This window comes from Patiria miniata, unplaced genomic scaffold, assembly GCF_015706575.1.
Source record: "Patiria miniata isolate m_02_andy unplaced genomic scaffold, ASM1570657v1 HiC_scaffold_7, whole genome shotgun sequence".
In the NCBI taxonomy this organism is placed as follows: Eukaryota; Metazoa; Echinodermata; class Asteroidea; order Valvatida; family Asterinidae; genus Patiria; species Patiria miniata.
In genome coordinates this window covers 15,304,942-15,805,414 of record NW_024037074.1, presented here as the reverse complement: position 1 = coordinate 15,805,414, position 500,473 = coordinate 15,304,942, and the positions used below count along the sequence as shown (strand labels likewise).

Genomic DNA, 500,473 nt, shown 5'->3' with positions numbered 1-500,473 from the left:
TCATACAATTTTCGTTAAGACTTTATTCGAGAAACGATGTAAAACCCTGAAAAAAAATAAACACCCCTGAAGATATACATGGATCCGTCCATAAAAAGTCTTTTTTTTTTACGAAGAATGGCGCGATCCGTCTGGTTTTGACATTACTACGCGTTGCTGAAAATACAAATCTGATATGTTTGTTACTTAAAAAGGATCTGTTTGTTCTTAGGACAAAAAATCAGCAGTTATATAGCCAAGAGGCAAGTTTTAGCACCCGAGACATGCTCTGGCAATTTAGACGGAGCGCGGTGTGTTGCTTTTTCAAGTGCAAGCGAGCAACTTTGTTATCGGAGTTCGCAGGTGGCGGCTGCGGGCCGGCGCCCGTCCGTGCCGGGTCGGGATATGTATTCACCAATTCCCGATGTCTATTTCTCAACGTCATCATCTTCAATTATTTACTGTATTTTTTTTTACGTAAGGCTAGGTTTACACTATGTTCCAGACGGCCACGGCAATCACGTTTTTGGCCACCGTGGACAAAACGGTATGGACGTGAGACAACGCCGGGGGACGGGATGGGCAAACGTATGCGTGATTGCCGTGGATGCCGGGCCAGATTTTTAAACTGTCAAAAAATCTGCCACGGCAGTCATGGTGCATGTGCATTCCCCGGCATCGGTCCTTTCAAGTTTTGTCACGTTCTGCCGCGTTTAGCGGGCGTTTTGTCACGGTTCCTGCGCGTTTTGTCGCGTTTTGCTTCGTTTCTCACGGTAAGCTAGGGTGTACGGTAGCCGTTTCGTCGCGTTCAATCACGGCGCGCCCAGATGTGTAAAGGTTTACAGGCCAGGTGCGATGTAGCCTTTCACCAACGCCATCGTGGCTTAACTTGCCCGCATTCAAAGCGGCGAACGCGAAGCGACTGGAGATGGAGACCACACATGCGAGTGGCGAAGCCACGAGGGCCTTTTGCAACTTGTCGAGAAATTCTTATGTTTTTCTTTATAATCTCGATTTTTGCTACCCCAAAAGGGTAGCAAAATTCCAACCAATCATCAGCCTTTTCGTGCGTACGTGGCTACCCACCCGGACGCGAACGCGTCGACGCGTCACGTCGGATGCTTGCACAAAATTTAAAAACAAAAAATGCGAGTCTAGTTTTCCACGAGATCGTGACTGCGTAATTGTTATTACATTATCTTATTTTAACTTTACTTATAAAGGTAGTTCAACAAATTATTTGAGGGTATGAACTTTTTTTTCATCTGAACTTACAGTTATTTGCTCTTACGGTTTCCTTACTCACCCTTCTTTTAAAAATGGAAGCGACTAGGCAAAATCCGCGTTGTGATTGGTTAACCTTCAGCACGCTTCTTATTTGCATAAAAACTATGAATAATTCAACAAAATCAAGTTGCAAAAGGCCTCGTGGCTTTGCCACTCGTGCGTGCTGACTTAATCTTTGTTCCTGTCGCTTCGGGTCTTCGCAACTCCGCCGCTCTAAGCCACGAAGGCCTGGGCGAAAGGCTAGGTGCGATGCGGCGTTTTGCGTTCTACTACGGTCTGATACGGCGAGCGCGGTCTGGGAGGGAGTATAACAGCATACAATGATTGCTATTGCTTGTGAGGCTTTCTTTTCATACCATGGGCATAAACTTGCTCCGAAGCTGCCCGATGTACACGTTTCATCCGTAGAAGGCCTTGACAGAACGCGAAAAACGTGTCAGACTTTGATTAGAACGTGAGGAACGTGAGGGATCCCAGAGGGCCCCATCAGAACGTGACAGGCCGGTACTGGCATTCGTGGAAGACCGCGGGCCGAACCGTAGAGCGCCTTTGAGCCTCCGGGACTCAGCAGCCCCTTCCCCCCACGGCCCATCACAGATACTGTGATAGACCGTGAGAAAACTTAGCAGGACCTAAAAAAACCTGACTACGGAGAAAAAAAATGCCAAAATCCCACGGCGCACTACGTTTCGGGCAAACGGGGCTGCCGTGACCGCCGGGAACACAGTGTAAACCTAGTCTAACAAAATGACAAAAACCCCTTCACAATGTATCATACCATGTGTGAATTGCAATCATGGCGCCGAAAGGCCCGATGATTATTTACTGTATAGACGAGTCGCATGTATACGAACTACGATGAGTTTATACAATTTGTCTTGCTGCGCCGCCGATCTCCCGATGTCATGTACCTGTACGTGTATACACTAGGCCCTATTCTTGAAATTGAAACTGGTCTGAATTAAAACCAAGAACAGTTCTGTAAAATGTTTGGGCAATTACATTATGCAGGCATGCATGAGATAAGTCATGAGATATGTGAGCTGTGAAGTTACAATGTGCATGGAGGCCTATTTGCTCCTCTGTTTTAGTTTGATTGAATTACACTAATTTTAAACTTGAATTCAATTTACATGTTCAAGCGGTTTGTTCTTATTGATCAACTAAAAATTTCAACCTGAAACAAAACATTACAAAGCATCCTTGCAACAGTTTACAAACTAAGTCTATACAATTCCTTTTTGAAAATATAATGCACGAAAATATGCAGACAAAAATACGTGGTTGTCAAGTGAAGAACAGAAGAATCTTACAGAGGTTTGTAATAGTAAGAGTATATTTTAAATCAATAACAAATCCATATAACTTTAAAACATTTTTCTCAAATAAGTCGGGGTAAAAGGGGCCAGGAATCGCCTCAGATTGCACCACAGAGCATCTAGAATGCAAAATTTCCCGGGGCCCTTAAGCCGGCCCCGGACCCCACGCCGAAAGGCATTCGTGTTCCCCGCTCGCATTAGTCCTTCGAGCAAATTAATGCCCCAACGCATCGTTGCAACAGTTTATAACAAACTAAGTCAATAAAATGCATTTTCAAAAATAAAATGCAACAGAACATGCATGAAGACAAAAACATATGGTTTTCAACTTTGAAGTACGCAGTAACACAACGCTTGTGAAAGCAAGAGTTTATTTTTTTTTTTTAATCCTTATAATAATCTTAAAAACTTTTGCTCAAATAATTCGGGGTAAAGGGGCCAGGAATCGCCTCAGATTGCACCACAGAGCATCTAGAATCCAAAATTTCCCGGGGGCCTTAAGCCGGCCCCGGACCCTTAATTTCATTTTGCCGACGCGCATGGCTACGGCGACGCGCGCGCATACCAGAAACCGGAGATTTTTTTGTTGGCCTTAGCAATAGTTTTGCGAAATAACGCAATAGTATTGCGATATAACGTGAAAGTATTGCGAATTAATGCCCGGTTCATACTTCACGCGAAAGCGAAAGCGAAACGTCAACAATACGTTCCAAGCGCGTCCACCATTGTTGTCGACATGAATTTCGCTTCGCACTTGCTTTCGCGTGAAGGGCTTTTCGCAATAGTTTTGCGAAATAACGCAATACATTTATTGCGAAATAACGCAATACTATTGCGAGATAACGCAATAGTTTTGCAAAATAACGCAATAGTTTTGCAAAATAACGCAATAATTGCGAAATAACGCAATACTATTGCGAATTAACGCAATAAATCTATTGCGAAATAATGCAATAGTATTGAGTAATATCGCAAGAGTATTGCGATATAACGCGAAAGTATTGCAAAATAACGCAATAGTACAGGGTGTTTCAAAAAGAAGGAAACCGAGCTTATTATGTTGATTTCTCGGGTGTGACTACTTATTTAGGAAAATGGTAACCATCATCTGTTACATAACCATGTCTTCTTTTCACACCACGAACTCCATTTTACCGTCACGGATGACTGAGCACCAAGACTTAGTGATGTAAGTGACATGCCAGAAATGGCCCTTTACCACATGCACCATAAGACCGATTGACAGTTTTCAACATGTTGAAAATAACAAAGTCCGGGACGTACATTATCAAAGTATTTATTCAATTGCTAAAACATATTATGTTTTATCACTGTCCCTGTTAACTCCCTCAACATGCCCCCATTCCTTTCAACGCAAATCTCTGCCCTGGTTCTCATTGCTGTGAACGCATTCCTGATAACATCTAGAAATCCAGGATCCGCCATACAGGGTGGGGTTTTATACACCATAAAACTTTATCTGTCATAAAATATGACGTGAGAGTTTGCCTATAAGTAGGCATAAAGTAGGCCGAAGTAGGCCTATAGGTTCAATCATTCGGACTCATGCATTTATTTCGCCAAAATATTGCCTTATATCGCAATACTTTTGCGTTATTTCGCAATACTATTTCGTTAAGTAGGCCGAAGTAGGCCTATAGGTTCAATCATTCGGACTCATGCATTTATTTCGCCAAAATATTGCGTTATATCGCAATACTTTTGCGTTATTTCGCAATACTATTTCGTTATTTCGCAATAAAGATATTTTCTTTCTTTTCAAACCTGGCACGAACGGGCTTCCGTACCAAACATGTTTGTGCACGGACAGCTTAATTCCATCCGCTGACTCAGTTACACAGCGGAGTTTGATTTGAAGACAAAAACACTACGATAGACTTGGAAGTGGACAACACTGGTTTTGGTAACTTGTATTCAAATTAAAATAACACTATTCTTGCGATTTTTTACAAGATTTTTTTCACCATATATGGTTGAATAGCTGTACTTCACATCATCATAAAGAAAAACAGTTCAAATAAGTTAAGTAAGTAGGTTAAAATTCCTTTCAATGTAGGTTTCCTTTTTTTCTTTTCTTTTTTGGCTTCTGTCTAAGATTACATAAGTTAGTTTTGCATACACTCTTGAGTTTGGAAGTTCATGAGCAGACATTTGAAAAATACAAGCACCAAATACCCTGAAACAGTTGACAGTACTTATTCGATTCAACGTCGAAATGAACATAAGAAAGATACAAAGGTGCGCTGAAGAATTCCATTGTTCCTACATAAATAATTCGAACATCTGCGACCCTTCTCTACCACACTTCAGTAAGATTTCCACAATTTTATTTTGTACACAGAATGGTATCTTAACATTGTAAAAATGCACCTGTCACAGTTATAAACAATAATAAGTCACGCCTCTTATTAAGAGAAAATGATATATTCGCTTGAATTGTCGTTTTCAAAGTTCTCATGTGCAATGGAACTTCTGTTTGTTTTATGGGGGTTTTGGCACTAATTTAGGCACAGATTTGTATGCTGTGTCGACTATTTCTGTTAATGTTTGCCTCCAGTACAAAAGTCACTGGTATTTGCATACAAAGCCAAGTTCGCAAATAGACTGGGATTTTCCAGAGTGAAAGAAAAAAACATGTCTGACGTCATCCACTCAGGAGAACGTCTTTTTTTTTTTTAACATGATCGCGCTTCCGCCTACTTCCTAAATCAAATGCACTAAATTAAAGCCAATATGAAAGCTATGTGGTCATCACGATTGTGTGTTAATCAACACGTTTTTGTGTGTGTGATGGAGAGGCAAAGATCGGGTCCAATTAAAAAGCTGCTCAGCAGAAAATGTCCATTAAAATTGTGTCCTAATCACAAATTGACTGAGGACCAGTTACAAGCCGTGTGCTTTACAATAGGGACTGGTAACCAGCTGATTTACAGCTGGGCGCGTCTATGCTTAGCAGATATCAAATGCTAAGCAGTTCCCTTGTGAAACTGAAACAATTACTTAACGGCCTTTTCGCCTCCACGTAGAAGCTCATGGTCAATTATTAATGTGAAACCAGATATGGAAGGAGTGAGATTTAGCAAGCCAAAACATAGCCAGAAGCTTACAGCGACAGCTTACTGCAGTAATCATGTGCAATCTGACCTTAATTTAAGAAACTGAGGCGAAATACCCAAACTCGATGCCTGAACCTTCAAGTTATCACTCCCCTTGAAAAAATAAAGAGCTATAGCTATAAAGAAAATATAATACAGTGGCGGCGGAACGGTTTCAAACCGGGGGGGGGGGGGGTCTCCAAAAAGGGGCCATCGGTGCAGCAGCTGGTCCAGCACTTTTTTTTGGGGGGGGGGCACATCTTTGCTGAAATGTCGACACTTTTTTTTCACCGAACACTTGGCCTGCATAAAATCGAGTAGTGGAGGGGGGGGGGGGGGAGAGGAGGCTGCAAACTACGCATTATGTGCCCATTTCAGGGCGCATTGTTAGGGGTTTGGGCTTGGTTTTCATGTTCCTCGTTCATATCACCACTCTCTATACCATTTTGGGAAATGGTTTCTGAAAACACATTTGCCGAAATTTTAGGGCCAGTTTTGTTTTAAGCTGGAGGGGCACATTTAGGCTCGAGGGGGCACATTTATGTCCGCAAGAGGGGCACTTGGGAAAATCTGGGGGGGGGGGGGGGGGGGGGGGAGTGCCCCCTGCCCCCTGCCCCCCCCCCCCCCCCCCCCCCCCCCTCCCTCGGTTCCGCCGCCTCCCCTGAAGCAAGATTTAAGTCACGTCTCTTCAAGTGTGGCTTTAATGGTTTTCTCATATGCATTGGAAAGAGTGTTCAAGTAAAATGTTTTCCAAACTAATGCTGTTCGCTGATTTTATTATGAATTGAAGTACACAGACTTGCGTGCTGGCTCAACTTTTTACATTTATGTTTGCCACACACTACCGTACTTTTTCATTGGCTTGGACGGAGGCAACAAAGTTACGTGAGTCGATTAACTATGGAGTTGAAACCAGATTTTCGAGGAAGGAACGAGATTTAATAATACTAAGCGTGTCTGCATAGTGGGGAAGCTCAGACAGAACGCTTACTGCAGCTTTGTATCTGAAATGTAAAAAGTAAATTATTATGTAAACAAACTGACACCAAAATCAACGTAATTACATAAGTACTTCAAGAAAAATTTGAGCACAAATAAAGTAAACTCGAACTGCTTGGCGGTACAGTCGGGCAACATATGGTAGGCCTATTGAAATACCAAAACTGGATGCTACAGCTTAGCTTTTACTCCCATTGAAAGTCTGACAAATACAAGCATCAAATCTTAATTGTCTAAGTGAGTTGTACTTACTTTTCTCAGTTCAGAGCGGAGAAACTTGCAGTTGTCTACGGTGGAAGCTACTCTGCAGGTACAGCGCACCTTCCCAATCACAATGATGAAGCGCTATGTGCGAAATGACGCCTATAGCCTTCCCGTGATGAGTGCATCACATGACAGTAGGGGTGTATCGCCTATAGAAAACCGATTTTTACTGTACAATTTCTCGCAAAACCCCTTTTAGGACCATATTCAAAAAGTACGTTTGCAAAATAATTAGTGAGTTATTTGTTTTTACACTTTGGCTGTCCTTACCTCAACCTTGTGTACTCCCTCTAATAATTACATCTATTATGCACGCAAGCGCACACTCACGTGTGTGGTTTTAATTATTTTTAGGTCGTGATCTTTGTGCTATGTCTGAAAACTTGGAAAGTCCCCTGATAAGAATTTTTTTCAAGAATGAGCTACCCTTAAATAGCAATGGTCTGCAGCTAGAACCAAGCTAACACAATGTCATTTTTATGATACACTTGGCTGTCAATGTAAATATTATGGCTGCAGACCAGTAAATAAACTGCCATAATTGTAGACCCCGTACAGTAACACATAATAAGCCCGCTTTTAAAATTCAAGATAAATACAAACGTGTTTGAGAACACATCAAATTATAGCTGCTTATTTCATTATTTTCGTTTCTGCTCTTTTCTTTTTTTGGGGGGGGGATGATGACTTTGAAAAATCCATACAAAGATGATCACCCGTAAAGGTGGTCCGTGAAAATAATCGCTAATTATTGTACGGAACAGTTTCATCAGAAGCTCACAGAAATACTAGCAGAAATTTCAAAAACAAGCACCTAAAGCCACGAAACAGTAGGCCTAAGGCAACATAAAATTCGACACAATTAAGATTCAAATGAAACTCAAAGGGACACAAAACCGCACTAAAGAAATTAATTAGAAACATTACACATTTATGTTGTGTGTTCCTTTATCCCCCCAAAATCTCTAAAAAGCTTTTTCTTCCGTACTGGAGAAAGCTTTCCACAATTTTATTCTATCCACAGAATGACGTTTTTACATAATGTTGGAATGCATATGTGCCAAAAGTTAAAGTAAAAAAGTAAAAAATCAAAATCTTTATAGGAGAAAAAACGAATGAAACACATGCTTCATTTGATGATTTGACGGTTTTCTGATATGCATTAGGCCAAAAAATTGTTCTGCTTCCGATTTACATGGCGTTTGAAAATAGGGTAGGTAGGTAGGGGTAAGCTTAAGTTGGGTATGGTCCAGAGTGGTCCTCATGAATTCGTGTTAATCTTAACTTTTTTTTTAAAGTGAGCTGGCGAAACATGCGCAATCATGACTTTGTGAAATGATCGGAGCCAATTATTGAAGAAGCAGCTCAGCAGAGTGTCGCACAAAAACTAGGCGCTGAGTACCGATTTTACTGAGAGCTGTATGCGTTACATGTTCGAGGTACTGGTAACCAGCTGATTTAGGGCGTGTCTATGCTTAGCAGATATAAAATGTTAAGCAGTTCCCCTGTGAAACTGACACAATTACTTAACGGTCTTTGCACCTCCACGTAGAAGCTCAGTATGGTCAAACCAGATTTTGATGGAAGGAGTGAAATTAGCAAGCCAGGCGCCCCCCCCCCCCCGCTCCGTCCCCAAAAAATTCATTAATAATAATGCGAACCCCCCCCCCTCCACTTTGTGATGACGCCCCAAATATTATACTAATGATAATATCCACCTGTGCACAAAGTACGGACAGAGCCAGCTTGGTTAGGGGGTATTTGTATACTATTCTGTAATATAGTGTTAAGAATCGTCGGATTTGAACAGCGCCCCCATTGAAAGTATACGAGCGCCCCCTCCCCCAACTTATTGATTTCCGGAGGCCAAGTGGCCAATTTGAAATTGCTGACGAAACCCCCCCCCCCCCCCCCCGCAAAAAATCCTGGATCCGGCCCAGCAAGCAGCACTATACATTATATAGGCGGGTTTGAGAAGCACAGGCAGTGTCCGAAACGGGGTTCCAGAGCTACGGCTACGTCTATTGCCAGCGCGTCCCCGAGTATTCTCAAAGGGCGTGGACCTATACCTAGCTCTAGACAGTTGATTCGCATGCAGCCACAGGGAGATGATTTAGTGCAATGCTTATTGGTATTTGAGACGTTTGATTGATTTGTTTCCCAGTTTCGTTCAAGGTAAAAAATAATTCATCATGTACAAATTGGCACACAACTTTCATTTAAAAAGAACAAGCAATGACGATTTGAAACAAAAACTAGATTTATGTTTGTGGACAAACACAGAGCTGTTTCGGTAACTTTTTGTGACATATATGTGACATAATTTCAAGTATAAGTTCCATCCAGGAAGGATGTGTAGTTATGTATATATTAAATGGTGACATATACATATGTGATTACATTCTCATAGGGCTATGAATTATGACGTCCCATGTCACGTGATGACGTCACGATGACGTCACATCGAAAAAGAAAATCATCAAAAATAAAAATAATTTGTTATTGTATTTTTATGTCATGTAAGGCCAATATGACACGTGCAGTAGTGATCAGGACCAATACAGTTCTGTAGATATTGGCCTTCAAAATATGTTCATTCAATATGACGTCACATGTCACGTCACAACGTCATCGTGACGTCACTTCAATTTTCATCTATAACACATCCCGGTCTAGGTACGTACTACGTTTCAACTCAATCAGACCTTTAGTTATGAAGATATAGGCCTTGAAAATATATATCTGTCAGATCTAGCAGAAATCTGCAAGAAAATGGTCACCGTAGAAAAATCACATATAATGCGACGTAACTTGGCACGTGATGATCAGCGCACATCTTTGGATGCTGGTCTAAGTGTGTGCCGAGTATAAAGTCAATCGGATTGATTTTAGTGCCCAAAGTGCCCTCTTCTGTAAAAACGTGTGCAAATGCTATGGGGAATGGCTAACAAAAAGAAGAAGAAAAAGGGGAAAAAAACCTTTAAAGAAAACAAAGGCTGTTTCGGCCGGTTGCCGAAACAGCCAACTAAGAAAATATCAAACTGATCGAAGCGGTGGTTCAGTCGGGCAACCTAGTATAACAAAACTCGAAAACCTTCCAGTTATCACTCCCCTTCTAAGTGCATCAGATCTTGACTTAGTCAACTGTGCTTAGTTTTTCCTGCTCAAAATGGAGAAACTTGCAATAGTTTTATTGCATGCACCAGGCGTTTTTCACACATGACACCTATTATGCAACATCTCCACTGGCTTCCGATTAAATTTAGAATCATGTACAAACTTATGCTTTTCACTTATCGCTCACTACACGACATCTCTCCTCTGTATTTAACTACGCTACTAGCTCCCCACCAATCCGTTCGTTCTGGTCTCCGGTCTGCTAACCAACAATTTTTTGGCTGTACCAAGATCTTACCGATCCTGGGTGGACAGATCGTTTCGTATCGCTGAACCACGTCTTTGGAATAGTCTCTCCATTAACATCCGATCTAGCACATCTCTTAGCTCATTCAAAACGGCTCTAAAAACACACTACTATAATCTAGCCTACAACACCACATAACAAGCTCTTCTTCATGTCAGACTACATAGTATACATTGAAGAGATATGGCAATGAACCTCTGGCCCGGATTTCGAGCCTTCAATTCTGAGCATTTTGGATACAATTGTGCTCGAAAGTGGCGCTCTTTTGCCATGTTGTGGAGGGATCGTTTTTCAAGATGGCTAATAGGGGTCGTCTTCTTTGGGTGCGAATTTTTCGAAAAGTCAATGGTGAACCCACCAAAATTTGAAAAGAAAATGAAAGATGACATAATGATCATCATTTTTCTGAGCAGATTAAATACCTGTGAGAGTTCCAAGTATATTCAAAAGAATGTTGAAGTATTGGCACGGCATCTGGTGTCTATGTGAATTTTAATACAGGGGTGCATTTTGCATCCCTCAGCGGTTCGCGTAATTTTTATTCCTAGGAGGGTTAGGGGCAATGTCATGAATAATTCATGTTATCCATGAGAACGGACAATGACATCAACAGCATTGTTGTTAGTTACTCAACTAGTTACAATACATTAAAGCATTTTAAAGAACGGTTGTCGTCGAGCTACCACACAGTAGCCTAGTGGATAGCGAGATGAGCTATGGATACAAAGATCCCTGGTTCGAATCCACGTCGTCGCTGCTCATTTTCATCAGCTATTTTTCTTCTCCAAATTTACCACTGAGATAATTTTAAATTAAAGGGAAAATAGAACGAGAACCTAAGTCTTGCAATGATTCAAAGGAAAAACTGAATTATTCATGACATTGCCCCTAACCCTCCTAGGAAAAAAAATACGCGGTGAGTTCTGATAACGCCCTCTCGCGGCGGAGGGCTACAGGGGTTGGTAGAGGTCCCTATTTCATATAGACACGAAACTTGGCATGGGGCACGTCAAACCCCAAGCCCCGCCCCCTCCAGAAAAATGTGTTGCCCCTCCAGAGTGGGGGCCCCATTGCCCAGCCGGCCACCCCTCCATTTAAATAAAGGATCTGCATACATATATCAAAATACTCTGAAATTATTTCCGGACAAAACGTTGATTCACGTTCTCAAATCTTTACACAAAAAAAGAAGATCGGACGACTTTAAACAAGCAGCAGATACAGAACTGTCATATTTTAAAGCAAGCTTTTAATAATCAGCAATGCAAGCCTTCTACTGCATCTACGCAATTCTACTGCATCTTAATAAAGCACAAAATGTTGTCTAGTAAATGCTAATAGTAAAATGGAAATAATCAAATTGGATTTAACATTTTGATTAAGGCCCAATAAAATAACGGTTTGTTTATCATCCACTTCTGCAAAGAACGACTGTTAACCGCCTCCTATGATATTCAGCAAAATTATTGCATCGGTTATAAAACTGATAAAATTTTAACAGATTGGATGAGAAACAAATAGTATATTTTACATGGCCAGTGTCGTCACACAGGTTGAATACAAGCAACAAAAAGTGTATTGTATGCTTATCCTATGAAAGAGAACCAAAACAATAAAAGCAAACAATTAATGAAAATTGTTTAGTAATCAAAATCAAATTGATAAATGCTTCAGATAGCCCTCCATTTTCGTTGGTTTTGATGAAAGATCAATTTTTCACAAAATAGGCACATTTCAACTTAAAACCAAAGGTCACTGAATGGGGAAATCAATTATAACCGTCGCACTAATTGAAGGACCATGTTATGCTTTCCGCTTTGATTTCTAAACAGAAATCACAGCCAGAATTCACTCTGATTCCTTATTATGTTTTGCTCTTCCTGTTGCAAACGCAAAGACATTTAAGTTAGTGTTGCTTGACTTTGATTATTAATCGAAAATTGATACAATCAGAACAAACACCATACAATTTGTAAATGTACGCAAGTACGCTAGATGTTTGAGTATTCGACATTCTAACTCTGCTAATTATACTGCCGGGTTGCTTTGATTGTATACATGGTGAGTCAAAAGAAAGGGACCTGGATGAATGATTATTTTTCCCTGACAAAAATCAATTAAGTTTGACACACCAACGAAGTATATTTTAAACGAGCATGTCCTTCCTCCCATTGGAGAAAAAAGAAATTCTGAAATTGATCCATGCAATTAGACTATATAGATTTTATCCATATTTTACTCAAAGAATCCATTTATACAACTGCATCGAATGCCATTTTAGGCTATTGAGCTGAGTGAGAACCAGAGATTACACACGGGCAATCAGATACAAATGATTTTTTTTGGGGGGGGGGTCAAGACTGAAACATAATTGTTACTGTTAGATTTTGTGTTTTGAATGTGAGAAAATGTTTTTCTGAAATAATAATGGTGATTTTCGTCCGTTTTCCTGTGCAAATTTTCGTTTGTTCATGAAGGCAGGAAAACGCCCTTGTTTCATTGTGTGTGAACGTTAAGTGATCAATGGTGGACAGCTGAATTTTGTGATGTTTGCATTAAAATAGACATAACTTATGAACAAAGCAAATTACGCAAAATTATCATAGCTACTAGTCAATAATATCAATTTATCCCTGTATTATTTTTATTAAATGGAGCCAGCAACATATTTGTTAAACTATTTTTTCTCATTATGAATCGCTTTCTTTTTTGGCCCACCCTGTACCTTATACGCTTATAATAATTAACCATACGGGTACAATTTAACTATAACGCTAACAAATGTAACATCATTCTTAATATTCATGTTATAATGTGAAGTCATAAAAAGTGCATTAAATCAAACTACAGCAAGTATATGTTTTGATTTTGCAATATATTCTAATTATATTTCACCCAGCAATTGGAAATAACATAAGAAATACACGATAACAAGAGCGAGTGCTCGTTAGACTACTTTCTTTTGAAATATTATGTTCTTTGCACGGTTGACTTATTCAATCAGACAAATATTTTTCCCGTAAATTTTGTGTACTTTTTTGTCGAAAACCAAAGGCACTCGATTGAATATTTTACTAGTGTCCTATGAAATTTGGACTCATATGTCTCTTTTACCTTGTGTGAATCTAGCCTTTACACGTGACCAAGCCACCAAGGGTGGATCAAGAACCAGATATTGTGGGGGCGGGGCGGGGGCAAGAGGGCTTGACTATTTTTCTTTCAAAATGGGGAAGGGGATTAAGTAAATAGTATCATGCACTATTTCCACATTTTAATATCAACACTACAAGTTAAGTGTAGCTAATGGCTTGCAAGGGAGATACGCAACGTTTTAAATTATTTCCTGAAAATTTGAGACATAAACGTGTCTTCACTCCGATTAAAAAAAAATCGCTGGGGTGGCTCCCTTGATCCACCATTGCACGCGACCAGTCACGTTTCGATTATTTTCACTTTTATACTATGAGCGATATACAAACAAAGAGTCCGTATGTCATACAGTCAAAATTTCATACTACATGTACACCAGGATACTATTTTGAATCCTCAGACTTATTGTGATAACTATTCCAAGAGCACTGACGTCTGGGTATAAAACCATGCAAACCACTAATACGCATAATTTAAAAAGCTATAGTAATTCGAATTGGCAGATTACTGTTATATTCTAAAGCAAGCAGTCTGCATTTATTTTACTACTGTGAAGCGACGACGTATCATATTGCATCTAAGCAGTGAAATCTAATAATGATACATTTTAGTCTCAATGTATCATTATTCGAAATGTGCATTTTGATTTAAAAACAATGAAATAAGTTGCTTTATCGTCCTTTTGTGTGCATTACATGTGATAAAGCCTTAATTTAAAAAAAAGGTTTTTGTTTCATTGATGTCTTGTGTCACAGGGCATATACATGCATGAAAAAAAGATACGGAGACATTGTTCTGTGCATCTACTTTTCCGTTATTGGAATGTTCTGGATATTTTGTTTTCTCATACTTTATGCTTATACCGTCTAAATTTCCAAACCAAACACTTTTCTTTGCATCCTCTCCAAAAATAAGTTTCCGTTTTGGAAATGAAATGTAATGTAATCTTTCCGAAATGAGGATCATAAAAGGAACACTTGTCGATAAACATGTAGGGCATATCATTCTAGATTTCGAAATATTTTTTTGGGGTGCATCTACGCCTAAAGTATAATCATTCCGAAATGAGGTTAAAATAAACACTTCTCCATAAACATATTTTTTCTCTCGTGCATTTTGCTAGTTTTCGAAACCAAAAAAAATTGCATGTACTCCAAAAATCACAAACGTCTGAGTATATAAAGTAATAGTAGGCATTGTTATGAAGTTATTATAATAATTGCCGTAAACACTCACACAGCAATCGACTACAGTTTCTACTATCTTACTCCGAATATATGTTTCACCACGAAGTTCCCAATTTGAGGATTGACAATTTATACGATCCTCACAATCTAAAATACTCAATTATAAAAAGAAATTAAAACACATCAATTATTCAAAACACAAATCTAAACATACTATCGATACAAATGTAATTTTATCGCTACAATCGAACTAAATACAATCAAAACAAAACCGTTAACGATTAAATGTACGCAAATATGCTAAATATTTGAATATTAGACTTAATATTTCCACATATACGGACCCCACATTGATTGTATGCATTAGAGAGTTTACATTAGTATTGTTAATATTTGTGCATATACTCTTCTTAGTTTGTTTCGTTGTTCTGTTCTGCCTCAAGTAATCATTCCTAAAAGAGGATAAACACTTCTCAATTAAAATATTTTTTTCTCATGAATTATGTTGTGTATCGTTTATAGACTTCTAAACCAAACTACGATTTATTCAACAGAAACTTGGTATTAAGTGGCAGCAAAGACAGAATGATGCAGTATTTGCCTTCCATAAATTGAAATCAACTTAAACTGAACATTGGGTTGTAACAAGGCATTAACAATTAAATAGATGTAAATTTATGCAAGTACTAATATGAATGTTTTACTGCAGGGTGCATGGACAATACCTTCTAAAACGCTTGTACGTAGCTACCATAATGTAACCAACTACATGTTCGCGTATAACGTTTTCATCACCAACAATCACTATAACGTCTGGGTATACAATTTAATATTTGACATAATACAAAACTATTATAATTCTAATTGGCGTAAATAGTGACATAGCACTTGAGTACACTTTCAATTTTATCCCACTCAAAATATTATGTTTCACTGTGATGTTCCCGATTTCATAATTACAGTATTTAATAATTACAAGAAATGGGTCATTAGGGAGACTTTCCCACAGACTTGTGCACCGAAATTTTTCAAACTTAAATGTGCCCTAACCCAATATTCCCTTGTCCCTTTTCCACGAATTTTGGTGTGTTTACTAATTAGACCACGAGCAACAAATATAACTAATTGCGACAATAAAATTTTGCCTCTAAAGGGGGGCTGTGACATTAGGGAGAGATGAAAATGTCTCCCTTATGACCGATGTCTCCCTATTATCGAAGAAATTACGATAACGTGTCTCCCTAATGGTACCTTCAGGAATATATAAGTTCCTCACAATCATTATAACACATGACATAAAAAAGTCAGCCCTACTTCTCAACGTGCTATCAATAAAAATGTACATGTAATTATTCTACACAGCTAGCCCCACGGATTTTAAATGGAACCAAAACAAGTCTAGAGAAGCTGGTTCCTGTTAACATTGGTCTTTGCTGGTAATGAATATAGTGGCATCAATGTGAGGATTGGCCTGTCTTTCAAGTCAACCAAGAAAATTGCCCGTAGGACCTATACTATAACGATTTTCGAATAACATTCTTCTACAATCATGAACTTCTGTGTAGGATTCATACGATTATGCAATTAACAAACAATGAATAATGATTACACACATGCATGTCTGTACAAGCTATATGTAGGGTTAACACAGAATAATCGCGTAAATATTTTATGTTCATGTAATGTATCTACATTTCCATTTTAATCCGATCCGAAAAGTATCGGCACACGATAACCTACAAGTCATCACAATGACGCCAAGTATACACCAACGTTTACTATATCATTAAAATCAATGGCCATTTGTCAATGGGAAAGATACACTGATCAGTCATGCCGTGATTTATAAGCAATTTATTAATTGATATACTAATGCATGAGCATCTGGTCTACAGTTTGCGTTCTTCTTGTGAAAAACCTGTTGCATTTTGTTTCAATTCGTACGAATTGTCCACAGACCTACCCGAAATTTGACAGGGTTACCCGATAATGGCGACTAAGAGAAATGCAGAAAAAATGTATTTTATTCTATAGAGCACATTTTGCGAGACAAAAAGTGCACGAAAATAAGCAAGGTGCGCATGGGCGTCGCCAGGATTTTTTCTAGAGGGGGGCAAAACATTTTTTTGCCAAAAAATGCTTGTATTTCTCAACACATTCTCGATTTATCAGTTTTAGAGGGGGGCAGGGACATTGTGCCCCCCCCCCGCCAACTCATTAAATTTACATCACTTTGTCTTCGCGCCTCTTTTTGTTTTCTTTTTTCTTCTTTTTTTCCTTCCTTTTTTTGCTTTTCCAGGGGGGGGGGGCGCAAGTGCCCCCCTTGGCCCCCCCCCCCCTCGCGACGCCCATGAAGGTGCGGTGTGACGTCACAAATTGCTTCCAACTTTGGCTGGCCAAATTAGTGGAGGGTTTGCAATATTGGAGGTCTTTTTTGGTCGATGAAATTGACCAAACTGACTGTACGTTAACTGAGACGTCAGTATGACAATAGAAAGTCAAAGTCGAATAAAAGACTCCGGCTTTGTAAGAATGTAAATAATATCAACATTTTTCTAATCAAGTCTGTCATCTTTGGAAAAACAAAACAAAGCGAGCCTACCGGTAAAGCTGGTCCCAGAGCGTACACAATTATCCTGGTATATTAAATGGATTTAGATTGGCTAAAAGTCTGCAGTATAGGGGTATGACATGTAAATAAAATATGCCTTTTCCACGTTCGCATGGAGGCTTGACTTACTGCCTTGATTTATGTATCCTGAAATTATACATGAAACAAACGGTGCCAGACTAATGCACATAGATGCACGAACATAGGCTGACCTTGTAAGCTGCTCCAAGACGAGTGTAAGTTTCAAGTGACTAAGTATTCAAGAACGTGTTGAAAACGGACAAAAAAATATTAAAACAAGCACAAGGGGTGGATCAAATAATCGCATCACCTTTAGTCAAGAGTATCTTTCTATTTCGACCGTATACGGTCGGCATAATTACACTGCGCGCAGTGACGGACATTGTAACCACGATTCACTGCATACTGCAGCGGAACAGATGCACGGCAGAGGGCCAAGCATGCAAGTTAGCAAAGAGGTGCTGCAGTGTTATTCATTTAATTTAATAGTTTTATAACTCTGGTTCAAATCTTGCAAGTCAATTGTGATCTTGGAAATTAATGAGAATATGCACATTGGGGAAACCCATTGTTTTGCCAAGATTTCGCCCCCCCCCCAAAAAAAAACTTAACTTTTTCATCATATTCTGAATTTATCATTTTCCGAACATGGGTAGGGGAACATTATGACATCCATGATGACAAAAACCTCCCAAACCATCTCGATTTGTTGTCTTTTCCAGCAGGCTGAAACGTGTTACTGTAGTTCTCGAAGGGGTTGTAATTTTCATCCTTGACCTTGTCCAACATTTCTTCCTCTTTCCTTACTCCCTGCAGTGCATTTATTCTCGTTTGCCAACCTTTTTTGTGACTGCTTTTCTCACTTTCAATCAAGACATCTATGTACTCCGGGATGCTTAGTGGGTTTGGCTTTAGCGCAATTTCCTCTAGACGCATGATACTTTGACGCGTGTCCGACACTAATTTGCAGACACAAGCGCGAACCGCTTTTACTTCTTCAACCTGCTTTTTAATCACCTGTTCTACTGTCATCTTCTTCCCTGATGCATCTTTGTACATTGCTTCTATTTCTCCGTAGGTCCTCCGCTCCTTCTCCTTAAAGAACTCAAACCTGTAAGGCTGGTTGAAATGCACATTCCATGCACATTTTCCTGGGCAAACAGTACAAACACCATCTTTCATTGCCGAACACCTATCTTTCTTCTTGTCGTCCGCAATACCACATGGGTAGTGGCAGGTGAAGTGACATTTGCTGCAGTTGGTTATGAATTCTCCAGTTATCTCAACCATCTTGGACTTTGGAACTTCAAGTTCGAATTTGAAGTCTTTGTTTGCCTCGATATCTTTCTCGTGTTGCTGAAGAAGCTGATGTTCCCACTGTAGTTCCGCCAGCTTGCAAATTCCAAGATTAATCTGAGGTTGAAGACCATGTACCATCACCTCCAAACGCTTTCTTTCTTCGAGTACTTCCTTCGTCAGGACAAGACTTCGAGGTTCCAGGGTCTGGATTTCCAGAAGGAAGTCTGTCATGTTTTCCTTACCCATTTTCCAGAACACGTCGACCATTTTAACTTTTGCTGCTTTACCGGCTTTCTTTTTTGAACCCTTTCGATCCGTGTCATACCCCACAAATAGTGCAGAGTTGTTGAACTTGAATGCACTATCAGTGTCCACGTACGAAATAAATGCCTGGACTGCATCAAAAACAGGCGGTTCGCCCTCGTCTGCGAACGTCACCAAAAGGAAAATGTTGTCCGATATATCCTTCCCAAACACAGACAAAAGAGAATCGAACAAGAACATGTGGGTCGTGGTCAACCGAGAATCGGACGCCTTAACGACGAACCCGATGGCGTCAATGTGATCGATACCGTGGGACTCGGCATCCAAGAAGAACTGTTCGATATGACCTTTGATTGCCTTGTCTCGTTCGATGCCGTGCGTGTCCCCAAAGCCGGGAGTGTCGATTATAGTCAGAGTGTAGGGCAGGCTGAGATAATTGTTGCGATAGATAGTGTAAGATGTGATGATCTGAGTCTGGCTGTGAGCTTGAGACGACCCTCTCGCCTCGTCTACATCGACCATCTTGAAGCGGAAGTCATCTTTCCGGTCAACGTCCAAGATGTGGTTGGCCATCGCATTGATGAGGGTACTCTTGCCCGAGCCAGTTACACCAACCACCATGATCACTTTGTGTTCGACACCTTGCATTTTCGGTGGCTCACCGAAGCTAAAACTTTGGCAGTAGGGTCTGCGGCACACTTCTTTAAGTGGGAATTTCAAGATGCACGGTTTTCCGTTCTTTTTATTTCCGGGTTGCAGAGTCTTGGCGTTGACTTTTATTTCATGCTTTAGAAATTTTTTGGTAGTGAATGAGACAACTTTGCTACTCTCACCCAATTTGTCCTCCTCACCACAGACGGCAGTCACCCAGATTTTGAACTTGGTTTCTGGTGTGGCGTCTTTGATGGTAGAAGTGAGAGAATCGTCGCTGGTATTAACTTCCTTCTGTTCAACATTGTTAGTAACACCGACAATCTGATAATCGATCCGATAGTGTTTGATGGCTTTTTGTTGGCTGATTAATGTAGGCTTCGACCAAGAGACCTTGATATCTGTCGCTGATGTCTGTTCAACTGTCACGTCAGTCGGTGGGCCAGCCGGAAGCGTCGTAAATGGAACACTGGGTTCACTCTGTGTAATGTAGTCATCCTCAAGCACCAGTACGACACGAGATATGTACGTCCTGTTCGGCAGTAGACCAGACAGCTTATATTCTTCGTGTAGACTGTAGGTCCATACCTGTTTCCACTTCCATTCTGGTATCTGGCTTTGCTGTTCTTCAACCTCAGCGTATTTTATGAAATATTCCTTGAGCTTCACTCCTGGACCTATTTTGGTAGGGCTTGTCCACTTCATTTCGACACTTGATGCCGTAACATCGCCCAGCTCCGGTTTGCCCGGTTGGCTCACAGGTAGCGTAGCACAGACATCACTGTTCGTACTTGGGAGACTAGTCGCCCAAGGTTCATAAATGGCAACCACCTGAAACACGTAGGATACGTTGGTTTCCAGCTTGCGTACGGTAAACCTTCCTTCCGAAGATCCAGTCCCTACTTCTGGTTGCCAATTTGGCACTGCCCCATTTACAACCTTCCCAAACTTGATAAAATAACTTCGGATGGTGACATGTTTTCCTGACTGAGCAGGATGTTCCCACTCAAGAGCGATGCTGGATGCTGAAGCAGGACGCGCTTCTGGCTTCCCTGGAGGGCTGGCCGGTAGAGTCGTCACCCTGTCACTGCTTTCACTGTCTGGACTGACGCCTACTGAACAGACTGCTGTGATCTGGAATCGTAAAACTTCATCAGGTTCCAGATTCCTAACTGTGCAGCAAGTGTCTCCCTTTTCTGTGCGAACTTCATCCAAGATATCACCGGATTGGTTCTTCCCACGAAACCTCTTGTATTTGACGATGTACCCCTGTACACCGTCCACGCCTTTATCTGGCGGAGACCATGAGACATTGACAGTACTATGATCGATGACGTCACACTGAGGCTTTCCCGGTTGGCTTGGTGGCTCGAAGTCTTCTTGAGCAAGTGTACCATGTCTGTACAATACGACTGTGCCACCAACTTTACCCTCTTCTTCGGCTGATGAGCCAATATCAAACCCAGTCACGATGAACTTGTTGCATGTTGACTGACGGTTACTGCGAAAAAAGCTGGCAAACAGTTTCGTCTTGGTTCTCAACAACCTCATCAGAGAACCATAATCATACCACTGGTAAAAGCTATAGTTGCTTTTCACTTCCTTGGTGAGGTACTGAGACAGGGACCTCAGATATCCTTCCTCTTTCCCTGCCAATCGAAAGGTAAGGCAGACAACATTATCTATGCTTAGGTTCATCAGGATATCATCCAATCTTTCTTTCGACTTAACAATCTCTATGTCATTCAGAATCTTGACGTGTGAACTCACAGCACTCAACTCTTTGCACTTGCTTTTTAGCCAGGCATCGAGTTTGGCCAATTTGAAGGGCGTCCCACTTGTCGCGTTCTGCAGCATGTCTTTCAGGACGCTTTCCCCATCGCTACCTCCCTGGATTGAGGGCAACACGCGCGCAAAGTCTCTCTGAAAATACGTTTTATACTCGCTCATCATCAGTTTGAAAAACGCGAGCTTCTCGGCAAACTGTGGGAAATCTACACACAGCGGATCAGCCGCCATTTTGCTGGCACGCGCGGAACAACGCTCTAAACCCTCCAGAAATTCTTGGGCCTGTGAAAGAAGACCATCGCTCACAGCCTTGCATACCCTGGCTGCTCTTGAATCTAGCTTGTGCAGTGGGTACAAAAAGAACTTTACCGGAACTGCATTTTCTTTTATCATATCGGGTATCTCTCTCAGTAACTTGGAAGCAGCTTTGCAATCAAAGTGGCAATCCTCTACATCTAAATCACTGTGAACCTTGCACTCTACATCGCTAACTTCCTTAGGGTCAAACGTGGTTGACTTTTCCCCCTTATCCGGGACGGACCTGAATTTATTCATAAAGGGAATGAGTGACTTCAGACAATCATCTTTTGTTTCTTCCCCACAAGTTTTGTCGAAGATAAAGAAAGTGTTGGACCCATACAAAATCCCCACCACTACGTGAGTGGCCTTCCCTTCTGTTATCACTTCAGAATTCAGAATTTTGCAACTTCCCAGTTGATTGATTGGCAATTTTTCGATCACGCTCGTGGCTTTGGAGTGCACGGAAAGGCGACATGTACCTTCTGGCGGCGGCTGATCACTCAGAAACTTAGCCGAGCCTGCCGGTTGCACTAAATCAGCCAGAATGCTTGCTTTCAGAGACTCGTCTACTTCAAGAGCTTTGCATTTGTCGTTGAAGGTATGGGACCACACGAGGGTCACTTTGTGACTTTTCTTTTCACTGACCTCCTTCTGTTTTGATATGATCTCTTGGTCCCAAAGGGTGGCACCAGGCGAGATGATTTGATGACTACGGCAATCATACGGGGTACCGAGGCTCATCCGTCTGCCGAGGGCTGGGAGCTCCAACGTCCCCTCCATCGCGGGACGATGAGTCCAAACACTCTTCGCCAGCCAACCAGTGATGCCTGTAATTGAAAACGTCTAAACATGAACACATATTACCGATATAGCATCTTCTATTGCCCAGAAGAATGTCAAACAATTAATCCCAGTTATCGTCTTTACGTCAGAGTCAACCATAGAAAGATCAAAGCGACCGATAAGACTTATTGTAAATTTAATGCTTTAAGTTAATTGTTTCTAAGATAAGATGTATGTAAAGTTTTGTGAAATGGACGGATTTTGTTCATTTGTGATGACTAAAAAACTGCCCTGAAAAGCTGAAGGCTGCGGCTTTTTGTTGTAATTATTGCTTATAAGGTGTAACTACTTTTTGCGAAATTGATGACTGTTGTTTATGGCTACATAAACACCGCGTTAAATAAATACTATATCCTGCTGCTTTTTTAGTTGTTGATTATTATGACTTCACTTTTGGAGGTTTTTGTTTTGCAACAACGACGGAAAGATTAATTATGAATGTTAATCTTTCGAACCTGAGGTTTGGATGATAAGGTCACACTCAGAGCTGGGGAAAAAATCAGCAAATCCTAAAGAAAGAAAGAATTGTTTGTATTATATCTTAATAGATCGAAACACATTTTTTGTTCATATTTCTGACCTTTTTTTTTTTAATCAGTATTCATTTCATGCAAAGTTTAAAAAGTTATTTATATTTATTTACTCATTTACGGCACGTTTTATCATTGATATTATGATATTCTTACCCACGAAAGACAATCTTTATCCGATGTAAGAGTCCTCCACTGCCAAAGACTGGAAGAATCGAAGCCAACTTATCTGGGGAAAATATCCATCAAGGGCGCGGCTGAGTGTTTTTTTTAAATACACTTAAGTTATTCTATGCAGTCATGCGCAGATAATTATGGAGAAGTACGCTCCAACCATAGGATGCATATTAAACTTTCCACATAAAGTTCAATGGGTCACCAAATGAAACCCGAACCGACATTTTGTGCTTAACATAACCATACCTGTGCGTGGACTTTAAGAAAATCGGGGTTTATGATATGTTTTTCCATTAACTCCAGAGCAGTTTTAGCACATCAGATCATGTAAGCATTTTGTCCGCTTCCAAAAAAAAAACCATTACAGTGCCATGAGTTTAACCAAGTATGTTTTGTAATAAAATTATAAAAGTTGATGCAGGCTACTTTTGTTATAAATGTAAACGCCTTCCTGTCTAAGATAAGTGAGGAAAAGTGATTGCAAATGCATATTTTCTCTCTGAGATGAGATATGGTAATTTAAACGTTTCATGCGCCAAACCTGTTTGTCCATCGGACATTCGATCCGCTTAACTCAGCGGAGCTTGATTTGAAGACAAAAAACACTATACACTAGACTTGCACGTGGACAACAATGGTTTTGGTGACTTGTATTCAAATTATAATAACAATATTCTTGCGATTTTTGACAAGATTTTTTTCACCATGTGTGGTCGAATATAGCTAAACGAAGAACCACACGGTGTTGGGCCATGGATTACCACAAACTTTGCCACACACATCGACTCAAAATGCATGTTTAAATCCATGTTTGACTCTTTCAACATGCCGCCAGAGGGCGCTCTAACATTTGATGACGTCAACTGTAATATTTGTGTACAGTACCGCCTAGGCAGACACTCGCGTCATTGAAAGCAAGTTTGCATCTTCTGCCAATTTCAAATAATAAGGCACTTCCGGTTTCGACCGGAAGGAAGGGTCACGTGATTTTGCACTTAATACCGAAAATTACGATCTGCAATATTGTAAAGATTGCCCTAAAAAAAAACAAAATCAAATCTGTAGCAGTTGATTTTACATTGATTTTCAATGATTAAATCAAGAAATCTTTGATTGCTTGTAATATGATACTTGATGACGTCATTGAACGTCATTACCTAAAAGTTCAAGAGCTATGGTAACTGTGCTACATATAGCCAAATCTTGATTATATCTATCACGGTATATTTTGTAGCAATTTTTAAGGTTGAAAGGTCTTTTTATTGTAACTTCCGGTCTGATGACGTTATCAATTTTTTTTCGCGCACAGGTCTTGTCTGCATTATGGTCATGATATGCATTAATTTTGAAGCGATTACCGCAAACTTCGCCACAGACATCAAGTGAAAATGCGTTTTGACGTTTTTCAACCTGCCGTTAAAGGGCGCTCCAACACTTCATGGCGTCACCCATCATTTTTTGGTAAGGTCAATCCAGGCAGACGCTAACATTGTTGAAAGCAAGTTCATATCTGTTTCCACTTTCATATTATTAGGCACTTCCGGTTTCGACCGGAAGGAAGGGTCACGTGATTTGACGCGCACAACATAACATGAAGAGCATGTATTACCATGTCGATTCCCGCAAATTCAAGTTCCGGTCTCTCACGGTTGATTTTATATTGAATTTCAAAGATTAAATTTATTATTTTTTGAGTGACGTCACGTGACCCACGATGACGTCATGATGACGTAATTGCAAAACACTTCATCTTCAGTGGGTTGTGCATTCATGTATTGCCAATTGAAGTTCATATATTTTCATTTTGACAAACAGTTCTGGAAAAGAATTTGTCTTGAAGAATAAATACAACAACTAGAGGTTCGCGTTTGTTGTTACAAATGCGGAGTGGTCGGGCAGGCATTTTTTTTCATTAAACACTGCCGAGTTCAGCTATGAATATTTTTATGTAAGAACAAAAGATCACAAAATTAAATCCTTCCCAGTACCATCAATAATTGTGTGATAAAATCCAGTAAACATTATAATCATGTACACATACAAGTTAATTCTTGCTCAATGACGACATTATTCAAAAACGGGAAGTGAACACTGATTTTAGTTCGGAATTTTAGTGCGGAATGGATAAATGTTCATTGTGAAGTTACATAACGCATGAAAATATGGAAAACATAAGTGTTTGCATTCATAACACCTAACTTCTGGTTTTATGACGCCACAGTATTTGGAAGAAAAAAGTGAACATTCTAATGGATATCGTTATTTGGGCTGCGAAGGTATACGACATGAATTGAATGATATAAATTAAATTTAAAATATGGTTGTTCTCAAATTCTCATTAAAGTAACTTCCGGTCTGATGACGTCATGAATTTGAAACCTTGCCAAGTTATTTGTAGCTCATGAAAGAATATCAAAGGCCGATTTAGTAAAATTTGAACGGATGATTTTCAAATTATAGAAGCAAACACTGTTTTATGTGCAGCTAGGAGGCGCCCTTTCTTAAAGGTGACGTCATCACACTGGGTTTTTTTGTCTGGCAAACATCACTAAACACTATCAAAATGATATGTGTGTAGTAAAATGCTTCCATCTTTGAATTATATTCGGTTTTCATTGCACTTCCGGTAACACTGGAAGTGAAGGTCAAGCGGTTTTATGCCCGGGGACAAGAAATGTTTCTCATGGCATAGTCTACAACCTCACGAAAAAACGAACACGATACTCAATTTAGTTCGAAAGATATAGCGTAAACTATTTAGTAAACTACCCTGAAATCGCTTGTAATTTGATACCTGATGACGTCATGATTACATAACAACATTTATAACCTCTTCGTTACATGGTACAAGTTCACACTAGGTTTCTGGATCATAACGTAAACCGTTCGTAAGAAATTTTGCTTTGAATGTTTTGATTTCAGGCTAAAGTCTTCATTTTGAATTCACCTAACTTTGACCTTCCGGTAGACCCGGAAGTAAAGGTCGAGCGAGTTCACGGACAAAAAATGTTTATCAATTCATAGTCTATCTGATAACAAAATACAAACACTATTGATGATTTTGTTCAAGAGTTATAGGTGAAAGCAATTGGTCACTTTTTCAGCTAAAATCGCTTGTAATTTGACACCCGATAACGTCATCATGACGTCAGAGTAATATGCGCCACTACGGATGAGGGTCGAAATAAATTGAAAGTTACAAGTTCATATCATGAACCGTTTAGAAGAAAAGCCGCGGAGAAGTATTGTCCGGAAAAAAATAAAGGTTTATCAGAACAATAACAGAGAGTGGTCGGGTTGTGCCCGACCACTCAAAAACAATAATATTTAATCCATAGCATAACAATTGGTTTTTGGCTAAAGCCCAACACCTAACAAGAATATTAGATTCTAAAGCCCAACACCTAAATAGTTAACTCATACAATAACAATAGGTTTTGGGCTAATAACATTAGGTTTTGGGCTAAAGCCCAAAACCTAACTAGATTTTGAAGGGACAAACACACGGTGTTGGGCTAGAGGGTTATGTCTGTTTAATTAACAGAGAATATGGCTTTTTCGCATTGTTGATTGTTGTTGTTGATTGTTGATGTTGATTGTTGATGTTGATTGTGGATTGTTGATGTTTTTTGTTGATGTTGATTATTGATGTTGATGTTGATGTTAATGTTGATGTTGGGGGTTGAGGGTTGAAAATAGCACCTGTAGTGATTATACAGAGGATAATTTAAAAGAGTCAGGTGAGGATCTGCACGCATATGCTGCTGTAGTGTAAACATATCAAGTACAATCATTACAAAAACCCATTAAATAGCCCATATCTCTCAAAGTAAATATTGCTCGCCATACACTATTTACCCCCAATGCGCATGTTTTTAGAAAAAAACGCCCAATTAAAAAAACCCGCCCAATTGGGCGCTTTTGCGAGCCCAACCTTTGAGTTTCATTTGACGTCATCAAAAGTAAAAAAAATGTGCTTCCGTACAGAAGTTGTCATGTAAACGTGTACAAAACACTGGTAAACACTTAAGAATACATTAGTCCATGAAACAGCCGTTTCATGTGGCTCAATAGTTAACATAAAATACTCGTAAAAACCAGACACTCAAGACCACGGGAAATTCTCCTTTGTACGCAATCATGGCGCACTGTTTTTCGGGATTTTCCCTTCTGTACGCAATGATCCCCCTTTGCTGTACACACAATGTACATGGCATCAAATGAGCGCTTCAAGGCGTAGGTGTGGTTCAACTTCAAATTTCAAGGGGGCTGAAGGGCTTCTCCAAGTTCACTTATTGAAGCGAAACTTTGGGAAGTTTTAAACCTATTATTAAAGTGCCATTTAAAGCACAAAATTTGATAATATCTCTGACGGTTGGTTTTTTAGCAATTTTGCAATTTAGCAAAGATGTCTTTTCATTGTAACTTCCGGTCTGATGACGTAATCTTTTTTTTTCGCGCACAGGTCTTGTCTGCATTAAGGTCATCATGTATATTAATTTTGAAGCGATTACCGCAAATTTTACTACAGACATCAACTAAAAATGCGTTTTGGACTTTTTAACCTGCCGCTAGAGGGCGCTCAAACTCTTCATGGTGTCACCGATACTTTTTTTGAAAAGGTCAACCCACCAACAGACCAACATCGTTGAAAGCAAGTTCATATCTATTTCCACTTTCAAATTATAAGGCACTTCCGGTTTCGACCGGAAAGAAGGGTCACGTGATTTGACGCGCACAAGATAAAATGAAGATCATGTATCATCATGTCGATTCCCGCAAAATTCAAGTTCCGGTCTCTGAAGGTTGATTTTATATTCAATTTCAAAAATTAAATCTGTTATTTTTTTGACGTCACGTGACCCATGATGACGTCATGATGACGTAATTGCAAAAAAGGACATCTTCAGTGGGTTGTGCATTCATATATTGACAAATGAAATTCATATATGTTTTCATTTTGACAAACTGTTCTGGAAACGAATTGCGAGAAGAATAATAATAAGAAGAAGAATAGCAAATTCTTACAATCACAATAGGCGTTGGAGCACAACACCTAATAAGTTAAGTAAGTAGGTTAAAATTCCTTTCAAAGTAGGTTTCCTTTTTTTGCATAAGCTTCTGTCTAAGATAACATAATTTAGTTGTGCATACACTTGAGTTCGGAAGTTCATGAACAGACATTTGTAACAACACAGCACCGAATACCCCTGAAACAGTTGACAATACTAATTCGTACTGATTTGTAGGCTGTGTCGACTATTAATGTTTGGTGTTAGTACAGTCTATTTACGAACTTGGCGTTGTATGCAAATACCAGTACAAAAGTCACTGGTATTTGAATACAAAGCCAAGGTCGCAAATAGACTGGGAGTAAAAAAAAAAACATGTCTGACGTCGTCCATTCAGGAGAACGTCTTTTTTAACATGACCGCGCTTCCGCCTTCTTCCTAAATCAAATGCACTATAAATTAAAGCCAATATGAAAGCTTATGTGTTAATCAAAACGGTTTTTGTGTGTGTGCTGGAGAGGCATACGCATTAAGTGTGAAAAGATTGGGTCCAATTAAGAAGCTGCTCAGCAGAAAATGTCCAACAAAATTGTGTCCTATCACAAATTGACTGAGGACCAGTTACAACCTGTGTGCGTTACAATAGGGACTGGTAACCAAACCAGCTGATTTACAGCTGGGCGCGTCTATGCTTAGCAGATATGACATGTTGAGCTGTTCCCCTGTGAAACTAAGACAATATTACTTAACGGCCTTCCCGCCTCCACGTAGAAACTTAGTAAAAAAATGTGAAACCAGATTTGTACGCCTAGGAGTGAGATTTAATAAGCATACAACATAGCCAGTTTCATGAGAAGCTTACAGCGACAGCTTTTACTGCAGTAATCATGTACAATCTGACTCACAATTTCACTTAAAGGGAAAATACAACATTTGCAAACATCAAAAAATAAAACTACCAAATCATTTTGAAATACCTTGCTGGACTGTTAGTGAATGACAGTGTAAAGCATCCTGTAAAATCATGGCACCTGGTATACTGTCATTTTCAAGAAAAGTGGTATTTTTGTATCAATTTCCAACGCTGATCGGCCGATCAGCGTTGGAAACAACTGGCTTTTTTTTTAAATACTGGCCCAATTGACCATCGCACTTGTTTGCAATCGATTACAAACCTATGAACGGGTACGAGCCAGCTAGACTGGTTTCCTGACCTTACAATTCCCCAATGTTTGTAAACTGCTCTGTTTCTTCTTATACCTTACAATTCCCCAATGTATGTAAACTGCTCTGTTTCTTATATGGAGTCAGGGAACCAGACTACAGGAAAATGATCGTTTTTTCTTGGTTTTTATAGCATTTTCGAACCCGAAACCTCAAAAAAGTCAGTGTAACTATATTTGCTATATATTTCCAACCCCCCAATTCCATCATTTCTGAAAATTACAGCAAAAGCAAATGATGTATATTCCCTTTAAATAAAAAACCAAGCAATCAAGATTTGAAACAAAAACCAATGATCGGCTGTTTTCTCGATCAACCAAATTTACTGAATTATCCAAACTCGATGCTTAAACCTTCAAGTTATCACTCCCCTTGAAAGTCTGGATATATATATATTAAAACAGGCATCATATAAGAAAAAACAGGCATCATGTAAAAGATGTCGATATTTCGAACATTTGTGAGCCTCGTCTACCGTATACTTCAGCAAGATTTCAACAATTGTATTTGACTACATAAAGGTATCGCTATATTGTTGAAATCCGCATGTGTCAAATTCAGACAGCGGCGGCGAACCGGTTTTCACAGGGGGGGGGGGGTCACCAAAAAGGAGCACTTGCTAATAAAAGGCATCTTCCGTCGGTGCAGCAGCGTATCCATTTTTTTTTGGAGGGGGATGTCGACACTTTTTTTTCACCAGACACTGGGGTGGAGGGGTGCCTTGGGGGCACGTGCCCCCCCCCCCACAAATTTTCCGTGCCTCCCCCCGTTGCCCCCACCAAAATACTGATAGTGCCCCTTTTACTTCCCTAACCAACTAGAGGGGGGGGGGGGGGGTTATCACCAAAAAGGGGCACTTGCTCAATAAAAGGCATCTTCCGTCGGTGCAGCAGCGTATCCAGCATTTTTTTAGGGGAGAGGAGGCACATCCGTGCTGAAATGTCGACCCTTTTTTTCACCGGACACTTGGCCTCCGTAAAATCGAATAGTGGGGGGGGGGGGGGGGGGGGGGGCCCACCCCCACAAATTTTTCGTCCCCCCGGTGCCCCCACCAAAATACTGATAGTGCCCCTTTTTCTTCCCCAACCAAAAAGGGTTTTTGAAAGTTGTTTTTTTTTCAGATAGCCAAAGTCTTACTGTTTACAATTTCTTAGGTCAATGGATTAAAGTAAGGCATAATGGGGCCTAACTGGGCAAACTGTAATAGGACGTTTGCGATACGTTCCCCACATTATATTCAAATCCGCCCCCCCCCCTAAAAAAAAACCTAGCTACGCCACTTGGGGGCTGCAAACAGCGCATTATGTGCCCATTTTCAGGGCGCATTGTATGGGTTTGGGGTTTGGTTTTCATATTCCTCGTTCATATCACAACTGTCTATACCATTTGGGGAAATGGTTACTGAAAACAAATAATCCGAAATTTTAGTACCAGTTTTTTTTTCATCTCGAGGGGGCACATTAATGATCCAGGGGCCACATTACTGTCCGCAAGAGGGGCACTTGGGTAAATCTGGGGGGGGGGGGCGGGGTAGAGTGCCCCCTGTCCCCCCCCCCCCTCGGTTCCGCCACCTCTCCTGAAGTAAGATTAAAGTCACGTCTCTTCAAGTGTGGCTTTAATGGTTTTCTCATATGCATTGGAAAGAGTGTTCAAGTAAAATGTTTTCCAAACTAATGCTGTTCGCTGATTTTAGTATGAAGTATTAAGTATACAGACTTGCTTGCTGGCTCAACTATTGACGTTAATGTCTGCGACACACTAGGCCTACTTTTTCATTGGCTTGGACAGAGGCAACAAAGTTACGTGAGTCGATTAACTATGGAGTTGAAACCATAGTTAATCGGAAGGAACGAGATTTCGTTATTATTCATAAGGTGGAATTATGCGTCGGGGGATGTAACTCCTTCACCGACTCATAAATACTGTATACTCAGTGTGTTCCACCCGAGTGAAAGTTGGAAAAAAAATTACTCGGGTGGGACTCGAACCCACGACCTCCTGCTTTCTAGAGATTTAGTTAGCAATACTAGGCGTGTCTGCATGATGGGGAGGCTCAGACAGAAGGCTTACTGCAAACTGGTACCTGAGATGTTTGATTGGGTATTTTCAGTACTTGGGTTTTTTTTCCAAAATGATTCATTATGTATACAAACTGACACCAACATCTACGCAATTAAAAAAGTACTTCAAGAAAGATTTGACAACAAATAAGGTAAACTCGAACTGCTTGGCGGTACAGTCGGGCAACATAGGTAGGCCTATTGAAATACCAAAACTGGATGCTTAAACTTAGTTTTTAATCCCCTTGAAAGTCTGACAAATACAAGCATCAAATCTAAATTGTCTAAGAGAGTTGTACTTACTTTTCTCAGTTCAGAGCGGAGAAACTTGCAGTTGTCTACGGTGGAAGCTATTCCGCAGGTACAGCGCACCGTCCCAATCACAATGATGTGCGTATGAAGCCTATAATATCATGCCCGGAATGTGCATCACATGACAGTCGGGGTGTGTCGTCTATGGAAAGCCGATTTTTACTGTAAAATTCCTAGCGAAATCGCGTTTAGGGCCATATCCAAAGAGTACGTATTCAAAATAATCAGTGAGTTATTTTTTTTTTTACACTTTGGCTGTCCGTACCTTACCTTAACCTTGCATACTCACTGTAATAATTACATATTATTATGCACGCATGCGCACACTCACGTGTAAGGTATATTTTAGGTCATAAGTGGGACGGTTTTGTGCTATTTCTGAAAACTTGGAAAGTCCCATGATGAGAGCTCTTTTCAATGGTGCAGCTAGAACCACGCTAACACAATGTCATCTATATGCTACACTTGGCTGTCACCGTATTTACAATGGTTGCAGACCAGTAAATAAACCGCCATAATTACAGACCCCATGCAGTAAGACATAATATATGCCCATTTTCGAAATTCAGGACAAATACAAACGTGTTTGAGAACACATCAAATTATAGCTTATTTCGTCATCTTTCGTTTCTGCTCTTTTTTTTTTTGGGGGGGGGGGGGGGTTAAACGATGACTTTTGGGAGAAAAATCCATCCAAAGATGAACACCCGTAAAAGTAGTCCTGAAGATAATCGTCAATTTTGAAAAATGACGCCTGGGCTCAATTGCAAAAAAAAATTGCAAATTATTGTACTGAGTAATTTCATCAGAAATTCACAGAAAAACGAGCAGGTGTAAAAATTAACCTGACGTCATTCAGGACAGACCGTTTTTGAACGTGCCGAGCTGGATAAATACAGATTTGTCCCCAACCCCATAAAATATGGGGTCCGGTTCCCGTTTAAAGCCATTGATTGGATCAACTCTCTGTGTGCGCAGCACGATTTTTTTATTTTAAAATAGTTTACAGCTTTGTGCATGGATTACATTGTGAACACATGGCTAAAAAAAACTGACTCTTATAATACTATGTGTTAACCAGTATAGGCACAATCGCCAGTGTCTCCATGTGAGTAACTTTCAAACAGTTCAACTGCATAGGTTTTAAATACAGAAAAGTATGCCCATATCTTATCGATAATTGCCAGAGAAACGTTCAAACATGATGATTTCAACAATTAAAGCCTAATTTGTCAACAGATTTACGTCTTTACATTGTTGAAATACTCATGCGCCAACAGTTAAAGAACCATAGATATAGTTAAGATAAAAGTCACGTTTCTTTTTTATGAAACTCCGAAACATTCGCTTACGCTTCATGTGGCTTTCGAGGTTTTCCATATGCATTTGAAAGAGTGTAGTTTAAGTTTTAGAAAACTCAAAATTAAACTTTGTATGCTGCTTTTTATATGAATTTAAATACAGACTTGTGCCCTCTGTCATTGGCTTGGACGGAAGGCAACAAAGTTGAGTCGATCATGCTGTAGGGCCTATACGCCCCCTCAGGTACAAAAGTCACGGGTATTTGCATACAAAGCGAAATTCGCAAATAGCCTGGAATTTCCCAAGTAAAAGATATCCCATCCTCTGAAGTCGTTAAAAAGATATGCAGTTATTTTTATCCTGCTATCGGCACAGCCTGGTATTGTATCAAAGTTCAACAAGCTTGCACGCGTATGCAAATCAGGAATAGCCTGGTGCCCGTCTGTGCTTTAAATCAGTATGTACGGTGCTAGTGTCTGGGGTAAAAACAGAATCTATCCGTGCCGGCATGAGGATCCAAAAACACTATTTTCTTCAATTTTAAAATGTTACCATATTATCCAGGCAATTCCTATCCAGCCAAAATGTAGTATCACATAACATAAGTATATATTAAGCAAAGTGAAAAGGGACATATTATTAGGGATACAAGCTACACTTTTTAAGAGAAATTAAGTACACATTATTTCTTCAATTATTGTGGCTTTCAGGGTTTTCACATAAATGCATTGTGATATCGTGTCTGTTTAAGCAGGCCTAAGCGTTTTTTTTCCAAACGTAAGCTGTACGCTGCTGTAGCTTGGAAAGAACAAAGTACAAACTTAATTCATTGTTTGTTTTGTCAATTATTTACGTTAATGCTTGCCACATTGGTCTTCGCCAGAAGGCAACAAATGTGAGTTTATTTATCTGTAAATATGCCCCCGAGTACAAAAGTCACGAATATTTGCATAGCCTCCTACAAAGTCAAATTCGCAAATAGACTCGGATTTCCAGGTGTAAAAAAATCCCCCTGACGTATTTCAGGAGAACATCTTTTTGAACGTGCAGTTGGATTTAATAGCCTTTTAACATTAACCTCGTTCCCACTAAGTCAAGCAGTACGCTTCCACCGTTACCTGCTCTCTCACCCTGGTATGAGTGGTATTGTTTTATTTGTAGGTTCAAAAAGCTTGCACAAATACGCAAAGTATATAGGAATAGTCTGGTGCCCGACTGCGTCAAATCGGTTTTTATTATTGTACGCAATGTCTGGGGTACGTCGCGGCCAATTTGCCCCATCAGCCAATTCTTATCCAACCAATATGCGGTATCACATTACATAATATAAGCAAAGTTCAAAATGGGGAAATTTTTTGAGGTGGAGTAACGATGTACACTGAACGTTAAAATACGCAATACACCTTGGAATTAACCACACTAAGTATATGACATAAATCCATTTCTGGCTATTGCTGTACTGAATCAGGATAAGGAAGGAGTCCACCCATGCGTTTCTATTGGAAATAAGGTTGAAAAAAGTAACACATAGGAACAAGGTTTTCCCTTAAATAACTGATAACCACTTCCGCTTTCCAAAAGTACAAAAAACAAAAAGCCAATATGAAATCTTAAGCTATGGTCCATGGTGGCCCTCATGAATTTGTGTTAATCTTAACTTATATTTCTTTTCTTTTTAAGTGAGCTGGCGAGACATGCACAATCATGTGAAATGATCGGAGCCTAGCCAATTTAAGAAGCAGCTCAGCAGAGAGTGTCGCACAAAAACAATTCGCTGAGTACAAATTGACTGAGAGCTGTGTGCGTTACATGTTCGAGGGACTGGTAACCAGCTGATTTAGGGCGTGTCTATGCTTAGCAGATATAAAATGTTAAGCAGCTCCCCTGTGAAACTGACACAATTACTTAATGGTCTTTGCGCCTCCACGTAGAAGCTCAGTGTTGTCAAACCAGATTTTGATGGAAGGAGTGAAATTTAGCGATAGAAATTCATTATTAATAATACGAACCCCCTCCCCCCACTTTGTTATGACACCCAAAACATTATACTGATAATAATGTCCGCCTGTGCACAATAATGTCCGCCTGTGGACAGAGCCAGCTTGGTTAGGGGGTATTTGTACACTATTCTGTAATATAGTGTTAAAAATCGTCGGATTTGAACAGCGCCCCCATTGAAAGTATAATCCGGTCGTTCTGGTCTCCAGTCTACTAACCAACAACTTTTTCGTTTCGTTTAGCTGCACCACGGCTTTGGAATAGTCTCCCCATTAACATCCGATCTAGCATGCACATCTCTCAGCTCATTCAAAACGGCTCTGAAAACACACTACTATAATCTAGCCTACACCACCACATAGTAAGTTCTTCTGCTTGTCAGACTACATGGAATACATTGAAGACATATGGCAATGAACCTCTGGCCCGGCTTTTGAGCCTTTATGGATGCATTTTGGATGCAATTGGGCTCGAAAGTGGCGCTATTTTGCCATGTTGTGGAGGGATCGTTTTTCAAAATGGCTAATAGGGGTCGTCTTCTTTGGGTGCTAATTTCACAAAAAGTCAATGGTCAACCCACCATAATTTGAAAAGAAAATGAAAGATGATATGTTGATCATCATTTTTCTGAGCAGTTTAAATACCTGTGAGATTTTTGAGTATATTAAAAAGAATTTTGAAGTATTGGCATGGCATCTGGTGTCTATGTGAATTTTAATACAGGGGTGCATTTTGCATCCCTCAGTGGTTCGTTCTGATAACGCCCTCTCGCGGCGGAGGGCTATAGGGGTTGGTAGCAATAGGTCCATATTTCATAAAGACACGAAACTTGGAATGGTGCACGCCAAAGTCTAAGCCCCCCCCCCCCTCCAGAAAGTTGTGTTGCCCCTCCAGAGTGGGGGCCTCCATCGCCCAGCCGGCCACCCCTCCATTTAAATAAAGGATCTGCATACATATATCAAAATACTCTGATATTATTTCTGGACAAAACGTTGATTCACTTTCTCAAAACTTTACAAAGAAAAAAAAGATCGGACCACTTTAAACAAGCAGCAGATACAGAAGCGTTATATTTTAAAGCAAGCTTTTAATAATCAGCAATGCAAGCCTTCTACTGCATCTAAGTAATTCTACTGCGTCTAAATAAATCACAAAATGTTGTCTAAATGCTAATAATAAAATGGAAATAATCAAATTGGATTTAACATTTTGATTAAGGCCCAATAAAATAACGGTTTGTTTATCATCCACTTCTGCATAGAACGACTGTTAATCGCCTCCTATGATATTCAGCAAAATGGTTGCATTTTATAAAACTGATGAAAGTTTAGCGGATTGGATGAGAAACAAATAGTATATTTTACATGGCCAGTGTCGTCATACAGATTGGATACAGGCAACAAAAAGAGTATTATGTGCTTATCCAATGAAAGAGGAACAAAAGAATAAATTTAAACAATTAATGAAAATTGTTTAGTAATAAAAGTCAAATTGATGAATGCTTCAGATAGCCTTCCATTTTCGTTGGTTTTGATGAATGATCAATTTCTCACAAAATAGGCACATTTCAAAGGTCAGTGAATGGGAAAATCAATTATAACTGTCGCACTAATTCAAGGACCATGTTATGCTTTCCCCTTTGATTTTTAAACAGAAATCACAGCCAGAATTCAGTCTGAGATGTGATTCCTTATTATGTTTTGCCCTTCCTGTTACACACATAAAGACATTAAATGCCAAAGACATTACATAATACAGTATATTATTAATCAAAATTGATACAATCAAACTAAAGGCCACAACATTTTGTAAATTTATGCAAGTATGCTTAATGTTTGAATATTCGACATGTTAATTCTACTTATACTGCCGGGTAACATTAATTGTATACATGGTGAGTCAAAAGAAAGTGACCCGGATTATTGATTGTTTTCCTTCAAAATCAATTAAATTTGACACACCAAACGAAGTAAATTTTAAACGAGCATGTTCTTCCCCCATTGAGAAAACATGAATTTCTGAAATTGATCCATGCTATTAGAAGTTATGCGTATTTTACTCAAAGAATCCATTTGGAATGCCATTTTAGGTTATTGAGCTGAGTGAGAACCAGCGATTTACACAGGCATTCAAATACAAATGGGTTTTTTTGTATGATTTTTGTCAAGACTGAAACATAATTCTTACTGTTAGACTTTGTGTTTTGAAAGTGAGAAAATATTTTTCTGAAATAATGATGGTGATTTGTGTCTGTTCATGAAGGTAGGAAAACGCCCTTGTTTCATTGTATTTGAAAGTAAATGATCATTGGTGGACAGCTGAATTTTTATAATGTTTGCATTAAAATAGACATAACTTGTGAAGATAGCAAATTACGTGAAATTGTCATATAGTCAATAAGATGAATTTTGTCCCATATTAGTTTTTATGAAATGGAGCGAGCCACATAATTTTTGTTAAACTATTTTTCTCATTATAGGTCACTTTCTTTTTGTCTCACCCTGTACCCTATAGGCTTACATGCTTTAACCATACGGGTATAATTTAACTATAACGCTAACAAATGTAACAATATTCTTAACATTCGTGTTATAATGTGAAGTCTAAAAAGCGCATTAAATCAAACTACAGCAAGTAAATGATTTGATTTAGAAATACTTTCTAATAAGTGACATAAAATTTCACCCAGCTACTCCAACTTTTCCGTAATTGGTAAAACGGCATGAAATGAGGATAAAATAAACACTTCTCCACTAAACATTTTTTTTTCTCATGTATTATGCTAGATTTCGAAATCAAAAATATGTTGCATCTACTCCCAAAATCACAAACGTCTGAGTATACAAATTAATAGTAGGCAATATTATGAAGCTATTATAATTCTAATTGGCGTAAATAGTCACACAGTCACACAATTGACTACAGTTTCTACTATCTTACTCCGAATATATGTCTTTCACCGTGATGTTACCAATTCGAGGATTTTCATTCAATACGATCCTCACAATTTAAAACACTCGACATCAATTATTGAAACAAAAAAAAATAAACCAAAAAAAACCAGCAATAATAAAAATGTAATTTTATCGTTACAATCAAACTAAATACAATCAAAACGAAACCATTAAAGATTTAACTGTATGCAAATATGCTAAATATTTGAATATTCGACATACTAATTCTACATATAGGCCTACTATACTACGGGGTTACATTGATTGTTACGGGGTTACATTGATCGTATACGTCCGAGCGTTCACATTTTGTTTTTCATCTACTCTGATTTTTTTGTTATTCTGTTCTGCCTTAAGCAATCATTCCTAAAAAAGAATAACATAAACACTTCCCAATTAACAATATTTTTCTCATGAATTATGCTATGTATCGTCTATAGATGATTTCCAAACCACGATTTAGATAACAGAAACTTGGTATTAAATCGCAGCAAAGACAGACTGAGTATTTGCTTTTCATGAAATTGAAGTCAACTTAAACTAAATATTGGGTTATAACAAAAGCATTAACAAGTGTAAATGTATGCAAGTACAAATATGACTGTTCTACTGCAGGGTTACATGGACAACATACTTTCCAATAAACGTTTGTATAATGGTCACGTAACTACCATAATGTAATCAACTATAACAATATTCTCGTATACTTGTGTTGATATTTTCATCAGCAGCAATGAATGACTATACGTCTGGGTATACAAATTAATAGTTGGCATAATATAAAAAACTATTTCAATTCTAATTGGCGGGAATAAATTGACATAGCATTTGACTACAATTTCAATACTATCCTACTCCAAATATTATGTTTCACCATGATATATTCGATTTCACGATTACCATATTATACGTTCCTCACATATAACACTTCACATCCATTTTTTTTAAAGTAGCACTACCTTTAAAATGTACATGTCATTATTCTTCCTAGCTACACAGATTTGATATGTGGAATCAAAATTATATATTCGTTTACAAGAGAAACTGGTTCCTGTCAATATCGGTCTTCGCTGGGAATCGAAATCATGCAATCAATGTGAGGCTAATAGCCTCTTTTTCAATCCAACCGTTCAAATTGCAAACTTCCCATATTGGTACCATTTGATTTTCGAATAACATTCATATCATCGCAATGAAAACATGATTTCACTTTAAATATACCAACGTTCGCTATCGTTGGAATCAGATGACCATATGTCAATGGGAAAATACATCTTATTTCCTACAGTCATGCCGTGATTATAAACAATTCATTAATTGATATACTAATGCATGAGGATCTGGTCTACATGTTGCGTGCGTCTTGTGCTAAGCAATTACAAGTATTTATACGGCAAAACCTGTTACATTTTTTTCACTTCGTACGGCTTGTCTGCCTAGCCTTGACAGGGTTACCTGATAATGGCGACTTGAGAAATGCAAAAAAAATGTATATTTTCAAGAGCTTATTCTAAAGATTCAAGAGCCAGTTTTGCGATATAAAAAGGACACGATAATATGCAAGATGCGCTGTGACGTCACAAATTACGTCAAACTTTTGGCTGGCCAAAAGAACAAGTGGAGAGTTTGCAATGTATTTCAGATTTTTTTTTGGGGGGGGGGGTCGACTGAGATTGACAAAATGACCAAACTGACTGCGCGTTAACTGAGACGTCAGAATCACAACAGAAAGTCAAAGTCCGAAAAAAGCCTCCGGTTTTGCAGTAATATGAAATTATGAATAATATCAATGTTTTCTAATCAAATCTGTCATCTTTGGAGAACAAAAAAGACAAAGCGGGCCTAGTAAAGCTGGTCTCAGAGCGTACATAATTGCATTAAATTGATTCAGAATGGCTAAAAAGTTTGCCGCAGTGGTAACGTGTATTTGAAATATGCACTTTCGCCACTCGCACGCATGGCGACTTGACTTATCATGAACTTAAGATTACATGGAACAAACTGCGCCAGACTGATGTACATAGCGGCATTATTACACCGCAGTGACGGACCACGTGACCACGATTCACTGCATGCTGCAGCAAAGAACAGATGCGCGGCAGAGGGCCAAGCATGGCAGCTGGCAAAGAGGCACTGCAGATGCTGCAGTGTTAGTCATTTAATTTAACTGTTTAATAAACTCTGGTTAAAATTTTGCAAGTCAACTGTGATCTGGGAAATTAATGAGAATATAGAAATAAGGGGAAACACCCTGGTTTTGCCAAGAATGGAATGGCAATATAATTAAGACGTATCACATGTTTTTCTCCGAATGTTTGCCAGCTACGATGATCCATTACGTGGGATGTGCCGCAATTCAGGACTGAGCTTGCTTGATGAGATCATTATGCATCGCACTTGGAAGCAAAAGTTGGGTGATTTAAAGTAGCAATGAAACGGATGGAAATTCAAACAGCACGTTTGTTGTAAGCTTGTGGTTTTTCAGAGGTTAGAAGATTGCTCATTGTGGCATCAATGATGCCCAAATCCTTGCAATCAGACTTGGTTTCTTGTCTTTTCCGGCAGGCTGGAACATTGTCTTGTAGTTCTGGAATGGGTCGAAATTTTCATCCTTGACCTTGTCCAAGATTTCGGCCTCTTTCCTTAATTCCTGCAATACGTTTACTCTGGTTTGCCAACCTGGCACGTGACTGCGTTTCTCACTTTCAATCAGGACGTCCACATACTCTGGAGTGCTCAGTGGGTTTGGTTTCAGCGCAATCTCCTCTAGACGCATGATACTTTTACGCGTGTCAGACACTAATTCGTAGACACACGTGCGGACCGTTTTTACTTCTTCGACCAGCTTTCTAATCACCTGTTCTACTGTCATCTTCTTTCCCGATGCATCTTTGTACCTTGCTTCTATTTCTCCGTAGGTTCTCTGTTCCTTCTCCCTATAGAACTCAAACCTGTAAGGCTGGTTGAAATGCACATCCCATGCACATTTTTGTGGACAAGCAGTACAAAATCCATATTTCATTGCCTTACATTTATCTTTCATCGTGTCGTCAGCAATACGACATGGATAGTGGCAGGTGAAGTGACACTTGCTGCAGTTGGTTATGAATTCTCCACCGGTTATCTTAACCATCTTGGACTTTGGAACTTCCAGTTCGAATTTGAAGTCTTTGTTTGCCTCGATCTCTGCCTCATGTTGCTGAAGAAGCTGAAGTTCCGCCTGAAGCTCTTCCAGCTTGCAAATTACAAGATTAATCTGAGGTTGGAGACCCTGTACCGTCACCTCCAAACGCTTTCTCTCTTCAAGTACTTCCTTCGTCAGGACAAGACTTTGGGGTTCCAGCGTCTGGATTTCGAGAAGAAAGTCTGCCATGTTTTCCTTACCCATCTTCCAGAACCAGTCCACCACATCACCTTTTTCTTCCTTGCCTGCTTTCTTTTTGGAACGACTGTCATTCTTGGCATTCACCGAAAACAGTGCTGAGTTGTTGAACTTGAATGCGTTACCGGTGTAGGGTATTTCTGCCGCTTTGACTGCAGCCAAAACAGGCGGTTCGCTCTGATCTGCGAACGTCACCAGAAGGCGAATGTTGTCCGATATATCCTTCCCAAACACAGACAAAATAGAATCGAACACGTACTTCTGGGTCTGGGTCAACCGAGCCTGGGACGCCTGAACGACGAACCCGATGGCGTCAATGTGATCGATACCGTGGGACTCGGAATCCAAGAAGAACTCTCGGATCTTGTCCATGATCGCCTTGTCTCGTTCGATGCCGCGCGTGTCCCCAAAGCCGGGAGTGTCGATTATAGTCAGAGTGTAGGGCAGGCTGAGATAATTGTGGCGATAGAGAGTGTAAGATGTGAGGACCTGAGTCTGGCTGTAAGCTTGAGAAGACCCTCTCGCCTCGTTCACATCGACCATCTTGAAGCGGAAGTCATCTTTCCGGTCAACGTCCAAGATGTGGTTGGCAATCGCATTGATGAGGGTGCTCTTGCCCGAGCCAGTTACACCAACCACCATGATCACTTTGTGTTCGACACCCTGTATTTTCGGTGGCTCACCGAAGCTAAAACTTTGGCCGTGGGGTCTGCAGCACACTTCTTCAAGTGGGAATTTCAAGATGCACGGTTTTCCGTTCTTTTTATATCCGGGTTGCAACATCTTGGCGTTGACTCTTATTTCATGCTTCAGAAGCTTTTTAGTGGTGAATGAGACAACTTTGCTACTCTCGCCCAATTCGTCCTTCTCAGCACAGACGGCAGTCACCCAGATTTTGAACTCGGTTTCTGGAGTTGCGTCGCTGATGGTAGAAGTGCAGGAGTCGTTGTTGGTCTTGATTTCCATCTTTTCAGCAGAAGCAGTACCATCGACAATCTGGTATTTAACCCGGTAGTGCTTTATGACTTTTTGTTTGCTGATCACTGTAGGCTTTGACCAAGTGACTTCGATATCTGTCGCCGATATCTGTTCAACTGTCACGTCAGTCGGAGGGCCAGCCGGAAGCGTCGTAAATGGAACACTGGTTTCACTCGGTGTCAAGTAGTCATTCTCACATACCAGTACTACACGACATATGTACGTGGTGTTCGGCAGTAGATCCGTCAGGTTATAGCCGTCGTCCATACCGTTGGTCAGCACTTGTTCCCACGTCCGTTCTGCTGACGGGCCCTTCTGTTCTTTAAGCTGGGCGTATTCTATGAAATATTCCTTTAGCTTCACGCCTTGACCTATTTTGGTAGGGCCTTTCCACTTCATGTCGACACTTGATGCCGTAACATTGCCCAGCTCCGGTTTGCCTGGCTGGCTGACAGGAAACGTAGCGCAGACATCGCTGCTTGCACTGGGGAGACTAGTCACGCCAGATTCATAAATGGCAACCACCTGAAACACGTAGGATACGTTGGTTTCCAGCTTGCGTACGGTGAACCTTCCCTCCGAAGATCCAGTCTCTTCTTCTGGTTGCCAATTTGGCACTGTCCCATTTACAACCTTCCCATACTTGATGGCGTAACTTCTGATGGTGACTTTTTTCCCTGACTGAGCAGGATGTTCCCACTCAAGAGCAATGCTAGATGCTGAAGCAGGACGCGCTTCTGGCTTCCCTGGCGGGCTGGCCGGTAGAGTCCTCACCCTGTAACTGCTCTCACTGTCTGGACTGACGCCTACAGAACAGACTGCTGTGATCTGGAATTCTAAGGATTCATTGGGTTCCAGGTTTTTAAGTGTGAAACATGTATCTCCCTTTTCTGTGCGAACTTCATCCAAGAAAACTTGCTTCTTCCCAAACCTCTTCCATTTGACGATGTACCTCTGCACACTGTCCTGGCCGTATTGTGGCGGAGACCATGAGATATCGATAGAATTATGATCCATGACGTCACACTTAGGCTTCCCTGGCTGGCTTGGTGGCTCGAAGTCTTCTTGGGCAAGTATACCTTGCTCGTACAATAAGATTGTGCCACCGGTTTTAGCCCCTTCTCCTGCCGATGAGCCAACAGAATACCCAGTCACGATGAACTTGGTGCATTTTGACTCACGGTTACTGCGAAAGAAGTCGGCGAACAGTCTCGCCTTGGTTCTCAAAAAGCTCATCACAGAACCTTCGTCACACCATTGGTGAAAGCTATAGTTGCTTTCCTTTTTCGTGGTGAGGTACTGAGACAGGGACCTCAGATACTCGTCCTCTTTCCCTGTCAGTCGAAAGGTAAGGCATACAACATTATCTATACTTGGGTCCATCAGGATATCATCCAGGCTTTCTTGAGACTTGATTATCTCTATGTCAGGCAGATACTTAACGTACAAACAAACAGCACTCAACTCTTTGCGCTTGCTTTTAAGCCAGGCATCAAGTTCGGCCAGTTTGAAGGGCGACACTGTTGCAGCGTTCTGCAGCATTTCCTTCAGGACGCTTTCCCCATCGCTACCTCCTTGGATTGAGGGCAACACAAGCGCAAACTCTCTCTGAAAGTGCATCTTATACTCGCTGAGCATTTGCTTAAAAAACGCGAACTTCTCGGCAAACTGTGGGAATTTTTTGCACGCTGGATCGGCCGCCATTTCGCTGGCTCGCGCGGAACAACGCTCTAAACCCTCCAGAAATTCTTGCGCCTGTGAAAGAAGACCATCGCTCATAGCCTTGCATACCCTGGCTGCTCTTGAATCGATCTTGTGCAATGGGTACAAAAAGAATTTTACCGGAACTGCATTTTCTTTGATCATATCAGGTATCTCTGTCAGTAACTTGGAAGCAGCTTTGCAATCAAAGTGGCAACCCTCTACATCTAAATCACAGCGAACCTTGCACTCTACACCACTTGCTGCATTAGGATCAAACGTGGATGATTCCCCCTCATATGGAACGGAACTGAAACCACCCACCAAGGGAATGAGTGATTTTAGACAATCTTCTTTTGTTTCTTCCCCACAAGTTTTGTCGAAGATAAAGAAAGTGTTGGACCCATACAAAATCCCCACCACTACGTGAGTGGCATTCCCTTCTGTGATCACTTCTGAATTCAGAATTTTGCAACTACCCAGTTGATTGAGTTGTAGTTCTTCGATCCCGTTTGTAGCTTTGGAGTGCACAGAAAGGCGACACGTGCCTTCTGGTGGCGGCTGATCAGTCAGAAACTTAGCCGAGCCTGCCGGTTGCACTATATCAGCCAGAATGCTTGCTTTCAGAGACTCGTCTACTTCAAGAGCTTTGCATTTGTCGTTGAATGTATGGGACCTCACGAGGGTCACTTTGTGACTTTTCTTTTCACTGACCTTCTTATTTTCTGATATGGTCTCTTGGTCCCAAAGGGTGGTACCAGACGAGATGATTTGATGACTGCGGCAATCATACAGGGTACCGAGGCACATCCGTCGGCCGACAGCTGGGAGCTCCAACGTACCCTCCATCGGGACGATGAGTTCTAACCTTGCCACTCGACCAGTGATGTCTGTAACTATTATATTCAAACATGGAACACTTACCGATAAATCATCTTCCATTGCATTTTTTTAAAATTGTTTTTTAACGCTTGTGTCCTTTCAAACATCTGTGTTTCACACAAAAAAGTCAAACAATTAATCCTAGTTATGAACCTTAAATCATAGTCAACCATATATATGGAGGATATATACGACCGATAAGATTAAGCTGAATGGTTTAAGACTTCTTATTTTGGAGATAAGATTGATATTTTGGGGAAAAGAATAATTGTAAAGTTTTGTGAAATGGACGGATGTTGTTGATGGAAGTGCACATTATTATAAGATTTATGATAAGTGAACAATGCGCCGAGTAACTAATGAGACCTGCATGCTGCTTTTTTCTTTATTTCTTCCGGCAATTCTCTTATTGAGGTTTAGTGTTGCAACAATGATAAGAGGAAAAATTGCAATGGTACAGAAAATAGCTTTAATGATGTTGACTTTTTACCTGAGCTTTTTCCCAAGTCCGATGAATTGTGCAGTTGTACGTAATGTTTGATAAGTCACAATCAAATCTGCGGAAACCAACAAATTATTAAAATTATTTTGATATACAAGTAAGCCTATAGAACCAAGTTTTTAATTGTCAATTTCAATTCAATTTGTTCAAAATTTAAAACGGTTAAGTTCAGTTTTATTTGCTCCAATTCGTTTACGACAATTGTGTAGATTATTATATTCTTACCCACCTAAACAAGCTTTATCCGATCATATAAGAATCCACGTCAGCCAAAGCCTAGAAGATTCAAACCAATCTGTCTGAAAAAAATAATAAAAAGGATACGTAGGTGTCATTGTTGGGGTCAAACATATAATTATTTTGGAGAAGACTTAAGTCAGCTTTAAAATCAAATCCAGGGTATTCTATACAGTTTTGTAAAGCGAACCGCAAAACGAATTTCACACCAATTTTCTGTGCAATATAAAACATGCCTATGAACTGAATGTAAATAATCTGACACCATTTTGTGAGCTTTTTTTTCGAACAAGTGTATTTCCGCATCACAAGTGACCCTGTTTTTTATTGTCAATTCGGTATTCACTGCAAAGTTTATTGACTTCCTGTCAAAATTCCAAATCGCAGCTCCTCATAAAGTTCGAATATGAAATCTGATCTATTCCTGGCTGGGCGTCATGCATTCAACTATATAAGAAAAACATATTGTTCGATCGGCTCATGAATATGGAAATTCATGAGCAAAACTTTGGAAAACCACCATCAAAAGGCCTGAAACAGCATGGCAGTACAAATTCGATTCAACATTGAAACGAGGGTAAAAAGGGTGCATATGAAGAAGTCATTTTGAACATTTCGTTTATTGTACAAAAATCGAATATCTATACGAGCCTCTTCTACCTATTTCAGCCAAAAATAACACAATGTATTTAGTCCACGAAGTGTATGTAATAACTTCTTTACATTGCTGGAATAGATAATGTGACAACAGTTCGAAAGGCAAGGAATACTAACTTAGAAGTCCCATATTTATGCTTCCGTTTTGTATTTGTTTTTTTAGTCTTTAGTGGCCTTGCTTTGATTTTACACACTTTTGAGACAGCAGAATAACTTTTGACTGCATGCTTTACTGCTTACAAACTATTTATGTTACGCGTATGTTGGTTTGCCCATGGATGGTTTGCCACACACAATACATTGTCAAATTGCCTTCGATCGACAGAAAGCAATAAACTGACTAGTCGATTGCAGTCTATACAAAAGTCAAAGGTATGCATGCATACAAAGCCAAGTTCACAAATAGACGGCAGGGGTTTTGCCCGAGTGAGAAATTCTCTGACGTCATTCAAGAGAACATCTTTTCGAACGTGCAGTTGGGGTAAAGAGACTTAAATAAGATTAAGCACAAAATATAAAGCCAATTTGCTTAGAAGTTAGGTATGGGTCGATTGCGGTAATCGTGTAGTTAAACTAAACATTCTTTTTCGTGAGCTCGAAAGGCATTAAAGGGAAGAGATCCAATTGGGAAGCATGCTAAGCAGAACATGCCGCCAAAAAAAATATGTACTAAGCGAAATTTACTGAGTACCAGCCACAAGGTGTTTTACATGTTCGAGGGACTGGTAACCAGCTGAAGGGACGGGCGCGTCCGTGCTAAGCAGATTTGAAAATTAATGTTAAGCAGTTTCCTGAAAAGTCATTATGGTCGATAAAAGTGAAACCAGATTAGGGAGGAAGAAATGAAATTACACAGGCTGTGGGCAAGCTAGTTACAGCGACTGATTTTCCCCATTTTTTTTGGCGAAATAATAATAGTTCATCATGCACAAACTGCCGCAAAGTTTCACTTAAATGAGAGAAATCAAGAACGATTTGATCAAAAAATAAGTATAAGGCCAAACTGCCCGGTGGTTCAGTCGGGTTGCGGGCCACCCAGATGTATTACCAACAGTTCGCTACTAAAACTTCCAAGTTTTAACTCTCCTGGAAAGTCTAGATAGTTGGGCTATGATAGGCAAGATTGAGTTGTACTTACGATTTCCAATTCTAAGCGGAAAAGTTTAAAAGTATCCTTGGATGCCTACATCAGACAGCGCACCGTCTGAATCACAATGGCGAATCTCTGTGAGTGGGACGGGAAAACATCCTATGACCATGCCGCGCCGGCCGGGCCGGCCGGCGTGGGATGTTAATTATTCATCACCTGACATTCGGGTGTGTCGCCTATGGAAAGCCACTTGTTACCGTAAAATTTCCAAGCAAAAGTCACGTTTTAGGGCCACATTTTGAATAGGCATGTATTCATAATAATCGGTGAGTTAATATTTTGTACATTGGCTGTCCTTAGCCGACCCCTATGCTCCCCGCCGATTAATTATATTATTATGCACGCATGCGCATACTCTGTATTGTACATGTATTATTTTATTAGTTCATACGATAGGATCTATTGCAACATTTCTGACAGTTTGGAAATCCCCAAAATGAGAAATCGTTTCATCATACATGACGTCAACAGTTGTCAGTTGTGTATTGCTCAGTTCCAGACCAACTGGAATGTTTTGACAAGATGACAATAGACCTTTCTACGCTTGGTTGGCAAACTGCATTTTTGCCAACCACGGGTTGCAAAACTATGGAAGGTCTAACACTGCAAAAATGAAGAAGAGTTATTATTTCAGATAACCAAAATATTATTTGATGGTTGGAAATACGACACTGTCAACAAAGCTACAACGTAATTCCTAAACATGCCTTTTTACTTTGTATTGAGGGCGTTTGGGGGAAATTTTTCGGTAAAACATGTTGCCAACCACGGCTTCAATATATGCGCTTGCGGCAGCCCATATAAAATGGCGCCAATGTTTACAAACAAAAGAAAGGTCTATAATGCGCTTTTCGCAAACACCAAAATGTTCAAGAGCCATAGTTGCAATGTTGTGTAGCACCCTTGCATAATTATTGATGTTTTACTTTCTCTCACTATATCTAGGTCATTTCGTAGCAATGGGGGCGTGGCCATTTTATGTAAATAAGACGTCTGCATACATTCCAACAAAACGACATTCCCATTTGCCAGAGTAGTCGCGCCCGATCCATTGAACCAGTTCAGATCCATTTTTTTGGTGGGGGCCAACTAAAATGTTGATCCCCAAAAAGTATACGGTCCCAAAAATTACAGCGCGGGGTTCGGGGCCTGCTTAAAGGCCCCAGAACAAAACTTATTGATTCTAGATGCTCTGTGGTGTGATCTAAGGCAATTTTCTGGCGTTGTATGCCTTTATTGCGACGCACTTAAAAATATTGGGTTCGTTTATTTGTTTTTATTGGGGGGGGGGCACCATGGCCCCCGTTGCCCCCCCCCCCCCCCCCGATCCGCACTTACGTATGGCGAGCAATTGAACCATTTCTCAACCGCTGATTGGTTTCTTAGGAAAGCCTGGGGAGAAAATATAGAAAAAGTGACGTCGCAAGAAAGGCAGGCCCTGCGTTCACCACAATCTTTTCCTCAAAAACAATTGGTTAAAGTTGTCAGAAATTGCCTTAGATCGCCGAAATTGTTTTGACCCACTTTTGGGGGACCAACAATTTCATTTTTTTGGCCTCCCAAAAAATTGTGTTATGGATCTGCCCTTCCTTTCGTCAGGGAGTCTCAACGCTAGGACTCAGGCCTGCCTACCCCCGTTATTCAAGGGTTTGTTTGAAATGACTGAAGCGTGTTCAAAAATTGCTTTATATTTTTTAGCTAGGATCACCGATTTTACAGAATTCTGCAAGAAATCTGCTAAAACTGTCCTTCTGCTAGATTTTCTGCTACATTCGGGTCTTATTGCAAACAGTCTGTCAAATCTAGCCGAAAATCATCTAAATCATTACCCTGCAAGGTAACAATTTACAACTTACATTTTTTTGCCAGACTCCTTTGTCCAATCAAATTAGTTAGATTAACAATTGACGTCACCCTATATTGTTCTGACCAATGAAAGAACACGAGAGCCACGTGTGCTACGTCATGGATACTTTACTCAAAAATGCCCTCCCGTGGTTAAAAAGGGATTTTTTTTTCTGAAATTGATGCTACTCAATCTGGAAATGACTATTCCTTCAAATTTGTTTTTCTTTTTCTTCAATTGATAAATTCCATTCACGATGAATTTTGTGGCATTATGTTTAAATACGTCATAGCTGAGAAAATTAGTATGCGGAGAAATACACACTGAGTACTTCGGTCCGAGGCAGCGCGTGGGGGGGGGGGCGTGGGGGGGGGGCGACCCCCCCCCATGAAACCTTGTCGCCCCCCCCCCCCCCGTCCCCCCCCCCCCCCCCCACACTGAGATTTTGAGTTTCTAAAAAAATTATTATGATCTAAATCTAAATAGTCGCGAATGATCAACATGATGACCACTGAGAAACGACCCTTCGACCGGCGACCGCGGACCAGTAAGCTGACAACCGGCGTGACATAGCGCATAATGATAATCTAAAATGCGTATTAACCCACTGCACTGCTCGCTCACACCACGGAACACATTATTATTAGTAGTATTATAGACAGGTGGTCCGTGGGTCACACAGTTTCAGTCAGCGATATCACGCGAATCGGCCACGCACAAACTTTTTCCTCCATTCATATAAGCTAAATAATAATAATAGACCAATTAAAATTCCTTGAAATCAGTGGCGTAGCCACGGGGGGGCGTGGGGGGAGACAGCCCCCCCCCCCATGAAACCTTGTCGCCCCCCCCCCCCGTCCCCCCCCCCCCCACTGAGATTTTGAATTTCTAAAAAATTATCATTGATCTACATGACGCCATGGGCGTCAATCCTAGGGGGACTGGTCCCCCCCCCCCCCCCCACTTTTTGAAGGGTGGGGGACACAATATCAAATGTCCCCCCCCCCCCCAGATTTTTGAACTCGTGTATTATTTACAGGGCCCTATTATGTACTACAACGTATCTTTTGCTTAAAAAATATTGGTTAAAGTGGTCAGAAATTGCCTCAGATTGCACCACAGAGCATTTAGAATCCAAAATTTTTCGGGGCCCTTAAGCGGGCCCCGAACCGCACGCCTATAGCTCAGAATTCTGGTAGCTCATTCAATGACTCCAACCTCGAAAACAATGTTCATATTTTTTTCTTATGCCTTAAGCTGAGAAAACCTCGCAAATTATGTTTAAATTATTATCTGTTGTGCTAAGATAATTATTGGTTAAAGTGGTAAGAAATTGCCTCAGATCACACCACAGAGCATCGAGAATCCATTTTTTTTTTCGGGGCCCTTAAGCGGGCCCCGAACCCCACGCCTATAGCTCAGAATACCGATAGCTGATTCAATGACTCCAACCTCGAAAACGATGTTCAAATAATCATCTTTTGCTAAGAAAATATTAGTTAAAGCATGGAGGAAAGTGGTAAAAAAATGCTTCAGATCACACCACAGAACATCTAGAATCCAATTTTTTCGGGGCCCTTAAGCGGGCCCCGAACCCCCACGCCGCAAGGGCTTCGCGCTTCGCGCTCGCATCAGTTCTGATCAAGGTATGTCCCCCCCCCCTCTTTTTGAGAAGCGATTGACGCCCCTACATGACGCCTCCCCCCCCCCCCATGAAATGTTCCAGCCCCCCCCCCCAGCGCCCCCTCACTGAAAAATTCCTGTCTACGCCACTGCCCAGTACGGAGCAACAGCCAGCGATATGACACTTTATCTTCAAGCAAATTTGAATCCTCGATGATGTTCCAACTTTATTGTGCGTCAAGTTTGCTTGAAGATAAATTCGTTATCGCGCTCGCGCTCGTGGAACACGGAAAATGTAGTGGGTCTGTGTCCCACATACCACTCGGCCTTCGGCCTCGTGGTATGTGGGACACAGACCCACTACATTTTCCGTGTTCCACGAGCGCTCGCAAGATAACTAATAATATATATGTAGCGTTAAGAATCGTCGGATTTGAACAGCGCCCCCATTGAAAGTATACGAGCGCCCCCCCCCCCCCCCAACCTAGTGATTTTCGGAGGCCAAGTGTCCGGAGAAAAGAAAAGCCTGTCTACATTTCAGATTTTTTTTGCTGATGAACAACACCCCCCCCCTACAAAAATTCCTTGATCCGCCCCTGCAAGCAGCACTATATTATGGGCGGGTTGATGAGAAGCACAGGCCGTGTCCTACACGGGCTTCCAGAGCTACGGCGACGTCTATATGCCCTCTCGCGGCGGCGGGCTCCAGGGGTTGATAGTAATAGGTCCCTATTTCATATAGACACGAAACTTGGCATGGGGCACGCAAAACCCCAAGGGCCCCCCCCCCCTAGAAAGTTGTGTTGCCCCTCCAGAGTGGGGCACCAATTGCCCAGCCAGCCACCCCTCCATTTAAATAAAGGATCTGCATACATATATCAAAATACTCTGAAATTATTTCTGGACAAAACGTTGATTCACTTTCTCAAAACTTTACAAAGAAAAAAAAAGATCGGACCACTTTAAACAAGCAGCAGATACAGAACCGTTATATTTTAAAGCAAGCGTTTAATAATCAGCAATGCAAGCCTTCTACTGCATCTAAGCCTTAATTCTACTGCATCTAAATAAATCACAAAACGTTGTCTAAATGCTTATAATAGATTGGAAATAATCAAATTGCATTGAACATTTTGATTAAGGCCCAATAAAATAACAGTTTGTTTATCATCCACTTCTGCATAGAACGACTGTTAAACGCCTCTTATGATATTAAGCAAAATGGTTGCACTTTATAAAACTGATGAAAGTTTAGCGGATTGGATGAGAAACAAACAGTATATTTTACATGGCCAGTGTCGTCTTACAGATTGGATATAGGCAACAAAAAGAGTATTATGTGCTTATCCAATGAAAGAGGAACAAAAGAATAAAAGTAAACAATTAATGAAAATTGTTTAGTAATAAAAGTCAAATTGATAAATGCTTCAGATAGCCCTCCATTTTCGTTGGTTTTGATGAATGATCAATTTCTCACAAATTAGGCACATTTCAATGGTCAGTGAATGGGGAAATCAATTATAACGGTCGCACTAATTGAAGGACCATGTTATGCTTTCCCCTTTAATTTCCAAACAGAAATCACAGCCAGAATTCAGTCTGAGATGTGATTCCTTATTATGTTTTGCCCTTCCTATTACACACATAAAGACATTAAATGCCAAAGACATTACATAATACAGTATATTATTAATCAAAATTGATACAATCAAACTAAAGGCCACAACATTTTGTAAATTTATAAGTATGCTTAATGTTTGAATATTCGACATGTTAATTCTACTTATACTGCCGGGTAACATTTGTTGTATACTTGGTGAGTCAAAAGAAAGTGACCCGGATTATTGATTGTTTTCCTTCAAAATCAATTAAATTTGACACACCAAACAAAGTAAATTTTAAACGAGCATGTTCTTCCCCCATTGAGAAAAAATGAATTTCTGAAATTGATCCATGCTTTTAGAAGTTATGCGTATTTTACTCAAAGAATCCATTTGGAATGCCATTTTAGATTATTGAGAAGATTGAGAACCAGCGATTTATACAGGCATTCAAGTACACATGGGTTCTTTTTGTATGATTTTTGTCAAGACTGAAACATAATTCTTACTGTTAGACTTTGTGTTTTGAAAGTGAGAAAATATTTTTCTGAAATAATGATGGTGATTTGTGTCTGTTTTCCCGTCAAAATTTTTTGTTCGTTCATGAAGGCAGGAAAATGCCCTTGTTTCATTGTATTTGAAAGGTAAATGATCACTGGTGGACAGCTGAATTTTGTGATGTTTGCATTAAAATGGACATAACTTGTGAACATAGCAAATTACGTGAGATTGTCATAAAGTCAGTAAAATGAACTTTGTCCCATATTAGATTTATATGAAATGGAGCGTCCCACATAATTTTTGTAAAAAACTTTTTTTTTCTCATTAAAGGTCACTTTCTTTTTGTCTCACCCATAGGCTTACATGCTTTAACCATAAGGGTATAATTTAACTATAACGCTAACAAATGTAACAATATTCTTAACATTCGTGTTATAATGTGAAGTCTAAAAAGCGCATTAAATCAAACTACAGCAAGTAAATGTTTTGATTTAGAAATACTTTCTAATAAGTGACATAGAATTTCACCCAGCAATTGGAAATAACATACGAAATATACGATAACAAGATCAAGTGCTCGTCAGACTACTTTCTGTTGAAATATTATGTTCTCTGCATGGTTGATTTATTTAATTAGACAAATATTTGCCCGTACATTTTTGTATTTCTTTGTCGAAAACCAAAGGCACTCGATTGAATATTTTAATAGTGTCCTATGAAATGTGGACTCTATGCAATCTAATCGCGACCAGTCACGTTTCAATTATTGTGACTTAGGTGTGGGCAATGCAAACAAAGAGTCCGTCTTTCATAGAGTCCAAATTTCACACTTCATTTGTACAACGGTATACTATTATAAATCACCAGACTTATTGTGATAACTATTCCAAGAGCAATGACGTCTGGGTATAAAACCATGCAAACCACTCATACGCATAATATTAAAAAGCTATAGTAATTCGAATTGGCAGATTACTTTCTTATTCTAAAGCAAGCAGCCTGCATTTATTTAACTACTGTAAAGCGACGACGTATCCTATTGCATCTAAACAGTCAAATCTTGTCATGATAAATTCTAGCCTCAATTTATCATTCGAAATGTGCATTTTGAATACAATGAAATATTTTGCTTTATCGTCCTTTTGTGCACATTGGATAAAGCCGTAAGTTTTAAGAAATTGTAAAAGGTCATTTTTGGTTTCATTGAGGCCTGGTGTTACAGGGCATAGAACTGCATGAAATAAAAGATATGGCGAAATTGTTTTGTGCATCTACTTTTTCGTTATTGGAAAGTTCTGGATAACATTTTTCTCATAAGCCTTAATGCTTATACCGTCTGGTTTTCCAAACCAAAACACTTTTCTTTGCATCTTCTTCAACATTTTCGTTTTTGGAGTGTTCTGCCCTCTGGCTAAAGTAATCATTCATCCGAAATAAGGATAAAAAATATACACTTCTAGAGAAACATAGGGCCTACTATGCTAGATTTAGAAACAATATTTTGTTTGCATGTACGGCTACTCCACCTTTTTCGTAATTGGTAAAACGGAATGAAATGAGGATAAAATAAACACTTCTCCACTAAACATATTTTTTTCTCATGTATTATGCTAGATTTCGAAATCAGAAATATGTTGCATCTACTCCCAAAATCACAAACGTCTGAGTATACAAATTAATAGTAGGCAATATTATGAAGCTATTATAATTTTAATTGGCGTAAACAGTTACACAGCAATTGACTACAGTTTCTACTATCTTACTCCGAATATATGTCTTTCACCATGATGTTACCAATTTGAGGATTTTCATTTTATACGATCCTCACAATTTAAAACACTCGACATCAATTATTGAAACCAAAAAACATAAACCAAAAAAAGCAATATTAAAAATGTAATTTTATCGTTACAATCAAACTAAATACAATCAAAACGAAACCATTAAAGATTTAACTTTATGCAAACATGCTAAATATTTGAATATTCGACATACTAATTCTACATATAGGCCTACTATACTACGGGGTTACATTGATTGTATACGTCCGAGCGTTCACATTTTTTTTTCATCTACTCTGATTTTTTTGTTATTCTGTTCTGCCTTAAGCAATCATTCCTAAAAAAGAATAACATAAACACTTCCCAATTTACAATATTTTTCTCATGAATTATGCTATGTATCGTCTATAGATGATTTCCAAACCACGATTTAGGTAACAGAAACTTGGTATTAAATCACAGCCTGAGTATTTGCTTTTCATAAATTTAAATCAACTTAAACTAAATATTGGGTTATAACAAAAACATTAACAAGTGTAAATGTATGCAAGTACGTATATGACTGTTCTACTGCAGGGTTACATGGACAACATACCTTCCAATAAACGTTTGTATAATGGTCACGTAACTACCATAATGTAACCAACTAATATAACAATATTCTCGTATACTTGTGATGATATGACAGCAATGAATGACTATACGTCTGGGTATACAAATTAATAGTTGGCATAATATCAAACTATTATAATTATAATTGGCGGGAATAAATTGACATAGCATTTGACTGCAATTTCAATACTATCCTACTCCAAATATTATGTTTCACCATGATATTCCCGATTTTACGATTACCATATTATACGTTCCTCACATATAACACTTCACATCCATTTTTTTTAAAGTAGCACCACTTCTAAATGTACATGTAATTATTCTTACTAGCTACACAGATTTAGTATGTGGAATCAAAATGATCTATTCGTTTACAACAAGAGAAGCTGGTTCCTGTCAATATCGGTCTTCGCTGGGAATCGAAATCATGCAATCAATGTAAGGCTAACAGCCTTTTTTGCAATCCAAATTGCAAATTTCCCATATTAGTACCACTCGATTTTCGGATAACATTCTTCTTACAATCATGCACTTCTGAGTATCGACTATGCAAATAACAAACAATGAACATACATAATGATTACATACCTGCATGTCTAGGGTTAACACTTAATCACCTAAATATTGTATTTTAATGTTCATGTATATCCAACTACTTTTCTATTTTAATCCTATTTATATCGGCACACGATAAACTACAAATATCATCACAATGAAAACATGATTTCACTTTAAATATACCAACGTTTGTTATCGTTGGAATCAGATGACCATGATGGGGAAAATACATAACACTTCTGATAAGTCATGCCGTGATTATAATCAATTCATTAATTGATACACCAATGCATCAGGAGCTGTTCTACATGTTGCGTGCGTCTAAGTAAATGTATATTACGACAAAACCTGTACATGTGCATCTACTCCCAAAATCACAAACGTCTGAGTATACAAATTAATAGTAGGCAATATTATGAAGCTATTATAATTTTAATTGGCGTAAACAGTTACACAGCAATTGACTACAGTTTCTACTATCTTACTCCGAATATATGTCTTTCACCATGATGTTACCAATTTGAGGATTTTCATTTTATACGATCCTCACAATTTAAAACACTCGACATCAATTATTGAAACCAAAAAACATAAACCAAAAAAAGCAATATTAAAAATGTAATTTTATCGTTACAATCAAACTAAATACAATCAAAACGAAACCATTAAAGATTTAACTGTATGCAAACATGCTAAATATTTGAATATTCTACATACTAATTCTACATATAGGCCTACTATACTACGGGGTTACATTGATTGTATACGTCCGAGCGTTCACATTTTTTTTTCATCTACTCTGAGTTTTTTTGTTATTCTGTTCTGCCTTAAGCAATCATTCCTAAAAAAAGAATAACATAAACACTTCCCAATTAACAATATTTTTCTCATGAATTATGCTATGTATCGTCTATAGATGATTTCCAAACCACGATTTAGATAACAGAAACTTGGTATTAAATCACAGCCTGAGTATTTGCTTTTCATAAATTTAAATCAACTTAAACTAAATATTGGGTTATAACAAAAACATTAACAAGTGTAAATGTATGCAAGTACTAATATGACTGTTCTACTGCAGGGTTACATGGACAACATACCTTCCAATAAACATTTGTATAATGGTCACGTAACTACCATAATGTAACCAACTAATATAACAATATTCTCGTATACTTGTGATGATATTTTCATCAGCAGCAATGAATGACTATATGTCTGGGTATACAAATTAATAGTTGGCATAATATAAAAAAAAACTATTTCAATTCTAATTGGCGGGAATAAATTGACATAGCATTTGACTGCAATTTCAATACTATCCTACTCCAAATATTATGTTTCACCATGATATTCCCGATTTCACGATTACCATATTATACGTTCCGCACATATAACACTTCACATCCATTTTTTTTTTTAAAGTAGCACCACTTCTAAATGTACATGTAATTATTCTTACTAGCTACACAGATTTAGTATGTGGAATCAAAATGATCTATTCGTTTACAACAAGAGAAGCTGGTTCCTGTCAATATCGGTCTTCGCTGGGAATCGAAATCATGCAATCAATGTAAGGCTAATGGCCTCTGTTTTAATCCAAGTTGCAAATCTCCCATATTAGTACCACTCGATTTTCGGATAACATTCTTCTAACAATCATGCATTTCTGAGTATCGACTGTGCAAATAATAAACAATGAGCATACATAATGATTACATACCTGCATGTCTAGGGTTAACACTTAATCACCTAAATATTGTATTTTAATGTTCATGTATATCCAACTATTTTTCTATTTTAATCCTAGTAATATCGGCAGACGAAAACTACAAATATCATCACAATGAAAACATGATTTCACTTTAAATATACCAACGTTTGTTATCGTTTGAATGAGATGACCATGATGGGGAAAATACATAACACTTCTGATAAGTCATGCCGTGATTATAATCAATTCATTGATTGATACACTAATGCATCAGGAGCTGTCCTACATGTTGCGTGCGTCTAAGTAAATGTATATTACGAAAAAACCTGTACTCACTTTGAACGGCTTGTCTACCTTGACAGGGTTACCTGATAATGGCGACTTGAGAAATGCAGAAAAAAATGTATATTTTCAAGAGCTTATTCTAAAGATTCAAGAGCAAGTTTAGAACACGATAATATGCAAGATGCGCTGTGACATCACAAATTACGTCAAACTTTTGGCTGGCCAAAAGAACAGGTGGAGGGTCTGCTATGTTTTTCTTGGGGGGGGGGGATTGAGAACTGACTGCGCGTTAACTGAGACGTCATGCACTATGACCATAGAAAGTTAAAGTCAGAAAAAAAAGACTCCGGTTTTGTAATAATGTGAATAATATCGATGTTTTCTAATCAAGTCTGTCATCTTAGGGGAAAATAGACAAAGCAAGCCTAGTATAGCTGGTCCCAGAGCGCACACAATTATATTACGTTGATTCAGAAGTCAAGGTAAGTCAATTCTCCATGCGCGCGAGTGGCGAAACTCCGTGAAAGTGCATTTTTCATTTACACGTTACCACTGCGGCAAACTTTTTATGTGTCATGAAAGACTATGTACATAGACGCGTGATTAGGCAGACCTCGTATAATGCTCCCAGGCGAGTCTAAGCCACAAGTGACCAGTTATTGAAGAACGTGTTGAAAACGGACAAAATTATTTAAACAGTCACAAGGGATGGATCAAATGATCGCATCACTTTTAGTCAAGAGCATTTTTCTAATATTTCGATCGTATACGGGCGGCATTTTTTTCACCTTAGTGACGGACCAAGTAACCTTGATTCACTGCATACTGCAGCAAAGAATAGAGTGCATGTCAGAGGGCCAAGCATGCAAGTTAGCGCAAAGAGGCACTTGTAGGTGCTGCAGTGATATTCATTTAATTTGACAGTTTTGTAACTCTGGGTAAAATCGTGCAAGTCAGTTGTGATCCGGGAAATTAATGAGAATATGACAATAAGGGGAAACTCTCTAGTTTTGCCAAAATGGAATAGCAATATAATGAAAAAGTATCTCACATTTGTTTTCTCCGAATGTTTGCCAACTACCGATGATCCATTACGTGGGATGGGCAGCAATTCAGGATATTGAGCTTGCTTGATGAGATCAAAATACATCGTACATAGAAGCAAAAGTTGGGTAATTTAAAGTAGCAATGTCACGGATGAAAACTCAAAAGAATTTGGCCTGTGTAAACTTTAAAACAGCATGTTCGTTGTAAGCTTGTGTTTTTTTTAGAGGTTAGAAGATTGCTCATTGTGACATCAATGATGCCCAAAACCTTGCAAACACGTTTGGTTTCTTGTCTTTTCCGGCAGGCTGGAACATTCTCTTGTAATCCTGGAAGGGGTCGTAATGTTCATCTTTGACCTTGTCCAAGATTTCCGCCTCTTTCCTTACTCCCTGCAATACATTTACTCTGGTTTGCCAACCTGGCACGTGACTGCGTTTCTCACTTTCAATCAGGACGTCCACATACTCTGGAGTGCTCAGTGGGTTTGGTTTCAGTGCAATTTCCTCTAGACGCATGATACTTTGACGCGTGTCAGACACTAATTTGTAGACACAAGCGCGGACCGCTTTTACTTCTTCAACCTGCTTTCTAATCACCTGTTCTACTGTCATCTTCTTTCCTGATGCATCTTTGTACCTTGCTTCTATTTCTCCATAGGTCCTCTGTTCCTTCTCGGTATAGAACTCAAACCTGTAAGGCTGATTGAAATGCACATTCCATGCACATTTTCCCGGACAAACGGTACATTCACCATCTTTCATTGCCTTACATTTATCCTTCTTCGTGTCGTCAGCAATGTAACATGGGTAGTGGCAGGTGAAGTGACACTTGCTGCAGTTGGTTATGAATTCACCTCCAGTTATCTCAACCATCTTGGACTTTGGAACTTCAAGTTCGAATGTGAAGTCTTTGTTTGCTTCGATCTCTGTCTCATGTTGCTGAAGAAGCTGATGTTCCCTCTGTAGCTCCTCCAGCTTGCAAATTCCAAGATTAATCTGAGGTTGCAGACCCTGTACCGTCACCTCCAAATGCTTTCTTTCTTCAAGTACTTCTTTCGTAAGGACAAGACTTCGAGCTTCCAGAGCATGGGTTTCATTAAGGAAGTCTGCCATGTTCTCCTGACCCATCTTCCAGAACAAGTCCGTCATATCACCCTTTTCTTCCTTGCTTGCCTTCTTTTTGGAACGATTGTGATTCTTGTCATGCCCCGAAAACAGTGCAGAGTTGTTGAACTTGAATGCGCTACCAGTGTAGGGTATTTCTGCCGCTTTGACTGCAGCCAAAACAGGCGGTTCGCTCTGGTCTGCGAACGTCACCAGAAGGCGAATGTTGTCCGATATATCCTTCCCAAAAACAGACAAAATGGAATCGAACACGTACTTCTGAGTCGGTGTCAACCGAGCCTGGGACGCCTGAACGACGAACCCGATAGCGTCAATGTGATCGATACCGTGGGACTCGGAATCCAAGAAGAACTCACGGATCTTGTCCATGATCGCCTTGTCTCGTTCGACGCCGCGCGTGTCCCCAAAGCCGGGAGTGTCGATTATAGTCAGAGTGTAGGGCAGGCTGAGATAATTGTCGCGATAGATAGTGTAAGATGTGAGGACCTGAGTCTGGCTGTGAGCTTGAGAAGACCCTCTCGCCTCGTTCACATCGACCATCTTGAAGCGGAAGTCATCTTTCCGGTCAACGTCCAAGATGTGGTTGGCCATCGCGTTGATGAGGGTACTCTTGCCCGAGCCAGTTACACCAACCACCATGATCACTTTGTGTTCGACACTCTGCATTTTCGGTGGCTCACCGAAGCTAAAACTTCGGCCATGGGGTCTGCAGCATACTTCTTCAAGTGGGAATCTTAAGATGCACGGTTTTCCGTTCTTTTTATATCCGGGTTGCAACATCTTGGCAATGACTCTTATTTCATGCTTCAGAAGCTTTTTGGTGGTGAATGAGACAACTTTGCTACTTTCGCCCAACTCGTCATCACCACAGACGGCAGTCACCCAGATTGTGAACTTGGTTTCTGGTGTTGCGTCGCTGATGGTAGAAGTGCAGGAGTCGTCGTTGGTCTTGATTTCCATCTTTTCAGCAGAAGCAGTGCCATCAACAATCTGGTATTCAACCTGGTAGTGCTTTATGGCTTTTTGTCGGCTGATCACTGTAGGCTTTGACCAAGTAACTTCGATATCTGTCGCCGATATCTGTTCAACTGTCACGTCAGTCGGAGGGCCAGCCGGAAGCGTCGTAAATGGAACGCTGGGTTCACTCGGTGTCATGAAGTTATTCTTGCACACCAGTACTACACGAGATATGTACGTGGTGTCCGGCATTAGATCTGACAGCTTACATTCGTCATTCATACCATTGGGCAGCGGCTGTTTCCACGTCCATTCTGCTGACGGGCTCTGCTGTTCCTGAGCGAGTTCTATGAAATATTCCTTTAATTTCACGCCTTGACCTACTTTGGCAGGGCCGGTCCACTTCATGTCGACACTTGATGCGGTAACATTGCCCAGCTCCGGTTTGCCTGGCTGGCTGACAGGAAACGTAGCGCAGATATCGCTGTTTGCACTGGGAAGACTAGTCACGCCAGAATCGTAAATGGCAACCACCTGAAACACGTAGGATACGTTGGTTTCCAGGTTGTGTAAGGTGAACCTTCCCTCCGAAGATCCAGTCTCGAATTCTTGTTGCCAATTTGGCACTGCCCCATTTACAACCTTCCCATACTTGATGGCGTAACTTCTGATGGTGACTTTTTTCCCTGACTGAGCAGGATGTTCCCACTCAAGAGCAATGCTAGATGCTGAAGCAGGACGTGCATCTGGCTTCCCTGGCGGGCTGGCCGGTAGAGTCGTCACCCTGTCACTGCTCTCACTGTCTGGACTGACGCCTACAGAACAGACTGCTGTGATCTGGAATTCTAAGGCTTCATTGGGTTCCAGGTTTTTAAGTGTGAAACATGTATCTCCCTTTTCTGTGCGAACTTCATCCGAGATAGCTTGCTTCTTCCCACGAAACCTCTTGAATTTGACGAAGTACCTCTGCACACCGTCCTGGCCGTACTGTGGCGGAGACCATGATATATCGATAGTATTATGATCGATGACGTCACACTGAGGCTTTCCTGGATGGCTTGGTGGCTCGAAGTCTTCTTGGGCAAGTGTACCTTGCTCGTACAATAAGACTGTGCCACCGACTCTAGCCTCTTCTCCGGTTGATGAGCCAACAGAAAACCCAGTCACGATGAACTTGGTGCATTTTGACTCAAGGTTACTGCGAAAGAAGTCGGCGAACAGTCTCGCCTTGGTTCTCAAAAAACTCATCACAGAACCTTCGTCACACCATTGGTGAAAGCTATAGTTGCTTTCCTTTTTCGTGGTGAGGTACTGAGACAGGGATCTCAGATATCCTTCTTCTTTGCCTGCCAATCGAAAGGTAAGGCACACAACATTATCTATGCTTGGGTCCATCAGGATATCATCCAGGCTTTCTTGAGACTTGATTATCTCTACGTCAGGCAGATACTTAACGTACAAACAAACAGCACTCAACTCTTTGCGCTTGCTTTTAAGCCAGGCATCAAGTTCGGCCAATTTGAAGGGCGACACTGTTGCTGCGTTCTGCAGCATTTCCTTCAGGACGCTTTCCCCATCGCTACCTCCTTGGATTGAGGGCAACACGCGCGCAAACTCTCTTTGAAAGTGCATCTTATACTCGCTGAGCATTTGCTTAAAAAACGCGAACTTCTCGGCAAACTGTGGAAAATTTTTGCACAGTGGATCAGCCGCCATTTCGCTGGCTCGCGCAGAACAACGCTCTAAACCCTCCAGAAATTCTTGGGCCTGTGAAAGAAGACCATCGCTCACAGCCTTGCATACCCTGGCTGCTCTTGAATCGATCTTGTGCAAGGGGTACAAAAAGAACTTTACCGGAACTGCATTTTCTTTGATCATAACAGGTATCTCTGTCAGTAACTTGGAAGCAGCTTTGTAATCAAAGTGGCAACCCTCTACATCTAAATCACAGCGAACCTTACACTCTACACCACTTGCTGCATTAGGATCAAACGTGGATGATTCCCCCTCAGCTGGAACGGAACTGAAACCACCCACCAAGGGAATGAGTGATTTCAGACAGTTGTCTTTTGTTTCTTCCCCACAAGTTTTGTCGAAGATAAAGAAAGTGTTGGACCCATACAAAATCCCCCCCACTACGTGAGTGGCCTTCCCTTCTGTGATCACCTCTGAATTCTGAATTTTACAACTACCCAGTTGATTGAGTGGCAGTTCTTCGATCACGCTCGTGGCTTTAGAGTGCACAGAAAGGCGACACGTGCCTTCTGGCGGCGGCTGATCAGTCAGAAACTTAGCCGAGCCTGCCGGTTGCACTGAATCAGCCAGAATGCTTGCTTTCAGAGACTCGTCTACCTCGAGAGCTTTGGATTTGTCGTTGAATGTATGGGACCTCACGAGGGTCACTTTGTGACTTTTCTTTTCACTGACCTTCTTATTTTCTGATATGGTCTCTTGGGCCCAAAGGGTGGTACCAGGCGAGATGATTTGATGACTGCGGCAATCATACAGGGTACCGAGGCACATCCGTCGGCCGACGGCTGGGAGCTCCAACGTACCCTCCATCGGGAGGATGAGTTCTAACCTTGCCACTCGACCAGTGATGTCTGTAGCTAAAAGATATTAAAACATGGAACACTTACCGATAAATCATCTTCCATTGCATTTTTTTTAAATGTTTTTTTAACGCTTGTGTCCTTTCAAACATCTGTGTTTCACAAAAAAAGTCGAACAATTAATCCTAGTTATCAACCTTAAATCATAGTCAACCTTATTTTAGGAGGATATATACAACCGATAAGATTAAGCTGAATGGCTTAAGACTTCTTGTTTTGGAGATAAGATTGATATTTTGGGGAAAAGAATAATTTTAAAGTTTTGTGAAATGGACGGATGTTGCTGATGGAAGTGCACCCAATTATAAGATGTGTGATAAGTGAACACTGCGCCGAGTAATTAATGAAGCCTGCATGCTGTTTTTTTTTTTTTTTTTTTTTTTAATTTCTAGGCCTTCACTTAGGCCTATGGAGGTTTAGTTTTGCAATAACGAGAAAAAAAATTTGCAATGGTACAGAAAATAGCTTTCATTATGTTGACTTTTTACCTGATTTTTCTGCCAAGTCCAGTGAATTGTGCAGTTGTACGTAATGATTGATACGTCACAATCAAATCTGGGGAAACAAATTGTAAAAAAAACCTATTTTGTTAAGCAAGTACAACCAAGGCATTGTTTGGCAATATATTCAATTTGCAGCCTTGTATTTCAAAAATCAGAATAAGATTTGTTCAAAATTTAAAACGATTAAGTTTATTTGTATTTGCTTCAATGCGTTTACGATAATTTTGTATTTTATTATATTCTTACCCACCGAAACAAGCTTTATCCGATCATATAATCCACGTCAACCAAAGCCTAGAAGATTCAAACCAATCTGTCTGGGGAAAAAAATAAAAATGGCGTACCTGGGTATCATTGTTGGGGTCATTATTGGATAGGTTTATGCAATCAAACACATAATTAAAATCAAATTCAGGGTATTCCCTATCACTTTGTTAAACGAACCGCAAACGAATTTCACACCAATATTCTTTGCAATATAAAACATGCCTATGAACTGAAATGTGAATAATCTGACACCATTTTGGAGGTTTTTTTCTAACAAGTTTATTTCCGCATCACTATTTACCCTATTTTTTTTTCAATTCGGCATTCACTAAAAAGTTTATTGACTTCCTGTCAGAATTCCAAATCGCAGCTCCTCATAAAGTTCGAAAACGAAATCTGATCTATTTCTGGCAGGGCGTCATGCATTCAACTATATAAGAAAAACATTGTTCTGCTCATTTAATTTTTCTGCAAACATTTGGAAAAACCCCACCTTAAGGCCTGAAACAGTATGGCAATACAACTTCGATACAAGATTGAAACGAAGGTGAAAAGGGTGCACTTGCAATGAAGAAGTCATATTGAACATTCATTTTGTTGTACAACAATCGAAACATTACCAGGCTTCAGCAAAAAAATACCACAATTTCATTTTGTGACGTCTTTTCACTGATGGAATGCATAATTTGACAACAGTTAGAAAGACTAATATAGTTATGGACAAGGAATAGAACTTAGAACTATATTAAATATAAAAAATATATGCTTCCGTTTTTTATCTGTCTTTTTTTTTACTGGCTTTGCTTTGATTTTTAACATTTTTGGAAGTGAAGAATACTGATAACACTTGGCTGCACGCTTTATTTGTAACGAACTATTTACATGTGTTAGCCTTAATGATTGCCACACATAATGCATTTTCATTGGCGTTCCACAGAAAGCAATACACTGGGTCGATTGCAGTCTGTCAACGGTATGTGCATACAAAGCCAAGTTCGCAAATAGACTGCAGGGGTTTCCCCAAGTGAGAAATTCTCTGACGTCATTCAGGACAACATCTTTTCGAACGTGCAGTTGGGTAAAGAGCCTTAAATATAAAAACAGCTCCATTTCCGTTTACTTGAAAATCACAAAAGATAAAGCCAATATTCATATGCTTAGAAGCTTGGTGTGGGTAAAATCGTGAACTAAAAAGGCATTAATGGGGGGAGATGCAATTGGGAAACATGCTAAGCAGAACATACCGAGAAAAAAAATACGGAAAAAGCCAAATTTACTGGGTACCAGCCACATGATGTTTTACACCGTGACATTCCAAGGACTGTAACCAGCGGAAGGGATGGGCGCGTCCGTGCTAAGCATATATGAAAATTAATGTTAAGCAGTTTGCCGAAAAGGTCTTTTGTTTACTGATACTGATAGGCTATTCTATTTTGAAACAATTTCTGGAGGTTTTCCCCGTCTTTTCCATCCTAGCGACAAATCATTATGGTCAATAAAAGTGAAACCAGGTTTTGGAGGAAGAAAGGAAATTACACGCGGGTTTGCTCTAGGCAAGCTAGTTACAGCGAATTATTTCGAGATGATGGATTTTCCCCATTTTTTTTGCGAAATAAGAATCATCATGCACAAACACCCACACAGTTACATTTAAATGAGAAAAGTTAAGCACGATTTGATAAAAATAAATAAGTAAAGGCCAAACTGCCCAGTCATGCCGGTGGTTCGGTCGGGTGCGGGCCACCCAGCAAAACTAGCTGCTAAAACTTACAAGTTTTAATTCCCCTTGAAATTCTGGATAGTTGGACTATGATAGGTAAGATTGAGTTGTACTTACGATTTCCAATTCTAAGCGGAGAAGTTTAAAAGTATCCTTGGAAGCCTACATCAGACAGCGCACCATCTGAACTACAATGGTGAATCTCTGTGAGTGGGACTGTAAAAAATGTATTCCTATGGCCATGCTACCACGCTCGCGCGGCGTCGGGCCGGCCGGCCGCCAGGATGTTAATTATTCATCACCTGACATTCGGGTGTGTCGCCTATGGAAAGCCACTTGTTACCGTAAACTTCACGAGCAAAAACTCACGTTTTAGGGCCACATTTTTAATAGGCATGTATTCATAATAATCAGTGAGTTAATATTTTGTACCGTGGCTGTCCTTAGCCGACCCCTATGCACCCCGCCGATTAATTATATTATTATGCACGCATGCGCATACTCTTGTCACGGTATATTGTACATGTATTATTTTATTAGTTCATAGGATAGGATCTATTGCAAAATTTCTGAAAGTTTGGAAATCCCCAAGATGAGAAATCATTTCATCATACATGACGTCAACAGTTGTCAGTTGTGTTTTGCTCAGTTCCAGACCAACTGGAATGTTTTGACAAGATGACAATAGACCTTTCTACACTTGGTTGGCAAACTGCATTTTTGCCAACCACGGGTTGCAAAACTGTGGAAGGTTCAACACTACAAAAATAAAAACATGCCTTTTTTACTTTGTATTGAGGGCGTTTGGGGGAAATTTTTCGGTAAAACATGTTGCCAACCACGGCTTCAATATATGCGCTTGCGGCAGCCCATATAAAATGGCGCCAATGTTTACAAACAAAAGAAAGGTCTATAATGCGCTTTTTCGCAAACACCAAAATGTTCAAGAGCCATAGTTGCAATGTTGTGTAGCGCCCTTGCATAATTATTGATGTTTTACTTTCTCTCACTATATCTAGGTCATTTCGTAGCAATGGGGGCGTGGCCATTTTATGTAAATAAGACGTCTGCATACATTCCAACAAAACGACATTCCCATTTGCCAGAGTAGTCGCGCCCGACCCATTGAACCAGTTCGGATCCATTTTTTTGGTGGGGGCCAACTAAAATGTTGATCCCCAAAAAGTATACGGTCCCAAAAATTACAGCGCGGGGTTCGGGGCCTGCTTAAAGGCCCCAGAACAAAACTTATTGATTCTAGATGCTCTGTGGTGCGATCTAAGGCAATTTTCTGGCGTTGTATGCCTTTATTGCGACGTACATAAAATATTGGGTTCGTATATTTGTTTTTATTGGGGGGAGGGGGGGGGGCGCCATGGCGCAAATGTTTAAAACCGTCGGGCGAGCCATTGAACCATTTCTCGACCGCTGATTGGTTTCTTCGGAAAGCCTGGGGAGAAAATATTAAAAAGGCGACGTCGCAAGAAAGGCAGGCACATGCGTTCACCACAATCTTTTCCTCAAAAACAATTGGTTAAAGTTGTCAGAAATTGCCTTAGATCGCCGAAATTGTTTTGACCCACTTTTGGGGGGACCAACAATTTCATTTTTTCGGCCCCCAAAAAATTGTGTTATGGATCTGCCCTTCCTTTCGTCAGGGAGTCTCAACGCTAGGACTCAGGCCTGCCTACCCCCGCTATTCAAGGGTTTGTTTGAAGTGACTGAAGCGTGTTCAATATATATATATATGCTTTATATTTTTTAGCTAGGATCACCGATTTTACAGAATTCTGCAAGAAATCTGCTAAAACTGTCCTTCTGCTAGATTTTCTGCTACATTCGGGTCTTATTGCAAACAGTCTGTCAAATCTAGCCGAAAATCATCTAAATCATTACCCTGCAAGGTAACAATTTACAATTTACATTTTTTTCCCCCAGACTTCTTTGTCCAATCAAATTAGTTAGATTAACAAGTGACGTCACCCTTTATTCTTCTGACCAATGAAAGACCACGAGAGCCACGTGTGCTACGTCACGGATACTTCCTCAAAATGCCCTTTCGTCGTTAAAAAAATAAAATAGGGAATTTTTTTTCTGAAATTGATGCTACTCCATCTGGAAATGACTATTCCTTCAAATTTGTTTTTCTTTTTCTTCAATTGATAATTTCCATTCATAGCTGAGAAAATTACTATGCGGAGAAATACACACTGAGTACTTTGGTCCAAGGCAGCGCAAAGACCCCAGTACGGAGCAACAGCCAGCGATATGACTCTTTATCATTACGCCATGGACAATAATATCGAGAACGGGGTCAACGGACACTGGGAGACAGCACGCAATGGCTTCACGCTATGTTTTGGTCAGTCACCAAAATTTGCCTCAAATTTCACAGGCAAAACTTGAGACTTAAGCCTCCGAGTCTGCCGTTCAGCTTCAAGCCCCCAACGTGGACATTTGTACATCTTACCCAGGAGTCTTCATGGGCGCAAAAAAAACTAAATTTTAATGCTTGGAGTCTTGCAATTCGACCAGAAAACCGGCCTCATGAACGGGGTCACGGCAACATTTCGACGCAGACACGTTGCGGCTTCGTCGACTACCATACTGAAAAACTGACTTGAACTTTGCTGTCATGGCTGTAGGCCTACTTGTCATAACTTTTATTTTACTGAACTGAACTGGACTTCGCAACTGCATTCCTTTGAATGCTCATTTTGTGCTGAACTGAACATGGAATTTATGTGAACTCATAATTTTGTCGAAGGATCTGAATGATGTTAATGGAAAATACTGAAGTCAAGCTTTTGGAGTTCGTCGGGGTAAGTCCAACTTTAAATAAGGAACTATCGAGATGAGTGAAAATGTATCTTCTCCTCCGGTCACACAGACCCAATAGAGGAAAAAGCGTCTGAATATTCTGCATTTTGAGCAATATGGCACCTAATATTTATGCCTGCATTTCAATCTCACTTCGAAGTAGGCAAATGTAGCCAGAAAAAAAATCCCCTCTTTGGTCCTTCAAATTGTTAAATCGCATTTAATGAAAACAGTTTTAATGTTATGTACAATAAGCATAATGTATTGCATTTAGTACATGAGCTTGTGTTTGCATTGTTGAATATTGTGGGAAATTGTGCAATTCTTCTCTTTATGTATAGTATCTCAATTTACTAGAATATGCACCATACTTGTGTTTGTTGCCAACAAAAATGGCGTCCATTTCGAGTATCCTATACTTAGAGCTTGTCTTTTGCATTGCTGAATATTGTACGTTGAAATGCCATTCCTGTAGGCGAAAACCCTTTTTCTTTAGAGTAATTTGCATGTGAATGCCTGCCAATTTTTGTTTGTCAATCAACATGTACATGGCTTTTGGTGCATTGCGCATTTCACGCAATGCTTCAAAGGCGAAATCGAATGCCAGTCGTACGTGCACGCACGTGAGCTGCTCGTGGCCTCCGCATTGTGGGCGTGGTAATAGATTCCGATGATTCTTATTGGTTGAAAAGTTGAAAGGCCGCGCGCGCGGTATGCGGCCAGGTGCACCGTCTTTGCTAAACTTTCAAAGACATTCCGGCGAGGGGCTTTTAGGGGTTTACTCCAGAGTTGGAGTAAGCGTGTTTAGAATTTCGTTAAGAATGGAAGGTTCCTTGGAATTTGGTATGCCTTTTTGTTATAATTGTATTAAAATAACTGATTTAAAACTTACCAGAACAAAAAGTTTCTAGCTTTTATTTAATTATCTAAAGATACGAATGAAAAACCTGAACACCATGAATTCGAGGAGTTAACGCCGGAGCCAACGGATTTTATCATAAACCTGAATTTATATGCACACCATTTTAGAGTATTATAGGGCGGCATTCCAATGGGCCAAAATCATTTTTATGGACAATGTATCCACGGATCTTTATATAAATTTCAAAAAAATATGAACTTTACACCATTAGCTTCAGGGTAACTTGTATATTATAAATGCTATGATAAGGTCAAGAGGACTGCAGAAGAACAAGTACTGAGAGAGGAATTATTTTCATTATGATTGTATAAATTTAGATTTTAAAGATAGCCGACGGAATAATTTGAAGTTGACAAGAATTGGAGAAGACCTGCTGTTGAGATCGAGACCAGCGAAATTCGACGTTTGGAAGAATGCAAATAAGGCAAAGTTATGATTGTATTAAATAACGATTACGATTCAGGTTAAGGCGTAGGATTAAGGCAGGGTGGGTGGGGGTGTAGGCACATGGCGCGCGTAGGCAGCCGAGCACACCAGCAGCAGCGTAAGGGAGCTTGACCTGGCACAACCACGGTGTAAAAATTAACTTATAAAAATATTGTAACAAAAACAATTACAACGTTACAAAAATTACCTTTCGGGGAACAGTAACAATCATCGGGAAATCGTAGCTTGATCCTTAAAACATTCATTAACAGTAGTCAAATCACTTAAAAATCTGTATCAAGATAGTGCATTCTAATGGGGAAAAAATCTAATCAACATCAGGAAAATTCTTTTGAATATCAATTTTGGTTTTTGAAATAAGTAGACACACGTTACTGAGCTCTAAGGTTACATGGGTTGACGAGCAACCATCAATTATAAAATAGCAGGACATCTTTGTGGTAGTTTTCGTGATGCTATTTATATTTGTAGGTGTGATATCGTCTTCCCGAGAAAGTGTTCAAGGGTTGAAGATATCTTGTAGGTGAGATGCCGTCTTCCCGGAAAAAATATTTCCCGGGTTGATGATATCTTGTTAATAAGACATCGTCTTCCCGAGATAATGTGTCATCACGGGTTGGTGATATCTTGTTTGTAGGGTGAGATGTTGTCTTCTCGAGAAAACAATTCTCTGGTCGATGATATCTTGTAGGTGAAATATCCTCTTCCCAAGAAAGAAAACATTTCTTGGGTTGAAGATATCGTGTTGGACAGATGTCATCTTTTCGAGAAAAAGTATATCTCGAGTAGATGATGTCTTGCAGGTTAGATATCGTCTTTCCGAGATAATATTTCATCGCGGATTGGTGATATCTTTTAGGTGAGATATCGTCTTCTCGAGGAAAAATACTATTTCTCGGGTTGACTATATCTTTTGAGTGAGATGTTATCTGCTCGAGATAGTAATTTTTCTTGGGTCGATGATATCTTGTAGGATATCGTCATCCAGAGACGATTATTCACTGGTTGACGATATATTGTTATTTATATTTCCCGATACCAAATCAGTTTATTATTTCATTAAAAACGGATGATAGATGTCTACCTTTCGTGATAAAAAAACAACAATAGATTTAACAACCCATGGCTACTATACGGAGCTCTTAAAAATATAATTATTATGAAAAATAAGTGTCTTTTACTGAATAAAAATCGTAAAAACAGCTTTCCTAATAACACATTAACTGGAAAATAATTTGAAGATTTGTATCAGAAATTTTAAAATTCAAAGGCCAGAAAAACTCAAAGGTTTTCCTTTTTAAAGAAAAAGATTAAGGCAAAGCTATGTAATCAAATAAAAATATGAATATAAAAGTGTACAAAGAGCAGGTGGTAATAAAATAATAACATAATAAACAATCATAATCATAATAATAATAATATATAAAGTTTAGGGAGCTAAAGCGTACTGCAAACAGCGAAAAAAATAGCAGCTTGCAAGACAATAGGAACTTTGGGAATTTGGGAGAAAACGAAAGTTATTATTAATTTCAACCAACGTTATCCTGACAATACTTTGTGCATCAATTGGCAATAATAACACCAGTTGAAGGATAAAAAAGTTAAGTTTTAACGTTTTGGATTTTATGTGAATAATACAAACTGAAGAATCAGCGATGAAGATGGACCCTCGAAGATGTTATCATATCAACAGAAATCAATATCAAATCAATGGCATTGCCTTGAGCTTTGCCGCATCACAGCCAAATTAAATTTGCTGATTATATTTGTATAAAGACAAAGGAATTACCTTGAAGAACTAATGGTGTAAAGATGTTCATATTCCTTTAAAACGTTTCCGAAATAATCCCGTAAACTGTTGTTTTGGGTAATGTCCATTGGAATGGCGTTAAAATATAAGATTGAGAAAGACGAAGGACGACACCCTTGATGGGTGCTACTAATGAGAAGAACGACACCCTTGATGGGTGCTACTATAACCCCACCCTTGATGGGTGCTGCTATTGAGAAATACAACATGCTAATATTGAGAAGGACGACACCCTTGATGGGTACAACGATTGAGAGGAACGACACCCTTGATGGGTGCTACTACACCCTTGATGGGTGCTACTATTCAGCCTAGAATAATCTCACCCTTGATGGGTGCTACTATTGTACTGATTAACACTCACCCTTGATGTGTGCAAAACGACACCCTTGATGGGTGATATTATTGAGAAAGACCTCGCCCTTGATGGGTGCTACAATTGAGAAGAACGACACCCTTGATGGGTGCTGCTATCAGAAACACCACACCCTTGATGGGTGCTACATCGCCACCAAATTAATTAAACAGAATTATTAATGTATAAAGTTGTAAAACTATTGCTTAACTATTGATAAACGCGACACCCTTGATGGGTGCTACTATTGAGAAGAACGACACCCTTGATGGGTGCTACTATTGAGAAGAACGACACCCTTGATGGGTGCTACTAATGAGAACAACGACACCCTTGATGGGTGCTACTATTGAGAAGAACGACACCCTTGATGGGTGCTACATCGCCAACGAATTAATTCAATATATAGAGTTACTCCGTGTATAAAGTTGTAAGAGATTAGTTTTGTAAAGAAGACAAAGATAAAGTTAAAGATAATACATGTGATTATATTTTTTCCAAGGAACCTCTCCGCATTCTTAAAAGGACACAACCGCACCAAGCACAGATGGGAAAGAAAAGAAAATCCCGCCGCTTGGATGTGCAAACTAAATTGGAGAATTTGTTTCTAAATGACAGCGTTTTGGGTGCCAGTATGGTAAGATTCCGAACATAATTATGCATTCGAAATTATAGCACTAGCGCGATTGAAAATGACTTTCAAAAAGATACCGGTTACATGATTTGTATAAAGGCAACATCATCAAGGGTAAAAATAAATCAATGAGGAGAAACTGTATGAGCGGAACCGTGAAATTGAAAAAAAAAATGATTGTCAACAATTTTGTTCGATAAGACGATGATATCACCTGCGGGTATAAACAGCAAATGTATAACGATTACGAGTTCGTGTTGGGTTCGAGTGCAAACAAAGTTAGTGTCAATCATTAAATTTTGTCAGTCATTTTGTCTGATTTGTATATGGATAATTATGAAGGTGCATATCGACCTGCAGGTATGGATTAAAACAACAAATGTATCGTTCGTTCATGATTACGAGTTCGTAATGAGTTCCAGTGCTAACAAAGTTCAATCATTGTCAATTATTAGTCCGATCTGTGTATAGAAATTAAGAAAAAAATACGATGGACCTGCGGATAGGGATTAAAACAACAAATTGATCGTTCGTTCACGATTACGAGTTCGTGTTGAGTTCGATTGCGAGCAAAGTTAGTGTCAATCATTTAAGCATGTGTCCGATTTGTGTGTAGGAAGAAAATAAGACAATTAATGGACCTGCGGTATGCATTAATACAACAAACGTATTGTTCATTAAAAACGAGTACGAGTTCGTGTTGAGTTCGAGTGCGAGCAAAGTTAGTGGCAATCGTTTTATCCGATTTATGTACAGGGAGAAAAAAAAAACGGTGTATATATCGATTAAAACAACAAATTTATCGTTCGTTAACGAGAACGAGTTCGTGCTGAGTTCGAGTGCGAACAAAGTTCGTGCTTGAGCTCAAGTTCGAACAAAGTGACACGAGTTCGACTTTGAGCCGGAAAAATGACGAGAGCGAGTTCGTGTTTGGGGTCGAGTACGAAATTGTTCTGCTTCTCTTCCAATTTGCAACATCTGCAAATTTTTGTTTAATCTTGCATAATGATGTCTTCTGTTTGACATATTTTTAAAACAATGATTGTGAAATGTATAGGGTCATGGTTGCACTGACTAGTTTTTCCTGTTTTTAATAATTCCTGTTTGCTCAAACATTTGTCCGATGTGGGTATAGGAAGAAAAAAGACGGTGTATATATCGACCTGCAGGTATGGATTAAAACAACAAATTTATCGTTCGTTAACGAGAACGGGTTCGTGCTGAGTTCGAGTGCGAACAAAGTTCGTGCTTGAGCTCAAGTTCGAACAAAGTGACACGAGTTCGATTTTGAGCCGAAAAAATGACGAGAGCGAGTTTGTGTTTGGGGTCGAGTACAAAATCGTTCTGCCTCTCTTCCAATTTGCAACATCTGAACATTTTTGTTTAATCTTGCATAATAATGTCTTCTGTTTTTTTTAAAACAATGATTGTGAGATGTATAGGGTCATGGTTGCACTGAATAGTTTTTCCTGTTTTTAATAATTCCTGTTAGATATTTAGGGCCATGTGTACGAATCAAACTTTTTGAAATTTCAGTCGCGTCTATCACGCATTTTCTCGTCGTTTTACATTGATACTCATTGTGAAAAAAACCTAGGGCCATGTGTACAAAACTTTCATCGCCATTTTGCAGAGATTTCTGCCAAACCCAATTTTTCTTGCGTTATCTTCTGTACCGATTAGGACTCCAGGGCCATGTGAACATGTCTTGCTTTGTTTTTTTTTTGCTTTTTGTAAAAAAAAAATATTTGTGGTGTAGTGTAGAGATCTTCTATTCCTCCGTTCTGTATAAATTTCTCTTAAAGCCAACTGAGTATTTTCTTGAAAAGTGCTTGTGTATTGATCCCGTCTTGAGTTCGAATCATTGTGTGAAAGAAAATGCAGGGCCATGTGTTAAGTTTAAGCTATTTTGAAGCTTAAAAAGCTCAAATGTTGGATTTAAGTTTTCTTGTATACTCTGTGTATTCCTCGTCCGTTGTATCTTCATTGTGGTTCATGGACTGAGATACTCTTAGGGCCATGTTTGCAATCTACTTTATTTGTCTGTGTGGCAAAACGTTTGTTCCACTACAACGCCACGCCCAACCATCTTAACTAAAACTTGCAGACTGATATATCTTTTTAAAATGCTTTACATGTATAGGGCCATGTGCAGATTTTACAGATCCTTGAAACATGTAACGGTCGTGAAACGTAATCAGAAAGATGGTTCTAACGATTCCACGATTAATTTGCGACATGAAATTGTCTCTGATCCTTGTCGAAATGGGTCTTATTGACATAGATTATTGTTTGTGATTTGTTCTTCTATAATATCCGATTCGCACAAATCGGTAATTGCCATTTGGCTTATATAGGGCCATTGTGTCATTTTGTTTAATGTAAATCAGGTGTAATGACACCTGTAACGTCAGATACACCTTTTAATCGCTAAGGTGTATAGCCTGAATTTACAGGGTAAGACATTTTACATGAATTGATTTTTAAAACCACAACACCAGTGGAAGTTTAAATTGATAAGTCCGATCACTGCTGGTCGGCAACGTGGAACTTGTTTCCCTTTGAACCGCGTTGCGCGTCAGTGGATGCGCGTTGCTTTACGCAAACTGGAATATCATCTTCGCAACCAGAAGGCCAAATTATTTATTTAAAATAAACTAAGCTTTTTTTTTCAACGGTTGAATCCATTACAGTGGTCAGGTAAGGGCCACTTATTGGATTTTCTTCACCGTCTGTATGTTAGATAGGCTATTTTTCATTCAGTTAGGCCTAGATATCTAGCGCGCGAATATACAAGTTCCTTTTTTCTATGATTGTATCTTTATAGTGGTCAGGTAAGGACCATTAATATACTTTGTCCTTCTCTTTATTCCACAACACCGGTCACAAATTGAATCAGGAAACCACTGTATATTGTAGTAACAAACCTAGCTCCGCTAGGAAGACTTCTTTTCTTTTCAGCAACTTGCAATAGATTAGGAGGACCGGCAAGCCAGAGTGCTCATGTCAGGAGCTGATGACGCGGAGGAACCGGAGGCAGGGAGGAGGAACACTGGGTGGCTGGATGACCCTGCTTATCGGGCGACCCATTCCTGCTTTCCCAGGTAAAAAGTTAATGTTATTTTCCTTTCGAAAAATGTCGAAATTTTGAAAAAAGGATGTTTTAAGTTGTTCTGCTTGTTACATTTTTTTAACAAATACGATAAATCTAGAGAAAAATAAATGCAATGTGAAATAATAATCCTTAACAACTTCACGAATCCACAAATAAAAAAATAAGCAACACGACATGTTCCTTCTATCTTCTGGCACAGATGACGGTCTGCAAGATGAGATGTCATTCTGGACGAATCATTTTTGAATCCCAAGGAACCGGAAGCAGGGAGGAGGACCAACGGAAGGACTGATGACCTGCTTGCAGAGCAAGTCTTCACCAATTCTTGAGGTAATTTAGCAAAAGGGATTTAGATGTATTTTTCATTTATTCATTTTCATTTTTTGTCTTAGTCTTCGCGAAGTGGCATATCAAAATTTGTATGACATATCTTCTCAATCCGATAGTTGGTTGTGCTTAAAAAATGTAATAAAGTGTATTTCTTTTATCTTTGCAGATTTCTCTTGCTTCATGTGAGCAGCAGAGACGATGAAGTGTGATTTTCTAAGTAAATATAGCCCATTGCGCTCATAACGTGAATAGAATCTCCCTCAGGAACTCCATCACACTTACCACAGCACTACAACGCAAAGGATACAAGCCCAGCCAAGTCAAGACACAAGACCCTGCAGACCCACCCCGGCCAAAGGGTCGCCTATACCCAAAGCCAACTAGTTAGGGCCCCTAGTTCCATACCCCCCCCCCCCCCATACTTAGGTAGCACTAAATTCACATCACATCCAGCGCATCCTCCAGAAGCATGCAATTCAACAGTGTCAACTCGCCCGCCGCATCAGAGAAGCCATCGAAATCTTCAAACGCAACATGCACGCCGTTCCCCAAGACATCGTTTTCACCATCAGAGTCTGGCGCCCCATCCTCGCCTCCCAGTCCAATGGGGTCTTCTATACCCTAGGACAACTTGCATCTCCTGACGACGGGCAGAGAATACCTTCCGAAACGTTGAGTACCCTCCGGTTCTTTTCAGAACCACACATACTCACAAAAGAGATTTTGCCATTACTGCAACACTTATTTTATTATTACCACCCATGATGCTGTATTATACATCATACGTTCCTTTACAGATAGCTCATTAGCATAATACTGTAAACTGCCAAAACAATTAGACATCAGTGAAACATTTCCCCATGGAGCACATAAGTGATGCTAGTAAACAGGGAATAAACTGCTTTAAAATGCCACATCTGCGTGAATTCACCAAAGAAAAAGTGTTGCAGCTTTGCACAACTAAGACATTTATAGGGCGCCAACTTCAGACTAATCACAGCGGGTTGGATCGTTTATTATATGTTTAGCACTGCTCATACTTGATGTAAATGTGTACGTACGTGTGGCTAGTGTCTATTTCTAAAACAATACAACTGTCATATTTTTAAAATGTTTTTGCTGGTCCCAGAGGGCCCGCTTAGTGTTCTCTTCGTCTCACAGACTGAGTTATTGTACCGATTTGCTCGCGATTAAAAAGCTCATTTAAACGTGACGTGGGGTACCACTGATAACATACACTCAGTGCAGTGGTGATGTTAAAAAGATTTTGCGCCGTGTTGCGACGACTTTAGCGGCCAGCAGGCTCGAAAAATAAAATTCACAGGCTGCAGAAGTTGATTAGCGCCCTCATCCTTTCAAGCTTCTAAATAGTCTGATACCCTGCATGAGAACGGTATACATTCGGTACACGATATGAGGGGATACCGCACAGATCATTTGTTTTGCACGCATGACTGTCATCGACATCGAAACTCGGCAGCGATCCTGCCAAAAGTCATCGCAAAATGGACTAAATTTCGCCGTTATTTTCATGTGACCAGTAGCACCAAACGAAGGCAGATACAACTGCATTGTTGTCGTTGATTTGGTAAGAATTATGATCGACAGAAAAGGGGACTTCCTTTTGTCATGAACTTTGTTTATGTGTTGTCATTTTCATTTTGTGCACTGCAGGCGCTACATTATGTCGATTGTTATCCGAACAAGAGAGGGCGTTTTTTTTTTAATGTTGCAACCTGACGCCACTTTTTACAATTTTTACTTCAAATTTATCATCTAAATGAAGGTCATTCATTGCAAAATTGATAAGATATTTCCAATTTTGTTAGGAAATAGGCCTAGGCCTACTTACAAAATTTTCGTGTTTTTTTTTTTAACAATTTTTGAAAGCTCATAAAACTAAGACATGATTTTTATAACTTGCACGTTGTGAGTGTAATAGCACAATTCACAATGCAGCCTGTAATGCTATATTTTTTGCATTGCGCGAATATCCTGTGGCTTAGGATGAACTATACGTAGGGGGGCTAAGGCCGTGTCCGTAACGGGATTCAAGAGCTACGGCTACGTCTTTTGTCAGCGCGTCCCCGCGTATTTTCAATGGGCGCAGACCTAGACCTAGCTCTAGACAGCTGTTTAGTTTGCAGCCTAATATTAATATTATAGTAATACATTTTTCAAATAAATTATGTACCTTTGTTTTTTTATGTGGTTTTGTAGAAAAGGTCTTAATAAGCATTTAAATTCAAGTTTGAAATTCATCAGATTCCGCAAAGCAAAGGTTAAAATGTTAATTAAAAGATTAACATTTAAAGTTAATGAAAAGTGTGGCTATTTTGCATACAAATCGGATTGCAGAATATGACAAAGGGAAATGATTAAAACTCGCATTTTCCCCAGAATTCTGAACACTGAACATGCTGAATGTGCCAAGAAATCTAAATTTGTATAACAATTTCCTATTAAAGGGAATATACAACATTTGCAAACAACGAAAAATAAAACTATCAAGTTTTTGCGAAATACCTTAACAGGATGTTGGTAAATGACAGTCTAAAGCATCCTGTAAAATTATGGCACCTGGTATACTGTCATTTTCAAGAAAAGTGGTATTTTTGTATCAATTTCCAACGCTGATCGGCCGATCAGCGTTGGAAACAACTGGCTTTTTATCAAATACTGGCCCCAATTGACCATTGCACTTGTTTGCAATCGATTACAAACCTATAAACGGGTACGAGCCTGCTAGACTGGTTCCCTGACCTTACAATTCCCCCAATGTATGTAAACTGCTCTGTTTCTTCTTATATGGAGTCAGGGAACCAGACTACAGGAAAATGATCGTTTTTCTTGGTTTTTATAGCATTTTCGAACCCAAAACCTCCAAAAAGTTAGTGTAACTATATTTGCTTTATATTTCCGACCCCCCAATTCCACCCATTTCTGAAAATTACAGCAAAAGCAAATGATGTATATTCCCTTTAAGAAAAAAGATTTGTTGAGTAAACAGCGTCCTCACACATTTTTAAATGTCCCTATCAATAAAAGATTCTTGTGTACGCGTGTACATAAAAGCATCCGATGATTTGATTTCACGTTGTGCAAAAACTCGGCCAAATTTTCATTGATTTTCAACTCCAAGCGTTCACCACAATCTTGCAATTTTGTCCTTATCACATGGCTACCCAAGCGTGGCATATCTGGTATGGCAGTTTGTTTACCCCTCTTACCCATTGTCGAATCTGTTTTTATTGTGTTGGAATCCTCTTCATTACACCGACCATTAATAATGCATGATTGTGTGACTAGTGGCTGGATTGAACTCCTCAGTTAAAAAGGCCTTTGATGTGAATGAAGCATCCTTCCCCAAAAAGAAATTGTGGAATTGCAAGGACCTTGAAGGCCTCGCTTTTGTTGGTGTATTTGTTTGGATTAGCAAGTGGTCCATTATCAAAGCGTCAATGATGACCCTGCTTAATAAACTCTGCATTCAATGTAAGTGTATTAGTGTAAGGCCTATTCATGCAAACTAGCAGGATGCCAGGCTTCATCTCGCTAGTCTGGTGCAGTTGACTGTTTTGTATCTTTTATAGCATTTCAAATGTGCTTCTAGATCTGAGAATTTAGATGAGAGGGCCGGGGGTATAGCCGAGTGAATTAGTACATTTTGATAGTTTAACTTATTAACCCTAACCCCCTAAGAGTTCATTTGGAGTACAGTACCACATACTACAAAGTACTACAAAAATTATGTATGCAGGTACTCAAATACTAGAAAATACTATGAGTGCTGTGCTCACTTAGATGTTTAAGTACTGCATACTACAGTTTACTACTAGTAGTATTTTGTAGCGTTAGGTGCGGTTAGGGAAATGAATGGAAGAAACGTCTCGTCTACCCATTTTGGAATCAATGTGGGTCCCTGTATGCCTTTCTGGTTCCCATTACTCCACCTCCATGGTCCCATCACCACAGTTCATACTATCACCGGCATGTTTACAGGTCGCTGTAGATTTGATACTTCTTACCCAGGTAGAGTCCCGAGCCTCTCAAGCCTGGTACCCTGGTCCTGACTAGGGTTGAGAGAGCTGTGTAGAAGCAGTGTAGGCATCTTGCTAGTGTGAAAGGGGTTAGGTATATTTGGAAAGGCCCTATAGAGATTCTGCATGGTGTTAACTTGACCACATACAATGTATGTCTGCAGATAAAGTAGATAAAGTAAAACTCTCTCCTGAAGACGGTCAGAGCATACTGACCGGAACGTCGAGTTTATACCTCTGGTTCTTTTCAGAACCATTCTCTTAGTTGAGAAATTATTCGCACATGGTGTTTCCGCAAACCTTTCATCATTTAGTATCTCCACCATGCAAAGCCTCAAATCTTACTTAGATAAAGTAATGTCTAAAATGTCAACGAAGAAAGCGTTAGTAAAACAAATATTGTTGTACTCCAACTGGAAATTTATGAGTGCAACAAATGTTGTTATTTTATATGTAACCTAGAAAAACGACACACTGGGAACTCGCACTAAAACTAATACAAGTAAACTAAACTCAGGATCTTTGAAAGGAAAATTCGCAAGGAAATGGAATTAATAGAGACAGGAGACAAAAATTAAGATTTCAAACAAAAGGACCAAAAAGAATTTATTTACTAGAACTGCAAATCAAAGACCGATAACCAACTTTTTAAATGATATCTTTTTGCTAAGGGGAGCTACTCCTATTTAATACACTATGAACATTTACAACTTAATCTTGGCCCTGCCACATCTACAATGTACAATATATTGCTCATTGGTTTATCAGTCTTTGGCTGATATTTGAATATCATGAATATTATAATTTCTAATTTGATTTTTATCATAAATTTGCTGAACAATGTTTTATGTAAAATACATGTATGTGGAAATTACATTATGTAAAATACTTGTATGTGGAAATTATAAATGAATCTAAACCAAAAATGGCACGGTTCAATGCAGTGATAGATGTGTCTGAGCAAATTCATTTAGTTTTGTGGGGTCTGTAATCGTCTGTTGTAACGTGTGTCATTTATGTGGCAAATAAAAGCGGTGACTGACTGAGCCTAGGTTATTAATGATACCTGTGTGAGGTGACGGCCCAATGGAATGATTTATTAGTTTCAGAATCACTGTAGGTGTGACCAGTGGGCCTGTGGCAGTGAATAGGCCGAGCAGGCCGAGCATGCCAAGCTTAATACATGTGTCCAGTCCTGGCCTGCATCAGGATTGAATGCAGGCTTCATGATGCATAAGATCGGTTTCTGGCTCCCACTGAACATTTTTTTGGGAAACAATTTCCAATCATGGATTTTTTTTTCAAATTTCAACCAAATGTGAATGACTTAGCCAAACAAAAAAAATGAATCCTGAGACACTTTTAACAATTCCAACCCAGTTTTGTTTCGACTTGTCGGTTTAAATTTAGTGGAACTTTCTGCTTTGTCTTCGAGTCTAAAGAAAGGCTTAGAATACATCTGTACTCGAATTGTCCATTAGTCTGAGCCAGAGGATCAGACATTCACGTGTGCAGAGCCACACTACAAACATCTGATATTTCCATGCATTTAAAATGTATGCGACCCCTCGTGTCGTCCAATCATCCTTTAGAAGTTGTGGCGCCATTTAGAGCAGAGATTCAGCCAAAACTGTTGATTGGTCAATAGCTGCCATGTTTTTATTGTACAAAATATTGGGTAACCAAAGATATGATAGAAGGCGCCTGCTGAGTGGTCAGAATCTGGAGGCCAAGACGCAGTGTTGTGTTGCATAATTTGCACGCATGTCACAGACGCTTGGCGTGCAACTGTCTATTCCATAGACTATTTGATCAATGGATGTTCACATTGAATCTCACTGATCACACTCCATTTCCAGCTACATGTAGCTAGGCCTAGTCCTATTTTTTTTTCAAATAGATGACCCAATTTTTTCCCCCAGTTTACCAAGTCTGACCTCATCACTCTTTCTTCCTGGACCATTGTCAACATTTCTTTTCTGGAACTCCCATTTTCCAGAGTTGAAAAAAAAAAACTCGACCCAATTTATCGAATCCCAGGTGATTGTTGGCAGTTGCGTATTGTTGTGAATCACAGAACATGAACAGCTCAACTGTATACAAAGAAACATTGGGTTTTTTTGGGGGGGGGGGCATTCTGTTCTTTGTGTGCCTTTTAATATTAATCATTTTCTTCAAAGAAGTTCAGAATGGTTGTAATGTCATAAAAATCCTGAAAACAGTGACATGTACAATGAATTTGCATGCTTGACCCTTAACAGGAAAAAAAAGAAGAAGTAACCTTGAAACCTCAACTAGTTCAAATAAAGTTACCCTATTTTTTACAATAAAAAATAGACCTATTGTGAATACATAAGAATACATAATACATGTAGTTCAAATTTGTTCAAGAGTCCATTATTGTGTCACAGTAAATCTTGTTGAGATGGGAAAACCTGATGAAAAATCACCAGTAAAATAGCCAGTTGCCAGGCAGCGTCATAATGGAGATAACGTTTCCCAACTTTGGCTGGGCAGGGAACAAAGGCATTCCTCGGACCGTTTTTCTGTTGCAGGGTGCGGGGATTATGGTTGTATCGAAAACGGCGAAGCTTGGAAAAGCCTGTGATCACAGAACTGACTGCGGCAAGTTTTCGTGTGAATTGCTGGTATTTGATTGAAGGATACAAGTGTCTTATACTAACAGACTTTGAAGTTTATTTCTTTAGTTCAGCAAACACAGGGGAAACACTATATACATGTAACAGTGCATATGAGTCACATTTGGAAAATAATTCAACTCGAAACGTGGCTCCACTTTTTGGAACTCTGTGCATGTATGTACGTGGATGTTGGCCACATTGATGGGGAGACAATTTTAAATGTTTTGTTGAAAACCTCAAATTGTGACCAATAAATTAAAAAATATTTTTAGAATGTTAAATTCAAAAAAATGTGGTGACATTTATTGTGATTGTTTGAATTTGGTGACATTTATTGTAATTGTTTGAATTAATTTCTGACTGATCCATTTTTTTTTTATAACATTGTACATTCTATGTTTCAGGATGTCTGTGACAATACAGTTCATGGCAGAAGGATCATAAGGAAGGTCTGGGAGGATCTCAAACAACTTTCATCTGACATGGTAAAGCTTTTTATTTTCATCATAGCAGGGATTTAGTTCAGTCCATCACAAGTCCCTGCAAGTCCATCACAAGTCCTCCAGTCCCAATTCAAATTACAAGAAGCTATTCCAATGAGCTTTGTCAAAGGCATTCCTTTGTTATTGTTCATCCATCCTTTCTTGGGAGTGGACTTATGAATGGACTTGTGAGTTACTTACGACTTGAGTTGTGGTGGACTTGTGATGGACTTGTGATGGACATGTGATGGACATGTGATGGACTTGTGATGGACTTGTGATGGACTTGTGATGGACTTGTGATAGACTTGTGATGGACTTGTGATGGTCTCGACTACATCCCTGCATCAAAGTTTAACTCAAACCATCCAATCTTAAATCTGCTAAAAAAGTCTGCATGATTTCTTTGTTTGGTAGAGCTTCAAGCACCATTTCCTCAGGCTTTGTCCAAATTAAATGGCTATGACTTGCGAATACACATGTGCTTATGGAATCATCTGAAGCCACTTCCCATAGACACGTGCGTGTACCTGACAGCCATAGTCATAATTTAGCCGCAGCCTTACATTCTCGGAGCATGTGCCATAAGTAATTATTGTACAGCGTTAAATCTTGCCAAATTCAAGAGGATTCCTTTTGGGGTATTTTTAGATTTGACCCTTTCTACATGTAGGCGTCCATACTTGTTCCTAAGTGCCAAGTGTGGAACCTGCCACTTGTGCCATAAAAAAAACCTCTTCCCACCGAACAAGCCTGTATAGCAGGCCGATTGGTTTTCCCTTTGTACAGCACACGTACCCTCTTCATCTGTAAGAGGTCACACAATGTGCATTGGAAATTTGCTTGCAATATGGGAAAAGCAAGAAAACTAACCTCATGGGAAAAAAAGCAAGGGTAGTCCTCTAAATAAAAACAAAGACAAACGTCTCTGTCATCAGACCCATACATGTACAAACTCGGATAGAAACACACTTGAAATTTCTTGCTATGGGTGGATAATATGTAGCATGTGCCTCTTTTAAATGAAATTGACAAAGAATTATTCGGTATGAAATTTTATTCCTTGAAAGTTGAAGCTCAGAGATAGCGCCCATGCCTCCGTGAACACAAGCCGTTAATGTCACAATCAGTCCAATTTTGTACGGAAAGTTAAGTTTCATTGGCTGCAAAATTAGCCCCATTTCCCCAGGGCTTCTGGCCGGTAGGCCTGGCGGTGAAACTCATTCAAATCAATTGGTAGTGCAGTTTGCTTTTTGATGTTTTCCCGATAAGATCCAATTTGGTAGACTGAATTAACCCCTGCTCACTTTTTGTATTTTTTTGATATGCACTGATGCATGTGGTAATGCCTGAGTCATAGAGGTGCAAATGTTTACAGTTTGGATTATGGCATTTTAATAATTTACAGGATGTGTCTGCGTGTGTGTATTTTGTCAGCAGAGGAGTACTTTCAAATGGGAGGTGAAGGGTTGATGGGAAAACTTTGACGGCATCACATGTTTTTTCCCCATGCTAAGTTGTGTACTCAAGAAGTTACATCGCATACAAGTCATTACACCATCCATATTAAGTGATTAATATTGTACCGGTTACTTTCAAAACTCTAGAGCAATCGAAACATAATATCGCTCCAGAGAGAATTTCCTCATTCACCGTATTGGTAATCTCTCATACATTAATTGAATAAAAATTTGATATTTCATTTGATTAATTGAATAAAAATGGATTTAGAATTTTTATGTGTTTACAACAAAAATCAATTTGAGTACACATGTACATTGTACATGTACATGTAAGTAATAACCAGTTAAGACATTTTTGAAAATATCTGAATCACAAGAAACCGCGAGTTAACCATTCCACATGTGTGATGCGATGTGATGTGATCCGATGTGAGGATGCAGCTTATCTTACACCATCTTGGGACTTGGTCGCTGCCCTCCACTCTTCCCTATCCAGCATTAGGGTCCTCAACTCCCCCCCCCCCCTTCCGTCACTGAGACCAACATCCCGCCACATGTACATGTAGATCCCAAATTGAGACAAATATGTGACATTCAGACATTCAGGCCTACTAAATCATGACTTAAAACATATTATTTGGCAATTCTATACATTTGGAGTCCATATTTTTTCATGTGCCTGTTATTTAGTATGATGTAAATACCGGTACTCTTTCTAAGAGTGATTATGATATGAATGACAAACTACCTACACAAGAAATTAAAATAGTTTGAAGTCATTTCTAATGATAATTGAATGGTAATTTACAAATATCAGACACATGTTAGAGGTATCGGGAACAGGAAAAATGTCACATTTTGGACCCTAAATTTATAGAACGACTGCTCAATTAATTTAACTGAAGGGATACATGTACATTGTAGGGTAGTACTGTCCTCAGTGAATACCTCTCGTATCAAATATTATTTTCTTGTGTGCACACTTCTTACTTGAACCCTATAGGCCTGTATGCCATGAAACCACACATCCAGGTCCATGTAACCAAAGATTTATTCTTGAAGTCGGCCGTTGACAGATATTTATTAGATTTTGTGGGTTCCCCTGTGCCTCGTGGCATGTTGGCATTCAGTGACAGAGTTGTGCTTAGCACATGAATGATGGCCTGCCATTTTCTATCGCATTAGAGCAAGTCCTCCAGTCATATAAGCCTACATGTATGGAGGGGAGTGCCATTAAAAAAAAGACTGATTAATGTACAATATAGGGGCCAACAGTACAGTAATACACAGAACTTTGTAAAATACCGGTACATTGTACTGTACATGTAACTAAAGCTGTTTTTTTTAATAAATGGATTTTAAGTACAACGTTGACACTGATAGTCCAAGCAAGCTCGCTGTGGGAGATCGTCATTCTGGGAATTATTTTTAGTGATCCCTGCCATTACACGTGTTTTTCTTCATTTTTTGCATTAACTTTTAACAACTTGTGTATGTTCATACACAATGTGTTTACAAGGTAGTACCGGTATGCATTTTGGGAAAATGAATGCACAGCATGTACATGTACATGTAATGTATGCACTTCTTCACCCATTTTCACAAACACAGGTGTCTCCACTAGCTTCTTTTCAACTCTTGTCTATTTCTTTAATGTTGGAATGCTGTAAGTTTGTAAAAACATGTTTGCAAGACCAAATTCTTGTTTAACTTCACAACAGTGAAGAATTAAAACCTTTTTCATTTTTGAGGATTGTTGTTACCAAATCCAGTGAGGAAGAAAATATGTGGGACATAACGATCCACTGTTAATATTCACATATGCATGTACATGTAGTTTCATGAACATGACCATGTGCTGTTTAGAGACAGGCTAACAGTGAATCATTGATCAAACTGTCTGCACATTTGTCTGTAGGGACTGTGTTCTAACACTAGTAACAGTGAGCTTTGCATTAGTACCCATGCATGGCCCTGTCCGTGTTTGATTCCCCTGTTTTGCACCATTTAATCCGACACACACTACAGGGTTTCAGTTTCATGAAATTAACCTGTGCATACATGTATCATTGATCTTTTGCGGATCTCAAATTTCCTCTTTTTTGTAATTTACACAAATCCCGGACACAATTGCAATAAACCATTTGAAAATCCAGCATGCTGTCAAAATGTTTAATCTTTCTGGCATCCATCGCCCCGTTTGTTTAACTTGTCTGAAAAACTCACACACACATTGAAAGCTAATGTCAATTCTATGAATAATACATGCCCTCATGCATATTCAAATATCAAACCACCCCTGCTATAATTAGACGGCGATGTCATCCCTATTCCGAGTGGCTGCGATAATGTCTATTTATGAGCCATCCCATAGTGCTCCGTCTCTCGCTGTTGCCATAGGCTACGGTATTTCATGCCCGGTAGAACCGACGGTCCAATATTGCATCCGTTGATGAGTGGGCGCTACCATTTCTTGCGGAGGGTTTTTGGTTACCTTTTTCCACTTTCTTAAAAGACAGTAAGATGCCAAGCTCTTGAACTTGGCGTGAAGCAGATTCAGACAAAATTACTGCAGTGCCACAATTACTGCAATGCAGTGCTACTTGTGTGCTCTGTAAATGCAGACATTTTAGACATGCGTGCACCGGTAATGCTGCAGTTCAGCAAGTACCGGTACCTCTGTTTAATTCTCATTCATCTTTCACACGGCAGAAGATTGATGATTCACGTGACGCACTGTGTCTAAACAGTGGCTCAAAGCCCTAGCTGCATAAATGTATAATATGTACGTGATGGAATGCTGTTATCATTTTTTCACTTTTACTATCCTTGGCCAGACGTCACATTCGCATCCCAAGTCTACATATTTTGTGCCCATGTTTGGGCTCAAAGAAGAATTTTGAAATCCGTTTTTTTTTGTAAAATGAAAATACAGAAACAATCATTGAAAGAAAAAAAAAAAATATTGAAAAACGTTCAGGTGGATTTATAGACCCAAGAGTACATGTACTTCATCATTAAATGTAATGTGTTTTTTTAATCTAAGTTTGTAAATCTTGTCATGTTTTGATTGATGACCCAATTATGTCGATATTCAGTTGGGTCCAATATCAATTGTACAAAATTGTACTGGACTAGGACATGAAACAGTTTTGCTAACAAGCAAGAGCTGTTTTCATATTTCAAGCACCATATTTTTCCAGTGCAATTGCAGAATTTAAGACAATAGTTTCAGGATATTGCCTATGGTATGGAGTACAAATCAATCTGGATTTTTTTTTTTAATCCCATCCTTGTCATCACCCGGAGGTGGGAATGGATGCTGCCGCACATAGCATTAAGTCAAAATTAATCACCCCTCTGTCTTGATGACATCACGGTGTGTTCCAGCGCTCGCGTGAGAGAGACCCAGAGAGCTCTGACCTGCCGTCACAGAGTTGTGAATGAGTTGCGTGGAATCATCAACCCACTCACGGAGAGAGAGAGAGGAAGAGAGATCCATCTGGGGGGAAGGTGTGGCGTGCGTAAATACGTTAATGACAACCGGAGTGAACCACTGATGGTTTTGAGAACTGGAATTTGGCCAGAATCAACGAGATTGCGTACACAAAACCGATCTTTCCGTCTGTGGCCTTTTTGTTGTTGTTGATGCTTCCTCTGAGCACTGGATGACAGTCATTTGCAGACATTATGATCGGGGGTCGGACCGTGTTTGACAGATGTGCCCATGGCTGCCATATTGTTTGACAAGAGATCCAAATTAAGGTAACAGTGTTGTGAATTATGTTTGTAATCAGTCCCACAGGTTCTGTATGTTTGAGTGTTTGTACTTTTTAAGAATTCACTTGACATTAATGTCCATGTACATGTAGTTTTATTTGGCTGTGCGTTTGAATTAGGTATTTTTATTTGTGGTGTGGCTACAAAAACAGTGACTATCAAACATCAAAACCAATGGAGTTGTTGTCTGGCAGCTAATAAAAGTAACATTTCAATAACTACCAATATGAGCCGATTTTTTGTTGATGTCTCATCCAAAGGTGGATACATGTACATGTACATGTAAGTTTTGCTGGCAAAAATAGCAATTTAGAAAAGGAACCGGTTGTTTTTTCAGGATGAAACTTGAAAACAGCACGGGGCATGCAGCTTTAAATCACAATGGATGTTTTTCCCATTTTGAGCTTGATCAAAATGATTCAGCATTATGCATGATTTTTCTTTTTCTTGTACATGTAGAAATTTTCAACCCTGGTCCATTCAGTTAGATGCCACATAACCCCATCTTCTCAGACTTGAAAAATGGCAAGTACATGTACAATGTATGTAAAAAAAAATCGCATTTAAACATAGACCCAACTTCATAAAATTGGTAAGTGTGACAATAAAAACGACCTTGAGGGTCAGACAGTGAAGATAATGTGCTCAATGTAACATTGCCATAGTGATCAGTCATCATGCGAAACTATCATTATTGACAGCTTTGAGGCACAGTATGTGGTCTGTCTTCTGATACCATGAAGGGTATTGAATGGTAGGCCAGACACCTTGGCTGCTTCAGTAAAGCATTCAAAAATCGTAATTGCATTACATGTGGTAACAGACTCCAATTATAACCAAAGCAGCCAGCACCGTATTGATTTCTTTAAAAAAACAACGAAATCCTCAATAATAATCGCAGGATGCCGGTGGCCAGAATAATAATTCCCTGGCTGGCTTATTCATGCGAGAGGTTTCTCTTTCTTCCCCTGAAATACCTCCTGTCAAAAGCCAGGGTGCGCACATTTTCTGTCTCACTGGCCGCAAAATTGAATGTGTCTTGGAATGTGGTATCAAAAACCGTGCATAATAACGATCCCTTTTGTGTCCCTGCAAGCCAAAATCATATGGAATCTGCTGCTGGGCCTGTCCTGTTGGTGAGTGGAAGAAAATATTGATTTGGACTCCAATTTTTTTTTTGGATCCCCCTTTGTGAGAGGGACATCTGAATGCAAGAAGAAAGAGCTCGCCCGCTCCAAATGGGGCGGAAAAGGGGTATCAAATTATTGGCCGATGTTCCTGCGGGTGATGTGGGGAATTGTCTCGGATGACACAAAGAGAAATCGATTGTGAATCTTCTGGGCATGGAAGAGAACGCAGAGCTTCCTCCCTGTAGTTCCAGTCTTGATGGCAGTGGCGGCAGTCTTTGGCTTCCAACCTTAGCCACCGTTCGGCCATACAAGCCCGCTCATCCTTGACAAGTCTTTTTCAGCGGATAATTATTTATCTTCGTCACGGACAGTTGGTTTACCAACCGGAAAAGCGTTTGCAGCTTTAGGCATTTAAAGCGATCAAAAATATTGTCCCTTTTTATTTCCACAAAGCTTCTCGTCCTTCTATTGGTTTTTTTTTTTTTCGTATCTGTGGAGCCCTGCATTATTATTTTTTGCATTTTTTGCATTGTTGGTTTATAATTTTGTACATGTAGTGCTGAATATATATGTACAGTAGCATAAGTACACAGCAGCAGCTGCACAGTACAGCAACTGTGCAAATCTGCCGAGTTACTATTGGATGAAACCAGGACCTGTTGGCATTGCATCAATATGTATCAACATGAACCATGGAGCTACATGTGTAGGACCCTAGCTCTATGAATGAACCAAGTCAATCTGCAGCCTCCGTTACAACTTTCGAAATACTTCTTGCTCTGTGGAAAGCTGTGATTAGGGTAGGGTACATTTGTTAACTAAATGGATTGTAGTATTGGGTTTGGAAGTTTAAGGGTTAATGCACCAGTACATGTGTGCATTAACGCCTACATGTAGTTTCTGTATCTTTGTCTATAGTGCTGATCAATGTACGTGTACACATTTACAATGTATGCATATTAGGGGCCATTCAGAATGTTCAATGTTTTAAAATTTCGACTTTTTTTCCAAATTATTTTGACCCACCCACCCACCCACCCCTAATTTCGATTAATAAAAAACTGAACATGTACATGTACATGCAAGTGCATGTACACATACTTGAACATGAACATGTATACCCCTGTACATGTGTGTCTAGTTCAGTGACGGCGTGAAGTTGTCGGTCTTCCTCTTTTGCACTGGTGACCTTCAGTTTTCTTGTGTTTCGCCAGCTGATATGTTGTTGGGAATGACAGGTTGCAGTTTTGGAAGCCACAAAGATGACCGTGGTTTTGTTGTTTTCTGGATGAGGTGGATGACATGTGACATACGAGGTTGTGCCTGTCACGTGAAGTAGCTGAGAAAAACATTCGCTCGTACCCCCCCCCCCCCATGATTCTTTTACTACTTGTTCTCTGATGAGGTATTGAAAACCCCAATCCCTCTTCAGCTTTAACCAGATTGATAATACACATGTTAGTGTACCGGTACGTGTGTATAGATTTTAATGAGAACTTGGAGTACCGGTAAAAGAGGTAAAAATGTATTCAAAACACACAAACGTGTGTTCACCGTCGATCGTGGACGTCCTATTGTCCCTCTTTTGTTTGTACTCAACTTTTTGGAAGACTCCCATAGGTTTTGTACACGACCCCAATCGCGGACGTACGGTATGCTGGAAATCGTGGACGATATTGTTCTCTTTTGTTCTCTGGTATTTTTCGTCCCCGGTTTGAAAAGATGAACACGTACACAACTACATGTGCTAGTAGAATGATGTACATGTATAGACATGTACATGTACATGTAGTACTCCCCAGTTGTGTAAATGTACATATACATGTACATGTACATGTACAGTTTGTAGCATACATGAACCCCATACGAGGTCCCCGTGTCATTACTTATTTTAGAAGTTGTTTACATGCATTCTGATTCAAAATAATGCACAGCTCATTGTATCCTGTCACTTTGTTTTAATTCAGAAATTTTGATTTTGAGTCACTTGTGAAACAATTGAACTTGATGCACATGTACCGGTATGTTCTCACATCAAAATTTGATACTGTATGTGCGCAGAGTATACATGTACATCTCATTAGAAATACATTATGTGCATCAATTGTATTTTGTTTGCTTTTTTATTGTACATGTACCGTACTTTGCTGGAGGCAATCTCATTGTAATAATGGCCTTCCATTTAATGTCTAGGAAATATGACGTTGTGTGGTTTAAATAAAGCCTTGTTGTTAATTCCTGGCAGACCTGGCTATTCTAATTTGCATTGCATCATGGCTATTGGCTGAGTGAATTGAAGCATGTAATTGGTTTGCTCCAATGGATTGATAGTTTAGGTCACTGTACTTTAATATAGCTGGTCTTCTGTATTCAAGCCTACATGTTTAACCCATTAACCATTACATGTATTTATTACATTGTGCTACAGTGTAAAACTCTTTGATGAAAATGTAAAATTATAGTGATTGGAGAGTTTGGGGCAGTATCATGACTAACATTCAGGACGGTTTGGGGCGGTACAGAGAGTAACAGGCAGGACGGTTGGGGGCTGTACAGGGAGTAACAGGCAGGGCCGTTGGGGGCTGTGCAGAGAGTTAACAGGCAGGACGGTTTGGGGGCTGTACAGGGACTAACAGGCAGGGCGGTTTGGGGCAGTACAGCCTACAGGGAGTAACAGGTGGGATAGTTTGGGGCGGTACAGGGAGTAACAACAGGCTGGGCAGTTTGGGGCAGAACAGGGACTAATGTGTTAATGCCATTAAGTTGCTGGGAATGGGCTTGGTATTTCAGAAGTTACAATTATTATTTCAATTTATTGATTGTGGCACAAGTTTAAAGAGTATTTGCCATGGGAGGCAAAGAATTTATTTATTTATTTATTTATTTATTTATTTTTTATTTATTTATTTATTTATTTATTTATTTATTTATTTTTAAAAATATTTTTATGGGGGTTTTCCAGGCAGCTTGATATGCCAATACTCAGAGATTGTAAAACCGCACTCGTGAAAACTTAAAATGGAAACAGTCGATGGAGAGTGTATCAAGTAATTTCTTGAAACACAAGGAGCTGGCTAGTTCAGCACAAAGGCTGTATCCCTAACTCCTACCTGCCAAGAAACAACAAAACATCTTGCATGGACTAGCTTACTCTCTTGACATTACCCTCGGATCTAATTCGCCACTTTAAAAAGTGAACTAATACAGCCTTTACTGTGTGATTTGCTGTCAGTTTCTGGCCAAGGCAGCGCAGCCATGAATACCTTAAGTGTCAGTGTCAGTGTCAGCCCTTGGGGTATGGGCATAATCACGGGTGGTGGGGAGTTTTGGCTGAGGGTCAGGGTAAAGCTTCCATTGGTTCTTTGCCTGCATGCTGTGCACCTCCAACATGTACAGTTTAAATTCATTCAGCTGTGTAATTTGTTTCGCTGTGCGTAACGGTCAACTTCAATTCTGTGTTTGGACCCAGTTTTGAAAACCACTCACCAGGGCCCAATGTTTATGAAACTGTTAAGCCTAAGCGTGGAAATTTGCTCAGAACAGGAAATAGTTGCAGGGAAAAAAAAAGGGTTGCATCTGACTAGTTCTCATTTGTAGTTTCTGTTCAGCAGCTTTAATGAAATTTGGCTCTTTCTAGTAGTCCCCTGTACACTGGAACATTATGCCTTGTAACTTGCACACATGTGTGTCCATTAGTCACAGTTTTGCCTTGTAGGTATCTCGACCCTTGGACCTGGGTTTTCATTCACACCATTCATAACAGCAATCTTAAGCCGGTTTGATACCCATACAACCACTAATTCCTGAATAACAGGGCTGTGAATGTTAACAATTTGTGTGAATACAAGCAGCCAGTGTTGTCCGTGACTTCAAGCCTTCATTGTGGATGTGATTTTTTTAGCACACCGACTCTAAAAATTTGGCCCTGTCAGTGATTTTCGAAGAGGTTTTGTATGGGTGCACAGACATCTGGGGTTCTGAAATCAAGTACATGTAAGAGCAATGGAGGGGGGGGGGGTATATTTGGGGAGAATTTAAAAAATGATGGTAGTTGTCCCCTCTTGGCTCAAAGTGAAAGTGAATCATTAGAACAACATTGTGTGCAAGATGATTTAAGTACATGTACACATGTACATGTTCTGCAAATTTTTCCTTACTGCGTGTGAAAATCATATAATTTTCATCCACTCTAAGAATGACCATGCCTACATAATCTGCAAAGCTACAAGCAACGTATTCCCTTCTGACCAGTACATACCACTGCATGCACAACTCCACACTACTTCACACAATTTATCTAGCAAGGCCGATTTGATAAAAATAGAAGAATATTAAGAGTAAAAGGCCCAGGGGACTTTAATATATCAGTGATGATGGTCCAACGCCTTCGGTGGTAATGGCCAAAGTAGGAGGGGCCTGTATGCTTGAGTGGTTACAAGGACTGATTTAAGATCTAATCAAGGTTGAGTGAGTCACTGCTTGGTGTGTGTGTGTGTGTGTGTGGTATGGTGATTGGGTTATTGCCAGGCATTGTACAGCGTGGGGCCCAATTTGGTGAGGGGAGTTTTATTGGTCTCCCCTGATGATTGGGTTTGACACATTGGATGTAGTTTAAAGTGTGGTCCTTGCATGCCTTGCTTTGATGGTGTCAGAGGAACCTGTTAGATGAGTGTTAGGTGTGGGTAATTATGTGGGGAGGGGGAGGGAGGGGGATGCCCAATGTATTTCATGCATAAGTGTTATCATAGGTGTTGTAATGTGCATAAATACATAAATTCCCTTTTTTCCCTTTCAAAATCTAAAAATATTTACGCATACATAGCATTGCTTGTCAGTTATTACAAAAAGTGAAATGGCATTTCATAATTGGGTTATCTGGCTGCCATTCTAGGATTCAAAATCAATGTTCATAAAGGTTTTTAAAGAAAATTTATCAGCAAAACACAATGTCTTAGCAATTTTAGGGGAAAGGGAAGGAATAAGCAGATTTAACATTACTTAGCTTACTAAAAGTGCAAACTTGATTTTATATTTATGCCTAAAATTTCCAAAGCGCCATGGTAAAAAGCATCATCCTTTGATCGATTCCCATAGTGCACTGGGGCCATTGATGGATGAACTCCACAGAGAAACCATCCATTAGTGAGATCGCAAATGCTTCGGGAACTAAGCTTTCAAAAAGTACATGAACTCGCCTCATTTTTGTAATAAAACATTTTTTGGTCAAGGTCCGTGGCATCCCATAAAATAGTAGGATCATCCGAACCACAGGTTGTAAGTGTTTTGTTATATGGGAAAAAGCTGAGATCAATATGGTATGAAGCCACCGTATGATTCATAACGAAAGGATTTAGGAAGAAAAATCAATGACTGATGCACTTGTTTTATTATCAGACTGGTAGTAAACGGTCTTGGAAAGATGAGATGTGTGGCGGATGCAGAGGGGTAACGCACTTTTCATTTTATAGATCCAATGTTATTTGCAGGGGGAATTCTATATCCACAATTGGGTATTTACTGAACATGGCCCATGGGATGGCTTTCTTAGGAGGTGTTCATGTAGACCATGCATATTTTTTTTTACAGGAAGCCTGTTCTGAGTAAAAATTGAGCCATAAAATGTCAACAGCCGAGAAATGTCATTTGGTACAGCCAAGAATTAGAAGATCGGTACGCAGTTGCAAATCTTCAAATTTATTTTTCCTGTGCATGATTCATATTTCCTGTAAAACATGTATGTGACTTGCCGAACCTAGAGTTTGGAGGATTGTCCACCTGAAGTGTTTTTACATTACTTTGTTTTGCAGATGTGTGGGTGATATGGCTGTGTCCTCTTATGACCAACTACTCGCACAAGTCAGCTCGCTCAAAGCAGAAAACTCACACCTCAAACAGGTGAGTAGTGGAAACTCGCTTGAACTCCAAAACAAAGCTGTCAATTTAGTTTCCTCATAGTAAGGTGTTGTATCTTGGAAACTAGATGGAATTCCATGTCTAAGTGAAATATTTTGTGTCAAAAAGTGGTGTACGGACCTATGGTAATTTAAAATTCAGGCATAAACGTATGAAGGTGTCATGCTAATCTGAAAAGAAGAATTTTAATTGTTAACCAAAACTATTTTTAATCTCCAAAATCCCAAACTGGTCTTTTTCAGTACTAGACCATTTTTATTTCTTGGGGTCTGATATGGTTCTGATGGAAGCTCTGGCTTTGCATTTGTCCTGGACGTGTTCCGGGAAAATTTTCAGTAGCAACTGCTTGACTCACCAATACTGATAACTTCCATTACGGGAAGATTGCGGGGAAGTTGTTTAGAATCCTGCAACTTATACCATACGTAACGCCATGCTTTCTTTAATTACATAATCATTGCAAAGACTAATAACATAAAACGTCTTGTGGGTATTCTCCTTGTAGATGCCCAACAGTAAAATAAAAATGTGAAACCATGAATATCTTAGAGGGTTAAATTTCTGTTACGAAAGGGACATAGCATGAGTGAATTCTTGGACTTGTCCAAGAATGTCCACAACTTGTCCACAACTTGTCCAAGAATGTCCACAACTTGTCCACAACTTGTCCAACAATGTCCACAACTTGTCCACAACTTGTCTGGAACTTGGCCTGGATATGAATTGAGACGAGCCCTTAGTTGACTGCACAGTGATGGAGGTCTGATAATCTGGGATTCTTCAAACCAAATGTGAAAGCAAATTTGTGATGTCATAAATATTCGTGCTGTGACTTTACAAAATTTTAGCACAGTTGTATTCTGATGAATTTCGCTACCTGTGTTCTGTGACATCAAATATGATTTGCATTTGGGTGAAGTCTAAACTGGCCTGAAGGGTTAGCATGACTGATTTTGTTATTATTTTTTCCCCTTACAAATCAGGAATTGAAGGACAACTCGTGCCAACTGACCAAACTGGAAACGGAAGCCTCATGTATGAAAGATGCCCTCACCGAGATCCAGACCAGCATGCAAGAAGAGGAGGCTGCTGCTGCCACGGAAACTGCCATGGCAACCAGCCTGGACCACAACTCCAATAGTTAGTAGTCGAACGTTTTCAATTTGACGGAGCTACAAAGCGGAAACATTGCTCAGAAAGTTTATTTGCTAAACGAAAATCAGCAGGGAACCAGTCATGAGATGTATTCATCGCATGACAGATTGGCTGGTAACCTATATTTGCTAAGCAAGAATAATGTGTGCTTAGCAATATTTTCTGTGCTTGCAGCTCTTTGAATTTGGCCGTTTGTTGGGGTGTAACGGGTCATGGGATTCCATCAGGAGTCTCCGATCACGGTACTTGCTGTGTCAGATTCTAACAGACTAGTAAACCACGGCAAGCTTGGTGGTTAAATGGTTAGGACGTCTGCAGTAGTAACCAGGAGGTTGTAAGTTGAGTTCCGCCAGAGACAATATTGTAGTTGTTTTCTTTCCACTGACGTCTTCAGAAGAGAAACTACTTGTATGTGTGAAGTCCTAATGTACATGTATCTTGTTTCTGATCACTTGCAAAAATATTTATTTTTTAATTCTTGCCTTTTCTCCCTTTTTTTTTGTAGATGGGTTCTCACCACTGACATCACCACTAACGTCACCACTCTCCCCTAATGCTGTAAGGATCCACAAGCCCCACACTCCTCCCAGCATGCATTGCTCTTCCAGTAGTCCCGCCCCCGAGCCGTCTGGTAACTCCACACCCATGAGACAGCTCCAGGAAAACACCACCAGGATGCAAGAATTGGAGCGAGAAAGGTAAGGCAATTTTTGTCTCTCTTTTGTCCAATTTTGTCAGTTGTAGATGATTTTCAAAAAAATAGGAGGCACTTTGGGTCCTCCCAGATGCTTCACAATCTACCAAGAGTTTTTGGAAATTTTGAGGGATTTAAGGCCGGTCATATTCGCTGCAAAAGTGAACATGATTACCAATTTTGTGATGTCACAACAAGTTTTAGTGCTGCAAATTTGCAAAGTTGGAACTCATTTCAACTCTGGCAAATTTGGCTGGAAATGGTTCATGACGTCAAAATTCACTTCGCATTTGCAATGATGTGAATTATGAACCAGCATTTAGGAAGATATATCTCAACCAGAAATGCTCCATCTAGGACATGATGCCATTGATCTCCTCGACAGGGGTTTGTTTTCAAGATTTCAGGGTGATTCCCAGTAAAGAAGGTTTTGGTGGTGAGGGTTGAAAACTTGATATCACTAATAGGTAGAAAAGAAAGAGAGCTTGTGCAAGGCTGAGTTTGCTTCGCAGATGAAATTCTATAAATGTGTCCTATTTGTTGAACTCTGCACAGTACGGTTACATCTTCATGACTTGATAATGCAGTATTTACATGTAGAAGGAAATATCCTACAAGGTCTCCCCAACAGAGGGCTCCCTGCTTGCTTGTTAGCAATCGGACCTGACATGAAGGGAAATGAGATGTGAATAGCCCGGAGCATAATGCCATCAGTCGAGACTTCCGCTTACGGCCTCAGTCACGTACTGAGTCGGTAGACCAGTTGAAACATTACTTATCAGGTTCTGTCTTGCTGTCTTTCTCTTTAAGAGCTTGGGGACTGTTGCAGGATTCTCTTTTTAGACTTGTTTGTCCATTTCAGAAACTGTAAATATTATGTGGTGGTTGTATGTTTGATTGTGCCATTGGGCTTATTGAAGATGGTTGATGATTTATAACTTAACTTCCTGTCAAGAATTTCGAGCTGAACATCGTTGAAAATTTTGCACTGGCTTTGACTTTTTACTAGTATTCCCATCAGTTATCGGTTGCCGATTGACTCTTCACCCTGAAGCCCCAGGTTACATAAAAACTGAAATGGATGGCTAACTAGGTTATTTTTATAATGTAAATCTGAGACCAAACCTTTTGTGAGATATTTTGCCACAGAGAAATTACCATAAAAATCTAAACAATTGTGATTCTTAATTATCCACAACCAGAGCAATTTCTAACAAAAAAAACAACTGAACAGCACTCAATGACACTACTCCCTATATACAAACTGCAAACATTATGCCTTGGACAAAGATCCTGTTAGTTTTAGGATCAAAACGTTAGACCCTCTAGATTTTCTGATTTTAAGCGAACCATAGTAAACATAGCTAATAGAATTGACACCCTGTGCCAGTATCATCCGCCCTGACGTCACACAGTGCATGCAACATCTCCATAGAGGTTTCACGATCCCCCCCCCCCCCTTGAGCATACGTGCTGCAACCCACAGTCCTGCTCGATTCCGAGCCTCATATTGATTTCCCCTCCTCGCCTCAATCCACTAGACCGAGGATCTTCCATTTCTTCTCTTAGTTCCTGAGACGGTAGACCTTACTTTCATGTCTCCCTCGAGCTGTAGGAGCTTGTATGTGTATACATGTAGGTGATAGAGAGATCACTGTCCCACTGTGAGGCACGATTGGCCGTACGCCTATTGGTAACATATTGGATGCGAGTTGCTCTAATGTCAGGGGTGGGACTGCACTGCTAATGGTAAGCCTTGATTGGAATTTAGTTCTCCGATTGTCGGCATTGATTTGTGTACATGTACAGCCACTGTACTGCATAGCATTGTACATGGATACATACTGTATATTTTACTGTGTAGTACCGGTATGTACATGTAGGCCCATGTACATTGTGCATAAACATGTACATGTTCATCTGTACATGTCATTTGTGCATAATTTAGAGTAATACAGAATAATGTTATGTTGTAGTCATTACACGTACAACCAAAGCTATCCATTAACATGTACATGTATGTACCGGTACATGTTCGTGTTTATTTAAATGTCTGCCCTCAAAAAGTTACTTTTGAATTGAGGATTTCGGCCTTGTATGTATACATGTCTTAAAAAACGTACTGGACATTATAATTTCCGTAAAACCAAGTGTAATGTTTGTGAAAGGAATGTATTCAGCAAAATGACTTCATCCTCTGTGGAATAAAGAACATGCACTTGACCCTCCTGCGTTTGAACAGTGAAAAAAAATCAATCCTCTTCCCCTGCCATGCCTTTTACACAGGCCAGTCACCAACAGTCAGATCATATTTGAAGCAAGCACTGTGACTAGTCAAATTCAGTCAACTGACAAAAGCAGGCAGAAAGTAGGTACAGCTGTCTTATCAATCACGTACAGTCAAAGCATCTGTATCAAGTTACATAAACAGTCACAGCCAGTCAATCCTGCTTTATGTAGGCTGGGAACTCTCAACTGTTAAAAACAGTCACTTGATTGATTTTGACAGAGAGGACAAATTGGAACAGAATGTATGTTTGCATAGGAGGGTTTACTAAAATTAAAGCAAGAAGCACTATCTTTGATGTACTTCACATTTTAAAATTAAAAATTGTCAGTAGTTTTCCTCAGTTTTTTTTTGGATATCTTGATTTATTTTGTATCCATTTACATGTAATAGTAATTTGAGAGAACACTTAAAAAAGTTGTTAATTGGAATATGCAGAATGGTAATTAATTAATCAAACAACTCAAGTGTTGAAGGCTGAGAGTAAAGTTATCAGAATAAGTTGTATGTGTACTTGGATTAGATCAATGTCCACTGATCTAATAATAATATGGATTGTAATTGTGTATTTTGTGAATGTTTGTTAACTAACGAGACTCTTAAAATCCAAAAATTATTCAAAAAGTGGAAATCGGGTCACTCAACTTTAGCCTGCTTCTAAGCTTTTTATTTGTCATCCTGTCGTGACTGTTTTCTTAAAAAGCTGCTTACATGGGCATTCTCATCAAATGTCATGTGTTCTGCTTGGGGATGTGTATTTGTGTATTCTGCCAGAAGCCCCATCCGTCTGTGTGTTATTGTTCGGCTTAATGCTGGGGTCTGAGACGGTTGCTTGTGTGTACAAATGTGCCCCACACCCTGGGATGTTTGTCGGGTAGGGATCCTCTACCCCTCGCCTCCTTTGGTAAAGTGACGGCAAAAATCATACACAAAGACACTGCAGATGGTATCGTGGATAAAAAAAAATGCAGGGGTCAGAGAAATCTGCAAATGTCATTGACTTGTCCTGAGAGTGATGTACTTTGCTGGGCAAGACAGAAAAATAACTGGAAAATCAATTAAAATTGTCAGATGGCACATGCATTTTATAAGTGCGGCTTGATTAGGTAGGAGCCAGTTTTTCCACGCTTCCCACGAACACACTTACAAAAATTTATATAGGTTTGGCTTGCGCGTTAAGTTGAAAACTTTCGACAGCAAGATTTGCAAACAGGATCTGTTTGTTCTTTGTTCGATTTTCACTGTGTTGGGAACCCTGCAGTCGCTCACGCTTCTAGTAGAAAGGAAATCCCTTGGCTTGACCATTGCGTCGGATTTCAGACCAGGATGCATGGTCATCCTAGCTTATTCTATAAGGATGAGAATTTCCTCCTCCGGTCGTTTCTGTCTCCTCCCTCTCCCCCCCCCCCCCCTTCCAAGACAAATGAAATCAAGAAGTACTTTCAAGGAGCTACATGGTGAAATTGTTTGTCGATGAAATACAGCGAAGTGTGCTTGAAGGTACCGGTACATGTTACATGTATCAATGTCTTTTCTTTAAGAACACATTGTCTGTCGAGTCCACTCTCTCTGAAATGTCAATTTCATTAACTATGTTCTATCTATCTATCTATCTATCTATGTTTATGTGTACAAAAAGCATTGTTGGCCAACTCTAAAAAAAAAAAAAAAAAAAATTCGACAAAAAAAAGGAAAAGAAAAAGAAAGAAAACAACGAGGCTTCACCTTGCCAAGGTTTTGATTACTAGTACATGTACATATATATACTTTGTTGTGTTTGGTCCTGTAAGTGAATAGGCCTACTTACAGTCAGTGTAATTGCAAAAAAATAAAGAAATTTCTTTTCAGGCTAGCATTTTTATGAAAATTATCAGCGATGTTCCCCTATGAAGCAGTTGTATAATGGTATGAAGAAAAAATCGTTTTTGTAAACATACTTCAAGTTGACAATCAGGTATTTGCATACCATGTGAGTATGGGTGATGTATGGGTTATTAGCCGCGAAGACTCCCCTAGGCCGTCCGGATCATTTTACGTTAGACGGCCTTAATCCCGTGCCACGATTGCCTCTATAACACTTGAGATCCTACTGACGTGTGCTTCTCCCACTGTGCAGGGGGCCTTTTATTGTCTTATTTTACAAAAGCAGGTGATCAGAATGTCTTGTCTACCTCATGAGTGCCCCAGCGAATGTAAATGACTGATGGTGTGGCCCCTCGGGCAGGGAGAACTCACAAGCACCATTGCAATATCGCATTGCTTTCCCCCTGAGGTGACTGGGCTGGCTCTTTCCAAATTTCAGTACATTTACCTTTGCTCTGAAATATGGTAAGACAAGTATTATTATCTTGGTGGTTTCATCCTTTGTTGGACACTGAATGGCTAAAATAAATTTGTCATCTGGCACACTTGTGATAAGTGTGTCTTTGTTGTAGATTAGCATATTCCAAATTCGGGTTTTTTTTTGTTATAATAAATTCACAGTCTGTTGTACATGTACATAAGGACCTTTAAATATTTCCTCCGAATATGTATTGGTACATGCACCATGAAGTGCCGCAATATGTGGAATTATCTTTTTCACTGAGGGGGCATAAAATTTATACAAATTGTCTTAGATTTTTCTCTTTTGGGGGGGGGTGTCAAGTTTCCTTGGTCATACAGTACATGCTATATCCCCATCAGTTAGGTCATAAGCCTAAGGCACAGACCTGTATGTATGCATGAATTACATGTACACAGATAATTACATACATACGTACAGATATAATGTACACTATAGACTCCCCGCTCATTATGGCAGAAATGAATTCTAAAACGATCATCTGTTGGTCTATGGACCGTAGCTAAACTATTTTTCTTTCACTGCACTTCACTGTTACCTGTCAAAGAAATTTATCATTGTAAGCTATCCTGCTCAAGAACATTTAGAACTGTGACCTGTTAGACAAAGGTTTAACTCTGCAACATCATAGGATTGTACCGGTACATGTACTCCACATTGCATTTTGGAGACCAACATCTTTGATCAGCCTTTTTTTTTTTTTTTAATTGCTGCGGGTTATTAACCTTACTGGCAGGAAAGGCTTACCCCTCCGATCCCCGCTGAGATACCAGCTGCCGTCATGTAGGTAACCCATGCCGGGCAAGGCTTTGTTATTGATTCCCTTCCCAACGTCAGCATATCCGACATCTGAATTTGCATCAGTCCCTGCATTTTGGAGTCGGGTTTATTTTTGTTATGGGCACTCTCAAAGCAGTGGGAAACTCAGACGTGCAGCTGCTGTCTTTTTTGTCACTCAGTCTTTAGAAGCTTTGGCAAAGACTTGAAAACAAAAGAAGACGCGTTCATGCTCAGCAGAAGCTTTCATTCAAGGTATGCATGTCATGTGTAAGAGAAACGCTGATGAAAGCTTAGCCTCTTTAAGAAAACAAAGGTCAAGTAGACAAGTACGCTCCATCTCCAGGAAAGGCCATCTCCTGAACATCTTAAATCTGGATATTTTAAAAACCAATTTGAGGATTTGTGAATGGATTCGCTGAAATAAGGGCACACATCTTTAGTTCTTTAATCAAGTTTGGGATATCAACCTTTAACAGTGCTGAAGCTCTTCGGTGTTGAATTCAATTTGTTGAAATGTCTAGCATTCTGGTTCTATTTTTGTGGCTTAAAGTTAACAAAAACCCTATTGATTATCAAGTGAAGGCAGCGAGATTGTCAACTTTCTTAATTAAACAGGTTTGATAGGCTTTGCAAAAACATGCAAATAACTCTACATGTACATGTATGTCAGTAGAGAAAGGTTAATTTGAAAACTCTATAGAATTTTGAACAGGAACAAACAGACTAAGGCGGTATTAAAACTACATGCGATTCTGAATTTGAACAAATTTGTCGTCAAGAGAAATTTGAGGCAAATTCGCAGCGTGATCTTGTTCGCATTCACTTTCACACTGTGTGTCTGCATGTACTGTACCTGTCTTTGGATGGCTGTTTTGAAAACTGAAATACAAGTGTTAGCCCTCATGTTACCATAGCCACATGTGGCAAACATTGTTGCATTTTTGCACAAATCTCCTTAATTTCATTCAAAAGGCTACAGTCACAACAAGTGCCTCTCCCAATTACAAGAGACTGGCACAAGCACCTGTGTCTAGTGGTGGCCCCTGCTGTATTCCTGGCCGCCAAGTTTCATGGTTCACTTTTGAAAATGAGACTTGACACTGATGGCAGGCCATTACTGTTCACAAAAGTTCCTGTCCACAGCTTTCTTGTCAACTGCTCATGGGTAACTCAGAAGCCTCACCCAGGGGAACCCCCACCCAGGGGAACCCCTGGGTGGTGAGAGTGGCTTAGGGGCAAACTAAAAAGAGATTGATAGAATCGGTAATATGTTTTCATGCAAGGCCATTAAAGTCAAGGGACATTTTTCACCTTGTTTTCCAGGGGTCTGCTTCTAGCACAGACTGAGTGCACATCTGTCTCCATTGTACATGGAAGTGGTTTCATTGAGCATGCTTCCTCAACTTCACTTACAATCGCTGAATTGATTTAGAATCCTGTCGTGGGTGATGTCATGTATAGTATTGGTCTATTCCCAACGCTGGTGACTTGCAAAGAATTTTGTTGCCTCGCATTGAAAGTACATAACATGCACTTGCTTTAGTCTTGCTGCAGTCTGTACATAACAGGGTCAGGATCATTTGATTTTTTATTTGTGGTGTTTGTGTTCTTGGGCAAGACACTTTACTACAATTGTCTTTCTCCACCCAGAAGTACGTTAGTGGGTACCTGTGAGGGTTGAGACCATATGATGCTGATCTTGAGCTGCTGCAGAAAACTGATCTCATGGCCACATGAAAAAAGTTACATGTAAGGTGTGTGAGACATGTACAACACTTTTGAGTACTACATTGTTATTTTTAAACGAAGGGAAAGTTCCTTTTTTTTCCCCAAGAACTTTCCCAGCAGTTTGTGTTTGATTGGCATTATCTCACTTCCTTAGACATTTATGTTTTTTTATTTGTCAAGTAGCTGTAAGCTTTGCCTGATGGACTTTTTGTTGTTGTCAGACTCATTATCTTTTCATGTGTCCCATTTTACCAGACAGAGAGAATCTGTGAATGTAGTCCATTCCATCATCACCAAGTAATATCTCATCGTCCGTTAACACCCCCCCCCCCCCTCTTCCACCCATCTGTCAACGCAGAGGATTTCATGTGTGGTCATGATTCATGTCATCAGCGGTTCGTGCCTTTGAGACTTGTTCTGATTCTGACAGAACGGATTCATGAGAGAGAAATGAAAGTAACTCAGGCAGAGAGAGAGATAGGGCGGCAATTTCACCGCTGGATTTAGAACGATTTACATACTCTTTGCTTCTATAGTACATGACATTTCTGTCAAACTACACATATACCGATGTGTCCAATAATGAACATACCGGGTAGCATTTATTGCAGGAATTACATCGTGTATACTTAAGGAAAAGAGACTTACTTCAGAACAGCATTGTAAAAAAGTCATGAGAAATGTGTTGCTTCCAACTTACAAATTTGATAGTTTGAACCATACTTTCTGAAAAAATTGAACACAATGTGTTATTCTTAAGATTTTATTTTCAACTCTGTATGGAAAGGAAAGTACCGGTAGTTCCATAACATTGATAGAATGGATGGCGAGGAAATGCTTTAACGTGGAAATGTTTGTGCATTTTACTTAATGTGTACAGGATCAAAGGATTTTGCAACTTTCCAGTTAATTACATGTATGTAAACATGTAAAGTAACAATCTTCAATTGTTATCTTTTTTTTCTTCTTTTCTTGGTTTTTTTTTTGGAAAGGCAAACATAGCTGATTCCATAAACGGTGAACATGTACAAATTTACATATGGAATTGTGATTATATTTCAAGTTACATGCATGTAAAGCGTTTTCCAAATGTCCACACAAGTCATGCTAATAAGCACACAGTTTATGCATGATTTCCATTGCCGGGGTAAAGTCCTCCTATTTTCCTGAGGAAGTTTACACTGCAGAATTTTCCACTCTGCCTCAGACTCATACCCCGCCTAATCAATCTTGATGAAATCTTTCAGAGCACCCCCCCCCCCCCCCAGGCACTGACAGACCTGACAGCACAAACATACACATAGTCCTTTCTCCTCGCCTCACAAATTATTTGGGATTGTGTCGCTAATTTAATCAATCTTTCTCTTTGTATCCACTAAAAAAAAAAACATTAAAAAAAAATCTTCTCAACACACTTCCTGTTACTTTCCTGCAGTAGGAAATTAAAGTGGTGTTGCTTTATGTATACATGAAAAAAAATAATAAAGCCATCTCCTTTATCCCGCGATGTGGCTAAATCTCCTTCATCTGCAACAATAACAGAATGTGTCTGCTCTCTCCAAGATTCACAACCTCGGTCGTTAGAATAACAATGTCAGCATTTACAGGACGTATTTCTCCTGGGAATAAGGGTCGTGTCATCTGAAACCTAGAGAGGATCAAAAAATTTCCAGATGGCAACGTGCCCGATACCCAATGCCCGCAAGTTGCCGCTGCGATTTCTTAGCGTGATTACTAATGCGTAAATATGTCTCCGTTTTTCTATCCTTCTGATCAAGAATTGATAAGATCTAGGGAGGTATAATTTTTTTTTTTCAACTCATCAGGGAAATATGACGAGAAACAATATTTGCTTTCTACCAGGGCTTCCATCGAGAATCAATTCTGGACACAGTTGTATTTGAAATTAAACGTTGAAGGATTTTGGCATGCGAACATCAGGTGAACAGATTAAATTCTTGCAACTTTGATGACTGAAGATTAGGGCCCACGCACTTTTTTTCAATCCATTTTTTCTCCCATCTGGATTTAAGTTACTTGGGACCCAAGGTATGATGCTAGGCCAAAACAAAAGGGGGAGGAGCATGAGCAAAATTAGTGGAGGGTGACCGATTCTGTAGGACTTCACCTTAAGAAACCTTTTTAAAAAATCAGGAAAATGTAACTTTTATTTTGAATATTTATTAGAATTACATGAACTTAAAATTTATGTTACATTATACAAAAATTCCCAGCAAAATTTTGAAACATTAAAAATATGAAACTCCTAAAATTAGACTTTTAAAGTCAGTTAATCTTTAGTTAGACCTATGTATGACTGGAAAACCATTTTTCAAGAACCATGAAACACAAGGTACAAATACACATATTGTGCGCAGGGACTTGCACAAAGACACATTTGTGATTTGCAATTCTAGTCCCCATATATCCATTCAAGTTGCGATTAGCGACCTTGCTAACACAGGATTGGCTGACCCCAATTGACCTTTCCCTGGTCTTTTGACTCACAGTGTGATCAATTTCATCCAGTTTGGCCGTACAGTACTGGATACATTATAGCACCCTTAGGCCTGGCATATTTTCTGGTATCTGCCAAAAAAACTATGTTTCTAATTTATTTATTGCATCGTATTTGAGTTACTGAACCAAATTTGGTGGAGTGTGAATATTTAGTTTTCCCCAAGTGATATTGTTTTTACAATGTACATGTACCATCTCTACTCGTTGTAGGAGGTACATTGTATGTTATGATCTGTCGTACAAATTTATTCATGGTGTATTTCCCTGCCTCTGCTCTGTAAAATTGTTATTTCCCGGCCCCAATCTTTATGCTTACTATTCATGGAATGCAAACAAATTCACGTACATATCCTGTTGCTCGAAGGAAACACTGTGTAAAACCAATATTCTTGGGCAATTCACACTCCAAATTTCATCACCACTCAACAGTCGAAATGTCTCTGTGCTGTAATTAAGCCACACCAACTCATCAGACAGGATCATGAATAATTCATATATCCGGTCATTTGCTACATGTACGGTCCATGTGTAACCACAATCAGCTCTTATCCTACACTGCTCTGTGTGTGGTGAGTCTAGGATGCAGGGAGGTCGCTGCTTATGCCGCTGAGGAGGATCTTCCATAATCATCTTCCTCCCTTCTCCCTACGTCACCGGGCAGCCGTCTTTCACCACAGATGCATATGATTCAGGGTTAGTCTCTCCGACTCCCTCATCTGTAATTTTCTTTTTATCTTCTCTGCTTCGTCTGTTGGGTAGTAGATGAACTCTCTATCACTGTCGGAGAAACCGACGACACAAGCTGTGCCTGTCTGTGTACAGACTGCTCTCTCTCTTTCTCTTGGGGCCCTTTGAGGATATTGCTGTGTGTGTACAGCGTCTGGGCACAGCGTATTAATTTTTGACAGACATTCGGACCGGAACTGAAACGGGCTGTTTTGCAACTGCTTCATGGTCGTTCCAGGCAATCTGGGGAAAGGGAAAGTTGACGAAGTCCTGTTTGTAATTGAAGATGTTTGGATCGTAGAATTCTTTTTTTAATTTGGAAGGAGACGTCGCCTTAATTTTTGGAAGGTTGATAATGGTTGGCAGCAGTAAGTGTGTATTGCGTGCTGTGCATTCTTTGGGACGGGAATTTCAAATCGATGTCACCTTGGAGAATGCAGATTCACATATGGCGAGTTTGGAGGAACGTGTGTAAGGCATGGAAGGATGGTTTATAGATTTGGAGCGTCACGTCTGTGCGTCAGTGGAGTGTAACGGATGGTCAACGCATCGCTGATTTTGACGTGAGTGGATTTGACGAATTGGCGGAGATGTTAGTTATAGTCAAGACTGGTGCTTAATACGGCACATTGTAGGACAGACATCATGAAAAGACGGCTTCTCTGAACATGCTGGTCTTTGGATTGATACTGACATCATCAACGATAGGAATGATCCATCTCAGAATGATACATTGATAGCACAAGCTGTGCCAAGCATCACTGAGTTGTGGAGGTAAGTCTGAAGCATGAATTTATTTTCAAATTGTACATTTCCTTTGTCAGTGTATGTAAATTTCTATCATGTAACAAAACGTACATAACGTACGAATTTCAACTAAGCAATTAGGATGATTACTTAAGCATTACTGACTGTCATTGCCCCCTTGCTTCTGATAGTTGATGCCTTTCTTATACAGTTGCTTAGCAAATCTGGAGTGCTGACACACGAACATGTACATACGGCTACTCCCATCATCTTATGTTGTTTATGTTGCTGCTGATACATATGGAATGCGTGCCATTCTCCTCTCCCCCCCCCCCCCCCCCCCCTTCTCCCCCCCCCCACCCCCCACACTACAATCAATACCACGTCAATGGAATTTTGTCGCTGTTACGGTCACTGACGAGACAGCATCTCCATGTACCATCTTCAGCTATGCAGGGAGGGGAAAAATGCTTGTCATCTTGTGAACGCTCGCAGGAATCTTGTTAAGATATGAGTGGAGGCTCGTTCAGAAATTTCAAGGCCCCTGCTTGATGTTACATATAACTGCTGCTAAGAATAGGTGTCGGCACTTTCTTTTGAATATTTTGACAACTGACACATACCATAAATTTACATTTAAAAAAAAAAATTATGTTTTTTTTCTTCATATCCTTAAAATCCTTGGGGATGACTACATGTATACACACATTTAAATGATAAGTAATTGTAATTCATCAGAGCGAATTCAGGAATTTAATCTAGAAATTTTAAATTTTGACACTTTTGTGTATGGTTTAAAGTCATACAGTATACATTTGTTTAAACAAGCACCATTGTCAACCAATGATAATCATTTCACAGCGAATCAAATACAGCATTTTACTGTTTCTTGGTTTTTGGGTTGGTGGTTTTTTTTTGGGGGGGGGGTTTGGTTTGTGATTTTCTTTTCTTTTCTGTGAGGGGGGTGTTTTTATTTTTGGGGGGTGGGGTATACAAGTCTGAGTACCTGCACATGTGTTGAAGCAACCTTTTGTAATATTGGTATACAGGTACATGTACGTATATCAGTTTCTCAAGCTTATAATTCACCGACGTTCTAAATTACGTCTGTAAACGGCACAAAGTCAATATTCAAAGTCGTAGGAAAACATTTATCACCACATTCCAACCTTTTTAATTGCAGCAAAAAATTGAAGCATTTGTGGTGTTTTGCCACCAGGTACATGTATCTGATCAAAAACCTTTCAGACTTCTCCATGCAAATGTATCCAGTTACCCTCTGCCAATCCCCCGTCAGTAAATAATAAATGGCGCAATTCACGCACGCGTTATTTTGTTCTTCCTCCGATTGGCAGAAGGAGGTTTTTATTCATCTGTGAATGGGGTCAGGGGAATACATTTGCGGAAAGACAGACTTGCAGGTGTTAGGTTCGTATTGTGGTGCTCGACGTTGTGGAGACTTTGAGTGATCATGACAGTCTGCTGTGCATTTCAGCATGTATCGGTACACTGTATTTGGGACTATGAGGATTACTCCATGTTTAATTATACATGTTAAATAGTACTTTGCATAGTGGTGCAGTGTTCAAGTGCAATGTACATGTACCTTGATGTTGGTTTTTGTGTTCTTGTAGAGTACACAAAGCTCAGTTCTACAGATCTACAGTTTAAAAAGTATTCATAAATTAGCCAACGAACAAAATAGAGTTTTCCGGACGAAATGCATTCTGCAGGTTTGAATCTCTGTTCAACCTAAAATTGAAAGAAATCTCAGTGGTGTTGTTCTGTTGACACAAGATTTGGACGTTATTTAGAAGTAAACTGCTGAGTGTTACAGGAATTGAACATTTTTACAGTTTTTAAGAACTGTCAGGCTTTATGGTTAGTGTTTCTTTAAAACAATGTTTTTAAAACTTATATTAAGTAACAAGATCTGTGGAATTGAATTTATTGCCATTTGAGAAATGACAAATATTAAACTCTTTGCACTTCCTACTATTTGCAATCATGAACAGCAGTGGGAATTTTTCTCAGAAAAGTGAATGAGTGACACATGACTGGACCTTTCATTGATTTCTCAGAATAGATCTTCCCATCTCGTGGGTACTGGATGTACATGAGTGCATCCCCCCCCCCATCCCCACATCACTCTGACTATTGCCACGGCAACCCTGACTCATCCCCTGATGCACTCGCACACAGTCTCTCATGGATCCTTACGATGCAGTATGGATGCCCGCATCGCACTTGTCTTCATCTTATCAGGCCCGGAAAAGTATTATTGTCCTCCCTGGGCCAGCCACAGCAATAATCATGTTTAAGGTATCTTTCCTCTGCAGTATTTGTCAATTTCTTTTTTCTTTTTTTTTCTTTTTAATAAAAATGATAAAGTTCTTGGTAACAAAGATAATGAATAATATTGGGGGTTTTATTAAATTCAGTCCAGTCAATCTGAATTAGGCCCTTACTTCCTCTTATTTACAAAGTTGATGTAAAAAAAAAAAAAAAAATGTTTATATCAAGTTCAGTTTTTATGGATTCTTTTGTCTCTCAACTTCTTTTGGGAACTTGATTGTGTAAATCTTCAAAACAAAAATTACGCATGACTTTTATCTTACCTTTAACCGACACCTGTCACTTAAAACAAAATCAAATTTGTCCATGGCCCCGATGAGCAGGTCAATTGATTTGATAGGCAGAGGTAAAAAAAAAAAAAAAAAAAGACTGTTAAATGAAGCCAGTTGAGGCTGTGAAGGGACTATATCTAGCTGGAATATCAACCATCCCAAGATCTATAAATTGCAAATGCAATCTGATGGATTCAATATTGCCTTCGCCTGACCCACCAAATCATCTAATTTGTGTAGCATTTACATTGACAGGGCACCCTCTCCATATTGACATTCTCTATGAATGCCCATGTACTGTAAATACATTTTGATCAGAAAACCTGAAGCAGTTTGCATTGTACAGTACGTGGGTCGTCTTATTTATAAGGGGTCCACGTTTTTTTCCTGTCCCTGTTACTTCTGACATTTATGATTTTATAGCTCTGATACATACTACTTAATGCAGTCATCCTCCAAGAGTGATTAGCATAGCAAACTACATGTACCTACCAGTCCCTACAAATGAACCTGTAACAAATTAAAAATTGTTTGAAGTTAATCTTATACTTATAGAATGACCCACGTGCATACTGGTACATTGTACATCAATAAATGATTAGGCGCGGACATTTTTGATAGTGATTTATATGACAAAATGCCACAGTCCTCTAATTTATTTTCCTGGCTATAACTCCTCTTTAATTTTTCTTGTGCTTTTTAATAATGTTTGACATTTATAACTAATTAAAAACAAAAAATCCATAAATGTATGTCTTACTTAAATTAAGACATATGCAAGTTCCAAAGGAAATCGAATTGAACTTCACATTAATTTCAAAAGAAAATCCTACATTTAACAAACTGTCAAACGCAAGAACTGTTTATGAGAGGGAGAGGTATCTTTGGAAATATTGACATTTTTGCTCACACATATTCTTAATTTGATGGGACACCTCCATCTGCAACTCGGCCATAAATTCAGAAACCAATCAAAGTATCGCTGTCTCCTTCCAAGATCAGTTCCTGAGCTGAGTCACCAAGATTGATAATCTTCTTCAAGCTCATCCTTGTCCTTCTCTGCTTTCCTTTGAAGCTGTTTCCTCTCATCCGCAACGAAACCATTTGTCTTAATTTTGATAGCTGTCACTCTGCTCGTAAAGATTTTTCATTTTGATGAAAAATTGTTTTCTGTTGCTGAACCCAGGGAATACTGGTCATACATCATGTTTTTCTTCTGATAAAGGTTCTATGGATTAAAGTGGTTTCGTAAAAAAAAATTCAGGCGAGCAAGTGAAATGTTCGGAAATGTTCAGGAAAATATACTTGTACCAGTACATCAAGTCAGTGTTAGCTCAAACATTCCTATCTACTGGTACTGCCAGTGTTCTTCAGCAGACTCAATTTTTATCTTGTGAGAAATTCTCAACTTGTCTACTTTCTTTTACAAGAAAACTGTTTTAAATTTCTTTTTATCCACAATGTATTTTTGGGAGTGAGCAACCTTCTGAAAAAACAAAGCATATATTTTGGGTTACTTTTGTGCACAAATAGATCCACCCTACAATTATAGACTGGTTCCCAGGTCCCTACTTTATCAAATATGATAGGGGGGGGGGGGGGTGAGACTGGGCCACAAATAATTTGAAATTTACAAATTTATTCCACAACTAAAACATGGGCCAAAATTTTCGTACTACATGTATGTCTCATTCAAATGTTGGTAACTTTTGTATAGTTAAAAAAAAGAGCAATTAAAAATAATGCATAATTGGGATGAAATTTAAAAAAAAATTAAAAAAATGGACGGGTCATCTTAAACTGCCATCACCAATCTGTCAGACCAACTATTGGGACTGGCCATCCAATTAATTGACCGGTTCGCTGACCCAACCAATCAACCAAATGATTGCCCTCCATGAACGATGCAAACCGCCAGACACCAGGTTGAAACTAATTGCACTATTGATTACATAAATTGGGATTGTTTTTTTTTTCCAAGTTGAAATTGTCATACATTTGGATCTACAAACATAGAGAGCCTATGTATACATGTATGTATGCCAGTAATTTTGTGTTTTGTAGTAGAAGGTTGTATTTAAAAAAGTTCATTAGAACCTGATCTTCTGAATTTTTCTGAAGTTGGAAAGAGCATTCTCTGAAAAAAATGGAGAATAATGTGCTAGCTAGACTCGGGTCTCTGTCAAATACTGCCCCTGAGTGTATTGCAGGTTTCGATACAACCCTGAATTTTTGATCTTGGATTTGAGCAAATTATTACAATCCGAAGCCAATGTCATTGATCTGATTAGCACAGACATTTTCAAGCACCAAACAAAGTCTACTGGGTAAAAACAAGTTAGCAGCCAAAATATACATTTACTGTGTTGTGTTGCATGTGACTTGCTATTGTCCGGTTTTTTGGTGGGTTTTTTTTTTTGGCTAATAAGCAAAATGTGGGCGGAGCTGTTAAGTTTCCCACCCCTTCAAATTAATGGCCAGTAAACTGGAGAGGCTTCTATTCACTGTGGACGTGGTACATGTACCGGTATGTTGTATACCCTGTGAACAAGCATCCACAAAGTAATCCTCATGGTTTCAAGTACCGCAGATCAATCCAAAGAAACGAGAGAATACCAACGCGGCCCCACTAGCTAAATAATTACCGTCTGGTCCCCAGTCAGTTGATACATAGGCATGTGCCTGATTGGTCACGATGGGGACCGGTGATGGCTGGTTTACACATACCGCAGATTATCGCTGCATCAATCAGCAGTTTATCTGCCATACGGTGCATGTATGTTTATTCACGTCTTTGTCGCAACCGACGTGGTAGTGCCGTTTGGATGTTAAAGAAGTTTGTGTGAGAAGTCAGCGTGGTATTTTCATGTTCTGTACTGTACGGGCATGACTCTTCGGTGCATGACATTGAGTCTATGTTTACGGAAACATGGTGTATGAATACCGGTACATGTGGAATGTTTTAAGTGTGAGTTTGTGGGTGTGGTGGACAAAATCACCTCCGAATATGGAAAGTAGCGGCAGCAGTTAGTACCGGTAGGTACCGGGTACTTCCAAAAGTAGTTGTGAACTTCTGCCGTTTTCTCGCAATCAGATTTGAGGTCAGAGACCATTTTTGAAAGCATTTGAAACATATACAATAATTCCTTTGTCAATTTTGTATTTTTTGTAAAACATGCGTTGATTTTGTAGTTCTGTCTAAAAAATGGACATGTTTACACAGTTTGGAGTAAAATAGCGGAATTCTTATTGAAGAATTGAATAAGAGTTGAAGAGTTTATATGATGCACCCGGAGTCTTGAAATTACATTGCATTCTGTTTACTCCCAACTTGCGTTGACCTGTGACAAGCCATGTGTTTTCTCGGAACATTTTGTTGTTTTGTCCCGCCTCTGTCTGGAACCCTGATCATTAATGTAATGTTACCACTGCTGACTCAACTATACCACCTGGGCTGGGGCGACCAAACAAGTCAAATTTGTGACCGAGGAACTGGAGAAATTGGATAATGAGGCCTCTGCTGTTGAACAACTGATGCTCAAAGAAAATCGTTGGGTGTAGTGAATGTCATGTTGATCCAGACCTATTCTTGAAGTACAGTGCCAGGTTTATTTCGAAATTTTTCATTTCTTGCGTGCATGTGCTGTCCTTTAATCTTCACAACTTGGGAAGGAAGACACATATATTTACCAATATGTACATTATTTATTTATAAATAAATTTTGGAAATTTAAGGATTTTTTTTTTTTACAAAATTAGGTCGTCAGCAATTATCATTCACTGGTTGTGGACAAATCACATGTATGTAGGCCCCTACCAGATTTTGACGATTACATTCACATACTGTCATGATTTTATTTTATATTAATTATCACAGGAGAAAAAATGAACTACTGTAGAGTTAAGTCCTTTTATTCCCTGCAGAGAACATCCTTTTTCCGCCCCTTTTTAAAAAATTAATGACCGTTCCATACATGTCTTCCTGGATTTTGTCGGAAAAGGGTTGAAAAATGCATGTCATGCTCATTAAAACAAAAAAGCATACCGGTACATGTATGTGTGCAGTACCATAGAATTAGAACGGAGACACAAACAAAAAATTAGGCTGCCAAAAGGAGGTGTGACGTGTGGCAGTATCAGATAGCATTCCAGAGAATTCTTAATGAAATTGTATCTGGTTCAGTAATTTTCATCTGGGAAGGTGTCTGGGAGGTTTCTGTAGCAGAATGGGGAAATTGTGAGATGAGGAGAGTGAGGACTGGGCACGTGAGTCACTTTTAGCTTCGGGGCTTCGGTCCGCAGCAACTGCAAAATGGCAAGATGGAAAGATGGTTGACCAGTGCTGTGAGGGTGTGCAGCTGGTATATTATAGAGTTATGAGGCTGTACAATTGAAAGCTTAGCGCAAATATTTGTGAAATTGATTTTTAGTATCCTAGGGATGTGGACAAACCCTGAGGAAAGACGCATTGCTAGACTGTTGGATGCTATGGATTTTTTTCGGCCAGAATTTAATAAGATCAGAACTCTTTCCATTTTTACTTTTGTTTCCTTCCTTGGCCTTGTAATTATCTTCAACTGTTAAGGATTAAACTGGTAAGGTTCTTTGGAGAATGGATGGTTAATTCAAAAAAATGTAGCCAAGTTTCTAAAGGAAATTCTTTTTGGAAAGATATTTGAAAAAAAAAATCAGATTTTTTTCTCAATTTTTTTTTAGAAAAATTGAGCTTGTAAATGCAGTTAACCTTTTTTCCAGGAATTTGTGAAATTTTTGTGTTTTTTTGTTATAAAAATGTGGTCCTCCAAATTTCATTTGTGTTTATCTTCCTATTTTGCCTCCCCCTGTCTAGAACCCTGACTACATAGTGTACCGGTAGATCTAAATCATAATGGGCTTCAACTATTCATGCATTGATAATAATGCCCATACGTTACCCACTATATTTTTAGCAATATTTTCCAAAGCGCGATAATCGGCCCTGTCATCTGTTTTTTCCTCCCCAAGATTAAATTACAGTCTCCCTGTTTCTTTACAACTTCCCCTTTCCAACTCCTCTTATCTTTTCCCCACTCTTTCCCTCATCTCCGAGTTTTATCCAATCTCTCCGGCTGTCAACTCTGTTTTCTATTTCATCACGACGGACAAGAAACTCAAGTACAACATTTTTTTTTAGATTGATTACTGGGTTCAAATTGAGACCATACGAAGTGGCTTGTCATTTGAAGAACACGTGCATGTCCTGAAAAAGCATTTGGGGAGTTCTGTGATCGCAATAATCATTTATGGGATCACAGCCCCACTCAATTTCAAGAACGTCCTGGAAAACTCTTCAAGAAGATATGAAAAAAAATCATATTCCCTGAAGAAAATGCCCAGCTGACAAGAAATTTGAATAATGCGGTTTTGATCGCAGTTTAATTGGCGATGCCTCCGCAAGGGCCCAGCATCATGATTTTCACATTAACCTCTTAGTCGGCCAAGAGTTTCTTGGGTATGGTCTGTAGGAGATCAATACCGATATTCTAATTGATATGATTTCCAGATGTTGTTATTCCCCCCCCCCCATCCCCCCCCCCCCCAGCATTCTATCGGTGACTGTGACAGTTAACCACTAGTTATTGCAATTGTTTCATTAATACGGGGCGGTACGTGCATGGCGTGGTTGATGTTGGTACCAGTACTTCTTGAGATGTTGCGGTTTTTGCAATAATATCTGTGACTCACATTATGCCATCGGGTCTCTCCCCTTAGTGAGCTACTACTTTTCCCGAGACCCACTTCTATTTTTTTCCGTGTCGAGAATTGATTTCCTTGGGCTTGCTGTAGCTGTATTCTGCATGGATAGAGCATTTTCCACTCAAGGAATTTAGTCGCAAGCAGGCCCTGTGAGGTGATTTCCTTCACTCGAAGGTAGGAAATGAAGTTGTACTGGGAATTGGGGACAACTATTAGACTTCTGCTCCCTATCACTCAAAGAAGATTGCAGGATATGCTTACATGTACTACGAGAATTGATCGGGAGTGCATATTAAACAGAATTGATCGGGCACATGTAGATGTGGCATCCACTCGGGATCTGTGCTTGGTAAAGGACATCACTCTCAAGTAACTTTTGAGCAGTAATTTCTTGGATGTTAGCTGGAATAGATGAGGATGTGAACTCATTTGGCTGCCGAGCTATTCATCTCTGCAAGCATACGTGGACATCACCAGTGTCCTTTGTCACGAATGTCCCAGCTCATCATGGGAATGTAATGTAACCCAGATGAGGCTGCAATGCTTGAGTGAACTCCTCTCATTTATTTGTTCAGGATTGTGATTTTTTTTAACATCTGGCAAAAAAACATGAATGAAGATACCTTACTACACATCAGAACTTATTTATTCTCTTGAGGAGAAAGAAAGCCTCAGAAACTGACTTTTGAAAAAAACCTCGAAGGGGGGGGGGGGACTGACAACAACATCTATATGGTAACTTCGTGGAAATTGGACTGGGGTCACCAGAGGGTAAAGATAAAAGGTGAAGTTCTTCTAAGCCAACCTGATTAGCATATAATTGTTTCTTGCGGCTTTATTCTCTTTCTTTCTTTTTTTAATTTAGAGCCAGTGATTCTGTCAAACACATCCAAATTCCAAACACATTTTCCAAAAATGCAAAATTCTGTATCAGCCACAATTAAGTTTGGTTTAAAAAATGTGTCTGACCTGCATTCATCACACAAAAAGGAGCTCCCATCACACAATTTGGCAAGAAAAGGCCATAAAAGTTTGCTTCAAATCACCAGTTTGGTTCCGAAATGTACTAATGCCTAATATTTACATGTTCACGTGCATGTACATGTACATGTAGGTATCACTTTAATACTAAAATTACAGTTTTTACATCAAAGGCTGACTCACAAAGTTCAATTTACTGATGCGTAGTTGAGTTGATGGATATTTCTGGGGAGTAGAGAGAGACGGAGAGTTTCTATTCTGATGAACCTGTATCAGATCAGTACTCTACTATTATTGAAGCGCTATTGTGTGTATAATCTGGAGCTCATTATCCAAGTGAGTAAAAGCTCTGAGGGATTATGTTCTTGTCACAAACAGGCCTCCATAATCCATCATTACTAGGTTCCTCCCTTCAAACACAGGCCCTTCCTGTTCCTGGTCCTGCCAAGCTTTCTCTGGAGAGGCTCTGTTACTGTTTGGCCTGGGGCTTCCATCTCATAAAAGGAGAGAGAAAGGGGGGGGGGTGGATGGAGGAACCAGTTGAGACAATCCACAGTGGAGTCTTTACTCATATTTAACTTAACGTCTGGCCCAGGAACAAAATTGTTAGTGTATTTACATTCTCAAGCAGATCTGTGTGGAGTTTTGCTGATGAAAAGCTTCCTTCAATCAGTGATTAAGGAGTAGTTTTCTTACAGGTTATCCATGATGGTATTTTTAGTTGCAGTTTGTTTAAAAAAAAACAACTGAACATTTTCAAAAGTTGTTGTTGTACTGTTGTGTTGTAGCGTTTCTTTGTTTTCACCCTGATATTCTAAATGGCACAGAACGCAGGTTGATTAGCAGATTGGAAGATTTACTGCTCGTCATGAATGTATTTTTTGCCTCCTCAATTGGTATAAGCTTACAGATGAACTCCATTTGTAAATAGCAGCTTTGCTGAATGGTGACAAAAGGTACCGTGTACCGGTAGTTTAATAAAGTATTACTGAGCAGAATTACTTTGAAACATAAAACGGCTGAGAGTTCTCTGTTGTTGAGCAACTTGTATGAATTCATATCTGATTTGAACAGGCTGTCTCTGTCAAATTGATTAAATCATAGTTAAATATAGAGAGCTAAGGGTTGAGCTGTACTTTTTTTTAAACTGTAGCCTGTGTGTCTTTTCTTCCCGTTTGCCTGCAGGATTCTGTTGTTGACGGAGCAAGACAGCGAGGAGAAACTGAAGACATGGTACTTTTCTCAACTTCAGACCCTCAAGCAACACATTGACCAGCTGCCCATCACAGAGAACGTAAGTCAGAGGAACGGGACAGGTGGGACGGAAATCATCTTCCAAATTTTTATTTTGGTATGATGGTATTTGACATCGGGGAGGTGTATATTCAATTACACAAGCTTACTCGGGTGGGAATCGAACCTAAAACCTCCTGCTTGTTAGTATGATGGGTATTCATTGTTTTCAAAATGACTTGTACATTGGTGATGAAGGCCAAAACTCAATATTGAATCGTCTGAAGCCTTGCAAACTAAAATTGCTAAATGATTCAGGGTGAACAGCATCGTGAAAATTTAAGAAAAACAAAACCCTGTCCGTAAAAATCCAAATCTCTTTGTGGAATGTACAAGTTAAAGGCCTTTGCATACATATGGTTTATTCTTCGGGGGCAAATCCTATTTTGACACAGTTGTACGGTACCATATTATAAAAAGGTCGTCACAGGTCATGGACTCACAGCATGTTAATCCAGTTATCTTATTATCGTTTATGGCATGCACATGGACATGCACTTTTACCGACTTAACATTTTATTGCCAGGTCAAGTTTGACATTTAGCTAAAGAGGACAGTTTATATGACAGATTGTATCGCAATTTACAGCTGATCTTCCCTTGCTCTTCAGTGTATTAATTTTTTTCTTTTAACAAATTTTCAATTTGTATTTGTTAAAATGGAAATTTACATTTTTTCTATTTCTGACATTTTCAATTATTGTTGGGCCGCAAATATATCAAAATGTGCAAATTAATTTGTACAATAACAAAAATCTGGGTGGGTTCCTTTGCTTGATGTCTCATTCAAAAGTGAATAACGGGAGTCAGGATGCCGTAGCGGTACTTTCCTCGCCTTCCACCGCTGTGACCCGGGTTTTATTCCTGCCTGGGCCAATATATGGATTGGGTTTTCAGTCCCTACCTACCAGACTTCTCTGTAATTTGATTTTTTTTTTTTCACTTCTGTGTGCCACATACTAGCTTTTTTTTCATGAATATTTCATAAATACCGTCATTTTTATTTTTCAAATCTGGTTGGTTGCACTATCATGAATTCCTGCATGGCATATTCCTTTCTCTGTGAGTGATTTCCTGCTATTTCTAGGTACATGTCTGAATATGGCCATGATATCAGAGGGCAAACTGTTTGTTCTCTGTGACATACATGTAATCTTGGGCAATTTATTTAAGTGTTTAGTGATTAATACACTATGGAACATTATGGAGAATGTTCGTATCATGGGATTTTCCAAGGTGGACTTTTGCACCGTCATCAATCTCGGCCCAATTTCTTGATAGTGCTGCACAAACATACACAAGTTTCTGCTAATGGAACTCTTGTTCATTTCACACGGAGACCATTTACATTGTAAACCCAACCCTGAAAAATACAACAAAACTTTGTGGTGAAACTGTTTCTGATGGATTTTGTTGATCTTTGTTAAGATTTGCGTGTGCTAGCTGCTACAAGGGTAGGTTTTTTTCCATTCACCATAACTAAGGAACTCTCCATAATCCCAATGCTGTAACATACACGAATGAATGCAGAACATGTACAGGTACAGTGTATGCTTAAAGTTTACAGATGTACCGATACATGTACATATGTACGTATTTCTTCCTTTAAGTTTGTATAAACTTTGTTAACCCTAACCGCCCTGAATCCTCCAAAATCCTTTTTGCAAATTGGAGGAATTTGCAGGATTGAGGTTACATGGCAAAAGTGCGTTGCGGATTTTGGAGTACGCACTGTGTCAAGGTCTTGGGCCGGACCTTGTGTTGTTTATGCTCAGCCGTGCATAAATTTAGTCCTTGATTATACTTGACATCCTCCGCACTGCTCCAGGATGTCACTGCCTCTGCCTCAGCCTATTGACAGTCATAGCCGGAGGATTTTGCAGGATTCAGGCAGTGGTCATCCCTCCATGGACCATATTCAAGAAATAACGGAGGAATTTGCAGGATTGAGGCTATATGCTATTTTTCCATGAGGCCAATTGGAGGATTTTGCAGGATTGAGGCTACATCCTAGCAAAAAGGCCTAGGGAGTTAGGGTTAATTAATGTTAGAATTGGGTCATGGCCGCATTTTGAGACAGTCAGCTAAAATGAACCAGTAAACCAAATCTATTTACGGTCATTAGAGCAAACAAAAACACTTTAAAAACATTGCTTCCAATGATGGAATGGTAACAATGATTGGATTACGCATCCCGAGTACAGCATGTTAATTGGCTCAGTCAGGCCGGTTGGAAACACTCCGTGATTACATGGTCGTCTACAGTGCTTTAATTGCCTAGATGTCTGACTGCATGGCACCAGACATCGCTGGTCATTAAACATAAAGGATTAGCATCTGTCAGCATTAATGGATTGATATACAAATGTAGAATAATAATGGCCGGAAATCATAAAGGGGTCTTGCCTTAAAAACATGTAGGGCTGAGCTGAATATCCGGATATCCGAATATTAGATCATCCACCGAATATCCGAACAGCATTTTACCAAATAAAATATTTTAGAAAAATGTGAGCCGTTGTGTGAAGATGACGAAAAAACATTCGTGATGTAATTTTTATTGTTAAGTGGTATTATTGTTTGTCAAATGCAACATTTTGTTGTGGACACCCACTTTACATGTATGATTATAGACTAATTCGGTGACGGCCATTTTCTTAGGTGGCATTAGGCTCATGAGTGTTACGCTCAGGTAGTACGCACACACTCTTTGCTCCTTCAATCAATAGGATTACCAAAAAGTGCGTACGCACCTTGTCTTTAAGAATGCACCTGATTAATCTTGAGCTCCATTGAGGAATATTAGGCCTAATTTGTCAAATATCAGCTAGTCAGCTATCTAGAAAAAATATATCGATGCATGCATGATATTCATAAAAAGTTTTTGCCTCAGTGTTAGTGTTAGAATATTCCATCAAATCCAAGTTTCAATAATCGAATACTTAATTATTCGAAAATGCACAGCACTTGAAACAAGATGCCTTTTTTATTTTTGCCATTTTTCATGATCCATGCCAAACAAACCATGAAGGTTTTTCGAACTTCACAATCATAGATCTGATACTGGCTTACAGCCTACATGTACATGTATGAGATATTGTGGCTGGCTGACATTTTCTTGTCGGACATGTATATTAGCCACATGGAAAGTTGGGTGGCACTTTGATGACTCACAAAAATTTAAAATGTGCATTACCAATCGTAGCGACAACTACTTCATCAGACAACTCCTTCATCAGATGAAGTAGTTGCATCTGATGAAGTAGTTGTTACTACGAAGGCTTGGACACACTTTTAATTTCCGTTAGTCATTAAAGTACCGGTACCGTACTACCTAAATTTTCCATATGTGTTTGCCCGACTATTAAACATGGCTGCCTACCACTTAGCATAATATTAGCCAGCAGGCGCCAATGTGAACCTTATCCAGAGAGTCAGCCCTTGTCATAATCTGAATCCATCATAGAAATGAAACCAGGCTGGCATATGTATTTTACATCACAGGATAACGTTTCACCCAGTGTTTTGTAGCTTGCCATTCAATCCTTGGCCAGAGGGTTTAGTTTTCAAAAGCTATTACTTTTTTTTACTGTTACCAAAAAAAAAAAAAAAAAATCATTTTTTTTTCTTCTGGTTTCGCATAGAATATCCTTTCAATAGAAGTGCTGCTGGATTTAGATCTTCTCTTGTGATATAGATTTTTGAATGAAAAGGGATACCCGTTGAATGGCACGAATTGTTAAATGGCTTAGCTTTTTGGGGAAAGTATTGGGGTTGGGTTTGCAATTCTATTCAGATCCATGTTTTTTCTTTTTGATTGATATTTCATTTATATTAAAAAAAAATTGATTTCAGAGAATGCTGAAGGTTGAATGTTGAGTCAGGGATCAGAAATATTCTTTCAGTCAGAATCACTCCTTTGACAATACGTTAGGGCCAAGTCACATGAGGCAATTTTCAGGGGCAACTTGGAGGCAACCAGATAGACTTCAAGCTAAAAGGAACCCTCAAGGAGAACAAAGTACATTTTCCAACAGGTTATGGAAATGTCATAGAACATTAACAGAATTAAAGTTTGCTTTTGTCGTCCTCTTGGTGATCGCCCAGAACTAAGTTGCCTGTAAATTGCCTTATGTGTCACGGCCCTAAATACACCTAGTACACGCTGATTGTAAATTTCTTATTCCTGTGCGTGACAGCAGTGATGGTGTTCAAGTGTCTGTCCGTCTCTCTTTGTCACTGTTGAGGGTGTGCTAGTGACAGAGAACAACTGTACAACTGCACGATATGTCCCACTCTTGAGAAATCTTCTCTCAACGTGACAGTTTCCACATCAAGGGAGACTAGAGCACTGTTTCTTTTCTCACCATGCCGTTCTTTTTGTTCCCCTTGTCCTTTTTCCTTCAGTACTCCCTCCAGACGGACATGGCACGTCGGCAGCTGGAATACGAGGCCCGGCAGCTGCGGGAGGTCATGCAGCAGCGGCTGGGTGCAGCAGACGACATCGGGGACCGACACGAGGCCCGCATGCAGCGACTCTGCCTGATTGAACGAGAGATGCAGCGGTTACAGCAGCGGCGAGAACGTCTGGAACGAGATGCAGCACAGGTAGGCACAAGTGCAGACGGGTTACTGTAAGCATTGACGACTCCAACATTTGGAGTCAGGATTCCACTCAGTATCGACTCCAAATTGGATGAGATTTGTCAGAAATTCTCCCTGTTTCAGGATTTTATAAGAATTCCTTATTGAAATCTGGAGTGAGATCTTACCATAAAGGTCTGTAGAGAACAAAAGAAAAAGGTATTTAAAAGGCTGCCTTTAGGCAACTACAAACAATTGCCATAGACCCTACTTTGCTCTGGGCCTTCAACGGCCCCAAACCCTCTGCCAATTAATTTATGTATTTTTTTTTTAAATGGAGCCCAAGTCCGATTTCAAGTTTGGAGTATAGTCTGATTGTGATTCGGAGTCGCCTAAAGTCTACATTGTAGATATCATGAATTCTTGCAGATTTAGTTTTTTTAGTTGTGCTAATTATGGACTGTGTGTATTGGCCTACTTAGAACTCCAGTTTGCAGGGCACCGCCTGCGCACACTGGTTCCCATGCAAAAGATAAAAACAGCAAATGTCCGGAACTTTTAGTATTTCCAAATTCAAAAGCCATTTGCAAGCAATTGCAATGGGTGCCCTATGGATAAAGGCTCTCTTTCATTTACTAAAAAATTCTTCACACTTGAGAAAGCCTAATCAATTGGCATTAAAGGAATTTTCAGACTTAACGCCAGATTTTAAATGCGGCATTACTTAATCCCATCCCAACTTGGATGGCATCTTATCCGTTGGATAAAAAGAAAGCGAAGGCTTACTACCCGCGCCTGATTTGCGATCTGGCTTTAATGTGCCTCTCACGTCCGCGTTGCAATTAGTGCTGCAGCCGTGACTCATCTGTGAGCTGTCATTAATTGGGAATTGTCTTGATTGACCACGCAGTGTTGGTAATGTGACCATGACATGTTACATGTACATTGTTGTTCAGCATGTCATGCATTTTAATCTTAAATGTAAAAATGTGTTGATTTATTCGTAGTCTCAATTTATTCTCAAAAAAGAGAGTTTCATAATTCGAAGAAAATCAGAGAATATTATGTTGTATAAACATTGATGCCCTCCCATTTTCTAAAATATTTACTTCACATATTTTTTTTTTTCTCTTTTAAGACATCAAAAATTAGTAGTCAACCAATCTGTTTATGTAACTACCCATACAACTTTTTTTGAAGGGCAAAACCTAATTTGATGTACACATTTTTTTGTTTGTTATCAAAGTGGGAGCCATCTTGCACACAATTTTGAAAGTGAAAATTACCGTACATTAATTACTAATGATATTCAGTGCCAATTCTTCTTGTGTTGACATGATCCACCATCAACTATTTAGTGCTAAAAATAATAACCCCCAATGAATACCACTTCAACCTTCTCTGGGCAAGAGTGCAGATTAGCAATTCAAGCACCTCTCCGAAGATATATCTTAAATATTCATCAATAAACACACATAGTTGGTGACAGAATGCAGGGCTTGCACCTGCCTGCATTCATGTTCTTCCTTTTTCTAGCCTGGAGCTCGGAGGTCTCGTAGCTTGGACTCCAGTGTCAGAACTGTCTGTAATTTTTCCCTTTTGGATCATGTACAGTACATGTATGTACAGTAATATGAAGGGTGATGCTACCTATACTTCTTTGAATTACACCTGTAGGCCGCTTGTCTGTAGAGATTCAGAAATTTTGAGTGTTCAGCTGTTGTTTTTTGGGTCATTCGTTGCTTACAGGTTTAGTGATTGAATAAAATATGCAAACGTAGTGGCACTCCCTTTTCAATGGGATTATCATCTGGTTAACTCTCTTATGTACATATTAAGGCCCAATCGGAAGGTTTTAATTTGGGAATAATGCATCCCAATGGAGGGATATAAATCGCAAAGATAAGCCAATTGTGTATCCTGCAGGAATTCTATACCCCGATTCTGTCCCAATTTTTTTCTAAATGTTTTGTTTTTTTTATCACATGGGATGTATTAAGGCCAAAACTGTTTATCGTCTAGGCACTGGGGAAGGCAGAAGGCAAATTTAATTTAATTTCCCGGTATCACTGTGTGGTTACTCAGTGAAATATCTCTAAGGAGATGCAATGGTTTCCGCATGTAATTGCGGGTCTGCTGGTTTTATTACATTTTTGTTTCGGTTGACGAACTGTTGAGAATAGAGGCAGCTGACACGCAAACGACCTGAGTTCAATAACCGGACTGTCACTATCCATACTGGTACCCTGCCAGGCAGTGAACAATGCAAACAAATTGGAAGTTGGACTGTTAATAATCCCATTGATTAGTGTTGCAACACATTTCTGCTCGCGGCACAGGATTGCTTAAAATTCATTCCTGCATTCATAATGAGTAACAAGTGACAAAGATACATGTAATTCCTTCATGTATTATGCAGCATTGACTTTGTGGAAAATGGTGATGGAAAGAATATTAAATTTACAAATGTATGTGTACGGTTAGATCGGTTTACAAGGGAAAAAAAAACAACCGAAATTGGTCATTTTGCAAAATCCAAATTTTATCTTGAATATAGCAGTGTTTGGTCCATCTACTGCACATAATGGACGCTTTATTATGTTTATGGTTTAGGGCACCAAAAACAATTGAAAATTAGTGGTATCAATTTCTTACCACCTGTTTTCTACAATTGATAATTTTATTCCCAAGACTAAAGCTTATTGTAATCATTAAATTATTGGATTTATACAGAGTAACAGTATAACTATTATTCTTCTCTGGTTTTTAATAGGAAAACGCTGGACACAATGGAAGCAAAGACCACCACAACTCATCTTTAAACGAAACCAACGCTAACGACACCCGCCGCTCCAACTCTCCCAAGCCTAGCACTCACCACACCCCCGAGACCAAACCCAAGGACCCAAAGCATCTCATGAACCACCTGCCCAATGGCATGAATCCTGCAGTCCTCTCAGGTGCCGTCAATTCGGCCGAGAGCGACAGCCCATACGCGCACCTGTCGGCGGACGGAACGGTCCAGCAGATGGTTGGCAGTGAGGGCCATAACAACACTGGGCCAGTCATACCGCCCACCATGCTCCACGGCACGTGGCCATACGTAGGGGGCGCTATGGCCATCCACCAGCGACACGTTATGAAGAGCAGCACCACCAACGCGACATCTTCCTCCTCAGAGCAAGAGACGTCCAGCGTGATGAGCTTCAGCAGTTCGGCGTGCTCGTCGGGGCTGGGTCGGAGGTTACAACCGGGTCAACTTGGTGCCAAGGTCAGTACATGCTAGGGCCCAGTTGCTTTGCACAAAAAAAGGATCAACAAAATAAAAAATTGTTCAACAAAAACATTCTTCTCTGTGCAAATGTGTGTGCTTAGTAGCTCCAGGAATTTCTAATACAGTTAGTTTTAACAGTGAAGACAAAACAATTCCAAAAATGTTGTACAATTTCCACATGTCAACTCCAAATATGTCAGAAATGTTTTACCCATGATCTTTTGACTTGTCGTTGGATGGTATAACACGTGGCAGACATGATACTCATAAATTCTCGAAGGAAATATCAAAGGTTGCACATTAGATCAATGATACAAAATGTTGATAACTGAAGTGTAGTGCAGAATATATGATGTTTTTATTTGGGGGGGGGGTTTGAGGGAGGGGAGGCATTCATCAGCTACATAGTCCAAATACCACTGTTATTTTTTTGTAATGTTTTTGTTATTTTGGTGGGTTTTTTTCGCGTGCAGGTTGAGATGGTATACTCTCTGCTTTCAATGCTTGGAACACACGACAAGGATGATATGTCCCGGACGCTGCTTGCCATGTCTAGTTCACAAGACAGCTGCATTGCTATGAGACAGTCAGGTAGTCACGCGTCTTATTGTCCTTTGATTTAAACTTCATCTCCCTTATTTGCAAGAACAATCTGGAATCCTTCAAATTCTACAACCCTGTAGAAAACCAATTGGTCCTTAACTGATTCTGTGGGGTTTCCTCAGAATGTTTATCAACTTTCTTTAAAAAAAAAATAACGACTCACTCATTTCACTTCTCCATTCCCCAAAACCAGGTTGTCTCCCTCTCTTGATTCAGCTCCTTCACGGTCCAGACAAGGACTCCCTTCTCGGAGAACGCGGCAGTAAAGAGGCTCGCGCCCGTGCTGCCGCCTCCCTCCACAACATAGTCCACTCCCATCCGGAGGAGAGGTGCCGGAAGCAAGAAGCCCGGGTGCTGAGGCTGTTGGAGCAGATCCGGGCCTACTGCGACTCGCTACGGGAGACGGATGGGGAAGAAGCTTCTAAACCTAGCGCTGGTGAGACATCAATTCTTTGGGGGGGGGGGGGGTTGCAAACCTCAGCATCTTTGGTCAGGATGGTGGATACAATTGAACATCAAGTGCATCCAGACGTTTTATCAATTTAGGAAACTGAGTTCATCATTTTTGACAGCGAGATTTAAATGAAAATTGTTCTTTTATTACAGTTGACACCAATCCAGGTCCATCAATGGCTGCTCTCATGAAACTGTCCTTTGATGAGGAACACAGAAGTGCAATATGTCAACTAGGTGAGGATTAATAATCATTTGACACCTCAAAATCATAACTTGTCAGGGGTAACAATTTCTGTTTGTTCTGAATAGGTTCAGCCAATATCTTGAATGTTTTTTAATGGTCTTGATTTCTCAAAATTTGACACTGGTGATGGTAATTATATCTAAAATGAAAAAAAAAATCTTACAATTATTTGGGCAAAATCTCATGTTGATAAACTACAAGGGGAACATCACTTGGTGTGCTAAAATTAATTTTCTGTTTAACAAAGAAGTGGGATTCAAACTTGAAACATCCGAAGAACTGCATTGGTTCATTTGTATCGTGCCTTATCAACTAAAGTTTGGCAGGTTTTGATACCTGTAGGCCTAATTCTTTTTTCTTCGTTCAACAAAAGAATGTAATGATAATATCTTGTTATTGAATTATTGATGGGATGTTAAGTTTAAGTTCAAAACTGGAGACCTTTTCTTTTGTTCTGTTTCAGGTGGGTTGCATGCCATAGCCGATTTGCTGCAAGTGGACTATGAATCGAATGGCAACACGAGTGACCAATATGCCGTAACTGTTCGCCGCTATGCCGGCATGGCTCTCACAAACTTAACGTTTGGTGACGCAGCGAACAAAGCCCTCTTGTGCTCCATGAAGGGCTGCATGCGATCGTTGGTACTCCAGCTGGCCTCAGATAATGAGGACCTGAGGCAGGTGGCCGCCAGTGTCATCCGTAACCTGTCCTGGCGGGCCGACTTGGCTAGCAAGAAGGTCTTAAGAGAGGTCGGTGCAGTGGTGGGCCTCATGAAGTGCGCGCTGGAAGTCGAAAAGGAATCCACACTGAAGAGCACGCTTAGTGCCCTCTGGAACCTCTCGGCCCACTTCACAGAGAACAAGGCTGACATCTGCGCAGTGGAAGGTGCCTTGGAGTTTCTGGTGGCAACGTTGACTTATAAGAGCCCCTCTAGGACGTGGGCCGTGGTGGAGAATGGTGGTGGGATCCTTCGCAATATCTCTAGCCATGTGGCCACTAACGAGGTCTACCGTCAGGTGCTGAGAGACCACAACTGCATGCAGGTGTTACTGCGTCACCTTAAATCCTCCAGTCTGACCATTGTCAGTAATGCCTGCGGGACACTCTGGAACCTCTCAGCCCGGAACAAATACGACCAGGACCTGCTCTGGGAGCTTGGGGCTGTCAGCATGCTTAAGAACCTGGTGCACTCCAAGCACAAAATGATCGCCATGGGCAGCTCAGCAGCCCTTCGGAACCTCATGTCGGCCCGGCCAGACCTCCTGAATGCCAGTGAGAATCACAAGGAGGGCCAACCAACACTGCACGTCCGCAAGCAGCGTGCACTGGAGGCAGAAATCGATAAAAATCTCAGGGAAACGTATTCCAGTATGGAGAAGGACTGCCATGCCATGCAGCGGCGGATACCTGTGCGTAGTCAGCACCGGTCACCCCAGAGTTCAGCTGACTACTCGCCCGTGCCGCAGCGCATTGCGATCTGGAACCCCCAACAGTCGCCCACCCATGAACTGATCTTGAGTCAGCATCGAGAACGCTCACAGTCTCCGACCTCACGGCAGGTGAACTCTAGGGAAGGTGGGCCGGCCCATGCTCCTCACCCCCACCCAAGGGACCAGGACCCTAGGAAGTTATCCTCTGGTCTAGACGTTGAGCACAATCGGGCAGATGATGGCTCCCAGCATTCCTCTAGACCTGGATCCTTAGACAGCAATCATAAACGGCAGATGGGAAGCAGCAGGATTGCTCAGGTGAAGACTCATTCCAAAACTTTTATCAAGCTAACTTGTGTTGAGATTGACAAATAAACACTTTTCCTAACTCCTATGATTGTACCATCCAACTTTTTCGGTATTAAGATTAATTGAGTCAAGATTTCTTCAAACTTCAGATTCGGCTTGATGGTCTGACTTTTTAGTTTAATTTTATGTACCATTCGGTTACTTTGCAATATTAGATTTTAACTTGCCTCTTGTGTCTTGTTTAGTGTTCATATTGCCTTACTCAAAAGATGAACATAGTGAAGCAAAACAAAAACTGGAAAACTGAAAATTGGATTATTTTTAATTTCTGTCTTAATTTTTGATAACAGGTGATGCAGGAGGTTGCCATGCATGCTGGGATTGATATGTCTTCAGCTTCTCAAGAACCACACCAATACCTAGATCAGCAGTCGCAGGAGTGCACTGAGAGAGAAGCCCCCTCTAGTGTTGATGTCCCACCAGGTGACAGGTGCGAATCGAACAGTCATCCCAACAACTCTTACAATGCCTTTGGTTTTGGGGGATTTGACATGAACGCACGCAGAGCTTCCAATGACAGTATTAATAGTATAAACAGTGATATATACCCCATGGGAGCTCACACTAAGCTGCCATACTCCAAACAGCCGATGGATCACTCTCACTCCATGGACGGGACCGTTAACAATGCTCTGGATCAGCACCAGCGGCAACACAAGGCTATCTTCCAGCGTGTTAATCATGAGGACATGGGCGCCAACATGGACTCCACTATCAACTTCAGTCTGAAATACTCGGATGAGAGCCTCACACCCGCTCCTAGGACTGGACCGAGGGAAGAGAACTATCAGCCCAAGCCAGCGCCGGATTGTGGGCATTACAAGCAGGGTGGTGGTGGTGAGAGCTGCCCCCAGCAGGGTCATGATAACCAACCACAGCCAGTGGTGCTTTGCCAGGAGTGCAATACCCCTCACATGCAGAGGGAGGGTATGGCAGTAGGTCATGCCTTCGTCCCGCCACCCCAAGCAGAAAGGATGCAAGGGAGCTATCCAAATAACTATTCCGACCCTCCTGCCGTACAGCGGAAGTTGATGCCAATGAAGGACCCCTGTGGTCTTGACTTGGGCGGTGACATGGAAGATGAGAAACCTGTAGACTACAGCCGACACAACTTGCCACATTCAGGACATCTGAGATCCAGGTTTAACGAGGATGATCATGAACATTATGCCAGTGATCAGCCAACTGATTTTACGCAACGCTACAACACAGACTTGCCAGAATCTACCACCGAGGGGATCAATTTTGTCCAAACGTCACTCACGACTGGAACAACTGGGAATATCTTCATGAACAATGTTGAGAAGCCAGAAGGTCCAATGGGCAGCCTACCCAACAGCAACACTTCCAGAGATAACAGTTCAGAAGGGCAGTTGGACCTACTGAGAAGTGACAGTGTTGACACCTCGACGTCGCTCAGTTCAACTCACACAGCAATATCCAGGGCCCATGATGACAAACAGCAAATGTACTGTGTGGAGGACACACCTGTGGTCTTTTCTCGCTGCTCGTCACTCAGTTCCCTGGACAGCAACGAGGCCGACCATCACTTGGACTGTGAAGAGGAAGAGGGGAACCATTCCAAGGAAGAATTTGAAGAGTGTCCAAAGGATAGTGAGCATAATGAGCAGGATGGAGATCAGAGCAGAGAGGACCCACTCCAGAATCAAGAGGGTGAGGTGACCACCCATGAGCCAATTGAATCTGGTCTGCAAACGCCAGCAAGCCTGAATCAGATCCAGGACACCCCTCTCATTTTCAGTCGATGCAGCTCGGTGTCCAGTCTCAGCAGCTTTGAGGTGCAGTCGATATGCGACGACCGGAGCTCCTGCTATAGTGACAGCCGCAGGGCCAGTGAAGTGGTAAGCCCTAGTGACCTGCCTGACAGCCCCAGCCAGACAATGCCACCAAGTCCCCGACGTGGCCGTAAGCAGATTCCCGCCCAGACTTCATCCTGTGATCCTGAGACTGTAGGGGTGTTACCAGAGTGCGAGGAGAATCTTGTGACCTATGCTACAGAAGGCACACCTGCAGAATTTTCCTGTGCAACCAGCTTGAGTGGATTAACAATTGATGATGAGGAGAAAGCTAATGTGACTAGTAAAATCCAGGATGAAGATGATACTCTTGACTCCAGAGATTCCAAGAAGAGGAATGAAATCAGGAAAGAAACTGAGGTCGAATCTGAAGAGATATCGGAGAGAGAACAAAGCATGCTCGATGAATGTATTAACTCTGCCATGCCACCTAAGAAGAGTACCTTGTCCAGCAAACCCAACAAGATTAGAAGTCGCAATGTGGTGAATGTCCGATCCATAAAGAGTCCTCAACAGAATGGCAAACACGTAAGCTTCAGTCAGAACGTTTGCAGTCAGGAGGCTCCCAACCCTTATGCCACGGAGGATACTCCAATCAATTTCTCAACAGCAACCTCACTGAGTGATCTTAGCATTGAGGATATAGACATCCAAGCAACAGGAGAAGGCAAGCTTAAGGTCAACAACCCTCTGTCAAGTAGCGAGACTTCCCCTGATAGCCAAGATGCTGCCTCATCAAAGCCATTTTATAAGGCTCATGGAGCCCAAGGAGAGGAGATGAAATCAGAATCAAGCTCGATACTTAATGATGCTGAGGACTCCATGCTGGAAGAGTGTATCAACTCCGCAATGCCCAAGCCGCGATTGAACAAATCCAGATCATTGCAGCTAAGCAAGCACCGTTCAGGGAAGAGTCTGTCAAAGCTACGAAGCCCAAAACCCAGCGGACTACCCCGCAAGAGGCTTCCATCATCCGGGGTGCGACACAAAAGTCCCTCACCCATCCCTGAGATGGGTTCAGAATATCAGAATGCTACTACTTGCCAAGAGAGAGTCCATCAATGGCAGAATGGATTCGGGGGAACCTCTGACTCTGTCAGGACATTTTGCACAGAAGGAACACCTCAGCAGTTTTCAACAGCAACATCTCTCAGTGGTCTCTCCATGGACTCACATAACCAAGAAGATGTGTTAAATGGCAACGTGACAGAACAGGTTGACGAGAATGAACCCTCACAAATGAAACATAGGCAGACCAGCAGTGGTGCTTCTCATATAGAATCACCCCGGCAGTATGCGGTGGAAGGCACGCCCATGTCCTTCTCCAGGAATGATTCCCTGAGTTCCCTCAGTTGTGATGATGATGTTGACTTGTCCAAAGAGAAGAGCGACTTGAAAGGTAAAGTGCAAAAGAAGAAAGCTGATGGGTTATCCTCTGTCCAAAATAAACAGTCAGTACCTTCAAGGTCTTTCTCAAAACTCCCACAGCCTTCTAAAATTCCACAACAGCGGAAAAGATCTGAGAAACCAGTTGCTATCAGAGGAAAGACGCCAAATTCAGAACGGAGTACGTCAAAGGAGCAGCAATCCAGCCAGCTGGTCAGCAACACCAGTTCCCCATATGATTCCCCTCAAGTTTTTAATGTTGAAGGAACCCCCATGTCATTTTCTAGGAATGACTCTCTAAGCTCTTTAAGCTGTGAAGAGGATGCCGATCTCCACATTGACAAGAAAAGTCTGAGGGAATCTCAAAAGTCAAAGCCAACAGCAAATAGCCAAGGCAAAGAAGGCAAGGCACAGGACACAACAGAGGGGTACAGCAAACAGGAGCATATGAGATTTGGCTGGTCGGGATCAAAACCAATCCAAGGTGACAATCAGGACCACCACACTGAGCGACCAAATTCCATAGAGACCCCTGTTAAATTTGCAGTGGAAGACACTCCAGTTTGTTTTTCAAGAAACTCCAGCCTCAGCTCACTGAGTGACCACGACCAAGAAGAAAACCAACACAATACCGAATCACCACAGACAGAGCCATCCCACACCAATGTCTTTGCCGTCGAAGATACCCCCATCTGCTTCTCACGAAACAGCTCCCTGAGTTCACTGAGCGTAGAGTCCTTGGATGGTGAGACAAGTGCTGGTGAGCAGGCTCTCCTGGACGAATGCATCAGCTCAGCTATGCCACGCAGTCATGTCAAGAAGTCAAATCGAAGGCATGGCAAAGCCAACAGGATGAATGAAACTGGAGAAACTGAGGATAGGGGGAAGCAAGAATCTGGCTCAGACAATCCTGCAAACGACCATGATGATGCATGCCAATTCTCTCCTCTGTCTCCATCAGAAGATGCTATCAATGAGTTCTCTGAAATGACTGAGAAATTGCAGGATGAAGTGAAACCACGCCAAGGTCCAAGAATCACTAAGCCAGGGGAACAAGGCTCCAAAATGCAACCTGAAACTACAGAGAAGGGGGTCAGAGGTGGACGAAAGACCTATAAAAGCCCAATTTCAAATACCTCTCGCTCTGTGCCAGTCCCCAAAAGTGTCCAGCCAAACAAGACTCAGGCTGCAAAAGTTGGTGCACAGATAGGATCTTTAGTCAATAGTACAGCAACATCCAAGAACATTGCGTCAGGAATGAAAGGTGCCACACCAAATAGAAGCGGTACCAGTACACCTATCAGAAGCAGTACATCAGTGAAGACCACCACTGTAACCAAACGTGAAGCCAGCCCAAAAGGCAATGCATCTGGCAAGCCACCGCCTATCAATACTGACACATTCACAAAGAAGAAGAACCTGACTTCAGGTTCCACAGCCACAGCTAGAAGTGTTACACCACAGCTTAAACCAACCCAGGTGACTGGAGCAGCAACCAAGAGTCTTGCAAATAAACAGAGCACCTCTAAAGTGGCTGCCCAAGGATCCTCTACGAAAACAAGTCAGCTGAGCAAAGATGCCGGTCGGTCAACCCCTGCAACAAGATCAAATCTCTCTCAGAGGAACTCCCCAACCTCTTCCAGGAACACTTCGCCATGCTCTCCTGCGAGTCGGTCTCCAAGGGGCTCCATTAGTGGTCCAAGCCCTCGAGGCACAGCTCAGGCTACCAAAAGTAACTCCCTGAGCCCTGCTAGGAGTCCCATGTCCTCAAGAACTAGCTCTCCAAGCCCTCATACTACAGCTGGCACAAGAAAACCACTGAGCGGAGCAACGAAAAATGCAACCCCGGGCCGAGGGTCAGGAATCAGCACCTCTCCTTCGCCCAAATCAGGTCTTCCAAACAGGAGTCTGTCTCCAAGGAACAGTGTCTCCGGAGCTCCACAGAGAAGTACGTCCCCGAGGAACAGTGTATCGGGCACTGGAGCAAGAAATGCATCACCCCGCAGCAGTGTCCCTGGTCTTGGCTCCAAAAACACATCACCAAGGTCTAGTATCTCTGAGACATCAGCCAGGAGTGTATCTCCAAGGAATAGTGTGTCTGGCATCCAGGCACGAAGCGTCTCTCCCAGGAATAGAACACCAACAAAGACCCCTTTGAAAAAGGCCAATGGTACCCAAGCAACCAGTGATAAGACCGCAGGCAGCAGAGCAAAAACTAATCCTCCCAAGAGTAGCAATGTGTATCGATTGGAAGTTGGGTCTTCCAGACCCACATTGGTTAAACAGTCAACATTTACCAAGGAGAGTGCTTCTTTACCTGAGCACACTCCAGAGAACACAATGGGGGTTGAGTCAGAACCAGAAAAAGTCATTGAAGAAACTGACGAGAATGAAGGTGCTGTTGAAAATGATGTCTTCACCCCACATTATGACAAGGAGGATGACAATGAAGATACCATGGAGGAAGAGAAGGCAGATCCTGAACCTGTAATTTTATCAGGTGGTTGGAGAAGGGTGTCTGTTGAAACAGACACCCAGCAGAGTACCCAAGAGACAGCTCAGAAACCATCGGGCTCTACAAAACCACAACCCTCTGGCTGTACTGTGAAAACGCCACCCACAACTAAAAAATTGCCACTCAGCTCTGTCAAGCCTGTAACCAAAACTTTGCCATCAGAGAAGACTCCAAATGCTGCAAAGAACTCGCCTGCACCCACTCGAAAGTTTGAGATGGAATCGGATGCCAAGCCATCATGGAACAGCAGTGTAACAGCTCCAAAGAACTGGGGTAGTCGCAAGAAAGGTAGCAGATCAAGCAGTCCAGGGAACAGTAGACCGGAAAGCCCAGCCATCAGTAAAAGTCGATCACAGAGTCCTGGTTTGAATAAGAAAAAGTCGAACAGTCCTGCCACTCAGAGAGCTAAACCACAAGTGAAGCAAACTGAAGAACAAAGTAAAAATTCCCCGAAGACCACTTCTGAGAAAGCACGGGATTTATGCAAGGAGCTGGACATACCAGTTAAAAACTATGGTGGAAATGTGACCTCCCCGGTGTCAGACTCTAGCGATGACAGCATTTGGGTTAAGAGGGATGAGGTATCAGCTCGGAGCAGCAACACTTCTGTCCGACATAATGCCTCTACTGTTAGCTTGCAAAGTCAAAACAGTCAAACCAGCTCTGCACGAAGTGTGAAATCCTCCAACAGTGCCACAATGTCTTCCAGTTCTGTTTCCTCTAAAAGTGCTCAGAATCAAAAACCCTCCGGGCAGGGTGCTAAATCTGTGACTGCCAGCAAACAGGTAAAAGAAAAGGATGTAGAGAAGAAGGCAGATAAGAAAAAGTTCTCTTTTTTGAAGCTCAAAATGAAGGGGAAGAAACCAGAGGCTGATGAAACTAAGGCGAAAACCAAGGCTGATAAGAAGCACAAAGCCCAGGGCAAAAGTACGAGCAAGAATCCAACACAAACCCTGAGCCCCGAGTCGGATATCACAAGTCCGGAGGATGATCTGGAGACACTCAATTTGGACCAGCAGTTGGACCAGTTGGGGGTTTGGAACAGCGATGATAATATCAACAATGAGAGCATGCCAGATGAGTTTATCGAGTGGGACAGCGAGACAGATATCTTTAAGGAAGAACTGCCAGATGAATACCTGTTTGAGAGCAGCTCTGACGTGACCAGCAGCCTGCCTAGCCCTGACAGCCCATGCAAGGGTGCTTACCAGATTGATAAAGGGAACCGCACAGATGACAGCCCCTCGCCAGAATTCAAACAGTTTCGTCTGGAGAACCGGCTCAACTCCTTCATCCGAATGGACTGCAACGAGAAGGAGTGCGACACTGAGAGCACGCGTTCGGCCCCAGTCATAGGGGATTCAAAAAACTGTCGTAGTAAGAGCGTCTCGGACGCCTACCCTGTGTACTCTGCTGGGGACCAGTCCCCACCTCGTCCACAGCGCCTTCGTCTTCCAAAGAAGCCCTTTGGGATCAACCGCAGCGACAGCTCACCAACAACAGCTATTCCGGTTCTGGTTTCCCCATTCAACTACAGTCCCAGCAAGCGCAGCCAGAGTGAACCCCACAGCCCGGATGCCGCTAGACGTCGGTTCCAGTCGCACCATTCCTACAGCTTCCATGAATCCAGGGAGCACCGGCAGCGATTTCAGCAGTACAAGCAACAGCAGCAGCAGCAGGTTCCACAGGAAGAATATGTGTGCAACAGTGAGGACAGTGACTTGATCAGCCCAACATTGTCATCCAGGGTAACAACAGTCTGACGCCATCTGTAAAATTAGTAGCAATCTTAGGGATCCACAATGTATTTTCAACTTCTTGTTGGATCATTATTTTAGGAAGTTTGTGCCATGGTTGTAAGGTAAATGTAAAGCAATCACATGAGGGGAGCATCTAAAGTTATTATGCTTCCTCACTTAAGTGGGAATGCATACCGTTCCCAATTGTGACAGCTTGGAACACAAGAAGTTCCATGCCAGTTCCAACCAGGACTGCGCTGGGAACATGGCTTGTTCCCACCATTCTTCTTCAAATGGAGAATCTGAAAGTTGCAAGTTTTGAGATTCCTCACTTTTCAAGTTGGCTTTATAGGTTTCTGTGGTTGGTACTTAAGAAATCAACATCAACAAACCACCTAACAAGTTCGAGGCATAATTGAAAAACTGTGTCTCGTAATGTACAGTGTAAAAAAAAAATCAACAGAGATCAATTTGTTTCCTAAGTAATACTCATTATTTATTACATCCAACAGTGATGTGTTTTTACGTGTACAGTAAAAACTCTTTCATGCATGCTGAACTTCTAGAAAATAAAAAAGATAGAATTTGAAATGTAGGGTTCAACAAACTAGTTGATGTGAGAGAATGCTCAACACTTTACATTTGCATGGGTGTTGACAACAATCGTCATGTAAATCAAACTTTCAGACAGTCTTGGAGGATTTTATACTCCAAATATTTCTGTATCCAGTTGTATCAGCTGCTTTTTCCCATCCAATTTTTCATTGTGCAATGATTTATAGAATGTGTCAACTCTTTCAGTGCTCGAAACTTATTGTTGCATGCAAGTTAAAGGAAAGAGAACGTCTTTTCAACAGAGATATGATTCCCTCTTTCAATGAAATTGTGCTTACAGTTTTTGACATCTTTGGCAAACGTTTTGTAATTTTTGTTAATGCTGTGATACACACAGTGCCTTTTTACCCTGCCTGCTTCAAAAGCAGGTTTCGTCCGGTGCCAATTGACGTCTTTTGTGTATCAACTTTTTTTTTCTACTTTGTATCTTTTCTTATCGGTTGAAAGATTGTTGGAGATCTCTAAAGAGTTGCTATCTATAAAAATGTTGAATATTCATGACTCATGAATATTCACATTTCCTTACTCTAGTTTTTGTTAATCTGATGACAGATCCGTTTGTGCTTAAGGAGTTTGCACACGTATACTTGCAGATTTCAATTTTTTGAGTGTATCATATACTTTGGAGAGCAGATGGTGTTGCCATAGTATGGATAGACATTATTCATTGTCTGTTGATCGTAGACATCTATACACGGTAAGTTTGTGAGACAAAGAATTTATAGCAAACGTCTTAAGATCAGTATCTTGTGACCAGAGGGTTTTCGCGGTTTAATCATGGCTAGTTCATTTAAGGAGTATTTACAAACTTTGTTTTATTGTATCGTTTCCCACCGTGCTTTTAAAAAATAATATCCTCATTTCTGTATCTTCCATCTGTCACTGCTTGAGCAATGCACATACTGAAAAAAAAAAAATCATCATTTGGTCAGAAACTTTAAGCCGCATCACTAACACATAACCAAAAAAAGATGAGCTTAAACAATTATTTGGTGTGTTTATTCTTATTTTTATATATTATTTTTTTGGCCAACGACAGTTGATTTTTTTTCTTTTTCTATTTCCACCAGACCAAGTATTGTACCTGTATATTTATTTGAATTCTTCCGCTCTCGATGTACAAAAACCAAAAAAGAGATATTTATTTATTCATGAATGTAAGGAACGTGTAGCTGGGACATTGGAAAGTAAGAATGTATTTAAGGAAGCATCATTGTACAGACGTGTACATAATGGTATTAGTTGGACTGGTATTGTATTGTCGATATTAAGTAGTTGTGCTGAAGGTTGGAGGTCAGTTTTTCAAACCCATGTCATTAATTGTCACATGTGAAACCACTTCCAGAGAGCCGCCCAGAAGAACATTTTTTTTCCCATGGAAAGAACGGGAGCCTGTCATAGCTACTCATTTAAGCCGTGTTCACACTGGACTTTTGGGAGTAAAAGTAACAAAGACTGTTGTTACGGTTGTCAGTTGTACATTCTGCAGCGGTATGTTTTACAGGGCCAACTGGGTTGCAGAAGAATTGACGCTGTTAGTTTCACACTTTCCACATGCCGAAGTTCATCAAAGTGCGGATACACGGTAGAATAACCACTATGGAATGTTAACAATCACTCGCGGTAATTCTTTTACAAAATTATATCCAGTGTGAACATGGCTTCACACCAGATCGAGGCTGGTGACCATGGTTGTTGCTTATCCAAACTTTGTGTGCTAAGCAGACAATCGTAGCAGCTCTGTGAACAGAAACCTTTCAGGTCCAGGATACTCATGTTATTACACGTTATACATTCTGCGTTCATTCTTCATTTCACATTGCAAGTGGTTCACAGTTGTAAACTAAAATATCAAACCAAGCAGGTCCATTGGATATCGTGCAAATGCTGTATTTTCTGCTAAAAAATATACCATTATTATTAATCATGGGAACCATGTATGTATTTTTATGAATTGCCAAATGAAGTTTTTATATTCCAAGCGAGGATTTGAAACAAAGGTTAGGTGATAGCGGGGAAGGCAAGGAAATATTTTAATTCCCTGATTTCTCAATTTATAAATACAGACACTTTTGAGAAAGCCTCACCCATTTTGGGGTGTGGCTCCCATCGGTCTTCTTGGAATCACCCATGACATAAGTATCCAGAAACATTGGACAGAACATGCGAGAAGAAATATATTTGAGTAATTTCCAAATAATTATTTTTGTTGAATCCCAGGCTCATATAGTGTATATTACGTGTAACTAGTATTGTTAATTGTAATTTATGAATTCCATTTTAGAGGAAACCGTTTAGCTGCAATAGTACCATGTATATTTGTTCACTGTTGTCAACATTTACGAGGTATATCTGTTTGTAGATAAGTAAAAAAAAAAAAATAGAGACCATGCAATGACAATAAATGGGTTTCAACATATGTCTGTGTAATATGATGTATTCTTGGTTTAGTAACATAATACGCGCATTTATTTTATCATGCATTGGCCAGTATGTTTTTTTTAATACATGGCAAAGCAGAGAGGGTGTTAAAATCTTTTTCAATTGTTTAGATCTTGAAATCGCTGCCACTTTTTTGACCAATCGGCAACAAGCAGGCTACAAATTTGTAGCATTTTTAATATTCTTATTTCTATATCTTGAGAAAAGTGACACGAGTTGCAAGTGCAGGCAGTTGAAGCTTGTTACATTTACAACAACAAAAATTGTAAGGAGGGCACTTCAAGGCACCTACAAACATTTGCAATGACGTGGAAATGTTGTGTACCTACAGATTTAACGAGAAAACCCTCACTCAAAGTAAAGATAGGACTGATACCAAATACCCATTGAAATTATTCTGCCTGAAATGGTATCGTTTGGAAAAAAAAACAACCATTGAAGATTGGTTAAGAAAAATATGCCCATGTGCACAGTTTTACATGCATGAGCAATGGAATCCAGTTGCGAGACTCACAAAATTGTGCATATGTTTTCTTCATTTTCTCAAAATTTATTGTATTCACTGAGCTGAAACTTCAACAAGTTAGTTGTTGGTTGGTTGTTATATGACACTCACCACAACTATTCACAATTTTGTCCAGTAAGGTTTAAGTTGCTGTAATTATTGTTGACATTTTGTAAATTTCCCTGCACGTTTCCCCATGAATTGGGATTATCTGTTGAATGTAATCTTGCCACAGCAATCAAGAAATTTTTGAAATAACAAATATAACAGGTCTGAGTAGTGTATATAGTCACCAATTTTAATCGCCAAATATTTTTGTGCCACCATTTCCACATTGTCCCGTTACTGTATTCAGATGTGCAGAGTTTTCTTGCACCACGCTTGTGATATGATTTCCGTACTTCTGTCAAAATGTGAAGATGAAAAATTGGACACGCGTGTTACTGCAGTGCGGTATCGTTGTAGAGCACTATTGCACAATTAGTCTAATGACCCAGAGAGGTATTCAGACATGTGGGTCATGATCTATCATTGTTTGTATTAATCCCATTGTTTGTTTATCCCAAACAACTAAATGTATTTGTGATTGAATCTTTGAAAATCTTTGGAAAAGAGGGATTTCTCTAGAGGGAAAAAAGAAGGTATTTTGGATTTACAGAAAAAGGGAAAGGTGCTCATACAAAAATCTCAATTATTGATATGTTAATAGTATTTTTTTTTTCTCCAGATTTCCTGGATGTTATCAAACTTTTTATTCTTAAAATTTTCATCTGAAGCATTTTTGTATTCATGAAACAGTTGGAAACCTGCGGTGGTTTCATAAAGTGGTAATCAATGTATTTATAATACAGGTAAATGCTGTAATTTGTACTTTAAACTTATGAATATCATGGAGCAGAGTGCTCTGAATTCTGTGACTGTGAAATCAGACAATAAAAGAACGTGTTTCTTTTCAAATGTACCCAAAAGTATCATGTCTCTCATTTAAAGTGTTTGATCTCTGTCTTTTTTTATCTGACCTTCAAAATAAAAAAAATAAAATGAAAAAAAACCCACTTTTTTTTTGTTCCCTTGAAAATTTCATTGGAACTTTTTGGCAAGAATTGTTTTTAAACTGATGAGACCCAAAGGACACTGTTATGTTGGCTTGGCATTAAAAACATTTCATCGGCTTAAAAACAAGAGACATAAATACAAACAACGTCCTTTATTCATATTGTGTTTAAAAGTAATTAACATCAAGCGCTGGTTGTTTTGTCAGCAACAATTCTTTTGCTATGATTTATTCATTCATAAAATGTCAACCTCAAAATGGAAAGACAATCCAAGTAAATTAATCTGAAATTTAACAAAATGTCTCATTTACAATTTCATAGTTTTGGCAAAGTTTTATTCCAAGAGATTCGCTGTTATTACATATTGGAAATATATTTGTTAGTTTCCTGCACAAATACAAATAAATATTTTAACTTTTACATGACTTTTTTATCCTTACAATATAGGCAAGAAAAGACTTCTTTCATGAAAAAAATTGCACATGAAATGTATACAAACTTTTTACATCTGAAGATTATTCCAAATGGTGTTAGTATTTTTCTTTATTTTTTACAGGTATATTAATTGGGAAAATTGTATTGTGTATATCAAGTACAAAAACAAATGTTTCCCTCAAAATTTCATTCCATGGTTAAAAGCTGACCCATTGTTTCTTTCAATTTGTATTACACAAAGTGAGTTGCCTGTTGTTGAGGATTTTTTTTACACAACCAAACCTTAATAATATTTTTATGTTCTGTAATTTAACGTTGAAAGTTGATGCTGGTGAATTCTTGTCCCATCCCGTCCTGCTGTTGACTAATGAAGTTGTGTTAATACCCACTGCAAGGAGAGCAAACCAAGAGACATAATTACAAATAAAATCTCAATTAAAAAGCCTCTCACATACTGTTTCAATAATTCAACATATTGGGGATATTATACTTTCAAATTCTGGAATCTGAATTTCTGAGAGGAGATTGACTTTTCATTTCAACAGATACCAACAAAGTTAGGAATCGTTAATAAATTAATAAAAGGAGGTCAACTTACGAGACAACGCAAGACTTGCGTCTTGACTGGGTGCGCACGTTGCGCAGCTTGCGATCCTGAGGGCTCTCGTCAGCATAGTAACGAATGTCACGTGGATCAGCGATACGCACCTACAAAAAAACCAAAAAGTAAATAAATAATATTTAGCCATTCCCTTGACTAGACTTTAGACCCCTTCTGAACAACTGGAACAGTCAATCTTCACTCAACTGTTTCAACCATCAAACTTTTATATACAAATAATTTTCAATATTGATATTCGGAATAATTTGGTTTAACATGTCTTGGGAATGCCAGGCTAAGACAGGTTTAAGCCTCACCTTGTGGCCACGGAATATCTGCAGCAGCATCTGTTCCTGTACGTCCACCATGATGTCTTTGATGTGTTCCTTGAGTTGATCCTTGCGAGTGCCGGGTCTCAGGTCATCCTCAGCCTCCTGGATGCGGCGGACTCGCTCCAAGGCACAAGCATGGTCTGCTTCCTGAATGGAATGGCTGGCCACAAAGAAACAAATATCTCCGTAGGTATTTTTTTTTTGGCTAGGAAGATTGTTTTAATTCACAATGTTCAGAAAAACAATTAGGGACCAAACTGCATGTACTTTGTTAACTTTCAAGATGGGGAGAGGTGTAATCATATGGAAATCACATACAGATGCTCTGGATCCTTCTTTGCCCATTAAAAACTTTTAAAAGACCCCCAAAGTATCAAATGTTGCCAACTCTTGGTTCCAGCAAAACCTGGACATCCTCTGAGATTCTAGACTTTAAATCCAGAAACAGGGGGAAATTGCATCAGGCAAGAACTTACCGCCGCAGCATCTGTTCCATGAACATTCCCTTCCGTAGATCCGTTTCATACTCCAGTTTCTCTTGTTGCTCGTTCTCAGCCATCTTTCGGACAAATAAATCAGACGACATAAGCACCTTTTATACAAATATCCTGTACTACGTTTGCTTATGACCGATCAAAATATTGGCTGAGCATAAACAGATTAACAGCCAAGATGTGATGTAATGTGTGATTTCTGTCGACCTAATCTCAATTATTTTTTTTCAATTTTTTGCTAAGCACGTAAAGTTGCTGATATTTTTTCTTTACAGAGCTCTATGAACTTGGGTTCAGGCCTTACCACCACACCGTTGAAGACCCTGACTAGTTCCTGCTGTGTCAGATCCTTCATGTAAGAGGAACGACGTTGGACTTGGTCCAGTTGCTTCTTGCCGCTGCTCAGGAGCCGAGCCTCGTTAAGACGCCGCTGTCGCTCATTCTCTTCCTGATGATAATTCATACAAATACAGAGAGTTGTAAACCACGCCACTTGTAAGGGAGCACAAGTAGATCGTAAGTTAATGAAGGTAAATAACAAGTCAGTTTTCAATTCCAGTCAATTAACAGAGGATTAACAATAACAAAGGATGCCTTTGTCTCAGTCATTTGAATAAAATGTGAATTAAAGATTTAATGACTTTTGTGATTGACTTGATTACAACTACTCTGTTTTTCAGGAAAGATCCGGCAAAAGAAAAGCTTGTAGGGAGGCAAGACAAAGTATGGAGGAAGGGCTTAATTAATCCGTAATATTTCTTGAGATGGATGTCTTGACTGACTTACAGCCATGTGGAATTTCATGAGAAGCGTAGCCCGTTTGAAGCTGAGGACGAAGTCATCTTTGAGTTCGTTGAAGATGTCCCCTATGGCATGATCCTCTTCTTCGTGAACCTCCTGAGCAAGAAAGGACCCACAAAATAAAATGGTTACTCCCTTGAGTTTTTGTTTTAATAATGGGTTTGCTCTCAACGGATATAATGTGATAGGCACTGCATTAAGGTGCACTCCGAGGGGAATCAACCCAGGACCAAAACTTCATTGAAACCTTTTTGATTCACTGACGCAATAGTATCACCATTCAAGTCATTGACTGTATAAAAGGCCCCCATTTCAGATTTGAACCAGCCAGCAAACTCAGGAAAGTCTCAGGTTTATTTTTTTCACGGCGCAAGCTTTAAAAATTAGCAATAGGTACTGGATCCAAGTTCCATTGAGAAAAGATGATTTTTTCCTCCAACACTCTTGGACAACACTGAGTACACAGCACATGAACATAATTACATCTGTGTACTTGCAAAATCCAATAATCACATCTCCGATGCAAAGGTTCCAGTCCAAGTTCTTGTTATTTATTAGATGCAATTTTGCAGCAGGGAGATGTCATTCAATATCGGCTTTCACCCATCAAGATATCTGCACGCTACGTGTAAGCTTGTGAATTTTGTCTCACAAGTCCTCAGACAACACTAAACATACGTTGTTTTTTAAATACAATGGTGATCAGGCAAAACCCGATATTGGAAGTTCTAAGCTTATATATGCTGCTGGGATTTTTTTGTAAGAATACAGGATCACTTCCCCCAAAGAATTTTTTTCTTGAAATGAGGGTAAGTGAGTTGAAAATGTAGAAACTGATCGTCTTTACCTCCAGATCATGGACAGCATTGCTGAGCTCATCCTGAATCTCCTGCCACAGTTTGCTCACTCTAGACAAAGATCGCAGCATCTCACGGAAATTGGCATCCCCAGAGGACTAAAAAAATAAGGCAGTTTGTAAAATTGTGTCAAAATGTTGCTCATTTGTCACTTTATGGGCTGATCTTTTTGCAGCAGAAGAGTTGATTAACACATGCTGGGCACAAGTTCACATTTCAAAAGAATTCAACAACAAAAAAGAGGATCAAAGACTTTTGTTTAACTAGAGTTTAGTCTACTGCTCATAAGATTTCTACACACAAAATATTTACAAAATGATAGTGTTTGTACAAATTTGTATGAATCAATCTTAATAATAGTGGTGTATTTTACCAGAGTATCACAATAAAAGTGAGAAAGAGATTTAGTAAACCAATGACAAGATCAACAAGTATTTTGAAGGGTGGGCTTGACGGATATTTTACATATTGTATTCATACATGTACACAGTTGAGCTCAACCTAGTTCAGTTATGAACATCAAATGTTTAAGGATTCTCAACAAAACCTCACACAAAACATCTTGTAAAACATTAGATGAAATATCCCAATAGGGGACTGCATGAAAGAAACAATTATCCTTGTGTTACGTAGAAATAAGGCCAAGAAATGAGTTTCAATACTCAAGCCAATCATAAATCATCCAGTCTCAAGTCAAACTACAACCTTTTCACAAGAACTGTGATTATTCTTGTGATTGTGATCAGATTTGTGATTGACTTATCATGTATACAATCGTACTTAGTCCAAAACCTGTCCAAAATTACTAGTCAGGGAATTGCAGTACCTTCTCCTCATCTGTCAGCTCAGACATGATGGTCATACGGCGTTGTCTCTCCTCCTCAATACCTCTGTTGAGTTTCTTGCCGTTTTGTTGGTAGAGCAGGTCGGCCATGACACAGTCTTTCCCTTCCATTAATCCTTGTCTCTTGCATGTCTCCTCTTTCTCTTGCTCTTCCTAGGATTAAAGAAAAGCCACACCGAAGAAGGGGTCAAGGAGAAAAGAAATCGTCTCTTGGTGCAATAGCCTTCTTCTATTTTAGGGTCTATCAGAATGAATGAGACGAAGGTAGATGTACCTCATTGAAGGCAATGATGTGTTTGAACTCCTTGTTCAACGGGGAGAAAAGTCTTCCAGCAACTTGCATCTCGCGAGCTTCGTTCTTGGTGCGACGGCCCTTTTCATCATCACAGGCCCTTAATAAATGAAATAACGTCATTATTGTAAACAGCCCTCAAAAACCAATTCAACTTGAGCTAAATGAGCAAGGGAAAAAAAGATCAAATTTGGTTGAAGCTAGATTAGATAATTAGAAAAAACAGATTAATGGCTTATCTGCAGAATAAAAAAACAGTAATTAAAGTAGTGTAAGTTAAAACACATACTGTGATAAATAATTGGGGGAGGGGGACATTAACACTGAAATAAATGCCCCTGAAAATGGTTAACTACAAAACTTCTCACTTCTTTGTTAGAGTGGAGTGTCATGGCCTAGCGGTTAAGAGCACCGGACTCATGCTCTGGTGTTTCAGAGGCAACAGTGGCGTGGGTTCGAGCCCGGGCCCGGACACTTGTGCCCTTAAGCAAGGCACTTAACCATTATTGCTTCGTCCTTCGGATGGGACGTTAAGCCGGAGGTCCCGTGTGTTGTATAAGGCCTAACGCACGTGAAAGTACCCAGTAACACTTATCGCTAAGAGAAGGGGTTTGCCCCGGTGTTTCTGGCCTCCTAGTTATACTCCCTTGTGGAAGTCCTTAGGAGAAGAACCAACCAAGTACCAAGTACTATGTAACACATGGACACTAATATGAACATAATTATTTTATAAACAACATACTGGTTGACAGCGCAGATAGTAAGTCTTCTAGTGGTACGTTCCAGGGGTCTTTGCAAGGCCCCAACACCGCCCCTGTCTGCTCCCTGTGGAGCCATCTCCCAATGCTTGCCGGTGTAGTAATGACCGCTGGGCTTGGCCATGGAACGACACGTCTGAATCTGTAGCAACCACAAAAATAAACAAAGAAATTGTAATGGTTGAATTGGGTGAAGGATTATCTCAAATGAAACTGAAGTTTATAAAGAATAGCTAACAAAAAATCAAACACAGGAGAAATGGAAAAAAAGGTGACAGAAATGTCGGAAAATGGAGCTCTATTAACTGGAGAACTGATGTCAAATCATACATGAGTACAGGCAATGTCTTACTGGTACTCAAACCTTATTGGTTGCCATGTGGCGACTTCTCTGCAATCAGGACAGCACCCAAAAATATCATGCGGAATGGATGGATATTTGAATTAAGTTGACCCCCTACACCACAGACTGATCTGGGACTCTAAATTTGCTGTAAGTGATGAAGTATCTAGGCCTAATGAAACTCTACTAATTAATTAGACTCTGCTCAAGCCACCATCTTTACCTGGTAGTATCCCGGCCTGCGTGGGATGCCTGTCTTGACGAGTCGACGATGGAACTTCTCCTTGATGCGGCTGGCCAGATCCAAGTGGTACATCTTCTCCGGCTCCTCGGCATCGTAATCATCATCCTCGATATCGGACATGTTGCCTCCCTGAGGAGGTTTGCTCTCAGCAGCCCGGCTCATGTACTATGGAGGGTGACGGTCAAGAGGAAGTGTCAAGAATGAAGATCATAATGCACTGGTGAATTAAGCCCAACTTTGTCTAGAACTGTAAAGTTTATCACAAGACTGAGACTTCTTGAAGTCTTAAACTGAGTAGCCTAATAGGTTCATCAATCACCTTTTTGTGACTTATTCAAGCTTTTCATAGGCCAACCATTTCAGAGATTTTTATTTTGACATTTTAATTTTTTTTTTCATCACCCATTCACTTATGTTATAATCTGGTACAATTTGACTTTGTGATGTTGTATCTCAATATGCTGTAGCCCCCCCCCCCCCCCCTTGTCATTTGGTCGATTAAAAAAACCCATAGGCCCCGCCGCCCAGGCCAGGGTCTAACTGGGCTAGTATAGTCGGACTCCCTATTATCGCGGCATCCCTATTATCGCGGCATGGGAAATTTCTCTTTTTACAGTGTCAAAACTCCTTCAAGTGGCGATTTTTATCCAGTTTACCAGTCATCAAGGATTTTCTACCGAAATGTATAAAAAGGACGATTAAAAAATGTTGTGTCTTTCGGGACTTTTAACGATTTTAATAAATATTAACGTTTTCCAAAACTTGCAAAATTTTCCCTCACCGTGTCTGCTAAAAGGTACCGTTTATATTTTAATATAAATCTTTAATTGCGCTCTGTCCATGAAAGTTCCATTGTCTGGTTCCCATTCTTCAGCTGCAAATGTAAAATGAAGTCGAACGACGATATTTGCAGCGCGAAATCGTAACAACTTTTACGGGATCAAAATAAGCACCGCGCGTTAGCGAAAATAAAACGGCACACCGTGTAAAGTGAATGGCGCCCTCAATCGCCGATCAGTAGACTTGCCTCAGGGATTTGTGTTCTCCTTTCGGGGGAAGGGCAGGGTCTTAAGAAATCATCCTGCAGACATTTTGTCTTTAATCAACTTGAACGTTACAGGGAAAATATCAGACTTTATTCAGGGGGTGTTTTGGTCAAAGATAAACTATGAACAAAAAAGTTGGGATTATTATAAAAACCACTTCCCGCATACCGCGATAATAGGGAGTCCACCTCCGTTCGCAAACGCCGCGCATGTCTATTTTCACAGGCATCGTACACGGAATAAACCACACCACCGTCGGATTTTTTTATATTAATTTAAAAAGGAAGAGTTATACTACACATAAGACAGGACAATTCTGGAAGGTTAGTGGGCAATCTCTATTCCGAACGAAAAACGTGATAAGTACCGCGATAATACGGCGTTCCATACTACTTGCGTTGACATTATTATTGTTTGGGTTAAACTAATGAAGAATTATTATGCAAGATGCATACCTAACAATGTTTCAATAAATCTAACAAGCGAAAAATATTGTATGAAATAAAATAGACACGACCACACATTGATTATAGAAAATATATGCATTGTGATGGCCCAGGTTGGACTACGTCTTCATTGCATATGTGAATGCTTCATCATGCAAGCGCCTCGTCATGCTCCGGAGGCTCTGCTCTAAAGAACGAATGACTGTGACATTCCCTTCGGCGCCTATAAAATAAGAGCGCCAAATTCTCTGCTATCAATTGATATTTACCAAGTTGTATTCCCAGTCGCTTGAAGACATATTGTGTACGCTTTTTAGAAGACGACTTGGATGATATTATGTCAAACTTTCCCAAGGAAATTTCACCTCGCAGCTTGTTTACTTGCGTTTACTTTCGTATGTTGCACCAAGCTAATAAGTTGCCAACCGCGTGATGCAAAATAAAGGCCAACTAGCAACGCATAGCGCCCTCTGTTGAAACCTCTCAACTACGACAAACTTTTATCCAATCACAATTAATGTCCATTGTACATCGGAAGACAATGGTTACTATGGTTAATTTTGAACAATAATTAAATTAGCATAAAGCATTGTCCCGTGTTTTGAAGCGATCACATGCTCAGGTTTGTGCGTGTACAAAAAAAATTATAAGCATTATAAAGCTATATTTCTTATTTTATGGAGACCAACCACCAGTGGGGATCGGGGGGGGGGGGGGGATCGAACGGGGGAATCAAACGGACAGTTAACAAAATTAATACAATGCGAAATAAAACTGTTCAGAGACTAAAAACAGATCTTTTATTACCCATTTCCTGTCCTTGCATGTTTCCAACAAAAGCGAAGTTAAGAAAATACAAGTAAAGGCAAAGTTAATGAAGTTTCCATTTTCGAAACAAACAATAAATGATCCGAACTTTGCCAGAGCGATCAGAAAATATAAAGTAGACATGATTTAAGGTTTAAGGTCTTTTAAAATTAGCACACAGCATGCTGTAACACACAACAAAACATGACATTTATTTCCAAGCTGACACAGAACATGCAGTTTTCTATACATAAAGCTGAGTAAAAGTTTTTGAATAACGAAATGGCCACTTGCTTCAGTAAATATTTGTTAAGAATACTTTTGAAAGAAAAATAAACAAGGTGGGAAATTTGAAATATCTACCAAAGAAAGAAAAAGTAAAAGAAAGAAAAAGGACAGCTAAAACTAACAAAGAAGTCATAGATCTTAATGCATGCATCCTTTTCTGAATCCCGAGTACACTCAATGATATATAGTTTGTTTCAAACTTTAAAATGCGGATCCTATAACACACAAGAAACTTTTTTTCCAAATTCTCTAATTACACTCATGCGTTTCTGCATTTCCTCATCAAAGACAAATGTTTCCCAGGTAATTTGTCAGACAAAAAGACTAATTTGGGGTACACTTTTTTCCTGTCCCTGTTACATCTGACATCTATGATTTTATAATTCTGATGCACTCCTTAATGCAGTCGTCATCAAAGAGTGATTATGAATAGCAAACTACCTACCCAACAATAGAAAATCATTTAAAGTCCTTCTCAATGATACTTGAATGGCAAATTTCAAAGTACAAAGGTAACAGAGACGGGAAAAAGGTCACACTTTGGAAGGAACCATAATTTGTTTCCAAAAGTCACTTTTTAAAGAGCTAACATAAAATCTCAATCACCCCTTTTCTCTTGGCAACTAGACTCCTCCCTTCATAGAACAAAGATCATTATTTCTGTTAGACTGTTATTTCTGCTAGACCTTTCTTAAAGGTTTTAATACATAAATTGTAATAAGGGGAAAAATAAAAGCTCTCGGAAAGCAATGTTCATAATATGCATCATAATACTACTGGTTAGTAAGGTCAAACCTCGGTGAAATAAATATATCTGTTTCTTAATGCTTCCTTTAGGGCAAAATCTTTTACATTAGACACTTTTAAATTCTGTGTAATGTTTGCACAGTTACTGAAAACCCCCATCAAAATGAAAATTGGAAAATAGCTGTGTCACACACAATATTTTAAAGAACTATAATAGAGGACTAAAATAATTAAATTTCAGGTACAGAAAGTTAAACTAGAGTTTCGCGTTTGTTGAGTTACAAACGCAGAGTGGTCGGGCGGACAGCCTTTTCATTATACACTGCCCAGTTAAGTTAGGAATATATGTAGAAAAAAAGGATCACGAAATTAAATCCCTTCAAGTACAATCAATGTTTCAAAAAGGTATCTTTAACGGTGTGATAAACTTCAGTAAACATTCTATGTGCACAAAAAGTTATTTCTAGTTTGATGACGTCATCAGTCAAAAATGGTTAGTGAATACTGATAAAGTTCGGAGAGGATAATTTGTCATTTTAAAATTAAATAACGTATGAAAATATGGGAAATATAATTGTTTGTATTAATATCACCTTACTTCCGGTTTGACGAAGTATTTATAACACCTAACTTCCGGTTTGATGACGTCACATCATTAGAGATCCAAAGGTGAACATTGTAATGGATATCATTATTTGGACTTCGAAGATATGACAGGGATCAAATGATAAAAATAAATTTAAACTTTAATCATTTTCGAATTCTCCTTAAAGTAACTTCCGGTCTGATGACGTCATGAATTTGAAACCTTGCCACCTTATCTGTGGTTAATCAGAGAATGACAAGGGGCGATTTGGTAAAATTTGGACGGATAGTTTTACAATTACAGACGGGAAACTATATTTTATGTGCCGATAGGGGGCGCCCTTTCGGATGATGACGTCATCACACTGTTTTTTTGCGTCTTGCATTCCTCACTATACACTTTCATAATATATATGTCTGTAGTGAAATGCTTCCGCTTTTGAGTAATATTCAGTTTTTATTGCACTTCCGGTAACACCGGAAGTAAAGGTCAAGCGGTTTTGCGTCCAGGAACATGAAACGTTTCTCACGGCATAGTCTACAACCTCACGAAAAAACAAACACGATACTCTATTTAGTTCAAAAGATATAACGCAAACTATTTTGTCAAAGTTTGCCCTTAAATTGCTTGTAATTTGATACCTGATTACGTCATGATGACGTAACAAAATGTACAACATCTTCGTAACACGGTACAAGTTCACACAAGGTTTTGTGATCATACCGTGAACCGTTCGGAAGAAATGCTGCTTTGTTTTGATGTCAGGCTAACGTCTTCATTTTGAATTCACCTAACTTTGACCTTCCAGTAGACCCGGAAGTAAAGGTCAAGCGAGTTCACGTACACTACAAAAATTGTTAAGCGATTAATGGTCTATCTGAGTACAGAAAACAAACATCATTGATTGTTTAGTTCAAGAGTTATAGGTGAAAGTAATTGGTCACTTTTTCAGATAAAATCACTTGTAATTTGACACCCTATGACGTAATCATGACGTCAGAGTAATATGCACCACTTCGGATGAGGGTCGATATATATTGAAAGTTACAAGTTCATACCATATACCGTTTAAGAGAAAACCCGCGGAGAAGTATTGTCCGGAAAAAAAAAGAAAGAAAGAAAGAAAGAAAGAAAGATTAATCGTAACAGATCCAAAGAGTGGTCGGGTTGTGCCCGACCACTCAATTAGAGTGGGTCTCGAATACTACACCATGTTTTCCAAAGATTGGTGTCTGAAAGTAAGCTTTAAAACTGGACATACTACAAACATAGTACGAAAACTATTTGGGTATAAACTTCTTCTTTTTTTTTTTTACATATTTGAATGTGTTATCCTTACTTTTACAATAAATTGCATTTAGTAAATTTGATCAAACAGATCAACTTTAAAGATACTGTAAAGAGGATACACATAAAATATCTGTAAAAAAACGGCTGTTGACGGTTTATAAAGTGACTATTGTTTTCACAGAGGAACATGATTTTGTTTGATAACAAAGCAGGAAGACATTTTCATTGCCAAATAAACTGTCTAAGAAACAAACTCCTTGTTGCAACCGATTTTAAGTGCTACTTCCTTCTTTTTTGAGAATTAAAAAAAGGTACAAGCATTTATTCATGATGAGAGAGACGATGGAAGGGTGTGTTTTTCCTTTCACTGGAAGGGATTGACCGCAGGTAGCACTTTGCCTGTGCAGGATCCGAAGCCCACACGATACCCATCTCCCTGACAGTAACCTGCAGAGAACAAACAAACAAAAAATTAGGCAAAACTCCTCACAATGGTTCATTTTCTGCTGCAAATAGGTTTCTCTGTGCAGCCTATTTCAAGCAAACTGGCTTAGTGTCTGTGAGGTTAAAAAGATGCTTAGGTAAGCCAGATACGTCAAGTTCAATGTAAAAGGTAATTGACACCATTTGCAAACATTCAAAAATGAAACTGTCAAAAAATCATGAAATATCCTACTTTTCATCAGTCATGTATTCTGCGAAAAAATTGCACCTAGTATGCTGTCATTTTTCAAGAAAAGAGGAATTACCAACATTTCCTCGCAATGGTTAGAACAAACCATCGCGCTTTCAACGGGAACCTATGCTTTGTGTCGAGAATAATGAGGATGCATTTTCATAGTTTTTTCTAAAAGTATATCTACTGAGCTGAAATTTTGACAGATTAGTTTTTTTTTTAATTTAATAAATAACCTGCTTCAGATCTACTGATGTTCCTTGAATCGGCAAAAAACTCTTTCTGTTGCACATAGTGCCCATTAACATTAAGTCTTGAAGTTCAGAACCATTGGTCAATGCATACCGTTGTTCTCACAATCACTCAGGCCACTCTGTGTATACAGTGTTTAAAAAAAATCCAATATTGAATTCACATCACCCAACGCAAAATCCATCTAATGATTAGTATGCGGTTTGATTGACAGGACAGGATGGGTCCAATTATATTACCTGTGATGACGACTTCGTCACCATCCTTCAGGAACTTCCGTTTGATTCCACTGCCGAGATCCACTTCCCTTGTTCCCTTCCAGCAGAGTTCCAGCATAGAGCCCAGGGAATCATCCGTCTGAAGGAAAAAAGGGGGAAAAGTTGGTATCACACACGGAGTTAGCGGAATGAAAATCAAAGTACTGTAGAAGAGCTAATGACAATTTTGCCGCCCAATTTCAAAATGGCGCCATCTTTGTACTCTGTTCGTCATCAGGAGTATGGAACGGGAGCCAGTTTGTTCGTAACACAGATCAGTTTGTGCCAAAAATAAAACAAAAAGAGCAAAAGTAGTTTTTTGGTGGAATTAAAACATACAAGTTGAATATTTATTTAGAGAAAAAAAAAATGGAATTTTTTTTAAGAACACATGGAACGCAACTTTAAACTGTGCATAATCCATGGGCGGGATGTCATAAAACAAGCATCGGTGTTACCTTGTGGTACAGTAAATCTAGAAAATGGAATTCTCAATGTGTAATCTCCCAAGGCTTCTATTTACTATACCACTCGAAGCAGCAGTCAATAGTTGAATTATTGTACTCACCTGTCCACTGATGGTGCCTGAGGCCAGTAGATCTCCAGGATTCATGTTACATCCCGTCACAGTATGGTGGGCCAGCTGCTGCTTCATAGTCCAATACATATACTACGGCAAAGATGGTCAATATAAAACAGTCAATATATGACTATCAGTGTATGGTGAGCCTGCTGCTGCTTCATAGTCCAATACATATACTATGGCAAAGACGGTCAATATATGACTATCAGTGTATGGTGAGCCTGCTGCTGCTTCACAGTCCAATACATATACTATGGCAAAGACGGTCAATATAAAACAGTCAATCATTTATATTACTATTACTCTGCAGGTGAGGGCAATCATGAGTGAGGGTACGACATAAAAACTTAAATTAAAAGGAAACGTTTATACGGATGAATAAGTAATGGATACCTTAAAGTTGGTGCGGGAAACCATAGCTGGTCCGTTTGTTCCCTCCGCGGAGATGGCAGCTGCTAGATTAATGTCAAAGTTGAAGTTGTCCTCATGCTGAAGGTATGGCAGAGGCTTGGGATCCTAGATAGTGTTACAAAAAACTCAAAATATTCAATATTCAAATTCCCTGATGGCGTAATTAATAACAAGACAAACAGATTTTGTCGTTTGTGTGAAAGAGGTTGTGGGTTTGTCTCCAACAAAAGTAAATTTCTACAATTGCGTATAAAATTAAATTATAACGGCAAAACCAAATATTGAAATTGGTTTAAATGATATTAATCATTGCAGGACACAATGTTTTTTACTGACCTGAGGGTGGTTTGGGATGGTGAAGGCGGCCAGTGCTTCCATGGTAACCACCCAGGGAGAAATGCTGGTACCCATGTTCTTACCCAGAAAGGGGCCCAGGGGTACATACTCCCATTTCTGGATGTCGCGGGCTACACATATAAACACACACAGAATCAAGTAAAAAAATGCAGTTGACAAAGAAAGACAACAGGAAATTCATAAACTTACAATAATGTTGGGCATTTTTAAAGGCACACCTGGCATAGGCGGTGGAAGGGTTGGGTATTTTGGCCCAAAATGGACTGAATATGTAGTTCTTGAAAGATCGCTTAGCTTCCAAGACCAACTGTGCCGTTGCACTTCTTAAGGTAACTGCACTTTATTTTATTTAATAAAGTTTAAGTGACAAATATACCCAAACTTTTGATTAACGAGAATGTTGCTACTGACCACTCCAATCGTTCATGAGGACCATGCCGAAGATGTGATCCTGAGCCTTGCTAATGGGGATGGCTTCACTCAGGTTGTTGCCTGGCCCAGTAAAAAATGCCTGCCAAATCACCAATAAACAAACAAAAACAATCAACAAAGTGCCTTCACACATTTCCTCAAACAGCCTTGTGAAAGGAAGCCTTCATGTCATTGTTCAACTGAAAACTAGGGGAGTATATATTACAGTTTCTCTGTGGCTGTGTCAGAATTTTTAATGCAAACAGTTTTGTGTGCTGAAAATCTAGTGTAATTTGAGCTTAAACAGCAGGAAGATTAAGAAGACTATTAAATAAGATCTCACCAGCTTTCTGGCAGTGCTCATATAGGCACTCTGTCACAACTTAAAATGGCTTTGCAGCAAAGTGAAGATATTTCTTGGGTTTTTTTTCAGGTCAACTTCAATCAAAATAGTTTGGAAATAATACCCTTTAACAAGTTTAAGTGAACAAAATCTGCCGTGTGTCTTACCATTTCCAATTCAAAGTCCATCAGCTTGCAGGGGCCAAATACTGGTGGCTGGCCTGAGAGGAAGAACATTCAGAAAAAAGGTTAATGTTGTGTAATTCAATTTACTATTACAAGGAATTTGTGACAAAGTGCCTTGCCCAGGGACACAGGACAGTAACCCCAAAGGATCCACTCTTCAACTTTTACAAATATAAACTAGGTCTTGAGATTGATGAACTACACCCTGATGCTATGATTATGGTCAAATAATAATAACGTCAGTGATGTTTGGCCATACAGATGGTGTTTTCGGACTCACTCTCGTCTGCTCTGGTTTGACCACAGGGACGCCTAATTGGTGTGCCTGAGATGACGACAGATGATGCGCGACCATGGTAACCAACTGGAAGATGCTTCCTACAAAGAAAGAGGATATGAGAAATGAAAGCACTATATAAGCATACAAAAACTATCCAATCAGAGCTCAAAGAAGTCAACAGTCACCAGAACCCTTGGACGGGGCAGTGGGTACGAGCAAACCGCTTTATTCAAGGCGCCCTCTAGAGTCCACGCTAGTACTCACCAGTTCGGCATGAGGGCATTCTCCTTGCCCCTGAACATGGTGCCCACATTGGTAGCATGGTGGATGGACGAGTAGAAATCAGTGTAGTCTCCGATCTTGACCGGTAAATGCATGATGGCCGAACTCTGGGGCACAAAAGCTCTGAAATCAAGCAATAAATTTAAGTCCAAACAGATACTACAAGGCCTTTCAATCTTAAAACCAGAAATTTAAATATAACCTCAAATAATATTCAAATGACATCAGCAAGGGCCTCAGCCACCCCAATCGTCCCCCTCCATAAGGAATCCTGGATTTCAACACCTCAGCACTGTAACACCACGTGCGAGCGGGCCGTGTGCAGAGAATACATTCAGTATGTTGATCACTATGCGTAGCACCCCCCCCCCTCCCCCCCCCCCCACCCCCACCCACCTCGCTACACCACTGACTAGTTTACAGTCAGGGCAATACACCGGGAATCCCTCATCATTCACCCTACTTTAGATCATCCTAGATCAGCTCCTCTCACAGGATAAAAATCCAACAAGAAACCATCAGAATCGACATTTACTTTGCCCTGAGTTCCACGTTATCCCTGAGGACACCCTCATCAGCAGATAAGATCCTCTGCAGTGTCTGCCTTGCCTCCTTCCAGACAGGAGGACCAAGCGCCATCAGACCATTCAGCACTGGCTGAAATGAAGAAGGGGAAAAGAGAGCAATTTCTTGTTAATATCTTGAAATGCATTTCACAACATTTAAAATGGACTTTCCTTCAATCTTTTTCACCGGAGAAAAGGAAAAGCTAAGTAATCCAAATATGGATCACTTAGTAGTCTGGTGGCATGATTGTGCAGAAAGTGCATAGAAAGGAAGCCTTGGTACCAGATATGTACAGTACTAAAAATGGACTTGTTTCATGGGTCCGTCTTTTTTTCTTGTATTGCATGTGAATCTTACGTCCTACCTGGTCAAACACATCTCTGCATTCCGTCAGGTGGGGTCCATGGAAGAGTTCCTTGACTACAGACAGGTCTAACACTTGGTCTCCGATGGCAACCCCAATCCGATGCTGCGGCTATTGAATAAAAAGAATAGTGAATGATTAATGAAGAAGTCAACATTTTAGCACACTTTTCTCTCCATAATAACAGCAGACCATCCCCCACCCCAAAAAAACCCCCCCCCCCCCCCAATTTTTTTTTTAAAAATTAGCAATGCTAATAAGTAATAGCATCTAACTCAGATTGGTTTATACCCGTAGAAACTATAGATGCTCCGACAAAGTGCAGCATGTCACATGCCTAATTAATTTAAAAGGCTAGCCTGTGATCTTCAAGTTCAAGTCACACTGCATTTTTGTATTTATTTATTTATATTATTTTAATTAATTTTCCCTTCAGGCCTGGCTACAGTGTCTTCCCTTGTGGAAATCAGGACTGTCATCAAATTTACCCCTTCCCATGTTTTCTCACACCAGTCTACTGTTCTTCCAAACTTACTGACCCCCCCCCCCCCCCCTCCATCCCACCCCGCCCCCACCCCCAGCACAAATTGATGTCTAGTCATTAATACAATTATACTCTTTGTTTTAATTTCTAATTCAAGTTACTAGTTTACTGTCATGACTGTTTAGTTAGGCTACTGCTTACATTTTCGGTGGTCGAGAAGACTCCATAAGGCAGATTCTGAATGGGAAAGTCACAGTTTTGCTCGTACTGAATGAAACTCATTTTTAAACTGATTTCAGGCCTGAATTTGAGCGGAATTTATTTGGGAAAGTAGAAACTGCGGATGGTTCGATCGCAGGGCAGATCGATCAGCGAGCGAGAGGATCAGGAACAGACGATTTTCGTTAGGGTACCCGACTGAATTCACAACGCTTTAAAGTGACAAATTAGTAAGGCTCCCTTCCAACCTGGCAATTCGTTTTTGCTTTTGTGTGCGCGTGGACCGCATGCGGTCCTACTAAAGCGCGTCAACAAGCGTCAACAAGCGTCAACAAGCGTCAACAAGTTTTAGTAATCGTTAAGTGCGCGTCAACAAATTTTGTATAGGCCTTTGAACAATAAAAACAGCTTTATATGGTAGAAAAAGCAATAATGAACATCTTCTGCATATCAATTAAAGTTAAAATTATTTTAAAACTTGGTTTTTTGAATGCGAAATGTACGACGAATTTGTCGATAAAAGTTGGCCGCCATCTTGTTTATGTGTAGCTAGCCGTACTACGCATGCGTGAAGTGTAAAGAGCCATACTACGCATGCGCGAAGACTACAGCGCCATCCAAACAAGATGGCGGCCTATTTTTATCGACAAATTCGTCGTACATTTCGCGTTCAAAAAAACAAGTTTTAAAATAATTTTAACTTTAATTGATATGCAGAAGATGTTCATTATTGCTTTTTCTACCATATAAAGCTGTTTTTATTGTTCAAAGGCCTATACAAAATTTGTTGACGCGCACTTAACGATTACTAAAACTTGTTGACGCTTGTTGACGCTTGTTGACGCGCTTTAGTAGGACCCCCACCTGCAAATAACACCGGCTTAATATTTTTAGACAAAAGAGGGCGGGCTCATCTCTAATGGCGACGTAGACGATAGCTAGCTCGCTACGCGAATGAGGTAACGTTAAATGTCAGTTTTCCTCCGTTTTATTGGATTAATTTTGTAAATCACTTAAGTATTCTTTAACTGGGTTTCTGTAAAATAGAAGAAAAATTTAGAAGTTTATGATGTTTGATAAAGCAGCACATTAGGCTAAAAATAAAATGTGTTTATTGAGTGCCGAATTCAAAAAGTGACTTTTTTCGCACTGCAGTGCAGTGCAGTGGCTATCGTTACGGCAGCCGTAACGCGATTTTCCACTGTTAGTGTTATCGTTACGAAACCGTCTGGTTCCCTGACTTAGTTGTATTCACCGTCGGGATCTTTGGGTGTTGAAACCAGACTATTCCGCCCATACTTTTCAGACTTTAATTCCGTTTAAAACTTAAAAGAAAATCCTTCAAACAAAGCCACGGATTATGAAGACAAATGAAACGTACTTCAATAAAAAAGAACAATTTGATTAAAAACAGAAAGTAAAGAAAACTTTAAAAAAAAAAAAAATTCAAATATATCACAGCACGGATTCCATCCCGGGACCTTCGGCATTGAAGTCCAATGTTTAGTCAATAGGGCTCGCTCGATGACGGCCATTTCTGTAGACTGCAACTGCTACCGAAACAGCTGCCGTAACAATAGCCACCACCTTTTAGTTTTTTTAGTTTCCCAATTTTTTCTTCTTACTTTTATTGTTTGAAATTAAATGTTACTTTCATTGAAGTAGATGTAATTTTTCTTTCTGATTCATGGCTCAAGAGGGTTTTTTCTTTAAAAGGAAAGTAACCATTCGGTTGACGCGTTGTTGACTTCCATAAAATAGCAACATTGTAATTTTTAACAAGGGCTAACTGGAGGAGAAATGGCCTAACATACAATTTGTACATTCTTACATGTTTGTGTGCAGGTAGAAATGCAGAACCAAAACAACAATAATACAATGATCAGCAGACAGTCCGGTAGCCGCAGTGGAACACCCAACTCTATGGTGGTCCTGGAACAAGGACGAGACAGCCCAACAAGGTAACAGACTTGAATCTACATATCTCTCATTCAGAGTCTGAGAACTAGGTTAACTGTCATTGTCTGCTGTAGACTCCGCTGCGCTTCCATGCTGTGACAAAAAGAGGGTTAGGAAGACTCTTGAATCCCATTGCTGGTGTATGTCTGATGTCCATGCAGAGACACCATGGGTTTGTGCATTGGTAGTGAATATTCAGATTAAAGTAAAGGTATGTTTGCATCATGTGTTCACGAACCAGTATGCAGATGCAATGTGTCCCCACGGAGTGGAGATCTCAAAAGTAGTCAAGAAGTGTCTTCTGTGTTCATGCATTGAGTCTAGAATGTCTTCAAAACCTTTATCTTAGGAGGGGGAGGGGGCAAAAACATTCCTCTCTAGGGAATATTGCGTTTGAAACAAGATGCCTCAATCTGGAGATGCAGATTCACATTCTGTTCATGTAATAACCTCACTGCAAGTCAGTATGTCAACATTCATTCTAAACTTTTGGTTCTTACTTTCAGACCGCCCTCTGGTAGACGATCGGTCAACAGACGAGTAAGTTTTCAAGTCTCTTGTATTTAACACATTTCTTTCATTTTTATCTAGTAAGACTTTTGGTGACGGAGTTTTAGTTAATGCTTGATTTTACATTTTTGTCTGCAGTCGCCACTTAAGAGAGGAGGCAGCTCCTTGGAAATACTACCAGCGGAAGAAGGTAAGTGTTGAAGAAGGCTGTGTTGACCATAAGTAAGGAATCCCAGATAACTAACAAGTTCTGTGATTAGTTGAGCCATTAAATTAGGCCTAGATGTCGTTATTAGAAATCGTCCAGTGTGTTGTGGCTTTCATTGAAGATCTGGTAAAGGACCCCTCCCTTTAAAACAGATGTTTTCAAATTTTCTTTTGCAGATGATAGTAGTAGAACCCCAAGTAGACTCAGCAATACGGGAGCCAACACTGACAGCCAGCGTCAAACTCAGAGCGCTGGATCCGTCAGTCGACTCAGCTTCACAGAGGATGAACTAGGCAACGGTGATGGGAAGGGAGGAGGGGTGGGGCTTAAGAGAAGTAGCAGCATCGACAGGAGGGCGGAGGTGATAACGCCAGACTCGCCCAGGAAGCAGGTTTATCTGACGACAGTGAAGAGGAACTTTGAGCAGTGAGTAGGCTTGCATGCTGACTACTGGCTAGAGTTCTGGCTGGTTGTGCGTTCAGAGCAAATATGCTTGCATGCCGACTACTGGCTTGTGTTTTGGCTGGTTGTGCGTTCAGATCAAATATGCTTGCATGCTGACTACTGGCTTGTGTTTTGGCTGGTTGTGTGTTCAGATCAAATATGCTTGCATGCTGACTACTGGCTAGTGTTCTGGCTGGTTGTGTGTTCAGATCAAATATGCTTGCATGCTGACTACTGGCTAGTGTTTTGGCTGGTTGTGCATTCAGATCAAATATGCTAGCATGCTGACTACTGGCTAGTGTTCTGGCTGGTTGTGCGTTCAGATCAAATATGCTTGCATGCTGACTACTGGCTAGTGTTTTGGCTGGTTGTGCGTTCAGATCAAATATGCTTGCATGCTGACTACTGGCTAGTGTTTTGGCTGGTTGTGCGTTCAGATCAAATATGCTTGCATGCTGACTACTGGCTAGTGTTTTGGTTGGTTGGGCGTTTAAATCAAATACACACTACTATACATATGTTCATCTGACAGTTTGAAAGGTGATTTTTCTTTACTTTTGCAGACACGGAATGCCAAAAAATGAAGAGCTGGCCAAAGCAGTTCAGAACCTTCCTTCCCTTCAGAATGGGGCAATTAGTAATTCACCATCCTCCACGCACAAAACTCACGACTCGTCCCACAGAAAACAGCACGGAGAGAGGTCAGACCGACTGGAAACAGACGCAGAAAACAATGACTTGAAACAGCCAGGAGATGTTGAGAAGGGTCTGGAGAGGTTGACACTGGGAGAGGCTGGAGGTCATGGGTCAGATGTCAAAGGTCATGACGATGAGATGAATAATACTGGTTCATATTACATCAGCCATGGAAGCACTTCCAACAGCTCAAAAGGTGGGCATTGTTTAATCCATTATGCAAATTTAAAAGGACACAAAGCTGCAATCTCAACAGTAGGACTCTGAAGTGCAGCTGTGTTTAGTAACAAAATATACATGAACAGCCCTCCCCCAGCGTTGAATGAAGTCCAGTCAGCCCCCCTTTACAATTACAAATCCTTGCTGCACCACCATTTGCGAGGGAGTTAAGGGACATGTTGCTGACTGGTTTTGTTTTTGTTTAGTTATGGTGATGGAAACAATTGCCAAGCATATTCCTCAACAAAGTTTATCATTGTACTGATCTGTTTTGCTTTTGTCTGGTTCTTTTTTTTTTATATAATAAAATTGCGGCATCAGCCAGTGTTTCATCCAGTGCGGAAAATGACTCTTACTATCTGACTCATGACAGAGCTACGTCGTCTGCAACTTCCGGTGAGTTAGGCAAAGCACTCCAATAAAGAAGGGTTATAAAACTTGAAACTTATCATCTTTTCAGAATGCTCTTTTTTCGCACATGGTGCATGCCGGGTCGGGATATTCCTGATTTAGTGTGCAAAGGCTGAAGTCATTTGGGTGCCATCTTGGAAGACCAAAAAACTTTTAAATCTTTGCATTGTGCTGTATGCACTGAGTGGTGTCTAACGCACGTGACTGTATTAGCTGAATGCGGCAGCAGCCATGTTGGAGGTCCAAAATGTGATTTGAGGCAGCTTCACAACTTCTTGTCAGTATATAGAGAATAATGGTATCACCATATTAACTTGAGGCATTATTAAATGTTATTAAACAGAGACCGCACAAACTGCCACGGATAAGACGGAGGAACCTACTACACAAACAGACCAGGAAACAGGGACAACCTCGTCCAGCAAAGTCACGGAGGAGGCAGATGATGAGAATGAAAGCAACGATGATGATGATGATGATGAAGAAGAAGACAATGAAGAGGATGAAGAAGGCAAAGCCCCCTTCCAGCTTCTTGGAGAGGTAGGAGTCTAAAGGGAAGCGCCTTGTGTCAGGATAAAACCCTTTACATTGGTGTTTTCTAAATATATCAGATTTATCTGAATTATGTATTTTGTTCTTGACAGTTCCTGGAAGCAGTCATGGAGGAAGACTATGAAAATGCTGAGAAGCTGTGTAAAATGGGTAAGTCCAAAAGATTGTTTAACCATTTCCTCTATTTTTTATGTCAAGAATTTCATTTTAGTTATGACATTGAAATTGATAAATCGAACTCAAGCATTTTTTGGTTATAGGCTCTTCGCTCCCTGTATATACCTGCTCTGGTTGTATGCCTGGTGACAAGTATTCTTGAATTTACAGAAGTCACATCAGCGTTACTAAAATATTACAATTTTGTATTTTATGAAGTTGAAAATGATTTCTGATTTTATTTGTCCTTTTTTTTTCATTGGCAGTTCTGCTTTATGAACCGGAAAATGCTGAAGCAAAGCAGTTCCAGCCCCTGATTGAAGAAATGCTGAAAAGAGGTACTTTCCTGATTGTTTCTCTTCTGGAATTCCAGAAGAAAATTGAAAACAATTACTTTCATAAGCTCAGAAAAGGAGAGACTAATTAAAGACCGAACAAAAATGATATAGCACCTGCGGTTATTTTTTTTTGTACTTCATATTGCTGTTTTTAGAACATTTAAACCTTTCATTTTAAGAATTGTTGTTTATATTTCTCCGACTGATTTCGGCACAACATTCATTCACCACATTTGTGGCCAGTTAAAAACAGCAATGTCCCAAAATTGAGCTCTCTGTATCTGAGCTGTAGTCAGGTCCTCACTGTAAATGACAGCAAGCTAAAACGGAATAAATTCACGTGGTGTTTAGTAACAGTAAACTTTTGGATAATAATTTGGTAGTTTTGGGATAAATGCAAATGATCCTTTATGCCTTTAAAACCGAATGCTGAGGTGTTTGTGTAATTTTTTGTAAAACGCCGAATAATTTCAGAGCGGGAAGCTCAGTTGTGGGGAAGTGAAAGCGAAGATGAAGATGACGATGCTGATGATGACGATGATAACAGCGATGACGGGGATGATGACGATGACAGTGACGATGAAGATAGTGACGAGGATGAAGATGATGAAGAGAGGTAAGTAAAACAATGTCTGACTTTCTTTGAGAATTAAAAATTAAGATGATTGAACCAAATATGGAAGAAAAATTCTGGTGTCTGTATTTGAGCAAATAAAACCACTGTAAAGATATCATTTTAAGGGTACAAATAGCACGTTAATTTAAGTAATTGAGCTAAAAAAATTCAATCTAAAATTGAAGATTGTTAAAATGTAATTTTTGAATTATAACAGTGTTAAAACTGACATCAATAACCCAGAGTTCATTTCAGTTTGTACTCTCAGGACAGTAGTGCTCTCATTTGCTTAAAACTTTGGAACATTGGTTTTTGATGGTGTCAAGGCTTTATATTAAGATACTTTCTGACCTTTATCCAAAATGCTGTGAGTGTGGTCCATGAAAGACTTTTTTTCTCATGTGGCCTTTTTTCTGAAGTTGCATATGATTTTCATTTCAAAGTAAAAAATCTGTAAACTATTCCTTACCAGATTATTCCTGCAAAGCCCAGGTAAACTTCAATGAAACTGCCCTTGAGGATTAATTTCACAGCAAAATGGTTCTTTCAGGAAATTTAAAATGTTCATAGTGGTTTTTTTTTTCTTTTCAGCTATGTGTACCTTGACAGAGTTTAATATTGTCTTTTGTTAAATTTTGATTTCAGTTCAAGTGAGGAAGAGGAAGACGAGGCAAATGAGGACAAATCAGACACACACGTTGAGAAGTGACAAGTTTTTCTGCAAGTATATTTTTCTCTATATAATCTCAAAGCCTTTCCATAAAATCTTTGCACTGGGTCCCTTCAACAACAAGTGGACATCGTACCCATTTTACAGACGTCATCTTTATGAGTACCATAGTTTACATGCATAGTGAGTAGGTGTGTTATTGCAGGTTGGCCTTGTATGCTGCAAAAAGGAAACTAAACAAAAAGGTCTTCTTCGTACCTTACTGTTCCTGTTGGCCGAGTGGAATGGAACATTCCATCTGTCACTGAATGAAATTATTCTTTCCATTGCATAAATGGAAAACACTTATTTATTGAAATCCTCTTCATCTGATTGGTAATAGTGTGACTGTGCAATGGAACTATTTACCGTGAACTTCTATGTTTGAAGTGCGGCGGGCCGTGGGTTGGGATGAATTATTCAGTCACATGTGATCAACAACCCACCAATCAGAAGACGGGGATTTATTCAGGCATTGTATAATCTAATCTAGTTGACTACAGTTGACTCTCATCGTCTGAAATCTAACAGACCTGCCCAAAACGTTCACTATATCTGAATTTTGATTAAAGTGAGCCAGTTTTCACATTCATCGTGCACATACTGATGTACTTACAAATGTACGTGCATTTAAAAACTGCAAAACATTTTCAGGGTTAAAAACCTGCTGGCATTATGCATTCAAAACTTCTACAATTGCACGTTTTTGATTTCATAAAAAAAAAGCAACCAGAAAGCAATATTGTAGAGAGGATACGCAAGTGAATCCTTGGATGCAGTTTTTGGCAACTCATTTGACTGTCAGAAGTTTGTAAGAAAACAATCCGTCCTAACTTGTTGTGTACAAATGTATGTATATAAATAAATGTTATTAAGTGTAAATATTCCAAACATAGTATTCATTAATCCGGCCTTAAATATTGCAGCAGTATTATATGAGCAATTGAAAATGTAAACATTAAACAGAAGTTATGCCGTCCAATGTTTTTTTTAAATTTTTTTGTAAATTTTTTTTAAAGGCATGAAGTGTTCTTGAAATATATTTATATTCGGTTGTTACTTGGTGTAAATTTCATTGCGGTTGATGATTACTTGATTTTTGTGCACAGTGATAATAAAGGCTTCTGTTTTAAAAAAAAACCACTGATTTCCTCTCAACTCGTTTTAACCATTTAGGAACACAAATCTCAACACCATATTGTTCCATCTGGGTATTGACTACATATAAATTTTTTGGGCCTATGTCTCATAAATACCCTAACACGTTGACTGCCGATGAACCTTTGACAGGGCGCCCCCTTTGCCAAGTGATCGATGTACACATGCGTGCATATTTATGTGGTATTAAATATTAAAAACAACTACCGGTATTTGATAATTTAAACATAAATATTCGACAAGTTTTTGTTCTCTGCCAGCAGCTAATTTGTTGAGTTAAATTCAGTGACGCCAGTACATTCTGTTTACAATTCAAAAGCCTTTACTTTACTACACATATACCTCATAGTGGCAAAATCCGGTACGCCTGTCACTACGAATATATTCGTAGTTGGCAGTCAACGTGTTAACACCAATTCATGTGAAATGTTAATGTGGTGTAGTAAAAGTCCCCACTGCTAGTTTGAATATTTTCTTTCCTCCGGAATGTGTCTTCAAAATACCTGCACGTAGTCTGACTGACAAGCTAATATTTTTCACCAGCAAGAATCTTATTATTAGATTGGACAAGATCTTCATATGGTTTCATGAAATTGGGTCGTGTGCACAGGTTTAAATGTCTACAAAATGAAAACATACTCTTCTCGCAAAATATCTGCAGGATTTGTTTTTCAGAAATAGGCTACACGTCCTAAAAATATACATGTACACCCATCCAGTTTGAAGTGTGCCTGAGAAAGTGCGGTTTACTTGTGAAATTTTAAAACTTGTAAATGTTATTGCTGGTGGGTGTGGGTGTGGGGGATGGGGGGCTGGGGGTGCGTAACAAACCGACTGTCTTTGTTGCTGAGGTTTCCTTATAGAACTTTAATCGTCCTCATGAGCACTGACTTGAGGTGGTGTTCTTGTTGGACTGGGCCGTGAATGCAGAAGTAGAGACCCGTGGCCATCTCAGCCTCAATGGTGGCATTAAAACCAAAATCCAAGATGGCTCCAGGAACCTGACAGAAAAAATAAATGAAAACAAATAACTAAATGACTAACAATCTACAAAGCTCCATTAGTGAACAAAAATGGACTACAAGTTCGTAAATTCTGTGAAAATTGTCATTTAAGTAGTTATCATTTTTTTAAAGTTGCATTTAACATGCTGTTCAATAAATTCCTTTGTATGTTTTATTCCAACCAATATCCCTCTCCCCCCCCCCCCCCCCCCTTTTTGGACGTCTGCAGCCCTCCAAAAAAAGAAGATTTTTGTTTGGGCAGGAACAGATCCACTTTGCAGCAGACTGGCTCCCGGTCCGTACATTATTGATACTGATTGTGGGACGGGAACCAGCCTACCCAGCGAGAACAGAATTTATTGTCTGGCATCCAATAATTCAAAATTGTAATGTAATAATTCAGTAACTAAACATGGGCTGACTTTCTTTAGTCGATATCTCGCTCAGAAGTGAATAACTTTTGTATTGCTAGAAAAATAGCAATTTAAAAAAAGAATCTAATAATTTTTTTCGGGAAAAAAATCAAAAACGGCATGGGAATGCAGCTTAATGTTTTAATTAAAACAAAATTGCAGGACACAAATGTGAAGTCCTTTATTGTGATAATGTCACTCAGGCCTCGAAAAAAATTAACTTAAAATTTATCGGGAGAAAAATTTGACACACGTGTTGATATTCGCTGTGCCACTGCTGCTGCAAGATATTTTTATTCCTAAAAATTCATATGCTTGATCATACCGATTACTAACAACTCACAAGCTTTAATTGATGCAATGTGCTGTTCACTGCAGACATAGCCTTGCCGTTCTTGTCACGCAACACAAATGGTTGCCATTCTTTCTCCAGCATGGACGAGATGAATGCCTTCACGGCAGACAGTTTTTCTTCCACCTGAAATGTTCCTGAATATTGAACAGGGAGCCAAAAAAAAAAAAAAGATCCACTGAAAATCTTGGATGAATAAAATGTCAGCGTTACCATGGTAACAGTTTCCTCACTTTGTATTTCACATCTTGTTAATTTTTTGTAGCCCCAAGATTGAATTCAATTTGATAAATCCGGAGTGAAACTCCGGAGTGAAATGCACTGTGAATGTTCATATTGGATGTGTCTAAAAGGGCATTACCATCCTACACAGACCAAACGAAATGCTTGCAGCACTTAATTCTTGTCGGAGACAAAATTCCTCAGTGGCAAAGCTGCCATACCTCCGCTAAGAGAATAATTGTGTGCACACTGTACCGGATGAGATTGCAGAATTTCAAATATTTCTGATCAAATATATTAAATATTGAAGGAAAAAATTACCTTGCAAAAGGACGCCATCTGGAAAGCGTATCCTAATGAGGGTGTATTTATAACGTCTTGACTTTCGAGGGTCATGGACTTGCAAACTGAAGTAGGAAACAGAGAGGACTGAAATTTGTAATGACTAGTTGCATATTAATCTTTTCAGAATTTTTCTAATCCTTGTCGGATTTTGCCCAAATCAAAAGCTAAGAACATGGCAGACTTCTGGTTTGAATGCATTGATGCTTTAACATTGATGGCATAGATGACTGGGGGGTAGTTGTTTGTCTTTGTTCATTTTAATACTATTTAGAATGATAAAAACAACCTCTCCAAAAACAAAATTGTACAGGAATAGATCTATTTTCAGTCCTCAACAGGTATTTTAAAAATAACCCATTTTTTTCTAGGAAGCCCGACCTGAGCAAGCTTGTTTTTTTTGTTTTTGTTTTTTGGGGTTTTTTTTAACTGAGAGCACTGAGTATAGAATGTTTGTAAAGTTGCATTGGTGAATGGCAAAACTCAATATTGAAATACATGTTTCCCAAGATGTATCAAAGGTCTCACTTTACCCAGATGTGACATCATAGAAGTCCTTAGGAACATGAAACTCCTCAGCCTTGTGGGAAGGGTAGTAGACTCGGATGTCTCGATGTATCTCAGCCTCGGTGGGCTGAGTATTGAGAAGTACATCACGAGCCGATTTGATCTGGTCGATGTCGGACGCACACTCCTCGCTCATTACCAGAAAGGGCATGTTGGTGTCTGTTAAGAAAGACAGGGATTTGTTATCTACTCACAGTTGCCACTTTCATGTTGGAGGTGGGGATGACAGATCGGTGTCTTCTTGTTCCCCCTGAGAATTTGAAGACAAGTATTGAGCTTTGTAAACGTTGGAAAGCCTTCAAGTGCCCCCTCCAGAAAATGACCCCTCCCCCGGAAATTGGACCTTAGTTATTTCACTGACACATGGATGTTTCTTTAAGATTTCTTTGATTTCATTATCATGATGTCATGAATTGGCCCTTCACTCCTCTACCTTTATATGATAGCTTCTTGGGCTGGAAGCCTACTGCCTGTAGGAAGTCTCTAGCCCCCTCAATGGGAGCTACTTTCTCCTGGAAGGCTTTGTTGTGCTCCGAGATATTCCTGTATTTCTCCTCAGTGGGGTTATTGCACACGTTATCCAGATACCTTGGGTTTTAATAAAAAAATTAGCTTGACTAGTCTGGACCTGAAAGTCTCTCTCTTTGTGTCTCGTCAGTCAGTCGGTCAGACGGCAGAAGGCTATCCCTTTGGGTTAAGCAAACATAGAATCATACACTGGAATGAAAAAGATGAGCTTTGGTTCAATGGATGCAGAGTTATTGGCAATAGGAAATTAGGGAAATGGAGAAAAAATATCACAAGTACGACAGGGAACAACAAACTGATGTTGTGCTTCAAAGTATTGAATTGGAATTCCTAGACAGTCAATGATCTAGGCCTGTAAGTTTTATTTTGTCTTTTTGTAAATTGTCAAAATGTTTTAGATCTAGAAAATGTATGTCACTAAAAAGTCCTAAATTCTTTTTTTTTTAATATTTTAGGCAGATCACTGAGATCAGATCAAAATCTGATTTCAACTTTGAACTTTTAACTCAAGCCAGCCAGCCAGCCAGCCATCCATCGATCGGACTGGGAAATTCCACAACCTACTTGCAGAGAATCTGTAAACCAGTGTGCAGTCTTCCCTTGTTCTTGCTTAGGGAATGAATCATAAGAACTGATGCTTCTAATGGCCTGTACTGCAGCATCTGAAAATGAAAAAAAATATACACCTCATGAGGAAAAACAGTGCAATACACAGAAAAACAAAATGAACTCTACTTATTGCTGATAAGTTCTCATACTTGCATTTTAGCAAAAGATAACACACCAATTTATTGGGATTATATTCTCAATATAACTAAAAGATCTGACAATTGGATGAAGGTCTGCAAGATGCATTTTTTTCTATGCTGGTAATGTCCTCTCAGATTCAAAAAGTCTGATTTCAGACTAAAGTCTGAAAAACCTCATACCTGAATTTACAGCCAAATACTGAAAATGCTTAGAGTTTATGTTCAGAATATTATAGCTGAATTACATATGAAATTTTACTTGTGATATTCTACATTTGATATTTCTGTTCCTTTCTATATTTTATAAGTCCAAACTCTTGTTGCTTGTTGTCTTTCTGTAAGTTTTTTTGCCTTTGACATGATTTACCTGGTAAGGACTTTCTTTTTTCTCTGATGTCAAGCACAACCTGTACTTGTTTCTTCAAAGCATTCCCCAACAACTATGGTCAAGACAACACAAGTTCCATAGTCTTCCCAATTTTCCTATATGTATCAGTGTTTGGATAATGGCACTGACCCTCTTTAGATGTCCCAGCATATGTTCATCTATGGCTGACTTGGGGTATATGGCGCTGCATCCGAATGGACATTGGAAGAAGATGCAAGGAACGGACATTGCACTGCTGTCCTCTTTGGCGACTCTTTCAGAAGGGGTAGAGCCACTCAAGGCATCACCCAAACGTCCTGCCTGAAATACAAGAACAATTATTTGCAGAGCTCAGATTTATGTTATGATTTTCTCAGTTGGAATCAAGTCATCACAAGTCAATTAAAAATCAACCAGTTTTAAGACGAGTGATAGTTATTCAAATGATTTGTGGCAAGGACATTGTTTTAGACTGTTGTCAGCATTGACGTAAAAAACAAATCTCCAGTAGATTTGAATAATATATGGCAAAGCTCATTTCAAAAATTTGTTCTTACAATGTTGAATGTTCAAACCCCTCTCATTTTGGAATTTAATTTGTCCTCTAAATAAATAAGGTCGTTAGTAAATTTGAATAATATCCTGTGAAAAACTTGGGTTAATCCAATTCAATCAGCAAATTAAATTTCATATGTTGGTTAAATTTCATGTGTTGGTCACTTGTAAAAAGAAACTTCACCCTTTAAATAAAATTTGTTTTTTTTAGAGACTCATGAAAAAAATCTAGTACAGTTTGACCAAAATATTATCCCCCATACTTGGAATGAGGAGATAATTGTTATAGTTTATTGCACTATAATACGATTGTTTTGAAAGAGAAAGCATTAAAAAAAATTTAAAAATATGTCTTTACAATTCTATATCTAAGGAGTAAGTTTTACAAGAAATAAATATAGCCTTATCATTTACATTTTCTTCCATAATTTACATTCTTCCTCTGGCAAGGCCAAACCTGATTATTATTTTCCCCTCGTATCTCAATCCCTTCATTAAAACAAACAAAGATGCCTGAACACACAAATACATGCCAAGCATCAAATCAAATGAAATCGTCAACATTGCAGTAATTGCATGCATTCTTAGCAATCTCAAGTATCATCCAGAAATGCTTACAAACTTAAGATACTTCTAAAAAAAAAATGAATATGAATATATAAACTAAACAAATACAACTTGTGTCAAATTTCAAAACAACATTTTCTACATAAAACAGTCTGAAAATGCAGATGTCAAATAGAAAGAATTATCTACCTTCAGATTTGCAGACACTGGATCTTTCATATTCAGAGACGGGCCGCCGTCAATCTCCATGATTGTCCAGTCGAAGCTTCAGCAAACAGACAAATCCCTGTAAAAAGATCACTCATTATATAAACAACTGGGCAGAGCTGGGCAGCAGCGCGCTCAATAATCCTCTTTCTTGTGTCATCTTTCCACACAGCCTCTTGAAGGTAACACAATATCCAATAACATGACGCCGTTTCTCGTGGAGGAGCAGTTTTTTATTTCACAATGCCTGTGCACTTTTTTTCCGTCTTGGCTGTCGGGCTAAAAATACTCACCCGGAGCGGCCGGAGGTTGCAGGGTGCACATGGAAAAAATGCACAAGGCTCATGTTCATTATACGCCACACACCATGTGATACTGTCAGAGACTATGATACTGCCGTGTCATCAGTGTCTTATGTATAATGAAGGCTTTGAAGGACACAATGATGCAAGAAGAGAGCTTCTTTTTTTTAAGATGCGCATGAAAGCTACAGTCCCTAGGACCCAACTCCCCCTCCCTAAAAGAAAGATAATAAAGCATTAAGCCTAATAATTTTTTTTTTAAATAAACCAAATTTAGAGCAAATAAAAGGAATGGAAACACATATCTATACCTTAAGATATTATCTTTCTCTTCTTAAATGTTCACAATTTTCTTGAGGGTTTCTCTATATTGTAGCAAAACTCTTAAACTGTTCTGTTCTTCCCAAAACTAGGTCCTCAAATCTTAAAAAATACTGATTTATTTTCCTTCTAAAAGTATGTCTGGAGTAAAAGGCATCTCTATTGAGCCCAGGTACCTCAGCTCACTCCACTTGGTTGTGAAAACAAACATTAATATATTGATGTTAGCTATTTTTAATCCTGTGTATATAATGCATATTTCAAGGTGCTCGATGGGTGATAAGTTCCCCTGTGAATGTTGTACTATGGGCCTAGTGGAGACTGAGTTCTCCGATGAGGATCGTCAGAGGGGTTAATTATTCAGTTGGATTCAGACGTAGGACAGACACCTTATTCCATAGTGGGTTTATATTAAGTTCAAGGGTCGATTTTGGAAGGGGAAAAAAAACAGAGAAAGATCGAGGATTTTTTGTTCAAGGAGGGACTACTGATTGCTCAGTGGAAAACATCACAAGTGAAGGTTATTGGGATCAGTTGCTTTGGGGCAGTTTTTTTGCCACTAATTAGTTGAAACAACAAAATTGCTCAAAATCTCAACAAGGGTACACGTTCTAACTTTGCAATGTAGTCATTTCAGGAAAGGACTTTTTCCTTTACTAATATGTCAATAATTTACATTGGTCAGATGGAACTTTGACAGGTGTGGGGTGGGGTTGAGGGGGGGGGGGGGGAGGAGAGGGGTAGCCATCCCAATCACTCCATCTAGAGCCCCTCTTGTAATAATTTAGTGTAGGGTGTACAGCCACCCTAAAAAGGGGGAAACCTAGAATTTCAACCGACAAAATAAAACTGAAAGAAATATTTAATTAAGAAAATAAATAATTGAAGTTGCAGGCAAGAAAAAGTGACTATAAAAATGAAAACAAGTTGCATCTATTGAAGTGTTCAACAATTTCAATCAATGAAATGAATTGCATGAAGAAAAAAACTTATTGAATAACTAAAACAGTTTGAGTTACAGGTAAACAAATCGACTTTAACTATTGTCCCACAAAACTTTGAGTAAACTGAAAATCATATTTCATGGGAATTTAATATTACATTCACCCACAAACAAGTATAAAACTTACCCCTTTTGAGGAAAGATTTTCGTCAACAATCGTCCAGAAAACTTGCACAATCTCACCATTGACAAAAAGCTGAATGTTCTACATGACTCTATCAAACCCTCCAAATTTCAGTTTATTAGTCAGCCCAGACTTAATAATTCTCAAACTTTGAAACAACTGCGGATCAAAAGATCAGTTGACTTTTTACATCTTGTTAGTCATCTCCGACAGGGTTGCTTGCACAATCTTTATTTTATCTTTTAAAAGGAAAACCTCACAGGAATAATGTGACTAAGGTTCTAGCAGGAAGTAATGCGGACCCTTTTTGCTATTTTTGTCACCGAATTAAAGGATTGCACAAGCGAAGGATATCTTTTACAGTTTCTGCTATATTTAAAGATATAACATTTGCAAACATCAAAAAAGAAAAGACAAAAACCAAACTACTAAATTATGATGAATACCTTACTTTACTGCAAGTGAATAACAGTCTCAAGCATCCTGTGAAATACATATTGTGTTGTCATTTTCAAGAAAAGTGGATTTTTTGTATCAGTTTCCAATGATGCTTGGCCGACCATCATTGGAACAAAAATTACTTTTTTTCAAATACTGCCCCCGATTTACCAAATTTTGTTTGTCCACGTTTTGTTTGCAATCGCTTACACCTCCGTGAATGGGTGCAAGCCAGCTAGGTCTGGTTCCCTGTTTTGACAATTCCCCAATGTCTATAAATTGCTACGTTTCGTTTCAAGTACATGTAGGGTCAGGGAACCAGACTACAAGAACAGCATTTTTTATTGGTTTTTCCAGCATCTATGAACACAAAACTTGTAACAATGTGCTATAAAATAGCAAATTCATTAATTGCTGAAAATTACAGCAAAAGCAAATGTTGTATATTACATTTAATGTGACACATGAACGGGGAAAAAAAGAATCAAGCTGGCCCCTGACCACTTTGGTTAAAGGGTTTAGGTAGTCAACCGTTAGACTTATAAAGCAAGTCTAATTCACAAAAGACAGTCAGTCAGTCAGTCGGTCGGTCGGTCAGTAAGATAGGTACAAAGAGGATGGTAGGCTGGCACTCTGAGACCAGCAAAAATCGTCGAGAAAAACTTCAAGACAACCAAAAGCATATGCCCACTGTGGATTCTTGTTGTTTTAATGTGTGATTTTTAATATTTTAGTATTCATTCTTCCATGCAGGTTGAATAACAAAGTAGCACAAAATCTAATGCACCTGTCAAAAGTTGTCAAAATTTTGTTGACTTTATACTGAAAAATGAAAAAAGAATGGACAATTACTGACGAGCTGTCACATACATGTACAGTGTCAAATTCTTTAACAAATACTAGAATACACTTCCGAACTTGAACAAGATCATCCATCTGGCCAAATATTGTAACCAAAAAATGTCTGATGTCAGGAAGTAATTTTAATCTTTGCCATGAATAAACATACAATAAACATTTTCAACTATAGACATACATTATTTGAAACCTGAATAACTGGAAACTTGAAAAATACACCCCAAATTGCCACGCAGATAGTAAATATGTTTCTATTATTACATGCTCTACATCCCCTCTTTAAATTTTGACTTCTTTTTCTAAAGTCTCATATATAACTCTCATACGTAATGTATTTTCTCGTGGACATGAATAGATCCATTTACAATGTTAACTATGTCTACAAATATCAATTACAATGTTTACAATTGTTGAAGTAAATCTGTATCGATTAATAAGCTTAATTTAAACAGTTTTTCAACACTGTGAAATTTTACAAATATCTTTTGAATTCCTTAATGACTTCAATTTCTCTCAGAAAAATATTTATATCTGCACAAAGTAAATAAACCTGTAAGCGTTGAATAATTATGGAATACCCTGAAAATTACGATTTTCAAATAATTTTGAAACAAAATTGTTAGGAATCTTCCTGAATCCAAAAGCATCATGGCCAAATTTCATGGTTTTGCTAAAATATAAAAGAAAAATGTTTAGCATATTTCAAGGGTTGAAAAGGAATTTCTGAGTGTGAACGCAAATGCGTGTGACTGTGGACTCTCTGCTTACAGGGTTAACACAAAATGTCCTCACTAACACTGTAAGCACAAAATGGTAATCATAAGCATAACAATTCCGTGGCTAGGGCTGGGTCCAAATTACTTGGCTACGGCTTGAAATTACACACGTGTCTATGGGAAGTGGCTGCAGCCGCTACCATAAACAGGTGTGTCATGTCAAGCTGTTGCCAAGTAATTAGGACACGGTTTACATGTGTATGGTGAGAAGTATGCATTTACTAAGTATATTCTGAATGTATAAACAGTTAAAGCGTCTTCGCGTCAGCATCTGGCATCATCAGTAATGCTTTCGAATGTCTCTTAAGGTTGTCATCCCCAACTGTCCCTTTCTTACCGTTGAGGGGGTACTTGTGCACGGACCCCATTGAGCCCAACAAACTCGTTGATGACATCACGCCAGGTCACCCTACAACAAGCTGGACAAGTTGCGTGAACAAGACGGTCCACTCAATTACTATATTGTCTCTAGTTTTTGTATCTCCACGGCTCAGAGACTTTGGATTGCATTGATGAGCTCTGGTTTGAGGTAATCACCCTCTTGCACGAACCCCTGGGCTGCCACAATTTCTTCCATGATCGCTGCGTCCCATGAAAAGTTGACAACAGCCGCTGGTGCCTGAAACACATCAAAATAAAATTTTTATTAAATTGTATATCTTAACCCTAAAGTGGCTAGGTTGGTCCATGTGACACCACACAGTTTTATTTCCACAAGAGCATTTACAATTTTAGACTGATGTCGCGCAGACATCTTGACATCAATTTCAGGAAAATCTGATGTGGCAATCATGCAAAAAGTCACATTTATAACGCGATGTACCAAAAAACCCTTGTGTTTTTCATTGATTATGTACAGGACAACACCCTTCTGCACTGACAGAAACATGGCATGTAAATGACCATAATTACAAAATGCTTTGCTTATATAACAGAAAATGTTCTACTTGTATATTTTATAAAAACACTCATTGTTTTTCTAAGATCAGAAAGGGGTGGACTCTTACCCCCCCCCCCCCCATTCCAAGCTTCAAGATAGCCAGAAAAAAAACCTGCTGTGCTTGGGTTAAAAATGCCTGTTGAGCTGTAACTCATGAGCCTCTCTGAGCGTATCTTACCAGCTTGAGCTCAGCCAACTTGCAGTCTTCCTCCGTTAGTTTCAGTCCTGTTGCATCAGTCAGAATGAAGGGCTGCCAGTCATTGATAAGTGAGCACCTGATGAACTCAAAGACCTCAGACAGCTTATCTGATGCGTGGAATGTGCCTGGCATTCAAATAGAAATTTTTTGTTTGAAAGAATTGCCATCTTGTGGATTTCTGAAGCTGTTTCTTAGAGCTCATGAGACAAGTGACTGGCCGTGTCCAAATTACTAGCTCCTCGTCCGTACATTATCGTTACTGATTGTGGGCTGGAAACCAGCCTACCACGGAAATTATTGTCTGGTAGCCAATAATTTGAAATTACTATAGTAATAATTCAATAACTAAACATGGGCCAATTTTTTCGGTCGATGTCTCATTCAAAAGTAAATACCTTGTGTATTGATAGAAAAATAGCAGTTTAGAAAAGAAATCTATTTTTTTGGGATGAAACTCAAAAATAGCACGGGGAATGTATCTTTAACCTCATATTAAATTCCATTTTGTTCCAATGATCTGAGTTGCCTGAATTATAATGATATTTTTTAATACCGCACTGGCCACCTCAAGAGAAAGTCTTGTAAAGAAACAACAGAGACTGATCTTCTTCAAGAGCTGGCTGACCTTGGAGGAGAATTCCATTGGGGAACCGGACTCGGATCAGAGCGTATCGATATCTCCGTAGATTCCTGAGTGCCTCAGCCTCCTTCATAGCTTTGGTCCGCAGCACGGCATTGCGTTCTACTTCCTCAGTCCTATTTTAAAATTAAAAAACAACATAACTTTGATCAACTTGGCCTTAGAAATGACTTAGACAAAATTACAAAACAAAAAAGATTTGGATATATTTCTTACAAGCTCTTATATTTCTTATAAGCTCTCTGAAAGCATTGAAAATACGGCACTAATAATATTATTATAAAATCTCAAACCTGAAAAAAAAAAAACCATAAATGAGTTTCAATGAATTCAATTTGTGTGTAAAAACGAGTCATGTCTCACATCTTTAGCAGTCAATATTTGTGAACAGTTTTGACCACGAACAGCGTTGTAGCCAAGTCCATTATGAATCATCCAGTCCCAAGTCAAGTCACAAGCTATTCAAACAAAAACTGTGACAAAAGCGCACCATTGTTGTTGGTTCATCCCCTGCTGCTTGTGACTGGACTTGTGAAATGACTTACACTTTACTTCTGAACAGACTTCAGAGGGACTTATAATGGACCAACTATAACACTAATGGGGAGACAGGTACCTGAGTTGCTGTTGTCTCTTGGCCTCTTCCGGTTTGATTCTGTAGAAGTCCTGGGGCAGTTGGAACTGGCTGGCCTGAGAGGACTTCTGATAGACCTTCAGGTCCCGATGGAGGGAAGCCTTCAAGGGTTGGGCTGTCTGTAAGAGCTCGCATGCCGACCTCAGCTGCTCTATGTTGGCTGCTGCTTCGGGGGTCAACACTAAGAAAGCCTCTTCCGTCTCTGAGAAAACAAAACAAGCAAAATGTCGTAAGCAAAAACTTTCAAACTTGTTGGGGAAGATCTAATTCATTCGCCTAAAGAGTCTTTTTAACGTTCAATCTCTTTTTTTTCATTCTGAATCAAGTGAATCATGTGATATGTCTTTCAAAGCCGTTTCTGTGTTAATAAATGAGGAATCGGCAATCTTTACCAAAATGGCTTTGGCTCCTTTGAGAAGGAAGTATTTATGTAAAGTGTCCTGCCTATGAACAAGAAGCACAACAATCACCTTGGTTCATACGAAACCTCTATTGACCATTCTGGAATTGGCTATAAAAATAAGGCCCCCTATCTCTGGTTTGTGTACATTTCTAAGCTACCATGGTCACATGACCAAAAATCTTGATCTAATTGTTCAATGTGCACTGTTTGATTGACAGGCAGGATCCACGGGTACATAATTAAGTCTTCAACATGGCCACAGCCGAGTTGCACTTGGTGTGTAAAATGTTTGTCCATTTTGCATCCACATATGGTCACAAAATAGCCCAAGTTTATACCTTGGTGGGGCAGCATCTTGGGTAAAAATCCCACCGCTTGCAAGAACTCGTGTGAGCCTTCGAGACACGCCACCTTCTCCACGTAGGCCTTGTTACCCATGCGGATCCTCTGGTACTTCTCCTCGGCAAGATTATTGCACACGTTCTCTAAATATCTGAAACGCAAATGTAATTTACAGTTTGCTGTTTTCAGAGGAGGTTGTGCAAAGAGTTCAAGAGTTCAGATTGTCACTTTATCAGAGTTGAGGGGTTCTTGTGCTCAGTGTCCATAGTGCACAAGTTCCCTTCAGCTTTGAAAATGACAAAGACCACTCACATTGAAAGACATTAGAGAGCATGCATAATCAATTGACACACGCAAGTGTCCTTCACTAGCTTATTAGAGTACCATCTACAGTTCTATTGGCCAAGTGTGCAACATAATGTGAGTGAGGTCCCACGTGAGTTATGCCTCCAATTGTGGCCAGATGGTTGGATTTTCCTTTATACTCAGAAATTAAAAAGAAAAAAGGAAATTGGTGGGTTTTTTTTTATTTTTCATTTTAAACTATTTTCAGCTTACTTGCACATGATGTCTATTCCAGCCTGGCGTTTTTCCTTGTCCTTATTATAGGTGTGGACCATTTTGGCCGAAGCCTCTAGGGGATTTTCAGGAAGCAACTGAAAAAAAAAACACAACGTAGTGATAGTATAACAATCGCCATAATGCAACATATTTTTTTCAAATTTATTTTAGGAAATAAAAAACCGAAACGAGTCGGTTTAGATTCATTCAATTCTTTCCAATATGAACTCCGTGCACAAGAGCCCCCTCAGTGGTGTAAATGAGAAAGAGTGCGAATATTGAAGGACTGCTGTCCGCCATCTTGCCTTAAGCATACTGGTGCCCTGCACATATAACTGGTGCCCGGCCTGTGTGACCCAGCAAAGTATCCTTCTCACACTTTTGTTGTAAACAGCGCCCTCTTTCCTTAATTCACGGAGTCCATATTAACGACCCACCTCCAGCAAAACTGACAGATGCTTGCTGCTTACCCTGGTCAGCAGGCACATCTGCAGGTGTTCGTCCACCGACGCTTTTGGAATGACTGGAGAACAGCCCAGCGGGCACTGATAGAAGATGCCACTCACAGAAACAGGGGCTTGGTCATCATGGAAAGCTGGCTGCTCGGGAGAAGTTGACCTGCCTGATGCCTAAGGGGCAGTGGAAGACGAAAAAAATGATCCAGTGGTAAATACAGAAATCATGGAGACAATTTCAATTTTACTCTCTCGTGATCCACGATTGCCATTTCCCAGGTTTGCAACATTACTGATGTTGCTGGTATCATGACTTTGGATGTAATCTTTTTTCTTTTTTTTAAATCAACCTGGCCTGGAAACGCCATATGTGCACTATTAGTTCTCAAACTTATTGTTAGGGAACATATAGTCTATATGTGTCTGTGCCCAATAACTCTGGAGCAGCCTGTTCCAGCTGGGAGGGAGCGCCAATTCAAGACTTTTCCATTTCCAGTCGCAACATTCCAAAAGTGACAGAAACGATGAAGCCATTCTTAGACAATACCCGCGAGGACACTGTCGGGTTGTTCATCCTGTCCATAGCCGCTTGTTCTGCTTCTCTCTCGGCTGCGGCTGCATGAGTGAAAAAAACAAATTTCAAAGCATGATTTTGACCTTAAATTTGGAGAATATATCCTCCGTTACCTAAGGTTCATTATGTAGAAGTTCTGGGTTGTAAAAATTGTCAGAAAGGAGAAAATTGCATTGGAATTTTGAAAGTCAGACAAAATCCTTATTTTCAGGAGTTTCAGATGGAACAGACTCCTGAATTTTATATCTGGGAGGGGGGGGGGGAGCAGTCTTAAACACCCCCCCCCTTGGGTTGCAAACATTAGGAAAATCATGTAGAAAAAATAGCACCGTGCCTGCTAACCCTCCTCCCCCCCCCCTTGACAGATAACCCCCACCCCCTTGACCCAAAAGCTGATCCGTCCCTAGGAGGTTCTTCCAAACTATAGTTACACAATGCTCCAGATTGTCCAAACTATGGTTGGGACTGCCCCTAGTCCATACTATGGTCGGGACCGATGCTATAGGTTGAGAGTAATCCACCTTTGACTGACTTACTGACCCTTTGCTTTGAGTTGTTTCATTTTGGCTGCTGATGCTGGCCGGTCTGGTTGAAGCCTTGCTAAGGCTGCCTCGCCAGCTCGTGCTGCACTTGGTGCTGGGGTCACACGAACTTGCTGCTGCTGGGAACTTGTAGCAACAGGCCTGTGAAAAATAAAGCGTAAAAATAACATTAACACAATGTGTGTAAAACTTAACACACTGATTAGTCTGAGTAACTAGGACTCTACGAATCACATTTTTAACATAGATCGCCAGACCATGTCCAAATGTCATGAGTGTTAAAAAAGGCGATTCATTGAGTCCAAGTTACTAGGACTACACACTTATGACCTTTAATGAGGTCACAAACAGTACTTAGAATAAAGTGTCCGAGAAGGGGTAGGTGGGGTGGGGGCGTAATACTGGTTGTTGATCAATCACATAAACTCTGCTTGATCATGTACGGAAGACAACTTGGGCAATCAGTTGATTAAGCAGGAATTTGCATAACTGGCTTATCGTGCATTGCAGAAAATGTGTGATCGGTCTATTTATCAATATAACAATATCAGGAATGGGTTTGCGCAGTCAGTTGATTTTGTACTGCATTGCAATAAAACCAAACACGCTCTGCCATATGCCTGATCAACCAACATGGCCAATGTTTAAACAATCGACTGATGAATGCGTAAATCATGGATTGGAGACAGTTGAGCGATAATCACCCAATCCACAAACTGCATCCAACAAAAGGCCCCAAGCTTAAAATTAAGTTATTAAGCAACTGATAAACAATTTATCCAATTCAAAAATTAGCCATGCTAAAGTTGAATCCAAATTAATACATTTGTCGCTGCTCGTCAAGTCTGTGGCCAGATCCAGCCTGCTTGAACTTGTGATCAACTTTCTTTTTCTCCACAAACTGCTGAAGCCTTTTCATCTTGGATGATGGGAAAAATACGACACATCAATGAGCAGAATGAACTGATCACATGAATCACAATCACACAGGACAGAGTGAGGGACATTCCCTCTGTGTTTGTTGTGATGTGAATAATCCGTCTGAGCTGGAGTTTTTGTTAGTGGCTAAGGATGTTCACTGTACGAAGTCATTCTTAGTCATAGCCCCAAAACAGCCGACATCGCCGTATCGCCTGATACTCAACACGACTGATTCCCTGTCAGTCACGCGTTATCAAAGTTCAGCTTTGTTTACCAGTGAATAGTCTGGCACCTATTCAACAATTCCGCAATTCCGCTATTGGAAGTTTAAAGTTACCATGCAGTACAAAGGGTTTTTATTTGCGAGCTGCATCGAGCGAGCCCCTGGGAAGCTGACGAAGTACCTCGACATCTCCAGGATTTCTTTAGAAAAATCCTTGAAGTAACCAGGTATTGCGTTGTTCTCATGAAATTATTAAACATGTTAAATAACAGTGTTCAAAATATATATTTTAAATGAAATGTTTGTGTATTTAATGAATGGGAAAGGGTTTATTAACTGTTCCTTCCGGCAAATGCCAACAATGCAATGAATGATCACGATGCTTCAGCATGTCATGTGCATGTTCAGTCAAAATCTATGCCCACGGCCGGCCACCCACACATCACTGACTGGACAAACATAATAAAGACAAGCGACCGTTATAAACAGATATCCATTTACAGTTACGCCAGGGTTTTTATCACGTGCAAACAGAGGAAGGAATAGGTCATTAGGTGTCATGTCAATGGTTAAATTCCTCGGTGGCCAGACCAATGTGTATTTTCTGTTCACAAGTCAGCAGGCGAAAAAGAGCAAGGTTCCTTGCTAGGAAGAAATCTGATCTGATCTACTGTGTCTTTTGCCAATGTTTGCTGTTATGCACAATGGAATTTTCTAAATTTTCATGAATTTATTCCATCCCGCTCCCTTTTTCACGGTCAGACGGTCGCCTCTTTTCTTTTCTGTTTTTATTTTTTTTATTTATTTTTTATTTATAGTCATACATTTGCAGTATATTTTGCATATAGGACTATACATCAAGTACATGAATATTGTCAATATTTTGTCATTTTATATTTGTTTCCAACAAAATTGTAGCCTCTTTGTAGAAAGGGTTATGGCTCCTTTAGTGTTTAGTCTTTACATTACCATAGCATTACCACTTTGGCCCATTGTCACTTCACTTCATCCATTTTTGAACTCCTGATATTATTTTAATTAATGAAAAAAAATATTTCTGGCAAATTTGTTAAAAATGGAGAAAAAGTGGTTAAATGGGAAAAAGGTGTACTAACATCAGGAAATTCTGATTGTTGTCACCTCACCCTAGTGAAAAAAATTCGATTTATACCTATATTCACAATAATGTAATAATTTGAAATAAGACCCAAAGTTTGACAGATGAAATACTCTGGAATAAATCCTCATCTCTGAAATTTTGGTAAAGTTTGATTGTAAGAAGATTACATAGATTTGGCCTTATTTGTTTTGCAGGTTGTTGTCAGAAATTGAGGCTTCGGTCTGACTCTGACTTCGTCCATTTGTCTCATTGTCACTTCACTCCATGGTACTTCGTCCCATTTCAACGCCATTCCATTTAAATGTCATCTCAGTCATGCAAGTACATTGACATGCACGCCGGATGTATACATTGAGGTCATAATTGTTTCTTACCGATAGCTTATCCGTTTTTATTTTTGATTTTTTTTCCTGTTGGAAAAAATAAAACAAGCCATTGTCAAAATATCGTGTAAGGATATAATACCTTTTGACTTTTTAAAGTTGATTGCTGTATCTCAATTCAAAATTCTTTCTGTGATGGGTTTGTTAGGTCATAGATATTTGCACAAAATGTTTAAAATGTGTGACGTCATCAAAAATTCGTTTTTTTGCTAAAAACATATAAGGGTAGATGAATGTAGATAAGGTAACAAGTATGCAAACTTCAAAATGATGTCAAGATGACGTCATCAACTGATTTTTAATGAACATTTACACCTTTCCATTTTTTGGCTACTACATGTAGCAATAATTTACATTAAATGCACTTTGCACACAAAATTATCATTTACATGTACATGACTACACATCGCCAAAAAAAGCATAAACTCATTAAAAAAAATTGTAGTGCAGAAAGGGAAAGCCCTATGTTCTGTTCTTAAACAGACATAGACCTCTAGTTAAATTTAGTTCTCGCTCCATGAAAAAAGAGAATAGAAGTTGAAAGAGGTAATTTTCAAATACCGTTTCCAGATCGCCATACTGTTAAGTTTGGAGTTGTGTCGGCCATGAGCAGTGAAAATCCTCCCAAGGAGCAGAATGCTGCCGTCCGCAAGGAACAACCATACTGGGGTTCTGGCTACTTGTATGGTGCGTTATCACCAGCGTTACCGCACTCGACAAAGTCTGGAAAACTCAATGCGTCAAGTTTTGTTAGGAACATCTGTTCAAAACTACTTTTTTTTAATGAAAATACTAAGCATATACTAGGAAGTTGAAATGGGGCAAAGTGACTGTGGTGCAAAAAAAAAAACCAATTGGGCACAAATACAACGGGATAAAGTTCCAATAGAATAGTTGTAATGGCGCTAAACATGAAACAACAATTATGTAAACTCTGTGGGGCACAATAATAATGGGATTTAAGTTCTAATAAGAAGGTGCCAATGAGGCTAAGTGACAATGGGATAGAGTGCTAATTGTTGGAGTGACAATAGGGCAAAGTAACATTTGGGCCATGATGATAGGAACTTAGGAAGTGTGCCATGGTAAAGTGATTAATTGGCTAAGTGACAACTGGACGAAGTGTCACCGAGGCAAAATGACAAGAGCGTAGTGAAGTGATGTTATGGGTGAAGTGACAATGAGGCAAAGTAGCAATGGTTCCAACTGACAGTTGGACAAAGTCACAGTCAGTGGGATGAAGTGGCAAAAGACAATTGGGGACAATGGAGCAAAACGTTAGTTAGTGAAGTGACAATCAGGCCACGTGACATTAAAAGGAAGTGACGGATAGCACCAATTGTTAATGAACAGAGTACACTGTTCGAAACCTCAAGTTAAAACAACTGGTTCTTCTCAGCACCACACTCGAAATAGATATTATTCACATGGTGTTACCACAAACCTCCCATTCATTGTTCATGTCCACCATGCAAACCTATCAAGTCTCATTTAACACCAATTGGGTGACTGAAAGGTCTCCCCAGGATAAACAAGAAATAAATAAATAATAAATAAATAAATAAATAAATGCCCTTGAGGAAGTGACTATCAAAATGGGTTAATTATGCATTAAATGGGGCAAATTAACTGTAAAGTGGTTTATGTCCGTGCATGGAGCTAAGGACCATAGTAATTACATGAAGGAAGAACAGTGTCCTCATACAGACAGGTATGTATTTAAGCTTAAAGTGCATGCAATGAATTATATACTGCCAATTTTGGTGGTGGTGGGGGGGGGGAGCAGGTGGTGGGGAGGGGATATCTGACAATACATATAAGTGGTGTTGTTTGTGCTATAATTGAATCCTAATCCAACAGTGGCTTTTCATAATTGCCCTCTTTTATTACTTCTGCTAAAAAGTAGCAAGGTAAGGTTAACAAGAGTTTATAGTCATGAACTTTTTAAAGAGTAAAAACCTTATTTGCCAAACAAAGTTCAAATAATATCCGACGTTTAACAAAAAAAACCAATGGCAAGAAAATGCCCAATACCTATTCATATTTGTTTTGTTTTACGAGGAGGTCGATTTTAAGGGGGAAAAATGTGAATACCGTGTGGATGTGTTTTTTTTGCAATCAGGTAGAAAGATGAAGCGTGTCACCCATGCCAGTGAGGGGGCCATGGAAGGAATGGAGAGCGAACATTACTTCCAGGCCACCCAGTACAAAGTCGTGACGGCCAACTCCTTCCTGGACCATCAGAGCAAGCTGCATATTGACAGCCGGCCGGGCAACGTGCGGAACACCGGAATCATTGCCACAATCGGTGAGGGTACCCATGATTGTTCTCAAATGATAATGATGATGCATATTTATAAAGTGCACATATCAAATGGAATTAGTGCTGGAGGCTCAACATCATTATTACCCTGCTCATTGGGTCAATGAAACATAGCTCCCAGAAGTATGGGCTCCGTGCGCCAACAATAGAGGGCGTGTTTTTACCACTTCCGAAAGCCCTGTGGACGGGGGACACGGCGTGTGCGTACTGTACTGGTTCGCACGCAAAGTACGCACGACTTCCTGAATGTCGTCGACGCGCGAATACGTTTAAAACTAACTTGTGATGGTCTCCAAGACTAATCCCCACCCCCAATAACTTTGGATCATTCAAAATACGCAGTGGATGGACCAGGAACCAGTCTAGGTCTCCCCCAACTCTACTTTTCTGGCCGTTGAAGGGGTACTTGTGCACGAAGCCCATACAGCTCTATGCTGCCATTTAGGGGCAAAGCAGCTTAATCAGTTACAGTAAACATCGCTGCCCTCACAGGTACCCATCTACTCCTGGGTGGGGAGAAAGCAAAGAGTGACAAAGTGCCTTGCCCAAGGGCACATGCACCACAACCCCAGGCTGGACTCGAACCCACAACCTTCAGAAGTACCCACTGGCCTTGCGTTTGATGCTCTTGACCACAAAGTCATGTCCGTCAACATGATTGTATCATTGGAATTATTTGCCTCGGGGGAATTAAAATTCAAAACGGGATTTTCCCTTCACCTTGAAATACATTTATTGTTCATCTAGTGACTTGTTTTTGTTTTTGTGTGTGTGTTTTTTTTAATACAGGGCCAGTTTCCAGAGAAGTAAACACCCTGGAAAAAATGATTCAGGCAGGCATGAACATTGCGCGGATGAACTTCTCTCATGGAACTCACGAGGTACGGCTTCGCTAGTAGCAAATCTAGTGTATAGCCCATAAAAGTCTTCAGAAGACTTGTGGAATATAGTTTTGCTATATATAGACCTGAACAGATCTAAAAAGGTAGCTTCACATTTATGCATATCTGATCAAAATTATTATCTTAAATTGTTTACAAAATTTTGGCAAAGGATTATGATTTAAACAATCAGTCCATTAGCTTAGCAAGTTCTATTAAAGAATGCAACATAATATCCTTTATTTCTGTTATTCATTGGAATTTATTGCAAAGGAACATGGGTACATAAATATTTCAATTAGCTACAGTGTTATTTGTGCTTTTGAATAGTTTCTCAGTTTCATTGGCTTTATTGAAACTATCTTTGCCGTGATTTTTTCGCATTGATTGTTGAAAGTATTGATGGGATTCCCTGCCCCTCATTTCTTCTGATATTTTATTGTATTTTTCTCCAGTATCACGCCAAGACCATTGAAAACGTGCGTGAAGCATCAACACGGTTCAAGTTCAACCGCAACATCGGTATTGCCCTCGACACCAAAGGACCCGAGATTCGTACTGGCTTGCTGGAAGGGGTAAGATCAAGTCATTGGATTTTGAGCCGTCATCAAAATTTGGGTTCTTTTAGCAAAAATAAAGGGAGAACTAATGTACATGTATGAGCTTTTAATACTTTCCTAAGTTAACCATTATGTTGGTGGAATGCGGCATTCAAGTTACTATCATTTGTCTTTCTTCTCTTTTGAATAGGGCTGTCCCCGATATACCAAATTTCCAAATATCAACCAAATATCCAAATATCAACCGAATATTCAAATAGCTATTTGCAGGTTTGAATGTTAAATTTTTTTTAACAAATACTCAAGCACACACACCCATCTTTGTAAACACCGGCAATCGTGGACCCCCTATTGTCCCAAATCCTCATTCCTTTGTTTGTACTCTTAACTTTTTAGCAACAGCTCTCATTGGTTTTGTACAGGAATTTCAATCGTGGACAATCGGTCAATCGTGGACCGTTCGTGCCCTAACCCTTTTGTCCCTAGTCCACGTTTGCCGGTGTTTACATACTCGCAACTGCGATGTAATTTTATCATAAAGTTTTGGCGCTTTATTGTCAGATGCCACTTTTTTGTTGACTGTAACTTTTTTGTTGACGGCAGTTTATTTTTTCCCATCCTTTTAGCAGGTTAAAGCCTTAGGCAGTTATGAAATAGTTACTGCAAAACACTATCGTTCACCGCATGCAAATATTATCCGGGGCCCTCTGCATGCAACTTTTGCTGACGTGGCACGTAGTTGCAGGTGGCAATTTCGAATATCCAAATATTCAGTCAAACGCAGTTTCAAGTAATCTAATACTAAATTATTTGACAATGTGCAGCACTATTCTATTGTTCAACAGAGTCCATAAAATATTTTCAATTTTTTTTTTAATTGTAAATCATGTTCAATTAATTAACCAATTTGAATGGAATTGAATTGAAAAAAAAAAAATCACAAGTCCAGTCACAAGTAACAGTGGATGAACTATGCTGAAATGCACCTGCCACAGATCATTGGAATAGCCTGTGACTTGACTCGGGATAAGCTGATTCTATATTTACCTGTGACTGCATTTGTTGTGATTTGTGACGGGCTTTAACAACAACACTTGTATCCTGTTTGCCTGATTTGTACCCGTGCAGGGAGGGAGTGCTGAGGTCGAGCTAACCACAGGAGAAAAGATCCGAGTCTCCTTGAATCCAGCGCATGCCGAGTGCGGCAAAAAAGAGCGTATTTACGCTGACTACCCCAACATGAGGCAAGTGCTAGAGCCAGGCGGTATTATCTACATTGACGACGGACTCATCTCCCTTGAGGTAGAAGTCATTGGTGAGTTAAGTGTTCTCTTCCGGCGGCACTTTCATGTAGGCCCGAGATCTGACCTCATAACACATGTGTATATGAGGACAGGCAACGGCCTCTTGCTTGTATTATCTTACTGATGCGTCTTGGCTCTGCTGCCTCCCCTTTAGTTTGATTGGCCTACTTTGCCAGTGCATCATGCTTAACGCAGCACCCTATCGGTACGCACATAGATATTTAAATCAGGTTGACCCCTACATTATAGGTCAACCTGACAATCAATGCGCTGGTTGGTATCAGACTTAGGCTGCATCCGAATCAACAGTCTAGAGCTAGGTCTAGGGCCGCGCCCATTGAAAATACGCGGGAACGCACTGACAATAGACGTAGCCGTAGCTCTGGAAGCCTGTTTCGGACACGGCCTTAACAGGCTGTCCACAATAATCCGCCATTTTGAGTCTGTGTTCAGAATACGTGTGCCTATGGAAGTGACTGCAGCCACTTCCCATAGACTTGTGTGTTATTTCCAGCCATTGCCAAGTAATTCGGATGCGGTCTGTCTTTCATGGAGCTGCTTAAGCACAGAAATTGGCTTAGCAAAATGGGTTACCGGTCAAACTGTCATACCATGTATGCTTGTGACTGGTACCCGGGTGCTTCTTGCTTAGCACATAGATCATGGAAGCAATATTTGCAGCGATCAGTGCTAGCTGAAACTACCAGTTACTTGCAGCTTTTGTCTGTTGGTGGAATTTGACTAGACCTAGTGCTTATGTGGTCTGCCTGTTGGTGACTAGCCTGCGTAAAAGGCATGGCAGGGGTAGAGGATGGACATTTTGACTGTCTGTGACTGATCAAACAAAAGGAGGGTTAAAACAAATGTTGACAAAGGCATTCCTTTCGTTATTGCTATCGTTGTCTTGTGATTTGCTTACCCGAGTTATGATGTGATTTTTATCACAAGTGCCTTGACTACAACACTGTTAATACATCCCTATTGTTTGTCATTGTGTACAGGTGATGATTTCATTGACTGCGACATCGTGAATGGAGGCATGCTGGGGTCAAAGAAGGGCGTTAACCTCCCAGAGGCTATCGTTGACCTGCCGGCCGTCTCTGAGAAGGACAAGTCTGATCTAAGGTTCGGCGTGGAGCACGGGGTGAGTAAATCGTTGGCATTGGCCTGGCTGTAAGGTTTCTCTTAAGCCTAGGGCTGCATCAAAATGACTGGGCTATGGCTCATAGATACACATGTGTCTATGGAGGTGGGTGAAGCCACTTCACATAGACACTGTGTAACCATGGCCAGGTACTACACTTGGCTTTGGTTTTACTATATAATCTTGGTTAATTTTGGCCAGACACCCTATTAAAAATGATATGCAACAGTTGTGCAAGTCCGAAATCTGTCCAGTGCAGTTGGATCCAACAAGTGAATTATTTCAATGCCAAGTCCAACCTGTGAGGCTTGATTCATGTGTCCTTGGGCAAGACAATTTACCACAAGAGACGATGGTTTCTGTGAGAGCAGGGATGGTTGTTCTGTTTAAATGAGCGGTTTGTTGAATACTCCAAAAGCAGGCATGAGATTTTGTGAAGACTTTGGTCTGAAATCAGGCTTTTTTAAACTGAGAGAAAGAGATCATCAGCTCTGAAAGAAATGCATGATTCACATTTTTCATTCAATTTTCAGACCTTTGCTATGTACAATTGACTTTCTTCCCTTTCTTGAAGGAGCTCATGAGATGGCATGAGGAATGTTTGTTGGGCCTGATCAGAATCAAAAATAAATTGCCATGATCATGTTTTGATCATAACACCCTTTTGTCCTCTCTCATGCCAGGTGGACATGGTGTTTGCATCGTTCATCCGCAAGGCCTCCGATGTCGCACAAGTGCGCAGCGTTCTCGGTGAAACCGGCAAACATATCGCTGTCATCAGCAAAATTGAGAACCACGAAGGACTACACAGGTACACAGTAACACAGATATCCTTTTAAAAATGTTACTTTCCGTTTAACCTTTTTTGTTGAGATACATTTGTTTGGTCTCCCTTTCTCTAGATTTGATGAGATTCTCGAAGCTAGCGATGGCATCATGGTCGCTAGGGGCGACCTGGGCATTGAGATCCCGCCGGAGAAAGTCTTCCTTGCTCAGAAGATGATGATCAGCCGCTGTAACCAAGTCGGCAAACCGGTCATCTGTGCTACTCAGGTGAAAAATCTGGGCTAAAAGTCTTGCTTGTGGAAAAGGTGGGGGTGGGGGGAGGAGGTGTGTAAGGACTCTGTATACAAGTGTCAATGAGAGTGTCAATGAGAGTTATATGACGGACACTTGATAATAATGGCTGTCATTACCCACATAAAGAAGCTGTGGGTTTGTGTACATTCGGATGCAAATGAGTTGTGCATACTCCATGCCAAAATACACAGCTTGCTTTGTGATGCACCAAATCCTTCAAACAAGTTTTTGTTTTAAATGACCAAGGCACAGTGGAGAAACTCATTCCTTCACGAAAAACGAGGTCTCAATTTTCCAATCTCGGAAACCAATTATGTTTGAACAAGAGCTGTGACCAGATGAACACACTCCTTTTTTTAAGTAATACATGCTACAACCCTGTACTGGTGGTTTTGAACTGATTTAACGTTCAGTCTTTCTTGTCTGGCCGTCTAGATGTTGGATAGTATGGTCAAAAACCCTCGGCCCACTCGTGCCGAGACCAGCGACGTGGCCAATGCCGTGCTGGACGGGGCAGACTGCGTCATGCTGTCTGGCGAGACTGCCAAAGGGTCCTACCCTGTGGAAGCATGTGCGATGATGCATGGGGTGAGTGTATAACAGCTGCGCGACTACAATAGAGGGCGCTATGGAGGCCTGCTCACTAAGAGCCAAAACACGCTTTTCACAATTTAGAAAAGAGTGCCATGTTGCAGTGGTTATGGTGTCCATCTCATATGTAGCAGTCTGTGATTTTAAACACTGACAGGGTTCATAGTTCTTGTGTTCATAGGCAAGACACTTAACTATAATTGCCTTACTCTACCCAGGATTGGGGAGTGTGGCCTTGTGGTTAGGGTTTGTGACTCATGATCAGAGGGTCAGGGGTTGAATCCAGCTTATGGTCATATGTTGTGTCCTTGGGCAAGCCACTTCACCCCACTTGCCTCTCTCCACCCAGGAGTATAAATGGGTACTGGCATTAGCTGGGGAGTAACTTGCGATGGACAGGCATCCCATCCAGGTGGATTAGAAATATTCTCAGTCGTTTCATGCTTCTGAAACCAGAGATAATCGCCAGCGAGATGAACCACATGGCTCGGGACAGACTTGACTGTACTTACTTACCCAGATGTATAAATAGTACCGAACAGATGCATTGAACTCGAACTGTTAAAAAAATACTGGTCTTATGGCCTGATGAGAAGTGATAATAATTGTGAAGGGCTTCAAGAGATCTGCTTTAAGCTCTTTATAAGCACCACATTACAAACAGTTGATGTTGGCAGTTGGAATCCTTTGTGTTCCCAATTAAGAACAGGTAGATTTCCCAATTAAACATTAAACATTTTTCTGAGTTTTCCAAGACACTACCTGACAGCAGTTTTATTACAAGCATTTTCACTGCCAGAAACAAACTGTGATCACCACGACGAAAGCGGTTATACATAATTCACATTTTGATGCATTTTTTGTGTGTAGATCACCCGTGAAGCCGAGTCAGCAGTCTTCCATCGCATGATGTTTGAGAATCTTGTCCGCTCTATTGACATACCGACGGGTGCTGCTATGACCATCGCTATCGCTGCCGTCGAGGCCTCATTCAAATGTCTGGCAGGTGCCATCATTATCTTATCGAAGACTGGAAGGTAAGGAGAGGACTTTCCTCAATTATAGGTAGCCGCTAGCACGAAAGAATTGCTTATCACATTTTCGTGCTTAGAAGCTCAATGCAATTGGCATCAGGGCCCAAGATCTTGGATCTGCGATAAAACTAGGACACCGTGTTTCAATTTTTTTTAAACCTATAGGATCTGTGCGCAAACAAGAGAGGGCGTTTTTTTACCACTTGCAAGAGGCCTATGGACGGGACACGCCACGTGCTTGCCAATGAGGGGGTACTTGTGCACGGAGCACAGACAAACCTACAGTTCTTATAAATTCCATCCTTTACCATCATTTAAGTTAGCGTCTTAACACATTGCAGATCTGCACACATGGTGTCCCGCTTCCGCCCCCTGGCGCCCATCATCTCGGTCGTCCGTGACCCCGGGGTGGCACGCAAGATCCATCTGTACCGTGGCTGCTTCCCTGTCTACTTTGAGGAACCTCAATTGGAAAACTGGCAGGACGACATCGATCGTCGCGTCAAGTATGGCGTCGAGCGAGGCCTGCACAGAGGCTTCTTCAAGGAAGGGGCACCGCTGATTGTGGTGAATGGTTGGCGCTCTGGTGCCGGATTTACCAACACCATGCGCATTCTGTACGCATGAGGTGTCTTATGCTCAGTCGCATTGCAAAACTGCATGGTTGTCATTTTTTTCTGTTCAAAATTTGAGAGTAAGATTAAAAGGGATGGTATCGCATTGGTATTGGCAACAACATTGCATCCCTCTGTTGAAAATCATAAAGCGTTAGTGCTATCGTGAGGGTCGGTTCAAACTTGTCTGAATTCGAATGCAAAGTTGTGATTTCACTGCAAATTTTAACTCTTCAAATTTGCAACATGTTGAGCATTTTTCAACAGCGACGAATGTTGTTGTGTATGTTTTGTGGCATAAAACTAGATTTGCACTTTTTGTGAAGTATGGAAAGATCTAACCTTTTTGGCAAAATCTGCACACGATCGCTGCACATATTTGGGACGTCGCAGGGATACCTGTGGCAGCCTTTTGTTCAAGATAATCCATGCATCGTTTTTGCTGCCAGGAAATGAGACAAAATGTGTTTTGGGACTTGGGTTGTGTTTCATAGGTTCCCACTGTTAAAATACCGTCCCTTCCATCCCCATTCAGGTTTGCATAGAAAAAGAACATCCAGTGGTTTTGCAAAGTTAGAATTGAGTCATACTAAGACTTAAGAAGAGAAGCTATATTTCATGTCTTAATTGTTGAAAGGAACAGAAAGGAAAGCTTTAGCTGATTTTGTTCAAACTTTTTTTGAAAAGGGCAGGAGGTATTGAAAGAAGTACTTTTGGGTTGAAAATCAGAAATGGCGCAGATAGTATATCTACATGTGAACTTATACCTGCTTGATCTGCTAAATTGTCATTTATCCATTCTAATGCTAAGACCCATATCCCCATAAAAATGTAATAACTAAAATAGAATAAATAAAATCAATGTGTTGAAATAAAAATGATGTGCAAATTGGTGGCAGCGATACTGTTGAAAGGTGGGGAATAAAATGTTGATGCCAAGGAAATGCTGCAGAAATGATTTGGTGTGGGTAATGTATCTCCTTTAAGTATAAACAATTATACATTTAAAAAAAATTAATGTTTGGAGTGAACACATTTTGAATTCTCAAATTAAGTATGTGTTTATCTAGACTATAGTGTTAAAAGTTGTATGCGCATACAACATATATTAGGCCCTATGCGATGTATTTCAAAATACACAAAACAGTGAAAGTATAAAGATTAATTTTGAACTTTTTATGTTAGATTTGAAAGGCAAAGCAATGTTGCCTACAATCAGTTAAAAACTCCTACTATGTATATTTAATAGTTGTGACTATATCATATTGTACTCTATCGCAATTAAATTGAGTCAAAACAGTACACAGATTAACTGTTTTAAAAATATTGCAGTTTTTGCCAGTGATCAACTTGGATTGTTTATAGAAATATATTCATAGTGTACTCTTATTTACCCTAACCTTATCAACTCCTTCAAAATCCATCCCCCATTTCGGGGGATTTGGGCAGATAAGCCGTTTGTACCAAGTCCATCAAAATCCACCAGAACCAGTGGTGGATTTCAATGGATTTGGTCCTGAAGCATTCTGTGAAGCAGAGTGAGTGATGGATTTTGATGGACATGGTCTTCTACTTAGTCAAACTAGGTACGGAGTTAGCAATAAGGTGGGGTCACTGCATGGACATTTTGCAGTTTACTTGTGAATGTTGCTAAAAAAACACTAAAAAAAACCACTTGGGATTGTTTTGGGGAAGATTTTGGATAACTTATTCTATTGATACAATGTGTTATCACTTTGTCAGTTGTGTACAAAGTCTACAGTGAGTCTTGGAGTACGATAGTCATTCATGATGCTGGATTGGTATTGGACACTTTTCAACATACGTGTATATGCAATAACTGACCACCTAATAGTTCTTACAGGGTGTATCATAACATGGCAATCCAAAAACGGGTTTGTAGTTCTAAGTTTTGAAACTGTTGGAATGATTGCATTTTCATCATTTTTCCGTAATACCAAACTAGCATCTTTGTAGATGTATAAGTTCATAAACAACTACATGCGAGTTCCACCGATACTTCATACGAAGGGACATACAACATGTACCAAAGTTGTATTTCATGCTAATTTGTTGTGTTTAATTTGTGGTAGCTGTAAACAATCTCATTTCGTATTTGTGTGAAAAAAAGGAGATACGGTTTCTTTGTGTCCATAGAAACGGGCTCATCTTAAAGACACAATATTTAAGCTGAAGGCAAGGCAATTAGCATAGTAGAGCTGGTCACAGAGTGCACAGAATTCTATTCAATTGATTCAGACTGGCTATTGACTGGAAGTCTTTTCATGCATGTGTGTCCATAATGGTCCAGATTTAGCATATTCATTGGCGTTACGGGGTAATCCTATATGATAGCACTGCCCGGCTCACCAGGACACTAGGCTGGCCCTCTGGGACCAGCAAAATATTTGCCAGTGTGAAAAATATTTGGCAAAATTAAAATCACAAAGAAATACTGATGTCATTCACGCCGTATTGGACACTAAAAAGCAACTTACATAAATTTAATTAACGTGTCTTTTTTTTAGATCATGAGAGTGGTTTGCACTGATACAGCATTGTAACCATATTCAGCTGCTTTGTTTTATTAATTTTGTTACCAATTTTAATTGTACCAAAGTTTTGTTTGAAGTAAATCTTCACATTTGCAGAATAGATGCACATATGTTTCCTGATTAGCCTGGTGCCAGTTAATGTCACTCAACTCCTTTGTGTTTTTAACACTCGCTTTGGGACACTAGACCGGTTGATTACAAGGGGCATATATGCATATCTTTTTTTCAACATTTTGCTTTGATTTTATCACTGTTGATCCCATTAAAATGTTTGTTTTACTCTTTTTTCGTATATGCAATATTCTCTGTAGATTGTAGCCTGAAATTTTCTGGACTTGCCAAATGAAAAAAAAAAAATCCAATGTGAACTACATGTACTACATATACCCTTTCTTTAACCTATAATAAGAAATTCTTTCTAAAAGTAAAATTTGTTGTTGTTAAAACCATAGAATGTTTGCGCTTGAAGTGCGAGTGTGGATTTAAATCCTTTCTTTTCTCTTAAAGAGTGCAGATGGCTCCTGTGTGGAATTAAGCCCAAACAATAGGCACCAAGTGTATGTTTTGCTGTATTTGTTGGTTATGAACATTGATGAGTTTTGTCCTCAATAAACGTAACAAATTATAAATGATTCAGACAGTAATTTGCACTATCGGTATATAGCTTAATTTAAGCTAAGCTCAAATATTTGCTTACAAAACGTTACCAGAGCTAATTCTCAAGAAGGTATTAAGCAGAAGAAACAAATCGCTCTGCAAGTTTTGGCTAATACACTGACATTTTGGCCAGTATCGGCCAATGTGCTGAGCAAATATTCTTAATAGCAGATTCTTGCATGCTGCATAAGAGTTCGTCTATGGCTCCATAGCTCAGCTCCATCTTGCATCAGGAACACAACTAGTAAGCGGCCAATTTGGGGAAACTTCCATCAGTTCCAATACTACAAGTCTGAGATCGTTGAAGCTGAAGGCACAGTTCGGGGACAAAGCTGCGGTTTGGAAAATGGCCTCGTCTGCCATCATAAGTCGGGATGTACATGGTCACACCTCAGACATCTCTAGTTGATGAAACTCAAATTTCTTGAGAGAGAAAATCAGTCATAATAAAGATTGACTATTGCTGTCATCATTTTAGAGATTCTGACAAAGATGGCCTTTGTGAAAAGATGTTCAAATGTTTTTGAGTTTGCAGGTTTGGTTTGAATGTGTGCTAATTGTGTTTGTGTAAGATCCATAATGAAAAATGGCTTAGTAATAACACGGATACTAGTTTAGACATTAAAAATGACATGCAAAGTAAGTTGTGTTTGTGTCATTATTTAGTATAATGTGGTCTTCACTACTTGTAACAAATTCCTAACCATCCAAACTGAAGGAAAAGGCATCCATGTGTGCTGTTCCCGGCAGTCACAAAAATCCGATGTTGTATGATTGTGCTAGTTGGTATTCAAGAAAGTTGGCGCACGGCACAGCTTGAACCTAAAATTGTTGGCTTTGATATGGAATCTCAACATCAAACAAACTCTGAAAAACAAACAGAGAATTTATATGACTGGCTCTTTGAATTTTATTTCAATATCAGTTGAAGTCCAAACCTACATGTGTAACAGGGAATTATGTAAGGACTTGGGAGTGAAATTCTGTCTTTAATAGGATGGTTTTTATACACGTACATACTGAAACAAAACTCCTAACCCTGTCACTCAATTATAGCAGTGCTGTTTTGACAAATGTTTAGCTTGTGCGTTAAAGCTTATTGTCCAATATGACCCTGCAGGAGTAGTACACAACACATCCAAGTAACTGTACTGTAATTTTGAAATACTGAGAGATATTTTGGACTCGACATATGTAATACCCTACAAATATTTCTACAAGAAACACACCCGTTGTATTTGAAGGGGAAACGAATACTGTTGGTAGGGGAAGACTGTGCGTCGGGATCTTTTAAGAATAAATTCAGCCTTGTTGAAAAATGTTTGTGCAGTTAGACTATCCAAAAACCTTTGGATATGACCAAGAACTACGTGTAGAATACTTACATTGTGAGGCAACCAACTAGTATTGATCAACATTCCGCAACATGCAATGAACAGATTTTATGTTTCTCTTTAGGACAACTAATAGTTGATCGTTAAAATCGTTGTTGAGGGATTTCGTTTTGGCAGCTAAGTTTATCTTAACATTAAAATAGGCTATTACTCAACATACTTTATCCATGCAATTGAGTAAAAAAAAAAGATAAATAACTTGCCCAAAATTGAAAATTATCTGATAACACTCCTTGCCAATATGCTTCTTTGAAAAGCAGAAAACAATACTTGGAATAATGCCTTCTTAAGATGATCATGGATGCGAGCATTTAGACACCAGGTCAAAGTTAATTATCAGCTTATACAAATTTTATGGAGCACAAAACTGAACTTCAACATAATATTCTACTGCTCCAAATACTATCAATACTAGCAAGCAATCAAACCAAAAAGTTATTTCTTTGTACAAATTTGTAAATTTATGTTAACAAACTTCATCCTCGATCCCTCCGTACTTCAGACTCGTCAAATGGTGTTTCGTGTTGCGAGTCGCAGTAGGGAATAGCCTGGATGATTACAGTTCAGGTCGATTTGACTTCAGCTTGGCAAATTCGATTCCTCCCGGGGCATAGAACTGAAGAGAACAAAATCAAATTAAAATTAATTAAAATTGTCCAACGAATAGACTAATCCATCTAACTCACTTTGGTGTGAGAAAAATCATATTAAAATTGGGAGGATACTGTAGTGTTAGTGTGCTCTGCCTCATTCTGTCGTCTCATTTTGTCTGTTGACTGAATTTGACTAGTCACAGTGCTTGCTTGAAATATGATCTGACTGTTGGTGACTAGCCTGTGGAAAAGGCATGGCAGGGGACAGGATTGATTTTTTGACTGTCTGTGACTGTTCAGGTAGCAGGAGGGTTAATGACCTTTATGTAATTTAGTTTGTTCAGACCATTTGCATGATCTTGCATAGCCTGCAGGATAAAACCAACAATTCAATGAAAACAAAGCGTTTCTGTTTACCTGTTATTACCCAAACCCTACAAATGTTGATGCAAGGAAAGTTAATTTATTTAAAGTTAAATCCAGCACTGGCCAGTAACTCAATCCACATTCTAGGTTCTTTCACACAATTAAGACACCAACACGTGAGTGTTGCTGTTTTGGATGTAGCTTAGATAATGATCATACACACACAGCTTTCTTTTACTTTTACATTTACATCTGTAAAACCGTTTTATCTTGAAAATCAAGTTGTGTGTAAAAAAAATACAAAACTCTTGTTACTACTCTGTGTGAGCTTGAAGTAGGTACAAGTAGGAAACACAGACACATGTGTTGATGATTTCCCAAATACTGTACCTTTATGTTCTCATTGGGCTTGATCTTCGTCCATGGGTGCGGGTTATTCTTCTTATCCCATCTATTAAAAAAAATACATTTCTTTTAGTGAACTTCTGCACTAATTAGGACCTTAACCCTAACTCCCTAGCAAAATCCTCCATTGTTTCTTGAATGTGGTTCTTGGAGGGGTGACCACTGCAAAATCCTCCAGCAATCACTGTCAATATGTTGAGGCAGAGCCAGTGACATCCTGGAGCAGTGCGGAGGATCTGAAGTATATTCTAGGCATAAATTTATGCACGGCTGAGCATGAACAACACAAGGACCCATTCAATTATCATTGCGTTCACTTACGTTGCATCTGGGTTCTTCAGTGCCAGACGGCCAATGTAGTAAGCTGCCCATGCAGCTCCAATCCCCACTGATACGAACAGAGGAATCAACTGAAATGAAAAGGAAACAATTTATGAAATTATTGGCAAGGCTGACAATCATTTTCAAGCATTTACAGTACGACGGCTGTTTGATGATGCTCACTTACATAGATTTATAAATAATCAACCCAGAGTGGCAAGGGTTGAGACGTCATAAAATACATCCAATACTTTCAAAAGGCAGTAAATTCAACAGTTTCGACTGCTGAAATTCTTGAAACTGTCATCCAATGTGTACAAGTTTATTAAAGTGTGAAAAGATTCTCTTATGATAACTAATTTTTCCCTTCAGTGACCTATCAGAAATTGATAAAATGTCCTTAAATGTCAAATTTAGCAGGGAAAACATTGAAGTATTTACAGAGAAAACACTTAGATATTTTCAGACCAGTCTCATACACAGCTTCACAGCTTGTGCACAGGGTGACAAGTGATTGCCAGACACAGCAATCTTTCTGGAAGGGTTGCAATAGGATAACACAGCAATATACGTACACTAGTGCCTGTAGGGGTTCCAACAAGCATGACAAGGCCAAGCACAAGTACCCCCTCAACACTAATGCTCCTATCAAATGTTCCCCCCTCCCCTCCCCGTATGTATGATTGATGTATCAACCAGTCCCCATAGGCTGCGCAGGTAACGCTTGCAATGCAATTTTAATTTTAAATCTTAACGTAAAATTTTCGATTGTTTTTTAATTGTAACGATCGCGGAATGAGGCGCGCTGCATTTGCCGGCTAAAGCTACGCGGTCCTATTTATACGCAATTCAAGGCGAGTGGGTAGAAATATGACCGCGTAGCTTTAAGGACCGGCAAATGCAGCGCGGCTCATTCCGCGATCGTCGCAATTTGACAAAACGAAGTGGCTATCGTTACGACAGCCGTTGTTTAGCACCCTCTACGATACTTGTTTGATACGCACGCAGGTATATAATTATTTGTTTCCCCACGTTTTAGCGAGCAGTGCGACAGCTCAGTCGATAGAGGGTAGGATTTTGCACCGCGAGGTTGCAGGTTCGCACCTCAATTTTGCACTCGAATTTTTCTCCTTTACTAACCTGAGGCTTTGGAGGATTTTTTTTAAAAGGGAAATATTGTCAGAATTTCATAACGTTCAAATTCACTTTTTTTCCTTCTAATTTTATATTTTCTTCTCATGTTTTTATAAAAGTTGCAGTACTACTGTAACGATAGAAAATGGGAAATGCGTTACGGCTGCCGTAACGATAGCCACTGCGTTGACAAAAACAATCGAAAATTTTACGTTCGGTTAAGATTTAAAATTGTGACGGATTTAAGGCTTATTAAAAAAAAATGTTCATACTTACTGCATAGTGACTCCGTAGTGATTTGACCGTTAATCCTTGCATTTTGACGGAGATGTTTTGTGTTAGAACGGGGCAACCTATTTAGTGCGCACACAAAACTTACAATCCAAAATGGCGACACAATAATACCCTTTAACTTTTAAGTTATTATAAAAAGAATTTAAGCCACCAATCGACCTGAAAAAAAAAAGAATATCACCAAAAATAATCTGTTCCAAAGTTATAAAATAAGCAATTAATAATTTCTTTGAAGATTCAATTTCTAGGTTGATTACTCAAAATTTACAAACTTATACAATTTCTAGAAACTTGGGAGGTCTTTCTGATGTAGCTTGAACTGCACGTTCATTATTAAAACCCACAAGCTGTAGACTAAAATTGCACAAGTAACAGGATTTGTGTTAATTCTCTTCTTATTTGGCAGAGTAACTAACAATAATGACAGAAGAGGTAAAAAGCGAAGAAAAAGGAGTAGTTGGAGATGATGTGGACTTTTTGTATGAAGCAATGTGTAAGTAATGTGTTGTGCTGAGGTTCTGGTTGACCTAATAATGAAATGGTCTGGGAAAAAGCAACTGGGTGGACATAGAGGGCGCACTTTGTAATTATTGTGAATGAAAAACAGTCCTATTCTCAGTGTGACCATGGTGTGACTGAGAATGAAATAAATAATCCCTGTAAATTATTGTCGTATCAATTTGCGTTCACCAGATTTCATTACATTGGGAAACATGTAGAATACTGACGTCATTTCCATGATTTTATTCACCATAGGCCGAATTTGCATTGCAAAAATATACAAATGAAATTAAAAAATTTTAACAGAAAATCATGAAAAATGAACCATGCATTGAGAAATGTTTTCTGCTGTTGTGCTAATTGCTAAAGGTAAAACATTTACCCTCTAATTTTGTTGCTTTCCAATTTTTTCTTTGAAAATATATTAATAGGCCTGTCACAGTCTCACAAAAACAACCACCATTTTGGAAAGATTCTCATATCTGGCCATTGCTAATGACGTTTCCCTTTAGTGACCTATCAGCCATCAGAAAGTGCTTAAGTTATATGCCATAAAAATTCAAATTTAGTAGGTAAAATATTGAAATATTTACTAAGAAAACACTTAGAAATTTTCAGACCAGTCTCATACTAGGTTTGTGCAAAGGGTGACAAGTGATGGCCAGATATGGGAATCTTTCCAAAAAATAATAAACACAAAACAGACAAAGATAAACAAAAAATCCAACACATTGCTTATTGTTCTTCCCGATTTTATGCAAAATAAATGGGTCATCTGATGAAAACATTCGATAACAAAAATTCATTTGCGCGCCAGTTTTCATCTTTTGCTTTGTGTTATCATTCAGCACTCCAGACTCAAGAACTATTGAGTTTTCAGAACATAGGTCTGGGAGCTAGATAAGCAATATGTAAAACATTCCGTGATGTCTGCGCCCACCTGTATATCCCACCTATAATGCTAGAAGCCGGCTTTGAAACATAAACAAATTTGGTTTTCATAAATACAGTATCTCTTGTTTAAATAAAGTCAAATACCTAATTTAAGGGGTTATTTTAATTTCAGATAAGCGAGATCCCAAGAAGCGTCGTGTCAAGCCTGTTGAGCGTCATCTACTCCAGCTGGATTTTGGTATGAGTGACAGTGAGAGTGACAGTGACTTTGAGATTAATGAACATGAAGAACCAGGTAATTTTCTAACTTTCCTTCATACTTTCATTAAGCCAAATCCAGAGGAGGTAAAACTCTCCTATAATTTAGTATTTTGAGCCCTTCAAAACATGTGTTTTTGCCCCCCCCCCCCCAAAATAATAATTTTGACTTTCAACCACGCCAACCATTTTCATGACAGATTCAGCAGGATCAGCAGCTGAGATGGAGGATGGGGACGACGGGAGCAGTGAAGGAGACGGGGAGTTTGACGATGAAGATGAGGAGGATAATGATGAGGAGGGGGATGAGGATTCTGGCCGAGAAGTGACAGACTCAGGCAGTGAGAAGAAAACCAGTATTGGTGAACTCATCACCAAGGCCAGGCTAGGCAGCAGCAAAGTCACTGACAAGGTCAGAGGTCAACTTCGTGGTTCTGCTACGAACAACAATTTTGCTAAACACGGAAAATGTTTGCTTAGCAGAAGTAGGTTACCAGCATGAATGTCATGTAACAAATATTTCAATATTGGCTTCGCCCTTCACCGACGTTTTTTTTTATAAACACCGTATACTCAGTGTTGTCCTTAGTGATTGTGAGAAAAAAATCACTCGGGTGGGACTCGAACCCACAACATCCTGCTACTAGTGTAGAAGTCTTACCCCTGGTCAAAACCAATATTGAAATTACAACACCTCAACGCGAAAATTCCGTCTTATGAATAGTAATGAATAGTGCTTGTGATTGGCACTTAGCTGATTTTTGCTTGAAAAAAATGTGGTCAGTAGTTATTTTCCAAGTGATATTAGGAATGAGAAGATCAGATATATGTCACTCACTTGTACTGTTTTGCCCTTTTTTAGACTGGTTCTGGTGACAAGCCATCAGCAAAGCTGAAGATGCTGATATGTGCAGTCTGCTTAGGGGAAGTGAGGTAGGCTCCTGACAGAAAAATTTGTGAAGGATACTAGATATTTGTATACCATTTTAACAACCTCCCTATTTTTGGAAAGTTGAATTTGGTGCTTAATACAAAAATCCATGAATGTGTTTAACCCTTCCTACAAATAAGCTGTGCTGATTATGCTATATATACAAAATGTCAATCAATATTTGAAGTGTAAAAATACCTTGTTTGTTTGTTTGTTGACAGCATTGACAGTGATGAGATCGTGGAGTGTGACAGCTGTGGTATCGGGGTTCATGAAGGTATGTTTAAACGTTTTTCCCTAAAACTCTTCTTTTTTTCTTTTTAGAAAAGATAATTGATGAAAGACCCTAGTATGTATCGCATCCTATCTCAGGATTTAGGGCAAAGATATCTATCTGTTTGACAAACAGAAATTTTGAGTCTTGTTGTAGACCAATCTCCACAAGTAACACGACAGCTGAGTGGTTTGAGCACCGGAATTGTCCCTCGCAGGTCTTCAGTTTGAGTCCCTATAAGCTCATTTATCAATGCATTTGCTCTAGTGAGCAGGGTCATAGGTTCGAGACCCACCAAGTAAGCCCATGAAGTTACTCAAGCTCTGGGAATTTTTCTTTTCACCTCAATGCTAAGAAGTCATCAAATATGAACAAGTACTTTTTGTAATTGTCTCACAGGTTGCTATGGTGAAATCTTATCGGACTCTGACTCCACCAGCAGCGTACAGACGGCCAGCTCCACTGAGCCATGGTTCTGTGACACCTGTAAAGCAGGCATTGCCAATGCTGTAAGTCCTGTCATTCAACCCTAAACCCCCCCCCCCCCCCCCCAAGATCCTTCGAAATTCTCCAGGACGTTTATGGAGGATTTTGGAGGATTGAGGAAGGTAGAGCACAGCAACAATTACATGACACAGGGCTTGGTGTATCTTGAAGCTTAGTAGGTACAAAGAGTGTGCCATTGGTTTCATACACAGTGGAGGATTTTGGAGCGGGATTGTAATTACCATTACTTAACATGGGGCTTGATGCCCTTGAAAATTTACGTAAAATGGTTGTACTATTGGTTCACTGCACAGTGAAGAATTGCGGAAGATACAGGGAGATTCCTTGCAAATGCTCCTTGAGCGTTTGGGTTAATCAAGTGAATTTGGATGATTGAAATCAGTAGACAATTGGCAGTTTTAGTCAAGCTGCACATTCAGTGTGTTATTCTAGAATACTGAATCAGTTTTCTTGTCTTTTCTCAGACGTGTGAGCTGTGCCCTAACTCTGGGGGGATCTTCAAGGAAACTGATGCTGGAAGGTTGGTAGAAAAGGAATCTTGCACCGCCCCCCCCCCCCCCCCCCCCGAAACTTCTGACCTCAGTTGTGCTTATTTGGATTTAAGAAGTGTGCTAAGATGTACCAGATATAGTGTCATGAGAATGTCTTAATAATGTTTGATTGTTGTTCAGGATCCTGTCCTACCAAAAACTCTTCCAAGGTTATTCCATTGTGTAAGCAACATGAAGAACTCAATGTAATTTTAATAGTAGGACACTGGAATTTTTTAATCAGAATTTGTCTTCCATCTCAGGTGGGTTCATGTGGTGTGTGCCCTCTACGTCCCTGGGGTAGCGTTTGCAGACGTTGAGAAGCTACGCTGGGTCACTCTGTCCGAGATGCCGACAGGAAAGTGGGGCGTCAGGGTAGGTGTTGTGTCATTTTTTTTGGTAGTACTTGTGAACTCAATATTTGATATAACTAAGAAGTACAAAGTTGCATCACGGTTTAACAATAAAGTTAACAAACACAATAGGTGTCAGCAAGCAATGTAAGTGATTTGCCAAAAAGGCTGTGCATGATTTTTCACTGTTTTCTCGAAAAGTGTAATATCCACTGAGATGAAACTTCTACTAGTCAGGTGGCATATGGTCGGAATCGTGACCGACTGGTCCAAAGCACCAAACTTGGCAGATAGATTCTTATAGCCCTAGAGAAGATATTTAGAAGGGGTGACACCTGAAATTCTTTTAGGAAGGGTGCCTAATTTGCATAAATCGTTAATCCCTGCCATGTAATTTATTTATTCCCATATTTGGGTATATTTTTATTTTTTTTATTTTTTTGAAAAGTGTATTTTGGTGATTCTACTTGCATATTCTTATTTCAATAACATTTTGTAAAACATATAAGTGACTGAATAATAAGGAGGACATAGTAAAGAACCAAAATTGCTACTATTTTACCCTAAAGTTACGCTCATTTACCTTTTCCTCAGATATCACCAACTAGTCTCGCCAAACGTGGGTATTGATGAGCTTCAAATTCACAAAGTTACTTACTGGCATAGTTACCCTAACAAAAATAAGTGGGAAATCAAGTGAAAATTGATAACATCTTGATGTTTAGCCCAAAAGACCCAAAAAGGGGAGAAAATGTGGTGTCCGTAAATTGGGCTAGTACGGGAAGGGTAACGTTGGGACTTGAACAAGTTCAACGAAATCCCCCTAAATAAGAGATTATTGTTGTTTACAATAATTTTGTCTACGCCAAAACGTTTTCTCAACAATAATTTTGGGAATTTCCTTGAACTTGTTCCAGTCTTCCATGTTAGGCAACCCTTCACCTACTTGTTGGCCTAATTTATGGACACCTCGTTTTTTCCCAGTTTTTGTTTTCTGGGCTAAATATCACAATGCTATCATTGTTCACATGATTTTGCATAAGGTTTTAATAAGGTAACTGTACCAGTAAGCTACTTGGTGAATTTGAAGTTCATCCATGCTGATGTTTGGCAAGAGTAATAGATGATATCTGGAGACAAGGTAAATGCGCGCAATTTTTGTGCATAATAGTAGCCATTTTGGATCGTTACTATGTCCTCATAATTATTCGGTCACTTATATGATTTGGAAAATGTTATTTAAGTAAAGATATGTAAGTAGAATCCCCAAAATACACTTTTCAAAAAAATAAAAAAAATAGAAATATACCCAAATATGGGAATAAATATATTACACGACAGGGATTAACGATTTATGCAAATTAGGCACCCTTCCCAAACGAATTTCAGGTGTCACCCCTTCTAAATATCTTCTCTAGGTCTATAAGAATCTATCTGCCAAGTTTGGTGCTTTGGACCAGTCGGTCACGATCTTGACGAAAATTAGATCTAAGCCACCTGACTATACAGGTTAGGTTTTGAACAAATATGCTTCTTTGGATTTCGAATAGTGTTATTTTTGGAAATAAACAAAATGCACGAATTGCAAATGATCCTGATGTGCCTTTAAATATTCATGTGACTATTTCACCTAACAGACGTGTGTTTACTGTGAGGATGAGCGATTTAGCCGGACTGGGATATGTATCTCCTGCGATGCTGGGATGTGTCGCAACTACTTCCATGTCACTTGGTCAGTTTAAGTATATTCCACCTCTGAAATCATGTCATGGGGACTGAGTTCGTAGCCCACTCCTCTGTTTAAAAAAATGCAAAAAGTTACTGTTAGAAGGGATAAATTCAATAAGTAATTGGATTCACATGATGCACAATGGATGTATTGTCATAAATAGTGCTTTACTTGTAGGCAACACAATACCATCCATGATTCGTATCACATAATTTTTTTTCTTGTTAAATGAAATATATACCAGCAACTTCTGATACAAGGAAAGCCAATGTTAAGGGCACTCCTTAAAAGCACAAGAGCAGCCAAGAAAAAAAAACACAGTATTTTATTTCTCCTACTCTCGTGTCCCGAATAAGACATTTTTTTAAAAAAGGAATTGGACAGTTGAAATAGTATGAGGGGCCTGTTAAAAAAATAATAAGTAAAGCAATGACCCAAATAGAAGATTTTAAAAAAGAAGTTGGTGTGACACTTTTAAACGAAAGTTTTTTGTGTCTTTTTTGCAGTGGTCAGCGTGAAGGAATCTTGTCTGAAGCGTCCCCAGAAGAAGTAAATATAAAAAGTTTTTCTAAAAATGTTGTAACAGAAAATTGAGGATAAAATGTAACGCGGGTTGTGAAATAAAAGTGAGATACAATTGAAGCATTTCAGATAATTTTGGGTTTTTGAAAACATGGGACAAGGAGGTCCCGATCAGTGTTTTAGTCGAGTCCATCACAAGTCCTACAGTCTCAAGTCAAGTCACGAGCCCTTCCAATAAAATGTGACAAAGGTATTCCTTTGTCATTGTTCATCCCCTGTTTCTTGTGACTAGACTTGTGACTAGACTTGTGATTGAATCCTCTTCGACACATGGTGTGGACGTACTTTTTCAAGGTTCTTGCTCTACTGTGTCGTGTATTACTCCCACAGGACATAGCTGATCCATTCTACGCTTACTGCAAACTCCACGTAGAGAAGTCCAGCATGCGCTACCGCCGCCAGAACTACCTGGCCATCCAGTCTCAGCTGAAACGATTCAAAGAGCGGAAACCGGACGACCCAATCAGCCAGGAACGTATCACCGAGAAACTCAAACGATGGCAGGACAAGTACAAGGCGTCCAAAGTCAAGAAACCTAGCCCTTGGGTTCCTACTGAAAAGGTCAAGAAAATGGTCGAATTGTTTTTTGAACTCCATGGGCATTTTATTTGTATTTCTCCCCTTGCACCTTTTGAGCTTGTTATAACGTTTGACCATTTTAGCCTTTATAACTATGTAATAATCTTTAACCCTTATAACCATTATAACCTTTGAACCTTCATGACTTTTGACCTTACAGGTCCCTCGTCTCCTGACCACCAGTCCTTCGGCTATCCGTCACCTGATGAAGAAGGCCGAACTCCTGGGAATTAACACGGAATCCCAGCACCAAACCCACGTCAAGGAGTCCAGCGATGTACGCAGGAAGTGGCACATACCACCGGCGTTCACCGGCGAGTTTGTCAACTATTATCTCGGTCAGTGGTCCGCAGAGTGCTATTATCTTTTAAGCAGTGTTTGTACCCTTGAACATCATTTCCCTGAAAAGCATTCTGTGAGCAAACATTATGGATACCTTACTTTGTTTTGTTTTGCAGACCGAGATGTTCGGATGTCCGGTCTCAAGAACAGACTGGGCGAATCGATGCGAGTCAATGAACGTTTGCAGGCAGAGCAGGTCACACTGAGAGGCCTCTATGACAAGGTGGGACTTTCAAATTCTGTTCAGACAGATTCATGAACACAAATGGTGACAAAATGTGCTTAAGAAATCAGTTGAAAAAGTAATGGAGGCTCAGTACAAAAGAAGTGGTGATACTGAGGAAAAACTGTACAGGGGATTCCCCTCATTCTCCTGTTATTAAACAAATAATTGTGCAAATGTGCTAAATTTCCAGAAGTAGGTATCCAATACCTGTAGTGAAATAAACACCGTCAAGCATCAAGCCCCGTGTAAAATTACATTGGTTGGGCTCAACCCTTTCCTCAATCCTACAAAATCTTTTAAACCTCTTGATAGACTTTGAAGGATCTCATAGGGTTAGGTGTTAATTTTTCAAATCTACCCCTTTTCAGCTTTCCAGCGAAGTGGAATCCTTACGCATCAGCACTGCCAAGCAGAGGATGGAAGGCCAGTCGCTATGGAAGATGCTGGTCACCATGGGGCTCAAGAAACAGCCCATGCCGGAGGCTATCAAGAGCCCTCGGGCTAAGAAGATACCGACCAAGAAAGAGGGGCCGAAGTCACCCGCAGTCATACACTAGTAAGCTGTGCATTATTATCAGCATTATTATCTACATTCTTCTCTTATGTGGTCTGTACACCATGATTATGGTAAACCACAGATTTATTTTGGAGTCATATAGGATAAGTGAAGGTAACAGTTAAGTTTTTTTAAAGAATTTCATGTTGATTTTGATCTATCCTCAAGTTGTGGCATATGTGAGCAGTCGACAGACCAGCACCAACTGGCTCTGTGTGATACCTGCAAGAAGCATTATCACCTGGGTTGCTTGGATCCACCGCTGAGCCGTATGCCCAAGAAAACTGCCTTCAGTGGATGGTAAGACTTAGCAGTCGATTGATGGATACGAATAGACATAGAATGATTGACTCCGCAGACTCCGTGCACAAATATCCCATCAATGATTACAAAAGGTAGGAGAGACCGCTGGGAAGGACTCATTACCATGACACCTGACGCTCACCCAAAGATGCTATGGGTATGTTTTTATTTGCAGTGAAATGAGTTTTGTGTTCTGAATGTCATATGCGTAAGCTAGTGTGTACCTGTTCTACGTAACCCCCAAGGACCGACACACAAAGGGAGAACAACAGATCCTTTCAGTCCTCGGGAGTTGGGTCTTTTGTTGAAAATGGTCCTCTGTAGTAGGTTTGTGTGCTTAGTCTATGGGAGCGTGTTATATTACAGGGATAAAGGGAAACACAAAGCATTGTCCTCGGGAGTATAGTAAAACAAGAGTGCGTGTGCACACATTGTGACACCACACTGAAGCTCTCGTGAGTGGTGGCACAGCGCCACCTACTGTGCATGCACGGAGTCCAATGCCGAATCCCCAGTCATCGTAGAAGCTTTGTGCCAACTACCGTTCAGAATAAATGTGAGGCTTTGTGGTCAGTGATTTACTTTCTGGGTTAGTCTATGGGCTCCGTGCGGAGAACAAGAGAGGGCGCCTTTTTTTTTACTATCGTCAAGAGCCCAGTGGACAGGACACAACTTTTATTTGAATGTGCACTGAGCCATAGCTTCTTTGGGTGAGCGTCAGGCGTAGTCAGCAAAGAGTTTGGAAGTCTCTCCCAGTGGTCTCCCCCAACTCTCTCGTTCTTACCGTTGAGGGGGTACTTGTGCACAGAGCCCATATATCGTGGTTGCAACCTTCCACGTTCATATGGCCCAAAACAAAAAACTGCATCACAACTGGGATTTTCAGACTTAACCTCACTTCATAGTATCACGTACTGGATGATGAAAAGTCTTAGCCTTTCAAGTGGTCAGCCTTGGGATAGGGTCAAACAAGACTCCAACGAATATTTGGCCTGATCACCTGCCTTTCCTTCTCTCTCCGTAGGCAATGCTCGGAGTGTGTCACCTCCTCCAGTGACACCTCCATGGCTGAGACAGTGGAAGGCGAAGACGGTGACGAAGCAGTGAGACGCAAAAGACGAATCATCCGAGAACCTAATAAATTCACCCCTCCCGTCGATGGCAAAGGCAGTCAGAAAAAGGTGAGGCAGAGAGACAAACCCGTCTGGAAACTGTTCCTCAAAACATCGTCATGTAGTTTACCTTATCTACATCTCTTGGTGTTTGAGATAATTATTTATTGTTCCTGTTCTGTTGATTCCTTAGTTGGCCTCCAAGGGGAAAAGAAAAGGCAAGAGAGGTATGAAACGGAAACTGAAACTGGCTAAGGAGGAGGCAGAAGATGAAGATGGCAACTCGGTCAAGGATGAGGTGAGTTAATTTGTTTCTGTGAAGAACGATGATTTTTGTATACAAAGCTGCTGAATGCATTTGGGTTTATGTACTGCATTTAATATAAAAAAATGTGGATTATGTTAGAGAGTGTAAGATAAACAAGGTCATATATATATTACCTTCACACTAGAACAATACTTGCTGTCTAATAAACTGCTTGAATGCATGATTTCTGACAGAATGAACCACCCAAGGCAAAACGAGAGCGCTCAACCCAACGCAAGCTGCCGGTACGAGAAACCAAGGGGACGTGCTGCAAATGCAACAAAGAGGGCGATACTAACAGCATCGTCAGGTGGGTCACTTCTCTCCCCTACCCCCACCCCTACCCCCAAATTCAAAGGAAACACCCCTAACACCGTTTTGTTTTTGGTTTTGTTTTTTGTTATGCTTTTTTTTTTCGGTGTAGATGTGACCAATGTAAGAAGTTCTACCATTTCAGCTGCCTGGATCCTCCGTGTAAGAAATGTCCCAAGAAGTTTGGCTACATGTGGTACTGTACAGACTGCGACACTGGCTCTTCAACGGTAAGCATACAGTAACAGGAACTTTGATATATCGAATGATTCTCACTAATTAACGTACCTTGAGCAGACCATCATCCTTGACTGTAGGGGTGCAAGTAAGGTATCCATTAAAAGCCGATAAAGCAACTTTCATAGGCAACCATATTATAGTGTTCAAGTTTATAATTTTAACATATTGCTCCATTTTCTGGGATGACCTTTTTCATTGATACACCCTGTGGGAGAAGTACAACTCTCGTTATGAATGACAACTGCGCTTCAGTAAGTTTGAGAGTCATGTGATTGATCACACGCAAAATGACAGTTGGTGTCTCGAATGAGGTGGTATTATGGCAATGTTTGATTTTTCTTTCTAGGAGGAAGAATGTGAGGATCACCAGGAGCAAGATGATGAACCAACCACACCCGACAACAAGCAACCAGCCACACCCGACAACAAGCAACCAGCCACACCCAGCAACAAACCAACTAAAGGGAAATCGGCGACTGGGAATTCAAAGACGGGTTCCCCTGGTAAGAGCAGTCCGGCAAGTACCAAAATCAGCCCAAACGGGGAGAACAAAGGTAGCCCAGATGGGAACAAGGCTAACATGGGTGCAAGTACCTGTAGCCCAAATGGGAACAAGCTCAACCCAAATGGGAACAAGTCCAGCCCAAATGGGAACAAGCCGAGCCCAAATGGGAACAAGCCGAGCCCAAATAGGAACAAAGCCCGGAAGGGAAATGGGAGCCCCAGGGGAAGCAAAGCAAGCCCCAACAACAAAACTCCCAACGGCAAGAAAGGAAGCCCAAATGGTACTAGTAGCCCAAGTGAGAATAAAGCTAGCCTGGCTGGCAGTAAAGCCAGTTCGGGGAAAGGCAAAAATAGTCCAGGGGGAAGGAGATCTAGCCCAGCTGGGAGTAAGGAAAACCAGGCTAGCGACAGCAAAAGTCCTGCTGCTAACAAGCGAAGCCCTCCAAAGAAGTAAAGACAATTCCGAAAATAGAATCCCATAAAAATACAAAATAAATGTTTTAATAGTTTGAAATGTTGGCTGCTTTCTGTCAATTTTTACTTAAGCAAATCTTTTCCAATTTACAATTGAGCAAATCTTTTCCAATTTTGTTTTTTAAGAACTGATATCCACATTGTCAGACTTTGTTTTAATTTATAATTTTCAACGCTTTTAATTTGATATATTTCATGTGTAAACTTCCAGCAATTATTGACACGACATTAAGATAATTACAATAATGGTCAATTCAAATAAAGGTCAAATTTTGCAATTTATTCATTGATTAGAAACAGAACATGGCTGTGTCCCACTTCTTTACAAAAACTGCATGTTGTTGACACAAACAAGGCAGACATTCTCTAGGAAAAAGCAAAAGACAACTTGAGAAACATACGTCAACAATATGAGAACAAAATATCGCAAAGACACTTTGGTGGCCATTTTGTCATTTGTATTTATGTGCATTAAACTTACTTAGGTGTAAAAGCTGCGAATGCCTCAAACATGCTACGAATGTGTCTTTTTCTGTGTCAAAGCCTGGGACGAGTTTTTGCCTTGACATGGTCCACACACATCTGCAAAGCTGACAACATCCTTGTAGTTGCATGCCAACCCATTAACACCTGCAACTACATTATATTACATTATATTTGTTTACTGAACAATCCCACAGTGCTGGGGCAGGTTGGGGCAGTACAGGAAGTAACAGGCAGGGCAGGTGGGGTGGGCAGTTGCGTTCCAATCGCATTATGTTTATCGTGTTCACGAGTTCACTAGTCGTATTATAGCAATCTTATTGCCTGGTAACTCGTATTCACCAGTGGTGAACTGGAGGCAGAATTTTCTTCTCGAGTTCACGACTTGATGAAAATACTAGCGGGGTCAATGTGCATGAAGGCCTGTGTGCGTGCGTGTTGGCGAGTAGCAATAGAATGCAACCCACTCGTGAACTAGGAGTAATTCATGGTTAACTCGATAAACACGACGCGCTTGGAACACAGCATAACAGGCAGGGCAGTTTAGGGCGGTACAGGGAGTAACAGACGGAGCAGTTTTGGACGGTACAGGGAGTAGGCAAGGCGTTTTGGGATGGTTTGGGGACAGACGAGTTAAAGTGCGGCATATAACCCTATATATTCAGGGTACAGCACTGATAATGGCATCTACCACTAAAAAATACTAATAATACAAGAGAAATCCTTTTTTGGTTACACAATTTACTCCATGCTTCACTTGCCAAATAAGCTTGCCATAAAAAGATACTCTTGTGTTTAAACATACATTACGTAATTTTTGTTTTCAGTTCTTGCCTTCTGTTTACTTCAGACTGTGATGACTTCACAAGATATTGTTAAGTGGATGAAATTTTGGAGTCTGGAGTTAAGATACTGAATATGTACATGTGAACAATTTAGAGTTGTTAGTCAAACAGTAGATATATCTTGTTCGCAATTTAATAAAATAAACTCTGCCAAAAATTGGCATAAACAAGACTTCTATCATTTACAGTCATACTTTCAGTACAACTTTGGTAAGTGTTACAGTTTAGAAATATTAGCATTTAGACAGCAAACTACAAAAGCAGTCAGTTGTTTGATTACGCACTTAAAAAGTGCTTTGGTTTTCACTCATAGGAATCAGAAAAGCTTTTTGTGCTCACTAGCTTTAGATTTGAATTTGTAGAGAAATTTATGTCACAAAAAATGTTTTGTTCTTGTAACACTGTCGTAGTGCTGTTATAATGTGAAATGCATTTTAATAAATGCCTCGAAATTCACAGTAAGTATATTTGTACTTTATTTCTTTGTGCTAGCTTTTCAAGTTCCCTGTTTACCACTAATAAAACTTACATACAATTGTATCTTTAATGCACTTAAAGGTTCCATTACCATGCATAAAACACTCAGGTTGTCCTTGCGACGACACAGAACAGTCGGTGACTGATTTTTCAGCATCAAGCTGCGCCTGAGCTATGACCGCTGGTAACATACATTCGCCAATTTTTTACGACCTGAATGTAACCGTGACGATACTTCAGATGATTGGCATCAGTTGGCGCTCAAAAAAATTTAACAGTTGCAAGTAAAAAAAAAAAGTCAACTTCTGCGCCACACCAGAACGTGTTTCCGACAAGCGGGGATCAATCGCAGTCTACCCGTGTGAATTTACAACATCGTGCGTGCATCTGTTAGCAAAGTTGCAACTATTTTGTGTCGAGATGCTGCTTGTTCCACGAGAATATCACAATTTTCTCACAATTCCTACTTGATGCTGACTGTTCCGTTGCGGCGCAAGCATATCGCAGGTCGACCTGAGGGCGCCCTAACGTTGGGCACAGATGTTGCAAGTAAACGTATGTCAAATTAAAATTAATCAAACTAAAAATTGCACTTAATTATAATCTTACAGCAATTGAAATGATAATTCAAATAATAATTCTAGAACTTAGAATTTGTTAGTTTGACATATGGCCATACCCTAAATTGAGCCATTTATGGTCATTATACAACAGTATACGTCTATAATAAATGTTATAAATAATTTACAATCCCCTCTCAACGCAGTCTAACAACACCCCCCCCCCAACCGCAATCCTATTTTTACTATGAAACGACTAAGGGTTGGTTGACATCAGATGACACACATGAGTCTGAACTAACTGATCCTGGGGACATGGGACGAACTCGCTGCAAAATCAAGAAAAGATAAGATAAATTACATTTGAGCAATTGCGTAAATTCGTACGTACATCTCGGACACTTTTATGAGCTGCTGTTGGAAAAGTGAATGTGATACATCACTAATAATGTGACGTCTAATGAGTGGAAAACAATTACAGACCAAAGTAGGGTACCACCACCTTAACGACTGTGTACATGTACATCGTGTGGTTGGACATACATTGGATTTTACGGGATCGCCCATTTATCACTTGGAACATGCTGAGAACATGCTTGTTCCAAGGAAAATGATGGACAACAACGTCAGTTACTTTAACAAAAAAACCAACATTTTTATACAGAGTGGAAGTTGATGACCCACTTAAATGATTGCACAAGCCTTGGAGAAGCACCACACACAAAAATGGAAAAAAAAGTTTTGGGGTGACAATTTCAGAAAGCCAAGTGGAAGGAAGGTACAACTTACATAAAGGTGGGTATCAGAGTCAAGCATACCAGAGCTGGAGGTCTCAGTCGATCTGACGCTCATCTACCGAAAAGGGGACAGTAGGGATAAGAAGGTGGCCAGAGAGAGGGAAGGGGGGGGGGGGGATGATGCGTGCAGTTCGGGTGTGGCATGCAAAGGATGAATGCACATGGTCTGGGTTTTGAATGAATACTATGTTGAATTGTCTTAACTACCTTAAAAAGCGTTCATGATGAGCTAACAGTCTAAACTGATCCATTGAGCCCCAACCACTGCACGTCACACTCATTTTTAAGTGACGTGCGGAAGATGAACTTGCTCAGCTTTTCATTTTTTGACACGTCGTTAAATGCAACCTTTAAACAGCCATAACTTGTCAATGAAATGTCTGATTGAAGTGCAACAAACTATTGTAGGAAGAATATTATTCTCTTTCCTGCCAGCCCCCATTTCGACCTCTGCCCAGTTCTGTCTCATTTGACCAGAACGCCATCCTAATGAATCTAAAACCAACGATGAAGCCGAAGCTGATGACCTAACCGTGATTTCACAAACACCTTACGACACGCACCTGTGATGTGAACGACCCCGCCAAGGGAATCAAACTCTGCGTTTCCTCCTTGTCCCTCTGTATTGACCTCTGACCTCTATCGCTGTCCGAGCGGACGTACAATGAAGAACTGGACGCGGCCGAGGTTGGACTTGGACTGTCGCACTGCCGGCTGCTGTAGGACTGATCCAAACTCCTAACACTCTCTCTGCAATTCAGAGAGAAAAACGAGTTTCACTTCAAATTCCTTAGAGGACGGTACCCCTCGGTAACGGTATCAAACTGTGTGTCCTAGAATAGTCTACGAGAATTTCTGTCCTTCATACTTCTAAAATCTTGCAGTAACCTTTGTGCTGCAAGAATTAATTTCATCAAACTTACTCGTCTGGGGAAGGCATCTCATTTGGAAGTAGCGCCAGATGAAGATTGTCCAGTGAGATGGACTCTGGTTGGTCTAGGAGAGCTAGGGTGGACGGCGTCACATCAGATCCTGGTGCTGGGGGATTCCACTGGCCCTTAATCAAGTGTTTCTCGAGACTTACACGAGCCATCTGCCTGGCTTCCTCTAACTCAACTCTGGGATGCGGAAAAAAATCAAATTAAACATTAGAAAATTCAGTTTGTGTCTCCAGCTTCGCAGGAGATTTACATATCCAATATTTTTGGGGACTCTTGCTAGATACGGGTCTATTTTCTCTTTCAGGATTATTTAATTCTTAATATGAGGCCAAAATTTAGAGTATTTTTCGTGTGGTTTGGATATTAAAAGGTTTCTGATTTGGAGATGACGCAGGGGTCTTAAGATCCCCCATAGACTGCTTTTCACCACGCTTGGAAACAGAAATTCTTAATTCTCATTGTAGGTAGGACTCTGAATATCTGGACAAAATGTGTGTCAAAATATTCACATTTTTACACTGTCCTTAATGTCTGTTGACCTTAATTGTTTATTAATTTATGATTATTCAGCAATTGGCTGGGATAGCCCAGGAAAATCTTTTGACTTATATTCCAGTGGGTTCCCTTATTTTGTGACATCACTGTGCTAATGCATACATGTGTTTTACTTTTGGCTCGGTGACTGAATAATGGATTCGATGTCGTGAAAAGTCCTGTCCTTTGCAAAATGAATACTGCGGCTGTATCGGACTTTGGCCCACGTCTGAGTGACATGGCTACAGCTTGCATTTACACGTGACATGGAATCTGCTGAAGCCGCTTCCTATAGACACTGTGTTACAGCTAGCCGTAGCCACCCAATTTGGACACAGCCTTACACTTTGGCCTGCAGCTGTATGATCGTCTTCTGTAGTTGCTGGTGTTCGTGCCGTGCCATCTGATCGGTGTGCTTCAGTGCTTGTTGGAGGTGTTTACATTCCGTCTTGCTGCTGGCTAGCTGGCGATCCCTTTGCTGAATCGTGTCTTCCAAATAGTCCTAAAAATAAGAAATGTGACATAAACTGCTTAACCAAAATGAACAAGCACATTTAATTTCCGAACTGCACCTACCGAGTATCGTATTTCTGTATTAAATTTAGAATGTACTTACGATACAACATTTGACTGCACACAAATACTTTTGGCAAATGGCCAGTGAAGGTTGGATATCTAATTTGAATTTCATCATCTGGTGTGTCACTTGTGCAACATTTGCCCTCCCTCTAGCAATTATAGCCAGCTCACTGATGTCTGTGGATACCTTTTGAGCACAGACTGCTCGGAACTGCTCCTGTAGTCTTGTGTATTTCTCGTCGGCTGTACTGCCAGCCTGGCTGCGGCTGTGGCTTTCAGACGACCCCTCAGTTCCATTGGTCTCACAAGCCACAGCCTGTAAGCTGCATGTATCGCTGCGGATTTCTTCATTTCTACAAAAGCAAACCATGAGTATTTTAAACATCAAATTGTACATCGCCAGAAAAGTGTATCCATGAGTTCAACATTTTCATCAAAACCAATTTTCTATTATCTGATTAATCCTGTATGCTCATTGCTGGTGCGGCCTAGAGGTCAGAGTTTGTGACTCGTGATCAGAGGGTCAGGGGTTCGAATCCAGCTGCTGGTCATATGTTGTGTCCATGGGCAAGCCACTCTACCCCAACTTGCCTCTCTCCACCCAGGAGTATAAATGGGTACCGGCATTAGCTGGGGAGTAACCTGCAATGGACTGGCATCCCATCCAGAGGGAGTAGCAATATTCTCAGTTATTTCATGCCGAGGAAACCGGAGATAAACGTTGGCATGATGGGCCATATCGGCTCATGACAGACTTTACTTTTTACTTACTGTTCACTGCTATCTTAAGAGACAGTCTTCACAGAATTCATTGGGCTAAACCCACAAACTTCAGAAAACAACACCACAAAAATACAAACCCCAAAAAATTTTTTTAATATGACATTAATATGACATTGTTTAATTATTTCTAAAAATCTTTGGATGGAATAATTCCTTTATTTTCCTACCTTAAGAGAATCTGCAGATATGATGAGTAGTCGATGACATGCGCCACACCAGTCTCAAGTTTCTCACCTCTGAGGCACGAACTGCCAAAAAAAAAGTGAAGACGCTTTAAATTTGAGACAAAAATGCAACGGAGGGCACACTGAAGCGTTAGCCTTCAATTCTACAGCCACATTTGTAACAGAACTATGTGTTGTTATACTTCTTCACCAATTAGTAATTTGTTTTCCTTTTTAGTTACTTAGCTGATGTATTACAATTTGGTCAGTCATACCTGAAATCAATCGTGTTCAGTTTCTCCAGCTCTGCCGCTACTAGTTGTGCTTCCTCAGACCGCATAAAGGCACCTTCCCCAAAGAAAGCTCTGCGGGAAAAGATTCAGTAAAAACATGAAATTTCATTGTCGATATCGGGTAATCTCCCAATAAACATCCTTGATTAAAAGCCCATGCTGGTCAGTCAGGTAAATTTGATCATTTCTTGACTGGTAACCATCCTCGCTCACGGACCACAACCTCTTCACCCCCCCCCCCCTTTTTTTTGGGGGGGGGAGGTGCTGGGGCAAAATTTACTTCAATATTACCCATCTGAATTCTTTTTAGCTTACTTCAATGCTTTCTCGTCTTTCAGCGTGTGCTGGATGTACTCCGCCAAGCGTTTCTCCATCAGAGCAGAACGAATCCAGGCTCGTCCCTGTTTGATAGTAACAATACAAGTCTTAAAGCAAAACCAGAATAAAACTCAGGTAATGAGTTTCATGGAAGCTACAGACTCTATTGCCTATATGTTTGCCTTGGAACCCCTTTGAAATATGTCCGTAGATTCTTGTGGGGTACGACACAAACATGAATGCAAATCTGTCAAAACTTCTTAGTCCTGGAGTCAACTGACAACATTTGGTAATAGCCACAAATACAAGTTGACTTTAGCCATGATAAACTGCAGGCAAAACAGATTTTGTGGCTTCCATTGGGATAATTATAAAGCACCTATAATTATTTAATTTAGTTATCACCATTTAATACATGTAGTTAAAACATAACTGATAAATAAAATATGGTGTCAGAAGTGGGATTCAAACTCACATAAAGTCTCCAGTAGCAGCTTGTCTACAATGTGAATGCACTTGCATTCATAACTCAAATCAGACTAGTGACCCAGTTCTAGTCTCCATGACCCAGCAGACAAATTACCCCCAAAAGAAATGGGCGTAGTCCCCGTGGAATGCAAGGTGACCCCGTCCCACTTTAGTCCGGGCTTGCACCCTAGGGCATTTCTGGCGATAACAAACTCATTACCAAGACAGTCATCTAGCATTTAGGAGGCAGAGGTTCTGAGTCCAGGTGATAGCTATCATTGACATTTTTGGGAGGTTATGGAGGAAGTCTGACCAGACAGCAGGAACATAAGTTGAACCCCCATTGCTATGAGTAAGAACGAAATGTGCAACTAAATTCAGCCTTCCTGCTATTGCCCACAGCATATACATTTTTATCCAGTCAATGTTTATGTAGTTGGTATCGTCATACCTGAAGTTCACATAATGTCAGGATGACGTACTCACCAATTTTTTTTATCAACTTTCTATTAAACTTCTCTAGCATATTTGCACTTTGCACATTTGGACCACTTTTTTTTTACATTCCTAGTGCATATTTCCTCCGATACAGAACAAAGAATATAATATGGATGTGATAAAAACCTTGAACGAAAAAGTTTAAAGGTACGTAAGATCACTTGTTTTTGTCCATTTGTTTTTTGTTTAATGCAACAAAATTGCTCAAAATTTTAAATGGGTGCATAACATCTAAACTGTTGAAGTTTTAGCTCAGTGGGTACCATAAGGTATGAGAAAACAGATACAAATATACAGTATGCACTACTGTTCGTGTCTTGTAACTGGATTCTGTTGCTAACGCGTGTAGTTTTCAATACAATTTCAGGCAGAAAAATATTGGATCTCAAGTCCATCACAAGTCCGTCAGAAGTAAATCACAAGTCTTGGCACAAGTAAAGGGAATGAACAAAAACAAAGCAATGCCTCTATCACAATGACTGTATTCGGGACAGATGACTTGCGATGAACTTGTGATGACTTGTGATGACTTGTGAACATTGCAATCTGACCTTTGCCTTTGGTTTCTTAGCGTCCTCCATGTTGGCGATGTTATCGATGCAATTATGGGGGAGCGAGCTGCAGGCCGCACTGATAAAATCCCAGAATTCCCTGGGCTCCTCCAGACCAAACCAGGAAATCTGGCCTAAGTTGGGAAATGAAGACAAATGGTTTGTTTCATGAACAAACACAAAACATGAACTCCCTTTGAAATTTACTATGAACCTACATGAATCATCTAAAATGCACTTGAGTGCACTTTCTCAATTTTTATGGTATTCATATGAAATACTTGTACAAAAAGCAAGAAACTAATTTGATCTAAGGAAAAGTCTGTGACAGAATCCCTGATTCTACTGCCAAGTTTGGGACTGAGTCTGTGAATTTACCTTTGAGTCTGTGACTCAAGATGTGCTCCAATATTGTTGCAAGATTCTTGAATTCATCACAGGAATCATCCACACCTTCAGAATGCGCTCTCTCAACAAGACTTCTTATTGCTAATCTGAATTGAAATATTTAAAAATGTCTAATAATTTGTTGTCAATTTCATTGTACACTCTGCAGACAATTACATAAACAGCCAATTTCCTTTTACAATTCAGATGCTCAAACACTTGGATTTTTTGCTCAAAAATTCTACTTTTTGACCTTTTGTGTAGTGCAGCTACCTTGGAAGGTTTTTTTTAATTTTAATTCAGTGAGCGCAAAAAAGGTCTACTCATAAATATATTGTGGAACATAGGCATGTCACCCCCAAGATGTCCGTCATGCAAAGGGTCTACTGCATCGAGAGCATTCTGAAGAGCAAAATGGCAGGCAAATTATAAACGGACAAAACCTGCCTGCAGATACACAGCAAGTTCTTCCTGTGCAGCGCCATCTGCTGTCGTATCTCCTCCAGCTTCTCGGCCGAGAAGTGGTTCATGGCGCCCTCACTGGTGCGACTGCAACTACCGTTGTCCTCCTGGAAATACAATGCTGGGTCCAAACCGTTGCGTTCTCTGTGTTTTTGTCGTACTCGCCTCACCAGACTTTGCATCCAGAAATCAGATTGTGTACTTCAGTGGAATCGCCGACTGGTTCTTGGTAAATGAAACGAAATAACGAGATGTTTTTAAAATAAAAAATTAAAAGACACTATTCAAAAATTTCCAAGAATAATGAAATGTGTTTTTTGGGCAACATTAAACGATTATTAAACTTTGTACACAAGTTAAACAATTTTTAAATGTCTCTATAGTGATCCATCAGGCTCAGCAAAACAAAATAACAGTTTGTCGTCCAGGTTTTTTTTTAAATGAAGGAGGTGGGCACTTTTTTTGCCTTTTTTTTTTCGAGAAGGGAAGATTTTCCGCGTCTATTTTCTCAATTCTTTTGCAGATACAAACTGGTGTCCAATGGAGTCATAACCTTGTTTTAGTTTCTACATAGATACAATTTTTTGTTGCAAACAAATTAAAAACATATTGACATAAAACAAAAGACAATATATTGCAAACGTATGAATATAACAAACCAATCTTTAAAAAAGGAGGCGGGCAGAAAAAAAAGATGCGGGCTGGGATAAGTAACCCCCATTCTTGTTTACTTGGCCTAACCTTACTTTTTCAACTCCTTAGGTAACAATAAAATATTTCCTCATACAAAAAAGGAGTAATTTTTACTTATTCTCAACTACTCCCCTGATCCCCTTTTCTCGTTAATCTCCCGATTGCCTGATTTTATGATCCCAATAAATATTATGTTCCGCCAAAACTTACATTACAATGCTAAATAATGTAGAAAAGACTGTCAGACAGTATTTTTTTTAACTTGGTTCACAGAGTTGTTTGTCTATGTCAGTGCAGTGTCAATCACTGTCTAATTATTTTTTTCAGTTTCAAATGAAACATGTTTAATCATGTTCAGTCGATCATGAGTTAAATCAGTTAATTACGAATATCACATATTTTCAATAATTGTAACAAATATCGTGTGTTGAACTGTAATGTTCATTACTCATTACTTCATACTATAATGGTGGGATTTTCCAGTCGCGACGTCACAAGTCTTGTCATGAAATTCTTCGCAGAAACATGTTTATTATTCGAGTCAGCTGCTTTAGTCTGGTACCACTGATATCATCCGCACTTATTCATATCGATTGTATTTAGCGGCCTAAGATCTCAGACCTCAGTTTTGTTTCACCTTTGACCCCGAATTAGACAAGCACCCGGATGTACAGGAATACAAAAGGACACCAAATTCAGAAGTTGCGAATTGATTCAGGAGCAGTGGTGAATTTTTCCTGTAATTTCTACAAAGCTAAATGAAATTTGTCACCAAGAAATACATTTTTTGATAAAGTAATCTATAGACATCCTCCAGTGTTGCATTGAGCAGTCATAAGGTAGGTAAAAGTACACATTTTGTAATTCAGAATTCAGTATTTTTGTATCTGAGATTTGTGTACAAATTACGTGCGTTCTGATCTATGTGCTGCACGTCGGTACGGTTTGCATTGCGTGTGTGTGCGTGCAAAATCATGTTGGGGGGGGGGGGGGGGGGGTGGGTAAGTGGTGGGGGGCCCAGTGTTAATAAGCCACATCGAGGTTTTGCTCACACATGTGCCAACTTTTCTTAGACATAATGTGCTGTTACTGTTAATTCTCTTGTTTTCTTTTTGTGATTCATCACTTGACTTTTATTTTGACCACCACTTACTGACACTGCCATGACTGCCAGGGTACTGACAACGTTTAACAATTTTTCTAACGTTGTGGTTTACTTTTTTTAATGCCGCAGTTCACTTTTTCGGCGTGTTGGAAATAATAATCACTACGGAAATGTGTCCTTTAACTTTGAGTTTCTGCTATTGTTACAGAACTGTCTGGTTCCCTGAGGACCCTGACCTAATAATACATGTAGTCGTGTTCCCTAACATGGCGCACTTCGAAGCTTACCCAACTTTCCTCGTGTAGTGTTGCCAAACCTCTTTGTTGACAAACCTCAAATTCATGCAGTGAAATACTGGTACTTTTACCTTTTTAATGCTTGCTATTTAACCTCTGTGAACAATTTCGGTTTCATAAAATTTAATCTGAAATGCAAAAACGGTCGCGTCCGGAAATTGGGCACAAATTGGCGGAGTGTTCCCTAACGTGGCGCACTTGAATAAATCTCAGAAAATTCCAAATTAACATTTAAGAATTTCTGTAAACTTGATAAATTCTGATAAATAATTTTTATCTTTACTTACAAACCCAGCAAGATGTTTGTCAGAAAATTATTTTCTTATTTTTCGGGGCATTTTCAAAGGGTTCACTTTGCACTTGAAAATAAAATCGGAAAATCACGCCAAAATAATTTTTTCTTTTAACTTTGTAACGAGTAAATAAACTAGCGATTTATGAACGGGAGTGTTTAGAACTTGATGAAATTTCACTTTCTGTGAAATTTCAGTTAAAACTTTTGCTCTAGCTAGGCGCTACAGGCGAAAAATAAAAGTGCGCCACGTTAGGGGCCGCGCCACGTTAGGGTACATCAACAATATATAAATCAACTGAATGGTTCTCTGACTTTATTTCCCTCCAAAATCCTCCAAAGCCAAGGATAAGGCCTACAAAGAAGAAAATGAAATCTACCAAGGCCCTAAATAAAAAGAACGATGTGATTAAAAACATGAAAGTAAAGAAAAGTATAAGAAAAACTGCTGCCACGTTGCTCAAAATTGAGCAACGTGGCGGCAGTTTCGAACTATATGTATTTCCTAAACCAACCAGATAAGTACATGTATCGGTACTCTTCTAAACCAGAGATAAAATTGCAAACAATTTGTATTTCAAATTACAGGTTTTGCCCTTCAAAAAAAAAAAAAAAAAAATTCCATCTGGTCAGCGCGCGCGTCGATTTTAATCATGCACGTCAATCTTTTTTTTTCTCCAAAATGTTCCGCGGTAACTCCAACAGCGCCCTCTATTGCCGCACCTGCACCTCCTCAATTTTTTTTACCAAAGAGCACCAAGGAATGGGAAATTGCACCAAGGCAAATGATCGAAAGCACCAAGGCAAATTATGGAGGACACCAATGTACATGAGGACACTAAAAAAGCAAAATAGTACCCCACCTTGTCTGTACAATCCAAGCTTGAAGAGATAAAAAAAAAAAGCCGCGTCGCCGCGTCAATTCCGGAACTTTGGTCTGACCAGAGACCGAGTATTTTTTTGGGGGGGGGGGCCTTATAATAAGAATTTGTATTTCACAAACTTATACAAATTTCCCACATGTATGTGTTCTACATGTACATGTACATGTTGCAGTGGGATCCAGGTTACAAATTACTTGGGATTTGTAAAGTACCTATTCTATTGAACTAAACAGAGGGCCAATTTTTCTTCACCTGATGTGTCATACAAATTGAATTACTGTATTGCTAGCAAAACAGCTAGAAAAATAGCAACTTCAAGCAATTTTTTTTTCTGTGTTAGAAAATAGCACTGATGGTACCAGACTGGAACCTTGAGTGCAGCAAAAAATGCACAACAAAATCTTACAAACTGGATTTACTCTTTAGCCGACAAAATTCTCCAAAATTGTCTTGAGGCAAAGACAAGGTCCTCATTCTTTCACCTGCTAAGTTTGAGATCTCAATTCAATTTTTAAAAGAGACCTTTCTTCAAAAATTTGCACCTGAAAGTGAAGCCAAGTGATTTCAATTTGAAGCCTAAGACTAGACTGGTGCGTGTCCAACTTTATGGAAAGATTGACGTTGACCCTCAGTAGTCTGGTGACATGACTATATATAGATGAATGTGTAGAAATAGAGCTAGGTACCAGATGTTTCTGTTTACACCTGTAGTCCTAAAGCGGTGTTGGACTGGTTGTTTTATGTGCCAGTCTATTTTCTTGTATTGCATGTTTTTACTATCTTAAGTGTTGGGACTCTCATACACAGTATAGAAACATGTTTTTGTCTCATAGGTGACTAAAAAATAATGATCTTCTGAAACACATTCATACATTTTTGAAAAGATTTAAAGGTTAACATGGCCAAGGGCGGATCCAGAACACAATTTGGGGGGGGGGGCAAAAAACAATTTGGTCCCCCAAAAGAGTGGGTCAAATTCAATTTTTGTTTACGGCGTGGGGTTCGGGGCCCGAATAAGGGCGCCGAAAAATTTTGGATTCTAGATGCTCTGTGGTGTGATCTGAGGCAATTTCTAACCACTTTAACCAATGTTTTTTTGAGGAAAAGATGGTGGTGTACTCATTGCCTGCCTTTATTGCGATGTCACATAAAAACAAAAAAAATTGGTTTCGTTTTTGGGGGGGCCATGGCCCCCTTTGGCCCCCCCGGATCCGCCCTTGAACATGGCGAAGATAGTGCTAGATTAAGTTAACAGTTGCATCATGTAGCAAATCTCTTATGAGAGTTTGTGAAAAGAACCGGGGAGACTTGACATTTTGGACAGTACCGGTATGCTCTGCCCATCATCAGGAGACTGACTTATTATAAATGTACAGTTTTGCATTTTGACTCTAAACCTATGGTTTGCACTGAATTGTTCTTGTGCTACTATATGTTTGAATGAAACGGTAGTACGTTTGCATGAAACGGTAGTTAGGCAAAAAAAAAATAATATTCGGTCTCTGGTCAGACCAAAGTTCCGGAATTGACGCGGCGACGCGGCTTTTTTTTTTTTCTTCAAGCTTGGATTGTACAGACAAGGTGGGGTACTATTTTGCTATTTGGTGTCCTCATGTACATTGGTGTCCTCCATAATTTGCCCTGGTAGTCTGGATCATTTGCCTTGGTGCAATTTCCCATTCCTTGTGCTCTTTGGTAAAAAAAACATTGAGGAGGTGCGGCAATAGAGGGCGCTGTTGGAGCTACCGCGGAACATTTTGGAAGGAAAAAAAGATTGACGCGCATGATTAAAATTGACAAGCGCTGACCAGAGACCGACTTATTTTTTTGTTTGGCCTTACATGTACAATGTATGTTTGCATGCAGTGTGAACAGACTGAAACCTTTTCAATCTTCCGAAGGGGCTGAGGTTTCGTCAGCAGTGCTGTTATTTTTATGCTATGGTAAATCAATACAGACCACACTTCTTCCTGTGTCATTTCTAAGCACATGATACGAACACTCATGGTAGTTGAGGGGAAACTAATTGTTGATACTAAAGTTGCAACATCGTATTCAAGGTCAGTTTAGTTACTTGTAACTCCTGTTTGGTTACAACTCAATCTTTGGCTACAACCGAAAGCGCTAGAGTAAACAATGTACATGTATGCCCAGTACTAGGAGTAGAAAGTACCAGTACCCCAAGATGAGGAAACCATTGAAGAGTACAATTACAAAAATAGAACATACATTGTGCACTTGTCATGTGCCAAAAAAAAAAGAACAGTTCTGCTTCCGATTACATGGCATTTAAAAATAGGGTACATTTGTGTAGGTGGGTAGGTAGGGAATTTATGGGGTTTTTTTGGCAAATTTTTTTTGTGTACGATCATATGGCGGTGTCTGCGTGTAGTAAAGGGTAAAAAGGTAGTAATTGGTGGTGTTTGTGGTTTTTTCCTCATTTTTACCAATAAAAAATTAGGGTAGGGGCTCTACTAGGTACCTGTACATGTAGGGTAACCGGAAGCATTTTTTTTTTGAACTAATGTCCAAGATAGAATCCTGTATGTATACATGTACATGTGTGACTTTATGTACTTCGTACAGTCCTTGTTAATTCTTGCTGAAACCATGGAAACAAACTGATTATTGAACTTGCTTGAAATTTGCTTTGCAAGAGCAGATGTGTAGCAAATTCGTTTGTGGGAAACATTTGCAGTGGAACCGAAAATAAGTTAAATTTGACCCTTTTTGGCTCTGTCTGAGACGTCTACACACACAAAATTGTATTCTTTTCTTCCTTGCCCCATATATCATCAGACAAAAGTTGCTGCAAACTGCTTACTGAATGAAGGGTACTGAAATATGGTATCATGAAATTCTAAAAAAGTTTTTTTTTTCTTCAAAAATTAAAACGTCATATATGCTCCAATGGTGACTTGTGTTGACAACACCATTTCTAGCATTACGTTCTGTGTCATTATACAAGCATGCATTAAATGATATCTAGCTAACGCTACCAGTGCTGTGAAAAACAAGTTGGTCTATGATAGCGTTAACTTCCCTGAGTACTGTACTAATGCAACGCAGTGGCCCGTACCTAATATGATGTCAAGGCCATAGCACCAGAGTGCAGCCTAAAGCTGCCTGTAATTTTCCCATTGATTGCAAGCCGTTTTCATGGATGAATGGACGCTGAGCATCGCCTTGGGTGAAACGACTAACTGAGAAAAGAAATGCTGAGCTAGAAAATCCATGCACGCAAATACGCGCACAGGTCACATGTATTGGGAAAGAAAACAGAATTCACCTTAATATTTAATCTGCCTTTTTTTATGACATTTGCTCACCTTAGCATGGCCTGAGGCCTACACAAGCATGTACATGTACCAGTATGTGAAAAGTAGTGAAAAAATAAATTGTATGTACACACATATATATGTATAAATAATGTACAGTACTCTGTACCATGTACAGAACACCTACGTGTACACTGCAGCCACATATACATGTATGTATACATTAATTAATTAAATAATCACAGATTTGCATGTTGACCCATGGTGGGATTTTGTGAACCAACAGCTATTTTAACTAAAGGCCTGCCCTTTACAATTATCGGAATTCCTTTTGAACTCCAAAATCTGCAAAATGTCAAAGTACATGATGTTGTGTTTAGTATCAGTGGCATACCAATTTCACACCCCTTGTATAAAACATCATTAATAACAATGGTTTTTCCCATTTTTGTGTGTGTGTGCAAAACACATGTGAAAAACCACGATGTCCATTCCTTTACTATCATGACATAAAAACTTATCCACTTTTTTCATTTTTTTCCCCCAAATTAAAACATAGTAGCCAACAGGGGATCAATATTGAGAGAGAGTTTTCCCATCATGTTTAGATAAGCTTCACTCACTGTCAGATAAGTCTTGGAAAACACACTTGACAGGCACATTGCACCCTTTCTTTACGTTGGTACACACGCCAGGTCAATGCACTAGCTAGTGCACAGGTTTGACTGTACTAACTCACGGATGACACCATTAGATACAAAAAAAATGAAGAATTGATTTTCCAACTGAGAGGGGAAGTCAATACGATGAAAAGTTTAAAGCACACAAGGGGTGCGGGCAGTATGGAGAGGTGAGGCGTACTGTGAAGAGCTCTCCAAACCCTGAATAACGATATCCCCCCCCCCCATAAATTACGGCTGAATGAAGTACTTTACGACATCACTCAGAGCCTGTGAAAAGTACACGTAATGTCAATTTATTTGCTCCATTACAAGGGGGGAAAAGTGGACAAAGGTATTTTAATCCCGACCATTGTACTGTGTAAAGTGCATGTTTGATACAACCTTTGTAAATTGATGTAGATTGGACAAAGTATTTATGTTTACTTGTATAGTCAGTGCAGATGTGCAGTGTACATGTACTATGATGTACGTGTCTGCACAATTAAGGTAAACATGCATGCTATTAATACAATCATGATATAAAGGCTTATATATGTAATGCATTTTCCATGAAAGAAATAATTTTGGACGTTCAGCAGATAATTAATCAAGAAAATTGTCTCTGAATTATTGATAGCAATAAATTGCTTAAATTAAGACTATCAATTGAGTGAAATTATGCAGCAGAGGTTTCATTACATATAGTTTTATTTGTAGAATTTAATGAAATATTTATAAGCATGCCAAACATCATCATGCATTGTACCGATAGTGAACCACGGACCATTTCATTTGTACATAATGTATTTTTGCAGATGTACATGATACTGGTACATCATCTAAAAGAGTGTACTTGAACGTGTGTGTATACATAGTGTCTACATTTACATCCATACATTACATACATAATTTGCAAGACATACATGTTCGATTGCACACCTACCTACAGAGACATTCATGTTTGTGTTGGTAATGAGTCATAAATTCCATTAGTGAGGCTGTTTTCAGCATGGCATTAATTTTATGACGCTGCAGGTGCATTTTAAGTTGGGAACAGTAAGAACATCTGTTTTTGTCACCTGACAATGCAAAGTGCATCCACCACTCCAACATTTCACCCCTGTCTATTCTGTGATGCTGGAGAAGAAGTCACTGCACTTTGCCCACAGTTGCACATTAACACCCCTCCCCCATTCTGATAATCAATCCTGTCATAGTAATCACACACCAGCTTGACTTGAGTTGCTCTTGATGTGTTCCGAGACGTGACCGCATGGCGAATGCGGGCTGCAGGGAAAACAGCGGTTACCATCTGCGGACGTGTGCATCGCATGCAGGATCGTACACCCCTTTTTTATTATTATGACTGGTACCCCGCTGTGCGTGTGAGACCAGTTACTTGTCTCTCGTTACTCCCCTTGGTTTTCCCCCTCCAGGGATGGGTCAATGGACTCAACTTACCTGCGTGATCAAGGAGGTTGTTGGCATTCGATGCTATTAATTATGCGACAACGCCATACATGTGAGATCTACGTGGACACTGTTTTTACTTAAAGGGAATATACAACATTTGCAAACATCGAAAAATAGAACTACAAAGTTTTTACGAAATAGCTTACTAGGATGTTGGTAAATGACAGTCAAAAGCATCCTGTAAAATTATGGCACCTGGTGTGAAGTCATTTTCAAGAAAATGGTATTTTTGTATAAATTTCCAACGGTGGTCGGCCGACCACCGTTGGAAAAACCTAACTATTTTTCAACTTCTCCTCCAAATTCACCATTTTTTCAGTCCAAATTTTATTTGCTATTGGTTACATGTTTATGAACGGGTGCAGGCCAGGTGGACTGGTTCCCTTACCTTACAATTTTCCGGCATCTATAAATTGATCAATTTTATCTTTAGTGGAGTCAGGGAACCAGACTACTCCACCATTTGTGTTTTTCTTGGTGTTTCCAGCATTTTCGAACACAAAACTTCAAACATGTCAGTGTAACAATATTTGATCTATTATAGTAACCCCTCAAATAGTTCATTTCTGAAAAATTACAGCAAAAGCCAATGATGTACATTCCCTTTAAATGCATGATACACTTCACCTGTATTTTTTTAAGGGTATATTTATGTACAACATCTTTTATAGAATGCCCTCTCACGGTTTTCGGCTTCCTGACTAACATAAGCCATCTACATGTATTACAATGTAGGTCGAGTTGAATTCAGCAATTTAAGGATTTTATGGATGACTGTTTTTTTATTATTGAATAATTTTTATTGACCTACATTGTAGGGTTAGTGTACATGTTTGCAAAATTGTTTGCTGACCTGTATATATCCACTCTGTTAACAGTGACAAGACAACTGTGGAATTTTGGGCAGACGGTTTTACATTTTTTTTTATTTCGATAAGCCGCAGATTTTAATAAACAAGATTATTATTTCTAGTGCACAGCCTGTTGAAAGAACTATGTACATACATGTGCAAGTGCATGCACATCATTGATATAATAGTCCATGTTCAAGTTAAGTCTGAAATGCATTCTTCGTGCATAAATACTCTGTGTTTTGCTATAATGTGGCGATAACCTTGTTAGTTTACAGCACATGTTCTTGTATTTGTGTTTGTTGTTGCGTGCAGTGTTTATTTCCTACTTGTGTGCTACGGAGCTTGCACAAATTGACCCCGTTTTGATGCACCTGGGGGGGAGGAGGAGGTCAACACTGGGCTGATATTGCTACAGCTGACCTAGCTTGCATTGTAAGGTCATAAATGTTGTTAAATTCATGTACCTATCTGCAAGTTTCCATGCAGTGCCAGTATAATTTGGTGTTATTGATACCGGTACATGTACATGTACATAGGTAAACACAATGTACATGTACATGTAGGTTACATATTTGTACATTGTATGTATACATGAGAGCAATTTTAACACAGGTCTCTACAAAACTTTTTTTAAAATAAATATGTGTTTTTGTTCAGTTTGTTCTCGCAAAACTATAGCATTCATTTGTCATGACATACATAGAAGTACATGTGGCATGTCGCATCCTCTACATCAAGATGCATAATTTAAGCGTACCGGTATATGCCCGTTTAGTGCACAATTGACTCTGCAGATCATTCATACTTTTTATTATTTAATTTTAGACATGTATGATTTAAGCCCAGTGGATTAGAATAGAAGTGAACACTAAAATTTTAAGTGTACATGTACATATACTCTGCACATTACTTGATTATGTATGCATTCATTATACATCATGCACTAGGAAATTTTAAAAAAGCCAATGCTCACCGGATGTACCGGTAGACTAGACTAGAGACCAGTGAAAATGAACAATTGCAATTACAATGTAAAACATGTACATTAAATTCACAAGAAGATGTCTGAGTTCAGGGTCGCCCTTTTCCGTCTAGTTGGGGCAGGTATAAACCAGCCTTTAATTAAAGTTTAGTTGAGTTCTCAGGTCATGCGACTTATCATTGAACCATGCTGAGAGCAAGCCTGACTTAAGTTAAATCACTCTCTTCCCACATTGTCAGTCCTTGTCCCATGCATATTTCATTTAGCTCATGGCTACTCAGTTACATGCACAGGGATCAGAAGCTTGGAAGACCAGAGCTTTGACGGTCTCCAGTGCTAGTAAAATGAAAGTGCCATAAATCACTAAGCAAGTTGCGAAGGGGCTCAGCTCCGACGAAACCCGCTGGTATCCTGTCAGGGATATATTTGTGCTCACCCGAGGGTGACCGTGATTAACACCCATGGAGTTCAGTGGTGGGACAGTGTCGATAATTAAAATAAACAAAAGGCGATGGCTCTGCTATTTTTTTGTCTCGCTCTCTCTTCTTTTGCTTGAGGTCAGAAGTGTGAGGATGTGTCACAGACGGTGCCGAGAATCCGTTATTAATTTTCTCCCTGGAAAGATCGTTATTATTAAAGTCCTGGCCGAGTGTGATGAGTAAATTCATGCATGGGTAACTCCAGGCGCCATGAGGATTTCGTTTAGAGTGCTGTCACCACAAGGTTAATTTGTCATGAGGAAATTACTTTATGATTGATAATTTGATATGTGTGGGAAAAAAATGTACATGCAATCCAACATGAACATTGGGTGTACGTAGGAAAATATATACGTAAGAATAACTTTTCAACTTCATGGCTCAATCACCACATGTTCAATGTAAATTGTGTGGTTTACATGACCATGCTGTGTACTATCCATGTAAACAATGTTATTAGATTTCGTACATCTTATGCATGTGACCCATACATGTACATGTACATGTATCAGGGTTCTGCGGCCTGGAAAAAAAACTGGAAAAGTCATCCAATATTATTTTCAATTTCCATGCCTGAAAAAAACATGGAATTTGGTGAGGACCAATTTTTTTTTTTTTTAAACTTTGTACAAATATTTATAATTTAGCATCGTAAATCTAATTTTTATACCCAACAAAATGTGAGAAATGTCACTGGTAATTTAAACATTTTGATTTTGAAAGACATTATTGCTTTTTTTTTTTTTTTTCTGTTTCTGTAACGCACGTTCCACGAACAAGTTTTACAGTTTTGGTCTGTATTTTGATGAACTAGGTCATGGATTTTCATAATTTTGTCATGGAAAAGTCACAGAATTTTATTGTCCTAAAGGTGCAGGAACAATGATCAATTAATGTGGTTTTTTTTGTTGTTGCAATTTTATGTTTACTTCACGTTCATGATTAGCCATGGAACAAGAACAAGTTACATGTTCATGTATAATCATTCTAGGGCATACCTACATGTAACTCTGCATCAAATTTTTTGGCAATATCTTGAAAAAGTGGTGCAAGACAGAATTTTTGTGCACAAGGTATCAGTTTATTTGTGTACATTGTACATACTGTTTAAAAGTACAGGAATACTTGTACATGTATTAATTAACATACATATGTGCATACATGTACAATTCTTGTGTTTGGTTTATAATTCAGCTTTATTAAACTCAGCAAATGTATTTCACCGATTAAATTTCCTGCTAACCAATAGCCATACACACGAATAGCGTACTGACAATGGTGTGAAAGAATAGCCATTCAAACCGCAGAGCAGCATGGCTCTTTAACGTAGCGAGCCAAATTCACCCATAAATACGTTCAGCCTCGGGGAACCCAACATAATGAGATCCATCCACATCCCCGGCTTGTGAAATTCAATATGAAGTTATCGTACTCGGCAAATCTGTTTTTCTGTTCTCTGTGCTCCCTGCAGATTGACTGGAGGTTTTTATTTCTGGGTTTCTTTTCTGAGCGGCGCGTCGGAGTGACTGAGGTTTCAAGCTGGCGACGTCACGGGCCCCGAGTCCCCCTCCAGCTGAGATGTCGTGTCCCGTGGCAGAGAATTGGTGCTACACCCAGGTAGGACGACCAGAAATTCAGCATTGCAAATTAAACAAACACATTCACAATATACCTTGAGATTGTTTGATTATTTTGTAAACTTGAGAATAAAATATGTTTATTGCGTAAACATTGGAACTCGTGTGTTGGCTGAGCATGCTGGGGATATGCACACTTCATTGAGACAGGGTAACAACTTTAATTTCAACTTTATTGTTTCATTTTTTTATTTTAAGATTCACACCCCTGTACCATTTATTAATTTTAAAAAAATCAAAAGTTTTTAAAATAATTCCTGCGCTTTTAAAAAGTGTCCAAAAGTGTTAAACCTTTTTTTAGCATTTATTGCATTACATTGTATTTAATCCTCCATGAATCCATAAAATCAGACAGTGATGGGGCGGTTTGGGCGGTATAAGGAGTAATAGGCAGGGCAAGTCGGGGCGGTACGAGAGGTAAAGGGTTCAATGCAGATTTATTTATGCAGGGTTAATTTGCAGATTACATTAGGCAACTCTGCTGCCTAAATTTTTAAAAAGTAATGAAGAACTTAATTTAACAACAACCCTGTATCTTTAAACAATGAGGAAATAAGCATGTGATATTCATTTTTCCTACTTGAATTTCATTGTCAGTACTTCATTGTGCTCAGGGACATGTACATGTACGCTTGTACCATCCATACACATGTACATGAATTGCCATTGCTAATATATTGGTTTACAGGACAGTGGTGGAGATGGGCAGTATTTGGCGAAGGTTCCTTGCAAATGAAGCCTTGAATATAATTATTTAGTACATGTAGTGTACATGTACATGGAAGACTTCATACTAACAGCTTTTTCAAAGCATGACTTATTCCATATAATCTACATGCACATCATGTATGTAGACATGTTAATAATTTGAACCAAAAATTAAACAAAAAAATATTTTTTTTCAAAACTTTTTTTTTGGATGGGAAGAGTTGTTCAAAAAATCAAGAAAGGAAAAAGAAGTATTTTACACATGAGTGTACACTTGCAGGTTCAGTAATGCACAGATTGGTGAGTGTCGTGAACAAACTGTAACAACGGTTATAGACCAAGTAAAAAAAAAAATAGTCTCTCATCCGGACATTCTGAAAAAAGGAGGCAGCCCTTTTATCCCTCAAAATGGCAATTTTTCAAAGATGGCGGATAGATTCTTCCATTTTCTTTTGCTGAAACTTTTGTGTTCAAAGGCGCTATCACCCTTTCTTCCAGATTTTGAACTTGTACAGTTTTGCTGGGAACAAAAACAACTTACATAGATACATGTGTAAAAGATATTGCAAATGTGTGATGGGAAAAACAAAAAGACGGGTGGGAAAAAAAGGAAGTGGGCGGGAGCAAGAAATTGGTTTATTTTTCTTCACTTGGTCTTATCATCTGGCCTCCTGGTTTCCCTGAACAGTGGACACACAACACATTGATCATAAAGGTCATCAATCAGAGAGTTCCAAACAAAGGCCATAATTGGGGGCCAGTTCTAAAAATAAGTGCCAAAGTGTCCTGCACACTCTATTTGTACAGTAGTGCTTTTGAAACATCTCAACATTTCACTTTTGAAGTTGGACAAGAATATTTGGTTTGACGGTTGATGTTGGGCCCCAGGCCATTGATCAATCTTAATTTACTGGAGCAACCATGAAACAGTCACTCGTTACTTAAAATGGTCAGTTCATATTACTCCAGTCAAATGTCACATCTTTAAACTTTGTCCAGAATGTCATTTTGATTGATAGATTAGTCTAACAGATCACAAAGGAGGAGGTTGTGGAAATGTTCATTTATCACTGCCAAGGACTGCTCTGACCCACCTGATATTTTAGCCTATCCATTCCACAGACGCTGATGCCTCTTTTGTTGACAATTTTGACTGTAAAGCAAATCATTGTGTCCACATGTATGAAAGAAAAAAAACTATAACTTGACACTATTCGGCCATGATACCGCTTAAGTAGGCCTATTCCATCTCTTTTTTGTCTGTGATCGCATGCAATATATTTGATGCAGATGGCAGTATCAGTGCAACCTGTATGAGTGATGGGTCGTTCCATAGAATTAGGGTCCACTTTATTCCTGTCCCGGTTACATCTGATATCTATGACATCATAATTCTGGGTGCACTCTTCAAAATTAATGCATGTTTGAAAATGTTGTCTAGTACCTTTAATGACTAGGCTAGAAAGTTGCACATGCCCATTTCTTAACAACCTGCGCTTGTGCATCAGCACACATGTGCAAGCGCTCAAGGAACCACGGTTGGATTATAGCAGTCACAGATGACAACAATGGATAAGGGCTCCAGAAACCTGCCAGTCAATACTCTCAGACTAAAGGTTCTTAGGTCATACAGGAAATTAGATTTAATCCCTGCTACATACTGTAGTCATTGTCCTGTAAATAGGGATATAATATACGTTGTACGCCTACTTGTACCAGGAGCCTACGCCGTCTACAAAATGAGTAAACTTACATATGTACATGTAATCTGGACTGTAGATGTGCATGTGAAATCTTTACATATGTAACGAAATGCAATCACGTAGACAGTTTTGGCTCAAACTTTTTTTTTAGCATAATGTGGCTTTTAACATGACATATTGAAAGCGTTATTTAATAATTTGTCAAACTCCCCAGGGGGGATAGGTTAATCAAATTTAAATCTCAGAGAAAGATTTGTGCACATAATATATAATTTGTACAGGGTTTCATATATTTCACATAAATTAAATTAAACATGATTTATACTTACAGTATTTCAAAATCCTACGCAGATACATTATAAGCCTACTCAACTCAACCCAAGTATATTGTCCTCCCCACTCTCATTTATGTCTATAGCTCCATACTCCCATACATCAAAAGATAGAGAACATGGTTAATACATTGTACATTTTACAAAATGTTACATTGAGTGGTAGATATGGATAGGTTGGATCCAGGAAATTCAAATTTATAATGTATACCAAATTTATTTAGATTTTTTTTGACATTTCAGGAAGCCTTATTTTGTGTAAATCACTGTGCCTATGACCACTTAACCCATTTTTTGTCAACTCCTCATCGTTGTCATCAGGTGAAGGTGGTCAAATTCTCTTACATGTGGACCATCAACAACTTCAGCTTCTGCCGAGAGGAAATGGGAGAGGTTTTGAAAAGCTCCACTTTCTCATCTGGAGCCAACGACAAACTGAAATGGTATGACATGGGGAATCTGATCCTTGATTCATTGCACAAAGTAAGCCAACTCAAATGCTGCAAACCCAAGGAACGTTATTTACCAGGTTTGCAGTATTGCTGATGTTGCTAGCATCGGGACTTTGGGCGTGATTGCCTGGCTACAGGTTTATTGGCTTCTGACTAGCATCCCTGGAACAAAGACATTGACAAAATGGGGAACCGCCAACATAGGGCTGGGTAGCTCAGTTGGTAGAGCACCAGAACGGTAATCCGGAGGCTGCAGGTTCAAACCCCGCTCCAGACAATTTCTTTGTTCAACTTGAAAATTATTGTAATGCACCTAGTCAGTTTTCCTTTGTTGTTTATTTGAAATTTGAGTCGTTCTGGCAAAAATGAGACGGAAATGGACACAGGCTGTTGTGGAGGAAAATTTAACAAAAAAAACGAATGGGGTCATTTTTTTTCAATTTTCAGATTTATTGAAATTTGTAATCTTTGATATATAAGTCTACTACACATGTCTGAAAGGATTAGTAAAAAATCGTTCAATTAAAGTGTTTTTAAGGAAAACAATTGGCATCTTTCATTTTCACAAATACAAAACTTGAAACTTAAAAGGATTTTTTCTCTGTATTTTACTTTCTTGACATGTCGATAAATGCAAACTTTAAACAGCCATAACTTGTTAACGGAATGTCCGATTGAAGTGCAATAAACAGTATTGTAAGGAGAAATTGTATTCCCTTTCCTAATACCTGCAGACCCTTATTTTGACCTCTGCCCAGTTCTGTCTCATTTTGCCAGAACACTTCACAAATATGTAAAAGAGGAATTGACACATCTTATTTGTTTATAATTTTTGTAGGTGTTTGAGAGTCAACCCCAAGGGCTTGGATGAAGAAAGCAAGGACTACCTATCCCTATACCTCCTCCTGGTGTCTTGTAATAAAGCTGAGGTGCGAGCAAAGTTCAAATTCTCCATCCTGAACGCGAAAAGAGAAGAGACAAAGGCAATGGGTGAGTAGTCTCAAATTATAAGATGTCTTGCAATGGTTTGAGAAAGATGATTGTGTTGCAGCAACTTCTTTGTATCAGTGTTGTAGTTGAGTCAAAAGTGTTCCTATCGTTCATCCCCTGTTACTTGTGACTGGATATATGAAACGACTTGTGATTTACTTGTTGTGGACTTGTGATACATTCAACTATATAACACTGCATTGTAATGTACTGCAAGTGAACATGAATAAGATTTGAAACTTTGCATGTCGGTAGTGTAGACTAGTGGGGGTTTGCAGTAACACCATGTGGAAGAATCTCTGTTGAGAAGATGTGTGGTTCTGAAAAGAACCGGTTGGTTGTGAACACGACGTTCCGATCGGTTTGCTTGATCGTCTTCAGGAGAAAGCCGAATGGAGTGGATGAGGCTGCATTTATAGAGCTGGATGAATACTGAGGCGTGGAGTTGTGGATGCTGATGATGAAAGCACACTGATTGGAGCATACTGATTGGAACGTGGAGTTCACAAACAACCAGTTCTTTTCAGAACCACACATCTTCTAAAAAGAGATTCTGCCTCATGGTGTTACATCAAACTTTCACTTGTGTACTGCAAGTGGACTTTTAAACAAGTGACGTAAGACCATTTTTATAAACAAAAGTGTCTAAAGATTTCAACCTTGTCAACGAAGGAAAAACCCAACATTACAATTTAAAACACCTGGAAGTTTATTCGTCCTTGTGTTGATTACAGTGAGTGATTGCCAGTTTTATTTTCCAACTCTTATTAATCACTGCCTAATGAAGTTTGTGAGTTACGCTATTTTGTCTTCTGTGTTTTTCTTCAAACTCCACAGAAAGTCAAAGAGCCTACCGGTTTGTACAGGGCAAAGACTGGGGCTTCAAGAAGTTCATCCGACGAGACTTTCTGATGGATGAAGCCAACGGTCTCCTCCCTGACGATAAACTCACATTATTCTGTGAAGTAAGCAATTGTAATGACTTTGCATTGAAAAACGAGGAAGCACGCTATCCTTGTTCCAGTAATATTGTTCCAGTAAAATGGCTTTTTGAGTATTGGCAAAAAAACAGGAATTGACAAAATATGTTCCATGGGTCCTTTAGAGTCTACGCAATTCGTCTCCAATCTGTTACTCGGTTGTCCCTTCTAACTACACTAACTATGAGAAAACCTTTGAAAACTTGCTTTCAGGTGAGTGTGGTTGCAGAAACAGTCAACATTTCCGGTCAGTCCAGTCAGGCCCAGTTGAAGGTCCCTGAATGTCGCCTTGCTGACGACCTCAGTGCATTATGGGAAAGGACGTCGTTCAGTGACGTCACGTTATCCGTCACAGGCAAGGAGTTCCAAGCACACAAAGCAATACTAGCAGGTAAAATCCTCAAAAACGTTTGTGGTCTTGTGTTTCTGGTAACATTGCGGAAAAAGAGGAGGGTAGGTAGAGGGGAATTTTTGAAAATATAATGTAAGAATGCAAATAAATGCATGCAGGGCATGTGTATATAATATGTTTATGTCAATACTTGCATATTTACTTAGAGATATTCGATTGGTCATGGAGTGTTGTGGCCTCTTGCTTTGGAGCATTGAATTTGTGATCTGCGGGTAATTCTGCAGGTTGTGGGTTCGAGTCCAGCCTGGGGTTATGGTGCGTGTGCCCTTGGGCAAAGCACTTTGTCACTCATTGCTTCTCTCAACCCAGGAGTAAATGGGTACCTGTGAGGGCAGAGATGGTTATTGTGATTGAATTAGCTTCCTTGCGCCTAAAAGGCTGCATCGAGCTGTATACTCCCCAGGGAGCTGAGATTGTATTTGGAATGTTTAAATGGCCTAATCAGCAGGGGTAATAATGATGTAAGCGCTTTGATCTTTAATAGTTAAAAGCACTCTACAAGAACCAATTATTATATTATTATTATTATTGATGATGGCACCTTAATGCCTACTTCCTGCAGGAGATACTCTTTTCACTTGAAACTTACCACTTTATTGTACCATTCCATCATGCATTTACTTAAAGCTTTCTCCTTTTTATTGGCCAGCCCGTTCACCTGTCTTCAACGCCATGTTCGAGCACGAGATGGAAGAGAAGAAACTAGGCCGGGTGGACATCACCGACGTGGAAGCAGACGTGATGAACGAGATCCTTCGCTTCATCTACACGGGCAAAGCACCCAACCTGGACAACATGGCTGCTGAGTTATTAGCAGCTGCAGATAAGGTATGGGGAATATGGACTCTGAGTATTAACATGTAGATGGCGCTTGGTCACCACTCACGAGTGCTCCAGTGGGACACACTGCGTGCACGCACGCAAATGTGTGTTCACCGTCGATCGTGGACGTCCTATTGTCCCTCTTTTGTTTGTACTCAAACTTTTTAGGAAGACTCCCAATTGTTTTGTACACGACCCCAATCGTGGACGTATGCTTGGAATCGTGTTGGGAATTATTGTTCTCTTTTGTTCTCTGGTATTTTTCATCCACGGTTTGAAAAGATGAACATGTACACACATTCCCACACACATCCCGCCAAGCACACACCGTCAATTTTATGCTGAATGTGCACGAAAGTTTGCTGGAAGATAAATTTCTTATCCCACTCGCGAGGCCAAGCACTCTGCATTAATCGGTATTCCACTGGAGCTGTTGGGATAACAAATAAAATATCTATAGAAACATCTGAAGGTGTGCACCATTTCTATGACGGGCCGTATCACATTCCCAGCTTGTTGGTCAGGCGTGTCTTGTTTTCCTTTTCAGTTCACATTTGTAATTTTGTTTTGTATTTTCCCCCTTGATTCAACTACAGTATGCCCTTGAAAGACTGAAGGTGATGTGTGAAGATGCCTTATGTTCCAATCTGGTCATAGAAAACGTAGCAGAAGTCCTAGTTTTAGCAGACCTACATAGCGCAGACCAGTTGAAAGCTGTTGCAATTGACTTCATTAACAGGTGAGTTTCTGCAAATCCACGCATCGCAAAATGTGAGGTATATCTTGTAATAATTATGTTGGTTGGCCCTGTGCAGCTTAAAAATATCCTTATTGTTATCGTTTCGGTTTGCGGTAACACCATGTGGTAATAACTACTGCTTAGAAGATATTTAGTTCTGAAAAGAACTTGTCCTGCTTATTATCAACTTTCGCTAAGTACTTTTTGTTCTGATAAGAACAGTCCTGCTTTAAGTTCTAAAAGAACTTGTCTTTGGTCTCAACGTTTCGACTAGCCTGCTGTTTGTGACTACTTAGTTCCAAACAGCAGTTTTTGTTCTCATTTGAATAAGCAACTCAACCCATTCAAACCCTGTCCTCCCTCCTTTCCTTCTCAAGTAGCCACGCCCCCGAGGTCATGGAAACCACGGGCTGGAAGACGATGGTCCACAGTCACCCCAACCTTGTAGCCGATGCCTTCCGTGCCCTTGCCACCTCCCAGAGTCCACCATTCATGGGACCGCCGCGCAAGAGAATCAAGCAAAGCTGAGACCGCTGTCCTCTCAACGGTAGACGCCCCAAACTTGTTTCAAAGTAACCCTTGTATATTGTAAACTATGTAATGTATGTATACTGTGGTTATAATGATATTAATATTGCTATAATTGTTATAAATATTACTTTTTAGTTTTCACAACTTTTTTCGTTTTGTTTTTTTGGTCAGTTAGACATGGATTGTATATATTATTATATATATGTCTGAAAGATAAAATGAAATATGTGCAGAGCTGAAAATGGGATCTGTTTGTTTGTCAGATACCTTCTGTTTGTTTTGCTGGTTGGTCTGTTGGTCCGGAGATATTTGTTGGCCTGTGTTCATGTACCTTCTGAAACCAAGTTGTCCTTGATTAATTGAACTGAAAAGGTCACCCAATAACCGACACAACGATCAAATCAATTGACCAAATAATCGTTGCTGGCCTATCATGGACACAGTAAGCTAGGTCTGTTTTTTTGTGTCCCTGCATCCCAACAGATCAACCTCTAACTGTCACGGTTCCGTAATAACAAACAGCATTTTGAGCTCTGCACTTTATTTATAGAACTTACCAAAGTTAAGCTGCAGAACTAGAGTATAGAATTTAATGAACTCGGCACAGCATTCTGTACATATTTATTATCTTGTTATTAATATTCCTATTTTTGAATACTCGCATTTCTGTGGATTTATTTTCAATCCATACTTGGTTTTTGTAACAGGACTGTTCCCGCTATTGTGGGAAAAGAGTCCTTCATTTTGTTAATGCCATAATTTGTGTGTGTTTCTTGTGGTTGGTACAAGTTTGGAAAGTGATTTCCCCCGGTACTGTTTGAAAGGGAATCCCCTTCCTATTTTTAGTGAGTGAAATTCAAAATTACGGTATACATTTGGTTTGCCTGCTTTCAAATGGACACTGTGTGTGCCAACCGTCTTGTGATGCGGTCGAAAGTCACCGTATAAACTATCGTTGCATCAACAAGGAACATTCGGTGACAAGGTCTCCTCGGATGTATTGGAACAGTAGATGACATTGTGTGATTACTCATGAGATCTCCAGTTTGCAGGATGCACAGAATGTAGACATTGATTGGCTGGTGTATGACACATCGTGCGCAACATTTCTCCATCTGAACGTGCTCAAGTGTGTAGCATCTTCACGTTGGCACCCGGCGCCTTTCAGCACCGATATTCAATTGTTTGTCTTATATCTCTGCTTGTTTCTGTTTTTGGAGAACTTGCATCCAGAGTCCATTGTGAACTGTGTATAGTCAAGTACCCACAAGGAGTCAAAGCAATGTTTACCGTCTCAGACCCTCAAAGTCCATGGGGGAATTTCGAAGGATGTTGCAGGATTGAGGACAGTTGATGTAGTGGATGATATTATAACCCTTATGTTCCAGGGTTGTTCACCTACTGCACTGCTCGGTGCACGAGAATCACAAATTATAATGTTGAATCTACTCTGTCTGTGCACCTGCCATAACGGTGCACCTGCCATAACGGGGCACCTACAGTAACAGGGCACCTACAGTAACAGACTTTATTACAACTTGGGGCGTAATGGCACAGCATGGTCTTTTCCATGTAGGGTTATAAGTGGTATTCATTTAAGTTCAAGAAACTACTGACCAGACAAACTAACAATTTTAAGTGTCCCGGTCCATGGCGAATTTGTTGACCGTCTCCCACAATGCACTGCGAAAAAGGTAACTCTCCAAGGTAACCTCTTGTGGGGCACTGTTTTGGGAATCGCCCGTATTGGTCATGAAAAAAAAAATTATGAAAAGTCACTTGCAATTCGTCAGTCGCACCACGAAATGACCTATCGTGTGCACAAAGTCCGTAGACAATACGTCACTTCGTGGTGCACCCGACGAATTGCGTCAGTTCGTAGAATTGTATGCAATTTTGCTTTCAAAATAATCATTAACACAAGCTACTTGCACCAAATGTATCACTTTCCTTAAAGATATTTGAATACCACAACACGAGGTCAGTGTACTTTAAGATGTTTAAACACAAAGGGCGGGCAATATCAATTTGACTTGTAATTATAAATATTGCAATCAAGATGAACTTTTAGATTATTTTGCTGTTAGATTTTTTTTTCTTCATTTTTTCCCCCACCATTTCCTTGTAATGTAAAGTTGTACATTCACGCTGCCTGTAGAAACAAATTTATAGAGATTGTACTAGTGGCTGTATTTTTATTACAAAACAGGGTTTTCCACGTCCAACTTTGGTGTTGTAAAAAAGGATTTCATTGCTTGTTTTGTAGGTACATGTATACATGTACATTTGGGTGCTATACATCAAATATTTGATATCTGCACAGTGACATTTGAATGGATAAAAATGAACGAACATAAGTAGATGTGGAGGCATTCAAGTGGTGCTATCCTAATGAAAAGTGTGTCCATCAACTTCAAAAACAGGTCAAAAATGTTACTTTCCACAGTAAATGTGGATTTTAAAAACAATTTAAAAAGTTTTTCGGGTGAAATGGGTAACAGTGGAATGTGTCTATTGATTGAGATATAAAAAATAAACTTTCGAATAAATAAGACCAATCAAATTGGAATACTTCAAAGAAAATTCCGAATTAACCAATCAAAGAGTTCTCCAGTCAAACATTGTAAAGCAGCATTTGTGGAAGGTTAACCCAGTGTACTCAAATTTGACCAAATAACCTGGTTGCTCATTGGATAAGCAAAGAGGGTGGTTAGCCAGAATATTGCCAGAATGTTCCGAGTGCCAAGCAGATGAATGTATGATACATGTTTGATCAACTATGCTTATCTACACAGTTTTGCTAAGCAATATGGTTATCTTTACCAGGGTTTCAAAACAATGTATTTACCGGGACATTGCTAGGTAGCCGTGGATTTATATGTTACCTGGTAACTATTCATTTAGCTGCCAGCAGCAAATAATGACTAGCATCTTACGTTAGGCCGGTCAGAAGGTTGCAGTTTGGACAACCACCTCCCAAAAATAATGCACTTAAAGTATCACCCAGCATGGAGCGCTAAAGTGTTGGAAGTAAGAGTCATAATGTGTTCTCTGAAAATAACATAATCCCACATCTGTGAAAGTGATACAAGTAATTGCAACCACACATGTGCATATATCCTTGACAAAACTGATTACTTTATTGTTAGATTACTAGTGCACTGCAATAATATATGTATTTTTTGTTACTGAACTTGGATGGATGTCCAAAAGACCTGTCTAACTACTCCCAAGCTCTGATTAATTTGAAATCTTCACGCAACCTTTGGTACACCTTACCTCTGTTCACACTGAAATTAAGTCAACAACCCCAATTTAATCACAGCCATGGTTTAAATGGTCACAAACAATCGTCAGTGAAAATAAATGTACAATTATCACAAACAAGCTCTGTTGCATATTGGACATATATGACACTTACTGCATATACATGTACAACAGTTCTTCACATTTCATTCTTTGAAAATTGTTATCTTCTAAATTTGTTATCTTCATTGGTTGACTTACATTGTAAGTGGGCTATTTGTCTCCCTAGATTAACATTTTCAGCAACATGTGTTAACTGCTGGATAGGTAATCTTCTTGGTCTGTCAACGTTTTTGAAATATCTCAAAGTAATTTCCTGTTTTGTGTGAATATGGCTTTATCAAGACAGGTACACAATTTCGAGTGGACACCAAAATGCACTACACTTTGGAAGTTGTTTTTTTTTTTTGAAGGAGGGGATAAGTGAATGAATGAGATGGCATATTGACTGTGAAATAAAGCATTGCTTTCAAGAAATGAGAGGCTTCGGTGATTGTTTTTTTCACTCCCTGTGGCCATGAGTTGTGACATGAGTATATTAGTTGTTGTATGGCAGTAGGTGATATAAACTTGTGAAGCTTAACTGTTGAGCAACATCAGGCCAAGTACCAATCAAATGCATGTGTATGTAACATTTTGCCTGAATACACAATAGACTGACCCGCTAAGCCCCTCCCCATGGTGTTTTAACCAATTACAGCTGTGATTAGTATCCGACTGTGGGCAGTGGGCGTGGCCAAATGGATCAGTCTATTGGCTCTCTGTTACGCTTACAGTTTTGGGACTGAATAAATGGAAAGGACCCTTGTGTATGTGTTAGGTCATTACATGCTTTGTAAGGCTGTATCCAGATTGGTTTTTTTTTGGCTATGACTTAAACATTGGTCATTAACTCGCAATAGATGGACAGCCATAGATGCAAAGCGTGGTTCAGACAGCCAAGGCATTGTAAGCGATTCACAGTGGTTGGCCAAATAATCCTGAGCCACTGTGCGTGACCTAACATGGCCTTGATCCAGACCAGTCCCTGGTTATCACATTAAAAACATGGCCATAAAACTCCACATATTTGTTTTAAAATCACCCCATGTAAAGCTAAATACATCCCTGTTATATAAATAGGCAGTCGGAATGACATAAAACGATAATGAATGTGATAAACGTACTAATATGTATAATCAAAGATAACTGGTCCTCCGTTGAGGAGACAACCTAACCAACCGGACAACAAATCCTTAGATCAAACCAAAATACCTGATAACAGTTGTGATTGGGGAAGAGGTCTTCTAAAACAAAACGTAAGTGCCCTTTACAACTTGAAATACATTTTAAATTCAGGAGAGTGGGTAAATGCATAAGCGAGGTAAGTCATGATTTTTGTTTTATTATTTTTTTCTTCAAATTTTATTAAGTATTTTAGCCAAGCTAGCCAATGATACACTGATCGCTGAACCATCAAAATGTTTTGGAAAGCTGCCCTTTTCCCCATACTAGGGATAAAGGGTGCACAACATTTGCTTGGGGCATATACCAACTTCATGGGTCCTGGATTGTAGATAAACATTTGAGTACATAAATTTTGCCACTTAAGACTTAAGAAATGTTTCTTGATAATTCCCATAAAACTTGATGTGCTTGTAATGGATTGTAATTGTGTTTTGATGTTATGTAGTTTCAGATGACCATCGTGATGGACACCTTCAATGCATTGACTCTCTTCTTGTTTGTGGTGCTGGCTTTGCTTCAGCAAGGAGCCGCCGATCCTGTGGTCAACGTGTCACAGGGGACACTCCTTGGAAAAACGGAGAACTTTAGAGAAATTCGATTCCTTAGAGTAAGTGTAATTGCTATCTTTAGTCAAATAGGACTTTAAAAGTACCTATTATTAATTCCAAACCCCAAATGTTCAAAGGTGACATCTCTGTTATTTCAATGATCAACCATTCAAGTTATTACTGTATTCAATCAATTTAGTTTCTCTCTTAAACATTCTTGCTCTTTTGATTTAATCCCCAGGTGAACATAGACATTGATGTCTACTTGGGCGTGCCGTACGCCGAACCACCGAAACGTTTCAGGCCCCCAGAAGAACGTCAGCCATGGGAGGGGGTGTGGAATGCCACCTACGCACGAGACGGCTGTGCACAGCCCATTTTACCAAGCAGTGAAGATTGCCTGTATCTGAATGTGTATGTACCGGAAAATGTGGTAAGTCTGCAGCAATGGATCAAGGATTTTTCAGAACCAAGGTGGAGGGGGGGGGAATGAGGCATTCAAAAATTCAACCACCCAGACTTCCACCAACTTTCAACCCCTCCAAACCCAAGCTGATGCCCTTTTTGAAAAGAAACTTTCTGAAAATGAAAACCTTTTTTCACCCTTGAAAGATATCTGAAGTGAATTGAAAAGACTCTATCCCCAGTAGCCATTCAACATTTCACAAAGAAAAAGTATAAACCTAATATTTTTCCCCCTTATGAATACTGACTCAAGAATCTTCGATAATTTGAACAAGGCCAGCTTTAATTCCAACTAAATGGGTTATAAAAGCTCTCTCATTTTGAAACTGGTTTCTCACGTTTGTTTTCTTCTTTTTCAGAAGAAAGACGCAGCAGTGATGGTGTGGTTCCATGGCGGTGGGTACCAGTATGGCTTCAGTACATCACGCACCTATGACCCCATAGTTCTGGTTGCACTGGCTGACGATATGATATTTGTATCGGCCAACTATCGCCTTGGACTATATGGATTTCTATCCACTGGTAATGAGAAAAAAAATGCAGAATGCCATTTTCAAAGCAAATTTAGTTCATGAAACCTTGCAAACTTTTTGTTTTCAACATTTTCAGAAGGTTTACATGATTTCTTAACATCAGTCTCTGAGAAATATGAACTCTTCCAGACTTGAACTTGTCCACTAACTCAAATAATGAAAACGATATCCCACATATATATGCACAAAAATTGAAAGCATAAGTCATGTTTCACTTTTTGACATCCATGGAAAGCAGATCTGATTGTTCATTCTATTTTAATCTGTTGTCACTTGAATAAATATTGTCATTTTAACAATTTTTAACAATAAAAAAGTGTAACGATTGGTAATGCTTCTTTTGTTTGCATCAAGTCCAACACATCCCTTGGTTGATTTTTTTTTTGTCATTTCAACAAACTGCATTAATGCAGGAGATGATTCATTGTACCATTTTCACATTTGGCAATTTTTTTTAAGTTTACCGACACATTTTTGTATTTAAAACTGTTCTTATTACAGGAGATGCAGTAGCTCCTGGCAACTACGGACTTATGGACCAACTAGAAGTCTTGAAATGGGTCAAGACAAATATTGCAGGTACTTACCTTAGAGGTTGGGCTTAGTAAGATTTGAGGCTTTGCATGGTGGAGATACTAAATAATGAAAGGTTTGCAGAAACACCATGTGTGAATAATTTCTCAAACTAAGAGAATGGTTCTGAAAAGAACCAGAGGTATAAACTTGACGTTCCGGTCAGTATGCTCTGACTGTCTTCAGGAGAGATTGGGCTAGCTTATTCTCCCAGCAAACTTGGTCATTCCCCTCTTCCAAACGTTTACAAAAAAGCTTTTTTTAGACAGTTTCTATTAACCCTAGTAGTCGTGAATCCTCAAATTTTAACTTGTCTTTTCCTCACCCAATGGAGTTGGGGCTAATGGGAAAAGTCTCTGTAACATTTTCCCCCAAATTCTTAGGTTGTCCTTTAATTTTGAAAGTTTCCAAATACAGGTGCTCAACAAGCATTTGTTTATGAAAATGTAAAAATCGGAAGTTTTTTTGAAGGACTTTTATGCCATGCTCTCGGAAACAAGTTGTAGATAGCCAGTTCCATGGGGGCCGCTGTAGTCCATTAGTTACGGTGTTTGACGTGTGTGCTGTGTGGGAGGTGGTCTTGAACCCTGACTGGGAACATAGTGCTTGGGTTCTTGGGCGAGATTTTACTACAGTTGCGTCTCTCCACCAAGGAGTATAAATGGGTGCCTGTGAAGGTACAGACCAAATAGCTCTGATCTTGAGTTGCTGCAGACAAAAGGGTCTCATTCCTAATGAACAGGGATAATCAATTGTAAAGCGCTTTGAAACTTAAGATATAAAGTGCTAAATAAGCAACACATTACATGCAGTCGACATTACTTTCACTGACGACAACTATGTCTTTCTGTCACAGCGTTTGGCGGTGATCCTTCCAGGGTGACCATTGTCGGTGAGAGTGCTGGAGCAGGTAGTGTGTCCGCTCACCTGCTCTCCCCGCACAGTAAGGGATACTTCAACCAAGCTATTATGCAGGTAAGCGTGTGAATGATTGCGCCTAAGGTAGCAATACAATGTGTCATTCTATACATTTAAGGTCCAAAGCGTGGCCTTTTTTCCTGTCCCTATTACCTTGGTACTTTGTAAATTACCACAAAAAGTATCACTAAGAATGACTTCAAACATGTATTTATTTGTTGGGTAGGTAGTTTGCTAAACATATTTATTCTTAGAGGACGACTGCATTATGAAGTGCATCAGAATTTTAAAATCATGGATGTCAGGTTTTTGGCGGTACAGGGAGTAACAGACAGCGCAGTTTGGGGCGCTTTAAAGACCAGTGCGTATGCTATAATTTTTTGTTCTCCCTTTTGTGCATTTTTACCAGAGCGGTAACCTCTTGTCACCCTGGGCCATTGACTCCAGTCCAAACAGCAAGCGTAGTGTCATGATGGCTGGGGACCTTGCTCGACGTGTGGACTGTCCGACTGACTCTACTGTTGAGATGGTGGCCTGTCTGTCTCTGCAATCTGAGAGAACTCTCACAAATCAAGAGAGAGAGGTAACGATGACATTAGAATTCGTAGCTAGAGGCAAGACGGACCCGTAAACTGGAATCCAGAGGTCACGAGACCTTTGGATCGCTTTGCTGTCTGCATAGTGGTCAATAGCCTTGGTGCTTACAGTTGCTCTCCAAATGCTATCTTCTAGTTTCACCTCGGGAAAAAAATGTTTTTGAATTTGTTTTTTTTATCTCAATCACAACAGAAAGCAATCAAATAAATGCCATTGCATGATTTGTTATTTCACAGTAAGTTATGTTACAGAAATAGCATGTTAGTGGTCTCCATTCAAGTAGTTTTTTTTTTTCTCTTGATCAGCTGATATCAGACACAGTCTTCAACGACCTTCCTTTCAAGCCAGTTGTAGACAAAGACTTCATCCCCGATCAACCCGAGGTGTTGCTTCAGAAGGGTGCCCTCAACCCAGGAAAGCTGCTTATGGGTACAAATCAAGACGAGGGAACTTTGTTTGCTTTGCGAGCTTATCTCAGGTAAGATTGTGTGGGCGGGGCATAAGGGACAGAGAGAGTAGGTGGAGGTGAAACTTAAAACTTAATCCCACTAAATTCTTGGACCTTCTTTACCAACAGGGCCGGTTACCTGAACGCAGATGAAGCTCCTGAGATTCCCCTTCAAGATTTGAGAGAGCTACTTCCGTTTTACACCTACAACTACAACCATCCGTTGCTTCATAGTGCCATGGAGCAGCAATACTTGGACTGGTCCGTGGCCGATAACTCAACGGCCGATCATTTCAAAGCATTCGTAGCAATGATGACAGACTTAGCCTTCGCTTGTCCTACAGATGCCTTCGCTCGCTGGGCCATGGGGAGCGATAATCGGACCATCTTCTTGTACCATCTGACCCATGTCCCGGAACATTCTCTCGTCAGCTTAGGGGGGCTTGGTCCGAAGTGGTTGGGTGTCGGGCACGCTGAGGATCTTCCCTTCCTCTTCATGTTTGGGCTTAATAACAGGAGGCAGTTTAATCAGCCGACGGTGGATAAGGAGTTTGGCATTCAGATGGCCAAGTATTGGATTAACTTCATCAAGACTGGGTGAGTTTAGAGATCAAGCGTCTCAAAACACCTTACAGCCAAACATGATGTTACAGTTATGTTTCATGTTACATTACGGTTTTAATGAGTTGTGTTTCGTTACCTTACATAATGTGATGTTCAGCTACATAACCTTGCAAGTTTTTTGCAGCCACAACAGATCCATTTTCTAAAAATAGATATTTGGATTTGGAATTTATTGTTCTCTTTAGGTAAAGAGGGTTATCACAAAAATCAAGAAAATTAGAGGACAAGATCATATTAAATTCATATTTGTGAGAAGAATTGTGTTCTCCAAAAAGGTTAATTCCATTTAAAATGAGATGTTAATCATTAAACTTGAAATCTGACAATTTTTTCCTCTAAACCAGAAATCCAGATGAGGGTTTTTCATCATCTGCAGAGCCCTGGACCCCATACTGGCCTCCCACATCACCGGTTTACAAGGAGTTGAATCCAGACATGAAGAATAGAAACTCCCTCAAAGCCAACGAGTGCCAGTTCTGGAACTCCTACTTACCCAAACTTGCAACATTCACAGGTGATTTTTTCCCATTGTATAATTTGTGATGTTTGTAATGCAAGGATAAACAGAGTAGATGTCAATTTAGCTATTGCAGTTGGTTAAAGAGAATTTGAGGATGTTTCATTATTTGAAACACTCTTCTCTTGGAGTTTTCTTGACAGATTTTCTCTTAATTTGTGGTGCCTCAGTAATCACTCTTGCTTTTAAGTTTCAGTCATGTTTATGCTTTTAGCTGAAAGGGGAATAGAGTGGAGGTGCAAGGGAATAATTCCTAACACTTGGGGGGGGGGTTCTAAAACTTTTTGTATAATTGCCGACACTAGTTTTTGCTTGAGCACTTTGAACAACAACAATGGTGGATACATGCGGTTTATAAATGCCCATTCTTAATTTTGTGGTCCCGGGGGATGTGTTTGCATTGGGAATTTATGGATTTTTTTTTTAATTCTTAATTTGGACTATTTTTGTGGTAAGTTAATCCAGAACCCACTATTAGAAATCATCAGTTGACAACAATTTGACAGTTAAGGAGGCCTGTTGCGGGCTTGCACTTTATAAATGTCTTTTTGTTACTGTTTTTTTTGTTTCTTTTCAAACAGCCAATACTACTGATATGGAAGAGGACTGGGCCATTGAAGTGGATCGATGGAGGAATCAGGATATGACAGACTGGATGGCAGCTTTCCAAGACTTCAAGGATAACAAGAGTGTCATGTGAAAGGAAAAAGAGACAGAGTGGGGAACATATTTATACTTGTGTGAAAGGGTTGGAGAAAATCAGCCTGGCCAAATTTTGAAACAATACATTATTATTAGTATTATTAGTATTATTATACATGTATTTCAGGTACTGAAACTAAGGAATCCTCAAAAGCGCCCTAGGCACTGTGAGCTCGCAAGCCTGAACTTCTGTCTAGAGAAGACAATGAAGATATTACAGTTTTAGAGGTGGGAGGAAAACCCCAGAAGAATATTCTGGGGAAAAGCCATGGAATCAGGCAGGGACTGAAAACCCAATTTACATGTGGACCAGGGAAGGAATCGAACCCGGGTCACAGCGGTGGAAGGCAAGGAAAGAAACCACTGCGCCAACCTGACTCCCCATTTTTGTTTATCATTATCTCTCCCCATTTATCTACCACATTGGCAATGAGTTGGATCATCAGTCCAAAGTTGTAGTTGAGTCATCAAGCATTACTCACTTGTAAATATTTGGTCGTACAGCCTTTAGTGAAATTAATTCTTGCAAAGGTGTTGGTCCTCTTGTACATTGACGATTCTGGTGATTAGACAAACTCAATTTTCCCGTTCACTTTACGAATTTACGAATCACCTTTTTCGGATAACGAGTTTCATGTCTAATTTTGCAGGTTTATATTTTATTTCTCAAATTTTCTTTACTTTTACACTATTATGCTTTTTCCCCTTAGTATTTTTCCCCTTAGTATTAATGTCCTTTTTGTATGCATGCTTTGAAGCTATTAATAAAACTTCAGACTTTTTAAGAAAGAGTTTCAAGATTCAATCTTTGTTTATCTCTCAACTACGTCTACAACCGTAACATTTTTTTTTAAGTTAACCAAAAAAACTTCCGGTTTTCAGAAATATGATACACTTTGATAAGAGTTGAGATACGCTCCTGTATCGGAACTGCCAGTCAGTAGTTAACAGTGACTGACAGAATTATTTCTTGTGGGAATTCGAACAGATGTGTTGATTCCCGGCAATTTCTCTTTTTCAACATCATGATGAAAACCAAAAAAAATGCCATCAAACTCAAAGAGTCAGACGCTAATGATGGACAGGCTCATCAAGTCTTTGTGATTGGCAGCTGAAGCACTTACCTCAAGAAGTGTTTTTTTTTTTTGCAAAATGAAAAGTTTATCGTATTTTATATAGATACAAGAAATAGATTTCCCGGCCCATGTCACCTGTTTCATAACTTATCAGTATCTGATATAGAACGACGTAGGACTGAGAACCCAAATTTATGACCAAAGCTGGCACTTTCTCCTACCACTCTGAAGAGCGCAGTCGACATATCCGAGTCGTAAACGCAGTTTAGTTGATCCACTGAGCGCCGAACTAGGGAGATGATTTTCAGCGTGTTCGTGGGCCTTCTGGCCCTGGCCAGCGCCGCGATGGCCGGGCCGATTGTCCAGACCCTGAACGGTCGAATTGAAGGTGTCACGGAGACTTTCAAAGAAACTGACTACTTGAAAGTGGACAAGCAGATTGATATCTACAGAGTGAGTTTTGAGCTGAATTCACCAGGTTTTATTTTAGTTATATGGGTTTCTCAATTTAGGAATGGTTATTGTAGGATTATGGTTTGTCAGATTTTTTAGTGGAGTACCAAAGTTTGAAAATAAACTTGAACTTGAATTAAAATTAAAAATGAACTAAAAATTGAATATTTGTATCTCTCCCGATGTTGTTTTCATGTAAAATGACACTCAAAAACTTTTGTCAGAAATTACCCCGCTGAGTGACAGCTATGATCAGCTAGGTACAACTTTGACCAAATACCGGTCAAATCTGACACCAGTCATGCTATAAATTGCAAGTGTATATTTTTTCTTTCGAAAAATAAATTGAAAGAGGTATTCAATTTCCACAAATTTCTACAGGCCTAATTTTCTGAAAAGTTTTAACGGAAACAGTTTTTCGTGTAAACTGTTCTTTGTTTTTACTTGCTCTTAAAAGTTGAAATATGTGATCAACATGATCACATTTGCCTCACAAGTCAAGTATTCGTTGCCGATTTGTCGTGTTTCTGTGTAGAACAAACTGATTGGTGTTGTTTATGTCCTTGGGTGAGACACTTTACCACAATACACTCTGAGGGGTAAAAGGTACTGGGCTCCTAAAACAGATCTCATGGCCTGATGAACAGGGGTAATAATGTTTTGAGACATTTTATTTTGGCAACGTTGACCTTCCATAGTTTGCTCAAAGCGTGGTTGGCAAAAAGTGCCAACTCTTAAGAAAGGTCTATTATTAATTACAATTCTACCACCCTGTCTCCGACCGTTAGGGCATCCCGTTCGCCGAGCCGCCCGTGGGGGCGAGGCGCTTCCAGCCCCCCGTACCAGTCAACTCGTGGAGCGGTACCCGTAACTGCGCCAAACACGGTGCCGCCTGTATCCAGTACTTCGTCTCCTTCAGCGGCATGGACGAGGATTGCCTGTTTCTCAACGTCTACCGCCCTCAAACAGCAGTAAGTCTCAAAAAGATTCCTTCTGTCAAACCAATATTTATTGACATAGCTAAGGCTTTTCTGATATAACTCCGTACAAAACTGCAGAATTTAGTTCATAAAACTCGAGGGATATTGGTCAATTATGTTAACCTCAACACCTATAAAGCCAACCTGGCCATCCAAAAAAAATCCTTGATCACATCCATTTTCTTTGTGGCTTACGGATAAGACAGTATATTTGATTGACACCGAATCGGCTGAAGATTCGAGGTTGAGTTGGGAAAAAATGACAAGTGTTTTCCCGGGAAAATTACGCAGTGTTGTGAATGAAATGGGTCTTCACCTTACACTGTAATTTATCTTTTATTTTTTTGTCGTTATTTCCTAGTCCAAAACGGCCGCTGTGATGGTTTTCATCCACGGCGGTGCTTTCTTCTTCGGTATGGGATCGATGCCGGAGTACTTTGGCCAACCCATCTCGGCTGTCGGTGACATCATCTATGTCTCCATCAACTACCGTCTTGGGCCATTCGGGTTCCTCACCACTGGTCAGTAGATGTTCTGTTTACAAGCATAAATGCTTGAAGTTGCTCTCTCGTGCTTTCAGAGTTTTAGTCTAAAAAAGATAGAAAACAATACAAAATGTTATTCACTTTTGAATGCGATATCAAAAGAAAAAACTTTACCCAACTTTTGCGGTGGAATATTAACTTTGCAAGTTTCAAACTATTTGTGGACTTTTTTTAGTGCATTTTTTTAAATGCAGGAGCAATCCAAAACGAAAACACCTTATTCACGGGGCTGCAGGTGCCTGAATAGAAAAGGTACCTTTCTTTCGTGAAAATATAATTAGTACAGAATGCAAAGTTCGTTTGGAGAAGAGAAATAAATCTAAATTGTTGAAGAGCACGGGGGAGCTAGAGCTATAGCTACACACCGTGTGAGCGTTAATTACTTTAAAAAAAAAAACAGATTCCAATTTTATGAATGAATTTGCAATGACGTCATCTCTTGACAGGTGATAGCGAGGCTCCTGGTAACGTGGGCTTGTTGGATCAAGTGGTGGCTCTCAAATGGATCAAGGACAACATCCAAAGTAAGTTGGCATCAGAAGAAAATGGTTTTAAACAATACATTTATCTTATATAAAACAATTTTCATAGAAAAAAATACCTAAACATACCTTTTGATGAAAGGTAATGGTGCTGGATACCATTTGCAAAAAAATATGTGTTTTGCCGGTTCAAGGAAAAATGGTTCTGAAGCAGATTATAAAAAAAAAAAAACTAGGCCTAACCTGTTGAAATTCATCTCATTAGATATCACATTGACTTAGAAAACTGTGTTGTTGTTTTTCTGGACGCGAACGTTTCTGTTGAATACGCGATGGTTAGGACTAACCATCGCGAGGAAATGATGCGAATGCCTCTTTTCTCGAAAATGACAACATATTTTACTAGGTGCTATGATTTCGCAAAATGCTTAATCCTTAATACTTACAATCAAGTAGAATTAACTCCCAATATTTTGACAATTTTATTTTTGAGTGTTTGCAAAATGGTGTCAATTACCTTTAAGTAAATATTATTGTTCAAATAATTTTTTTTTGCTCTTCAGGATTCGGCGGAGACCCTGACAAAATCACCATCTTCGGTGAGAGCGCGGGATCCGCCAGCGTCAGCTTTCACCTCGTCTCCAAACAGAGCCAAGGACTCTTCAACCGAGCAATCATGGAGGTAAGAACAAACCTTCTTTGTTGTGAGCCTTCTTGCTATGCAGATAGCTAGTGCGCCCCACCCAACCGAAAGTAGCCACGCCCACTTTAAGCACATGGGGATCGATGATGGCATCGCCCCATTGGAATTATTCTCACACAGCAATCAGCTGAGTTAATTGCTTCTTTTGGTTTCAGAAGCAAAGGCTTCATACCGAATTGACGGGTGGTGTAATATATTGATTAGGACTTCTGATATTTTGAAATACATGTACGCAATGACAATCATTGCTAGTTGGTTTTCCGTGGTCGAAACATTCAATTTTGTTATGTGTTTTTTTCCTTGGTAGAGTGGTACTTCGACGTCGTTCTTTGCCTATCAACGCTCCATGGACTACGCCAAGAACCAAGCGAAGGACGTGGCGCTGCAGGCGGGTTGCTCCACCGCAAGCTCGGCCGACATGATCTCTTGTTTGCAGGCGTTGCCTCAGAGGGAACTGCGGTCCGTGGCTTATAAGGTCAGTTTGACGTTCCATTGGTATCAGCTCTATACAGCTTGATGCTTAAAACCATGCAATGTTTCACGATTTATCTAAATTTAATTTCTCATTTCAGATAAAAAATTATATATTGTACATCGAGTAGGCCTACTTAGTACGTTCCGCAAAATTTGTACTATACTTACTATCTGCGAAAACTAAATGATGTGAAGATGTGAAGGTATTCTCCTAAGCTTGTGCCGACTGGCTGAGTCTAAGGGCTTCAGATTGCCGGCCGTATATAGCCAAGTAATTCGAACGCGGCCTAATCTCCTTTTAGACTTGGCCCAAGACTGGTCCTGATTTTGGTTTGTGACCTAATATCGCTTAATTCACGTCTCAGGGCCTGGTATTGCCATACCAACAGGCAACAATAAATTATAAATGACTGGAATCTTGATTCGTTGCAGGCTGATTTGGCCTACCTACCTGTGGTAGACGGGTTCTTCCTCCACGACTCGCCCGAGAACATCCTGGCCGCCGGTGACTTTCAGAAACTCGACATCATGATCGGCACCATGCGGGACGAGGGTGCCCTCATGGCCATGGTCTTGGACCTAACCTCCTACTTCTCCTCCACGGCCCCTCCCATGAGCCGGGACAAGTTCTTGCAGGTCTACCCGAACTGGGTCTTCACTTACGGGGATGTGCCCAACAATGCCGCCATGAAACAAGCCATCGAGGCCAAGTACGTCAGCGACAGCCAGGCTGCTGACCCAGCCGCGGACTACCTGGACAACTACATCCGCATGATGACCGACTACACCTGGGTGGCGCCTGCTGACGTCACGGCGCAGGCGCACTTGCGGGAGGGCACCAAGGTCTACATGTACCAGATGACCCATCAGCAGACTGTCTCCATCTTCCATGTCTTCTTCCTGGGCCCTAAGTGGCTGGGTGCGGTCCATGCTGACGACATCCCTACCGTCTTTGGTAACCCCTGGATCGATGATATCTTCTACAAGACTGGCAAACCACTGCCTGAAGAGATGATGATGTCCAACACGGTCATGAAGTACTGGACCAACTTCGCAAAGACAGGGTAAACATTTCTGCAAATTCAGCATACGCCAAAAGACGTTATAAGCAATAACAGTAAAATGCAAAACTGCAGTCATCTATTTTTAAAATCAAAAGGAAAAATCTGGGGACAACAATATATTACAAACATTTTTAAATTTCGACTGTATCTTTCGATGATTGTTATCGCAGTGTGGATTCTTATAAATAGCCGTCATTTCAAAAGTTGCAAAATGAAAATCACTTATTGTATTTAATAGCGTTTATATTTTTAAACTAATTATGTCATGCTGTGCTTATAGATGTTGCTCTGTCTCTGATGTTTCATAATATAAAATTACCCATTACCTCTTGCGCCATGCACAATGCAACAAAAGTGATGCTTTGAAAAAGTATTACTTAAGATTTCATTTCACATGACCGAAGCTTGCCCGTACAACCTCGCGTTTAACCCAGTTCCTCGTCAGATCTCCTCGATCTCCATCCTCTCAATTGTTTCCAACTGTTGTCCCCTTCCAGTTCTCCCAGCGATGGCGTCATACCTGACTGGCCCGAGTACACCCTAGCTCAGAAGCAGTACAAGGAGATCTCCGTCTACCTTCCAACCAGGACCGGCGGTATCCGTCAGGACTACGTCAAGTTCTGGAACGAAGAAATCCCCAAACTCGTCTCTCCTTCCGATGGTTCGTATTTGGGAGCTTTGTTTCAATTGGTTGGAACTTTCGATTCGTTCTTCAGCTTTTCATTCTCTGTTGTGCAACCTATGGGAAATGTTCCTACTTGGGAATAAGACTAACGACTTTGCTTGTTTCTCTATCTTTTTGCAGTTATTTCGACCCCAACTGAAGGTATCGCAGCCTTCATTCAGGTACAGAACCAGGTGGATCAGTGCATAGCCGAGTTCCAGGAGGACGGAGTGTATCACTAAAGAGCGACTCATGAAGAGACTAAACTCTCGCCTTTGATCTTGCGTTCCGTAACAAGAAGTAATTGTATATCAGACTTTGTAATGACTGATATTCAACGTTAACATTCATTTTTAATTTGGAGCGATGTTAAGGCTACTACAATTTTGTTGGTAAAATTCTGGATGTTCCTGCAGAATCGGTTTATCGTATGTTTTTAATGATTTTTATGGTGTGGCCGTAATACAAAGTATGCCAAGTGACGTTATTCACTAATAAAACATTAATGTGAATGATACAGATGTTTAACGACCTGCAATCTTCTTTTGTGTGTATGAATTCCCAAGTTATCAACGCTGATGATTCGCCTTTTTAAATTTATTTTGATCTTCATTAACCAAATTAATCAAATTTACAATGCCGGTGTGGTGTGAAATTTGGACTCTTTGAAATACGAACTCGCTGGTTGTATTGCGCAAGCCTAATTGAACAATATACAGTGACAGATCAAGTGTGAGAGTCAGTGTTCATATAAGGTAAAATAGACCAGATTTCATTGGAGTCCGAATTTCATATGAAACCGGCAGCGTTATTACCCTTTTCGGGGTAATACATGACTGTAGGCCTATGCGCATCAACCACAGTGAGGCTGATATCGCTGAGGACAATGAATTTTAGTATTCCTCGCAAAAGGGCAAGGCCTTCGCAAAAACAATACTTCTATTATGCACACTGGTTTTGTTTTTGTAGTTATATCTTCACCACCTGAGCTATGTTTACTTGCAAACTTAATAACCTTATCGTTATATCAGCGTATTAAAATTGCACAAATCATATCGAATGCCGTTATCGCATTGTTTTATAACTGACCTGGATATTTGACCTTTATTTTTGTCGATATCAGTCACAAACACCGACCAGTAATCAACATTGGGGAGGTGGCTGTCATTCAAATAATAATTTTATCAGTAGTCTTTGCCATCAGATGTTTCGGTTGTGTTATGTTGCAGTAGTTGACAAGACTACCATATTAGGGTCATGCACTGAAGGACCAAGGGGCTTTTAATGTATGGTTGCACCAAATGTATGTACAATATTGCACCATTAAGCCCACGTCCACTTAAAATTCGGTAGAGTAAGGTGGTTAGTTCAAGATAGGCAAGATGTTTGTGGTCCGTTTGACCGTGTTATTGGTAGCGGTCACAGCCGTGCGCGCTAGGCCCAGGCTTCAACTCAACGAGGGTTGGATCGTAGGTGAAACCGTACAGTTTACCGATCCAGACTTTCTAAACGTCAGCGCTGAAGTCGACATTTACAAGGTAAAGTTATCAACTTTCTGGTTGTCATAATGAAACCAAATTTTAGATTTCTAATCGTAAGACCTTACAAATGTCATATCTTTACCGCTAAATGGCCCATTCACGAGAGAGCCAGTATTACGACTAATTCTGAGCTAGCTTGTTCAAACCGTTGGTGTCTACGTCTCCGTATACAGGATCAGGAACGCATGTGCGATGAATTTCACCAAGCTGATATTGCTTAGCAAAGTATACTCGCTAAGCAAAAGTCAGGCGAGCACTAGTCACAAACAGTGTACATGGAATGACATTTTGGCTGGTAACCTGTATTCGCTAAGCCAACATTTTCCGGGCTTAACAGATTTCTGTGCTTATAGCAAATTGAGTCCTAAGCTTTGCTGCACAACGGCGAAGTCACTATGGAAGTGTGATTTTTTGAAATCGATTTTCCAGAGTATCCCATACGCGGAACCGCCCATCGGTCTGAACCGATTCCGGCCGCCAATCAGGAAGCGAGCGTGGGACGGTGTCAGGCAGTGTCGGCGGTTCAAGCCCGCCTGCATGCAGACTTTCCCGTCTCTGAGCGGAATCGACGAAGATTGTCTGTTCGTTCACGTCTACGTGCCTCACAACCTGGTAAGAGTCTTCGGTACTAGTCAGTTAGCAAGCTTAGGCGTCGCTAGAGGGCAGTGTAAGGGGGTGTTTGTCGTTTTGACGGAAGATTTATCGTTCTTGAACGGCGAGTTCATGGATGAATCGAAAAGCATGAGGGCAAAATGAACAGCGCCACAAAGTGGCGGAATTAGGGTCCAACAGTAGTGGAGACACTTGAGACTTCTTATTTCCGGAGAAACTCGCAGTAAGTTACAATAAATAATGAACAGCTATAGTTTTTAGCAACATTCTTAGTAGGGGGAGGGAAGGAGGGAAGGGGTCACATTTGTGGGGGGTGGAGGTTTGTTGGAGGTTCTACCCGTTCCGCATTACTTGCCTCCCCCCCGGTCACAACTCCATATAAATTAGGTCGGTGACTCCTATGTTTGTATATAGGTTCTCTTGAATAGAAAATTTACCACATCAAGAAATTCGCACATTTTCAGGACGCGAATGATTGTAGCAGTACGACTAAACTTTATCAGAACTTCCGAAGGTATAGAATTGTCGATGGGTTATATGGGTGTTTTTTTGTGTGTATGGTTTGGAATTCATGACTTTGTGGTAAAACTTTCTGCACTTATTGAAAACTTTAAATGTACCAAATTTTGACATCTTCTGTAGTCGGCTAATGCTGATGTGATGGTATTTTTCCACGGGGGCGCCTACGTGTTCGGATCAGGGTCCATGCCAGAATACACGGGCTACCCTCTGGTGACCGTCGGCGGCGTCATCCTGGTTACCGTCAACTATCGTCTGGGACCCTTCGGGTTCATGACAACAGGTCAGTAGCGAAACGAAAAGAGAGGAGGGGTAATCCTTCCTTTTTTATATAGTCTTGTTTTTCCGAAGAGTACAAAGTGACTTTATTTGACTGAAACTAGACAAAACAATTTTGTTTAGTGACATTATGTCATTCGAACAGATTGGGTTTCAACTCAGTAGAAACCATTTCTTCTACACAAATCTGTCAATCTAACAATGTAAATAATTATCCCTTTTGAAAAGTCTTGTCCCCTGAATGATGAAGTGACATTTTGCTCTTTCAAAAAAGAGATTATGGGTGCACTCTGCGATCGAAAATAAAAGTTTCATGAGAATATTTTCAAGCAGTCAAGACAACAATTATTCGCCCTCGTCGTTGGGCTATATATCGCCCTGTGTGGTTCAACAAGTGGTACAACAAGTGGTACAAAGAAAATGACAATACTGATTTATTTTGTGAATAATTGCAGGCAATAATGACCTTCCGGCAAATGTGGGTATGCTAGACCAGGTGATGGCGCTAGAGTGGGTCCGTGACAACATAGAGAGTGAGTGTTCTGTGAGTCCGTCAGTCTGTCGGGCTGACTACAGTCCTATCTGGTTGTTTGCAACAAACTGGCGTTGTCAGGGAATTAACACAAGATTTATCGTGACAGACTGACAACCAACTTAAACCTATACTCATGAATATCCTCCGAGAATATTGACACTGTCCTCTATCAAGACGACACATAGTTAGAACTACATTTACACGACAAAGAGGATGGACACCAAATTCAAGCCTTTTGCCGTATGGGGTTTACCAAAACATGCATTGCAATAAGACCAGACATTGTCAATGTTTCTTTCTGTGAATGGGTAAACGGAGAAAAAAATGTCATCATTTCCCAAACTAATTTTGATACTGGATTGTTAGTATAATTTACTGGGTTCACTTCTTCTTTAGATTTTGGAGGTGATCCCAACAAAGTGACGATCTTTGGTGAGAGTGCGGGGGCGAGTAGCGTGGGTCTGCACCTGCTGTCCAGGCGGAGTGCCGGCCTCTTCCGTAGAGCAATCATGCAAGTATGCCAAAATTAATTTCCTTGATATGAAGACATTTGGTATAAGCACGGTTATATTTGCATATAGCAGAAATTGGTTACCATGTAAACTGTCATGTAATGTATATTGTGCGCGATTGGTTTCCGCAGCGGAGTTGGCTCAGCCCACAACACTGACGAAGACCAGACAACACATTACGCGTGGCTTCTGATCAGGAAACTTTGCATGATTGAATAGACACGAGTTTGGAATAAATATTGGTTTCAATCACCGTTTGCAATAATGTTCAATTCTATTTCATACGAGCAAACGTTCTCTTTTTGTTAATTGAACAATCATTGTGTGTCGGTGTCTGGCAAAAAAGACGGTATGTTATTTTATGTTCTCCATTGCACACCAATATAAAAGTTATCCTGTATGCCATCCCATTCCATTGGGTTTTTTTTTATAGAGTGGTGTCCCCACGACAACCTTCGCCTATCGTCGCGACGTAAAGGAAGTGATCCAGGAAACAGGGCACATAGCGGCCTCCGTAGGCTGCTCCAACCGTACTTCCTCCGAGATGGTGCAATGTATGCAAAACGTACCAGCGAGGGAACTACTGACTACGGCATTCAAGGTAAAGGGTTGAGCGTGCCGAAAATGTCGGCTGTGACGAGTCTGTATTCGTGTAACTGAGTGCGTTAGGAGTTATGAAAGGTCGCAAAGTTAACCTGCGCTCATATAGTATGCCAGCTGCAGGAATGCAACTTCGTCACGATGTCAACTTGAGCACATACTGATGGGCTGTGTGTCCTCTGTGTTTCGTAGTGACGACCATCTAAATAGCGCCATTACATAAAGGATTTTACATGTTCAATTTTGAAAGACATCCAAAGAGGACTCTTAAAATATACCATCGTGCTTCGATGATTAAAAATTGCGTCCTTTGTATTTTTTGCAATGTCTTTCGATGTACACCCCCGTGTTATGGTTCAAGTCATCCCGCCTACTCCTCAGTTCTTTAAAAGTGGATCTTACATTCAAGAACAATCTGATATTCATTTTCCATCATAAGGTAACTATCTCTTTTCAACCTGTGGTGGATGGATTCTTCTTACAAGACTACCCGGAGACGCTTCTCATGAACGGTGACTTCCCAACTGACGTGGATATTCTCCTAGGCACCTTGGCCGATGAGGGCTCCACCTACGCTCTCGTAGTCGACATGAGGGCCTACAACTCCCCAACACCTCCCTACATGAACAGGACCAAATTTCTGGAATCCTTACCCAGGTATCTCTACCAAGCCGACGAGCCGGCCGTCTACCAAGCCCTGGACGCGGTGTACTCCACCACCGATCAGCTTGAAGACCCTCACGCCGACTACTTGCAGAACTTCGTCCGGATAACAACGGACCAGAGTTGGATCGCTCCGGCAGACTGGATGGCGAAGGCGCACCTCAAAGCCGGCTCAACCGTGTACATGTACCACATGACCCACCACCCTACCGTGTCGGTCATGGACGTTTTTTCCCTGGGACCGGGATGGATGGGCGCGGCACACGCTGAGGATCTGCCGTACGTCTTCGGCAATGCCTGGGCCCAGGAGCTGTTCTATAAGACTAAGATTCCCGAAGACAGGGAGAAACAACTTGCCGTTGATGTAATGACCTACTGGACGAACTTTGCTAAGACTGGGTAATTTAAATAAAGGGTTCGAATGTGGTTTTGAATTAAGTGAAATCACAGCGAATGATCGATGTTCAGAAGTGTTGAGCAAAAGGCACAACCGAAAATTAAATATATTCAGGGAATACAAGCACAATTCACAAAACGGAACATTATAAACAAAATGACCAGAAACAGATACTTGTTGTGCAGGACATTAGACCGGTTCCTACCCGTGACGAATACCGCCCCCTCCCTCCCCCAAAAGACACATTCGAAACACTGTTGAAAAGGCAAGCACAAAGTAATGCCTACACTGTGGGCGAGGTTATCATTGGCAACCGGGCTATGTGCTCAGGTCTGCCACTTGGTGGCGCTCCATGCGTTGTCCGTGTTGAATCTCCCCGGTGTTGGGTTAGAACCTCTTTTGGGAGTATAACGACCATATATAAGAACAAAACTCAGTGAATAACTCAAAATGAAAATCGAAAGGCACGACCGATATTTTACCGGTCAAGTAGGTTAACAACCTCGTAGCATGCAACGAAGTCAAATAGGCCTACGCGCCAAAGTTCTGATATTTTTCAAAAGTAGTGAAAAGCAACACTGTTTGTTCATGGCCTGGCTTTTTCCCATTCTTATTCCTTTTTTTTCTCCTTCCCTCTTCGCTCTAGAGATCCGAATGGCCCCAGTCTCCCAACGTGGCCGAAATACACGATGCCTGACCAGCTTTATAAGGATATCTCACTCGAGCTCGGCAATGGGCGCGGGCTGCGACAGAAATACTGTCATTTCTGGAACGACTACGTTCCTAGACTCCTCACAATGCTCGGTGAGTTGAATTGCCTCATTTGCATGCCACCATAACCTAACAAAATTGTGTGTTTTACTGTGGGGCAGAGGGTGAATATTTTAGGGGAATTGTGCCTTTGATGATACAAGCATGGCATTTGGCACACAGTAAGAGTGTGTCATGAGAAAGGCGTTAATTTGGCTAGGCTATAGACCGGAGATTTCTCATTTAAAAAAAATGTAGGTAGGATAACAAGCACATTTCAAATGTTTCAAAATGGCTGCCATTACTTGTTATTTTACCTATATTTTTTTCAAAGGACAAATCTGCGATGGCCCCATGGCCAAATATCTTTCTCGTGACACACTCTGACCGTGTTCCAATTGCCATGATTATATCATCAAAGGCACAATCCCATCACCTATCTGTCGTGCTATTCATAGTGCACACTCTCTCCTGAATACCAAAGGAAAAATAACAAATTACCACGGCACTATAGACTCACATTCCACACGGTGTTTTTGCAAACAAGTGTGCAGTAGGTTTGTGCTATGTGTTTATCTGGCGGATTTCAACTCAGACTCATACACTCATGCAAATATTCATTTTGACTCCAGCGTGGACCCAACAATACCTGAAGGGAGCGCTATATTTGGACAGGGTGTACACCTTTGTTATATCTTAACTTGAAGGTCTTCTACCCCGACCACCAACAGAAATGTTACGCAACCGCTCAATATTTGTGCAGAAAAAAAACCTTTGCCGTTCGTCTCTCAAAAGCAGTTTTACCAGTCTTTTGCTGACGCATACTCCATAATCCTGAAGTAAACAAGATCGTAAGCCTATACGACGGCAAAGCAGTCATTATTATGCAGTAGCTTACGTGGAAACGGGGATTGGGTAAAGATGGTCACATGGAGCTATGAAGACGTAAACTCCATGATAGAAGTAAAACCGCCATCCCCATTAAAACGAATTGTGTTTACTAAAACCAAAATGTTCTAAACTTCAGATTATAATTTGAAAAATACACGGCCCTCTTTTAATGAAATACTTACAAGTAAATTAAAATCCATTCTTATAAATGTATTAATTTAATATACAACATAGCTTCAGCTGTAATGTTCAGAAATGGATGGATTTCGGGGTTAGTATTTTATATTGTTACACTGACCTGTTTAACTAAGTTTTGTGTTCATACATGGGGGCATACGAAAAAGGCTGTTCTCCACAAATTTCATTGACCCTCCTTCAGTCGAGACAGAGTGCACCCGTTCACTGAGATTGGTATTCGAGGCAGTATTTGGGGGAAAAAACGTCATTCCCACCCACACATAATGGTCAGCCTTCCATCATTAGACGTTAATACAATTTATTTTTTTGAAAGTGACAGCACACTTGCCCTTAATTCACAAAATGAATGAGAATATTATTGACTCGGAATCAAGGAGGTATTTCATAATAACTTGGTAGTTTTGCTTGTTTGCAAATGTATGTTACATTAGCACAAGATATTTCTCGGTGAGTTCAGCAACGATGTGCGATTGAAACTGATTTTTGTTTAATCTAATCAACTGACAGGTCCGATGGAAAAGACGACGGCGGAGTATGAAGACGAGACGAGACGGTGGAGAGAGAGCGATATGTCGGCGTGGATGGCCGCTCTAGACACACTCATAACGTGAACACGGAAATGTTCAAAATCTTGCTCGACATAACTACTTTCCAGTGTAACTGATCAAGGTTATTTATGACCACTTTAATACATGACATCAAGAAAAGTATATTGTGTTTCCTCACTTTATTTTGATATTTTAAATGAGTTACGAATGAGAGCTCAGTATGGTTCCAATATCATCGTCCACATTCTGAATAATTGAAAGTGGTAGGCTTATGTAGTTAGAAACGTTTGATTCAGTTAACAGCGAAATGAGTAAAATCAGCCCAAAGAGCAAACGGGGCATAATGAGTAGTCAGGGCATTATGTTAAACGATTTCATCCGTTTCTTGCCATTTGGAGATTAATCTACAAAGGTGCAACATTACTAAGGAGACACGCAGAAAATGTACATGCTGAACAGGAATTTTAAGTTGACGGTGATATAAAGTTAGATTGAACAACTGGCGCCCTACATGAAATCTCGCTAAAACCCGTCAGATCTCGTGACGGTCCTTGAACTCGTTGAAGATCGTTACAAAAGTCACCATAAGGTACGCACATAATTTCTATTCAGTGACAAATATATTTGACTTAATGTTGTAATGAGGCAAATATACGACCCCCTTTGTTGTTTTATTGACAGAACTATTTATTCTCAGTGTACGTTTCAAATATGACATCATCGCGCAGTAAAACTTTGGCTCATGAATACCAAGAGACAAATGCCAACTGTTCAAGGACTTTCACCGTACGCTGCAGGCAAACATTACGCCTAATGTCAACATTTTGGTATTGACTATGCAAAAAGCAGTGTGTTTACAAGGGCTCCTTGTAGTCTGTACCGATTCCGACATGACTTGACAAAACGGTCCCCAAAGCATACATTGCACCCTTTTCAAACAGTATTGCCATCTCTGATTTTTTTCCTTGTGGGGGGGGGGGGGGGGGTTCAATCATATTCAGTAGAGTAACACTTAACACATTAAAGAATATACCGTATCAATTCCATCGAACATCAGCATGAAGATACCCTCTCCCCCCAAAAAAGACAGTGGCATATGCAAATTAGACATATTCCTACAAATATCGGACTCCTACCTTATAAGTATTACTGGTTAAACCATGGAGGTAGGAATCCTACCTCCATGGTTAAACCCTCTCACGTAAGCGGTCACTCTCCCAGTTATCTTTGCGCAATACTACCAATGAATCCGTGTGTCATATAGAGTTCTGGACTAGTCACGCCACAACAGCTATTATCATGCAAACGATCTATTCGTAAATACTTCTGAAAAAGACTGGCAAACTTTCCTTTGACCAATATTTGCTGAGGGATTAAAGATCGATAGCGCGCCCCTCCCTTAGTCCACGAAGCTAAGACTTGGAGCCCAGTTAGGCCTACTGTAGTGCCCCGAGAGACAACGGTTGTCTCAATCATCATGGGTAGAATGTACACGTCTGTAACGTTCCTCGTGCTCGCACTGAGCGTGTTCTTGGCGCTAACGGCGGCCCAAGATGCGCCCACTGTCACCATCCAACAAGGCGTTCTGGTCGGCACCACCGAGACTTTTCAGGAATCCCAATTCATCGGTGTGAACAAGACCATTGATGTCTTCAGGGGCATACCATTCGCTGAGCCGCCCGTGGGTGGGCTGCGGTTCAGGGCCCCGGTGGCTAAGGAGCCGTGGGTCGATACGTACGACGCTTCGTACTTCAGAGATGCCTGCGTGCAGGACCCTAGCCAGCTGTACGGTGCAACGATGAGCGAAGATTGCCTCCATCTCAATATCTACGCACCAAAACCAGCTGTGGTGAGTGTATTTCTTTTCTAATCAAAATCTTAATCGTTTATGCTTGTGGATATTTTCGTATTCTGGAAAGATTCCCATCTGGCCATCACTAGTTTTTCCCCTAAAAAGTCAAAATTAGCAGGGGAAATACTGAAGTATTTACTAAGAAAACACTTAGAAATTTTCAGACCAGTCTAATAGGGTTTGTGCACAGAGTGACAAGTGATGGCCAGATATGTGAATCTTTCCCTGTTGATTCATACAGCGTGAGTTGTGCGACTCTTTATGACGAAACTCCTCAATGTTGCTTCGAATCAAACCGTGGGTACCGTTTCCTTATAAATTGTTGTGAGTCTGGCTATTGTGCTCTTATGTTTGCACCGCAACTTTCGGCAAATCTCCATCCACTCGGTATATACAGGTTTATCGCTTCTGACGAGCCCTCAGTCGAGCCCCGAACAAAAACACTATGACAAATGGGAAAATCCGCCAACACAGGGGCAGAATTCCAAATCGGGGCTTCACTTGCAAAGACCCTTTCGTGCCCTTGCAATAATAGTTTGATAAGATTCTAGGTGAGAACTCATTCAACCTTGCCAGTTCAATCTCTATTTCATTACGCCCTTGCAAAGGGTCCATGCAGTGCTCAATTGATAGAGCGCCTAGGTTCAAACCCCACCATAGTCAATTTCTTTATTCAACCGTTGAACATAAGGCTAATGTAGGTAAACAAACAGACCATAAGCTTGAATGTCAATGGAACGGTGTTATGATTGCCATAGCAGCAGGATACCTTTTATAAACATTAGATTGTCATGCAAATCTGGGATTTGCATCGTCATCATCCATGTTTATAAACCTGTCTCTTTCTTGCAGCCAGGGGGCGCTGCTGTCATGGTCTGGATACACGGCGGTGGTTACGTCTCAGGGTCTGCCGTGCTAACAACTTATTGGGGACAACCATTGGCTGCCTCGGGTGACGTCATTGTCGTCACCATCAATTATCGTCTGAGCGCATTTGGCTTTCTAACAACAGGTATGTTATAATATAGTTTTAACAAAGTTGTCAAAATAGAGCTTTGTTATTTAAAAAGAAAATTATTGGGATAAGCTTGACGAAACTCTCGTCAATACAGCTGTCAAAAGAATAAAGAAAATTATATTTGAATGTCAGACTAACAGGATTTTGAGATCTGACAGTTTTGTTAATTGTGAATAGATCTGTTCAGAGTCACCAACAGTTTATAAAATGTTCTCACAAAAACAGTTTATGTTGTGATATTGTATGCGGATGCTGCATCCCTCATCGTTTTACGTGTAAAGGTTTTTCCCATTTTTGTGGCACACGACACATTTTGGGTTTTTTCTTTTTGCAAGCGGGCAATTTGGGGTCATTTGCTGCTTTATACTCCCATGAAATCTACAGTACCTGTCACTGACACAATTTGCTATTAAGGCGAGTGACTCGGTACATTTTGCAACCGCGATAAAATAATGGCTATCAGAGGTCTCACGTTTGTTTTTTCCTTTTATTTACCACAAACTTACAGGTGATGAGGCTTTACCAGGAAATGTTGGGCTGATGGATCAAACTATGGCATTGAAGTGGATCAAGGAAAACATTGCAGGTGAGTTACACCAATCAGACCAGGCGGAGTCTCACACACAAGACCGGCCTTCAGTCCTACTTAGTCATGGACTCTGACTCTGAACAAAACTAAATCGGAGTGACTCAGATTTGGACTTCTGAGCTTTTGTACCCGTACGTTGTAGACGCGTTCCCGCCTGATTTTTTTCCAAAGATAAGAATTTAAGTCTGACGTTGGAAACAGTTAAAAGCGACAAATGCGAATGGGAGACAGGTCAAGTCTTTGGGAACGACTCCAAGTCAATTTAAAATCAACACCTATACTAGGCCTATACATGTCCAAAAAAGTCCTTTAACGCGAAAAGAAAATACTCACTTTCAGAATCTGCCACTTTCCACTTGGCGTCCTCCAATGTCGATACAGCGCTGGAGACGGTGGCGGAAGGTGCGTGATGCGTCCGAATGCTTCCGAAGGAATGCATGATTGCACACCTCCGTTTAGCGCAACACACGATTTTGATTCTCTGCGACTTTAGGGCCTATACTAGACTAGTATGGAACGGATGATGCAAGGCAATAAATATTTATATTTATATTTATATTGTATACATTTTGTTAAAGATCTATTTAATTTTTGTGTAGACATTTCGAGTATGGGTAGGCAGGCCTTAGGGCTACAGTGTTTAAGTACACTTTTGTCAACCCTGGCCGGTTTGAAATGTTTTATTGTCCTTGTTTTCTGTCCTTCTATTTCCTCTCCCCTGTCAAACTGTCCACCCTTTCTTCCCTCCCCCTGACCCCGGCCCATTCTTTCTCGCATCCTTCAGTCCAATCAGTCTCGTCTGGTCATACTTTTTCAATTTCCAGTTTTTGTTTACTTTATGACATTTATTTGCTTTGTCATTGTACTTTTGTTCATTTGTTGGCCGAATAAATAATAATGATAATAATTATAATAAGACAAGAAAAAATATGTCGCTTTTTAATCCTCTTTTCTTCTATTTTGTCTTCTTTTTCATCAACATTTTGTCCGTAGCCTTTGGCGGTGATAGCAACCGTATTACTATCTTCGGTGAGAGTGCAGGGGGAGCCAGCGTCAATTTTCATATGTTGTCGGAACATTCACGGGGCCTGTTCAACCGGGCCATACTACAGGTGAGATATCATGGCAAAGAAGACGACATAATGACATTACCATGTTCAATATTCGGGTAGCAACCAAGTAAAGTCAATGACCATAATGCGCATACGTCAGAGCAATGAATGAGAAGAACAGCTAGGCTGCATTTTATTGTATCGATCATCAGGAGTTGACTAAGCACTCTTTCGGGAAAAAAATGTTCACTTTTGGAGGAAAAGGAAATGTAAGATGTCCTCCGGAACTGAACCTGGAGCCTCCAGTATTAAAATCAGCGATAAGACGCACATGCCACAGCGAGACCACACTGACTGGCCTGGAATATAAGCTTTTAAAACTTATTCCTAATCAGAGGACATTTGGTTGTTCACGCTATATGTTTAACGCATGCGCATTATGGTCATTGGCCATTTTGGAGGAGTAGGCCTACGTACTCCATGCCAGACAATGCAAAGTGTCTTTAAGTGATCATTTTGTGCTAGATAACCACCCTTAGTTAATGTTTACCCCTTCAATCTCTCACTAGAGTGGTACAGTGTTTTCACCATGGGCGTTTTCCGAAGAGAAGGAGGCGCTTCGTAGTCTGGCGTTTAGGCTGGGAGAGAGACTTGGGTGTGTCACATCCGAGAGCATGGAACTTGTGAATTGCCTGAGAGACAAGACCGCAACGGATCTCTTCGGGGCAATAGACCTGGTAAAAAGTTTGTTTTTAAACTCGATATACTGTATCTACTTGAAAATTATATTGTTGACTCTTTTTAGCTGTAATTTTCATAATGTGTGGTCACTGAGAAAATAATGTTCATTTGCGCTGAGGGGTTTGTCGGTTAATAGCAACCCAAATCATTTTTTTTTTTATAATTCATGTGCATATTACTAGGGAAAAAATGTAAAATTCTTTAATCCTAAAATGTCATTCAAAACATTATCTTCGTTCATTTCTTTTATGGCCCTGTGTGCGATGACATCAGACCCCGACCTCCCATCCTTAAAAACAATTCTCTGTTTCTGAATTGCCCAGGCAAACTCCCTTTATACGGTGGTGGTTGATGGGAGCTTCCTCGTCGATACACCGACCAGTTTGTACCTCACCGGTCGGTATAATCACGTGGATGTACTCCTAGGCACGAACAAAGACGAAGGCACGGTGCTGTTCAGCGCCTTCAATCCGGCCTACGCCAACTATGCCACATCACCGGTAGCCCCGACTTTGAACAGACGAGAATTCGACGAGGTTATCGCTAACGAACTCTCAATTTTCATGGGTAAGAAATGGCAAATCGTGACCAAAAGTCAATCACCAGCCAATCACATTATCCTAAGTCTGGTCACAAGTTTAACAAAGGTTGAATGTTGATTAAGGAATGCGTTCGTGAGTTCATTTCGAACTTGGTTCAGTGGTTTGACTCAGAATCAGACAAGCGTGGCTGAGTTGGGATGACTTTGGGATGTTTTCAGTTTCACAAGTTTTCAGAAACGTTTAGGACTAAAACTTTCTGAGGCTGAGCAAAATGGAATGGCCCTAGTATTAGTACCCAACAATCAGCCATCTGTGACAAGATAGATATGAAACGGGGGGGGGGGGGGTGAAGGCGTACCGAAGGCATGCCGAGCCTGGGGTCCGGGCATGCCCTCAGAAATCTTTTGAAATGCACGATGCTTTGTCCTACATTCTAAGGCAATTTGAGAATAATTTTAGGAACTCCAACATCCCAATCTTTATTTTGGCCCTCTTTTACTATAAATGGTATATCATTAGTCAGTGGCAGAACGGGGGAGGGGTGCAGTTTCCAACACCCTCTGGACCCGCAACTAGTGTACCCAAGGGAACCGCAGAGAAGTCGATAGTGCAATAGACCATTATCATGTTGCGGCCATCTTGATTTTCCCCCATTCACATCAACGTAACCAAAGTGAGGCTGGAAGGAAAAATAGACTCATTTTTGCGCAGTCAGTCAGTACTGTTATTGGATACAGGTAACATGACTAAATGGTGGCAGCAATGTCTATAAGCCTACGTCCACGAAGATTTAATAACTATTGCTTTTGATGGGTAATCTTTGATTATACTGTCAGCTGTACACTTCTCATTTTCTCCAGTCGGAAAAGAGTGATTAATTCAACATAACCGTTAGAAGATCAACACTTGATTTTTGAAACGAAACAACTTGGGCCTTTAAGCCGACATCTTATTTATTATTTTTTTTCAGCTGGAAACACAGATCAACTTCAAGCCGCCATCAAAATGCGGTACATCGACTGGTCCCAGGCCGACTACATCGACCACGATTTCTTCCCGTCGTACGTGGAGTACTCGACCGACGTCCAGTTCGCCTGTGGTACGGACGGAGTGGCGCGTGTCCATTCCTATGGGGGTGACAATGTCTTCCTGTACCAGATGACACACGCGCCCTCCGTGTCGCTTATCAACCTGTCGACTGGGCTGAGGCAACCCTGGCTGGGAAGCACCCATGGCGAGGATATTTCGTTTGTCTTTGGCTGTCCGTTCATTCCGGAACTGTCGGCGCTGTATGCCGATTTCACGGATGAAGAAAGAGCACTGGCCGTCCAGTTCATGAAATTCTGGACCACTTTTGCCAAGACTGGGTGAGTGAACTTCGGGGCCGATAGGGTAATATTCACGACTGAGGGCGCCTTATCAATGCCACTTAGTTCGGTTACGTTGATTGTAATGGTAAAAAAATCAAGATGGCCGCGGCATGATAATGTTCTATAGGGCAATGCGGGTAATGATTGTTTCAAGAATCTTCGCGATGCATGACTTGGTTATTGCACCTTTCTCCCAACAGAAACCCGGGAACTTCCCAGTCTGGGCGCGATTTCTGGCCCCGGTTTACTATCCCGGAGTTGGGATACAAGGAACTCAGCTTGAACCTGACCACATCCAGGGCACTCAAGAGCGACAAGTGCCATTTCTGGACCTCCTACGTGGTGCAGCTCAACACTATGCTGGGTAAGGACTAAGGAGATGGTAGTCGACGAATCTATATGGCATGTTTGAACGATGATGGATTAAGCTACACCAAGTAGGGCCAACACGTTTACAATATCGCCAATGGCTGTACTAAAATGGAGTTTTATGCTTTTCATTAAAATTAAGATAAGATTGATTTATTCGTTCAATGATTAAAAACAATCTCATAAATTTACTCGCAAAAAATGACTCAATTTAAAGATAACATACAAGTAAAACAATAACCACATAAAATCACTACGATAATAAATACAATTGCAATAAGTATCATATACATTAAAAATGCCCCCTTGTTAAAAACCCGCACGGCCGATGGTATAAAACTATTTCCAAAACGGTCGGTTTTTACACCGATTGATCTCATTCTTCTTCCTGGAGGCACCAGGTGAAGGAACTCGTTTACTGGTTGATAAATGTCCTTAACAATATTCTCGACACGCTTCCTTATTTATCTTCATATCATTCAACTTAAAACCATGCATGTACGACGCGTTTTTAGCCACCTGATTCACTTGGAAGTGACATTGAACCAGACAATAACAGAGCTGGTCAGGCAAGATTCAATTACACATCTATAACAATTAAATCAAAATATGTCTGCTCACACCAAAGGATTTCAGTCTTCGTAAAAAAAATACAAACGTTGTTGGGCCTTTTTCAAATTTTCAGATACTTGACTTGACCAAGACAGGGTGTTAATAATTGTACCGAGAAATTTAAAACAATCCATGATTTCCACATTTTTTCCATTAATGAAAATAATTGGTTCGATTTGACCCTTATTTCTACGGAAGTCAATTATCATTATCAACAAAGACAAGATTGCTTCGCGTGTCTCCCTTCATTGATGCATCGCTTATTGCTGTGTCTTTTTTTTTTATTGCAGCCGATTTGGATGTCGCTGAGCGTGAATGGAGGGAAGCTTTCCACACCTGGAAGTATACCGACTTGGCCGACTGGAGATACCAGTTCGCTGAGTATAAAGCAATCAACGCGAAGTAACGTGGAAAATGAGAAGAAAATCCAATCGATCAGTTTCTAGGTCATCATTTTTATAATAATTATGTAGATTAAAGCATTAAGATTAGTTCAAACATTTTTAACGTTTTTACGACAACGATTTATATAAATTACACTGGCAGGTTTTTTAAAAACCTTTTTCGTAGCAGAATTTTAGTGCGTCTTTCTATTTGCATTTTTGTAGGTTTTCTGGCCTTGATCGAATTTGGTTCAAAAGAAAAATCATTTAAGTATTTGATGATATCCAATTATCCAGTACAAATATGTTAGTAAGTTCATTTTGACTTTTACTTCACTAACCCTATGATATTAGCAATGCTATTATCTCAACTTTTAATAGATTTTACACATTTCTTTTTAAAAGTTTCATTGCGTTAGTCTTTATATTTTCCGTTCATTAGTAATGTGTGTCCAATTTGTAATAAATAACGGTCTTCAAAACTAAATTCCTTTCTTCCAACCATTTGTATGTTTTGTTTTAACGAAAACAATGAACCCACACTGCGAGAGCCGAATAGTCTTGACATAGAGAATAATCATAGAGAATAGACATTTGGTAGTGAAACGTTCCATGTCTCATTCAAAGCAACTTGCATTGTAATAAACGAAAATGCAATTGAAAACGATTATATTTGGGGGGGTAAAACTCGAACTACTACGGGTAATAGGCCTACAGCTTTAAAATACATGTTTTGCTTGTCTGCAACTAACACGCGGGACGTCATAAGCAAGAGGGATAATAGGCGCACAACAAAGCACTACAAAAGATAGTGTGTGTGTGCCCGATCGTAAAACATCATCAGAGACGGTGGTCACATTTTGGCAAAAGCCTTTTTTCTTTTAATACTGAAAACGTAATCCTACATCATTGGTGGATAATCCTTGATATTTACATAATACGAACGCGCAACACGGTATATAGGCATTATTGATTAATGTGTCCTCACTGTACTGTGAGATAGGAAGTGATACCCCTTTAATCTGTGTCAAGGGTCAGGTGACAATGCAATTTTTTTTGCGGACCAACGTGATCTTTGATAGTTTTGACCTTTCAATGTTAACAAAAAATGGAATTCTGAAGTTTTTCAATTCAAGGGTTTAGTCATGTTTATTTGTCGACACATTTGTTGTAATCGTTGAATCTACAGAAAAAGTTTTCCAGAGGTGCCTAGCAATTATACAGAACAGTTCATTTAAAATTACAATTACAGAAAACACTAAAAATAGTAAACAGTAAAATGCGGGGTACATAAAAACACTTAAAATATATAAAAAATAATCACGGACCTTGTACCTTGTAAAATATATAGGTTGCCGTTCTAAAACAATAACATTACGGTATCAGAGACGAATTGTAACAATACAAAATTGATGGCTTTATTTTGTGGTAATAATTCTCGCCTTTGGCCTGACGAACCTCCGGTAAGCTGAAGGAAAACAGTGTTAGTAGACCACACCCTATGACAATATTTACAATGGGATTAAATTTCGATAAAGCTTGATGCCTCAAAACAGTTAAAAAACACAAGTACTCAGTCCAACATACCAGCTCAGTTTCTGAACTGTGTTGGGAGAAATCAGTTGTTTAATTTAATCAGTAAACATGAGTATAGTCGGTACAGGGTGGTACGTGTGCTCGTAGCACTGGACGTGTTAGCGGCGCTAACGGCGGCCCAACATCAGCCCACTGTCACCGTCCAACAAGGCGTTCTGGTCGGCACCACCGAGACTTTTCAGGAATTCTCCTCAAAACAATAATCGGCTAGGCAGCTAATTTAAATTTGATAAAACGCGTCAGTCGAAACACATTGCCTCGCTTTTTGCATTTTGCATCACTAAATATTCATACAACGATTGTGTTGGTTCACTGTTTACTTAAAGGATCTTTATAATACATGCATACCCTTTGTTGTATTAAATTGGGCTATTCACATGTTGAGGTTGCATTGTGGAGTATACTGTTTGTCAAGTGATTAGTAACCGCCGCACCGTGTTTGACGACGACAAGCATTTCAGAAACATGACAGATTCGTTCCTCGTTGTTGCAAATGCATTGCGAGTCATCCTCGTATTGAATGTGTTCTTGGCCCAAACGGCGGCCCAAACGGCGGCCCAAGATGCGCCCACCGTCACCGTCCAACAAGGCGTTCTGGTCGGCACCACCGAGACTTTTCAGGAATCCCAATTCATCGGTGTGAACAAGACCATTGATGTCTTCAAGGGGATACCATTCGCTGAGCTGCCCGTGGGTCGGCTGCGGTTCGAGCCCCCGGTGGCTAAGGAGCCGTGGGTCGGTACGTACGACGCTACGTACTTCAGAGATGCCTGCGTGCAGGACCCTCTACAAGCTTTCGGAATGCCCATGAGCGAAGACTGCCTTCATCTGAATATTTACGCAACAAGGACAACGTTCGTAAGTGTTTCTTCTTCTCTGCTGTCATCGTCATTCCTCACTTTTCCCTTTTGGCAATCACTTGCATCACTGCTACTTTTGTCACACTCGTCCCGCCTCTAAACATGGCCACTATGGTCTCAATCCCTGAGTTACGCTTATCGCATACATCATTGTCTTCACCATCAATTCTCTCACTCAAATCTCCAACATCACCATGCACCCTCATTCATCATCACCACCATCACCCAAATCGACGGATGCACTCACCACAATACCACCACACCCTCACCAGAAAAAGTCTTAGCCACCCTCCTCCAAATCACCATACCCATCACCATTCACCACGCACCACAATAACCCTCACCACTACACCACCATCATCAACACCCAACTCTCCAACCTTACATCTCATCCAATAATGATATAATTCCTGTCTCTTTGTGACAGCCAGAGGGCGCTGCCGTCATGGTCTATATCCACAGTGGCAGTCTCAATGGCGGATCTGCAGTCCTCCCTGATTTTAACGGCCTCCCATTGGTTTCCGTGGGTGACGTCATCCTTGTCACCATCAACTATCGTCTCAACGTCTTTGGGTTCCTAACAACAGGTACAAAAAGTGACCCCTAAATCCAAGTTAACAAAATGTTGGGGGTCGGGGGTTGCACCCCCCCCCCCCCCCCTACTCATCTGCTGACTGATGTTACAATACTAGTAAAATGGGGCCGACGATAGCCCTCGTATAAATGGAATGCTAAAGTTCGCAAAATATTCTAAAATTGCCTTGGAATGCAGGAGAAAGCATCTAAGAATTCTGAATTTTCGTGGGGGGAGCACGCCTTCATATTCCCCCGGAACCGATACGACCAAAATGGCAGATGTTAAGAATGATAAAAAAAATTCTTCTGATATTGTAATTTTCATTTGTCCCACAAAAGGTGACGAAGCCTCGCCTGGTAATGTTGGCCTGAAAGACCAGGTAATGGCCTTGGAATGGATAAAACAGAACATAGCAGGTGAGACAAGTAGATGTGTACCAAGGCAATAGTAATAAAGTAATACTTTACTGATGACTGTTAACGGAATGGATGCCTCTGAAATTGGGTAAAGAAATTAAGGATTAAGATTCTCACATAACTCCGGCGGAACATTTTCGTTGCCCTTTTAAAAATTAAAATGTATACCTTTAGACATTTCTTTCAAATGTTTTAGTCTTTAGAAAGCCTCTTTGGGGGATTATTTTTTTGGCAGCGACAATTCTCAAAGGTTACTTTTCACTCGAGAGAGAATGGATTTATTGAACAATTGTTTCTTCATTGAGCAAAAGAAGTCGACAAAATAATTATCTGATTACTATCTGTATAGCATTTGGCGGTGATAAGGAACGCATCACGATCTTTGGAGTGGGTTCTGGAGGTTTGAGCGTCAACTTACTGGTCCTGTCTCAACAGACTACAGGACTGTTCAGTCAGGCTATAATGCAGGTAAGATCACAAAAAACTATAGAAAACAGACCTAAAAACACCGGACCATTCCGGATCTGATCATAAGCCCCGCCTACTCACGTGTGTTTCTGATGTGGTCACCTGACCAAAAGTCGTGAACTCATTGGTAAATAAGATTGATTGACAGGTATGAATGGTATACCACGAAACAAGGACAAAACTAGTATAACCTCGCCCAACAGCTCACTTGGTCTGTTCCCGAAAAATGGACCGAAAGTAAGCCCCCTAAGTTTCCCATAAAATATAACTACCATATTTTAATTGTAAAAAAGCAAATAAATAAATTAAATAATTAAACAACTATTTTTTTTAATAACAATTCAGAAAGATGTTAATGAAAAGTCTGTTAATGGAGGCAAAATAATGCAGTAATAGTCACGTTTTATTTATCACAAATCGCTATAAATCTTGCTAAACATCTAAAGTATGGTGTTCCATATGTGCCATCGGTGTTGCATTTTTAAGCTCTGGCAGGGATCTTTTAGGTAGATTTCAAGTAAAACTTTCATGCAAGACGGCCAGAGCTTATTGTGCACTCGCACTTGTTCTTTATTCTGAAGATGTTAACAGCGAATAAACATCCACCCATGCAATCCATTTCTATCCCAATCTTAAGCTCGTATTGAGGGCGCTGTTCGATTAAATTTAGATTGGGACTCCCAAAAAAGTAGTTACATGTATGTTCATGCGGCAGTAAGTTTCAATCCTTATTACACTGTAGTAAAGATAACTGTTAAAAACTTGTATTCGTTTCTGTTCTTACACATTGCTAGCTTATAGTGACTGACCCAATCTCTCCAAAACATGAACACCCTCTTTTTATTTCAGAGCGTCACCGCCCTCTCCCCGTCGTTTTACGAGGATCAAGAGCTGCTGCGACAACAAGCGTTTCAGGTCGGGGAGAGAGTCGGCTGCAGAGTCTCGGATAGTGTGGCGCTGCTAGACTGCCTACGAGAAATAAACGCAACGGCTCTCATTACTGCAGCACCTCAGGTACATACTGGTATTACATGTATGTAAGAATATTGGTGTCAGCGGTGGGATACGGACCGTTTGTCTTAATATCTAGTGTATTTTAGTCGTTGCCTTCGTAATGCGCATCGGAGTCACTATAACTTTTTTAATAAATGTAGAAAGCAGTTCTCAATCCTACCAAAATGAAAAGTGGTAACTTATAGAGAGTTGACAATACTCTGCTCCAAAACAGGGATATCATGACTTAGGATGTCTTCATAATTTGGTGTATTAATAACTTTTTGTTAACAGTCATTGTTCCGTTCCGCACCTGTGCTGGATGGGACGTTTCTGGATGACACACCGGCCAATCTGTACGCCACCGGCCGGTATAACCACGTCAAACTCCTCCTTGGGTCCAACAAGGACGAGGGCACATTTAATGTCTACCTCAGCCAACAGTTTGGCGAGTATCGAACCAAAGAACAAGCACCTATCATCAACGAGGAGGCTTTCGATCAACTTGTGACAGAAAAATTTGTGAGAGATTACGGTAAGGGATTTTAGTAAAGAGCAGCATTAAAAAGTGATCTGTTTTCTTAATTCCAACTTCCAAACTTACATCAAATTGATGTTTATTACTTTCTCATACTATTTCCATGATCATTTTAGGCTATTCAGTTGTAGGCCTATTGGTTAATTTGAATTTACCAATCGTTGGCAAAAATGTAAGAAAAAATCGAACTATACTTATTATTTTTCGTCTGTGTTTTGTTGAAAATGATTTTTCCCCTCTTTTTTTATAGGTTATTCCAACGATCAGCTGACTGACGCTATCAGAATGCAGTACATTGATTGGTCGCAAGCTGATAACGACTCTTACGATTTCTTCCGATCGTACGTTGACTTTGCTACCGATTTCAGCTACGCATGTCCAGTCGATCAGGTTGCACGCTATCACGCCCAAAGCGGCGACGATGTCTACGTGTATCAGATGACGCACGTACCGAGCGTGTCCTACTGGAATTACGGCGGGTTCGGCCCGGGCTGGTTACTGGCCGGACACGCTGAAGATGTCCAGTTTGTCTTCGGTTTTCCGTTCATTCCTGCCGCCACGGCTCTCAGGGGAGAACTCCAAGACGATGAGAAGGCTCTGTCGGTCAAGTTCATGGAATTCTGGACCAATTTCGCCAATACTGGGTTTGTCCAGTTTGTATATACTATATATAATTTTGTGTATTAATTTAGTTTATTAATAGCTCTCACAAAAGTATGAGAGACCTGAAACTTTAACGACAGGTTTTGCTTTTCAACAGAAACCCTGGCGTGCAGACCCCGGGCTCCCCTCCGGACCCTCAGCGCGATTTCTGGCCCCGGTTTACTATCCCAGAGTTGGAGTACAAGGAACTCAGCTTGAACCTGACCTCATCCAGGGCACTCAAGAGCGACAAGTGTCATTTCTGGAACTCTTACATGGTGCAGCTCAGGACCATGCTGGGTAAGGAGATAAATGGTTCAACGGGTCCACCTGGTTATTTTCTCCAATCAGTTTTATAACTACGCAACTAAAATCAGCCTTGTGTGGTTTTGATTGTAAGATTGTGTTTTGAAAGTTTTCGTTGTCTTTCCATTTTTTTTTTTATAGCTGATTTGGATGTCGCTGAGCGTGAATGGAGGGAAGCTTTTCACACCTGGAAGTACACCGACTTGGCCGACTGGAGATACCAGTTCGCTGAGTATAAAGCAATCAACGCGAAGTAACGTGGAAAATGAGAAGAAATCCAATTGATCAGTTTCTAGGTCATCATTTTTATAATAATTATGTAGATTAAAGCATTAAGATTAGTTCAAACATTTTTAACGTTTTTACGACAACGATTTATATAAATTACACTGGCATTTTTTTTAAACCTCTTTCGTAGCAGAATTTTAGTGCGTCTTTCTATTGCATGTTTATAGGTTTTCTGGCCTTGATCGAATTTGGTTCAAAAGAAAAATCATTTAAGTATTTGATGATATCCAATTACCCAGTACAAATATGTTAGTAAGTTCATTTTGACTTTTACTTCACTAACCCTATGGTATTAGCAATGCTATTATCTCAACTTTTAATAGATTTAACACATTTCTTTTTAAAAGTTTCATTGCGTTAGTCCTTATATTTTCCGTTCATTAGTAATGTGTGTCCACTTTGCAATAAATAACGGTCTCCAAAACTAAATTCCTTTCTTCCAACCATTTGTAAGTTTTGTTTTAACGAAAACAATGAACCCACACTGCGAGAGCCGAATAGTCTTGACATAGAGAATAATCATAGAGAATAGACATTTGGTAAAGACATATTTATTGTAATGAATATCAAAATGTCGTTGGAGTGAAACGTTCCATGTCTCATTCAAAGCAACTTGCATTGCTAATAAACGAAAATGCAATTGAAAACGATTCTATTTGGGGGGTAAAACTCGAAACTAACCACGGGGAATAGGCCTACATCTTTAAAATGCATGTTTTGCTTGTCTGCAACTAACATGTTGGACGTCATAAGCAAGAGGGATAATAGGCGTACAACAAAGCACTACAAACGATGGTGTGTGTGCCCGATCGTAAAACATCATCAGAGACGGTGATCACATTTTAAAGCCTTTTTTCTTTTTATACTGAAAACGTAATCCTACATCATTGGTGGATAATCCTTGATATATACATAATACGAACGCGCAACACGGTAAAGAAATGTATATGCATTATTGATTAATGTCTACTCACTGTACTGTGAGATAGGAAGTGATACCCCTTTAATCTGTGTCAAGGGTCAGGTGACAATGCAATTTTTTTGCGGAACAACGTGATCTTTGATAGTTTTGACCTTTCAATGTTAACAAAAAATTGAATTCTGAAGTCTTTCAATTAAAAAGGATTAGTCATGTTTATTTGTCGACACATTTGTTGTAATCGTTGAATCTACAGAAAAAGTTTTCCAGAGGTGCCCAGCAATTATACAGAACAGTTCATTTAAAATTACAATTACAGAAAACACTAGAAATAGTAAACAGTAAAATGCGGGGTACATAAAAACACTTAAAATATATAAAAAAATAATCACGGACCTTGTACCTTGTAAAATATATAGGTGGCCGTTCTAAAACAATAACATTACGGTATCAGAGACGAGGTGTAACTATACAAAATTGATGGCTTTATTTTGTGGTAATAATTCTCGCCTTTGGCCTGACGAACCTCCGTAAGCTGAAGGAAAACAGTGTTAGTAGACCACACCCTATGACAATATTTACAATGGGATTAAATTTCGACAAAGCTTGATGCCTCAAAACAGTTTAAAAACACAAGTACTCAGTCAAACATACCAGCTCAGTTTCTGAACTGTGTTGGGAGAAATCAGTTGTTTAATTTAATCAGTAAACATGGGTAGTCGGTACAGGGTGGTACGTGTGCTCGTAGCACTGGGCGTGTTAGTGGCGCTAACGGCGGCCCAAGATCAGCACACTGTCACCGTCCAACAAGGCGTTCTGGTCGGCACCACCGAGACTTTTCAGGAATTCTGCTCAAAACAATAATCGGCTAGACAGCTAATTTAAATTTGATAAAACGCGTCAGTGGAAACACATTGCCTTGCTTTTTGCATTTTGCGTCACTAAATATTCATACAACGATCGTGTTGGTTCACTGTTTACTTAAAGGATCTTTATAATACATGTATATCCTTGTGAAGGTTGCATCGTGGAGTATACTGTTTGTCAAGTGATTAGTAACCGCCGCACCGTGTTTGACGACGACAAGCATTTGAGAAACATGGCAGATTCGTTCCTCGTTGTTGCAAATGCATTGCGAGTCATCCTCGCATTGAATGTGTTCTTGGCCCAAACGGCGGCCCAAGATGCGCCAACCGTCACCGTTCAACAAGGCGTTCTGGTCGGCACCACCGAGACTTTTCAGGAATCCCAATTCATCGGTGTGAACAAGACCATTGATGTCTTCAAGGGGATACCATTCGCTGAGCCGCCCGTGGGTCGGCTGCGGTTCAGGGCCCCGGTGGCTAAGGAGCCGTGGGTCGGTACGTACGACGCTACGTACTTCAGAGATGCCTGCGTGCAGGACCCTCTACAAACGTTCGGAATGCCCATGAGCGAAGACTGCCTTCATCTGAATCTTTATGCAACAAGGACAACGTTCGTAAGTGTTTCTTCTTCTCTGTTGTCACCGTCATTCCTCACTTTTCCCTTTTGGCGGTCACTTGCATCACTGCAACTTTTGTCACACTCGTCCCGCCTCTAAACATGATCAGTATGGTCTCAATCACCGAGTTACGCTTATCGCATACATCATTGTCTTCACCATCAATTCCCTCACTTAAATCTCCAACATCACCACCCTGAAGTCACATCACCACCATCACCCAAATCGACGGACGCACTCACCACAACTATACCACCACACTCTCACCAGAACAAGTCTTAACCACCCTCCTCCAAATCACCACACCCATCACCATTCACCACGCACCACAATAACCCTTACCACTACACCGCCATCATAAACACCCAACTCTCCAACCTAACATTTCATCCAATAATGATATAATTCCTGTCTCTTTGTGACAGCCAGAGGGCGCTGCCGTCATGGTCTATGTCCACGGTGGCGGTCTCGTTGCCGGATCTGCAGTCCTCCCTGATTATAACGGCCTCCCATTGGTTTCCGTGGGTGACGTCATCCTTGTCACCATCAACTATCGTCTCAACGTCTTTGGATTCCTGACAACAGGTACAAAAAGTGACCACTAAATCCAAGTTAACAAAATGTTGGGAAGGAAACGCAGACTTCTCTAAGCATTGTGGGTATATTGTGTATGATGAAGTGTTGACAAGTATGGGGGTCATTCTTTAAGTTTATCTATAGGGTTTATCTACAGGGGGTTGGGGGTGGGGGTGGGTGTGGGGGTTATCTAGGGGGTTGCACCCTCCCCCCCCCCCCCCCCCCCATGCTCATCCGCTGGCTAATGTTACAATACTAGTAAAATGGGTCCAACAATAGCCCAAATGGAATGCTAAAGTTCCCAAAATATTCTAAAATTGCCTTGGAATGCAGGAGAAAGGCATCTAAGAATGCTGAATTTTCGTGGGGTGAGGGGAGCACGCCTTCATATTCCCCCCGGAACCGATACGACCAAAATGGCAGATGTTAAGAATGATAAAAAAATGTCTTCTGATATTGTAATTTGCGTTTGTCCTACAAAAGGTGACGAAGCCTCGCCTGGTAATGTTGGCCTGAAGGACCAGGTAATGGCCTTGGAATGGATAAAACAGAACATAGCAGGTGAGACAAGTAAATGTGTAAACAGGCAACAGAAAATGGTTAGTAAAAAAGTAATACTTGACTGATGACTGTTAACGGAATGGATGCCTCTGAAGTTGGTCAAAGAAAGTAGTATGATGAACTTGAAGTTTTCCAAATATTTGTTTAACTTAAAGAAATTAAGGATTTAGATTCTCACATAACTCCGGCGGAAAATTTTCGTTGCCCTTTTAAAAATTAAAATGTATACCTTTAGACATTTCTTTCAAATGTTTTAGTCTTCAGAAAGCCTCTATTGAGGATTATTTGTTTGGCAGCGACAATTCTCAAAGGTTACTTTTCACTCGAGAGAGAATGGATTTATTAAACAATTGTTTCTTTATTGAGCAAAAGAAGTCGACGAAATCATTATCTGATTACTCTCTGTATAGCATTTGGCGGTGATAAGGAACGCATCACGATCTTTGGAGTGAGTGCTGGAGGGTTGAGCGTCAGCTTGCTGGTCATGTCTCAACAGACTACAGGACTGTTCAGTCAGGCTATTTTACAGGTAAGATCACGAAAAACTATCGAAAACAGACCTAAAAACACCGGACCATTCCGGATCTGGTCATAAGCCCCGCCCACTCACATGTGCTTCTGATGTGGTCACCTGACCAAAAGTCGTGATCTTATTGGTAAATAAGATTGATTGACAGATAGGAATGGTATACCACAAAACAAGGACAAAACTAGTATAACCTCGCCCAACACCTCACTTGGTCTGTTCGGCCGGAAAATTGACCAAAATTTAGCCCCTAAGTTTCCCATAAAATATAACTACCATATTTTAATTGTAAAAAAAGCAAATAAATAAATACTTAACAACTATTTTTTTTTTAACAATTCGGAAAGAAGTTTATTAAAAGTCTGTTAATGGAGGCAAAATAATGCAGTAATGTAATAGTCACGTGGTATTTGTCACAAATCGCTATAAATCTAGGTGAAAATCTAAAGTATGGTGTTCCATATGTGCCATCGGTGCTGCATTTTTGGGCGTCGCAATTTAAAGCTCTGGCAGGGATCTTTTTGGTAGATTTCATGTAAGACTTTCATGCAAGACGGCCAGAGCTTATTGTGCACTTGCACTTGTTTTTTATTCTGAAGATGTTAACAGCGAATAAACATCCACCCATGCAATCCATTTCTATCCCAATCTTAAGCTCGTATTGAGGGCGCTGTTCGATTAAATTTTGAATGGGGGCTCCCAAAAAAGTAGTTACATGTATATTCATTCGGCAGTAAGTTTAAATCCTTATTACACTGAAGTAAAGATAACTGTTAAAAACATGTATTCGTTTCTGTTCTTAACTTACAAATCGCTAGCTTATAGTGACCCAATCTCTTCAAAATATGAACATCCTCTTTTTATTTCAGAGTGGTACCGCCCTCTCCCCGTTTGCGTTTTACGAGGATCAAGAGCTGCTGCGACAACAAGCGTTTCAGGTCGGGGAGAGAGTCGGCTGCAGTGTCTCGGATAGTGTGGCGCTGCTAGACTGCCTACGAGAAACAAACGCAACGGCTCTCTTTACTGCAGCACCTCAGGTACATACTGGTATTACATGTATGTAAGAATATTGGTGTCAGCGGTGGGATACGGACCGTTTGTCTTAATATCTAGTGTATTTTAGTCGTTGCCTTCGTAATGCGCATCAGAGGCACTATAACTTTTTTTAAATAAAATGTAGAAAGCAGTTCTCAATCCCACCAAAATGAAAAGTGGTAACTTATAGAGAGTTGACAATACTCTGCTCCAAAACAGGGATATCATGACTTAGGATGTCTTCATAATTTGGTGTATTGATAACTTTTTGTTAACAGTCATCGTTCCGTTCCGTAGCAGTGCTGGATGGGACGTTTCTGGATGACACACCGGCCAATCTGTACGCCACCAACCGGTATAACCACGTCAAACTCCTCCTTGGGTCTAACAAGGACGAGGGCACATTTAATGTCTACCTTAGCCAACAGTTTGGCGAGTATCGAACCAAAGAACAAGCACCTATCATCAACGAGGAGGCTTTCGATCAACTTGTGACAGAAAAATGTGTGAATGATTACGGTAAGGGATTTTGGTAAAGAGCAGCATTAAAAAAGTGATCTGTTTTCTTAATTCCAACTTCCAAAGTTACATCGAATTGATGTTTATTACTTTCTCATACATTTTCCATGATCATTTTAGGCTATTCAGTTGTAGGCCTATTGATTAATTTTAAAATACCAATCGTTGGCTAAAAAGTAAGAAAAAAATCGATTTATGCTTATTATTTTTCGTCTGTGTTTTGTTGAAAATGATTTTCCCCTCTTTTTTATAGGTTATTCCAACGACCAGCTGACTGACGCTATCAAAATGCAGTACATTGATTGGTCGCAAGCTGATAACGACTCTTACGATTTCTTCCGATCGTACGTTGACTTTGCTACCGATTCCAGCTACTCATGTCCAGCCGATCAGGTTGCACGCTATCACGCCCAAAGCGGCGACGATGTCTACGTGTATCAGATGACGCACGTACCGAGCGTGTCCTACCGGAATTACGGCGGGTTCGGCCCGGGTTGGTTACTGGCCGGACACGCTGAAGATGTCCAGTTTGTCTTCGGTTTCCCGTTCATTCCTGCCGCCACGGCTCTCAGGGGAGAACTCCAAGACGATGAGAAGGCTCTGTCGGTCAAGTTCATGGAATTTTGGACCAATTTTGCCAAGAATGGGTTAGTCCATTTTGTACATCATATATTTGTCTATTACTTTAGTTTATTAATTGCTCTCGAAATAGTATGAGAGCCCTGAAACTTTAACGACAGGTTTTGCTTTTCAACAGAAACCCTGGCGTGAAGGCACCGGGCTCCCCTCCGGACTCTCAGCGCGACTTCTGGCCCCGGTTTACCGTCCCGGAGCTGGGGTACAAGGAACTCAGCTTGAACCTGACCTCATCCAGGGCACTCAAGAGCGACGAGTGTCATTTCTGGAACTCCTACATGATTCAGCTCAACACTGTGCTCTGTAAGCAAACATAAACACGGTATTTTGTTGATCTCGCGAGTAGTTTCACGAAACTTCTTCTTTTTTCAATATTTTTTGTATCACAATATTTTTTTTTTGATTTTTTTTTCCTCAGCCGACATTGATGATGCAGAACTTGAATGGAGGCAAGCGTTCTACACCTGGAAGTACACGGACTTGGCTGATTGGAGAAACCAGTTCGCCGAGTATAAAGCAATCAATGTCAATTAATGACTAAACGTAAATAAAGAGGAACTAAATTTACATCATTGCGAGTCTTACAAGATTAAGGCGATTTGATTAGATTGAGCTGTTTTAACAAAATAATCATCAGCTGTTCTTTATTTTTTTTTAAATCCTTTTCAAATATATCTAAAATACCGTAAAAGTATGGCAAAAAATACTGACCAGAGTTTAAAAATTATTATTTTCTTTCGAACAGTAGATCGATACGACTTTTAACTTAAAACATTTTTTTTTCGATAAAACGATGTTCCTCTACTTTTGAGGAAAAAAAAGTTTTCGATTGATTGTTTTAACAATAATTAAAATTATTGATCAGTGAAATAGACTATATTGGTGAACTTTTTCCCAAAGTTTCCAAACTTCATCACATTTATCTCTCCCACTCCAAGATGCAATGGTCCTTGAATACTGCCTACAGACCTTTATCATGCTGCCACCATTTCAGTCATGTTCCCTGTATCCAATAACAGTACTGAATGATTTTTTGTGTGCAAAAAGGAACAGACTATTTTTCCTTCCAGCCTCGCTTTGGCTACGTTGATTTAAATAGGAAAACTCCAAATAGCCGCAGCATGATAATGGTCTATTCTCTTCAACAGACCCGCCTTGCAAATAGACTTGTTCCCGGTCCTTTTTTTAAAATTATTTATTCATTTATTTAAATTAATGAATGTAGCCTATACGCTCATCCAATGAGGGTAGTTGACTAGTTAGCGATTTTGATAGGGGTGGGAACCAGGCCTCCTTAACTGAATATTGTGGAGCCTCACGAAGTTCAAGCTTTATTATTTTAGAACAACATTTGGGCGAATGTTTTTTTTTTCGCAATCAAATCACATGAACTACAGCTTATCGGAACGTATCTATTACGAATTACTCAACTGGTGTCCCGAATTTGACAGATCGATCAGTGATTGTTTCAGAAAACCCGGTGCGCTCACAATCTCGTTCCCATTGTCTAATGTCAACATCATAGTAGACCCTGGGAGAAAAACGTGTTTCCTGTATTCTGATTGGATCCCGCAAAAGCAAGTAATGGATTTATATCGTGTACTTGGTGATTTTATTTCTAACTTGCATTATTTGTTATAATGTTTATGGTAAATTATTACGTCCATTTCTCCTCATAACAAAAATCGGCTAGACAGCTAATTTAAATTTGATAAAGCGCGTCAATCGAAACATAGTGCTTTGGCTTTTGCATCACTAAATTATTTATAGCACGATTGTGTTGGTTCGCTGTTTACTTAAAAGATCTTTACGATATATCCTTTGTTGGATTAAATTGGGCTATTCACATGTTGAGGTTGCATTGTCGAGTATATGGTCTGTAAACAGCCGCACCGTGTTTGACGACGACAAGCATTTCAGAAACATGGCAGATTCGTTCCTCGTTGTTGCAAATGCATTGCGAGTCATCCTCGTATTGAATGTGTTCTTGGCCCAAACGGCGGCCCAAGATGCGCCCACCGTTACCGTCCAACAAGGCGTTCTGCTCGGCACCACCGAGACTTTTCAGGAATCCCAATTCATCGGTGTGAACAAGACCATTGATGTCTTCAAGGGGATACCATTCGCTGAGCCGCCCGTGGGTCGGCTGCGGTTCGGGGCCCCGGTGGCTAAGGAGCCGTGGGTCGGTACGTACGACGCTACGTACTTCAGAGATGCCTGCGTGCAGGACCCTCTACAAACGTTCGGAATGTCCATGAGCGAAGACTGCCTTCATCTGAATATTTATGCAACAAGGACAACGTTCGTAAGTGTTTCTTCTTCTCTGTTGTCATCGTTTTCCCTTTTCCCTTTTGGCGGTCACTTGCATCACTGCAACTTTTGTCACACTCGTCCCGCCTCTAAACATGACCAGTATGGTCTCAATCACTAAGTTACGCTTATCGCATGCATCATTGTTTTCACCATCAATTCTCTCACTCAAATCTCCAACATCACCATGCACCCTGAAATCATTCATCATCACCACCATCACCCAAATCGACGGACGCACTCACCACAACCACACCCTCAACAGAGTCTTAACCACCCTCCCCCAATCACCACACCCATCACCATTCACCACGCACCACAATAACCCTTACCACTACACCACCATCATCAACACCCAACTCTCCAACCTAACATTTCGTCCAATAATGATATAATTCCTGTCTCTTTGTGACAGCTAGAGGGCGCTGCCGTCATGGTCTATATCCACGGTGGCGGTCTCAATGCCGGATCTGCAGTCCTCCCTGATTATAACGGCCTCCCACTGGTTTCCGTGGGTGACGTCATCCTTGTCACCATCAACTATCGTCTCAACGTCTTTGGATTCCTGACAACAGGTACCAAAATGGACCCCTATAAATCCTCTTAACAAAATGTTGGGAAGGAAACACGGACTTCGCTAAGTATTGTGTGCATGATGAAGAGTTGACAAGCATTGGGGCATATTCTCTAAGTTTATCTCCGGGGCTGAGGTAGGGGGTGGGAGGTTTATCTAGGGGAGTTTGGGTTGCACCCCCCCCCCCTTCCACTCACTGCTGACTAATGTTATAATAGTTGTAAAATGAGGCAAGAATAGCCCTCGTAAATGGAAAGCTAAGTTCCCAAAAATATTATAAAATTGCCTTAGCATGCAGGAGAAAGCATCTCAGATTTCTAAATGTTCCGGGGGGACACGCCTCCACTCACCCCCCCCCCCCTTCATACCCCCCCCCCCCCCCCCGTTTCCTGAAAGCTACATCCGCCTCTGACATTTATCAAGCAAGTTTGTATTCTTTCGTCAAAATAAAATGAGGAGCATTCTCATATCATAAGATTAATTAAGAGATCCCGAATTCATCATGATGACGATGAGGCTGGTAGCTCGAATAGCTATCGAGATTTATGAGTATAAACCGCTCTTGGAGATGCTTATCGTGGCAGTTCAAGGAACCGATACAACCAACATTGCAGATATTAAGAATAATAAAAAAAAAATTATCTTGTGATGATGTAATTTTCATTTGTCCCACAAAAGGTGACGAAGCCTCGCCTGGTAATGTTGGCCTGAAGGACCAGGTAATGGCCCTGGAATGGATAAAACAGAACATAGCAGGTGAGCTATGAGACAAGTAGATGTGTACCACCTGAAGGTAATTCGCTCTTTTCACACTTCCGCCATGGGCATGCAGAGCCTCGATCTGGCAACTTTACACAATGAATGTAGCCGGTTCAGTGATTCCCGTGTCGGGGTTCAGATCACTGAACCGGCTATTTTTATTGTGTAAACTTTCCAGATCGAGGCTCTGCATGCCCAAATGGCGGAGTGTGAAAAGAGCGAATAAAAAATGGTTAGTAATAAAGTAATACTTTACTGGTGATTTCTGTTAACGGAATGGATGCCTCTGAAATTGACCAAAGAAATTAGTGTGTTGAACTTAAAGTTTTCCAAATATTTGTTTAACTCCGGCGGAAAATTTTCGTTGCCCTTTTAAAAATTAAAATGTACACCTTTTGGCATTTCTTTCAAATGTTTTAGTCTTCAGAAAGCCTACAAACGATCTATTTTTTTTGGTCAGCGACAATTCTCAAAGGTTACTTTTCACTCGATAGAGAATAGATTTATTAAACAATTGTTTCTTCATTGAGCAAAAGAAGTCCACGAAATAATTATCTGATTACTATCTGTATAGCATTTGGCGGTGATAAGGAACGCATCACGATCTTTGGAGAGAGCGCTGGGGCGTTTAGCGTCAGCTTACTGGTCCTGTCTCAACAGACTACAGGACTGTTCAGTCAGGCTATCATACAGGTACGGTACAGTCACGAAAACCTATGGAAAAACAGACACTGGACCATTCAATTAGTGTACATGTGTCGCAGTGCTTCTGATTACCGAGTTTGACTGCGGTCACCTGACCCAACTTGAGTCGTGATCTCATTGGTCAATAAGATTGAGGTCGGAATGGTATACCACAAAGCAAGGACAAAACTAGTATAACCTCGCCCAATATTATATTTTTCTTTATTACCTCTGCCAAAGAGGTTGTTTTTTTCATCGGATTTGGCTAGTTTGTTGGTTTGTTGGTTGATTGGTTTGTCTATTAACAAGATAACTACAAAAGTTATAGACATATTTGCATGATTTTTAGGGGTGGTCCTCGGTACAAGAACAAATCGATTAGATTTTGGAAGTCATCCTGATCTGGGTCTGGATGCAGGATTTAAAAAAAAAAAAATGCTTCACCATTTATGCGAGTATTTCTTTAGGGTGTACAGCGACCCAATTTCTCCAGAATATGAATATTCTTCTTTTTGGTTTCAGAGCGGTACCGCCCTCTCCCCGTTTGCGTTTTACGAGGATCAAGAGCTGCTGAGACAACAAGCGTTTCAGGTCGGGGAGAGAGTCGGCTGCAGTGTCTCGGATAGTGTGGCGCTGCTGGACTGCCTACGAGAAACAAACGCAACGGCTCTCTTTACTGCAGCACCTCAGGTACATACTGGTATTACGTGTATGTAAGAATATTGGTGTCAGCGGTGGGATACGGACCGTATGTCCTCTCTAGTGTATTTTTGTCGTTGCCTTTTCGTAATGTGCATTTGAGTCACTATATATTTTGTTTTTAATAAATGTAGAAAGCAGTTCTCAATCCCACCAAAATGAAAAGTGGTAACTGAAAGAGTTGACAAAACTCTGCTCCAAAATAGGAATATCATGACTAAATGTCTTCATAATTTGGTGCATTAACAACTTTTTGTTAACAGTCATTGTTCCGTTCCGTACCTGTGCTGGATGGGACGTTTCTGGATGACACACCGGCCAATCTGTACGCCACCGGCCGGTATAACCACGTCAAACTCCTCCTTGGGTCCAACAAGGACGAGGGCACATTTTATGTCTACTTTAACCGACAGTTTGGCGAGTATCTAACCAAAGAAGAACCACCTGTCATCAACGAGGAGGCTTTCGATCAAATTATGACAGAAAGACTAGTGTATGATTACGGTGAGGGATTTTGGTAAAAATCAGCATTTCAAAAAATACTGTTTGGTGTTTTATTTAATTCAAAGCCATCAACTTCCAAACTTACATCACGTTGATGTTGATTGCTTTCTCGTACATTTTAATGAAAACACTAACATTCTGATTCATAATAGTAGTCGGTTGGTTACTTTTAATTTACCAATCGATCAGTAAAATGCCTATACAGTTAATTAAAATTACTTGATACTTTGACATGATTTTTTTCGTCCGTAATTTTTCTTCATTGAACAAGCTCCTCTGTTTTTTTAAAGGTTATTCCAACGATCAGCTGACTGACGCTATCAGAATGCAGTACATCGATTGGTCGCAAGCTGATAACGACTCTTACGATTTCTTCCGATCGTACGTTGACTTTGCTACCGATTCCAGCTTCGCATGTCCAGCCGATCAGGTTGCACGCTATCACGCCCAAAGCGGCGACGATGTCTACGTGTATCAGATGACGCACGTACCGAGCGTGTCTTACTGGAATTACGGCGGGTTCGGCCCGGGCTGGTTACTGGCCGGACACGCTGAAGACGTCCAGTTTGTCTTTGGTTTCCCGTTCATTCCTGCCGCCACGGCTCTCAGGGGAGAACTCCAAGACGATGAGAAGGCTCTGTCGGTCAAGTTCATGGAATTCTGGACCAATTTCGCCAATACTGGGTTTGTCCAGTTGGTATATACTATATATAATTTTGTGTATTAATTTAGTTTATTAATAGCTCCCACAAAAGTATGAGAGACCTGAAACTTTAACGACAGGTTTTGCTTTTCAACAGAAACCCTGGCGTGCAGACCCCGGGCTCCCCTCCGGACCCTCAGCGCGATTTCTGGCCCCGGTTTACTATCCCGGAGTTGGGGTACAAGGAACTCAGCTTGAACCTGACCTCATCCAGGGCACTCAAGAGCGACAAGTGTCATTTCTGGAACTCCGTCATGGTTCAGCTCAACTCCATGCTGGGTAATGGTTTTTACAGTCTAACTTCTCACGTATCAGAATAATAACACTTAAAATGCTCAATAATTATCGTCGCGCGCAAACACACTTCCAGTAATTTGTCTTGGAAAAGACGAGTACACACGAATGGATCTCGCAGCGATGACAGAATAGGTCTTTGTCAATTCAGTTTTGTTGTAGCAGCATTTTGGTCTTCTCCAACAAATTGTAAGGTCCTCCTTACTACCATCCGTAACCATTTCGTGCATCACAACACCATTGCCGACGCATAAGGTGCACCGGGGTTAGGGTTTTCTCTCCATTCACTCTGATAACTACCCAACTAAAATCAGCCTTGCGTCCTTTGATTGCAAGATTGTGTTTAGAAAGTTTACGTTTTCTTAACTATTTTTTTCCTCAGCTGAGATGGATGAAGCAGAGCGTGAATGGAGGCAAGCATTCTACACCTGGAAGTACACGGACCTGGCCGACTGGAGAAACGAGTTCGCCGAGTATAAAGCAATCAACATGAATTAAAAACAACTCTTTGTAGCTTATAAGCTTCGTATTAAAAAAGAAAAAAAGAATGACGTTTCAAATTTTGCAATGTGAAGTTAATATTCAAAGTATGCCATAAAAATCTAAAATTCAAGACTTAAAACCTGTTGCAATAAATTGTAAAATACATGTATATCTAAATTTAGTTTCGATTGATCAGAGAAAGTTGTGGAAATTATGTAGTATGTGGTTATTATTTTTTTTTTTTAAATGTACATTAAAAAATGAATTAAACCTAATGTTACACTGACTAATTTCGGGAAGCATATGACATACTTTCCCAGCCCATCCTGACCACCCCAACTTCACCCAGATAAAAAAAAAACATACCAGCTCAGCCCAGCCAAACCCATTTCAACGCAGTCAAATTCAGCCTAGCCCAGTCCAGCCCAATCCAGCACTGCACTGTAGTCCAGTCCATCGCACCCTGAACCAGCACACGTCATTTCACAATATCCCAGTTCATAATAGATACTTGTCTATACATTATAATTATTCAAGGGAGCCGCTTGAAGGTAAATCTTTCACCAAATATTGTGAAGGAAGTGCAGAGCATTGTGGGTAGTTAACCGCCATGACCAATACCTACATGCTGCGCATTCGTTGTGCTAGTGCAAGCGAGGACCCTGTGTCACCTGTTGAAGAAACCTCTAGTGCACTAGTAGAGACTGGTCATTGGATTGACTACGGGTATACGAATCCAATATGCCAATTGAGGGCGCCCTATTGTTGTGATAAAGTCATACAATTTTCGAGGGGTTTGTTTAGGCAATACTGACTAGGCAATTTGAAGGTGTGCAGATATTTCGACAATTTCGATAATTACAGTAACCCAAGGGCAACATTTTTATTTACTTGGACTTAACAGGCCACGCCACCAAGCACTCCATGTGCATGGTAACATTATGAGTACACATTGCACAATTATCTATGTAGGCCTACAAAATATGTAGCATTGATAATTTTTTAGTAATTGTCCAGTCCATACCGTTACCAGGTTACCGTAGTAAAATCTGTCACGAGGCAATACAGCTCATCAGGCCGGCGTTTATCTCCGGTTTCCTAGGCATGAAACGACCGAGGATATTTCTATCCTCCCCCCCCCCTCCGGATGGGATGCCAGTCCATCGCAGGTTACTCCCCAGCTAATGCCGGTACTCATTTATACTCCTGGGTGGAGAGAGGCAAGTGGGGTGAAGTGGCTTGCCCAAGGACACAATATATGGCCGGTTACCGTGAAAAGAGACACTAATTCGGTCCGGGCAGAGGCAACCGTCTGATTAGATATCACGTCATTTATACTGATAACGTTTTTCGAAAATCTGAAGCGGTCTTGATAAATCTTTCCGACTCACAAGTCAAAAGTGGCATCAACAAACTCAACCATTGACACAAGTATCTTCACGTGAAAGGCCAAGCAAGATGGCGGTGATTTGGATCCAAGTTTTACTGATCAGCCTCCTCACCGTCCTTGGTGTCGACTGCCAACCGAAGGTTGCCTTGCCCGGCCTAGGTACCCTCATCGGCGAGACGGTCCATTTCTCACGGACCGAGTACCCCATCATCGATACCTCCGTCAACATCTTCAAGGGGATACCGTACGCCGAGAAGCCGGACCGGTTCGCTAAACCCCAAGCCAAGGTCTGGTCCGGTGAGTTTGATGCTACCGAGTTCGGAGCTAAATGCACCCAGCCGCTAGAGATAGACGGAACGAGTGAGGATTGCCTGTATCTCAACGTGTGGGCACCGAGTGTCAAAGTGAGTTTGAGGCCCTTTTTATGAAATTTAAAATTTTTGGTTGGAGAATTTTTGATGTTAAAAATGGGATCATTGCTACAGCCACATTTGGTATCGGAGTAGATGACATAAGATGTGTTCTTTACATCTGGATTCGATATCGTATGAGTAGTTCATTTGATTTTTTTCTTATTAATTTATTCGGTTTTGCTATGAAGGTTTAACTGCTGTGTACATCGCTTTGCTTCTTGCTCTAAAACTAGAAACTGCTTTTCGTTTATTTAACCATCCGTGAACATCTTCATGCAATGTATCATTGCCTCCCATGAAGTTGCCAGAACAGTGCCGATGCTTAGCACAATCGACACTAATCAGTCCAGTTGCAGAATTGTGTGATTCCCTTTTAGTTTTATGCGCAGAAATATGGGCAGGGAGAGAAGTGCAAAACGGGGCTTGTCAAAGTGGGGTTGGCTCGAGTCATAATAAAAATACTTGAACATCTCAAATGTTCCTGTTCTACTAACAATGTACTATGCAACACCAACGTTGTAGGTGCATGATATCAGGTAAAATATTTTGAGTTGGAGAGAATATCCTTCAACATCGGCTGTTCTATGCGACATTGTGATTGTGCATCAACTTTTGGCAACTCGCAGATCGTACTACTTGTTACCCTGATGACCTCAAAACAAGCGTTACGAGATAACATAGTCAGTATCTAACCCCTCACCGGATTAGCCTCCAGATGACCAAAAAAGAAAATAGTTCGTGCACCCAGCGATAACAAAACCTCATCTCGTATTTCGTGTCCTCTGTTCCTGAAAACGATTGCTTCGGGTTATATAATGATAATGATAGCGGCATTTGAAGCCATCGGTAGATAGTTTCATATTTGTCTTTTAAGATTTAGTCAGTTTGCTTTGATAAAACCCTGAGAGTGGTCGGGCAATGTCATACAAAACTAAAAATATCAGACCTTGGATTACTATCCTCTTTATATAAAGCTCTAAAACGATCATGTTGATCATGTGATCCCGGCATTGGCCGCTTTGTCATCCATGGTTTTGTTAATCGCAAAGTGTTCCGATCGACATATTGAAGAAAACAAAACACACAAACGAGTCAAGTCAATTTGCTTATTACTTTAAAGTGCATAGAATTTAATGTCCTATGGACTTTGATTAATTCTGCAGATTTCCTCCCAGAAATAAATAAAACAGTTCGGATGAAACCTAGATATTTAGATTTATGAAATCAACACGACGAGAATTGCAATTGTAATAGTATTGTGCAGTATTCGCTTTGTTTCCTCCATTTATTCTTATAGTTCCTAAGCCTAGTACTGCGAGATAGTCGTCCAAGGTTTTACCTCGTAAAAGGCTTTGTTCACGAGTCGGCCATATTAAATTGAAAACGAGATAAACTCATCATTTTTTTGGGAACTTGCTAGTAGAAATGAAAGCAATGAACTAAAAGTTCATTACAAATTAATACCAGTCTGCTCTGACGAATAATTTGACATTTGTGATTAAACATATCCTAATGTTTTAAGCCACTCAAAAACAAAATATTAAAAAAATCGAAAGTGAGGCTTGGAATGCACTCCAATAAAAAAATAGTCTGGCACCATCCCATTCAGCAGTTTACAATTACAAAATTTGATTCAGGGAACACGATCGAAAATGGCTTCCCCGTGAATACGATGTATGCCTCTCGTTGAACTCCCATATCAGAATCTTGCTTGCCTTCTTCCTGTCATTTTTCCCAATTCCAACGAAACGTAAAAAGATCCGTAAATGCGACATTTTCCATTCATTTTTGCTAGTCCAGTTTGTAGCCCACGCATTTGAGCGATCTCAGACTTGTTTTGGCGATATCATTTAACAAATTGTCAACATTTTGAAGAAATTATTGGTTATTTTCCTGCAAACTACGTTAGATAGGCCTACCCATTTTTTTTTTGTGGGCTCAACTTTAATTCAAATAAATTGCCGTGATGTGAAATTTAAAACACGACTCGTAGCGGGTTAATGGCAATGAAGTTTTTCACATTTGTAAAATTAATAAATGTGATAAGGAAGTCACACCTTTTTGTGTTGTTTTTGTTCATTGAACATTATTTCTTGTTCGTTTTGGTTTTTCGTTGCAGCCGAGTAATGCAGCGGTGATGGTGTTTTTCCACGGCGGTGGATATTTGACTGGGGCCGGCAACAGTTACAACGGCTTACCGCTGGTTGCCTACAACGACATCGTCTATGTCTCGTGCAACTATCGATTGAACTCGTTCGGGTTTATCAGCACAGGCAAGGCAACACAAGAATTTCAACATTAAATGGTGCCTTAGTGAGATACTTTGTAGTGAATCATTTTACATTAGGGAGACACTGGATGTTTGGGAGACATTTTAGTGTCTACGTAATGCTTTACTATTTCTAAACGACTTTTATTGTCGCAAAATGTTTCAATCAATTCCTAAGGTCCAGAATAGTATGATTTAAAAGTTTGGGAGGGGGAGTATATTCAAATAGGGCTCTGGGAAGGTTTTTGTTGTTTTTGTTTTGTTTGTTTTGTTTGTACACAAGTCTGTCCCCCCCCCCCCCCCCCAAGGTGCCATTTTTTTTTTATTATAAACCACGAAGGAAAACTTACAAATCTCTTTTCCGTTTTAATGATGATACTACAGACATCTCTTAAACATTGCTAACGTTGGTTCTTATTGCATGCCTATAGGCGATGCAGAGTTGCCCGGGAATTACGGTCTCTGGGATCAAGTCGAGGCACTGAAATGGGTCAAGAAATACATATCAGGTAGGTCACTGTCTGAAAATCTAGTCAAACATTCAGCAGTATATTACTCTAAAAGTAATCTGAATAATGTTTTGTTTCACACGAAATTGCTAAATTTTCCAGCATTGCCATAGTTATGAGCTTTCCTGCCTTTCCTTTAATACCGTACCTCGCCCGAAATACACAGAGCATCAGCTTTGACCAAAGTACAAAATGAGTTTCACGTTTGGAATTAGAATCTTCTCGCTATATAGGAGTTAATTAAAACTTATTTCTTTGGCAGTGTACCTATGAACTGTTTTGTGTAAGTTCAATTTCGATATCAATATAGTTTTAACCGCATTTTTAAATGAGCATCAGGACATTTACTTATTATACATTTAGAGTACATTCATTTGACAAAAATGGCATTTATAAGCATTTTTATCACAACGTTCCGACAAGATATCAAAAGTTGCACCCACAGAGTCACATTTCATATTGCCTGGTAAAACGAAAGTTTCAAGAATTTTAATGATAACTTAACGAGGACCACTTTGGGCAAATTGTCGGTGTTTTAAATCTCATATTTCTTTTTCTATTTAGAGTTTGGAGGAGACCCTAACAGGGTCACGATTTTTGGGCAGAGTGCCGGGTCCGGATCCGTGAGCATGTTGACGATGGGCAAACCGGCTTGGGAGTACTATGACAGGGCAATCGCGCAGGTACCTTAGGGGTGTGACACGGGAGTGTTTGCTTAAAAGATGATGAATGTTGGGTTTTTAATGTTGTAGGGCAGAGCTAGGATCATAGATTGCACTCAACCCACTGTATCCAAAATGTTAACTGAGCCATTATTCTGATAATTTTTATTAAAGAAAAATAACAGGTGACAATTATAACGGTCAATAGCGTACAACCCTGGAATATAATAATAAAGTACACTTCATGATTTAATTAATTAATCCATTAATTAATTTGACGCTACTTTGATACTTTCTAGAGTGGTAGTGCCTTGTCCCCGTGGGTCATCGAGTTGGACCAGGACAAAGCCAGACAGGACGCCTTTGAGGTTGGGAGGAACGCCGGTTGTAACGACACCCGATCGAGCGCTGATTTGGCCGCTTGTCTGAGGAATGTTGACGAGGTCCGGCTGCGCGTCGCAACAACATTGGTAATGCACTCGGGAAATAAGTTTGTGGAAATTACACAACATTGATAAGTACGTTTAGGTGTTGGTATTTTTACAAGGTTGAACTTATTTCAGAAAAAAAGTTGGGACAAGACAGGATCAATTTGGAATAAACGACACCGGTTCGACAAAGATAGTGCCATTTTCACCGAGACTGTACCGGTTTGGGCGAGGCAGTACCGGTTTTGACGAGACAACATCGGTTTGGTCTAGACAATGCCGGTTTGGATTAGACAGTGCCGGTTTAGACAAGACAGTGCCGGTTTGGGCGAGATAGTTCCGGTTTTTCGAGACAATGCCGGTTTAGATGAGACAGTGCCGGTTTTGATGAGACTAGTGGCGGTTTGGTCGAGACAATGCCGGTTTGGACGAGACAGGGACGGGTTGGACGAGACAATGCCGGTTTTGACGAGACAGTGCCGGTTTTGACGAGACAATGCCGGTTTGGACGAGACAATGCCGGTTTGGACGAGACACTGTCGGTTTGGACGAGACGGAGACGGTTTGGTCAAAACAATGCCGGTTTTGACGAGAAAGTGCCGGTTTGGACGAGACAGTGCCGGTTTGGACGAGACAGTGCCGGTTTTGACGAGACTGTGCCGGTTTGGACGAGACAGTGCCGGTTTGGACGAGACAGTGCCGGTTTAGGGGAGACAGTGCCAGTTTGGACGAGACAGTGCGGTTTGGACGAGACAGTGCCGGTTAAGGGGAGACAGTGCCGGTTAAGGGGAGACAGTGCCGGTTTAGGGGAGACAGTGCCGGTTTGGTCGAGACAGTGCAGGTTTGGGGGATACAATGCCGGTCTAGAGGAGACAATGCAGATTTGGACGAGACAGCACCGGTTTGGTCGAGACAATGCCGGTTTGGACGAGACAGCACCGGTTTGGTCGAGACAATGCCGGTTTGGACTAGATAGTGCAGGTTTCGACGAGACACTGCCGGTTTGGTCGAGACAGCACCGCTTTTTACAAGACAATGGCGGTTTATATTAGACAGTGGCGGTTTTACTGAGACAGGGCGGTGTGGACGAAACAGTGTCAATTTCTTTCAGTTTTTTACGAGACAGTGTTGGTTTTACTGGGACAGTGCCGCGGCATGGCGGTTTGGAGGAGACATTGCCGCTTGTGACGGCACCCTGTCAGATTTACAAACGTAATGCAGGTTTCATTGCGGTGGTATTTTGACAGCATTGGAGGTGTCAGTCCGGTATTTTAAAGTCCCGATTTGATCGGCACATTGCAGGTTGATGCAATGTAATGTCTCTTTCGTTGTCATTCAATTTGCAGGTAATCGCTAAAACACGGAACGTCATCCCGTTTGTTCCTGTCGTGGACGGTGAGTTCATCACAGACAATCCAATCAACCTTCTTAAACGGGGCGAATTCAAAAAGAGCGATTTTATGACCGGAACAACAAGAGACGAGGGGTCGCTACTGGCAGCCAGGGCTTTTCTGCGAATGCTCAACGACTCCGACCCATTCGTGAATCGGACAGAGTTCGAAACCAAACTCGGCACCTACGTCTACAGCTACACAAACGATTTAATTTTGAACGCTGTCAAACAGCAGTACGTTGATTGGGCCACAGCTGACGATCCGGATACCAACTTCTTCGAGACCTTTGTTCGCATCACTACGGACGAACCATTCGTGTGCCCTACAGACGCAGTGGCTAGAACGTATGCGGCGGCGGGAGAAGACACGTACCTTTATCACATGACGCATGTACCGTCTGATCGCAACTTTGGTGAGCGTGTACCATGGACGGGCATTGTTGCTCACGCGGATGAATTGCTCTTCGTCTTTGGCTTCGGGTTGCTGCCGGGAAGAGACAAGAACATCACGGCGGAGGAAGTGAGCATGACGATGGACACGATGCGATACTGGACCAATTTCGCCAAAACAGGGTGAGCTTCATGGTCGACATGGCACGTGTATCAGACTTCCTATTTTGCTGCACTTTTATGAGAGATTTTCAAAGCGTTCTCAGGACCAGTCGCCGACTGGGATCCATTTCAAGCTTGTAGCATTGGATTGTGCTTCAACGTCAGGCAAACAAAAGAATTAAAACTAAAATTTCCTGTAGTTTTTCATGTAAGAATATCGGTTAACAGAGTTTTCCGAGGCATGATTCTGAACCAGTGGGAATCCTCTGAGGAGCCACGATGAATCAGACCACCAGTGGCGCACTAAAGGGGGAGGGGGCATTGAGGAGCTTGAGCCCCCCCCCCTCCCCCCTCCCCCCCCCCCCATCCAACAGGTTGTCAACTTTTTGTTGGGAGGGGGTAATGTTTTGCTCTGACCGAAGGTGACTCGGTTAAATGTTAATTTAAATTATATGTTTTTCTTGAAGCAATCCCAACACAGCGTATCCTAACCAAGCCGATGGCGTAGACGATGCCAAGTTGTGGGCACAGTTTACCATACCGGAGCTGGGGTACAAAGAAGTCGCGCCGGCCATGAGAGACCAACGGGCACTAAGAAGCGCTCAGTGTCGTTTCTGGAATGAATATATCCCTCAACTGGTAACACTTACAGGTGCGGAATAAGCTTGATGTTTGCCTCCTTTATTATATTTTCCCATATCTTTAATGAAGAGCTTGTACAAAGCGTTCTCACTGTACTTGGACAGGTTTTGTTATCTCAATGACAATGAAGTACAAAGTGCCCAATCTTGCGTATCATACAGGAACGAATATATACCTGTCCACACTGAGGGCGCTCTGTGCAAACGCTCCATACCGATCATCCTTCACCAATTTTGCATGAGTGAGGGCGCTAATCGTTTAATTTCTGTCATCCTGAACATTTTCGTCGTCCTGTTTCCATCATAAAAATTGTTTTACTGTAGCTGTCGCCCATTTTTTTTTTGATGAAGGTGAAATGGAAGAGGCGGAATGGCAGTGGCGGGAAGACTTCTATAACTGGCGGGAAAATGACATGGCAGTTTGGCGCCAAGCGTACTCTGAGTACATGCAAATGGTGGAAGGTGGAACCGTGTAGCTTCATAATATCAACATGAGCAAAATTAGCTTGTCAAATTGGGTTTTTCTCATCACCGACGTACTTAATAAACAATGAAGAGACTGTACTGCCACACTATTGATTTAATACGACGGTCATGGGAAAAACCCAATACTGATTCTAAATCTCCACAACGGAAAATTCCATCTTATAAAATGCACAAATATTCCATGAATTCGATGTTGTAAGCTCAGCGGATGTATAGTTCTGGCGGTGTTGTGTCCACATTCATTTTGCTCTTGTCACACTTTGTACACGATGTCGCTCAATTTGGCTTAAGTGTTTAGAATGTAGAATTTACGTTTTAGCGTGATTAAAAAAAGTCCAAATAAACCAGAAAAAAAATCGTTTGTAATGTACATAAATCGGGTCCAAAGATTTGTACCTGAGCCGGGAACAGACAGCCGGGTATTTCATTTAGAATTGACATTCATTTTCATAACACAAAAACATTGATTTAAAAATGTCTTATCAATGGTTCAATAAAGCTTATCTACTAAGTCTATTCGATCACATATTGACATTAATAACAGAGGTTAATACTGAACGCACATAGTGGGTTGCTTAGCAACCAACCTTTAACGTCAGCCTACCCAGGCATGGAAATGTTCGTGCATGGTTCAGTGTCATTAATGTTGGGTCCAATTGTTTTCGTGTCCCTGTAATATCTGATATAAGATGTTGTTAATCTGGGACACATTCTTTTATGCCTTCTTTATCTCCAAGAGTGATTATGCAAAGCAAAGGGTACAGTCTATTTTGTAGACCATGATACTTATTACACACGTCAGGTGTAACAGGGACACAACATGTCACATTTCTGGACCCCAAATTTTAAGGAATTGTCCTTTACAGAGACGCTGTATTTCACAAATTACTTAAAATGTTTTCAGGCTGGGGACAAAATTCGTAATGTTTCCACCATTATGATATTTTATTACGTCTTCATTGCCTTCATATAGGCCCTATATATATTTCCTTACCTTGTAATGAGCACTAATATTTTGTTAATATCGAGGGCTCTTATGCCTTTGTATTTGACACTGGTGTATCCCTGCTAATAGGTAGCGCGTTGTACGCGGACATCTGTATTGGTCTTGCGACTGCCTGCGTTTAGTTGTGTGTGTAAGTATTATCGGTGGAATAAAATTACTGCAAAAACGAAAGCAAACATTGTACACGACAAAACGATTGCACATGTATTTCTTTGATAATTAGTAATAAACTGCGGGTTTGTAATTGGGGATGATTGTATTTTTTCCCCGAAAATAATAAACAGACCTAAAGAGATTATTTTGAAATATAAAATTACTTTACTTTCTTCGTAGTTTTATATACAGGGAAATACAGCTGTTGATCTTTACCCCCCCCCTCCCCCCCCCCCCCCCCCCCGCTTGATTAAACCCATATGTGCGCAAGTCATTACGGTAGGGCGAGGCCAATGGCGATAATGGGGGGGGGGGGGGGGGATAGGGGCGCTTTTTGTCTGCACTCCTTATCTTGTTTAAATGTTATATACAACATTTGCAAACATCAAAAAACAAAACTACCAAATTATTATAAAATACCTAACGTGACTGTAAGTGAATAATAGTCTCAAGCATCCTGTGAAATCACGTGGCACCTGGCGTACTGTTGTCATTTTCAAGAAAGTGGAATTTTGTATCCGATGGTCGGCCGACCATCGAATACTGGCTCCAAATTACCAAAATTAGTTAGTCCAATCGAAATTGCTCGGTTTCGTTTAAAGCAGGGAACTTAAGCTATCTATGATTACGAACACAAAGCTTTAAACAGGTCAGTGTAACAATACTTTGCTATAAAATACTAACCCCCATTTCTGAAAATTACAGCGAAAGCAAATATTGCATATTACCTTTAATTATTTGTTTGGAAAAAAATGCTTGGGGTGGCCACCTTGACCCCACCCCACCCCGAATATGCCACTCCCACTTTTGGTCCTTCAGTTTGGACCCGCAAGAGTGGTCCTAATGCTGTATAATATCCTCAGCAGGGATGTTATATGCAGGCGCAAGGTGACTGAGCAGATATTTACATGAAGCGGGTCCCCTGATTATGTCGTCGAACTTCTGATTGAATGCAGCACCTGCAACGCGATGCATAAATGAACAAGTTCAGGGCTGTGCTGTACGGGACCGCTCGGAGGCCCCAAATATTAAGTTTCTTTGTCAAGGTTACAAAGTTTGCACTGTTCCCACCAAATCAAATAATGTATAATTCAGTCCACAGTGTATTGTCACGCACTCACGCCACTATAGCACAATCACTCCGCGTACGCGTGACGCGACGTGTATATATACACGTCGCGCATACATGTGTGTATGTACGTACAACTTGAGCATATCCATTGATAAGAGAGGTACTCCAGCTAGGGACCAGGGGCGCGGTACGGTCGAGCGATCAGGAAAAGTCGTCTCCTTTTATGATATCTGAAGAATTTAGTTTTCGGTACATGTCATCAGCAGGTTTCGTAATCAGAGTGAGACCCAGACTCGACTAAAATCTGCAGCTGCTTGTCTGAAGGGAGAAATTTGGCGACTTTACCGTGCAGTAGATCAACTTGCTGAGCTTCAATCATGTCGTGTAAGTTACCGTACGCCACGTTCAAGTACAGTACAGTAGTGAGCTAGGCTTGGTTTCACATTTTGTAAAAAAAAAAGTGCTTTCTCTAACAACAATAAAACTAACAATGTTTCAGGAATCGTTTTCTTCAATAATGTTTCCAATGGGGTTGGTATACATTGAGGCTTTTATGGTGAAAAAAAGGTAGCGCCTGAGGCTGTAATGTAAACTTCATTGCCCCTTGGGTAAACATTCAACCATGCACGGAGCTGCAAGCGCACCTGTGAATCATGTGTGAATGGAGTGAATTGTGCCAAGTCATTCCGCACAATCGATCATTGCCATTGGCGCGGCGGCGTGGAAAAAGGGGCCGTCCCCGGCAGCGAATTTTTTTCTCCCAAACGACATCCGCATATGGGTGTACGCTATGGCGTTTTGAATTTAACTTTCTACAAACATGAAAAGAAAATATAAAATTAGAAAAAAAAAAAGAAGTGAATTCAAACGTTTTGAAATTCGGACTTAATTTCCCTTTAAAAAAAATACCCTCCGAAGCCTCAGGTTAGAAAAGAAAATAAATCGAGTGCAAAACCCCGTTTCGAGCCCGCAACTTCGTGGTGCAAAATCACGACTCTGTATTATCGACTCAACCTCGTCCCAAGGGTGTCGAGCAGTACGCGCCCATCACTACCTGCTCTCTCACCCTGGTATTGGAGCTAAATAACCATGTATGCGGATATGTCAGTTGGGAAAAGAAAATTCGCAGGCCGGCAGGGCAGGGCGGGGCGGGGCGGGGCGGGGTAGGGGACATTTTTTTTTTTTGAATGGTTTGGCCAGCTTTACACACCCCCCCCCCCAAAAAAAACCCCTCCCAAACCAGAAGGACATCTGATCAACATGTTGAAGGACACTGTTGACTAAGTTTTGAAATCAATATTAAATGCCTAGTCATCTATATATGACTGACTGTGGGGGTGCAAGGTACAGGGTCAGGGTGAGTAAAAAAAAACAACCCAAACCCCCCAATATATATTTTATATTTAAAATAAATATATAGCATCAAAATAATAATGACTGGAAAGCCAATTTCATAAGCTACCTGTAGATGAAAAAAATTACTGAAATTGCTCAATGCGTTCAAAGAATATCACCATTTAAATGCGATGACCCTTTGGTAAAAAAAAATGCAATTTATTGTGTATTCTGACTGTGTGGAACAACAAAGAAAATGACACAGAACACTTGTTTCAACAACTGTAGTACATAGTATCTTAATTAACAACCCTGGTTAGGCAAACAATATGATTTATAAAATCCACTTTTTTTTTAATAGACAGGCCTTCAAAAGGACTTTGTTGAATATTTTTAACTTTTAAGCTGAGATTGTATCACTGGTGATGTTTGGAAACAATTGTGACGACGATTCTTGAAATCGCATTTTGGGACGAAAGAGGTTTTAGGGTCAATGTGTTTAAATTGTGATATTCTTTGAACGGATTGAGCAATTTCAGTAATCTTTTCATCTAAAAGTAGCTTATGAAATTGGCTTTCCGGTCATTATTATTTTTGGTGCCAGATATTTTTTAAATATGAAATATAATTTTTGGGGTTTGGGTTCCGCTTTTTTTTTTTTACTCACCCTGTATATAATCAAAGCTTACAACCAGCCTTTTCAGGTGCGACCACATGGACAGTGTTCAATCCCGTAAGTTCATTATTTTGGGTTACATTTTGACATTGGGCACATGTTTTTGAACACATATAATAAAAAAGGAAGAAAAACAAAGAAACAAATTGTGTTATTTTGTGGCTTTACAAACAAACAAACAAATTTAAAAATATATTTATAACTGCTTTTTAATAACTTGTCATTTGTCCAACCCTGAGATTTACATTTTACTTATTAATGTCTTGCGCTTTTGGCTTTGAAACCAGCAAAAAAAGCTTCTAAAGAAAACATTGTAACATCACAGTTTCATTACTTTATTGAAGATCGATATCTCTTTATCAAAATCAAATTTATGATATCAAATTTGCAAACATGTTTAAAAAGTTACAAAGTCCATTTCTGCACGATTCATACTGCAGCAAGTATTGGTTTAATAATGAAATTTGTGAAATGTTGACATTTACTCAAAATATTGGTGTATCCTCTTTGGTTTTGGTGCAATATATGGGGGAATGTATGAATGAATGATGGGAAAATGAGTTCAACTCAAGTTTGAATAGATTGGATATTGCTGACAACATTTTCTGAAGGGAATAAATGAAAAAACAAAACAATACTTATTTCTGTCAGTTTGAAAATGTATATTCTTAACAAATAAGCGCAATTAAATATTTATCTACTCCCCTTCATGGATTTTTTTTTTATTAGCAATTTTGTTTCATTACATAGCATTGAATCATAATTGGGAACAGTAAAAAATCCCTATTTGATCTTGTTTACGACACCCTGTTGGGGAGAAATTCTAAGGAAGAGGGATAAGGCCCAAAAAAAAAAAGTCTCCGGTTTCTGGTATGCGCGCGCGTCGCCGTAGCCATGCGCGTCGGCAAAATGAAAAAGTTTTTTTTCTAATGAAAGATAATGTCTCAAAACCGCCAAACTCACTGGTTTGACTGGAATCCTGCTACTGCACAATTTTAACGTGTTTTTAGATGGGGTTATGATCGAGAATAAGCTTTATGTGGCCTCTCTGGACTCCCAGATATTTGCACTAAGTTTAGTCGGGCACCATTTGCAGTCATCAGCCGACATTTGAAGCAAAAAAGTCAGGTAAAATAAAAAAAAGCCGCGTCGCCCCACCACTTTTTGGACAAGCTCCATACCAGAAACCGGAGACTTATTTTTTTTGGCCTAATAGGACAATGCAATTTCCCAAAACCCAAAATATACGGTGTACTTTGCAAATTTGTGGGCACAACTAGGATGGAGTGCTGGTTGTTCAATACTGTACAATCTAGGCCTGTGGTATCGGTGAGTGTAACATTTGGTCCAAATAAGGTAAAAGAGACGAGATTTCGTAGGAGTCCAGATTTCATATCACACTAGGAAAAAGAGCAACTATAGCGCCAATAGGACGTTAAAAGTTTGAAATACAAATTTCAGTGTCCCACAAGGAAAACACAATGGAGTTTGAGCATTTAAATCAAAATAATTGCCTATGATAGTACCCCACAACTACTCATAAGTTAAGATTATTTTTTTTGGTATGGATTACTGGATTTTTAACATTCTAGTTAAAAGTGTATTGATTTTTCTGCATTTTGCATTGATTTTTCAGCATGTTGCAAAGGTAAAGGCCCTGGGTACAAGAGCCCTCAAGATGCAATGAAGGGACCAAAGGAAGAGATCATCTATCTGCCTTGCATCTATCGCAACACAGAAGTCAAGAAACCAGACTACCTGGCTACGGTTGATGTCGATCCACGCTCCACAACTTACTGCAAGGTACACAGATTAGAACGCTGGACACTTTTCAAAGGACACCAGCGCTTTTTTTTGTTTTAGGCTTTATTTTGATTGATTCATTGACTGATTGACGACCAACAAACTGACTGAGGGAGGGACAGACTGCCTGCTTGACTGATTGATAGACTTACTGACTGTCTGACTCCCCTTCTGACCAAATTACTCGCCAAATTACTGACTTACTGCCTGCCTGCCCAACTGACTGACTGACTCCCCGATTGATTGACCAACTGACTGATTGACAAACTAGCTGACTCATTGATGGATTTATATGGAGTGTTTGATTGATTGCCGTTTGGTCGATTGGTCCATTAATTGATCACTCGCTATTGATCAATTAATTGATCACTCACTCAATCAATTATTATGATCATGGAATTGATAAGCATCTTTTTGTTTTTTCCATTGTACTTGGGAGGAATTAATTAAGATGTTGGTCACAGGATTTGAAGGTGTCTGGAGTGCCTCAATCAAAACAATTAGAGTAACTTGTAAATATGTCACCTATTAAAACATTCCAGTGTGAATTGCTGTTGACTGGCTTGTAAAAAGTTTTGATTTTCTACTTGTGTGTGGAAATGGTCTCTCTCTCTGTCCTTTTCTAAATCCACTAGATGACAATAAACAAAATATTTCTTCTTTGTTTGTGAAGTTCCATTCCCATTTTGTCGTGAACTACCCCAGTCCGATATCCTATCTTCTGAAACTTTCCCCTATATGTACCAATGACCATATTTTATTCTAGGTGATTCATCGTCTTCCCATGCCCAACATTGACGATGAGCTTCATCACAGTGGCTGGAATACCTGCAGCAGTTGCTATGGCGATGGGAACATGACGCGGAATCGTCTCATCCTGCCCTCGCTGTTCTCATCTCGCATCTACGTGATCGATGTTGGGACTACACCTCGCAAACCGCGCATACACAAGGTAGTGTAGCTTTGGGAACACGGTAGAACTTTCGCTCAGTTGGCTCTTATCGTTCCGTCTGTTTTACTGTTGAAGAGGTACCTTTGCACAGCGTCCATTGCCAAGAGCTCTGGGATTTACCAGTGGAATCGGTGTGCAAGTACCCCAGCCCTAATAATTATTGACGGAGAGAGAGTCAGTAGGCAGATTTCTTGACATTTTAACCTGTATGTCTGGCACTCATACGTTTCAAACTAGGGGATTGTGCACCGTCAGAATAAAATAATGTATGCATTTTCTGTGTGTATGCGATGTGATGTGCACACTGAGGCTTGTATGAATGTAGTAAAATCCATGAAATTGTATTTTTGGGCCACAGGTTGTTGAGCCTGAGGAAGTTGGATCTGTAGCTGGCCTGACGACCCCACACACCACCCACTGCCTGGCAGATGGCCAAATCATGATCAGCGCTATGGGGGATGCTAAACGCCCTGGAGAGGCTAAAGGTATAGGCTACAGGCTTGTGTCCAGTGAGGGCGGTGTTTATATTTTGTGCTAGGCCATATCAGAATTGGCGATAGTAACTTTAGTCAAGAAATAATGGTTGGATGAACCGTTAAGTGGTTTAATCCACTTTGATAGTCACAAGATTGGGAGGCACAACTGGTTAAAAAACAAATTATCAATAATTTTTCTGTATCTGGTTTGCAGAACTAGGTGATGTTTACAGCATCCTGGATGTTAAGGAATCAACATGAATTGTCTTTAATCTGGTTTGATAATTGAGGAGTGGTTTGCAAATTATTTCGTTATACTTTTCATTTACTTGGTTTGCTGAACTAGGTGGGTTTATCATCCTGGATGGTAAGGAGTTTTCTGTCGTTGGTCACTGGGAGAAGGAAGGGCACAGCTCACCCTTTGGATATGACTTCTGGTATCAGCCGTACCATAACGTCATGATCAGCACCGAGTGGGGTGCTCCGAAGGCGTTCTTGAAGGGATTCGACCCTGCCGACTATGCTAATGGTAAGACGTGAAACAGGTTGGGGGGGGGGGTGAGGATATATTATTTTTCTAATATCACTGCCCTACATATTTTTTTGGTCAAGGTAGTTTATTTCGGAATGTGCTAAACCCTTGAAAATGAAATATAGAGTAAATGCAGTAAAATTTGTGATTCCACAACTTGGATCTGAGGAGAGGCATGTAATGCATCTTATTTCAACAGTTTAAATGTATATCAGCCTTTTTAGCAATTTAAAAGAAAAGTACTTCTTGAAGACTGAATAGACGGCTGAATGATATGGAATTTTCTCAGCTCAATTATGTTTTTATGTGGCCATATTCAATAGGGAAAAATCCAATCAATCTCCGTGAGATTAAAAAAAAAAAAAGAGAGAAAATGATAAATAATTTGCTGTCCAATTTCATATTGCAGGATTATACGGCCACAGTCTCAATGTCTATGACTGGGAAAACCACACCCTGCTGCAAAACATTGACATGGGGATAGATGAGGGCGCCATTCCCTTGGAGATTCGGTTTCTTCACAATCCCCTGGCAACAGAGGGATTTGTTGGTTGTGCACTGAGCTCCAACGTGTTCCGCTTCTTTAAGACTAGCGTAAGTATAACGGTTTATCAAGATTAACCCTTAAGGTTACTCCTGGGCCATATTTCTTTGCTCTGCTTACCGTTAGTGAAAATACCTACTTACTGTAGCAGAAAATTCTGTACTTACAGTAAGCGTATTTTACGCGTTAGTGAGGAATTTTGGCTTCTGCGCATGCGTGCATCCCGTAACTAAGGATTGTATGCTTACAGGGTTAGCACAGAAGTTTGCTGCTATATAGCGTGGTTAGCACAAAATTGTGATTGTAAGCGCGGAATTCTGTGATTAGCTGAGCCATGAAACTGGGCCCTGGTTAGGCGAGGACCTATGATGACACTTGGGACCACTTTTAAGAGACCCGTTGGGAGGTACACACTAGTGAGGGGTGTGCACTGGTTGTCTCAAGACACTTTGTTACAAAATATGAATTAATAATTGAGTTAATTCCTTCTGTATCTGAATTTGATCAAAATTTGATCAAAATTAAAGTCTCTTGACGAGTTAAAAGTGTTCTTCACGTTTTGCACTTAAGTACAATGAATACGTTTCCTGCCTTTGCAGTTTAAGAATATTTAAAAACAGATATTTGCTCTATTTTCTTGTGTAGAATGGTGACTGGGCGGTGGAGAAAGTGATTGACGTGGCCCCTAAGAAGGTGGACGGATGGGCGTTGCCTGATATGCCAGGTAGGAATATAAAACAGGCTAAAAGGTTTGCATTAGAAAACAAGGCTCATCATCAAATTGTGACAATGCAAATGATTACTCGCATACTATTTTTGTACACTAAGATCTGTACAAACTTTTTCAGTTGACTATAGGCCATTTTTGCTTCACTGAAGTTTAAAAACTGTTGGTACTTTGCTTATTTTCATGTCTAGGGTAAGGCATTCATTTTCTTTCGGGGCATTGGTTGCGATGTGTTCTTTGTGCCGCAGGTTCCTTGGGAATTTAATGAGTTTACTCAGAAATATTTTGCAAAGTTTTCTTAATTAAAATCGTTTTATTCTAAATTTCTCTTGTCTCCTGCACCCTTGGGGATAAAAAAATAGCTCAAGGCAATTCAGTTCAGTGGAGTGCCGTGGCCTCGTGGTCTGGGCATTGAATTTGTGGTTTGCAGGCACTTCTGCGGGTTGTGGGTTCAAGTCCAGCCTAGGTTTATGGTGCGTGTGCTCTTGGGCAAGGCACTTTGTCACTCATTGCTTCTCCCCATTGAGGTGTAAAATGGGTACCTGTGAGGGCGGAGATGGTTATTGTGATTGAAGTAGGTTTCCTACGCCTATCAGGCAGCATTGAGCTGTATACTCCCCAGGGAGCTGAGATGGAATTTGCAATGTTGTCCCAATGATCAGGGGTAATAATATTGTAAAGCGATTTGATCTTAGTTAAAAGCACTATATAAAAACCTGTTATTATTTATTATTATTATTATTCATTATTGTGATCTCAATTATTTTTCTCCTAACTTGCAGGTTTGATCACAGATATCCTTCTGTCCATGGACGACCGGTTTGTCTACTTCAGTAATTGGTTCCATGGTGACATCCGACAGTACGACATCAGCGATACCCGCAACCCCAAACTTGTGGGCCAGGTAAATATTTGTCACTCACCAATCTGGTTTACTAACTTGGATTGGTGGCTGAGTTAACGAAAAAACTGTAGCTGAACTTATCTAGCCTCTGTTATAAAGTACCGAATCTGACGTCAGCTGTCATTGTTCTGGTTCACGTGCTGATGTCTTCAAACACTTAAGCTATGCACGTGAACAAGAACACACGGCACACTTCGGTACTCTATAAGTCTGCACAATTGAAGTGAGTGTGTCACTGCGGCAAGACACTTTGTCACAAGATGTCATTGCTTCTCTCTAACTAGGAGTAAGTTGTTACCTATGAGCAGTAGGGTAGATGAGTCCATGAAATGTCTTCACAAGTCCTTCATGCTCAAGTCATATCACAAGCTATTCAATTCAGTTGTTATTGTTCATCCCCAGTTACTAGTGACCGGCCTTATGATTTACTTTTGACCGGACTTGTGATAGACTCAACCAAATTCAATATTGGGGTTTGCCCTTCACCGATGTATTTTTATAAACACTGTGTACTCAAACTTGTCCCGAGTGATGTGAGAAGAAAGTACTCAGATGGGACTTGAACCCGTAATCTCCTGCTTGCTAGTGCAGATGTTGTACTACTCGACCACCGAGCTTGCCGGAGTTGGCCGGCTGGTTCGAATCCAATATAGCAGCTTGTACCGCAGCCGAATTATTCATAAGGCGGTGGAATTTGCATTGGAGTGATGCAAATTCAAAAGATGTGGATTAGTGGGTTTTTTTTATTATCGGTTAGCAGCATCAATAATATCACAATGAGCTGAGTTGGTCTTTAGAATATTTATGAGCCGATGAGCAGGTGTAATAATTATGTAGTGCCACAAACACCGACACTGGTGGATATGTGCCTTTTCCAAATGTATCTATTCCTATTTCAGATATTCTTGGGCGGTTTGGTGTGCACTGACTCCACAGTGAAAGTGACCGATGACAAGGAATTGACCAAACAGCCAGACCCGCTGTACATGGGGGGCAAACGGATCAATGGCGGGCCTCAGATGATACAACTCAGTCTGGACGGCAAAAGACTCTACGTCACTACGTCCCTGTACAGTGGTTGGGATAAGCAGTTCTATCCCGACATGTGCGAGTAAGTGGCAGGGTTTGTTGGAAGTTGAGTGAATGCTCACAGGAGACTCGCGATTAAAATGATGCGGGGGAATAGATCTTGGTGAAAAAATAATAATATTGCCCTGTATTTGGTCTGTGTGCCTCGTTTATCTCACTAAATTCACATAAGACATATGGAGATTTTGATTTGCAGGCATTTGTGAGGTGCATGCTTTTGTTCCATAGAGATACGCATAAGTAGAACTCAGGTACATTCATTGTTATTGAATTAAAATAACAAAATACACCTCAAATTTGTCTGATGAATGCATTGGGTCCGTAAAAGACAATGAGCTATTTCAAAGATACAAGCAGTTAGCTTGTGATTTCTTTCTCAGAAGCTGTCGAACAGCACTGTTCATACAGCGTTTTAAAAGTTCTGTTGCTGAAGAGGAAAATCCGATATTAAAAATGGCAACAAGATGAACCTTCGGAGTATTGTGCTCATCTACTGGCTAGATGTTTTTAATCTCCCCTGGGAGCCAACCCCAGCCTCCCCCTCCACTCCTTCACCCCGCCCCCAATAATTCTACCTCAATTGAGATATCTCCTGTTGTTTGTTCAGAACTGGTTCAGTGATGATGCAGGTTGACGTCAACACCGACGTGGGAGGCCTGACGCTCAACAAAGAATTCCTGGTGGATTTTGGCGACGAGCCAGACGGTCCAGCCCTCGCTCATGAGATACGCTATCCGGGGGGAGATTGCACATCCGACATCTTCCTTGCTTCAACTGCCAATCTGTAGAGTCTCACCATTTTGGCATTTGAGAAGAAAATGATGACATATGAACAGTGTTTACCGTGGTGTAGCCAAGTCCATCACAAGTCCAGACACAAGTAAATCACATGTCCGATTGTAAGGTAACAGTATCGAAGCAATGCCTTTATCACAGCTCATATGAATAGCTTGTGACTTGACTTGAGACTGAAGGACTTGTGAGGACTTGCTGGACAAAAAAATTATATTTGGTGGAGGGGTTAAAATTGAAAGTATACCGACAAATAATTGATAGAGATAAGCATATATTTTTCCTAATCAAAATACTGAAATTTCGAATGAAATGTAAGAATGATAACTTAAGAATTGTTCTTTGAGTTTGAAGCTGAAAGGTGGTGGGGCTTAAGAGCAGAGAAAGCGAGAAAATTTGCCAGAAAATGTGTGATTTTGGAACAGCAGGAATAAAAATTTGAAAGGCACGGTAAACACAAAGCGAAACGGAATTTGAGGAAGTTTTGTAAAACAAATAATGAGGGAGGGTGTAAATTTCAGCCCTGACTGCAGCTGCTGTTTTCTAACTTTAATACTAATTGTTAATTTTTTTTATGAACTGAGAGATTTCTAATTAAGAGTGATATTGCATTGGCTTGATGTACCTGCAGCTGCCTCTGTGCTTCAACACATACACTTTTATTTTTAAAATTTATACCACTGCAGTTGATGTTTAAATAAAACTTGGTATAGATAGCTTTTTGGCTTCTCCTTAATTATATACTCTTCAGATTTTTTTAAAACGCTTCTAAGCATATTTTTTCAGGGTATATTAATTAAATTTGAACATTTGGATGAAATATGGTAAATTTCTTCTTATGTAATTTCTTTTAGTACTCAGATTTTGTTTGAATATTAATTTTATATTAATTAAATTTGAACATTTGGATGAAATATGGTAAATTTCTTATGTAATTTCTTTTAGTACTCAGATTTTGTTTGAAGCTTTTAAAGCAATTTATTTAGCAAATAGTATAGTATTCAGTTGATGCAGCTGGATAAAAATAGAGCAATTTATTTTGCGGCGATGGTAGAAATATGTTTGTTACATTGAGGCACTGCTGGAAAAATTCTTGAACTTGATTATGAAAAGTAAGATCGACAAACTGGGGGGGAGGGGAGGGGGGGATTTGGTTCCGTGGTGACATTTTTCGAATTCTTTTTGAAAATTTTAAGTGCGATCACCTATTTACGATAAATTTTCCGAATACAAGTTTGGACCCTTTTTTTCAGAAAAGTAAGAAAACATCTCATATTGCACCCCAACTCAAACCCAGGATAATGGTTTTGTAGTGTTTTGATCCACACTGTACTCTTGAAACCTGACCAGAAGGACTGAAGTTATAAACATGTAAACAACAATTTCAATAAATTTCCATTCAGTGTGTGCTGAATTAGTTGTTTGTGAGCTTTATAATATATTCATTTATACAATTTGATTTGAAAAATCATGAGTTATTAAAATGTATATGCTTGCAAAGTATTACATTGTTGGTTGTCATGACGTCTGTTCAAGTTTGTGTCTGTGAACGTTACACCTAAAGATAACGGACGGTCGACTCAGAAAATAATTTAGAAATATTAAACACCACCCCACTATGAATTGAAATTAATCTGTCCAACGTCCACACGTTATAGATTGTTGAGTTATCAGTCACCAATGGATATTTAGCCTAGATATTTAATTCTAGCCCTTATTGTTAGTTTGTAAAAATGTGTTCAATTTCCACATTTAACAAAAATATTCATAAAATACATTCAAGATATCCCCTGCTATGTTCGCCGAGCTTCACCTCAAAAAATATTTTTTTCCAATTGCTATTTCCTAGCAATATAATATACAAATTATTCACTTTTGAATAAGACATAGAAGTCAAGCGACGTCTAATTATTATTCCCAAAATTGGCTGCATTCGGCTCTCGCACGACGGACTCATCTGTGCATGCATCGTGACAAAATGAAGCCTGTTTTACAGAGGGTTGCAGACACCCACAATCGAAGTAGGTTTTTTTTCTGTTAAAACTAAACATGCAAATTCGACACAAGAATTGTTGTTGTTGTTGAAGAAGAGCACGGGTATGCACCTTTAAAACAGATGCACACAAAATGACGCATTTATGTAAGTGTTTTAACACAGCAGCTGTCATGGCTATGCAGTTTCGTATGCGTGTTTAATTTACCCTAGGCCTCTGTCATCGTTCCTTATTACCTCCGCTATTGATTGAAGTTTAATTCTTAGTATTTTCCAACCCGGCCTCTTTGAAACAAGTCTTGACGGGAATTTGTCGTGTTTTCAAATGGTTGTAGGCCTACATTTAATTACTTTATATGTAGGTATAATGAACATTCATGAATGAATGACTGGCGGCATCCGTTATTTTTTTTTGTATTTTGTCTTTTGTGATCTCAGAACTGATTTATTTTTCGTATGTTGATACTTACGTCACAATTCGTTGTGCCTGTCTTTTGCTTGTTCAAACAAGAAAATAAACAGATTTGATTTGTACCGTAGATTGTTCAGATTGTATTAAATGTTTTGAATTTAGCGCTAAACCCGGAAGTATTCCCCAATTTACGCGCGGTGCTTTGAAGGGTAAACAAAGTTCTGATTGGTCAGCTTTTGTTAATTATGCATGATGTCACGCGCTGTATGGTAATTTTGCATTTATGGTTTCTGAAAGTCGTCTCGTTCGGAATGACCCTCTGACGAAAATCCTTTGGAATCACACCCATCAGAGCTCTGATCACGGTAATTTTCACTCTGTTTGTGGAATGTATGATATTTTATTCATTTATTGAATTATTTTGTGTCATCTTGAAAGAATAACGGCTGATTTTCAACATTGTGCGGTATCGTATACAGACCGACCTGATGTGGCTTCGTTGTCACATACACTGCCTTTGGTAACAGACTGCCGTTTAAACATGTACGTGTTTTGAGGGTTTTGCCTTTTTTCATGTCCAATTTTAACGTGTATTCCGTTGAACTTTATGCATATCTCACGTTCAGCTATAAACTTTGAGATTTTTACTCCAGATTTCCATTTTGATCGACGTTTTTATTTAGGTGGCTTATTTTTTAGGAAGATTTGGCTGAAATTTTACGTAGCGATTCACCGCTGTACGTACATGTACATGATAACCATAGAGCAACGCTTGACTCAGCTGATCAATCAGCATCCTCGGGTTTGAGCGGACGATTCTCCGGGAAAGAACAAATAAATCAACTCAAAAAATACAAAATTAGCCAACAGTGCTCTACAGAGAGGCTGTGTTAATCTAGTAATGGGATTTTCAGTTATATTAACCTCTAACATGGGTCTGACTTTGTGTGATTTTTTTTCTCTACTCTGACGTTTTCGTCGTTCGTGCACGAACGAGGCAGACAATACACACAGCTGAATGCAAAACTGCATTCACACTGAATTTTGCCTCCCGAAAAAATAGCCTTTGTGGGCACCAGAATATCGTAAATCGTCCGTATTCCTGAAGCATGTTTTCTATAGACAAAACGGACATCAGTCTTTGCGTAAATCTACCAGGCGTTTCAGTGTAAATGTCGATTTTTGTGTTGAGTTCTCAGGCAGATGGGTTTCCTGCTTTTATGATTTACGCTGCAATTTTGTTTACTGGTCGCTACCAAAATTAAAACGGGGGTGTTCTGTTTACAAAACCAGTCAATTCGAATCTCTTACCGAAAATTGCTCAATATTTTGTCAAGTAAAATCTTTGAATAGCATCAAAACGGATATTTTACAGCTTTAACTTATTTTAGTAAGTTTTACTTGAGTTTTACTTGTTGGGGAAAATATTTTAAACCTCTTCCCCAGATTACTCACCCCCGAATCAGCCTGGACGACAGTGTGAACTCTAGTCGCCATGTTTGTTCGAACGAAAGCGGCAAACCGCCTTCATTCACTGACCGTGTCAAAATGGAGCAACTAGGCCTAAATAGAATCATGGAGGGAAGGACAGGAATGAATTTGTCTTTACTGAATTTAGAATCCCATTATCTTGACGTTTTCAAGGTGTTTTTTTGGTTGAGACTAACAGTGATTTGGGGGAAGGTTGATGCAAGTGAAACCAAGATCAGGCCTTTGCTGTTTTTTCCCAGGTCTATTTGAAAATGTCATTAATGAAATCTATACTTTAACATCAAACCATCAGTACATTTTTTTAAGGCATTCTTCAAAGTTCTGCCCCCCCCCCCCATTTTGTTTGTGTGTATTTAAAATAGACAATAATGCAGTCGTTTTCCTAGTTCCGGATTTTCCGGATCGCTTCAAATAAAAACTCTTTTGAATTGGTAGTCCAATACAATTTTTTCAGACGAAGTACATTTTGAAAGGGAAAATGTAAGCTTCTTGATACACAAATATCTTTTCAACAAAATCTCTAGAATGGGAATTTTGGCCAGATTTCCGACTCCCACTTTGACCATGCTTTGACATGTTCGGACGGTTTGTAGAAAATCACGGGAGCCGTGAATCAACGATAACTTTTCTCCTCGGTACACCACTTGGACCGTGTGATTTCAAATATTTTGTTCGTACTCTACAGTCGTATAAACTCTTGCATCGAATGTTTGTTGAATCGATTCGGAACTGATTTAACCGATTCAGAACTAGGAAAAATGGCATCAGACAATTTAACGTCGCAAAGTCAAAATTAACAGAGCATAAATTTGCAAAAAAATATTTTGTAGTATCTCCATCACTCAAGGTAAACTTTTAAACCAATGTCACTTGAATTCGTGGATTAGTTGAGCCGAAAGCCGAAGACATGACACTGACAGCATTTGGTCCCTTTTAGATCACATCTGTAGTACATGTATGTACTTGTAAGCTTGAGCAATATTTGTGCTTTACTACTTAACATTTCAATTCGAAGTTGGTAAGGAAATGTACACGCAAAAAGAAATAGAAAAACAGTAATTTTATGAGTTTTGATTTCGAAAGGTTGTTGAGAAGAATTTTTGGCAAGACAAAATTGGCAATATGAACATGTTTCTATGAACGCAACTCAACTTTCCATTCCAATTTTGCACGTCAAGACAGTCAAGTGTGTAAATTGTTGAAATCTGTTTATTCTGCTATAAAACAGCAGCAGTGTGGAGTGGTCAGGTTTATTTTTGGCATATGATTTGATTTAAAAGTAGCTTATTAGGTTCACAGATGTTTTACAGGTGTACATTCGTAGCAACTCGCTTCTACATTGTACAGTGTACAAGTAATAATATATTAACCCTAACCGCCCAAAGCTTTTTGCTGGTATCCTTCCCTAACCACACAAACTCCAACACCTTGCAATCACACTCTTGCCTCACAGTACCCAATCACACAAACTCAAACAGTACTCTTACTGTAACAATACCCAATAAGTCAAACTCCAACAGGCCCTTACCTGTGTGATTCTGATTGATTGGGTACAGCAGGCCCTAAGCACAGTATGAAGAGTGGGCACAGACAGTACCTAACCCAACAAAATCAGCATCATTTTCATCATTCTCCATATCCATCATGGGGGATGTACAGCCAACCCATGCCCAAGTAATCAGCTGCAGACTGCCACAGTTATTGCGCTCGCTCGTGTGGTCCCCTTGGGTCTCTGGTCCAGGCAGGGCCAGGGCAGGGCCAGGGCAGGGTCAGGGCAGGGTCATGGACTCCCCTTAGTTGGAGTGGGGAATCAATCAATGTGCCACAACAGAAATACTGTTTTTTGGGGGGGCTCATGTGTGTGTGTGTGTTAACTTTCCTAACACTTGTTACTTTCAACCACAGCTGCTAGTTGAAAGAATAACTATATACATGTAATCATTGCCCCTTTTTTTTTTAATTTTGTTTTTTTGTTTTTTTGTTTTTTTTGTTTTTTTGGTAGTCAAAAAAATGGAGAACAAAAATTAGTTGTGTGTGTATACATTTTCAACACACCGGTTCAAAGAATGACAAAATTATCGTTGCCCATTTTCTGTCCCCTTCTTTTCCTTTTACTTTTTGTGGGTTTTTTTTGAGGGGTGGGCTTTGGTAGTAAAAAAATGAAGAAAAAACACTGGAGTACAAGAAGCTTGGCTGGCTATTCTGCTTTGAAGTGTGAAGTGTTCTAGTCGGTGGTAGTGGTGGTGGAGTCGGTCTCGATGTCACTGGCTCTATGGTATTTCAGGAAACAGCGGCCTGGGCAGAGATTGACTCCACAAACTGGACAGCCTCGTCGTGTTGACTTGGGTAGGCCTGCCTTCGTGAGGATGTTGTGCTCCCTGCACCACCTGCACCAACGAGCATTCCGTCCCGGCATCTTTGCAGAGTAGTGGCCTTGGTTATTGTAGGCAGGAACGGGACGAGAGCGAGTAACTTGACGAGGGGGGACACCTCCAGCATATCCATCAATCAAGCTTACTGCCACATCAAGAACAAACTTGGAGTGGGTCGTCGTGTTGGAATCCTTTGCTGTCTCCTCTGCATCACTATCGCTGATGCTGCTATCGCTGTCATCTGTGGTTGGATGGTGGTGCTTGTAGGCCAACCAAGCATTGACCCTGGCTACATCCAGCAGGAAGTATAGGATTCCACGCCACCAGTGCTGGGACTTGCGGGCGCATGTGTGGTATGACCGTAGTTGATCGCCTCTGTCAACACCACCCATGCACCGCGTGTAGGAGACCGCCTGAGGAGGAGCTGGAATGGTCGTTGACTTCAGCCGCCCTGTATTGTCGTCTACGCATTTCCTCTTGAGGGTGTGGATGGTGGGATCCCTCCAGCCTTGATGCGCGGTGGAGAGCAGCATCATGATGCGGCTGTCTTTCCAGACGGTGGCAGTCAGCTGACCATTTTGTCTTGTGTAGAAGGTACCTCTCCTGGCTCGCCTCATCTGCTTCATTTTGATATGTGCAGGGTCGGATTTCTTTGAAGTGAAGTCAGAGGGCAGCCCCTTCCTGTTACTCTTGACTGCCCCTGTGAGGTAGGTCCGGCTGGCATGCAGTGACCGTGCTAGGCCCACTGAAGTGTATAGTTTATCTGTAAAGATATGATGATACACATTCAGGTGGTGCTTCGCAACACTCGTGGCAATGTCGTTCATCTTCGCTGGTTTCTGGCTGTAAGGATGGACCATGAAGTTGAGGAAGAAGCCAGTGGCAGACTCTGCAATGGCGTAGATCTTAAAGCCAGCACGAATCGGCTTTAACGGCATGAAGAACTTCTTCACACTTGCTTTAAAGCCACGATATTTAATCATGGCTTCGTCGATGGTTAGCTCACGGCCAGGATTGTAGCACCTCAGGCAGCACTTGCGAACTTTATCCCACACAGGTTGGAGGGGGTACAGTGGATGTTTTCGCTTGGTCATGTACCGATGGGCCTCATCGCGGATCAGGTTGGGGTCCTTGGCTGGATCACTGCAGGCTAGGTGCTGATTCAGCACATCAAAACGGTGTCTCTTCATGGTGTTGGAGATGAGGGTGTTTCTCAGCCCAGGACTTGAAGACCAATAGTCCTTGTAGTTCCTTATCTGAACCAGTCCCATCAGCAGGTGTATCCCAAACCACGCCTTGATCTCGTGCAGTGAAGTCCTGGGCAGATGGCTTGAGGACAGTTTCTTGTTAGTCCACTTCACTATGTTGGTGAAGAGGATCAAAGGGAAGAACTTGAGGAAGTACTTCAATGGTGAGGACTTCTTCCTAAAGGTGGGCCCTTGCGGTTTCTTCCCCTTGAATCCTCTGATGGTGATGTCGTCCAGGTAGCGGGTCCATCCCAGTTCATCCGGAGGGTAGTCATCCTGGTATGCAGAGGGGGGGTCGGGATCATTGTCAGAATCCGGCTGGACCTCTGTCCGTCTCTTCTTTGAAGGGGGCTTTTGTCTGGATGGTCCAGCAACCTCTTCCTCCTCTCCTGTCTCCTCGCTGTCTGTCTCCTCTCCGCCCGTCTCCTCTCTCTCTGTCTCCTCTCCGCCTGTCTCCTCTCCGCCAGTCTCCTCTCTCTCTCCCTTCTCTCTGCCTGTCTCCTCCCAATCTCCTGTCTCCTCCCATGGCTCCTCTCCTGTCTCCTCCTCCCTATCTCTTCCCATCTCAGCTGCAAGGGTTGATGGGGAAATAGACCTTGCTTCTGCCACGGCCCTATCCAAGAAATCCTCTTCATCACTAGATGATGTCTCCGCCACGGCTCTGTACACCTTTCCCATGCTGATGCCAGCTTCATTCATACTTGCACGAATAGCAGCTCTCAATCGCAGTGTCTCATCCTCATACAGTGCAGTGTCTCTGCAGCTGGAGAGTGGGGCCTTGGCTTTCCCCTTTCCTTTCTCCTGTCCTGTCCCCTTTCCTTTCTCCTTGCCTTTCTCCTTGCGTTTCTCCTTGCGTTTCTCCTTGCCTTTCTCCTTGCCTTTCTCCTTGCCTTTCTCCTTGCCTTTCTCCTTGCCTTTCTCCTTGCCTTTCCCCTTTCCTTTAGCCGTGGGTGAAACTCCTTTTTTCTCTCTCTTCTTCCCCACTGCTTCTCCTCCATCCTCGTAGTTTAGTCGAGTTGGTTTTCTTTTCTCAGACATCTTGACAAACACCTCACGCTCCTCACTAGTGAGGCTATGCTGCAAACTTCTCACTTCCCGAGAGCTCATGATCGTACGATAGTCAATGTGTGACTGGGGATGAGCCACAGAAAACATCAGCTTTTATAGAAAATTTTGTCTTAGTTATGGTAATTATTACATATTATTATATAATACATACTTACCATTTCAATGAGAATGCTTTCCATTATTACATAATCTCCAAAAATATAATATTCAATATAATTTCAACCTATTCAAGATAAGAAACCCCTACACAAAATGGTTGGGTCTGAAACTTTTTCCATATCATGGAGAATGTACATGTATAGCCAACCCAGCCCCAGCAACCTAGCCCCAGCATCAGGCAATGCTGTGTGGTTCCCCGGGGGTCTCTCCAGGCAGGGTCGGGGCAGGGTCAGGGCAGGGACTCCCCTTACCAGTAGTTGGAGTGGGGAATCAATCATCAATACATGCCTACCGGTACAGTACATAATCAATCAGAATTCAACAGGGTGCCAGCAGACCTACAGTACACAATAAATCAAAATCAAACACAACATAGCAAGTGACCAGTACCCAATGCCACAAATTCAAACACTAACCTACTGTTGGAGTTTGATTGGTTATGGGCTGTTAGGGTTAATGCATTTGAGTGAGTTAAAGAACCCAATATATTTGTTCATGATGCTGTCGTGGGTTTAGTTTTGTCAGTCAAGTCATCCGTTATTAAATATTGAATTTTTTTGGAATGAAGAAAGAAAAAAGTCATGAAAAACTGAAGCTAGAGCAAATGATGTATAGGTTCATGCAGTAACATTCTTGAATGTTGGGACATTTTAAGAAATTGTCCTGAAGTGCAAGCATTAACCCTAACATCCTAGCCATTACTTTGGGCTAAAGAACTGAGTACTTCAGAATACTACAAAAATTATGCCCATGTATGTATGCAGGAGCACCATGTACCAAAAATACTATGTGTTGTGTGCCCACTTACATGCTGAAGTACTGCATACTACAGTTTACTACTAGTAGTATTTTGTAGCTTTAGGTGAGGTTAGGGCTGGTAAAAAAATGGTGGGGACAAATGTTGTGCAAACCTGACTGAAACTGAAACCGACCCGAAACCGACCTCAGTTCGAATCGGGTCGGTTAAGCCATCTTGTGAAAAACCTGAAATAAACCGAGAAAAAAAACAACCCTGAAACAGTTTGGAAATTCATGTGGTGCAATATTATTGCAGAGACACTGTGCCACTGTGCATGTGGTTTGCGGCCTATCACGCACAGTCTATAACGTATAGACCACGTTAGGAGTGTTACTGTATGGTATGATTCTTTACTGAGAGACGACGATTTTCATCAAATAAATCGTGCAACACGAGTAAGTTCATGCATAAAAAGCGGACACAGTGTTCGTGAAATATAGCGCAATTTGCCCAGATATTTTTGGTTTCCTTCTGGTAGATTCGGTTTGGATCAGTTTTCGTATCGGATTTGGGAAGATCAGATCGGTTCCGATTCGGTTTATGTTTCAGGTTGTTTCGGGTCCAAGAAATTGTGTGGTGGGGATTTCAAAAAAATTAGCAAGGATGACCAGGAAACCGTGAATACTTATTGGGAGATCTAGCTTGATAGTTAACGACAGTTCTAACCTTCTCATTGTAAACAAATAATTCAGGTTTTGTGTTCATGATTAAAACGATTGCTGCAAATATTAGTTTGTGTATTTTTCAAAATTTACCGCAGTTTTGACATAATACATGCAGTGTGTATGCATTTTGAGGATTGTCACAAATATTATACAGTGATCTGTCACTGTGAAAGCCACTGACATTGACATAATTGGCATTGTGCCAAGAATACATTGAGCTGCCTAGATGCCCACACAGGCAGACACTATACAACGGTGCATGCAGTATTGCAGTCTACAAATGTACGTCTACATGCCTCCACACAGTCTGTGCAGTATGGTGTACACGTACACATACATGTAGTTAGTTTGTACACGGACCATTTGCCACAACCCACAATTCTCTCTGCAGAAGTGTACCATTCTTTGAGTACTTGTATTAAATTATAATTGTATGGAGTATTAGAGAGACATTTTGTTGTTTCAAACGCTTGTCACATTAACATTCAACCAAATTATCTGCCATTTTTGGTTGATTCAGTACTTTCAGGTATTAATTTGATAAAAAGAAGATTTGGAATTCAGATAATTCAACAGTCATTTTTGCAAATGTTTTTTGATTAACTCCATTTTTTTTTTTTTTTAACATATGTACTGAATTATGGTGTACACTTATTGCATTTTCCTGTATCCGTCAAATGACTGTGTCCCACAGAAAATATTTATTGGTACTCTTTTTTCATCAAATTCATTTTATCCTCAGTTGCCATGTGAAATTTTCCTAAATGAATGCCTTTGCACTTGTACCAAATGTTGTTGTACAGTATTTCATTTTTTACAAAAGTTTGTCGTCCTTGTGTGGTTTGTCAAAGTTTTGGGTGTTTGTTTTTAATGCGTAGAGACGTTAGTTTTATCATGTCAAAGTCACATTTGTATGCCATACTCAAAACAAGTCCACACACACAAACCAGATTTTCTTGGTCGTTGCCAAGTTCATCATTCAGTCGGCAATAATCCAAGAAATTCTGCATAAATGCACGGATGTCGCAATCCACAGGATGCGGTAACTGTTGGATAATCAGGCCTTCCTTCACATGATCACTTGCTGGCTCAATACAGACTTTCCCTCTTTTCTTCTTTATTTGTTTCTGTTTTGAGAGTTTTTTGGGCGGCGGTGTCCAATGGCCTAGATTATCCCGATGGCATTGAAATTTAGATTTAGAAAAATGTGAAGACAGTTTTTTTTGTTCACTGTCTGAATGCATGCACAAGAATTTGATTGCATCTTGGTTATCATTTTTGTGAACTCAAGATTTTAAAAATACTTTTAATTTTTAATATATCTGGCACTTGCTCTGTCTCCATAATGAAGTTAAAAAATTTTGTTTTGGTTGAGTGTATTTGTTTAGTTTCGTCATTTAAAAAAAAACAAAAAACCTTAAGGTTTGAAAACAGAACAGTTGTTCAAGTAGAACAATGTTATACTCATTAGTTAAAAATCCAAGATATTTTATGTATGTTTTAGAATTGAGTCTACATTAAAATCAGACCTGCAACACAAGAGTTTGTTATTGTATGTTCTAATATATGTACATGTAGTTATTTGTTTTCATTTTCTTGTAAATAAAATGACAGAAACAGGTTGATACTAAACCCAGCAACGTTGAAAATCTTTGAGCTCTTTGGAAATTTATAATTTTTAATACTCTGACTTAGTTTGTTTTCTTTGTTTTTTTCAGACCACCTCTAGGCCTACCTGAGTGATCTTTCCTCTCCCTGTTCCCATGACACTATGAAACGTGGCAACGAGGTACAAGAGGGACCATTTCAGCAACGTCGAGCCACCCCTGGGCAGGAGTCTGCATTCGCCCAGCAGCGTGTGCTAGCCCCGGCTAATGTGGCCGGCTTTGAGCAGGTCCAGGAGGGTAATATGGCTAGTGGACTGCAGTTCCATCCCATGCAGGGATACCCGTAAGTTCAGTCTGTTCAAGACATCTTGCTATTGGCAGTTTTGTTGCCTGTGAAGAAGTGTTTGCACTGTTTTTGTTGAGAGGATTTTCCTCCATTTATGTGATGAAGGTATTGCATACTTGGAGCCCTTGACTGTGACATTGTTGTTTGTAATCCTGTACACATACTTGGAGCCTTTGAACCGTGACATTTTTGTTTGTAATCCTGTATACATACTTGGAGCCTTTGACCCGTGACCTTTTTGTTTGTAATTATGTGTAGGGTACCAGCTGTAGGTCAAGCAGCAGGTCACCATGGTGGGGTTCACCACCCTCACCCTCACCCCACCAACCCCCAACAGGTGGCAGCAGTGGCCCATCAACAGCAGGTTGTTCATCAAACGCACGCTCAAGCTCAGGTAAAAGCTGCACTGTAACTAACTATGTGCACTTCAGCTTTCTGGTCCAATCCACATGCTTGTTCATAGTCAAATTCAAAAATCCATTTACTTGGGCATGATAAGTTTTTAAGTAGGCGTGTTCACTGAATCACCAGTGGATATGTCCATGTATAAGAAGTTTAACCCATAGTGACCATAGCTGCTTAAAGAGAGCATTGCTTGTTTTATTTCATATTAAATAACAAGGGGATGCTTTTTTTAATCTGATCAAACAGTTCCATTACAGAGCTTAAAAAAAAAAGCCAATTTATGTTTTAATTTTGTACATTAGTTCCACTTGGAAAGAGTCAAAACATTTCACCATTGCAGTAGAAGGTGAAATTAGACTCAAATGTTGAGTGTGTGCATAATGTTAAATTCCTGCACTACCTAGAACATTTTTAAGGTGCAAAATATAATAACCATAATATCAACCGCGCCGCTGAAAAAAATGGGTAAAGAACTCATGTAGAGACTTCTGTTTACTTGAATGGTAGGCTCAAGTAGCACAAGTGCAGGGACATCAGCAACAGCAGCAGCAACAACAACAACAACAGCAACAACAGCAGCAACAGCAGCAGTACCAGCGACTGAAAGTGGAGGATGCCCTGTCCTATCTTGATCAGGTCAAGCTGCAGTTTGGCAGCCAGCCACAGGTGTACAATGACTTCTTGGATATCATGAAGGAGTTCAAATCACAAAGGTAAATGTCATTACATTGTACCAATATTGCATATGTTTGTTTTCGTTTTGGGTTTTTGTGTGTGCTTGTTCATGTATATCGTCTCTGTTGAAATTTAGATCTCTAGAATTGAATGTATTCTCAGTAGTGCTGTTTTTTTTTTTTACTTTCGCTTACTGTTTCATCCTCTGTGATTTGAACCAAATAACAATTATGATTTTAAGAAATATTTAATAGGCATTTCTTTACCTCAACGCTCCAGGATTCTTCAGGATCCAGATTTTGGAGGGTTGGGGAAGGTAGAGCCCAGTCACTGCTAGTTAAAATACAAAGAACTTGACATTGGATTCCAGTGCTCATTTGTAGATGTTGATTAATGCAATGTTTGTATTATACTGCACACAAAGGAGGGATTATTAAATGCCTGGCCAAATTATGTTGGAACTCAACCATAAAGTTGAACGGTGGCCTTTTTGATGTGACAGATGTTGGCACACTGTTTTCTTGTGAAGTACATACTCTTCTGTACTGACTTGCATTTCTCGTCTTCTCTTTTTTAGCATTGACACTCCTGGGGTGATCAACCGTGTCTCCAACCTCTTCAAGGGACACCCAGACCTGATCGTGGGCTTCAACACCTTCCTGCCTCCCGGCTATAAGATCGAGGTACAAGCCAGTGACCCTACTCGGATCAACGTCAGTACCCCGACTGGACACATCACCCAGCACACCGCAGGGGGTCCACTGACTGGGCCAGGAGTGCCGCTGCCCCAACCAACACCCACTACGCAGCAGCAACAACAGCAGCAGCAGCAGCAACAGCAGCATCCGAATAAACCCATGACACCGCAGAAACAGCAGCAGATACATACGCAACCGCAGTACCACGCCCAGCACCCAGCCACCAAGGTATGGTAATGTTGTCCAGGATCTAGCTGCCCCACCTTTTCCTGGAGTTTTTGAACAATTTTGCAGATTGGGGATGTTAAACCCAACCACATGCAAATGCAGGTTGACACCTCTTCAAAGTTTCAGGTTTACAGATTATGCTCTTTGTATTTTCTTTGTTAATTGAGTTTAGCAACTTTGAGTTTAACCATTTGTGTTATGCATTTTCCTGATTTGAAGTGTAATTCATGTTTTTGTTGCAGCCTGCTCACCATTCGGTATCATCCAGCCATCACCATGCCAACCAAGCAGCTACCGGGGGCCACACCTACTCCCAGCCTCCTCCTACCAACCAGGCCCACCCAGCCCCACCCTCGGCTGTTACGGCGTCTCCCCAGCACGGTCATGCTGCAGCAGCTCAGCAGCAACAGCAGCAGCAAGCACAGACGCAGCCAACACCGCAACAACAACAGCAGCAGCCCAGCCAGCCGGTGGAATTCAACCACGCCATCAACTACGTCAACAAGATCAAAGTACGTCTGAACCCTAACCCTGCCAGATGCAACACATTGCAACGGCTGTAAAAGTCCATGGGACCTTGCTTCATATAGTTCAAAACCAGTGCATAACTGCTCATTCGGAGACAATAGGAGGCAGCCCCATTGAACTGATGTTGCAGTTTGCAGACGCAGACTCTTAAGACAGTCTGGTCTTAGGATTGTTGACCTATTGGATCTTGTTATCCTGGACAGGTGTCTCACGTTTGACAACCATTGCATGTTGTTGTGCTGGGCAGGGTTTCTAGACAAAATACCCTGGAGGTTTCAGGGCTATTCCAACATTTTCATGTTTGCTCTGACTTGAACTTTTTGCTATAACAGACCCTCCTAGAAGAAAAGTCACAATATTTCATCTGATCCCAACTTTCTCTTCTCTCCAGAATCGGTTCCAGGGTCAGCCAGAGATTTACAAAGCTTTCCTGGAGATCCTTCACACCTACCAGAAGGAGCAGCGGGCTGTCAAGGAATCCGGGGGGACCTACGTGCCCACCCTGTCAGAGGCCCAGGTCTTTGAACAGGTGGCTAAACTCTTCAAGAACCAGGAAGACTTGCTGCAAGAGTTTGGACAGTTCCTGCCCGACGCCAACGGAGCGGGAATCTCAGGACCTACTAATGTGAGTCAAGGATTGAATCGGGCTTGTCTTAAGCACCAAGGCCATCTTGTTGTGTGGCACTTAGTCTCTACTTTGTCATTTGTCTACCATGGGGTACGATTCTAGGAACGTCTCATTGTATGAACTCTTTGTATCATTGAGATTCACATGTCATTTAGGGCAGGTCCTCTACCCATGTCTTATGTGATGTACAAACTCTTTTTTCCCCATTTCTCAGTTTTCGTTCCAAGACATGATGAACCGCGTGGCTGTTCGCAACGACCACACAGGGATTGCTAAGAAACCTGGCTCTGCCTCCAACAACAAGAATCGTAACAACACCTCGGGAGCAGCAGGACACATAAAGAGGCCAGGCAGTAGCGCTGTGCCCATCCCAACAAAGGTAACAGACCCACTGCAAAACTTCAAACCTTCCACACGCTTGAATTTGAGATTTTAAAATTTGAACATACCTTTTGGCTCCCAAATTTACGTACAATTGTACGGACCATTGTTGGCCAAAATAACAAATCACTTAATAAATAACAAATTGGTATAAGTATATATACAGATGAACATTTGAGTTGGTAAAATTGACTTCAAATGGAACCTTTTGACTTGTTAATAATGACCAAAAGAGGATGAGTCAGTTGACACATTATAATTCTAGCTATCCAACCTTACTGCAGGAATTATGTGATTGATAGAGTGATTGAAATAGAAAAATCTAAATCTCCAAGTGTAACTTTTTCTGGCCTATTTTATGATGCCTATTTCTTGGGTCCATCTTTTCATGTCTTTAGAAGCCTAAGTCTGGAGCCGTGAAGGACGTCTCCTTAGCTGAAGCAGGCAAGCATGGAAGCCTCAGCGAGTTTGCATTCTTTGACAAGGTGAGAATTCATTAGCCCATTGAAACAAAAAACTATTCTGGTTAAAAGGTATCGGCCTGCTAAAGGATACCAAAATTAAAAAAAAAATGATAACATTGAAAAAATGAAAACAATATAATGCTGACTCTTGTATTCAATGAATTACAGAGCTGCAAAATAGTTAAATGTATTCCCTCGTTTGAATTCCACTATTGAGGAATCAGTACTTACTTACATTTATACAAATTTAAAAAAAAAGTGTAAAAATGTAGAAAGGAAATTGTAAATGATTTTTCAAAATATTGTAGCATTTCTTGAAGACTACCTCAACCCTTTGTCTTACCAAATTATTGAAGTCCCAACTCCAGGCTCTATGGGCTTTTTGCCACACATGCGCTAACAAAATTCTAATGGATTTTTGTCCATCTTATACCTCTGTATTCAGTTAGATTTTCAAGGTACAAATTATTTACTGTACAGTTTTCTGATTTTTTTCTTGATTGTCTAATTTGTTTATATATTTTTTTTCAAATGAAGGTACGCAAGGCACTTCGTAGTCAGGAGGTGTATGAGAATTTCCTGCGATGTTTGGTGTTGTACAACCAAGAGATTGTCTCCAGGTCGGAGCTGGTTCAACTTGTCACTCCATTCCTCGGGTAAGACATAAAAAAATATATATGAAATAAAAAAAATTCCCAAAATATTCTCATAAGACGGCCCTGTACCAATAGCTCCGTGTTATCCCTAACTTTATTTTATATTAAAAATTACCATATTTGTGGCTTGAGACGCTCGTGGTGTAAGCACATACAAGGATTCACTTTACTTACTTAAAGGTAAGGGCTTTGGAAATCACACTCTAAAAAAATGTGTGGTAATTGTGGCACGCATCCTATCATTTGGTTGTAACACAGGCGGTCTATAAACACAACATTTGTCCTTGTCATCTATAAACATAGTGCTTGAGTATCCGCTGAGCAGTGACAGAAAGAGTGACACACTCCGGTGTGGACGCAGAAAATATGGGAACCATTGCGCGAATACTGTGTGTCCAACCTCTTCAAATGGGAAAGAAAGGTTTATTCCTACTTTGTTGCTTCGTTTGTTCAACAGGAAATATCCAGAGTTACTGAAATGGTTCAAGGAGTTCCTGGGCTACAAGGAATCTGACAGGATTGACTCGCATCATGCTCCCAAGGAACGCAACCAGGGAGAACTAGCCATGGAAATAGGTCAGATAATCCGACAATTACAACCTTTCTATCTTGATTTTGTTCTTCACATCTTAAAAAAACATTGATTACTTCATAAATATGTAATTCAATGAATGAGTACATTATTATTATGATTACTTATTTCTTGTAATGAAACCAAGGATTCCTCAAAAGCGCCCCAGACACTGTAGCTCACAAGCCTGAAGAAACCTGTAGAGAGAAGGACTACACTGAGTATACAGTGTTTATAAAATATGGCGGTGAAGGGCAAAACCTGATATTGGATCTTACGGATAGTTTTTCATCCCCATTTGTAGATTTTGCCAACTGTAAGCGTTGCGGTGCCAGCTATCGAGCCCTGCCCAAGAGCTACCAGCAGCCCAGGTGTAGCGGCCGTACGGCGCTCTGTAATGAAGTCATCAACGATACTTGGGTGTCTTTCCCTTCCTGGTCTGAAGACTCCACGTTTGTGGCATCCAGGAAGACACTATATGAGGAGCATATCTATCGCTGTGAAGACGAACGATATGAGGTAAATGCATCCCTTATTTCTTTGGTCCTCCATCCCAACAGAGTTAATTTGTATTTAAAAAACCAAATATTCTTTTACTTTGACTTAAACCAAATATTTCAACGAAATTTGCTGTTCTTGTTGGGTTTCAGCTGGACATTGTGATCGAGGTGAACGCGCACACAATACGCATCCTGGAGCACGTTGCCAAGAAGCTGTCACGCATGTCGCCTGAGGAGTCCGCCAAGTTTAGACTGGACAACCACCTGGGAGGCAGTTCCGAGACCATCCATCGCAAGGCCATACACAGGTACGTATATCTTGCAGTCGGCCTCTAGAGGGCAGTATTCATGAGATGGAGAAAAGTTCAATCAAGTGATTGATTAGTTGAGTTTTGATTGTTGTGCCAGCACAATAATATTACATGTAAACATTTCTAGTCCGAAATGTGGTCAAAACTTTTAATTCTGTCTGTTCTTCGTGGTGTGTTTGAAAGGCATGGAGGAACATAGGTAATTACCGGGAAACACACCTACCGATTAAATGAGTAATACTGTTCTCATGTGAAGACAGGACTGGTACCAAAAATCCTGCAAAGTTATTCTGCCAGAAATTGTATCATTCAAAAGAAAACAATTATTGCAGGTGATTTTTTTTATGTGTGTTAGCAACTAATCCAGCCACAAGACCCCGAAACCTGTGCACACGTTTTCTCTGTTTTCTCTGTTTTCTCAAAATGTATAGTAGCCAATGAGATTAGTTGTTACGCACCCTTCTAAAGATGTTGAGCAATTTTGTTGCTACAAAAAAAAATAAAAAATAGGGGCAAATGATGTTGTGTATCTTTAACTCTGCAGTATATATATTATCACTATTAACTGTGTTACCAAAAACACTGTTAACCTCAGATGAGGTGAACCATACTCACCTTTCACTTCTCACTTGGCTTTGTAGAATATATGGAGACAAGGCGCAAGACATCATTGAGGGGCTGAAGAAGAACCCTGTTGTGGCTGTACCCCTGGTTCTTAGAAGGTGAGATTGCCCAGGAAAATAACCCAATAGGTGTCTTTATGGAAAGTTAGTTGTCAGAAAGAAATGAATTGCAAAGTTAACAGTATTAAATTGACACAATCTGTAATGGCTTGATATGTTTTAGACTGACACTTCTTTGCTATATCAGTTTCGGCTCTATGTAAAAAAAAATTGTCAGATCAGGCCAGTCTTTAAGACTTAAGATCCTTTTACAAAGGGATAACAATGGATTGAGATTGATATGACCTATGATGATCCATCAAAGGATATGAGCAAGCCCAGTCAGTTTGTATATTGTCAAATTCCCTCACTGAACTCGCAAAGCATTTACTGCACAAAATTTGACTGGCTCACATGTTGGTGTTCAGAAACTGGACACAAAATTTGTTCCTCAATTTGTTTTCTTTCTCTATCCGCGTCAGACCAAATTGTCGGGTTTACTTCCATGTTTCATCAGACACAACCAGTATCAAATACTTGAAAAATTGATAGGTTTTTTTTTTCTGGTAAATTTTTTTCAGGTTAAAAGCTAAGGAGGATGAGTGGCGAGAGGCCCAGCGCAACTTCAATAAAATCTGGAGGGAACAGAACGAGAAATACTACCTCAAGTCGCTAGACCATCAGGGCATTAACTTCAAACAGAACGACACCAAGGCTTTGCGCTCCAAGAGCCTGCTGAATGAGATTGAGGCCATCTTTGATGAGGTAAGGGTTCTTAAACTCTCCTTGGGTCATCTCGATGATCAGCGGAAGATGTTGAATTTGATCAGTTGTCCGACAAAACCTACCGAATGAGCACTAAGTAGATATAAGCTGTCACCTCTTCCGATAATAAAGTCTGATTCAAGCCAATATGGTTCACCAGGATAGCAGATTCCTTCAGATGAAGCAACAAAGAATTTTGTAATCCCCTGTGGATTGGATCCACGTACATCGATGAAAGTTGAAAGAATTGTTACTGTTGTGGAAAGTTTGATTTGAAATCGAAATCAGTAATTTTCAATGCGTTGGCCCATGCATATTATATCTTATATGAACACATCTCTGGTATTTTTTTCTCAGAGGCAGGAAGCGATGGGCGATAACAACTCCCCACATCTGAGCTTTGTCTACATGGACAAGCACATCGTGGACGATTCGGCTGCATTGATTATCCATCACATGAAAAGGCACACAGGTGAGGATGGGAGGGGGATTGGCCACTACCCAGGTCACACTGGGTGGGGGAGATGGAGGGGTGGGAGGGGCAAGGATGACTGTCTAGTTCTTGCATTGCTTTTTCTTGGTCCTTTTTTTTATTTGGGGGTTGTACATAATCATTTGATATTAAATTTTTATTTATAAGTGTACATTTTCAATGAAATGCTTCAATTTTTTTGGTAATTTGTGTAGAATATCTGAAGAGTTTTATCAGATACTGAAGTGACCCTTTGTGCTGAAATTATTATGCGGTCATCATTGATAAAAAAGAAAAAGAAGTGGCTGTATACTGGAGTTCAAAGCTGCATCATCTGCTAAAATGTATTACTACTGGAGAAAAATGAAAAGATGTGATGTAGAGTTGGTGGACTTCTCAAAAGATTACTCGGTGGCAACAGAATAAGTCAAACCACAATAAAGCATAAACTATTTGTCCTGTGATTGTCCAGGAATCCACAAGGAGGAGAAGCAGAAGATCAAGCAGCTCTTACATCACTTCCTGCCAGACTACATGTTCCTGGAGCGTGGAGAGCTGTCCGACGATGAAGATGACCAGGAAGAAGAAAGTAAGATCAGTTGTAGATCATTGACTAGTGGTGGATTTGTTATGTAACTTATGCCTGCGAATTACTCCTGTGACTCTGGAAGCGGCTGAAACCGCTTCCTCTAGATGTTTGTTACTGTAGGACATAGCCAAGGAATTTAAACTCGGCCTTACTAAGAGTGTCTTGATTTTATTGAAGAACTGTTTTCGTTTCCTCTGTAGCCAAGGAAGCAGCCTTTGCCCTGGCCGGGATGGACACTGCCCAAACTGATACCATCTCGCCGCCGAAAGACAGCAAGAAATCCTCCCTCATGATGACCAACGGACCCTGTGACAATACTACCTGGGATTCGGTTAGTAGACAGTGTTACTTGGATTGAACTTGTCTCATCTTGTTTACAAGAAGAATTAAGAAGGTTTAGCCTGAGGCATCTGGGTGTGTTGTCCCCCCTACCAGTTAGGGTGTTATCAGCTTTTGGGAGTTTAAAATTAAACCATTCGCACCTGTACTACAATTATAAAAGTGTGTTGATTCACACACTACATTTAGTAATAGGAAGGGGGTTTCTGGTGCTAGATTGACCAAGGGGTTAAGTATCGAAGCCACAAAAAGTAACCTGTTTAGCTGTGATTCCTGCACAACCAAAACTTTATTCCTCCCGTGTCTGTGGTTTTTTTCATCAGGATGACGTGTACCACCTGTTCTTTGTCAACAACAACTGGTACCTATTCCTGAGGCTGCACTTCATCCTGTGTGAGAGATTACAGAAGATGTTTGAGAGAGCAGAGGCTATCGCCCAGGCGGAGGGAGGACCTAATCGCAGGGCTGCTAAGGAGTCCACCGCTGTGGCTCTGGGTCTCAAGCAACCACGTGAGTGCTGGTCTCTGCTCATGCCTCTGAAATCCTATAGATTAATCCGGCGATCAGCATAAGTGTGATAGTGCCACGCTTACATACATGTAACAGGTGTTCTGAATTTTAGGTGGGCATGCAAATTGAAAATCTTATTGTCGAAGGAGGAGTGAGTATGCATACCATCTATCCACGAGCGCGGTGCCACTATTCCTGACTGCTTTGACAATTCAATCCCTATCCTTTTTTTCCCCTTCATCAGTGGAGATCGAACCCGAGGAATATTACCCGGCATTCCTTGACATGGTGCGTAACCTTCTCGATGGTAACATGGAGAGTAATGCCTTCGAGGATCAGCTTCGTGAGATGTTTGGCATCCATGCCTACATTGCATTCACCATGGACAAAGTGGTGCAGAACATCGTCCGTCAGGTGAGCTTAGTTTGCAACACTTATCTTAGATTGCATTCCCTAGTCACGCCAAACTAGAGCACCTGCCTAAGAATATTCATAAGTACGTTTGCGGATGAATATTCATTGTATTGAATGTATTCCAGCACCAGCACATTGTATCTTAGGACACCTACATTTAATAAGGTGTATTTGGAAGTACTTATGAATATTCATCATTTCTAATGAGTATTTGTTGATGAATATTCGTTGTATTGAATGCATTCCAGCTCCTGTACATTTTCTCAGAGGACATCTACATTTAATAGGGTTTATTCAGAAGTTATGAATATTCATCATTGTAATTAGTATTTGTTGATGAATATTCATTGTATGCAGCTTCAGCACATTGTCTCAGAAGACACCTGCATGGGTGTCATGGAGCAGTATCTCGCTGAGATGAAGTCAGGAGGAGCCGGAGGAACTCACTCCTCGGCCACGGCTCGCGTTAGCGCCGAGTCCGCTTACCAACGACGGGCAGAACAACTGCTGACCGAGGAAAACTGCTTCAAAGTCATTTATGTGAGTCACTTTGTCCCGATGTCCATGGCCCTGCTAACCACAGAATTCTCCTCTTATGATCGCCATTCTGTGCCTACAATGCTATCACCGACATTCCCTGCTATCCCTGTAAGAAGGAATCCTCAGAAATAGTCGCAGGATGTCCATAAGCGCAAGAGGCAAAATCCTTTGCTGGCCCCTAAAACCCTGTAAATTAGCCGAGTCTTTACTTATTCACATCAAGTTTCTGTTTTAGTGATTATGAGTATTAATAATCTGATTGGTGAAGTGAGGCATTTTGAAAGCCCTGTACCTGAACTATATGTTGGAGGGCCTTCAGACTAAAAGCCTTCAGACTTGAAGAGATATTTTATTGCTCACTGCCTCCGGGAGCTATGGTTACTGAAATAGTTACATCATCAATGGACTGTAGCCCTGCCCATTTATAGTTCACAGAGCTGTTGTGGACACCTGACCAAAAGTCTTGATCTAATCATTCAATGTGTGCTGTTTGATCAACAAGCAGGAATGGTCCATTTATAGTAATGTACGTCTTCATAAATTCACTAATTTTATTTATTTGTTTATTTTAAAAAAAAATTTGACAGAATAAGAGTGATAAGAAGTTAACCATTGAGCTTCTGGACACGGAGGAGGATCACAGTGATGATCCGGTGGAGGTGGAGAAATGGTCGGACTACGTGGAGAAGTTTGTGAATGGTGAAGACACGTCGGCAGAACTGAGGGACCAACTCGCTAAGAAGCCGGTCTTCCTCACCAGGTCAGTGGCAAGATTGGACTAGGAACAATGTCACTGAGCCCCTTAGCATACAGATTTGCTAAGTATAGAAAAAATTGCTGATCATAAACAAGTGTAATCCTGCAGCCATATGTCAGCATTTTTATAGCTCTTTTTATTTTATGTAAATGCATCAAGTTTTATGATCTGCTTAAACCAATTGTTCTAAGATTATGAAATTAAAGTATCAAAATTTTCTGATTAGAGTTTGATTAAAGGAATCCATAACACTGCCCAAATTAAGCAATTCAATTTAATCGGGTGCCTTTTTTTTCCATGATTTAGGAATATCCGTAGGACACGGCAGCAGAAAATTGTTACTGATGAAGACTCAAGCAGCAGCAAGGAGAAATCGAGCGATGATGGAAAGCTCAAAGAAGACGAGAAAGCTGAAGATGAGGACGAGAAGAACAGCACCACCGCCGCAGACAACAAGGAAGAAGGAAAAGAGGAAGAAGGATCATCCCCCTCAGAGGCGGAGCCCAAAGAGGAGGCGGCGGAGGGAGGGTCCAAGGAGGAGAAGCCAGAACCGACAAAGGAGAAGGTGGAGAAAGGGGCAGAGAAGAAAGAGGTGGATCCGCTGGAAGGAGTGGATATGGTCAACAACATGGAGTGTAAGTTCAACCTCAACTCTTACAAGATTGTCTACGTGGTCAACTCGGAGGACTACATGTACAGGAGGACTGCACTCAAGAAAGCGAAAGAAGTAAGTCGAGTTGCCTCGAACACTCTCAGACATTTTTGGAAGTCTTTTGGCAGTGTGAAGCCTCTAAATCTTTGACTTCAAACTTAAGTGTAAGGTGCAGGCAAACGACAGCCACTACCCAAATCTTTAGGCAATTCCTGTATACAAAGGTCTCCAAATTTCCCGTCAATTGACGGCGTTGTCTTCCGGAACAAGAAAGCTCTCGCCCAACACAAGTAGAGTATTGTAAATTTCACCCGTACATTTATTTCGTAAATGTGGAGTTCTTGAAGCCAAGGTTATTACTCCCGACCTGCTAGCATATACAAGAATTGACTAGTTACACCAACCATTTTGCATCCTCTTTTCACAGTCGCATTGGCGGGTCACCGAGCGCTTAGCCGCCCGCTTCAACAAGTTTCTGGACGCATGGAAGGATGACCACATCACCAGACGCCAAGAGGCCGACGTGGAGAATTGGTTCATGGGAAAAGTCGACGACCTCGTTCCTTGCGAGACCATGGTTAAAGAGGTCAAATCAGCCAATGGGATCAGGAGGAAGTTCGTGGTGGAATACTACGAGACCGAAGCCCCAAAGGTATCAGGAAATATTGCTTCCTGAAAGTTACCCTTCATCTACACCCCATCCCTCCCTGAAATTAAATATTTATAGACAGAGAAGATTTGGGCTATTTGGACACATTTTTTCTCCCCCAAAAGAAGACAGTTTCATGACGTTGCTTTCTGTAAAAGCTTCTCAAAGGCTGCTTAAGAAATCACACTGAGAGGCAATTGAACAAATTTCAAATTTGTTGAAGTTGCTAGCGAAGACTTGTGAAATTTGTGTCTCTTCCGAAGTTGGGCCTCAACAAAGAAAAGTGGAGACGGAAAACAAATTGGCTTGTACAACATTTTCTGTCAGATGGACTGTCAAAACACACAATACTTTTTCAGTCTGTGAATATTTTGTAAACAAAAAAAAATAGTCATTTATTCCTTGTAAATACATTTGAATGACAAACACATTGTACAGAACTTTTAATGTTACTTCGATTGATATCACACAAAATAAGTTTATCGTAACAGAAAGTATTCCATTTGTAGCTTCATGTAATGTAATCGAAACGTTTTTATAGTTTTCTGTCGAGTATGTGTTCTGGAAAATGGCTCTTTTGAGGATGCAAGTGTGAATGTGTAAGGGAAATTGACATTATATCATAGACTGAGCTATATGATGTTTGGGAAAATTCTTTATTTTTGATGTTCAGTTTTGATCAACACTGAAACCGTCTGTAAGTTGCCAGCTTCGACAACAAAACAGCTGATGAAATTATTCGCTTAGAATATTGCCGATGTACAGATCTGGAACTATTTTACTGCAGTTGTTTTGAAACAAGCTGGGGTAAAAAAAAAGAGAAAGCCATTTACCGAATTGAAAATAGTGCTGTGTATTTTTGTCACTTGGTTCTCTGCTCAAAGATTTTAAAGAATATTGTAAAAAGTTCATAGTTTGTATTGATATGACTTCAATTTCACTCTAGGTGAAGGATGATAGGTTTAGTTTAAAACACTCTAGATTAGTCAAGGTCGTGTCGTGAGTTCCACTTTTTTCTCCTCACTGAACGAAGGGGCGACCACATTTTTGTCAGAAAATATTTCGCTACACCTCAGGTGATGCTGCTGTTTTGTTGCATTTTAAGTGGTATTTAATCTGGCCAATTCAACACCCAAATTTGGCTGACAAGATTACAAAAAAAATGAAAGGGCCTTGTAAAACTGATCCCAGAGTGCACAAATTTGATTCAGTTGCGAATACTGTCCACCAAAAGTCTTATTGTACATCTGGTGTATACTGGAGCCCGGATCTAGCCCATAACGTGGTTATCCTATACAGTAGCACTGCCCAGCTGTCTTCACCAGCCAACCAGGCTGAGTGAGATAGGAACAAAGAGGGCACAAGGCTGGCCCTCTGGGACCAGCAAAATCACAAATTATTACTTGGACGAGAATCATAAGGTGAAAATCTCAGCTTGGGGCACACCTTATAGAAGAGTTTGAAATTGTCCATTGCATAAAATATCGAAATCAGTATGAAAAGCCACACAATTATGCCACTCTTGTTAAAACCATTGTCAAGCTTATGGATTAATTAATAATACCAGGAAATATAATCTGACATTAACTCCATTTGTCAGAAATCGTCATTACACATAAGATAAAAAGTAATTTTCTGAAATGGAAACTTACAACTATTTTGAAAATTTCCATTCGCTATTTATTTATTGAAATCTGGTGGTGTTTTTCATTTTGGAAAGGTTTGAATTCACGTTAACAATCCAAGGACATTTAGCCACAGATGTGAGACTGGTATGCTGTCTTAACATAAATGAAGTGAGGAATCTTCCAAGTAACAGATTTTCAGAAATGGAGTAATTTTAATATTTTTTCGGACATTTGTACAAAGTAACATGTATTTCAGTGTAGGAACTTCTGAAAATAAAACTGAAAAATTGTATTTGAAATGGTGGTGTTTGTCCCGTTCTTCATTTCACTTGAGGTGGATTGTTGGGAGATTTCAGACGTGAAAATCGTAGACTTAGTTATAGTTTATGCTACAACACAACAGTGACACCTGTATACTGGTGAATTAATTATGAGAAAGCTTGTTGACAATACAATGTACATATAGTTGATTATCTTTCTGTGTAGACCAACACATACCTAAACTGACCTGATTTGGCAATCGGCATATACTCCCTAGGCACTTGTGTCAAATATGGAAAACTCACAATTTTAATAAAAATACAACAGCATCTGGAAAACTTCTCAATGTTTGTGAATATAAACAAATGAAAGACGATAAACAGGTGAGGAGAACACCAGAAGTAACCATTACCAAATGGGAAAAAAGTTACAAATGGACCAGAAATGTGAGCAAAAACCTCTTAAAATGTTACAAAGTTAGGTCATAAATTGAACTAGAAATTTAACACATTGATCCAAATTTGCTGTAATTAGAAAAATTTGCCAAACAAAACTTGGTGTTATACACAGACACCCCTCTGGCTACAACCTTGTATTTGTTGTGCCCATTCTTGAAAATCACGCATTCTCGAGAATGGGCATGCACATTCTTGAGAATGTGCAACTGGATCCTTGCTCAATCTTGGCAAAAAATAACTCTTCCAGATTGAGCGCACATTCTCGAGAATGCGCGACAAGATAACGGTCTTGTCGATGCCGAGCACCGGCTGAGCTTGGCAAGTCTAGCTGAATCCTCGTTCACTGATTCTCAATAATTATACTGTTGCAACGCAAGGCGCTGAAAAGTAGAGTGGATATGATAAGTAAAGGCGTATTAATATGGGGGGGGGGACCCGGGAAAATATAAGAGACATAATAATACTAGTGCAAAGAATTCTGATTTTTGGGATAATAAAAGCGGGGGGGGGGGGGGGGGGGGGGGGGGGACGTAAGAATGAAGGATGTGAAGAATGAGAATGAATACTGCGACATCCCATAGTGCTAATGCTATTTCCCATTTAAATTGCCACAATTTATTGTTCACATCCCACCATAACGTCGCAGAGCTGGATTCTATCTAGTCAAAAGAGCAATTTTGGCAGCTTCTGGACATCGTTTTTTTTTCGTGGCACGCATATGATACATGCAGGGACTTGTAACTTGTCTAGCCTAAACAAAGCACTTCCCAGACTAGTTCCCAGTCCTCCGTTATTACAAAACTTCCCATAGTGGGCAGAAAAAAGCAATAATAACAGGTTTAATTTGATTCAAATTATCGTAGTTATACGAGTACAGAAGCATAGCACATTTTCTTTCCTCTTTATATGAATTGTTTCCCTTTTAACCGCTATACCATTCATTTAACATAATTATGTCGTGCAATGTTTGTTAAGATTGGGCAAAATTCATAAATTGTGCACGTGATATTCCCACCCAATCTTAAGAATGAGCGCTCATTCTTAAAAACGCGTGCTCGTTCTTAAGAATGGGCGCTCATTCTTAAGAATGCGCGCTCATTCTCGAGAATGTGCATGCCCATTCTCGAGAATGCGTGATTTTCAAGAATGGGCACAACATATTCAACAGTTCAATAACAATGCATGTGACAGGAGCTACCATCCTTCAAATTATTGAAGGGTTTCAAATTTGAACAAAACAGTAAATGTGAAAATATTTCCGAATCATTTCAAGTGTACACCTCGGTGCTATTTTAATTAAAGAATTTCAATTACTTTGATTGGTGGGTTTGTTAATTGATCTAATTCAGTATTTTCTCCCCCTAAAATATAAAATCAAAATTTAGATCACAGATTTTGCATCCGAGTCAGAAAGTCATTTGCACACATTTCAATGCATGTCTAATAAAAAAAAAAAACAAGGATGCTGGTATGTACAAAATCTTCAAGAATGCATAAAAGGAATGTAAAAATTCTGAATATGCTTCATTGGCACCGAGACCAAGCCTCTAATAACATTTGAAGAAAGAAAATATTTTAATAAAAATTGAACCAAACACCACCAAACTTGTATAGAAAGAAGAGTTGTTAGGAATACCGTCGTGCAACTATATTAACTTCAGATGGCAAAACATACTTTTGTTTTTCGTGGCCTTGATTTGATGTTACCCTGGTTTTATAGTTCCTCTTTTTGCTTGTCTTTTTTCGGTAGATCACTATCTCCGTCCTTCCTCGGCATTTCCAGTGGCTGTGCTGATTTGTACCCTTTGACTTTTTCCCGAGCTTTCTTGGCGCGGTCAGCAGGTTCGCTTTGCTCCACGTGCTCTCCATCCATTTCCTCCTCATCAATTTCGTCCACTTGCGGGAAGAACGTATCAGCCTTGCCTTCTTCCTTCTCTTTCTTCACAGTTTTGTCCTCAGATTTATCTTTTGTTGGTTTGACCGTCTTCTTTCGCTCTTCCTTAGAATCCTGTTTGGAATCGTGCTTGCTGGACGAGCTCTTCGGTTTCTCCTTTTGTTTATCGGCCTTAGGTGGACTTTTCTTGGTTGTCTTTTTCTTGTCTGATTTCTTGTCTTTGTCTTTGTCATCATCAACCCCGATGGTCTTTCCTTTTCCATCGACCTTCTTCCCTGAGCCTTTGCCATAATAGACCTGGCTGTCGATGGTGACTTCATCACATCGGTCTTGCTCAATGAGGAAATCTTTGATCTCCCAGGCCAAGCTTCCGTCCGTCAGCAGAAAAATAGCACGGTTGCTGCTCACTGGATACCTGGACAAATCACCAAGAATATATACATTTGCTGCAGTAAATATTCTACACTTATTATCCCTGAATCAACCCAAATGATTTGGGGCATTGTCTTACTGCACTAGATTTGAAATCTAGTGCAGTATTAAGAAAATGCAACATCTGTTTCTTTCATATTAGCATCAATCAAAATACTGCAAAACGTGTGTGGATGTTGATGGATTCAGAGTAGACAAACAAGCAACAGAGGACGAATTATGCAAACTGATTTCTGATCACGGATGCTGTCTTACACTTACTGTTAATCTTCAGAACTGATGCAGTTAGGAAGATAAACTTTCGGCGATTGTGTAGTTACGGGCCACTTTAGTTTTGATCAAATTAGAGTCAAGGATGTGTTTTTATCATTTCAAAATAACTTTTTCATCCTAAAGCAGACTTCTCTTAATTCTAATGACACCATGTTTTGTAAGTTCGAACAGTTTCTTGCAGTATGAAATGCGATTTTCTTACATGATGAGCGCGATTTTGCACGTTCACTGTGAGTCAAGCTGATCACTGTCTTTATTTTCATGTTGTCTTCATCATCGCTTTACCCATCATTGTCCCTCAAGAACTCAAAACCCTGTCAGTCAGTCACAAGAGAGACCTCAAGTAATAAGGGAAGAACGATGACAAAGAAGTGAAAGAATTATCATTGTCACCATTTATTTGACCTACAATGAGGTGACTTGTGATTGACCGGTTATTGTTTCGATTACAACTCTGCTTCTAAAGCCATACAGCACACACAAGTAACGTACCTCTTGAAATTGTAGTGGGCATTGAACAGCATGCTTTGCCATTGATTCGTAATTGTTTCGGTTTCTTCCTCCGTGGGATTTCCCGAAACAGTGACAAACAACATGAGCGTCTTGCCCTTCTTGGTCAGCTTGAGTGCCGACTCGGGGTTACTGGGGTCGATCTGGGACATGTCAATTTTGGCGGGAGGTCGCTCGTGTTCCAAAAGGTCATCGGGGTCATGTTCCTCCTCATGTTCCTGAAAGTTTTAAAATGGATAAAAATTTATTATCAATTTAGTTCAATTTAAATATTAACAGGTCTCTTAAAATTCAATTTATATCGTGGTTTCCAACCACGTTGTTGTTGAAAATTAAGGAAAAAATGTTGCAACCTGACGCCACTTTTTTCTTCATATACCTATCAATAGTATAATCTCAATGAAGGTCCGTCATTGCAAAAATGACTAATAATAATCATTTTTGCAATGACTGACCTTCATTGAGATGATATATGAAGAAAAAGGTGGCGTCAGGGACTGAGAAACATTTCCAATTTTCTTGACCGCTGAAGTGGCGTCAGGTTGCATTTTTTTCCCCAAAACTAAACTTCCTTTTAAAAATCTCATCAGTAAAGTCACAGATGACTTATTCATTATATTTATAAAACAATTTTTTTTTTTTAAATTATTAATTCTTAAAACGCCGAAACAATAAATAAAGGCACCACGTGGAGAGGTGGCAAATATTTAGATTTAATGACAAAAGGCTAAAAATTCAAAACATATTTTCACTCATGTGGTTTTTTTATTCCTCCATGATGCCATTGATTGAACCATGAAACACAACGGAAACTCACTTCCCACTCCATGAACAATCGCTCCATATCGGCATCGTCGTAATCCCGAATATCTTTTTTCTTCTTCGGCTTTTTGTCTTGTTTCTCATCTTTGTCGTCGTCTTTCTTTCCAGCGTCAACCCTCAAGCAGATTGAAAGTAGGAGAAGGGCAACGAGAAGTTGGCAAATGCGGAGTGTTCTTCTGCCTACAGCCATTGTTTAGCTCGCTCTACAAAACTGTACTGAGCAGACGAGAAAAGGAAGTTGGAATATAGCGGGGTCAATAAATTAGCGACCGACCAATCTGCAGTTAGGATTACGTGTACTTAGTCGTCGATGCCAGAGAAGGACACGTGTTTAGTTTGGGATCATTCAACCGTGAAATGGTTGGACCAAGCATTGGAATTTTAAAAAGGTTCCACATAAACTGAAGTGATTATTGAGGTCACAAAACCGTGAAATTGCAGGATTTTTCTCGATTTACTTTTGTGAAATAAACGGAAATAAACCATCTGAAACTAAATGCACCCAGGCGACAACAATATAATGTTGCGTACAAGTAAAATTGGTACCCGACTATGTTTTTAGTCTGGCACCACTTGACCTAGATAAATTGGTGAAATTAAAACACGGCATCTCTTATTCCTATCGTCAAAGTTCACAGGGTACCATACCGACTAGCGAACACGGGGAAATTTGTGAAGAAATCGAACGCACTGTCACTGTTTGCACATAATTTCCGAGAATTTTGATTAAGTTGAATGTCTATAATAACTTTGGTTTTGTCAAACAGAATTGTTTCATTTAGACGCCCTATCATGGGGAGCATAATTTCAAGGATATGGGTAAGTAGGCCAGTGTCACTAATATTATGATTTATGTTCATGGACTTTACATTGCATCAATTTCGTGAAAGATTTTAAATACTCCTTCCCCCCCCCCCCAACTGACTAATGATAGACCCCTTGATCTTTTAAAATATATTACTTTGGAAAGAGTATTCAGTATAGTATCGCGCCACTTCACTGGTGAAAGTCTACGGAGAGTCAAGAAGAAATTTAAAGTATTTTTAATACATTTATTTTTACAAATTGTTTCTCAAATCTCAGTCTCGCTCTCACACACACTGTCTCACTCAGTCAGATCCGTACTCCCAGATTTAATTAGGGGCCTATGTCATTTTTTACGTGCCACGTTTCATTGATTTCTACAAGTACAAAAACAGAAACATTTATTTTTAGGCCTAATAATATTAGGCCTATAATGCAAGTAAAATTATTGTAAAATTGAATATTGCTGCCGTTTTCCAACATGTCAAACAAAAACCTTAGCCTGTGTTTAAACTTTTTCACTGATTAGAGTACATATTATATTTACTGCAGTTTCTTGAATACCTGTATTTTATAACAGCGCAAGAAGTCGACCATGGAGCAGTTAGAAGCTATTGAGAAAAAGATGGAGGCCCTCTTGAGCCTGAAACGTCGAGACACGCAGCGAGAAAAACAGATGATGGGTTCATTACTTCTGTACTCCGTCATTGTCTACCTACTGATGGCGCTGTTCTTCTATTTCTACTATGAGGCAAGGGACTGGAAGGGAAGGGCAACACAGATCCTTCCTTTCCTTCTGTTTCCAGTTCTGTAAGTTGAAAGAAAACACTACCAAATGTGTTATTCCCCAACTATAGCAGTGGCCCTTACTTGTTGGGACAGTCCTATTACTCCTATCTATAGTTGGGGAAGTCACTTCTGTGGTTTGGATAAGTCCGAACATTTGGACTCTTAATACTGTGTCCCAAAAATAATATATTAAAAACATGCAATACAAGAAAATAGATTGGCACATGAAACAACCAGCCCCTAACCCTTTTAGCACTGCATCAAACTGTCAAAAGAAACTTGTGGTACTGGTCTCTATTTCTACACATCTCTCCATAGTCTACCCCAGACTACTGTTAAATCACTTGCTGCAGAAAAGTCTCCTAAACTGAGACTTCAAACTTGGCTGATGAAATACTGAGGACCTTGTCTTTGTCTAATGGAATTGGAATAAAATTTGCAATTAAAAATGTCTGTGGCATTAGAAGACCAATATCGAGTACATTTAAGAAAAAAACTACAAGAATCCAGCAAAATTGTCTGTTGACCATGGAAAAAGTGAACTTAAATTTTTGTTTTTGCTTTAAAACTTTTGAAAAGAGTTTTAGAAGAAATTTATTTCAATACAATTTTGAAAATGGGAAGTGCAATCTAAACATTTAACTTTTAAAAGAAAGTTTCTGAAGCAAAGTCTGTTTTTGATTTTCTTCTTGTGCAGAATCTTTGGCATTAGGAAGTTGCTTCAGTGGTACTATGTCAAGAGAATAGCAAGAAACCGTAAGTTACTTCACTCTAATCACTGCAATTGCGACGTGTTGAAATCTGTGACAAAAGATCATTTTCTCTTTTACATACCTGTGGGGAAAAGAATTCTTTTTTTATATGCTTTGAGATGGGAAATCCACTTCTTTGGGAAGATATTGTTTGTGTTCATCACAATTCATGTTGACATTTTTGTGTGATGTGTTCCCCATTTAGCCGAGGACAGTTTTTCTAAAAGACAGTTTTCCAGATAGTCTTTAGACCTGTTGTCTTTTCTTTTATCTGAATAAAATATAGGCTAAAATGACTACTTTTTCTCTGTCTATAATTTATGAGAGATATGCAGTAATTAGGGTCTGTCCAAAGTGTCCATAATTTATGAGCAGTATGCAATAATAATTATTTTTATGTCCGATTTTCAGAAATGGCTCTAGAGGACTTGAGAGCAGAAAAGAAGACAATTGTGAGTATATTATGGAAAGAATACAAAATTAAACAAATGACAAATTAAGGTTGAACCTGAGGTGCTTGTAAAACTTTGAGGTAAACCTTGACATGCTACCTTGTTAATTTTGCATTCACCCTCAACAAGATTAGATACTTTTGACTTTTGAACATCCTTGTTCTTGCATCATGATCTGATAATTCACAGAAGAAAATGTTGTGCCGTCATCATGCCATTTCCAACACCAAAAAATGAATTCTTGTTACGACATAATGTTTGTATTTCAAAAAGAAGCATAAAGACTTGATAAAAAAAGTTCAGAATTTATTTCCAAATTTAGGTTGTGGCCTTCCAGTGAAGTACTGCTTTGCTTTGTAGTTTTAGAGCATAGTCAAATACACTCAGTACGTCACTCAAACAATCTTAAACCTGCTATGAGATTACAATTGCCAGTTTATAAAGGTTTTATTTTGATGTGATTCTGATGGTTTTCAGCTGGAGGAAGTCAAGGACAAGGAGAGTTACAAGAAAGCCAAGGAGATCCTGGATCGATTTGACCCCAGTTCCTCCCCTCCGCCCCTTCAGCCAGTGTTGGCAGTGGCCGGCCCTAAACCTGGCCAAGCACCAGGTAGGATAAGCTCCATGAAAGGTTTACCCCTCTGACTCTTTCTAACTGTTATATAGGTTGACGCAGACATCCAGGAACTTCTGAAATATCCTTATCTCATTCTCAGATCCATTTGCATAAAACTGAATGGTTCTTGTACTGAATGGTAACACATAGCAAACGATAAAAATGCACATGCTATTGAAAAAATGATTTCATGGGCTCGGCTGACATAACGCTCAGTATGGTGCTAAAAACTAAATAAAAATATGTCAGTGAAGGATGAAAAATAGTATTGAATTTTATGTGGATCCCAAGTTGCTTGTTTACCCTAACCCTCTCAGTCCTGCATGTGCAATCTGTCGCATTCACAACGAATGATTCTGACAATTCCTTTTGCAGTGCCTAAACTTCGCCAAAGACCCATGACAGCCAGGGGTACCAGAACCCCCAACACACCCCCACAGGGACCCCAGCAGAGAGCCCAGCAGAGAGCCCAGCAGATGGCCTCACCCAGCCTGGCACCCAAACTCACCCCGCAACAGCAACTAATGATGAGTAAGTATCAGGATATCTGATTTTGTGGAGAAAATGTGAAGATCCAGTGAAAACGACAACTCTTATGACAATGATAATGAAAGCTTTTTGGCTGTAATAAATGTTAGTATGGATTAATCCTCATTTGGGATAAGTGTCTTATAAGTAAATATAAACCACCGAGTTTATCCAAGTCGAAAAAGCTCAAACATATGGGTAGTTACACGATATTTCCTGTTGTCTGTTTTAGAAACTCCACATTTAAGGTAGCATTTGAACCCCTGACCCTGGAAGCCAACCACACAAAGCTTATTAAGCAGGAATCGAACCTGGAACCCACCAACCACACCATGAACCCAAATCACCAAGCTATGATTCTCTCCCAACTCTAAGAAATAAAAACACCTTACTTTCTTCTTTCCACATTTCTCAGGACCCCAACCGCCTCGTCCCATCCTGCCCAGAGAGCGAGGCACAGTAGACAAGTTAGTTGACTTCTTAGTTGGTGATGGCCCATCCAGTCGCTATGCCCTGATCTGTAGGCATTGCTACTCCCATAACGGCATGGCACTACAAGAAGAATTTGAATATCTTGGTAAGCCCAATTGTTTTTTCCCGTTTTGCTTGAAAATGTGACAGGTTGCTAAAAATGTTTGTCCTGAACAGTTTTAATTGTTTGTAATGTATTTTTTATTTATTCCAGAGTATGAAATATGAATAAATATTTTTCCCCATTTTTTTCCATACTTCTTCTGTTTTCAAACTTTCTGGCCTCAAATACTTTTCCATTTTTCCACAAGTAGTTTACTAACATTTTTTTCAAAGGTTTTCAGATCCGTACTTTTTTTCAAACTACTTTTACTAATAAAGTAAAAACAGTCAAGGTATCTGTACCATCTTGCTCAAGTTCTTCATTCATATAATATGCAGAAACTAATTCAGTTCCAGAAAAAGTAATTGTGTATCAGATGCAAATGCGTCATTCAATAAATTTAGGATCCATAGTGCGACATTTTTCCTGTCCCTGTTACCTTGGTACTTTGTAATTTGCCACTCAAGTGTCATAAAGAATGACTTCAAACAATTTTAAATTTTTTTCCAAGCTAGGTAGTTTGCTATTCATTATCACTCTTGGAGGACGACTGCATTAAGGAGTGCATCAGGATGATACAATTATAGATGTCAAATGTGGCAAGGACAGGAAAAAGTGGACCTCAAATGTATAATATGACTCATATGAAATGCATCTACTATCGTATTGACGGTCTTTGTGTGTATCATTTCAGCCTTCAAGTGTGCTTACTGCGGCGTCTTCAATCCATCTAAGAAGGTCCGGCCTCAGGCACCCCAGCTTCCGGTAGCATCTCCGTCTCCAAGACAAGGCTCTCCTAGCCGAGGTGAGACCTTTTCCAATTGAATCATTTCAATTTCTACTGCTTTATTCCATCCAAAATCTTTTACCTGAGATCCTTGCTGTACTCTTGTTTCCTTTTCACTTTAGTGTCTCTTTTCAAGTCCTCTTTCTTAAATGCTTCATGTTTCTCTAAATGTCCTCTTTTTGCATCCTCCCCCATTTCCTCTTTATTTAAGGATTAATGATTTTGGATCCATACTAGTATCATACAAGTATCAAAACTCATGCACAGTTCTTTCCCAAATATTTTGTGAACGAATTTTGTGCCTACACAAAATAATTGTTAATGTAATACTGCTTTCCTGCAAATAAATTTACGTGTTACCATTCTTTTCATACCTTGCAGGTTTAGAAAGCACACCACGGCGCAGCAGTACCAGTGAAGGAGGCAGCCAATCGGATTCTGACGTTGCTTCAACCTCTTCCAGTCTGCCCTCATCTGTCCCAAAACCAAACACCCAGACAGAAGGCACAGCACAAGACGGTGGGGATGTGCAGGAGGGGGCAGCCACACAGGATGACGAAAGCGACAACACACCTGCTGACACACACGGTGAGGCACCCTCAGATACACACGGTGGGGAGATGGATGAGACAGAGGTAGAGGATATACAGGGGGAAAGTGCAAGCTGATAGAACGGTAGGATGCAGATTTATTATGTGATTGTGATACTTTGTACATTTTTTTGAGACTTGTTTATTCAGATTTCAATAAGTTATTATATTAAATATTGATTTATGATACACAGATGTTTGTGTTTTGGTGTTGAATCAAAGCAAACATGTTGTCCTTTTTTTTGGTCATAAAAGGAACTTTTAAAAGAAAATTTGAAATACTTCATGAGACTTGGAAATTAAACAAGCTTGCAGTGTTTCAGCCTCTCAAGCTTTCATTGCCGCCAGCATTAAATGCCATCAGTTCTAAATTTCTTGAAAGATACTTTTCTCATTATAATAAATCCAAAAAATAATTTTTTTAAGAGAAGATGAATAAGATTTTTGAAAAAATAATCCATGCAATGGATCCTGAATACTACATGTTTGGTTATTAAAGGAAAACGTAAAGGTATGCAACACGGAACAGGTTATACTTAGAAGAAACACTTCCCCCCAATTCCCCCCCCCCCCCATTTTTTTTCTAGGGCTGTGCATTGGAACCGGGTACCCAGCAATTGATGCCAGGTTCCAGATTATGGAATCGGGTACCTGAAACCAACTTTACAAATTACTTAGTAAGTTCTCAGGCAAGGAAAAGGAAAGCTTTTGAATGTGATTTTTTGGGGAATTATAAAAATGAAAACCAGGCTACATGGGAAGACAATATGTTTTTCTTGTTTGAGCTTTAAGCTCCCTGTTCACACTTGTGTCTTGCTGTGTTGACACAAAGATGTGGTAGTGTTATCTTGCTGATCTTTGTTAACAACATGAACAGTAACTTCAGAGATTTGAAGTTTGGGGTCTGGTTTCTTTACACTTACTGTGTAACTTTTTTTTTCAGTCGGGTACCCGATTCATGTACTACCTGTAAAAGCACACCCTACGATTTTTGTCTTTTCTGTTGATATTCTGAAATTTTGCATTTTTTTTCTTGAATTGTTTTGCTTTGTGTAGAAATCAAGAGGAATGGTTTTAATTATTTATCAGAAGAAATGCTACAAAAATGGTTTCATAATTTATTTTAATGGTTTAAATGAAAGAATTAGTTCTTTTTTGTGGTTTAGGTGTTTGAAGTGTTTTTGTTGCAAATTATTCTCGTAAAGACTTGCCAAAAAATTGTGAGACTAGGTTGTGGTTTCACTGAGGCTTATACTAAACACTTTGCTCAATAGAATATTTTCAAAGCAAGTGTTTAATACAACTACTGTTTTTTTTTACATCGGCTTTTGTAGCTGAAAACTGATAGAAAGTGAAAATTTGTGAAGATTATTTGTACATTGTTTTGTGTTATAAAACACATTGGGCAATGTAAAATATTGTACGACTGGTGGGCAATATGCTGTGTTCTTGTCAGTGTCGTCAAATGTCAACAATGATAGCTTTGATTGTTTAACAAAAAACCTGAATATCTGTGGGACATGTACATGTAAAGCTACGTCCTTTATAGGAACTTTTTGCTGGATTTAAACAACTGCTTTTCATAAACAGCACGTTAATATGAAAACCAATAATCAGAGGAGAACAATTATTGTTTTATAGGAGAATGTGGTGTTATTCACAAATTAAAGAATACTTTGACATGATTGGCAACAAATATTAAAGAAGCATTAATGCTCCATTAAAATAATTGGAGCTTCATTTTGACATGAGATTTGTATCCATTGAACACTTGGATATGTAATCATTAAGACTTGTTTGTAAAGATTTGGGAAAATTCCAGATAAGAGAGTAAATAATATTTCTATTATACATTATTGGAGCCATTTAGCAAATATAAAAAGACTTTCTCAAACTACACATATTTGGTAATTGTGTGTAAAATGTGGAGAATTATCATGAACATGGACAGCATCAAATGTTGTTCACAGTGAGAATCCATAGCAAAGAAATGTGTTGTATAATGGCTTAATACACCTGAAGTTGTTTTAAACTTTCAATTTTATTTATCACAGTTGTCAGATTAAACTTTAAAAAAGGGTGGAACGTTAAGAATTGGACAAACATTTACACAAGGCAATTCTGCTATTTCTCTGCTAATTTTTAATTGAGGGTTTAAAAAGACAGATTTTAACAGGTTTATACTGCAGTCTTTAAACACCTTGTCCTTAACTGTGAATAAATTCGTATACCATCAAAAGTGGGAATTTTCATCAGCATTTGAATATTCACATATTTCATGGTGAAATTAATCAAGTATGTTCTTGTTCACAAAGTGGCATGAACTGTTGATACAATTACAAAGGTACCGCACTACAGCTAGAAATTCCAGAATTGCCGATCTAGTATGTATGCACTGTTTTTAGTGGTGTTTCTCTACATTTTTCCTTTGATGGTGGCCAGACGTAATCCCCAGTTGGTGTTAGTCAGGTCAATTTGGAGCAATTTTGGGTGCTACCGGTATATTACAGTCCAATAAATCCCTGTATATTACTCAAGCTGCGTACATGTCTTTACCAAGACAGCCATTTCAGAAATATCTTGTTAAAATATAGCTATAGTTATGAAACTAACCTAAAAAATTGATGTATGTATAACTGTGATACTAGCTAAATGAAATTGGTTTAATTTTTCTGGAAAACAATACACTTGTAAGGGGTTAACCTGGCTATTTTCATCCAAATTTGGCAAAAGTTAATTTATCCGACTAATTAGAATGTGCAAGAGGTTAATCTTGCTGTTTTCATCAAAATTTGGTGAAATGTGATATTTCTGTCAAATTAACACTTGTAAGGGCTTAACCTTGCTATTTTCATCAAAATTGGGCAAAAGTTTATTTTTGTGACAAATTAACACTTGTAAGGGCTTAACCTTGCTGTTTTCATCAAAATTGGGCAAAATGTGATATTTCTGACAAATTAACATTTGTAAGGGGTTAACCTTGCTGTTTTCATCAAAATGTGGCAAAATGTGATATTTCTGTCAAATTAACATTTGTAAGGGGTTAACCTTGCTGTTTTCATCAAAATGTGGCAAAATTTGATATTTCTGTCAAATTAACATTTGTAAGGGGTTAACCTTGCTGTTTTCATCAAAATGTGGCAAAATGTGAAATTTCTGTCAAATTAACATTTGTAAGGGGTTAACCTTGCTGTTTTCATCAAAATGTGGCAAAATTTGATATTTCTGTCAAATTATCATTTGTAAGGGGGTTAACCTTGCTGTTTTCATCAAAATGTGGCAAAATGTGAAATTTCTGTCCAATTAACATTTGTAAGGGGTTAACCTTGCTGTTTTCATCAAAATTGGGCAAAATTTGATTTTTTCTGACAAATTAGAATGCGTAAGGGGTTAACCTTGCTGTTTTCTTCAATATTGGGCAAAAGTTGATTTTTGTGACAAATTAACACTTAAAAGGGCTTAACCTTGCTGTTTTCATCAAAATTGGGCAAAATGTGATATTCCTGTCAAATTAACATTTCTAAGGGGTTAGCCTTGCTGTTTTCATCAAAATTGGGCAAAAGTTGGTATTACTGACAAATTAACGTTTGTAGGGGTTAGCCTTGCTGTTTTCATCCAAATTGGGCAAAAGTTGATTTTTCTGATAAATTAGAATGTGTAAGGGGTTAGCCTTGCCGTTTTCATCAAAATTGGGCAAAATTTGATATTTCTGACAAATTAACATTCGTAAGCGGTTAGCCTTGCTGTTTTCATTAAAATTGGGCAAAATTTGATAATTCTGACAAATTAACATTTGTAAGGGGTTAACCTTGCTGTTTTCATCAAAATTGGGAAAAATTTGATATTTCTGACAAATTAACATTTGTAAAGGGTTAACCTTGCTGTCTTCATCAAAATCATGAAAATTGGGCAAAACTTGATATTTCTGACAAATAACAAATTGCAAGGGGTTGACCTTCCTCTTTTCATCAAAATTGGTTACTGCAAAGTGGAGGTTTTTTTTAGGATACCGAAAGTATCCCAGAAAAAAAAATACAGATACAGGTTGTGCTACATCACATAAGTGATCCAGTTCAATGAATGTAATACTTCTAAAAAGTAACTAAATTAACAATAAAAAGTTAGTGTTTAGTTTCTGTACCTTTTTCATGTCCATGTACAAACATACCCAAAGTGTATGCAAAATAACAAGTGGTTGACTATAATTCAACACTCAAACTTGCTTCCTGATCACAACCTTTTGGCTTGTAAGCTAAAGAAATACAGCAGATTTGATCCACGTTCTTGACATGATTAAAAAAGAAGACTTGGCACCAAAGATTGACTTCATGATCTGTTTTTTTTTTCTGTACAAGTCAAACCCTGTTGCGATAATACAAAGCTCCATGTTCCAAACACCTGAGTGGAATTTTGAAAGAATGATCTACTCTCTCCAAGTAAGACACATATGTTGCTACATATGCTATATGAAAGCACAGCATCCTTTCAAAAAAATTTACTGCTTTTTTAAAAATTGAAAACCGAACCAGTTTTGTAATTTTTCCTAATGCTATTTCATTCTCCTTAGTCTGACAACGATGGCCTTCTGGACTCGCCTCCCCACCCCACATTTATTTTATTTTTGCTACTGGGTCAATTCTGACGACAACAAACAGAACTAGGTGTTTGAAACATGGACACAGATTACCAACTAGAAACGGTTATTCAAAGAAAAGTTTTCTTCAAAATGCACAATTGTTTTGTAGGGGCATCTGCGTATAAATACAAAGTGTGTCACCACAGTTTGTTTTCAATGTACAGGGATGACGTCAATAAATCTTACGTCTCATTCTTCTTTAAGATACTGAAACGCTGATGAGAAATCCTTGAGACTGTATCCCTTGCTGCACATGATTCTGTAGATCTGATGAGCTAGGGAGCCCAGCGGCGTCGGGCTCTTGGTGTTAGTGGCGGCATTCTGCGCTAGGCCAAGGTCCTGTAAAATGTGTCGGAAAGTCAGTTTAATCCATTAGTTTCCCTGTACATCCAAGCACTGTGCTTTTACAGATACATTAGAGAATAAATATACATGTACAGCTCAAACAGGCAGGCAGCTTTGCCTCCTGTCACCCATTCCTTCAGCATAGGAAACCTTTGAGACACCGGTGATTTTCAAGGGTTCATTTCAAATTTTACGTCATGTTTATTTTGTGCATGTTCAAAATGATGCAAACAATAATACCAAAAATGATACAAGCAAAAAAGGACCAGTTTGGTTGCTGCCACCAAACGTCTCAAAAGCCTCCCGTTATATGGATTAAAATTGTGACATTTTGGAGCATTTTTAAGGAAAACACTGCGACTTTTTGAAAAGATTTGAGGAGCAGGACAAGACAAGCCCACCAAATTCTATTCAACTTCATGGCTATTCACTGGAAGTCTTTTCATGTATCTGTGTACACAATGGGCTGGATTTAGCCCATTCATTGGCATTACAGGGTAATCCTATACAATAGCACTGCCCGGCACACAATTGAGTGCTGGTCGGGGAGTCAGTCAGTCAGTAAATTCGTCAGTCAGTGAGATAGGCACAAATAGGACAATGAACTGACCAAAAAGGACAAGCAAAAACGTTACAAAAATCCTAAGGAAAAACGTGCACTTTTGAGAGTTCTAAGGAAAAATGATCCTTAAAAAAAAAATCCTTAACTACCTTGGTCATGAGCCCCGTGCTGAATCCTCCCTTGTATTGATTGGCCGACGGTACGCCCTCCATCACCCCAGGGACTGGGTTATAGGTATCACTGGACCAGCTACGCCCACTGCTGGTGTTCAGAATCTGGGCTAACATCTTGGGCTCCAAGCCTAACCTGTTAATGATTTAGGAAAAATGAAAATAAAAAAGAAATGATTAAATAAATTTAAGAAAATGTAATGTGAATGTGGGGAAGTGCGGCCAAGTGGTTAAAGTTTGTGACTCATGATCAGAGGGTCAGGGGTTCGAATCCAGCTGCTGGCCATATGTTGTGTCCTTGGGCAAGCCACTTCACCCCACTTGCCCCTCTTCTCCCAGGAGTATACAAGGTAATGGCATTAGCTGGGGAGTAACCTGCGATGGACTGGCATCCCATCCAGGAGGGGGGGGGGGGGAAATAGAATTATCCTCAGTTGTTTCATGCCAAGGAAACTGGAGATAAACACCAGCCTGATGGACCATACTGGGTCATGACAGACGTCACTTACAATTTATATTACTTAATGTGAAATTAAATAAGTTTCATTTAGAAATCCAACATTCAGCAAATAAATTCACAAAAAAGAGCACTTCTGGAAAATAATATTTTCTGAGAAATGAATTAGAATACTAAAATCAAGTCATTTTAACAAATTTGAAATAACAATCCCCCCAAGTCATTTTGATTAACTTGGCTTTGTATATTCATAGTGTTTCTGATGCAGTCTAAATTTTGTTACGCCAAAAAGCCTTTCTTTTTTTTAATGAGAACCGCCCATCACAAGGCCATCACAAGGACCACTCAAGGTGAGGGGTACACAAAGAAGGGCTACAACTGGAAACATAAAAAGAAATTACTTCAAGTAGGAAGATAAGTATTGATGTTACACTTGAACTGGGACGGATCAAAATCAACTGCAAAACAAGATACAAGAGTTCCATAGTGAGGCAATGAGTCTATTTTCTCTATTCTCACGGAATACAATGCCAAAAGTTTTTGTCTTTGTGGCACAACCTCCTTACAGCAAATACGTGGTGCACTGTTCATGCGAAGCCTTATTCATTCATGTTCAGGGCTGATCCTTCCTTGGACACATCCTTCATTCTCAGAATTCTCACCTGATTCCAAGATTCATCGTTTCTGAGGTCCCAATCATTGTGATCCCCAACATCATGTTGTTGCAGATTTTTGCAGCCTGCAAAAAAAATTGGACATTTTATAATATATGCATCTCTAAATTTTTGGGATCTTAAATTTGAATAATGATGCATATAATGAATCCACAACCCCACCCCCTCCCCAATTAATGTGTTTTGCTGGGATATATGTTTTGCCAATCTTGCCTTACCTGTCCCGTTCCTACAGGTCCTGTGTTGACCACGTTCTTCCCCATGCACTGTAGCAACTCCTTAGCTGCACCAAACTCCTCAGGCTTGCCTCCCACCATAAACGTCAACAAAGCATCTCGTGCCGCGTTCACACCTACAAACAAACAAAATGTTTTCAACCCCTCATTAAAAAGGATGAACGTGGTTATGGCAAAAAACTGGCAAGCCCTATCACAGGCCGAAGTGGAGAAAACTGCCCCCCCCCAAAAAAAAAACGAATGGGGTGATTTTGTTTTATCTTTAAATTTATTGATATTTGTAATCTTTGATATGTCTACTACACATAGTTTGAAGAAACTGTACTAAAAAATTGTGGAATAAAAGTGTTTTTAAGGAAAAACGATTGGCATAATCTTTTTCACGACTACAAAAATCGAATATTTAAAGGCCTTTTTAAAAAAAATTTTTCAGTGTTTTACTTTTTTGACATGTTGATAAGTTCAAAGTTTAAGCAGCCACAACTTGTCAACGGAATGTCCGATCAAAGTGCATCAAACAGCATTGTGAGGAGAATTTTATTCTCACTTGGCTGGGAAGTCAAAGCTGCCTCAATACATGTCTGTTGGAGTGCATTGGAATGTCCAACTGACACGAGCTAAATTACACAAAACAATGAGGGTTAAAGGGCCTGCCTCACCAACTCCTGTGTGTTGGCTGTAAAGCGCCCTCAACCGTGCATGCACAAGAGCCCTCAGCCTTCGTGTATTGACTTACCTCCCGACACCGGTGCGTCCATGTAAACGGCTCCTTTCTTCTCTGCTTGAGCCGCAACCTCTTTAGCTACGGACGGATCGATGGTGCTGCTGTCTATGAGGAGAGCCCCTTTCCTTACAGTTCTGGGGGGAAAAAGAGAAAAAAATGTGTTGAATTTAATTATTAAGGCATGGTTGAGAATTTTCAACTAAAATATTTATTTCTGGTATAAGGTCACAAAGATTATGTTTTCTTATCAATAGAGGGCGCTTTGGGGAGATTTAATAAAATCCAAACAAATACTGCTGATTCTAAAAACTTGTATTGCAAAATTCAAGGACTCTGATTCAATGAATACTCAAGTAGCATAACCTGTGTACCATACTCACGAGAGAATGCCAGTTGCGCTGTTGTAGGCCTCAATCACGTTTGGACTTGACGGGAGCATTGTCACGATGCGGTCAGTCTTCTCAGCGACATCAGCAGCCGAATCAGCGACCGAGGCCCCAAGATCCTGCAGCTCAGTGATGGCTTCTGGGTAAACGTCATGAATGACAAGCGGGTAGCCTTGCTTCAGGAGGTTCTTGGCCATGTGACCTCCCATGTTGCCCAGACCGACGAAACCGATGGGCGTCATGGAGGCCTGAAGATAAGACCATGACAAATGTCCATCAACAGTATTCTTGACAAAGGGTAGCCAGTAAGACTGGACCCTTTCAGCCAAACAACAATGGATATCAATGATAGTCCCATGGGCTCAGGGAGATACAGGCCCATAAGAAATTGTTGCTGTTAAGATATCAGCGCAGTAACTCTTATCTTCAGTGCTGCAAACAAAATTGCTCACTTTTGATGGCCTAATCGGAAAATTATCTGTGTTATGATGTATTATAAATTTTGAAGTGATCTTCTCAGCTGGTAAAGTGCTGTGAGACTTCAAGCACAAACATTGACATGGCAATGATTGGACAAATTTGGGCAAAGCATTCTGTACATCCGAGCACTAATGCAAAAATATCTCACCTTTTGTTGGGCAGACACTGAAAATAAAAAAAGAAACAAAAAGTTCAAGTCATTAAAAATAAAAATGGTTTCTTCAATGTTGTCATTGTAAAACTCCAATTCGTTTATTATGTTAAACATGTTGGGCGCTATTGGTTGATCTGTGCAATCGATCGATCGCGTTGCACTATCGGTCGATTCTGTAGGATATCTCAGACTTTACTTCAAAGAACTTCTTAGAACCTACTTTTTATGTGCTTATCAAGATATTCTTTTCATATGCTAACATTCCACAACAGACATCGTACAAGTTGCATCTAGTCTGAATGCTAAATAATGAGGAAAGATTCCCATATCTGGCCATCACTTGTCACCCTGTGCACAAACCCTATGGGACTGGTCTGAAAATGTCTAAGTGTTTTCTCAGTCACTGTCACTTTCAGTGTCAGTAAAAATTCAACATTTGTCCCTGCTAATTTTGACTTTTTAGGACATATTATCAGTATCACTTTCTGATGGTTGAAAGGACATTTAAGGGAAAAATTACTGATGGCCAGATAAGGGAATCTTTCCAATAATGACTGTTCTGGTGGGAGTAGTGGTACAGCTTCTGTTAGGCCCAGGCCTACTTAGTACTTGCTATGTTTGGACCTGGCAGCTGTGTGTGGGCGGCGGTCAGAGCCTGAAATATCAAATGGCACTAAAAATAAAACAAGTTTTCTGATCATGCATTTCAAATACTCAACGGAAACCCTGAACGTCAAAGTACCTGCAAAACACCTCAGAAGATTCCATCTCGGTCCGGTTTGGCGAAAAGCGATCGCGGTTTGAAGCACTTTCCCTGCATTCATTCCCCTGATTGCTGCCATTTTGTTGACACAACACCTTATTTGGCCAATAGGTGGCGCTCTCATGATTGAGAATTTGAGATATGGGCGGGGCCACGTGGTAACCGGGTGGTCTCCAATGGGGGGGGGGGGGGGGAATAGTTTTTTCTCTGTAAAACAAATACGATTGAGATATTGGAATATTGATGGACTTGAGTCCTTTTGCAGGGGTGGTGGAGTGAAACTAGCCCACCAAAGCCTTCACAATTTGAAAAAAGGGAGTTAATAGTTCCCCAGTCACTGGGTCTGGCCGGCCACAATGCTATACAAGTGTTTCAATTGGTTATCTGTTTTGAGATAATTAAGACATACTCCAGTGAGGAAAGAGGCAAGAAACCACAACTCTTATAATCCCATCTTTATTGATTCCTCTTTGCATCTGTGTACTATATAACTATTTGATGTTTATGCATATTTGTTTATTAAATGTAAAAAAATATGATGTAACTTCAATTTTGATCCAACAAATCGGGAAATAAAAATGCAGGGTCTGAACTCAGTATGTCAGACTGAGTTTTGTTATCATTTTTCAAAAGTTGCTTTTGAATAAGACACATTTGGGAGAATTTCAATCTCTGTGTTTGAGCAAAAAATAAATCAATATGTGGGAAAGATTATTAAAATCCATGACTTTGTAATTTGAATCGAGCAGTATTCTCTATGACCAGGGAGCTGTAAAATGGATGTTTTTTTAGAGCTCAGTACCGCTATAACTCGGGAAAAAGAACAGATATAATCTACAATTGATGTTGTTAGCTTACTCTATTGTTTTCATTGGCATTATTAAGCATTTCAATAATTACAATTATAATTATATAGTATATAATTTGTATATAACGTTTGATAGAAATATTAATATATACATGTATGGGTATAAGCAATGCCTTCATGCCTAATAATATAAAAAATATATTTTTAAAAATATTCTTTAAAAGTTACTTTCTTTTCAGAAAGCAGTGTTTCAGGCTATTTCGGAAGACTTTGGTGTGCTTTTGTAACCTTTAAAAATATCAATTCTGTATAAAAAAAGGTGAGCTAACCGTCCTGAAAAAAAACTGGAGACCCATCAGCTTCCTAAACATTGCAAATAGCTGCTAAAGCTTTGGCAAATTGACTGTCGGGTGTAATAGGAGACATCAAGAATGACCAGTCTAGCTACATCAAATGCAGATCTATCGAAAAAGGTATTAGGTTAATCGATGATATTACTAATTTTAGTCAAGAAATGAATACCAATAAAGCAATTTCTTTTCTCAGACTACGAAAAGCCTTTTGACACCTTAGAATAAGCTTCTTGCTAAAAAAAACTCAAAAAGTTTAATTTTGGAGACAGTTATTAATAACAGCTATAAATTATGTCTGAAGTTTTCACACTGAAATGTGGGCTTAGACAAGGTTGATGGGGTACAGTTACCAGACAAGGCAACTCTTCGCATCTCTATATACGCAGATGATGCAACTCTTTTTGACTCTAAATCCATCAATAAAGCATTGTTACATAATTTGGAAGAAATGACTGGACTTGTTACTGGCAATTTTAATCCAGACCAAAATCTCCAAGAAAACTATAAATTGGCAGCAAAGACCAATCAAAACACTATATTTTGGAAATAGAATGAAGGAATGCTTCGTATTTATTTATTTATATTGGTTTTTCATTCAACTTGTGGCCTTCAGGCCAAATTGCACAAATATTTAAATATGAAAGCATTTAAAATATACACAACAATACAGTCCAAATATATAAAACAAAAATAGGCAAACTAATGGTCCAGCCAAACTGACAAAACATAATGAAACAAATTGCACACACTGGAATTAAGTAAGATTGAACTTTGATTCACTGAATAGAAAGTTAATTTGCAAGATAAGGAATTATGAAGTATAATGGAATAATAAATGGTTACAAAAAGGAAAAAACATGATTAATTACACTTATAATAATCATAATAATGTGTATTTACAAGCACACACAGCCACCATTATTGGTGCTCAAGGCGCTACATCATTATTACCCTGCTCATTGGGCCAATGAAACATTCCAAAGACAATCTCAGCTCCCTGGGGAGTATACAGCTCGATGCTGCCATTTCAGCACAAAGCAGAAATCAATCACAATTACCACCTCGGCCCTCACAGGTACCCATTTACTCCTGGGTGGGGAGAAGTGCCTTGCCCAAGGGTACGAGCACCATAGCCGCAGGCTGGACTCGAACCCACAACCTGCAGAATTACCTGCAGACCACGAATTCAATGCTCCAGACCACGAGGCCACGGCTCTCCACTGCTTATAGTGGTGATTGTGCAAATGACAAACTAGTGAAACACGACAACAAATGCTCTGCAAAAACAAGCCCGGCATTATCAGATGTGTCTCAAAATTTTGGGCTGTGTGATTTAACTAGTCTTAATTCTGAACTATTTTCTTTCTGTTTTCTCAATTAGTGAACACAGTCATTTCCTACAAGTGCGTACACTCCTCCAGAGTAGTAGGGACTTCACGTTCCTCGCCAAACTCATAAAAGTCACTCTCTGAAAATGAATACAAAGATATTAAAAATACATTTTAAAATCAAATGGTGAAAATATTAATGAAAGATGCCTTGAAGAAGGAGGTCTGATTTCAGCCCTTGTTATTTGGGGTTTATTTCTCTCTCTCAGAGCCCTCAAAATCCAGCAGGAGGTTTCAACAAATTTTGCAAAATAGAGGAATGTAGTCACTATTACTTGAGTAGCAGCTTGACGACCCTTGAATGTTAGAGAGCAAAGGATGTGCTTTGAGTTCTTGCACAGATTTCAGAATTTTGGAGTTTAATCCATCATAAGAAATTTTACTAAGTAGCATTGACGAATCTCTGGGGTTGATGATGAGGAGTAAGAAGATCCTGGTCCTACCTTCTCTTGGCTTGACTTCTTTCAGGGAGGACGGCCCCTCCTTGGATCCCAGCTGATTGTCCTTCAGGAATGCAACGATCCAGTCTAATGCCTGATTGGTCCTCTTCATCTGAGGTCAAAAGGTCACAAGGGTAAGCCTTAGGACACAAATTCAATCTAGCTTAATGGAAGATATAGTATTCCCATGCTGAACATTGAAGAAAGTGTATCCTACAACATCAAGATCATACCTCATCTTCCTGTCTGTTGAGTCTATCCTCCAGGGCCTTTTCTCCAGCAAACAGTTCCTCCATTTTACCAAGGATGTCCTCAACCCTGGAAGAATGGAAGAAGTGTCATTAAGTGATTGTTGTTTACATGGAAAAAGGGATTTCGACAAACTGTTACCAGAGAAATTGTGATAATTTGTACTACTGTGTCCCATTCAGTTCAAAAGAATATTTTGAAGTGGTAGCAGGAATCACAAAAAAGAGTATTTTGGGAGAAACATTACCAAGGAAAAGCTTGATGCAGATATTAATAAGTACCACTGAAACCAAGGTTAATCTTCAAATTTATGCAAACATTTTTCCATAGTCAGGCACCCATTACATCATGATCCATCAAGAGTTTAACATGTGGTGCAATGGGGTCAATACCAAGATGGCCAAGGTTTCAGAACCATTAGCTCACCTCTCCCCAGTGGTTCGGACCTGTTCACTGATGTCACTCTGCAGACGGATCTTCTCCTTAGCAATGTACTGATTACTGTGCATGGCTTCCCACAAAACTAACTGCTTGGCTCTCGACTTCGAGAGACGTTGCTCTGTGGGGGATAAAAAAATTAATAAAATCTGCATTTCAATAAGGGAATAAATTTGTGCTTGAGAGGTTTTAATCACTCTGTTTAAGACCGCTTGGAGTCTGGGTGCTAAAAATTTCATGTAACACTGGAAAAGACCAGCTAGCCATGTCTTTATCATCCGTTTAAGACCGGCCACATGACGGGCTCTCGACCAATAGGAATGGGTAAACTGTCTTAGGTATTTATGAATGTCTCATTAAAGCCTCAGCTCCTATTTAAAGGCAAAATTTTACCGTCGCAAATAGGCTAGATCGATTGCTCGAGGTTCAATTAGTAAAAATACCGTGGTATCACAAAAGTTGGATTATTATTTGTGCACAAGTCTCTGGCAACATCTCCCTAATGGTAGATTTTTCATATACTGAAGGATTACCATACAATAAGAATTATGTCCTAAAGGCCATCACTTACTCAGTTTCCCTGTGTGGAATCTCAGGCAGCGTCCACAGAACTTTTTGATCAGGAAGCGGACCAGGAAGGAGATATGAGCGATGATGATAAACGGCGGCACAAGGGCTGGACGATTGAAGTACTCCTTGATCAGGTCGTAACGCTGGAAACGCCAGAAGACGTCGGTGTTCTCTTGCACTGCTGAGAAGGTGTAGCTGCAATGAAGAACATTGAGTCCAAACCCATTAACACCTCTGTGGACGGGACACACAGCGTGCATGTACTGAATAGGTTCGTGTGCGAAGTATGCACCACTTCCTGAATGTGCAAAAGCTATAAGCCACAGCGTCTTCACATGATGAGCATCAGGCGTCATTGGCGCATGAATACATTTGAATATTCGAATTCAACTTGCGATGGTCTCTGAGACCTCGGAGACCATCCTAGCCTCCAATAACCTTGGATACATTCGAAATACGTAGTGGATGGATGGGGTACTTGTGCACGAAGCCCATACCGACTTGCATATTAACTATGCCCACAAATGCTGGAATACACATCAATGACATCCGGTGTTTACATTTATTACGATCAACTCTTCAAAAGATTTTACTACTGCTAGGGGGCCAACTAAAGTACCGGATGATAAGTGGTTTATTAAAACTGCCGTTGCCCACATCAAAACAGTCAACAGGTGTTAAAATATGAAGTCCCTCATTGCTGCTTGTCTTACCTGAACATAGCAATGAGTAGGTTCAGGAGTAGTACATTACTCAGCATCATATATATGGCCAGTAGGATGACACCGATTGTGGAATCCTGCGGGCATCGTGGGGCCCCAGCAGCGATTAAGGTGATGTTATCAGAACAGCCGTTATTGCCTTCGAATAAGCAAACAAATGAAGGGGAAAAAATATATAAAGTCTAGCAAACTGCCTAGGTGTACAAGGAGGTTGAACAATCAAAATGACAACAGCAGGATTTGACCTTTCAACATCAGAATGGGTCCACCAACTGAGCTATTCCACCCTATGTTGGTGGTCCGTCAATGCTTTTGTTGACAGGGCAGGCCATTCATCCAAAAATAGAAAAATAGGCTATTTAAAAACCAAAACCTGTGCTGTCCAGACCCGTCCTGGAGAAAACCCTCCCAACACTAAAACAGACGGGAGCAACAAATAAACAGATACATGTACCTACATTCCACTGATAAAATACCCAAAGCCGTGTCGGAATCACTCGGCTACAACTGGCAATAACACAGGAGTCTATGGGAAGTGACTGCAGTGGCTAGCCAATGGCTTCCAGCGAGTGTGAGTGTTATATACAGCTGTAGCCGTAGTGATATGGACATGGCCCGAACCAGGCCAAGGTTGACATAGCTCTTTTCAACAGAAATTGTTTACCTTCGATGTCTTCCAGGAACAACTCTCCGTCCATCTGGAAGTAAGCCTTGAAGAAGACCCCGGTAATGACCTCTTGGAAGCTTGTGCTGTTTGGGTAGAGTATCGCCTGGGAGGCTACACCGTAGGCGATGAGAAACACGCACAGGATGGCAACGAAGAAGGCCAGGTCAACCAGCTATTCAGAATTTTTTTTAAAAGATTTTAAATTGATGAATTGGATTTAGGCAAATATACTGAGCCATTCAATTACCACCTGCATCTCAACTATACGACTTTGTCATTAGTTGTCAACTATACGACTTTGGCTCATGCATTACAATGACCACGATGTCTGGCAATAGTGTGTCCCATGCTGATTTATTTGCTTTCATTTCTATTCGCAAGTTCCAACAATGAAGCTTTTACCTCACTTTCAATTCAATATGGCCAACTCGTGCATAAGGCCCATGTGAGCACGTGTGTCTGTCGCTGGAACATGTAGTGTGGCATTTGAGAGGAGCACGTGTTAATTGTCCACGTAAATTCTCCATTGGTGGATTTGGAAAGATTTGTGAGGGTTACAGCTTTGCTTACCATTTTACCAATCATGATCAACTTGGGTCCCAGATTCTTACTGATGGCGAACATCTGCAGGATGCGGATGTAGAAGATGGCCAAGTCCAACGCTAGGATGATGCGAGCGTGGTCAAGGTGATCATCAAAGAATCGCAGACCTACCCCGACAGCAAAGAGGACCAAGGTGGCAATGTCTACCATGTTCCAGTAATCTGAGATCCAGAACCAGAAATTCCTGTGCCAACTGTTGGACTCACCTTGTACAATCTGCTCAAAAAAACAAAAACAAAGAAAGAAATTAAGTTAAAAAATCCACTGATTTCGGGTTTGCTTATGGGCTTTTCTGACCTTTAGCCACAGATTCATTGGTCTTCGCTTCCCAAGAGACTTTTGTCTGTTGTCGAAAGCGTTCTCATAAAAACTGTTCTGCAAACAAAATGATGAGCAGTTCGATCTGATTTAAAGCTGGATAGCCAAAGTTGACAGTACAGTAGGCAGCAAACCAGGGTATACAATCTTCCCTCACTGTCAAAAGTATGATAAAATTGGCTCTGGTATTTCATTAATCTAGTCTGTTGGTATCCTCCTACCTGTCGTAACTCCTCCAGGTAGAGTGAGCCCACCCAGCCGATGAGGACCATCTCAAAGATGGAGATGGTAGGCGTGAAATTAGCCAAGATGATGTAGCTGAACAACAGCAAGAACACCAAGTAAGACAACTGTCAAAGACAACCCAAAACATCAATGTGTTAAGATGATGAACAAGGGCTGAGAAGTTCAAAAGAATTTTTGTAACTTTTAAGACAAGATGTGAATGCCATATTTCTTGCAACAATCCAATTTAGATATTATTTCTTTTTAAGTTTTTGTGCATATGTGTAATAGGCAATATCCTGGCTGTGTTGATCGGGGAAAATGCAAATGTTTTAAGCGCACTTACCACGTTGTGTCTAAAGATGATGATAGGTGCGCAGTAGAAGAGAGAGAAACGTTGCCACCAGGCCAGTTTCTTGCCGCTGTTGGTGATGTCAATGTCCGCTGTCTCCTGATACTTATCTGGGTCTTCATTCTCTGCTTTATCAACGCCACTGGAATGATAAAATCCATCTCCACAAGATAAGGGGAGAATATTGACTGAAGCGGGATGCAAACCTGTGACCTATGGACTGACAAACCTGGATGCTCTACCTACTGAGCAACATGGCCCTTTGTTGACAGTTCTTTTAACTGTCAACATTACTGTTCCGAATTATAATCCATCACGAGTCCTTTAACGAGCCCTTTCCCCAAGTCCAACCTCAAGTAACAGGATGAACAATGACAAAGGAATGCTTGTGTTACAGTTCATTTGAATAGCTAGTGACTTGACTTGAGACTGAAGGACTTGTGATGGACTTGTGAAAGACACTGCTCCAAAATCACTCAGGAAGGATACAGATTTTTGTAAAATATAGTGTACGGTAAATTTCTTCATTCAAAGTGCAATGTCAGCAAGTGAGTAGCAAGTTCAAGAAATCACTAAGAGAGCCTCCATTTATTAATTTCTGGATGAATACGTCATCAACCTACTCTACGTTGTTGGCATACGGGGCTCCATTTTCCTCAGCATTTTGTAGCGCAGATAACTCCAAGACATCCTTGTAGGTGTCGTTCTGTCCCCCGTTCTGTCCACCATTCTGTCCCCTGTTCTGTCTACCAGCTATCTCATGAGTTTTTGACTGCAAAAGGATCACAATTCAACGGAACAAGTGTTACAGTTATACTCAATAGGCCCGAGACCTAATGACGTCATGCTTTGTTTACATGTGCACTTTCCTATGTGTCATCAGACAGTCCCTACTTCGTCTGGCGTCTCGACTGACCTGTTTGTCGACACTCTTCCTCGACTTCAAGATGACATCCTCCCTGAAGTTGACGATGCAAGGAATCAGGGGAGGTAGGAAGGTACACGCCCACAGCTGATAGCAACAAAAACAAACGTTTATTCACCGTAGCCTGGACAGGAGCCTGTTATCAAGAGTCAGTAGTGGTCTGTGGGCATGTGTAACTACAATCACTTACTGGCAATTTAAGCTGTCAATCCAAAACTTTTAGAGTGGAATCGACCTTCCTGATGAGTCTCATGGAACTTCAAATACTTTCACACAGCAAAGAAAGGTATTTACATGAAGTAGCAAAATGTGACCCAACCGAACAAGTCGAGTGACAAGTTGCCAGACACTACTTTTGAGCAACAAGCCCAATCTACAAGTCTCACACAAAGTGAAATCTAAAAGAACAGTCAACATTTTTGCCCACATATTATCAGCATTTATTTAGAAGTCAAACTCAGTGATTTGTACAAAATGAAATCTAGAGCGTGCTCTTTCTATTGCATATTGGAAAAAAATCCTCAGGACTCATTTTGATCCAGCCAATGGGATCTAGGCACAGGTATCAAATCTTTTAGATATTACAGGAAAAAATTCAGATTTTGTATTTTCGTGTCTACTCACCAGCCAATAATTGTTCTTGTATGACAGCTTGCCACTCCAGATCTCCGTCAGTAGATTCTGGACTCCTGTGTGAGCGATGAAGTTCTTATTGTCGCCCTGTTTGGCTAGACTCAGGCTAGTGGTCTTGCCCCAATTCTCTTGCTCCATGACTAGCAGGAGGGCAGTCAAGTCTTTGTCATCGTTGTAACATTCGTTCAGAACACCCAAGGCCAATTCTTCATAACTCCTGTGCGTACATGGGGCAGAGACTCATAATAAACAGACGGCTGTTTCTTTGTATGTATTCAGTTTGTAGTTAAGTCCATCATATGAATCATTTTTAAGCACTAAATACTACACATCAAAATTTACAGCATAAAAAATTGAAACAATGATGAACTTTCTTTCCCCTTGTGCAGGCAAATACTGAGGGACACTTATACTTCAACTTACGCAGCGTGCGACTTCATGGCAACACTATGGTCAGGATGGGATTCCTTGGCTGCTAATGATGTCAATATCTTGCTTGCAGTCAGGGCGCTAGGTATGGCCTCCTTGCCTTCTTCCCAGAACATGCGCGCCATCTCGACCCGATTCTGCAAAATTGCATACAGGAAGAGCTCCCTCGCTGGACTGCAAAAATCGCTCTCCGGCAGCATGAACTTGTCCTTGTGATGGAGATACAAGGGCACATTGGTGTCTGTGGTCAGTTCCTGGATCACTCCACCGACGTCAATCAAGGTGAACTTCCTCGAAGACTGATCAAATGGATCATAAAAAATGAACTTTGTGTCAGAAGAAATGGAAATTTTGACAGTGCATGTGAACCAAGACCTCATGAGTGTAATTCCATTGTGCCCATAATGAGCTCCTGGATCATTTTGCCAACATCAATCAGATTGAACTTCCTGGAGGAGTAATCCAGAGGATTACCAAAACTGAACTTAAGAGGAGCGATACAATTTTTGGATGGTGACAGAGAGTGAACCCAAGACCGAAATGGTACGATTTCTGTGCACAACCTTCTTACAGTTAAATTGAGGCTGTCACACTATATTCAATTTTCTAAATGTTCCAACCAATAATCAGAACACTTTAGATTTAAAAGACACAACTATGGCAATAAAATAGCTCACCTTGCCCCTGTGTTTGTCGAGCTGTTCATACAGTAAAGTGTTCTTCTCAACCTGTGTTATATTGTAAATATAAATATATTGTAAATATGTTCGACATCATTATCATATGAAGGTTGCCATGTTGCATCTATGATCCAAGTTTGTTTCCAATTGGACTTCAACTTTTGAAATGAGACCAATTTGTTGAAACTTTAAGCAAAATACCACATGCATACATACATACAACATACATACATTCAGACATAGTGATTGCATAGTCTCTTTCCTCAGTTCCTGGACAAAAAGTCCAGGCGAGACAAAAATTTAAGGATTTGCCAAGAAACTTGCCTAACTTGACTAGAATGCTGCTATAACCAACAGTTCTATACCCAACAAAATCCCTTTCGTACAATTTATTTTTTGGATTCCGAAGTCCACCACAATGTCTCTGTCGATGCATTACCTCATTATAGAGGTGGGTGAGTTCTCTGACCGTCAGGTAATCTTTCAAGCTGACTCCGTTCTCCATGAAGAGTTTGACAAAGTCTGTCTGATTGTTGACCAGGGCATAGTGAAGGGCGTCGTCTAACTCGCCTTTCTGTTCATAAAAATTGAGGAATGAACAAAAATGTCATGGTTCTGACAGGGGATTCACTCGGGATGATATAATAGCTAGAGTTATGGTAGGGAGTGCACTTGCATAGTTATTAGTGACAGTTATCCAAAATGTTGGAAAGTCTTAGCAGAAAATGTTACCTAGCAAATTTATGCGGTTCAAAAGAAAATCTGCTGAGAACAAGTGGCAAGCATAAACATTGCATGGCACTTACACAGTAACCAGTCAATAGCTTACCTTCCATTCCCAGTCCTCAGTGAAGATTTCTCGCTTGGCCACGTCCACTCTGTTCCATATCTGAGCTAGCTGCAAGCGATCTTGAATGCTGCCTCTGTTGCCTGTTGATTAAATACAACAATAAACAGATTATTTAATGCTTCATTACATCCCAGTAATGACTAATAATTGTGGGCATAAAAATGAGGTTTTTTTTCAGATGTACCTGTGAGGAGAGCATGTAGGATGGCACCATCGATGTCCCCGGTTCCCAGCTCATAGACAGTCACAAGATGCCTTCTCATCAGCATCTCCTTGATGCGATTCAGTTGAATGTCCAACTCCTTCTCACCAAACTCCTCACGAAACATGTCGGCCAGCCGCACCATCAACGAATCACTGATCATGGTCTCTTTCCTGAAGGAAAGGATTAGTATAATGGAAGGGCATTTCACTTCCGAATGCTCCAATTAAAAGAAAACTAAAGGCCCTCTCTACTGAGAATTGACAATCTAGAATCATGGAATTCCCCAAGAATATGGCTACGTCTGAATAACTTGGCTATGGATGTGGCTGAATCCTTTCCCCATTATCATGTGTGCTACGGTTAGCCGTAGCCGTGTAATTTGAATGTATAGCCTAAGGATATATGTCTCACTCTTTCCTGTAATTTCCTGCACTGTCCTTAACAGTCCTTTCTATCTCTGGCGCCCTCTGGAAGGCAAACGCCAGAATGTCTGCAGCTCTTCCCGATCCAGCGATGATGACAGCCGGCGTGCCGTTCATGATGGCTTCATAGACGGTGGCTAGGGTGTTGGGGCCTCCCTCTACCATCAGGCACACCACTGGCAGAGACACATCTAAAATAATAACAAAAAGCACAGTTTATTTGGTGAAGAAGTTTTTCTTCACCAAGACTACTTGTTATTGTCCAGGCAAAATCTGTTCATGTAACTGTTTTTATAAATGGTCTATTGTTATGGGATCTGTGCATGGACATAAATTTATCTGAAAACCAATTTTAGATGCTGCTTCACACCACACTCATGGTAGGTGGTACAAATGTTCTCCATATTCCTTTGACCCAAACTGTTTGTGCTTGGCAGATGAGAGATATGGGATGGTTACACACACGTTAGCTTAGAAAAAGCTGAGAAAAAGCTAAACTTTAGCTTGAAACACAAAACTTATTCAAAACAACAGTTGGAATCTTCTGATTTAGGGATTCTTTTTGCAGTATTACTCGATTGCCGAGTTACAGCCAGGTCCAATAATTTTTAAAGAAAAGTATTTTGCAGACAAATTGGCAGAGCTTGGCTCCACCGAGCAAGGTCTGGCTGGACTCACTTGTGTTTCTGTACACCTGCTCCGAGATTTCTCTCTCCATCCTGGCCCTGAATTTGATGTTCACTCCAAACTCTCCCACGGTCCCATCATCTGCCAGGATGAAGTGGGTGTGGTTTGGGTCTAGGAGCACCCCTTTTTGGTCCTCGGCGTCTACTCGGTAGTAGGCCGGAAAACAACCCTGTTGGAACACAAAAAAATCAACACTTTTTAAGCATTTACAGTTTTAAATATTTCTAGGTCTTTATAGCTAGGTTCATGTCAAGGATCATAAAAGTCAATCACTAGTCAATCATATGTCAACAAGTTCCAAGTCAACTCACAAGCTATGCAATGAACTCTAAAGGTAATATACAACACTTGCTGTCATTTTCAGGAATGGATGGATCTGAGGGTTAGCATTTTATAACAAATATGTTTACAAATGTTGTATTTTACCTTTAACAAAGGCTCTCCTTTGTTACCCTACATCCCCTAATTGTGACTAGATTTGTGATCATCACAGATGTCTGAACTGCAACACCAGTCTTTGATCTCATAAAGAGATCAAAACGCTGACCAACCCATCTCACCTCTTCAGCTATAAGCTTCTCTCTTTGTTCTATAACACCCCACGAGGCAACGCCAATGGCAACCACGGACCGTCCCGTGATGCCACTAACTAGGGCATAATCCTTGATGGCATCACCGACGTACTTCATGACGCCAACGTCAGTACCGCCGGTGATGATCCAGGTACCTGTCATAGAAAAAATACAACGATTGACGGACTGATTCCAGTAGAACGCCCTCAATGGTGAAAATGATAAAGACCGCTGATGGAAAGGGATATTTCGTGAGTGTCAATGTGCCATGTCCTAATATTAAACCCACCAGTGCTTAGAGCAGCCTTGATCAAGCCTTTTCGGAAGACATTCTCGAGTTCTGTATTCATGTGGAAGTTTCTGGCCCCTCCCGTGACTGAGATGAGGAGCTTAGGAGTGCCTAGATTCCACTGAGTGTTCAGTAGTTGCATCAGGTGATTTGGGTGGATGTTGTGGTCCACTCGCACATACTGTATATGGAAAGGAAGACACTTATATAGTGGAATTATAGTGGCGTACTTTGACGTTTCCCCCAACTTTTCTCACACAGTGTTGCCAAACCTCTTTGTTGACAAGCTTCAAGTTCATTAAGTTTAATACTGGTACCACTACCTTAATAATGCTTGCTGTTGAACCCTTGTGAAAGTTAGTCCAAAATTTAAAACGGTGGCATCCGGAAATTTGGCACAAAATCAGCCGAGTGTTCCCTAAGGTGCTGCACTAGAACAAATCTCATAAATTCCCAAGTGAACATTACAGATTTGATAAATTCTGACAAATTCTGACAAACCAATATTATCCTAACTCGCATATCCACCAACTTGTTTGTCAGAAAATTATTAACTTATTTTAGGGGTAATTTTTAAAGGGTTCACTGTGCACCTAAAAATAAGATTGGAAAATTCACATTTCTTTCTGAACTTTGTAACGTGTAAATAACCTGGGTTTTTTTGCTATAAGCAAATATTTTCTATATGGCTTAGCTTGCCTTTCTGGGCTTGAGCCCCAGCCCAGCCCCAGCAGCTCCAATGAACTCAATCTCCCCGAAGGCGTTGGTGGTACAGGTGTGGGTGTGGGTCTCCACCTTCCACTTTGCCTTAGTGTCAGGGTTTTGGCAGAAGCGGTCATCGTGGTCTGACTTGCGATTACCACACTGGCATTTGGGATCATCTGGACTGAAATTTAAGAAAGAAATTTCTTGTTTTATGGACGATAAAGAAGCCATGTCACACTTATTTACAAAATTCAGCAAATTTTTCTCCTCTGCACAGCAAATACTGTATCAAAATATAAAACCTCTTAATTCTGAAGTTTTTTTTTAAATATACGTTTTGGGTCATGCCATTTTGAAGCTTAACTTGTAAAAAAAAAATCTAATTTCATCTCAATCGGACAATAGGTAGCAATCGTCATCCTGGCACATTTGAGGATGGACACACAATTTTACTGACAGAAGGATTTTACCGACAACAATGGTTAATGGAGGGGGAGGGGGCACCCCCCCCCCCCAACTAGCGATGCTGGTGGCCATAACTGACTACAACTCACTGTGGGTCCGGCCTTTCCGGATCGACAGGAGCCGGAGTGAACTGGATACATTCCCTCATGCAGATGTGGTTTCGGATCCATGATGGGTTGTGCTGAAAACAAAATCACAAAAATCAAACTAAGCTGGTTGATCAAAAGAAAACTAACTGAGGTTGGATACGAGCCTAGGACCTCTAGATATACCAATGAACTATCCCTATGTCGCCAGTCTTCCTATTGTAAATTATTGTGTTCTGCTGGGAGTGGTAGTTAGAAGCCATTCAATCACTGTCATTAGTTCTCTTAAAAATGCGTTTCCTGTGTTACTTCCGAGTTTCAGCTCGAAAAAAAATGCTGTTTTTCTTCAAGTGCTATTTTCCTAGCAATATAAGTTGTTCACTTTGAGATATTGAATGAACAAAATCAACTGACATTTAGTTATTGGTTTATTTCTGCACCCCCCCCCCCCCCCCCCCCCCCCCCCCCCGAGGGTGTGGAACCATCCAATCCAATACACTTCCTATTCTGAAAAATTGAGGGAAGCTTAAAAAAAAACGTGTTATTTTCCAACCAGATGCATTAATGACAGTCTGCAGTAGGTAGGTCTATATTGCCTTCAGATGGATGATTGTACAAATCCTGCTTTATTTGAATTGCCACTCAGATGCTGTCTACTTGCACAACTGGCACATCTATTACCTTTGCCTGGCATTCTTCATATGTCGGTGCCTTCAAATGTTTCTTCAAACCTCCCCGGCGATGATGACGAGTCGACAAGCGATATTTTGAAGACCTCTTGAGTACGGACTTTGCCAGTTTCTTTTTGGAAACTGAAACGTCAGCCTGGCGAAAGAACACATTCTCATCAATGTCAGCCATTTTAGGAGTCCAAGTGGTGAAATAATTTGTGCATAATCTTGTAGAAAGCTACTTTCCAAAACCTATCAGTGTATCCAACAACATCAGGGTGCTTGAACCCCAGTACACACGTACATAACATGCACTGTACGTTTGCAAGTAGTAGTCCTAGTAACTTCAGACATAGTATGGCCTGTTAGCAGGAAATTGATGATTCATCCAAGTCCCACTTCCACATCCAGTCAGAGCAACTAGGGATTTTAAGACTGTTTCCCCCCCCCCCCTTAATATGAGGGGACCGGAAACTAGCTCCCATTATTAAAGCCCTTGATTGGATCACCTCTGCACGCCCAGCATGATTGTTCATTTTTATATCGCTGTTCAATTGTGCATGGACGCGGTCTTTCAACACATGATTATCAAGAAACTGATGCTTATCTTCCTATAAAAAGTACACAAAATCACCAGTGTCTCCATGAAAGCCATTTTCAAGCATTTCAACTGCTTAGGTTGTAAATTTTGAACAGCAATATTTCTCTCTTTAGTGATACTTGCCAGAGATACTTTCAGCAAAAATCGAAACGCATTACCTCCAAAATTGTAAATGAGTGGCCAGGCCTATGCTATTTGGCTGGTCGCATGCAAACATAACCGTTGTGATTTTGAATTAAAGAGGTCGGATCCAGACCTATTGACGTCATGCATATAATTTGCATATATTATGTTTTATTATTATGAACTTTTTATTTTCTACTATTCTCAGATTAAGATTGTCATTGTCATTGATATTTTGGTACTGTGGCAATAAACTGCACTGAACTGAAACATGCACCGACAACACACTGTTAATGGGCATGGTGCATAACTGTGTTTATTCTAATGAATTTCCAGCAGAACATCTTGCTGGTCATAAAATCAGTCATAAAATGTACAAAATGGTCCCCCCCCCCCCATTATGCGGACAGGGCATAATAATTCTCTCTTTGTGCCCTGTGAGTAATAGACCAATCGGGAAAAGTTCCGTACTCGGACGTCAATTTATCTGCTGCCAAACATATTAATTGTCACCTCACCTTGTCATTTGAACCAAGAGAAATCCAGGAAGCTGTGTAAAGGTGAAAAAAATTTACTCAAAATGTGTTTTTAGAGCACATTTTGGATGCATACGTCGTGCAGAACTAACTTGAAGCAGCCGGTCAAAACTGATTGTAGTGGCTGAAAGACAGCGGTACGTTATACACGTGACATCAACAACCATGACGTCGCATGAGCCTGCCAATGATAGTGCAATACGTCATTATGAATATTTATTTTCTCATGAATATTTAGTTTATTTCGATGGATACTTCAAATACGTCCAAAGATTGATTATTGAAACAGCGATCGTGCGCGGCCTAGCGGTTAAGAGTCTCGTGTATCAAGCAAGCGTCAGAGGTTCGAATCCCGATGAAGTAACTGACTGATTAATAAATAGAAATAAAGGAAAGGAGAGGGTGAGAGTAGAGGAGGGAAAGTGGAGGAACAACCATAAAAGATGTAACTTTTGGGGCTAGAAAATTAATTGAAAAAAGTGACGTCCGAGTACGGAATTTTTTCCGACCAACCTATTAATGCTCCGCCCAGTACAGCTTGGACCAATCACAGCTATGAATAATATCCAACATGTTTGCATTGGAGTCAATCGAGTGGCACATGTGTTGCAGTGCTACTGAGTGCAGACTGCAGTGCCAGCATGGCCTACTCCTAGAACTATGAGGCTCCGCGTGAGCGGAGCCTCATAGATGTAGAAGCCCGCAAAATTGTCTGCAGCACAAAACACTAATAAAGTACAAAAACGTCCATCAAAATTGCAGACATTTCACACAGAACCGCTGCACAGTTTGCCCCTATACTCCGTACTTTACCTCTTGACATACTCACGTATCTGGGGCACAACTAACATAGGTGGATTCTGTCGGTTTTTAGGCCAAAATGATGAAAAATATGCCCTTTCCGCACTGAGCCAACCGAACACTTGAAACGTGCACGCATATGATCGAGCGATGATTTTCGGTTCGCTCGGAGCGCGCCGCAGGGGGTACGGTACAGGCGAAATGATAGTATGTGCATGCGTACAAGTGCATGTACCGTACCCCCCGCGGCGCGCTCCGAGCGAACCGAAAATCATCGCTCGATCATATGCGTGCACGTTTCAAGTGTTCGGTTGGCTCAGTGCGGAAAGGGCATATTTTTCATCATTTTGGCCTAAAAACCGACAGAATCCACCTATGTTAGTTGTGCCCCAGATACGTGAGTATGTCAAGAGGTAAAGTACGGAGTATAGGGGCAAACTGTGCAGCGGTTCTGTGTAAAATGTCTGCAATTTTGATGGACGTTTTTGTACTTTATTAGTGTTTTGTGCTGCAGACAATTTTGCGGGCTTCTACATCTATGAGGCTCCGCTCACGCGGAGCCTCATAGTTCTAGGAGTAAGCATGGCCAGTATGTCGAAAAAATGAATGTCCTGAAAAATGGCACAAAAAATAAAAACATAATTTCTGATCACGTGTTTAAATAATCCAAAGGAAAGTTCAAATATGTATTTACCTGAAAAACACCTCCGGACATCCCATCTCGGTCCGGTTTGGCTAAAAGCGATCGCAGTTTGAAGCACTTTCCCTGCACGTTGTCCTCCTGATTGCTGCCATTTTGTTGACATACCTTAATGTTTATATACCAATACTCAATAGGTGGCGCTCTCATGTTAGAGAATTAGAGATAGGCGGGGCCAAGTAAGCTATACGCGTCGATACTGAAGAATGGGGGGGGGGGGTCTCAGTTTATGGAGGCAGCTAATTTTTTTTTGGGGGGGGGGGGGGGTAAAATTAATATACTGATAAAAGTGATATGGTAACAGGGGGAGGGGGAAAGCGCAAAGGTGGTTTTTTTTTTTTTTTGGAGGGGGAGGAATGAACCATATCCCTAACTGGTGCTGCTGGCCAAGAATGTTTTCATAATCTAAAATTCAAGTCAAAATCTGATATTTCGTTCTTTGTTATGTGCTATTAAGATCTTGAAGTGCATTGGTTCAATCAGTCTAATTGGCCAAGTGTTCATTGATGATGTTACATGGTACCCTATATATCACTATTTTTCTTGGAGAGATTCTTGGAATACTCAAGTGAGAACAGAGGCAAGCACAGACGACTCTCATATTTAATTTAAATCTCATAATTATTTAATAATTTGCCTCCTGAAGCCCACATGGCCTGCTACATTATTACTTGGTATTTTAATATGTGCATTTTTTTTCATTATATTACCTGCGCCTTGAGTTAGTTAAGCAATCACTAAACAATTTAAAAAAAAGTTATTTTAATTTATTACCTACAAATCACTAAGAAATTTGAGAGTGTATCTCAATCTGTCTGTTTGAGCAAAAAAATAAAACTGTTGGGCAAGATCACTAAATTTCATAACTTTATAATCTGGACAGTATTGGAACCTCAACTGGTGATTTGAATATAATAGATAAAGAAGCGTATTTCAATAAGAAGCGTATTTCAATCTCTGTCTGTTTGAGTAACAAAAAAAATGACTGTTGGGCAAGATTACCAAATTTTGTAACTTTAAAATCTGGGCAATATTCACTATACCTCAAACATAATTGTTGTTTAATGATATAATCTACAATTTAAAAACTCTTATGTTAGTTTACTCTATTGTTTTCATTGGCATGATTAAGCATTTTAATAATTACAATTATAATTCTAAAGCTTATGTAGTATATCCTTTGAATGAAACAATATAAACAATGCCTTCATACCTAATAATAAAAAGAGAGATGTTTTTTTTTTAATTACTGTACTTGGAAAACATTACAATTTTGAAATTCGCTTTGCCACATAAGTGATGTTAAAGATGTGTTTCACGTGTCTAAAATGAATTTAAAAGAATATTTTCAGGACTATGATTCTGAGAATATAATATTCAATGAAACTAGTAAAATGAAAGTTAATCTTCTAATTCAGCTCAAATTCCACCACTAACTCCATACAATGAAAGGCACATGGAGGTTTGAGGACTCATGTTCCTGAAAAAAAGTTTTCTGTTATTAAATTTAATGTACAAAACACTTTGCTATAAAATTGTATTTGGATGGTTCCTTTCTATTACAAACTCACTACAGTCTTTCTTAAAGAATGGAAGAAATTGTCAATACTATAATATTTCACTTCTGCCAATCTACCACTTGTCTTAACACTGTCTACTTTTAACTTGGTTCAGCCATAAAAGAGCTACTTGTAGTTGGACTAAAACTTTACCGAAAACATCAGGTTTCAATGAAAAATCAGCTCTTTTGTGGATGAAATTGCAGTACTACTATTAGTTTCTTATATCGAAACATCTTTTTTTTTAAGCTTTAGAGTTGTAAGAGTATAAATATTTCAATCTTAAATATTTCAAGTACAAGCAGTCTACAGTATAATAAAGATGAACAATATAACAAACAAAAACAACCAACCTATTTTTTAAATTGTAAGCCCTTAAAAATGTGATGATTATTAAATTACACTTATAATAGTAATCACTACTTTTAGTTTAAAAGTAGTGATTGTGCAAATGAAAATCTAGTGAAAAACTACAGCAAATGCTTTAAGTACGATTGCCCTGCTCTGCAAAAAAATAAGCCAGGCATTATCAGATATGTGTGTATTTCTTCCTGTTTTCTCAATTAGTTAACACCATCATTTTCTACATGCACAGCAATCTGACTATGAAAACCTTCTTGTTGGAATTGTTAGTTCACAAAAATTTAGATTTGCGGGAAAAACCTTTAAAATATTGTTTTGGTTTCACGATGGTGGTCATTAAATATTCATACATCATTAGTAAAATATATATAAGTATATGTAAATGTCCCCAAAACACTGTATATCATTCACCAAACTTTTCTACATTTGAACTCTTAATATAATTTGAAATTGATGTTAAAAACAAATTTTTGTAGATAAACATGATAAAAATTCCTCTGCAAAAATATATGATACATGGATTACACTGCATTATTGATGTCAAACCTACATCCATTTTGTTTTCCTTTGCTGAAGACTTTCATACTAAATTTCAACAGAATATAAAATCTTATTAGACATAATATCTCCATATAGGCCTACGTGTATACACAAATGTAGTTACTTTTCAAAGAAACAAGTTTAACATCCACTTATGTTCAATTCTACGTCTACATGCACAAATGGCAAAAATATCTCTTGAATGACTTTCATTATACTTCACTTCATTTCATTTACTGTGTTTTTCTTCTTCAAATTTCTGCTTATTTATTATCATGGCAAGATTGATCAACTTTCATGTTTTCAATTTCACATTCATTTCTAGCTTACATTATACTTGTTATCTGCCACTAACCACAAGTAACTGAAGACCCTTTTCTTTTCAAAATAAAACAAATTACAAAGTCACTGCAATCAAATGTCAACAGTCTTTTTAAACTTCAATTTGAAACAAATAAATGAAATTTGGCTTTCGGAAGCAATTTTGTTTTATAATAATATCTTTGAAATCATGTTATAACGATACAATTGTATTTGTTCTAGTACTGATCCACTCTTTGAGTTTAAATTTAGCTAATAATTGCGTCCATTGAAATTTTCATGGAAATTAGAATATATAATGATAACATTGTCAGTTTACAAAATCATGTCAGACAAAAATTACCACAGGTTAAAAACATGGCAGGAAACGTTAAGAATTGTCGGTTTTGCATAATTCATTCTGGAACAATCCACCCTGTGAAGTCTTACAGGATACGTTTTACTGTAAAAGACTGATTAAATGGGAATTAGGTGCTAGACAGCAGTTTATGTGAAGCTCAGCTTTTGTCCTACGCTTTGCTGGGCACCATATTGTCTTTGATACCTAGCTCCAGAAGGCTGTATCCTGTGACTCAAGTCTAGAAGGCAGCATTGTGCAGCTCAGCTACCTTCCTGAGCATGGCTTGGTGACTAGCAAAGAGAGGAATCTTGGAGCTGACTTCTACTGTCGTAGACGCGACGCCCCTGTCATTGTCTTTGATACCTAGCTCCAGAAGGCTGTATCCTGTGACTCAAGTCTAGAAGGCAGCATTGTGCAGCTCAGCTACCTTCCTGAGCATGGCTTGGTGACTAGCAAAGAGAGGAATCTTGGAGCTGACTTCTACTGTTGTAGACGCGACGCCCCGGTCATTGCCTTTGATACCCATAGCTCCAGAAGGCTGTATCCTGTGACTCAAATCTAGAAGGCAGCATTGTGCAGCTCAGCTACCTTCCTGAGCATGGCTTGGTGACTAGCAAAGAGAGGAATCTTAGAGCTGACTCTCTGCCATCGCACGCCCTGCGCATCATCACCTGCCTGTTTAAATCAAGACACAATGACAGAATGATGAGCCACAAGACATAGGTGTTATCCAAACCCAGGCTTAGGCTCCAGCTGTGGCTTCATCTATGGGTGCAGGATCATTACGAATAGAAAAACTCCAGCCTGATATTGCAGCACTTAATGATCCTGAAGCAAAAATTTACTCATATTAGTCCCCGAAAATCTCCTGAATCTAGACCAAAAAAAATTCAACATTAAAACTACACAACTTTCGTGAAAAAAAAATTGCATTTTTAAATTTCAACAAAAAAAACATTATCGACTGGTTTAGTTTTGAACCGGAAAGGTGTTTCCATATTGAATGCTTTGAGCAGATATGGTCAGTAATGGCAATGGGTGACCCAAATGGAACTCTACAACCAGGAGGAAATTGCCATTTATGATGTTAGTGACCAAAAACACCTCTTACCTGTAGTTCCAGTAGACCCACTGATGTTCCCTCCTCATCATGGAAGTTCATAGCCACCGTCTCCATCCAGGCATCGTCTGTATTCCTTGGATCATCCACATAACCCTTGTAAACCTTAAAACAAAAATCCCATATTTCAAGAAATTGGTCATCTGTATCAATTCAAATCCAGCAATCGGTCAAAAGAAAGCTGTGTTGCCCTTTTTTCGGTAAAAAATATTGTACAGAACCATGTGACTACTATTTTCAGTCCGGTATCGGGTACTGGGTATTGGGTATCACGTACCATACGGTATCAGGTACTGGGTACTGGGTGTCAGGCACTGGGTACTGGGTATCAAGTACTGGGTATTAGGTATCAGGAACTATTGGGTATCAGGTACCGGGTATTGGATATCGGGTATTGGGTATCGGGCATTGGGCATCAGGTACCGGATACTGGGTGTCGGGTACTGGGTATCAGGTACTGGGTTTAGGTATCAGGAACTAATGGGTATCAGGTACCAGGTATCAGATACCGGGTATTGGGTACTGGGTATCGGGTACCGGGTTTTGGGCATCAATTACTAGGTAACTGTCCCAGCCCTATTAAGAAATCCAAGTTTTTTTTACCTCCACACCATTATGAAAGAGTTCTTCAATCTTCTTCTGGATTGCAGCTGTCTCCTCTGGTGACTTGTCCATCGATCCCATGGCTTCCTCACCAAACTCCCTCTTGAGTGTCTCACTGACCACGCCCCCTGGCTCAACCATACCCTGATAGCGATTGAGCAAAAACGAAAATCACCAAAAGTCCTGTGACCTCTCACACTGTACCCAATTAGGACCAATTTAAGCCACAGCTGATGTCCTCTGTACCCCTCTATGAACCCCATACACCCCTCCCTGTACCCCTGGTACTCCTACATACCCCCGGTATGGCCCATTGCTGGTTGTCTTTCCTCTATATGGCAATAAACTCCATGTCCTCTGTACCCCTCTATGAACCCCATACACCCCTCCCTGTACCCCTCTGGTACCCCTACATACCCCCAGTATGGCCCATTGCTGGTTGTCTTTCCCCTGTATGGCAATAAACTCCATGTCCTCTGTACCCCTCTATGAACCCCATACACCCCACCCTGTACCCATTTAGTATCCCTACATACCCCAGGGATGGCCCATTGCTGGTTGTCTTTCCTCTATATGGCAATAAACTCCATGTCCTTTGTACCCCTCTATGAACCCCATACACCCCTCCCTGTACCCATTTAGTACCCCTACATACCCCAGGGATGGCCCATTGCTGGTTGTCTTTCCTCTGTATGGCAACAAATTCCAAAACCTTCAAGCCGCCATCTTCCATCTGTGAGCCGTCTGGGTTCTTCTTCCATCTGTAATAAGACAAGACAAAGTCATCACAAATGCAAATCAAAATAACAACGATAAAGAATGACTTACAAAACTTGCACTACTACTTGAATTACTTTGTATTCATTCAAAATTAGATCCACAACATAGTACCAAAAAAAATTGGTCAGTTTTGGGCGGTCTGGGGAGAAACAGACAGGTGGTTTGGGGCGTTCATGTTAAGTGGTATGTAACAGTTGAGAATACATTTGAAACATGGTGTTTTGTCGTGTTCTTTTCGTATGAAGTGTTCCTTAAGAAATTGGTAATTTATTAAACAAAACTGTGCAAACTTTATTGGCCAGAATCTCATTCAATCAATGTCAACAATAACTGTAACGAGTGTTACTATTTCTTTACTATCACACAATCTCTTCACGTCTGCATAGAATTCTCCACGTAACATACTGGCAGCGTTTATTATCTTACCTGGTAACGATTGGATCTGCGGCGTGATTGGGTCCAAACCGTCCCAGTAACCCACGACCTATCATGCCAGTACGACCCCTGGGGTTTCTGGGTAAAACAAATGAACAAAGCAATTAATTAGGATGCGTGAAGAAAAGAATAATAAAACTTCTTTTCAAATGTTTTGTTTTAGAAATAGAATAAAAAGGCATTCCTTTGTCACAGTTTGTCTCTTGTCACCTTTGACTGGACTTGTGTGTGATTGGACTAGTGATTGGACTTGTAATGGAATTGTTCCTGCTGGCCAACTGACTTACTGTGGGATGCCATCCACAACAATGTAGTGGCCCAGGAAGCTCAGACGGTCATAGTTGACAGACTTGTCCAACATGTTGAAATTCAGCATGGGTCTCTCTTGCTTAGGGAAGTTGAGCAAGTCCACGTCTGCAAAGTGGGGCATGGCTAGGATGCTAGGGTGGGTGTAGGTGACGGGCTTGTAGCTGCGGAAACTTTTCTGTGAGAAGAAGATAAATTCCACAAAATCAAAACTTTTCTTTTTAACTTTATAACCTTCAAATCAATGTCACAATGTATCTTAAGGGGCCTTGTGTAGATCCCTGGGTGTTGGTCAAACACTGAAATTCTTTTAAGATTGGGATGAAAAATTGGATTTATTTGGATTTATTATAACAAGTACGAGTATAGGGAACTATTTGCTATTAGTTTATTGAATACTGCCAGGAGATGGGGACAGGACTATCCTATAGGAATGAAAGTGGTACAATTGGTTTCGTTACCAGAAATGATTAATAATAATAACAGTGGTGGAGTTGGGAAGGTATAGGATTGAAACTGACCTCCCATGGTACTTTCTCATCAGGTACTGGGAACCGTTTGATGGCAGTGCCAGGGTAAGGACTGGACCGAGCCTTCAGGTGTAAGGCTATGCCTAGCTCCTCCAGGGTGGTAGGGACTTTAGGGTCCTCGCCAAACTCATAGATGTCACTCTCTAAAAAGAAATACAAAGACACAAAATACCTCAAAATCAAATGATGAAAATATTAATAGAGGATTAGAAGAAGAAAGAGGTCTGTTTTCAGCCCTTGTTATGTGGGGTTTACTTCTCTCTCTAAGATCCTTTAAAGTCCAATAGGAGGTTTCAAAGAATTTTGCAAAACAGAGGAATGTAGTCACTATTACTTGACTAGGAGCTTGATATTCCTTGAAAGTTAAAGAGCAAGGGTATGCTTTGAGTTCTTCCACTTATTTTGGCCGATTCGGGGAGTTTAATCCATCATAAGAAGTTTTACTGAGTAGCATTGATGAATCTCTGGGGTTGATGATGAGGTGTAAGAAGATCCTGGTCCTACCTTCTCTCGGCTTGACTTCTTTCAGGGAGGGCAGCCCCTCCTTGGACCCAAGCTGATTGTCGTCAAGGGCTGTAATGATCCAGTCTATTGCCTGATTGGTCCTCTCCATCTGAGGCCAAAAGGTCAAAGGTCACATGGGTCAAGCTAGAACCACAAATTTAATATTATCCCAAAACGAATGTCTAACTATAACAACAGTGATAGCACATTACACAAACGTATCCAATTACATAAAAATTATCCCCCCCCCAAAAAAAAATTAAACCCAACAAAATAAACAATACAACTGAACCCAATCAAGATTTCATATTCAAGCAAAATCCTGCTTGATTTGAAAAATTCCAATAGTAGCTTTATTCTGTTCAAGTTTATTGATTAAAACATGATTTTTTTTTCAACAAAAGAGGTGGATAAAGTTATGGCTTTTACAGTTTTGCTTCCCTGTCCAATACTATTGAATAATGATCTTCCATGAATAGGTCACAGACTCTTTAGAAAAACATTGGCAACAGATTTTCAAATTTTTTAAAAAGATATTTCATCACTAAAAAATTGGCCTTGAATGTTACCTGATCTTCCAGTCTGTTGAGTCTATCCTCCAGAGCCTTTTCGCCGAGAAGGCCAAGAGCTTTGGAAGGAACTCCGGTCTCTGGATCAGCAAAGAGTTCCTCCATCTTACCAAGGAGGTCCTCAACTCTGGAAGAATGGAAGAAGTGTCATCAAGTGGTTGTTGTTTACATGGAAAAAAGGATTTCGACAAACTGTTACCAGAGAAATCGTGATAATTTGTGCTACTGTGTCCCATTCAGTTCAAAAGCATATTTTGAAGTGGTTACAGGAATCACACAAATAAGTTTTTTTTTGGAGAAACATTGCCAAGGAAAAGCTTGATGCAGATATTAATAAGTACCACTGAAACCAAAGTTAATCTTTATATTAATGAAAACATTTTTTCATAGTCAGGCACCCATGATCCATTATGAGTTTAACATGTGATGCAATGGGGTCAATACCAAGATGGCCATGGTTTCAGAACGGTTAGCTCACCTCTCCCCAGTGGTTCGGACCTGTTCACTGATGTCACTCTGCAGACGGATCTTCTCCTTAGCAATGTACTCATCATTCTGGATGGCTTCCCATAGAACTAACTGCTTGGCTTGAGACTTCGAGAGACGTTGCTCTGTGGGGGAAAAATAAATTAAATCAGCGCCAAGTTTTTCCTTTAAATAAACTATGGGAAATACAGTCTAGGTGCTATTCTTGACCGACATGACCGAACAAAGAAAAATCACTGAAGCTCTTGAAGGTAATTTTCTTTGGTAATTGGTAAAATCTATAGTTCTTTGTAATATGGTCTGATTGCTTTGAAATTCTCAAACTTCTCAAGACTTTATATTGTGTTTTTCCACTTTCAGGAAGACTGTTAAGGAAGAGTCACATACCAGTGAGACAAGTTCATGCCTTAGTCTGAATGCCATCAAAATGCTCACCAAAAACCATCCAAATACAAAACCAATCAATAAAGAAGTTATGACTTCATTAGAAGGGATCTGAGGTGACACAGGACACACACCTCGTGGTTAGTATAGAGTTCATGCAAGATATTGTTGAAAATGTTACATTTGGCAAACTCAACACGGAAAACATACACAGGCGATGGTCCGTGTGCATAAATGATGTTACTGCACACCAAACATACATAAATTCAGCATGTCTCTAAATAAGATGAACATGCCTTTTTATGTATGGGTGTATAGCTGGATTGCGATAAGGTTTCCCTGTCACCAGTATTGTTTTCCGCTGATTTTTGCTGTTGAGAGTGTAGTTTTGATTGGTATTTCACCAACCGATTATGGTGAAAAGTAGTCAAAACAAAATGCACATGTGCTATCGGGAAAAGGGATTGGAAAAGTACTGTGGAACTTACAAGAGATAAAAGAAGAAATTCCAAAACCACTTAAATTCATGTGACTCACAACAAAGAAAAGAACTGTTGTTAGCAGTATGAATCAATTTTCTAGGATTAGTACTAAGGGTGACCTCAGGTCGACCTTTGACATTAAGTCGAACTGTCAGCACCAAGCACAAAAGTCTTGCTCAGGTCACAAAAATGAGAAATCGTGCGAGTCTCGTGGAACATGCTCACGTCACCTATGACGTGAAAGTGATTCCTTGGCATAGACATGATCATGTGATGTCTCCAAAATGACGATGCTGTGTTGATAACAATCAAACGATCTTCAACGGCCACGTCTACTCATTTAATCTGATATGACTGATATGTTCCCGACGGTCGTAGCTCAGACGCAGCTTGATCCTGAAAAGTCAGTCCCCGACTGATCTGTGTCATCGCAAGGTCAATCTGAGGGCACCCTTATAAATCAATTGTGTCACTTCAATCATTCATCATGCTGTTATGTCCGAATAAACCTTCATAAATGTTTCCAGCCTGGTTTCATTCACTTTATTTCATGCAATTATATGGGGAGGAATTCAAGGTAGCCTAAAACCAGGGTAAGAGGTTCATTGGTGCCGTGCATAGAATTCTGGGTACATACTCTGTACTATGAAGTGCCGTCTACCAACGAATGCTCCCCGAGTGCCCTTTCTCATATCATCCAAAATACTAGCCACCCTCCGGTAAGACGGCCGATAATTGTGGTCGTTTGCTTGATTCCGGGAAGGCACGTGAATAGCAAAGGAAAAGTGTTAAAGCGTGTGGATGTTATCTTAAATGTCTGACATGCATTTACTGCTTAATTGAAGGATAACCAAACCATAAGAATTATGTATCAAAAGGCCATGAGAGTATTGTGCATGATTAGCAAACTGAAGATATTATCAGGAAGATGTTACGAAAGCTCCTGAAGAAATGGAGTATTCCTGTTCCTATATGAAATGAGTTGATGCTTCCAAGGTAGTGTGGATGTAGAAATTACTTGTGATAATGACAGGAACTGTGCCCTGTGTCAGCATATTCTTAAAAAAAAAAAAAAAAAAAAATTGTGAATGTTTACAAGTTTTATGAGCAGGCAAAAACGTCACTTACTTAGTTCCCCTGTACGGAATCTGAGGCAGCATCCACAGAACTTTTGGATCAGGAAGCGGATCAGAAAGAAGACGTGAGCGATGATGATAAACGGTGGCACAAGGGCTGGACGATTGAAGTACTCCTTGATCAGGTCGTAACGCTGGAAACGCCAGAAGACGTCGGTGTTCTCTTGTACTGCTGAGAAGGTGTAGCTGCAATGAAGATCATTGAGTTCAGTTTAGAGTTCTTTACTTTATACGTTAATCCCTGTACCGCCCCAAACCACCCTGCGTTTTACCCCCCGTGCTGCCCTACTCCCTCCCACCCACCCACCCACTGCATATGTCTATAAATCAATGTGGGAATTAATACAAATTCATACAATGTAATACAAGTGCTAAATGATGAAGGTGTGCTGATACTGGTTTCATGGGATGATATATCATTGCTTCTATTACAGACTCTATGTACAAGTAACCCTTGAATGGCAATATGGTGACATGTTATTAGTGAATAGGCAGAAATTTACTTTCCAACAAGCCTACAACACGTGATGTCACAAATTGAATACTGCGTTTCTAGTGGTCGAGTTTGTTTCTGAAAGTGAGTGTTGACACAATGCTGTAGCTTGTACCGGCTTGTACCATCTATTAACTAAGTCACGTAAATACTACACTGCACATAGGTTACATCACGTTTGCAATAGTGTTTATGACGGTGTGAATTTAGGACTCTCAATATATGGACTCATTGGTAGTATTGTGCATGCCTTAGTGAAGATTGTAAACCAATAAACAGGTAAAAAGGTCCAGATTTCATGTCACACCGGAAAAACGAATAAAACCAGCCAGCCGTTGCTTTATCAACTGTTTAACCAGTTCGCGCCGGATGAAATGTATACCCGCTAAGGTTTTGCGGTATTCGGAATGGATGACAGATAAACACGCAGGGGGCAAGGCCGGAAATATCTATCAGCGACTGGCTCGCAGCGAGCGAGGCTGGAAATATGAGTGTGCTGCCCGAGGGTGATGACTTCAACCCGCCTGGCATGAGGACGAGTGAAAAGTAATCTTACGCCTCGTTCCGTTCTTGTCAAAAAAATCCCGGCATGAATTGGTTAAAACTACCCACGTGACGGGCTCTCAACAAATGGGAATGGATAAACTGTCTGAGGTATTAATGAATGAATATCAATATTAGGTTAATCATTGCCACTTGTCTTACCTGAACATAGCAATGAGTAGGTTCAGAAGTAGTACATTACTCAGCATCATATATATGGCCAGTAGGATGACACCAATAGTGGAATACTGAGGGCATCGTGGGGCCCCAGCCTCAATCAGTGCGGGGTCATCATATCAATATTAGGTTAATCATTGCCACTTGTCTTACCTGAACATAGCAATGAGTAGGTTCAGGAGTAGTACATTACTCAGCATCATATATATGGCCAGTAGGATGACACCAATAGTGGAATACTGAGGGCATCGTGGGGCCCCAGCCTCAATCAGTGCGGGGTCATCAGAACAGCCGTTGTTGCCTTAAAAACAATCAAACAAATGAAGGAAATCATAATGGGGTCCAAACTGAGCAATCACACCCTAACGTTAGTGGTTTGTCAATGTTTGTGTTGAGAAGGCATTCATCAAAAGCCATTAACCCAAAAATGGAAAAATAGGTCATTTAAAAACCCAGACCTGTGCTGTCCAGACCTGTCCTGGAGAAAACCCTCCCAACACTAAAACAGACGGAAACAACAACGACAGTAAATACCCACATTCCACTGATCAACGAACAAAGGCCGTGTCCGAATCACTCGCCTACAACCGGCAATAATGCAGGAGTCTATGGGAAGTGACTGCAGTGGCTAGCCAATGGCTTCCATAGGTGCAAGTGTTATATACAGCTGTAGCCGTAGTGATTCGGACATGGCCCAAACCAGGCCAAGGTTGACATAGCTCCTTTCAACAGAAATTGTTTACCTTCGATGTCTTCCAGGAACAACTCTCCATACATCTGGAAGTAAGCCTTGAAGAAGACCCCGGTAATGACCTCTCGGAAGCTTGTGCCGTTGGGGTAGAGTATCGCTTGGGAGGCTACACCGTAGGCGATGAGAAACACGCACAGGATGGCAACGAAGAAGGCCAGGTCAACCATCTATTTAGAAAAATAATTAAAAAGAGTTTGAATTGATGAATTGGACCAGGGTGATTCAATTCGGCCATTTAATTCTCACTCACATCATCTAAAGTATTACGTCAAAAGTAGACTTCAGACTAAACTCAGCTGCACAGAGATTATCAAATTTGCTATCAAAGTCGATTCTAAGAAATAAAACGGACATAATTTCTTTTTTTTTTGGGAAGGGGAGCAAGGCTGAACTGCATGAGCTTATTTCAATCCATCCAAACTTGACAAATGGTCTCTTATTGCTAATTACTCCTTCAGCAGTTTTATAGGCACCATTTTAAATTTTCCAACATCCACTGCTTTGCAGGAACCTGGAAACAAATTCTTTATGCTGAAACTTTCATAATTAACCACTTCGCGCCGGGATTATTTTGACATTGACCGGACCCAGGCGCGGGATATTTTTTGCGAACCTCGATGCCAGACGGGCTCAAGCCGTCATCTGCGGGTAGCACACCCTGGTATTTCCGACCTCACTCGCTGCGAGCGAGTCGCAGACGGATATTTCCGGCCTCGCTCACTGCGTGTTTATACGTCCCGAATACGGCAAAACATTTGGGTGTATACATGTCATCCGACGTAACTGGTTCTGGGCTGCACCTCCGTAATCTGACAATAGAACGATCCAATAACCCAATCTGACCAATCATAGGACCAAGTGGATCGGTCTATTAGTGGATTTGGAAAGTTCTGTGAGGTTTAAGTCAGAGAGTTGCTTACCATCTTGGCAATCATGATCAGCTTTGGTCCCAGGTTCTTACTGACGGAGAATATCTGCAGGATGCGGATGTAGAAGATGGCCAAGTCCAACGCTAGGATGATGCGAGCGTAGTCAAAGAGATGATCAAAGAATCGCAGAGCTACCCCGACAGCAAAGAGCACCAAGGTGGCAATGTCTACCATGTTCCAGTAATCTGAGATCCAGAACCAGAAGCGCACTCGCCAGCTGTTGGACTCCCCTTGAGCAATCTACTCAGGAAATAAAGAAAGAAATTAAGTTAAAAAATAAACTAATTTCACGTTTGGTTTTCTCTGATCTTTAGACACGAATTTGTTTGGTTTCACTTCTCAGAGATGTTTGTCTTTTGTCAAAGGGGTTCTCGTAAAAGCTGTACTGCAAACAAAATTATTTTCAAAAAAATAATAATTATAATAATGATGAACATTTGGACCCGATTCTCAGCTGGATAGCCAAAGCCAACGGTACGGTAGGCAGCAAACCAGGGTATACAATCTCTCCTCATTGTCAATAAAGTACGATAAAATTGGCTCCGGTGTTCTAATCCAGTTTATATAACTGACATACAGATCCTTGTCATTTGATTGGTGGAACTCACATCACGTGACATTTGTTATTGCTCCCACTCACGCCGGGGCTCAAAAAGTCCCATTCGCTCATAGGAAATGGGATTTACTATTCAACAGTTAGGATCATCCTTGTTCTGTGACGCGGTATTTGTAAGCAAATGCATGATGGTGTGCGCGTTCAGCGTTGCGTATTGTTCCAAAGAGCCAGCCGATGACGACCACGTTGTAGCCGCGTCCTTGGCAATTCAGCATACCAGCTGCGAGTAAGGATGATTAGCCTCCCAAATTATTATTATTATTATTACAGAGTTGGGTTCAAACAATTTTGTGAAGGGGTGGTTTTGAAGAGAGAATACATTTTCCACCAATTTTATATTGAAATAAAAGTTCAAGTATATCAAATGACAAGGATCTATTTGTCAGTTATATAAAACAAATATTGAGTGGCTTTAAATTGTGAAATGGGAGGAATATTATTGCTCGGTAAAATCTGGACTTTTCCAGTTCACTCGGCTTCGCCTCGTGAAATGGAAAAGTCTAGATTTTACCTTGCGATAATATTCCTCCCATTCCACTCTGAGCCACTCAATATTTGTATACTATGGGTATCCTCCTACCTGTCGTAACTCCTCCAGGTAGAGTGAGCCCACCCAGCCGATGAGGACCATCTCAAAGATAGAGATGGTAGGCGTGAAATTAGCCAGGATGATGTAGCTGAACAACAGCAAGAACACCAAGTAAGACAACTGTCAAAGACAACGATTAAGCAAGGTTTTACGATGTTGAACAAGGGATAAGAAAATGAAAAGAGGTCCATACCTGGACATCACTTGACACCCTGTGCACAAACCCTACGAGACTGGTCTGAAAAATTCTGAACAAATCTGAACAAATGAACAAGTGTTTTCTCAGTAAATGCTTAAATAGTTTCCCTTCTAAATTGGACTCTTTAGGGACATGTTATCGCTTTCTGATGTTTGATAGGTCACTGAAGGGAAAAATTAGTGATATCCATGTGAGGAATTCTTTCTGAGACAGTTAATACATCAGATTCAAAACATTAATTGGCACCACAATTTTTTTTTTATTGAGATGCGATTATCTTTGGACAGGCAATTAAAGTTTTTTAAACTTTGGTGATATTACACTTTGTAAACATCAGATTTATTCTCCGTTGCAAACCTGGCATTTAGGATTAATTGAGGGTGATAAGGAAGAATTGAAAAACTTAAGTTTTCTAATTTTGTTCATAAGTTCTTTCTGGATGCTGTTTTTGGAACAAGTATGGGACATTCTTAGTAAGAAGTAAATGAATGCAATTTTTCTTGCAGGTTTCCGGCAATATCCAGGCTGTGTTGACTGGGGGGAAAAATGCAATCTTTTAAAGCTCACTCACCAAGTTGTGTCTGAAGGTGATGATCGGTGCGTTGTAGAAGAGAGAGAAGCGTTGCCACCAGGCCAGTTTCTTGCCGCTGCTGGTGATGTCAATGTCCGCTGTCTCATGATACTTATCTGGATCTTCATTCTCTGCTTGATCACCGTCACTGGAATATTAAAAATCATCCCCACATAATCTACTATTGATCAGTTGATTTAGAGAATATTGACTTAAAGCGGGATGCGAACCTTTGACTTGTGGTGTGAAAAACCTGGATGCTATACCTACTGAGCAACATGGCCCTTTGTTTGCAGTTCCTTTAACTGTTGACCTAGCTGTTCTGAGTTTGGATCATTCCAAAAGCCACAGTGTTGATGACATTTAAGGTACAGTCCATCATTTGCAGCTCTCCAAAAAGTAACTGACATAATTTTTGTCAAGAAACATACTGGATTTAAGTTATGGGACTAAATTCCCTGTGAAATTATTCTTCTGGCAAGCTGTCATTTTGAAGAAATCAATGAAAGAAGGCCTTTCCAACGATGCGTTTAAGGATGCATCGTTGGAAATTTCCGTTAGTAGTTCGTTTTTTTATTCGGCGAGGCGTGCACAAGCATTGACACGACGCACACATGCGCCTGGTTGCTATAATTCGTCGGATCGGCTCAGTGAGAACGTGTCACGGACGCTGACTTCAGGCCCAATTCAAAACATAATTCAGTAACTTTTGATTTGAAATCGAGATCCTAGAATGTTGAAATGCACAAATTACAAACGATGGGCGCTAAGCCTTTATTACACATGAAAACAAAACGTAGTTCCAAAATCACTCAGAAAGGACAAGTATAAAGTACACATTTAAGTGAATTTTCAAATCCCTAGAAGAAACAAAATTACAAAATCACTCCACTGAAGTGACTGCACGACATGGTATTTTGTGCAGCAACTTCAATGAATACGTCATAAACCTACTCTACGTTGTTGGCGTACGGGGCTTCATTTTCCTCAACATTTTGTAGCGCAGACAACTCCAAGACTTCATTGTAGGTGCCGTTCTGTCCACCGTTCTGTCCACCGTTCTGTCCACCAGCTACCTCATGAGTTTTTGACTGCAACAGGATCACAATTCAACGGTACAAGTGTTAGTTATTTAAACTCAATTTGTTGTTTGTTAATACAAACTCATGCTTTTTATAGACTAGAGATGTAATGATTCTATGCTTTGTTTAATTGCGAGCAATCTTATGGAAGCAAGGTGCCAACAATGCCCCCTCCTCCCCACCTAGCTCCAGTACAAAACTCTATGTTAACCAAGAATGATGTCACTACATTCATAGGCATATAGGATCATTTGCTTTTCATGCATTTCCAATAATAACACCACTCAAACTCCAAACGAGAATGTTCGAAACCTAACCCGTAGAAGTTTCTCCCTAATGAACTCTACACAATTTGGCCTTCACCCCGCCATCATTTCATTTCCGTACATTTCTCAGAGTTTTTGTGACTGATTTTTGACATAGCTATCATGGTCAGTTGATCAAAAGTTCAGTTTAGTCAATGCGTACTGTTTGATTGCGGTCTTGGGCAAGCCACTTCACCCCCACTTGTCTCTCTCCACCCAGGAGTATAAATGGGTACCAATATTTGCTGGGGAAAAACCTGAGATGGACTTGCATCCCATCCAGGGGAATAGAAATATTCTCAGTCGTTTCATGCCACTGAAACTGGAGATAAATGCTCATTGGCTCGTGACAGACTTGACTGACTCTACTGTTTGATGGACATGCAGGAAGGGTTCATTGCAAGACACTGACCTGTTTCTTGATGCTCTTCCTCTGTTTCAAGATGACGTCCTCTTCCTCCCTTTTCTCATCTTCCCGGAACTTGACGATGCAAGGAATCAGGGGAGGTAGGAAGGTACACACCCACAGCTGATAGCAACACAAAACAACAAAAAATGATTATGGTATTCAACATCCAGTGGCTTGTACAGACCCTTCACTGTGTATCAGTTTGGAAGTTTGTGATTCCAACTGATTAATAATGAAATGTTTCGATGTGACTTTACATAGACCAGACCCCACCATCTGTGACTTCCAAGAGCATACCATTACCAAAGTATTTCAAGGGGTACGGCTGTGCATCAGAACTGGGTTCTCAAAGACCGTTGATATCAGGAACCAGTTCCAGTTTGGATCAGGTCCCCATAACCAACGATACAAATTACTTCATAAATTCTCAGACAATGAAAAGACTAATTTTTGATCCAGTCAATGCGATCCAGGTACAGGTGTGGAATCTTTTGGATGATATCACACGTTAAGATGAAATTTCATATTGTGTAACTCCGTGTCTATACTCACCAGCCAGTAATTGTTCTCATCCGACAGCTTGCCATTCCAGATCTCCGTCAGTAGATTCTGGACTCCTGTGTGAGCGATGAAGTTCTTATTGTCGCCCTGTTTGGCTAGACTCAGGCTAGTGGTCTTGCCCCAATTCTCTTGCTCCCTGACCAGCAGGAGGGAGGTGCGGTCTTGGTCGTCGTTGTAGCATTCGTTCAGAACACCCAAGGCCAATTCTTCGTAACTCCTGTGCGTAGGATAAAATGTGGGAGAGACTCATAGACACTAGGCCATTACTTTGCATGTATTCAGTGATGTAGCACAGTCCATCACAAGAAAGTCACAGAGTTCATAATAATGTTTGTTGGAAGTCAGTAGCAATTGATATCATCCAATTTAATGAACAATTTATAACCACTAAGTTTTGCACATAGCCAGATTTGCAGCATAACACAGCCAGAAAAATTTGAAATAATGTACAAGTGCAGGATACTTCTGTTTAGAAAAGCCAATTACCAACTTGTAATACAGAGTGCAAACTTACGCAGCATGTAACTCCATGACGACACTATGGTCAGGGTCAGGTTCCTTGGCTGCCAATGATGTCAATATCTTGCTTGCAGTCAGGGCGCTAGGTATGGCCTCCTTGCCTTCTTCCCAGAACATGCGTGCCATCTCGGCCCGATTCTGCAAGACGGCGAACAGGAAGAGCTCCCTCACAGGACTGCGGAAATCACGGTTCTTCTCTGGTGAGTCTGGTACAGAAAGAAAAAAACAGAACAAGAATACTAATAATAAATACCAAACATAATTACTAAATATCATAACTTTATTCATACCTTTTGATAATAGTCCAACTACCACTTTCAAATCCCTTAAGAAATATCATTAATCAAAATACATGTATATTTATAGTATTAGTTATTGATCTTAAGCTTTCAAACGTCATCCATTCGCTCTTGGTGAAGCAATTGCCGTAAAACATCATGCCCAAGGACACCGACTATTTACCATGTTTGCCTGAACAAATTATGTATTGTTTAAGTGCATTCTACGTGCGTGTGAAAACTTACAAAGTTTTCAGGGCATATGCGTCCAAGCAGATTTAGTATCAAACTTGACTCTCTGCCGCTAAGATTTGAACAAAAAATCTTTTTCCTTACCCGGTCGAGCCATTGCATTGGATATGTTCCTGATGCCCTCTGCCATTGAGAGCCGGCTGCCTACCTCTCCCACCTCCGTCACAGGTCGCTCCCTTCCCTTGTTGATTTCACTCTCTGACAGCATGAACTTGTCCTTTTGACTGAGATACAAGGGCTTGTAGGTGTCCGTGGTCAGTTCCTGAAGCACTTTACCCACGTCGATCAGGGTGAACTTCCTCGAAGACTGAATAAATGGATCAAATGTTTGAATTCATTTGAGAGGAAATGGAAATTTTGACTGTCCCAGGATGTGAACCCAAGACCTCAGCACTATAATCCCGTAGTTTTTATAAGGAGTTACTGGATCACTTCTCCTACAACGATCAGGGTGAACCTTGAAGACTAATTCAAAGGATCACAAAAATGAACTTAAGAGGAGCAATAGGAATTTATACGAGAGACACCACAATTCACAACACTTTGATTGACAAAGAACGATGGCAAAAATACTCAAAAATAAAAATGCACACTCACCTTGCCCCTTTGTTTGTCGAGCAGTTCATACAACAAAGTATTCTTCTTAACCTGAAATATATTGTAAAACAAAAACCTGAAATGAAACCTTTTCTTAAAAAGATAACAATGTGAGCCATCCCCAATCCAGATAATAGCAGTTTGATTCTAGATTTTGCGCGTTTGGAGAGCACAAATTGAAAGAAGTTTGAGGATGCACAATGTGACGTGCGTAGCTGCAGTAGAACTTTGGACTAAAACAACCATCCACTTTGCCTTCAGAACTTCATGTGCAATTATACAAGCATTGGCAGCTGCAACTCTACTGTGACTGCTTTTGGACCATTACGTGTCCACTATGGTAACGTCTACTGCATTAAACAACTGCTTACAAGTCCACCACGATGTCTCTGTGCTTTACCTCATTATAGAGGAGGGTGAGTTCTCTGATCGTCAGGTAATCTTTCAAGCTGACTCCGTTCTCCATGAAGAGTTTGACAAAGTCTGTCTGATTGTTGACCAGGGCATAGTGAAGGGCGTCGTCTAAATCGCCTTTCTGTTCGGCAAGGAATGAAAAAAAGTGTCATAGTTCTGACAGGGGATTCACTCAGGATGACATAATAGCTAGATTTTATGGTAGGGAGTGCACTTACATAGTAATTAGTGACGGCTGTCCAATATGTTGGAGATTCTTAGCAGATAACATAACTCAGCAAATATGCACTTTTTAAAAGAAAATCTGCTGAGAACCAGTGGCAAGCATATAAACACTGCATGGCACTTACACTGGTAACCAGTCAATAGCTTACCTTCCATTCCCAGTCCTCAGTGAAGATTTCTCGCTTGGCCACGTCCACTCTGTTCCACATCTGAGCTAGCTGCAACTGGTCTTGGGCGCTGCCTTTGTTGGCTGTTAGAAACAAGCAACATCAACAAATATTACTAACTAGTTAAATGTCCAATGCTTTGTGTTTTCTCAAGGGTAGGAGTAACGACTAATAATTGAGGTCATAAAAATGAGTCTTTTTCAGATGTACCTGTGAGGAGAGCATGTAGGATGACACTGTCAATATCCCCGCTTCCCAGCTCATAGACAGCGACGAGATGTCTTCTCATCAGCATCTCCTTGATGCGATTCAGTTGAATGTCCAACTCCTTCTCACCAAACTCCTTACACAGCATGTCGGCCAGCCGCACCATCAATGAATCACTGATCATGGTCTTTTTCCTGAAGGAAAGGAGTAGTATAATGGAATTTGAAGGGCATTTCACTTCCGGATGCTTGAGTACTGTACAGGCCAGAATCATGGAATTTCTTAAGACTATGTCTGCGTCACTTAGCTATATGGCTTACAATTACACATGCGCCTATGGATGTGGCTGAATCCATTCCCCATTATCATGTGTGCTATTGTTAGCCGTAGCCATGTAATCTGAATGTAGCCTAAGAATATATGTCTCACTCTTTCCTGTAGTTTCCTGCACTGTCCTTAACAGTCCTTTCTATCTCTGGCGCCCTCTGGAAAGCAAACGCCAGAATGTCTGCAGCTCTTCCCGATCCAGCGATGATGACAGCCGGCGTGCCGTTCATGACAGCTTCATAGACAGTGGCTATGGTGTTGGGACCTCCCTCTACCACAACGCACACCACTGGCACAGATACATCTGAAATAACCCCAAAATAAAAATTATTTTGGGGAGAAATTTTAATTCACCACGACCACTTGTTATCGTTCAGGGAATATCCAGTTTTAATGTTTAATTGTTTAAATGGACTATTGCTATGGGATCTGTGTCTAACCATAGATTTATCCTGCAACCAACATATCGACGCTGCTTCTGTGGTGACACCACACTCATGGTAGGTGCTACACATGTTCTCAATACTCATATGATCCAAACTGTTTGTGTTTGGCAGATGAGAGATATGGGATGGTTACATACACGTTAGGTAAGAAAAATTGACGTTAGCTTGAAACACAAAACTTATTCAAACATTGGTTAAAATCTTCTTATTTAGGGATTCTTTTGGAGTACATGTACTACTCTCTTGTGGAATTCCAGCCAGTTTGATTAATTTTTGGAGAAAAACGTTTTGCTCAGCAGTGCTTCCCTCTACCAAGCGCAGTTTGCTGGTATCTTTGCGTCTTACAGGACTCACTTGTGTTTCCATACACCTTCTGCTCCGAGATTTCCTTCTCCATCTTGCCACGGAGTTTGATCTCCACTCCAAACTCACCCACGGTCCCATCATCTGCCAGGATGAAGTGGGTGTGGTTTGGGTCTAGGAGCACCCCTTTTGGCTTCTTGGCGTCCATGCGGTAGTAAGCTGGAAATCGACCCTGTGGGAACAACAAAAATCAACGTTTTTTTAGCGGTTACAGTTTAAATTATTTCTAGTCTTTATTTCTAGGTCCATGTCATGAATCATAAAAGTCAATCACAAGTCAATCATATGTCAACAAGTTCCAAGTCAACTCACATATATGCAATGAACTTTAAAGGTAATATACATTTGCTTTTGCTGTAATTTTCAGAAATGGATGACTGTTTAAAGTTTTGTGTTCATAGATGCTGGAAAAAACAGTCTGGTTTCCAGACCCTACTCCAGACGAAATGGAACACTTTATAGACATCGGGAATTGTCAGGTCAGGGACCCAGACTAGCTGGCTTTCACCCGTTCCCGGATGAGTAACCAATTGCAAACAAAACGTGGACCATCTAAGTTGGTAAATTAGGGGTGGTATAGGAGAAACGTCAGTTTTTTTTTCAAAGATGATCTGCCAACCATCGTTGGGAATTGATATTAAATTCCACTTTTCTTTAAAATGACAGCACACCAGTTGCCATAATTTTACAGGATGCTTGAGACTATTATTCTTACAGTCAAGTAAGGTATTAATAATCATTTCGTAGTTTTGTTTTTTGATGTTTGCAAATGTTGGATATTACCTTTAACAAAAGAGGCATCCCTCTGTTTTTCTGCTTCCCCTATTAATTGTGACTGGGCTTGTGAGAGGACTTGTGATTTATTGGGACTGGATTTGGGCTGTACTTGTGATTCATCACGACTGTTTTGACAGCAACACTAGACTTGGATCTCATTAATCCATCTCACCTCTTCAGCTGTAAGCTTCTCTCTTTGGTCTAAAACACCCCACGAGGCAAAGCCAATGGCAACCACGTTGGATCGTCCTGTGATGCCACTGGCTAGGGAATAATCCTTGATGGCATCACCGACGTATTTCATGACGCCGGCGTGGGTACCACCGGTGATGATCCAGGCACCTGTGATCAAAATAATACAACGACTGACGGACTGATTGCACTAGTACGCCCTCAACGGTGAAAATGATAAAGACCGCTGATTGGAAAATCATGCTGGAGGGTTGGGCAGTTTGGATTTATTTCACTGATCACAGACATTGGCCTTCATTCATGTATGAGCAATGTGGCACACGCATAGGCAATTGCCTTATTGTTTGAATCTACCAAGGTAGGCGCTGAATCAGGCGTGTACAATGACACTAATTAGCATTGTCATATCACCCACATGGACTCCACTGGGAAACATTAGATGACATTGTTTTCCCCAACAACAAGAGCCAGTGAAGGACATGTAGTATCGCTGCCGTGCACGTACGCCGCTGAGTGTGCATGAACAATTTTGACCAAAATGCTCACAAATCAATATCATGTATGTGTAAAGAATGCACATAAACGTGAGCATCAGACAGAATTGACACTCACAAAATATCCCTTCTCAGGTGAAAACAATTGAAAAGTTAAAACACGATGGGAAAAAAATGTCGGGTGAAAAATGAAAGAAAACATGTCTAGTTTCCGGAAACTAATGCCTATCATGAATTTGTTACAAAATTTCAACCAAGGCCCAATTTCATAGCGCTGCTAAGCACACAATTTCCTGCTAACTAGCCTCCGTCTATTTCACAGAAAGGACACTTACCTCAGAGGAAAAAGATATATGCTCAAATCAGTTACGTTACAATAGAAATCTACATGCGCCCGCAACCGTTAGCACATCCATGCCATGAAATAGTGCTCATAAGGTTAGCACAATTTTCTACGTCAAGAAATTGTGCTGTGTCCTAATCTTAAACCTACCAGTGCTCAGAGCAGCCTTGATCAAGCCCTTTCGGAAGACATTCTTGAGTTTGGTGTTCATGTGGAAGTTTCTGGCCCCTCCCGTGACTGAGATGAGGAGCTTAGGAGTGCCTAGATTCCACTGAGTGTTCAGAAGTTGCATCAGGCGATTTGGGTGGATGTTGTGGTCCACTCGTACATACTGTGTATGGAAGGAAAGACACTTATATACCGGAGTTCCCTAACGTGGCGTACTTTGACATTTACCACCTACATTCCTCACACAGTGTTGCCGAACCTCTTGCTTGACAAGCTTCAAATTAATTTAGTTAAAAACTGGTACCATTTCCTTAATAATGCTTGCTGTTGAACCGTATAAACATTAGTCCAAAATTCAAAAACGGTGGCATCCGGAAATTGGGCACAAAATCAGCCGAGTGTTCCCTAACGTGGTGCACTAGAACATTATCTCAGAAATTCCCAAGTGAACATTTAAGATTTTTTTTTTTAAAGTTGACAAATTCTGACAAACCATTATTATCTCCATTCACATCAAGCAACATAACATGTTTGTCAGATTTTTGTTTTCTTTTTTAGGGGCATTTTTAAAGGGTTCAATGTGCAACCAAAAATAAAATTGGAAAATCGTGCAAAAGTTTTTTTCTCTCTGAAGTTTGGAAGGTGTAGGTAACCAGTTTTTACTAAGTAAAGATGTTTCTGTAATGAGCTTACCTTTCTGAGCTTGAGCCCCAGCCCAGCCCCAGCAGCTCCAATGAACTCAATCTCCCCGAAGGCGTTGGTGGTACAGGTGTGGGTGTGGGTCTCCACCTTCCACTTTGCCTTAGTGTCAGGGTTATGGCAGAAACGGTCATCGTGGTCTGACTTGCGATTACCACACTGGCATTTGGGATCATCTGGACTGAAAGTTCAAAAAAGAATTTCTTGTTTTATGGACATTGAAGCCATGTCACACTTATTTACAAACTTCAGCAAACTATTCTGCTCTGCACTGCAAATACTATATCAAAATGTCAAACCTCCAAACTCTGAAGGTTTTTTTTAATACATATTTTGGGTAATTCCATTTTGAAGCTTAATTTGTAATACAATTTCCTTTTTAGCAAATTTCATCTCTATCGGACTAAGGATGCACATTTGACGACGGACACAAGATTTTGTCTGAAGGAGGACGATTTTGCCGACAAAAATGGTTAATGGAGGGGAAGGGAGCACACTCCCCACCCCCACCCCCTCAAACTAGTGACGCCCATGGCTATAATTGACTGCTTACAATGGGTCCGGCCTTTCCGGATCGACAGGAGCCGGAGTGAACCGGATACATTCCCTCATGCGGATGTTGTTTCGGATCCATGATGGGTTGTGCTGAAAATGAAATCACAAAATCAAACTAAGCTGGTTGATCAAAAGAAAACTAAAACAACTGAGGTTGGATATGTACCTGTGACGGTACCTCTAGAATACCGGACCAGTTCAAATTTTTTTTTTTCAATTGCTTTTTTCATAGCAATAAAAGTTATTCACATATGATGTTGAACGAAAAAAATCCACCTACATTTAGTAAGTTACTTACAAAATTCAAATTTTTGGCTGTTCGATTCATTACTACACAAAAATGAAAGCCATTTTTCAGAGGTTGCAAAAATGTTTTTCGTTAAAACATACAAATTGAAAATGGGTTAAGGAGAACACAAATTCAATATTTTGAACAGCCCGGGGTATATGCAATTTTCATCTACCTGATGAAATTACAAATGCATACATGTGTCCTTGATTACTTTCTTGAAGAAATGTGACATTATTCTATAGACGAATCCGGTCATGCGATCATGCGTATACACACATGATCCTCATTAATGGAGAAACCGTTCACTGTCTCGTGATGGATTATCTGAACAACAAAATCTGGTACAATGCTTTCGCCACTGAAGGGGGGCTTTGTGATAGGATTGTTAGCATGCTCAGCTCGGATGTGTCTATGCTTCTTCCATATCAGATTCAAGAGCTAGAGCAGCATGTTCAATTTTTAATTAAAAAAGGGGTAGGCTATCTCATTGGATTACCACTCAAACTAGGAATATGATTAAAGTTAAAGACCAGTTTTCCTATGGTTAAAATGGGCAAAAATGCACAGCTCTTATGCTGTCACAGCTGGTCAATGCATATTCATGTAATGAAATTGATATAGCTATTGAGGTTTTTTCTCTGACCTTTTCTCTGAACACACCACAATTATCAACGTTAATATCTTTAGGTACACAGTGATAAATAGAGAAAATATCTGGGCGGCAATGTTTGCTTAACGGAAATGTCCATGCCAAGTGCTAAAGATCACTAGTTGATAACTGTGAGGTCAGCACCGCTTTTCTGACAGTAACAGCTTCATAACTTCACAAAGGGTGGATCCAAGAATTTTGGTTGAGGATGGGGGGGGGGGTTCAGACCCATCAGATTTTTTATGTCCAATTGTTGCAGACAGGCAGACATTATATATGCAGCACATTGTTACTTATAACTTTCTCTCTTTTTTTGGTGTCGGGGGGGGGGGGGGGGGGGGGGATGTGGGGGTGTTTCGACCCCCAAAACCTGCAATCTGGATCCATGCTTGCTTCAGATGGATGATGCAAATCATGCTTTACTTTAAGTGCCATTCCGATGCTTTAATCCCTGACGACATGCACATCTATTACCTTTGCGTGGCATTCTTGACATATCCGTGACTTCAAGTATTTCTTTGAACTTCCTCGGCGATGATGACAAATCGACAAGCGAGATTTTGAAGACCTCTTGCGCACACTTGCCAGTTTCTTGTTGTAAACAGAAACGTCAGCCTGGCGGACTAAGTCATTCTCATCAATGTCAGCCATTTTAGGAGTCCAAGTGAAGAAATAATTTGTGTGTAAACTCGTGAAAAATTACTTTTTTTGTAGCTCTGCACTGTTGATGCCTCATGTACTCAGGCTTTTCCTCCAAGTGTAAAGAGTTTTAAGACTCCAATCAACTTTGCCTCAGATTCTCACATCAGTGAAGAACAGCAGCACTTAGGCTTTAATATCTCAGAGTACCCAACAAAATCACGGGGCCTAGCTGTAGTACACACACATGTATACTGTACATTTGCAGGTGCTATAACTTCAAAGTTCCTGACTGGGTTTTGCAGACATGGTAGTTCTAGTGGAAGCCTGTAAGCAGGAAATTGATGATTCATCCATTCACTGGAGTTGGGCCGAGAACCCACTTCCAGAACCCACTTCCACATCCAGTCGGAGTAATAAGGGGTTTTCCTGGTTCAGTTAATATTTGCCAACAATTGGGCGCGGTTTCATAGATTGTCAAGTGACTTTCAAAACTTGCTTGCTACAGGCAACCATGTATGCCATCGATACCAACATTCTGTCTCACGTACATCAACTGGTCAGAAGCTGTTTACTTTTTTGTTTTTTAAGTTTTACAACCAAATTTACAGAAGAAGCTACAGGTATGACCTCATCAACACATATTCCTGTTCTGTCTAAACAGGGGATCAATAATTAAGATAAGACTTGTCAGCATTTTTTAGATCGATGTTTTTATGGACAAACATGCACAGACTACAAAATGATAATGGGCATGGCGCATAACTGTCTTTATTTTAATAAAACCCCAGAGCAGAACATCTTGCTGGTATGTATGCAAATTTCTTGTTTTTATGCAATTCATTTCAAGGATAATAGACCTTTTTGTATGACTTTAAATCAAAAACACTTGCATACACATGTATGCATTATGACGGTCACAGCATGGTCACACTCAGTAATTCTTCAAAATGAAATTTGCTGAAATCCAAATCAATAGCTCAAATCAGACAAACTATTTGCGGCATATTCTTGAGTGGAAAGGAATACCTGTTAATGTGTAAATCTGATGGCAACCATATTAAAAATACATTTACTGGATTAACCTTTGCACCATGCTTGATCAGTCAACTGTGACAAACAAGGCCCTAACGTGTCTCTCTCAAATGACATTGTTAAATACGCGGGTAGTAATTTTCCTACAAAGATGGCAGTCTATGAGAGGTGTTTATAGACCAGACTGAATCTGCCACTAATGCTAAAAGCAGAGATTCATTTTTCTTAAAAAAAAGTATAAAATCTGATAACAACATGATCCAGTCATGGAGGAATATTCCTCCATGATCCAGTAGTGTGCAACACTGTACAGTCATGCCAAAATGGTACTGTAACTAGTGTAAGGCTACACATTACCACTTGTACATGACACGCCTCTTCATGTACATAACTTGTATTCCACTCAGCTACAAATACAACACCATGAATATTTTGACATGTTCCCCAAGACAAATTCAACACAATAATACCACTGCCAATATACCTCTATCTCCTCATCGTGCAAAAGCTGCTGCAGGAATTCATCCGAACCCCAGTTGGTCAGTGTCGGCGAAGTCAAGGATTCTCTATGGAATGACATGCTTGCCCAAAACACTCAGAAAGTTGGAACAGACAAGTGTGCTGCACACAGAATATTTCTCCTATACTACTTCTTGTGCTTTGCAATCAGTGCCAAACTTTTGGGCACTGGTTTAGCCATTTCCTGCCTTTGTAAAAGGACGGCACGTGATTTTGTGGGCGGAATATCGAAAGAGGAAATGCTGCAGATTGATGACTTTCACTTCAATATATCAGCATATGAAGATGTAGGCAATTGTGTTTAAAAAACACAGTGGGATCACACTTGCAAATCCAGGGACTTTCTCTCATCCGCAGTGCTACAGCGACCAATGCACATTCCACACTTGTACCCTCCCAAAGTGAGTATCAAGTTACACCATATGGCAAACTACTAGCTCTATGGGCAAACTGCTTTCACTTTCCAGGAGATGTGTGCAAAAGGTATGATGACAGGAAAGTTTGGAAGGGCACAGGCTGGGCCTATGGGCCACAGGCTAATGCTGGTTGCTGGATATATTTGGTTTGTTTTTAAATGTTAATTTTGGATCATACATGGCAATCCAGTGAATGAAGAAATCCCTTGACACACTGAAAAAGACAGGCCAGCAAAGAATGGATACAATGTTTATATGGGAATCAGTATCAGTTTTCATTTGCTTTGTAGTAGGGAAAATGCACAATGAGTATAAACGTACCATACAATGTACATGTGTATCAAAACTACATGTAGTATATTAGTTTCGCTTAAATGATGGTATTGTAGTGCACATGTATGCAAATTGGCTTCACAGTGCCTCGATCTGCATTCAAATGCAAATTTATACAAACAAATTTCATGTGGGCTGTGAGCTGTGGACGTCAGTACTGTACTCTGTTTTTAATTGAAAGTAGATTTAATTTTGAAGATTTCTCCTGAAAAAAATGGGAAGAGCATCTCTCACAATGGCTGGAGTATTTGTTAATTCTGCACACATCAATGGATTTATAGGAAATTTCAAGGACTATAAATTATTCCTTAGACTTTTCAAAACCTCTGCCTCATCTATAAGGATGGTTGCGACAGCATCCATATTATTCCTAAAAATGTAGGAAAGATTTCCATATACGAAGTTCACTAATTTTCCTCTGTATTGACTAACAAGCCCCCAGATAGCAATTTCATGTCATCAAAGTCAATTTGAGCAGTGAGAAAATACAAGCATTTTCTTAGAAAAAACTTTTTCAGTCCAATCTCATAGGGTTTGTACACAGGGTGTTGAGTGAACTTCGTATATGGAAATCTTTCCAAAATGTACACTACTTAAAATTTACAAAGCAGATTGCTTCACAGCTTCCTTAATGTGACGTACCACTTCAATAAATACACTTGAAGCTGGAATTGGATTTATAAATGGATAATTGCCATGTTGACCCATGTCGCACTACTGTTGGCAAGAGTGAAGGGTTATGTGAATAGTCCCACAAGGAAGTACATGAGTAACCTTAAACAAAACAGAATACACAACACATTGATGTGACCTGCATATACCCGCAGGTCTTGTGACTATAACATGATGGTCATCAAGTTTTGACTTCGAAAACCAAAGAATTAGTTGTTGCACACCACCTGATCCAGACCAATGCACGTCAAGGAACTTCTAGGTGTTTGTACGTCATGGAACAGAAACCAAAACTGAATGGGTACAAGTTCTGCACTGGTCTGGCCAACATTCAGCTAACAGCAAACTCTTCACACTGTACTACCTGTTCATCTTGACACAAGTTTTCAAGCACTTCATCGACTTCGTCATCGTCCCTATGGACATGCAGAGCTCTCTGAAGTGAACTCTGCCTGTTTGCAAGGAGACTGGCACTTGCCACTGAAGAGACGTTGGTGTGCCGACTCAATCTCGCCTTTCGTGAACGGGACATTTTGGATCAAATTATCCAAGGCAATATGGATCTATACATCAGCGAGGTGTGCCTTTATTCCTTACTACACCCTCTTCATAACAAACGGAACGGTGGAGGCCACTCAATCAATCTCATACAAAGACGACTTCATGGTCTGCTGCACTGATGGTTTGTACTTTCGTTACTGTGAAAAAAAGTTCTGGGATTGTGGGAACAGTGGGACACAATGTGCATTGACCAGTGTGTGTGTTTTTCCCCCCTAGACAAATGCAGGTAGATACACGTATCTGACTGTGGAATCTTTATCAATGGCCAAAGAACTGCAATCAATACTTTCTACGGGTACAATGTTTGAGGTTAGCATTACTTATTGATAATAATTACTCCCTCTTTTAAAAAAAAAAGGGAAAAAATTAACTGAATAATTGAACAATATTGTACATTTTAAAAAGTTGTTAATTGTCGGCTCTTTTCAAAAGCTGAGAAATGACCATTGAAAGTGCGACTCACCCGAGCTACATTGACTACGCTACCCAATGAGACGCGACGTTTCCGATGCTTCTTGACAATGTGAGCTTGCTGGGTCTTAAGACTCGCTGCACTCGTTGAGGTAGACATTATGCATCAATGGGCAATGTTGATCAGGGTAGGGAGTGGCATCTGGTAAAAACAATCATACATAAAATATAAATTTTCATGTAACAATATTGTGCGACTGTTTCTGAATTTGATTTTCACATGAAGCTCAGTGTTTAGCTGAAAAATGACCACCACAGATAAATTTGCATGTGGATGAATTATACGGAATGCAATATGCACACAGCATGGGATATATGTACATTGTACACTTTGCATGTATGTGTAGTATTCCAATGCAGTACATAATCAATATGGAATCTCATTACATGCTGTGTAGGTTTCACACACCAAGTCTGCAATAGACAAGGGAGCCATTTTCAATCGTGTTCCCTGAATCTGTTTTATAAATTGTAAACAGCTGAATGGGATGGTGCCAGACTATTTTATGATGGAGTGCGTTCAAAACCTCACTTTCAATTTTCTTTTTAAATGTGGCTTAAAACATATTAGTTAATGTTTAATCACACATTTGTAATTATTAATCACAGCAGCCTGAGGTTGATTTGTAATCAATTTTTATTTCATTGCTTTCATTTCTACTCCATCTCTTGAAAAACTGCAGATTTTACCTCGCTTTCACTTTAATATCATGGCCATCTCGTGAATAAAGCCGTTTGCCCCTAATTTAATATTACATGTACCAGTGTGAGTTACAATGTACTTGAACCTACCTAACCCCGTTTTAGGCCAAGTTAAAAGATAAACCAGTCTGTCGTCCCCGCCCACTTCCTTTTTTCCCGGCTGCCTCGTTTAAAAAAAAAAAAATGGAAAAAAAATGATACATTTTTAACAGTGACATCATTTTGGCTTCTTTGTCTGTTGCATCTAGCCCATATAAAGCTGGTATGTCATTTCCTGAGTCCAAGTGGCGGCCATTTAAAAAAAAGCTGGCGGCTATCTTGAAAAATAGCCCGGTAAGGCGGCCATTTTGGAAGGGAAAAAAAGGGCCTCCTCCTTCCTTTTTTCAAAAAGGCAGGATGCTGTACATGTTTTTTTTTACTTGGCCTTATACTTCCCTTTGAAATAAAATGCATCATTACCATGAATCAGGAAGAAAAATTAAATGTAGCCTTCATCAGCTGTTTAGGCGAGTTCAAATCATAAGAACATTATCATTAAAATGAACAGCTAGGGCCCAATAATTCCTGCTTCAAAAGATTATTGTTTTCAAATCAATGATTACCCACGGCCGGCTATAGAACTGCTCCAAGCCCCATAGTTCTAGGAGAATCAATGATGAGGTTTTTACTGCAAGTTAAATGGCAGTATTACAAGTCCATGGAGCTCGTCTTATAATTATACTAGCTCCATGCAAAAAAAGGGTATTAGGAGCCTATGCTTAAATATTTACATTATAGGCCTAAGCCTACAACTTAGTCTAGAATTGTAAATTTAGATTGGAAAATGAGCCTTAACATTAGAACTATTCTGGCCTCGAATCTGGAGTAGACCTTAGCATGCTTAGCATAATACTACAATAAGGGAATTAAATGTGTGTTCGAGAGGTTTTAATCACTCTGTTTAAGACTGCTTAGAGTCTGGGTGCTGATAATTACCCGAGCCGGAGGCGAGGGTAATTATTTTTAATTTCATTTTTAAGGCTAAACTGTCTGAGGTATTTATGAACTGATGAATGTATTATTAATACTGCGAGGCCATAGGCTACCTTTACTTAGAGCTGTTTACTTGTCTACCCAAGGTCAGGGCGCAATAATAATTTACAAAAATGCTGACAATGACAGTGATGCAGATTGGAAAATGCAAGGCCGTTGTTGGCAATAGGTCATGCGTAGCGGGAATACGGAGTGATGGGAATACAATGGAAGATACTTTTATAAGATAAGCCTGATATTAGACATGTATGTTTATTTATTTGTTTGGGAAATTGGACTTCATTGGCTTCAAAGTTCAATGCACAATTCCCACACAAACAAACAAGTAACATAACGACTGGAAAATGCATGCATTTATATCACTGACCTCAGCCGAAAAATTAAACCACGTCTTTATTTCATTTTATACTCACATTCTTTTAAAACTACAAATGGACCGTCTCCACAACAGCTCAGGCCATATTTTGGTAAACTTGGAAGTAGGCCTAGATCATTGAAGATGACAATTTCTTTCCATCATTTTCCTCGACGTGCGCACGACTCGACGATATGTTTATGCAGTGTTTACCTACCACAATCACAGGCGACCAAAACGTCACTGTACTGGAGCATTTAAAATTGCATTGTGGGTACCACGATGAACGACTCGGGTAATTAGATTGTTACCCTGGTGATAAGTGATTATCTTTTTTTTTTTGTGGCACGCATCAGAAACGGTGAGCCGAGTGTAGGTAGCATAGGCAAATACTTTTTTAGCCGATTTTTGGCTAACTCAAATTTGACAGGTTTTTTTTGGGGGGGGGTAAAAAACTAGTTTGACAGAAAATTTGACAGAATGGATTTTGTTGACAGAAAAACATAACTTGAATAACTCCATCAGGATGAGTATGTTAATTCATGAATTACTGATGATCATGTTAAGCTGGAGTTACTCAAGCCAAGCTGAGAAAAACATAGCAAATTTGAAGATATGGTTCATTTGTTACAAAAATCTTCAATAAGTTTTTCAAACTAGGCATAGGCCTCAGTAATGACAGGTTGCCTGGTCTAGGTGCTGAGCTGAGCACTGGGAACCCGACATCGATTGTGACGCAAAGCGACGTTTTGCCTGAAATTATAATCCTACGCCCATTTCCGGCAAGGTCCCAAATGAATAAATGCCAGTCAAGCCTTATTGAGTCCATCCACAAAGGCGTAGACTATAGGGCCTAGATTCATGGCGTGTGGGTGTACATGAGGGGCACCCCCACTCCCCCCCCCCCCACTCCCCCCCCCCCCAGGCCTGCCCTGTGCCCAACCCGGAAACCCCCCCCCCGCTCCAATCTGGCGAAGGCAATGTAAACCGTTTTCAAAAATCTCAAAATCTCAGAAGACGGCACTTCAGAAAAAGATGGTCACATTGTGTGCCCTCTGAATGAGTACCGACGAGTCTGACGAGACAAGATACAGCCAATAAACAACAAAAACCAAATTAATCAACAAAATGAAAAAAAATCGTAATCAGCGCAGTTTTAATGCAATCATCATATAATGTACCACTCAGCTCACATATAAAATTTAATGAAAACAACACATGCATAGTGCAGTGAAACCAAAGAAAACCTCTCTTAAAACCCGGTATTTCAAATTTGTCATCATGTAGAAAATGTATGCCGTGATTGAAGTTTAATTAGTTATTATACGTTGTACACATTTGCAATCATATTACAATGATAAAGATCTTTAAAGATAACTCAAACTGGAAGAAAAAGAATAAAAATGCCGGAGTAAATATCATAAACAGTTATCGGACATCATAAGTAACATTAAGAAAGTCTCAGTCTTAAGTGAAGGAAACAATTAAACGTTGTCAACATATTTTCATTAAAATCAATTCCCAAGAATTGAAAAGGACATCGGCTGCGCGCCGAAAATCTGGTCTAGTCTTTGCTGAGTATATTTTATTCCTTACTTTTTTCTTTAAGAGAAGATTTCTTTTTAAACATTTCCAGTTTTGATGTTCTTTTTAATAGGCTATCCAGACGAGAGGCAGTGGCGCACCCAGGATTTGGCTTGGGGGGCTCACATGCACAATTTTTAAATATTGTTTCAAAATTTTCTGCCGAACATTTTTGGCCGCAGAAAAATTTTTGTTTTTGTTTTTTCTAAGGGCGGACTATTTTGACGTCGCTCACACCCCTACTCGAAAATAGGCCATATACATATCACCAAGGTCAAACCGTGGGACTAACCCAACAAGCCCCCCCCCCCCCCCCCCCCGGGTGCGCCATTGACAAGAGGCCGAAAGTTCCATTGTGGGAATACCTAAGTGTGTCAGTTCAGCGGATTCGGCACATTTTCAGAAAACGGCCCTAAAACCATTATGCACGAGTGGATTCCAGTGCTAGCATGCAGTTTCGACCCAAAAATTGCTGTTTCCATGATTATAAACCGAATTCAGTTGTTATGGGCCGTGTACATGTAGGATACATGCAGTCGAGGTACGTGGTTATTCTCACTTCGGGACTCATCGCTGATTGGTCCATTTAATTTCTTCTTTTATCCCCGGAGAGTTTCCGCGTTTTAATAAACCTCTCCCACTTCTCTGAAAAGACAGAATATAACAACTTGCACTTAAGATCTGATAATGGAGAGCAAGCAAGTCCCAGCAAGTTATATAGGCAAACGGTTTTAATAGTCAATCACAAGTCAGTCGGTCAAAATTATAGGTTGAAACACATTATGAGGAGCAAGGACAGTGAACTGCCATTGAATCCCGGTACATATCGTTATTTCGTTTTACCGTTTTAGATTTTCTCAAAAACAAACACAATCAACGAACCATTGACTGTTTTGTCATTTTACAGTTTTGTTAAACGGTCAAACGGTATTAAGTCACAAAAAAACAATGACCTTTTTGATATTTTTTTAAATTGTAAAAAGCGATAAACGGTTAGTTGCTTTATTTTAAAGGGTTTGTTTTACAAAAACATGACAATGACAAAACGGTCAATAGTCTTATCGACCATTTTTGGATTCAGGTTTGGCAATTAAGCAATGCACCTTGGAATGTTAATGTGTCGACCTCGTGATCGATTCACTGCCTGGGAAGTTGCCCTTCTTACAATTATGTCGTTCTCACGACAGAATTTGCGAATATTGGCTATTGAAGAGCCGCGCCAAACTCCAATTTCCTTGCAACTCTTTAAGCCCCACCAATTAATCTCAGTAGATGGGGGTCAGGGTTACGCCAGGAATCACACCACGCATTAATTATGCCGAGGTAACACTTCTTCGTGCACGAAATAACCGTATTTATCTTAAAACCATTTGACCGTTTTACAAAACTGTAAAACGACATAACGGTCAATGGCTCGTTTACTGTTTTTGTTTTTGAGGAAATCCAAAACGGTAAAACGAAATAACGGTATGTCCCGGGATTCACCAGGCTGTGCACAGGTGATTAACTGTTTATTAGCCATAAAAGTGTCACTTTATTGTAAAAACGACCCCCTCCTTAACCAGCTTGGCTAAGCCCTGATATAAAATACTACAGATATAATACAGAACCAATCTGATATCATTCAAGCTTACTTTCATGTTCGTTGCCGCCTGGTGGGTCGAGCCGTCGCTCATCTGAAATATAGAAAAGTGAACTTATGAAAGTATAGTTCAATACCGAATAAAAATATGTATAATGTATAAGAAAAGAGTGACCAACGTGTAAAAGAGAAACGCTTTCCTTCAAACTTTAATTCTTATAAGTGGCTTGTGGCAACCATTCTTTCATGAAAATTTAGATTGAAATCGGAATCTGATTAGATTTAAGTTCAAATTGCATTACCATGGGTGTTTATCCCTCTCATGTATTGGACAATTTTCCGCTCCTCTAAAAATGAATAAAAGACAAAAGTTTATTTGCATTGTCACATGACTTGAGACTGAATGACGTTGTAGTGGCTCAAATTAGTCGTTACAGTGGTGATGATTTGAATTAATGATAATGCCAGACACTCAACAAACAGAACAACAAATTCTCTGATAATGCTTACTCGCTCTCCAAGTGTCACTTGCTCCCAATCCTCGTGGCCCGCGTTTCTCATCTGAAAATGGATTTGAAAGAATTAAACATTTTCTCGTTGATAAAATACGACAAATATCTGGACAGTGCTTAATAACTCCTTTTTTTATCAGTTCATCCACAGTATGAAATGGCAGTTAAACTATAGCAGGGATTATTAAAGTCTAAAAAGGTTTATTTACCGGAATCTTGACTCTGCTCCCGATAGGTATCTTTTAAAAGATAAATAAAATCAATAACATTAAAAGTCAATTGTTTATTGTTTTTGCAGAAAATTTAAAAAGAGATAAAACCCAGCTATGTCCAACTTTGTGAATGCACTTTTTATTTCATTTCATCTCAAAAACGAGACATGTAATCTGAAGTCTGCACAAATCTGAAAGCAGCCGTGAATTCTATATAGGCCTACCTTTGAATCCAAGAACCAAAGTGAGGCAAGCCAGGCACAAGACTAGAGTCCCGTAAAACTTCACCAAGTTCATCCTGAATTAAGACCAAAAAAGAAAGATGAAAAAAATATAGATTCATGGAAACTTATGTGCCATTCCGTCTGGGTTCAAATTCTTTGTAAGCTATATTATATCTGGTTCTTGGATGACGCTTTGTGAGCTTAACGTATATCACTATAGGGTGAGTAAAAGAAAGCGAAACCCAAGTGTCAGGACTATTGTTTAAGTGAAGTTCTTCATGTAGCACTTTCAAAATCTAGGATATGAAAGCCCAATTCATAAGCTTTCTTTTAGTTTAAGACTCAGTCAAATCACTCATGTACTATTCAAGTTACGGAGTTTAACCACCGTTTTAAAGTTCTGTCCAAGGATCACAAAAAAGGTGTGTTCTTTCAGCAAAACGAAAACAATTAACACACATCCTCATGTGATTTGTTTTCGTTTTGCTGAAAGAAAACTGAATTTTATTCCGTGGAAAGAACCTTAAAACGGCGGTTGTGTTTAAAACTCCGTAACCTGAAAAGTACATGAGTGATTTGAATTTAAGCACAGGTTCTACTTACGTCTTTGCAATTGTAGGCTACTCCCAAAGAACTGTAGCAACCTTGTGGTGGAACACGACCGAGGAGAACTTCCAATACATCAATCGAAGGATACCTTTAGGGCCTGGCCGCGTTGATCTTGTCCAATATCAACATAACCTGTTGACTCAAACACGGTTCGCTGCTTTCCAATAAATACCTTTTGAGGCACTCCCTTTTTCATCAAAATGAAAAGGCCTTTTCCCTATTTCAACAATGGCATTAGTTTTTTTATATAAAAGTTGAAAGTTCATGTCATGGTTGATTTGGATTGTTTGTGGGGGTTGGAAACTTAGGAAAGCGTTTTGGTACGTCATCAATCTGCGTCACTCCAGAACCACACAACTCACAAAGAGATACCATTCACAATGTGTTTAATACCACAAACCTCCCATTCATTGGTCATAATCCAGTCATAATATTATATTCCATAATTAAGTTGTGAAATAAAGCAGAGCAAACCTCATGACTGACGAAATTTATAGTTTCTTCAGTGTTATGCGAATTGAAACTAGACGGTCATACACCGTATTTGCGTTATGTCATTGCTTTCATTTCCATTCGCAAGTCAAAAAAAATGAAGATTTTTTCTTGCGATAGGGCGATACCAATATTAGAGCGATACCTATTAGTATTACATGTGCCGCGTGCTAGTAAATAAGTTGGGGACGCCCATGCACGGACAAAACACGCATGCATGGCGACTTGTCCCAAGTCTAATTGAAAACATCTGAATGTTAGTAGTAAAGGGGGAGGGCGGGGTCTAGGGAGAGGACACTATACTGCTTGCCTCTTCATCCACTGGTTTAGAAGTACTGCACAATGTGCTTTTGTTTCTAACACGTGCTTTTTTCCGGCTTCATACATGATAAACTCAAGACAAATGAAAAAAAAACCTCATATAAATAATACTTTTTAGGTTTTTTTATAACCATTATTTGGGGTGCTGCTGCAAAAAGAGTACATGTATACAATATCCAAAGGTTTTCTCACTAGAGGACCAAAATTTGACCTAATATTAGCAAAACTGAGGAAAATGTCTGTATTAATTTGAATATTTTGAGGGGTAAAAATGGGATAAAAAAATACAAGTTTGCAAGTTTTAAAGACACACTGTATTGCAGGGTCTAAAAATAATATAAACATGAATTTTAAAAATTGTTTTATGTTTTTCAAACAAAAGTTTTATGTTTTAAGGTTAAGGGTGATGCTTTGTATAGTTACTGCTGTACAGCATTTCACACTTCAAGATGCTTTAAAAAAGAAAGCGAACATACATTTTTGCAGTCCCTAAATTTGCCAAAAATTGCTACAACACATCATGGCTGTTAGCACGACAATATGTCTGATAAGGATTTAAAATATCGATTTTGGTTATGCCTACCAAATCCCAAAGTCTTTTCATCACACCAAATGAAGAGAAAAAAAATCGGTTATTTTTGACCGTGGACACGTACACCTATATGAAGAATTCACACGGAATTCATTTTAAGAATCCGGAACAAGTCATCCGTGGTTTAATTGCTTCGACTCTTTTGTTTCTCTGAGTGACACAATGAATCTGTTGACTTCATCATCTCATCATCTCACCCCTTCCCCCTCTAAACAAAACAAAATCTTGTTAGATTCCACAGATTAGGCGAGCCCTTTGAAAATCAATCCTGAATTCGTCATTAAGACGGATACGGAGGCGTTTCTATTGCCAAGTAGTCATGGCAACATTTTGTCACCATGACTCCAACCCGCTCTTCACGTGAGAAGTAATTTTATTGTACTTGCGATCGCAGTCAATCAAGACCTTATTTAACTCCCAATCCATGCACTTTTATGTATTTCATTGGTCAGGGCCAAGGACACGCCATTGGACCGATCCAGTAAGCCCCGCCCAGTGCGCACGTGGGCAAATTAACACGTGCTCCTCTCCAATGCCACACTGCATTTTCCTGCCGCGCCATACGCGCGCGTGCACGCATGTCGGACTTTTGTGCACGCATGTCGGACATAAATCACGGCTGTGATTGGTCAGAATACCATGGGGCGGTGCTTACTGGATCGGTACATTATAGGCCTGTAGATACCATCCATCTTCTGGCCAGATTAAGGCCTTTCATCATTGTATGCCTAGTGTGACAGTGGTAGATAGCCGAGGATGGAAGGTGTGGAGTTGGTCTTGTTCATCTTATTCACCGTCGGTATGATTTCTGCTCAACCCTGCAACCACGAGGACCAGTGCCCGGCTGACTGGGAGCCCTGGGGTGACTCTTGTTACAAAATGAAAACGGAGAAGCTGAATTGGTTGGAGTCACGGTCGATGTGTGGAGGGATGAACGCTGACATGGCTGCCCCATCATCCCTGGCAGAGCTGAACTACATAAGGAGTAAAATCAGCGGCGGTAGGCTGTGGATCAACTGTAATGACATGGAAACCGAGGGTGATTGGGTCTGCCACAACGGGGGCGAGTTCAGCTTGGACCAGTACGGAACGGATAGGGAACCGAACGGCGGGGTCGCGGAAAATTGTGCGGAGATCGTTCTTGGACATTGGATAGATGTGAGATGCTCTCAAAGTCATCAGAGCATCTGCAAGGGTCCTCAAGTCAGTCTGAAGCCGTGGCGTCTGCTGGGCGCTAAGCTCGTGGGCTACACCCGGCGCGAGTTCACGGTGAGCAGTGTCAAGTCTTGTGCCGCCAGTTGTGCCTACGATCCCGGCTGTCTTTCCTTCAACTTACTGTACTCCCGTGGCGGAGGAGCAAAATTGTGCCAACTCAACAACAGCACTCGCTTCGAAGCGGACCACTCCCAGTTCGCCAAGATGGATAACTTCGCTATCTACGGAGAGAAATAACTGTACGGCAATGACATTTGCACATCTTTAAATGTCATAGTTTGGTATGTAAAACGAAAATGCCATGTAGAATTGGAAGTTGCATCTGGAAAACACGCTTCAGAGACAAATAATTAACTGTACAGCCAAACATTTTGGAGAAGAGTTTAAAAACACTGCCGTACTTAGACGTGATTAAATTTCATTGTTACGTATATAAAACGAAAAGGCCAGGGAAAAGTTGCCTAACATCGGAGAGAAATAACTGTAAGGCCAAGATATTTTGTGGACTTGTGTGCAAGGACATTGGCTATATTCTGATTGATGCCTACGTAGGCCTATATCTAAGAAGAGAATAGACCAACACATTTTTGAAGTCAAGAGTTCGAGGGTTTGTGAAAATTTGAGTCGAGACGCTAAAATGTTCATGTAAATATCAAAAACAACGTATATAAAACAAAAAAAAAGCAAGATTGCACTTGATGTAGCAGTGTTTGGTCCTAAATAAATTAGCGTGAAGCATTATCAGCTAGCTGATCGTTGCAATTTACGGATTATTTTCACGTCTACTTTAAACATAAAATATTACCCACGATGTTCTCGTTTAGTTTGGACAAAGTTAAAGCTTTCACGAAGTAAAAAATTTTCTCAACCGAAATTAGAAAGGGGCACTTTTGCTTGAAGTAGCTTAAATCCATGAGTTGAAATCGCCGTAGCCGTACTGATGTGATCGGAACCGGGGCGGAGGCTAGCGAGATTATTTCCCCGATGTAAAAAGAAAAAAAACCTGCATTCAGGGGCATAAATCCCGGGGATAGAGAGAAGCGGGCCCCGCCCAAGCCAAATTCTTAACACAATCTCAGTTTCAGGCGTTTAAAATTCAATTTAAAGACAACGCAAACCGCCAGGATCAGGAGTGGACGTAAAGCGCTGATATTTTCACAAAGTTTCCGTCGTAATGTCAACTGGTCTCCAGCTATCGTCAATCTTAAAAGTTCCAATGTCTGGAAAAATTGATTCTTTCAATATATTCCCCATCAAAACAAATTTAAGCCCGCCAGCGTTCAACCATGGTGACTTCTGGAGCGTAACAAGACAGGATCACATAATTAAGATGGATACATAAACTATGCAAACCGATCCACTTACCGGGGGAGGGTCGACATCTCGTTTCATTAAACGTTATTAAAATTTATGATTGGTTCGGCAGCGAAGCAATATTCCGAAGACCACCGCATTAATTTAACAGCGAGCATGACTTTTCTGAAAAGATGACAAACAATACTGTAACATTAAAAACAGGAAAAATATAAAGAGAAAACGTCGATATTAACTCGCTTTTAATGACAGTTGTTTTTAATTAGTCAAGCTCACTTCAAACATCTCACTGTATTACCTAGTCAAATCACATGACAATTCATTCAAGGCACGCTTATGTTCATAAGAAAAAACTACTTGAGTTTGTCTGAATTTGGTTTTGAATTACGATACAAAATAGTTACCAATATTTCTAGGTGAATTCGAGGAAATGGTGTATGTAAAATGTACACTATGTGGAATATAAACATTGAATAGAAAATAATTTGTATTTATTTAAAATCCATTATTTTGCAACAAATGGAAAAATTCAAAGACAAATGAGAAAGAAATGTTTAAAATACTTCATGTCACAGCTTTCTAGAACACAGTGAAAACGAAATGAAGAAATTAATTTGTATTTATTTCAAAACCATGATTTTGCAACAAATGGAAAATATTGAAAGACAAATGAGAAAGAAATGTTTAAAATACTTCATGTCACAGCTTCCTAGAACACAGTGAAAACAAAATGCAACATTTTTTTTGGAACTTAATAAACGATAAACACTAAAGCCATCTCCCAAAGTCCTTGATGTACATTGGATAACTGCATTACCCATTCAAAACAGCAGAAATGTTAAATTCTTTGTATTTTTCAATATCCAACAGGCACATGTTTGTTGTTTACTAATTGAGAAAACAAAACAGCGCACACAACACACACACAGAAATGGAAAGAAAAAAAAGAGAACAATACCAGTACCCTTCCAACTGGACCCTATTGCACAAGAGAACAAGACTAAAACAATTCATATATGGATAGTGAACATTTTACATAACAAAATCGAATAACGCTATATTTACATATAATTCTCATTTCTATAATCAAATTCAATTCAACTCTTTGGATGGAAAAATAATCTATAATTTAATTAAAATATGCGTACATGTATATACCTGATAAGTACATGACAATTCAACGTTGCACAGACCTGGATGTTCCAAGTTAAAACGATCTGAAAAAGATTACACTAAGTGCAATTCACAACGAGATGATTTCACAAGGTGCTAACAGAAAAATACATCAAATATCAACTTAATTCATTTATTCTCACAACTCTACATCTCAAATTTGTCATGCTATTTACAAAAATACTTTTTCATCTGAGATCAGTTAAGTTTACAATTTTTCAAAGAATGATCACAACTACACTGTCTATAAGGCACATGATTTATTTTAATTTGTATGGACACATCTGATTGGTTTCCAGTGGTACTAATGTTGGTGCTGAGCCAATCACAATATCCCTTTAATCAATGCTACAACTTTGCACAAAAATTGCTACAAATCAAGGTGATGAGATCACACACATAACAGAATATCTCTGCATGTTAAACAAAGAAGCTTTCTTTTAACTTCTTGAAAGACAGTCACACACTATAAACACTTATTTCAGCTCAAACTTAGCTTAGAAATCTTGTAAACAAGTAAAAGGTAGTTGGTTTTTGTGAGATTTAGCGAACACAATAGGAGGCGCAATTTGAAGCAGTAAATTTTGGTAAAAACAAAAGCATTTACCTACTCCAAATAACGCCCTCTAAATGGGTCCACCACATCTCATGCTTATTGTAAGTCTTTTACATCTATTTTTGAATAAGCCCGAGACTCATATCATTGTGCGCAGTGCAGTTAAATTACCAAATTCGCTTACTGAGCTTCATCTAAACAGAATCTGTACAAAATATCAAACTGAGAGACGAAAGCCTATTGGTTGAATGAGTGAAATATAGGTCCATCAAAACAAGAAAGCAACTATGGACTAGTTAAAAGAATACTGTTTCACTTGTACAAAATTAAAAGCTGTAATTTTGTTCTGTAAGATTACTTTATTTACATCAGATTAGTCTAGAAGTCTGAATCCTGTGACTTGGGTCTAGAAGGCAGCATTGTGCAGCTCAGCTACCTTCCTGAGCATGGCTTGGTGACTAGCAAAGAGAGGAATCTTGGAGCTGACTACTGCTGTTGTAGACACGACGCCCCAGTCATTGTCTTTGATACCTAGCTCCACAAGGCTGTATCCTGTGACTCAAATCTAGAAGGCAGCGTTGTGTAGCTCAGCTACCTTCCTGAGCATGGCTTGGTGACTAGCAAAGAGAGGAATCTTGGAGCTGACTCTCTGCCATCGCACACCCTGCGCATCATCACCGGCCTGTTTAAGCAGAAAAAAAAAGATAACTTGATAACTTCACAGGATTCAATTGAGTCAAGAGGCAGAATCTGAGTGACAAAGCAATGACAAAGACAATAGTGATTTCTGTATTCTTCTCACCTGTAGTTCCAGTAGACCTACTGACGTTCCTTCCTCATCATGGAAGTTCATAGCCACAGTCTCCATCCAGGCATGGTCAGTGTTACGCGGGTCATCCACATAACCTTTATACACCTGCATAAGTGACAAAGGAAGAATTGAGGGACATGTTTTAAATTATCGTGACTGTATTTTGCCATGTTTCCCAAGCTTCTGCCTGAATTTGTCTTTTTTGCCACAACAGTAAGAAATGCGACAACTTACATTAGGAAGGCTTTTGCAGGGTATTAGATACTGATAGGGGCAGGGATTGTTCACTAATATTTGGTGCAATTTGCTGTTTTTGTTATGAGCTTAAATCTCTGAAAATATGTCTACCAGGTTCAAAAACGTCCGGCCCTCTGACATTTACAATCCCTGAAAAAAAAAAATCAAAATTTTTATTGAAGTCTTAAAAAGCAATTGACGAGATATTTTTTATTTATTTGGGGGTTTTGTCTTCTTTACCTCGACGCCGTGCTGGAAAAGTTCTTCAATATTCTTATGAATGGCGGCAATCTCTTCTGGTGACTTTTCCATTGATCCCATGGCTTCCTCACCAAACTCCCTCTTGAGTGTCTCACTGACCACGCCCCCTGGCTCAACCATGCCCTGCAAAAAGACCAAACACAATTATATGGTGTTTGGCTACGGCTACCTGTACAACACATGTCTATGTGAAGTCCCGTACCCCCTTATGTGGTCCCATACGTAACCATGGTATTGCCCATTTCTGGTCGTCTTTACTCTGTATAAAACAAAATTCATATCCCCTGTACCCCTCTGTAGCCCAATACACCTTTCCTTGTACCCCTTCAGTACTCCTCCACAGCCCTGGTTTTGCTAAATGCTAGTTGTCATACCCTCTGGCACCCCTACATACCCCCGGTATGGCCCATTGCTGGTTGTCTTTCCTCAGTATGGCAATAAACTCCATGTCCTCTGTACCCCTCTATGAACCCCATACACCCCACCCTGTACCCCTCTGGTACCCCTACATACCCCCGGTATGGCCCATTGCTGGTTGTCTTTCCTCTGTATGGCAATAAACTCCATGTCCTCTGTACCCCTCTATGAACCCCATACACCCCTCCCTGTACCCCTCTGGTACCCCTACATACCCCCGGTATGGCCCATTGCTGGTTGTCTTTCCTCTGTATGGCAATAAACTCCATGTCCTCTGTACCCCTCTATGAACCCCATACACCCCACCCTGTACCCCTCTGGTACCCCTACATACCCCCGGTATGGCCCACTGCTGGTTATCTTTCCTCTGTATGGCAATAAACTCCAGAACCATCAGGCCATTGTCTTCCATTTTAAATCCATCTGCATTCTTCTTCCACCTAAAAATTGGGGCCAAAATTATACATCAAAGTTACTCACCAAAACGCACAGTTTTTAAACAGATTTTTTTTTTACAAAATGTGGAAAAATGCTTCTCTGTGTTTACGACAGGTGCAAATGTTAAATCATAAAGTTACATGGTGCGACATTTCAATTCTGACAATCCTGGCAGAATGTGTCTCAAGGGCAAGGTTGCCATTTCCAAACATATCCCTGAGGTCCAGCACAACGTCGGAGTTTGTACCTGGTAACGATTGGATCAGCGGCGTGATTGGGTCCAAACCGTCCCAGTAACCCACGGCCTATCATTCCCGTCCTCCCTCGTGGGTTCCTAGTGACAAACAAACCAGACGGATAAAGATAAGGCATGTTAGAGGAAACATTGTGAGGCAGTAGGAGGGAGTATTGCAGAGAATTGCATGAAAGACCTGTGTCTACTTGCCTGAACGTCAGGATAACTTTTTAATGAAATAAGTGGTAAAAAAATTACCGTAATTTTCGGAATTTAAGCCGCGGCTTATACGTTGATTTTGCCCATGAAAATGTTTACTGCGGCTTATACACAGGGCGGCTTATACGCCGAGCCTTGAAGAATAAAAATGAAATTCACATGTGTATTTAATGTACATGTACTGGTATAAGAAGAGATATGTTGCTGAAATGAATCAATTAAGAAAGTCATTAACGAACCGAAACCACGTGCCACGTAAAGCTGGTGCCGAGCGGTAAAAAGTACGGTGAAAGCTGTCTTCGATCGACACTTGCAACAAGCCGTATGTGATTCTATCTAGTGCAGTGCTGGCTTTCCCCAGTGGACCACACCATTTGAGGTAATATAGGGGTGCACTATCTTAGAAACAATAATTACCAACATTTCCGCTGTTTAAAAAAAGGAAAAAAGGCGACTCATACTTTTTATGGTGTCCGAAACATTTCTTTAGTCGATAATCAGTTGTTCAACTTCACAATATAATTTTTGTACTTGAAATGTATTCAAGAAACGATGTAAACCTCAAAACAGGGACTACATCACCCCTTACAAAATCAATGGATTCGTCCATGAAAATGGCAGCATCGTTTTGACTATTTTCGAAGAAAGTTACGATCGAAACTTGAATACTGCTCGTTAGTAATCACAAAAATTTGATAAGTTTTGAGATAAAAACGGACCTGTATATTTTTAGGACAAAACAAATCAGCATCTGTTGCCTCAAAGCAAGATTTGTACGTAGTGCTCCAGTCGGACAACACACGCAATGGGGAAAAATCACGGTGGGTTGCATACTCTCTCACGTGCTGCAGGAAAATGTTGTCATAGGCATGTTGTCATAGGTGATGTACGGCCGGGGACCGGACGGGGCAGCCGGCAGCAATTCCCGGTGTTTATTTCTCATCATCAATTTCCACATTTGTTTGTGAGAGTATCGATTGTAAATGATTTGATACAACTTTTGTGGCCCTTTTTATAGCTTCTGTAGTGTAAATGGAACTGGTTCAGAGCATTTTGGCTAGAATTTGGAGGTCTTACAAAATTGAAACCGCTGCCGTCGGTGCGGCTTATACGCCGATGTGGCTTATACGCCGACTTCAAATCTTAATTTGCAGATTTTTGCGTGCTGCGGCTTATACGCCGCGCGGCTTATATTCCGAAAATTACGGTACTGAGAAAAAGTTTGAACAATTTTGCTTACAATTTTACAAAAGTAGTTATTGGTTTGAGGATTGGGTTGCAAAGCATATTTAATTGTGTCAGGTAATATGAGTCCGAACACTCATATTCCTGCTCTCTCAAAGTACTCAGTCAGCATAGATTAAGTGGTTATACTTGTTTCCTTCTAAATTACTGTTAATATCAATACATGTAGGGTCCTAGGGGGGAAAAGAACCTGTACTACAACACTGCTACAAAAAGCAAAAATCTAAGTTTGATGAAATTGTTCCTGTTCTGTTTCCGATTCTATTTTAATTTTTTTTAAAAATATTTTGATGCTTGGAAAATTTATTCTTTTAAAAATGAATTGGTTATATCACTCAGTTGAGCACAGGTTTGAAAATGATAAGATGGCACACTCCAAAATTAATGTTAAAAATTTGGCGACTTGTGTATCCTTGTTATAGCAATAATAGTAGACTGTCATTCTTCAAAGCCTGGAGCAAGTTGGAGCGATAATCCTAGTTTAACAATCGTCCATCAAAACCAGGCTAGTCAACTATGGTTGGACTAGTCTCGACAACAAGCCTATCAAGGCTGGTTGGATTGCTGGCTACAACAGCCCACACGTCTCATAGTGGACAGAAGGGAGCAAGCACCAAGACGTTTCCTGATGATCTTTGATCATCGTTTGACTAAACACGTTCACACTTTGTTATTAGTACACAGGTGTAAGTTATGTCACAAATCAACCACTAGTCAATGAATAGTCTTTTATCAAACTTGCTCCTGCATGGGCAAAGTTTTGTACTTTTTCTTATCAATGACTTACTGTGGAATGCCGTCCGTGATGTTATAGTTTCCTGTGAAGCTCTGGCGATCGTGATTCACCGCCTTGTCATAGGAGTTGAAGTTCAGGATGGGTCGTTCTTTCTTGTTGTACTGGAGGAGATCAATGTCGGCGTAGTGGGGCATGTCTAGAATTTGAGAATGGGTGTAACTGACGGGCCTGTAACTTGAAAAGTTGCACTGGAATTTGAAAATCACAAAACAAAAGAGAAACCAAGAATGATACTGTTAATGTATCATTAGAGATTCAATACTGGGTATTGCTTGCTTTTCACCAATGTAATTTCATATGCACTGTAAACTCAGGTTTGTCCAAGGGCTTGGGATGAAGGGCAAAACCTCATATTGAATTGACATCATTTACAGCCGACCCACGCAAACTGGATGATCGGGTGGTAAGCCATCTGCACCAGTAAGTAGGAGGTCGTAGGTTTGAATCTCACCCAAGGAATCTTTGTGAGTTTTTTTCCCCTAAACACCTTGGACAGCACTGGTATACAGTGCTCACAAAATTACACAAGGGAAATCTAAAACACAATATTCAGTTTACATTTCCCTAACAAAAAAAGAATTCATACAAAAATATAACTCTAAGATTTATAATCCCAACTCCCAAAGACATTTTGCAAGGTATTTTCCCGAGTCCTCTAAAATCTATTACTGTACAGAAACCCATATGTCGCATTCCTTGTTTTTTTCAAGGGCATTTAGTTGCGAGTATTAAACAGATTGGTAGCTGGGTTTCTAGATTCCCTGATGCTTCAAAATCTTCCCAAAATTTCCTGGTGGATTTTAAATGATGTCCAGTCTTTCTTCACAGAAGTTGCCCACTACACAGCTGAAAGTCACTCAGGGTAAAGCAATACACAGAAAAGAGAATGCATTCAGAAATATGACAGAGGTAAAGAAGCAGTTCACTATAAATTCAAAGTTGAAGTCTTGGGTGAAAAGGTCGTCTAGGCTTACCTCCCAAGGCACTTTCTCATCAGGTACAAGGAACCGTCGGATGGCAGTTCCTGGGTAGGGACTGGACCGAGCCTTCTGATGTAACGCTATCCCAAGTTCCTCTAGGGTTGTCGGAACCTTTCTCTCTTCCTCCTCATTGTCAAAATTATCTTGTTCTGCAAAATCAAAAAGAAGATTTTTACGTTTTTGCTAGACCTTAAGGGCCAGCCTATTTTAATCTGACTAACTGGATCACTGACTGAGTTACTGAGTACACACCTGTTACTCCACAATTTCAAACTTACATAGTATCTTTGACTAGACTAAGACTTTGACTACTATAAAAGACCGATAAAAAAATTTGAAGGTTCAATGTTGGCCCTATCAGTGTAGAAGTCAAAGTCTATTACAAGTCCTAATAACTCCTATTATATCAAAAAAAAAGTCCATCACCAGTCATCTACTGTCAAGTCAAGTCTCAAGCTAATCACATGAACAGTGAAAGAGCCAAAGTGAATCGACTTGTGATGAGTAAACGACCCGACTTATGATGTCATCAACTCCAACACTGGCCCCTTTGCACTGCGGGGCGGAACGCTTACCTTTTCTGGGTTCAATTTGCTTGAGTTCAGGTAGTCCATCGTTGTGCCCCAGCTTGTTGCCATGGAGAGCCATGATCACCCAATCAATGGCTTGGTTGGTTCGCTCCATCTGGGCAGGAAAACATATTCAATCAATTGGTAATGCTACACACATTGCCTTCAATGACTGGGTTCTATTTGCATACAATTGTAATATTTGCATAAAGTTTGGATAATGAAGTATAAAACTCCAAGACAATGAACACAATAATAAGATTTGAAGGTTTGCGTTGAAAAGTCAGCAAAAAAGTAGGAATTAAACACATGATGTTGGCCGTCTTTAATTAAATCATTATTACCCCTGCTCATCATGCCTATAAAATATACAAAACATCATTTCATTATTGGTCCATACTGCCATTCTGGTGAATATAGCTATATCAAACAACAACTTTTTCTGTTCACCAGTAGGGGACAAAATGTTTGAAGCAGAGAGTGCACACACATCACAACGCCACAGGCTGGACTCGAACCCACTAAATCTCCCGTTTTTCCAATAGATCTTGAGCTGTCGGAACAAAACCACAATGCCAACTCACTCCACTATGTAGAAGCAGACTGTCCCTAACAAAATGAATAAATGCGATCTGTGGGAACGATCAAGCACAGTTGGGATATCAGGAGTAATCTCAATAATACTCCCGGAAAACCTGTGGAGAAAATTTCCCTGATAGGGTTTATTATGCCCAACCAAAAAACTCATCACTCCAGGCAATCCTGTAAGGAAACTATTACAATACACTTTTTTGGACTGAGAAGATTACACAATATTGATTGCACAATAACAATAAAGCCCATGGGGGGAATTTCTCTGAAACTTTTCCGTGATTATTTTATCAGATGGCTCCTTACCTGATCCTCCAGCCTGTTGAGTCTTTCTTCCATGGCCTTTTCGCCGAGAAGTCCCAGAGCTTTTGACGGAACGCCTGTCTCCGGATCAGCAAAGAGCTCTTCCATCCTTACAAGAAGGTCATCAACCCTGGATCAAAAATTCACATTCACATTAATGCAAATGACCATGGTCAGTGGAGAAGCAGTTATTTTGAAAGAGGAAACCAGCCAAAAGTCATACAATGAACACTGCTTACGACTGGTACTCAGCTGATATTCGCTTAGCATATAAATTTTCTGAGCACCATTTTCTGCTTAGAAGCTACCTGGACCCGGAACCAAATTTCATGGCTCTGCTAACCACAGAATTCCCGCTTACGATCACATTCTGCGCTAACCGCGCTAGCAGACAAATTCTGCACTAACCCTGTAAGCACACAATCCTTAGTTACAGGAAGTACGCATGCGCAGAAGCCAAAGTTCCTCGCTAACCTGTGAAATACGCTTACCGTGAGCACAGAATTTTGCTACAATAAGCAGGGATTTTTTCGCTAACGGTAAGCACAGCCATGAAATTGGACCCAAGTTTGGGCTGGACTGGACATTGTGCAAAATTCTGACTCAAACGGTGAAAACTACAAACAGCACTAATATTGAAGGACACGTGAACGCCATTATTAAAAGGCGGCAATGCTCAGGTACGTTCCTCTGACGAGATGGGTAAGCACACAATGAAAAATTCTTTACGCACACTTCACGCCTTATATGTGCAAATAAACGCTTGCTTGGCTACGCCCTTCACTGGTGCTCGCGAGTGCTACACAGCACTATCCGTGGTTCCTGCACAGAGTCAATACACAGACAATAGTCATCTAAGGAGTTCTGGAAATATCAAGGACACTCACTTGTCGCCGGTTGATTTGACTTGTTCAGTTATATCCTCAGCCAGTAGAGCTTTCTCTTTGACAATATACTCATCACTCTGAATGGTCTCCCACAAAACCAGCTGCTTGACTTTGCTTGGTGGAATCCTTTGCTCTGGCAAGACAAAGTTAAACCGCAGGAAAGTGTTACAGATAAGAAAAACAATTTGAATTTGTGGATGAGTTAGCTATCTAGAGGTTTACAGTTTTACAATATGGAAGAAGTTTATTGCGTCTGTGAAGAAGTGGTGATTCTGAAAAGAACTGACTTTTAGAAAATGATCTAAATGTTTTAGAAGTTTTCTCTGTCTGTCTTCAAGAGCAAGGGCTGTTTTAAGAGGTCTCATGATAGTATTGTGGTCTAGTCCTCAAAGTCCCTGCAAGTCCATCAAGTCTTTCAGTCTCAAGTCAAGTCACTAGCTATTCAGACCTCAAAATAATAATAAAGCACCTAGTCAGTTTGCCTATGTGGTTTCTTTAAAACCAATTGGTTTGGTGCAACTCTTGAACACAAGTCTGTCATGAATGTCACTTACTCATCTCGCCGGATCTGTAACGAAGGCAGACTCGGCAGAATTTCTGCAACATGAATCGGACCACCAGAAAGATGTGGGATATGATGATGAAGGGAGGGACCAGCGGGGGACGAGAGAAATACTCTTGGATCAGATCGTAGCGCTGGAACCGCCAGTAGACGTCAGTGTTATCCTGGACAGCTGAGAAGGTGTAGCTGGGCAGGGGAAGAGAAGCAATCAAATGTTTGACCAATGTTGGGTGTTAAATGGGATGCCCAAATGCAAAACTAGATTGATGTAGTTGTTCTTTCCTCACCTTATTGCCCTCGGCCGGATCTGAATCCTGCCTGAGACCATCTGTAGATTTGGGTCTGAATCATCTGATTTTGTGGTTTTTCCTCAAAACATACTGCTGGGATTTTCCTCCCACCACTAAAACTGAACATTTTTTTCTTGTCCTCTTTCCACAGGTTTTCGCAGACTTGCGAGTTACAGCACCTTACTTTTGAGGACTCCTTTGGTTTAATTACCAGAACTAAAGAACAGAGTTTCATTCATTCATTCGTTAGACATTAGGCATTTGCCCGTGGTCTCCTCCTCAAATTATTCACAGTTGGGATCACTGGCTCCGCTCCCACCACAGCCCGTCTTTCCAGTGCTGCTGCTTTCAGTTCGTTGGTGTTACACCCTGACCATTCTGGGATGTTGTCCACCCAGCACATCTTTGGCCGGCCCATGGAGCAACGACATCCAGAGTTTATAATAACAATAATTTAAAAATACACAATGTCTCGAGAAAGATGTAAGAGCACTACCAGCTTATCTTACCTGAACATAGCAATGAGTAGATTGAGAAGCAAGACATTACTGAGCATCATGTAGAAGAACAGGAGTAAGGTACCAATAGCAGCAGTCACTGGGCAGGGGTATACACCAGATTCGGGGGTGGCGTTACCGGCAGCGACGCAACCAACGTTCTCTGTTTCGGCACACAAACAAACGGAATCTTCGTTTATCTTTGACTGAATATTGCATCACGGAGATGGTAATTCAATATGGGTTTTGCCTTCAAATTCAAGGTCAAGTTGCAAGAAATCTGCACTAGAAAGCAAATTTACTAGTGAGGGTTCGAGTCCCACCTATAGAGCTATATTAAATTACTAGAGCGCTAACTCGATGTACAAAGAGATGCCTGATGGGCGCATCCATGTTTGTGCACAAACCTATGGAAAACTCGAAATTTTGTATGGCTTTTGTACGACTATTTGCATATTGGCGTTTGTATTCCATACCGGTGCGTCATTGAAGCCGATACGCCCAAAACCAAAACGCACAATCAGCAAATGAGCAATTCTTTTTTTCTCTACGCAAACAGCGCAACGCGTATGCGTATTCGCTGCAGATGCATTTCGCCGTGACATTTTTTGAACTGGCATGACGCGTTTAAGTTATTTGCGTATGTTCTACTTGCGCGTTGCATGTAGAGTACACTCTCAAAATTCAATCCATCTAATTTCATTATGTTCTACAAACACACACATGAATTCAAAATGTCTGTGCCCAGGACGGCTTCAAAGCATCTGAGTGCGCAAGAATGAGGAGTTAGCGCTCTTGTAATTTAATATAGCTCTATGGTCCCACCCAAAGTCCCAAGTATTGAAAGCTTATGAGATTTATTTTTCATATGTCGGTGAAGGACAAAATAAAACCAGTATTCAATTTAGATTCTTTGATTGATTGGTATATACTTAGTTTTATTTTTCAGAAAAAAAAACCTGCCAAAATTCTGCTTTACCTACAGTGCATCATATAAAAAAGTTGACGTGCCTTTGTAGATGTTACTAAATCAACTTACAAAGAAAACTCAAAGTTGGGACTTTTCTTTCCCTGTAAATAAAGTTTTATTTGCAAGGCTTCCAACACTTCATAAATTAATAGTGTCAATAAAATATCCATTTAACATATATAAACATCCTAAAACACAAAAAAGTTACAACAAGAAATTCTTGACGACTAGAATCCTTAACGACAAGTGAAGCAACGTCCAACTTACCCAATATATCTTCCAGAAAGAGTTCTCCAAAAATCTGGAAGTAGGGCTTATAGAACACTCCCCTGGCAATGTCCACGAAACTGGATGAGTTGGGCTGCAGAATGGCCTGGGAGGCAATGCCGAATCCCAGGAGAAACACCAGGAGGATACACAGGAAAAACAGCAGATCAATCATCTGTAGAAGGGGAAAAACATACAACTTGGTTTGGAAGAAATGTTGGATAAAAGCAGGAAAAAGGAACAAAGATTTGGACAACCCCGTAGATTGATATAGAACAACTCTAATGTTGTCGTCAGGGTTCGACTTAGCGGTAGCCCACTAGCCAAATGCTAGTCAAAACTGCGACGGCCTAGTCAAACTATTCCTTAAGTAGCCCGGCTGGCGAGTCAAAAATTATTGGGCTATGGCAAAGATGAAAGGACAGGAAGAAATAATCATTAAATTTAGAAAGCAAACCTGAATTAGTGTCTCATTTTATTAACTGTTTAGGGCTAAATTATTAGATCTGTTTATTAAAAACACTGACAAGATTGCCTCAGGATACCCGTTTTACAATTGTATTCACATTGTTGCTTATAAGACTTTCAACAAAACAAAAACATGCAGGCTAGTGAAAATGCCCGCAGGCTAGTTAAGAATCTGTTTCAGTAGCCCGGCTGGCTAGTGAAAAAAAAAAGTTAAGGTCAACCCCTGAGTCTGCGGACTTACCATCCGTTGGATCATAATCAGCTTAGGACCCAGGTTCTTGTGGATGGAGAAGATTTGCAGCAGACGGACGAAGTATATGAGGAGATCCAAAGCCAAGATGATTCGGGCGATGTCCAGGGTAGCTGAGTTGAAACGCAGCGCTACACCCACCCCAAATAGGATCAGTGCTGCCAGGTCCACGATGTTCCAGTATTCGGAGAGCCACGAGACAAAACGGATCCGCCAACTGTTGGATTCTTCTTGAGCAATCTGGACGGACAAAGAAATGACAAAAACGGCTGATGACTCTTCTAATTCAAGGATTTATCCAAGGTGGAGGGGATTCGAGGCTAGCCTTTGTCTCGCAAAAACTGCAAAAAAAGGAGACATGCCGGTACCTGTCTTAATTCTTCAAATGCTAGGGTTGCAACCCACACATAGAGGACAATCTCAGCTGGGGAACACTGCTCCTTGAAGTTTACTAGGATGATGTAGCTGAAGAGGCCCAAGAAACAGACGAATGAGACCTGAAGACAGAAAAATAGGAGGAATAGTCTTCATTCAATTCTTGACAAAAACAAGCAGATTAAGGGTTGGTATACACAAGACTTTAATAGTACTGAAAGGTACTTCATCAGTTTATATAATCTTTACACTTTGATAAATAATACTGAAATTCGACGAGTGTTTTTATTATTTGATGACAAAACTTATTTACATCTGTGTGATTTACATATTGTCTATGTCTCAAACATGAAGAAATACACAGAAATGTGCCCTAGTACTTCTTGAACATAAACACTGAATTCTAAAGTGCAGTTTCTTACAACATTGTGCCTGAACGTGATGAGCGGCGCATCGTAGAATAACGTAAAGCGTTGCCACCAGGACAGTTCCTTGCCGCTGTCAATGATATCGATGCCCGTTGTCTCTTCATAGTGATGGGCGTTCTCAGGATCCTCATCTGGGTCACACAGACTACAATATGCAATCAAAAGGAAACTATGTAAGGAACCTTCCTCAATCCTACAAAATCCTCCACTATGCAGGAACCTGATGGCACCATATTTGTACCTACCAAGTTTCAAGTGGTATTAAGCCCTATGAGAAGTAAAAGTGGCTGAGCTCTACTTTCCTAAATCCCACAAAATCCTCCACTTTGCAGGTACCCAATGGTACACTCTTTGTGCCTACTAAGTTTGAAGTGGTATCAAGCCACATGTAAAGCAAATGTGGCTAGGCTCTATCTTCCTGAATCCCACTAACCCTAAAAGCCTCTTTATGGATTTTGAAAGGTCTAGGCAGACAAGGGTTAAATTATTATTTTTAATTTAATTATTTACAGCAGTAAAAAAAATTAAAGAAATGTAAAAAACGACTTCAAAGAACTTTTCTTGGGATGGTTAAAAGTACAGCTCACCTGGATGGCATTATTGAGGAACATTTTTAGTAGTTTGTTATGAAATTTCAGCCAAAATTTCTTAATTTTGTTGCTTTAAATTTGATTTTTAAGATCTTTCAATCACAAAGTTCTATTACTATAACACATGTTCTGTTTAAATCTAAGCCTACTACATCTGTAACTGCAGGCAACTTACGCCACATTGCTTGCTGAAGAGCCACCTCTTAGAGTCACAGGTTCTTCCGTCTTGACCACCTTCAGACTGTCTCCCAGCTTGTCACCTTGCAGATTATAGGGCAAACCCTGGAAGGATCACAGAAGAGAATTGATTGGTGGTAAATTATGTTGGGGTTTGATTAGATAACACGGCAAACATATGGAGAACAAGTAGATGGAAATGTGTCACAAGATCCAGACGGCTAACAGAATCGGTTTTGTAGAGGAGTTCATCACAAGTTCAGTCACCAGTAAATCACAAGTCTTTCACAAGTCTGATTAGAAGTATGGGGGGATGAACAATATGACAAAGGAATGTCTCAGTCACAGCTCATTTGAATAGCTTGTGACTTGACTTGAGACTGGAGGACTTGTGATGGACTTGAACTGATCATAATTAGGCCGTGTCCGAAACGGGCTTCCAGAGCTATGGCTACGTCTATTGTCAGCGCGTCCCCGCGTATTTTCAATGGGCGCGGACCTAGACCTAGCTCTAGACAGCTGATTAGGATGCAGCCTAAGCCTCATTTCACCGTCATTTAATTGACCTGGGCGATGTTACAGGTGTACCTGCTATGTGTTTATTCTACATGGGCACCCTGCACATGTACCCCCTCAATGATAAGAAAGGGAGAGTTGGGGGACTACTGGAAGAGACATTCTAACGCATTGCTGAAGGCGCAAATAACGTTTGTGCACATAAAATACAAAGAATAAAACGTGTTATTTTGCACCATACGCCTCGGAACCAGTACGGCACGCCGCGTGCCCCCTCCACGGTGGTCTCGAAAGAGGTAAAAAGAGTTGTCCTCTCTTGTTCGCGCACAAGGCCATACCTGGTTGAGGTTTAAATCGATGTTATGTCTTGGTTTCCAATCTTGTTTTTCCTCTTCCTCGGACTCATCTTCTCTGAAGATGACAGTGAATGGGATGATGAAGGGACAGATCATGCACAGCCACAGCTGGAAAACAATAAACATAAAACCAAAAATAACAGTCAATGGAAAATTATTGCAGTCACTGTGTTAGGATGCTACAACCTTAGCAATGTACAAGGTAAATTATATTTAGTTTTGGCTGTATACTCAGTGTTTTTTGAGAGCTTACATTATAAGGAGAGGGGGTTAACTACTTCCCGAGCTACAATTTGGCCAAGCCTTTCCAATCCACAAGGACATTTAGAGAACTTCCTCTGATCTTTGTGTCATAAATCTCATCATTCATGTCATCTCAAGCAGTGTTAGGTCCAAACGTCTTACCAAATAGCCATTGTTCTCATCCGACAGCTTCCCATTCCAGATCTCCGTCAGTAGATTCTGGACCCCTGAGTGAGCGATGAAGTTCTTGTTCTTGGCGTGCTTGGCGAGACTGAGACTGGTAGACTTGCCCCAGTTGTCCTGTTCCCTTACCAGCAGGAGGGAGGTGCGCTCAGGATCGTCATTGTAGCATTCGTTCAGCACACCAATGGCTAGCTCCTCGTACTCCCTGTGGCACAGGAATGGCAACGGTATCAAATTGAGGATTTACAAGACTTCACAAGTCAATCAGAAGTCATCCAGTCCCAAGTCATAGGCTCTTCCAATGAAGTGTGAATAGGGCATTCCTTTGTTATTGCTCATCCCCTGTTCATTATGACCGACTTGTGATGGGGCTGTGCTCTGGTCGAGTTGTCCTACCTAGCCACCGTTAGTCGTGTGTCACCAACACCCAGGCCCGTCACGGGGGCCAGTGGGGCCGGGCCCCCCTTGGCGAGCAAGTGGTGCCCCAACAAAAGCCAAGTATTTCTGTATTGTTTATGGCAGTGGGCCCCCCAGTTGGTACTATGCCCCCTCCCCCCCTCCCCCCCGATGCTCAGGGCGGGTGACGGACCTGCCAACACCATGATACTCAAGCAAACGAAGCTCCGAAGATAAACCCCTGAGTACATTTTAAAACTGGCATGTCTGAGCTTCTCTGCGCTCTGATCTGAGTCATCTTCTCTACGGCCATGTTTTCCATCTAATGATAATTCTGCATAAAACTGTAAATATTTGTGAGTTTCATGAGTTAAATATTTCATGAGTTTCAAACTCCTGAGTTCCAACTCGGTGTTGCATTATTAAGCTATCAATGCTCTAGAGACGAACCTGGTGCTACAGGTTTGAGCATCGCCACACTCTGATATGAGTTATCTTGAATAAGGAGCTTCAAACTCATTACTCAGACAAACTCAGAGGCACACTTACTCTGCATGTTTGAGCATAGCTGCGCTCTGGTCTGGGTCGTCCTCTCTATCGGACATGAGTTTCAGGATCATGCTTGCCGTGAGTGCTGAGGCCACCGCCTCGTTGCCGTCCTCCCACAACATGCGAGCCATCTCACAGCGATTCTGCATGATGGCGAGGAGGAAGAGCTCACGGACTGGGGATGGGAAGTGGTCCGTCAAGTCATGTAGGGCATCTGTGGGGGGGGGGGGGAGGGAGGAAAGAAAGGGTTTGGATTCAGTTGGAACTAACAGAGGAATATCAGAAATAATTTCCTTTTATGGGGATAATTTCTTTTATGTGATTTTACATATAATAAAATAACACAGTTTAATATATACATGCCTATAACATAAAAATATGTTACATGTTATACAGTATAATGCTGCCATAACGAACAACGCTATACCGAACATTCCGCTACACCTCCCCTGAGGCATTTTATCAACAATTATTATCGGAAGCAAATAATTATTTAAAGTAAAAGACTGCTACATCAAACAATCTCTTGTGGATCTACTTATGTTCATTACATGTATATTAAATGTCTACTGTAATACATTATTAAAAAAACCCCAAAAATACCACTCTTCGGTATTTTGGCAACAGCGCCCTCATTTGTTAAAGAGGAAGGTCTACTGGTTTCTGTTCCTTACCTCTCGTACACCTGGTAGCAAGTTCTTTCAGTCCCTCCCTGACATGGGACTGCGTCACCACATATCCCTTCCCTACTCCTGTCTCGTAAGCCTCCTCCGCCATGACATCTTCTCCGTCAATCTCAGCTTCCGTCAAGACGTACTTAGCCTGGTTCCGTATGTACAGTGTCTCGTATGTGTCCATGGTCAGTTCCTCGATGACTTTACCCACGTCAAAGAGGTTGAACTTGCGAGTTGACTGTGGTGCAGAATACATTTTGAGTGGTAAGACGTCTGCATTTGCATTTATAGACACTGTGGGTTTAAGTCCTATCCTAGTTAGCTCGAGGACAAATTTTCTTCTCATAGTATCTGGGACGCAAGAAGAGCAGATGTCAATTTTACAAGGTCTCTGTAACTTTTTATATCATGTGGTTTGTATTTTTATTTGCCCCGATAAATATGCGTCTGATCTCACACTTCAAATGCAAGCACTTGTTTGCAAGCACTTGGTGAAAAAATATTCCAGATTCTGATTTTTTTTTTATTTTGGTTCTTTGCTAGTTTCAGTTTTAATGTCAGAGACATGGGAATATTGTTTGAAGAAAAATAAGTAATTTTTAGGTGCTTTTCTTGGATTTTCCAGAACCCATTTCTCAAATTATACGTCAGCTAAGAGAAATTTAACACAGGGTGGTAAACATCTTAAAGACTCTATCTCCTGCATTGCTTTCTTGCCTACCTTTCCTCTGGCTTTTTCTAGAAGCTCATATAGCAGTGTGTTTGGTTTCACCTGCCAATCAAAACAAAGAAGCCTTTTTAAAAAAGTGGAACATTTAAGTTACTTTATTCAAATCTTAAGGATAATTAATATAACTTTGTTTGATGCAAGTTTAGAAACTCGGTCTGAAACGGGTTTTCACGGTGATTAATTGTGAACAGACTGATGTTTTTATTACCTCATTATAGAGGAGGGTGAGTTCTCTGACCGTCAGGTAATCTTTCAAGCTGACTCCGTTCTCCATGAAGAGTTTGACAAAGTCTGTCTGATTGTTGACCAGGGCATAGTGAAGGGCGTCGTCTAACTCGCCTTTCTGTAATAGAAAACATTACCCACAAATCACTTTATAATTATGTAATCATTTCACAATTCTGAAAGTACAATTCTGTACTTCTTTTATGATTACTCTATACATCTAGTTTTTGACAATCACAATTCTAAATGTCTCAACCACTTCACCTTCCAGTCTCTGTCTTCAGTGAAGATTTCTCGCTTGGCGACGTCCACTCTGTTCCAGATCAAAGCGAGCTGTAACTGGTCTTGGACTTGGCCCTTATTGGCTAAAATAAAATAAAAATACATTAAGAATCAGGAAATATTTTGTGAATTTCATTTATTTACTAAAAAATACAGTAGGAAAGTCCACAAAAAAGAGCCAAGAGCACTGCATTCAAAAGTCAGACAAAACTGCAAACATGGTATCATCTTGTCCTTTACACATCAATTACTGTTATGCTTTATCGAACATTTAGACTTTCTATTTTACAACTTTTTTGCAAATAACAGTGTTCGTGTTTGGGTTGAAGGAAATGTGAGATAGGAAGGCAAATAAAAGGAAAACCGTCGGCCAAATGAACAACTAGAAACTTTTGAAATTTGAAAATGAAGATCCACTGATTTCCTACCTTTGAGGAGAGCATGTAAGATGGCACTGTCAATATCGTACTGTTGAGTACCCCCTCCCAGCTCATAGACAGTGATGAGATGTCTTCTCATCAGCATCTCCTTGATACGAGTCAGATGAGTGTCCAACTCCTTCTCACCAAACTCCTTACACAACATATCGGCGATGCGGACCGACAACGCATCGCTGATCACTGTTCTTTTCCTGTGAAAGAAACAGGAATCACAAACAATTGATAAACTTCTTCTCTGGAATGCAAAAAAAACACCCAAAAACCACCAAAAAGAAAAAAAAGAAAAAAAAAAAAAAGTTGCTCACTCCTTCTTGATGTTTCCTTTACTGTCCTTGACCAGCTTATCTACCAATGGCGCCCTCTGGAAAGCAAACGCCAGGATGTCAGCGGCTCTTCCCGTTCCAGACACAATGACAGCTGGCGTGCCGTTCATGATGGCTTCATAGACAGTGGCTATGGTGTTGGGGCCTCCCTCTACCACAACACACACCACTGGCACAGATACATCTGAAGGTGGTCAAATGATAAATAAATGATGTTGGATCTCTAAACTGTAAATGAAATACCGTGTATCAATTTACATCCATCTTATTGGAGACGAGGCGGCTTCTTTTCCATCAGTTGCTTAAGAAAGGACTGTTTAGAATTTGGATGTTACAGGAAGCCCTTTGTGTCAGTAATAAACGTTAGGGGTTAAAATCCAATGGTATTGTTTACAAAAAAATTAAAAAAAATCGCTGCTTATTTTATCATTGAACAATGTTAAAAGTGCTCATTTTAGAACAATCACACTTAGAATTATCAGGAGAGACACGAACACATTAGGAATTAACTGACGGAGCATTGTCAGACGTTGAAACTCGACATGGTAACTGCAAGGTCAAAACAACATGAGGACAACCCATTGTGAGGTGTCAAGTACAGAGTGCCAAATTCCTTCACCAATTTTTGAATTCGTCTACAGTACAACAGTTGACTTTGCACACCCATTTTCTGTTTTGGCAAAAACAGTAAATTGGCTGGAAAATATCTGACTGTAATGGTCAGATCACGATAAGCCCAGTCCATTGGTTTGTGTACAAGAGGCTTGTGACTGAGTTTGACCGAGCTACCATGGTCACCTGACTAAACGATGCAATTTAATTGGTCAATTCATGTTCAAGGTCCATTCCAGCTTGTGATTGGCTACTCACTGGCCACGCCCGACATTTTCTGCTCCGAGATTTCTTTCTCCATCTTGGCCCGGAGTTTGATCTCCACTCCAAACTTCCCCTCTGTACCGTTGTCTGCCAGGATGAAGTGGGTGTGGTTTGGGTCTAGGAGCACCCCTTTTGGCTTCTTGGTGTCCATGCGGTAGTAAGCTGGAAATCGACCCTGTGTGGGCGAAAAAAAATTAACTTGTTACATTACTCTGAATTATAGTTAATAGATGCATCACATGAAAGTTAATTTTGTAAATGTTTAAAAATATTTATATGATAACAAAAACGTATTGTCATTGATAATCAATTACTAAAATCATTAATATTACTGACTAATTATGAGCTTTACAACACCTAAATTAGTTTCAAAACATGTTAATTCAATTCTCGATGAAAATCATATATAGTTCAGAATTCAAGCAGATTAGTGCTGAAGTTATAGATTATCGGCAACCAGCAGCCATGAAGCAACTTACAATTTCTTCTCCTAAATATTCAGAAGTCAAATACTTTCCAAAGTAAGTAAAACCATGCAACAAGACAATAATTTGTATGGGTAATGGTGAGGGCTCTCTTAATCTTAAAACACCATGAAAATGCCTCAGCCCTTAGCTGTGGAAAATTTATGTCTCTGTCAAAAAGTCAAGTCCCCTCCCAATAAAAAATAATATAAAATAAAACAAATTAAACATTTTGAGCATGCAACCAAGATATATCCGTCAGAGCATTAGCAGTCAACAAAGCAAATTGGTATGTAAAAAAAATCCAATAAATAACATTTGAATCTTTGCATGTCAGTAGTGTAAACAGTAACACCATGTTGGAGAATCTCTGTTGAGAAGATTTGTGGTTCTGAAAAGATCTGGTATGGTTGTGAAACTTGACGTTCCCATCAGTACGCTCTGATCAAAATACTGAGCTATATCTGATGCGATTTGTTTTTAAGGCATTTGCACTTGAGCAGGGCAACATGTTCATAGATTAGGCCGCATAATTCAAACGTTTGAACACACACACAAAAACTGCTTGAAATTGACATGCATGGTAAAACTGGCAAAAACAAATGGTTGAATGCTTCCATGCAAGATCCAACACAAAACAGAATTCACCACCTGGCAGTGACAGAAGTGAATCTGTGTCATATTTAGCTGACACTAGATGATCAGAGTAATCCTATAAAAGAAGACAAAGAACTTTTATAGAAAGTGAATATCTTTGTAGCCTACCGGAGCTGACAATGTGAAGTGATCGAATATTACAAGAGAATAGCGTAAACTACCATCTTTCCATCGACGTCAAGACCAAGGCTTCAATATTTTTCTTGGAGATAATGTGAACTGGTAGAGTTGTTGTCAAGTCCATCACAAGTTAATCGTAAGTCAGACAACAAAACAGACATGAGTTGACCACAAGTAAGGTTGCAAGTAACAGGGGATGAACTACAACCTGTGTCATAGGTCATTTGGATAGCTTATTGCTAGACTTGCGATTGGAGGACTTGTAATTGACACAAATTGTGAAGGCTTGACTAAAACTGTATAAAAGTCAGGTGGGGGTAGCGGTACTTTCCTCGCCTTTCACCGCTGTGACCCAGGTTCGAATCCCACCTGGGCCAACATGCGGATTGGGTTTTCAGTCCCTGCCTGATTCTGTGGGTTTTCCCCAGAATATTCTTCTAGGGATTTCCTCCCACCTCTAAAACTGTAGTTTCTTCTCATTGTCTCCTCTCGATGGATTTTTTTCAGGCTTGCGAGCTACAGTGCCTGGGGTGCTTTTGAGGAATCCTTGGTTTCATTACCAGACATAAGTAATAATAATAATAAAAAGTTTACAAGTATCTGGTGGATTTTGTGGCAATCATGGGTACAACTCTGAGTGAGGGATTTGGAAGACTAAGGATGGCAAACCCAAAATATCTACGGCTTTGTGGACATGTTAATTACTTTTAGGTTTACACAACATCACTGCGACGGTACATCTACATGACAAGATGATGATTTGACTAGGAATGAATGGATTGGGAACTCACTCTATCATCGATGAGTTTGTCTCGTTGATCAATAGCTCCCCATGACGCAAAGCCAATGCATACCACATTAGAATGGCCGGCTGCTGTGCCTAGCAAGGCATAATCCCTGACGGCTTCACCTACGTACTTCATGACTCCTGCATAGGTGCCACCAGTAATGATCCAGGCACCTACAAGAGAAGGCATGTGTTCAAAGACTCTGATGATGGCTATAACAAAAGCCTCCCTCCACAAAAAAAATACATTGTGGCCAATGTATGGCTGCATCCGATTTACCTGGATACGGCTGGCAATAGGCCTGAGACATAATGACATCACGCACAGTAACGCTTTGTTTACATGTATGCGTTCATATGGGAACTTGGAGGCTGTCGTCCCCAGCTGACTCCAATAGGGAAACGTACATGGATGTAAACAAAGTGTGAAGTCATTATTACTGCTAGTGCTAGTCATATAATTTCAACAATTTCATATATAGTTCTGCAATCAATTTGTTAACATAAAGGAGATACATTTTTCAGGTTTCATACCCGTACTGAGTGCAGCCTTGACGAGGCCCTTCCTGAAGACATTCTTGAGCTTGTTACTCATGGGGAAGTCCCTGGCTCCTCCCGTGACTGAGATGAGCAGCTTAGGAGTACCCAGATGCCAGTGATCGTTGAGTAATTCCATCAACTTCTGTGAATGGATTTTATGATCCACACGAATATACTGTAGAGGAAATAGAAATGAAATAAAATCAACTTCAATTGAACTGAATTAAATTCCTGGGAATCTGGAATGCAGTCAATAAAGTTCCACTTAAAATTTTTGGATATTGTTGGAAATTTATCGGATTATTTTTGGGAAACATTAAATTAGCATATTTCTGAGAAAAGGACCCTGAGGGCCAATTTCATAGAGACGATACGTATGAAAATTGGCTAGGCATAGAAAATATTGGCTTAGCAAAAACAGGTCGCCAGTCAGATTGCCATTTGTTGTACATTGCTTATCACTGGTTCCTAGCTCATTTATGCTTAGCATCTAACTTTGCTAAGCTGTACTTTCTCCTGATCAACTCTGTGACAATGGCTCCATGTCTACACAAACCAACCTTTCTAAGCTTAACGCTGAGACCAGCGCCAGCAGCTCCAATGAACTCAATCTCCCCGTAGGCGTTGGTGGCGCTGTTATGGGTGTGAGTGTCCACTCTCCATTTGGCCTTGGGGTCATGGTTCTTCTGATAGCGAGGATCGTGATAGGACCGTCGCTTGCCACACTGGCACTGCGGGTCATCGGGTCTAAAATAAAATAATATTCACAATGATGAAATTTACAAAGTTGAAATTTGACATATAAATAACTCAAAGGGAACCTGCACACATCAATTTCTTTCTTTAAACATAGAATGCACTTATAGTTCAGAATTCACGGAACGCATCAATTTTTTGTGTTAGTAAAAGGTAACAACCAAGCGTACAATGTAATTTTACCCTCGTCTGCCCACAACATACCATCGCCAATGGTGAATACAGGATTACAATGCTCGAAGGAGAATTGTTTAAGCTGATTCTCTACAAAAGCTAATATTGGGATACTCACATGGGGTCAGGCTTGTCTCTTGGCACTGGTGCCTCTGTGAAGCGGATGCATTCTCTCATGCCGATGTTGTTACGAATCCATGAAAAATTATGCTGAAAGTTTATTAAAAAAACACCTCAAGTAAATTCAAACGGGTACAGTACACATGATTTAACAAAAAAAATTACGATCTAAACAGCAACACATGACAATGTTGAATTGATGAGTTAATGTACTTTAATCTGCATCAAATAAACGACTACATTTGCATGAATGAGGTGAAGAAAGAATTTTTCCTTGGTAGTCAAAAGCATAAACATGGATTATATTACACATTGACATTACATTCTTTCTCATAAATTCAAAACTATGTGCCATTCAATCCCTGGACATGCCTTTTCTGTGAGCCATGTCATTGAAATGATAATTTGCATCCGCGGAGCCACTTAACTGTGAAAAATGGTGACAAATTCAACTGTACTGAATAAAGTAAATAAAATATGTTATCCTTGAAGATTTGACTCCTCAGAATTGGACTTAAAATTTTGCAGAGCCGGCCAGCTGTTTTCTATAGATGGATTTTGATGAAAAAAGATATAAGAAACAATTTTTATGAGCGAGTCCAGCAGAGATGTGGTCATGTCCATTACAAGTCATCCCGTCTCAAATCAAGTCACAAACGACACAAATGAACTGTGCCAGTTCTTTTGCTATTGTTCTGTCCTCTGTTACTTTTGATATAAAGTGACTGGGATTTTGATATGAACGGACTTAGGATGAACTTGACAACACTGAAGTCCAGAATTACTCACTGGTTCAGCTAAGTTGATGGAACTACCAATGGATCCCCTGCGTTTCCTCTGTTTCCTGCCGACATTGACGACCTTCTCCTTCTTGACCAAGCCATTTGGTGCTACCTTATTCTGATGGGCCTTGAGGTTGGCCACGCTGGTATGAGCTGAAGCAGACATCTTGTCACTTGTTGGTTGTGGCAGTGTCACTCAGATCTTTTTTGTCTTCAGAATCTACTGTCAATCAAAACAATAAATGACATAATTATTCATGGAAAAAGAACAAAGGAGATGTGAGGAGATGTGAAAATTATTAGGCCTAGATCTAGCTTAGTCCGAGTAACTTGGACCCAACTTATCGCCTTTTTAAAAATTTGGACATGGTCTGGCGATAGTAGGGTCCAAGCCCATTCCGAGACCTAGACAACACAGTCACTGACAGTCCCAAAAACCAACATTTTCCAACAAAAAACATCAGATTTCACCTTCAAAACGGCCTCCAAATTACTAGATATGCCACCTGAGGTACAAGTAGACATCGATAATTAAGATAGTTGTACTGAAGTTTACTTACGATCCGGAAAAAAAGTGAAATTTTCCGTTCATTTCGGAGAGCTCCCCTCGCGATCTTGAAAACGTTAAATTTGCGATCGTGTTTAAAGTTTGAACGACGCGATTTCTTCTACATGCCCAGCGTACATTCGATGGTCCCCGTATCCCGTATGCGATTCCGTTACCGAGCGCGCGCGATGCATCGATTATGATAATGAGTCACGTTTGTAAACACATACATGTGCATTTCGAACTGTAAAAGGGAATCCGGAACCAGCTTGAACTGGTACCCGCTATAAAAGCTGCGCTAGTTCCCGACTCCCTATTATCGTTTGAAATGCACATGTGTTTACAAACGTGATCCAGTCTACTCATTATCATAATCGATGCATCGCGCGCGCTCGGTAACGGAATCGCACTCGGGATACGGGGACCATCGAATGTACGCTGGGCATGTAGAAGAAATCGCGTCGTTCAAACTTTAAACACGATCGCAAATTTAACGTGTTCAAGATCGCGAGGGGAGCTCTCCGAAATGAACGGAAAATTTCACTTTTTTTCCGGATCGTAAGTAAGCTTCAGTACAACCATCTTAATTATCGATGTCTACTTGTACCTCAGGTGGCATATCTAGTAATTTGGAGGCCGTTTTGAAGGTGAAATCTGATGTTTTTTGTTGGAAAATGTTGGTTTTTGGGACTGTCAGTGACTGTGTTGTCTAGGTCTCGGAATGGGCTTGGACCCTACTATCGCCAGACCATGTCCAAATGTTAAAAAAGGCGATAAGTTGGGTCCAAGTTACTCGGACTAGATCTAGCTAAGCCTAACCGACAAAATTAGTTTCTTAGAATCTTACAATGTTTTTCAGACAATGGTATTCAAAACATTATAGGCCTAAGCCTTAAAAAAATAGCTTGAACTGGTTTCTGCTGATAGCTGCCCTATTTTTTTTTTTAATGAACCACTGCACTGTGCAATTCCTGCAAATTGATATACAGTACAGAAACAGAATTTAATTTAAACTAGTAAGTAGGCCTACTGTGGGAAGAGAAAAGCCACAAATACTGCCACTTGTTTTCTTCCCACAGCATCTGCCAAGCCTATCCCGTATCCGCTATCGTTCATCATGTTCATGAACGTCACACCAACAATATTGATTCTGCCAATAAAATAATGTCAACGTTCACGAATCGACGATGTTCGTGTCCACTAATTTTTGGTTTTGACGGAGAACGTATTCGCTGTTTGTTTTAATACAAATCATAACAATATTATTCTATACTACAAATAACACTAACCTTTTAAATGTTCAACTGTTTTTTCATCATGAAACCGAAGCATTTAGATGATAACATTCTGAAAAATTCAAGGTGGGCCTACAACAAATTTTCGCTGCGTAGCATACGAAGCACAATCGCCATTAAATTTGCCAGTGCACAAAGTAATGGAACGTAAATTGACCCTGTTCCTGCATTGACTCATCTGTAGCCCATAAATTTGCCCATTGTTAAGTACACTGCTGCATGATGGGATTTTTTTAGATTTGAGACTGTGGTAATCCGTTGCCATAGCGTGCCACAGCTATCTCGGTAGTCTTGTTTCGTAACTAAATTTAGATTATTCATCCGGCAAGCCGCATAGCCGTAGAGGGCGCTATCAACAAGGCTACGGGTTGACGTATGACAATGCTTTCATTTTTTTTTTGGGGGGGGGGGGGAGGAAAGATGCCTCAAAACTTTCACTTTTTCTGAATTGTTTCTTTTTATATTTTAGGGAGGGGGGGGGGGGGCACCTGGCATTCTGCAGGCACCGGCGTGGATTCGAATATCTCTCTTTGAAAGCGTAGGAACAACTACTTTTGTTGTCGACGAAAGTACTAAACATTTAGGGGTTTTCCTGGGTTGGTTTATTTTATTATCCGTATTTTCCATAGTGATGAAACCAATGTTTCCATAGTGATGAACTCAAGCGAATACAGATAATTACAGTCTGGATATGAAACAATTGAAGATCTTTGTAAGCATTTTATTTGCTCAATGTATTTACAATAAAGCATTCGACTTATAAACATGGATCACTGAATACTCGCAGGAAAGACACAAGACCTAATCTTATCCCGTATAGTCTAAAATACGGTACAATAATGTGTATTACTTTACGTATAGAGTTTTTAAATGTCGATAGTGAAATGTTTTAGAAAACAAAAATGACAAATTTACAATTTTAATTTTTGTTTAAACAGCAACATTCAAAAATTCAAGGTTAATTTTCATGAACCATTTTCGAGTTAAAACACTTCAGGTACGTCTCTGAGCACGCAATTAGTGATTGCGAACTCGCATACATACGAAATAATTAGGTTCTATTATAATGTTATTATTGTAACGCTGTTGCTTCTTGGGTTCAAGTGCATCACTGAAACACTGTCGACTCGTTTGCATCATAGAATTATGTTCATGCAGTTTGCAACAGGGCTCAATTTCATGGCCCTGCTTACCATTCGCGAAAAATCCTCGCTTAAAGGGCCCATGCAATGTATTTGGAAATCATTGGAAAATCACTTCTGTGTCTCATTTAATCCTATTTTGAATTTTTCGTTTTGCCATTTTCAAGGGTATTTTTATGTCTTTTTGGTTTTTATGCAAATACGAATTACCACGTTCATGAGCATGTCGCTATTTCAGTACCAAAAAGTTGCCAGAATTTTTAGATATTTCGCTGTCATAAATTATATTTTCTGTTGGCGATTTCTTGTTGTGTCAGTACATGGCAGTAAGCCATTGAGCAAAATTTTCTCACAAATGTTTTCAATAGGCAAAGTTTCAAAACTTTTGATTTCACAATTTGAACAGAAAACCCCTAAACTGCAGACAGTGTCTTCCTGAAATGACATAGCAGCAACAGCGCCCTCAGTTGTCCATTTAAGAGGAGTAGAAGGTTGCATGGTTGCACAAAATATCTTCTTAAGAAAGATTTACTCCATGGACCCTTTAACGTAGATGAAAATTCTGACTTTTTTCATTGACTAGCACTGTTAGCACAGAACGGTGACCATTAATTGTGAAGTTAGCAGAGCCATATTAAATACAGGGCCCTGTCTTTAACATTGATAGATGTTAAAGTTGTAGATTAAAATGCGCTGGTTCTTGTCTCCGTATTGGTGTGCGAAGAGTTGAGTGGTAACGTACTGGTACGTTGATTGACAGCATCGTAGTGAACGGCAAGATTGCCGTTGGAAGAATCTCCAGTTGTGCTGTAATGCAGAGGCAGTGCATCTTTGTCTTGGTCGCTAGGACTCTTCTTACAAGGACAGCATCGGGTCAGGGTATGGAGGATTCTGGTGATAAGACGGTCTAAGGGTGCCAAGGAGTGCATCCATAGGGGCAGAGAGTCCCAGGTACGGAGCTTCTTTGGGAGAACCTCGGGTTTCTTGTGCTGCAAGATGTTGACGATGACGATGAAGATGAGGAGGAGGAGGACGGGAAGGCCAATGGCAAGCAGGAGCCAGATGCTGATCAGAGACATCCCGAAGACGAACAGCGGCAGCAAGAAGAACATGATGATTAGGTAGAAGATGGCAAACCAGCGGTACTTGGCTGTGGTGTTGCCCAGTGCCTTAGCAAAGAAGATAGGCACCTTACGCATGAAGGGGACTGGATACCAGATCAAGATGCCGCTGATGTTGAAGAAGAGGTGGCATAGAGCGATCTGGATGCTATTCTTGAGCTTGTCCCCTGAGCTAGCCATGGCGGCGAGCAAGCTTGTAGCCGTGGTACCAATGTTAGAGCCTAGAGTCATCGGGTAGACGCGGTCCAAGGTTATCACACCCAAACCGACTAAGGGAGTCAGAGCCGAGGTGAAGACGGAGCTGCTCTGTACGAGGAAGGTCACCCCGGCCCCCACCAGTATAGCAAGGTAACCGGACAGCCATCCGAACGGATGGGGGAAGTCGGCGTTGATGACCCGCTTGATGACGCTTGCCATACGGCCCTTCAAGATGGAGTTGAGGAGTTTGACCATGAGGAGGAGACATGTGCATAGAAGGATGAGCGTCAGGATGAGGAGAATGGCGCCCACGCCTCTCTCAGACAAACCGGTGTTGGCAAATAGGTATGAACCTGGTGTGTCGAAAATAACAATGATATACTTGATTATTTTGTCGAGTTTACCAGATGGGTCAAGTACAAGATGACCTGAAGCAAATGACCAGAATTTGCCAAGTTAACCATAATGAAGGTACGTGGAAGATTGCTTCATATCTTAAGATCAACTCGATGCCACAAGATAATTATCATCCATTAAATAATCTTAAAGTGGTAAAAAGTATGTTCTCATTCGTTTTCCACTACACTTTACATGCCAGCATCTATACTCACATCTCTCCACTCCAACTTCTATGTACTCCGTGACCATGCCCGGGTTCTCCGTAAAGCCAGCGACCCCGGCCGTTGCAGCTGCCGTAGGTGGCGGCATAGTGGTGTTAGCCAGCACCGCTATCTTCTCCTTTTTACACCATTCCTTGAGGAGTTTGGCTTCGCTTGGATCGATCGTCCCAAGAGCGATCTTGGCCACAACTTTACTGTCGATCTAAATTGATGGGGTTTTTGGAAAGAAGGGGAAGCATAGATTTGAGTAATTGAAACTAATGGATAACGCCTCGTTGTTATTATGTGCGCGTGCAAACGATGGGCCTAATGTGGACCTCTGAGATGCTGTTACGGAAACCCTTGATGGAAATCGAATTTCTGTATAACAAAACAGTTTGTTGGCGGTGGGTGTATTGGGGTGGGTTCTTACTGCACACATTCTAGAAACTTAGTCACGTTAAGTATCATTTTCTAATGTCACGTGCTGACGTATGCTGCCCGAATGATTTGAATTCACGATTTAGCTGGAACATTGCTGAAGGCGATGAACTGTACAGACACCTGTACGCGCATGCGCACTAGTAAACAGGTGGCATATTACTACTTACGTCAATGATCTTCTTGGCAAAGGGTTTGGTGAGCACGCGCAGTAGCTCCACCTTGGACCCCTCAGTGGTAGTCACGTTTAACCCATCGACGATAGCCTGGGTGAAGTGGTACAGATACTTAGTAGCGCACTCCAGCGGCAGTAGGCAGATCACCGCCAGCCAGTTGAACATGTCGTGGATGGTAGCGGCTCCGAAGGCCCGACGGAACTCGTTTCGGTTGCCGGACTGGGCCAGAGAGACGATGGTGTTGGTGACCGATGTGCCGATGTTGGCGCCCATCACGATGAAAATGGCCGGCTCCACTTGCAGAACTATGTAAGAAAAAAAGAAACAGTCAATGCCTTAAAGTTTCTTTCCATACTTGGGCGTAAATCGGCTGTTGACGTCACAATCAGCATGGATTTCAAATCCGACTCGAAGTCAAGGTCTAAGATAAAGATGGATGACACGTGAAATGCCTCACTTCTCAACGAAGCTCAAACTCTGAAGCAACATTGAGTTAGGCAATGCCTATTGTCAATGTAACGCGATTGGCCACAAAAAAATAAAGAAAGAATTAAAGGAAAGAAAAAGTAAATGGATATAGTCTCACTTCCAGCTGATACGATGGAGACAACGATGGAGGTTGAAGTGCTGGAGCTCTGGACCAGTACGGTAGCTAGGATGCCGATCATCAAGCCACATATGGGGTTGTTGAGAAGGGTGCTCTCGCTAAATACCTCCCCGGCTTCCTTCCCTGGGATTAGGAAGACCAGAATTAATGTCAAATTACAGTGATATCATTTTGAATTTAAAAAATGACGTTGAAATGGTGTCTTGAAAGTTCGCTTTGAATGCTCACACAACTTAAAATGCTAATTTCTGGTAAATATGGATATTATATATCGAGGGTATAGCACATTAGGCCTATTCCAAGCTACGATTTTTCATTTGAAATTTAGTCCTCGTTATTTTAAAACCAAATTTTAAAATGCTTGTATGAAAAAAATATACATTATGAATCGATTCCATTTTCTTTACACCATGCTCGATTCATTTTAACCTTTGTTTAGCGATCTTTGAACAAAAAGATAGAATAAAAAATATTAGAATAGTTTTATAAAAGTATTATGGTAATTTAGTACTATTTATTTCTCACCTCCAAGTAACCTGAAGGCGGAGCTCATCAGATCCAGTGAGCAGATGAAGAAGTAGAGCAAGATTAGAATAGCGATAGGCTTGCCGATCCACTCCACCAGGACACGGTACAATTTGCCCTTTGTCGTCAGTTCTGGGGAAAAGAGGACGGGGTATTTATAACGTAAATTTCAAGGTTTTTCTCTAATTACATGTGTATAAGGAACTGCTAAAATCGTGTTAGTTACTTACTTCAAGGCCAGATGGTTAACAAATTGCATGTGTTTTTAAAGTATAGTCTTGCACCGTGAAGGGGGGTTGCCAGTGTAACGTTACAGGGTTTTAATTTTCCCCCCTGTGAATATTCTCTCTCGTTTACTTCAAGCGTCTGCCTGGACCCACTTTTGAGGAACTCATAGACCGTATGTGATGCAGGTACCTCAGATGTGTTCATTGTTATTTCAATTTTGTCATAACAAACGTACGGGTTTAGTCATGCATATGTGATACAACCACTGCTCCCTATTCGCCTTAAAATACAAGGTCTATTAGATAAAAATAAAATACCGCCCTCACCTGACCATGGTTCGCTGGTCTGCTCTATCTCCGTCAGAGCCCAGGGGTCCACCTCCTCATTCAGCTCTCCCCCATCGATGAACGAATCGACCGTCTTACGGACTCTCTTCTTGATGCTGGTCGAGTACTTGCGTGCGCGCACAGCGGCCCGACTGATGCTGGTCAGCCGGTTCGGACGGATGCCTGTGCCGGCGTCGGCCGGCTCCTCGACCTGCACGGAGATGAACGACTGTCATGATGAACGACTCCTTATCATCAATATTTTAAGCTAATTGAAGGACGTTATTTCATATTACACGTATCATAGTACTGCCCAGGTGCTTGTGTGAGCAAAAATTCACAAGGTTAAGGTGCCTGTGTGAGCCAAAAGCAAAAAGCTTAATCAGACAACATCATTTTAATGATTTTCTACGTTAGTCATCCCCATGACTGCACGTCTAAAACAAGATAATGGGTGGCGGAAAATGAACATGAATCATTTCGGTTCGGCACCCTGAAAAAGCTGAAGTAAAACGCTAATTAGTTAACAGCGAGACAATAGTTTGAAATAGTTTGGATTACTTCTTTTTCTTTCCCTCTTTTTATTTATGTTCAGCGAATCTGTATAGAGGGAAAGGGGAAAGACCACAGCATCGATTTAAAAACAGTCACGGTACTATTTCTCTGGGTTCTGTGCACTGATCTCTATATAAAGACTGGATAGCGGATATGCATACAACATTCACACAGTAGACTTCGCACATTGACCAATTCGCCCCCGGTCTCACGAAGATGGCCGCGTATAATACGAACGTTCTACGCGTAAATACGCGCGCGTTGTATCAACAGTTGACGCGCATTTTGGTCACGTACACATATTATGATGTTCTAAAAGGGACACATTTCCGTAGTGATTATTATTTCAAAACGCCGAAAAAGTTATATTTGCGGCATTTTAGTAACCACGACGTTAGAAAAATTGTAGTTAACCTTGATCAGTGATGGTGGTCAAAATATAAGTCAAGTGAACCGCGACGTTACAAAAGAAATCATGCTGTCTATAAAAACGGCAACATGTCCTTTGTAGATCACCAGCCGGTCTCACCAATATGGCGTCAAATTCGTACATTGTGCGGCTCTGTATTAGCTATCCAGTCTTTATATAGAGATCAGTGGTTCTGTGTCCCCTTCCTTCGGATCTGCTATAGTGCGCATATTACGCTTATTTCTATTTCGAGCGACACGAGACATAATTATGCATGGGATCGCCAATTGCAAGACATTGCACCGTGACTTTTATCTGAACAATACTCTATAATGTAAAATATCCGCAAAAGGCTGTGGTCACATTTCCTTGCTTAATTCCTCGCTGTCACAAATCTGTGTTATAAGTAGCTCTCTGCATGATTCATCAATTTCCTGCCACCCTTCTCCAAGTTCCCATTGAGACCTCCTTTCTTTAATTTAGCTATGCCTTCCAGCTGTAAAGCACATGAGACAATACCAGATATATGGGGTGATATCCTGGACAGATTATTCTCTTCCGTTGCTGTTCTTCCCAATGGGCCGTCCCAACCTAACGTAGGATCATGGTATTAGTCACTTCTCGATTCTGTAACCCCTCATACTGATCTGTTCTGTATTACTTCTAGCTATATATACTCTTCAAAAGTATTGATGTTTTATATACAGTTTTTACGTTTTTCAGTTCTACGGAGGTCTGTTTGCAACTTTTTTCAAAGACATTGCAAATTCCATTACAGGCAACGTCTCGTTGACAAGATTCCAAGACCACTTGTGATTATGCTTGATTCCAGGTAGAATTTTAGATTTAAATTTATAATTTATGTCATGATTGTAATATAAAGTATTACCGTTGCTCCTAAACTAAAGGCATTAAAAACCACTTTTAACATAGTTAGGAACCCCATCTCTCATCGCAGCAACTTTTCATTTGTTCTTTTTCAGATGGATGCGTTCGTATTATTTATAATCAGAATCGGCAAAATTAACAACTTTCAAGAAACCTATAAGCGATAATTGATCTGTTACCGAAGTGGGGGTGGGGTGGTGGTGGGGGGGGGGGGGGTTAATTGATTTTTTTTTTTGGGGGGGGGTGTTGGTGGAACTTTGTATCACACAAACTAATGGAATGCTACCTCGGGTTCTGGTTTAGAGAAAGAGAAGGCCTATCATCCCATCCCAACACAAACCTCACCAAACCCCACCCTCAGCCTGTGCCTGCTGCCTCATGAGGCAGTCTTCAACTTAAAGAAGAGACAACGAGCAATGTGTTATGTTCTGGAGATAACTGATAGAGTCATTATTATGAGCGGCAGGTGACGGTCTTCTGACCCATGTAGACGTCATTTTAACCTCAGTAGTAGCCTTATAGGTACTACTATGATTCACTCCGAAGCAGATCCGATTCACGGAAACACAGGATATGAGGAATTACGCATTACATCACTGTGATTAAGGACTCTGTGTTTTGGCATTATCATAAATACAGTTGATTGTTTCAATGTCACATAATGTTGGGTCATGCATATACGTCTATCATCAGCGCAAGATTTTTGGGTCACAGCTTTCTGACGATGTCCAAGCATGAGTGACAAAACATTTTTTCCCCTGATGTCATTCTCTTAAAATCTTGAAAAATAAAAGCCCGATGTACTACAGACAGACCAAAGAAACTATGTTCTAGAAGATGAAGTAGGCCTGGATTTGCTCTGAAGATTGTTCTCCATGCGGGATTTAATCGCCTGGATTGGAACTTCATTGTGTGTGTTGCCCGAGCCACGATATCGAACTTAGACCGTGTGAGCAGCTATATCAGAAACATTTGGAACCTGAGAAATCGTCAAACTTTGCGAGTTGGAAACTCTCAGGCTCAAAACAAGTCAGCCTTATCAAATGCACACACCCGAGTTAACTTGCTTAATTAGTTCACAATAATTTAAACCCATGTACAACAACGCAGCTACAACATGCCTTAATGTGAATACTTTCATGTTATTCTCTCGACTATTATGAGGGGACGTGGTCTCTAATTCCGCCCCTCTTTTAAACTTCCAACCCCGCCCCTCTCATGCAGGACATGCAAGGCATTCAAAGCGTTGTATTGCATGCAAAGGCTCACCAATTCTTCTTTATCGTCCGTTCGTGTCATGATGGATCTGAAATCGTATCTCTTCAAAACCCTTTCGGAAATCCCACCCTCGATACAGCGAGCTTGCACGGCAACCGATTGCGACAGTGTCTGGTGATGACCCGGCGGTCGACAGGTGGTTTGGCCTGCTCCACACGGCAGTCAGGACCGGCTCAAAAAGGTTCCCCGTCTCTGAAACTCTGCTTTATAAACCCAACGGCCTGGGCCGCTACCGTACCCCTAGCATGACTCACATCCACGTGGGTTAGGATTTACGCACCGGCTCTGTGAGGGAGAAACGAAAATAGATCAGCCACTGCGTGAGTCTTTTGGAGCGGACGTCCAGAATTTGCCAAGTATATTGTTAGGAAAAAGTCTTGAAATGCTGTCAGAGCTTTCAAGAGGCTTGCCGGCATCTTTTCATTGTGCGAATTGAGTGTAGAGAGCTCAGGGAAATTAGTCAATTAGGTACGATCAATGGTAAAGTTTGTCTGAGCGTAGGCATATCGAATCATGAGAGGGGCAGTCTAGGTTAAAAGAACCTGGCTTGGGCTCAAATATCTGTTTTGAAAAGAGGGGACATTCCTTCTTCCCTCATTTGCGTCGGTCAATCTTCCTCCCCTGCACTTCTCGACTTTTAATACGAATGCATTGCAAACTTGAAGCTACACCCGAAATGGGTGAGATGTCGAGTATGCATTCCCTTTAATGAGCGCCACAAAAAGAAAGGAAACGGATTTCGAAGGGAAACTGTTAATTCAATCCACCGTTTTTTAAAGTCCCACTTGAGTTCCAAGTCTGGTGTGTGTCTGGTACCGGGATGCATGACGTATTGAACCCCATAAGTTCAGATCTGGTTTAAAGACTATGCTTCCTTTGCACAGACTCAGAGTACAAACATAAAATGCCATAGTGGGAAAAATTCTGATACTAGTCTTGTACCACTTTGGTCTTGGATATGGGCTACGCTACCCAACGATAATAGGTTAAGAGAAAACATGGAAACATTTAGAAAACGCAAGAAAAAGTAGCATGTTTTGCTCATAAAACACTGTTTAAAGAGCGCCCTCACTCTGAAAGTGCGCCCTCTTTTTCTGAGTTGACTCTTTGAGGGGCTTATTTTTTTGGGATAAATTACAAAAAAAAATCGATGTCATTTTGAAACCAAACTTTACTGAGCCATGGTGCGCTTAAACTGGTCCTGCCCAACGTGGGAATCCTGACAACTTGTCTGTAGCTCCACAGATCGGATTTTATCAAAATGCAGAACGCATGTCGCCATGCCGCCTACATGATAGTCCCATCTTGCAAAAAAGAGAGAAGAATCAAGAATACCATGTATGTCCATCTCATTAATGAGGGCAACGTGCTACATTGTAATGATCTCAACTTTTCATGATTTGAAAAATATAATGTAGGCCTGCATTCGGCTTTATTTCAATTTAAAACAATCGTGGAATATACCTTTGAAGTGTACAGGGAGGAGTAAATTTAGAGCGGAAGAACCCGTCTGCATGGAACAGATGCTTACTTGTCGTGAAACTGAAAGAAGAAAGCACCCCAAGCCCGCCTCATACTCCAACCACAAAGATTTTCACTGTTTCACGGATAGAGTAGAATTAGCCTGGATAAAGTGTGCCTCGCCCGTTCGTCTAGCCTCCTATATGGTGGCCCTGAAGGGACATCGCATATCGCAAACGTGTGCGCACACGTGTGCGATGTCGCAAAATTTATCGCGAATGTGTGCGCACACGTATGCAATGTCGTGAAACAATTCGCGAATATGTGCGCACACGAATGCGATGTCGCGAAATTTATCGCGAATATGTGCGCACACGTATGCGATGTCGTGAAATTTATCGCGAATATGTGCGCACACGTATGCGATGTCGTGAAATTTATCGCAAATATGTGCGCACACGTATGCGATGTCGTGAAATTTATCGCGAATATGTGTGCACACGTATGCAATGTCGTGAAACAATTCGCGAATATGTGCGCACACGTATGCGATGTCGCGAAATTTATCGCGAATATGTGCGCACACGTATGCGATGTCGTGAAATTTATCGTGAATATATGCGCACACGTATGCGATGTCGTGAAACAATTCGCGAATATGTGCGCACACGTATGCGATTTTGTTTGCAATGTCGTGAATTTTATTGCATACCTTTGTCGCATACCTTTGGGGTGATGTCATTTTTGCGGGCAATTTGTTAGTGACCTAGGGAGTACGCAAGTGGCCCTGGTCCCATTTTGTATACCCAAGATACTTCAAGGCAGGAGCTTGGGTACCAGGCAGTTACATTTCAGCGTGGCCAAGGTCATACCAAACTAAACTTAGCCGCGTTATGGGCCCAAAACCTAGCCGCGTTCTTAGCCGCGTTCTTAGCCGCGTTCTCAACCGCGGTATCAAAATCTCAAACACATAGAGTAAAAGGTGGTTGCCTCTCTGTTTGTAGTGAAAGGATTTCTTGGACTTTCCCAACGAAAAGTTATACAATAAATGTACTATTTTTTATGCTTTCATCTAACCGAACCTTCTATTGGGCACATCATATTTTGGAGGGGGCCAATTCGGTCCACTAATTAGCTGTTAATTAAGGCCCTAATGAGGAGTCTCCATTTTCCACTCTAAAAGTGCACAAAACTGAATGCTGATGACCTATAACACCCCTTTAAAACAAAATGTACCCCACATAGTTTTATAAATTTGAATTTTTATTGCATAATCCATTTCATCCATCTACTGGGAAGATCAAATTTTGGAGGGGGCCAATTCGGTCCACTAATTAGCTGTTAATTAAGGCCCTAATCAGGAGTCTCCATTTTCCACTCTAAAAGTGCACAAAAGAGAGTGCTGCTGACCTATAACACCCCTTTAAAACAAAATGTACCCAACATAGTTTTATAAATTTGAATTTTTATTGCATAATCCATTTCATCCATCTACTGGGAAGATCAAGTATTTTTATCTAGGTGGTATTATTAGCAGTTCGCAGCAGTTCATTTATCATTAATAGAACGTGCAGTTCATGTACAAATTGATCGCAACACCTGCAAATCACGGCAATTTAAATTTGCGTGCGCATATTTATTGGCTGAAATATGACACCACGTGAGTTTCAAACTTGCGCGCGCAAATTTCAAAGTTGCGCAAGTAGCAAGTTTGCGCTCGACAGGTTTATTAGTCAGACCCTATTTATATCTAACAGTACGTCTAGATTCCAGACTAGCTGCTACAACTCCCCAGTTCATTAGGAATTTTACTGAAAGGTATGCGACAAGGTATGCAATAAAATTCACGACATTGCAAACAAATTCGCATACGTGTGCGCACATATTCGCGATAAATTTCACGACATCGCATACGTGTGCGCATATATTCGCGATAAATTTCGCGACATCGCATACGTGTGCGCACATATTCGCGATAAATTTCGCGACATCGCATACGTGTGCGCACATATTCGCGATAAATTTTGCGACATCGCATACGTGTGCGCACATATTCGCGATAAATTTTGCAACATCGCATACGTGTGCGCACATATTCGCGAATTGTTTTACGACATTGCATACGTGTGCGCACATATTCGCGATAAATTTCGCGACATCGCATACGTGTGCGCACATATTCGCGAATTGTTTCACGACATTGCATACGTGTGCGCACACATTCGCGATAAATTTCGCGACATCGCATACGTATGCGCACACGTTTGCGATATGCGATGTCCCTTCAGGGCCACCATACTCCTACATTTTGAGCAAAGGATTGACATTTTGAGGGAACACGCGGAAGTCTTTTTGATCATTTAGAACTGGATAGGCCAAAAGTAGTCAGATCGTCAAAGTATTTACGATCTATAGTAAATAATAAGCAATATTATTGCCTCGGTTCAATAACACGTTGTAGTTTACTTATTGGAGAATAACAAAACCACATTAACACAAACTGCAAATTCAATCTGGCTTAAAATTCATTAATTTCCCTAATAATGCGAACTGCTTTGTTTAAAATGAGTTGACAATACCCTTTCTATCAACATTAAGTAGGACTACAAAATTATTCCAAGTTTGAGATCAGGTTTAGGCCTACACGAGTTTTATATTATAATTTAATAATGCGTATTTATTTAAAATGCAATTTTTTAATGTATTTTTTTTTAGTGAACGAGGTTTAAGCAATTTCTACCGTTGCTTGGGGAAAGTAAGTCTTTTTGATATACTGAAATATTAAGCGTCTACTCTTATATACTTTACTCTATATAGGCCTATATGTACTCTTAAAATCGAGTGACTTAGTTGTAGTATTGCGTTAAAAATGTCTGACTCTGAGTTGTTCACACGAATTGCGCATGCAAGAGTAAGACTCCATGCCATTCCTCTGCAGGTAAAAATTACTCGCCGTATAAAAGGAAACCATTAGCGACAATGGAGCACTCCATCTTCTTTCAAGTCACTTATACTGCAGAACTTGCAGTGGCGAATCGAGGTCTTAATTCCCCTTCTTATTTAAGATCTTGGGCCCCAAAATATGAAAACCATGCAGAAAAACAAAGCATATTACCTACAAACCTTCTCTTGGCAGATAACCCTCCCCCTGTTGATCCAAAACCTGGATCTGCTCATGACTTAATTTAGGCTTTCTTTTAAGTGAACAGTTACCTTTTCGTAGTATTTTATGCATATCAGCGGTCGACACCGTGATGACCTTTCTACTTTACAGGAATACAAGAAGACTATATCATTCTAGAAGGAAGTCTGAAGAAAAGAGTTGATGATAAATGAATCCATAGAAATCGGTCTTCCTCGATGTTAATTGATTGAATCAACTAAGGTAAGGAGGGTTTGATGTATCTTAGAATCAAGGGCAAGAGCCATGATCACATCTTGCCAGTGTCGGTAAACCACAGTCCGTGCTCCTTAAACCTCTGCAGTTTCCTCTCCTTGCTCTGAATCCAGTTGTTGTGGACTACGGCAACCGACTGTCGGTGCTGCTGCCGCCATCCAGGCGTCATGAAGAATAGCTTCCCGTTCGGGAAGATCTCAGACGGCATGACCATCTTCTTGAGACCTGGAATCTGATCTTTGGTCAGCATCTCGTTCATCAGAACCTGGTCTGAGATCTTGGTCTTTGATTGGTGTAACCTTCGGAGCCACTCACGGACGAATTCTCTAGTCTTCTCAGCGGCTCGGAAGAAGACGAAGCCGGCGCAATAGGCGACGTAAGGCTTGTGCTGGTCTTCCTCCACGGCCACGTGAAAGTCTCCTTGAAGATACGGGAAGGGATCTCGAAGCCAGACGGTGTCTACATCGCTGAACAACACGTCATGTCCCTGCTGTAGGAGTTGGTAGATGTAGGCAGGCCGCTTGTTGACCATAGCGTTGTAGATGGGCGAGTCCCAGGGTAGCTGCTCAGCCGGAGTGTTGAAGCCTTGTGAGGCAGCCACGTGAACCCCAGGTCGCCCGTACAAGAACCGCTGTGTCTCTTTATCCTCTGCCACAATCAGGATCTTAGGGTTAGTGTCCAAACGGCGGATGCTCTCTAACCAGTTCGCAGTAAAGTCCAAGAAAGCTTTGTTGGTGGTGGCAAGGATCACAGGTCTTGGGTCGTCAGCTGGATCCTGCCAGGGTCTCTGAGTTACGGTCACGCCCGCTGGGAGTGGGGCTTCCACGAAGCGCACTAGTGTCGGGTCGAAACTCTCTACCTCCTCTTGACTGTTGTTTCGGACATTTCGCATTTCTGTGCAAGTAAAATTGGTCAATATTTGACTTTAATGGCTTTGACATTAGTGATAATCGGCCAAGCGCCGGGTGAGGGTTTGACCTTTTTATGAGGTGTTTTTCGTTATATGAACTGCCCACGGAAACTTGACGAGGATCAAACCGAGATCCGAAAGTTTCTGGCAGAAATAACGCAATGTTTCGCGAAATTCTTATTGTTTACACATTTTCAGATGGAAGTGAAACAATTAAATGCAAGTCATCAGTATTAAGAAAGTTCGAAGTTTTTCTCGACTGCATAACTCAGTAGTTGAACTTGTCAGAACCGCCTCTGAGACAATTTTTTTCGAAAGTGTTATGTGTTCATGCATGCTTGCTTTCCGTAGTTACTCCATTGTTACAGGACCAACCGTTAACAAGGTTATCAAATTTTGTACTTATATCTGACCCATACCTTTTACTTTCTGGCTTGTTGCATGATTGAAGGTGCTCTTCTGAAGATTGATGTCGTCAGTGTGTACGGTAACGTCGGAGAAAACTGTAATAAGGGAATAACACACCTTTAGTTATTAATGCACGAAACCGCCAAAATATAAGCTTTTTTGAGGCACAAAGTCCTCTTTAGTCAAGGGAGAGATTTACAGAAGAATATTGTTAAGGATTGTCGATGTCTGGAAAAGTGTGATCTATTTTGAAACCGACTGAAATAAATTTTCATTACCGAACAAGGCCGCCGATGCCACACAAACAACTGTAATGAGCAGCAACGCAGGCCACTTTTCAAGTCGACACGTGAACTTCGCCATCTTCAAAATTGAAGAAAACGAAAACAATATTATCAAAAAAATACGTATTAATTCTTTTTCTCGAATACAAATCTGGATGTCACAAATGTATATGGTTGGGCCCCTACACGATAACTTGCAATACATTTCGAAATTACTGTTTCGGGTCGTATTATGTTTGTCGATGGAACCTCATTTTAAAGACGAGAAACCAATATAAAATTCTACAGCACAATTCAAAAGCAAATTTCACTTACCTTGATTTATATTCAGTCACATCAAATCATGCGGCAAAATCTTGAATAATACCTCGAAGACGTCGCCCTTTGGTCTTCGAGGTAATGAGTTTATGCGTGGAGGCAGTTATCAAACAAAACGTTTGATTTCAGGCAAAAACATCAGGATTGAGGATGGTCTTGTAAAAATGGTAATAATTGTGATAATAGAAGAACGACTCCGTGTTACAGCGTTCAACGTGGCCATCAAAACGTTCTTCTGTTTTCTAATAAATGAATGAATCCGCGGTATGTATAACGCATTGTGTCTTCGTCTCCATGAACGTCATTACGTAACCACCATAGAAATGCTAAACAGCGCTCAGAGATTAACGAACAGGACAAAATGGATTGTAAATAACTGTTGTTTGCTGTGGCAGTACTCAGTTTGGGCGTGGAAATCCCTTCATGTTTGTATTTAGTTAGACACGTGGTCCTAACCATGGGCAGATTCTGTGGGAGGGGAGGGGGGATGGATGCATCACCCAAATATTTTCGATTTTTTTTCTAATAATTAAAAACCAGAGGAAAAGTGAATACGACCGTTTCTGAATCGATACCACTTTGTGAACTGTTGGTAGACACTAGGGGCGGAGGGGGAGGGGAGAGGAGGGGGGGGGGAGGCGTCCATGGGCGTCGCCAGGATTTTTTTCTAGAGGGGGGCAAAAATTATTTTTTTGCCAAAAATGCTTGCATTTCTCAACATATTCTCGATTTATCAGTTTTAGAGGGGGGAAGGGACATTTTGCCCCCCCCCAACTCATTAAATTTACACCACTTTGTCTTCGCGCCTCTTTTTCTTTTCTTTTTTCTCTTTTTTTTTTGCTTTTCCAGGGGGGGGGGGGCAAGTGCCCCCCTTGCCCCCCCCCCCCCCTCGCGACGCCCATGGAGGCGTCCTATAGCGCAAATGGGGGTCCCCTGCCCGAATTTGCAACGGCTGGCCGGCCACTTAGTCCCCGAAAATGTGGTTCTGCTGGATCCACCGAGTCCTCTGATGGAGCAAAATCCTCGATTCCCATTTTGAGAATTTCTGCACTTGCAAGTCGTGCACTTACAAACGAATGAGAAAGCGACTACCAAACGACGCGTCATCTGTGGACTTTTGTGTGGAAAGTGATTAACTGCTCGAACCCGTTTGACGTCTTTAAACCGATTTTTTTTATTGAGAAAAAAGTTATAAAATTACCTACATGGCTTGAAAAAGATATAATTATAATAAATATAATCTTCGAATCATTCTATAAGAGTAAGTTTTGGATAACGTCTGGCACCTTTCCGAACCGCTCAGGCCTCCAGGATCCTCCTTGCATTTAAAAGGAGTGAAGTAGTGAAAACTGTCTTGTTCAACAAAAAATATTTCCCCCCCCAAAAAGGTTGTGTTTTTTTTACAAAAGATTGGAAATAATCATACACGACATATCAGTCTTTGGGTGGGTGGTGCGTCAAAACAGTCCACTCGTTCATTTAAAATGACTGAATGTTGATTACAATTTTTTTTTTTTATAACAAACGGTATTGAAATTCACATAAGTGTGCAAATGACGTCTCCCTTGACAAATCCGATCACGCTAATATTTCTATCACGGAGGCCCCCCTTCAATGGCGAAAGCATTGTGCTAGCTATTGTTCAGATAATCCGTCATGGGGCAATTGCTTTGTACAATTGCTTGCACAATGGTTACTCCATTGAAGGGGCATTGTGAGTGCACAGTGACGCTGGGGGCGTCTGTGTAAATTATATAGGACTTGATTTTGAGGAAACTAAAAACACAAGAGGGCGTCTGTCATTATTGTCGAACATTCTGACAAACCGAATCGACGCCACACCGTAATTCTCTGCATACATGATACAACATTATTTTAATAATTTTCAGCTTTGGTTGAAGTTTGGTTTTGCATTTACTTTGTGATTTAAACTGCAAATAATACTCATGTTCGACTATCAAAAGTGACCTCCATACTCATTACAAGCACTCTTCCCTCCTTGGTCTTTGAGTTGGAATGCTTTGAATGAGAACCTGGCCTCGTGACAATCAAGATGGCGGGAATTTCATGTCTGGGTCCACCAACCACATGTTAAGATTCCGGAACCGCTCCACCTTAGTGTCGTGTCCAACGATCCAGTTGTTATGAACCACCACGAAATCACTCCGCTCCCTCCGCCACGTCTCGTTGAAGAACAGCTTCCCGTTCGGGAACCGGTCCCAATTGAGGACCCGGACTTGCAGCCGGGGGACTTTCTTCGTCCTGATCAGATGGTTCATGACGACCTGGTCGGGTTTGAGCTTCTTGTCCTCCGCCATGTACCGGATCCATTCCCGGACGAATTTCAAAGTGCGTTCGGTGGGCCGAAAGTAAACGAACCCCGCGCAGTAGTTCCGATCATTCGGCTTCACCTTGCGGTAATTGTCCTGCTCCATGGCCAGGTCAAAGTTTCCTCGTAAAAACGGGAACGGATCTCTCAGCCAGAAGGTGTCCACGTCAGTGAACAGCACCTCCCAGCCTCCCTCCAGGAACTTCAAGATGTAACGCTGTCGCTTGTTGACGAACTTCTTGTACTCGTTGGTGTTGAAGACAAGTTTGTTCGTCGAAGCGAGACCAGACTGGGTTTGTAGGACATGCACTCCGGCCAGCTTTCTATTGGAGAGATACTGGTATGCCTTCTGATCCTCAGCTACTACGGTGATGTTGGGGCAGGTCTTGGTTCGCCGGATGCTTGCTAGCCAGTTCTCAGTCATGTCTAAGAATGCCGTGTTGGTAGTGGTTAGCACCACTGTACCGGATCGTCGACTGATATCAGCTTCGGTGCAAGCATGCTGGCTTTGGTTCTGTCTTGCCGTCATCACTGCATCACCTCCCCGGCCAGCTGCTTGTCTTGCTCCTCGATGGCTGTTAGACGGGTCTGCTTCCTGGACTCCGACCAACGGCTTCTTATCGGACTCCTTGTATGTGACCTCAACCTGGAGCTTTCGGTCGAGCTGGTAGGCGTCTGATTGCCAGGAGGGTATGCAAGTCACGTGGTGTTGCATGGTTGAAACTGAAGAACAAAGAAACAAAAAAAATATGAGATTTTAAAAATAACTTCTAGCCATTTTCGCAAAAGCTCTGTGTTATGTGCCACGATTAGGCCAATTGATCATACTTTCAAACTATTCCAAATCACTGTAGGTCTCCGTGTTGTGGAACCCTGAGGAACCACTTTCACACTATAGCAAGAATTCAACGGGTCCAGCGAAATGGTTGAAAGACCCGACCCGTGTACAACCCGGTTATTAGTGTGAATGGTACGCCACGCCTACCAGTGTTCTTTGGGACCCGGTTTCGCCTACCGAGGACCCATGTTGATGGTTACACGGGTAGACGAGATGATAATTACACTTGTCTTGATCTTACAACTTATCAAAATGATAAGTTTTTGTTCGGAGTAATGAGAGAGGATGGGAAATCATTAACAGTTGAGTAATGGGAAGTTTTAGACAAATCTCTCTGTATTGACTTACGTGCAATTAACACATACATGGAGACCAGAAACACCACAAGAACCATCAGCCCCGTTGACTTGTACCGCATGCTGACAAAAAGAAACAAACTGGAATATTAAACTCAATCGCTATACTGTCGAAGAGCAACACCAGGCATACATGTAAAACGCACACACTAATTGGCAACCTGAATGAATACATTTTGTTGATGTTTCGTTGTCAAGTTCAATTGTGGTTGCACGGGCCAGTGAAAAGGCAGCATATGACCCATGACGTCCAAATCGCGATTCGCATACATTGAAATCCTTTCGAATAATATTATGTTGTGGTCATGAACTGAAGGTGTTTCAACGATGAATGGCTCAGCTTTATCTCGTACCCCGTCCTGCAAACAGGGTGCAGGGTGGGTGGGGGGGGGGGATACGAGCGAAGACTCAGCTCTGAAAAGGACTGTGTAAATTCAAACAAACAGTCGTTCTATTCTGCATAGAGGATATCTTCCAAAATCCATAGGTTATCCCTTTAAATTGTACAGAAAGTGAAGAGCGGCGAATCAAGCTATGTTTTGATGTTTTAGAGTATGTGAGTATTGTGCCCAAGGTTGAATTATATGGCAAACTTAGGCTGTGCAGTTATTAAGTTGGTTACATAGTACTATGTCTGCGCTTGCATTTTGAGCACATAGTTGCGATTTTGAGCGCCTAATTCTGTGGTTGGCATAGCAATGGAATTAGGCTCTGGGGTTGTCGTTGATCAGTAATTTGCTCTGTGTGCATGTTTTTCGTTTGAAGCCACAAAATTGCTAAAATTTCAAACTACGGTACCTTTACTGTTTAAGTTTCAGCTCGCGCGGGCACACTATTTTGCAACCACCTTCAATGTTAGTTTTGCTCTTAACCACTGCAAACGACCCCTTCCCCTCGTGGCCTCTAACATAGCCCTGAAATTGTGCCCGAGTTTGCTGTTAAAAAGGTTTAACGTCAAGGTGGATAATTTCCACATTCGAGCAAAGCTTGCTTTGAAAAGTAAATGGCGGGAGCGTGTAGGCTCATCGATTGCCTTCATCCAGCGAACGACCTTTGGTATTTGGAGTTGCTAAGTGAATGCAGGGAGTGGGCATAGCTTGTCAATAGTCGTGCCCCTTTGTCAACACCTATATCGTAATTATATAAGAGTTTTATCGCTTGGCCAACCCACGAGCCATCAAACACTACAGAATTCAGACTTTCCGAAGAGATATTGCATTAAAACACAAATTCGTGGGAGAGGTGGTGAAAATCTGCAGATTGTTTCCCCCTCCCCCCCCCCCCCCCCAACAACGAAGCTCACTGAAATCAGGACCTTTTCAAAGTTAATAAAACAGATCACATTAAACTTGCTAATTAATATTTTGATCCGTTACCTAAATTTGAATGTTTCTTGGTGGAAAATAACTTGCTCTTCGATTGACTGGCAAAACTTTCCATACATTTTTGCGTGTTGCCAATCATCACACTTATGCCCGCCATTCAGTTGTACAATATTGCATTACAAATTGAACTTCTCAGTTCTCTTTTTGTTTGGGGGGGGGGGGAGATTATGTTATGACAAATTGGCAAAATTAGGAAAGATTGTTGCATCCTGACGCCACTTCAGCGGTTGTGTACAAAGTCTATGAAGAGTCAAGTATTTCCTAACAAAATTGGAAATGTTTCTCAGTCCCAGATTTATGTCTTATCATCATTTTTGCAATGAGTGACCTTCATTGAGATGATATATGAAGAAAACAAAGCAGCGTCAGGTTGCAACATTCTTTCCATGATTTGTTTGACACCTTAGAGGGTGAGAGTTAATATTTAAAAATCAATTCTGTGTGTTCGTTATTGAATTTTTTTTTATCATACTGAACGGTTCCAAATAAACTAGTCACGAAAATTCCTGAAATCGTTGAAAAATATCAATGCAGGCACAAAACATTCCCAATCAAAGACAAATAGTTGTGAAAATCGTACGTCACCGAATCGTTCGCATTTTTGGCAGACCTTCAGTTTGCTTTGTATTATCACCATGTAACTAACATTTCAGGAAATCTTTATTTTACCCAAATAATTTTGTGTCGCTTGCGTAGCATTTAATCTTTTCGTTATAGTAGGCATGCATGACATTTTTTTGTGTTCTGAAAAAAAATCTGAGGATCTACCTAAAACTGTGGAGTCCGAAGAATTACCGTATGATATCTTACTCCCCCGTAATTCACGTCTAAACTTTAAATTTAGTCCGTATAAATCCGCATTTTAAGAAGGAGAAAAAAACTTACTCGGATTTCCGTCTTCCCTCCATGTAACCAGCCGGCATGTTTAAAAACACAGGAAAATTCTAAATCGCACCAATCCACATGAACATTGCCATGTCTGCACGAGTGAATCCCAACACACGTCGCCGCCAGTCAGTGATGAGATGAACTGCAGTTCGGAATTGTCGGATTCCCGATGTCTATTGACCTGATTGGATTTTTTTTTACCATGGACGCACGGTTCTTTTGTGGAAAGAGGATACCAGCAACAAATACGTAAGATTGTTGGTGGGGATTCTGAAATCGCTTGGAAATATGGCACGCCTACGAAACAAATAATAAACATCGTTCGAAAAACACATAAAAAGGGAAAATTTCAAAAAGAGGACGCTCAGGTGCTTGGGCAATAATACATGCACAATTATTGAGATGATTAATGAGTTTCCAACAATATTCTAAATAAGAACGAGTTTGACAATTTCAATACCGCTGAAAGTGGGAAACTTTGAAATTAAGCACTGGAAATCGGAAGAACATCGAAAAAACAAAATCCTTTCAGTCAGTCTGTACTTGAGAGCGTTTTCAAAAAAATAGTTTCAGCAACTATATCCAGTTTTGTGATTAAGTTGTATGGGTCAATGTTTCAAATGGAAAGATTTTTGTGTGATTTGTCTCTTTGGGCTCCCATACCCATTCTAAAAACGACAATCCTTTTTATGATGCTGGTTCGTTTTACACCTTGACGACAGTACACCGAATACTGTGCATATTTACCCCCACCTGATAAGGTGTGGTTGATAATCTATGTGCTCAGAATTCGTCAAGTATCAAAGATGGGCGTGTGAATCCATGGTGGTGCTGCTGGTGGGGCTTGGGGTGGGTGCAGTGATGTACATAACTGGGGCTCAACTCGCAGGAGCGATCAAATCAGAACTATGGTTTATAATCATGCAACGAGGAACGAACCGGTGACGTACACCAAGTTTAATACCCACAACATTTTCACAACACTGACAAATTCAAACCGAAAAGAAAACCAAAGACCCACAATATATCCGTACCAATATTGTAGAGAGCATAGACTTTGGAAGAAAAGAAATGAGTCCGTACGATTTAGAGTTTCCTGGCGTTGGAACATTTTGAGAACAGAAATCATTATAAACCCATTTTCATTAAAATAATTGACCAAACGAATACCTAGAAAGATTTTCCTTGGAGTATTTACTGTTCGTGGTCGGCAGTGGCGTAGCCACGGGGGGGGGGGGGGGGGGGGCGTGGGGGGCGCAGCCCCCCCATGAAACCTTGTCGCCCCCGTAGTCACCCCCCACTGAGATTTTGAGTTTCTAAAAAAATGTATCATTGCTCTACATGACGCCCCCCCCATGAAATGTTCCAGCCCCCCCCCCCCCCCGACTGAAAAATTCCTGGCTACGCCACTGGTGGTCGGTGATGTATTTCACCTTGAAAGGGTTCAAAGTTGAACAATGCTCAACAATGACGCACTGGCAACTCAAGTCACTATGGTATTAGTTTTAAGCTGTGAAATTTCAAGACTTAAATGATTGGCTAAGGGCTCAATCGATCCCAACTCATTTATTAATTTTGTGCTCTCACGACTGTACAGTATTTACGGTCTACTACGTTTGCATATTATAACGTACGCCCTCTACCGCCCAAACCGCGAGTTCACCAAATGCTCGAATTCACAGGTCAGTCAGCTCTAATCGTCGGATAAAGACCCGAAGAGCGCCCCCATAAACCCCGACTGCCGTATCAAACAGCTTCTCGCACTTTGAAATGGTCTAGCTAAAAATGGCTATTCAAGGCTATATAAACGGCCTCTCGAATATTCATTTGACCCATTTTGAGCCTTCTGAACGACTATCTCACTTTAGCTTTGCGATAGTGGCTGATCAGTCTGTAGACTAATTGTTTAAAGTTGCGATAAGCAAAATATTTGATCCCTGAACCTTTGATCCGCAGGAAGCTCAACCAGCATTCAGAAGCTGTACAGACGACTCGGCTCTTGCGATGTGTACATGTGACCTGACCAATTAATATGATAACGATACAGAAAGTACGTACACAGTGCATTATGTGTAACTTTAACCTGGACTTGGATCTCACTGTATGTACGCGCTATTATAAGGTTCAACTTGGGCAGAAAATTATCACGGGACGATTGAAACACCAGCCATCTACTAGTATATCGGCCTACACGCCTTCTTTGCTTCATTTCCTCGTGTCATTAAGAAGAGTTTTTCGATAGTTTACCCTGTTTGGGTGAAGTTGTAGTTGTCATGACTGTAGAGATTGTTTCATCGTAAATGTAGCTGTTCGCCGTGTTGGATGAGGAAGTGGCATATACCGCACAGAGGAAGTTCAAGCCAATGGATTTTTGGACAACGTGAATTCAATGATCTCTCTTTCAGCTTGAATGATGAACTGCATATCCATTTGTGTTAAACAGTCGTAGAGTTTCAGTATCTGTTGAACAGGAAATCATGTCATTCTGCTGTAGAAGAGACAACAACTACGATGGCCTAGATGAGCCAAGCGCAGAGAAGTCGCCTCTCGTAAGGTGAGCTATAGTGGAAACCAACCAAATAACGTCATTGCTAATTTGATGAAAAGAGCCTAGAGTTTCATAAAAAAATTTACAATATCATGACATCGTCAGTTTGGCAAAAAATATATATTATATTGTCAGTGACAGTGATATATTATTATGTTATCATTATACTCAGCTAGCTAAGCTTTACTCCCATCTTACAATCGTAAACAAACAGACATCCCCACCCCCCCCAAAAAAAAAACCAGAAAAAAAACTTTCAAGGTAAAACCCAGAACTGTAAAACTGTCACCTCACGATTTGAGCACCAAGACATCTGGTCATGAGTGTTGGATCGAGGTTATAAAATAATGTTGAATGAAAAACAAAACAAAATAACTAAATTTTCGTATGGTTGCTTAGAAACGAGGGCGGTGCCCTTGTCGATGGCGTCATAGCATCACGGAGGTCAGCCACAGATGACCTCAACCTCTGGACCAATCCTGATGACGTCAATCACGTGATCTCAGAGGATGACAGGCAACTTGCCGAGCTGCTCGACAGGAGGCGAAGAGCAGTTTCCAGAGAGGTGACGTCATAATCATCTTAAATAAAATTGGTCCATTACCTTAAAATCTTCCACACGTTGTTTAATAAAAGTTAATAAAACACAATTCCCGTAATTTATATTTCAGCACTCATGCTTGATTTATGCCATTGGCGAAGGTCTGTGCCCCAAGAATATTTATTTCCCAATTGAGAATTTGTTTTGTTGTGAGTACTTTCCTTGTTTACACACAATGCTAAAATCATATTTGTTTAAATCAACGACGAAGCTGAATGAAGTGTTGGCCATCATCTAACATATGTGGACGCTGTTCAAATGGATGCGATGGGAAACCATCTGACACTAGACGGCGTTATCTATTGCGGCTTGTGTGTTTTTTTAATATGACGTCCGTGCTTTCTTGCCTAAAGTCCCAGGATTTCGTCGACAGAAACGACGACTACTGGTGGTGTTGGGGGGGGGGGTGCTTACGCCTAGCGATGCCCCTTCCCGGACGAGAAGTTTCAAGCCGCGTTTATTATGCCCACACGTTGAGATTCAATTCTGAGACTTACATTTCTTGTACAAATATTATATTTTTACCAACAGGAGGAGATGTTATTGCATCAAAAGGTAGAAGAAATTCGGAAGGTTCGAAAGAAAGTTCAGGACAGATGGAAAAGAGTGCTGAGCGAATTAGGTGAGTTGAATTCAGCAATCAATGGTGATGCGAAGTGGAGGAATTTGCTCATCTTCTCAGACACTTTTTGTCAGAAAACAAAACTCCATGAAATCCCTGGGGCTTGTTTTGCTGATTTCTTTTGCTTAAATAAAGCGCGGATATAAACTGCTTTTTCTCAAAGCCAGCAAAATGAGTGAAAATATCAGACAGATGATTTAGAGTGAAAATCACTCTAATTTTAGATTTAAAAAAATCTTTTGAAAAAGACTCACTGTAGGGGAAACACGAGTGAAAACTGGATAATTTCACTGTATTGTGAGAAGGAGTGCCGTGGATTGAGTGCCGTGGCCTCAAGGTCTGGAGCATTGAAATCCTGGTCTGCGGGTAGATTTGCAGGTTGTGGGTTCAAGTCCAGCCTGGGGTTATGGTGCGTGTGCCCTTGGCAAAGCACTTTTGTCACTCATTGCGTCTCCCGACCCAGAAGTAAATTGGGTACCTGTGAGGGCAGAGATGGTTATTGTGATTGATTATAGCTGCTTTGCGCCGAAATGGCAGCATTAGGCTGGCGAATTTTCACTCTTTGGAAGTAAGAGTATGATTATTATTGTCTGTTGTAATATTACTTTCAGGTTTTGCCGACGAGCAGCATAAACTACTGGCCGTGAGCTCCGTCACAAGAACCGCCTCTCCCAACACGTCGGTGAGGGCGTACAACCTGCACGATAAGCTGGTGAACGAGACGTCAATCTTTGGTGATGCACCGACACAGAGACATCGCTATGCAGTCATACTGGTAAGAGGTGACACAACACACCTCATAAAAGATTACTGACGCATTCTTATATACTATTTATATGAACTTAAAACTTTCAATGGACGAACGTTAGAACATTCAGGGACAGCTTCGTAGATTTATATTTTGACGTTTAGACGCAATCATTCATAATATTTCTATAGTATTAAATTTAATATTAATGCATGTACTTATCTATGTAATTTATTCTAGGTAATGCCTAATTTTAGAAACATAATTCATCCAACGGAAAAGATTGGAACAAAATCATTTAAATTTGTTCAGTTTTTGAAATATATTCACCGTTTGAGTATTGCTGATTTATATCGCCTGGTGGCGCTCTAATCACGTCTCTGGCCAAGTGCTTTCTGGAAATATGGGACTGGTATACAGTGAATTCATTGGGTTAAAAGGTTTCTTTTGTTTGTAATTACAGGACCGATTGCTAGATCTGGACATTACCGACGATTTTTTCGAAGCAGCACACGAACTCTACCCGAAAAAAGCCGAGAAGCCGAAGCGGTACCACAAGAGGGCGTCCCGCAAGAAACCACAAGGGGAAGTTCCGGATGAGAACGGAAACGGTGAAGTTAACGGAGAGATTCCAGAATCTCCGGGGATGGAGATAATGCCGAACGGCCACAAGCCAACTAACGGGGATCGGCGCGCCGATACAACCGTGACTACCGAGGTGGTGGTCGCTGAAGTTCACGAGGAACCGAAGTAAACCCCTCCATCGGAGACAAACTTCAATCTGTGAAAACTCGAAATCACCATGGCCCTATACCAACAAAACACATTCGAGAGATTGAGCAGTTTGCGATGGTGAAAATGGTGACGCGGAGGTAAAGTCTAGCTACCAGGCATTGACTTCAGCATATTGAGTGTCTAGTCTTGAAGTAATCTTGGAAGAAGTGTCCTTTGTTTCTTTAATGCAGCCGGTCCGATTACTATACGAGTAGAGGTCGCTCTCAACAAGATACATCAAATCAAGTTTGGGGACTTTGGCACCGTTATCCAGGAAAATCTGAGCATACCTCACGCGCCCTGTATCCAATACTTCCAATAAAACTTAAATTTATAGAGCAGTTTTTGAGACTTCTTCAGCAACTGCTGTTTCATTAAAGAAGCATATTATCTTTATTGGCAATCCGAGTCATCAAAAACTTCTCTGCAAGGTCTTGATTCGTTTATCATGACTTTTCTATAAACATCTAGTAAAATAAATCTAGCAGGGCCAAACATTTTGCAGAAATGCTGAACTTTTTGGACGTCTCATTTTGTACCGTTTGACGTATTAGATATCATTAATTTAAAAGAAGCATTATTTCGCAATATTGGACAACATCTGAAATGTTTTTTTTTTGTAATTGATTGATTTTTATAAAAGATTTCTTGATTACAAATAATGTATATATTCTTTTGAAGCATTGGACGGAAACAACAGTCATATGTTTTGAGCATTAGTATTTGACTTGGATATTAATTTAAGAAATAAGAATCTTTTTAAAGTGTTTACTGTTATTCACACCCAGAATTTAATTTTCAAATTCAATAAATACATTCCAGTTGGAAAAGTGATCACAAGAATGCAATTGATTAGAAGTGTTCTTTTAGGTGCAAGCTTTTGTGTTCATAAAATATCTCCTTATAGAAAAGAAATCGACAGTGAACCGTGGATGCGTTATATTTTGTGTGACGTGACAATGGAAAATTATTTGTTTAAAGAAACTTGGCAGACGATCCGACCGAAACACCGCCCTCATGCGGCTGGCCCTGTTCTTCAGTGTTTATTAAAAAATCCTGTCATACGCGGGCTGTCATTTGAATACGTTGAAACGAATAGAAAGTCATGAATGGACAAAACGGCAACACAATATGGCAGGCACGCACACGATGCCCATAAAGATGATGACTCTATCCAATTAGTATTCATTTCATACCCTCGCGCGCGCGCTCCAGACCCCCCACAACCGGCAGGCGCGCGCGGCAAAGCCCCTCCCGGCCAACCGGAGTTGAGAGATTGGAAGAAACTGGCCGGCCGGTCGGACCAGTCGACCGGCAAATTATGAACATCGACCGGTAGGTGGTAAAAGGCTTCCTAATAATCAGCGATAATCCATCTCCTTGCGATGGGTTGTGATAGGCAGTGGGGGGGGGGGGGGGGGGGGGGGGGGACATGGGGGAAACTTGGGGTATATATTGCTCTCGGACGCTAGTTTGCTCTTCAGATTGAAAGCACGACGACAGATCTAATTCTGGCACAAAAGTAGGCTAAAGTGAGAGTCGGTGAGGACTTGCAACAAGGCAATTTTACGGCTTCTTTTTTTTGGGGGGGGGGGGAGGGGTGGAAATACACGGATGACCTATTTTGACTCAAGACTGAATCTGAAAATGAGATCAGGTCAACTTTGCGAAACTAAACTCCTAGTACCGGTGGAGATATTGTATCGGGCATGTCGACAAAGGAAAACACAGTTCTTTAAGGAGCTAATTCTGTGATTAATTAAAGAGAATTTGGAGTTCTTTATTTGCATTGTATAATTAAGTGTTTAAAATTATGCTCACAAGCCTTTTAAAATGGTGGTACATTTGTTAACCTGTTTTCCTCTCATAATGAAACTAAACGGGGGGGGGGGAGACAGTTGCACATACACCATCTTGCACATCTCTGTGACGAAACACAGCACAACTCCTTCTGAAGAAAAGAGAGACAAATAGTGAATTTTTAAGGATGAGAAAATAGCATATACATATTGCCATCTTCTTGTAGATTGTCCTTAGACAGTTTTACATGCACCATCTTACACATCTTGGGGTCGAAACACAACAAACTCCTTCTAAAGAGAGACAAATAGTGAATTCTTAAGAGTGAGAAAATTACATATACATATTGTCATCTTCTTGTAGATTGTCCTTAGACAGGTTCACATGCACCATCTTGCACATCTTGGGTCGAAACACAACAAACTCCTTCTAAAGAGAGACAAATAGTGACCTTTTAAGGATGAGAAAATTACATATACATTCCCGGTTTGCAACCGCAACGAATGATCATGATTGAACTGGCAGCGTGACTGACCGGACAAATCAGCGCCTAGTATATACAGCCAGTATCATCAATTATTAAGTCAACCTTTATCTGTAATTTCCTGTAATCGTTTAATTCGTTGACGGTGCGGCAGTGTTGCTAGGTACTGTGATATGGCGAGCATGATAGTGCGGCCGCAAATCACGCGGCATGATGTAACTAATATTGAATTAAAAATTAGTTAGCGCACTTTTAATCCCTTTGTTTGGAAGTCCACTGATAGTTTGGTCGTTAACCTGCGGATCCCCAAAGACTGCAATCGTTTGCAATGTATTCTGTGCCGATTTTTTCGCATTTCTAAGAAAACATGGGTGAGTAATTTATGAATGGACAATAATAAAATAAAGGACAAGAATAACTTTGTTTTAATGTAGAAAACATCACATAATGCACAGACATGAAAAAAGCATATCATTGTTCAATTGTTTACCAAGATGTCAAGCAAAGTGGACTAGAGATTTGTTGTTTCTAATTTTATACGAATAATAATCAGGGCCTTTTGTCATAAAAATACCAAAGGCGCCATTTTCAATATTGGTCTGTGCCTTGTCTGTGGAATTTATAATATCATGCGTTTTTCATGCGGAGGAAGGGTACAAGACCAACATGGCTGGATGAGTTTAAGATCGCCGGCAATGATGTACCTATACATGTAGACTTCGAAGTTGTATCGGGCTACGGGAAAAAACGTTCCTCTTTGATCGATATGGAAGTATATTTAAAGACGAAAAACTCAAAACAATCTAAACATTTCCTCAGTTTGTCCATCTACCAGGGTATAGATTAAAATCAGCCAAGACAGAAAATGTGCAATATTAGAACGATTTAGTGGATGATTGTTGTGTTCTGTTTTTATCATTGCTCGAATCAATACAAATTGTGTCGTCATTCCTTGCCGGAAAAAACGAGGATGAAATCAATAAAACGAACAATACAACACCGTCATAATTCACAAAGAACGACAGATCGGAACACAGATTTTCCAATCTGGATTGTTTAGTCACCGGTTCGATAGCCAGCGGTCATTTAATTCATTGGTACGGGACGGGAAGGAAGGGGGTTGGCCATTGGTCTCCGGCCAGAGGGCATCAGGGCTAGCAGAGCCACACGAAGCAAGGCTGCAGTCCGCGCTGCAGGTCAGTTGGCTTACGTATCATATCACCCACGGGCTATCGGCGTAAATCCATCACTAGTCCCCTCGACTGATTGTCCAAATTGATCGGGCCACCTTGCATCAAAGCGAGCCGACCCTATCCCTGTCTTAGTGTAATCACTTAATTGCCAGTAATACCCGTGCATTTGATAACGGGCCATGTGAGTGTTGTGTGGATCAGCGGGGACCGGTGAACATGTAATCGCTACATAAATTTCAGGGTCGCGAGATTAACACCTTGCGATGCAAATATATACGAGACTTCAAATTAACGCTAATGGGGCGCTGCAAGACAGTCTGTCTCGCTAACACAACCGTTTTGTCACTGTTTTCGGTCGAATTGTTACTCGACTCGACATAAGTGGGTTTGGTATAGAGATGGTATAGTTATACTTCTGTATTGCTACTTTTGATTTAAGAAACGTCGAGTCGTAGTTTCAGGCTCTTCATCAATCCAAAATAAGATATCTTATAATAATCCAAAATAAGATATAATGCAGCTGATGTTTTATGTTCACGTTTTCTAGAAACCAGCATCTAGGCTATATTCACAGTTCTTTTTAAAGGCATTCTCTTACATGCTTGCACGTTGCTGTTCCTGTACATATGAAATGAGCCATGCATGCTTTTTTAAAACTGAATTCAACAAACAACCACACTTTAATTTTGGGTCTCACTTAATTAACATAATAAACATAATATGCAAGAACTTGGGACTTGTGAAATGACAACATGTGGAGTCTGTTTCTATGTGAAAGAACAAAAGTGTTGAAAGCCCAAAGAAATGTGAACGTGGCTCGTGCTGCATGAATGAACGTTCATGCTGCATGAATGAACGTTCAAGGCTCGCAATGTGTGTCCGACTTTCAAAATAAAACTAAGGTTCCGACAGTACAATTCAGCGAAACAGTTTGGAGAAATGTTTTGGAAATACATATCATTCCTTTCATTGAGAGAAATCGTGACTTTACAAAAAATGATCTTCGATTTCGTTTAAATGTTCGGAAGTGGTGCAACATGAATAGTTCACGGTTGAATATGGCCAGGCATCTTAACAAAGAAAAACAAAAAGACCGAAAACGGACACTCAAGAAACTGCTGCCTCTTAAAACTCCCAGACATTGTGTGCCGGGACGAAATAACAAAACTTGAATCTGAAGAGTTCGCCAGCAACGCGACAGCGATATGCCGAAGAAAAAAAACCCGAAAAAACCTTCCACCGCCGCTCGGGATTTTAATTAAAGTCTCCCCTGCACGTTCCGTCGACCGAGACGTGGGAATTCTGTTTGCAGACGATCAAAAGAGCATTAAAGCCCGATCTGGGTCCGAACTCCGCAAACTGCGGCTCGACCGAGGCAAGAAAGGACGAGTATATTATTGCCTGTTGCCGGGGAAAATTCACTGAGTAAAAATGTGGGCAGTTTTCTAGGACCGCCGCTCTTTCATGAGCTAGTATTTCTTCTTTCAATTTCTCGCCTTTTCCGGAAAGAAGAAAGTTATTCAGAACATTTCAGCATTATGTAGGCCATAATATTGTGACAAAATGTTTCAGAAATGACTAACGGAAAATGTGAATGCTTTATATACTTTTTTTCACCAAAGTGATTAATGCGAAACCTTGTTTCGTACATAATTTTTTTTTGAGAAGACGCATCCGCATGAAAACATCTTCATTTTGCTACCGATTTTGACTCACGAGTATCTGTATATTTGCATCTCTTGCTAATATGTTGACTTTATCGAAAAATGCCCCTAATCAGCATACAGATGACAAGAAGATATCGTTTGCCATTATTTTGATCGAAATGTTTTACTTGATAAAATGAAACTTTAGAATCCTCTTTTATTCAAATTTAAAACGGTTTGTAGTCCAACTGAATTTCGTTTACTTTCTATCATTGAAAAACAACAAGGTTTTTCTACAATGCATTGTCACTGTTTTGGTTCTTTGTTGGAATTTGTTTATTTTCAAACGAGCATTCAAAGTTCAAGCTTGATAAAAAAGTAAAAAAAAATTAAAATGCCGTATCATCGATACCATTACAGCTGTCACCCAGGCGCGGTTCTAGAACCAATATTTTTTTTGGGGGGGGGGCTAGCACGGTGGATCCAGAATTTTTCAGGGAGGCGTGCTGAAATGTAGACCGGTTATTTTTTCCAGACACTTAGGCCTCCGAAAATTAATGGGGTGGGGGGGGGGGGGGGGACTCATGCCATATTTTCAATGGGGAGCGCCAATAAAATCCTAAAATCATTCACACTATATTAACTAATGCACCCTTGTCACGGCTATTTCTTCTTTAGGGGGAGACCGTTCGCATGTACATCACAATCCTTCTTTTTGCTAATGCAATTTTTCTTTTTACGGAATTTATTTTGGGGGGCTAGACAAAATTTTTGGGGGGCTACAGCCCCCCCTAGCCCCCCCCCCCCCCGTAGAACCGCGCCTGCTGTCACCGTATGGTGGTGGCCGGTGAATGGTTTTAAAATGGCCAGTGGGCAGTGGCCAGTGGCCACTGCCCACTTAGGTGACTTGTCGCATTCTATAGAAATGCACATATTCTGTCACTGCTCTCCACCAGTTTCTGGGGGTATTCGAATTTTTTTCGACCTCGTATCGAAGATGAGCGCCCGGAACATGGCTGAAAAAAAATCTACTGATAAATTTCAGCGCAGCCACGCGGATAACGACAGGTTCTTTTATCGAGCGGCCGAGTGTGCAAACAGCCGCCGTGATATTGCAGGGGTTTGGGGAGATAAACATGGCGACACTGTCATCGTCTCTTTGTCGTGGGGACCCGGGGAACTGAGGCTCCCCCCTCCTTCCCGGCCGCAGATTAAAAAAAATTGAAAAATGTTGGTGAGTATGACCAGCAATCATGCGATAATGATGCCTCAGCCACATGCTGGAGTGGGTAATTTCAGCACTTTGCTGTCGAGATCTTCATATTATATGAGACATCGGGCCGCTATTAGATGAAATATACGGTCGGGGCATAGCTGCGTGCATAGCTACGGCAGGCGATGATTTCATTAATTTATCTTGGCACAAGTGGCGGCGAGCTCGGAACGCGGACAACCAATTAGTGGGGTGGCAAGGGCCTGGGAGAAGTCAAACTCATGGGGGACTTGTCTTGCTAAGTTGCAGTCCCTCCCCTCTCGCTCATTTTGGATTTCTTGTCTTCATCTCAAACGGACAGGGGATGAAGCTGACATATTCTTCTCTCAAGTGGTTTTAAGACTCTTTTTCTCAGTGATGCGGTTCACTTTGTACAGTCTACATGCACAAGAGCACAGAATATAAACACAAGAAGAAGTCGTAAAAACAATGCTAGACCGCACTGTTTAAACGTCATTACATTGAATAGACAGTTGTTTTTTCCTCGTCCTCAGTAAAGGTCTGTTCCCACTCTTGAATGTTCCTGCGGGATTCGAACCTTCAAACGTCTGGCGTCAAGTACCCTCACTTAAAACATTTTGGATCGTGAGCCGAGTCCCGCCATTACAATGGGAAACTCGGGAAAGGTTATAGATGTCTGCTCCTTGCACCAACCAGTTTCTAACATCGCAAACAAGTATCGGATTCGGACAGTATTAGGACACCATTTGGAGTCCAGGTTTAAGGACAGGCATCATTTTGTGTCCACATTTTAAGACCTTTATTTTGTGGCCGGGTGCCATGCGAACCTTGAAACTCTATTTAAAGGAGATAGCGGAGAAGATATACAAAGCAAACGACATTCATTGGTTCACCATACTTCGTCGTTTATATTACTGAGTACCAGGAAGGTGTCACCCTGATCTGCGAATGCATTTTTAAGGCATTCGAGTCGCAAGCTGGCACCTCATATCAACCGTCAACCCCGAGGCCTCATAATGCATGAGCACAAGTTGACCCATACATGGCACTCTTCATTTCAGCCTCGTTCAACTGCAACTTTAAAGGTCTAAATGAAACACAAAGGGGAAAAAGAGACGTAAACTGGTATTTTTATGGCGTGTTGCACAAAAGGTCGCAAACTGGCCTCGATTGAGAACACAAAACGGATCCTTTGATGACTTTTGGAAGTCAGTTTTTATGACCTAAATACGATTACACAGGTGTCCAATTGGTTTGGAATTGGTGCGATGTTTGATAGCAATCAAGTGACGAGTGTCACTTCAGCGCATCAAAATGGACCCAGTTCCGCGTGAATTGGGCTGTTTATGACCGCCAACAAGCACCCGTAGAAGCCGGTAGACACTCCCCGTGTCAACAGTTGTCTCTTTCTGTCTTTGCTTTTCCACCGCGTTATTGTACCGAGGTGTCATCAACCAGCTATCAAGGGTTATTATCTATAGATATCGCCCATAAAATTCCACCTTCTTTCACGGCACTTGTATATTATGTGTATGTCAGAATCGACAAAATTAATTGCTGCGTCGTGCATGATTGTTCCCCATAGCTGCAAAACACTAGGCAATGAAGCAGGAATGAATTGTCAATTTATGATTTGAATTTATTGGAACTTGTTTGGTGTAAAAATTGTCGATACCTTGAGAGAATTCGGAATGTTAGCGAATAGAGACTCACATTATCATGATATCGGAAACCTTACGATTACTTCCTTTGTAGATTAAAGGAAATAAATCTTGTTTGCTGTTGATTCGTGTATTCTGTTCTTTTTGATCACAGCAGAGTAACTGGCTGTGAAATGCCATTGATAATACGAAATGTTTGCAGTATAAACGAATCCTGCGAGGAAAGTTTTTGTTTTCAAATGCTCCATGCACAACCATTATCTTCTATTCGGTTAAAAGCGTATACCATCTTGTTTGCAAGAACATAAAAGCGCATTTCTTATCTTTGCACGAAGTGGGGTTAAACAAGCAAATTTGCCGAAGCCTCCTTTTTGTCGGAGCCGTCTTCAAGGAAGAAACTTTACGATCTGGTAACGACTTTAAAACGAGCGGACTATCAAAGTGCAATCCAAATAGCAAAAGAGAAATTCCAAAAGCCAAAAAATGTCAACGGATTGTGAACAACTCGCCAAAGCCTCAACTACAAGCTTTTTACAACTTTACGAGTGTCTTTTGAACGCACTGCACGTTGTAAAATTCACAGCAAACATAGTAACACTCCTAAATTCTTTTAATAGGGACACAAACTCACGAATTTTACACCGGTAATTATAGACAAGAGAGTTCGTTCCTGTGTTATTGGTTCATGCAGCAACCTTTCCTTTGTTTAACAACAGAGCTATTTAAGAGTTCAATTTATGAGGGCTCATAATTTAAGGCAGAATGGATTGTTAGGTTCAACCAGAGATCAACGCCAAATTACGGTTTTGCCGAGGCCCAAGGGCAGCTACCTCCTTCACAATGTTGTTGGACAAATTCTTTTACGCCTCAACGTTTTTATAACAACAACTTTTTAACTTCATAAAAATTCTTCTTCAAAATCTACAAATCTGAAGACCGATAATAAATGAATTTAAAAAGTATATGAATTGTGTTGTGTTTCGTGGTGCTTGTCTAAATAACTGAAATTCACCATAGTTGTTTATAATAATGGACACCGTTTGCAAAGAGAACAATGTCTTTTGCAGATTCTAGGGAAAACAAATCTGAAGCAGGTTATTAAAAACTAACCTGTCAACATTTCAGTTCAGTAAATATCACACTTTTGAGGAAACTGCAGTGTGAAATGCATCTTGGAATCACGATGGTTTGGACCTAACGATATCGCGAAGAAATGATGGAAATTGCTCTTTTCTCGAAAATGACAGCATGTACTTGGAGCATCTACTTTCAGTAAAGTAAGATATTTCATGGTATTTTGACAGTTTCATTTTTGAATGTTTGCCAATGTTGTCCATTACCTTGGACGAAGATTTGCACTCTCAGTTTCCAAAATGTCAAATAAAACAGCAAAATGCTGTATTCAAGCTATTATTGATCGTCCTGTTTTCAATGGTCTATGTTAAGTTATCGTGGCGTCGTTTTTTTATCCGTTCCTTTTGACGACGATGGCGTAATGACGTTCGAAACATCGACTCTAGTTTCACCTGTTAATTTCAGAAACTTTAAAATGGACCGGTTCCCAAGCTGTCACTGCAGGCACTTTCTGTCGGGTTCACCTACCGTGCTTAAAGCCTTGATCATGTAAAAGGTGTAATGCCGCATTACGATGACACTTTCAAATATTGCTTTTTAAAAGGAAGCGAAAAGCGGGCAAGAAGATGTAAAGACCCCAGTTGTAAGTTGTCATCTTGGTAATTTAATAGCGGCTCGATGAGCTCGCGAAGAAACCATCTACCTACTGCAGTGTTCCATTTTCAGCGTTCAATACTCTTAAACAAGGTCGGTCCTAATGACAATTATTCTGGCCCACTCCCAATAAATAATCTCATTTCTCGGCTAGTTTCGCGCCCTGCCCAAGGCTGTCCGTTTTTTACCCCTTCGCCTTTTCCCAGCAACCACTCGATTTCGAGATTTTTTGCGGTGGTGGTTTTCTTAATCCATAGGGGTAGCGTCGCACCTTATATCGCTGCCATCGCTTGGGGGATGTACGGGTGGCAAGACCGCGCTCCTAATCCGTTTTACCTGTCGGTACGCGTCTTTGATCTTAATGGAAGCACAACTGAGTGTTCTTCTAATCATAATGAAGGTCGGGTTGAAATTTAGGGGGACCGGGTGTGATACACCTAGGATGGGTGTTTGAACGGGATAGCATCTCCCTAAACATCGGTGATAATATACGGGGTCGGTCGGTTATGTCTTACGGGGAGTTTCAGTGCGTCTCCCCCCTTCCCCCGCGCGAACCCCCCCCCCCCCCCGTGCCTACTCCTCTCTCACCCTAACAATGACAGGTGTTGTCCTGCCATCCGACCAAGTCCCTCCTGATGCGATATATGCCAAAGCTGATTAGGCCAGACAAGCTCTCAGCCCCGGCCAGCTCCTAATAGCTTTAATGATGCGGATATTAAGGCGCAGTTGTGCCCGTAACTCAGTTAGTCAATATGACTAATGGAGGAGTCATATTCATTTTGTGGAGTGATGTTCGAAAGCTAAACGAGCGAGAGGGATGCAGAGAGAGAAAGACAGCCTAAAGCCCGGGTCTTCTTTCCAGGCACAAAATCCCCGTATAATGCCTCATGCCTCGCTACGCTCACCCCTTAACTACAACCACTCTTCTCTTCCGAGCAATTTCACAGATCTTGGGAAATCGGTAAATGATTTTACATCAAGGATGGCGACAAGAACACGCTTAATTCTCACAATTTCGCATGTGAGATGGCAGTCAAAACGATTTCCTCTCGTTCCTTTTTTTTCTTCTTTTTTTCCGAAAACGGATTTCAATTACACGCTCAGGGCTGTTGATTAAATTGTGCACTTAGATAATGGAGGCTCTGTGTCGTGTCACCGTATCAGGTTAGCCCTTCACGGCGCTAAAATCCTCTCGGAAACAATTTACATCACCCTGTGATGGTCTCGGATATCCGGATGTGCCATCTTCACACAGTAAGGCGCCCTCTGCTGTTAAGATTCTCAAAAGTGGCAGTTCAGCACTTGAGAAAACAAGATACATGTCGTACAAACGTGAACTACCAATTAAAAAGACAGTCTTAAAGGTCAGCCGGTGCATGCTTAATGCGATTGAGAAGGCAAGCGCAAAGTGTAGCGACACGACAACTATTCGAGAAAAAAAATTGAACGGAGTTTACATTTTGGGGAACATCTGCTTTTGACGTCTGGGTACATTTGCTGAGAAATTCACTGGAGTTGAAATGTGTTCAACTTGTGTGACTTTGCAGCACGGAAACTTTCCGTGACGTCACAAGTTCACTTTCGCATTTGCTTTCACGTTCGCTTTCGTACTGAGTATGAACATTTCATGCATGTCAAAATCAATCGCAAGTGTTATTACCAGTCAAGAATCAAAGAATCCAAGTATAAACTGTGCTTGAAACAAAATAATAATCATTTTCCGTAGTTTGATTTCCATCCTGGCATCCTACCCTTTCGTTTTCTTTCCTTGTCGCCATATCTAGTCAGGTTTACCGATGGGTCCATGATCACAACAGCTCTATGTCCGGGGGTCACTCAGGCTCATCCGCCCGGGGGCCATTGCCGGCCGGCTCCCCGTGCCGATGCCGATGATGATCCGATGAAGGAAAGAGCATCGCAACTCCCTCGTCCTAATAGGATGCCGGTCGCAGATCTGGTCGAAGTGATGGAATTATCTCCGTATAATCATACGTGATGACTGCCAACTGTAATTTGGGCTTCTCATTACCCGCTCAATAATGGGATTGGGAGATATCGAGTCTTGAGACGGAGCGTGACTGGCTGAGATTTGAGGGCCAAAGTTTTCTTCACTTGTGATGTTTTCCCCTTCCCCTTGTCCCTTGCCAGGATGAAGAAATCTTTGGCAGAGGATATCCAGACTCATAAACGTAGGAATTGATCGAATGTTGGATTGGCACGCTAAAGAAAAAAAATCAGAAGCTTTACGGAAGCCAATTTTACGATTTGCATGCGGTTATTTTTTTTAATCCAGGAAGGTTTGACATAAGTGTTTGTTAAAAGTGACAGGTCCATAAGCTTCTAATTGTGAGAAATTTGAATGAAATTTGACCCATAAGTGCATATCTCCGTGTGTATCTCCGATGGAGAATTTCTTTAAATGGCGATGGGCTTCGGGACTACTTTCTTAAGAATGATCATCTTGGGAGGAATATCACCGAAAAAAAAACCCATCTGGTAACTCCTAAAAATTAACCAGAAAGTAAAAAAAACCCAAGTAAATCAGGCTTTTATTTGAACACTGAGCAAAGTGTTGGAAGTATTTTATACTATGTATGTAAAGTTTGTGGCAATTTATTTTCCGGTCTGTAGCCGATTCTGGCACAGCTGAGGTGCAGCCGTGTGGCACGGCTGACCGTTTTCAAGCGTGATTTGGCAGGCGATTTGTCCGGCCACGCTTGGCTTCCCCCGTTAGACCTTAAAATGCTTAGCAGATAATCTCATTTGCCGATCCCGTTTTCATGCCAAAGAAAAATAGTCATAACGTCAGTCATTCGACCTGGGTGATGGAAGGTAACTGGAAAGGTTCAAATTCAAGTGATAGATGCCGTCAATACCACCAACGTCACAAAGGATACTCGTGAAAATCTATAAAATCATAAGTTCTATATTAATTATTTATGAGTGGCTTTGTCGACAGATAACGAGAGATGTACTCTCTATGTGCATGCTCTCGACTTAAATAAAATTCACTAAAAAAAGAAAAGAATATCTCCCATTTATGTCCCATAAATTCAACGCCATTCATGTGTTTGCAAAAATTGTTCTAGGCTTATATTTGTTTGTTTAAACAAAACTTGATCAGTCTAAGCAACTTTCCTCCCCTGCATAAAATGGATTATCAACTTCGTCATCTTTCCACTGATATACAGAGCGTCAAAAGGAGTTTCCATGATCTTGTTTCGCCTAATTTCGTAAAGACAACAACACGTCCTTTAATGATATTATTTTTTGTTTTTTGTTTGTTTACTTTTTCCTAGGTTTTTGCTGGTCCCATGCCCCGATCGACTGACTGACTGACTGACTCGCCGTCACTTTGTGAACTGGGCAGTGCCGGATACTCGTAACGCCAATGAAGGTGCAAAATCCGGCCTATTTAAGCAAAAAAGGGCTCTCTGAGCCCAGCTTTATTAGGCTAACCGTATCTTATTATCACTGACAACATCAAATAAAACCATACATGGATATGTTGCTCGTGTGAACAATTACACCGCACTGAGACACTACTGTATTGTACCAACGCTTTTTTTTTTTAGCTTCAGTCGAAATGCATCGTTTATGTCGGTGGAAAAAAGTCCCTCCCCTTCGGCGCATCAACCTACTTCAAACAATGAAAACACCACCGTTGGATGTCGAGAGCAAATTTGTCCCTTGTCAGTCTGGCTTTACACAATACATCCTCACAGTCAGACATGATAATGATAAAGATTGCCCTCCCAACTCTCCCAGGAGAAAGACCAAATCACCTGCGTGTCTGTAACAACTCCACTCATCCTCGCCCGTCACTTCCCATTCATTTCTGTTAATTGAAATTAAAGTCACAAACAAAGTTGCCGAGATAAAAAGGGCGAAGAAATCGCCAGTTTCCCCCTAAAGTATTAATCAAGCACATCGGAGCGGAAAGATAAGATCGGTATACAGGGAGATAGGGCAAATACATAAATCAGATTCAATTGACGCGCATTCATGCCGAGCTTGTTCTGCCGTAAAGCTAGCTTGCAAAAACAAGAGCACCACTTGCTTCGCTTTATGCTTCTTCAGTTTCTTCTTGAACAATGAAATCTTCGGCCGAGTTAACAAAGTGCGCATATCGGAATTGCTATCTCGAGATAACATCTCTCTTACCAGAGGTGCTGCGCGGTGGAAATAGTCCGAGTTGGGCTGGCGTTTCCAATTTTCCGGGCCACCGTCTACCCTCGTGTTTCCCCCCTCTAAATTGTCGTGCCTGGTCCGTTTCAGGGCCTGGGGTTCTTTGTCGCGGTGGATTTGATTGACCCGACATTTATGGAATGAAATTGCTGCCAAGGTTTTATTGTATCTGGCGGGGTGGGTAGTATCATTTTATATAGATCCCAGCTTAGAACTTCGAGATCACTGGGTATTAATAGCAATTGGGACGGAGGAGTGCAAACGCCTCGATTTCGCAAACAACTTAATCTGAGTGAATATAATCAGTAATGATACGGAGAAGGGATGCTCTTTTTTGCGCTCCAAGTTGCCCAGAGCACAGAGCTTGGAGCGCCGACTAGGAATGATCCAACAGATTAACTGTGAAACCGCGCCATATGGGCTAGATCAAATGAAACGGTCGTGTGCCCTCAGTCAAAACCCCCAAAACTGTTGGGATTGTCAACCCAACGTTGCGCTGACCACAAATTCCTACATGCTGATTTGGTTTGACTTTCTCACCAACCCACTAGCGGATCTAGGGGGTTGAGGGCTTGCAATCCTCCGTTCAGCTGCTGAATGTTTTGTTTTTGTTTTATGATAGGCCTACCAGTAAAATGGGGCGAAAATAATAACATTTGACTCAAAGTTCTTAAATTTAGTCTCTAATTGCCTTACAATGGGGAGGGGGCATGCTCCCTGAACCCATAGCAGGGGCACACCTTCACTCAAATACCAGCCCGTCTCTGTCCGTTTCCTAAAAGCTAGATCCGTCCCTTGCAACTTGTGACTTAATATCTCGGTATTTCGACCTTTTTTGTCAATACCACCGTTTATAAGTATTTGTGACGTAATAAAGCTGAAGACTCTGCAAAAACCACCGGAACTAAAAGAGACAAAAATTGGTTCGAAATGCACAGACGTCAAACTGACCTGGTACCACGCTTGCGAGCAGGCCTGGTAGTCATGTACGCACTCATTGCTCATTCGACCAATAGAATTGCGCCCAACGCGTGTGACATGCGCGTTAGCGAGGTACCGTCTCAGTAATGTCTTCGAATAAGACATTACTGTAGTCACTGGTTTATTCTACAAACCCGGTGCAGAACGGAGACACATTCTTGTCTACAGAGGTGGAAAACAATGAAATTATATGAAATTGTTATTTCATGTTCAACTTGATAAAGGAATTAGGGTTGTTTTGCCGTAGTGGTGTACATTGAATGCGTGTGCGCGCTCCGATACGCTCTCATTAGCCAAATTTATTGATATAGTATTTGGCCCGGTAGATAAAAATGTCCAGATTTGAAAAAAAAATAGATTAATTATACTTTGCATGTTTGATTTCTGACAGAAATGCTTCACTGAGCAGTACGATTAGCGCTATGTTTTCCAATACCAGTCCACAATAATAACAATTCATGATTGCCATTGGAAGTTCTATGTGATATACTAAGTAATTTCTGCGGTTCTTGCTTGTGGGCAGATATCCATTTCACTTCTTAATCCAAATGACTACCCTCCAAAATGGAAAGAGGACCATAATCACTACAAAATGTCCCCGGAGGATCGAGTGCGCATGCTCGACACGTGACAATGAATGCGCGCGCGGCTGATTAATATTCAAAGGGCTGTAATTGGGATGAAATTATTGCTTTAATTGTCTAAGAACATTTCACATAATTATCTGCTCAGTAATGAAGAGTGGTTGGCAAAATTATAAATATCTAAATATTTTTTTTATGTGGACCACTTTTTTTGGTAAACAGGGTCGAACTAATTACATATTCATAACGCAAGTCACCGCCAGCAGCTAGCTTGCGGTGAACAGCCGCCACATGTCCCCGCTGTTTACAGAGGGCCGGCCGGTGTTATGACATACAATGAGCAGGCAGCGTCGTCCATGACTTCATTTGTGTAATTAATTTGTCCGGGGATTCTTTTTTCTCTCTCCTCCCTTCCTCCCCTTGAATGGGTGGTCTGTTCATTGGTGCTGGGGGCTTGTTGGTGATAGTCGGTTACGGGTTGATTTGCCTGCGTGTTTTTGCCGGTGGCGAAGCCCTGCTCCGCTATCCCCGTGTGATATCGAGCTCATCAAGAGGGCTCTGAACATAGCTGACTCTCACGCGTCGATTCCTATAACAATTGCGTATCTTTTATATAATTTTGCATTGCGTGGTATCGGTTGGCACTCGGCAGTGGTTTACCGTTCGGCTTTACAGTGTTGACACCGCTATTAAGTCTTACCCGCCCGATATCCAGCATCGTCGCTGATGACTCGGCTACTCCCAACCAGATTCCTCGTTTGCCGGTTGAGTGCTGGGTGTATATATTTGCGGCTTTGGCAGAGATAACTCTCCCGATTGCTGCGGCGAATCGATTGAAGCCGGGGTATTACCAGTTCTTGTCAACACGTAATTAAAAGCCGTAATTGCCGACTCGCCTATCAACAACAGATTATGGCCGACTTCTAGATATCCAATGAGTACTGCCCGATCGCTCAGCCAATCGCGTGACGAGTTGGCGTGACGTCACCCCGTCCATGGGCTCTATATCGTAATCTAAAGAAATGGACATGGACGACAGAGTTTGATATCTATTTGATAGTTAGGGAACCACGGCAATCAACTCAGGTTCAATAGGTATCGAGCAGTTATTACAGCATATACCACAATCGTGTGTCACACTCTGGCATAGTTCTGTCGTGAAGGAAAGAGAGTTATTGTTGCCTAGCGGGGGAAGGCGTTTAGAGGTTCGTCTTGAGTTTGGATCCATCTCTCATCCTCTTTGGTGCGTGTTCGCAATCTCCGTGCGATCTAAGTTAATAGTCTGGGGTTTTCAGTATTTCATTGACTGATTTCTAAAAGTTGGACACTTCGATAAGGAGCGAGAAGGATGGAGGGACACAAGTCTTTTTCTATTGACGCACTTTTGTCTAAAGATCCTCCTTGCACGGCAAGGGTGGTGAAACCACGGAGTCCGACGGCAGCCACGGCGGCCAGCACGCTCACCGCCGTGCAGTATGCCGGTCTGCAGGGGCAACTTCAAGCCGCACTCAGTGAGCGACTGGCGTACTTCCACGCTCACGTCCCCGCGACCAGCCAAAGCGTTAACAACCCTGCCAGAGTTTTTGCTGCGGCTGCTACCGGCAGTATCATCCCCAAGCCGGGCCTGCTCAACCTGCAACCGCCTGGCATACACGGACCGGCCGTCGTCACCTCTAAGCACGGTTCCAGCGTTGGTGTACCGGTGCCGGCTATCTACGCTCACCCGTTGTACGCCGGGTACTTGAACGGACAACACCATGCTGGGGTAGCGCACCTGAGCGCCTTTCACGCGGCAGCCTCGGAACACATGTTAATGAAGGCAGCGGCTCACGGAGCGGGCTTATCCGCCGGGATTCCTATGGATTTCATCCGAGGAAACATGATGATGCCAAGGATTGGAGATTATCCCGGTAAGTCATCTTTGTAAATGTTGTTTTTACCACGCTTTTATTAAAGGAACAAAAAAAACCACATTTATAAATGACAGGGATGTCAGAGGCTCAAAATATTGCGTCCATAAAAATAGTGACTATTAAGAGATCAATGAAATTGTGCAGTATTGCATATTTTGGGTAATTTCAATATTGTTATGTTTATCAAAGTTCACAAATACCAAACCATGGGGGAACAACAAAACTCTGACCACATTGTTGAGCATCGAACTGACGATTCTCACCCTCAAAACCTGAGGTAAAATACCCATATCTCTCTTCACCTAAAGTTCCTGAAACTTCCATTTTTGGGGGATGCGATTTTGTAGAAAGCACCTTCTTGAACATGAAGTATTGAAATTAAAATGGAAGTTTTGTCACAACTTTTCACACTTGGAATTCACCCAACAGAATTTCTGACAACAAGAATTTTGTAAGAAAAAAACAAACAATTGAATTACCAAAAAACTTATAGCAATATTTTCATAAATTCTGGTTGCAATCTTTACTAACGAGTTACTTCAGTTTGTCATGAGCAAATGTGTTTGAAGGCATCATTTTTTTAGGGGGGGGGCGTAAATAGCAATCATTTTAAGCAATTGTGTGTCTATGGCTTCTGCCAAAGTGTTTTCATCGAAGAAGCCAAATCAAGTATCAATTCTTACTATTTCTTTTTCCGCGCGCGCACTAGCTGGCGTCTCGAGACAAATCTTTTTTTTTTTTAAATGTTCTAGACCTGCTTTGATGTCCACGCAGATTTAAAAACAACAAAAAGCCAATTTCATATTTGAACATTCCCAATGCATGCATTGTGTCCACTGACTGTAAAAATCAATTTCTCTCACCAATGAAAGTAAAAGTGAAATTATAAATTGCTCAGCTCCTCCGACAATCGATCCTTTAAAAAAGCTATTCACGGCAAGCCCATAACGCAAAGCCAAGCTTAGAGTTAGTGCCGAACGGAAGGCCAACACATTCTTATCGTGGTGTAGAATCACCAAGTGGGATGGTGTTTGTGGTCATATTTGAGTTGGAAGTTCCACTCTTAACGCCGACACGATACGGGAGGGTTATTTTGCCAACAATTGTTCCTGTCTTTGTCTTTCATGTACATATACGCCGCTATTAATCTGTTTGTACACGGCAATATTTATGTTCACCTCAGCGCCTCTTGTAGTCAAAAGCACACGTTGCTGGTGTTGTATTAACGGTTCACTGATGACTTTTCCCCCCTCTATGATGCCGGGCACACGTGCAGCTTGACTTTAAGGCTTTTTGTCACCGAAGGGACAAGAAGTCAACACAATGGATTACATGCTCAAATTGAGCTGTAATGGTGGGGCTGATGGCGAGGAGTCGTGCAAACATTGTGCCTTTATTCAGTGCTGTATAGTTTGAAACTTGCGACCAAAATAATAACTGGGAGTTAAGTAGAAGCTCTACTTTCATCCGTAAGCTATGGGTAGAGAACGGCAGCAGTAATTTAAACAAAGTCGTTTGTCCCCATTAGAATAGTTGAGGTCTTTCACAAGATTTTGAAATTGAGTATTTCAATCATGAAACCTTTCCAATTCAAAGTATGATGAGTGTGCACAAACCGGAGTATATACAAAACGGAGACATTCAAGAAAATAATGCGGTGTTTGTTAATCATATCACATTGAAGTTTTTGTGGTTTTTTTTGGCGTTTTTATTTAAATATGCAAAAGGAAGACAAGTAAATTTAAGGAATGCACTGCAAGGGGTGACAGTGGATGGACGGCTAGTGTTTCATTGAGATGAAATGCTCAGAATTTCTAATCTTTTCAGATTCCGTCTTTTTGTGTTACTATGTGAAGAAATGGTGTGCATTCTACTGCATAATAATGAACTGGCAACCCAAAACTCTCTTCAGATTAAACGTGTCGCAAATATTATTTTACTGCAAGCAGAGAGCTAGACGTCGCGTGACAAACGGCGCGCTTTCGCAATATGAATGGCAAAGCTGCATGAAGCAGTGAAATCAACAGAGTTAGACATCACAGACGAAGAAGATGCAGTAGCTTCAGATGCTTTTGTCACACGCAAAATGGACAAAAATTGTGCAAAATTATTTTGAATCAGACACTGCAAATGAGCGATTTACTATAAGCGAACAATTCCCCCTTTTCTTCTACATTTGGCGACGCCCCCGAAGGCTTCATACAACTTCTAAAATCGAAAGCACTCGCCGTTGTGTTAGAGCCAACACAACTAGGATGTTTTTGAAAAGAGGAAAGGCTGGTGGGTGGTCGAGGGAAGGATATATTTCCTCCTTTGTTCTTCTACAGATCCGAGTCAGATGTATTATTATTTTTCTTAATTCACTGCAAAATGCTTCTTTCGATTCAGTCTTTTCAAAAGGCGTTATTGCGGGGGCACTCTCACTGAAAAGCGCGGGACGGAGAGAACCGCTTGTTTGAGAATGCCGTTCTTTTATTCAAGTAACCAGAGCTGATTTTTCCTGTAGTTGAAAGAGAGTGTTTATATTTTGATTTCATGTTTATGGCGCAACGGTTTGTGGAGGAGATTTTTGTGTGTATTTTTTCTATTCAAGTTAAGTGCCTTACATTCATGGGTTCGAAACGCTGTTTCCTTTATCTGCCAAGGACTAGGGGCCTAATTGTATGTGAAATTTATGATATAAATCTCCAACAGAAAGAGTAAATTATTGCAAATTCACGCACACGCTCTTGCGTTGTCGGTGGCAATCAAGCCTACATTTCTTAAGAAAAATCACAAAAACACAGCAGCCTGTGTTAAAGTTAGTTTGTTTCCATGGCTCCGTTAGTTTCCATGGTAACCCCAAAAACAACAGCAAAAGGTCCTCTTTCAAGAAAGAAATAAAGAAAATCCAGTCAGACAAGTTTTGATGGCGCCAACCTCTCAACCAGAAAGAAATACCTCATCCTTCAAGGCGGTCATACAAACCCAGCGGTATGAAAAGAAGATGGCGGTCAAGCATGATGTGGGTGCCGTATTGACACAGAAAATCGATAGCGTTTCTTGAACGGGGAAATCATTGGTTGATTTCAGATAATTAACTCTGCGGCAATTTGTGTACACTGCTGCAGTGTAACGTGTTCACACTGCGCCGTTGTCTGATGTCCGGTCACTATTGTCCCCGTTTCCTCTTCGGCGGGTGCCGGGAGGGAAGTTTGCCCGCCCAAACATAATTTCTCCCGCCAGTATTTTATTCACAAAATTGAAATGAGTACATCGACAGCAATAAAGGGCGAATCTGACAACTGAGACTAAATTTTATTCTAAATGTTAGTGTGCATTTTTTTCCTGCAAAACAATTACCATGAAATTTGTCCCCAAAAGGTGTACCTGCAGAAACATGCATGTGACGCCATTTCAAAGAAACACCTTACAAATAAGAACTAAATTATTCGGTTTTTGCTTGTTTTGATGGACGATTCTTTCCGATTCTGACAACAATACGATGACCATGTCCAAACCCTTTTTTGTGTGTGTTCAGTCTTGTTGCTGTACAATGGTCCGCGACAATGTTTTTCTCTAAAGGGCTGGTAAGCGTTTTATTTAGTTAAAAGATATTTTGTGTTTTGTGAAATTAGGTAAGAAGCTTACGTTACGTCTTAAGGATCGTTCAAATAAGAGGCCCAATAACATTTGATCGTTTTCCAAAAAAATAGCAATATCTTTTAGTCATCCTCTGATGGATAATTCCAGTTGTAACAAATCGTGTAGGCCTATCAACGTGTCCCACGAGAGATTTATACAACGAGGTTTCAATTAGAAATAGCATTCACTTATAATGCCGCAGTAATGCAGCATCGTGATTTGAAAATGACCACATCGTGACCGATTATTTGTAATATTGCCGATTAGATCCCGTGGCCAAGGACACCAAATGCCGTCGTCTACGTAATGATTGCATGCTATTCATGTCCATAGTTTGTTCCCGGAATTCACATGAGAATGAAGACTGGCGCTCTTTAATGATCCATTCATAATTATAAACCTGTTCGGTATTCCAATTGTGCATGCGCATCCATACGTGACGATTTTCAGTTCGAGATCAACACAGCCGACAATGTAAACTTGGGTACCATTAGGCCTATAATGGCATTTGTAATCAACATTTTCCATTGAAACAAAAGCTGACGCAAGTTGGAGATTTTTTTTTCTTCAATTTCCCTGAAAACTTCCATGGTTTTGTATGGGTACTGCAAATTTTATCCCAAAAGGTAAACATTTTGGTCAATTCATTATGTGCGCACTCTGCAGCGTGTTGCAGTGTTATGTGTTAACTATGAAGCATGTCGCCACATGGAATCATGACTATGGCATGTTGCCCATCGATTTGTGTTTATGTATTAAATTCATTTATCTTCAGTATCACCTTAACTGAACCATCGTAAAATAAGTCCATGACAAAGTTTCTTTCGATAAATAATACTGATAATACTGTTTCATGGCACTGGCCAATCACAGCGCAGCTTTTTAATCAGTGGGCAGATAACCAACCAATCAGAGAGCAGAACACACTCTGTGCCCTAATAGTTCCAAGTTGAGAGCATGAACGAAGAAAGAACTAGAGTTTATTTGCAGAGTTCAGCCACGTCAGTGAAATATCAAAACAAAAATAATACGACGAATTCAAAGTTTGACGGAGCTAGCAGGAAAAAGCTCCTCCATGTCAGTATTGACTCGGCGGCTTAGCGCTGTTTGTTTCGGCTCTAACAAGATGATTCGCGCAAAGTGCCCTTTTTGGACAGAAATTGACTGGATACACCTGATGGAGTGTCTCTGGAAATTGACTTAATGAAGCCCAATTTGCGCGGGCGATAGGAGCAAGCCGAGGCCACTTGAAAATGCTTTTTAGTTTCTGCTCCTAAAACCAAAAAAATCAACAGAACGATTTATTTTTCTTCCCCTCTCTTCCAAGCGATGCTCGGACCGGAGGACTCCTGACTGATTGACCACTAAAAGCAGCTAACACCCCGCTGTGTTCATTTCTAATTAGAAATTCGTCAGCTCCAATTAGGGGATGAGACACCGGCCGGTTGAGGGGAAATCGACCGGTATCGGCTGAGTATACTTTGAACGCAAGTTTTTATTTTGCCTCTCCGGTATATTATGAGCGAAGTACCGGCCGGTTATTGCTTAATGACACTGTAATAAATGATCCTGAGTAGGTGTTTCATGGTCTGCACCGACTAAAATAGAACCAATAAATTGCGCTTCTGACTGTCAACTTTGTTTACCGCCCCACTTCTTTTTCTTTTCCTTCTTGCAGTCAATCGGTTGAGGTTGGGGCATCAAAATCTTATCACAGAGTTTTCAAAATAGAATCAATCTTACATTCTGTTGACTTGTTCAGTTTTGCAACCTAGATCATCGCTCTCGTGACACTTTATGATTCACTTAAATGAGAGAAAACCGACCCACTTAAAATAGCTCTTCTGGAAATTATTGACAGTCTGCTAGGTTAGTGTGGGTATATTCGCGGTGTCTGTGTTTTTTGTTCTAATGCCCGAATATATCGGGAGGACTAGGGAAAGGAAGCGTTCTGAGTTTAGAGAAATTCGGTGATAATTAGGTTGTTATTGTCCATGACAACCGCTTCTCAAATAAGGCGGCATGTACATTTTTTCTTGAAGTTACTGGTCAAAGGTCAAAAAGGGAATAGGATTTGCAACAAACCTTCTATTTAATGTTTCAATCCATGTTGGCTTTGGTTTAGGCCTAAACCAGATTTGGGCACCCTCGAGCCCTCAACTAAAACTTGAAACGTGCTTTAATTACTTTTCTGAGTCATCGAGAGGTGGCAATTTTTCATCTAAGGAAAGCATGATGTAAAACCACTATGAAATTGATTGTCCGTAAGTTTTTTTTTATCTATAGTCATAATTGTCACCTCACATCAGCTTCGAAAAAAAGTTTTGACGCTTACAAAACATCACTCACAAAGACTCAAAGTGATATTTCTCCGGCTGTTACTCGTAAAATTACTGCGGAGCAAATGAAATTATCGAAGGCATAATTTCTTTTTGTCTGGGTCCAGATTGGGAGAATGGTTGCACCAATTATGAGTCAATCTCATCATGATAGAAATTACCAGTCGTGACCAAGATCCAAACAGATTAGACTTAGCAGTAGTGTGTCTGCTCATGAATACAAAGCAAGGGGTGGGGGTAATATGAGAGGGTGTGTGTGTGTATTGGGGTGGGGGGGACTGGCCAGCAGGCAGTATATCATCCAGAGCCACAACCAACAGTCTTCCCATCGACCAACCAAAAACCCCTCTCGACCCGGTGCCCCAATTTGCCGCCAATTTGTAACCGGATGAAAATCCCTAATACCATAATGGCAATGAATTTACTACCACTAATGTACGAATCCCCCCCCCCACTACCATCGCAACCTTGCATGCGTTCCTAAAAAAAAATCGGAGATGATAAAAGATTTCAGGGAAACAACATAAGATAGCTGGTGTCATTATTTTGATGATCATCGGAGCAAGAAAAGCCACCACCGGCGGTTGTTGAGACTAGGACAGGGCGGGCCGCGTGTCGTTCCCCCGCTGGGAGGGGGTGGGACGCGCGGTGGCCGGGTGCTCCCGGAATGGGATTGACACACTTTTTCGGCATTAGTGTGATTGTTGGTTCTTTTTAAGATGCCGGGAGGCGCGGTGGGTAAGGGGGCCACAGATAATAGACGCGCGGAGAGAAAGAAAAAGTTGTATTGCCGATGGCACTCAACTGTGGGTGGTTCTTTGGGGGGAGAAACTTCATCAAGTTTGTATGCTTTCGAATGGAGCTGCCATTTCTCCTCTTTAAAATGATGCAGGTACTGTCAAGGTGACCAGAGCTGAGATCCTGGTGTCACTTGTACTAGTTGGGTGTTGCCGAAGTAGTAATCAGGTCTTCGTGGGTCAAGTGCCAGTCAATCACAACTCAAATTACAAATCATGTCATTTTAGTAAGAGAGAGATAAGCAATGACATTATGATTGTTTTGTCACATATTCGCCTGAACCGCTTGTGACTTGAGGAGGGTAGCTTGTAATAATTGTCTTGTGTTGATTTATGATGCCTTGCCTTCTCTTTAGTAATTGTGTTGTCTTCTCTGATTGCAACAATGACGCTGATTGAGATGACGATGACAATTGTGACACTGACTGAAACATGATGGAGATCAATGTGAATATCGGAAATTACACGAGTTTAAACGGTGTAGCTTGATGGTGGTGATGATGTGACGAAAGTGACCATGACAACGAAAAGAAATTTATGATGCCGACAGTAAGTTGCGGTGACGTAGTTGATGTTGGTGAGGCTTTTGATGACGTGGTTGGCGATGTGATAATGGTGGTTATTGGGTGAATGATTGGGGTGAGAGTGGTGATGACGTGAAGATGGTGATGGTGCCTGTG

At 40.3% G+C, this 500,473-nt stretch overlaps 36 protein-coding genes and 2 long non-coding RNA genes across 59 annotated transcripts; 17 read left to right on the top strand and 21 right to left on the bottom strand.

Moving 5' to 3' along the window:
* Positions 1-18,020: 18,020 nt before the first annotated feature.
* LOC119744989 lies at positions 18,021-21,122 on the bottom strand. Its single transcript, XM_038221214.1, has one exon. The coding sequence runs from the start codon at positions 21,120-21,122 to the stop codon at positions 18,021-18,023; it is 3,102 nt and encodes a 1,033-aa protein (XP_038077142.1).
* Positions 21,123-21,199: 77 nt separating this feature from the next.
* LOC119744988 (verrucotoxin subunit beta-like) lies at positions 21,200-22,439 on the bottom strand. Its single transcript, XM_038221213.1, has 2 exons — positions 21,342-22,439; positions 21,200-21,220 (listed from the first exon to the last, which is right to left on the bottom strand). Exons 1-2 carry the CDS (start codon positions 22,437-22,439, stop codon positions 21,200-21,202), a joined length of 1,119 nt encoding a protein of 372 aa, XP_038077141.1.
* An 18,132-nt stretch (positions 22,440-40,571) lies between these two features.
* On the bottom strand, positions 40,572-43,725 carry LOC119744987. The gene has a single exon (XM_038221211.1). The coding sequence runs from the start codon at positions 43,665-43,667 to the stop codon at positions 40,572-40,574; it is 3,096 nt and encodes a 1,031-aa protein (XP_038077139.1). The 5' UTR covers positions 43,668-43,725.
* A 19-nt stretch (positions 43,726-43,744) lies between these two features.
* On the bottom strand, positions 43,745-44,981 carry LOC119744986 (verrucotoxin subunit beta-like). Its single transcript, XM_038221210.1, has 2 exons — positions 43,887-44,981; positions 43,745-43,765 (listed from the first exon to the last, which is right to left on the bottom strand). The coding sequence occupies exons 1-2, from the start codon at positions 44,979-44,981 to the stop codon at positions 43,745-43,747; spliced, it is 1,116 nt and encodes a 371-aa protein (XP_038077138.1).
* Positions 44,982-58,656: 13,675 nt separating this feature from the next.
* LOC119744342 lies at positions 58,657-64,638 on the bottom strand. The gene is made up of 3 exons (XM_038220215.1): positions 64,578-64,638; positions 64,313-64,379; positions 58,657-63,821 (listed from the first exon to the last, which is right to left on the bottom strand). The coding sequence occupies exon 3, from the start codon at positions 63,772-63,774 to the stop codon at positions 59,371-59,373; it is 4,404 nt and encodes a 1,467-aa protein (XP_038076143.1). The 5' UTR covers positions 63,775-63,821; positions 64,313-64,379; positions 64,578-64,638; the 3' UTR covers positions 58,657-59,370.
* An 11,289-nt stretch (positions 64,639-75,927) lies between these two features.
* On the top strand, positions 75,928-77,036 carry LOC119746548. The gene is made up of 3 exons (XR_005273766.1): positions 75,928-76,406; positions 76,617-76,747; positions 76,914-77,036. It is a non-coding gene; the product is annotated as an uncharacterized LOC119746548 (long non-coding RNA).
* A 1,128-nt stretch (positions 77,037-78,164) lies between these two features.
* Positions 78,165-99,224, top strand: LOC119746143 (adenomatous polyposis coli protein-like). 2 transcript variants are annotated; one of them, XM_038222948.1, is made up of 5 exons: positions 78,165-78,335; positions 83,834-83,914; positions 96,092-96,179; positions 97,181-97,337; positions 97,858-99,224. In XM_038222948.1, the coding sequence occupies exons 3-5, from the start codon at positions 96,105-96,107 to the stop codon at positions 98,052-98,054; spliced, it is 429 nt and encodes a 142-aa protein (XP_038078876.1). In that variant the 5' UTR covers positions 78,165-78,335; positions 83,834-83,914; positions 96,092-96,104; the 3' UTR covers positions 98,055-99,224. The 2 variants fall into 2 exon arrangements, with proteins under 2 accessions (XP_038078876.1, XP_038078875.1); XM_038222947.1 differs by lacking the exons at positions 78,165-78,335; positions 83,834-83,914 and adding an exon at positions 88,357-89,139.
* Positions 99,225-109,087: 9,863 nt separating this feature from the next.
* On the top strand, positions 109,088-142,755 carry LOC119746142 (adenomatous polyposis coli protein-like). The gene is made up of 9 exons (XM_038222946.1): positions 109,088-109,205; positions 119,708-119,816; positions 124,222-124,422; positions 127,172-127,669; positions 128,146-128,263; positions 128,469-128,711; positions 128,882-128,965; positions 129,439-130,724; positions 131,066-142,755. Exons 3-9 carry the CDS (start codon positions 124,240-124,242, stop codon positions 138,254-138,256), a joined length of 9,603 nt encoding a protein of 3,200 aa, XP_038078874.1. The 5' UTR covers positions 109,088-109,205; positions 119,708-119,816; positions 124,222-124,239; the 3' UTR covers positions 138,257-142,755.
* An 800-nt stretch (positions 142,756-143,555) lies between these two features.
* On the bottom strand, positions 143,556-150,802 carry LOC119744629. The gene is made up of 12 exons (XM_038220667.1): positions 150,612-150,802; positions 148,830-149,015; positions 148,248-148,405; positions 147,488-147,605; positions 147,196-147,366; positions 146,360-146,467; positions 145,498-145,608; positions 145,016-145,159; positions 144,694-144,776; positions 144,203-144,377; positions 143,883-143,992; positions 143,556-143,672 (listed from the first exon to the last, which is right to left on the bottom strand). The coding sequence occupies exons 1-12, from the start codon at positions 150,639-150,641 to the stop codon at positions 143,663-143,665; spliced, it is 1,404 nt and encodes a 467-aa protein (XP_038076595.1). The 5' UTR covers positions 150,642-150,802; the 3' UTR covers positions 143,556-143,662.
* Positions 150,803-154,072: 3,270 nt separating this feature from the next.
* LOC119745919 (fumarylacetoacetase-like) lies at positions 154,073-159,963 on the bottom strand. The gene is made up of 12 exons (XM_038222597.1): positions 159,714-159,963; positions 159,029-159,139; positions 158,633-158,754; positions 158,080-158,220; positions 157,816-157,913; positions 157,518-157,570; positions 157,008-157,107; positions 156,576-156,706; positions 156,222-156,344; positions 155,814-155,915; positions 155,228-155,345; positions 154,073-154,507 (listed from the first exon to the last, which is right to left on the bottom strand). The coding sequence occupies exons 1-12, from the start codon at positions 159,792-159,794 to the stop codon at positions 154,425-154,427; spliced, it is 1,263 nt and encodes a 420-aa protein (XP_038078525.1). The 5' UTR covers positions 159,795-159,963; the 3' UTR covers positions 154,073-154,424.
* Positions 159,964-160,591: 628 nt separating this feature from the next.
* Positions 160,592-167,689, top strand: LOC119746069 (probable serine/threonine-protein kinase ifkA). Of its 3 annotated transcripts, none has more exons than XM_038222852.1 (12): positions 160,592-160,690; positions 161,577-161,692; positions 162,197-162,230; positions 162,339-162,390; positions 162,585-162,834; positions 163,416-163,744; positions 164,089-164,163; positions 164,522-164,718; positions 164,823-164,880; positions 165,153-165,224; positions 165,699-165,840; positions 166,486-167,689. In XM_038222852.1, exons 2-12 carry the CDS (start codon positions 161,583-161,585, stop codon positions 166,547-166,549), a joined length of 1,383 nt encoding a protein of 460 aa, XP_038078780.1. In that variant the 5' UTR covers positions 160,592-160,690; positions 161,577-161,582; the 3' UTR covers positions 166,550-167,689. The 3 variants fall into 3 exon arrangements, with proteins under 3 accessions (XP_038078780.1, XP_038078778.1, XP_038078779.1); XM_038222850.1 differs by having other exon boundaries at positions 164,083-164,163; XM_038222851.1 differs by having other exon boundaries at positions 160,645-160,702; positions 164,083-164,163.
* Positions 167,690-168,514: 825 nt separating this feature from the next.
* LOC119746068 (UBX domain-containing protein 6-like) lies at positions 168,515-173,720 on the bottom strand. The gene is made up of 8 exons (XM_038222849.1): positions 173,563-173,720; positions 172,402-172,572; positions 171,700-171,797; positions 171,041-171,195; positions 170,574-170,766; positions 170,020-170,105; positions 169,468-169,613; positions 168,515-168,708 (listed from the first exon to the last, which is right to left on the bottom strand). Exons 1-8 carry the CDS (start codon positions 173,620-173,622, stop codon positions 168,565-168,567), a joined length of 1,053 nt encoding a protein of 350 aa, XP_038078777.1. The 5' UTR covers positions 173,623-173,720; the 3' UTR covers positions 168,515-168,564.
* A 2,732-nt stretch (positions 173,721-176,452) lies between these two features.
* On the bottom strand, positions 176,453-183,708 carry LOC119746130 (UBX domain-containing protein 6-like). Of its 2 annotated transcripts, none has more exons than XM_038222928.1 (10): positions 183,517-183,708; positions 182,691-182,833; positions 182,124-182,191; positions 181,592-181,750; positions 181,119-181,216; positions 180,557-180,711; positions 179,798-180,017; positions 179,167-179,297; positions 178,521-178,666; positions 176,453-178,021 (listed from the first exon to the last, which is right to left on the bottom strand). In XM_038222928.1, the coding sequence occupies exons 1-10, from the start codon at positions 183,609-183,611 to the stop codon at positions 177,893-177,895; spliced, it is 1,344 nt and encodes a 447-aa protein (XP_038078856.1). In that variant the 5' UTR covers positions 183,612-183,708; the 3' UTR covers positions 176,453-177,892. The 2 variants fall into 2 exon arrangements, 1 of the variants encoding a protein (XP_038078856.1); XR_005273695.1 differs by having other exon boundaries at positions 177,884-178,021; positions 178,521-178,617.
* A 251-nt stretch (positions 183,709-183,959) lies between these two features.
* Positions 183,960-198,725, top strand: LOC119745983 (pyruvate kinase PKM-like). Of its 2 annotated transcripts, none has more exons than XM_038222720.1 (11): positions 183,960-184,063; positions 187,462-187,647; positions 188,452-188,543; positions 188,999-189,118; positions 190,232-190,418; positions 191,409-191,551; positions 192,235-192,362; positions 192,454-192,604; positions 193,067-193,219; positions 194,093-194,259; positions 194,598-194,883. In XM_038222720.1, the coding sequence occupies exons 2-11, from the start codon at positions 187,470-187,472 to the stop codon at positions 194,881-194,883; spliced, it is 1,605 nt and encodes a 534-aa protein (XP_038078648.1). In that variant the 5' UTR covers positions 183,960-184,063; positions 187,462-187,469. The 2 variants fall into 2 exon arrangements, with proteins under 2 accessions (XP_038078648.1, XP_038078647.1); XM_038222719.1 differs by lacking the exon at positions 183,960-184,063 and adding an exon at positions 185,856-186,026 and having other exon boundaries at positions 194,598-198,725.
* A 243-nt stretch (positions 198,726-198,968) lies between these two features.
* Positions 198,969-202,715, bottom strand: LOC119745985 (cytochrome c oxidase subunit NDUFA4-like). The gene is made up of 4 exons (XM_038222724.1): positions 202,572-202,715; positions 201,162-201,250; positions 200,826-200,886; positions 198,969-200,092 (listed from the first exon to the last, which is right to left on the bottom strand). Exons 1-4 carry the CDS (start codon positions 202,611-202,613, stop codon positions 200,033-200,035), a joined length of 252 nt encoding a protein of 83 aa, XP_038078652.1. The 5' UTR covers positions 202,614-202,715; the 3' UTR covers positions 198,969-200,032.
* Positions 202,716-202,917: 202 nt separating this feature from the next.
* On the top strand, positions 202,918-215,889 carry LOC119745980 (PHD finger protein 14-like). The gene is made up of 20 exons (XM_038222718.1): positions 202,918-203,082; positions 204,157-204,279; positions 204,443-204,654; positions 205,105-205,175; positions 205,395-205,450; positions 205,847-205,956; positions 206,419-206,474; positions 206,748-206,859; positions 208,475-208,569; positions 209,073-209,115; positions 209,479-209,709; positions 209,888-210,065; positions 210,186-210,292; positions 210,664-210,851; positions 211,020-211,151; positions 212,179-212,335; positions 212,460-212,564; positions 212,768-212,883; positions 212,998-213,115; positions 213,472-215,889. Exons 1-20 carry the CDS (start codon positions 203,010-203,012, stop codon positions 214,081-214,083), a joined length of 2,895 nt encoding a protein of 964 aa, XP_038078646.1. The 5' UTR covers positions 202,918-203,009; the 3' UTR covers positions 214,084-215,889.
* An 806-nt stretch (positions 215,890-216,695) lies between these two features.
* LOC119745984 (RUN domain-containing protein 3B-like) lies at positions 216,696-224,506 on the bottom strand. Of its 2 annotated transcripts, none has more exons than XM_038222721.1 (13): positions 224,392-224,506; positions 223,229-223,468; positions 222,773-222,888; positions 222,395-222,528; positions 220,875-220,960; positions 220,542-220,631; positions 220,270-220,350; positions 219,507-219,672; positions 219,085-219,242; positions 218,189-218,383; positions 217,829-218,015; positions 217,258-217,320; positions 216,696-216,797 (listed from the first exon to the last, which is right to left on the bottom strand). In XM_038222721.1, the coding sequence occupies exons 2-13, from the start codon at positions 223,423-223,425 to the stop codon at positions 216,714-216,716; spliced, it is 1,557 nt and encodes a 518-aa protein (XP_038078649.1). In that variant the 5' UTR covers positions 223,426-223,468; positions 224,392-224,506; the 3' UTR covers positions 216,696-216,713. The 2 variants fall into 2 exon arrangements, with proteins under 2 accessions (XP_038078649.1, XP_038078650.1); XM_038222722.1 differs by having other exon boundaries at positions 224,399-224,505.
* A 90-nt stretch (positions 224,507-224,596) lies between these two features.
* LOC119746248 (speckle-type POZ protein-like) lies at positions 224,597-247,335 on the top strand. Of its 3 annotated transcripts, none has more exons than XM_038223081.1 (9): positions 224,597-224,775; positions 235,713-235,858; positions 238,943-239,064; positions 239,912-240,063; positions 240,901-241,028; positions 241,257-241,434; positions 242,105-242,283; positions 242,874-243,016; positions 243,397-247,335. In XM_038223081.1, exons 2-9 carry the CDS (start codon positions 235,820-235,822, stop codon positions 243,542-243,544), a joined length of 1,089 nt encoding a protein of 362 aa, XP_038079009.1. In that variant the 5' UTR covers positions 224,597-224,775; positions 235,713-235,819; the 3' UTR covers positions 243,545-247,335. The 3 variants fall into 3 exon arrangements, with proteins under 3 accessions (XP_038079009.1, XP_038079007.1, XP_038079008.1); XM_038223079.1 differs by having other exon boundaries at positions 243,394-247,335; XM_038223080.1 differs by lacking the exon at positions 224,597-224,775 and adding an exon at positions 233,190-233,212 and having other exon boundaries at positions 243,394-247,335.
* A 680-nt stretch (positions 247,336-248,015) lies between these two features.
* Positions 248,016-260,963, top strand: LOC119744985. Its single transcript, XM_038221209.1, has 20 exons — positions 248,016-248,216; positions 248,526-248,687; positions 248,870-249,061; positions 249,453-249,615; positions 250,128-250,205; positions 251,056-251,174; positions 251,527-251,700; positions 252,020-252,192; positions 252,292-252,759; positions 253,131-253,300; positions 253,885-254,000; positions 255,355-255,534; positions 256,323-256,505; positions 256,876-257,035; positions 257,506-257,583; positions 258,105-258,223; positions 258,552-258,719; positions 259,151-259,782; positions 260,280-260,443; positions 260,588-260,963. The coding sequence occupies exons 2-20, from the start codon at positions 248,532-248,534 to the stop codon at positions 260,686-260,688; spliced, it is 3,594 nt and encodes a 1,197-aa protein (XP_038077137.1). The 5' UTR covers positions 248,016-248,216; positions 248,526-248,531; the 3' UTR covers positions 260,689-260,963.
* Positions 260,964-261,620: 657 nt separating this feature from the next.
* On the top strand, positions 261,621-269,174 carry LOC119746246 (acetylcholinesterase-like). The gene is made up of 9 exons (XM_038223077.1): positions 261,621-261,984; positions 262,417-262,599; positions 263,242-263,401; positions 263,853-263,930; positions 264,329-264,447; positions 264,878-265,045; positions 265,484-266,106; positions 266,751-266,908; positions 268,451-269,174. The coding sequence occupies exons 1-9, from the start codon at positions 261,829-261,831 to the stop codon at positions 268,552-268,554; spliced, it is 1,749 nt and encodes a 582-aa protein (XP_038079005.1). The 5' UTR covers positions 261,621-261,828; the 3' UTR covers positions 268,555-269,174.
* Positions 269,175-269,769: 595 nt separating this feature from the next.
* On the top strand, positions 269,770-297,137 carry LOC119744984. Its single transcript, XM_038221208.1, has 36 exons — positions 269,770-270,340; positions 271,196-271,355; positions 271,870-271,947; positions 272,944-273,062; positions 273,572-273,739; positions 274,067-274,310; positions 275,256-275,652; positions 275,856-276,019; positions 276,927-277,040; positions 279,001-279,473; positions 279,903-280,062; positions 280,391-280,468; positions 280,818-280,936; positions 281,786-281,950; positions 282,224-282,464; positions 282,718-283,111; positions 283,228-283,409; positions 283,557-283,668; positions 285,610-286,102; positions 286,531-286,690; positions 287,165-287,242; positions 287,653-287,771; positions 288,638-288,805; positions 289,082-289,322; positions 289,576-289,969; positions 290,080-290,261; positions 290,377-290,489; positions 291,721-292,263; positions 292,684-292,843; positions 293,521-293,598; positions 294,176-294,294; positions 294,808-294,975; positions 295,248-295,488; positions 295,779-296,172; positions 296,289-296,470; positions 296,868-297,137. The coding sequence occupies exons 1-36, from the start codon at positions 269,969-269,971 to the stop codon at positions 296,981-296,983; spliced, it is 7,689 nt and encodes a 2,562-aa protein (XP_038077136.1). The 5' UTR covers positions 269,770-269,968; the 3' UTR covers positions 296,984-297,137.
* LOC119746244 (cholinesterase 1-like) lies at positions 278,468-284,132 on the top strand. The gene is made up of 9 exons (XM_038223074.1): positions 278,468-279,473; positions 279,903-280,062; positions 280,391-280,468; positions 280,818-280,936; positions 281,786-281,950; positions 282,224-282,464; positions 282,718-283,111; positions 283,228-283,409; positions 283,557-284,132. The coding sequence occupies exons 1-9, from the start codon at positions 279,081-279,083 to the stop codon at positions 283,670-283,672; spliced, it is 1,848 nt and encodes a 615-aa protein (XP_038079002.1). The 5' UTR covers positions 278,468-279,080; the 3' UTR covers positions 283,673-284,132.
* Positions 297,138-298,137: 1,000 nt separating the features above from the next.
* LOC119746245 (cholinesterase 1-like) lies at positions 298,138-307,033 on the top strand. Its single transcript, XM_038223075.1, has 8 exons — positions 298,138-298,762; positions 300,891-301,044; positions 301,472-301,549; positions 302,114-302,232; positions 302,511-302,681; positions 303,986-304,605; positions 305,052-305,236; positions 305,577-307,033. Exons 1-8 carry the CDS (start codon positions 298,427-298,429, stop codon positions 305,699-305,701), a joined length of 1,788 nt encoding a protein of 595 aa, XP_038079003.1. The 5' UTR covers positions 298,138-298,426; the 3' UTR covers positions 305,702-307,033.
* A 1,027-nt stretch (positions 307,034-308,060) lies between these two features.
* Positions 308,061-319,275, top strand: LOC119746247 (methanethiol oxidase-like). Its single transcript, XM_038223078.1, has 10 exons — positions 308,061-308,326; positions 311,590-311,756; positions 312,523-312,708; positions 313,067-313,193; positions 313,531-313,713; positions 314,126-314,310; positions 314,906-314,984; positions 315,770-315,891; positions 316,791-317,002; positions 317,588-319,275. Exons 1-10 carry the CDS (start codon positions 308,320-308,322, stop codon positions 317,766-317,768), a joined length of 1,449 nt encoding a protein of 482 aa, XP_038079006.1. The 5' UTR covers positions 308,061-308,319; the 3' UTR covers positions 317,769-319,275.
* A 1,160-nt stretch (positions 319,276-320,435) lies between these two features.
* Positions 320,436-344,514, top strand: LOC119746336 (paired amphipathic helix protein Sin3a-like). 3 transcript variants are annotated; one of them, XM_038223225.1, is made up of 24 exons: positions 320,436-320,542; positions 329,697-329,928; positions 330,190-330,325; positions 330,844-331,049; positions 331,589-331,937; positions 332,180-332,449; positions 332,857-333,090; positions 333,308-333,472; positions 333,873-333,959; positions 334,476-334,594; positions 335,052-335,170; positions 335,470-335,684; positions 335,816-335,973; positions 336,618-336,698; positions 337,220-337,403; positions 337,761-337,875; positions 338,348-338,464; positions 338,665-338,795; positions 339,127-339,313; positions 339,558-339,727; positions 340,085-340,267; positions 340,855-341,027; positions 341,331-341,751; positions 342,104-342,445. In XM_038223225.1, the coding sequence occupies exons 2-24, from the start codon at positions 329,750-329,752 to the stop codon at positions 342,350-342,352; spliced, it is 4,248 nt and encodes a 1,415-aa protein (XP_038079153.1). In that variant the 5' UTR covers positions 320,436-320,542; positions 329,697-329,749; the 3' UTR covers positions 342,353-342,445. The 3 variants fall into 3 exon arrangements, with proteins under 3 accessions (XP_038079153.1, XP_038079154.1, XP_038079155.1); XM_038223226.1 differs by lacking the exon at positions 320,436-320,542 and adding an exon at positions 320,568-320,720; XM_038223227.1 differs by lacking the exon at positions 320,436-320,542 and having other exon boundaries at positions 329,750-329,928; positions 342,104-344,514.
* Positions 323,039-326,967, bottom strand: LOC119746337 (piggyBac transposable element-derived protein 1-like). The gene has a single exon (XM_038223229.1). It carries the CDS (start codon positions 326,440-326,442, stop codon positions 323,893-323,895), a length of 2,550 nt encoding a protein of 849 aa, XP_038079157.1. The 5' UTR covers positions 326,443-326,967; the 3' UTR covers positions 323,039-323,892.
* Positions 344,515-345,938: 1,424 nt separating the features above from the next.
* Positions 345,939-348,988, bottom strand: LOC119746339 (LRP chaperone MESD-like). The gene is made up of 3 exons (XM_038223231.1): positions 348,599-348,988; positions 347,764-347,999; positions 345,939-346,981 (listed from the first exon to the last, which is right to left on the bottom strand). The coding sequence occupies exons 1-3, from the start codon at positions 348,791-348,793 to the stop codon at positions 346,387-346,389; spliced, it is 1,026 nt and encodes a 341-aa protein (XP_038079159.1). The 5' UTR covers positions 348,794-348,988; the 3' UTR covers positions 345,939-346,386.
* Positions 348,989-349,173: 185 nt separating this feature from the next.
* LOC119746338 (endoplasmic reticulum junction formation protein lunapark-B-like) lies at positions 349,174-356,786 on the top strand. Its single transcript, XM_038223230.1, has 9 exons — positions 349,174-349,422; positions 349,988-350,217; positions 350,894-350,952; positions 351,360-351,400; positions 351,878-352,010; positions 352,392-352,547; positions 352,960-353,121; positions 353,813-353,923; positions 354,287-356,786. The coding sequence occupies exons 1-9, from the start codon at positions 349,339-349,341 to the stop codon at positions 354,571-354,573; spliced, it is 1,263 nt and encodes a 420-aa protein (XP_038079158.1). The 5' UTR covers positions 349,174-349,338; the 3' UTR covers positions 354,574-356,786.
* A 1,754-nt stretch (positions 356,787-358,540) lies between these two features.
* Positions 358,541-364,196, bottom strand: LOC119746335 (3-hydroxyisobutyrate dehydrogenase, mitochondrial-like). The gene is made up of 8 exons (XM_038223224.1): positions 364,062-364,196; positions 363,314-363,330; positions 362,680-362,933; positions 362,312-362,433; positions 361,558-361,691; positions 361,328-361,404; positions 360,188-360,344; positions 358,541-359,470 (listed from the first exon to the last, which is right to left on the bottom strand). The coding sequence occupies exons 1-8, from the start codon at positions 364,159-364,161 to the stop codon at positions 359,321-359,323; spliced, it is 1,011 nt and encodes a 336-aa protein (XP_038079152.1). The 5' UTR covers positions 364,162-364,196; the 3' UTR covers positions 358,541-359,320.
* Positions 364,197-364,926: 730 nt separating this feature from the next.
* On the bottom strand, positions 364,927-381,691 carry LOC119746334 (transient receptor potential cation channel subfamily M member 2-like). Of its 3 annotated transcripts, XM_038223223.1 has the most exons (26): positions 381,590-381,691; positions 378,845-378,988; positions 378,167-378,258; positions 377,607-377,793; positions 376,908-377,088; positions 376,607-376,773; positions 376,038-376,215; positions 375,349-375,550; positions 374,917-375,107; positions 374,712-374,812; positions 374,322-374,456; positions 373,880-373,930; positions 373,197-373,501; positions 372,765-372,990; positions 372,132-372,227; positions 371,839-371,987; positions 371,210-371,357; positions 370,860-370,988; positions 370,288-370,536; positions 369,715-369,889; positions 369,042-369,189; positions 368,330-368,523; positions 367,747-367,879; positions 367,305-367,389; positions 367,075-367,183; positions 364,927-366,711 (listed from the first exon to the last, which is right to left on the bottom strand). In XM_038223223.1, the coding sequence occupies exons 1-26, from the start codon at positions 381,608-381,610 to the stop codon at positions 366,641-366,643; spliced, it is 3,867 nt and encodes a 1,288-aa protein (XP_038079151.1). In that variant the 5' UTR covers positions 381,611-381,691; the 3' UTR covers positions 364,927-366,640. The 3 variants fall into 3 exon arrangements, 2 of the variants coding, with proteins under 2 accessions (XP_038079151.1, XP_038079150.1); XM_038223222.1 differs by lacking the exon at positions 381,590-381,691 and having other exon boundaries at positions 378,845-379,389; XR_005273730.1 differs by lacking the exons at positions 364,927-366,711; positions 367,075-367,183; positions 367,305-367,389; positions 367,747-367,879; positions 381,590-381,691 and having other exon boundaries at positions 368,390-368,523; positions 369,715-369,828; positions 378,845-379,393.
* A 1,709-nt stretch (positions 381,692-383,400) lies between these two features.
* On the bottom strand, positions 383,401-414,176 carry LOC119746333 (transient receptor potential cation channel subfamily M member-like 2). 5 transcript variants are annotated; one of them, XM_038223216.1, is made up of 34 exons: positions 407,717-408,827; positions 406,300-406,391; positions 405,741-405,927; positions 405,030-405,210; positions 404,023-404,192; positions 403,065-403,245; positions 402,367-402,568; positions 401,941-402,131; positions 401,713-401,813; positions 401,325-401,459; positions 400,925-400,975; positions 400,412-400,634; positions 399,793-400,003; positions 399,270-399,495; positions 398,721-398,837; positions 397,876-398,012; positions 396,922-397,069; positions 396,143-396,271; positions 394,938-395,186; positions 394,010-394,184; positions 393,420-393,567; positions 392,046-392,239; positions 391,555-391,665; positions 390,044-390,176; positions 389,566-389,692; positions 388,997-389,105; positions 388,484-388,635; positions 387,944-388,140; positions 387,648-387,734; positions 387,097-387,202; positions 386,442-386,585; positions 385,830-385,943; positions 385,358-385,393; positions 383,401-385,196 (listed from the first exon to the last, which is right to left on the bottom strand). In XM_038223216.1, the coding sequence occupies exons 1-34, from the start codon at positions 407,891-407,893 to the stop codon at positions 385,116-385,118; spliced, it is 5,022 nt and encodes a 1,673-aa protein (XP_038079144.1). In that variant the 5' UTR covers positions 407,894-408,827; the 3' UTR covers positions 383,401-385,115. The 5 variants fall into 5 exon arrangements, with proteins under 5 accessions (XP_038079144.1, XP_038079146.1, XP_038079145.1 ...); XM_038223218.1 differs by lacking the exons at positions 383,401-385,196; positions 407,717-408,827 and adding exons at positions 411,881-412,030; positions 414,036-414,176 and having other exon boundaries at positions 385,223-385,393; XM_038223217.1 differs by lacking the exons at positions 383,401-385,196; positions 407,717-408,827 and adding an exon at positions 411,221-411,866 and having other exon boundaries at positions 385,223-385,393.
* Positions 414,177-422,859: 8,683 nt separating this feature from the next.
* LOC119744683 (transient receptor potential cation channel subfamily M member-like 2) lies at positions 422,860-449,425 on the bottom strand. Of its 6 annotated transcripts, none has more exons than XM_038220746.1 (34): positions 449,256-449,425; positions 448,990-448,995; positions 447,427-447,642; positions 446,636-446,727; positions 446,148-446,334; positions 445,582-445,762; positions 445,052-445,221; positions 443,014-443,194; positions 442,126-442,327; positions 441,809-442,011; positions 441,363-441,463; positions 441,082-441,216; positions 440,865-440,915; positions 440,144-440,381; positions 439,470-439,683; positions 438,504-438,729; positions 438,081-438,206; positions 437,225-437,331; positions 436,454-436,604; positions 436,025-436,153; positions 435,648-435,896; positions 434,939-435,113; positions 433,714-433,864; positions 432,907-433,100; positions 432,353-432,485; positions 431,469-431,595; positions 430,578-430,686; positions 429,997-430,151; positions 429,014-429,210; positions 426,775-426,861; positions 426,424-426,529; positions 425,652-425,795; positions 425,166-425,279; positions 422,860-425,045 (listed from the first exon to the last, which is right to left on the bottom strand). In XM_038220746.1, exons 3-34 carry the CDS (start codon positions 447,583-447,585, stop codon positions 424,929-424,931), a joined length of 4,911 nt encoding a protein of 1,636 aa, XP_038076674.1. In that variant the 5' UTR covers positions 447,586-447,642; positions 448,990-448,995; positions 449,256-449,425; the 3' UTR covers positions 422,860-424,928. The 6 variants fall into 6 exon arrangements, with proteins under 6 accessions (XP_038076674.1, XP_038076675.1, XP_038076677.1 ...); XM_038220747.1 differs by lacking the exon at positions 448,990-448,995 and adding an exon at positions 447,900-447,902; XM_038220749.1 differs by lacking the exon at positions 448,990-448,995 and having other exon boundaries at positions 422,860-424,838; positions 424,998-425,045.
* Positions 449,426-450,818: 1,393 nt separating this feature from the next.
* On the bottom strand, positions 450,819-458,076 carry LOC119746037 (sodium-dependent phosphate transport protein 2B-like). Its single transcript, XM_038222794.1, has 7 exons — positions 457,746-458,076; positions 454,625-454,835; positions 454,071-454,202; positions 453,525-453,668; positions 452,933-453,243; positions 452,334-452,544; positions 450,819-452,075 (listed from the first exon to the last, which is right to left on the bottom strand). The coding sequence occupies exons 1-7, from the start codon at positions 457,773-457,775 to the stop codon at positions 451,087-451,089; spliced, it is 2,028 nt and encodes a 675-aa protein (XP_038078722.1). The 5' UTR covers positions 457,776-458,076; the 3' UTR covers positions 450,819-451,086.
* A 3,582-nt stretch (positions 458,077-461,658) lies between these two features.
* LOC119746038 (UDP-D-xylose:L-fucose alpha-1,3-D-xylosyltransferase 3-like) lies at positions 461,659-463,504 on the bottom strand. The gene has a single exon (XM_038222795.1). The coding sequence runs from the start codon at positions 463,502-463,504 to the stop codon at positions 462,647-462,649; it is 858 nt and encodes a 285-aa protein (XP_038078723.1). The 3' UTR covers positions 461,659-462,646.
* A 432-nt stretch (positions 463,505-463,936) lies between these two features.
* On the bottom strand, positions 463,937-464,831 carry LOC119746036. Its single transcript, XR_005273683.1, has 3 exons — positions 464,530-464,831; positions 464,209-464,293; positions 463,937-464,025 (listed from the first exon to the last, which is right to left on the bottom strand). It is a non-coding gene; the product is annotated as an uncharacterized LOC119746036 (long non-coding RNA).
* A 1,678-nt stretch (positions 464,832-466,509) lies between these two features.
* On the bottom strand, positions 466,510-470,586 carry LOC119718813 (UDP-D-xylose:L-fucose alpha-1,3-D-xylosyltransferase 1-like). Its single transcript, XM_038188232.1, has 3 exons — positions 470,326-470,586; positions 468,048-468,118; positions 466,510-467,584 (listed from the first exon to the last, which is right to left on the bottom strand). The coding sequence occupies exons 1-3, from the start codon at positions 470,361-470,363 to the stop codon at positions 466,581-466,583; spliced, it is 1,113 nt and encodes a 370-aa protein (XP_038044160.1). The 5' UTR covers positions 470,364-470,586; the 3' UTR covers positions 466,510-466,580.
* A 1,589-nt stretch (positions 470,587-472,175) lies between these two features.
* LOC119744983 (melanoregulin-like) lies at positions 472,176-475,601 on the top strand. The gene is made up of 5 exons (XM_038221207.1): positions 472,176-472,882; positions 473,276-473,441; positions 474,009-474,099; positions 474,711-474,874; positions 475,311-475,601. The coding sequence occupies exons 1-5, from the start codon at positions 472,806-472,808 to the stop codon at positions 475,599-475,601; spliced, it is 789 nt and encodes a 262-aa protein (XP_038077135.1). The 5' UTR covers positions 472,176-472,805.
* Positions 475,602-491,438: 15,837 nt separating this feature from the next.
* On the top strand, positions 491,439-498,293 carry LOC119746110. The gene is made up of 2 exons (XM_038222905.1): positions 491,439-493,030; positions 497,985-498,293. Exons 1-2 carry the CDS (start codon positions 492,469-492,471, stop codon positions 498,008-498,010), a joined length of 588 nt encoding a protein of 195 aa, XP_038078833.1. The 5' UTR covers positions 491,439-492,468; the 3' UTR covers positions 498,011-498,293.
* Positions 498,294-500,473: the final 2,180 nt, after the last annotated feature.

What these genes read in the sequence shown, in the direction of transcription:
- LOC119746038 (XM_038222795.1), bottom strand. Translation starts at nt 463,504, where the DNA reads ATGCGAAATGTCCGAAACAACAGTCAAGAGGAGGTAGAGAGTTTCGAC.
- LOC119746247 (XM_038223078.1), top strand. An exon ending in ACGCCCTGGAGAGGCTAAAG is followed by an intron (nt 313,194 to 313,530) that starts GTATAGGCTACA and finishes TTGCTGAACTAG; the next exon opens with GTGGGTTTATCATCCTGGAT. An exon ending in ACCCCAAACTTGTGGGCCAG is followed by an intron (nt 315,892 to 316,790) that starts GTAAATATTTGT and finishes TTCCTATTTCAG; the next exon opens with ATATTCTTGGGCGGTTTGGT.
- LOC119744629 (XM_038220667.1), bottom strand. Translation starts at nt 150,641, where the DNA reads ATGTCTTCAAGCGACTGGGAATACAACTTG. An exon ending in ACTATCTGCGCTGTCAACCA is followed by an intron (nt 147,606 to 148,247) that starts GTATGTTGTTTA and finishes TCATTTATTAAG; the next exon opens with GGCCTGTGATGATGAAAAGG. An exon ending in TCATGAAATTCCACATGGCT is followed by an intron (nt 145,160 to 145,497) that starts GTAAGTCAGTCA and finishes AATTATCATCAG; the next exon opens with GAAGAGAATGAGCGACAGCG.
- LOC119745919 (XM_038222597.1), bottom strand. Translation starts at nt 159,794, where the DNA reads ATGAGTTTCATTCAGTACGAGCAAAACTGTGACTTTCCCATTCAGAAT. An exon ending in AACGTGGAACTCAGGGCAAA is followed by an intron (nt 158,221 to 158,632) that starts GTAAATGTCGAT and finishes GCTTGATTTCAG; the next exon opens with AGCTTTTGTGCCCCAGAGTT. An exon ending in AATGCCCTCATGCCGAACTG is followed by an intron (nt 157,914 to 158,079) that starts GTGAGTACTAGC and finishes CTTTCTTTGTAG; the next exon opens with GAAGCATCTTCCAGTTGGTT.
- LOC119744985 (XM_038221209.1), top strand. Translation starts at nt 248,532, where the DNA reads ATGACCATCGTGATGGACACCTTCAATGCATTGACTCTCTTCTTGTTT. An exon ending in GAGAAATTCGATTCCTTAGA is followed by an intron (nt 248,688 to 248,869) that starts GTAAGTGTAATT and finishes TTTAATCCCCAG; the next exon opens with GTGAACATAGACATTGATGT. An exon ending in AGCAGATTGATATCTACAGA is followed by an intron (nt 255,535 to 256,322) that starts GTGAGTTTTGAG and finishes TCCGACCGTTAG; the next exon opens with GGCATCCCGTTCGCCGAGCC.
- LOC119746336 (XM_038223227.1), top strand. Translation starts at nt 329,750, where the DNA reads ATGAAACGTGGCAACGAGGTACAAGAGGGACCATTTCAGCAACGTCGA. An exon ending in GTACCCCTGGTTCTTAGAAG is followed by an intron (nt 336,699 to 337,219) that starts GTGAGATTGCCC and finishes AATTTTTTTCAG; the next exon opens with GTTAAAAGCTAAGGAGGATG. An exon ending in TCTGGGTCTCAAGCAACCAC is followed by an intron (nt 339,314 to 339,557) that starts GTGAGTGCTGGT and finishes CCCCTTCATCAG; the next exon opens with TGGAGATCGAACCCGAGGAA.
- LOC119745980 (XM_038222718.1), top strand. Translation starts at nt 203,010, where the DNA reads ATGACAGAAGAGGTAAAAAGCGAAGAAAAAGGAGTAGTTGGAGATGAT. An exon ending in CTTTTTGTATGAAGCAATGT is followed by an intron (nt 203,083 to 204,156) that starts GTAAGTAATGTG and finishes TTTTAATTTCAG; the next exon opens with ATAAGCGAGATCCCAAGAAG. An exon ending in CTGAAGCGTCCCCAGAAGAA is followed by an intron (nt 209,116 to 209,478) that starts GTAAATATAAAA and finishes TTACTCCCACAG; the next exon opens with GACATAGCTGATCCATTCTA.
- LOC119746335 (XM_038223224.1), bottom strand. Translation starts at nt 364,161, where the DNA reads ATGGCAGCAATCAGGGGAATGAATGCAGGGAAAGTGCTTCAAACCGCG. An exon ending in AGCGCAACTGGCATTCTCTC is followed by an intron (nt 362,434 to 362,679) that starts GTGAGTATGGTA and finishes TTTTCCCCCCAG; the next exon opens with AACTGTAAGGAAAGGGGCTC. An exon ending in GACCTGTAGGAACGGGACAG is followed by an intron (nt 361,405 to 361,557) that starts GTAAGGCAAGAT and finishes TTTTTTTTGCAG; the next exon opens with GCTGCAAAAATCTGCAACAA.
- LOC119718813 (XM_038188232.1), bottom strand. Translation starts at nt 470,363, where the DNA reads ATGCCGGCTGGTTACATGGAGGGAAGACGGAAATCCGA. An exon ending in GAGGGAAGACGGAAATCCGA is followed by an intron (nt 468,119 to 470,325) that starts GTAAGTTTTTTT and finishes TCTTTTTGTCAG; the next exon opens with CATGCGGTACAAGTCAACGG. An exon ending in CATGTATGTGTTAATTGCAC is followed by an intron (nt 467,585 to 468,047) that starts GTAAGTCAATAC and finishes TTTGTTCTTCAG; the next exon opens with TTTCAACCATGCAACACCAC.
- LOC119744986 (XM_038221210.1), bottom strand. Translation starts at nt 44,981, where the DNA reads ATGGAGGGTACGTTGGAGCTCCCAGCTGTCGGCCGACGGATGTGCCTC. An exon ending in AGCGCAAAGAGTTGAGTGCT is followed by an intron (nt 43,766 to 43,886) that starts GTTTGTTTGTAC and finishes TTCGACTGACAG; the next exon opens with GGAAAGAGGACGAGTATCTG.
- LOC119744683 (XM_038220746.1), bottom strand. Translation starts at nt 447,585, where the DNA reads ATGTCTGCTTCAGCTCATACCAGCGTGGCCAACCTCAAGGCCCATCAG. An exon ending in TGCTACCAGGTGTACGAGAG is followed by an intron (nt 439,684 to 440,143) that starts GTAAGGAACAGA and finishes CCCCCCCCACAG; the next exon opens with ATGCCCTACATGACTTGACG. An exon ending in TTTTCCAGCACGGCGTCGAG is followed by an intron (nt 425,280 to 425,651) that starts GTAAAGAAGACA and finishes TCACTTATGCAG; the next exon opens with GTGTATAAAGGTTATGTGGA.
- LOC119746333 (XM_038223216.1), bottom strand. Translation starts at nt 407,893, where the DNA reads ATGGCTGACATTGATGAGAATGACTTAGTCCGCCAGGCTGACGTTTCT. An exon ending in AGAAGCTTACAGCTGAAGAG is followed by an intron (nt 403,246 to 404,022) that starts GTGAGATGGATT and finishes TTGTTCCCACAG; the next exon opens with GGTCGATTTCCAGCTTACTA. An exon ending in GTTCCTGGAAGACATCGAAG is followed by an intron (nt 393,568 to 394,009) that starts GTAAACAATTTC and finishes ATTGTTTTTAAG; the next exon opens with GCAACAACGGCTGTTCTGAT.
- LOC119746337 (XM_038223229.1), bottom strand. Translation starts at nt 326,442, where the DNA reads ATGTTTTCTGTGGCTCATCCCCAGTCACACATTGACTATCGTACGATC.
- LOC119746069 (XM_038222850.1), top strand. Translation starts at nt 161,583, where the DNA reads ATGCAGAACCAAAACAACAATAATACAATGATCAGCAGACAGTCCGGT. An exon ending in GACGATCGGTCAACAGACGA is followed by an intron (nt 162,231 to 162,338) that starts GTAAGTTTTCAA and finishes TTTTGTCTGCAG; the next exon opens with TCGCCACTTAAGAGAGGAGG. An exon ending in TGAGAAGCTGTGTAAAATGG is followed by an intron (nt 164,881 to 165,152) that starts GTAAGTCCAAAA and finishes TTTCATTGGCAG; the next exon opens with TTCTGCTTTATGAACCGGAA.
- LOC119746248 (XM_038223079.1), top strand. Translation starts at nt 235,820, where the DNA reads ATGTCGTGTCCCGTGGCAGAGAATTGGTGCTACACCCAG. An exon ending in AGAAGAGACAAAGGCAATGG is followed by an intron (nt 240,064 to 240,900) that starts GTGAGTAGTCTC and finishes CAAACTCCACAG; the next exon opens with AAAGTCAAAGAGCCTACCGG. An exon ending in ACACAAAGCAATACTAGCAG is followed by an intron (nt 241,435 to 242,104) that starts GTAAAATCCTCA and finishes TTTATTGGCCAG; the next exon opens with CCCGTTCACCTGTCTTCAAC.
- LOC119745985 (XM_038222724.1), bottom strand. Translation starts at nt 202,613, where the DNA reads ATGCAAGGATTAACGGTCAAATCACTACGGAGTCACTATGCA. An exon ending in CACTACGGAGTCACTATGCA is followed by an intron (nt 201,251 to 202,571) that starts GTAAGTATGAAC and finishes TTTTCATTTCAG; the next exon opens with TTGATTCCTCTGTTCGTATC. An exon ending in AGCCCAATGAGAACATAAAG is followed by an intron (nt 200,093 to 200,825) that starts GTACAGTATTTG and finishes TGTTCTCTTCAG; the next exon opens with TTCTATGCCCCGGGAGGAAT.
- LOC119744989 (XM_038221214.1), bottom strand. Translation starts at nt 21,122, where the DNA reads ATGAGGTTGTTGAGAACCAAGACGAAACTGTTTGCCAGCTTTTTTCGC.
- LOC119746339 (XM_038223231.1), bottom strand. Translation starts at nt 348,793, where the DNA reads ATGGCTGTAGGCAGAAGAACACTCCGCATTTGCCAACTTCTCGTTGCC. An exon ending in GATTGTTCATGGAGTGGGAA is followed by an intron (nt 348,000 to 348,598) that starts GTGAGTTTCCGT and finishes TAAAACTTTCAG; the next exon opens with GAACATGAGGAGGAACATGA. An exon ending in GCCCACTACAATTTCAAGAG is followed by an intron (nt 346,982 to 347,763) that starts GTACGTTACTTG and finishes TGATTTGTCCAG; the next exon opens with GTATCCAGTGAGCAGCAACC.
- LOC119746110 (XM_038222905.1), top strand. Translation starts at nt 492,469, where the DNA reads ATGGAGGGACACAAGTCTTTTTCTATTGACGCACTTTTGTCTAAAGAT. An exon ending in AAGGATTGGAGATTATCCCG is followed by an intron (nt 493,031 to 497,984) that starts GTAAGTCATCTT and finishes CTCTCTTCCAAG; the next exon opens with CGATGCTCGGACCGGAGGAC.
- LOC119744988 (XM_038221213.1), bottom strand. Translation starts at nt 22,439, where the DNA reads ATGGAGGGGACGTTGGAGCTCCCAGCCCTCGGCAGACGGATGAGCCTC. An exon ending in AGTGCAAAGAGTTGAGTGCT is followed by an intron (nt 21,221 to 21,341) that starts GTGAGTTCACAC and finishes TTCGATTGGCAG; the next exon opens with GGAAAGAGGAAGGATATCTG.
- LOC119746244 (XM_038223074.1), top strand. Translation starts at nt 279,081, where the DNA reads ATGACAGATTCGTTCCTCGTTGTTGCAAATGCATTGCGAGTCATCCTC. An exon ending in TCATTACTGCAGCACCTCAG is followed by an intron (nt 281,951 to 282,223) that starts GTACATACTGGT and finishes TTTTGTTAACAG; the next exon opens with TCATTGTTCCGTTCCGCACC. An exon ending in ACCAATTTCGCCAATACTGG is followed by an intron (nt 283,112 to 283,227) that starts GTTTGTCCAGTT and finishes GCTTTTCAACAG; the next exon opens with AAACCCTGGCGTGCAGACCC.
- LOC119746338 (XM_038223230.1), top strand. Translation starts at nt 349,339, where the DNA reads ATGTCTATAATAACTTTGGTTTTGTCAAACAGAATTGTTTCATTTAGA. An exon ending in CAAGAGAATAGCAAGAAACC is followed by an intron (nt 350,953 to 351,359) that starts GTAAGTTACTTC and finishes TCCGATTTTCAG; the next exon opens with AAATGGCTCTAGAGGACTTG. An exon ending in GCAACAGCAACTAATGATGA is followed by an intron (nt 352,548 to 352,959) that starts GTAAGTATCAGG and finishes CACATTTCTCAG; the next exon opens with GACCCCAACCGCCTCGTCCC.
- LOC119745984 (XM_038222721.1), bottom strand. Translation starts at nt 223,425, where the DNA reads ATGCAAAGTCTGGTGAGGCGAGTACGACAAAAACACAGAGAACGCAAC. An exon ending in AAAGACGAGAAAGCATTGAA is followed by an intron (nt 220,632 to 220,874) that starts GTAAGCTAAAAA and finishes CTTTTCCCGCAG; the next exon opens with AGCTTTCTTTGGGGAAGGTG. An exon ending in ATACAGCTGCAGGCCAAAGT is followed by an intron (nt 218,384 to 219,084) that starts GTAAGGCTGTGT and finishes TCCGCATCCCAG; the next exon opens with AGTTGAGTTAGAGGAAGCCA.
- LOC119746246 (XM_038223077.1), top strand. Translation starts at nt 261,829, where the DNA reads ATGTTTGTGGTCCGTTTGACCGTGTTATTGGTAGCGGTCACAGCCGTG. An exon ending in TACTGACTACGGCATTCAAG is followed by an intron (nt 265,046 to 265,483) that starts GTAAAGGGTTGA and finishes TTCCATCATAAG; the next exon opens with GTAACTATCTCTTTTCAACC. An exon ending in ACGAACTTTGCTAAGACTGG is followed by an intron (nt 266,107 to 266,750) that starts GTAATTTAAATA and finishes TCTTCGCTCTAG; the next exon opens with AGATCCGAATGGCCCCAGTC.
- LOC119746143 (XM_038222947.1), top strand. Translation starts at nt 89,102, where the DNA reads ATGGCTGCCATATTGTTTGACAAGAGATCCAAATTAAG. An exon ending in AAAACTCACACCTCAAACAG is followed by an intron (nt 96,180 to 97,180) that starts GTGAGTAGTGGA and finishes CTTACAAATCAG; the next exon opens with GAATTGAAGGACAACTCGTG. An exon ending in CCTGGACCACAACTCCAATA is followed by an intron (nt 97,338 to 97,857) that starts GTTAGTAGTCGA and finishes TTTTTTTTGTAG; the next exon opens with ATGGGTTCTCACCACTGACA.
- LOC119744983 (XM_038221207.1), top strand. Translation starts at nt 472,806, where the DNA reads ATGTCATTCTGCTGTAGAAGAGACAACAACTACGATGGCCTAGATGAG. An exon ending in GAGAAGTCGCCTCTCGTAAG is followed by an intron (nt 472,883 to 473,275) that starts GTGAGCTATAGT and finishes ATGGTTGCTTAG; the next exon opens with AAACGAGGGCGGTGCCCTTG. An exon ending in GAAGAGCAGTTTCCAGAGAG is followed by an intron (nt 473,442 to 474,008) that starts GTGACGTCATAA and finishes TTTTACCAACAG; the next exon opens with GAGGAGATGTTATTGCATCA.
- LOC119746334 (XM_038223222.1), bottom strand. Translation starts at nt 379,024, where the DNA reads ATGGCTGACATTGATGAGAATGTGTTCTTTCGCCAGGCTGACGTTTCA. An exon ending in GCAGGTGTACAGAAACACAA is followed by an intron (nt 375,551 to 376,037) that starts GTGAGTCCAGCC and finishes TTATTATTTTAG; the next exon opens with ATGTGTCTCTGCCAGTGGTG. An exon ending in TGATCATGATTGGTAAAATG is followed by an intron (nt 369,890 to 370,287) that starts GTAAGCAAAGCT and finishes AATTCTGAATAG; the next exon opens with CTGGTTGACCTGGCCTTCTT.
- LOC119746142 (XM_038222946.1), top strand. Translation starts at nt 124,240, where the DNA reads ATGGCACGTCGGCAGCTGGAATACGAGGCCCGGCAGCTGCGGGAGGTC. An exon ending in AAGTGCAATATGTCAACTAG is followed by an intron (nt 128,966 to 129,438) that starts GTGAGGATTAAT and finishes GTTCTGTTTCAG; the next exon opens with GTGGGTTGCATGCCATAGCC. An exon ending in GAAGCAGCAGGATTGCTCAG is followed by an intron (nt 130,725 to 131,065) that starts GTGAAGACTCAT and finishes TTTTGATAACAG; the next exon opens with GTGATGCAGGAGGTTGCCAT.
- LOC119744342 (XM_038220215.1), bottom strand. Translation starts at nt 63,774, where the DNA reads ATGGAGGGTACGTTGGAGCTCCCAGCCGTCGGCCGACGGATGTGCCTC.
- LOC119746037 (XM_038222794.1), bottom strand. Translation starts at nt 457,775, where the DNA reads ATGACACGAACGGACGATAAAGAAGAATTG. An exon ending in CGGACGATAAAGAAGAATTG is followed by an intron (nt 454,836 to 457,745) that starts GTGAGCCTTTGC and finishes ATCTCCGTGCAG; the next exon opens with GTCGAGGAGCCGGCCGACGC. An exon ending in CGCCTTCAGGTTACTTGGAG is followed by an intron (nt 453,669 to 454,070) that starts GTGAGAAATAAA and finishes TCCTAATCCCAG; the next exon opens with GGAAGGAAGCCGGGGAGGTA.
- LOC119744984 (XM_038221208.1), top strand. Translation starts at nt 269,969, where the DNA reads ATGGGTAGAATGTACACGTCTGTAACGTTCCTCGTGCTCGCACTGAGC. An exon ending in ACCACTTTTGCCAAGACTGG is followed by an intron (nt 275,653 to 275,855) that starts GTGAGTGAACTT and finishes TTCTCCCAACAG; the next exon opens with AAACCCGGGAACTTCCCAGT. An exon ending in TCATTACTGCAGCACCTCAG is followed by an intron (nt 281,951 to 282,223) that starts GTACATACTGGT and finishes TTTTGTTAACAG; the next exon opens with TCATTGTTCCGTTCCGCACC.
- LOC119745983 (XM_038222719.1), top strand. Translation starts at nt 185,945, where the DNA reads ATGAGCAGTGAAAATCCTCCCAAGGAGCAGAATGCTGCCGTCCGCAAG. An exon ending in CATGTGCGATGATGCATGGG is followed by an intron (nt 193,220 to 194,092) that starts GTGAGTGTATAA and finishes TTTTGTGTGTAG; the next exon opens with ATCACCCGTGAAGCCGAGTC. An exon ending in ATCTTATCGAAGACTGGAAG is followed by an intron (nt 194,260 to 194,597) that starts GTAAGGAGAGGA and finishes AACACATTGCAG; the next exon opens with ATCTGCACACATGGTGTCCC.
- LOC119746130 (XM_038222928.1), bottom strand. Translation starts at nt 183,611, where the DNA reads ATGAAAAGGCTTCAGCAGTTTGTGGAGAAAAAGAAAGTTGATCACAAG. An exon ending in CTTGACGAGCAGCGACAAAT is followed by an intron (nt 182,834 to 183,516) that starts GTATTAATTTGG and finishes TATTTTTCACAG; the next exon opens with GCCTGTTGCTACAAGTTCCC. An exon ending in ACCCGACAGTGTCCTCGCGG is followed by an intron (nt 181,751 to 182,123) that starts GTATTGTCTAAG and finishes ACTGCCCCTTAG; the next exon opens with GCATCAGGCAGGTCAACTTC.
- LOC119744987 (XM_038221211.1), bottom strand. Translation starts at nt 43,667, where the DNA reads ATGAGCTTTTTGAGAACCAAGGCGAGACTGTTCGCCGACTTCTTTCGC.
- LOC119746245 (XM_038223075.1), top strand. Translation starts at nt 298,427, where the DNA reads ATGGCGGTGATTTGGATCCAAGTTTTACTGATCAGCCTCCTCACCGTC. An exon ending in TGTGGGCACCGAGTGTCAAA is followed by an intron (nt 298,763 to 300,890) that starts GTGAGTTTGAGG and finishes TTTTCGTTGCAG; the next exon opens with CCGAGTAATGCAGCGGTGAT. An exon ending in GTTCGGGTTTATCAGCACAG is followed by an intron (nt 301,045 to 301,471) that starts GCAAGGCAACAC and finishes GCATGCCTATAG; the next exon opens with GCGATGCAGAGTTGCCCGGG.
- LOC119746068 (XM_038222849.1), bottom strand. Translation starts at nt 173,622, where the DNA reads ATGGAGATTGACGGCGGCCCGTCTCTGAATATGAAAGATCCAGTGTCT. An exon ending in CAGTGTCTGCAAATCTGAAG is followed by an intron (nt 172,573 to 173,562) that starts GTAGATAATTCT and finishes CTTGTATTTCAG; the next exon opens with GCAGGACGTTTGGGTGATGC. An exon ending in CATTGCATCAATTAAAGCTT is followed by an intron (nt 168,709 to 169,467) that starts GTGAGTTGTTAG and finishes TTTTTCTGTCAG; the next exon opens with GTTCCTGGAGCCATCTTGGA.